Here is a 567,377-nt window from a genome sequence, read left to right as displayed (position 1 = left end):
CGTAGCGGTATACCGCTGGAGGCGACCAGCAATAGTCGCCCATAGCGGTATATATACCGCTGGGGGCGACCAACACAGTCGCCCCTAGAGGTACGTACCGCTGGGGGCGCTCAACAACCGTCGCCGTAGCGGTATACCGCTGGAGGCGACAACAATATAGTCGCCCGTAGCGGATATACCGCTGGAGGCGACCAACAACTGTCGCCCGTAGCGGTATACCGCTGGAGGCGACCATAGTCGTCCACAGCGGTAAATATACCGATGGGGGCGACCAACACAGTCGCCCCTAGAGGTACGTACCGCTGGGGGCGCTCAACAACCGTCGCCCGTAGCGGTATACCGCTGGAGGCGACCAGCAATAGTCGCCCGTAGAGGTATGTTCCGCTGGGGGTGATCAACAATAGTCGCCCGTAGCGGTATACCGCTGGAGGCGACCAGCAATAGTCGCCCGTAGCGGTATACCGCTGGAGGCGACCAACAATAGTCGCCCACAGCGGTAAATATACCGCTGGGGGCGACCAACACAGTCGCCCCTAGAGGTACGTACCGCTGGGGGCGCTCAACAACCGTCGCCCGTAGCGGTATACCGCTGGAGGCGACCAGCAATAGTCGCCCGTAGAGGTATGTTCCGCTGGAGGCGACCAACAATAGTCGCCCACAGCGGTAAATATACCGCTGGGGGCGACCAACACAGTCGCCCCTAGAGGTACGTACCGCTGGGGGCACTCAACAACCGTCGCCCGTAGCGGTATACCGCTGGAGGCGACCAACAATATAGTCGCCCCTAGCGATATACCGCTGGGGGCGACCAACAATATAGTCGCCCGTAGCGGATATACCGCTGGAGGCGACCAACAACTGTCGCCCGTAGCGGTATACCGCTGGAGGCGACCAGCAATAGTCGCCCACAGCGGTAAATATACCGCTGGGGGCGACCAACACAGTCGCCCCTAGAGGTACGTACCGCTGGGGGCACTCAACAACCGTCGCCCGTAGCGGTATATACCGCTGGAGGCGACCAACAATATAGTCGCCCCTAGCGATATACCGCTGGGGGCGACCAACAATATAGTCGCCCGTAGCGGATATACCGCTGGAGGCGACCAACAACTGTCGCCCGTAGCGGTATACCGCTGGAGGCGACCAGCAATAGTCGCCCACAGCGGTAAATATACCGCTGGGGGCGACCAACACAGTCGCCCCTAGAGGTACGTACCGCTGGGGGCGCTCAACAACCGTCGCCCGTAGCGGTATACCGCTGGAGGCGACCAGCAATAGTCGCCCGTAGAGGTATGTTCCGCTGGGGGTGATCAACAATAGTCGCCCGTAGCGGTATACCGCTGGAGGCGACCAGCAATAGTCGCCCGTAGCGGTATACCGCTGGAGGCGACCAACAATAGTCGCCCACAGCGGTAAATATACCGCTGGGGGCGACCAACACAGTCGCCCCTAGAGGTACGTACCGCTGGGGGCACTCAACAACCGTCGCCCGTAGCGGAATACCGCTGGAGGCGACCAACAATATAGTCGCCCCTAGCGATATACCGCTGGGGGCGACCAACAATATAGTCGCCCGTAGCGGATACCGCTGGAGGCGACCAACAACTGTCGCCCGTAGCGGTATACCGCTGGAGGCGACCAGCAATAGTCGCCCATAGCGGTATATATACCGCTAGGGGCGACCAACACAGTCGCCCCTAGAGGTACGTACCGCTGGGGGCGCTCAACAACCGTCGCCCGTAGCGGTATACCGCTGGAGGCGACAACAATATAGTCGCCCCTAGCGATATACCGCTGGGGGTGACCAACAATAGTCGCCCGTAGCAGTAAACCGCTTGAGGCGACCAACAACAGTCGCCCCTAGAGGTACGTACCGCTGGGGGCGCTCAACAACCGTCGCCCGTAGCGGTATACCGCTGGAGGCGACCAACAATATAGTCGCCCAAGCGATATACCGCTGGGGGCGACCAACAATAGTCGCCCGTATAGCGGTATACCGCTGGAGGCGACCAACAACTGTCGCCCCTAGAGGTACGTACCGCTGGGGGGCGATCAACAATAGTCGCCCGTAGCGGTATACCGCTGGAGGCGACCAACAATAGTCGCCCGTATCGGTATACCGCTGGGGGCGACCAACACAGTCGCCCCTAGAGGTGCGTATACCGCTGGGGGCGCTCTCAACAACCGTCGCCCGTAGTGGTATACCGCTGGAGGCGACCAACAACAGTCGCCCCTAGAGGTATGTACCGCTGGAGGCGACCAACAATAGTCGCCCACTCGCCCGTAGCGGTATACCGCTGGAGGCGACCAGCAATAGTCGCCCATAGCGGTATATATACCGCTGGGGGCGACCAACACAGTCGCCCCTAGAGGTACGTAACGCTGGGGGCGATCAACAATAGTCGCCCGTAACGGTATACCGATGGAGGCGACTAACAATAGTCGCCCGTAGCGGTATACCGCTCGGTGGGCGACCAACACAGTCGCCCCTAGAGGTACGTACCGCTGGGGGCGCTCAACAATCGTCGCCCGTAGCGGTATACCGCTGTAGGCGCAACAACAGTCGCCCCTAGAGGTACGTATTGCTGGAGGCGACCAACAATAGTTGCCCCTAGCGATATACCGCTGGGGGCGACCAACGATAGTCGCCCGTAGCGGTTTACCGCTGGGGGCGACCAACACAGTCGCCCCTAGAGGTACGTACCGCTGGGGGCGATCAATAAGGGTGGTTCTGTCATTTTTCTATTTTCACCAAATTTCTTACACGGTATCATTACCCGACGGAATACATGTACATTTTGTCCCTCATAGTAATAAGCACACTTCGGTCGGGACGAAATATGCTCGTCTTAATAAGGGTCGCCCCCAGAGGTACGTACCGCTAGGGGCGATCAAGGTCAGTATTTGGCCAAATTTGAATGTAAGACTAACCCCTTGCATATTTGCCAATTTTCAGGGATACAATTAGATAAAATCAGTCAAAAATGTTAACTGTTTTTCCCAAAATCAAAATATTGGGCGTTTGAATATTGATTGGTGCTCCCCTTACCTCCAAAAGTCAATTTTTTTGGCCCAATTTGATGAAAAATGTAACGCTAGCCCCTTGCATTTTTTTTTTAATTTTGGACAAAAAAAAAAAGTGAAATCGTTTCAAACTTGCAGGAAAGATGCCTTAAGGGGCCCTTGAACAGATTCCAATGTGACTTGTGGACGGCCACGTACGCTTAAAAAAAAAAGAATATTTTTTTTACAAACCCTCAAGTTCATGGCCCACAATATGCTCAAATAACGAGGGCATGCAAATCATGATTTAGCCGGCGTAGGCAATTTTGGACCGATTTACTGGCCTGCAAACAACCGTAGGGGCGATAGTGGTCGCCGCTAGAGGTACTAGGGGCGATAGTGGTTCTGTCATTTTTCTATTTTCACCAAATTTCTTACACGGTATCATTACCCGACGGAATACATGTACATTTTGTCCCTCATAGTAATAAGCACACTTCGGTCGGGACGAAATATGCTCGTCTTAACCGAAATCTCGTTAAAACCGTGCTCCTATAAACGAGTTGACTGTACTTGCACATGCATGTGTACCAGTTTCTTTTTTTTAACAAGGAACAATGCCTTTTACGTTGCCAGTCATTCAAAATAAAATAAGTAGAAAGGGGAGGGTGTACAACTTAACAACCAACAAATGTTGTGAAACAAACATCATCCTTTAAATTGCAACATAGCATTTTTTTAATCGACTTTTGACCTCTACATTCTGAATTCATTAATATTTTTCTATAGAGCTGGTGAGCCAAGAGTGCCCACCAAAAGAATGCAGTGTTTACACAAAGGTACCCAGGCATCCACTTAAGTGGTACCATACCATTCGTGAAACATGAGAATGGTTTTAAACACTATACATATACAACTGTAGAAATCAAACAAGATTCCTACATTAATTTTTTATACAAAAAGCCGGTAATGGCAACAAGAATGCCTCTTTCCTATATTCAGAAAGATGGCCAATGCGACTTATGCTTTGCTGCATAAACAAGAGTTATTTTCGCTTAGTTTATTCAACTCATACACTACTAATCAAAGACGACTTCATCATCAAACGGCACTTACTAAGTCGTGAAATGGTAAAATTCGTCAAACAAACTGCGACTAAAACTGAAGAGACATCTAAACAGGTAAACGCCGACAATGCAACAGTACACATGCAGCAGCGATGTTTGGTCCATGACCAAAAACCCAAATTTTCAAAACAAAAAAAATTCAAACAGTTTAATCAAAACTAATACTTTATATTTTCCTTACAGTTAAATTGTTACTCTATGTATACATTTAAATACTATAAATTAAGCCCTGTTAATGATATCACAAGAAAGGAAGAAATATAAGGTAATATTTGGTACAGTTGAAACTTTGTTACAAACATCCTTTTTAATATAAACACACTTCAAAAGTACAATACGTCACTTGGGTCAAGTGATGATATCTCAAAACTGATACATTGTACATTCTGAGCTTTTTACTTTCATTTGCTTATTAAAGCACACAATGCAATCGGCACAATGTCCCAAATTGCATAGGACATCGTAACAAAAGTTTCGCTGTACAAACATGAAATATAAAATACCAAATTACCATGCCTATCTTAATCTCAACTTTGAAAGTAATACTTTTCATGCAGACTCTATGGATTGTTTTGCCTATTGGAACAATTCCACCATCTTATTGTATCTGCCTTCGAAGACGGACTTACAAACATTTCTCAATGATAAATTGGAACACCAAGTCTTCAGAATCTGGAGACACTAAAACAAAAAAACCCACAAAGGATGAAATGTCAATCTTATTCAACAAGTACATAAGTTCAAGAAATAATCCTTAAAAATTACGATCGTCTTGAATATTCATTAACAGTTATTTACAATTTTTCTCTGCACAGGGAAAGATCACGCTTGACAAATGCACCAATTTTTCAAAGAATTATCACAAACACACGTTAAAGTTAACTAAATTATAAACTGATATGAATGTTCATCCCACAAAAGGGAGTATGTTTTAAGTAAACGAACAAAAACCAAAAGCATTATGATGTTAAAATACTTTCTAAATATAACTGTGGCAGCGCTAGTCTATCGTTCAATTCAGCTACATGTATAAGTCTATTGCTATCAAACATAAACATTCAGTGCATGAAAGAAGAATGCACACACATTTCATGGTAGAATACAAATAGATGCATCCAGTTTTTGCTTGGCAGATACTATGCATATTCTTCAAAAGTGCAATATTTCACAAGTTCTACCGTACATGTAAAACAACATGAGCGACCAAAACAACCACCACCTGACCTAAAGTGCAACTTAAAAACTCTCGTGCACTGCAATTTGTATTTGCGCTGGCCAACTGCAACTACTGATAACATGGTCGTGGCACTTTCCAAAATCAGCTTTTGAAGAAAACAAAAATGGTTTTAGTAATTAAATAAGTTATCTATCATGTACAATACACACACCGACAAAACTGTTCTTTGCTTCCTGGGTAATAAATGTCATGGCACTCGGATCATTCTCTGACCAAACAAATTGAAATTTTCACACAAACCATGGAATATGCTAATTGATTTATACATGTACAGATCAACTTCACTGACCTGATAATATAATGTGCACGACTTCGAGGAGAAAGGCCTCAATAAGGATACAAGGGATTCTACAGCAATACTACTCAATCCCGAAGTGACCTTTTTCTGAAAAGAAAGGCAAGGTCAACATGATCATGGTTTTTATACACGATCAACCTTTTCAGGACCTTGCTTTGGTTCATTTTGACTTTCATCAAGACCACTTTGAAGGAACCTTCTATACACCTATGTACAATGCATTTTATGGTCTGATTTTTCTTTACAACTTCTACTTGAAAGTGAGGTAAAATTGAACTTATAAGAAAAGACAAAAACTTTGATCTTATCAAGAGGTTTTACATCAGAAATACGTTTCTACAGATGAATCCTATTAATTTTCACAATCTGCATTGGACTGCAACCAAATTAAATCCTGATCACCTAAATACTACATAAATTTACATTCTTAACCTACATCAAAGAAACAGAAGCCCGCTGCCATCATTTCTGTGATGGAATTGATGAAATTTTCGTCAGAAACCGTCTGGTTTTAGTTCTTGTTGGCAGAGGCTCTGGTTTGGGACCCATCCGACTGGGAAGCACCACTGTTCTCTGTGGAAGCCTTGTCGCTGGGTTTTCCGCTACTCTTGCTGGACTCCTGATTTTTAAGATTGGTGAAGAAGGCTTTGGTTGAGGCCAGCAAGGCTTCTCTCTCTGTGGACTTGGAACCCTCAGAGCTGGGTTGTTTGTACTCTCCTGGAGGCCCGGGCTTAGAAGTGCTTGTGTTTCCTAAACTGGAAGCACTCTTGCTCGGACCTGCTGATGGTGTTGACTTACGCTGGAAGCCACCACTCTGGGAGACAGAACTCCCCGTCTGGCTATCAACTGATCTTGGAGCTGGACCTGCAGCAGCTGCAGAAGATGTCGGCATCCTCTGGGGCATGACATTAGCCTGTGGCATTGGCGGTCTGAATCTCATCTGAGCTCCTGCAGGAAAGCGCATCAGTTGGGGAGGCACAGGCTGAGATGGGAACCCTTGTGGTTGCATCTGTGAGGATGGCTGTGGTGGAGGCCCAGGCCTTACCGTCATTCCACGAGGTGCTGCTTGTGTGGATGCTGGTACACGTGGCATAAACGATGCCTGCTGCTGCTGTTGCTGCTGCTGTTGCTGTTGCTGCTGCTGTGGTTGCTGCTGCTGAAACTGCTGATTTTGAACCCCAAACTGCTGACGCACTGCTTGGGTTGGTACATTTGGGAATGTCGGCTTCAAGACCTGATGGCTACCACTTCCAAACTGCTGGCTACCACTTCCAAACTGCTGGCTACCACTTCCAAACTGCTGGTTGATGGAGACTACAGAGGGCACATCTGAGCGGGAGCTAGAGCGCTGGGGCTCTGGCGGCTGTGATGCCCCTGAAATTCGATTGGGGCTGAATGGCTTGGCATCGACATGTTGCTGCATGTCACTACTCTTGGGCGAGGACATCAGGGACGACTCATCTGATGATGGTACTGGCATGTCCAACATGGGCTTCCTATCCATCCCTATAGCCCCACTGTGACCAGTGATGCGAGCTGTTACTGGCTGGCTGCCATAGGGCCCAACAGCAGCAGATTGAGAAAACTGCAGGTTACCCTGACTCTGGTAGTGTAGTTGTGCTGGTTGGGGGTGATGTTGCTGATGTTGCTGATGTTGCTGCTGTTGCTGCTGCTGCTGCTGCATTGGTTGTGGTTGGGCAGGTCCTGCTGGCTGAATCTGAACCGTGCCAAGTGACTGCAAGTGCTGGGCTCCCTGTGGTGGCTGGACTGCTGCAGCTGCCGCTGCTGCTGCTGCTTGGCGGTTGCTCGTCAGGGAATTCAGGGAGTTGAAGAAGTTTGTGGAACCGGCAGACCCAACAGCAGCGGAATGCTGAGTTGGGCCAGGATTGGTGGTGAAGAATGACGCAGGCTGTTGGGCTTGGTGGATGTTAGATTGCAAAATGGGTGTCACCAGGGCATTCCCGAGAAGACGTGTCTGGCTGCCCACTGGCGTTGCAGCACGCTGTCATAGAAAAAATCAAACCAAATTAAGTGAAGCTATACACAAACTCTCGAGCAAACTAAAGATGTATAGTATGCCATTGTACTGAACATAAAAAAATAACGTACTATTTATGAGATGAAATTCAGAAATTTATAAATACATTTATACATTTTGACACATTTGTAGAAACATTTATGAATTTTAAAGAAACACGATGCTTACACTCTGTTTTTATATCATCATTTACCTACTGTTTCCATAAATCTCAATACTTTGTGTAACACTCTTATTAAACATTGGTGACCTACTATTCTGTGTGGTCTTTTATGTCCTATTTGATTGATTTCGCCATAAACAATGCACTCACCTGACCATAGACTGGAGGTTGCTGCATGTTGATGCTTGGCAGAGTCCCATAGGGCACACTGGCAACTGTCTTTGTAACTGTGGACAACCCATTGAAGGAACTCTGCGGTTTGATGGCACTGCTCTGCATATTCATCTCTGGTCGTGTGAAAGCTGCTGACCCATAGGACAGGTAAGACTGGTTGCTGGCCATTGACGGCTGGCTGAGGGACGATGCAATGACAGATCCTGTCAGATTGGGCTGCAAGAAGCTCAGGGGAGCAAAAGACTGCTGTGCGGCAGCCGCTGGTGGGGACGGGGCAATATTGGGAGTCTGGTTCAAGTTGAACGGGAGTGTCCCAGAGTTGGGCTGAATGACGGAGACATTGTACTGGGGTTGGGCATAGGCTTGTGGGGGTTGAATCAGCCGTGCTGTGGCATCACCTGTCGGGAAAGCTGAGAATAAGTGATTTGATGAGCCTTGGGCCCCAAACATTGACTGAGAGGCATTGGCCCCTTGTCCTTGCGGCTGTGCACTGCTGACCTGTACCGTCTGGGTGGGTGCAAGGAGGACTGCCGGCCGGGCAAAGGCAAATGGCTGCATCTTGTTCTGGTCCGGCGTGGTGACCTTGCCATCCAGGCCAATCATGGAAGGGTAAAGCAAGGTGGCCGGATTCACCGACTGCCCGGCAAGGGGCTGGTTAGGGATTGCGGTATACATGGAGAGATTCTTGTTTCCCATGTTGCTGCCAGGCAGCTGCAAGATTCTGGACTCGGATACAAGAGCCGGATTCGAGATGTTGCTGGAGACACCAGAAGACGTGAAGGACATGCTTGATGTGAATGAGGATGTTAAGGGTGCATAGGAGGTTGCGGAGCTACTGGAATGGGATAGAACCATTCTTTCTGGATTGAGCTCCCCATAATTACTGGCAACTGTCGTGGTGGCTACACTCTCCACTACAGACAAGCTGGAGCTGTGCGAAAACTCTGAGAAGTTGGCCTCGCTGCTGCTGGATATCGCTGGCATCATCATGCTGCTGTCAGAAACCAGTGGGTGGTGCGATGAAGATGGCTGAGAAGGGGCAACATCAGTCAGCAGTTCACTTTCCATCTGCAGAGTTTCTTCATCAACATCTGACGGGTCCAGATTGCTCTCTCCCATGGCCTGATGACTGGAGACAGGTGCTGGATTGACAGCCATGCCAGAGGGGGACAGGGCACTTTCACCCCGGCCAGGATTGGCTCCGAGGACAGGCAGGTCCCACAGGTGCTTGGCCGATGCTAGCCTCTGCGTCAGATCCTCCGGCATGGAGGTGACTGGGTGTGGCTGGGTGACACTCTTGGGCAGTTCAATGGTTTGGGGAATGTGAGACACTGATGCGCTTGATGATGGCACTGCACTGGATGATGGCTCGGTTCCCAAACTCTGTAGGAAAGCAAGATAAGTTCTGATAAGCATTTTGTCAAGAATGTAAGCTTGTCCGACCAGCTACTGCTTCGGAATCAGGGCTACCATCAATTAATGTGATTTCAGTGAGTCTACTTCTGACGGATATAATACTAGACTGTGCAGTCACTTACCATTCCTGAAAGTGCCAGGTTACTTTTGCCAATCCCGATGGTCTCTCCTGAACTGACAAACGATCCAATATCTGGTATCCCGAGATCTGGCCTGCCTAGGTCACTGCTGCGGCCTGCCTCCTGACTAACCGAGGGATGGGAGGAGACAGCTGGGGCATCTAGGTTCATCAGCTGGGATGATGACCACTCGCTGGAAGCAGGGAGGTCTCCCGAGGAGCTCATCTGCTGTGGCTGCTGTTGTGACTGCTGTCTAATATGACTGGCCATCAGCTCCTACACAATTTTGAGAGAAATTTAATGTTATAAGCCAATGCCTCTATAGCACTGTGGTGCATTCCAGTGGTGAGTGACCAGCACCCGATTTCATGAAACTCATCAAAACTTATGATGCATCGCAGCACTGCGACGCATCGTATCCCTACAATGCGACACGTCCTGCGATTCATTCACAAAACACGTGGCAAGTGCAACGCGTCGTAGGTATATCTATAGCACAACATGGTGATTGATATGTATTTATTCACCGTTCAATAAATAGTCCTCTGATATTCAGCACAGAGTCGTCGGGTCTCCTCTCAAAAACTTTTTTAAACCTGAAACAAAATGCAGTATGATGCAGTTTTAAAGGAAAACAAGCTTGCGGTGGACTGTATAGCTACTTTGAAATTTCAACTGCAATATTCCAGAATTCCTAGTTACTTTGATGCATTTTCCATTTACAACTTCACACATATTGTCTCCGAATTAAAGTCTCGTTTATGCAATATTTATGGAATAAAACTGGCTAACAAACAGACGCTTCTTGTTTTGTGATGACCACTAGACATGTCATAACTTGCGATGTGTTTCAAGCCATTGTCAAGGAACTTAAGAACAGGCATGCAAATGGGAAGTCACAAAAAAGAGGAAATTCAAATTTTTTGAAGACTTTGTACAGTGTTTTTCTATTTTGAATGGCACACATGGCAAGTCAAAAAAGAGGATATCAGCTGATCTGAGGAAAAGTTGCACGCCTGTAGACATGTAAGTGTTGTGAAATGGATCATATGACGCATTGCAAGTTGCGACATGTCATGCGTCGCAACATGAAATTGGGAGCAGATCCCACAAGGGTGTATATGATAGTAACTCATGCGAAGGCAAATTAACTACTAGCGAATTTGCAACTAGTCTCAGTGAAAACTGCGGCAACCCTCTGACCCATTTTCTGCACCAAATCTAATATGGATGTGCAAGGGTGCAGATTGTGCCCAAGTGAACTGAAGGGAGCACTAAAGAACATCAACAAAGATGTCACTTCTTACTTGAGAAAGTCCGAAAGACAAGGGCACCATTCTTGGTGTCAAGTTCAATCATGTCCATGATTCAACTACACAACTCCACTACTCCACTTGCATTCGTACGTGGGGAAAAATCAGGCATTATCGTCTTTCTCTTCTAACAAATGTCTGTGAAATGTTTCGCTAATGCTCCCATCGCTATCCTCGAGATAAGCATCATGATTTTTGAAGCATTTCATTTTGTACAACTAAATCTGACACCTCAGAAAATCTCACAACATAATGGATTTTATCCACTGGATCATTCACGAGGCTACCCGTTCCCGACCGGCCATGTGCTGGCAGACGGTGCGCGCAACGCGGTACGTACGCTGGTACCATCGCATATCATTGTGTGCAGCTGTACATGCACGCATCACACTGTATTACTGTGCGACGTTGCGACACAGTGATTTTTCCATGTCAATGTTAACCTTTCGTCTAGCTGGAAAAGGCTCCGAGCAGTGTTATGACCTGAGTTTTTACCGTTGAAACACTGCAGTAACGACGGGTGAAAGAGATTAAAACTACGTACCCGATGATTCTAACATGTCATTTCCATCGACTTTTTTTCGAAATTATGATTGAAATAAAATGACATTTTGTTGTTAAATCGTTACAAAATCAAATTTTGTGGAACACATTTGTAAGAAAATCAGAAATTTCATTGGAAAATTCAAAAAGTCGGATTTCCGATTAAAATCGGAAGAGTTTCATCTCTAAACATGAGTATCTCTCCACACCATCTTGCCGTTACTCAATGTACTACCCACCCTTCTTTTTTTTTATTCAACATACAATGCAATACTATCCTGTATTGGTGTGAATGGGTTAACAGTCCAGAATACATTGGAATAAACGTGTGAGCTTGGTTTTGTGACCATGAGTTATAAGGGAACCCACGTAAAACAAGGCAATAATGTCAGGGTTCGTAAACACCATTCATTATTAAAGTCCAAGCCCCAAGGAAAACAAATCCGCTGTGTTAGGTTTAATTACCTGAATCAGCCGATTGTCCACTTTGCTCTCAGCGCTAGGCGAGTTGCGCTGTGAGGATGGGTTGGAGCCATGGTGGTCGCTGTTCAGCTCTACTCCACTGTCGTGCTGGTCCGAGTCAGGTTTGCCAGGCCCAGCACCCTGAGCCTTGACGGCAGGCATGCCAGACATCATGGTCATGCTGACCAGGCTGCTCTGGTTGGAGTTAGAGAGGGGTGCCACTGGCACTTGTAGAGGCTTCTCCCAGGCATTGATCAATGGAGGGGTTTGGGCTGCAGCTGAAGACAGAGCACCTGGAAAAAGGGACACTGGAGATTTGAGATTGACGCTACATATTGACTTGCTATGCCTTGTCAGCCTTGTTATTACTTGGGTCAATATTGGTCAAGACCCCCATTGGTTTGTACACAGTAGGCCAGGAGATGAGGAAAAAATGTTTGACCATTGGTGACCTCTTAAATAGTAGGAGGGTTAGTGGCCACTGGAAAATAAAATCCTATGATTTCTAAATGCTAGTTTGTAAGTTTAAGTGACTATATGTATGGTAGGCTTAACTCTGGCATCCAGGTTGAGTCTTCAAAACTTGAGTATTTTCATTTTCTGTCTTCAACCAAAAAGGCTGAAATTTCACATGTTGGTTAAAAAACTAAAATGTGATATATGAGTTTAGTATGTCGAAGCAAGAAATATACACAAATTTCTTCAGATCAGTCCATTTCTACATCAGCTCTCCAAAAGTTCTGGATGTATAGTGTAGCTGCCGCTAGGCAGTGTTTTCTTGGTACAGTGTCTTAAAGCTTTAGGAATATAACTCACTGCTCCTAGTTGGCATGATGACATTAGACGGGCCCATCAGCAGCCCCATATTTGCTGGCTCTGTCGTCATTGGCTTGGTACCAGGAGCCTTGTTGAGTGGCCCCACCGCCCGGCTGGCAGAGGCAGTGCTTGGGGACTCCTTGGGGGACTCCTTCACCTGCTGCTTGAATCGTGGTGGGAGCTTGGAGTGGCTGCGGGAGGGCTTGCTGGAGGGGGCATTGATGCGGGTCTGCTTCATGGCCTGTAGAGGTCATATCCGAAATTCAAACATCAATTAAATAATAACCCTATTATTGTTATTTCAGGCCGTAGGCACGGGATTCGGACCACGCTAAGCCTGTCCACAATTAGCGGTTACCAGGTTGTGTAAAATGGTACGCAATCCGTATGTACGAAACCAGTGATCACTATCGCATATACGAGGCCCCACTGTGCTTGATGGATCCTTTGCAAATAGACTGGAATGTGCGCAGCATTTTGGGACTGTGGGCCCCATAAATACAACACATATCAAGTATCCATAAAAGGGACAATTATCAGTTAGCAAATCATAGGGGAATCTAGTCTTATTCCTAGACTCATGTACACGGGTAGTGCCTAATATGACGTCAAAGGTCTCAGATCATTCGTACACGTTTGTACACCGCGTTGTGAGAGCAGTTTCGTAACCTTTTCATAGACAACTTTGGCAATTGTGAGAGCAAATAACACATATCTGAACTGAAATTTCTGTACATTAAAAATATATGTTCGGTAAAACACTCTGATTTAATATATTTTTGTATCTATTTATTTTATTTTTTATGTGCGAGGCCGCAATACTCTCAGAAAAAGCTTGAGGCTGGCACTGAAATTTGGGCCGCCTCACACTGAATGGGCAGGGGAAACATTGCCGCATCTTACTGTAGTATCTTCCTTCCACCAATACCCTTGAAACAGGTATTCAGCAAACTATGCCAATAAACTGAAGTCACTTTTACATACTGTGCACACGTTACCTGCAAAGGTTAACTTGGGCGCGCACATTTGCCATCAGTGGAACTTTTGTGCCCTCAATTTGCTCTTGGGATTTAAGGTACGCAGTGCACTTTGCAGTTCAGATAGAGGGCCAGCTCTTTGCAATTCAGATAGAGGGCCAATGCTGTGCCACATTGCACCGACCTACCTCAGCAAGGGCCTGCGTCTCCTGTTTCTTCCTCTCGGCTTCCTGGGCCTTCTGGCGCTCTTTCTGGGTCTTCTTGGAGCGCACCTCTTGGAAGCCTTCGTCAGGAGTGAGTAGCTCATTGGGGTCCTCTACTATCACCTCGGGATTGTCATCCACAACCACGACACCTGATGTGGAGAGTCAGTTCTCAAGTTTATTTTCCCAATACTTGTATAATCGCAATTCGAAATTCAGGTCTTGGACTATTTTTTTCTGCTGACAATACAAGTCCTAGATGTGGGTTTTGTTCTCCCAATACAGTGGGTTTTGTTCTCCCAATACAGTGGGTTCCTGGTAAGCGCGGTCAAGCAGCTGCGGCCGTAGAAGGCACAATCAACAAGATGAGTCAAATCCGATCTTGGGAACCTTGGCTCGGCCCAAGGAAAATTTAGCATGCCTCGAGTGTGCTATTACATCCAAGCTAATGTGAGTGTGTGAAGTATGCTTGGAGTTTCTCAGGGTCCGAGAGCTGTAGTTCCAAAGATTTGGTTTGTCTTGTTGATAGCGCCCTCTGCCAATCCAGCTGCTTGACAGCCAGGGATTGGCTGCATTATGAATAATCTGACGCGAACTGGAACTGGTTAAACCAGTTCACGTCAGATGACGTGTTAACACAATCTGGCTGTTTTTATACACGAGCACGGCTGACGGGTTAAAATTTCAAACGTGCCCAGACTCGCCTCCGGGTGACGTCTTAACACTCTAATCTCTCATTTGTTTTGTACACACACACAAAGTCCAAGCAGTCCGTGGAGGCGGACCATGTGTTGACCTTGAACTGGGTCACTGTGCACGGCCTATTCTACAATTTACGCTCCGTGAGCACACCCGAGTGTTGAAAAATATTAGGTTGCGGTAAGAAATATCGTACAAATACAGTTGAAATGACTCTTGCGAATCAGTATTTTGTGGCGTTTGGCTGTATATTAGAAGCTGGCTGCTATATTTTGCCTTTTTTGAAAATCAAAATTTTCAGCAAAAATAATCCCGTCTCAAAGTGGTAAATTGGGGAGATGTAAACGAGACTATGTGTTGGACAGATTTACTATTACTACCTGTGCAAGGTGTTTCTCTGCTTTGCAAAATGTGCAGGTATCAAATAGAATTGCCAATGCATGGTCTGTCAGCAAGTCTCATATTATCACTCTTGTATCAATGTTTCAAATATGACAAAAGGTTGGAATTGCTCGCACATTAATACAAAACTTCTTTACTGAATTTGACAAGAGTGAATGCCTTCTCACCATTGAATGGTTATGCCTTGCACGAATGGACGCCAACTTAAATCCTAAAAAAAACTGAATGGAAACTTGCAAGAACTCACTGGCAAAGTTGTTGATATCGTACATGGCGATGGTTTCTCGTTTCTTCTCTGCTGTTGTCTTGACCTTGCTGGCACTGCTGCTGTTGCTGCTGTTGCTGCTGCTGTTGTTGCTGCTGCTGTTGTTGTTGCCTGCACCGCTGATCTTTCCAGAGATGACCGCAGACGCTGGCTTCTTGTTGGTGACCAGGCCATAGTTGGACATGTCAGTCAGGGCATTCTGAAAGTCAACAGGGACAGGGGAGACGAGTGACAGTTTTGCCATAGAGTCCATCACAAGTCCATCACAAGGTAATAATAATAACATGATTTATAGCGCGCATTTTCGCCAGTATCAATGCGCGACTAAGAACAACTCCAGAAGACAAGTTACAGATTATGTGGAGAGAACAGATCAGTTTTCAGTCTGCCCTTAAAGTTGTCAAGAGAACTGATGTTGCGGATGTTGTGTGACAAGGAATTCCAGCGTCGGGGACCAGACACTGCGAAGGCCCTGTCCCCTGCCTTTTTGAATGTGCATGGAACTCTTAGGTTGTTACTGGAACGGAGGCCACTACGGCTTGGTGCATTAATGACTTTTGACGCAGTTCATTTGAATAGCTTGAGACTCGACTCGGGACTGGCAAACTTCAAGTGACGGACTTGTAGAAAGGTCTTGGAAGGATTTGTGATGTACTCGACGACTAGAGGAGTAGATATTGAAATGAAGCAAAGTGATTAAAAACCACACACTGGAACACCACGTTGATGCTAACAGAGGGCATCTGTTTCTGGGGTACACAGATGGTAACACAATTTGGTTCTTTTTATAACAGCATTTACTTGTCAAAGGGCATGCCATCAGTCATGGGTAGTGGATAGAGTGTAATCATGTACTCATCAAATCACAACATCATCTGGCAGCTCACATTCCGTATTGCATCTGAGACCTTTCAGTTGCTATTCAGCCCGGCCTTTGAGTCTCGGATGTTTTGGGATGGTTGAGTAACAAGTAATTTGGTGCAAGACAGTCTTTGACAATGCATGAATTGTCTGAACTCCATAGGCAATGGAGCAGAAATCACTCAAAACTGCCGCTGGGCGAGTATGCAACTCACTCTACCCTCCCAGGCCTACCCAAACTCTACAAATTTGGTATCATAAAACTTTTAACCCTTTCCTTTAATACCACATTGTTTATTGACATGGCTCTTCCCAGGACCTAACTGTTTGCTTTTGTTTTTTGATAGGCAACACCATGTCACTGAAGTTAATTTAGAGGCAACTTGTGCTAAGTAATCTCTAAGAAGAAAATGACAGGCAAATTTTAAATGTGTGAAATGTTTTGAGGAATTTGCATACGTTATAAGGAAATTAAACTTTGTTAATCTCGAGGAGTTCCTTACAGTGCATTTCATTGCATCAGTGCAACAAGGTCGTAACTCGATTCTGCAACAAAGACGTATCCCGCACGAATACGGTCCGTGCAACAAGGTTGTATCTTGACGTCCTTTGACTTTGTGTGTACATCCGGGTTATTTTAAGTGAGACAGACCTTTTCACATTCTGAAACTCGCGTTTCATGTACTGCCCATTTTAGGAGATACGACCTTGTTGCACGGACGCAACAATTTGGCTGCCAACAAGTTGCTTGTGAAAGTTGCCAATGTGAATCGGCCCTTAGAATGCTAATGCCTAGTTTGAGTACCTTGACAGCAGTAGGATCCTTGAGCTGCACACTATCCACTCTGAAAACCTTCTCTTCCCTTACGGGTCGGCCGTCGGGCTTCCGCTGTGTGGACACAGGCCCGCTTTTACCTCCAGACCTCCTGTTATTAGCCCCACCTCCGCCGCCACCGCTGCTGCTGCTGCTACCGTTACCAGGCACTCGCCGGTCCCCTGCTCGACTTCCCGATGAGCCGCTTCCCCGCGACGATGAGCTGCGACTTCCATCGCGCTGGTTGCTCCCGCTCTTCCCTGTGGACTCGTGCCCATCTGTGGTGAAGAGAAAAATGTTCTTTTTACTGTACTGCTTTTAGACTCAAAGGGAAGATACAACATTTGCAAACATCAAAAAACGAAATGATCAAATTATCACGAAATACCTCACTAAATTGTCAGGGATTGACAGTCTAAAGCATCCTGTAAAATCGTGGCTCCTGGTGTGCTGACATTTTCAAGAAAAACTGTATTTTTCCATCGCTGGTCGGCCGACCAGCGTTGGAAAAAACTGGCTTTTTTTCAGAAACTGCTCCTATTTTTCATATTTAGTTATTCCGCATTTTCTTTGCAATAGATTACACACCTGTGAAGGGTTACAAACCTGCTAGAGTGATTCTTTGACTTTACAATTCCCCAAAGTCTTTACGTTTCTCAGTTTTATCCTAAGTCGGGTCGGGGAACCAGACTTCAAGAAAATGAATGGTTTTCTTGGTTTTTCCAGCATCTACAAGCCCAAAACGTGAAACAAGTCTGTTTAACAGTATTTGCTATAACATACTAATCCTCCAAATCTATTTATTTCTGAAAATTGCAGCAAAAGTTGTACATTCCCTTTAAGAAGCATTTGCAAAGTTTTGAACCCTTGGAAAGCTTAACAGCAATCAAGGCCTATTCAAACTGGAACTTATGTCCGTACTGATGTCAGTATTTTCTCAATGGGAATACTGCACACACCGAAGGTCGGTTCATACTTCACACAAATGTGCTTCACACTAAAACTATGTTAGTATGAACTGGCCCTGCACTTGTAAGCAGCCAGTTATGGGCAACATCATGGGAATGAGCCACATTCTCAAAAAGAACATTCTAAATTCAAAAGCACTGGAAACAGATGACCATTTTTAAGCCACTTGTTTGTTTCATGGACTTTTGAAAGCTTTTATAAAAGTAATTATTTAGTATGCTAATTTTACCTGGTTCAGTTCGTCCACTGCTCCTGTAGAATCTGTCTCCAGTTGGTCGTTGTCCAGTCGGACCTTTCTTGGCTCCCGATCCTCCGTTGATGCTGTTATTGCTGCTATGATTGACTTGGATGTTCTCCTTGGACTCCGTCCAGGCTTCCTGCGACGGCTTCTCCTTCTTCTCTTCCGTCTTCTCCCTCTTCTCGTTGAAGTCGCTGCTCTCTGAGGCGGTTTCCCACTCCTCATTGTTCAGATCTGAGGAGTTCTGTTTGGTCAGGGCTGGCTTAGTTGAGGCAGCAGACGTGATTGCTCCTTCACTACTGCTGCTTGTCCGTGGTGCTGGGTTCCTAACAGGTCCTCCACGACCTCTGGGTTCCCGTCCCCCACGTCCTCTGCCCCTCCCTCTTGTGTTCTGGAATCTTGGTGGACGCTCAGGGCGCAACCTTTGCTCCACGCGGCTTCCTTTACCAGGTTTCCCCCTCCTGATATCAGATCGTTCATATTGGTCTCTTGGTGGTTTCCTATCAGAGACTTCATCATCTCTTCTGCTGTTATCCCGTTTAGTGTCCCTGTTGTCCTTATCCCTGTCACCATCCCATTCCCGGTAATTGTCCTTGCCTCTGAAATCCCGTCCCTTGTAGCCATCCCGGTCCCGATATGAATCTCTTCCCATATGCATAGCACTTGCACTCCTATTTTGTGGACCTCCCCTTCCACGATTACTACTAGAGCCTCCCCTGCCACGGCCTCTTCTAGAAGGCTCTCCTCTCGGCACAAATCCTCGTTTTTCTCCACTTTTAAACACACTCCCGTCTGAATGGCTCTCCCTCATCACCCCATCCTCACTTGCAGCAACTTCTTTCTTTTCTATTGCTTCTTTGTCATCTCCTTTAGATCCTTGTTTTAATATGGCTTCTTTAGCTGGGGCAGCCTCATCCACAGTTTCTAAATTGAGGTTTGGAACGTCCTCTAAATCTTCACTTGGAGTTGGTCTTCGGCCTTCATATGGTTGATAGCGACGCTCCCCTCTTCCCTTTGAATAACCCGAGCCATAGGGTCTTGAGCCGCGACCCCGGCTGCGACCCGAATCTACTCTGGTCCCACGCCCCCTGGAATCTCTCCTATCAGCAACAGGCCCATCTCTCCTTCCTCGTGGAGGTCTATCTGGCCTCTCTCCTCTGTCTCTTCTATATGGCTGGTCCGGTCTGATCGGTCTGTCTGATTTCTCTCGTCTGTCTGATCTGTCTCGTCTGAGTCTGCTTGACTCCCTACCCTTGTCAACTGTGGGGTCTTTTGCATCTTTGCAACTTTTGCTCTCAACCGTATCAACTGAAGATTTGTCGGATACTGAACCAGCATCACTCTTTTTATCGTTCTTGTCTGAGCTACTTTTATCCTTGACAGCATCACCTGAAACTGCAGTTGATGCATCAGGCCTTGTAGATCCTTCCTTTCTCTGCTCAGTAGTGGAAGGGGTGAGCCTTGGCGGCTCTTGCCATTTCTTCCTCTCAGCAGGCTCTTTCTGATGCCCTGGCTTTTTACCCAGATCAGCCACTGCATCCCGTTTCTTGTTTGCCTCGCCATCATTTCTTGACCTGCCTTCAGGGGATTCCTGATGGCCAGCGGAACTGATTCTGTCTCTTCGGTCCCGCTGACCCGTCTCCTTACTATCGCTTCCTTTGCGCTGTTTGCCTTCTGATACCTGCCTGTCATCCTGACGCTTACCAGACTGAGACCAGGCTTTATGCTCCCCAGATCCTTGTTTTGGCTTCTCTGAGAATCCCCCACGGATGCTGTCTGCAGCTTTGCCATCGGTATTGGACTGTCGCTCTTTTGGTGACGGCTCCGCAGCTTGACGCTCAGCCTGCTGATTCACACCCTCTTTGTGATCAGAACTACTCCTCCGTTGCTCATGATAATGCTTCCCACTGTCCCCCTTGCCAGGGACTCTATCATCATATCTGTCCATGTCAGATTCCTGTCTGGATCTGTTGGGATGCTGGGGCTGGCGGCCATCCCGCCCGCTGCCACCAGACCGAGAATCATATCTCCTGCCTCCTCTGTCTGGATCGGGATATCTCCTCCTCTCTGACTCAAAGTGGGGTTGAGGCTGGGTTTCCATGAGAGGGACTGGCTGGGGCTTATCTGGGACTGAGGATGGGGTTGGTTTCATTTCTTGATTATCCGTTCTGCCATCACCTCGTCTGGCTTGTGGGTATGCACCTTCGAATAAATAAATGTACATATGTAAATACCTCTTGCTAAGACAGTTCTTTTCCGTAGCTTCCATCGTACAAAAAAATATGGGAAATTGTGAGTTTTTTTTATAAAAATCTAGACCAGCACTTTTGAATAGATTCCAGAGATAAGTGCGCGCGTCACTCGTTGGACAACTATTCCTGAGTGTTGAGTTGCAATACGCCATGCCTGTAAGGTACAAGGAGTACAAACCAACTATATTTGGGGAAATTTGAGTTTGTAGTTTGTGACATACTCTCATACTCTCTGCCTGCTGCATACAAAATAAACATAGATATCAGTAGGTTATGACTCGGGGTGAAACAATTGGTTCTTTACCTGGTGGTTGGGGTGCAGCTTTTGGTTCTTGTGGTGGACCTTCAGGTGCTGTCCAAGCTGTCCGCACCTCCCCGCCGAGTCTGCCGTCCTTTGTGGTGTCACCACCCTGTCCATCTCTCGGCTCACCACCACGCCCATCTCTCGGCTCCACACCACGCCCATCCCTCGGCTCCACACCACGCCCATCTCTCAGCTCCCCACCACGCCCATCTCTCGGCTCCACACCACGCCCATCTCTCTGCTCCCCACCACGCCCATCTCTCAACTCCCCACCACGCACATCTCTCGGCTCCACACCACGCCCATCTCTCGGCTCCCCACCCCGCCCTTCTCTGCTCTCCACCTGAGCGGACTCCCAGTCGTCTGGGCTTCTCCTGTTGTTGGATTCTTGTCTCTTGATCTCTCTGGGAGGGCCGCTGCGGCCGTCTTGCTGATCGGGACCATCCCTGGCCTCCCGTCGAATCTCCCGGGGGTCACCAGACTCCCTTTGGGAGGGATATGATGGATGAGGGGGAGGTGGCGCACCTGACCCCTGCTCCTGTTCATGTTGCTGAGACAGAAAAGAAAAAAAGGAATACTATATCAATACTCAAACTATTTTGGTTGTTCAGAACTTGCTTGCTCGAACATAAAGAAGTCCCATGGGATTGTTGCTATTCCCTAAGCGGACGTTCAAAATAATTGAGGGAAACCTGAACTTTGAGTAAAGGAAGAACAGTTACTTAGTAAAGTTACTAAGTAAATTTTGTCAATCGAGTTGTAAAAGAAAAAGTAACGGCTTGCAGTTCATGACCACTTGGATGAGTTTTCTGAGACATTTTGCTTTTCTAGTGCCAAATCCCTTCAAAGAAAAACAAATTGCCACTTCAAATTCAAAAACTTGGTACATTCTTTTGTATTTCAAAATGGAAACACAGCAGATGTTTTGCTTTGGCCATACCTGCTGTGGCGGATAAGGGGGATAACGTCTCAGGGATGGGTCGTGATGTGGAGGCATTTGCTGCGGATATGGCTTTTGTTGCTGCTGTGGCGGGTGTTGCTGCTGTGGCGGGTATTGCTGTTGCTGATGTTGGTGCTGCTGCTGTTGCTTGAGGAACCGCGGTGGTAGGTTCCTGAGCTGCTGACGCTGGTAAGTTCCTGTTGACAAATTGGTAGTGTCGGTGTTACAATTTGTATAAATGAACTGAGATTCTCGCAAGATTGTCTACTACCCTATTTTCTAATTGCAACCCCGTGGTCAAATGAGACTTGTAGGTTTGCCGGTGGGCATGACCAAAGTATGTAAGGTTTGTGGTAACACTATGTGAATTTGATCTCTTTTGAGTTTAGTGGTTCTGAGTAGAACCAACTGTTTTAACTCGACGTTTCAACAGCGTGCTCTGCAGCCGATTTCACAAAAAAATGCGTAGCTTGCGCCATGCGTAAGACTTACGCAACAAATTTGACCTGATGGATCTTGCTATACTGGGCAGGCTTGTGCTTTTGACAAGTGTTGCATGTTGCTGCGTTTAGTAGGGTTTCTAGCCAAAATACCTAGGGGTAAGGGTTAATGTTTATAGTGATTACAATGATTATTAGATTACAATGATTATGCAATAGGCTGATTCGTTAAGCTCAGTGATGAATGTCCAAAATATGTGTGCAAAAGTCCAACATGCCTGCACGTGTGTATCCGCTCCGTTCACAAGTATCCCCTCACCGGAAAAGAAAGTACAGTTGGGGGTGACCGACCGACGCCATCTTGCCTGACTCTAATTCATTTGCTGCGAAGCGCGGTCACTGCGTGTACACAGTACAAATCCCCTGGTGTACGTGTGTCACACACAAGGAACGGTGCGCATCAACCAGCGAAATGTCGCGCCCATGGGACGTCGTTGCTAGGTAAAAGGGCGCCCTGTTTCGTCGGCGCACGGAGCCCATACCATGTACGCATGCAGTGTGCCATTCGAGAGGCACATGTTGCCCACATGGGTTGGGCCTAATAGCTAAGTTTATTCACTTGATGCCTTTTGATCATTTCCACAATGATCCTAAAACTAAGCCAAGTATTTTTCAATATTTTGGCGTTACAAAACTTCCTGGACATCACAAACCCACCTCTCCCATCACGGCCTTGTCTGGGCCCGGACCCATCGCTGCTACCGCTCTCCGTCCGCTGTCTCTTGCCACCGTCTCTAGAGGGCAGCACCAACTCGCTCCCCCTGTCCTCCCCACTGCCGGCAGCAGCTGGCCCGCTCCCTTCCGTCTCCGAGTCCGGCCTGGGTCGTTCCCCCATGCGTTCCTCCAGCTTGCGCAGTTTCTCCTGGGCGGCCGCTTTGCGATCTTGGTCCAGCTGTTCCTCCTCTTGCTCCTTGAGCAGGCGGCGTTGGCGAGCCCTCTCAATGTTCTTGGTCATCTCGTCCGATTGCTTCTGGCGCTGTTGGCGCCAGCGGTCCTCCTCTTCGTCCATGGGCGGCTTGGAACCCTGCAGGACGACCGGGTTAGGCTGATCGTTTTGAAATGAGATAAAGCAATTGTTAAGGCAACTATTTACAGTGTTTCGATAAATGTACATCAAAATCAACACCTGTCCACTAAACCCAATAACCCAAGTCTTCTCCACGCACAAAAGGTTGGAACACAGTACAGGGTGAGTAAAAAAAAAAAACCAAAACCCAAATGGCAGGACCACTTTTTGAGTAAGTTTCTGTAGCACTTTCAAAATCTAAAAACCCAATCAATGAGCTTTCTTTTAGTACAAGAATCATTCAAATCATGCATGTACTTTTCAAGTTACGTAATTTTGAACACAATTGCCATTTTAAAGTTCTGTCCATGGATCAAAAAAAAAGGTAAAGTCTTCTTTCAGCAAAACGAATACAATTCACAGGCATCCCTACGAGACTTTTTTTCGTTTTGCTGAAAGAACACTTACTTTTTTTGTGATCCGTGGACAGAACTTTAAAATGGTGTTTGTGTTCAAAATTCCGCAACTTGAAAAGTACATGAGTGATTTGAATGATTCTTGTACTAAAAGAAAGCTTAATGACTGGGCTTTCATATCCTAGATTTTGAAAGTGCTACAGGCAAAACTTCATTCAAAACTTGGTCCTGCCATTTGGGTTTCGTTTTTCACAACCCCTGTATAGTTCCTGAATAATTTATCCCCACAAGTCAGTGAGCAGACCATTTTTATAGCTGTTGTTTTCTGTTTGATTCAGAACCACGTCATAAAAATTCTTTTATAATCAAATTCTCTACACCGATACTTAAAGATTTAAATTTGATTTCAGCTGCAACTGTACGGGGAGAAACCCCCACAGAAAGCAAACAAATATCAGGATGGGAAGAGGGCCGAGGGAAATAAGAGGTGGATGTGAAATTTTCATGACAATTTGAGCATCTAAGGTTTAATCCCTCAAATAAGCGAGTTTGCTATTCCAAAATAGTCTGGTGTACAGCAAGATTCAACAATTTTTTTTCGGAATAACCGCGGCGGATAAATGCACAAAAGGCTATGACGGACTTGATAATCGAATCTGCATCCTGTGCAATTTCTCTTTCAATCGAAAAGAGATGGAATTTTCGTTCGCACAAAAGTATGGACACACAAGACACCTACAAAAACGTCGCTGTCCAAATTTTTCTTTTGCAAAATGTTACACTTCAGAACATGATGATCTCTTCAATTTTGCTGGTAACCCGCTATGCTTTTGCATGCATGCGATAAATTTTTATCCCGAAAGAAAAATCAGCGTATCTTGATGTGCACATGCGCAGTTGGAGTACCCAACTGGCTTATTGAGGCCTACCTGTGGTGGACCACTGGCTAGTGGTGGACCACTGGCTAGAGGTGGGCCATGTGGCGGGGGCTGCTGAAAGTGAGGGCCCTGTGGGGGCATTCTGCTATATTGACCCTGGGGTGGGGGCTGGGGCGGACCTCTCTGGTCAAATGGTGGCTGTTCTCCACGATTCCAGCCCTGGAAATCAATCACACAAGAAAATCAACTCAACATTCTGGAAATAATAGAAGACCTCGTGTGTACCCAAACCACAAGTTGCAACCAATATTTACATTGGATCATATTGGATTTGAAAGGGCGAAAAAAGAAAATAATGCAAGATAAACTTGCGTGATCCCTCTGGCAGGGTCATCTTAAGTCCCCAACAGAAAGATTATTGTCACCAAGTTTGGTTGAGATTGAAGTCTGACTTTTCATATGACAGCACTAAACAGTTTACCTAACCGAAATGGAACACACCGACATAAGACACACAGAAGGAAAAGACTACTGCTTTTCCATTGGCCATCGGGGTTGCTCGGCTGATAAGCGAATTTTTTGAATTATGTACAGAGCATAAGTACAAGTGTGAACATGCATGAATAAAAGGATTGTACGGATTGTAGAGCAGCGCTCTACAATCCTTTAGTCTTTATTCAAGTCGCCTGGACATTGAGTACCCTCGCTATGGTGTAAAGAAAAATACGCATCCAAATTACACTCAACAGAGTATCCAAGTGTTTAAAGCAAGCCCCAATGTTGTGCTAAGGGTTCTAACAATGGGCTTTGTTTAAAAGAACTTCACATACCTGTGGTACCATACCAGGGTGCATCTGTCCACCTGGTCCCTGGCCCTGGGGACCCATCCTTCCCCCTGGGGGCTGTTGCTGCATCTGGTTGTGGGGCGGGGTACCAGACATGCCTGGTCTATCCCTTGGTCTCTCTCTATAATCATCCTGTAATAGGGCAACATGTGAGAAATGAGTAAAAAACTCAGATACAGAGCATGGGAAGGGTGCAGTCGAATAAAGCATTCAGTGAGACTACATGGGTGAGCAGCCACAAAATCCTAGGAAGTCCAAGCTGAACCTCCGATAAGCAAATGAACATCTTTCTAATCACAACATTGAAAGTCTTAGGCTTCATCCTGGGCCTTAACCCTAACCCTCCTCCAAAATCATGGAACGTTTTGAAAGATTTTGGAGGATTGATGCTGAATGGCAAAAAAGTGTTCGTTCATTTTGGAGGATGCATTGTGTCGAGTTCGTAGGCTGCGCCTAGCACTGCTTATGTTCAGTTATGCATAATTGAGCCCTGCATTATGCTCGATATCATCCGCACCACATCTGAATGTCATCGGCACTGCCTCAACACATTAACAGTGATTGTTAGAGGATTTTGCAGGATTGAGGCAATGGTCACCCTTCCACTGAACAAATTCAAGAAATAACGGATGATTTTTGGAGGATTGAGGCTGAAACCAAACTTAATTGAATATACAACTGGAAAGGTAAAAAAAAAAACCTTGAAATTCAAAGCTATGCAAGATGTTCTACAGTGCTCTTTACCTGAGTGAACCACTGCATCCTACCACTAAATACAAACCTTGACTGTTTCAAGTTATTACCCACAAATTATGTTGAAGGGGGACTGAAAATCACGATTGAACTTTGACTACTTCTAGTGACTGAAGCGCTGGAACTGCGGTGCCCTCCGTACTAGGGCTCCAACAAAGACAGTGTAGTAATAAGGCGGTTTTACGGCATGTATACATGGGTATAAGAAACCTGACATTCCCTGGAGGACACAAGGCCCCCAAAAAACTGGTAAGGAGAATACAAATGAGAAAGAAAGTCACCCCGGATAGATCTACACATTCATGACATTCCCCAAGGCCGCATTGTCACAATTAATAAAAATTGCAGAGCTCTGACTTACTCGGTTTGCGTCCAGCCGCCTCCTGTCTTCCGCAGAGTCATTTCTTGCATCACGGGGTCTCTGTTGCTGACTGCCATCATCTTTATTCCTATAAAATAAATCAGCAGGAAATATAATTATGCCTTTGTATATCAAATTTAACAGAGATCTTCAAAATAGGTACGGCGATGGTTTTCTGAGAACCAATTCTGAACTTGTTCTTTGGCTGAGCATTAACCCTACCTCCCTAGGGGGTGTGCAAAATCGTATTAAAATTGGAGGATTCAGGACTGTTAGGGCTATGAACACTTTCTTAAAATGCATCTGTATCAGCACTACGCAATCCAATTGCCTTTCTATCTTCCTTATCAAACCTGTAGCAACTGCACTAAATTGTATAACATTGTGTATATGCACTGAAGAATTCCAAAAACCAGAGTACTTCGGCAGTTTCAGGTGCCACAGGGAGTAATAGGCAGGATGGTTTTGGGCGCTACAGTGACCAATCCGTTAACCCTAACCCGCTAGCAAAATAATCCATCTGACTGCATGTTCAAATTGGATACTGCCCAAATCCTCCAAAATCATCTGCCAATTCTTAAATTTGTTTGGCGGAGGGGTTACCACTGCCTCAATCCTACAAAACCCTCTAAATCACTTGTAAGACGTTGTAGCAGTGTGGATATCTGGAAGCAGTGCGGATGATATCTAGTATAATTTAGGACTATTTATACATGGCTAATCATAAACAAATGGTACAGACACCTTCAAGATCAAAGGGAGCTAATAATTAACAGGCATACAGCTTCCATCCTCCAAAATCCTCCAAAATCCTCCAAAAGCACCTGGTTGATTTTTGAGGAATGCGGAGGGTTGAGGTTAACTGCTTCCCCCAATCATTCATATTCAAATTATGTTGAATTTTCAGTCGCCAATGTGGGCATGTCAATATTTGGATGCCAAACCTTTTTTTCTTTTCTCCTTTGTGGCCTTCTTCCTCGTCGCTGAACACCAGCTTGGCGGAGTAGTCCACCTCTCCATGGGCCGTTGCCCAGCCATCCATGGTCTTCGTGGGTTGGTCTAGGTGGTCCAGCTGCTGCAGGGTCTCTGCACTGACGATGGTCGTCTTCTGGAAGCGCCCTCCGGCCCTGGGGTCGGGATTGTTGGGGCCTCTGCCTGGTCCGCCTGGTTTCATTTGTCTGAAAATGGACGTAGATGTGTAAGTTAAACACAAGACTAAGCTTGCCAAGTCCAGCTGGAGCCGAAGGTCTGAGATATACTCAGTGACTCAGTCAGTCAGCCAGCCAGTGACACACTGAGTCAGAGAGCAGTAAGCTGGGCCTTCATGTCCCGCAAAAAGACCCAGAATTGTCCGTCCTCATCCACTTCAAAAGCTTTCCCAACCCGACACTCCACCATGAAATGACTGCTAATATTTCTGTTCTCCTGGATGGGATCCACAGTAGGGTCTGTAGTAGTCCGAGTATCACCCGTTCTCCACGCAGCCCATCTCCGGTAGAACGTCTGATATATCTAAGCATGCATGACATCATTTCATTCCAAAATCAGGACTAAGATTGTAATTGGTCAATTTCGATGCCGCGGTTTTGAAATACAACCACCTGTACACAAATACTACTCATCGTGGGCGTGACGTTTATCCACCCGGGGAGCTTGCATTTACACGCGTATCGAAGGCGCCTGCTGATTGGTCAGTTTCTCAAGGTCATACGTAGTCTAGTTGCGTAATTAATCGCAGAATCTGTTTACGCAGAATCGCAGAATCCATAGACCATGGTTGGCTTTGCCAGGGCCAGGATCTATTACAAAGACTAGGTCTTTAGCTGATGACGACACCATAATAAGTGTTTCTGGGTGAAATGGGCAAATTGGGGTAAAGTGGCTTCCCCCGGACCCTCCAATCACCAGTCAGCATGTTTAATCACCTGACTACTAGCCTACACTTTGCAAAATAACACTGCAAATGCTCGTTTATGGGTAAACTAACAATTCACTTAAGCCTCTGAAATTGTAAGAAAACTTCTGAGGGAAGAAATGATGCATATTTAGCTTTTAACAGGTAACAATCTATCGAGGCTCATGCACATATTTCGAGTGATTTTGTGACAAGTGCAACAAATATTATCAGCTGCTTAAGATATCAGTTATTACTTCATGAAAATTTAAAACTTTATTCATGAAATGATTCTGAAGTAAAATGCAAAACCAGTCATTGGTTACTGGTTAAATCAGAACACATCATCTGGATATTTTAATTTTTTTTTAAACTTGCTTGATGATTTTTTTCTGATGATCAAATTCCAAATTTTGAGACAGGGGTGTCAATCTTTTAGCAGTTCAATTGAACTTGGTTTTTTTTTTCCCAGTTCAGGTGGAAACCTGCAAATGTCCAGTGTTATAAAACAAATATCCAGTGTTATCTTTAGCCTGCAAACTCCTCAAATTGTCATCAAACCAGACAAACAGGGGCTTTCAAATAAATCCCCATCACTTCTAAAAAGGATCGTTACCGTCTTTCTCTTTAGCCAAAGACAATCCCAGAATGGAACCTCCTTGATCTTGACACAAGAAGTGTACCGGATGTCAATACATTTAAAAGTAGGATATTAATTCCATCAACATAAGAATTCTCACTGCAAAAGCCCATCCCATAACCTAATTCCTGACTTGCACACGACCTGACCAACGTATGCAACAACCAGAAGATGGTGTTTGTACCTGGACGAACAGATACAGAAACCATTTACTACCACCCACCTTTGATCCTGCTGAGGGTAGCCCTGCCTGGGTGGTCCTTGCATTCCTGGGGGGAAGCCCATTGGGTAATGTCCACGTGGACCACCAGGGCCACCTGGACCCCCGGGGTGGGGACCCCCAGGGCCTGGGGGACCGCCGGGTGGGAAGCCTCCTCTTCCATACATCTGTACAGTTGGGAGACACAGGTGTAACAAACGAAGGATATTTTACTCAAAGTGCTTCATTTAAACGTCTTACTTCTGGCGAACATTAAAGGATCAGGAAAGTAAGTGTTTATGTGGGTATTCCCCGAAACTTTACAAACAGGATTTTATAATTTTTTGAAAGAGGAATCAAAAGAACGATATTTTCTAGAGGTCAACATGCAATTGCAAACCAGCATATTTTGTAACATGCTAGTCACAATTTTGTACATGCTAGTTACAATTTTGTACATGCTAGTCACAATTTTGTACATGCTAGTCACAATTTTGTAAATGCTAGTCACAATTTTGTACATAGTCACAATTTTGAACATGCTAGTCACAATTTTGTACATGCTAGTCACAATTTTGTACATGCTAGTCACAATTTTGTAGGCTTTTGCCCTTCACAAATAGACCTTATGCGTAGCAGCCACCTTAGAGGGCAATGCCTTTGTTAGCTGGGGTATGCATGAGTGAACCTTTTGTGCATTCATTGTTACAGAATTAAAATAACAAAAATCGCCGTTAGATCGCCTCTACACATAAGGTCTATCTTATTTCATACGTTCTGTGTACTCACTGCTATACGAGCAATACTCAAGCGAGGCTCAAATCTATGACTTCCCGTTTACTAGTGCAAATTCTTACTTCTCCACCAAGCACTTGGACAGCATTGCGCCTACAGTGTTTATGAAATCATGTTGGTGAAGGGCCAAACCTAAATTGAGTTTAATAGCAAAGTACCATTTGTACCATGAGCTATTTATCCATCAATGATATATTTTTCTTTTTCTTTTTAGCCATAGGTACTTTTTGAATTCAAGGGACAGTGTTTGGCTGAGCATGCCATCAGTAATGGGTAGTGGATAAAGTGTAATCATCAACTCATCCAATCGCTACATCATCTGGCAGCTCATTCATACAGGGCGAGTCAAAAAAAGCGAAACCCAAATGTCGGGACTTCTGTTTTACTGAAGTTCTGCATGTAGCACTTCCAAAGTCTAGGATATGAAAGCCCAATTCATAAGCCTTCTTTTAGTACAAGAATCATTCAAATCACCAACCACCGTTTTAAAGTTCTGTCCACGTATCACAAAAAAAGTGTGCGTTCTTTCAGCAAAACGAAAGAATTCACAAACATCCCTATGTAATTTTGTTTTCGTTTTGCTGAAAGAACACAAGTTTACCTTCTGTTGATCCGTGGAAGAACTATAAACGGTGGTTGTGTTTAAAATTCCGTAACTTGAAAAGTACATGAGTGAATTGAATGATTCTTGTACTAAAAGAAAGCTTATGAATTGGGCTTTCATATCCTAGATTTTGGAAGCGCTACATGCAGAACTTCACAAAAACAATGGTCCCAACATTTGTTTTTTTTTTTTTTTTACTCACCCTGTATTTCTTCAACCAAAAATACAAAAACAAAACTAGCGACTTTTTTTTCTGTATTAAACAGAGCACAAGCAAACATTTTTCTTGATGTTTTTTGCGAAAGCTAATGGCTAATTCTTAATACTTCAGAATGGAACATCATGCTCTACATCAAGTAATAGTGGCTTGGTTAAGTGCACAATCCATTCAAGAAAAGTCTTTGGTTTTGTTCTAGACACAGTGCTGAAGTTGAGTCTATCATAAGTCCCCACAAGTCCATCACAAGATGATCACAAGTCCCCACAAGTCCATCACAAGATGATCACAAGTCCCCACAAGTCCATCACAAGATGATCACAAGTCCCCACAAGTCCATCACAAGATGATCACAAGTCCCCACAAGTCCATCACAAGATGATCACAAGTCCCCACAAGTCCATCACAAGATGATCACAAGTCCCCACAAGTCCATCACAAGATGATCACAAGTCCCCACAAGATGATCACAAGTCCTCACATGTCCATCACAAGATGATCACAAGTCCATCAAAAGATGATCACAAGTTTTCCCGTCTCAAGTCAAGTCACAAGCTATTCAAAAGAACTGTGCCAAAAACATTCCCGAGATGTTGTTTATCCCCTGTTGCATGTGACTAAACTAGTGCTTGGACTTGTGGTTTACTTTTGATCAGACTTGGGACAAACTTGCGATGGACCCTGAAAACCTTAAATTTGTTACACACTTCGTTTGCATAATCAACGCGTGCTGCAAGTCCAAGCCTACAGCAATTTGTAACATATTAGCTTATATTAGCGTTATGAATTAAGCATCGAAAACACAAGACAAATATTCCACTTACAAAGGGTGGCATCATTCCCCTGAACTGCGGGGGCATGGGGCCCGGGGGAGGGGGGCCACCCTGACCCCCGTTCATATTAGGGGGTAGGTGGCCAGCCGCCATGGGGTGCATCATGGGTGCTTTGTCCTTCATCTGGTTACCACCTTCCCCCTCCCCGCCGGGCCCAGCCCCTGAGCTGGGCCCCGCCCCCGCCCCCGTCCCACTGCCAGTGGCTTTGTTGAGGGAGCTGCCGCCTTCTCGCCAGCTTGCTACATCTGTACAAAAACAAAATGAACAATCTCACTTACCAATTTAGAGTTTAAAGTATAAGAATGTTATACTTATTGAATTCAAGGGACAATATCTTGCCGAAAATGCCATCAGTAATGGGTAGTGGATAAAGTGTAATCATCAACTCATCCAATCGCTACATCATCTGGCAGCTCAATCATATTTTGTTTAACCAAAAATACAAAAAAAAAAAATTCTCTTAAGCTTAACCCTAACCCCCTAGGCCCTTGTTGCTTACAACCATCCTCAATCCTCCAAAATCCTCCAAACATTTTCAACTCCGCCTAAATTTTTCAAAATTGTGAGACAGTCCTGCCTCAAAATGCATTCATCCTCAATCCTCCAAAATCCTCCTCATCCCAAAACTTTGCACTCGTGTTTAAATGAAGGATAACCAACGCCAAATCCTTCAAAATCATCAGACAGTCGTGCCTCAAAATGCATTCATCCTCAATCCTCCAAAATCCTCTTGTGCTTCATTCACCATTCATCCTCAATCCTCCAAAATCCTCATGTGCTTCAATCACCATTCATCCTCAATCCTCCAGAATCCTCATTTGATTCAATCACCATTCATCCTCAATCCTCTAGAATCCTCCAAAACCGCCAGGAGGATTTTGGAGGAGTGAGGTGGGTTAGGGTTAACGCACTCGAGTTCCATATACATTAACCATTGCTCCTTTAGCCCTAACCCTGCTAAATGCAACAGAAAGCAACAAAGATAAAAAGTTGTTGCATGCCGTTGCATTTAGCAGGCAACTCAACCATCTCATCGCATTTAGCAGGGTAACTGCTCATAGTGCCAAGGCTATACAAGAGTATCCACTGTTGCAGTTTGATGCATTTATCAGGGTAACTGGTCATAGTGCCAAGGTGATACAAGAGTATCCACTGTTGCAGTTTGTTGCATTTAGCAGGGTTAACTACTTGGTGCCAAGGCTGGTATGCACTGGGTTCACTGCACAATGCAACAGAATCCACTGTTGCAATACGTTGCATTTAGAATGGTTCTCATTTGAGCCGAGATGGATATTGTTGCATTTAGCAGGGTACCTAAAGAACACTCGATGGGGATTAGGGTTAGTGTAATTTAGCTCATGTCAGTTGGACATATCAATGCACTCCAGCTGAAGTGTACTAGACAATGCTTTGACTCATCAGCCAAGTGATTTCTGGAGTGCACCAGAATGACATCAGAGGGCTTATGTGACGGTTAGCAATGGTACTAATCTGGAGGGATTAGGAGGGCCAGGGAACTCACTACAGACTTGTCTACTTTGGGCTGTTTATTGCCAGTGAGCTATGAACATATCTTGTAGTACTGTAGGACAGCATTGCAGAAAAGTCACTTTTGGCAAATATTGCACGGAATTGGAGGGTGTGGTACAGCAAGGGTTAGAAGATTAATACAGGACTATCAGATTATGACCAGAAAAAACTATTGGAAGAACACAATTAAAGCCTTCTGAAAATAGCTAAGCTTATCAAATATGTGACATACGGCCGTCTTGTACAGTTGAAACATCCTCACACTACATTGGTTCATTAACGGCTTACAAGCGACTTTACTATAGACATTGTTTTGAAAATACAGTATGTTATGGGATGCATTGTTTTCAATTTATATATTACAGAGAGTGTACAATGTACATGTAAACTGATGCATGGCTCACAAAGCATTGCAACAATGCTTCTGACCAAGTAAATATACTCTATACCAACAGCCCGACAGCCTTTTTAAAAAATATGGTGGGACACAAAACGAGGGCGCTATTTGTTTGGGTACATTTGGGTAAATAGAAAAGAATTAATTGAAAACCGAAAAGCGTCCTCTACTTGTGTGTCTAAAGTGTCCACCATAGGCTAATGGATGATGTCATAAACTTACTCTGTGGACGAAGGCTTGGTCCGGGCCCATACTGTACTTCTTTTGGTGGTTCTTTGCGTTGCGGCTCCGTTGGGGCGCTCCAGCCTGGAGGGAGGGGAACTCCCTGTTGAAGCCCCTGGGAACGTTCTCCACTGGACCAGCGGGAACACTTGCGCCTACAATTACAATGGCAAGTGAGAAAAACAATCACAAATCTGTACTGATGCACATACTTTTAACAAAGGCTATTCCCCAGCAGGCAGATCATACGTCAAGCAAGCACTGTGACTAGTCAAACTGGGTCAACAGACAAAGCAGGCAAGTTGTGGTCACGGCTGTTTTATCACTCACCCGGAGTCAAAGCATTGCTGTATCAGGTTACTTAATCGGTCACAGCCAGTCAATCCTGCCTTATATTGGCTGGGAGCACTTACATGTAACTATTGAAAACAGTCACTTTTTTTTATTTTGACTGCAAGGACAACTTGGCACAGAATGTATGTTTGCATAAGAGGGTTAAGTTTTCAGTCCCTACCAGATTTCGTGGGTTTCCCCTAGAATATTCTTCTTAAGTTTTTTTCTCCAGCCTCTAAAACTGTAATTTCTTCCCATTATGTATTCTCTACAGGTTTCGTCTGGCTTGCAAGTGACAGTACCTATGGGCTCGGTGTGCCAACGAAAGAGGGTGCCATTTTACCCAGCAACGACGTCCCATGGGCGGGACATTTAGCTGGTTGACGCACACCGTTCCTTGTGTGTGCCGCACGTACACCAGGGGATTTGTACTATGTGAACGCAGTGGTACCGCTGCGCAGCGTGGCAAAATTGCAGTCAGGCAAGATGGCGTCCGTCAGTCACCCCTAACTGTACTTTCTTTGACGGTGAGGGGGTACTTGTGAACGGAGCGGATAGGGGCGCTTTTGAGGAATCCTTGGTTTCAATACCAGAATTAATTAATAATAATAATAATAATAAGTAAAATACTATGGAGTTTGAGATTTCAACAGAAACAAAGGAGAACAATAGTAGGGAAGTAAAGGTCTACAAGTGATACCCCAATACTACCCACACATTATGTACAATGTGTAACATTTCATGTGATCTGTGAAAAATTCTTATAAAGTGAAGGTAACAATTTTAAGGAAATGACCTGTTGGTGTTTCAGTACCAATTGCCAATTCAAAAAAAAGTTTTTTTCCAGCTTAGAAAATTGATTAAATGGTTTTTAAAAAGTTAGCATTGGTGTTGAATTTTATGGAAGTAGTGCCACACCAAATGTGTCTGTTTTGGAAATCAATCAACAAAGTTTACTTTGTGGATGAAAAAGGTTTTGAGCAAATGTTCTCCATTTGCCATGAAAACAAAGCCATTTTTAGTTGTGGTTATCACCATATTTATAAAAGGAAAATTTTCCTGGGTAAGGAGTTTTGGTATTTGCTTTTCATGATGATTTTTCCAACTTTTCATAAAGATCTTAAGTTAAAATTCCAGAATTATTGAGGTCTCGTGGCCCAAGTAAGCAACATTTTTCAAAGTGCCATAGCAAAAAGGATTGCAAATACTTGCGCATTTCATAAAGTTCTTAAGTTAAAATTTCAGAATTATTTAGGTCTTACGGCCAAGTAAGCAAAAATTTTCAAAGTGCCATAGCAAAAAGGATTGCAAATACTTGCGCAACAAACCCCCTGCTTTGTACATGTTACTTTCCCCTGACAAAGTTATTTGAACTCATGACCCAAACTTTGCAATAATTCATACTCATTGGATGTTTAATGTCACTGTTGAATAGTTTTGTAAACGTCACATGAATTAGGTTCTCCACATGTTACTAGCATGCAAAAGAAAGAAATAATGAAAATGTTATCATTGCCGAGGGCATTGAGTAGATGCGTGTATGTTTCAGTATTAAGTAACCTTCAGCTCAGCACAACACGTGATGATCTTATTAGCTCGGAGGAAATCCTAATTTTCATCCGGCATGACTCACCGCGCAGCGGTGGACATAGTCCTTTTGTCTTGGACAATCTTAGACTTCATTCAAGGCTCTAATTCTCCTAGTATACTAAGAACGGTTCTGAACTGTGCATTTACATTTGACTTTTAATTTTACCTTCATCGTGTTTACAGACAACAGCCACTTAAAAAACCCAAAAGAAGAACAGAAACATATCAACCCTCCTGCTGCTGGACCACTCACAGACAGTCGAAAATCAGTCCTCTTCCCCTGCCATGCCCTTTACACAGGCTAGTCACCAACAGTCAGATCATATTTTAAGAAAGCACTGTGACTAGTCAAATTCATTAACAGACAAAAGCAGGCAAGAAATAGGGTCAGCTGGCTTATCAGTCAGCTACAGTCAAAGCATAGACGTCTCAAGTTACATAGACCGTCACAGCCAGTCAATCCCGCTTTGTGAAGGCTAGGAGCTCTGAACTGTTGAAAACAGTCTCTTGATTGATTTTGACTGAAAGGGCAACTTTGCATAGATAGTATGTTTGCAAAGTGTTCAGGCCATGAAGGTGTTCAAGGCATGTTGGCGCAGTGGCAATTTCCTAGTTTTCCAATGTTATTACTAAGTTTAGTGAGATTTGGGTTTTCATTCTGTCCCCACGATATTTGTCACTGAGGTTTCCCCTACCTCTAAAACTGAGCATTTTTTCTGTGATATGTTTTCTAAATACGTCTTTTGGAGCTTGCAAGCTACAGTGCTATGGCGCTTTTGAAGAATCTTTGGTTTCATTACCAGAAATAAATAATATTAACCCTCACCCCCTAGTACTTCCTCAGGACTACCCTGCTAAATCCAACAGAGTCCAACCGGACTTTCCTGCTCAATCCACTGTGCCTCATTTTCAGTTGTCTACTGAATCCAACGGAGTCTAACATGGCGTTATAATGCGGTTCAGTTGCCAGATGAATCCAACATTTTGCATGAGGAATGTACACAAGGGGTTAACTGCTCAATCCAACAGGCTCCATCGGGTATGTGACATAGTTCGATCCTTTTGGATTCAGCAGGGTTAACCCTAACCCCCTAGGCCCTTGTTGCTTACAACCATCCTCAATCCTCCAAAATTGTTTCAACTCCGCCTAAATTTTTCAAAATTGTCAGACAGTCCTGCCTCAAAATGCATTCATCCTCAATCCTCCAAAATCCTCCTCATCCCAAAACTTTGCACTCGTGTTTAAATGAAGGATAACCAATGCCAAATCCTTCAAAATCATCAGACAGTCCTGCCTCAAAATGCATTCATCCTCAATCCTCCAAAATCCTCTTGTGCTTCATTCACCATTCATCCTCAATCCTCCAGAATCCTCATTTGATTCAATCACCATTCATCCTCAATCCTCTAGAATCCTCCAAAACCGCCAGGAGGATTTTGGAGGAGTGAGGTGGGTTAGGGTTAAGGTTAACCAATAAAGTGAGCACTGAGCACTTAACCAATCAAGTTAAAAAAACAAAACAAAAACCCGTAGAATTGTGCGTTTTACCTTCTGGTGCACTCGCAGCACCCGGTTTCCATGAGGCCGCTCCCCCTTGCTTGTCTGGGGCTGACTGGGGCGCTGGTGCTGGCGCTGGCGCTGGTGCTGCTGGGGTTGATGTTGGTCCTGGTTGGGTAGTGGTTGGTTTCTGATCTCCAGACGAACTGCACAAAATAAATGATAATTTATAAAAAAATAACCCCAACTCTCTAGGCCTTTTTGCTAGGATGAAGCCTCAATCCTGCAAAATCTTCCAATTGGCCTCATGAAAAAATAGCATATAGCCTCATTCCTGCAAAATCCTCCATTATTTCGTGAATATGGTCCGTGGAGGGGTGACCACTGCCTGAATCCTGCAAAATACTGCGGCAGTGACTGTCAATATGGCTTGGCCAGTGACAACCTGGAGCAGTACGCAGGATTTCAAGCATAATCCAGGCCTATATTTATGCATAGCTGAGCAAAAACTACAAAATGTCCAGCCCAAGACCTTGACAAAGTGCATCCAACAAAATCAGTAATGCACTTTTGCCATGTAACCTCAATCCTCCAAATTCCTCCACTTTGGCAAAGAGGATTTTGAAGGATTCAGGGCAGTTATGGATAATAATGGTTTAACCTTAACCACCCCAACTCCGTCAAAATCCATCCCCCCCCCCCCCCCCCCCCCCCCATTTTGGTGGATTTTGGGAGAACTTGGTCCTGCAGGCCTGGTGTGACTACAATTGATGGAGTATGATGGACTTGGGCCAGTACTTAGTAAAAGACAGTAGGGAGTTAAGGTTAATACAGTGTGCCTCAAAATGAAGTACACCCATTTTTAAATGCAAATTATCAGAAATTTACTGAATATTTCAGAAAGAGGCAACTACAAGGATAAAGGCCAGCATGTCCTCTATGAAATAAAAACATCATGAATTATTAATAATTTTATATTTTACCGAGCCGCATATGTATAGGCCTACAGTACACATTCCATTGCTAATGGTCCTTATTATCTCATTTTAAATGCAAAATCAAATGCAATTCAAACAGCACATAATATCAAGATGAAGAGGATACAATGGCTATCATGAAATAATTAAAGCACATGAATAAATTTCTTCAAGTGACAATAAAATGTCTTACTGCAATTCATTTATCGATTTTGTTTGTAACAATGCTGTTTTTGTAACTGTGCTGTGTCATTTGCACCATCAAAATCAGTTAAACAAATCCTTTATGTACGAATTTCTTCATTTGTTTACCCGGTAACTTAAACCAACAAGCATTTTTTATTTTGCAAGGACAGATGTCCCATGCTTTGTTTACGCTGTGTTCATTTCAAAACTACTACTACTAATACTGCTACTTCCTCAACCTTGGTCAAAAGGTCAAAGGTGACTGACCTTTCTGCTTTGTCTCCCTTGCCTCCTGTCCATCCTGTTCCGCCTTGGGGTACCAAGTTGATATTGGGGTCGTTGCCTTTGTTTTCACTTCTTAAACTGGGGAGGTTAGCTGGAGGGGGCATGCGACGTGCTGTTCCGACTTTACCGAGACTCTGCAATCCACGGCCATGGCTTGCTGTGATGAACAAAACAAATACAGTCGAAGCCTGATAAGAAGAGCTCTGTTCGTACAACATCCTGCTTGTAACAAGGAACATTTTAGGTCTAGGCTTGGATTGTATTGCCTTGTACTATACCGTGGTATACCGTGACAAAAAAACGGCGGTATTCACTAAAACCGCGGTATTATGTTAAGTGGGGTATTAGTTACGTCATTATCAGAAGAAAAAATAACTAACCACCAGGCACCACGTGCCGAGTTGATAAGCCGCCAGCGCAGCATAAAATGCTTCACGCCGCAAATCTCCTACATTAAAAGTGTCTTGGTTTCATTATCAGTCCATTTGTTTGTAAAAACAATATATCATTGTAAAAGATTATTAAACACGGGAAGCTTACTTTTTGTGGTATTGCATTTTTCGAATTTGTAAGTCATTGACTTGACAAGGTCCACTAAAAAATAATGCAGATCGTCGACCGATGCCAGAGGCCGACCACGCGACGATCCCCAGATCCTAGCGAACGTATGCTTTTCAGTTGGTATCCATTGTGAGTGACTCAAAAGGCTCATGCAATTTATGCCGGCCACCAGCGACTCCTTACGTGCTTCGCCGGTGTCATGTGAAAATCGGACCCCTATAAAAAATATCGTACTCCTTCTCACGTGATCGGTCCGTGATTGATAATAGTAAACATCACAATGTTACGCATGCGCAATTGTGGAAGCTGAAATATGAAGTTGTCGGAGCCGCGACCTTCATAACGAACGGACCAATCATTCCAAAACATGAATGGAAAATGTTTCGAGCGCCGTTTCGAGCGCCGTTTTAGATGGCCAATCAACTTGATCTACACAGTGCGTGGGGAAAAAGCACGTGCAATTGTGCTTGTGGGCCCAGCAGGACGGGCGTAGCTTTACGTGTGATCGTGCGGGCATTACGGGGGGTTTTCCCACGGTGAGAAATCATGGCTCTTGTATTACCCTTTCTTTTGGAGTATTTTCTTTTCTGGATTTTTATCTGGACGACTCGGCATATTCAGGCGAGTCCCTTCCCTTTGAACGTCGGTACCGATGAATAACTAACGGACCAATCGAACCAAAACATGAATGAAAAAATTGTTCCGGAGCGTGGATTTAGGTGGCCAATCAGATTCTTTTAAAAGGGTGTTTGACCATTTTTCATCTCACCATCGTCTCGGTAAAACCTTCTAAAAAAAAGGCGAGTGCGGACACGGCTTAAGATCAATAAATGCAGTGGGTGGGGAAAAGCACGTGTTCCGACTCTCTCTGTGCGGAACCAGTGTGGGACCACGTGTATGCGTATCATGCACTGGCATGTACTGGCCACGCACATGACGCACATGACGTAGGAGTATTTGGGGAATTTCTTTAACACTACAGTGTTCGCTTCCAGATCGTACAAGAGTTTTTACCCACGATGAGAAATCATTCGTTGGAATATTTTCTTTTCTTAATTTTCCCGGACGGTTCACACTCGCTGCATCGTATATTCATGGAGAAATTTCTCCATGGTATATTCAGGCTAGTCCAGATTTTTTTTTTCCTTTTGCGCGTTGGTGCCGACACTGCTTGATTGTACATTTATTCCCAAGGCCCATGATGAGACATCATGATGGCTTTGATATTGCGCTTTCCTTGAAATATTTTTTTTCTCATTTTCCCCGGATCGGACGGCTCAGCATCGCATGTGAATCCAGGCGTCCCTTCCCTTTGCACATGCATCTCGCACGCATATAGCACCAGACTGAAGTCTGCAAGTTTTGGCGGTCATATAACCAAGATTGACACGTTTTTTTTTCTTGTTGCTGATATTCTTGGGAATTATGTTGTGGCAAAAACTATGCATGATGATGTAAGATTTCTCTGAAACAACCACGGAGAAACAATTAAGACGACCAATTTTTGTCACGACCGTCAAAACATTCCCATGTGTAAAACATTGTTTGAACTTTCAGCAAAGACACTTTACACACAAAGAAAACCGCAAACACGGTGGCGTTAGCAGAACTTCAAAGGCCTTTGTGGTATTGCAGCTGCCGAAGTATCAGGTTTTCTAGTCGAGCTCGACAATTGTGTTCAATCTGTCAACGGTAATTGACAATGCAGACATGAAACTGGATGCCTGAAACCACAAAGAATGGAATCAAACATGTCAAAGAGGTTGCTTGTCTTTCTGTTTGAAAGGCTTTTGCGAAGATTCTGAACACTAAGGAAGAATACCGCGGTATTGAAATTCCATACTGAGTTCACCGGTGTTTCGGTATTCATGAATCATTAGTCGGTGTTAGTCGGTTATTAAAAAAAAACGTGACTATCCGGTAATACCGAAATACCGTCCAAGCCTATTTAGGTCCCAAGTCTTTGTTATGCTTTGTTTTCCATTACCGATAATAAACAAGGTACCTGTTACAATAAGGTAATTTGTAAAGTCCCAAGGACCTTGGTTTTAAATTTGTTCCACTGTACAGTGCCATTTAGACAATGCAACATTTTTTATCAACTTTTTTATTACATTTACTCAGAATGGCAATGATGTCATGATTTAACAACATCAAATTTAAAAAAATTATTACCAGAATTTATCAGAAATTTAACTTGCACCTACACATAACACACAATTTGCCTATTTGAAACACATGAAACATGTGGGCTGTCACACAGTACCATACACAAGCACGTGGCCACGGTCGGCCACTGCCCACACGCACGCTTGCAAAATGCCGAGTACAAAATATGTTGGTAACCCCGGAACGTCGGACAGCCAATTTTGCGAGCCCTGAGCCACTTCAGGTAAAGCAGCCATGTACATTATTAGGATTTGGCCTTCTGTTTGGGGCAATACAAAAAGTCCTTAATTGGGCAACTAAAATTGAAATTCGGGCAACCAGATTTTAAGCACCCCTGCCCAAAGGGCAACTACATTTTAAAAAATTTGCGAGGCCTGACACTGTGCCCTTGCACATCCGCCCTGAAAACAGACTTATTCCTGGGGCCCACATGATCGAACGTGATAGGGGGTGGGAAACCAGTCTACCCTGCAAGAACTGCATCATTGTCGGGCTGCAAACAATTCAAAACTCGTAGAGTAATTGTTCATTCATTACTGAACAATTAAATATTTAAAAACAAGATGTATTTTTTTCGGGGTGGAACTCAAAGAATTGAAAAGGGGCAGGGCAACTTTGAAGTTAAACACATGATGTTACAATTTGCATTGAATTTTGCGTGAAAAAAAGGACCAGCCTTTATAAAATATTCAACCGTTCGGAACTTTGGACTCACTTGTTGTCTTCTGGGGTTCTACACTCTTTCCTTTGTACGTATCATAGAGGTTGAGGGACGAGTACTTTTGCTTGCCATCCTTCCCTTTGCTTGTTACCGACCTGTCAGACATTCTGCTGCGTGTGTCATTGGGCTACAGCAGCTACCCAAGGAACAAGCAAGTTGCCCCTGCGGGAAAAAAACAAACTGCATATGAAAATCCACCTATAGTATTTAGTAAATGACACTAGGGAGTTGGGGTTAATGAAATCTGCTCTAACCCTCCTATGCAAACATACGTTCTGCGCCAAGTTGTCCTTTCGGTCAAAATCAAGTGACTGTTTTCTACAGTCAAGAGTGCCCAGCCAACAAAAATGCGGCCTGATTTATCAGAACTTAAAAAATAAAAATTTGTACTTCCAATGAAACTACATCTTTTGGAAAAAAGAAGATAATTTGGCATGAATTAATTTCAATGACAATTGTAAACACGCTAACGCGACGACAGGAACAACGGTCTTTCCGTCCAAAATGCATCCGGCACCACGCGAAAACTGTCCTGCCGCGCCGCAACTATCGCCTTAGCTGCAATTCTCTGAAATTTAGACAAATTTCTATTTCGTTCATTCCATTTTTGAGTTATTTCCTGAAATCGGTGAGCTTGCTTTATGTGAAAAATCAATCTCAAGTAAGTGCTTTCAGTTCCTGAAGTTACTGAAATGATGTTCTTATTTTCATGAAAATCATTCTGCCTCAAACTCGGCATGCGGGTTCATTTACCCATGGGATTCCATTTTTTGCCAAAATTAGGACTTCCCCGTGGTTCCTTCTGGTGTAATTTGTCTCTTAATTTGGGGCACGAAGCGTCGGTTCTGTCATCTGACGCGAGTATCGAAAGTCGTTTCAATATGGCGGATCATCAACAACACAGGTTTTCAGTACTTTGGCTACATGTACGTCATGTGCCCGCATGCTCTCAACTAGCCAAGACCCAGATGTACATGTTAGCTCTATACAGGAGTTTCGACATCCACGCCACGCAAACGCGTTTACGTCATGAAACGTCACGGCGACAAACAATCCCCAGCAGCTGTGTCATGGAACACATTAGAAGCACTTCACTTCATCACACGCGATACAATGCCACTGAAGGTTCCAAAATTCACGATACTGCACAAAACAGCTACATGTACCTGTGTCGCCCGCGATAATGAATTGTATTCATCTGCCCAGAAGCGATTTAACCGTCGTAGTCGCACCTCGTGTCTCCAGTAGAGAATACGTGGGCAGAAGAACTAGCCATAGTACTGAAAACTTGTACAGTTGATGTTCTGCCATATTGTAACAATTCGCAATGCTCGCGATACGTGGGCACAAGAACTAGCCATAGCACTGAAAACTTGTACAGTTGATGTTCTGCCATATTGTAACAATTCGCAATGCTCGCGATACGTGGGCACAAGAACTAGCCATAGCACTGAAAACTTGTACAGTTGATGTTCTGCCATATTGTAACAATTCGCAATGCTCGCGATCGATGAAAGAACCGCTTCGTGTCTCAAATTAAGAGACAAATTACACCAGAAGGCACCCCGGAAAGTCCTAATTTTGGCGAAAAATGGAATCGCATGGGTACATGTAAGTGCACCTACATGTACATTTCTTTTTTGTAAGAAAAGTGCATTTTCTTTCTACCGCCAGATCTCGCACTGGGGAAAATTAACCCTAACCCTCTAGGCCCTTGTTGCTAACAACCATCCTCAATCCTCCAAAATCCTTCAAAATTCTCCAAAATTTTGCAAAATTTTGCAACTCCGCCTCAATTTTTCAAAATTGTCAGACAGTCCTGCCTCAAAATGCATTCATCCTCAATCCTCCAAAATCCTCCTCATCCCAAAACTTTGCACTCGTGTTTAAATGAAGGATAACCAACGCCAAATCCTTCAAAATCATCAGACAGTCCTGCCTCAAAATGCATTCATCCTCAATCCTCCAAAATCCTCTTGTGCTTCAATCACCATTCATCCTCAATCCTCCAAAATCCTCATGTGCTTCAATCACCATTCATCCTCAATCCTCCAGAATCCTCATTTGATTCAATCACCATTCATCCTCAATCCTCTAGAATCCTCCAAAACCGCCAGGAGGATTTTGGAGGAGTGAGTGGGTTAGGGTTAAGCTTTTAAAAGAAGGCTGACGTGATATAAATCGGGCAAAAAGGGTCAGCCGTCGATTGGGTGTGCCCAATACAAGATCAGGCATATTGTAATGATAATGATATTGTTAAACGTATCATGCTTATTCAGAGCAATAAAACAACCACGAGATGTCACTTTTAAATTGGGAATTGATAATTCCAATGGCCTGTATCAATGTCAAATTTGTCATAGCCTATCTTTCGAGTTGAGATTACACAGTGTTTTTAGATCAAATTTGCTGAACAAAAATTAAAAAACCTGTGTGTTTCTAGGGTCTGCCTTTCACGGCAAAATACCCGGCAGAAGGGTCTACGGACTTTGAAACTTCAAAGAGCTGTAAGTTGTTACAGAAACAATGCATCAGCATACGGTTTGCACCATTGAATTTCTCTGGTTACAAGCTTTAATTTGATGTATAATTTGATGGATCTTTTGAAAATTATAATTTTTGGGTATTATACCAAAAGTTGGAAGTTTTACTAGGCCTAAGTTTTAGAATTTTTTGGGTTGTCGTGACACTTGATGCGAACCGTCACTGACCCCTGCTTGCAGTAATGTTATTTCATTATCGGTTCCAGCATTTTCTAAACATGGGGCAGGGTTTGCCCATAACTTTTTTTTTTGACTATCCAGTCGGACCAGTTGGCTAGAATTTTGAATGGTCCGCCAGGTTTTTGACTGGTCTGTCTTAGGCCATGTTCAGACACCGTGTTAGCTAAAACGGTAAAAGTTAAAACGATCGCTCACCACGGGAGGCCCGTCGTAAAAATAAAACTTCCGAGCATCCAGACATCGTTTTAACCCTTACCCTACTTGACCCTCCAATGCATGCCAATTGTGCCTCAAGAAAATCTCCTATGTTTTTTGCATGGCCCTCCAATATCTGCCATGTCATTTCAAGGGTAACTGGACAGGCACTCCAATACATGCCACAGAGAACAATGAGAGTCCTCTGATAACAAAGTGAGTGCCCCCAGCTGGTCAGTATCAGGCACCCTCCAGGGCCTCCAACTCCTGCCAATTGGAGCCTTCACTGCTAAGACTTGTTATCTGCCAAATAACTGCAGCTGGAGGGCATTGGCATAACCAACTGACATGCAGTAAACTACCCTCAGAGAGTAAGGGTTAAATATTGAAAGTTCAACTCGAAGCAGTTTATCTCAGTTTCTAAGGTCACGTAGAACATCCGCCTCGGCAAAAAACGCGCGCTAAAAGGAGCCTTCACTCTTCCATGTTTACAGTTAGCTACACATGGTCCGAGCCCCTCACCGTGTGATGTGTGTTGCTACGCCGTGTTTGACATCGCAGCCTCGGCCGGTCATGTAGCGTGGCACGCCGGTAAACATGACGACAGTCACTAGTCCACCGCGGCAATTTCCCCATTTTTTGCAAGTATCGTACATCGGCTTTACATATACACCATTTTGTGTTTACATTTTGGGGGCTATTTTCTGTACCTTTCGTGGTGCAAAAAGACATAAAAAATGTTCTGAAAAGTTGTTTGAAAACCAGTGTTCGAAACAAGACGTCATTGAACAGATTTTACTCAAGGTTTACCATGTTTACTGCATCAACTTGCCCGCACAACATGTCAGTCACGTGAAAATACACGTGATATTAACATTGCAATATTGACCAATCAACGCCAAGGTTTTCCTGGTAGTTGAATATATTAGTGTATTATGATAATTATGCTCCGGTTAGCGTTTGTTGCGTTGGCATCTAAACGTTTGTTATGCGAGTGAGCACGATGTGAAATTCGGACCATGTGGTCAATAACTTGCGAAAATTGGACTTGAAATTGGATTTTGTTTTTTTTAAACGATGTCTGGACGCTCGGTAGTTTTATTTTTACGACGGGCCTCCCGTGGTGAGCGACCGTTTTAACTTTTACCGTTTTAGCTAACACGGTGTCTAAACATGGCCTGCACAGACTCTTCAGTCTCTCGGTTTGTTTATTTTTCACTCCCGATTCCAGACTCTTCAGTCTTTTGCTTTTGTTTATTAATTTGCACATTTACTTTGTCTTAATTCTGTAATCACAATACGTGCATAGCATGCATAGAGCATTTTTGATCTGTGATGCCCTTGCCGATTTTTTCGGCTGGCCAGCCGGACCACTGGGCAAGGTGTTTCTTCTGGTCCGCCGGCAATTCAACTGGCATTTGGCCAGCGGACCACCGCTAAGGTCGAACCCTGTGGGGGATTACCTTTTTCAGGCCGCAACAGGTGACACTGAATCGTGACACTGATATTGCTGGCCCTAGGCATGCTAGGCTACTGTTCAAAAATGACAAAAAGACAATCAACGGAGTAATTGCAAAATACCCTGCCACGCGGAAATTACTCCCTAAAAATAAATGGCTACGCAGTTGGAAAATGTTGCAGAAATGTCCAAAGTACGTGTCGGGAAGTGGATACGCGGATACGACGGGGTGGATTTGAGCGGTGGAGGGTCTAAAGAGGGCGCTATTTCCCTGTAATAAGAAATGCGGCCAGCAGGGACAACGTGAATTGAATGGGGAGCAGGGGTTCAATAAATGTCTAAGTCCAAAGTAGGTGCCGGGAGTAGGGCCAATGATTTTCCGCGATCGCGGAAAACGGACGGAATCGCCGAATCTGCTTCTCGAAACGGAAAACGGAATTTGAATCTGAACAAAAAAACTTCTGCAATTTTATTCATAAAAAAACATTATTTCGTAAAATTTATCGAATACAAAACGAATTGTTCATGATTGATTGAACAGACGAGCCATATAGGCCCTAACAAATGAGCGGTGTTTATATCACGCTTTTGGTGGGACAAAAACGTTCAAGATCAGAGCAATAAATGTTACGAGATCATTTCCGTAGTACGCGTAAACTAGTCATGGGAGTGACAGTCCCGACATGCCCGACGCACGCCGTAGCTGTCGGCCAGCGCACGGGTGAAAATCATCACACTCACGACACGTTCTCGCGGGTCTCTTTTGCTCCATCGGCAGGTTTATTTTTCTCTGTGCAATCAATCAACCATTCGTATAACATCTAACTTTGGCTCTATTGAAATGCGTGTCGTGCTTAGGTCCAAAAATCTACCGTAAACTATCCTATTTTGCCGCTAAAGCTAACGTTAGCCCGAAAACAAAATGGCGGACAAGGATTTCGCTTTGGCCAGCTGATGTGTGTGACGTCATGGGATTGGCCTGTACGGCTATTGCATGTTTCTTGCGTGTGTGGCAGTGGTTGCATGCAGTATACGACTTGACTGTGGCAAAGTTAAACACTACGTCTGATCATCGATCGGCCGTTGATAAAATAGCAATCTTTTTGGGGGCAATTTTCCCGCGCTCCAACCAAACGACTATTTCATTATCGATTTGGAATTATTTTCTGTGTACATGGTATAATGTTTACACATGTAAAATGCCAATTTTTGTATTATATAAATGTGAAACGGAATTTTTCAGCCTGAAACGGAATTTCACTTTTCTGAAACGGAAAATCATTGACCCTACGGGAAGTGGATACGCAGTGGACTTTAGCGGAGGAAAATATTTTTGAGAACGAGGCATCCATGTTGGAAAATAACGAAGGCAGAGACAACGTGAGTTGAATGGGGAGCAGAGGGAAAATGTGTAAGTCCAAGTAGGTGCCGGTAAGTGGATACGCGGATACGGGGTGGTGCACGCATTTGGTTTTGGTTGAGCATTTAAGCGTGACTCCGTATCCGCGTATCTGGATACGAGGTGGGATAGGTGAGTGGCAAGGTATTCTGCAATTGTGCCCAATCAACTTTAGTTTAGGGTCATTAGAATTAAAAGACTGGTGGGAGAGAATGTTGGGCACAATTGCAGAATACCCCGCCACTCGATCTATTCACCTCGTAGCCAGCTACGAGGTCACGGTTGGTTGACCTCAATAAACATTCTCAGCGCTACTTGTATGTACTATGCGTCATGCTCCATTGCACTCGCACTTCGTAACCGCATAGCCGCCAACAGGGTAGTTGGTTTGGACTTACAATTTTTTTCAGCAACTCCCATTCCTTTTGTGTTGCTTCGTTCTCAAGCATATTCAAGGGGACTCCCACTCCGTATCCGCGTAGCCGCCAACAGGGTGGTTGGTTTGGACTTGAAATTTTTTTCAGCAACTCCCATTCCTTTTGTGTTGCTTCGTTCTCAAATAATAGACCCCCACTCAGTAGGCCTATCCGCGTAGCTGGCATGGACTTGAATTGTTTCTTTTCCAGTGATTCCAACCTCGTAGCCAGAAAATTTAGGGGTGTATTTCCGAGGGGCGGGGTATTCTGCAATTACTCCGAATGTCATGAATGTTGCATCCTGACGCCTCTTTTTACATCATAAAGGCCTATAGTATTATCTCAAAGAAGGTCAGCCATTGCAAAAATGTTCAAAAGAAATGAATCTGGGACTGACATGACTGAGAAACATTTTCAATTTTGTTAGAAAATGCACTCGACTCTGACTCTCCATCATGTCCATAGGCTTTGTACACAACCAAAGAAGTGGTGTCTAGATACTACATTCTTTCCGAAGACTGAACGCTAAAACACTTTTGGACCAAAAAGAAAGAGGGGCCCATATAACTACACATTCGCCTTTTTTCCGATGTCGATGGAGAAACGAAATTTGGAAATTACGTTCATGACGTTGGGCCTCCGACTCGGCCGGAGATTCACAAATGACGTTTGGATTAAAGAATTCTTTCAAATGCTGTTTTGTTGTAGCATTTGTGGAAATATTTTTCGGAAAATCCATCAAATGAAATAGAAAGAGTGTTTTCGTAACGCGTAACGACGAAAACTATGGCTTTCCTCTGTTGTTGTATTGATTCGTACCTCAGGAAAATGGAGGAACAAAAATTACATTGTCAATCCAAAACTCACTGAGTAACCATCCGAATTTGATGCAATATTTCACCTATGTAAGGTAACAAATATTAAAACTTACCCTTGCCTGCTCAGTTGGGAATAACTAAAGAGGTGGCAGCAACTGCTACTTTGTTGTTTTTCTCAGGGATGGCGAAGATTACAGCAGATAAATGCTAACTTCAAAGTCCCTAGCGAACGAAAATAGCAGCGTTCGCAATTTCAAGATGGCGTCGATATGCTAATATTGAATATGTAAATGAGCTTATACGCAGCGCGCGCCAGGCGCCGCCATATGAAAATCCGGCGCCGTTTTTATAGTAAAATCGAAACAAAACAAACTCCGGACTTTTTAATCAATTTTTCCTTTTTTATTTTCCATAAATTCCAAAAGCACAATCTCTGTTTTCTAATTGTCATGGCAGAAACAAACAATAGGCATCGAAAAAAAACCGAATAAGTTTGAAAACAAAAATAGGAATTTGGGCTTTTCCGGCCAACTCAAAGTAGTACTTCAAGTGATCGACAGGCGGAGCCTATTCTGTAAAATTATTTAAGGGAAACATTTCATTTTCACCTTAATTTCAGTGTTATCGTTTAAATGTGTAGAGGTCTGGCCCAATTATTACAAAAGCTTGTTGTTCAAAGCTGTGCTGTATGTTCAAAGGGACACTTTACACAAATTAACAATAAAACATGTAATGGACAGAATTTGGAATAAAAGGTTTGTTATAAAATTTAAACTCAAATCAAGCCCAGAGACTAAATGGAAACAATTATTCAACTGAATTTGATCGCCAGTAGTTTGCTCGTACTGGCAGTGCTCGTGAATTGTCGGACGCACCATTATCCATTTGCCCCCCCCCCCCACCGTTACTGGAAGGGTTCCCCTCTCTTAACTTTGTCTAAAGCCACCGTTTTGAATTTACCAACCTGGATAAAAATCTCGGTGAGACTCCGGTTCCCTACCCACCCAACTGCCTGTATTTGCAAACTTGGTCGAAATGCTGGTGACCCCGCTCCCTCCCCCCACCCCCGCCTCCATTGTTAGGCTTAAAAGAAAGAGAAGATCAAACTTGACTTTCAGGATTTGGGGGATATTGTCATTGTCTTTGTTGCCCGCTGACCTTTTTTGTTCGAGTAAAAACGGGCCAGCTGAGACTCAGATAATAATCATAATTATAAACCCCATCGCTACTCCCCCCCCCCCCCGATTATACGTGAAAGTCACTCACTCGACTCGCACGGCTCATGTTATTGAAAGAGCGCCACCATTCGAAACAAAAATTGCTGAGGGTTGACAACTTGACCAACATCACAATGCCATGTCGACGTGCTGTTGTTTTATTCAATCTCTTATCACTTTTAGTACAACATATTAAAACTGTCATTACAACCAAGCTTGATCAAATAATAAACTAAGCAATAAACTACGTAAGCATATATCATTACTGTGTTTAACACTATTTTATAACAAATAAAGCTATACTAGTGTATTTTAACAGATTGAGAATAGGTTTTTCTACAGAAAATCGTTCCATTTAACACGAGGCCCATTAAAATGCGTTTTTAAAGCGAATGTTCCCCGATATGAGCATTCGAACATCAAAAGGTATCGTTAGATTTCGTTATTTTGAGCAGTTTTTCGATATTTAAGTTCATTCAAAATTTACATTTACATTTACATTATTTTTTTTTTCAGGTTACATTTTGTTGCAACAATTACAAACAATAACATTAAATAGTCAGAAATACTCAAGAACATTTTAGACAAAACATACACAATATAATATTAACCAGCTCCCGCTAGATCACCCAAAAGAAACATGGTTTCTGTCGAGGGGCTCTCCAACTGATTAAATATAGTCGTTTCGTTCATACAATATCGTAATTGTTTATATTGGCCTAGACTGGTGAGGTTGATCAAGAATTCAATTTAATCATCGATTGGCAACAAAAATTCAAATTCTGTTCTGTGGTATGCGCTTTTTTATTCGTATTTGCCTAAATAAAGGAAACAAACCCACAACTATTTTGAACGTTGACCTATCGTTTTTACACACCTTTGTTAGCTTTTATTTTTGAAATGGCTATAAACAGAAATTTAGAAACATGAACAGTACCTGTTTACACAATATTCGTTAATCTCTAGCCAATAAAATAAACATTAAGAAATATCCTGCCTTGATTTCATATGACTCAAGAGACAGGCGTAGACACAAATGACAGAATAATGATACACTAATTATTCAAATCAAGACAATGATTATGGAGCAAGAATATCATTCAGAACAATAGTGAAAGAAATATATGTATACCAATACCTACTCCAATAATCCATATCACATCTAACTTGAACACAATCTAATTCACTCCCTACACGCAAGAATACTTCTTGTGCTTATAAACTAGTTCATTCCTAAAATATAATATACACATCCAACACTAATATAATTCAATGAGAGATACAGACAGCTAAAATTGCAGACATACGTCTGAGGTTTGACTAAAATGAACAAATCTATGAAGTATATATACATTATCCAAAGCCGTCATGTTTCAACAAAAATTACTTCATAAGTATACGTTTACCACACACGCATGCATCACACGATGTGGTTTAAGGTCCCGTGTAATATATTTATTTTAATGCAATCCTTGAAAGTGCCCCTTGTGTCTCATTTAACCCTAGTTTCATTTTTTACTTTTGCAATTTTCAAGGGTATTTTGGTGCCTTTTTGGCTTTTATGCTAAATGGAAATTTACATATTCAGGAGCAAAATGGTATGGTAATTTCAGGCAGAAACCTCAGTTGGGTGCGTTCGTTTAGCTCACCCGGATCGACTCGGGTAAAGGCAGACGCAACGTCGTCCCCAGTGCTTACTTTATTTCCAACCTAGTTTCCAATAGTAAACCCTGGATAGGAAACTTTCTTCCTGCATCCTGATTCGATACGGCAATTGGCTAGTATGGCCCCCCCCCCCCCCCAAAAAAAATAAGTCGGTCCCTGGTCAGCGCGCGCGTCGATTTTAATCATGCGCGTCGATCTTTTTTTCCGCAAAATGTTCCGCGGTAGCTCCAACAGCGCCCTCTATTTCCGCACCTCCTCAATTTTTTTTACCAAAGAGCACCAAGGAATGGGAAATTGCACCAAGGCAAATGATCGAAAGAACCAAGGCAAATTATGGAGGACACCAATGAACATGAGGACACCAAAAAAGCAAAATAGTACCTACCTTGTCTGTACAATCCCAGCTTAAAGAAAACATTTTTTTTGTCGTGTACTTGGTGTTGTTATTCACAACGTGCATTCACAAATTTGCTGACAGTCGAAAATGTAATTAATTTATCAACGAAATATTTGACTAGCAAAAAAAAAGTCCTCAGATTTCAAAATTTGTCGACAACAGTAAAATAATATAAAAGGCCCTCAATTTTACAAATTTGCCGACAACAATTTATGGATTTGCCGGCAGAAATTTTGAATGGGGGGGGGGGGGGCACACACACCCATGTTTGTTTTACATACGCTATGTGGACAATCCTTTGTTTTCGTGTAGTTAAGAAAACTCGGTACAAAAATAACTTTACTTAAACTGTAAAAACTCTTTCAACCCCAATTTTTTTTATTTCCATGAATGTTTCTCTTCATTCTGCGACAAATAACCCTAACCCGAAAATGCCTCTAAACCTGTTTTCCCGAAAGGGTGAAACGTTATGTGGACTAGGCTTAGTCCACATAACGTCAACACAACCTGCATAAATATGTGGACATCTTTTGTTCACAAGTCCACATAGTGACTGTAAGACAAACGTACGTTTGTTTGTGGTGTAAATCGAGGATTTTCTTTTGTTCCTCTTCCCTTTTCCTTTGTCCGTAACTTTTTTGCAACAGCTCTCATTGGTTTTGTACACGTTTTCTAATTTAGGTCGTCCTCGATTTGGTTCCTGTCCTCGATTCACCGACCACAAATTCGTATCCTTGTGGAGACCCACACACAATAGGGAACAAAACATTGTAAAGGTCTCCACAGGGCAATTTCTATAGATGAATAGGTCTCCACAAGGTTTTCACGAAATAGATATATGGGTTTTACTCAAAAACTAGGAATTTGTGGGTTGATCTGTCGCAAATGGAAGAGTTTTAGAAAAGGGATATTAATTCCAAATTTCAGCCAAGGAAACTAATTCTAGTTAAAATAAGAGCATTTTGAAATTTCACTTTCAAAATTGAACACTTTACTACACGAGAACAAAGAAATGTCTCCACAAGGATACACATTTGAGAATGTGTGATGATGTTGCACGTGTGTGTGCTCGATTTACACCATAAACAAACGCACACGCATACACCCCACCCCTCTAGCGACGGCCCTGCGCATGCGACCATCCCAGGGTCTGCTGTTGTGACAAAGTCAAACCGTTGAGAATGAGGTTGCACGGCCATGTTAAGAAAGCTAGGAAGTTAAGGAAGCGTTTAATAAGTTAAACGTTGCCGTAACGTTCGTAACGAGACCACAACTAGATTAACTGTGTTAGACGTATATAACATTGTCAAAACCGTATAAACGTTTTTTTCACTAAACACTTCAATCTTCGAATTTGACGTCGTTACATCCCGCGAACGTTCTTAAATGTCAGCACGCTTCCAAAACTATTGACGCGCTCAGAATGGTACCATCTCAATGTCAACTCTATTACGAGTGTGCTTATTAAAACAGCTGCAAAAAGCAATCTTCAGTGCTTTTCGAAATTTCTTGTACTTAAACTCATAGATTATGGGATTAATGACAGAGTTAAAATAATAGGCAAGACTGCATATTTCTATCGTGTTTCTATAGTTCTTTGAAGCACAGAACAGAAATGGACCAATGGTTGCTGGACGCAAACAGAGAAGATAAGCCACATGACATGGCGTCCATAGGATGATAAGAGCTCCTAAGACGATGGTAAGCATGCTGACTAGACGCTGTCTCGCAATCACAAGATCATAGGCTGCTCCTTTTACCTGCTGCAGGCTGAGAACTTGTGCTTGTCTTTTGAGAGTAGCTTGTATCTTGTAGTAGGCCAAACTCATCAATGCTATGGGCAGCAGGTAGCCCGAGAGAAATGAAAAAATGCTGAAAAGCACTGGAAGCATCTGATGAGGGTATGTTATATCTGAGCAAGCCTGATCGGGATCGTCGCTGGGTTGGATTGTAAACAAAAGAGGCAAGCAAAATACAAACGATATCATCCAGATCAGAGCAATCAGAGTTTTCATCCGTGTTGCCGTGAGTTTTCTTTCATACTGTAGTGGATGCACTATGGCGACATATCTCTCTAATGTTACCACACAGAGATTGTAAGCTGATGCATAGGACAACGCCCGCACTAAGAATTGGGATGCTAGAAATCGACAGAAAATTTGTCTTCCAACCAGGCTTACTGGAACGAAAGAATTCAGTGCACAGCTTTCTGTACTTAGCAGCTTAAAGAGAAATGCATGAAGACACACGAGCATATCAGCAACAGCCAAATTCACCAGCAGATAGTTGGACTTGTTGTGTAGGCATTTGGCACGTATGATGACGAAGCACACTAAGATGTTTCCTAAGACACCGATGACTCCTTCTGCTGCCATAATCTGGCAGACCCACTTGCCTTCAAATTGCTCCTCATTGTCATTTAACACAGTTGAATTCATGGCTGGTTTCTGTGGAGAGTTTGTGTCGGCCTATAGTTCAGCGTCTTTAATGTTTAATACTGTCCATGCAGCATAACTGCCGATTTACCATACTTGAATGGACGTATACATGATATGTATTCACACACACAATAGAAGAGAATAATGTGAATTGGTCCGGATGATGGAAGGATGAAGGACAATGGTGACAAATGTGTGTTTGAAAACGTTTGCAATTTGTGTTTGTCTGGTCCCCAATGGCCAGCCTAAAGCTAGTATCTTTTTTATCTTACCGACTCATTGGCTTACTGATTGACTCACTGCCTGTAACTGTAACTTGTGAGTTAGACTTCACGGTTAGCTATCTCGTCAGCGACTGTCACTTCTGATCACTGGTCTAGGGCCAGGTTCAGCTTGCCTATTTATAATAGGTATAATGCAACCTCGTCCTCAGCGTGTCGAGCTGTACGCGCCCACCACTACCTGCTATCTCACCCTAGTACTGGATCATTTGCATGTGCACAACTTTTGAACACGTATGCAAATGAGGAATAGTCTAGTGCCTGCCTGTACGTTACACTAGCATTTGTTTTTGTATATGTCTGGGGTAAAAACACATTCAATTCGTCGCGCTGTGAGTTACGAAAACATGATTGTTTTCGAAGTTAGAATGTTACAACCTTATCCCGCCAATATGCAGTATCACATTTCATATTAATATGAGCAAATTGGAAAGGAAAGGAATATTTTTGAGAAGGCGTGGACGTTATACAATGATCGTGAAAGCACGCAATGCACGTTGGAAATATAACAAACCAAGTGCACGATATACATCCATTACTAGCGGTATCGAATCAGGATACAGGAAGAAAGTTCCTATACAGGGCTTACTATTGGAAACGAGGTTGGAAATAAAGTAAGCACTGGGGACGAGGTTGGTTGGAAGACAGTTTACTTGGGCTCGGCCATTATTATAGTATTCATGCAACTCGAGTATTACTAGCTTTGCTTTCGAGAACCAGTTTTGAAAACACTGATGCGCGTGCTTGTAATTTGCATATATTTGCATATTAGATCACGCTTCAGATTGTTTTCGTTTTCTGTACTCTCGAGGTACTACGTGGTGCCAGTGGCGTCACCAGACTTTTCAGTCTGGGGCACAGGGGGGGGGGGGGGGGGGGCACCAGCATTTGATGGCGGGGCACTTAGGTGGATACCGATCGCCGTCCTGGGGGAGGGGTCTAAGGGGAGGGGGTGCCCCCCTCCCCTTTGGAAAATTTTTGCATACGGAGGATGGGCTAGATGCAAAATGGTGCCACATTTGATGCTAAATTCGATCTGAAGATATCTCCAGAAATTGCTATTTTCGAGGTAATGATTTTAACAACGCGCAGAATTTTTTTTTACCAACCCAAATCTCAGATGGGGGGCACTCGGGGGGGGGGGGGCACTAGGTTTTCCAGGGGGGGCACGTGCCCCCCCTGCCCCCCCCCCCCCCCCCTTGGCGACGCCACTGCGTGGTGCACGGGCGGTGCCGTAAGCCGTCTTCACACGTTACCCAGCCGCCGTGGGTTGTATAGCCTTTAGTCAAGTCCCACGCGCCTATACCCGGACCATCCGGACACGTAACGCACCCCGGATGCTGGCACGTAAAAAGACTAGCACGAGCGGCGAAGCCGCGAGGGCCTTTTATCTCATGGAACTAATCACTTATTCATTAAATTCACGTAATATAAATCAAGCAATATAAACCAATCATCTAACGGTGGTTTGCGGTTACCAGCAACAGCACGCGCGCCATATGCTGTCTGATCTGGCGCCAGACGACGGCTGATTTACGTTAGTAATTCTGCATTTTCATTGGGCGATTCACAACGGGTAATGCATTATGCATGTCTACCAAATCGGTAGACAAATGTAAAGAAAAACATAAGCGTTCTCCACTAGATGGTAAAGGCCCTCGCGGCTTCGCCGCTCGTGCTAGTCTTTTTACGTGTCAGCATCCGGGGTGCGTCACGTGTCCGGGTAAGCGCGTGGGACTTGACTAAAGGCTATGGGTTGTACCACTTGGTACTAGTTATGTACTTTCATGATGCATCTGCAGGCAATAATACTCTCGTTTAAGTAATGCAAACGGCGAAAGTTGATATTCCATCTCGTCAAATTCGTCTTCTATACGACCTTAAACTATTCTGAATACTTGGACCAGCTTGCCTTACTGCTCCCAAATATTGACGAGTAAGCATGCAGCCACAAGCCTGCAAACTCAATCACGGTGAAATATTGTCCAATCCATTTGTGGTTTTATCAAGTAGTTTTTCTTCAAAATGTAATTATACGCCTTAATATTGTAATGGCCGTTGACTGCTCAGTTTGTGGGCGACCTTAATCTGAAGTTAAAAAATAACGTCCAATTCATTTACGTAAGGAGCAAAACACACGTTTCAATAATCTACATTATACCGGTAAACTGGTTGTCGCTTAGTGAGCTACACTACGTGCTTTCTTTGACAGCTATATTTATGTGATTAAATGCAGGCTGTTTCTCATCACAATCACTGTAGTCATCATATAGTTGCAATCTGTTGATGAAAAAAAGGTTGTGTCCTTTGTATTTAATGGCCGGGCTGCCAGTCAAAGTATCCTGATTGGATGTTTTGATGCAGTCACAGGAAATCACGTGTACTATTTCCTTGTGTTAAAAGGGACCTAAGGAAGGAGAACAATTTTCTTGATTGAAGAAAAGAAGACTTTAAATTTAGTTTAAGAGACCTACGTGTAATGCAAACTTGAACATTGCAGTTTTCAAATCTATACTCAATGCCCTTTTTAAACAGTTGTCGCAGCTTTACTAGGGCAACCCCCGCCCGCCCCCCCCCCCCCCCCAGCGCCGCCACTGCCCAAGAAACATTCATGTTGGAATTTTATCTTGGCATTCTTCCAGAAAAATTATTGAAAAATCCCATGGAGATGGGTAAAGAAAAACACCCGAATTTCATTTTACGACCTTTCATCACATCCGGCATTTTCGTTCCTATGTCTTCTTGTCTGTTCATACGGTTTGTTTTCACATCGCGTACTTGTGTGAGAACGACAATGTATAACGTCGCGAGCATTTACCTGCCTACAGCCGATGGGTTCTAGTTTTAGTCGGGCTGGCTTGACAGTCCTTATCAGCGGTCACTTTATACATTTTTTTGTAAATGTTAATGAGTCTTTCAGTTTATATTAAAACAATAATTTATTGTAAGCCCCCAAAATACAGTTTTGTCTTCTATGTTACTTCCAGTTTCAATAACCGCCACAAAACTATTTCATTAAGTTTTCATCTATGTACGAGCACGCCGAGTTGCACAAGTCCACATGTGTTTTAGACTTTAAGAAAACGGAGAGATTATTTTTTGGCACGATATTTATCTTTCACGTCAGGGCGATTTATCAGTTCCCATAAATTGAAATGCTGGTAATAATTTACCATGGCCTTTCCAGATTAACCACGAACTGAGTTGTCAACAGCCATTACATTATTGAGGCATTATACTCAATTATAGTAGAAAATAATGCGTGGATGGATTGGATATCATTTCAGCGTGATTGAGTTTGCTGGCTTCAATGAAATAGAACACCGATGCCAATCCCTCACTACATTAGGTTTCCTGCTTAGTACTCGACAATATTTGGAACTACCCAATTAGCTGGTCCAGAGCGCAAAAAAAGCTTTGTAATTTTCGTATTCGTTGTAGAGGTGACGTGGTGAAATGAAATATCTACTTTTGCCGTTCTCTTTACTGATTTTACCGAGACTTTACCTATATTAATTGCCTATACACCCACATCCATCGTGAATCTCTGGTACATCAACCTCGTCCACAGGGTGTCGAACACTACGCGCCCATCACTACCTGCTCTCTCACTCACCCTGGTATTGGATCATTTGCATGTGCAAGATTTTTGAACACGTATGCAAATGAGGAACAGTCTGGTGCCTGGATATGCGTTACACGTTAGCGTTTGTTTTTGTATGCGGTGTCTGGGGTAAAAACAGAGTCAATTCGTAGCAGCGCGAGTTACGAAAACACGAATTTTGAAATCGAACTGTTACGATCTTATCGAGACAACATGCAGTATCATATTTCATATTAATATGAGCAAATTGGAAAGGAAATTAGTATTTTCGAGAAGGCTTGGACGAATGATCGCGAAAACACGTACTGCACGTTGTGAATAATAGCACCAAGAACACGATAAAAATCCATTACTAGCCAATTGCGGTATCCAATCAGGATACAGGAAGAAAGTTTCCTATCCAGGGTTTACTATTGGAAACGCGGTTGGAAATAAAGTAAGCACTGGGGACGAGGTTGCTGGTACATATATCAAGTGGCGCCAGACTATTGCACAAATTATGGTGCAGACGCTACATCACATTGTACTTATTATAAATTGGCACGCTTAACCTGGCCCTAGGCGAAGCAGATGTGAGCTATCACTGAGATCGGTATATTCAAAAGTTACTACACTGCAGTCAGTGTTGGTCAGTCAGTGAGTCGGTCCTAAGATAAAGCGATGCTACTTTTATGCTGGCTTTCCCATGTTTACAAACACACACTTTGTCATCACATTGGTATTAAGCATCCAGACCATTACATCATGCTCTTCTTTTTATGTGAATACAGTATACAAATATCCTCGTCCATCGACGAATGGTAAATCAACCTTACTGAAGAATAAAAGGCGCTGAACTATAGGCCTGCTTAAGTCCTCAACAGAAGCCAGCCATGAATTCAACTGTGCCAACAAGTGACAATGAGGAGCAATTTGAAGGCAAGTGGGTCTGCCAGATCATGACAGCAGAAGGAGTCATCGGTGTCTTAGGAAACCTCTTAGTGTGCTTCGTCATCCTACGTGCCAAATGCTTACACAACCTGACCAACTATCTGCTGGTGAATTTGGCTGTTGCTGACATGCTCCTGTGTCTACATGCATTTATCTACTACCTGGTTACAGCAGAAGGCTGTGCACTGATTTCTTTCGTTCCAGCAAGTCAGGGTGGAAGACAAATTTTCTGTCGACTGCTAGCATCCCGATTCTCGGTGCGGGCGTTGTCCTATGCATCAGCTTACAATCTCTGTGTGGTAACATTAGAGAGATATGTCGCCATAGTGCATCCACTACAGTATGAAAGAAAACTCACGGCAACACGGATGAAAACTCTGATTACTCTGATCTGGATGATATCATTTGTTCTTTCTTTGCCTATTCTGTTTACAATCTACCCCAGCGATGATCCCGAGCAGGCTTGCTCAGAAATCACGTACCCCCATCAGATGTTTCCATTGATTTTAAATATTGGTTCATTTATCTTGGGCTACCTAGTGCCCGTAACATCGATGAGTTTGGCCTACTACAAGATGCAAGTTACTCTCAAAAGACAAGCAAAAGCTCTGAGACTGCAGCAAGCAAGAGAAGCAGCCTATGATCTTGTGATTGCGAGACAGCGTCTAGTCAGCGTGCTTACAATCGTCTTAGGAGCTTTTGTTATCTTATTGACGCCAGGGTTTGTGACTTATCTTCTCTGTTTGCATCCTACAGCCAATGGTCCATTTTCGTTCTGTGCTTCAAAGTACTATAGATACACAAGAGAAATATGCAATCTTGCCTATTATCTTAACTCTGTCATTAATCCCATTATCTATGAGTTTAAGTACAAGAAATTTCGAAAAGCACTGAAGAGTGCTTTTTGCAGCTGTTTTAAAAAGCACAATCGTAATAGAGTTGACATTGCGATGGTACCGTTGTGAGGGCGTTCAACTATTGTGACAAAATGGAATTATTTTGTTTTGTTTTGGAATTTGAGAGGTCCTGACGCCCTATACGTGGGACAGATTGTAGAAATATTCTAAAATTGTACTGTCCTTGGTTTGTTTGGTTCCTCTTAAGTGCGTCTTGCATTTTCAGGAGGGGAAATTAGCCTGCCTCAATCTCCTTTTGACCACTTTGCCACTGTACGCATCTTTCAATAACGCGGCAGAAATCAGTATAGCAGCAGACAAACTCCAGCGCCGCATTTCAGAAAAAGCCAGCCTTGGCAAGCGCATTTCAAATTGAAGTGATTATTTCATGTAAATTTCCTTTTGTCTTAATATATTATTATTTTTTGATCACCAAAGTCCCCCAAAGCTGCCATTAAAGGGATGCAAACCACTAAAAAGCTGTAAGGCTTCCTCAGTGCGCGCGAGCTCATAAATATTTCGTGATCCCACAGGTAATTTTGAATAAGAGGTCATTGCAGCCTATACTTGGACTGATTGTAGAAATATTTCTGGAGATCAAGCATTAATTTTGTGACTCGTGGCTTCCGACTCCAGGGATTTCGTTAAACGTCCAACTTGTGGGCCTATTTTGCAAAGAGGCGGTTCCTCGCCGGCCTCTACATTTAGATCTGGGCCCTAGAGATTGACACAACCGTTTTAAGGGTGGTTTTGGGGAGGGAAATATCGAGAGAAAAAAATGATACGGCTATATCTGGTAAAATTTAAACTGAGAGAAAATTGTCCAGGTTATAATCTTTAAATTCCGACGGAAAACACATTGCCGCCATGCTCCTGAGCGCCACCAGGCGGCGCTTTTTTTCTGTCCGGTTTTGTTGTTTTCTGAACGCGTATTTGATGCATGGAGTCACAGACATATGTACACATAATTTTATATTCTTTAACTGTGTGTAAATCAATTCCCTATACCGAGAGGTGAATTTGCCCATAGTTTTGATTTTAGTCGGGCGCCGCGCAGATCACGAAATGCTCATGTGGTTTTGAATGGCGCCTCGGAAAGTATACGCCATTAATTTTTGTCTTTGAGCTCCCGGACCCCCGCGCGACCCGCCTATGGGCATGTTGCAGTGGGTTGCCATTTTTCTTGCCATAATTTTTGACAGAATTATTTCTAACCGTAAATCACCCCAAGAAACGTTCATGTTGGAATTTTATCTAGGTATTCCACAAGGGATGCAGAGAAATCAGTCAGTGGAGATGGGTAAAAAACGTATTTTACTTACGACCTTTCAAATCTGGCATTTTTGTACCTATAGGTCTCCTTGTTCGATCACGTTTGACTGTTTTCACATCGCGTACTTGTGTGAGAACGAAAATGATAACGACGCGAAAATGTGCTTATTCACAGCCGATGGGTTCTAGATTTAGTCGGGATTGCTTGAATACATGCAGTTCTTATCAACAGTCATTTTAGATGATAATGAGCCCTTCACATTTATTTAAAAAATTGTACGTCTTAAAAAAACCATGTTATTCTCCTATTTAAGTTTCAGTTTTCACCTAATGACCGCCACAAAATAAATGTTCATCTTTGTATATGAGTACAACGAGTTCCAGTGGGTCCACATTTTTGGCCCTGGGAAGTGAGAGATCAATTTTTGGCATGTTTATTTAACTTTCACGTCAGGCGATTTTTCAGTTTCCAAAGGCCTAAATTGAGATGCTAGTAACAATTTTACAAAGGCCTTTTTTTCGAGGATGACTTTCTTAAGAAATCAAGGCAAAAAGGCAAAAACAAGCAACCACTAGTTAACCACTTGCTCGAACTTGCCCTTACTTGATGCCAGTGAATAGGCTGTTTTCGCGCTAAAATTATCGTTTTGCATTCAGGGGACGGGAATCAGACCTGGGCCAGTCCTGCATACAATACGCTAGGCAGGGGCGGCGGAACGCTTTTCAAACTGGGGGCAACACCTGCAAAAAGGGGCACTTATCCAGAAAAAGGGGCACCTCCCGATGGTGTGAAAGTGAGAGCCCTTCGGCCTCTGCAATGGCGGATCCAGAACACATTTTTTTTTTGGGGGGGGGGGGGAATTTGGTCCCCCAAAAAGTGGGTCCACAAAAAAAAATGGATTCTATAGATGCTCTGTGGTGCGATCTGGGGCAATTTCTGACCACTTTAACCAATTTTCTTTTAGAAAAAGATGGTGGTATACGTGTTTCTTTTGGGCTGCCTTTTGTGGCTGCCTTTTTTGCGACGTCACTAAAGAAAATTTAAAACAATTTAGGTTAAGTTATTTTTTTCGGGGGGGGGGGAGTCATGGCCCCGTTGCCCCTCCCCTCCCTCACCCTTGGATCCGCCTTTGTGCCTTCGGTACACCGCACACCCTCCGCCCCCGGCAGTAAACTCTCTGGGTCCGCCCATGAATTTGGCTAGTTATGTGAGACCATTTTTTTATCGCGAGAGGGGCACTGTTGCCATCTCGAGAGGGACACAATTTTATAATATCGAGAGGGGTATTTGTGCTTTCGAGGGGTAGTTTTCCATCTCGAGAAGGTGCAAAATCTTGGTAATGCGAGATGGGCACTTGTGTTTTTGAGGGGCACTGTTTTCCATTACAAGAGAGGAGACAAATGTATTTGTATGTAGCGCGATCACATGCTTTCATGTGTGCGTTCGTCTCGAGGGCGGGGGCACATAACCGTGAGAGGGGCACTTTTCTTGTATGGCATGGGAAAATCTGGGGGCGCAAGTGCCCCCAGCCCCCCCCCCCCCGTTTCACTGCCCCTGCGTTAGGAGGAAAGGAGCTGTTCCTACCTTCGAAGTCTGAAGGGTGCACACCTTTAAATAGGCCTAAACCCATCCGCCGTGCTCCTGAATAAAAGTTATACCCTCAAAATATTCAATATTAGAGTTATGAGAGCCATACAATTGGGGAATTAAAGAGGTATGGCAATGAACCTCTGGCCCGGACTTGGGGCTTCCAATTCTGAGCATTTTGGATGCAATTGGGCTCGAAAGTGGCGCTATTTTGCCATGTTGTGGACTGTGGAGGGATCGTTTTTTCAAGATGGCTACTTTTCCGCTTTGGGAAAAATAGGGGTCGCCTTCTTTGGGTGAGAATTTCTCGAAAAGCCAATGGTCAACCCACCAAAAAATGAAAAGAAAATGAAAGATGACATGTTGATGATCATAATTCTGTGCAGCTTAAATACTCTGAGAGTTCTGAGTATTTTAAAAAGAATTTCGATATGGGCATTTAGCACTGGTGTCTATGGGAATTTTAATACAGGGGTGCATCCTGCAATGGAGGGACAGGAGACCAGTCTAGAGTGGAACTTCGCTCGTACCGTACCCCCCGCCCAAATTTGCAGGGCGGGGGGTACGAGCGAAAGAGTGGAACCGGTTTGGCGCCCTCTGTTGACCGTTACTAAGGGCTTCCCCGAGTGTGTATGCGCGTGGTCAACGCCGCGCCTCCAGCTGATTACGTACGCGTAACCAACACAACTTCATTCGCGCGACTAGACTAGACTACATGCATGACATGCACTAGCACTTTGCACACAACAAGAAGAGCTACACCTTCGATTTACTGCCAAAATAAAGTGTGTTGACGGTTGCATTTCTTCAGTGATATTTCTTCTTTTTCGGCATCCGTGTTGTTTATTCCCTGTCATCGAAATGAGTCAAGCAGCAGTCGGTGTGCCGTACGATGCATTTGATAACCCGCTTTTGATGAAGGTAGGCCTGACAAAATATTCATCACTTTCCACTCAGTCGACGACTTCTTTGCACAAGTTTCCAAACAATCATAACAACAGCTTCCATGGCTTCAGAAAATGGTCAGAAACAGCAACGCTTAAGTTATTTTTCTGAGGAATTAATGGAGTAAATATATTATACTATATATCGTGCAGCTATCTTAATTAAATTAGTGCCAACTCTCAGTGGCTAAATTTCGTTGCAACTTGTAAAGTTGTATACTTGCAATACTGACGTCCAAAATTGTTCTCTACAGGAAATTTAAAGTTCATGCAACCAGGAAACCTAGCTTGCCCAAGCCTAAGAATTTGTTAGATGCTTTCTCTTACAAGTTACAAGTTTCATGGGTGTTTTTGCTGGCAATCTCTTTGCAAACTGCATGTCTGCATTAAAGTTTGTTGGTGTAAAATAGATGAATGTAGGACTAAGAGAATATTTGCCATGAATATTCATGAAATGAAAATGAATCATGTCAAATTTGTCGGTAAGGCTTAATTATAGACAACTGACACTAGTTTTTACCATTAGCCGTAAGTTGGCGTATTCTGTCCAGTGTTGTGTGACTGACACAAAAATCCAAATTTAAACTCAAAATCATTGTCATACTTCAAAAAAAATTACAGACAGAACTCGGGAAGCCAGCCAAACGTGGCTTCACCCTCCCCGACTACAACTTCACCTACGGGCGACCAAACCTGGCCAAGGATGGTGGGGCTGCAGAGGCCATGTCTGGGTGGTCCCCTACAGCTTCCCTGCCGACACTACGCAAGGAGAAGAGACCAGACAGGGACTTTGTCGCGCTGAACAAGGCGTGCATCGGCTCTGGGTTGGTGACTGCCAAGGAGCAGTTTGAGTACCGGGCAACGCACGACGTGAGAAGACGCGTGGCGGAGGAAGAGAAAAACAAGACCAAGATCAAGAGGATACCGGCCTCCATGACCTTTGGCATATCAACCAGGTAATATTTTTTTACAAGTAATGAGTGTTTATGAGTGCAATGGTAAGAATAATTTCATGACTTACATGAGGTGACAGATGGAACGTTCCATTCCACGGGGCAAATGGAACATTCCATTCATCACCAAACGAAATAATACTTTCCATTGCACGAATGTAAAAAAAATGATTTGTTTTATACAAAACCTGACTTAATATTCGTCATCTGATTGTTTACTTGTAAACTAGTACATGTATTGTCAATGTACAGCATCAGAGCTTTTATTGCGCAACCAATCGTGTGACCGGGCAATGGACATGATGGAAGTTCTATTTACTGTGAAATGGAACTTCCATGTTTGCGACATATCGCGTCGTGCGTTGGGATGAATAATTCAACGACAAATGATCCACGACCCACCAAAGATGATAGGGATTTATTCAGCCGTTGTATAAAAAGAACTACTATTTCACTCTGAGATAATAAGTTAAATGCACCTAGACCCTAAATACTAAAGAAAAAAAAATACAAACAAGCAAATCAAAAATCAGTCTAATATGATTAAAGTCTTCAAAAAAAAAACCCCCCAAAAAGATGACTCTTCTTCAATCAATCAATCTTACTTTATTTGTTCCTCAAACAATCAAATGCGGAGGATAGGGCCTATGCATTGTCGCAAGTTAGTTTCCTAATTTCTTAATATAAGACAACAAGTCTTGTTTCAAGAAAAGTCGTTTTAATCCCATAGAAAATGTCAAGGCGGTGAGACAAAAACAAAATTCCTGAAATAAGTTTGTTTGTCTTATATGAAGATAATTCTTGTAAACAGTGTGATCATCCAGATCACAATTAACTTGCATTGATTGCTTTAGCATGATTATTTTTGTTACTCAAACATCATTGTGTTTAACATTTAGAATGGAAATGAATTGACTTACTTAAAAGTTTACTTTGATTTTTTTTGTAATAACAGGCCATCAACACCCGTGTTTGATCTTCTGGAGCATAGATATCAGGACCGTTGGTTGAATGAGAGAAGAAAAAATGAACTTGCCAAGAGGGACCGTCTTGTGCAAAAAGTAAGTTTTCAAACCTTGAAGTGTTTTATTTTATGATTTGGCTAGTTTTTTGGTTGGTTGGTTGTCTGTCTCAGTGCTTTCTAGTTAAAACATTGTTTTCTCCATTTCGCATATTTGCAAAACTCTGTAAAAAGATTTGATTTTGAGTTGCTTTTGCACATGACAGAGATCTACCCAGCAACAAGACTGGTTTCTTGTCTCAAGAAGACTGGTTCCTTGTCTCAAGAAGACTAGTTCCTTGTCTCAACATTATCGATCCTAAAAGGGAGACAGGAACCAGCGAGAACCGAGTGTTGAAATTTTCCTTTGTCAATATTGATTCAATCCCTTGGTGTTTTTTTTCTGATCATGCTATTTTAGATCTTTATGTTATATATATACATGTACATGTATATCAAAATGTATATCTGTTGGCAGTCATAAAGGGATGGAAAAGACTACAATCAATTTCTAAGAGTACAACAGAAATTGCATACATTGTAATTATTGTAACCATGGTGGCAACACTGCTAATGTGATCATAACTTATTGGCCCCGTTTTCCAATCTTGAGTCCGTTTACTATTTGTTTTTAAATCCAAATTCCTGTCTTTTCTTTTCCATAGCAAAACCTGAACAAGGGAATCTACGAGACTCGTGCCTCCCTCCTGCGTAAATACTGCCCACCGGTTGAGTCCCCGCCCCTCTGGCAGATGCCAAAATTTCAGAAGCAGCAGCCTCATTTGGAGACATTCCGCTCAACCCAGGCGCGACAGAAGGCGTTTGAGAGCCACGCTACAGACTGCACCGCCAGGACGGGAGTCTTCGGCCACGGAACGTACGAGAGTGCCAAGAGTTAAAAAAGTCCCCGAAAGCAATCAGCAAAAGGACTGTATTGACAATGTTGATTAAGGATCTTGTTCAGATTAGCAGTGTTCTAGCCATGATATAACCATAGAAAATTGTTTCGTTTGTTCAACAGCCCTAGGTTTGGCTACTGTAAGCAAGGAAGTTCATTGCAATTAGGGGGGCCTACTATGCTTACAGCAACAGAAAAAGAAAAGTTTTAGTCATGCTCTCATTTCAAAGTTGGATAAATATTTCACACAACTTCACTTGACCAGGGCTCAAATTCATAGTGCTGCCAATTACACTACTTGTTAAAAGACTCGTTTGGAAATAAAAAAAATGCACATAAATTACTAATTGATCATTAATTGATAAATGTAAGTAAATAACTGCACGATTTGCTTACACTTGCAGCAGCAGAAGAAAAATTGCGTTGGCCAGAAGCTAATTTCAAGATTTGATGAATATTTTGCACAATTTCACTTGACCTGATGGGCTCAGTTTCATTGCGTTGAGAAGCACACTACATGTACATTGTACTTGCTGATAGACAAACCGGATAAATCACTAATTTATCAGTAGTAGCTGTTGAACACTATGAAATGCAAGCAACAGAAGATTACAGCGGGATCAAGGCTTAAGTTTTTATTAAAGTTTGATGGCTTTGCAGCACTATGGACTTGGCCCTAGGGAGGGAAACTTATGTCTAGGGGCACAGTTTTGTGCTAAGCTTGACCATGGAATTGTTGCTTAACCCTCCTGCTATTTAATAAACAGTCAAAAGACGGTCAAACTTTCCATCCACTTCCCCTGCTACACCTTTAACACAGGCTAGTCACCAGCAGTCAGATTATATGTCAAGCAAGCACTGTGACTAGTCAAACTCAGTCAACAGACAAAGCAGACAAGTTGTGTTCACAGATGGCTTATCATTCACCCCGAGTCAAAGCATAGCTGTATCAAGTTGCATAAACAGTCCCAGCCAGTCAATCCTGCTTTATGCAGGCTGTGAATTCTTAACTGTTGAAAACAGTCACTTGACTGATTTTGACTGAAAGGACAACTTGGCGCAGAATGTATCATGATGATAATAGCAAGAAAACGTGATCACTTGAGAAAAAAAAACCTGTATATTGTTCCTTTTCCAAACTTGATAGGACTGACGCAACATTTGCACTTGTTCGACTTGCTCACGATTTAGATAAGCAGACAAAGCAAAGTGTGCAAGTATTACAAAAAAAATTTAAGGAGCGCATTTTTAGCCCTTTTTTACTGCTGACCTCCAGTCTGGTTCTATGTGTAATTTTAGTGGCGAGTGTGGCCAAGAGAGGCCTCCTTACCCTTGTGGCAAGACAGTGAACTACCATTTACATGTACTTCAAGCGTTTCAGTACCGAGGCCAGATCTGTCTGTACAAGAGAGTGCATAACGCTCAGCCTGGTTAGAACACTGTTAAAAAGTTAGAACTACAAGAATACCTCACTGTACAAAAAAACAATATGCTACTTTAACACTTTAGTCACTAGTGCCCAAAACTGTACTCCCTGTAGCACCCAAAACCGCCTGAGCACTCTATGGTTTTATTGATTCTTCAGTGAGTATACATTGTAATCGCAGTGTAATACAATGTAGTACAATGTAATACAATGTAATACAATGTAGTACAATGAAAAACAATGTAGTACGTGTACGGGTGCCAATTGGGGTGAATACGATTTATTGCAAAGACCATGTTAAAAAGCTTTGCGATTGTTCCACATTATATGAGTACTAACTGTACATTTTGTACATATAATGTTTTATGAGGACCAAAAGATTATGAGCAGTTCTTTTTAACTTTGCAGGGTTTAGCTTTCAGTGTTGCATAGCTTTAATCCCAACACAATCGAGGCGGGAATTCTTAATCATGCACATTTAACGGGATAACGTTGGTGCAAAAGTAGGCATGGTGCATTAGTTTGTGTTTTTGTAAATATGTAAATAAGCCTTTTCATTTTGTGCCGCAGAAAATTCCGTCCGTTTTTACTTACATGTATGGCTTTGATATTCAAATTATTTTAATAATGTAAAACAACGCCACAGTTTAATGGTGCCTTTGTGGCATTCAAATTTTATGCAATTTCAAGATGACCAATCATGAGTGAAAAATAAAATCAAATGACCGAAATGCTAGACAATGTGTTACAGTTCATTTGCTTCCAATGTATTGTTTACATATATAATCAGAAATTTATTACATATACAGACATTTACATAATTATGCCCATGATAATTAAAACACACATACATGAAAACATGTACATGTACATGTATTACCTGAGGATGTTCTTGGGCCTATCAGATCAAGGCCCAATTTCATGACTATGCTTACCCATTCCTATTGGCCGAGAGCCCATCACATTGAAACCATTGATAAAACACCGCTGCATTCTGCGCCACATCTTCAGCTAGGGTCATATTATCCGCGTCCAGGCCCTAAACCAGTTTTAATGGTACATGTACTTGTTTAAAGCGCCCAAGTATAAAGCAAGGAATTTGGCGTCTGCACATCTGGGGTAAAAAGATGTGCCAACGTTGGGCTCAGTGCAAAAGTAAAAGTACCCCCTCAATGGTAAGAAAGGAAGAGTGCTAGGAGACTGCTTGTCACAGGCCCGTCGCTAGCCCTGACCGGGGGGAGGGGGCATATAGTACCAACTAGGGGGGGGGGGGGCACTACCATAATAAAATACATATGCATGGCTTTTGCCATGGGGGGGGGGGGGGGGATTGCGCGCTAAGTTGGGGCAAGGCCCCCCTTTGGCAATGAAAATCAATTTACATGTATATCCGACGCCGCCTGTTGCTCACGCGATCCACTCCGACTTTGGGCACATTCAAAATAAAATGAGTCGTGCGTACTTTGCGCGATATGCGCGCAAACCAGTACGCTAACACGGTGTGCCCGTCCACGGGGCTTTCAAAAGTAGTCAAAAGGCGCCCTCTCTTTTTGCGCACAGAGCCCATAGAACAATCTGGGCACGCTGTCAATAGACCTATAAAGACATAATGATGACGCTTCGTTTGCATGTGCGCTCTCCAGTGAGAGCCAGGTGGGGACGATTGGCTGGTATCCCGGCTCCCCTAGGAAAGCGCACATGTAAACAAATTTGACGTCATTATGTCTTTCATATTCTACCATGAAGGCCTGATTTACAAGGCGAAAGCATTGTGCTTGCTATTGTTAGGATAATCCGTCACTGGGCATTTTGTTCAATAGCATGCACAATGGTTTCCCATTGATTGATAGACAATACAGTTTTCATACTTTTACATTTGTGAAACCTCATCAAAATCAAAAATGGAAAAAGATAATCATTCTGCTTTGGAACTTTTCAATGACCTTTCAATAGGGGTCCCCACATAAGTTCGACGCCTCATAAGTCCGACGCCTCGTAAGTCCGACAAAATCGCATCCCTAACCAAATGAAGGCCCATAAGTCCGACGCCTCATAGGTCCGACGCCTCATAAGTCCGACACCTCATAGATCCGACGCCTCATAGCTCCGACGCCTCGTAAGTCCGACAAATTAAACGCCTCGTTTTTCCGATGTCGGACTTATGAGGCGTCGGACCTATGAGGCGGAATAAATAAATTGTATGCCTCATTAGTCCGATGCCTCATAAGTCCAAAATTTGGAACTTATGAGGCGTCGGACATAACAATAACACAACAATGGAGTCTTATATAGCGCACGTATCTACCAACATTTAGGTACTCAAGGCGCTGGTTATTATGTCTATTATTAAAGAAAGGTAAATAAAGTATATGAGAAATATGAGACCCATTATGTAGCACCTTATAAGGGTTGACAAGGCAATATGCTGCGGCACATATTGCAGCCACTGCCAGAAACACCGGGGCAAAACCCTTCTCTTTAAGAGAAGGGAGATAAGTGTTACTGGGTTCTTTAATGTGCATTACACAACACACGGGACCTACAGCTTTACGTCCCATCCGAAGGACGAAGCAATAATGGTAAAGTGCCTTGCTTAAGAGCACAAGCACCGTGTTCCCACAGTCAGGATTCGAACTCATGTACCACGGCACACAAATCGAACACCGTAACCATTGGACCACAGCACCCCACACGGACCTATATGAGGCGTCAGACTTATGATACGGCCCCTTTCAATAAACCTGAAGTTCTAGAGGTAAGAATGGCAAATGTACATGTTGTGGAATAAACATTCAAATCCAGCAGTAGTGAACAAACAACATTTACTGATGGAGGTATTTCAAAACAACTTATGGTTTAAAGCATGATGTTGTTAATCACACAAGGTTTGGTCTCATGTTACACTAACTATCAATCTGAGGAGGCGAGCGCATATGAAATGTCATACAAAGGAAGAAAAGTTCATTTTTACAATTTGTAGAAGTACAAATTTAATTACACAATACATGCATTTTTTGAAAATATATAAATTGATTTTCAACCACATTATGTTAGTCATAGTATTACAAAAGATTGATTTTGGAATCTTCTGAAATCATTTAGGCTCCTCTAATATAGCAATAACATCAGAGGAATTTAAACCCTTAATTCTTAACCACCCCTCCTTTTCAATTTTAAGGCGGGGGCAACTGGGGGGAAATTCCTGGCAACCGTCTTTCAGCACAGTGGTCCGTCAGTGAGTGGTTCGTGGACAATTTTGTTTGTCATGCCCCCATAATCAAATTGGCATGGTGACTCCAATGCTACAAAGCCTCTTCAAAGTTGATAGCCCTTCGGCTCCCAGGAGAATAAAGTACTCATGAGTCTCTGTTACCAGGAGCATTTGGAAAAATTTCATTGTGTAGCGCCCTCGTACTTTATGCATGGAGGACATTCGCTCGTACCCCCGCCCTGCAAACAGGACGCTGGGATACTCTGATGAGCTTCACGGAATCTTGTGAAGGAATTGGCTATGACCTATGTATAAAGCATCTGGCTGCAGCTGTTCAAGACCGCAGTTAGACAATATGCTATCCGAAAACTTCCCACAGAATTGCGCACATTCCATACCGGATGTGATTTCTGTTTCATTGCGGACCATGTGGACAAAATGCTGAGCGTCGCATAATGCAATCCGACCGTTCGTGATTCGAAACGGAGCCTGAGCAAGTGACGGGAATTGTAAATTTACAACACAGATAAGTTTTACAGAATTTCCTACATTATTACGCTTTTCAACGAGAAAAAAAAACACATCTCTAAACTGGAATAAAAGAGTAAATGAATCAGTCTTAACGGCCGTTTCAAACCTTGCAGAGTCATGACCTTGATGACGCGCAGGTCACTGGTCATGCAAAATCCAACCAATCAGAGCGTGAATTCATCAGAGTATCCCAGCGTCCTGTTTGCAGGGCGGGGGTACGAGTGAATGGAGGACAGACCCCATTGCTTGCCCTGCAAATGTAAACAATATGTGAACTTCCAAACCGCCTGCATGTTTATTACCCTTGATGTGTTTACCAAGATTATGTAACCGGACCGGAAGCAGGAGGAATAATGTTTATATTCACATAATTGAGTAGTCGGTTTGATATGCTTTAACCATGGAGTTATAACTATACACAATGTATATTGCCAAAGAGACATTTTGTCGAGAGGGGGCGCTATTTACGTTTTCGCAAAATGCAGAATGGCTTGGTGCTGAAAGGAAGGAAGTGGCGTCGACTTTTGGTGCCAAAAGGAGCCCATGGGAGTGAAAGGGTTAATTTTATACAAAAAGGTTATTACTAGAAATTATTCCACGTATTCTAATGAGCTGGCCGGTGCGGTTTTGAGGTCTTCTTTCAACTGCGTCAAGGAGTCGCCGTGGTAACTGCGTTTCATCCCTCGCGGGAGGCCACGGCAGGAGGCGAGATGGAGCGAGACGAGGGAGGGACAACCCTCCAAGATTGATCTAAGAAAAGAGAAGGTTTCATTTGTAATTTTTTTTCCATTTGTGATGCATTCTTTCAAAACTAGACAGCTTGAGATGGAGATATAACTGAAAAAAAGCAATGTGGGACAGATTTCTGTTTGGATTTTCAGGTTCAGTTTTTAAAATTTGTAATCTTAAATGTGTCTAAAATATACTGTTAAAGTTTCAGATCGTGTTTTTTTTCCCTTCTAAAGGTTCTTTGTGGATGATTTGCAGAGGTTTAAGTTCAATTTTCCCCAACTAAACAAGGTCTCATATGCTTGAGACCCCACAAGAATCTCGAGACTTTTGCTCGGAGATCGAGGTCGATGCCAAGTTCTTCGAGTCGAGACCTTGAAATTGTCGAGACCTACGAAAATCGGTCTCGAGACCGGTCTCGATACCGAGACCTGCCTTGAGACCTACGTCGCTGGTGAGGGGTGGTTTCAGGTACTGACCTGACTCTTTCTGCTGTAATGGACGTGCCGGCAAGGTTGATATCTCTGAGTACAGACTGACCAGGCACACTGGAGAGCTTCTTCATAGCGATGTCCAGGGACATTGCTGGGAAGACATTCCAAGACAGGTCCAGCTCAATCAGGCTGTGTTGCCACTAAAAACAAGTGTTTAGCATAAAGACTTATTAAAGGCATATAGGATCATTTGCATTCATCCCAAAAGTAACCTACTAAATTATTCAAAAAGCCTATTGGATTAACCCTTACCCTCCACGGTATTTTGGCTAGAAATCCTGCCAAACGCAGCAAATGCAACATTTGTCTAAGTGACAAGCCTGCCCAGTGTAGCAAGATCCATCAGGTCAAAAGTCTCAAGGCCAAACTGCCTCAGAGTGTGTGGTCCCCGAATGCAGCAGGATACAACTGTGGCATTTGTCAATGGAACTAGCTCTTGTTGTCTCAGAAGTGGCCTTTTATGTATGCACTGGTGTTGGTAGCTGAATGCATCAAAGTGAACCAGGCTTTTCCACCTGATGCACTGTGTTGCGTCTGGCAGGGTTAGGGTTAAAGATCATACTGGATCATACTGCCTTAGCTTGGACTCCATACTTCATACACTTTACTGCATCCAGTTCTACTACATAAGAAACGTTCATCATTTGGAATCCCTCAGTCTCCTGACAACGGATAGCCTTGGTCAAGGCGTTCGTCATCATTCGTCCGTATGCAGTAAAGAATCGGCAGCATATCCTCGCCATGCAGTGCATTAAAAATACAGCGCGAACAGCGACCTCATGCGGCCACTATTTTATGCAAATCACTGCGAAAGCTTATGTTTTTCTTCATTTTGCTCTAGATTTCTAGCGCGCACGACCTCATATGCGAATACAGATTAGTGAAGGTGGGGCTAATATGTGGAGTGTCCCATATGTGGTGTGTCAATTCCATTTTTGTAGATATCTGTCAAAAAAAATCCATTCTGTCAAATTTTATGTCAAACTCGTTTTTTTTTACACAAATTCTGTCAAAGTTAGCCGAAAATCAGCTAAAACGGTCACCCTGCATCACACCTTGGTAAATCCCGGCGTCATCAAATTATTTGCAGCTACTCGCCTTTGCGGACGTGTCAGAAACCACGTTTTTTGCGCATTGGTGTTGGGTGCAATGTGAGACACACAACGTGTGTGTATGTATTTATGTACACTACATGTCACACGTTATCGCCATATGAACTTTCACTGCTATGCAAGTTTCCACGCAACGATCGACCAATAAGAAAATGACTTTTAAGGTCAGCTTTAGGCTATTAGAATAATGAGCATCACCCCCAAAACATGCATGGACAATTGGACCAAGGCATTCGTCTGGATCCAAATGATTTGCATAAAATAGTGGCCGCATGAGTTTGCAGTTCGCGCTGTAATTTTAATGCACTGCATAGCGAGGATATCCCGGCGATCGTTTACTGCGTACGGATGAATAACGACGAATCCCTCAGTGTCCTGACAACGGATAGAGTTTACTCAGTCCAAAATGTCGGATATCCCCGGTTCTTTTCAGAACCTCAAAGCTCACAAAGAGATTTGTCACATGGTACAACCATAAACTCAACCGTAAATTTGTAACCGTTACTAATTTTTTTCAAAATGGGTGTCGGTCATTCTTTTGTATGGATAATATTCCAGGGCTTTGTTTACCTTGTGTATAATGGCTTCAATGCCCTCATATCGAGACACTGAACACTGTGAGATGAACAAGTGCTGAAGGTCGTACACAGGAAGTCGCTAAAGGAAAAAAACAAAAACACCAAAATCTCATAAACCACAAAGAGAAACTGACTGGGTGCATTTATAATAATTATAAAGTTGTACAAAGAAATTGACTGGAGCAGGGTTCGAACCTGCGCTCTCCGGAATACCGTGCTGGTGCTCTACAAATTGGATACATGTAGCTCAGTGGGTAGAGCACTGGTACTGTGTTCAAAAGATTGCAGGTTCAAACCCAGTTCCAGGTTCAAGTCAAGTTCTTGGTTCAATTTCATAATTAAAAACAAAATCTGTGAGGTCAAATATCGTTAAGGCCGGTTCACACTCGGCGCGAAAGCGAACGCAAACGCGAATTTGTGACATCAGTGCAAGTTTTCGGGCGTTTTTTTTTTACTCACCCTGTACAATGGTAAGGCTGACTTTCCGGTACCTGGATGTAGGCCACATCACACGGGTCAGTGAACGAAGGGTAACACAATGACACAGTCGCAGTTTTGCAACCGTATAAAGACCGGACGAGCTATGGGCTCCGTGCACCAATGAAAGAGGGTGCCCTTTTACTTAGCAACGATGTCCCATGGGCGGGGCATTTTGCTGGTTGACGCGCACCGTTCCTTGTCTGTGACGCACGTACACCAGGGGATTCAGTTGTACTATGTACATGCAGTGCTAGTGGTGGCCGTGCGTCGCGGCAAAATTGCAGTTAGGCAAGATGGCGTCGGTCGGGCACCCCCAACTGTACTTTCTTTGCAGGTGAGGGGGTAATTGTGAACGGAGCGGATAGACCGGCCGAGGTACCGGGGGACCCTTTTCATACCAGGTCTATAGGGTCACTGGCCTTAAAGAACCTTATAGCTCCTTACGGTTGCAAAACTGGGATTGTGTTACCCTCCAGCAATCAACAAGATCGTTATAGAAGCCAACCCACCTGGATACCGACTGCACTGATGTGGGTGCATCCCCTGAGATCCAGCAGCTTGAGCTGGTGTGATTTCACCAGCAGTCTGAGCAGCATGTTGTCATCTATGGCTATGCCGCCGTTAACGACGTCAGTATTGACTGCTAGACTGAGCTCCTGAAGCTCAGGGAAACCCGTCGACTCTGCCTGCCGGGATCAAATACACAATTTAAGAAGAGTGTTAGGACCTGTCTATACTGTACGGTCAAGGACCCTAGCAGGCATCGCGTTGTTGAGCAGTTTTCTTTTATCTTAAGGAAATTATAGGGGCTTTCCTTAGGGGAGTGTGGCCCAATGGTCAGGGTTTGTGACTCATGATCAGAGGGTCAGAGGTCTGAATCCAGCTGCTAGTCGTATATTGTGTCCTTGGGCAAGCCGCTTCACCCCCACTTGCCTCTCTCCCCCCAGGAGTATAAATGGGTTCCGGTATTAGCTGGGGGGTAACCTGTGATGAACTGGCATCCCATCCAGGGGGAATAGAAGCAGGCTTCGCCCTTCACTTTTTTCTTCACTAGCCAGCCGGACTAGTGAACCAGAATCTTTTCACTAGTCCGCAATAAAAACGATTTTTTTTTTTTTTTCCTTTCTATATTAATTTATACGCTAGCGATTTCGGCGCAATATTCGGCATGAAAAAGGCTGAATGCGCGTCAGTATCAGATTTTTTTTCCTCAGACCTCTTTAAAAAAAAGAAGCAGAAATTATGCAGCAAAGTTTCATACCTTATTGCAATAATTTTGACTCACCAGACGGGCTACTAGAGAAAAGTTTTGACTAGCCTGCCCTGTTTTGACTCGCATTTGGCTAGTGGGCTACCACTAAGGTCGAACCTTGGATAGAAGTATTCTCAGTTGTTTCATGCCAAGGAAACTGGAGATAAATGCCGGCCTGATGGGCCATATTGGCTTGTGACAGACTTTATTGCTACTATTTACTATAGGGACTTTCTGCTGTCCCCACAGAGTCTTTGATCCACATAATAACTTTATTGTTCATCACATGTGTAGTCCCCACAATTATGGAACAAGTTAAGTATGTGTGATTTTGCATGGGTTAAATATAAACAAATGAGAATTTTCAGGTTTCATTTGGCCAGTTCACACTGCGCACATACAGTGATAAACGTGATAAGTTGCACATGGTGATACGTGTGCATACATTAATGAACTGCATGACTTGAGACTGGAGGATTGTAACGGACTTGTGATGGATTTGTGATGGACTTGTGATGGACTTATGATGGACCTGCGATGGACTTGTGATGGCCTTGTGATGGACCTGTGATGGGTGGTGGGCTTGTGATGGACCTGTGATGGACCTGTGATGGGCTTATGATGGGTTTATGATGGGTTTACGTTGGGGTTATGATGGACCTGTGATGGACTTGTGATGGACTTGTGATGGGCTTGTGATGGACTTGTAATGGACTTGTGATGGACATGTGATGGACATGTGATGGACATGTGATGGACATGTGATGGTTTTGTGAATGACAGTGAATGACTTTTGATTGAGTTTTGATGATCCTATAACGGATTTGTGATGGACTTGTGATAGACTTGGTTCGACAGTGGTAAGCGCGCATACAGTGATGAACTGCATGACTTGAGGTTGGAGGTCTTGTGATGGACTTGTGATGGACTTGTGATGGACTTGTGATGGACTTGTGATGGACTTGTGATGGACTTGTGATGGACTTGTGATGGACTTGTGAGGGACTTGTAATGAACTTGTGGTGGACTTGTGATGGTCTTGTGATGGATTTGTGATGGACATGTGCTGGACATGTGAATGACAGTGAAGGACTTGTGATTGAGTTTTGATGATCCTGTAATGGATTTGTGATGGACTTGTGATAGACTCGGCTTGACAATGATAAGCGCGCATACAGTGATGAACTGCATGACTTGAGGTTGGAGGTCTTGTGATTGGCTCGACTACAGCAATGAAGTAAAAAAAGTAATGAGCATAATTTACCTGGACTTTGTTGGAGACTTGGCTGGCCCTGACCATGCATCCAGCGAGCCGCAGGACCTCCAGCATCGGACAGCCTCTCTGTAACTCCTCAATGTGTAACATCACAAAATCGGAGGTGAACTTGCAGTTGGAGATGTCCAAGGCTCTCAGGTTACTGCAGTGCGTCTATTCAAAAGGAATATCATCAGGTACCCCAATTTTATGTAAAATGTAGACTCCAAAAGTAAGTATTCAACTACATTTTGGTTTCAGGACAAGTGGTGCCAAATTACTGCTGGTGGTGGCTGATTCGGCTGCCTACTGATGGGAAGCGAAGGAAGGTAGTCAAAATCAGCCAACATTGACAGATAAGTAATGCTGCACTTCTTCCTGATATAAACCATGTTCTATTTAATTATTACAGCTTACATATTATACATGTTTTTAGCTCCATAATTTGTATAATTCAAATTGGGGGAACCACCAACATAGGTCTGGATAGCTCAGTTGGCAGAGCAAACCGGACACTGCAGTTTCAAACCCCGCTCCAGTCAATTTCTTTGTTCAACTACACAAAAAAAAGCACTGTAATGCACCTAGTCAGTTTCCGTTTGTGGTCGTCTTTGAAAACTTGCAATAAAAGGCTGAATTCATCCTGAGTGATCCCTGCTTGCTATTCCCCAGGTTTGCAGCATTGCTAATGTTGCTAGCATCGTTATTATAGGCATAATCCCTGGCTACATGGCATATGGGGTTTATGGCTTCTGATGACTAGCGCCCTTGAACAAATTACCCCCCGGTTCAGACAGGCGTTCCAGAGTCGCGCCGAACCAAATAGATTAGGAGCGACTCCAGGTCGGCCTTATTAGAATTTTGGTTTCAGACAGGGGAACTTAATACATTGGAGTATTGTGTACAAACCAACAAACATAGGATCTTAGCAACAAGCCAGCGTTGTGCAGCGTCGATGTATGGGCTGCGTGCGCGTTCCTTCACTATGCAAATGCCTGGCCGTGTAGAGTACGTAATCGACGCATCGACGCTGACCAGCGTGTACTCTGAGTGACTCCAACGGTCGATCTTTCGCAAAAGACATTGCCGACATGGGGAAGTGGCAACATAGGTCCTTACCTGAACTTAATTGCTACATGTTGGCGAGTCCAATAGGGGTAGAATGCAAAATCAAACAGGGGGTAACTTGAGGTTTACCTCAAGGTTTGACAAGGTTTTGTGGGTTACCTCAGGGTAAAACCTCGAGTTACCCCTTGTTTAATTCTGCATTCTGTCCTAACTTAATAGTACATTTTTGGGGTTATGAACTTCAAAGTGTGCCAAAAAAAGGGCAACCTTCAGAAAACAAATAATTAAAACTGTTTAATGTTTTTTTTTTTTTTTCAATGAAATTATATATTACATTAAAGTCATAACCATAGGCATTGAAGTTGGTAACAACAGGTGAGAGTGGCCCAAGTAAAATCTACACCCTTTCACTTAATTGATTGTGTTTCTGGATCTAGGGACCCAAATGGAATGGGGTAAAGAGGAGTGGATTGAGAAACAGTCATGCTTTAATGTAATAATTTCATTGAAGAAAAAACATTAAATAGTTTTAATTATTTGTTTTCTGAATGTTGCATTTTTTGGGCACACTCTGTGAATTTTATCTAAATCATGTTCCTGTACCTTGAGGGTCTTTAGGATGCCTGGGGCTCCCTTCAGCTTGTTGCCTGCAAGGTTCAAAAGCCTCAAGCGACTATTTAGCGTCTGAAGAATGTGTGTCATGCTTGTAATGCTGACAACATCTGTCTGTGGAGGAAAAAAATACACAATACACAATACACTGTAACAAACCTGAACAATGTTCCTACGTGCCTTTAACCCTAACCGAACTCAACCCATCAAAGCTCAACAGCAGGTTTTGTTTAAATCTGTTGGGATAGGTACAGTACCCCTAAACAGATGGTCTTTTACACTAGGGTGGCATACCACCAGAAACTCCAACAGTGTGTGTGTACAATTTCCCATGTGGGTGTTGGAATTTGCCAGAATGGGTACGGTTCCTAGTAAATTAGGCTGGGGAGTTAGGGTTAAAGTTAGAGTCCATCATTTGTAATGTGTGCATTATGTTCGTTTGAAGCAACAAATGTGCTGAAAATCTAAAGAAGCGTGCTTAACAACTCACCCGATGAAGTTTCAGCTCAGTGAATGCTGTGTATTCCTAGAAAACAATATTCTAGGATCTTGATTTCAAATCAAAAGTTGCTGAGTCATGTTTTGAATTGTTCCCGAATTCAGCATCCGAGACACGTTCTCATCCAGCCGATTGCAGCTACCGGTACGCGATGTCAGGCACTGAACCGACGAATTAAAACAACCGCGCCCTCGTGTGCGTCGTGTCAACGGTTGCGCGCGCTTCGCCAAATTAAAAATGAACTACTGACGGAAATTTCCAACGATGTGTCTTTAGACGCATCATTGGATCTTTCATTGTTTTCTTCATAACGACAGTTTGCCAGAAAGAATAATTTCACAGAGACTTTAGTCCCATTATAATCTTTAAACCAAGTATGCTTTTCAGCAATAATTACGTCAGTTACATCTTGGATAGCTGCAAATGACGGACTATAGCTTTAACTGAAACGATGCGGTCAGTTTATACTTACATTAGTATGAGATAAGTCAATAGTGTGGAGCGTTGGGCAGCCATCAACCAATGAGCAGACGGATGCGGCAGTTAGCTTGATACAGCCATTCAGATAGATACACCTCAGATGCTTGGAGCAGTGAGTCACAAGGGCCTGTGGTAGGTTTCAAAACTAATTCAATAACTGATAATTGCAAATATTATAATCATATAATATTGGATGGCCTTGAGGTGGATACAAGAATATATTGAACGAGCATATTGCAGGAATATACCCCCCCCCAAAAAAAAGTCATCCAATATTATTATTTATATCAGGCCGACTTGATTCGCAAGAAATACAATTCAAGACAGTCTTCATTTCTCCTATTTTCTTAAACTATTTGAAGCTGCCATTGTTATCAGTGCGCATATACGTGGCCTGCGCTGCGCACTGCTCGCTGTGTAGGCGTCCGTGTTCGAAGGTACCGTGCGCTACGCTCTATTGACTGGTTGACAACTGGGAGTTTCTATGCTCTTGATCGTGCGGGAACCAGCCAAAATGCCTGGAAGAGGGAGCGCTGGGCATTATCAAAAGTAATATTGCCCGCAATCCGGGTACTTTTACTGACAATATTGCTGTCATCTGGGTACGGTTTACAAAAGCATACAATACGCTGATTGATTTTTACGGCTGGAAGCCTGATATAAATAATAATTCCTGTTACTGTGTCTTTACACATTCACAAAAATAGCCACTTCCCTTAGACATGTGCTAGTGCCGGCAGCAGCAAAGTAATTAGGACGTGGCCTATAAATTTATGTTTCAATTTTTTTTGGTAGTATCTCTTAATCTTTTACCTTGATTCCAGCATCGGTCAGCTTGGCCCAGCCTCCAAGGTTTACGGACGTCAGACGTGACAATCGGTTTTCTGCCAGCCACTCCAGGGTGGCGTCTGTGCATTTGATGCGGCCGTTGGCAAGGTCCACCTGTTGCCATAGCGACGAGTGAACGGCCCCCTCTCTCCACAGTCTGCACACTCGACACGCTCTGAAGTGCGAAGCAATTCATCAACACATCAGTAGCAATCAATGATTAATTATGTCATGGAAATGTCAACTGTTGCTTCAAGAAGCAGAAAATGACATTAGCACCACTGCCATACATGTCTATTAAATGTTCTCTCTAAGAAAGAAATGTAAAAAGTAGTGGTGGGATACTTGCATTAAAATCCAGATTTTTAAGCTCTGGCAGGAGCTTCTAAAAGTCACTTTGGTGTCCGTCGGTCGGTCCCCAAAAAATTTACCAAAAATGAACCCTGTAAGTTTCCCATAAATTAACAAATTTTAATAAAATAAAAAAACAAACAAAATAAATGAAATACTTCACAAATATTGTTTGTAACAATTCGTGAAGTTGTTTATGAAAATTTTGTCAATGGAGGCACGATATGTGCAGTAATGTTATAGTCACGTGGTATGTCACTTGGTATATAGCGCACTATATTTTTTTATGGGAAACTTAGGGAGCTTATTCAGGCCAAATTGACCCAAAAAATCCAAATTGACAACCTCTTGTCCCCCGAGACAACCTCTTGTCCCCCCCACCCCCACCACTGGCCTTACCTGCACAAAAATGGAATAGCTCCTTCCATCCGCACAACAAACTGAAAAACGTTCAGGAGTGCAACCATAGGTAACCTTTGACCCCAGAGCTGATGACCTTCAGAAACTGACCCCGAATGACCTTGTGACCTGGAGGTTTCAGCAGCATTTCCTCTGTGTGATGCTTCTGTTTCTGTACGACAGCTCGCGGCCTTTGCTTGTTGATCTCCCTTTTTTCTTCTCTTGTTTTTCCTTTCAGATTTTGGGGAAGATTTTGCAGCCATCACTTTTTGTCTCTTTGTCCTTTTTGTGTTTTGCTTTTTCCCTGAGCTTACTTTTTCTCTCCGCTTTGTTGAGGTCTTTTCCTTTCTTTTCGATGAACTGGTTTTCCTTTTGTTTTTTGGAGATCTATAGTGAGAAAATAAAAAAGTGTTAACAAAATATGAAAAAACCCCAGAAAATATGATTGATTAAATATATTACATATATTTAAAATCATGGCAACATTCGATACTGTACAGCCTTTATTTTACATCAATTGTATCGATTTGAAGGAGCAATTGCTGTACATATATTTGGCCATAGAGTCGGCCACATAGTCATGACTATAATGATGCATTCACGTATCACACACACTGTTGCAGTGCTTAAGTGGACTTTGGCACTTAACCTTATTAAAATTTCTTAGACAGAAACATGCTGAAACCTATTTCAAAAGGCATTGACAAACTGAGTTTAATAAGCCATTTGCAAGTTAAAATTTGAATAAAATCTGGAACGCTGACTTAATCCAATGCTTTGCACGTTTTACCTTTGCATTCTCCCGACCAAAGAGACTGTTACTATATCACATGTTTCGGGGCAAGCCTTATGCTAGCAACCCCCAGCTCCGGCATGGTCTGGTGTCTTTGTGCCATTCTCACCCATTGTGAACAATGTATTGGTGCTGAGCGTCTCTTACGTAACTATGCAAGAGCTTGCCCCGAATCATGTGATTAGCAACAGTGTCTTTGGTCTGGAGAATTCAAATTTATAATGTGCCGAGCATTCTGAGCAAGTCAGTGTATCAGATGTTTTTCTAATGTAAATCCCAAGGGCAGGGCATAGGTAACTTGCAAATGGCTTATTGGCCGTGGCTATTAAAGTGAGATGGTTTGTCATACATTGTAGCACTCCAAGAAAAGACATATTGGGCAACTGCCCACATAGGGTTGGATAGCTCAGTTGGAAGAGCAACAGAACGATATTCTGGACGTCACAGGTTCAATCAAACAAATTTCATGTTTTAGTTTACTTGACAAAGCTTCAAGCTTCAAGTTTCAACAATACAAACTTACCGTTTGGAGGACGATGGCAATGCCTGTCTATCATTATCATCATCGTCCGAGTCAATTAAACCATTAGGATCATAATCAGAGTCTTTGTCGTCATCATCCGAGGGCCACTCCTGGGCTCCGTTAGGCAGGAATGAGAACAGCATGGGCTCGGATGGCTTGAGGAGGCCGAAGATGCCTCGCTGACGTGGCCTTTGGTTGCGGGCCATGATCAGTGGCTAGGTACACGAGGAGCTCTCCGGACAGCTAAAATTCCTCTGTTTTATACAAGAAAGAGATTAATAGTGTTCAGTAAGACTGTGGCCTCGTGGTTAAGGGCACTGGATTCGTGGTCTGCGGGTAAAGCTGCGGGTTGTGGGTTCGAGTCCAGCCTGGGGACATGATGCATGTGCCCAAGGCACGCAAGGCACTTTGTCACTCATTGCTTCTCTCCACCCAGGGTACCTGTGAGGGCAAGGATGGTTATTGTGATTGAATTAGCTTCCTTGCGCCTAACAGGCAGCATCGAGCTGTATACTCCCCAGGGAGCTGAGATGGTAGTTGGAATGTTTAGTTGGCCCAGTGATCTGGGGTAATAATAACGTTAAGCGCTTTGATCTTTAGTTAAAAGCGCTAAATAAAAACCTGTTATTATTATTATTATTATTATTATGTACTTGTAAATTTTATAGTCCTTTATACCAAAGTTTAAAAGCGCTTCACAATTATTACCCCTGTTCATCAGGCCATGAAAACAGTTACATGTACCATGAAAACAGTTCCAGATCAGAACAATGTGTCCATTTACAAAAAGATTCCTGGATGGAGAGAGGTATTATTGTGGTGAATTGTCTTGCCCAAGGACACAAGCACTGTGTTCCCCATACGGGTTGAAAACCTCATACCATCGCACACGACTTTAAACCATTCGGACACCTTTAAACCATTTGACAGCTAAAATACTTGGTTTAAGCATTTATATTGTTATTGAATTAAAACCAAAAACCAATACAAAACAAACATTCAAACAAAAACACCTCTGTGATGTCTCCTACTAAAGCTTGCGCCAAAGTAAATGTAAAGCAGGTTTAGCCTCATGACTTTACAAAAAGTTGAACACAGTTCAGCAAATTTCACCACAAATACATGTATTTCATGACGTCGGATTGGCTTCACTTTCGCATTTGCATGAACAAAAAAATTCTCTGTCCTGTTTACTTGACACGTTGTCCATATTTGGTGGTCGCAATTAAAAATACAATGTAGATGTAGATCACATACATGCAAGGGCGTCAATCGCTTGTCAAAACTTTTTTGGGGGGGGGGCATACCTTGATCAGCACCATTGCGAGCTAGCACGAAGCCTAAACAGCATGTGGGCCCCGAACAATTTTGGATTCTAGACGCTCTTCTTACTTAGTGCGAGTAACTTGGACCCAACTTATCACCTTTTTAACATTCGGACATCGCCAGACGAGGTCCGAATGTTAAAAAGGCGATAAGTTGGGTCCAAGTTACTCGCACTAAGATGCTCTGTGGTGCGATCTGAGGCAATTTCTGACCACTAAAACCATTTTTAAAGCAAAATATCATCTTTTTAACATCATTTTCGAGTTTGGAGTTATTGAATCAGCTATTCTGAGATATTATTGAGACTACATTTTTTATTCGGGGACAAAAAAAGTGGGGGGGGGGACAAACGATATCCCCCCCCCCCCCACTTTAAAATGTGGGCCCCCGTGGAAAAATTCTGCCAACCGGACACCACTTTTTTCAATAAATTTTCTAGCGCCAAAAGTTACCTCTTTTATGGTTATTCCCTCCACTTTCCCTCCTCTACTATTACCCCCTCCTTTCCTTAATTTCTATTTATCAATCAGTTGCTCACTTCTTCGAGATTCGAACCTCGAACGCTTGCTTGATACACGAGTCTCTTAACCGCTAGGCCGCGCACGATCGCTGTTGCAATGATCAATCTTTGGACGTATTTGAAGTATTCATTGAAATAAACTAAATATTCATGAGAAAATAAATATTCATAATGACGTATTGCACTATCATTGGCCGGCTCATGCGATGTCTCATGCGACGTCATGGTTATCGATGTCATGCGTACAACGTACCGCTGTTTCAGACACTTCAATCAGTTTTGACCGGCTGCTTCAACTCAGATCTGCACTACATGTGCATGCAAAATGTGCTCCAAAAACACATTTTTACCAATTTTTTTTCGCATGTCCACTCTTTCCTGGATTCCTCTTGGTTGAAATCACAAGGTGAGGTGAAAATTTGGATGTTTGGCGGCAGGTAAGTGGAGTCCGGTTGGCAGAATTTTTCCGCCCCCGTCACCCACCGATCGAAACCCATGTTTACATGATGTAGTTACTTACTAATTAGCAGGCGAAGTAGGGCCTAGAGAAAAATTGTACTTAGGAACTATTCCATCATTCACTGAATCATCCGAAATTATTTTTATGATATAAATAAATAATCGAGCAACATGTGGGCCGCCTACCGAAGCATTCTGGTTGGACGGGTAGGCCTAGTCCGAGTAACTTGGACCCAACTTATCGCCTTTTTTAACATTTGGACATCGCCAGACCATGTCCAAATGTTAAAAAAGGCGATAAGTTGGGTCCAAGTTACTCGGACTAGGGTATGCCTACAAAGATTTAATGTTTTGTTTTGCAATGCTGTATTATGATGGTTGAAAATCGCGTTACGGCTGCCGTAACGATAGCCACTGCAGTAGGCCTACACATCGATGATAGGCGCGTTAATATCTGCGTGGAACCACCGCAATAACCCATTATCTGATCAACTGTAGGCCTACTGTATACATGCATCGATACATATCCTCACCTTACATGCACACAACCACTGCAGAATAATACTATAGGAGTGGTGGTCTTATTCTTAACTACACCGGAGCCAGGAACATGTCGCGAAAATAATTCACTGAATTAAGCCCAAAAAAGCGCAACAACAGCGCCACCAAGAGTTAGAGACAGCCTGAAAATACGCCGATTGTCGGCATGTATGTGCACGTCAGCTTATCAGCCCTGTGTGGGCACACTGGGCACACTGTAAACATTTATAGCGCTTTCTCTTGCTATAATTGTTGACAGAATGATTTCTAACATTAATCATCACAAGAAATATTCATGTTGGCATTTTATCTTGGCATTCAAACAACTAAAAAATATGATGAGAAATCAGTTTTGGGCGGGGCCATATGGTTGAAGTGATCGTATACGCGCAGCGCGCATGTCATAAGAATAGTGAGGCAAACAGCTCCGAACATGCCAATCTTTGTAGTATCCTTGCATGATAGCTACATGTATGTAGGTACCACGTGCTCTGAAACCACACACCCCAACCTCGTCCCCAGGGTGTCGAGCAGTACGCGCCCACCACTACCTGCTCTCTCACCCTGGTATTGGATCATTTGCATGTGCAAGATTTTTGCACACGTATGCAAATGAGGAACAGTCTGGTGCCTGGATATGCGTTACACATTAGCGTTTGTTTTTGTATGCGGTGTCTGGGGGTAAAAACAGAGTCAATTCGTAGCAGCGCGAGCACGGCGTGAGTTACGAAAACACGATTTTTGAAATCAAACTGTTACGATCTTATCAAGACAACATGCAGTATATTTCATATTAATATGAGCAAATTGGAAAGGAAATTAGTATTTTCGAGAAGGCGTGGACGAATGATCGCGAAAACACGTACTGCACGTTTTGAATATATATAGCACCAAGTACACGATAAAAATCCATTACTAGCCAATTGCGGTATCCAATCAGGATACAGGAAGAAAGTTTCCTATCCAGGGTTTACTATTGGAAACGCGGTTGGAAATAAAGTAAGCACTGGGGACGAGGTTGCACACACCCAGACCCAGACATCGGCTCATACATTGGAATGCATGACGGCCCCAAGTTACTAAATGAATAATGAATAAGGCCCAAACTTATAGGTATACACCCTAGAACAATGTAGCCCTTGATAAGCACAGAACCTCAGGTGATGTACAACAATAAACCAAGCAAGCATCGACGCAACAACTTTGTATTATCCATGTGCTATAGTGACAAGCTCACTACATTACAATCTTCAGTACAAGAACCTATATACATAATTGTTACTGTTTAAAAGCTGAGTTTCCAGAAGGCCCGCGACATCACCAAGCCAGACCAATAATCCTAATTCTCACATATCGAACTTGGAAGATACGCATGATAATAATTATAACAGCTAAATATATATATATATAGTTTGATGCTCTTCTAAATTTCCAGTGGCAGTGGCCGCGGGATCACTGAGCGAGGTCGCACGTACTCCAGCGCCCTACATGTGTTGTGTGTGCACGATCGAGCCCGGCTCTTTCCTGCATCGAGCTGAAAATTATGCGCTGTGTCACAAGATGGGACCATGCAGCCGGCATGCATGCAAGATGCCTGAGTTCGCGGATAGTCCACCAGGATAAAGCGTAACAAGCCGGCCAAAACTTGCATGACCTAGCTTGCAGAACACAGTTGCCAAGAAAGGTATCATGATGATTGAACCTTGAGCCAGAGGATGACACCAGTTAAACGTGACCCTATAACTGCATGCACTGACCGGGCTTCGGGCATGGTGCGCTTGAGGACTGCAAACAGCTTCCACAAATGTAACCACATACCAGGGGAGCTGCTCGTCTTTGAAACCCTCCAAGGTCCTCCATGGACCTGTTGTGATACTGGATTAGATGCGCGCGTAGGTCGAAAGCACTTGGGATAGGGTCAACTGCAGGACCTTCCTTGTTGACATCAATTTAAGGAGACAAAATTAGTCATGAGGAAAATATCGCCCTTCCCAGGAAAGTCGAGGAGAAGGTGATAGGGCCGCTGTTGAGAAGGGACACAAAATAATTGCTCCACTCTTCGAGTGACTTATCGGAGGAACCTGGGATGGACCCGTTGATTGAAGGTTTGCTATTCTTGACAGCCAGGTCGCGGATAATCTTCCAAGTGGTGTTCAGTTGACCAAACTTTGTAGCTTAGTCAGCAAGGTGGTTGTCGAAAGCTTTGCCTTGTCCTCAGAGAAGGAGCTGTCCACCTGGCTGCTAGCTCTCCCTCCAGTGGTATGCTTGTTCACTACCAAGCGATTGAGAGAAAATATGCTTGTCTCCGGCATCCGAGTAATCCAAATTGCACCGTTACGCGAGGTCTTATTTTATATATCCTGATGTCCTAATCCCCAGGACTGTTTTGGTAGCTGCGTCAACGGCATCCTGGATGGAACGCGGAGCTGAGTACCGCAGAAATTGAGTTGTCATGATTAGCAGATCCTGGTGCTTGGACTCTGTGTCTGCTGGAAGGTAGCCCATGTGTGACCATCTTGCTGCTTCCTAGTTCTAACGACTTGAATTGTGTAGACTGTTTCTTCCTGAGTGGTACGTTATCAATTTCCTGTTGGCAATAATTATGTGGTCGATCTGGGCCTTGGTTCCAGATGGCTGGTGCCCATTCCAGGCTCTATGACGGTTGAGGGAATTTTGGCTAGGACAGAGAGGTAGCTATTGGCACTATAACTCCTGTCCACCAAACTGGCAATTAACCTTGTCTTTGGTGTTATCCTAAGACTGCGGTGGTATAGGATGATGTATCAGCGCCTGGTATCAGTGAGTTGAAATCTCCCAGTATTACTAGCTCACATTGCGTCGTGGGATCGATGCAGACGGGTGTGCTGTTGTAGTGACCGACTTCGACTTTGCGGATGACATCGCCCTAGTCTCGGATTCGGTGCAAAAGGCACAAGCTCTGCTCTCAGCGTGGAAAGAGAGTGCAACAAGATTGGCCTGCAGATCAATGCCAAGAAGACGGAAGTCATGCGCTTTAACATCGACACTGGGGATGTGAAAATCAACACCAAGGACGGCACTACGCTTGTGAGGTGCTAGAGTTCATATACCTGGGCTCTCACATCAGCTCAACAGACAAGGACATCCGAGTAAGGAAAGAACAGGCTTGGAAGGCTTGCCAAACCTCATCAAGAAGATCTGGAGGTCTACGATGCGGGACAAACTTTTTAAACGAGCTCTATTCCGCGCATCCGTGGAGTTCATCCTACTCTACGGCTCTGAGGCATGGACCCTTACTACAAAGCAAGAGGCTCGACTCGATGGCTGCTACACTTGCATGCTATGAGGATGGCTCTAGACTTGAGTTGGAGAGACAAATTCAGGAATGAGGTGCTCTATGGCAACCTGCGTGCCAAGGATCTCTTCAACTATCAGACTTAGGCGTCTGCGATTGGCTGGTCACTGCGTTCGACATCCAGAGATAGCTGCCATAATGAAAACTTTTGGCCCCAAACGCGCAAAAGCTCTGTATGCACGTACATGTGTACATGTATATAGACTGTACGTTCATGTATGCAGTTGACCTGCAATGCATGTAAATGTACATGCACCACATTCAACACTGGTAAACCGGCTGGGGGGTTTGGATTGCTCCATTACAGTAATAGGGGAGAACAAAGACTCTCGATGTTTATCAGTGGTTAAATCAAACGAAAATGGTGTTTCGTCAGAAAAAAAGAACCTTGTATAATAATTTATATATTTAAGGACTCCATTTTTTTTATTTATACTTTCTACTATGTACTTCAGGACTTTTAAAGCTCCCATCGATCTCATGTCATTTATTGGTTACTGTTTATTGACAGATTCGTTCCCATTATCCAAGTGGAACGGTCCCAAGCTGAACACGTGTAGCTCGGCTATGCAAGGCTTTTCAAGGGTCATTTTTGTAAGAAAGGTGCTTATTGGAAGAAAACTTTGAGAGAAAAATGATCCCTGGATTTAGGACCAATCACATTGAATTTTACATGGAAGAAAAAGGGACTCTTCTACTTCACAAAACCGTTCACCCCAAAGTGTGACGACCTTGGGTTCTCGCGCTATGTCAAGATAAAGACGTCGGGTCATTAAATAACTGTCCGTTTGGGCTATTTTTCTATGTTTCTCCATAGACAAATCTGGCGGAGTGCAAAACTTTGAAGAAAAAATGTTTACGAAACATACATAATCATGAAGCCTAAAATGTATTCTTTCATATTCCGTTCACCCCGAATTAATACGATGCTCCGTTCAAAAGATGCAGTGTTCGTTAGAGCAAAAGTGCCTCAATTTTGAGAGGCTTGACCGTGTTAAAGCTTCGTGTAGAAAATTCGGGGAGCAGATGCGCGCTAGTTTTCATAATGAAGCCACCTCATCTTATGGGAACCCACTCATGGAGTAGCCTCTCGAGGTGGGCAGACGCTAACCTACGTGGACCAGCTGCGTCGTGATACTGGGCTAGCCTCCGCAGCCGAGATCAGGGCGGCAATTAGAGACCGCGATGTGTGGCGTGCTTTTGTTGCAGTCCGACGAGAGTCGACATGATGATGATTGTGGGATCTATTCTGGGATCTGTCCCCTATTGAATGCAGAAACAAAATAACTCGCACCCAGATTTGTAAACACCGGCAATTGTGGACCCCTACAATTAAATGTCCCTAATTCCTTTGTTTTCGTGTAGTTAAGAAAACTCAGTAAAAAAATAACTTTACTTAAACTGTGAAAACTCTCTCAACCCCAATTTTTTTCTATGATTCCCTTGAGTGTTTCTCTTTATTTTGCCACGGATAAACCTAACCCCAAAATGCCTCTAAACCTGTTTTCCAGAGAGGGCAAAACGTTATGTGGACACGGCTTAGTCCACATAACGTCAACACAACCTGTATTATGTGGACATCTTTTGTTCACAAGTCCACATAGTGAATGTAAGACAAACTCACACACACACACACAGGATTGTTTATGGTCTAAATCGAGGATGTTCTGTTGTTCCTCTTCTTTTTCCCTCTGTACTTGTTCACAACAGCTCTCATTGGTTTTGTACACGTTTTCTATAAGTCGAGGTCGTCTTCGATTTGGTATACATGTCATCAATTCGTCGATGAGGTTGCATGTGTGTCCTCGATTTACACAATAAATACCCACGAGAGCACAGTACACACACATTGTCATTCTGTCATGCAGTTTTCTGCCAATTTTACTCTATGATATATAATAGGCGAGATAAGAAGTGGTTATACAATAAGCAATCTAGAACTTTCGATTCTGCATGCACAGACGACAAATCGACTGGCTTTCCCGCAAAGTCGTTTATTGATAATTGAAAGAAGATAATGTTAAATGTCTATCAATTTATTTAATTCCCAAATGATTCACAACACTGTAAAGAAATCTAAATGAAACATGTGAGAATAAATGAAACGTGAAGGATTATTTACATTTTAAAAGTTAATGTCTGCCTACTAGATGGTAAATTTGCCACAAATGCGATAAAAAAATTATAACAAGGTCATGACTGATCGCCTATTTTTTATGCTACGTCAACCAGAAAGCGTTCAAATGCCTCGTTTTTAGCACCGCACTTATTAGGATCGATTACTTTGTCCTAGATGGTTGATTGAAACCAGCAAACAGGGATGTTACCATAGAAACTATAGTCTTCTCATTTCACTACAACGCCGACCAAGTGTTACCTTAGCAACAGCATCCACTGTCTGCCATTGTAATCGATATTATTTTGCGTCAGACAACTCAAGGAGTTTATGCTGAAATCACCAAAGTGACTAAGCTTTTCATTCCAAGACCAAGTGTTACCTTAGCAACAAGACTCACTCTCTGCTGCTGTAATCAATATTTGTTTGCGTCAGGCAACTCAAGGAGTTTATGCCGTGATTAGCAGTCTTCGTTTCGCATCATTCGATCTTACTATTACAAACACTCGACTTCTGATCATATCGCGCAACTCTGCTGTTGTAATCGTCCTAACGAATCGTCATGTACTTGTTTCAAGTTTTTGGTATTGTGGCTATCACTTCGGCGATCAGTGCTGAATTTAGGTCAGGTTCCTGCCACTCTCGGCTCACTGTGGAATGCTCTTGCCCGCCACAGTGGCATCTGTGGGGGAACGAGTGTTATCGCATCTCCCCTTCACCGCATTCTTGGGAGGAGGCCAAGTCGGCTTGCCAAGGCACAGGCGGCAAGATGGCCGCTCCTCGCTCGCTCGAGGAAATGAATTTCATGGCAGAATTGGCACGAAAAGTGGACAGTAACTACTACGCCTGGATTGCTTGTAATGACATGAAAATAGAAAAAACTTGGGAATGCGACGGTCAGGAAGGAGAAGAGCCATTCCTGGAATGGGGTGATGGGCAACCAGATGATGATACTGGCAACCAAGACTGTGCTGCAATCGCATCGTCATTAGGTGACAGAATGGATGATGGTGAATGTTGGAGATCTTGCTGGGCTATTTGCGTTCGTCGAGCTGCTTGCACTCACGGACTAATCCAGCTCCGTCACTAATGCATCTCTACCGACACCCACGGCCGCGTTCTCAACTCAACCTGCCTCCACAACCACCTAATCCAGGAGCCTTGTTACCGAGCGTGCTGTGCGCCTGCCACGTACTCGGCCTCCTGCGTGGAGGTACTTACGTCACTACTTGAACATCGAGAAAAGTATTAAACTGAAGAAAGTATGCGAGGTAAACAGCACTGTACAAGCTTGGGTAACAAGGATTATGTCAAAAAAACCATGGTTATTTCCGTATGCATCGGCTTAGTATAACTTAATGGGACAATAACGGAGATGTCTGCAAACCTGAACTTGAACTTAATACGGGAAAACATTGACTTTTTAAAACAAAATATTCAGTGCATCGAAAATGTACAGGTGACATTGTTTCCGCTCTAAACAAAAACAAGGATGTCTAATGAAACAATCAAGGCAAACTAACATCTTGTTCTCATTACGAACGAGATAGCAATTAGATTAAAACAGATTTCGATTAAATAGGTGCGTTTTGCAGTTCAATCTTGTAATGTGGAAAACAAACACTGAGTTTCTCTGTCATTTACATCAATGCATTACTAAAACTGTTGAAATGGTAACCTTGGAAATACGAATAAACGTATGTGTTATTCATTACGTCAGAAAAAAAAAGACTTTTACCCGGTTTAGAGCCAAGTCTGCTTGTAAATTCGCCTGACATTATTTGAGATTGGTGTATTTTTGATCGTTGTAGATCGTTGGAACAAAATGTACAAATTCAATACTTTGGTGTTTGATCGTTATTGTATATTATGCACAAATTGAGAGTTTGCATCATAAACGAATTGTTGATTTCAAAAAACATGATATGAGTAACAAACGTTAGCTAGAAAGTAATTTTTACAAGAATGGTTAAGTCATTTGATGACCAATGTTCATTGACAATACTCATCACACTTGAAAGTGTTCGAACATCTTTCGTTTTCATTTATTACGAATTCGTTGGAAATTGAAAAGTATTATAATGTTTCATTGTATGTAGCATTTCTGCAAGCTGAAAACTAAACTTGAGGCTTGTAAGTTATGTAGTCATTTGTTAGGCGCACCTGAGTTTGCAATTAGTCCAAAAATGCGCGAGTTTTAGGGCATGTATTCAGTGTTTTCATTATACTGTAGTGTTTGAACATCTTTCTTTCATTTATTGCGAATTCGTTGAAAATGTAATTATATTATGGTTAATTGAATGTATCTTTCATGTAAACTGACCATTCAAATTGAAAGTAGTCATTAACGTAGTCAACTGAATTGTAAATGTGCATTTAGGCCTAAATGCGCGAGCTTTAGGGCATGTACTCAGTGTTTTCATTATAGTGACTAGCATGTTTAAAGTTGCATATTCCTCGAGGCTATTTCGAGGTTTTATCCCGAAAATAGATTGCAGATTTTCGAGCAATACAAAAGTTATTCATTTTTGAATGAGACATCGGCCGAAAAAAAATCGGCATTGGGAACAAGTCTGCCCGGAAAGCAGATCTGTTTGTGCCCCTAGTTGTTGCAGGCGTTCACAATAACAAACAAACAAACAAACAAACAAACAACCCAACACCCCAACAAACAAACAAACAAACTCCCCAACACCCCAACAAACAAACAAACAAACAAATAGGAAACGAATCGGGCCTTTTTGGGGGTTGGAATGAAGCATACAAGTTGAAAATTTATTAATAGGAAAACATCTCTAATGTTTCGAATAGCATCGGGGAAAGCCACTTTAACATGAATGAATTGACGTGAGTACCAATTTTGAGAGTAATGTGTCTTTTAAAGATCACCTGATTATCAGGTGCTTCTTATTCTTATAGTAGAAAGTTCACAGACATCCTCGGGATTTAATTTTAACCTACATTTGAATCACGTTTGTTAAGAAAAAAATCACCCACTTTTAGTATCAGCAAAGGGTTTGTTAGCGGTGAAATATCTATTAAAAAAATGTATGGATAATTGTATATCAACAACTATACCATGCTACCAAAAATAGTCACTGGTTTAAACAAAAGATCGTAAATCAATCTTGAAATTCTCACAGTTTGACAACCCCAAAGAGAGAGTGCATGACCCTGCCCTCTCTGCTACGGGGCCGTATCTTAAGTCCGACGCCTCACAGGTCGGACGCCTCGTAAGTCCGCTCGTAAGTCCGAAATTTCGGACTTATGAGGCGTCGGATTTATGAGCGGATCCTTCTGCTACATGGGGCCTGCTCTTGTAGATTTTACAGTGAAACAAAATTCAACATTCTTCAAAGATTTGACAATCTCATAATCAATTTAAATAAAAATGATCTAGGACTTTATTTAAAAGAATGTAAGTTTTACATCCATCGCCTGAATTGTTTTCTAAGTGAAGGCTGTGCATGTATACATTGTGCTTAAGCTATTATTATTATATTATTATTATTATTATTATTATTGATATTGTTGAGACTAGCCCTGTGGTTTTAAAAACTGTTGTTAATTTGGAATCAAACTGACGCCTTGACAAGTGCATTTCAAATTGTTTGGATGTTAAACTTTACTACAAATGACCACTACTGAACATTAGGTTCAAAACTCTGGATCTGTATACTTTATAAGAATCTAGTTCACAATAAAATAACATTTGGTGTTGCAGTTACAGAACATGAAGACCTCACAGTCTCTTTTTAATTTTACGAAACCGAAGTGATGTAAGTGATCTATGCGAATGTAATTTGATGTTTAATCATAATTGTCACCATTTTCACGAACAGCTACACATGTCAAAATGACAATCTTTTCGATTTCGAGTTTTTTTCTCACTTTTTCGCTTTAAATCATCGTACTTAACCCTTTTGACATGCTTCTGTAAGCCAAACCCCCCTCCCATTAAATTCGTCATTACATTAATGATGCAATTAAGGGGCAGGCATCTCAATTAGGCATTTTGCGCTTTCAATGTGCCCCTTGAACGCGTACAAAACGTATTTGACGGAAAGGCGTAAAAGTAAGGTCAAGTCAGAGCCACACATCAGTTGCGCGCGCATAACCCGCGCGCACATTCCCTTTGGAAAAACACAAGGAACAGAAGGGGCCTAAATTATGTTCGAAACGTGGATTTTCGTTTTCACGAAGGGAAACACATCTGTACCAATTAACTATAGCGCTGATTCTCATTACTGGCTTCACATAAAAGTTTACCTGTCAAAGAATCATGTGAATGTTTCAGTTCTACATAAACGTGTTGCAAAGAAGTACTTTAGGCTATGCAGTTTTAAAATATGTGGACCTTCTCTTGCGATATCTCAAAAGCGTTTTTCCCTTCAAAATCCACATGTGTGGCTCTTCCTGAACCCGAGGCGTCCGATATGGATTAAATTTCAGGCGATAAATTTCACTGTGTTGTGTAACCGTGTCAGTTATCAGCGAATTCACATGCGGTTCGTACACGCTGTATTAAAATAAATGAAACATGACGGTTAACTTTAAAAAAAAAAAAAAAAAAAAAAGAAGGTATTATCTGGTGTACGAAGACTATACAGCAATAATTATGACGACTGGTGGCCTTCAGCCCGAGCCATTATCGAGGACCTTCCCCTAACCGGTTTCAAACCAGACATTATTTTTCCATTATTAACGCGTGTCTTTTTATTTTGTAAATAAATATACGCTGAACACGCCTTGTAATATTCACTGCACGATTTAATATCTGCCGTTTCGTGGTTAACTTCGCCAACAATGCGGCACAAGTAGGTTTACAAGGTTATGAGTGGCCGACTATTGTTGCCAAGTCGGTCAGCAAGCGCATACAGGCTAGCCGCGCACTAATTAAACTTGTGTTCTTCATTCTAGATGGTTGTTTGAAACCTGCAAACAGGAAGTGTTACCATGGAGACTATTATTATCGTCCCTTTCCCTCAATTTTAACGGACGCTGAAATAATGTGACCATGGCGACTAGGTCTTTGTTGATACCCAGATTTGACGTCAGAGAAAAACTCCCCACTTTTTGTCGCGACCATCACTTTTCATTCGTGCCATTCGACCTCAGTGGTGAAACTGAGTGGTGTCTTGACGGGTTTATATCAAACAGATCCTCTCCAAACCGTCTGAACGCTTCATCATGTACTTCTTCAAAGTTTTTGGTATGGTAGCAATAACTTCAGCTATCAATGCTCAATTTGGGTCAGGTGCCTGTCATTCTCGGCTCGCTCTCGAATGTTCTTGCCCGCCACAGTGGCAACTGTGGGGAAAAGAGTGTTATCGCCTCACTCCTCGGATGGCACAAACTTGGTATCAAGCCAAGTCGGCTTGCCAAGATATGGGTGGCAAGATGGCTGCTCCTCGCTCGCTGGAGGAAATGAATTTCATGACAGATAAGGCACGAGAAATGGACGACACTGGCGACTACTTCGTCTGGATTGCTTGTAATGACAGGGAAGTTGAAGGAACCTGGGAGTGCGACGGTCAGGAAGGACGTGAGCCTTTCCTGGAATGGGATCTAGCTAGTGGGCAACCTGATAGTAATGGCAATCAAGATTGCGGCGTTTTGGCGGAGAGATTTAATAACAAAATGGATGACCTCGGTTGTGACAGTACGTATCCCATTTGGCTTTTTGCATGCGTCGAGCTGCTTGCACCTACGGCCTCATCCAGCTCCGTCACTAATGCATCTCTACCGACACCCACGGCCGCGCTCACAACTCAACCTGCCTTCTCCACCACAGAAACCAGGAGCCTTGTCACCAAACATGTGGCGCCTGTGACTCGGCCTGCGTCCAGGTGCCCGGATGTCACTCCTTCATTATGAAAATAAAAGAACTAAAGCAAATATGCCGGCTTAACAATACTGTACAAGCTTGAGTAACAAGGACATGTTGCGGCCTTTTGGCGGAGAGATATAATAACAAAATGAATGACGCTGGCTGTGACAATACGCTTAACGAGAATGACATTAAATTGTGTAGCATATGTCTCCTCGCGTAGACCAAAAGAAAAATGGTGCCAAATTATGCATGACACGACATTTTAGGGACTAAAGACTTGTCGCCAAATATTTGTATTGCAATTTGTCTCTGATCATACTGTAATTCATTACGCTTATGATGGCCACAGAAGGCCCACTGCGTTCCCTAATGCTCTCAGTTGTGAACAAAAACTTGGTCACCAATAATACGAGACAAACAATTAAAAGGTCATGACTAGACGCCTCTCTTATCGGCCAGCACTGAAGCAATATGTAATGCCTCGCTTGCAGTGTAGTCCCCACACTTAATGAATTAGCTACACGTACTTCAATCTGATCGGTTGATTCGGGTAGCAAACAAAAGCGTTACCATAGAGACTTGCAACAATATCATTGTGCGTGCCGGCGGGATCTATATTATTTTGCGTGATACGCAATATCCTCTTTTGTTGTAGTCGGCCAGCAAGCAATATGCCTATTATACCACTCGCTTGCAATACAGTCCCCATATCACGCATTATTATTGACTACAAGTTGATCTGGGTTGTTGATTCAAACAGAAGTGTTACCATAGAGACTAGTTTTTGTCATTGCCCTCATAATGCCAATAATTAAGCCATGATGTATATGAAGTCAACAAGGTAAGCCAATCTTTGTTCTCATTATGAACCAGAAAGAAATTGGATTGTCATACCTCTGTCTTTATACTGTATTTTCATTGGCCCAGGACGATCACCTGACCGGGCGATAAATATGCATGGCACACTCCCGTTGTATATCACATTGTGATATCACATGCATGTAGACTAGTCCCCGCCCCACAGTCCAAACCATTATGCGCGGACCGCGTTTAAACCAGACTATACTTGTACTCACTGGTACCCCGCAGTACTTTCACGTTCCACAATATAATGTATAGCAGTGAGGGAGCAGTGCATTTGCAGACGATATTTACTTTAATTTGGCGGCCAGCGACGAGCGGTATTAAGATTATGTTTACGTTTACCACCCTTAATTTCCCTTAGAAAAACAAGTAAAACACATCATCAAGACAGAGGTATGACAAAACAGTTGTTGACTGATGTGATGTGGGATATGACGTTTTGAACACCCTCGGGGACGCATAGCACCCTCGGCTTCGCCTCGGGCGCTATGCGTCCCTCGGGTGTTCAAAACGTCATATCCCACATCACATCAGTCAACACCTGTTAAATGAAAGAGAATTTAATTGAATAATATGCATTTTGATTTCGCCCATGGTGTTTTCATTATACTGTAGAGTTTGAACATCTTTCTTTCATTTATTGTGAATTCGTTGAAAATGTAATTATATTATGGTTACAATCTTTCATGTAAACTGACCATTCAAATTGAAAGTTTCCATTTACATAGCCTCCCGGTAGTCATTTACGTAGTCAACTGAATTGTAAATCTGCATTTTAGGCCTAAATGCGCGAGCTTTAGGGCATGGACTCAGTGTTTTCATTATAGTGACTAGCATGTTTAAAATTGCATATTCCTCGAGGCTATTTCGAAGTTTTATCCCGAAAATAGATTGCAATTTTTCGAGCTATACAAAAGTTATTCATTTTTGAATGAGACATCGGCCAAAAAAAATCGGTATTGGGAACCAGTCTGCCCGGAAAGCAGATCTGTTTGTGCCCGTAGTTGTTGCAGGCGTTCACAATAAAAAACAAACAAACAAACAAACAACCCCAACAAACAAACAAACAAACAAACAAACAAACAAACAAACACCCCAACTCCCCAACACCCCAACAAACAAACAAACAAACACCCCAACACCCACACAAACAAACAAACAAACAAATAGGAAACGAATCGAGCCTTTTGGGGTTGGAATGAAGCATACAAGTTGAAAATGTATTAATAGGAAAAAATCTCTAATGTTTCGAATAGCATCGGGGAAAGCCACTTTAACATGAATGGTGGTTAGTTTGAATCTGCATTTGAATCACGTTTGTTAAGAAGAAATGCACCCACTTTTAGTATCAGCAAAGGGTTCTTTAGCGGTGAAATATCTATAAAAAAAAACACGCAAAAACACAAAAACCACTGTGGCCGAATCATGTTGGAAAAAAATGTATGGATAATTGTATATCAACAACTATACCATGCTACCAAAAATAGTCACTGGTTTAAACAAAAGATCGTAAATCAATCTTGAAATTCTCTTGTAGATTTTACGGATAAACAAAATAAATTATTCTTCGAAGATTTCAAAATCTCGTTATCAATTTAACAAAAAATGATCAAGGTACTTTATTTAAAAAAATGTAAGTTTTACATCCATCGCCTGAATTGTTTTCTAATTGAAGGCTGTGCATGTATACATTGTGCTTAAGCTATTATTATTATTACATTATTATTGTAATTTATTATTGTTGATATTGTTGAGACTAGCCCTGTGGTTTTAAAAACTGTTGTTAATTTGGAATCAAACTGACGCCTTGACAATTAGTGCACTTCAAATTGTTTGGATGTTAAACTTTACAACAAATTACCACTACATTAGATTCAAACCTCTGGATCTGTATACTTAATTATAAGAATCTAGTTCATAGTAAAATAGCATTTGGTGTTGTATTACAGAACATGAAGACCTCACAGTCTCTTTTTAATTTTACGAAAGCCAAGTGATGTAAGTGATCTATGCGAATGTAATTGAATGTTTAATCATTATTGTCACCATTTTCACGAACAGCTACACATGTCAAAATGACAATCTTTTCGATTTCGAGTTTTTTCTCACTTTTTCGCTTTAAATCATCGTACTTAACCCTTTTGACATGCTTCTGTAAGCAAAAAACCATTAAATTCGTAATTACATTATTGGTGCAATTAAGGGGCAGGCATCTCAATTAGGCATTTTGCGCTTTCAGATCAAGAGACACGATCATAGGTGCCCTTTGAACGCGTACAAAACGTATTGGACGGAAAGGCATAAAGGTAAGGTCAAGTCCAACCTCGTTCCCCATGGGTACGACCTTGCTGCGCCATGTTGTTTCCCATCATGCCATGCGCGATCTTATAAGAGCAGTACGCTGTGAATATCCAATCAGCGTCATTTACGTCATCATCACGGCCAGGGGTTAGTGTAAGGAACGTGCATTCACCCATGGAGTCAAGGCTGGGTCAAGTCAGAGCCACGTACACATCAGTTGCGCGCGCGTGACACGCGCGCACATTCCCTTTGGAAAAACACAAGGAACAGAAAGGGCCTAAATCATGTTGGAAACGTGGATTTTCGTTTTCACGAAATTCTGCACTAATTAACTATAGCGCTGATTCTCATTACTGGCTTCACATAAAAGTTTACCTGTCAAAGAATCATGTGAATGTTTCAGTTCTACATAAACGTGTTGCAAAGAAGTACTTTAGGCTATGCAGTTTTAAAATATGTGGACCTTCTCTTGCGATATTTCAAAAGCGTGTATCCCTTCAAAATCCACATGTGTGGCTCTTCCTGAACCCGTGGCGTCCGATATGGATTAAATTTCAGGCGATAAATTTCACTGTGTTGTGTATGGCACGCCAAAGCGGAATATATTCAACCCTGCACGGCAACTGCCAACATTATAAAATACATCACAACTTTTTTAAAAAGTATGTCAACATTGTAAAAAAATGTCAACATTTTAAAAAATATGTCAACATTGTAAACAATATGTCAACATTTCAAAAACGTATGTCAACATTTCAAAAATATATGTCAACATTTCAAAAACGTATGTCAACATTTTAAAATTATATGTCAACATTTCAAAAATATATGTGAACATTTTAAAAAATATGTCAACATTTCAAAAACTTATGTCAACATTTAAAAAATATATGTCAACATTTTAAAACAATATGTCAACATTTAAAAAAAATTGTCAACATTTTAAAAATATGCCAAAAAAAATGTAAACAACATGTCAACATTTCAAAAACGTATGTCAACATTTAAAAAATATATGTCAACATTTCAAAAACGTATGTCAACATTTAAAAAATATATGTCAACATTTTAAGAAATATATGTCAACCTTTCAAAAACTTATGTCAACATAAAAATATTTGTTCTGATTAATTAACTAGAAATTACATGTGAACATTGGCCAAAACTACCTACTACTTGTTGACAAATATATGTGTCAACCCATCCTGCGACAAAGTTCACTTAAAATACGTGTCAACATTTCGTCCAAAAATATGTGTCAACACTACCCGATGAAAAATATATGCCAACATTCACGTGACCGCCACGACGGAGTACATGCGCGAAGTATGCTGCGCTAGCACCCGGTGTCACGGTCTCACTTCTCCGGCGTGCTGGATTCTCCGGGTGAATGCGGCGGATAATTGAGCACTTTACAGTGCACGTTACATGAGCACGATACATGCTCATGTGTCCGCTGTGCTTACTTTTCCTCGGGCGGTGCTATGGAGTCTACCAAATGCACCCAAGAGGGTGCAGTGAACTAATTCAAGTGAGAATTTCTACGCGAGCTCATTAGCATAAAAAGTGACCCCACATTTTCTTTTGAAAACGGAGACCGTTTGGCTTAAAAAACGGTGGAAATGTGTAAATGTAGCCAAGGATCAACTCCCTGGTTTTTGGGCTTCCATCTGAGGGCAGGCTTGATAAAATTACGGTTGAAAAATGGGTCCTATTTGCCTGAGAAAGTGGAAGGATGCCACTTGTAAAACGGCTACATGCAGGCTTGGGAACTATCACTTTTCGGGAAGTGATTTTGTACGGCGTTCCACGAGTGCCATCCACTTCTTTATTTACTCAGATAATTCATCACGTCATGTTGACATATCGCCGAGAGTAAGGCGATTTAATCACATAATTGTATCGCCCAGTCGACTTACCGAAGTCGACTTGTCCAGATGCATTATCTCTCCAAGTCGACTTCCAGAAGTCGACATGACGACTTTTCCAGAGGCATTATCTCATTATCTCTCCAAGTCGTCTTCCATAAGTCGACATGACGACTTGTCCAGATGTATTACTTCGTCAAGTCGACTTTCCGAAGCCGAGATGACGACTTGTCCAGATGTATTATCTCGCCAAGTTGACTTCTCGAAGTCGAGATGACGACTTGTCCAGATGAAATATCTCGCTAAGTCGACTTCCTGAAGTCGAGATGACAACTTGTAGAGATAAATTTTCTTGCCAAGTCGACTTACGATGTGAAGATGATGACATGCAAAAATCTCGTTCTGTATGGATATCCCGTTGTTGAAGCATTGTCGTGGATTCTTTCTTGTTCGTCGGTGCACTTGAGGTTTTCCCCACCCGTTCTTATATGAACAATAAACTGGCAGAGGAACAAGAGATAAACTGTAGGGTATTGATTTGATCTGGGTCGAAGTTGATTTGTGTTTTTTTATTTTCATCTTGTTTTAAATTACTCCCCCAAGCTTCGTAGGAAATCACACCTCTGCCTTGTTTTCCCCTATTTATCCCGTTGAAAAGTAATTCGCTTCACGTTAAACATTAACAATCATGCATACATTCACAAAAATGTTTTTATTGACAGGTTGCATAAAACTTGTTGCTTTCTTAAATGACACTAACAAATTCAAGATTTGCTTTTAATCATATCGAGGTCATATTTAAGATAAAACGACTCTCATGGCTCAAATTGGTATATTGGAAATTTAGCAAAACTCTTGTCTGATATATTACGAGAAATGATTTGATAAAGATATCACTATAAAAACTATTATTGTCAACACTAAATCAATGTTTTATAAAGGATATTAGCTTATGATTAGCCTTAGCACACTAAAATCACACTGTGATCATCACATTATGATAAAGTTCTGTTCCTAACAATATAGAAGTTATTAACTTTTAAAATGATACATCGGCCTTAATATTACTGTGACGTTATTCTGATGTCATGAAGTATGGAATTACAAGCGATTTTAAATCACAAATTGACCTAAACCGTTAAGGCTGAGAAAATCCCTCGGGAAGAATGACATTTTGTCAAACATGTAATTCAAATTCCCTAGAACCTAAACAATTTCCCTATTTAAGTTAATGATACTTTCCTCCTTGACGAAAGACACCAGGTGGAAGACGTTAAAACAGAGTACTTGTTTGTTCATAGGTATTAACAGTCAGCGGCGTGAGGTTTAACCTAATTCCGGTGGGTGGGTCGGGGGGGGGGGGGCACATGGGTGCACACAATTTTTAATGGGGCACTGAAGGCAAATGACAATTTTTTGTTCATTTCAAGATTGTAAACGGGGAGCGCCGGGCGGGGGGGGGGGGGGGGGGGTATGGCAAGGACATTTGTTGTGGGGGGGGGGGCACAACCCAGTTACACCACTGATAGTACCGGTATGTTTTACTTTTTTTTCAAGAAATGAAAAAGAATTATAACTGTAAATATATGTCAGCATGTTTTTTAATATCCTTCCTTTATCACCATGCAAACGCCGGTCATATTTTACAGCATAACCGGATAATGCGACAATATTATACTTTTATCACACCTGCCTGTGAGTTGCGCAAAAGGAACGTTTTCCCTTTGGAATGTTGTTGTCAGTCCCTCTTTTGGACATGATGCAAACCGCCATGCGAGTGGTCGGTCGGTTTCAGAGTACAGGTTATATTACTGATGAGGCTACCGTGTATACAACCATGCATGCGGTGCTCAACCGGAACCGATTCGCAAGGCTTTCTACCGGCTTCTCCTTACGGGGGAGTCAAAAAAGAAAATGACTGAATCTGAAAATATTAAAAAAAATATTCGGCTTGCTCAATTTCATTATGAAAAAAATGATCAAGTACATCTTATTGACTTTTAACTGTAACATTTCACCTCATTTGCATACTTTATTCCCGTGTTATGTCTAAAACAAGATAAGTTTGCGGTAGCACCATGTGAATAAATCTCTTTTGTGAGTATGTGTGGTTCTGAAAAGAACCGAGGGACTCAACGTTTCGAGCAGTATGCTCTGCCCGTCGTCAAGAGACTGTTATTCACATGGTGCTACCGCAAACCTTTCTTGTCTTTATCTTTCCACCATGCAGACCTTCAAATCTCGCGTTATGTCTATTTGAATAAAAAGATCACAAAAACTCGGCTGTCCACCTCTGATAATTCTACGAACTGTTTAATACACATTGAGTATTATGAAACATGGACGTTTTCCCACCTCGATGAATGAACGAGAACTTACAAAGGATTTTTATATCGCTAACAACATTTCAGAAGAAAAAGAGTTGACTTGTTGACGTAACTGGAGCGCTGGGCCCTAGAAGTCTGGTCTATGTCGGTTGTCAGGCGGTCAAGAGTTCATTGGTCAAGTCCCGAGAGCGTAAGCAATGCCAGAGTAAGGCACAAAGACCGCTCAGTTTCGGTTTGGTTTTCGCTTGATACAGTCAATGACCCTCCTCCCACCCCGATCTCCTATTCACGGTTACTTAACCTTAAACAATGGAGTTTCTGTGATCTTACAGTTATGAATGGTAAAGAGGTTTAAACGAGTTATTATATACATGTAGATATGTGTATGTGCATTATGTGGGACCTTAAATCTCGGATGCGGGGGCTGGGAAGGGTTGGGTTTGAACTCATTGAAGCTCTTTGATTATGATTTAGTAGACTGGATGGTTTAAGCCCAGGGAGGGAAAGGTGAGATTGGCCATTTGTCAAATTATGAGTGGTAGGCCAAGGGTCAGCACAAACGGACGAATTGTAATGATTGATCTGAGCCACTTTCCCGCCATGGGCTCTTGTGCTGCGGATAAGGAAATTATCCACAGCGTTTATATCAGCTTTGAAAAGCGAGGGCGCTTCTAATTGCTGTGAGAAGCGATTGCGCTTCCAATTGTAAGGATATCCGTATATAGTCCCTTGGGACTTGTGAGAAGCGTTTGCGCTTCTAATGGCAGGGATATGATATTAGTCCATGGGGACTTGTGAGAAGCGACTGGCGCTTCTAATTGTTGTAAGAAGCGATTGCGCTTCCAATTGTAAGGATATCCGTATATAGTCCCTTGGGACTAATATAGTCCCTTGGGACTTGTGAGAAGCGTTTGCGCTTTTAATGGTAAGGGATATGATATTAGTCCATGGGGACTTGTGAGAAGCGACTGGCGCTTCTAATTGTTGCGAGAAGCGATTGGCGCTTCTATGACTGTTGCGTGAAGCGACTGGCGCTTCTAATTGTTGGGATATCCGTAGTCCTTTGGGAATTGAAAGTAGCGATTGCGCTGCTCACTGTAGGGATATAGCCGTAGCCTTGTAATGATTGTAACTGTTAGCATGTAAGTTGTAAATATGATTATTCAACCATGCTGGTATGTATACCTGGACCTGGTAAGGATCATAACTTGTATGTAAATTGTACATGTGATTGTTAAACCATGCTTGTTGGACGGTATCAAGCGAATAAATGCTTGCCGAGTGACACAGTGCTTTTCTCCGGTGTGCCTCTTTCACAATGCTGACATATTTTTAAAAATGTTGACAATTTTTTTTTCAATGTTGACATATTTTTTTAAAATGTTGAAATTTTTAAATGTTGACATAACTTTTTAAAATGTTGACATATATTTTTGAAATGTTGACATATATTTTTTAAATGTTGACATACGTTTTTGAAATGTTGACATATGTTTTACAATGTTGACATACTTTTCAAAAAAGTTGTGATGTATTTCATAATGTTGGCAGTTGCCGTGCAGGGTTGAATAAATTCCGTTTTGGCGTGCCATAGTTGTGTAACCGTGTCAGTTATCAGCGAATTCACATGCGGTTCGTACACGCTGTATTAAAATAAATGAAACATGAAGGTTAACTTAAAAAAGGTATTATCTGGTGTATGAAGACTATACAGCAATATGACGACTGGTGGCCTTCAGCCGGAGCCATTATCGAGGACCTTCCCCTAACCGGTTTCAAACCAGACATTATTTTTCCACTATTAAAGCGTGTCTTTTTATTTTGTAAATAAATATACGCTGAACACGCCTTGTAATATTCACTGCACGATTTCATATCTGCCGTTTCTTGGTTAATTTCGCCAACAATGTGGTACAATTAAGTTTCAAGGTTATGAGTGGCCTAGTGTTGCCAAGCCAAACAGGGATGTTACCATAGAATCTTTAGTCTTCTCATTTCAACGCCGACCAAGTGTTACCTTAGCAACAGCATCCACTGTCTGCCACTGTAATCGATATTATTTTGCGTCAGACAACTCATTAGGAGTTATGCTGAAATCACCATAGTGACTAAGCTTTTCAATCCAAGACCAAGTGTTACCTTAGGCCAAAAAAAAAAAGTCTCCGGTTTCTGGTATGGAGCTTGCCCAAAAAGTGGTGCGGCGACGCGGCTTTTTTTTTTTACCTGATTTTTTTGCTTCAAATGTCGGCTGAAGACTGCAAATGGTGCCCGACTAAACTTAGTGCAAATATATGGGAGTCCAGAGAGGCCACATAAAACTTATTCTCGACCATAACCCAATCTAAAAACACGTTAAAATTGTACAGCAGCAGGATTCCAGTCAAACCAGTGAGTTTGGCGGTTTTGAGACATAATCTTTCATTGAAAAAAACTTTTTCATTTTGCCGACGCGCATGGCTACGGCAACGCGCGCGCATATCAGAAACCGGAGACTTTTTTTTTATTGGCCTTAGCAACAAGATCCACTCTCTGCCAACCTCGTGCCCCGTGGGTACGATCTTGCAGCGCCAAGTTGTTTCCCATCATGCCTTGCGCGATCGTAACCCCTGGTATTGTGTAATTTAAATATACAAAAATACGGTACATTATAATTAGGGCTGCAGTTTATCCGTTTTACGTGCCGACGCCATCTTTAATATGTTAAAAGTTGTGATTTTGAAGAATCAATCCTTTCAAACACAACGTTTGGACATTGTGTTAATTAGCAAAGATTTGTATGAAATGTACGTACCCCTTTCATGCCTTTACAACCACAGATACAGGGGTTTTTTTTTTAGCGAAAAACGCGGCTGACATAATCCATATCGTACAGGCTTCACGACTTTTGAATCATAATTTTTTTTTCGTACGTGACGTTACGTGCAAAGCTAAGCACGCGAGCGCCAGCGCATTATGGGCGCGCCTGTCGTGCAATCTTCGAAATGCCCGCGCAGTACGCTGTGAATAGCCATTCAGTGTCATTTACGTCATCATCACAGCCAGGGGTTAGTGTAAGGAACGAGCACGCGCCCCTGGAGTCGAGGTTGACTCTCTGCTGCTGTGATCAATATGTGATTAGCGGTCTTCGTTTCGCATCATTCGATCTTACAATTACAAACACTCGACCTCTGATCATATCGCGCAACTCTGCTGTTGTAATCGTCCTAACGAATCGTCATGTACTTGTTTCAAGTTTTTGGCATTGTGGCTATCACTTCGGCGATCAGTGCTGAATTTAGGTCAGGTTCCTGCCACTCTCGGCTCACCGTCGAATGCTCTTGTCCGCCACAGTGGCATCTGTGGGGGAACGAGTGTTATCGCATCTCTCCTTCACTGCATACTTGGGAGGATGCCAAATCGGCTTGTCAAGGCATAGGCGGTAAGATGGCCACTCCTCGCTCGCTCGAGGAAATGAATTTCATGGCAGAATTGGCACGAAAGGTGGGCAGTAACTACTACGCCTGGATAGCTTGCACTGACATGGAAAAAGAGGGAACCTGGGAGTGCGACGGTCAGGAAGGAGAAGAACCCTTCCTGGAATGGGCTGATGAGCAACCAGATGATGATAGTGGCAACCAAGATTGTGCTGCGATAGCATCGTCATTAGGTGAAAAATTGGATGATGGTGAATGTCGGATATCTACCTGGGCTATTTGCGTTCGTCGAGCTGCTTGCACTCACGGCCTAATCCAGCTCCGTCACTAGTGCATCTCTACCGACACCCACGGCCGCGCTCACAACTCAACCTGCCTCCTCGACCACAGAAACCAGGAGCCTTGTCACCAAACATGTGGCGCCTGTGACTCGGCCTGCGTCGAGGTGCCCAAATGTCACTCCAGGCCTTCAACATCGAGAAAAAAAATGAAAAAAAACTGCAAAAAATATGTCAGCTAAATAGTACTATACAAGCTCGGGTAACAAGGGCATGCAACAGAAATCCTGGTTACTTTCGTATGCATCGGCTTGTTATAAAATGGGACAGTAACGGAGATATCTGCAAACCTGAACTTGAACTTACTAGGGAAATTCCCTGCATCGGGAATGTATAGGGTAACATTGTTTAAGCTCTAAAGAAACTTAACGGCCGGGATGTATAAGAAGTAATCAAGGTAAGCAAATATTTTGTTCTCATTACAAAGGAATTGGAAGAAAATACAATTTAATTGAATAGCTTGCGTTTTCATGTTGCTCTTGTTATTGGTAAACAGACACTGAATTTCTGTGTTATTTATATCAGAACATTACTAAAAGTGTTGAAACTGCGAAATAGCAAGCTTGAAATTATGGGAAAAGTTAAAAAAAAAATTTTTGTTGGTTTAGAGCAAAGTCTGATTGTAAATTGGAATGAAATTATTCGAGATTGATGTGTTTTTGATCGTTGTAGTTTTAAGAACAACATATACATATTAAAGACTTTAGTTGATCGTCATTGTATATCATGCACAAAATTAATTGATATTTTACATTAGGAACGGACTGTCGATTTCAAAATGTAGGTTTTGAGTAACAAACGTCAGCTAAAGAATAATTTTAGTAGAATAGTAGAGTTGACGGCAAATTCGTTGAAAATTTAATAACTTTATGATTAATTGGTTGTAGCTTTCCTGTAAACTGAAATTGAAAATTGAAGTTTGTCAGATCTTTTTAGGCACAGATGCATTGTACATTTACAATTAGGCATAAATGCGGGAGTTTTAGTGCATTTATTCAGTGTTTTCAATGCATACTGTAGTGACTAAGTGTGATTAAAGTTGCATTCGGCGAGGATATTTTAAAGTTTTATCTCGAAAAATAGATTCATTTTCTAAATTGCTATTTTTCTAGCAACAGAAAAGTGTTTCACTTTTGAATAAGACATTGACAGAAAAACAATTCGACTGACGTTAAGTTATTGAATTATTACTTTACGATATCAAATAATTGGCTGCCAGAAATGCCTTTCTCGCGGAGTATGCTAGCCTTGTTCAATGCGGTCTCTCGGCTTTTTGTCGAAGGGAGATAATCGGGCCCTGCACCCACAATCAACGCGGCTACGTGCGTGTACCACCGACCCTTGTCCGTACGACGAACGGTTCGGTACTAACACAACCAGCAAGCACACACACGTGAGTACGGACTGTACGCATGGTGTAAGGCAGTAAATATGTAGGCCTACTGTGTTCTGCGTGTGGGTGTTCGTACGTACGTGTGGGGTACGCGTCGCGTGGCCTGTCGAACGACCGCCTTGTTGGGTCTGCAACTTCCGGGTTTAATGTCTTTCTTTACCTTTTCGTCCAGTTTTGGAAAAAAATGGGCGGGCTTCAGGATATGCGGATATGCCGTGATTATTATGTAGGTCCGTCTTGGACCAATCACATGAAACAACCTTCCCAATAGTATGATTAATTCATTTTTAAGCTGACCAATCGTAAGCTTCACAAAAATCATGTGACGTCGCGCGGCATGCATAATGCATTAGCCATCATGGCGTCTTCCAAGTCTTTTTAGCGAGAGCGAAATGTTCGTCATTTTTTCAACAATTTGACATTGATTCGAGTTTTTCGGCTCGTGTAATGAATCCATTTGAGTGGGCAACGATCGTCTAATGACAGCATTACCTGCAGAATTCGTTGGTGCCTTCAATACTGCTTCGGACAGACTGGGACTGAACGACTTTCACCCACAGCAACGGGCCGCCATTGCAGCGTTTCTTCGCGGATGCGACGTGTTTGTTAGCCTATCGCGGGCTGACCAATGAGAATTCAGAATATACGCGGGGGTGGTACCTCATTACCGTATTAGTTTTGCTGGGTCAACTCAAAACCATCAAGGCGTTGGGTTACGCGGACTAGCTCATGCATGTACTGTGTGTGCATGGCTGTTGTACGAGTACGTGTGTGTACGTGCGTACGTACAAGCATAGCCTCTCGCTGTACAAGTTACTTTCTCACTAGCAGCCTTGCCAAGTTGATTAGGGATTTTCTTTCAGGAGATTTTTTTTATCGGCGAATCGATAAGCCCAACGCCTTGGTCAAGGCTAGAAGTATGCTGGTTCCTGCCTCACAATCAGTATCGATAGTGTGCGGACCGGGAGCCAGCCTGCTCGCAAAGCGGCACCGTTTGTGCCCAACACAAAAAGGAAGGCGTCCAAAAAGGAAGGTTTTTGGTTGGAATGAAGCATTCAAGTTAAACATTTATCAATAGAATAAATAAAATGTCACTTGTTGATGCACGGGGAATGCAACTTTAACATGTATGATCGATGTGAGTACTAATTTTGAACGTCTTGTGTCTGTTAAAGATCCATTATATATTCAGGTGTTTTTGAGTTTAATAGCAGGAAGCTAATAGATGTTGTGAATCAGTTTGACTCAGTTTGAATCAAGTTAAAAAAATAATGCACATAATTTGCGTATCAGCAAAGGTCTCGGGATCGTAAGGCCAAAAAAAAATATGTCTCCGGTTTCTGGTATGGAGCTTGCCCAAAAAGTGGTGCGGCGACGCGGCTTTTTTTTTTTTTTTTTTACCTGATTTTGTTGCCTCAAATGTCGGCTGATGACTGCAAATGGTGCCCGACTAGACTTAGTGCAAATATATGGGAGTCCAGAGAGGCCACATAAAGCTTATTGTCGATCATAACCCCATCTAACAACACGTAAAAATTGTGCAGTAGCAGGATTCCAGTCAAACCAGTGAGTTTGGCGGTTTTGAGACATCATCTTTCATTGAAAATAAAACTTTTTCATTTTGCCGACGCGCATGGCTACGGCGACGCGCGCGCATACCAGAAACCGGAGACTATTTTTTTGGCCTAAGCGCTGAAATATCCTGAAATCAAACCACATTGGCGGAGTCATGTTGGAACAATATTTATGGATAATGTAATATCAACAACTCTACCATCCTACCGAAAAAGTCAGTGATGAACATTATAATGTAAACGAATCTTGATAACCTCATAGTTTGACACCCCAATAGAGAGGGTGTATGACCCCGCCCCCTCTGCTAATTGGGACCTATTTTTGTGATTTTATTTCAGGGTAAAGCATTCAATATTCTTCAAAGATTTCAAAATATTTTGGGACGTACATTTTTGATTTAAAAATCTAGTAATCAATAGAAAACAATTATACAGGCATAACATCTAAAAGATTGACAGTAACGTCCATCGCCCGAATTTTCTTATTTAAGGAAACTTGTACAGATTTTACTTATGCCACTATTATTATTATTGTGACTGCCCCTGTGGTTTTGAAAACTGATTTTAATTTGGAAGCAAACTCCCGTCTTGACAAGTGCAAAACCACATTTGGAACATTTCAAATTGTGTACGTGTTAAAATGTGATCCCTACATAAACGTCAAGCTCACAACTCTGTATCTGTATACCTTGTAAGAATTGAGGTCCTAATAAAATAGAATTTGGTGTTGTAGTTACAGAACACGAAGACGTCACAGTTTCTTTTTATTTAAAGTCAACTCAAGGTGATCTATGGGAAACGGGAAGGGCGTGGTCAGGTGACTTGTCTTAGACTGTGATGGGATGTACTGTCATGCATGAACAAAAAAAACATTGACGAAGATTGGCGGCCCTTTAATTTGAAATAAATAACTTCTTTAGAAATTTCCCTCCCCGACAATAATTTGAACAGAATATTTTTCTATCCCATCGGCATCAAATTTGCGAGAAGGCACTTTCATGGCATGGTAACTATTCAAAAAGGGCACTTCAAAGATACCAGCAGTAAGCGCATTCCGCACGCCATCGTTTACCCCGTATCAGCGGAGGGCGATCCCTTGTAAACACGGACCATCAACTTTGAAAACCGAAATGCGAGGGAGGGTGGGGATAGCCTGACTATAGGGGGCGCTGTTCCAACATGCATGTACGCATTTGGCGGGCACGAGATGTCTAAAATCATATAAATTTATGTAGAATGGCTTTTGGGATATCAATAATTTGGTGGTGTAACACCACTTAATGATATATCCCAAAAACCATTTTACGTACAGTGGAACTAACATATTAAAGTTGTAGGTAACTTCGCCGAAATTAATTTGCACTACCGAATATCATTGGCTTACCCGCCCAAATACAAGAGGGGACATATTCCCTCTAAAGTCAGATTACATCACAGGGGATAAGTCCCTGGTCAGATTGACCCGGATGATCCGGGTTCTGTTTGGCCTGACACCTTTCCGGGTCAAACGTCTTTCTGGGTCAAAGTGAGGCTTCTGTTGTTCATTTACCTGGTTATTTTCAGCCAGCAATAGAGGGCGGTCGACGACTGGATCAAAACCCCATTGACTACCAAATATTTCCAATTTGAAATGGCTCCCATCAAGCTGTTGTTAATATATCTTTGTTTAGACTTAAGGATAAGTTTGGCAAAATGTGGTTGAATGTATTATACAATCTTAGGGTTAAAGACTTGCCACCAAAATATCTTTATTGAAATTTGTCTCTATTAGACCCCACGTTGATTAAATTCTAGCTTTTGAGCACCACCGTCAGTCTGCTGTCTTCCAAACTGATCACAGTTGTGTACAAAAACTTGGTCACCAAACTATAAGGTACACAAAATTACAAGGTCATGACTAGCCTCTTTTGTTGTAGTCGGCCAGCAAGTAATATGCCAAGTATTAAACCACTCGCTTGCAATACAGTCCCCACACCACGCTTAGCATTAAAATTGACTACTGTTGATTCGAACAAAACAAACCAGAAGTGTTACCATAGAGACTAGTATTTGTCACTGCCCTCATAACGCAAACAATTTAATGTAACCATAGCAACAAGATACATTGTGCGCCGCCTTGATCAATATTATTTTGTGTCAGACATCGCAGGGAGTTTCTGCCGCGATCACCAGTCTTCATTCGCATCATTCGATCTCACTGTGGAGACACTCGACATAAGCACTTTGGAACACAGCTGATTCTCGTTAAACTCTGCTGACATCGTCCTATACAAACGCATTACAATGTACCTGTTTCAAGTTTTTGGCATTGTGGCTATCACTTCAGCGATCCACACTCAATTTGGGCCAGGTCGAATGCTCTAGCCCGCCACAGTGGCAACTGTGGGGAAAAGAGTGTTATCGCCTCACTCCTCGGATGGCACAAACTTGGTATCAAGCCAAGTCGGCTTGCCAAGATATGGGTGGCAAGATGGCTGCTCCTCGCTCGCTGGAGGAAATGAATTTCATGACAGATAAGGCACGAGAAATAGACGACACTGGCGACTACTTCACCTGGATTGCTTGCAATGACAAGGAAGTTGAAGAAACCTGGGAGTGCGACGGTCAAGAAGGACGTGAGCCTTTCCTGGAATGGGATCTAGCTAGTGGGCAACCTGATTGTAATGGCAATCAATATTGCGGCGTTTTGGCGGAGAGATTTAATAACAAAATGGATGACCTCGGTTGTGAAAATACGTATCCCCATTTGACTTTTTGCATGCGTCGAGCTGCTTGCACCTACGGCCTCATCCAGCTTCGTCACTAATGCATCTTTACCGACACCAACGGCCGCGCTCACAACTCAACCTGCCTTCTCCACCACAGAAACCAGGAGCCTTGTCACCAAACATGTGGCGCCTGTGACTCTGCCTGCGTCGAGGTGCCCGGATGTCACTCCTTCATTGAGAAAATAAAAGAACTGAAGAAAATATGCCGGCTTTACAATACTGTACAAGCTTGAGTAACAAAATGAATGACGCTGGCTGTGACAATACGCTTAACGAGAATGACATTAAATTGTGTAGCATATGTCTCCTCGCGTAGACCAAAAGAAAAATGGTGCCAAATTATGCATGACACGACATTTTAGGGACTAAAGACTTGTCGCCAAATATTCGTATTGCAATTTGTCTCTGATCATACTGTAATTCATTACGCTTATGATGGCCACAGAAAGCCCAATGCGTTCCCTAATGCTCTCAGTTGTGAACAAAAACTTGGTCACCAATAATACGAGACAAACAATTAAAAGGTCATGACTAGACGCCTCTCTTATCGGCCAGCACTGAAGCAATATGTAATGCCTCGCTTGCAGTGTAGTCCCCACACTTAATGAATAGTTACACGTACTTCAATCTGATCGGTTGATTCGGGTGGCAAACAAAAGCGTTACCATAGAGACTTGCAGCAATATCATTGTGCGTGCCGGCGGAATCTATATTTTTTGCGTGATACGCAATATCCTCTTTTGTTGTAGTCGGCCAGCAAGCAATATGCCTATTAAATCACTCGCTTGCAACACAGTCCCCATATCACACATGAATTTTCACCTCAGGTTGATCTGGATTGTTGATTAAAACAGAAATGTGACCATAGAGACTATTTTTTGTCATTGCCCTCATAATGCCAATAATTAAGTGTGACCATAGTAACAAGATGCACTGTGTGCCACCTTGATCAGCACGTGCCTCTGACAACTCAAGAGTTTCTGCCGCAACCACCAGTGTTCATTCCCATCATTAAATCTCATTCTTGAAGCACCCGACGCTTGATGAGTGGGGAACATCTGATTCTTGTTAAACTCGCTTTATTAAAACGACTCGCCATGTACTTGCTTCAAGTTGTTGGCATTGTGGCTGTCTCTGCAGCGATCAGTGCTCAATCTGAGTCAGGTTCCTGCCATTCGCGGCTCACTCTTGAATGCTCTTGCCCGTCAAAGTGGCAATTGAGGGAAAAAGAGTGTTATATCCTCACTCCTTCACCGCATACTTGGAATCAGGCCAAGTCGGCTTGCCACGGTATGGGTGGCAAGATGGCCGCTCCTCGCTCGCTCGAGGAAATGAACTTTATGGCAGATATGGCACGCAAGGTGGACAGTGACTACTACGCCTGGATTTCTTGTAATGACAAGGAAGTTGAAGGAACTTGGGTGTGTGACGGTCAGGACGGAAGTGAGCCCTTCCTGAAATGGGCTGATGGGCAACCAGATGATAAGGGCAATCATCAAGATTGCGGTCAAATTGCGGCTCGTTATCGTGACAAGATGGACGACGTTGGCTGTGACAATATGCATCCCCGTTGGACTGTTTGTGTTCGTCAAGCTGCTTGCACTTACGGCCTAATCCAGCCCCGTCACTAATGCATCTCTACCGACACCCACGGCCGCATTCTTAATCCAACCTGCCTCCTCGAACCCAGGAGCCTTGTCACCGAACGTGCAGTGCGCCTGTGACTCGGCCTGCGTCGAGGTGCCCGGACGTCACTCTTTGTTTATCATGGCGAGCAAATTGAAGAACGGAAGCAAACGAGCCAGCTAACTTAACAATACTGAACAAGCTCGGATAACAAGGACGTTATGTCAAAACAAAACCTGGTTATTTCCATATGAGTCGGCTTGTTATAAATAAATGGGATATTAACGGAGAAGTCTGCAAACCTGAACTTGAACTCACTGGGGGGGGGGGGGGGATCGGCTTTTTACAACAAAATTTACATTCAGTGCATCGAAAATGTATTGGTAACATTGTTTCCGCTCTAAAGAAAAAAAACCAGCCATGGTGTATATGAAGTCAACAAGGTAAGCCAATCTTTTGTTCTGATTACAAACGAGAAAGGAATTGGAATAAAATAGAATTTAATTGAATAAATTGCGTTTTGCATTTCGCCCTTGGAATATAATGCGGTTAAAAAACGCTGAGTTTTTGTGTCATTTATATCAATACGGTACATAGAGCGTTTAAATTGCGTTATAGCAACCTATGAAATATTATGATAAAACGAAACATTTTTCTTAAAGATAAGTTGCTTTCGTGGATTAAAAAGCTATGCAATTTACTTGGCTTAGAGCAGAGTTGGCATGTAAATTCGCCTGAAATTATATATGATTGATAGTTTAAAGATAGGTCTGAGAACAAATGTACAAATTCAATATTTTGGTGTTTGATCGTTGTTGTATATCATGCACACATTGAGATTTTACGTCAGCAACCGACTGTTGATTTGTTTATGAGAAACAAACGTTCTCTAAAATGTATTTATTGGTAAACAGACACTGAATGACTGTGTCATTAATCAATACATTACCAAAAATGTTGAAACCTCGTAACGGCAATCTTACAATTATGGGCAGGGTTATGGGCAAAGAAAGGAGGAATGAATTTTACTTGGTTTAGAGCCAAGTCCGCTTGCAAATTTGCCTGAAATTATTTGACTTTGATGTGTTTTGATCGTTGAAGTTCTTTGAACAAAATGTACATATTAAATAGTTCGGTGTTTAATCGTTATTGTATATCATGCTCAAATTGAGATTTCACATTAGGAACGGACTGTTGATTTCAAAATGTATTGCCAGCTCGTTGAAAATTTCATAATATTATGATTAATTGAATGCGGCTTTCCTGTGAATTGACATTGAAAATTGACGCCAGATATGTAGTCAATTGTTAGGCGCAGATGCATTGTACATTTGCAATTTGGCCTAAATGGTGAGTGATAGTGCATGTATTTAGCATTCAAGTTGCATTCGGCGAAGCTATTTTAAAGTGGAATCCCGAAAAATAGATTCCTTTTCTAAATTGCTTGTTTTCTAGCAAAAGAAAAGTTATTCACTAGTGAGACATTGCAGAAAAAAATCTATGAGTTGTTGCTGTATGATTTCGAATACTTGGCTGCCAGACAAAAATTCCGTTCTCACGGAGTACGCTGGTTCCTGCCTCACAATCAGTATTGATACTGTACGGACCGGGAGCCAGCCTGCTCTTAAAGCGGCTTCGTTTGTGCCCAAATTAAAAACCTTTTGTCAAATGGTTATAGACGTCCAAAAAAAAGAAGGAATGTTCTTGGTTGTAATGAAACATTCACGTTTTAACATTTATCAAAAGAAAAACACTAATTTGTGTAAACACGAGAAATGCAAATTTAACATGAGATCGATGTAAGTACCAATTTTGAAAATATTATGTCTGTTAAGACCAACTTGATTTTCAGGTGTTTTTGAGTTTAATAGTAGGAAGTTAATAGATATTTTGAATCAGTTTTTACTCGATTTGAATCACGTTTGTAAAAAAAAGATTGCACCCACTTTTAGTATCAGTAAAGTCTCATAAGTGCTGAAATAGTTTGAAATACACAATCATTATGGCCAAATCATGTTGGAAAAATTATTTATGCCACTATTGTGATTGTGATTGCCCCTGTGGTTTTGAAAACTGATTTTTAAAGTGGAAGCAAACTAACGACTGGACAAGTGCAAACCACTTTTAGAACCTTTCAAACTGAGTGGGTGTTAGAATGTGATCGCTACATAAACGCCAGGCTCACAGCACTATATCGGCATACTTCTTCAAAATTTGGTTCATAATAAAATAACATTTTGGTGTTGTAGTTACAGAACATGAAAACCTCACTGTTTCTTGTTATTTATAGTCAATCAAAGGTGGTAGGAAACGGGAAGGGCGTGGTCAGGTAAATTGTCTTAGACTGTGATGGGTTTTCGTCATACATAAAAAAAAACATTTGACAAAGAGTTGCGGCCCTTTAAACCACATTGGAAATAGATAACTTCCTTAGAAATTTCCCTCCCCGATAATATTTTGAACAGACCATCTTTCTATTCCATCGGCATCAAATTCGCGAGAAGGCACTTCATGGCATATCAACTATTCAAAAAGGGCACTTCAATGATACCAGCAGTGTGTACATTCCCCACCCCATCGTTTACACCGTATAATAATCATACTATACACAGCGGAAGGCGATATCTTGTAAACGCGGACCATCAACTTTGAAAACCGATAAGCGTGGGGGATAACGTGACTATAGGGGGCGCTGTTTAAATTCGCATGTACGTATTTGACGGGCGCGTTTTGTCTCAGAGCATACGAATTTACACAAAATGAGTTTCTGGATATCCTTCACCAAATATTTGTTTCTTAGTTGCCATACTGTTACTCTAGCTTATGCATGCCACAGAAAGCCCATTGCGTTCCCCAATGATTTCAGTTGTGAACAAAAACCTTTACAAGGTCATGACTAGACGTCTCTCTTATTGGCCAGTAGGCAATATTAAACGTCTTGCAAGCAGCTTAGTCCACGCACTTAATAAATTAGCTACACGTACTTCACTCTGGACGGTTGATTCGAGTTAGCAAACCAAAGCGTTACCATATAGAAACTCGCAACAATATTGTGTGCCGGTTGGATCACAATTATTTTACGTGATAGGCATTATTAGCCTCTTTTGTTGTTATGTCTATTAAACCACTCAGCAATAGAGAGAGTGTATGATCCCACCTCCTCTGCTATTTTGGGATCTCTACTTCTAGATTTCTTTTCAAATTAAAAGTTAAATATTTCTTTAAACATTTCAAAACATTTTGGTTCTCACGTCATTGATTTGAAAATCTCGTTATCTATAAAACAAAATTGTTAACGATCTCGGCATTGTATGAAAAACAGTGTAAGTTACATTGATCGCACGTATTGTTTTCTAGGTTTTAAGGCTGTACTGCTCCTGTGGTTTTGAGGATTCAAATTAGAATGTTCGGACCACATTTTGAACATTTGTGGATGTTAAAATTTACTTCACATGATCACTACATATACGTAAGGCCCAAAGCTCTGTAGCTTTATACACATCTAGTTCATAATAAAATAAAACTTGGTGTTGCAGTTAATGGCGCGATTAGTTGGCTTATCTGGACTGCATGTGGTGGGAAGTACCGTCGCACACAGATAAAAAAATGACGAAGGATGGCGGCCCCTTAAACCACTATTGAAAATTGTGTTTATAAATGCCTCTTCTTGATAATACCATAAACAGAAAAGTTAATTTCTATCCCTGATCGGCGTCAAATTTGCGAGAAGGTACTTCATTAAAAAAAAAAAAAAAACCACTTCAATGATACAAGCAGTGGGCTCTTTCTTAATGGGCTAACATCCAGTGGGTAAGGGGGTATTTCCCTTCCTATTCCAATATTTTTTTACGAGACAGTGAACTATATTTCTGTAACGTCTCGCGCACATCGGCAATTGTACCGCCATGAAGCGCCACCTATATATCCAATAGTGCCCATTATCATCTGTTTTGAACAACGCCCTCACAGGAAGATGATGTCCACCCTGCCTCTTACATAGGGAGATGGTGTCCACCCCCCCCCCCCCATGAAAAAGCCTTGTCAACCTTTTAGCACGCACGATCTACCGACGCACAATATTTATGTGCCCTTTTTACGTCTACCCCCGGTACCCCACTCCAAACGACCTTGCTACGCGCCTGCTTTCTCCCCGCTTTAATTTAACTGGTAATTTTTCAAGATCACTCTTTCTCATCCTATGTACGTGTATTTATTTATCTATTAACTACGTGTATTTGTTTTTAATCGTGTCGGTTTGTCTTGAACAAATATAATTGCGTATTATGTTAATATTATTAAATGTATAGTGACTCTTGGCAATAATTTATTCTTTATATTTATATATAAACGATTGACCTTTTTATGTGATGTTTATAGTCAGACCGAGGAATCAAGTTTCATATCAACCCAAGATGAAAATAAAAAAAGATATTTATTTATCATTTTCCTTTCCGAGAAGGGGGGTTCAAAGCCATTTCAGAACAAGTGGGAAAGGAACAATTGTCGATGAATGTCACCGTGTCGTTTAACTGTGTCAGTGTATTACCGAATTAGCATACTTTTAATACGCTCTGTAATTAAATAAAACATGAAGGAGCAATTCAAACGTTACTATCTGCCACGTCATGCTAAATTTGGCAAACGATGCGGCACAATTCAGTGTACAAGGTCGTGACAGGCCGATTAATTTGGTCCCCGAGTCCGCCTGCAAGCGTATCAAATGCCTCGCCTAAAGGCTAGCCCTGCACCTAATAAATTGTTAAACTCATTTAAGTGTTACCGTGGATACTAATAGTTTTCCCATCGTCTTTTAAATTTTTAAACAGACGCATTACCACGGCAACAATATATCTTGTTGATACTCATATTTTGCGTCGCAGAAAAGGTCACCTCTGCCGCGACTATCACTTTTCATTCGCATCGTTCGACCTCGATAGTTAAACTGCCTTGACGGGTTTATAGCAAACAGATCCTCTCCAAACCATCATCTGAACGAGGCATCATGTACTTCTTCAAAGTTTTTGGCATTTTAGCAATAACTTCGGCGATCAATGCTCAATTTGAGTCAGGTACATGTCATTCCTGGCTCAATATTGAGTGCTCTTGCCCGCCAAAGTGGCAATGGTGGGGAAAAGACTGTTATCGCCTCACTCCTCAGGTAGCGCAAACTTGGGATCAGGCCAAGTCGGCTTGCCAAGACATGGGTGGCAAGATGGCCGCTCCTCGCTCGCTTGAGGAAAGGAACTTCATGGCTGACATGGCACGAAAAGTGGACAGTAACTTCTTCGCCTGGATTTCTTGTAATGACAAGAAAGTTGAAGGAATTTGGGAGTGTGACGGTCAGGACGGTGGTGAGCCCTTCCTGGAATGGGCTGATGGGCAACCAGATAATAAGGGCAATCAAGATTGAGGTCAAATTGCGGCTCGTTATGACAAGATGGACGACGTTGGCTGTGACAGTATGGATCCCCGTTGGACTGTTTGTGTTCGTCGAGCTGCTTGCACTTACGGCCTAATCCAGCTCCGTCACTAATGCATCTCTACCGACACCCACGGCCGTGTTCTCAACTCGACCTGCCTCCTCAAACTCTTCCAGGAGCCTTGTCACCGAACGTGTTATGAAGGTGCCGGGATGTCACTCCTTCTACATCGAGAAAATTTAAGAACTGAAGCAAAGTTGCCAGCTAAACAATAATGTACAAGCTCGGTAACATGGACATGTCAAAACAAAACCTGTTTTTTCCGTTTGCATCAGGCCTTGTTAGAAATACATGGGTCATTAACGGAGAAGTTTGCAAACCTGAACATGAACTTACTCGGGAAAAGAAATCGGCTTTTTACAACAAAACATTCAGTGCATCGAAAATGTATCTATAGGTAACATTGTTTCCGCTCTAAAGAAAAACAGCCAGGATGTATATAAAGCAACCAAGGTAAGCAAATATTTTGAGGAATTGAAATGAAATAAAATTTAATTGAATAAAGTGCGTTTTGCATTTCGCCCTTGGAAGCGTTAAAATTGCAATCTAAGAAATATTATGATAAAACGAAAACAAAATTCTTGATCGTTCAGATAAGTTACTTTCGTGGATAAGAAAAAAAAAGTATTTTATCTTTGCTTAGAGCCGAGTTGTCATGTAAATTTGCCAGAAATTATAGGAGATTGATGTTTTTGTTATAGTTTTGAAAACGAAATGTACAAATTAAATATTTTGGTGTTTGATCTTTAATGTAAATCATGCACAAATTGAGATTTTACGTCAGCAACGGATTGTTGATTTGAAAGGTAGGTTATTAGTAACAAACGTTCTTTAAAAAAAGAGAGGAATTTTTACAAGAATGGCAGAGTCATTTGGTTGCCGATGGTGATTGACAATGCTCATCACACTGGAAAGATTTTAAACATCTTTTTATCATTTATTGTAAAATACTATTTGTAACTGTATGTACCTTTCCTGTAAACTGAACACGAATATTGAAGCTTGTCAGTTATGTAGTCGTTTGCTAGTCGCAAACGAATTGTACGTTTGCAATTAGACCTAAATGCGCAAGTTTTAGGACAGGTATTCACTGTTCATTCATTTGTATGCTGTAGTGACAAGGCGTGCGTAAAGGTGCGTTCCGCCAGGCTATTTGCGAGTGTTATTCCGAAAATATATCCGTCTCTTAAATGCTATTTTTCTAGCAATACATAGTAAATCACTTTTGAATGAGACATCGACCGAAAAAAAAAATCGCCCCATGTTTAGTGATTGAATTATTACTTTTCGAATAATTGGATTCCGTTCTCTCGGAGTAGACTGGTTCCCGCCCCACAATCAGTATCAATAGTATACTGACCTGGAACCAGTCTGTTGGCAAAGCGGATCTGTTTGTGCAAAAAAATCAAAAACCCTTTGCCAGAGGGTTGAAGAGGCCCAAAAAAGGAAGAAGGGAATTGTGTGGACGGAACCTGAAACATACAAGTTAAAAAAAATTATCAGTAGAAAAAAAGGTAATTTGTTGATGCACGGCGAATGCAACTTGAATGTATGATCGAATACCAATTTTGAAAATGTTATTTCTGGTAATGATCCACTGGATTTTCAGGTGTTTCTGACGATGACTAGAGCAGGCTAGTCGAAACGTTGAGACCAAAGACAAATTCGTTTAGAACTTAAAGCAGGACTGTTCTTATCAGAACAAAAAACTACTTAGCAAAGTTGATAATAAGCAGGACAAGTTCTTTTCAGAACTAATATCTTCTTAGCAGTAGTTATTACCACATGGTGTTACCGCAAACCGAAACGATACCGATACCCCACCATGCAAAGCCTCAAATCTTATATCAGGTGTTTCTGAGTTTAAAAGTTGGACGATAATAGACATTGTGAATCAGTGTTGACTACATTTGAATCACGTTTGTTAAGACAAAAAGTCACACACTTTAAGTATCAGTAAAGGGTTCGTAGGCGCCTGTGGTTTTGAAAACTGATTTGAAATTAAATTTGGAAGTAATATAGCACGTCTGGACAAGTGCAAACCACATTTGGAACATTTCAAATCGTATGGGTGTTAAAATCGACATCTAATTATTACTACATATAACGTCAGGCTCAAAAACCCTTGATCTGTAAACTTTGTACCTTCGTGAAAATGTAGTGCATAATAAAATAATATTTTGGTGTTGTACTTAAAAAACGTGAAGATTTCACAAAATCTTGTTATTTTTAGGCAACTCAAGTGACCTAAGGTGATCTATGGGGAACGGGAAGGGCGTGGTCAGATGACCTGTCTATGTGATGCGATGTACCGTCATGCAGAGATCAAAATGAAATACGGACTTTTAAACCACTTTGGAAAAAAAAATAACTGCCTCAGAGAAATGTCCTTCCCCGATAATATTATGAACAGAACATTTTCTCTATCCAATCGGCGTCAAGTTTGTGAGAAGGCACTTCATGGCATATCAACTATTGAAAATGGCACTTCAAATATGCTAGCAGTTGTCACATCTGCCGCACCATCGTTTACACATATACAATATTATTAACACCGGAGGGCGATTTCTTCTAAGGGTTGGGGGGGGGGGGCACGGACTATTAACTTGGAAAACCTAAAAGCGCGGGGACAGCCTGACTATAGGGGGCGCGGTTGAAACACACATATATGCGCATATAAATGATGTGCACATGTGTCCTCGAAGTATGTGAATTTACTTAAAATGGGTGTTGGAATATCAGTAATTTACTGGTATTACACAGCATAAATAATATTTTTTTATCAATTTTAAGTTCCTTTGGCAAACAATAAAATATGGACTACAAAAAATTAAGGGGTCCCCCCCAAGTATTATTGCAGGGACATCTTCCCTTTACACTCTAAAAAGTGCCTGGTCAGATTGACCCGGAATCCGGGCTATATTGGGTCAAATACCTTTCGGTGCCAAAGTGACACTTTTTCGGGTCAAAATGACACAATGACCGAGTAAAGTGTTATGTTTGATACCGAAAATCATGATCATCAGACCACGTAGAACTCGGATTCTGGATCAAATCCAACCAGCGACTTTTTGCACTACGATTATCCCATCCCATTTGGACCCTCCAGGATCGCCGTCCATTATTACAGCGCCCCCTAGGGACTCATTAGTGTGCTGCCAACAATAGAGGGCGTTCGACGACTGGACCAAAATCGCATCTTTAACCCGAAGTATAAGCAACAAGCATTTCTTCAACCGACAGAGGGCGGAAGACTGCGTGCCTGCCGTCTGCATTTAGGCAACCCTGTCATATTTGCGCCTCAATTTTATCCGATAAGTCTGCTTACAGTCTGAGAAATAATTTTGAATCAAACAAAAACCAGAATGAATTTATTAACCTGTGGGAGAGGGCCAAAAGGCGGTGTCTATTGCAACTACCTTTTATAAATAATTCTAATCTCAAATGTTCGTGTCGCTTTCGTCTTAACAAGAATGCCTTTTTTTCTAATGTCCTTTTCGTAACCAAAAAGATAAATTGCGCAAAAGTGTGGATATATACATCACACAAATTTTGAACAATTAAAGACTTGCCACCATATGTGTCCTGCAATTTGCCACCTAGTCCTCATACTTATTAAATTCCAGCTAATGAATGATACATGTCTTCCCCAATGCCCTCAGTTGTGGTAAATTCAACAACAATGCGGTACAATTAATATTACAAGGTCATGACTGAACGCTTTTTGTTACCAGCAAGTAATATCAAGTTCCAGTGCTTGCAACCTATACTTTACGCTTATAAAAATTGGATACTTAAATGTGGATTGTTGATTAAAACTAGCCAACAAAAGTGTTGTCAAGAAGTGCTAGACTGCTTCCAAATTCAATTTCAAATCAGTTTGGAAGAATTCAAGACTTGCCACCAAAAAATTAATATGAGTCTAGCAATTTGCCATCTAGTCCTCATACTTATTAAATTCTAGCTTATGAATGCCTCCAACAGCCCGTGTCTTCCCCAGTGCTCTCAGCTGTGGTAAATTCAAAAGCAATGCGGTACAATTAAAACTACAAGGTCATGACTGAACGCTTTTTGTTGCCAGCAAGTAATATCAAATATCTCGCGTGCAACCTAGTTCCCACTCCACACTTATTAATATGGCTACTTATATCTGGATGGTTGATTCAAACTAGTAAACAGAAGTGTTACCATGGAGACTAATGTTCTACTTCCCTGAAAACGCCGAAAACGTGTGACTATAGCAACAAGATCCATTGTGTGCCGCCTTTGATCAATATATGTTGCGTCAAACAACTCAGGGACTTTCTGCCTTGGCCACCAGTAATAATTTCGCATCATTCAACCTCACGTACTGTTCAAACACTGTACTGGGGACAAATCTGATTCTCGTTAAACTCTGTCGTCGTTAAACTCTGCTGTCTCGCTAAAAACCCTGCTGTCATCGTCCTATTCAAACGCATCACCATGTACTTGATTCAAGTTTTTGGTATTGTGGCTATCACTTCAGCGATCAGTGCTAAATTTAGGTCAGGTTCCTGCTACTCTCGGCTCACTGTCGAGTGCTCTTGCCCACCACAGTGGCATCTGTGGGGGAACGAGTGTTATCGCCTCACTCCTTGGGTAGCGCAAACTTGGGATCAGGCCAAGTCGGCTTGCCAAGACATGGGCGGCAAGATGGCCGCTCCTCGCTCGCTCGAGGAAATGAACTTCATGGCTGATATGGCACGAAAGGTTGACAGTAACTACTTCGCCTGGATTGCTTGCACTGACAAGGAGGCTGAAGGAACCTGGGAGTGTGACGGTCAGGAAGATATTGAGCCCTTCCTAGAATGGGATGATGGGCAACCAGATAATACTAATAATCAAGATTGCGGTCAAATGGCGGCTGGACATCATGACAAAATGGATGACGATAACTGTGACAGTACATATCCCCGTTTGGCTTTCTGCATTCGTCGAGCTGCTTGCACTCACGGCCTAATCCAGCTCCTTCACTAATACATCTCTACCGACACCCACGGAAGCGTTCTCAACTCAACCTGCCTCCTCGACCACAGAATCCAGGAGCCTTGTCACCGAACAAGTTTTGCGCCTGTCACTCCTTCAACATCAAGAACATAGAAGAGCTAAAGAAAATAACCCATGTTAACAATAACCCAAGCTAGGGTAACAAGGACATTTTAAAAAGAAATCTGTTTATTTCAGGATGCATCGGCTTGTCGTGAAAAAGGGACGATAACGACGGTGTCTGCAAAGCTGAATTTGAACATGCTGAAATAAAAAGACGTTGTACAACAAAACATTCACTTCATCGAAAATGCATTGTAGCATTGTTTCCGCTCTAGAGCAAAAAAAAGCAACTGAAATGTTTTAGGAAGTTAGCAAGGTAAGCAAATATTTCGTTCTCATTACAATGGAGGTAGGAATTGGATTATAAAAGAATTTAAATGAATAACATGCGTTTTTAATTTCGCTCTTGTAATGTAAACAAAGTAATAAACACTGTGTATTTATGTCCTTTAATTCTCATCAATACTAAACCAAAAGTGTAGAAACTGCGTGATCGCAAACTTAGAAATATGAAAAGAAGGAATGAATAGAACAGGCTCTCAAGCCAGGTCTGCTTGTAAATTCGCTTGAGATTATTTGAGATTAGGTGTACATATATGATGTTCTAAAAACAAAATGTAAACATTATAATATAGGTTTTCCCGGCTATTTTAAAAGATTTTTCATTCTAACTTACCAACTCTACTATTAAATTTCGTCCACAAAAAAATTCCACACGCTTTAAACAAAATCAAATTAGTCATTTACCATTCAATTTTAAAGTTTGGTCACCCTCTTTAGTCACCGGGTCGAGAATATTCGTCATTACAGATCAAATTCGTCTAAGCTGTTGCCGAATGGCAGCATTCACGGATCGAATTCGTCTTACATACATCAATTAAACGAGTTTGATTTCTGAATAACAAGGTTTGGTGTAGACGAGACGAAATCGAATACTCCATCCAGGACGAAAACGTGTGCTCACTGTTTGAATTTGCTTGAACTGAATTTGAAATTGTCCTACAAAAGACGAAATTAAACATTGGAAGTGCACTATATCGATGTTGCTGGACGAATTTGAATATAGTAATCGTTGAATTCGAACGAAAAATGTTTTAAAATAGCCCGGAAAACCTATACTTTATTTGCATACTTTGGTATTGAATTGTTGTTGCTTAATTAACAGAAAGTTTGATGTTACACCGGGAACATACTTTTGATTTGAAAATGTATGTTATGAGTGACTTAACGTTAGCTATCAAATATTTGTCTTTACTAGTATAGTCGATTGATGGCCGTTGTCGATTTATCCCTTTCGATACACCTAAAAGTGTCGTACACCTTTTTCAATTCATTGTGAATTATCTAAATTTACCTAACCTATATGGGTTTATGTAGATGTCCTGTGAATTTAAATAAATATTGAAGCTGAGTAAATGAGTCATTTTGAGGCATCAATGCATTGTACATTGGCGAGTTGAGTTCATCAGGGGCCAGTCTTTAGCGTTGTGGAAACAATCGCGGCGTACACACAACATTGGTGGCTGAACAAAATCGTAGCAAGTTTCAACCAAGTTTCTGACTCTGTAAACGTCTGTAAGTATATTCCTTCTGTATTTTGATACTGGTATTGCAATATCTTCATGTTGGGTTTTGTCTGAATGCATGTTTTGCAGAGACTCGTGTGTATGATAGCACAAAATCCTATACGCTAATTATAGTCTATTAGCGTGTAGACGGTAGTGGGTAATCATAATCAGTCAGAATAACACATGAGTGGGGTTCGATTCCGAACTAATGCTTTTTTAATGACATCTCGATTGATATTTACGTTAATTCACTGACTGTCCTTTCGGGAAAATATTTATTAAATAAAATGCCCAAACTCAGGTTGCTTTTTTAATATTATGATTCGTGATTGGTTTGGTTTGTTAGTGTTACAGAATGTGGATGTCTCAGTGGTTAATTGCAGCCAGAAGTTTATACAGAGCACCATTCCTCTACATAATTGAATGAAGTTTTGGAAGCGCTTCATTGAAAGGAAAGTGATCGATTCCTGGAGCATGAATGTTAGCATTTTTTTAAACATAAAGGTTATTATATTCAGTTTTGACGTTTTGAGCATTGTTAATTAAAATGCAGCCGAAGTTGTTTTTTTTTAAATGTATGTCATTGAGATATATCATTTTTTTTAAGGGGGAGGCTTACAAAGTACCCGCAAAAATTGCTGTTTTTAGGGAAAAATAAGTTTAAATAATGAGAAAGTACACTTTGAAGAAAAAAAAATAGAAAACAAAGATTTGAAAATTATGAGAGTCTACATGTACGTTTATCGTTCTGTTTCAGTGTAACTTGAACTTGTGAGGCTTGTTTGAACAAAAAACCTGTTTTGTCCACGGATTTTGTTTCTCGATTTTTTACAGATAAGAATAAAAAAATAATGGAATAAAAGTACACCTTTACAATGAATTCGTTCAAGAATTATTACTAGGAGGTATACACAATGTATTCAACGAGTTTCTATGCAGCCCGTATATATTGGAATTCATTTTCGAATTTCCTTCACTATAACATCGTTTTAATTTGTAAGAGCTTATTAATCTCTAATAACAATAATAATAATATTATACAAATAACGAATGTTTGTGAGTGCGATGGTAAGAATAATTTCATGAGGTGACAGATTGAATGTTCTATTCCACGAGGCGAAGCCGAGTGGAATAGAACATTCAATCTGTCACCGAATGAAATTATTCTTTCCATCGCACGAACTTAAAACATTCGTTATTTGTTTTATACAACACCTGAATAAATTCTCGTCATTTGATTGGTAAATTATAAACTACAATTTATTTTGATTTTAAAGATGTTGAACTACCCCTTCACGAAAATGTTTGAACCCAACGCTGTAGCGCTGGCTCTTTGGAACAATACGCGCTACGCTGAACGCGCACACCAGCATGCATTTTGCACGCAAATACCGCGTCATGGAACAAGCGCAAAGTGAAACGGTATAACGCATGGGTATAACGCATGGTTGCACCGTGCATTATACCGAATAATAATATGTCACGTGATCTACAATTCACCAATCAGATGACGGGGATTTATTCAGGTGCTGTATAAAAAAAAATAACAGATTGCAACGAACCTCCATAAGGACTTAACGTGAAGAGGTGCGCGCGCGCATGCGCATATGACATAAGTCACTATCAGCCACAGAGAAATTGAAATTGTTCGTTTTACGAAGTGACCTATCTGGATAGGTCGCCGTTTGCGCGCATGAAAAATGAAATTAAATTTTCACGAAGTGACCTATCTAGATAGGTCGCCGTTCGTGCGCATTAAATATGAACATGAAATTTTCACGAAGCGACTTATGGATTTGGCGCCTATTTTTTACCTGGTTATGATGAGTTTTTGCCTTAGAAACAATTTAAAATCATTATTCAACTATCCATCTTTACTATACATAAAAACCGAGTCAATCAAAATTAGTGTTCTGGGTGAAAGGGTGGATGCAAAATAGGCCCAACTTCAAACGCATTTTTCTTGACATGGCAAAAACTGAGACAGGTCGGATCGTGGCACAATCACCGTGGAGACTAATGGTTTTCTCGTCGTCGTTCTAAATTTTTAACGGACGCTGAAATGTTACCATGGCAACAATATCTCTTGTTAATACCTATATTTTGCGTCGGAGAAAAGCTTATCACTTTCTGCCGCGACCATCACTTTTCATTCGCATCATTCAGATCCTTGCCAAACCATCGTCTGAACGAGTCATCATGTACTTCTTCAAAGTCTTTGGCTTTGTAGCGATAACTTCGGCGATCAATGCTCAATTTGGGTCTGGTACCTGTCATTCACGGCTCACTCTCGAATGCTCTTGCCCACCACAGTGGCAATGGTGGGGAAAGGACTGTTATCGCCTCACTCCAGTGATAGCTCAATCTTGGGATCAGGCTAAGTCGGCTTGCCAAGACATGGGCGGCAAGATGGCCGCTCCTCGCTCGCACGAGGAAATGAACTTTATGACTGATATGGCACGAAAGGTAGACAGCAACTTCTTCGCCTGGATTGCTTGCACTGACAAGGAGGTTGAAGGAACCTGGGAGTGCGACGGTCAGGAAGATATTGAACCCTTCTTAGAATGGGATGATGGGCAACCAGATGATAAAAATAATAATCAAGATTGCTGTCAAATAGCGGCTACATTTAATGACAAAATGGATGACGATGACTGTGACAATATGAGTCCGCGTTTGGCTTTTTGCATTCGCCGAGCTGCTTGCACTTACGGCCTAATCCAGCTCCGTCAATAATGCATCTCTACCAACACCGACGGCCGCGTTCTCCACTCAACCTGCCTCTAGAGTCTTCAAGCACAGCACAGAATAGGAGCCTAGTCACCGAACGTGTTTTGCGCCTGTGACTCGGCCTGCGTCGAGGTACCCGAATGTCACTCCTTCATCGAGAAAATTGAAAATCTGAAGAAAATGTGCCAGGTAAACAATACTGTGCAAGCTCGGGTAACAAGGACATATGTCAAAACAAAACCTGGTTATTTCTGCATGCATCGGAATGTTATACATAAATGGGACAGCAACGGAGATGTCTGCAAACCTGAACTTGAACTTACGGGAAAACATTCACTTTTTAAAACAAAACATCCAGTGCATCCAAAATGTATAGGTAACATTGTTTCCGCTCTAAAGAGAATAAAACAGCCGGGATGTATATGAAGTCATCAATCTAAGCAAGTGTTTTGTTCTCATTAAAAACGAGCAAGGATTTGGTTTAGAATTGAATTTAATTGAAACGTTCGTTTTGCATTTCACTCTTGTAATGTTGTAAACAAACAAATATTTTTCTGTGCCAATATCATTACATTACCAAAAGCGTTGCAACTGCGTTATCGCAACCTTACAATTATTATGACACAATGTACATTTTTCTTGATTGTTTAAATAATTTACTCTCCTTGATAAGATGAATGATACTTTGTTTAGAGCAAAGTCTGTTTGTAAGTTTGTCCGAAGTTATATGTTATTGGTGTGTTTTGGATCGTTGTAGTTTGAAGAACAAAATGTACCAAATAAATATTTTGCATTTTTATTAGTCGTTATAACATATCAAACACAAATTGAGATTTTGCATCAGGAACGGACTGTGGATTTGAAAATTTAGGTTATGTGTGACAAACGTTAGCGAACAAGTGTTTTTTTTTAATAAATGAAAGATTCATTTGATGGCCGATCCTGATTGATAATACTCACAACACTTGCGAAAAAGTTGAACATCTTTTTCCCCTTTTTATTGTGAATACTAATAATAATTATTGTGAAAATGTTAAAACATTATGGTTTATTGCATGTAGCTTTCCTGAAAAGTGAAAATGAAAATTGAAGCTTGTCAGTTATATAGTCAATTTGTTGGGCGCAGATGTATTGTGTATTTGCAGTTAGGCCAAAATGCGCAAGTTTTAGGGCATGTAGTTAGTGTTCTCATTATATACCGAAGTGACAAAACGTGTCTAAAGTTGCGTTCCGCGAGGCTATTTCCGACTTCATCCCGAAAAAATGATTCCTTTTCTGAATAGCTAGGTTTGTAGCTATACAAAAGTTATTCACTTTTGAATGAGACATTGACCGACCAACACAAAAAACCAACATTTTTTGAAGGGTTGCAGACGTGCAAAAAGGAAGTAGGAGACTTTTAGTTGGAATGAAACATACAAATTGAAAATTTATCAATTAAACAAAGGTTACATGTTAATGCACGAGGAACGCAAATTTAACATGTATAATTGATATGGATGCCAATTTTGAAAGTATTATGTCCGTAAAAGACCCACTTGATTTTCAGGTGTGTCTGAGTTTATAATAGCAGGATGTTAATAGATATTATGAATCAACTTTTACTCGTTTTGAATTGCGTTTGTTAAAAAAGTCACGTTTAGAATTAGCAAAGGGTTCGACAGCGTTGAGATATCCCGATATGGATCCACAATGGCCGAATCATGCCATACAAATATGATTGGATCATCGGCAACAACTAATTTTGGATATAGTCACTACCACACGTCACTGGTGAACAATATGCTTTAAAGCAATCTTGATAACGTAATTTCTCACTTTGACATCCCTAGATAGAGGGTGTAACCCCGCCCCTCTGCTACTTTGGATCTTCTCTTGTAGATTTCATTTCAGAGTACAATTCAAATAGTTGGGCAGATAGGGGGATCGTGCCTTTGATGAGACAAGTCAGAGTATGTCTTAGGGCCATCGCAGATTTGTCCTCTGAATAAAATTAGGTAGAATAACAAGCAATTTTCAAAAATTTCGAAACGGCTGCCATTGCTTGTTATTGTACTTACATTGTTTTCAAAGCACAAATCTGCGATGGCCCTATCTATATCTAATTATCTTTCTCATGACATGAATGTGAGTCAAATGCCAAGATTGTATAATCAAAGGCACAATCCCATCACCTAACCGCCGTACTAAAATATTTTCCAATATTTCAAGCTATTTTGGGACCCACATAAATTTGAAATTCTCACTTTGTAATCAATAAAAATAATAATAATGATTTAGGCGTTATAGCCTTAAGTGACATTGTCATCGCCCTAATCGTTGTACGAGTTTTACGTTGTACTTGTTAATTCAAGGCATTTAAGGCAATACAAGAATAATTGATTACTTTTGCCATAATTATTATTTTGTGACTGCCTATATGAAAGCCGATTTTGGAAGCAAACAAGAATGCCTTGACAATTGCAAACCACTTTTTAACATTTGGAATCTTTTAGATGTTAGTGATCGTCACACGATCACTACATAAAAGTTAGGCCTAACAATCTGGATCCGTATACTTCAAACTTTATGAGAATTTAGTTCATAATAAAATAACATTCGGTGATGAAGTTTATATGTCTATGGTCCAATCCAAAGCCTCAAAAGGGCGCCCTCTTCCGTTGGCGCATGGCGCGCTTCGAGCCCATACCCCCTTCCCCCAAACAAAATGACCTTTCTGTACGCGCCTACTTCTCCCCGTCTTTCCATTGTTCCCTTCCCGTCTCTATCCCTCTAGCATTTTGTCACGATCACTCTGTCAACCTAAGTAGCCTACTTCATATGTAATAACCACATGTAGTTTTCTTGTTTTTATGCATTGACGGTGTGTTATATTTGTATTGTATGTAAAGTCACTCTTGGCAGTTATTTTTTACATTAACGTGAATATTTTATCTTTTTCTGTGATTTTTTGGTCAGAACACGGAATCGAGTTTCAGTTTTATAAAATGAGAATACGAAATTATTTTTATTTATTTCTTTGTTTTATTTTTGGCTCTAAGAGAAGGAGTTCGAATATGTTGTATCAAGTGGGAAAGGAACGATATGCGATGTATTTTATTGTGTTGGGTAAACATGTCAATTTCATGTTAAAAGAAGTGAAACATGAAGGTTGAATTTTTAACTTTGTGTGCGAAGACTCTATATACCAAATGAAAACTGGTGGCCTTTCGAGAGGACCTGTTTCTAACCGATTTTGAACCAGACGTTTAAAACTGCTTCACCAAAATTATTATTCCCTTGTTTATGCGTGTCTGTTTACTTTGTCAATAAATATACGGTGAACAAGCCTTGAAAAATGAAAAGGAAACCTAAAGGTTCATATTAAAATTTATATATCTTCCACTTCGTGGTTAATTTGGCCAACAATGAGGTACAATTAGAGTAAGTTGGTTATGACTGACTGACTATTATTGTTGCCAAGTCAGCCAGCAAGCGCATACAGGCTTGGCCCGCATTGATTAAAATTGTTTGCTTCATGGTTGTTTGAAACCAGCAAACAAAAGGTGTTACCATGGGGACCATTTTCTCTGCTCTTTTCTCAATTTTAACGGACGCTGATGTAACCACGGCAACAGGATCTCTTGTTGATTCTCATTATTTGACTACAGAGAAAAACCTCACCACTTTCTGATGCATCAATTTGCATTCGCATCGTTCGACCTCAATGGGGAAACTGTCTCGCCAGGTTTAGCAAATAGATCCTCTCCAAACCATCGTCTGAACGAGTCATCATGTACTTCTTCAAAGTTTTTGGCATTGTAGCAATAACTTCAGCGATCAATGCTCAATTTAGGTCAGGTACATTTTTCTGTGCCAATATCATTACATTACCAAAAGCGTTGCAACTGCGTAATCGCAACCTTACAATTATTATGACACATTGTACATTTTCTTGATTGTTTAAATAATTTAGTCTCGTTGATAAGTTTGTCCGAAGTTATTTGTTATTGGTGTGTTTTGGATCGTTGTAGTTTGAAGAACAAAATGTACCAAATAAATATTTTGCATTTTTATTAGTCGTTATAATATATCAAGCACAAATTGAGATTTTGCATCAGGAACGGACTGTGGATTTAAAAATTTAGGTTATGTGTGACAAAAGTTAGCAAACAAGTGGTTTTTTTTAATAAATGAAAGATTCATTTGATGGCCGATCTTGATTGACAATACTCACAACACTTGAAAAAAGGTTAAACATCTTTTTTTCCCCCATTTATTGTGAATTCGTTGAAAAGTTTAAAACATTATGGTTTATTACATGTAGCTTTCCTGAAAATTGAAAATGAAAATTGAAGCTTGTCAGTTTAATATATAGTCATTTTTTTAGGCGCAGATGTATTGTGTATTTGCAGTTAGGCCAAAATGTGCAAGTTTTAGGGCATGTAGTTAGTGTTTTATTATGTACCGAAGTGACAAAACGTGTTTAAAGTTGCGTTCCGCGAGGCTATTTCTAACTTCATCCCAAAAAACTGATTCCTTTTCTGAATAGCTAGGTTTGTAGCTATACAATAGTAATTCACTTTTAAATGAGACATTGACCGACCAACACCAAAAAAAAAAAATTGAAAGGGTTGCAGACGTGCAAAAAGGAAGTAGGAGGCTTTTAGTTGGAATGAAACATACAAATTGAAAATGTATCAATTACACAAAGGTTAATTGTTAATGCACGAGGAACTCAAATTTAACATGCATAATTGATGTTAATACCAATTTTGAAAGTACTATGTCTACTAAAGATCTACTTAATTTCCAGGTGTTTCTGACTTTATGATGGCAGGATGTTAATAAATATTGTGTATCAACTTTTGCTTGTTTTGAATCGCATTTGTTAAAAAATCACGTTTAGTATTAGCAAAGGGTTCGACAGCGTTGAAATATCCCGATATGGAACCCCAATGGCTGAATCATATCATACAAATATTCATGGATAATTTTATATCAACAACTATTTTTGGATATAGTCACTACCAAACGTCACTGGTGAACAATATGCTTTAAAGCAATCTTGATAACGTAACGTCTCACTTTGACACCCCTAGATAGATGGTGTAACCCTGCCCCTCTGCTCCTTTGGATCTTCTCTTGTAGATTTCATTTCAGAGTACAATTCAAATAGTTGGGCAGATAGGGGGATCGTGCCTTTGATGAGACAAGTCAGAGTATGTCTTAGGGCCATCGCAGATTTGTCCTCTGAATAAAATTAGGTAGAATAACAAGCAATTTTCAAAAATTTCGAAACGGCTGCCATTGCTTGTTTTTGTACTTACATTGTTTTCAAAGCACAAATCTGCGAGGGCCCTACCTATATCTAATTATCTTTCTCATGACATGAATGTGAGTCAAATGCCAAGATTGTATAATCAAAGGCACAATCCCATCACCTAACCGCCGTACTAAAATATTTTCCAATATTTCAAGCTATTTTGGGACACACATAAATTTGAAATTCTCACTTTGTAATCAATAAAAATAATAATAATGATTTAGGCGTTATAGCCTTAAGTGACATTGTCATCGCCCTAATCGTTGTACGAGTTTTACGTTGTACTTGTTAATTCAAGGCATTTAAGGCAATACAAGAATAATTGATTACTTTTGCCATAATTATTATTTTGTGACTGCCTATATGAAAGCCGATTTTGGAAGCAAACAAGAATGCCTTGACAATTGCAAACCACTTTTTAACATTTGGAATCTTTTAGATGTTAGTGATCGTCACACGATCACTACATAAAAGTTAGGCCTAACAATCTGGATCCGTATACTTCAAACTTTATGAGAATTTAGTTCATAATAAAATAACATTCGGTGATGAAGTTTATATGTCTATGGTCCAATCCAAAGCCTCAAAAGGGCGCCCTCTTCCGTTGGCGCATGGCGCGCTTCGAGCCCATACCCCCTTCCCCCAAACAAAATGACCTTTCTGTACGCGCCTACTTCTCCCCGTCTTTCCATTGTTCCCTTCCCGTCTCTATCCCTCTAGCATTTTGTCACGATCACTCTGTCAACCTACGTAGCCTACTTCATATGTAATAACCACATGTAGTTTTCTTGTTTTTATGCATTGACGGTGTGTTATATTTGTATTGTATGTAAAGTCACTCTTGGCAGTTATTTTTTACATTAACATGTGAATATTTTATCTTTTTCTGTGATTTTTTGGTCAGAACACGGAATCGAGTTTCAGTTTTATAAGATGAGAATACGGAATTATTTTTATTTATTTCTTTGTTTTATTTTTGGCTCTAAGAGAAGGAGTTCGAATATGTTGTATCAAGTGGGAAAGGAACGATATGCGATGTATTTTATTGTGTTGGGTAAACATGTCAATTTCATGTTAAAAGAAGTGAAACATGAAGGTTGAATTTTTAACTTTGTGTGCGAAGACTCTATATACCAAATGAAAACTGGTGGCCTTTCGAGAGGACCTGTTTCTAACCGATTTTGAACCAGACGTTTAAAACTGCTTCACCAAAATTATTATTCCCTTGTTTATGCGTGTCTGTTTACTTTGTCAATAAATATACGGTGAACAAGCCTTGAAAAATGAAAAGGAAACCTAAAGGTTCATATTAAAATTTATATATCTTCCACTTCGTGGTTAATTTGGCCAACAATGAGGTACAATTAGAGTAAGTTGGTTATGACTGACTGACTATTATTGTTGCCAAGTCAGCCAGCAAGCGCATACAGGCTTGGCCCGCATTGATTAAAATTGTTTGCTTCATGGTTGTTTGAAACCAGCAAACAGGAAGTGTTACCATGGAGACTATTTTCTCTGCTCTTTTCTCTATTTTAACGGACGCTGATATAATGTAACCACGGCAACAAAATCTCTTGTTGATTCTCATTAGTTGACTACAGAGAAAAACCTCACCACTTTCTGATGCATCAATTTGCATTGGCATCGTCTGACCTCAATGGGGAAACTGTCTAGACAGATTTAGCAAATAGATCCTCTCCAAACCATCGTCTGAACGAGTCATCATGTACTTCTTCAAAGTTTTTGGCATTGTAGCAATAACTTCAGCGATCAATGCTCAATTTGGGTCAGGTACCTGTCGTTCTCGGCTCGCTCGCGAATGCTCTTGCCCCCCTCAGTGGCAACTGTCGGGAGAGGACTGTTACCGCCTCACTCCTTCACCGCATACTTGGGATGACGCCAAGTCGGCTTGCCAAGACATAGGTGGCAAGATGGCCGCTCCTCGCTCGCACGAGGAAATGAACTTCATGGCAGATATGGCACGAGAGTTGGACAGCAAGTACAAGGCCTGGATTGCTTGTAATGACAAAGAAGTTGAAGGATTTTGGGAATGCGACGGCCAGGAAGGAAGTGCGCCCTTCCTGGGGTGGGGTAGCGGGCAACCAGATAATGGTGGCAATATAGATTGTGCTACGATAAGGAAGTATGATGGCAAAATGGATGATAGTCACTGCTGGAAAGCATTCAGGGCTGTTTGCGTTCGTCGAGCTGCTTGCACTCACGGTCTTATCCAAATCCGCCACTAATGCATCTCTACCGACACCCACAGTCATGAACTACACCTGACTTCTCGACCGAAAAGAATTTGTACTTTGTCACTTGGTGTGTTGGTGCTACACTTGGCTTGTATCGAGGAGTCCGGATATCACTCCTTCAATTGACACACTTGAAGAAGCGAAACAAAGATGCTGTACAAGCTCGATCGGGTAACATGGACATGTTTACAAAACGAAACTGGTTATTTATGTATGTATCTGCTTATCATATGAACACAATGGGACAACAATGGAGATGTGTGCACTCGTGAACTTGAACGTGCTTTAAAAACATCTTTTCAGCAAAACATTCTCTGCATAGGAAATGTACATGTGTAACATTGTTTCCGCTGTAGAGAAAAAAAATAACAGCGACCGAGATGTTTTATGAAGTAAGAAAGGTAAGCAAATAGTTCGTTTCATTCACAAATGAGAAAGGAAAATGGACTAAAATAGAATGCAACTGAAAAACATGCATGCGCTTTGCACTTTATGTGGTAAATAAAAACTGAGTTTCTGTGTCGGTCAGTTCTGATCAATATTTTATCAAATGTGTTGAAACTGCGTAGTAGCAACCTTAGAAATTCGACTAAATGTATTAGGGTTTTTTAAATTGCCTTGATTTTATTTACCTTCGTTTATATGAAAAAAACAGGGAAATGGATTGCACTTGTCTAAAGCCCAGGCTGCTTGCATATTCACCTGAATTTATTTCAGCTATTGAAATATGAGTAGGATCGGTGTAAAAAAAATAACGAAACACAATAATAAAACGTTGCTTTTCGATCAGTGTTTTATAATAGAAAGTGAGATTTCACATCAGACGATGACTGTGGAATTGAAATTTATTGATTATAACAAACGTAAGCTTGAAATAATTATTTTAAATGAGAGATAGGGTCATTTTCTTGGCCGATTTTGATTGGTAACTTATACTTGAAAGTGTTTGACTGATTTGTGTAATATATTATATTTTACATTCGTCGAAATTTTCAATTATTGTGGCCGTATGTATAATGTTTTGTTCAAATAAATTGCGTGAAGTTTAGTGCGCACATTCAGATTAAATAGATATTAATAAATAATTATTTTAAATGAGAGATAGGGTCATTTCAAGGCCGACATTGCTTAGCAACTTGCACTTGAAAGTGTTTGACTGATTTGAGTAATATATTATACATTCGTCGAAATTTTCAATTATTGTGGTTGTATGTAGAATGTTTTGTTCAAATAAATTGCGCGAATTTTAGTGTGCACATCCAGGTTAAATAGATAATGAAAAATATTGTGTTTTAGGTGTTAATTCAATTAATTGGTTTTAATCCAAGTTTGAATCACATTTTTTAACCCTAAAGGGGCCGGAGGGGCGGGATCGCCCCCCCCCCTCAACATTTTCTGTGCTAGCCTCGAAAAAGAAAATGATTTTCGCGACCCAAGCTGTTATGTCTTTTTAGCCTAGAGCCTTGCGCATCTTTTGATACCAAAAACATAAAAACATTCTAGCGCAACGCGCCGTGAAAACTGAATTTCCCCATACACGTAGTGTACGCAGGGCACAATTACCATTCGTGCACATGAAAAATTAATTACCCATAATTCCAAAACACTTTGACCTATAGTCATGCATGAAATTTCTTGGGGATGTTCACGATATGTTGTTCTATGCATGAACCGAGTTTCATAACTTTACGTCACTTGATGGCCGAGATTGGGGGGGGGGGGCGGAAACCAAATTGAGCATCGGACAGGATATCAGGCTTGTTAATAAAAGATATTGATCTTGTGTAAATTAACTTTTCAAATAATTTGGAGAATGTTGTCAAAACCAAAATGGGTCTATTATTACCAATGTCATGCTTACAACCTTGTTTTGTAGATTGGTGTTACCTGTTTTTTTTTAGACATTCAGGAAATACTCTATAACTGTCGAGCACTTAATGAAGATATCAACCAAAGGCTATAATGCATGCCTGATTCATGATAAAAGAACTTAAACCATCAATTCCAGTGGCCTTGCTAGAAGGAATTTCGTTAAGATTATCCACAATCTCTTCTGGGGTAAAAAGGAGACAAAAAGTATGACTCCGCACTTGGGGTCATTCAAAATGAACGAAAAGAAATGTTACATAATGCTAGCTCACAAGGAAGGCTATTGTAAATATTAGCAAAATATTTATTGAACGCTTCAGCAATTTCTATGTTATCATTAAGTTAAGTATCATCTTGGCCAAAGAGGAACTAGAATTTTGCTGACGCTTAGTGAGAAGAGAGTTAATAACATTCCAAGTAACTTTAATAAATGTGTTTTGCTATTAATTATTTAATAAGAGAGTTAGGTTTATTTTTGTAGCGGGTATAAACAGATTTATTGTGCGAAGTAGGTTTCTCCTGAAATTTTCTGTTCAAATAATTCTTACGCCTAATTGCATGGTAAATACCGTCAGTTAGCCATGTGGATTTAAGTTTATCATAACGGCATTTTACCACACGTGAAGATTTCACAGACTCTTGTTATTTTTAGGCAACTCAAGTGACCTAAGGTGATCTATGGGGAACGGGAAGGGCGTGGTCAGATGACCTGTCTATGTGATGCGATGTACCGTCATGCAGAGATCAAAATGAAATACGGACTTTTAAACCACTTTGGAAAAAAAAAACTGCCTCAGAGAAATGTCCTTCCCCGATAATATTATGAACAGAACATTTTCTCTATCCAATCGGCGTCAAGTTTGCGAGAAGGCACTTCATGGCACATCAACTATTCAAGAGGGCACTTCAAATATGTTAGCAGTTGGCACGTCTGCCGCACCATCGTTTACACATATAAAATATTATTAACACCGGAGGGCGATTTTTTTCTAATGGTGGGGGGGGGGGGGGAGGGGGGCACGAACTTTTAACTTGGAAAACCTAAAAGCTCAGGATAACCTGACTATATGAGCCGCTGTTGAAACACACATACATGTATATGCGCATATAAAGGATGTGCACGTTTCCTCGAAGTAGCCTATATGAATTTACTTAAAATGGGTGTTCGAATATCAATAATTTACTGGTATCACACAGCATAAATAATATTTTTTTATCAATTTTAAGTTCCTTTGGTAAACAATAAAATATGGACTACGAAAAATTAAGGGGTCCCCGCCCCCTCCCCCCCCCCCCCAAAGTATAATTGGGGACATTTTCCCTTTACACTCTAAAAAGTGCCTGGTCAGATTGACACGGAATCCGGACTTTATTGGGTCAAATACCTTTCGGGGTCAAAATGACACTTTTCCGGGTCAAAATGACACAATGACTGAGTAAAGTGTTATGTTTGATACTGAAAATCATGATCATCAGACCACGTAGAACTCGGATTCTGGATCAAATCCGACCAGCGACGTTTTGCACTACGATTATCCCATCCCATTTGGCTCCTCCAGGATTGCCGTCCATTATTACAGCGCCCCCTAGGGATTCATTAGTGTGCTGCCAACAAAAGAGGGCGTTCGACGACTGGACCAAAATCGCATCTTTAACCCGAAGTATCAGCAACAAGCATTTCTTCAACCGACAGAGGGCGGAAGACTGCGTGCCTGCCGTCTGCATTTAGGCAACCCTGGCATATTTGCGCCTCAATTTTATCCGATAAGTCGGCTTACAGTCTGAGATATAATTTTGAATCAAACAAAAACCAGTAAGAATTTATTAACCTGTGGGAGAGGGCCAAAGGCGGTGTCTATTGCAACTACCTTTTATAAATAATTCTAATCTCAAATGTTCGTGTCGCTTTCGTCTTAACAAGAATGCCTTTTTTCTAATGTCCTTTTCGTAAACAAAAAGATAAATTGCGCAAAAGTGTGGATATATACATCACACAAATTTTGAACAATTAAAGACTTGCCACCATATGTGTCCTGCAATTTGCCACCTAGTCCTCATACTTATTAAATTCCAGCTAATGTTGTCTTCCCCAATGCTCTCAGTTGTGGTAAATTCAACAACAATGCGGTACACTTAATATAACATGGTCATGACTGAACGCTTTTTGTTACCAGCAAGTAATATCAAGTTCCAGTGCTTGCAACCTATATTTTACGCTTATTAAAATTGGATACTTAAATGTGGATTGTTGATTAAAACTAGCCAACAAAAGTGTTGTCAAGAAGTGCTAGACTGCTTCCAAATTCAATTTCAAATCAGTTTGGAAGAATTCAAGACTTGCCACCAAAAAAATAATATGTGTCTAGCAATTTGCCATCTAGTCCTCATACTTATTAAATTATAGCTTCTGAATGCCTCCAACAGCCCGTGTCTTCCCCAGTGCTCTCAGCTGTGGTAAATTCAACAGCAATGCGGTACAATTAAAACTACAAGGTCAAGACTGAACGCTTTTTGTTGCCAGCAAGTAATATCAATACCTCGCGTACAACCAAGTCCCCACTCCACACTTATTAATATGGCTACTTATATCTGGATGGTTGATTCAAACTAGTAAACAGAAGTGTTACCATGGAGACTAATGTTCTACGTCCCTGAAAACGCCGAAAACGTGTGACTATAGCAACAAGATCCATTGTGTGCCGCCTTTGATCAATATATGTTGCGTCAAACAACTCAGGGACTTTCTGCCTTGGCCACCAGTAATAATTTCGCATCATTCAACCTCACGTACTGTTCAAACACTGTACTGGGGACAAATCTGATTCTCGTTAAACTCTGTCGTCGTTAAACTCTGCTGTCTCGCTAAAAACCCTGCTGTCATCGTCCTATTCAAACGCATCACCATGTACTTGATTCAAGTTTTTGGTATTGTGGCTATCACTTCAGCGATCAGTGCTAAATTTAGGTCAGGTTCCTGCTACTCTCGGCTCACTGTCGAGTGCTCTTGCCCACTACAGTGGCATCTGTGGGGGAACGAGTGTTATCGCCTCACTCCTCGGGTAGCGCAAACTTGGGATCAGGCCAAGTCGGCTTGCCAAGACATGGGCGGCAAGATGGCCGCTCCTCGCTCGCTGGAGGAAATGAACTTCATGGCTGATATGGCACGAAAGGTTGACAGTAACTACTTCGCCTGGATTGCTTGCACTGACAAGGAGGTTGAAGGAACCTGGGAGTGTGACGGTCAGGAAGATATTGAGCCCTTCCTAGAATGGGATGATGGGCAACCAGATAATACTAATAATCAAGATTGCGGTCAAATGGCGGCTGGACATCATGACAAAATGGATGACGATAACTGTGACAGTACATATCCCCGTTTGGCTTTCTGCATTCGTCGAGCTGCTTGCACTCACGGCCTAATCCAGCTCCTTCACTAATACATCTCTACCGACACCCACGGAAGCGTTCTCAACTCAACCTGCCTCCTCGACCACAGAATCCAGGAGCCTTGTCACCGAACAAGTTTTGCGCCTGTCACTACTTCAACATCAAGAACATAGAAGAGCTAAAGAAAATAACCCATGTTAACAATAACCCAAGCTAGGGTAACATGGACATTTCAAAAAGAAATCTGTTTATTTCAGGATGCATTGGCTTGTCGTGAAAAAAGGGACGATAACGACGATGTCTACAAAGCTGAACTTGAAATAAAAGACGTTGTACAACGAATAACATGCGTTCACTTCATCGAAAATGCATTGTAACATTGTTTCCGCTCTAGAGCACAAAAAAGCGACCGAAATGTTTATGAAGTAAGCAAGGTAAGCAAATATTTCATTCTCATTACAATGGAGGAAGGAATTGCATTATATAAGAATTTAAATGAATAACATGCGTTTTTAATTTCGCTCTTGTATTGTGGTAAACAAAGTAATAAACACTGTGTATTTGTGTCCGTTAATTCTTATCAATACTATACCAAAAGTGTAGAAACTGCGTGATCCCAACCTTAAAAATATATAAAAAAGAAGGAATGAATTGAACAGGCTCTCAAGCCAGGTCTGCTTGTAAATTTGCTTAAACTATTTGAGATAAGGTGTACATAAATGAAGTTTTAAAAACAAAATGTAAACATTTTAATATAGGTTTCCCCGGCTATTTTAAAAGATTTTTCATTCAAATTCAACAACTCTATTAACCCGAACCCCCAAAGGGCTGGTTGGGGGTCAAGTACCAAATACCACAGAATACTACATGTGCTGTGCACACTTGTATGGAAAGTAATTAATACTACAGGTTACTACTCAGTGGTATTTTGTAGCATTGGGGGCGGTTAGGGTTAATCAATTTCGTCCAAAAAAAAATTTCATACGCTTTAAACAAAATCAAATGAGTCATTTACCATTCAATTTTAAAGTTTGGTCACCCTCTTTAGTCACCGGGTCGAGAATATTGGTCATTTCAGATCAAATTCGTCTAAGCTGTTGCCGAATGGCAGCATTCAGAGATCAAATTCGTATAAAAATCAATATGACGAGTTTGATTTCTGAATAACAATGTTTGGTGTAGACGAGACGAAATCGAATACTCCATCAATGACGGAAACGTGTGCTCATTGTCTGAATTTGCTTGAACTGAATTTGAAATTGTCCTACAAAAGGCGAAATTAAACTTTGGAAGTGAACTATATCGATGTTGCTGGACGAATTTGAATATAGTAATCGGTGAATTCGAACGAAAAAAAATGTTTTAAAATAGCCCGGAAAACCTATACTTTATTTGCATACTTTGGTATTGAATTGTTGTTGCTTAATTAACACAAAGTTAGATTTTACACCGGGAACATACTTTTGATTTGAAAATGTATGTTATGAGTGACTTAACGTTAACTATCAAATATTTGTCTTTACTAGTATAGTCGATTGATGGCCGATGTCGATTCATCCCTTTCGATACACTTAAAAGTGTCGTTCACCTTTTTCAATAAGCCTTTTCGGAGTTCCAACTGCGCATTCGTAACCCGTGACAACGCGCATTATTTTTCTCAAATGGCCTGTGACATCATCGCGCCACTGACTTTACAAAAAGGCTGTTTGTGCATTGTGGGTACTGTCAAAGGACATTTGAGACAAACAATGTGCGTTGTCACAGGTTACGAATGCGCGCAGTTGGAACTCCGAAAAGGCTTATTCATTGTGAATTATCTAAATTTACCTAACCTATACGGTTTTATGTAGATGTCTTGTGAATTTTAATAAATATTGAAGCTGAGTAAATGAGTCATTTTGAGGCATCAATGCATTGTACATTGGCGAGTTGAGTAACTAGGGGCCAGTCTTTAGCGTTGTCAGAAACAATGGCGGCGTACACATGTCATTGATGGCTGAACAAAACCGTAGCAAGTTTCAACCGAGTTTCTGATTCTGTAAACGTCTGTAAGTATATTCCTTCTATATTTTGATACTGATATTGCAACATGTTCGTGTTGGGCTTTGTCTGAATGCATGTTTTGCAGAGACTCGTGTGTATGATAGCACAAAAACCTACGCTAATTAGTCTATTAGCGTACTTTAGTGTAGACGGTAGTGGGTAGTAATAATCAGTCAGAATAACACATGAGTGGGGTTCGATTCCGAACTAATGCTTTTTTAATGACATCTCGATTGATATTTACGTTAATTCACTGACTGTCCTTTTGGGAAAATATTTATTAAATAAAATGCCCAAACTCAGGTTGCTTTTTTAATATTATGATTCGTAATTGGTATGGTTTGTTTGTGTTACAGAATGTGGATGTCTCAGTGGTTAATTGCAGCCAGAAGTTTATACAGAGCACCATTCCTCTACATAATTGAATGAAGTTTTGGAAGCGCTTCATTGAAATGAAAGTGATCGATTCCTGGAGCATGAATGTAAGCATTTTTTTTAACATAAAGGTTATTATATTAAGTTTTGACGTTTTGAGCATTGTTAATTAAAATGCAGCCGAAGTTTTTTTTTTTTTATGTATGTCATTGCGATATATCATTTTTTTTAAGGGGGAGGCTTAAGAAGTACCTGCAAAAATTGCTGTTTTTAGGGAATAATAGGTTTAAATAATGAGAAAGTACACTTTGAAGAAAAAAAAATAGAAAACAAAGATTTGAAGATTATGAGAGTGTACATGTACGTTTATCGTTCTGTTTCAGTGTAACTTGAACTTGTGAGGCTTGTTTGAACACAAGACCTGTTTTGTCCACGGATTTTGTTTCTCGATTTTTTACAGATAAGAATAAAAAAATAATGGAATAAAAGTACACCTTTACAATGAATTCTTTCAAGAATTATTACTAGGAAGTATACACAATGTATTCGACAAGTTTCTATGCAGCCCGTATATATTGGAATTCATTTTCTAATTTCCTTCACTATAACAGCGTTTTAATTTGTAAGAGCTTATTAATCTCTAATAACAATAATAATAATATAAAAAACAACAGATTGCAACGAACCTCCATAAAGACTTAACGTGAAGAGGTCCGCGCGCGCATGCGCATATGACATAAGTCACTATCAGCCACAGAGAAATTGAAATTGTTCGTTTCACGAAGTGACCTATCTGGATAGGTCGCCGTTTGCGCGCATGAAAAATGAAATTAAATTTTCATGAAGTGACCTATCTAGATAGGTCGCCGTTCGTGTGCATTAAATATGAACATGAAATTTTCACGAAGCGACTCATGGATTTGGCGCCTATTTTTCACCTGGTAATGATGAGTTTTTGCCTTAGAAACAATTTAAAGTCATAATTCAGCTATCCATCTTTATTATACATAAAAACTGAGTCAATCAAAATTAGTGTTCTGGGTGAAAGGGTGGATGCAAAATAGGCCCAACTTCAAACGCGTTTTTCTCGAAATGGCAAAAACTGAGACAGGTCGGATCTTGGCACGATCACCGTGGAGACTAATGGTTTTCTCGTCGTCTTTCTAAATTTTTAACGGACGCTGAAATGTTACCATGGCAACAATATCTGTTGTTAATACCTATATTTTGCGTCGGAGAAAAGCTTATAACTTTCTGCCGCGACCATCACTTTTCATTCGCATCATTCAGATCCTTGCCAAACCATCGTCTGAACGAGTCATCATGTACTTCTTCAAAGTCTTTGGCTTTGTAACGATAACTTCGGCGATCAATGCTCAATTTGGGTCTGGTACCTGTCATTCACGGCTCACTCTCGAATGCTCTTGCCCACCACAGTGGCAATGGTGGGGAAAGGACTGTTATCGCCTCACTCCTGTGATAGCTCAAGCTTGGGATCAGGCTAAGTCGGCTTGCCAAAACATGGGCGGCAAGATGGCCGCTCCTCGCTCGCACGAGGAAATGAACTTTATGACTGATATGGCACGAAAGGTGGACAGCAACTTCTTCGCCTGGATTGCTTGCACTGACAAGGAGGTTGAAGGAACCTGGGAGTGTGACGGTCAGGAAGATATTGAACCCTTCCTAGAATGGGATGATGGGCAACCAGATGATAAAAATAATAATCAAGATTGCTGTCAAATAGCGGCTACATTTAATGACAAAATGGATGACGATGACTGTGACAATATGAGTCCGCGTTTGGCTTTTTGCATTCGTCGAGCTGCTTGCACTTACGGCCTAATCCAGCTCCGTCAATAATGCATCTCTACCAACACCCACGGCCGCGTTCTCAACTCAACCTGCCTCTAGAGTCTTCAAGCACAGCACAGAATAGGAGCCTAGTCACCGAACGTGTTTTGCGCCTGTGACTCGGCCTGCGTCGAGGTGCCCGGATGTCACTCCTTCATCGAGAAAATTGAAGAACTGAAGAAAGAATGTGCCAGGTAAACAATACTGTGCAAGCTCGGGTTACAAGGACATATGTCAAAACAAAACCTGGTTATTTCCGCATGCATCGGCATGTTATAAATAAATGGGACAGCAACGGAGATGTCTGCAAACCTGAACTTGAACTTACGGGAAAACATTCACTTTTTAAAACAAAACATCCAGTGCACCAACATGTATAGGTAACATTGTTTCCGCTCTAAAGAGAATAAAACAGCCGGGATGTATATGAAGTCATCAATCTAAGGCAATATGTATTGTTCTCATTAAAAACGAGCAAGGATTTGGTTTAGAATTGAATTTAATTGAATAACGTTCGTTTTGCATTTCGCTCTTGTAATGTTGTAAACAAACAAACATTTTTCTGTGCCAATATCATTACATTACCAAAAGCGTTGCAACTGCGTAATCGCAACCTTACAATTATTATGACACAATGTACATTTTTCTTGATTGTTTAAATAATTTAGTCTCGTTGATAAGTTTGTCCGAAGTTATTTGTTATTGGTGTGTTTTGGATCGTTGTAGTTTGAAGAACAAAATGTACCAAATAAATATTTTGCATTTTTATTAGTCGTTATAATATATCAAGCACAAATTGAGATTTTGCATCAGGAACGGACTGTGGATTTAAAAATTTAGGTTATGTGTGACAAAAGTTAGCAAACAAGTGGTTTTTTTAATAAATGAAAGATTCATTTGATGGCCGATCTTGATTGACAATACTCACAACACTTGAAAAAAGGTTAAACATCTTTTTTTTCCCCCCATTTATTGTGAATTCGTTGAAAAGTTTAAAACATTATGGTTTATTGCATGTAGCTTTCCTGAAAATTGAAAATGAAAATTGAAGCTTGTCAGTTTAATATATAGTCATTTTTTTAGGCGCAGATGTATTGTGTATTTGCAGTTAGGCCAAAATGTGCAAGTTTTAGGGCATGTAGTTAGTGTTTTATTATGTACCGAAGTGACAAAACGTGTTTAAAGTTGCGTTCCGCGAGGCTATTTCTAACTTCATCCCAAAAAACTGATTCCTTTTCTGAATAGCTAATTTTTGGGGCTATACAAAAGTAATTCACTTTTAAATGAGACATTGACCGACCAACACCAAAAAAAAAAAAAATTAAAAGGGTTGCAGACGTGCAAAAAGGAAGTAGGAGGCTTTTAGTTGGAATGAAACATACAAATTGAAAATGTATCAATTAAACAAAGGTTAATTGTTAATGCACGAGGAACTCAAATTTAACATGCATAATTGATGTTAATACCAATTTTGAAAGTACTATGTCTACTAAAGATCTACTTAATTTCCAGGTGTTTCTGACTTTATGATGGCAGGATGTTAATAAATATTGTGTATCAACTTTTGCTTGTTTTGAATCGCATTTGTTAAAAAATCACGTTTAGTATTAGCAAAGGGTTCGACAGCGTTGAAATATCCCGATATGGAACCCCAATGGCTGAATCATATCATTCAAATATTCATGGATAATTTTATATCAACAACTATTTTTGGATATAGTCACTACCAAACGTCACTGGTGAACAATATGCTTTAAAGCAATCTTGATAACGTAACGTCTCACTTTGACACCCCTAGATAGATGGTGTAACCCTGCCCCTCTGCTCCTTTGGATCTTCTCTTGTAGATTTCATTTCAGAGTACAATTCAAATAGTTGGGCAGATAGGGGGATCGTGCCTTTGATGAGACAAGTCAGAGTATGTCTTAGGGCCATCGCAGATTTGTCCTCTGAATAAAATTAGGTAGAATAACAAGCAATTTTCAAAAATTTCGAAACGGCTGCCATTGCTTGTTATTGTACTTACATTGTTTTCAAAGCACAAATCTGCGAGGGCCCTATCTATATCTAATTATCTTTCTCGTGACATGAATGTGAGTCAAATGCCAAGATTGTATAATCAAAGGCACAATCCCATCACCTAACCGCCGTACTAAAATATTTTCCAACATTTCAAGCTATTTTGGGACCCACATAAATTTGAAATTCTCACTTTGTAATCAATAAAAATAATAATAATAATGATTTAGGCATTATAGCCTTAGGTTACATTGTCATTGCCCTAATCGTTGTACAGGTTGCACGTTTTACTTTTTAATTTAAGTCATTTAAGGTTATAAATATAATTGATTACTTTTGCCATTATTAGTATTTTGTGACTGACCTTGAAAGCCGATTTTGGAAGAAACAAGAATGCCTTGACAAGTGCAAACCACATTTTGAGCATTTCGAGCCGTTTGGATGTTAAATTTATGTCACACGTTCACTACATAAAAGTTAGGCCTAACAATCTGGATCCGTATACTTCAAACCTTATGAGAATTTAGTTTATAATAAAATGACATTTGGTGTTGAAGTTATATGTCTGTGGTCCCGTCCAAAGCCTCAAAAGGGCGCCCTCTTCCGTTGGCGCATGGAGCGCTTTGAGCCCATACCCCCTTCCCCCAAACAAAATGACCTTTCTGTACGAGCGTACTTTCTCCCCATCTTTCCATTGTTCCCTTCCCATCTCTATCCCTCTAGCATTTTGTCACGATCACTCTGTCAACCTACGTAGCCTACTTCATATGTAATAACCACATGTAGTTTTCTTGTTTTTATGCATTGACGGTGTGTTATATTAGTATTGTATGTAAAGTCACTCTTGGCAGTTATTTTTCACATTAACATGTGAATATTTTATCTTTTTCTGTGATTTTCTGGTCAGAACACGGAATCGAGTTTCAGTTTTATAAGATGAGAATACGGAATTATTTTTATTTATTTCTTTGTTTTATTTTTGGCTCTAAGAGAAGGAGTTAGAATATGTTGTATCAAGTGGGAAAGGAACGATATGCGATGTATTTTATTGTGTTGGGTAAACATGTCAATGTTAAAAGAAGTGAAACATGAAGGTTGAATTTTTAACTTTAGTATCTGGTGTGCGAAGACTCTATATACCAAAAGAAGACTGGTGGCCTTTCGAGAGGACCTGTTTCTAACCGATTTTGAACCAGACGTTTAAAACTGCTGCACCAAAATTCTTATTCCCTTATTTATGCGTGTCTGTTTACTTTGTCAATAAATATACGGTGAACAAGCCTTGAAAAATGAAAAGGAAACCTAAAGGTTCATATTAAAATTTATATATCTCCCACTTCGTGGTTAATTTCGCCAATAATGAGGTACAATTAGGTTTAATTGGTTATGTCTGACCGACTATTGTTGTTGCCAAGTCAGCCAGCAAGCGCATTCAGTCTAGGCCCGCACTGATTAAAATTGTTTACTTCGTGGTTGTTTGATACCAGCAAACAAAAGGTGTTACCATGGGGACCATTTTCTCTGCTCTTTTCTCAATTTTAACGGACGCTGATGTAACCACGGCAACAGGATCTCTTGTTGATTCTCATTATTTGACTACAGAGAAAAACCTCACCACTTTCTGATGCATCAATTTGCATTCGCATCGTTCGACCTCAATGGGGAAACTGTCTCGCCAGGTTTAGCAAATAGATCCTCTCCAAACCATCGTCTGAACGAGTCATCATGTACTTCTTCAAAGTTTTTGGCATTGTAGCAATAACTTCAGCGATCAATGCTCAATTTAGGTCAGGTACATTTTTCTGTGCCAATATCATTACATTACCAAAAGCGTTGCAACTGCGTAATCGCAACCTTACAATTATTATGACACATTGTACATTTTCTTGATTGTTTAAATAATTTAGTCTCGTTGATAAGTTTGTCCGAAGTTATTTGTTATTGGTGTGTTTTGGATCGTTGTAGTTTGAAGAACAAAATGTACCAAATAAATATTTTGCATTTTTATTAGTCGTTATAATATATCAAGCACAAATTGAGATTTTGCATCAGGAACGGACTGTGGATTTAAAAATTTAGGTTATGTGTGACAAAAGTTAGCAAACAAGTGGTTTTTTTTAATAAATGAAAGATTCATTTGATGGCCGATCTTGATTGACAATACTCACAACACTTGAAAAAAGGTTAAACATCTTTTTTTTCCCCCATTTATTGTGAATTCGTTGAAAAGTTTAAAACATTATGGTTTATTACATGTAGCTTTCCTGAAAATTGAAAATGAAAATTGAAGCTTGTCAGTTTAATATATAGTCATTTTTTTAGGCGCAGATGTATTGTGTATTTGCAGTTAGGCCAAAATGTGCAAGTTTTAGGGCATGTAGTTAGTGTTTTATTATGTACCGAAGTGACAAAACGTGTTTAAAGTTGCGTTCCGCGAGGCTATTTCTAACTTCATCCCAAAAAACTGATTCCTTTTCTGAATAGCTAGGTTTGTAGCTATACAATAGTAATTCACTTTTAAATGAGACATTGACCGACCAACACCAAAAAAAAAAAAATTGAAAGGGTTGCAGACGTGCAAAAAGGAAGTAGGAGGCTTTTAGTTGGAATGAAACATACAAATTGAAAATGTATCAATTACACAAAGGTTAATTGTTAATGCACGAGGAACTCAAATTTAACATGCATAATTGATGTTAATACCAATTTTGAAAGTACTATGTCTACTAAAGATCTACTTAATTTCCAGGTGTTTCTGACTTTATGATGGCAGGATGTTAATAAATATTGTGTATCAACTTTTGCTTGTTTTGAATCGCATTCGTTAAAAAATCACGTTTAGTATTAGCAAAGGGTTCGACAGCGTTGAAATATCCCGATATGGAACCCCAATGGCTGAATCATATCATACAAATATTCATGGATAATTTTATATCAACAACTATTTTTGGATATAGTCACTACCAAACGTCACTGGTGAACAATATGCTTTAAAGCAATCTTGATAACGTAACGTCTCACTTTGACACCCCTAGATAGATGGTGTAACCCTGCCCCTCTGCTCCTTTGGATCTTCTCTTGTAGATTTCATTTCAGAGTACAATTCAAATAGTTGGGCAGATAGGGGGATCGTGCCTTTGATGAGACAAGTCAGAGTATGTCTTAGGGCCATCGCAGATTTGTCCTCTGAATAAAATTAGGTAGAATAACAAGCAATTTTCAAAAATTTCGAAACGGCTGCCATTGCTTGTTTTTGTACTTACATTGTTTTCAAAGCACAAATCTGCGAGGGCCCTACCTATATCTAATTATCTTTCTCATGACATGAATGTGAGTCAAATGCCAAGATTGTATAATCAAAGGCACAATCCCATCACCTAACCGCCGTACTAAAATATTTTCCAATATTTCAAGCTATTTTGGGACACACATAAATTTGAAATTCTCACTTTGTAATCAATAAAAATAATAATAATGATTTAGGCGTTATAGCCTTAAGTGACATTGTCATCGCCCTAATCGTTGTACGAGTTTTACGTTGTACTTGTTAATTCAAGGCATTTAAGGCAATACAAGAATAATTGATTACTTTTGCCATAATTATTATTTTGTGACTGCCTATATGAAAGCCGATTTTGGAAGCAAACAAGAATGCCTTGACAATTGCAAACCACTTTTTAACATTTGGAATCTTTTAGATGTTAGTGATCGTCACACGATCACTACATAAAAGTTAGGCCTAACAATCTGGATCCGTATACTTCAAACTTTATGAGAATTTAGTTCATAATAAAATAACATTCGGTGATGAAGTTTATATGTCTATGGTCCAATCCAAAGCCTCAAAAGGGCGCCCTCTTCCGTTGGCGCATGGCGCGCTTCGAGCCCATACCCCCTTCCCCCAAACAAACTTTCTGTACGCGCCTACTTCTCCCCGTCTTTCCATTGTTCCCTTCCCGTCTCTATCCCTCTAGCATTTTGTCACGATCACTCTGTCAACCTACGTAGCCTACTTCATATGTAATAACCACATGTAGTTTTCTTGTTTTTATGCATTGACGGTGTGTTATATTTGTATTGTATGTAAAGTCACTCTTGGCAGTTATTTTTTACATTAACATGTGAATATTTTATCTTTTTCTGTGATTTTTTGGTCAGAACACGGAATCGAGTTTCAGTTTTATAAAATGAGAATACGAAATTATTTTTATTTATTTCTTTGTTTTATTTTTGGCTCTAAGAGAAGGAGTTCGAATATGTTGTATCAAGTGGGAAAGGAACGATATGCGATGTATTTTATTGTGTTGGGTAAACATGTCAATTTCATGTTAAAAGAAGTGAAACATGAAGGTTGAATTTTTAACTTTGTGTGCGAAGACTCTATATACCAAATGAAAACTGGTGGCCTTTCGAGAGGACCTGTTTCTAACCGATTTTGAACCAGACGTTTAAAACTGCTTCACCAAAATTATTATTCCCTTGTTTATGCGTGTCTGTTTACTTTGTCAATAAATATACGGCGAACAAGCCTTGAAAAATGAAAAGGAAACCTAAAGGTTCATATTAAAATTTATATATCTTCCACTTCGTGGTTAATTTGGCCAACAATGAGGTACAATTAGAGTAAGTTGGTTATGACTGACTGACTATTATTGTTGCCAAGTCAGCCAGCAAGCGCATACAGGCTTGGCCCGCATTGATTAAAATTGTTTGCTTCATGGTTGTTTGAAACCAGCAAACAGGAAGTGTTACCATGGAGACTATTTTCTCTGCTCTTTTCTCTATTTTAACGGACGCTGATATAATGTAACCACGGCAACAAGATCTCTTGTTGATTCTCATTAGTTGACTACAGAGAAAAACCTCACCACTTTCTGATGCATCAATTTGCATTGGCATCGTCTGACCTCAATGGGGAAACTGTCTAGACAGATTTAGCAAATAGATCCTCTCCAAACCATCGTCTGAACGAGTCATCATGTACTTCTTCAAAGTTTTTGGCATTGTAGCAATAACTTCAGCGATCAATGCTCAATTTGGGTCAGGTACCTGTCGTTCTCGGCTCGCTCGCGAATGCTCTTGCCCCCCTCAGTGGCAACTGTCGGGAGAGGACTGTTACCGCCTCACTCCTTCACCGCATACTTGGGATGACGCCAAGTCGGCTTGCCAAGACATAGGTGGCAAGATGGCCGCTCCTCGCTCGCACGAGGAAATGAACTTCATGGCAGATATGGCACGAGAGTTGGACAGCAAGTACAAGGCCTGGATTGCTTGTAATGACAAAGAAGTTGAAGGATTTTGGGAATGCGACGGCCAGGAAGGAAGTGCGCCCTTCCTGGGGTGGGGTAGCGGGCAACCAGATAATGGTGGCAATATAGATTGTGCTACGATAAGGAAGTATGATGGCAAAATGGATGATAGTCACTGCTGGAAAGCATTCAGGGCTGTTTGCGTTCGTCGAGCTGCTTGCACTCACGGTCTTATCCAAATCCGCCACTAATGCATCTCTACCGACACCCACAGTCATGAACTACACCTGACTTCTCGACCGAAAAGAATTTGTACTTTGTCACTTGGTGTGTTGGTGCTACACTTGGCTTGTATCGAGGAGTCCGGATATCACTCCTTCAATTGACACACTTGAAGAAGCGAAACAAAGATGCTGTACAAGCTCGATCGGGTAACATGGACATGTTTACAAAACGAAACTGGTTATTTATGTATGTATCTGCTTATCATATGAACACAATGGGACAACAATGGAGATGTGTGCACTCGTGAACTTGAACGTGCTTTAAAAACATCTTTTCAGCAAAACATTCTCTGCATAGGAAATGTACATGTGTAACATTGTTTCCGCTGTAGAGAAAAAAAATAACAGCGACCGAGATGTTTTATGAAGTAAGAAAGGTAAGCAAATAGTTCGTTTCATTCACAAATGAGAAAGGAAAATGGACTAAAATAGAATGCAACTGAAAAACATGCATGCGCTTTGCACTTTATGTGGTAAATAAAAACTGAGTTTCTGTGTCGGTCAGTTCTGATCAATATTTTATCAAATGTGTTGAAACTGCGTAGTAGCAACCTTAGAAATTCGACTAAATGTATTAGGGTTTTTTTAATTGCCTTGATTTTATTTACCTTCGTTTATATGAAAAAAAACAGGGAAATGGATTGCACTTGTCTAAAGCCCAGGCTGCTTGCATATTCACCTGAATTTATTTCAGATATTGAAATATGAGTAGGATCGGTGTAAAAAAGCAAAACGAAACACAATAATAAAACGTTGCTGTTCGATCAGTGTTTTATAATAGAAAGTGAGATTTCACATCAGACGATGACTGTGGAATTGAAATAATGAGTAACAAACGTAAGCAATTTTAAATGAGACATAGGGTCATTGGATTGGTAACAAACTTGAAAGTGTTTGACTGATTTGTGTATTTTTATGTATTATACATTCGTTGAAATTTCCAATTATTGTGGTCGTATGTAGAATGTTTTGTTCAAATAAATTGCGCAAATTTTAGTGCGCACATTCAGGTTAAATAGATATTGAAAAAAAAATAGTTTTAGGTGTTAATTCAATGAATTGGTTTTAATTCAAGTTTGAATCACGTTTTTTAATCCTAAAGGGGCCGGAGGGGCGGAATCCGCCCCCCACCTCAATTTTTTCCGCGATAGCCTCGAAAAAAATATTTTCGCGACCCGAGCTGTTATGACTTTTTAGCCTCGAGCCTTGCACATCTTTTGATACAAAAAAAAACATTAAAAAAATTCTGGCGCAATGCGCCGTGAAAACTGAATTTCCCCATACACGTAGTGTACGCAGGGCACAATTACCATTCGTGGACATGAAAAATTAATTATCCATAATTCCAAAACACTTTGACCTATAGTCATGCATGAAATTTCTTGGGGATGTTCATGATAAGTTGTTCGATGCATGAACCGAGTTTCATAAGTTTTCGTCACTCATGGCCGAGATCTTGGGGGGGGGGGCGGAAACCAAATTAAGCATCGGACAGGATATCATGCTTGTTAATAAAAGATATTGATCTTGTGTCTTTTCAAATAATTTGGAGAATGTGGACAAAACCAAAATGGGTCTATAATTACCAATGTCATGCTTACAACCTTTTTTGTAGATTGGTGATACCTGGGTTATTTTTTTAGACCATCAGGAAATACTCCAGCTCTCAAGCACTTATTGAAGATGTCAGCCAAAGGCTTAGCAAATGACTACCTTGCCTGTTTCATGATAAAAGAACTTAAACCATCAATTCCAGTGGCCTTGCTAGAAGGAATTTCGTTAAGATTATCCACAATCTCTTCTGGGGTAAAAAGGAGACAAAAAGTATGACTCCGCACTTGGGGTCATTCAAAATGAACGGAAAGAAATGTTACATAATGGTAGCTCACTAGGAAGGCTATTGCCAATATTAGCAAAATATTTATTGAACGCTTCAGCAATTTCTATGTTTATCATTAAGTTTAGTATCATCTTGGCTAAAGAGGAACTAGAATTTTGCTGACGCATAATGAGAAGATAATTAATAAAATTCCAAGTTATTGTAATATTTGTGTTTTGCTTCATTGAATTTTTGTGGAGAAAACTTCTCATTGATAATTTAATACGAGAGTTAAGTTTATTTTTGTAGCGGGTATAAAAAAAATTATTGTGCGAAGTATAGGTTTCTCCTGAAATTTTCTGTACAAATAATTCTTACGCCTAAAGGAATGGTAAATACTGTCAGTTAGCCATGGGGATTTAAGTTAATCATAACGGCATTTCACCACATGCAAAGGATTTTTTTGTTATAAATGTGTTTAACACGTAACAAAAAGAGTTTTACATACTGTGGATATCATTTGATGACATTATCATCCCACTCAATATCATTCAAATCACGAATAAAACAAACTGTCAATATTATTGTAGTTAAATCACGCTTTTGTTATCAGGTTGATTTCTTTCTTTAAGGTTTTCAATAGCTAAAAATAGGGGAAGATGTTCACTAAAATATCGTCACCAAAACACCGGCAGGATGGTTTTGATAAGCATTGGTACAAATATTGTCAAGGACAAGGAGAGTTGCGCTATTAGTAGTTGTCCTTGTAGTTTATCTATGGTAGGATAGAATGAATGAGATAAAAGGGTATTCGTAACGTTTTGTATGCTATTATCAGTATCACATTACAATAAGTTTGATTATGGGCGATTGTAATCATCCATAATGTAACACGGTTTGTTCTCGTCGTTACGTGTACAAGATCAAATTGTATCAATACATGCAATGAAGTTATTACATGGCACATCAAGAAGGTTTATAGACAATTTCAATGATAGTGCATGTTTTCCCTTTACCGGTTTTAACAAGTTGAATAAAACAGATTGTATATCAGAGTTATTAAGACATAAGTCAATGCGATTTGTACCAGCTAAGTTATGTTTTATATAAAGTGCAACACCACCACCTCTTGTGTTTTGTATACAGTTACCTTCAACAGTGTAGTTAGGTATTTCAACAGGTGTAACTGCAAAACAGCAGCTTATATCATTCCTTTCTGTTAAAAGTATCTAAGAATTCATTCTCGTCATAATAATTACAGTTATTGTCAGTAATATGAAAATTTAGATCTGGATTAAATGTTTAAGTTCATTAGGTTGTTACTTCATTAGTCTATTAATATTACATATAAACTCACTTATATTTAAGAGACTCATATTTAGGAGTTGAATATATCTTTAAAGGCATAGACCTGTAGGATTATTTGCTTTTCATGCAATTTGTTCGTTTCCAATAATCACTCAAATTCCAAAGAAGCACGTTCACTCATTTAGCCTGTTGCAGTTTCAGCTGATCTGCTCAGTGGATATTACAATTAAAAAAAAAAAAAAAAAAACATTTGCATACTTAAGATCACGAATGACGATATCGTCTGTTATACAAGAGCATTCTTTATTTCAAAAAATCAGTAAATTGACTCATCGTTGGAAATCACATACATTTCTTGATTCTTCCAAATGACAGTATGCCGGACGTACAGTAATTAATTTCAATGTAGTTCGATCTTTAATCCACGAACAGATGTAAGCTTCTTTTGTTTTTTACTCGGAAGGTTACTTTTGGGATAAATGCAAATGATCCCAGCATACCAGCGCACGCTTAAAAATAAAGGTCAAAATGCGGTACCGATACCGATATGTATAGGACACAATAACTATTCGCATTCATGTATGGCCCATTCATTATGATTGCATACACTATACTGTTAAGCGCTTGCTGTACATTTTCTGGTAGTATGGCATGGAGGCGTCTACAAAACGAAACAGGTCTGGAGAAATTGACGAGCGATCGGGAAGTGGCTTTGGTTTCAGAAAGCACGTACTGTCCAGCGCGTTCTGGTAGAAACCAACAAGCTTGTTTCCTTGTAAGAACGCTCGTGGGATGGTCCATTGCTCACTGACTGCATCCCCTGCCTCCCAGTGTAAAACAGTCTCATCAAAGGGCAGGCCGATATCCTTAAAGAGTGCTGACAGGATGCCTTTAGGATCTTGAAGAAGGTCATCAGCGTCGACGATGATTGCTTCTTGATCGTGCTCCTCCTTCATCACGTGCTCAAACAACTCGTTCATCTCCCGGTAGCCAAAACCTTTCGGGAACAAATTCGGAGGCAGGTCATCCAGGTGAAAGTCCTCTGGAGACATGTCTGTCATCTGCAGGTAAATCTTCTTCCACGACGGGAAGACTCGAAGAGGATGCCGAATGAGGAAAAGATGCCGGAAACCCTTCGGGAGGAACTCCAGATGGTCAGATATAGCATAGGCCATGTCCTTGCAGAAGATAAACTTCTTCCCGGTATGGGCTTCCTCAAGTTGCTTCTTGAACATTGGGAGGGTGCACTGAGATGCATCAAGCCCCGCTGATACGTTGGTCAGCTCATAGGCTTTTTTCATAAAATTACAAACTTTCTGTTCTGCTACAGAGATGTTAAGTTGTCCACCTTCTGTCGCAGCCTCTGGTATCATGAGGCCATTTTCACATATTTCGAAGAAAACCTTTGTGTTTTCTACGAAGCTAAGACATTTGGACAAAACTGTTGAAGTAGAGCGAGCTATGGTCCATATTAAGAGTCGGACTTGCTGTTCAGAAGAGGGAGTCGTCTCAGAGGTTTCAAAAGAGGGAGTTGTCTCAGAGGTTGCCATTGTGCCTAAACGCAAAAATTTTACCATAAGATAGCAACTGAAGAAAAAGACCTCCAAACAAATAATAGTACAGTACTGCATGAAAAATCTTCGGGCTTATAATATTGGGAAAACAATGTTGGAGGACATAATGATCGTTGACAATTATCAAGAACAATTTGGAGAAATTATTTTGGAAATTGGTTTGGTAAATGTAGCTGTATTTGAAGGAATAAAAATGTTAGCATATCAACATTTCTGTTGGCAGTTGATCGGAGGCTTTTCGGGGAGGCGTGGCTTCGAGACTCCAGCCTAATAACCCCCGAACAGTTTTAGGGGGAGGACATGACCATGTATACTACATTGCTGTCAGGCATGAAAACTGTTCTTGCGACGAAGGGACTAACTCACTTGAAGTGTATTTTGAAAGAGAAACTTTAACAAATTTAATCATGGGAATACATGCCATATAATTACCTTGTTCTCCGAGTTGTTAAATCGAAATTACTTGAGAATAACTGGATTTGATACGATAGCGCAGCTAACGAGGTGCGGGTACAGCTGTTTTAGTCACAATAATGTTGACAGTCATGAATGTCCGTATGTACATGTCTATTGGTAATTACGTGAACTTCAACTATAAATTCGTACGCATAACCGTTAATATTGGAATCGTGGACTTTAAGCCTAAACCTTTGACCTTTTTCGACATTGGATTATGACAAACTGACAACAAAACACGTTGAATGCAATTATTATACGACCGACTGTTTATCTGACCTTTAACTCTTAATGGCTAATTGATGCATTTTATGACTCTCGTGCACATTATTTAAAATAACAGCTGCGGCTTTGTCTTATCTATAAACTATAGTGCCGCTGATACAGTTCACATCGGGACACAAATTGCAAGGAGGTATATGTCTCAATTTTCAAAGGCACGTGTGTTCGTACGAGATTGTATACAAGCATTGCAGTCCTGATCTCTAAAAGAGGTCCACATTATAACCAGGTAACAATTCGTTGTGTGGACTTGCCATCGTCCACACATGGTTTCCCCCTCTCTGAAAAACAGGTATAGAGGCATGTTGTGTTAGCCGCAAAATGAAGAGGGACACTCAAGGAATTTGTTTTGAAGATAGCATGTCCAGGGAAAAAACTCATTTGCATATATTTACATACGTAGGTCAACATGAATATACAGCTTGTGCGCGTTGACCTCTACATACTTGCCCTTTACAGCCCCAGTGTGTTGTGTCAATTGTTTATATTCAGCATCTTGCTCGCTATATAGTGGTGCAACTATGAGGGGGGGGGGGAGGGGGCGGGGGCGGGGGGACACTGATGGGGGCACGTGTCACCCAGTGGATATCCGTACCCCCGGGTGCCCCCACAACAGTATGAATACTTTGAGCTGGGTGTCACCATGAAGTACACCTGTGGTTCTTCACTGATGAATGTGATTGGAACTTGCCCATCTTATTTTGAAAGTAAAGTGTGCAATAATACTAGAGCCAGAAGGGTTAAACTTCTAGTTGGGGCAGCTGGGTTGCATACGTTTTTTCAAGGGAGGCACTTGGAGATAATGTAAGACCGAAATTTAGACTGTCCCTGAGCACACATACTACCATTCTCATAACAGGTGTTCCACATTACACCCCAAGGTCTTCACGTCACTCTTTTCCAAGCAATACACCCACAGCATACCAAGACTGTGATTTAACCCTTGTACAGGGGAAAGTGACCTCATAAGGGTACTCCCCCAGACTGACCATTACGTCAGTCCATGGTCAGTCTACCTTTACTCAGAAATGATGTCATATAAGTTATGTTTTCCTTATATGACATCATCTCCTATTTTCACCCCAAGTGGTCCCTCTGAAACTGTATAAAATGTCCACATTTTCCCACTTTCATTGAGTTCTTCTTCTTCTCCCTGGGAAACCAGAGGCATAGCCATAAGCTGATTCAGCCCTATGCTCTGGCCAGTCTTCATCTACAAAACTCTTCAGAACCTCTGTCTTCTGTCTCCAACTTCCGTATTCTAGTACCCAGCCATACCCATAAGCTGATGCAGCCGTATGGTCTGAGGTTAGCCCTGGTGGACTCCCTTTCCTCCCTACGTTACGGAGGGAGTCCTGAGTACACATGTGCTCACAACCGAACGAAAACATTTCTGACCAATAATTTCAATATTTTTACCTTGTTGGAGAAGCTAATTTTTACGTCGTAGTATTCTATGTGTCCTTATCTGTTAGTACGCTGGGTTCAGGAATTCCATATGCGATGCTGACTGACGTCAATCAGCAGTTTCTCACCGCCGAGTCTATTCTAGTCGTACATCATGTACGTCTGTACGGTGCAGCGTGTAGTCTGGTTCCCTAGACCGGACAATTATTCTCGACGCTCATTATCACATCTGGTCCGGGGGACAGACTATGCTGCATGAATATGCAGTGCGCACGCGCGATTTGCTTAGTAACCACCCTCATACGCACGCGCACTTACTTGAAGGTGCGGTCGCTAATCCAATGACCGAGCGTGTTTTCGCGCCAGTTACCAGAAACACGTTTCGGCTTTGGTCATTGGTTGAGCGTTTTCCTGACATCGGTTGGCTGGAGTGACGTCACGGTTCCAACCAAAACTAAACAAATGAGGGCGCTTAGCGTGCGTGCGCGCTTTCGGATTGTACGCACGCACATTTGTACATATCATGTACATTGTACATGACGTACGACTCTGGGAATAAACTGATGAAAAGCGACTACAAACACGTACAAGTTTAACGTTGCTTTGGAGTTTATTTTCCTGATTAACGTCAGTCAGCATCGCATATGGAATTCCTGAACCCAGCGTGCTAACAGATAAGGACACATAGAGTATGTAGGCGTGAAATATTAGCTTCTATAACGAGGTAAAACATAACAAAACTCTGGTAAAAATGTTGTATGGTTTCATGTAGAAAAGTCTCGTCCTGGACGTTAGTCGTATTGCAATGAAGACTTCGTCCAACCTGGGCTAGGTCTGAGGTTATAGTTCTGTACATACACAATACCGGTAGAATATTGAGTTCTTGAAAATAAACCAGTTTTCCATATAGCTGAGCTCATAGTCGTTACCAGTGTGTCTTTGTATAGTCTTCGTAGTCATCTGTTCATCCTGCTCTTAGCCACAGCTACCCTATCCTAACCTATAGAGTATAGTCAAACAAACCAAAGACTATAGCCAAATCTATATGTTACAATAATAAGGGCAAATAATATATTGGGTAAAGTATAAATCTTTATTTTAAATTCAAGATTTCAAAGGGGTGGGGCTGGGTGTTAGACACCTGGGGGCCAGGACATCTACAAGGGGACACGTCCCCCCTCCCATACCCCGCCCCTCCCTGCTACCCCAATAGTCTCGCCATAGACCTACATGTAGCTATTAAAATGCTGCACAAACAATTCACATAAAACATTAAGGCTGTATAAAGGGAAAGTACATGTATGTACAAGTAAACGTGCACATGCATCCTCCAAAAAGTAAGTGTTCTTTCAGCAAAACAAAAACAATTCTCAAAGGGAGGTATGTAAATTGTTTTCATTTTGCTGAACGAACACGTTGATCCGTGGACAGAACTTTAAAACGGGTTTTGTGTTCAAAATGCCTTAACTTGGAAAGTACACAAGTGAATTGAATGATTCTTGTACTAAGAGAAAGCTTATTCATTGGACATTCTATACTTCGATTTTGCAGTGCTGCAGGTAAAACCTCGGTCAAAAATTGGTCCTGCCATTTTGAGTGCGTTTTTACTCACTCTGTACAGAGTGTGATACAGATATCGGTGAGATGCTTACCTTTTTTCTCTGTCTTTAACCTCAAGTCATCTTGATCAATTCATGCAGGAAGAAATAGCTCCATGACCAGAATCAGCCGAGTCCACGCAGGACAGGTCTTGGTTGTCAGTGTTGCCATCTGCAGAATGCAATGGAAATGTAAACGAAATGAAACATGCTAATCCACATGATACAAAATGCTGCTAGTAATTTGTGTAGTGACAACATTGATCGCATCACAATGGATTTCTAATGCAGGTCAAATTGTGGCAATTGTGTAGTGTAGGGCTCTACGCATTCCCATTATACATGTAATTAACTATTGAGGTACTGAAAAAAGCGTGCATTCACTGTGTGGACTTCAGAGCAAAAGAGGTCCACAAACTAGGTAGCAGCGACGTTGTGTGGACTTGCCCACGTCCACACAGTGTTTCCCCCTCTCTGGAAAACAGGTTTAGAGGCATTTTGGGATTACGTTGATCGGTGGCAAAATGAATTGAAACACTAAAGGGAAAAAGTCCGGGCCTGAGATTCCATATTTCTTCAATTCCCCAATTAAATGGCTCTCAGAATTACTCTCCAAGGCCAAAAAAAAAATAAGTCGGTCTCTGGTCAGCGCGCGCGTCGATTTTAAGCATGCGCGTCGATCTTTTTTTTTCCAAAATGTTCCGCGGTAGCTCCAACAGCGCCCTCTATTTCTGCACCTCCTCAATTTTTTTTACCAAAGAGCACCAAGGAATGGGAAATTGCACCAAGGCAAATGATCGAAAGCACCAAGGCAAATTATGGAGGACACCAATGTACATGAGGACACCAACAAAACCAAAATAGTACCCACCTTGTCTGTACAATCCAAGCTTGAAGAAAAAAAGAAAAAAAAGGGGAAAAAAAAAAAAGCCGCGTGGCCGCGTCAATTCCGGAACTATGGTCTGACCAGAGACCGAATATATATTTTTTTTTGGCCTAATATAGAATATGTTGAGGGTATAACTTTTATTAATGAGCTGTGCACCCCTGGGTGGGTTATAGTCGCTGGGCGTTTACAAAACAGGGCTTGAGGCTTCGGCCCCTGGATAGGCTAGCTCGGGCAACTTGGATAGCCAGGTTGTGGGCTTCAAAATGGCGGCCAATCATTTCGTACGGTCTGGCTTCGTACATTTCCAACTCGAATTGTGAAACTCCGGCTGTTAATTTCAGCGGGCCACATGTACATTCTCAGGGAAAGTAGGAGGGAAAATGGCCTGGTCCTTAGTGCATGTCCCATAGTTTAACTAATGGTGAATGACTGAAGACCCGATATAGAAAGCGCCCGCTGATTTGGCAAAATCTAGGAGGTCAAGAGGCGGGGTCTTAACCAATTAACAATGCACGCCGATACAGCACTCCATGGTTGAACATGTACAGCACGCGTCCCTTCACAGTCTAGTTCACATGCCCAACCACAGGGCTATATTATTGTGCCGAACACACAATACACACCACAATGAGTGAGATGCGACATTGCATGTGCAGTTATAACCACGGTGGTAGCCATGGCGTATTACACATTATCCATACGACTCCATTACACGGACTGAGAGCTCGGCAAACTTTGGTGCGATTAATGCATCCCTATAAAGTCACACACATCCTCAGAACCCGTGTCGATCAACCCAAACATAGTTATCTAAATATATTATGAGCTAGTTCAACGTATCGAGACAAAACAACAGTATCGAGAAGCAACTGTTAAATCATTAGAGACACACTCTCGGAAAAACTGGTTCGGATAACATTGTTAACTTATTTCTTATGATGGGACTGCGGTTTGGCCGAAGTCAATTGAGCGTGATCGGCTGACTGATAAGGTTTACGTACAAAACCCCAAGACAACGAGGTTTTTGTATAGAAAGCTGCTGGACCACATTTTGCGAGAGTGTGTCCGTAATGCTTGAAGCCTGCCGGTAATGCTGAGCCTGCATACTGCCAAAGTTACCAGTGGCATCCCTACATGATTTTCTCGTGCAAATAGGACCCATTTTGGACCCTAATTTTATCAAATCTGCTCTTAGATAATAGCCCAAAAGCTAGGGAGATGATCCTCGGCTATATTCGCACGATTCCACCGATTTTTAAACTAGACGGTCTCGTTTTTTGCAAAAAATTGTGGGGGCACTTTTTATGCAAATTAACGACGCGGACGCGTAGAAATTTTGAAATCCTAATCAAATTTATTGCGCCCGCTGTTGGTCTTATTGCGCCATTCTGATATATCTTCTGTTTAGTCCACCCCCCCCCCACAGCCATCCCCCCCCCCCCACCACCACACCGAAAAATAATGGTAATTAAATACTGTTAAAAATGTGCTCGTTTATTCAGAAATTCATGAAGCATATTCAAACTGATTGGATGTTTCCAAAGTGTCTTTCCCATTTGCAAAAGTTCTTTTTAAAAGCCCATCAACCATTAGAGACACACTCTCGGAAAAACTGGTTCGGATAACATTGTTAACTTATTTCTTATGATGGGACTGCGGTTTGGCCGAAGTCAATTGAGCGTGATCGGCTGACTGATAAGGTTTACGTACAAAACCCCAAGACAACGAGGTTTTTGTATAGAAAGCTGCTGGACCACATTTTGTGAGAGTGTGTCCGTAATGTGGACATATTCTGCGAGCAAAAGTCTCACCTGCAACAGCTGAAATGGGCACACACGGCAAGAGGCCACAAATTACGTGCCTGGGTATTATATACCACTTTGCAAGCGAAGCGAAAGTTGTGACGTCAACAGTACGATAAAGGCGCGTCCACTCTTGTTGACGACATGAATTTCGCTTTGCACTTGCTTTCGCCTGAAGTATTAACCGGGCTAAGACGTATAACTATTCCGCCCGTTTTACAAATATTCGTCCCGTCCCCACCCCCACTCCCCAAAAAACCCAACTGTCTCTTATTGTTCTTCTAAACAACACAAATGTGCACTAGAGATCATACTTACAAGTTTCCCGGCAATTTTTGTTTTGCCCATTGGAAGAATCCAATCGTGTACATTCCTAAGGGAGAAAAGTGTTTGGTTTTTATAACACTCTGTTTAAGACCGGTTGGAGTCTTGATGGGTGATAATTACCCGATGCGAAGTGGAGGGTAGTTATCAGCACTCAAGACTCCAACCGGTCTTAAACAGAGTGTTTAATACCTACCAAACACATATTTATTCCCATTCATAAATACCTTTTCGTTCCCAAATCGAAACAAAGCAAAAACTACTACGTTGCCAACCATTTTTTTTCAACAATTTTACTTCATGTTTTATGAAACACCCCTCTGACTATAATATAGAATGCCCCTCTACAACTCCTCACCTTATAAGGAGATTGGCGACCTTAAGGAGATTGGCGTGCGCGTCGCGCGTACTGCACGATGTCGCGCAAAACGCAGCTGGTCTGCAGGTGTAGTGTGAATAGACCGCTTGCAGATGCGTTCGATAATCGACGCCCGAAGGCGCGCGACGCCATGTTGTGGGACAAGCGTATATCTATCTATGCACATTTTGTCCCATAACATGGCGTCGCGCACCTTCGCGCACCTTCGCGCGTCAATTATCGATCGCGTCTGCAAGCGGTCTATTTCGGACCATGAAATACTGATTCACTAGTACATTGTATATTGTGCATGCCTAGTGAGGAATGTGAACGTTCAATCAATGAAACGTTAAAAGGCACTGGATTTCATGGGAGTCCAAATTTCATGCGACACTGGAAACGTGCTTAATACCAGCCAGCCATGTCTTTATCATCCGGTTAAGACCGGCCAGGTGACGGGCTCTCGATAAATAGCAATTGCAAAACTGTCTTAGGTAATTATGAATAATAACTAACTATGGGAACTAACTGATGAGGCGCAGATACGTGGCATAAAAGGGTCCAAGGGATGAATTTTCTTAGGTACATAGTTTGTCCAACTTTCTACTCATCGTAAATGTGTGAAAACTATTTCACATCCCTTTTTGGTTAATTTGATTAAAAAGCTGAACCTCTTTAAACATTTAACATTTTACATGTTTTTTTTCCGGACAATTACTTGCCGTGTTGTCTATTGTCATTTCAGGGAGACACTTTCAGTTTAAGGGTTTTCTGTTCAAATTGAACCAAAAATGTGCTCATCGCAAAAATTTGTGAGAAACATTTGCTCAGTGGCTTTTACTGCCATGTACTGGCACAACAAAAGAATCGTCAAAACAAGACTATAAACGACAATTACTATCAAAAACTGTTGCATTTTTTTATGCTGAAGAAATAGATGTGACATATTGAGGTTTCTGCCTGAAATGACATCGCACTTTTGCTCATGACTAAGGAAACTCGCATTGGAATCAAAACCAAAAGTGCACCTAAAAACTCTTGAAAGTAAGGTTTAAATGGAGACAATGTGGTCCATCTTAAATGATTGTATTTAATATGAAAACAAATACACTGCATAGGCCTTAACGAAAAGTATTTACAAAATGACATTCGCTTTAACATCAAAACCAAAAGGGCACCAAAAATACCCTTGAAAATTGCAAAACAATACTTCAAAATGAGGTTAAAATTAACACAAAGGTGCATTTGCAACGGTTGCATTTAACAATAAGAAAATGATGTTAAAATTAACAAGGTGCATTTGCAATGATTATATTTAATCAGAAAAATACATTGCATTTGATACATTTATTTAAAAAAAAATTGCATTTGTTGTTTAAAGAACAACAAATTTACACCATGAAAAACAGCAATGCAATAAGATGCAGCAAGTTGGAAAACAAGCCAACACACAATTTGGGCGATTCACAGAGAGTTTCACGGAGAGTTCATTTTCCCAGTGCATTGTGGGAGATGGTCGACAACTTCGCAGCGCGGGACGTTTGAAATTGTTAGTTTTTTTCCGGCCAGTATAGTTTCGTAAGCGTATGCTTCGAGTATATGTTTGCCCTTTTCTTTTCTTGTTATCAAATATGGTGTTTTTGTAAGGCGGCAGAATGTACGCTTTGCTCCAATAGGTTGTTTACTGACACTCGTTCAATTGGGACATGTTTTGTACTGTCGACCGAGGCTTGAAAAATTGACTCTCCATGGTAAACTCTTGGTGGCTCACTGCATTTTGAATCGCTCGAATTACATAAAACAAATTGTCGCTAGTGTTAACCTTTTGTTTAATCAGAAAAAAAATTCTAGTTCAGAAAGGGTTTTCCATAGGTCCGATGAATGAAAGGTGTTTCAGCAGTACGATGTGCACCCTTCATGTTTGTATAGACCACGTACTACCCATACAGTAACGGCAAACAGCCAGATGAGTTTATATCCTGATCCCTGCATGTGTTTGGAATAATATTGAAGAGGAAAAATATCTGAGAGCACTTTTACTATACTTTCAGCCATGTCCACTTTGGCGTGGATCGTTTCAATAGACCCGAGACCTAATGACGCAATGGCTTTGTTCACATATGCGCTTTCCTATGGGAGCGAAGTTGGGACGCCAGACGAAGTAGGGACCGTTTACCACATGGGAAAGCGCACATTTAAACAAAGGGTGACGTCATTAGGTCTCAGACCTATTTCATGAGTTAGGAATGTGATCGTGAACAGACGAGTTAGAAATAAATCCATGGGTAATAGGAATAACAAAAACAAAACATTTATTATATCCTGCCATAACCAAACCGAACATTTTGGCCAAAGCAGGTTGGACAGAAAATTACAACATGAGACACTGCATTACAATAAGTATAACAACTAGAAAACATAATTCATTGTAAATACAATTATTATATACAATTACAAACAGGCATAATGTAGTTTTCACCTTTCTGTTGGCATAGGGAATTTCGTTTGCATCTCACAAAAGCATGTTTTCGCACAGATGTGTATCCTTTAATGCCTGTTTCGCCTGCCTCGGCCAGAAAAGGGGTTCACCCAACGTCTCCGGTTTCTCACCGGTGTTCATTCTTTCATGTCTATTTAGATCGCCTTTGCGAATTAAGACTTAAACACACGTGTCGCAGATTGTGCATCATTTCATCTCTGCTTAGATGATATTGATTTGAAAAGACTTTACCACCACAAAAGGACAAGCCAATGGTTTCTCAATCGTGTGCATTTTTCTTTCATGTTTTTTCAGATTGCCTCCGACATTAAAGCCTTTACCACAGGTCTCACAAATAAATGGTTTATCCCCGGTGTGTATCCGTTCATGTACTTTTAGAGCACATTTACCAGAAAAGGCTTTACTACAGGTCTGACAAACGAATGGTTTCTCATTGGTGTGGGTTCTTTCATGTCTCTGTAAATGACCTTTTACAAAAAAGGCTTTACCACAGGTCTCACAAACAAATGGTTTCTCACCGGTGTGCCTTCTTTCATGTACTTTTAGATTACATTTCTCGGAAAAGGCTTTACCACATGTCTCGCAAACAAATGGTTTCTCATTGCTGTGTATTCTTTTATGTGCATGTAGATTACCTTGATTAGAAAAGGCTTTACCACAGGACCCACAAATAAATGGCTTCTCACCGGTGTGCAACCTGATATGTGTAATTAGACTATGTCGCGCAGAAAAGTTCGCGCCACAGGTCTCACATACAAAGGGTTTCTCACCGGTGTGCGTCCTTCCATGCACTTTCAAATAACCGCTCTCTGAAAATGCCTTACCGCAGGTCTCACAAACAAATGGTTTATCGCCCGTGTGCGTTCTTTCATGTACTTTCAGATGCCATGATTGAGAAAATGCCTTATCGCAGGTCACACAGACAAATGGTTTATCACCGGTATGCATTCTTTCATGTACGTTCAGAACGCATAGTTGAGAAAAGGCTTTACCACAGGTCTTACAAATAAATGGTCTATTACCAGAGTGTATCCTTTCATGCCTACGTAGATTACTTGCGTTAGAAAATGCTTTACTACATGTCTCGCAAACAAATGGCTTCTCACCGGTGTGCATCCGTTCATGTACGTTTTGATTAGATTGCTCAGAAAAGGCTTTACCACAGGTCTGACAAACAAATGGTTTCTCATTTTTGTGAATTTTTTCATGTCTGTTTAGATTGCTTGCGATAGAAAAGGCTTTACCACAGGTCTCACAAATAAATGGCTTCTCGCCGTTGTGCGTCATTTCATGTTTGTTTCGACTCCATCGTTCATAAAAGGCTTTACCACAGCTTGCACAAACAAATGGTTTTTCTCCAGTATGCACTTTTGCATGTACCCGAAGTTTACTTTTGCTAGGATAGGCTTTTCCACAGGTTTCACAAATAAACGTCTTGTCGTGAATCTTTTCATGTCTGTTTCGAAGGCATCGATTAAAAAAGGCTTTACCGCAGCTTGAACAAACAAATGGTTTGTCTCCAGTATGCACCCTTGCATGTGCCCGAAGTTTACATTTTTTAGGAAAGGCTTTACCACATGTCTTACAAATGAATCGCTTCTCACTGGTTTGCGTCCGTTCATGCCTGGTTCGACTACCTCCACCTGAAAATGCTTTACCACAGATTTCACCCAAGAATGGTTTTTCTCCACTATGTACCTTTTCATGTGCCTGTAGTTTACCTTCACAAGATAAGGCCTTACCGCAGGTCTTACAAACAAATGGTTTTACTTCACCACTGTCAACCCTCTTGTTCATGGTTGGACTCCGTTGTTCAGAAGGGCTGAGGTACAGTACATGTATTTATAACAGTCTTAGTAACATGTACATGCAGTGTGTTGTGAAAGTGTAGATTTCGTCGCTCAGTGGGCTTACGATTAAGTCTCATAAGAAAACAGTTTCTCACTTATAATGGACCCTCTGGTGACAGTTTAGCTTCAAGCTTGATAAGGAGAATTTGTTACAAAGACCACTTGCGTCTCCACGTTTCTACAGCTCTTATTTTGATGACTGAAAATTACATCTACTTTTTGTTGCAGAGAAAAACAAATGTTTTTTATTGCGTCTTCAAGTTCTGATGGCTGACCATTACATCAAGCATTACAACCATCAATCTAATGTTTGCAGCATGCCGAGGATCCTGAAAACATCATCACATCGGCCGGATATGTTGAGCTTCCTCACGTCTCTCAGTGATTCGATCTGATTCACGGGATGCCACAGCGGGAGTCAATATTGTCGCTGATGCCAAAGAGCAGATGAACTCTCTAAGTTCAGGAAAAATGTTAAAACACAATTAAAAAAAAACTACAGAATGTTGACGAAACTGAACAATCACAAGGCTGTTCCCAATTTGTTGCGTTGATTGTCTTTTAGACGGTACAAAATGATTGAATGATATATCAAAAATTGTCTCTCTTTCAAATTGATATCATAATCATAAATAATTGAATTCCGGTAACACCGGAAGTAAGGGTCATATGATCTTGATATTTAAGCAAGCACACCTTTACTAAGGGAATGAACGTGTGTTTGGGAGGTATTAAATACTCTGTATAAGACCGGTAGGAGTCTGGATATGTTATAATTACCAAAGACGAAGCTGAGGGTAATTATCAGCACTCGAGACTCCAACCGGTCTTAAACAGAATGTTTAATACCGACCAAGCACATTTTTATTCCCATTCATAAATACCTTTTCGGTTAAAAAATCAATTCTTTTCCGTCCAAAAATCAAAACAGTCAAAAAATGATCTAGACGTAACCAACCATTTTGTTCAACAATTTTACTCTTATGTTTTATGAAACCCCCCTCGGACTATAATATGGAATGTCCCTCTATAACTCCTTACCTTATGATATGCAGATTTGTGTGCGCGTCGCGTGTATTGCGCAAAACGCAGCTGGGCTTGTGTCGTGTAAATTTCGGACTATGAAATACTTATACGCTGGTTGTATTGCGCATGCGCACAGAGACGGTAAAAGGCACCGGGTTTCATGGTAGTCAAAATTTCATGCGACACTGGTAAAGTGTTTAAGAGCAGCCAGCTCATGTCAAGTAGCCTGTCAGGTCTATGAAATGTAAGATAAAATTAGACAAAACGCGTAATAGCAATGTCCAATACACATGTTCACACTCCACAGTGCAGTATGCAAATACATGTATTAAGTATAAACAGGTTCATAGTGTACTTAACAACGCACATTAATGGTCTTAAGATCTTATAGCGCCGAAGGCGCAAGATGGGGGAACTCCATAGAAATTGCGAAATCGTCATGGACGCCATTCAGGTAAGCACACCATTGTGCAAACCATTGTTTGCACAATGGTTTGCTTCGAGTAAGCAAACCATGGTGCAAACAAATGGTTTGCACAATGGTTTGCTTGCTCGAATGGCGTCCATGACGATTTCCCAATTTCTATGGAGTTCCCCATCTTGCGCCTTCGGCGCTATAAGATCTTTGGAATTGACCAATATACGAACAGCATTGCCCAGAATGCATTATGTACATAAAAATTTACATGTACCTACATGTATATTAAGTATGTAATGTGCCTTGCCAACATAGGACACGGCGCATATGCACGCCGATACAACGCAACATTGAACACAGCATCCATACACGGTCTAGTGCACACGCCATAATGCACATTACAATGAACGAGAAGCGACATTGTACAGTAACCACATGTGGTCGCCATTGCGTAATATTATGCGTGACCCCGTAGGCCTACATGTATATACGTGGCCATAGTTGCAAACTTAGGTGCGAAAAATTAGTGCATCCCTTAACCACACAAGTCCACAAATCCTGTGCCGATTGACCCAATCAAGGTTATCTACATATATTGATGAACCAGTTCAACATATTGAGACAATAAAACAGTATCGAGAAGCAACTGTAAAAAAGACTCATTCTGAGAGCAAAAGTCTCACCTGCGACAGCCGAAGGGTATGCACGGCGCGAGAGGGCGCAAAGATGCCTGGGTAATAATGACTATGAGTGCGTTCGATTACTTCCCCCAGCTTAGGCTGCATCCGAATCAACCGTCTAGAGCTAGCTAGGTCTAGGTCCAAGCCCATCGAAAATACGCGGAACGCGCTGACAATAGACGTAGCCGTAGCTCTGGAAACCCGTTTCGGACACGGCCTTACTCGCGCCCGCTCCTCGTGTGATGACAGACATGCGCAGTGGAGTAAATAAACGAACAGTTTCGGGTAAAGTTTCGTGCAAGAGCTGGAAAGTTGAACTTTGACCAGTGACTGCATCCATTCTTTTCTGTTGGTCATTGTCATCTCAGGAGATATCAAAGGCGGGGCGTAATTTTTTTTCCTAGGAGGGTTAGGGGCAATTTCATGAATAATTCAGTTTTTCCTTTGAATCATTGCAAGACTTAGGTTCTCGTTCTATTTTCCCCTTAATTTAAAATTATCTCAGTAATAAATTTGGAGAAGAAAAATAGCTGATGAAAATGAGCAGCGACGACGTGAATTCGAACCAGGGATCGATCTTTGTATCCATAGCTCATCTCGCTATCCACTAGGCTACTGTGTGGTAGCTCGACGACAACCGTTCTTTAAAATGCTTTAATGTATTGTAACTAGTTGAGTAACTAACAACAATGCTGTTGATGTCATTGTCCGTTCTCATGGATAAACATGAATTATTCATGACATTGCCCCTAACCCTCCTAGGAATAAAAATTACGCAGGCGGGGGTGTGCTAGCTATCAAAAGTCTAGCGTGTTTATAGGGTATATAGGGACTAGGGAGTACCCCTTTGTCGTGCTGGGTATAAATGTGTGAACCCTCCAGCGTTTCCTCAGATAATTTCAATCGGAATGGGTTTTCCCCACTTGTCTATGGTGAATGTAAGGTTTCTCCCCAGTCATGTTTATGTCTATAATTCTACCCAGTTTTACCACAACTCTACAAAAAAAATAGACTGTTACCAGTCTGTGACCTTTACAAATGTACATGCTTTGGACGTCCCTGAGAAGAAGCTTCTAGATCTCGCCAAAGGGTCTTTAAGCTCAGCGCACACCTTCCGGATTTTACCGGTTTCAGGAATCACCCATCACCGGGACGGTACGTCTTTAATTTAACCGCACGCCCGATTCCGTCCTTTAATCGGTCACATGCTAATCAGTCACATGATTATATCAGTCACATAACAACATGTAACTTTCTTCGTGAATCTGATTGGTCTACATAAATATTGCGTCCGGTGAAAATCGGATACCAAAATATTAAACATGTTTGATTTCATCTGCTCGCCCAGTCAGATCGGTCCGAATTTTCAACGCAAACCTCTGTACGATGTACCGATGATCTAGTGAACCAGCAAAATCGAAAAGGTGTAGAAAAGGGTAGAAAAGGGTAGAAAAGGCTTTCCCGCAGATTTCACATACAAATGTTGTTGTTGTTTTTTTTTTACAGTATGCATCCTTTATCATGTGTTTTAACTTGACACCGCCGGGGAAAAGGGTTTACCACGGGTCTCACAAATGTTTTTTTCTCCAGTATGTACCCTTTTGTGTACTATAGTTCACTTTTTCTAGGAACAGCTTTACCACAGGTCTCACAAACAAATAGCTTCTCATCACCGCCATTGTCGCTGTCTAACTGTCGATTGAGGGCGCTACGGATCGACCGTACGGGCGCAACCCTGCAAATAAATTCCTATAGACACTATATAGTGTTAAATGCCCATACTTCAAAAGTCTTTTAAAATACTCAAAATTCTCATAGGTATTCAAGCTGAACAGAAAAATGATGATCAACATGTCATCTTTCGTTTTCTTTCCATTTTTGGAGGGTTGACCATTGACTTTACGAGATATTCTCACCCATAGAGACGACCCCTATTTCCCCAAGGCGCAAAAACGATCCCTCCACAACATGGCAAAATAGCGCCACTTTCTAACCCATATTTCTTCCATTCCCCAATTTTGTGGCTCCCAAAACTCTTTTGAGGGTATAACTTTTATTAATGAGCTTGGCGGACGGATTTTTGGCCTACTTACAGGCGTGCACCCTTTAATAGCAGGCAACGTTCAAATCTTGACACAAAAACACATTCAAAAGCAGGATATCTCCAAAGTCATTATTTTGACCAAAAAATTAAAAAAATATTATCCGAGGTCAAACTTTGGCCCGCATATAGTTACTTTGTTTGCACCTGCTAGCTGTAGAGCGCCCCAACGACAATTTAATGAGTTTTAGTTACTTTGAAGTTCAAAATGCCCCCCCCCCCCTTTCAACTCGCAATTGCTGTAATCGGCTGATTGCCTACGACTCCCTTACGATTTGGGAGCATCTGTTACGGAACAGCCCTTGTTGATACCTTTAAAATACAAGCATTTAATTGCAACCCTGCAATAAAATTCCCCCTAGACACTAGTGCTAAATGTGCGCGCATACTTCAGAATTCTTTTCAGAACTTTCACAGATATTCAAGCTGCATGCACAAAAAAATGATGATCGATGTGTCATCTTTCATCTTCTTTCCATTTTTTGGTGGGTTGACCATGGACTTTTCGTGATATTCTCACCTAAAGAAGACGACCCGTATTTCCCTAGAACGGAAAAGTAGCCATCTTGAAAAACGATATCCCCACATAACATGGCAAAATAGCGCCACTTTCGAACCAATAACATCCAAAATGCTCGGAATTGGAAGCCCCTAGTCCGGGTCAGAGTTTCATTACCATATCTCTTCAATTCCCCAATTTTATGGCTCTCAAAAATCTGTAATATAATAAAAGAATGTGTGGTAATATAGTATTTTTTGAGGGTATAACTTTTATTCATGAGCTCGGTGGTCGGATTTTTGGCCAGCTTACAGGCGTGCACCCTTAGGGAACACCATCTCGGCCCAATTTATGCCCAATTACCGGACGCTACGTACGTATCGTTCAACATTGCACTAACTGAATGAGGAAAGTCGGGGAAACATCGAAGTGCGCCACGTTAGGGAACCGAGGGGGTATATAGTTACGGCCGGCCGGGCGGCCAAGTTCACTCGTATCCCCGCCCTGAAAACAGCAGGGCGCTTGGATGGGATCGATCGGAAGGGATGATGAGCTGCACAGAATCTTGTGAAGAATTGGGGATGGCATTCTGGGTAACTCATCATGACCTATATACATAAAGAATGCGCGGCATTTCTAAGGAATGTTTTATATGTACAAAATTAATGTAATAAAGTTGCTACATAACAATTCGTGGCATTGTTTATGAATTTGTTTGAATTGAGGAAAAATTAATGTGTGGTAATGTGATAGCCGCGTGGTATTTGCTACGAACTTTAGGCAGATAGGACAAGGGGTTTCCATACACCCGTCACTAGACATCACCCCTGCCTCTGGCCCTGTTTCATTTTATGAGTATCGGGGCCAAAGACTGGTCGAGGGTACAATTGCATTATGAAATTCACTATTATTTTGCATTGTGTCTTTCAACAAAATGGGAAATTCTTATTTCCATTGACAATCACGACCAAGTGGGTTATTGTACAATTTCACGCAAGACGGCCAAAGCAAAAAAGCATTTTGTCCGTGAACTTCGGTCGAACTCTGCAGTAACCGTTCTCCAGTAGCCAGTAACCTTACGTGAAACAATTACCGACTTGGCACCCCAAAAAAGCACCACTAGCAATAGCAGCGGCAAAAGAATTCAGCGGAAAAAATACGCTCGTTTTTCACTTGTAACTTTCCTGCAGTGCTCTATGACATCAATGACAAGTATGCACAATTTGGTTATGTTTCTGTCAGGTGTCTGTATTTTGGGATCCACCTAACCTTGAACTTCTGCTAAGACAATTGTTACTGTACACCTTCCCGTCTGATGACGTCATGCATGAGAAATTCGGTCACAAATAAAATGTCCATATCCTTCAAGTGTTGGCTTTACTAGTCATAATTACGCTTTCACAAGACTATGTTAAAAAGTAAATTACGGAGTAAACATCACACAAATTTAATATGTACTACCAGAATTGATTTACAATACTGCATTACCCTGCCACTTTCCAAAAGTTCAATAATAACTAATTTCTTAATACAACTCATTTTTAATAAATCTAATAAAGCCAACCAAATGTTTTTCTACATCAGAAACCATGTGTTTTCAATAAAAGATGTTTCTAAATCTTGCTTTGGCGCATGTTGTAGGCCTGTAGCATAATTTTGGTAAAACAATACATCCAATAGTTGCTTCAGTTGCATTAATAGCAGTACGAAAAGTTCGTAACGGCTAATTTGCGACAAACTGAACAAACATTAAACATTGTTATACCACGGTAATAGATCGTGATGTTTATTTGGTCGACAACCAAGCACGTGATGTGCCACAAACACGCAGGGAACACCCTGTGGTACATGAGTGATGTACCCCAAGGGGTATATTACCTTGACCGTCCCAACTCTTGAAAGTGTTGTTTCCATCGCCTTTTATAATAGAAATTGCCCGGGTATTGAGCTTCAGACAGCGCGCACAGGCGCGTACACACACGTTTGTTTTACATACGCTATGTGGACATTCCTTTGTTTTCGTCTAGTTAAAAAAAAAAACTCGGTACCAAATATAACTTTACTTAAACTGTGAAAACTCTTTCAACCCCCAATTCTTTTTTGTATTTTTTTTTGATTTCCTGGAATGTTTCTCTTCATTCTGCAACTGATAACCCTAACCCCAAAATGCCTCCAAATCCGTTTTCCAGAGAGGGCGAAACGTTATGTGGACACGCTTATTAGTCCACATAACATAGAGGGGCCTCGTAGCCGAGCGGTTAGAGCGTGGCGCTACGGAGTGGAAGGTTGGCGGTTCGAATCCCATTCGAACCAAAAACTGGAAAACTCTTTCTGACGACCCAACAGTAAAATGGGTACCCGATTCGTTCAGGGAAGGTAAGACGGCGAGAGGAGAGGACTGGGCCCCGCCACTCATATGCCGCGCCCAAGACACGATGGACCTCTAACATCCCACTGCCCCTACGGCCAGTAATGGCTATGTGATCTTTACCTTTACCTATCAGAAAAGGCTTTACCACAGGTCTCACAAACAAATGGTTACCGCAGGTCTCACAAACAAGCAGTTTTTCACTGCTGTGCATCCTTTAATGTCTATTTAGAACACATTGGTTGCAGAAGGCTTTACCACAGGTCACACAAACAAGCAGTTTTTCACTGGTGTGCCTCCTTTCATGTCTATTTAGATGACCTTGGTTGGAGAAGGCTTCACCACAGGTCTCACAAACAAGCAGTTTTTCTACAGGTGTGCGTCCTTTACCTTGGTTGGAGAAGCCTTTTCCACAGCTCTTACACAAAAATGTTTTTTTTCACCGGTGTGCATTCCTCGGTGTCTATTTAGATGTGCTTTGTCAGAAAAGGCTCTATCACAGGTCTCACAATCAAATGGCTTCTCACCGGTGTGTATTCTATTATGTCTCTTTAGAACACCTTTATCAGAAAAGGCTTTACCACAGGTCTGGCAAACAAATGGTTTCTCACCGGTGTGCATTCTTTCATGTCTATTTAGATGAGCTTTCTTAGAAAAGGCTTTACCACAGGTCCCACAAACAAATGGTTTCTCACCGGTGTGTATTCTTTTATGTCTTTTTAGATCATATTTATCAGGAAAGGCTTTACCACAGGTCTCGCAAACAAATGGTTTGTCATTAGTGTGAATTCGTTCATGTCTATTCAGGTGACCTTGGTTGGGGAAGGATTTACCACAGGTCTCGCAAACAAATGGTTTCTCATTAGTGTGAATTCGTTCATGTCTATTTAGATGACCTAGGTGGATGAAGGCTTTACCACAGGTCTCACAAAAAAATAGTTTTTCAACGGTGTGCATCCTTTTATGTCTGCTTGGATGATTTTGGGTAGGAAAGGTTTCACCAAAATTCTCGCAAACAAATGGTTTATCGCAAGTACGCATTTGCTCGTGTTTGTTTCGACTTCCGCAGTCAGAAAAGGCTTTACCACCGGTCTCGTAAACAAATGATTTCTCACCGGTGTGCATTCTTTCATGTCTATTTAGATGAACTTTGTTAGAAAAGGCTTTACCACAGGTCTCACAAACAAATAGCTTCTCACCAGTGTGTATTCTTTTATGTCTTTTTAGATAACTTTTCTCAGAAAAGGCTTTACCACAGGTCACGCAAACAAATGGTTTCTCATTAGTGTGAATTCGCTCATGTCTTTTCAGATGATCTTGGTAGGAGAAGGCTTTACCACTGGTCTCACAAACAAATAAATTTCACCGGTGTGTATCCTTTCATGTCTATTTAGAAGACCTTGCTTGAAAAAAGCTTTACCACAGGTCTCACAAACAAACAGTTTTTCCACCGGTGTGCATCCTTTTATGTCTGCTTAAACGATTTTGGATAGGAGAGGCTTAACCACAATCCTCGCAAACAAATGGTTAATCACAAGTATGCATTTTTTTCCATCATTGTTTCGACTACCAGTCAGAATAAGCTTTACCACAGGTCTCGTAAACAAATGGTTTCTCACCATTGTAGACCACATGTAGTACACATGTACAAGTAGGCAGTCTGTTGCGGTAGGTGTAGATTTCGACACTCAGAAAAAGTGTTTACCACAGTTATCACAAGAACAGTTGCTCACCAGTGTGGACCCTCTGGAGACAATTTAGCTTCAAGCTTGATGAGAAGAATTTGTTGCACAGAATGTTTTTACTTGCGTCTCCACGTTCCTGAAACTGTTATGACTGACATTTACATCAAGTATGATAACCATCTATCTTGTTTGCGGCACACTCAAAATTATGAAAGCATCATCACACTGGATATGTTGATCTTCCTCAGGTTCCTCAGTGATTGGATCTGATTCACGAGATGCCACAATGGATGTCAATTTGTGGTCGTCGTTGTCAAAAAGCAGATGGACACCCTAAGTTCAGAAAATAAAATAAAAATGAACTGGTGCTAATGCTTTGTTGGGTAATACCCAACATGACGTGTTTGGGCCACAATTTGATTAACACGAGAGAGATGAAGAAATTCAGAACTTTTTGGTTTTCTTTACTTAAAACCCTAACCCCTAGTACTTCCTCAGGACTACCCTGCTAAATCCAACAGAGTCCAACCGGAGTGTCCTGCTCAACCCACTGTGCCTCATTTTCAGTTGTCTGCTGAATCCAACGGAGTCCAACATGGCGTTATAATGCAGTTCAGTTGCCTGCTGAATCCAACATTTGGCATGAGGAATGTTCACAAGAGGTTTACTGCTCAATCCAACAGGCTCCATCGGGTATGTGACAGAGTTGGATCCTGTTGGATTCAGCAGGGTTAGGGTATCAAGTGTAGTCTTTTTGGGCTCGCACAAAGATTTTACTGTATCTTATCAAGGTTGGCGAATTATTTTTAAATAAAAAAATTCAGATTTGTTTATTTATTTAAATTAGAATTTTCCTCTTGAAATAATTTTTTATTTAAATCAGATTTGTTTGATTATTTAACTTTCCAAAAATTGATATGTGTAAACTCTCCCCATGCACCCTTACAGTTTTTCACTAATCACTATTAAGAAGTTACAGGTTCCTATAATACCCATCATCCACAAAACTTGATAAATTGATAAATAATTTTTGAAAAGGATTGTGTTGAATAAGTGATTTACAAAATCATTTGATTTCATCAACAAGTAGTCTACCTCATCGAGTCAATGGTACATTACAACTGAATATACTTTAAAGGCGGATCGCTTGCTTGATTGATACAGCTGAGATACATTGTATGGATATGAATGAAAAATGCGATTTATGGTATGTGTACATGGTATTCAAACAAATATGAGTACAGTTCACCATGGATATGTTCATGTCATAAAGACGCTCAGACTAATTTCATAACCAGCAGCACTGATCCTTGTGTAACCTATAATGTTTGATTGATGGTCCTTCATACAAGGGGGAGAACAGAAATCAGGCCTTGCACCTTTAAAAGTACAGTTGAACACCTTTATAACAAGGTCCTTTGGACTTGACGAATTACCTTGTTATTACAGGTACATGAACCTTGCATTAATAGTAATGGAAAACAAAGAAAAACAAAGACTTGGACCTAAAATTGTGTAAAACCTGTTCTGTTGTAAAAACAGATTGTGGTTTGGGATCGGAATCATTTGCCTGATGGCTGTCAGTCACCATGTCAAGACCTCAGATTAATGCTCAAGAGCAAATGATTCCAATCCCAAACCACATCAGCCCTTTTTTTCACAACATGAAGGATTTTACACAGCATCCAAAAATGTTGTTGTGGGCAATTGACCATTGTTCAGTGAGGCATGAGGAAACATGTTATGAAATAACACTCATGGGGGTTAAGGCTATGGATTAGGAGTACTGGTATCTGCATGAATACACATTTTCAAAATTTACTTTGTGGTTTTGTTGTTACATGTATTTCAAAAGCCTTTGGTTATTTATGTGGAAATGTTTTTGGGGAGCATACTCTATAGTGAAGCACTTGTGGCCAAAAATATAAAGGTGTACCAAGTTAGGGGCTGCGCCACATGGTGGCCCACTCCCATAGACATTTAATAAAACCTAGACACAAAATAAGCTCTCCTGTCGGTTAGCAAAATGCAGCGCGTATAGAATAACCATCTTTACTTAAGAAATTATGGAAGCCAGAACACCAAGAGATGTGATGAAGTGGTGTGATTAAGTGGCCCTATTTTGGCCTGTATCTCCAAATGAAAGTTCCTGACAAACGACTTATTCAGCTTGATCGCATCACAAACATGGGCGTCACCAGGATTTTTTCTAGGGGGGGGGCAAAACATATTTTTGCCCCAATAAATGCCTGTATTTCTCAACACATTCTAAATTTATCGGTTTTAGAGGTGGGCAGGGACATTTAGCCCCCCCCCCCCATTAAATTTACACAGTTATGACTTCGCCCCTTTTTCTTTTCTTTTTTTTCTTTTTTTTTCTTCCTTTTGGTTTGCTTTTCCGGGCCTTTTGCTTTTTTGGTTGCTTTTTTTTGCTTTTTTGGTTGCTTTTGCCTGCCTTTATTGCGACGTCACATAAAAAACAACAACAATTGGTTTCGGGGTTTTTTTTTGGGGGGGGCCATGGCCCCCTTTGCCCCCCCCCCCCCCCCCCCCCCCCCCCCCCCCCCCCCCCGGATCCGCCCTTGGGGATGTGCGACGTAGGGGATGGTTCGCAACACGTGAGGGATGGCCCACGCCACGTTAGGGGTGGTCTGTGCCACGATAGGGGTGGCCCCCACCATATTATCAGGCATGGTTTGCGCCACGTTAGAGGTGGCCTGTGCAGGGTGGTCCGCGCCTGGGGTTGCCCGCTCCATGAAGCCAAATATAGAATTATGTCTTAATCACGTTAATTGAGGAATCATCATTTGGATGGATTGAATAATTTATGTTACCTTATTTCAGTCAACTTGATCAATTCAGAATCAGCTGATTCCACACAGGATCAGGACAGGACTCCGTTGTCCGCAGTTCACCACCTGGAGAATGCATTGAGAACATTTAAATGAAACTATCTGATTCAATCCACATGCTACAAAATGCTTTACCCATTTATTAAATACAAACTTGCAATGACAACATTGATCACAACTCAATTATAGAATCCTCCATATGTACCGTACAATGTCACCGTGACGGTGACATTACCAGAAAGCTCCAGAGCAATAACTGTGCCAATGTGAGCAAAGATGATCCCTCAATTATTATGAGTAGGACATTCAACAGCAGTCGGGTCAGTGGACTTTACTCGTGGTAGAGTGTATGCAGAATGTACCGCTGACCCGATGGCTGTTCGATGTCCTACACTGACACAGCATTAAAGGGAATATACAACATTTGCAAACATCGAAAAATAAAACTACCAAGTTTTTACGAAATACCTTACTAGGATGTTGGTAAATGACAGTCTAAAGCATCCTGTAAAATTATAGCACCTGGTGTGAAGTCATTTTCAAGAAAATGGTATTTTTGTATACATTTCCAACGGTGGTCGGCCGACCACCGTTGGAAAAACCTAACTATTTTTCAACTACTGCTCCAACTTAACACTTTTTTCAGTCCAAATTTTGTTTGCTATTGGTTACATGTTCATGAACGGGTGCAGGCCAGCTAGACTGGTTCGCTTACCATACAATTTTACGGCATCTATAAATTGATCCATTTTATCTTTAGTGGAGTCAAGGAACCAGACTACTTGAACATTTTTGGTTTTTTTTGTTTTTTCCAGCATTTTCGAACACAAAACTTCAAACATGTCAGTGTAACAATATTTGATCTATTATACTAACCCCTCAAATAGTTCATTTCTGAAAATTACAGCAAGAGCCAATGATGTACATTCCCTTTAATGATCAAGGCGTTCTTTGATTGGCTGACCACAAAACAGCCATGACTGTATAGCACAGCTCAGAAAGGTTTTTCTGAAGAATCAGTTTTTCGACATCGCGTACGTTGAGCACACACTTGACGCAAACTGAGCTGCATGGAGTAATTAAATCTGGTTTCCTGACCCAAACTAGAATCCCATTCCTTTAACATACCGGTACACACACGAAGGATATCACACCAACATTTTGATTTTTTTTCCCGCACATGATGCGATCATAACTACAGCCGCATCATATGCGTACAGCTCGTTTGCATCGAGAGTGCTAAACGTTCGCGATGTTGAAAACTGATGGTGGTGAGTGAAAACTCAGATTTTCCACCAAAATATTGTCCCATGACCCAAATGTCAACTGTTTCAAAACATTTGAAGAGTTATGGATCAACCAGGGCAACTTTTTGGGAGGATTTGTGTTTCGGAAAATGGAATGGACAGAATGTTGCAACCTGACGGCTGACACTGCCGGTTTTTTTTCATATATCATCTCAATGAAGGTTAGTCATTGCAAAAATGACGATAAGAGTTAAGACATGAATCTGGGACTTGACTGAAAAAATTCCAATTTTGTTAAAGGGAAAATACAACATTTGCAAACATCAAAAAATAAAACTACCAAATCATTTTGAAATACCCTGCTAGACTGTTAGTGAATGACAGTGTAAAGCATCCTGTAAAATCATGGCACCTGATATACTGTCATTTTCAAGAAAAGTGCTATTTTTGTATCAATTTCCAACGCTGATCGGCCGATCAGCGTTGGAAAAAGCTGTTTTTTTTCTCCAAATACTGGCCCCAATTGATCATCGCACTTGTTTGCAATCGATTACACACCTATGAACGGGTACAAGCCAGCTAGACTGGTTCCCTGACCTTACAATTCCCCAATGTATGTAAACTGCTCTGTTTCTTCTTATATGGAGTCAGGGAACCAGACTACAGGAAAATGATTGTTTTTCTTGGTTTTTATAGCATTTTCGAACCCAAAACCTCTAAAAAGTCAGTGTAACTATATTTGCTATATATTTCCAACCCCCCAATTCCATCCATTTCTGAAAATTACAGCAAAAGCAAATGATGTATATTCCCTTTAAGAAATACTTTTCTTATTCTTGAATCTCCATAGACCATAGACTTTGTACGCAATCGCCTAAATAGCATCACGTTGCAACATTCTTTCCAATAGAATTCCAAAGGTATTTCGTCTAGGCCTATGAGTGCATTTCCAAAAGCCGTAGCGTACTGCATGACCCCCGAAAAATCACAATGCTTCAACACGAGAGACGTGCCTATGTTTAACTATTACGATTCACCTAGTATTAGTATTACTATTAGTATTACTAGTATTACTAAGGTTAGCCCCATAAATGTGGCCTATTTACTGGACTGCCTCCGTAAACATAGGCCACACATCCACATGTACAAAAAACGTGTCGACTTAGCCAAATTTTGATTTTCACATTTAGGCTTACTTTGTAGATTTTTTTTGCTTTAGAAGCATTTTCACCCTCTATATAGGCTAATCAGAAAGTGCTGCCTTTTTCAGATGTTCATTTTTCGTGAAATTTCCAGATACATTTGCACACGTTTGCGTATCAAAATTTCAACATGAAATTTCACAAAAATTAAACATCTGAAAAAGGCAGCACTTTCTGATTAGCCTATATAGAGGGTGAGAATGCTTCTAAAGCAAAAAAAATCTACAAAGTAAGCCTAAATGTGAAAATCAAAATTTGGCAAAGTCGACACGTTTTTTGTACATGTGGATGTGTGGCCTATGTTTACGGAGGCAGTCCAGTAAATAGGCCACATTTATGGGGCTATACTATTACTAAGGCTAGCCGAGGCAGGAAATTGACAATTTTGTTTCGACTTCCAAACTCTCTCGTCACGAAATGTTCAGCCCCAGTCTATCTGTGCATATTTTTGATATGGTTAGGCACCTATAGGGCGGGTTCAAATCTTTGACATGTCAAACAAAAAGGTGAAATTACCAGAATTTCGCTCACCAAATCACAGGACTAAAGCCAGCCAGCGGACCGTCGGCATGGTCTGTCATCGTCGTCTAGCTGTCGATTGAGGGCGCTAGCGTTAAATGTAAGGTTGCAGAGTAAGTCGGTCCGAAATTGCCTAGCTAGTTGCGCCGGCCAAATCACGAATCTTCAGTATTTGAGCATGGTGTGGGCCATGAACGTGAGGATTTGTAAAAAAAAAAAACAATAATAATAATAATAATATGTGTCGAAGCCGTGCACAGGACTGGGAGCTTGTTGTTCCGTTCAATTTGGATGAAATTGGGACCCTTTAAGCGCTCTAGCTATTTTGCAATGGAGTCATGGTTTTTCAAAGAGGCGATGGGCTTCAGGACTATTTTCATCTATATTATATTGTCATCTTTGGATGGAAATTTCTCCTAAAAGTCATCAGTTACCCCCCCCCCCCCCAAAAAAAAATGAAAAGAAAATGAAAGATGACGAAATAAGCTTTAATTTGATGTGCGTCTCGAACACCTTGGAGATTTGTGAGTATTTTCCCCGAATTTCTGAACTCACTCTCACCACACATTCGGCATGTTCCAGCTACTAATAGTTATTATTATTCAGTATATGATCAAGTAAATAACGGAGTAAACATTATACAATTTTGATATGTCCTAACAAAAGTGATTAACAAAACTGTATTACCTTGCAAATTTCCAAAAGTTCTATAATAACTGAAGTATAAATACAACTAATTTCATTTAACTGAGCTGTCTCTAAATCTTACTTTTGGCACGTGTTGTAGCAACACACAGTCCATAATTTTGGATAAAACAATATATCCAACAGTTGTTTCAGTTGCTTTCTTAGTAGTTAAACCACACGGCTCCTTCGCGACAAAACTATCATAACAAAGTCAACAAACATCATGTCCTGCAACAAAACTATCTTAACAATTTACATTATGTACATGTATATGTAAATGTATGTCTGGGAACGAACACTGCAACAACCTACAAATGTATTTGGTTCACTTTTTGAACGACTCACAAAGCAAACGTATCTTTTCGGTTTTACATCTCCAACCAGCATCGTGTGTGCTAGTTGTTTCATGTGATTCTGAACCATGGACGAAGGAATAGATTTATGTGTATGCATGTGTAATGGAAACCCCATAACTATGTATTATATCCTGCAATTTCCAAAGCAAACCTGTTTGATCAGTGCGAGTAGAACACAAAGCTACAACATGAAACACTACAACAATGTTGTATAATCCTCGCAGCGGATTGTAAAGTTTAGCGTTCTTCAACGCAGGGTTCGAGTCGAGATACAACAACTCCTTAAAGCTATAGTCCATCATTTGTAATTAGTGCATAGTGCTTCGTTTGAAGCAACAAAAGTGTTCAAGATCTAATGAAGGATACTGAACAACTTACTTTCAGCTCAGCTTCAGCTTCATATTCCGAGAAAAACAGCATTCTAGGATCTCAATTTCAAATCAATAGTTGCTAAATCATGTTTCGAATTGTTTTGAATTGCAGCTTTACGCGATGTCGTGCACTGATCCGACGAATTATAGCAACCGCGCGCGCCTGTGCGTCGTTCCAATGCTTGTGCGCGCTGCGCCGAATAACAAAACGAACAACTAATTTAAATTTTCCTACGGTGCTTCTTAAGAAGCACAGTTGGAAATGCCTTCTTTCGTTGATTTCTTCAAAATGAGAGCTTGCCAGAAAGAATAATTTCACAGGGAGTTTAGTCCCCTTACTATCTTTCAACCAGTATGTTTTTCAACTATAATTACGCCAGTTACTTTTTTGGATAGCTGCAAATGATGGACTCGGGCTTTAATACGACACAGTTCTGCGATTCAATATTTCTGAAGTTTTATTGCTGACAAACCTCCCTGACTGACACTTCGGCGCTGATGATAAAACTCGATGGACCTAGTTTAACGGTCAAGTGACGGAATTTACGGATTTACATTAAGAAATAATTATGAAAAACATGGGTTTAAAATACTACAATGTACTACTACTACAGTCATTATAGAGGGTGGATCAAAAAAGCGAAACCGAGATATTATTGCTAAATTGGAACAGAAGTAGGGCACATGTGAATCAAAGGGAGATATCCTATGTTAGGGTTGAATCTCCTCTTAAATATGACGTGTCCTTACATTTCATTCACAGTTGACTGAGCAGTGACCTATTTTATGAAAGGGTCTATTGAGAGACTTGCGCCACTTTTTACGGTGAAATCCCCCCCCCCCCCAACACCTGCAATGATGGGCAACCTTAGCCTTTCACACTGTGACGAAAGACACAACACAACCACAATTGGAAAGTGGCGCAAGTCTCTAAATAGACCCTTTTATAAAATGGGCTCTGCTCAGTCAACCGTGTTGACAGTACATCAGCTGGTATCCAATAGATGGAATATGACAGATCACATAACACTTTATTGGGTAGCCAGACTGATTGTCCTTGTCCTCAACTTAAGGTGTTTAAAAGTACAACACGTCATTGATTGTACAATACGATAAAAACAACACAGTGCATGCAATAACTACAAAATAACTTGAAAACAGAATCAGTAATTCATTGTCTTGACTTGTCAATTGGAAAAAAAGCAAGCATTGTCTCCAAAAACATAATTTACAATATCTGAAACTAGTTAACTGTGAATCAAGAATTAGAACACTTTCAGTCAACATCTAACCTAGATATATCTAGCAGACCTGCTACATCAGCTAAGTCACCATATTTGTAGGTGGAAGCTATACAAAAGAATACAATGATTCTTAAATGAACGGTTCTATAAAATATCAATTACCTGTAGATACTGATATACATGTACATGTAATAGCAACTTCAATTCACATCACCAACGATGTTTATGGTTCCCCATGATTCAATTCAAGTTGACTGTCAAACCTATCTTGCAGATCTCTTCTGTTTGAATCATTAAAAGTTCAAGAGATGTAGACAACTTCATTCACAGAAATGAAGACAAATGATCGATATAAAGAACAACCAAATAAAAGAATGAATTTCCACTAACATAACTACAGAGCAAAAGTAGCTCTAGGAACTAAGTTTCAATTTTACAACTTAACATAACAAAATGATAACTCGCCCGATATGGCTACTACATCTTTTTGTGTTAGAAAAGGCTTTACCGCAGGTCTCGCAAACAAATGGTTTCTCACTACTGTGAATCATTTCATGCCTGTCTCGAGTACTTTGACCAGAAAAGGCTTTACCACAAATTTCACAGACAAATGGTTTTTCGACTATCCGTGTCGACTACCTTTGACAGAAAAGGTTTTACCACAGGTCTGGCAAACAAATGGTTTCTCATTAGTGTGATTTCGTTCATGTCTAATTAGATGACCTTGGTTGGAGAAGGCTTTACAACAGGTCACACAAACAAATGGTTTACTGATGTGCATTGTTTTGCATGCCTGTTTCGACTACCTGTGTTAGAAAAGGCTTTACCACAGGTCTCACAAACAAATGGTTTTTCACCGGTGTGCACCCTTTCATGTCCCTGTAGATGACATTTGGTAGAAAAGGCTTTACCGCAGGTCTCACAAACATATGGTTTAACACCGCTGTGTATTTTTTCATGTCCACTTAGACTACTTTTAACAGAAAAGGCTTTACCACAGGTCTCACAAACAAATGGTTTCTCACCGCTGTGTATTCTTTCATGCATTTTTAGATGATATTTCTTACGAAAGGCTTTACCACAGGTCTCGCAAACAAATGGTTTTTCACCGGTGTGCACTCTTTCATGTCTAGTGAGATCACCCTTGCCAGAACAGGCTTTACCACAGATTTCACAGACAAATGGTCTTTCTCCAGTATGCACCCTTTTATGTATCTGTAGATTTCCTTTGACAGAAAAGGCTTTACCACAGGTCTCACAAACAAATGGTTTTTCCCCAGTGTGCACCCTTTCATGTCCCTGTAGATGACATTTGGCAGCAAAGGCTTTACCGCAGGTCTCACAAACATATGGTTTAACACCGGTGTGTAACTTTGTATGTCTACGTAGATTACCTATGTCAGAGAAGGCTTTACCACAGGTCTTACAAACAAATGGTTTTTCACCGGTGTGTATTCTTTCATGTTTTTCTAGATCACCTTTGACAAAAAAGGCTTTACTACAGATTTCACAAACAAATGTTTTTTCTCCAGAATGCACCCTTTTATGTCGCTGTAGATAACCTTTGACAGAAAAGGCTTTACCACAGGTCTCACAAACAAATGGTTTTTCACTGATGTGTCTTCTTTCATGTATTTTTAGATTAAATTTCTCAAGAAAGGCTTTACCACAGGTCTCACAAACAAATGGTTTTTCTCCAGTGTGCACCCTTTCATGTCCCTGTAGATGACATTTCCTACGAAAGGCTTTACCACAGGTCTCACAAACAAATGGTTTTTCTCCAGTGTGCACATTTTCATGTCCCTGTAGATGACATTTGGCAGAAAAGGCTTTAACACCGATGTGTATTTTTTCATGTCTACTAAGACTACCTTTGACAGAAAAGGCTTTACCACAGGTCTCACAAACAAATGGTTTCTCACCGCTGTGTATTCTTTCATGTATTTTTAGATGACATTGCTTACGGAAGGCTTTACCACAGGTCTCACAAACAAATAGTTTTTCTCCAGTATGCACCCTTTCATGTACCTGTAGACTACCTTTGACAGAAAAGGCTTTACCACAGGTCTTACAAACAAATGGTTTCTTATTGATGTACATTCTTATGTCTATTTAGATCACCTTTGCGAGACAGGATTTACCACAGGTCTCACAAACATATGGCCTCTCACCTAAGTACCTCCTTTCGTGTCTGCTTAGATGTCCTTTTAGAGAAAAGGCTTTTCCACAAGCCTCATAATCATATAGTTTTTCATCACCACTGTGGATCCACCCTCTTAATGGTTGGACCTCTCTAATAACACAGGCCTTATTACAACAATTCTTGCAAAATATTGTTTTACACAAGTAGGCCTACATGTACACGTATGCTGTCTCTTGCAGAAGTGTAGATTCTGTCGCTCAGGTTTTTTTTACCACAAGTCTCGCAAGAAAACACTTTCCCACCAATCTCCACTTCCTCTGATGACAATTTTGCTTCAAGCTTCATGTGAAGAATGGACCCTCTTGTGCATGGTTGGACTCCGTTGATAAGAAAGGCTTTACAACGGGTATCGCAACAACAAAGTTTCTCCCAAGACCCAAGTACATGCATGCAGTCTGTTGAGCCTATGGAGATTTCGTCCGTCAGTGGGTTGACCACAAGCTTCACAAGAAAACAGTGTCTCACTTAAAGTGGACCCTCTGGTGACAATTTATCATCAAGCTTGATGAGAAGAGTTTGGTGTAGCGAAAAACAAATGTAACAGTTTTACTTGCATCTCCTCGTTTTGGAACCTCTTGAGGGCTGATAGAAACATCAAATATTACAACCAACCAATGTTTTTTGGCAGCATGTTTCAAGCTTATGAAAGCATCATTACATTGGCCGGATGTGTTGATTTTCCTCAGGTTTCTCAGGGATTGGATCTGATTCACGAGATGCCACAACGGAAGTCAATTTGTAGTCGGTGTTGTCAAAAAGCAGATTGACACCCTAAGTTCAGGAAAAAAATTACAAACAAAATGAACCGGTTCTAATGCTTTGTTGAATAATACCCAACGTGACGTGTTTGGGCCACAATTTGATTAAGACGAGAGAGAGACGAAGAAATTCAGAACTTTTTGGTTTTCTTTAATCAACTGTAGCCTTTTTGGGCTCGTACATAGATTTTTTTTATGAATGAAAAACGTGATTTATGGTGCGTGTACATGGTATACAAAAAATATGAGTACAGTTCCTATGGGCATGTTTATTTCTTAAAAATGCTTCCAATTTCAAATCTAGCAGCACTGATCCCTGTGTAACTTTATTGTGTTTGATTGATGGTCCTGGGTGCATACCTATGTTCCTCAATACTAATGTTCCCCCAAATCCTCACCCTAACCCTAACCCTAAGGATTTCGGGGAACATCAGAGTTAGGGAACATTGATAGCGGGAGTATCAGGCAGACCTCGTTGGTCCTTCATACAAGGTGGAGAACAGAATTCAGGCCTTGCACCATACATGTATATCAATCTCAATTTTTTGTTTGTTTTTGGAGAAATGTTAGGAATAGGACTATCAATTGGGATTCCGATTACCAACCACATCAGCCCTTTTTTTTCAAATGACAAAGGATTCTACACAGCTTACATTTAACAGTAACGAAAAATGTTGTTGAGGACACAAGGGAATACATTATACAATAAAAATCATGGGGGTTTAGGCTATAGATTAGGAGTATTTACTTTGTAGTTTTGTTTTTATATTTCCAAAATATTTACTTACTGTATGTGGACATTTTTTTTAGTTATGTGTGGATTTGTGTGTGTCTGTGTGGTTGGGTTTTTTTTTTGGGGGGGGGATGCTGCTAGCAAAGCACTTGAGGCAAAAAAAAATTAAAAGGTGCATGCCAAGTTAGGGGTCGCGCCACATTAGGGGTGGCACACGCCACGTTAGGGTTGGCCCGTGCCACATTAGGGCAGGTCCACACCACGTTATGGGTGGACTGCACAACATTAGGGGTGGACCGCACAATATTAAGGGGTGGCCTGCGCAACATTAGGGGTGGCCTGCGCAACATTAGGGGTAGACCGCGCAATATTAGGGGTAGCCTGCGCCTGCGCAGCATTAGGGGTGGCCTGCGCAACATTAGGGGTGGTCTGCATCTCTTTAGGTGTGGCCTGCTCCGTGGTGCCAACAACAATATAATAATGTCTTTATTGAGGATTCACCATTAGGAAGGATTATATGTTACCTTATTTCAGTCATTTTGATCAATTCAGAATCAGCCGATTCCACACAGGAGCAGGACAGGACTCGGTTGTCCGCAGTTTACCACCTGGAGAATGCATTGATGCATCCAATTGAATCCACCTGCTACAAAATGTAGTTTTACTCAATTATTTAATGTATGTATATGACAGAATTGATCGTATCACAATTTATATGAATCATACACATGTACCACATGTACAACGTTATCGGGATGTCGACCGGAAAGCTCGAGAGCTATATTAACTTTGTTATTTGCAGCAGAAATGATGCCTCACTCACTTATAAATACTGAGGACATCCAACAGCCGTTGGTGTCCTACTCAGCATAAATAATCAAGGCATTTTTTGATTGGCTGATCGGCACAAGCACACGACAATAATCACAACACAGCCATGACAGTATTGGTCAAAAATGCGCCCGCATTAATGCACTTTTGACCAATACTGAGTGACAGGCAACAGCCGTACGAATGAACATTGTCAACATTTGATGCACGCAAGTGAGGGCGGGATTTGCAGCACGTTGCTTTCGTGAACAATGGCAGCCAAAAATCGTCCCAATTCAACCCAAAATTACAAGATAACTAGACCTCTGTAGGTAATGAATTCATCGTTTTGTTGCTATGTATTAAGCAGCACTTCGTAGACGGCATGGTCAGATTGTGTGAGTATAAAGTGACAAAATACATGAAGTTGCAATTTCAAATTGATTTTCGGCTCCCCTAGCATAAGTAGCAATGCGACCAACATTCCATGCACAGGGCATACAATGTGTAGCTGTCTAACTCCATGGTCTAAAATGAGGTAGTCCAGTATGACAGCCACATTTATGGGGCTGTTACAGGCAGGGTGGCCGTAAGGTCATGGCCAAATTCTGCTAAATGCACTTCAACAATCTGTCAGATCTATCAAATATCTGCCAAATCCATGATAATTACTTGAAATACATGATAAACACTTAAAATAACAATACATGCAGATGGTGTTGTGGTTGTTGCCTTTGTAAACAATCTAGGCCTATACACATGTAGTTGCATATGGATGTTTTGAAATTGCATAAAGTTCAGGCAAAACAACGGGTTGCGTCATGACAAAGTCCAGTTCCAAGTGAACCTCAGGCGACCTAGGCCAGCCAACCTGTCCCATTATGCAAGGGTTTGTTTGAAAAGATTGAAGCATTTTAAAACAAATTAGGGGCCCGGCACCACTTTTTTCGACTCGCCCGTTTTTCTGCCAGGCCAAATAACAGGCATGCAACTTGGAATTAACAAAAAAACGAGGAAATACCAAATTTTACAAGACTTTGTACAGTGTTTTTTTTATTTTAAATGGCAAAAGTCTTAAGTGAAAAACGAGGAAATCAGCTCATCGGAGGAAGAGTTGCATGCCTGAAATAACTATTTTTGCAGAATTCTGCAAGAAATCTGCAAAAAAAAAATCCATTCTGTCAAATTTTCTGTCCAATTCGTTTTTTAACAAAAGATCAAAGTTAACTGAAAATCGGAACGGTCACGTCACTCTTCATGCCCTTAATTGTCACAAGTCCCGTGTGTGATTTGTAAACAAAAATTGTCAATTTTTTCGACCTCCAATGACTCCCATCACGAAATGTTCGGCCCCCGTATTTCACACGTATTATTTTGATATAGTTGGGTACCTAAAGCTGGGATCAAACCTCTGAAATATAAAAAAATGTGAAATTACAAGCATTTCGCTCACCAAATCTAGTATCCGGAAGTTAGCGACGACCGTGTGTGCTTTGTAGCTGTCGATTGAGGGCGCTTGCCACCAAACCCGTTACGGAATAATAATTGAGACGCAACATGCATACGCGCAGACAACGGTCGGTTACTGTGTAGTAACATACATAGAATGGCTAAACCATATAATCATCACTAAAAAGAGACAAAATTACCAATAATTGAACACGTTTTCATTCTACAGACAATGATAATGTGCGCATATATCGTTGTCGGCTAAATTTTGTCCCAGCTCCATACACGATGTTTTGCAATATATATCATAAAAGTGGTGCCCTTGTTTTGTGACGTTCTGTTTTGGGTTCTTTTTACTGAATTTCGCAAATGTACTGCCCTGAAAAGCACTATTATTGGCGTTTGTGTGCATAATCGTCGTTTCTGAACAGCGCCCCATCGACAGTTGAAATAAGCCTCCCCCCCCCGCGCTTTTTGATTTTACGAAGCCAAATGTCCAGAGAAAAAAACCTGTCTACCTTTCACCACGGATGTGCAAGTGCCCTTTTCACAATTTTTTACATCCCCCCCCCCTCCCCAATAAAAATGACCGCCTGCTACGCCACTGAGATGCTTTAGGTCATAAATTGTACGACTCTCTGACATCCGGTGTGGCAGGTAATTCTGTCCCCCCTGGTAAATGTGTCCCCCCCCCCCGGACAGATTTACCGGGTCGCGACCCGGTAAATCTGTCCGGGGGGACACATTTACCTAGATAGATCTGTCCCCCTCCCTGGTAAATATGTCCCCCTGCCCAACGTTGAAAGTGTCCCCCTGGTAAATGTGTCCCCGTGCAAGTATCACCCATGCGATGATACGAGTCGTGCTCGTGAGCGCGCATCGCCGCAAGTACATGCTGCAAGATTTGTGGCAGTGTTTATCGCATGTGTACATAATGCTATCCCGCTACACTAAGGAAATTCATCCAATAGGAAATCTCGTTACGCGCTACGATGGGAACGCAGACCAATCCAAGTAGGCGTAATATCAATGAGGCGATCACCGTAGAATAGGGCCACTGTCAACCTCGTCCCCAGTGCTTACTTTATTTCCAACCGCGTTTCCAATAGTAAACCCTGGATAGGAAACTTTCTTCCTGTATCCTGATTGGATACCGCAATTGGCTAGTAATGGATTTTTTTCGTGTACTTGGTGCTATATATTCACAACGTGCAGTACGTGTTTTCGCGATCATTCGTCCACGCCTTCTCGAAAACACTAATTTCCTTTCCAATTTGCTCATATTAATATGAAATATGATACTGCATGTTGTCTCGATAAGATCGTAACAGTTTGATTTCAAAAATCGTGTTTTCGTAACTCACGCCGTGCTCGCGCTGCTACGAATTGACTCTGTTTTTACCCCAGACACCCCATACAAAAACAAACGCAAATGTGTAACGCATATCCAGGCACCAGACTGTTCCTCATTTGCATACGTGTGCAAAAATCTTACACATGCAAATGATCCAATACCAGGGTGAGAGAGCAGGAGGTGGTGGGCGCGTACTGCTCGACACCCTGGGGACGAGGTTGGGCCACTGTAGTGCATGACTGGTCATGCACTAAAGTGGCCCTATTCTACGGTGGCCCTTGCTGTATTTTCACCGTACTCAGTACCGAATCGATCGAAACATATTGTGTTCACATTTCACATCTAAGAAAGAGACCAAAAAGTTAATTGTTTTCATCTTCATGAAGGTCAGACTAAAAAGTAAAAAATGTATACCTTGTTTGTAGACTGAATTCATCAAAACAATATAGAGAAATGGCCTTCTGCGTTGCAAAACTAGGGGGACAAAAAAACCTGGAGGGGACAGAATTACCTGAAGGGGGACAGAATTAACGGGCCGGAGAGGACACTTTTACCTAGGTAATTCTGTCCCCCGGACACTTTTAACGGGGGACAGAATTACCGTCCACACCGGTTAATTTGTTAATTTTATTAAACTGTCCATGATTTCCGGACAACTGAGGGGGCTGTTGCTGTGATTTGGGGAGATACTTTCAGTTTAGAGGTTAATTTTCTTTTCAAACTCTGAATCTCAAACTTGCTTATTGAAAACATTCTGTGCAAAATGTTTGCTCACAGGATGACTGGCACGCACAATCACAAAAGACAAGATAGAGCATAAACTATACGACAGTCAATTATCAAAAATGCTGGCCGCTTTTTAATGCTGAAAAAGCTGTGACATTAGTGAGTTTCTGCCTGAAATGACACATAGTTGCTTACGAATATGGACATTATTATTTGCATGGTCAAAACGAAAAGAGCACCTCAATTGCCATTGAAATTTGCAAAACAGCGATGATTGCCAAAAGGTTAAAATGGACACAAAGGTACCTTTTCAATGATTGTATTTAAAATATAAAAAACTGTATCCGATACAACATTGGCCCAGGAAAACTTCACACTGACATAGATATCGATATTCGAATACTACTAATCATGATTCAGTACACTGTCTGATCAGTGCAGTGTGAGATTAGTGGATCCTATCACACGTTAGCCCATGAATATTCTAAATTCGCATTAGAATAAAACCCAAAAGGCATTCCAAAATACCCTTAAAAATTTCCAAATTCAGTACCTTCCCTGAAAACAATTTGGTGCTGATGGTAAAACTCGATGGACCTAGAGTTTAACGGTCCATTGGCGGAATTTACGGGTGGTCCGTGACGGTAACAATAAGAAATAATAATGCAAAACATGGGTTTAAAATACTACATTGTACTACTACAGTCATTATAGAGGGTGGATCAAAAAAGCGAAACCGAGATATTATTGCTAATTGGAACAGAAGTAGGGCAAATGTAAATCAAGGGGAGATATCATCTGTTAGGGTTGAATCTCGTCTTTAACATGACGTGTCCTTATACATTCACGGTTGACTGAGCAGTGACTATTTTATGAAAGGGTCCATTGAGAGACTTGCGCCACTTTTCACGTTGAGATCTCTGTTTTCCCCCACACCTGCCCTAATGGGCAACCATAGCCTTTCACACTGAGACAAAACACACAACACAAACCACAATTGAAAAGTGGCACAAGTCTCTAAATAGACCCTTTTATAAAATGGGCTCTGCTCAGTCAACCGTGAATGTAATGACAAGACCGGGGTGTCATTTTAAAGAGGAGACTCCACCCTACGAGAGGATATCTCCCTGTGATTCACATGTGCCATACTTCTGTTCCAATAAGCAATATTATCTCGGTTTCGTTTTTTTATCCACCCTGTACAACAGATCACGACACTCAGTTCAAAGGTCATAGTACTCGTAACTAAAACACCATAAAACAGTACATCAGCTGGTATCCAATAGATGGAATATGACAGATCACATAACACTTTATTGGGTAGCCAGACTGATTGTCCTTGTCCTCAAGTTAAGGTGTTTAAAAGTACAACAACACATTATTAATTGTACAATAAGATAAAAACAACACAGTGCATGCAATAACTACAAAATAAGTTGAAAACAGAATCAGTAATTCATTGTCTGGACTTGTCAATTGGAAAAAAGCAAGCATTGTCTCCAAAAACATAATTTACAATATCTGAAACTAGTTAAGTGTGAATCAAGAATTAGAACACTTTAAGTCAACATCTAACCTAGATATATCCAGCAGACCTGCTACATCAGCTAAGTCACCATATTTGTAGGTGGAAGCTATACAAAAGAATACAATGATTCTTAAATGAACGGTTCTATAAAATATCCATTACCTGTAGATACTGATATACATGTACATGTAATAGCAACTTCACTTCACATCACCAACGATGTTTATGGTTCCCCCATGATTCAATTCAAGTTGACTACCAAACCTATCTTGCGAGATCTCTTCTGTTTGAATCATTAAAACTTTAAGAGATGTAGACAACTTCATTCACAGAAATGAAGTCAAATGATCGAAATAAAGAACAACCAAATAAAAGAATGAATTTCCACTAACATAACTACAGAGCAAAAGTAGCTCTAGGAACGAAGTTTCAATTTTACAACTTAACATAACAAAATGATAACTCGCCCGATATGGCTACTACATCTTTTTGCCAATTGGCTAAATATCAATATGACCGCTCGACCTTCCCCATGATGTCATTGTGTAATTTGAATATAAACTTTGCGGTGAATCTGCTGACCAGCAGATCTCTTCCAGATCCCAACAACCTCCAAAACCTAATATATTTTATACGTCTGGTTCTTTTCAGAACCATTCTCCTCATTGAGAAATTATTTGCACATGGTGTTTCCGCAAACCTTTCATTATTCATTATCTGATAGATTTGTTTCCACAGTGAGTGGAGGTGACATAATAGTGTTACTTAAAGTGGCCAGGCAAGGCCATGGGAAAGTCCCTCTAAAACAAAGGGTTTGGTTAGATCAAAGACCCAAACAGTGGCCTTGCAGAAGTCATACCAATTAATACCAGCCAATTTCGATCGTGTACCCTTGTGGATAGGAAACTTTTAGGAAATTTCCATTTCCCAAATATACAATAAAGTACTGCAACTGGAAATATAATGTCACACAATACAAGTACGAACAGATGCATGCACATGACCATTCTCACCAATGTTAAGCTTTCTGTCTACGTCCGTTTAGATCTTACAAAGGTGTGTTTTTCTCATCGATATGCATTCTTTCGTGTCTTTTTAGATTACGTTTGGCAGAATGGGCATAACCACAGGTCTCGCAAACAAACGGTTCTCAACGCTGTGAATCATTTCGTTCCTGTTTCGAGTACTTTGACCAGAAAATGCTTTACCACAGATTTTACAGACATGGTTTTTCTCCAGTATGCACCCTTTCACGTCCCTGTGGATGACATTTTGCAGAAAAGGCTTTACCACATGTCACACAAACAAATGGTTTATCGATGTGCTTTTTTGCATGCCTGTTTCGACTGTGTTAGAAACGGCTTTTCCGTAGGTCTTACAAAAATTGTTTTATCACCGATGTGTATATTTTTTCATGTCCACTTAGATTACCTTTGTCAGAAAAGGCTTTACCACAGGTCTCACAAACAAATGGTTTTCACCGGTGTGTCTTCCTTCATGTATTTTTAGATGACATTTCTCAAGAAAGGCTTTACAGTCATAGAAACATAATGGTTTACCAATGTGCATTTTTACATGCCTGTTTCGACTACCTGTGTTAGAAAAGGCTTTACAGAAGGTCTCGCAAACAAATGGTTTCTCACTACTGTGAATCATTTCATGCCTGTCTCGAGTACTTTGACCAGAAAAGGCTTTACCACAAATTTCACATCTGTGTCGACTACCTTTGACACAGGTCTCGTAAACAAATGGTTTTTCACCGGCGTGCATTCTTTCATGTCTAGTGAGATCACCCTTGCCAGAAAAGGCTTTACCACAGGTCTCACAAACAAATGGTTTTTCACCGGTTTGTCTTCTTTCATGTATTTTTAGAGTACATTTCTGAAGAAAGGCTTTACCACATGCAGGTCACACAAACAATGGTTTACCGATGTGCATTTTTACATGCCTGTTTCGACTACCTGTGTTAGAAAAGGCTTTACCACAGGTCTCGCAAACAAATGGTTTCTCATTAGTGTGAATTCGTTCATGTCTAATTAGATGACCTTGGTTGGAGAAGGCTTGACCACAGGTCACACAAACAAATGGTTTTTCACCGGTGTGCATTCTTTCATGTATAGTGAGTTCACTCTGGCTAGAAAAGGCTTTACCACAGATTTCACAGACAAATGGTTTTTCTCCAGTATGTAGCCTTTCATGTACATGTAGATTACCTTTGACAGAAAGGCTACACCACAGGTCTCACAAACAAATGGTTTTTCTCCAGTGTGCACCCTTTCATGTTCCTGTAGATAACACTTGGCAGAAAAGGCTTTGCCGCAGGTCTCACAAACATATGGTTTAACACCGATTTTTTTTTTTAATGTCTACTTATAGACAACCTTTGTCGGAAAAGGCTTTACCACAGGTCTCGTAAACAAATGGTTTTTCACCGGTGTGCATTCTTTCATGTCTAGTGAGATCACCCTTGCCAGAAAAGGCTTTACCACAGGTCTCACAAACAAATGGTTTTTCACCGGTGTGTCTTCTTTCATGTATTTTTAGAGTACATTTCTGAAGAAAGGCTTTACCACATGCAGGTCACACAAACAATGGTTTACAGATGTGCATTTTTACATGCCTGTTTCGACTACCTGTGTTAGAAAAGGCTTTACCGCAAGTCTCACAAACAAATGGTTTCTCATTAGTGTGAATTCGTTCATGTCTACTTAGACTACAACTGAACGAAAAGGCTTTACCGCAGGTCTCACAAATAAATGGTTTTTCACCGGTGTGCATTCTTTCATGTCTAGTGAGTTCATTCCGGTTAGAAAAGGCTTTACCACAGATTTCACAAACAAATGGTTTTTCTCCAGTATGCACCCTTTCATGTACATGTAGACTGCCTTTGACAGGAAAGGCTTTACCACAGGTCTCACAAACAAATGGTTTTTCTCCAGTGTGCACCCTTTCATGTCCCTGTAGATGACATTTGGCAGAAAAGGCTTTACCGCAGGTCTCACAAACATATGGTTTAACACCGGTGTGTATTCTTTCATGTATTTTTAGATTAAATTTCTCAAGAAAGGCTTTACCACAGGTCTCACAAACAAATGGTTTTTCTCCAGTGTGCACCCTTTCATGTATCTGTAGATTACCTTTGACAGAAAAGGCTTTACCACAGGTCTCACAAACAAATGGTTTTTCTCCAGTGTGCACCCTTTCATGTCCCTGTAGATGACATTTGGCAGAAAAGGCTTTACCGCAGGTCTCACAAACATATGGTTTAACACCGGTGTGCATTTTTGTATGTCTACGTAGATAACCTTTGTCAGAAAAGGCTTTACCACAGGTCTCACAAACAAATGGTTTCTCACCGCTGTGTATTCTTTCATGTATTTTTAGATGACATTGCTTACGAAAGGCTTTACCACAGGTCTCACAAACAAATGGTTTTTCTCCAGTATGCACCCTTTCATGTACCTGTAGACTACCTTTGACAGAAAAGGCTTGATCACAGGTCTTACAAGCAAATGGTTTCTTATTGATGTACATTCTTATGTCTATTTAGATCACCTTTGCGAGACAGGATTTACCACAGGTCTCACAAACATATGGCCTCTCACCTATGTACCTCCTTTCGTGTCTGCTTAGGTGTCCTTTATGAGAAAAGGCTTTCCACAAGCCTCATAATCATATAATTTTTCATCACCACTGTGGATCCACCCTCTTAATAGTTGGACCCCTCTAATAACACAGGCCTTATTACAACAATTCTTGCAAAATATTGTTTTACACAAGTAGGCCTACATGTACACGTATGCAGTTGATTCTGTCGCTCAGTGGGTTTTTACCACAAGTCTCACAAGAAAACGGTTTCCCACCAGTCTCCACTTCCTCTGATGACAATTTTGCTTCAAGCTTCGTGTGAAGAATGGACCCTCTTGTGCATGGTTGGACTCCGTTGATAAGAAAGGCTTTACAACAGGTATCGCAACAACAAAGTTTCTCCCAAGACCCCAGTACATGCATGCAGTCTGTTGAGCCTATGGAGATTTCGTCCGTCAGTGGGTTGACCACAAGCTTCACAAGAAAACAGTTTCTCACTTAAAGTGGACCCTCTGGTGACAATTAATCATCAAGCTTGATGAGAAGAGTTTGGTGTAGCGAAAAACAAATGTAACAGTTTTACTTGCATCTCCTCGTTTTGGAACCTCTTGAGGGCTGATAGAAACATCAAATATTACAACCAACCAATGTTTTTTGGCAGCATGTTTCAAGCTTATGAAGCATCATCACATTGGCCGGATGTGTTGATTTTCCTCAGGTTTCTCAGGGATTGGATCTGATTCACGAGATGCCACAACGGAAGTCAATTTGTAGTCGGTGTCGTCAAAAAGCAGATTGACACCCTAAGTTCAGGAAAAAAATTAAAACCAAAATGAACCGGTTCTAATGCTTTGTTGAATAATACCCACCGTGACGTGTTTGGGCCACAATTTGATTAAGACGAGAGAAATTCAGAACTTTTGGTTTTCTTTAATCAACTGTAGCCTTTTTGGGCTCGTACATAGATTTTTTTATGAATGACAAACATGGTTTATGGTGCGTGTACATGGTATACAAAAAATATGAGTACAGTTCCTATGGGCATGTTTATTTCTTAAAAATGCTTCCAATTTCAAATCTAGCAGCACTGATCCTCGTGTAACTTTATTGTGTTTGATTGATGGTCCTGGGTGCATACCTATGTTCCTCAATACTAATGTTCCCCCAAATCCTCACCCTAACCCTAACCCTAAGGATTTCGGGGAACATCAGAGTTAGGGAACATTTATAGCGGAGGTATCAAGCAGACCTCGTTGGTCCTTCATACAAGGTGGAGAACAGAATTCAGGCCTTGCACCATACATGTATATCAATCTCAATTTTTTGTTTGTTTTTGGAGAAATGTTAGGAATAGGACTATCAATTGGGATTCCGATTCCCAACCACATCAGCCTTTTTTTTTCTCAAATGACAAAGGATTTTACACAGCTTACATTTAACAGTAACGAAAAATGTTGTTGAGGACACAAGGGAATACATTATACAATAAAAATCATGGGGTTTAGGCTATAGATTAGGAGTATTTACTTTGTAGTTTTGTTTTTATATTTCCAAAATATTTACTTACTGTATGTGGAATTTTTTTTTTAGTTATGTGTGGATTTGTTTGTGTGTGGTTGTTTTTTTGTGTATTTTTTTTTTGGGGGGGGGGGATGCTGCTAGCAAAGCACTTGATGCAAAAAAAAATTTAAAAGGTGCATGCCAAGTTAGGGGTCGCGCCACATTAGGGGTGGCACACGCCACGTTAGGGTTGGCCCGTGCCACATATAAGGGCAGGTCCACACCACGTTATGGGTGGACTGCACAACATTAGGGGTGGACTGCGCAATATTAGGGGTGGCCTGCGCAACATTAGGGGTGGCACTGTCAGATTGTGTGAGGTTTAAGTGACAAAATACATGAAGTTGCAATTTCAAATTGATTTTCGGCTCCCCTAGCATAAGTAGCAATGTGACCAACATTCCATGCACAGGGCATACAATGTGTAGCTGTCTAACTCCATGGTCTAAAATGAGGTAGTCCAGTATGACAGCCACATTTATGGGGCTGTTACAGGCAGGGTGACCGTAAGGTCATGGCCAAATTCTGCTAAATGCACTTCAACAATCTGTCAGATTGATCAAATATCTGCCAAATCCCCCATAATTACTTGAAATACATGATAAACACTTAAAATAACAATGCATGCAGATGGTGTTGTGGATGCCTTTATAAACAATCTAGGCCTATACACATGTAGTTGCATATGGATGTTTTGAAATTGCATAAAGTTCAGGCAAAACAACAGGTTGCGTCATGACAAAGTCCAGTTCCAAGTGAACCTCAGGCGACCTACGCCAGCCAACCTGTCCCATTATGCAAGGGTTTCCTTACAGAAATCTCCCATGTAATTCCCATGGGAAATTTTCCCAAGGGACCCCATGGGAATTGCATGGTGAATTGGGCACCATGTAGCATGGGATTTTTCCCATGGGAGTTTTCCCATGGGCTTTTTCCCATGGGAAATTTTGTATGGGTTTTTTCCCATGTATGGTTACCTTTCATTTCTCAAAAAATGTATTGCTCCATGGTATTTTTCAATAACAACCTCCTTAATACATTTTAACTCTGTGTGTTAAGTCCTATTCACCGAATAGGTAAAGCACATTACGGAACAATCCCGATAGGGATTGTTCCACGTAACAGGAATGGCTTATGCACTCTGTGACCAATCTCCACATTATTGCTCCCATACCACTTGTCAAGTTGTACCATATTATCACAGTGTTCCCAATTTATTTTCTCATCAATGTTTCCAACCGTAATAACGTGTGAATCAATAGTATCCAAAGTTTGAATGACACATTTTCCACATAGAAAAATACTGTATGCATCATTTAACTTCACTTATCAACAGAAAAATTAAAAATGGTGCAATTACAACACTCGTTATTGTAAGCGATTCTCACAAAAATGTCCCATGGTGGTCCCATGGTGGTCCCATGGTGTCCCATGGTGTTCCCATGGTGTTCCCATGGTGTCCCATGGTGTTTATCCCATTGAGTTCAGTTGGTGAACATCCAATTAGAATTCTTGATAACATCTATGACCACAAGGGAAATATTTATTGAATTCAAATTTACAGCTAGGCGAATAAGTAATTAAATCAAAGACAGGTTTTCCTATAGCTTGGGAGTGCAATTGGGTCTATGATGGTTTTCCATGGCACATGCATGTTCTCCAGTATAACCCGGCAGTGTCCCCGTGCTGCCTTTTAAATCTCCATGGTGTTCCCATTGTGTCCATAATTTATATCACCCATATTATGGTGTTCCCATGGCGTCCGAATCCTCATGGTGTACCCATGTGTCTAAAATCCCCATGATGTTCCCATGGTGTCCAGTAAATCCCCATGGTGTTCCCATGGTGACATACAATCCCAATGGTGTTCCCATGGTGTCCATAAAATCGCCATGGGGTTCCCATGGTGTTCATAAATTCCCATGGTGTTCCCATGGTGTTCATTAATTCCACATGGTGTTCCCATGATGTCCTTAAAATCCCCATGGTGTTCCCATGGTGTCCGTAAAATCCCCATGGTGTTCCCATGGAGCTCATAAAATCCTCATGGTGTTCCCATGGTGTTCCAATGGAGCTCGTAAAATCCCCATGGTGTTCCCATGTTGTCCATGCAATCTCCATGGTGTTCCCATGGGTTTCCCATGATGAGCATAAAATCTCCCATGGTGATCATTTAACTTACATGGTGTTCTTGATGACCCCATGGGTTTCCCATGGGGTCCCATGGGAATCCCATGGGACCCCATGGGAATCCCATGGGATGCTCATGGGATATATATATGCATGATCGATCGCGAAAAGATTGAAGCATTTTAAAACAAATTTAAAAAAAATCCATTCTGTTAAATTTTCTGTCCAATTCGTTTTTTTAACAAAAGATCAAAGTTAACTGAAAATCGGAACGGTCACGTCACCCTTCATGCACTTGTCACAAGTCCCGTGTGTAATTTGTAAACAAAAATTGTCAATTTTTTCGACCTCCAATGACTCCCATCACGAAATGTTCGGCCCCCGTATTTCACACGTGTTATTTTGATATAGTTGGGTACCTAAAGGTGGGATCAAACCTCTGAAATATACAAAAAAATGTGAAATTACAAGAATTTCGCTCACCAAATCTAGTATCCGGAAGCGCTAGCGACGACCGTGTGTGCTTTGTAGCTGTCGATTGAGGGCGCTTGCCACAAAACCCGTTACGGAATAATAATTGAGACGCAACATGCATATGCGCAGACAACGGTCGGTTACTGTGTAGTAACATACATAACATACTTAGAATGGCTAAACCACATAATCATCACTAAAAAGAGACCAAATTACCAATAATTGAACACATTTTCATTCTGCAGATAATGATAATGTGCGCATATATCGTTGTCAGCTAAATTTTGTCCCATCCCTACACGATGTTTTGCAATATATATCATAAAAGTGGTGCCCTTGTTTTGTGACGTACTGTTTTGGGTTCTTTTTACTGAATTGCGCACATGTACCGCCCTTAAAAGCACTATTTATTGGCGTTTCTGTGCATAATCGTCGTTTCTGAACAGCGCCCCCATCGACAGTTGGAATAAGCCCCCCCCCCCCGCGCTTTTTGATTTTACGAAGCCAAATGTCTAGAGAAAAAATCTGTCTGCCTTTCACCACGGATGAGCAAGTGCCCTTTTCACAATTTTTTACATCCCCCCCTCCCCAATAAAAATGACCGCCTGCTACGCCACGGAGATGCTTTAGGTCATAAATTGTACGACTCTCTGACACTCCGGTGTGGCAGGTAATTCTGTCCCCCCTGGTAAATGTGTCCCCCCGGACAGATTTACCGGGTCGCGACCCGGTAAATCTGTCCGGGGGACACATTTACCTAGATAGATCTGTCCCCCTCCCTGGTAAATATGTCCCCCTGCCCAACGTTGAAAGTGTCCCCCTGGTAAATGTGTCCCCGTGCAAGTATCACCCATGCGATGATACGAGTCGTGCTCGTGAGCGCGCATCGCCGCAAGTACATGCTGCAAGATTTGTGGCAGTGTTTATCGCATGTGTACATAATGCTATCCCGCTACACTAAGGAAATTCATCCAATAGGAAATCTCGTTACGCGCTACGATGGGAACGCAGACCAATCCAAGTAGGCGTTATATCAATGAGGCGATCACCGTAGAATAGGGCCACTGTAGTGCATGACCGGTCATGCACTACAGTGGCCCTATTCTACGGTGGCCCTTGCTGTATTTTCACCGTACTCAGTCCGAATCGATCGAAACATATTGTGTTCACATTTCACATCTAAGAAAGAGACCAAAAAGTTAATTGTTTTCATCTTCATGAAGGTCAGACTAAAAAGTAAAAAATGTATACCTTGTTTGTAGACTGAATTCATCAAAACAATATAGAGAATGGCCTTCTGCGTTGCAAAACTAGGGGGACAAAAAAACCTGGAGGGGACAGAATTACCTGAAGGGGGACAGAATTAACGGGCCGGGGAGGACACTTTTACCTAGGTAATTCTGTCCCCCGGACACTTTTAACGGGGGACAGAATTACTGCCACACCGGTTAATTTGTTAAGTTTATTAAACTGTCCATGATTTCCGGACAACTGAGGGGGCTGTTGCTGTGATTTGGGGAGATACTTTCAGTTTAGAGGTTAATTTTCTTTTCAAACTCTGAATCTCAAACTTGCTTATTGAAAACATTCTGTGCAAAATGTTTGCTCACAGGATGACTGGCACGCACAATCACAAAAGACAAGATAGAGCATAAACTATACGACAGTCAATTATCAACAATGCTGGCCGCTTTTTAATGCTGAAATAGATGTGACATTAGTGAGTTTCTGCCTGAAATGACACATTGTTGCTTAAGAATATGGACATTATTATTTGCCTGGTCAAAACGAAAAGGGCACTTCAATTGCCATTGAAATTTGCAAAACAGCGATGATTGCAAAAAGGTTAAAATGGACACAAAGGTACCTTTTCAATGATTGTATTTAAAATATAAAAAAAACTGTATCCGATACATTGGCCCAGGAAAACTTCACACTGACATAAATATCGAGATTCGAATACCACTAATCATGATTTAGTACACTATCTGATCAGTGCAGTGTGAGATTAGTGGATCCTATCACACGTTAGCCCATGAATATACTAAATTCGCATTAGAATAACACCCAAAAGGCATTCCAAAATACCCTTAAAAATTTCCAAATTCAGTACCTTCCCCGATGACAATTTGGTGCTGATGGTAAAACTCGATGGACCTAGAGTTTAATGGTCCATTGGCGGAATTTACGGGTGGTCCGTGACGGTAACATTAAGAAATAATAATGCAAAACATGGGTTTAAAATACTACATTGTACTACTACAGTCATTATAGAGGGTGAATCAAAAAAGCGAAACCGAGATATTATTGCTAATTGGAACAGAAGTAGGGCACATGTGAATCAAAGGGAGATATCCTCTGTTAGGGTTGAATCTCGTCTTTATCATGACGTGTCCTTATACATTCACGGTTGACTGAGCAGTGACTAATTTTATGAAAGGGTCCATTGAGAGACTTGCGCCACTTTTCACGTTGAGATCTCTGTTTTCCCCCACACCTGCCCTAATGGGCAACCATAGCCTTTCACACTGAGACAAAAGACACAACACAAACCACAATTGGAAAGTGGCACAAGTCTCTAAATAGACCCTGTTATAAAATGGGCTCTGCTCAGTCAACCGTGTATGTAATGACATGACCATGGTGTCATTTTAAAGAGGAGACTCCACCCTAAGAGAGGATATCTCCATTTGATTCACATGTGCCATACTTCTGTTCCAATAAGCAATATTATCTCGGTTTCGTTTTTTTATCCACCCTGTACAACAGATCACGACACTCAGTTCAAAGGTCATAGTACTCGTAACTAAAACACCATAAAACAGTACATCAGCTAGTATCCAATAGATGGAGTATGACAGATCACATAACACTTTCTTGGGTAGCCAGACTGATTGTCCTTGTCCTCAACTTAAGGTGTTTAAAAGTACAACACATTATTGTTTGTACAATAAGATAAAAACAACACAGTGCATGCAATAACTACAAAATAACTTGAAAAAAGAATCAGTAATTCATTGTCTTGACTTGTCAATTGGAAAAAAGCAAGCATTGCTCCAAAAACATAATTTACAATATCTGAAACTAGTTAAGTGTGAATCAAGAATTAGAACACTTTAAGTCAACATCTAACCTAGATATATCCAGCAGACCTGCTACATCAGCTAAGTCACCATATTTGTAGGTGGAAGCTATACAAAAGAATACAATGATTCTTAAATGAACGGTTCTATAAAATATCAATTACCTGTAGATACTGATATACATGTACATGTAATAGCAACTTCAATTCACATCACCAACGATGTTTATGGTTCCCCATGATTCAATTCAAGTTGACTGTCAAACCTATCTTGCAGATCTCTTCTGTTTGAATCATTAAAAGTTCAAGAGATGTAGACAACTTCATTCACAGAAATGAAGACAAATGATCGAAATAAAGAACAACCAAATAAAAGAATGAATTTCCACTAACATAACTAAAGAGCAAAAGTAGCTCTAGGAACTAAGTTTCAATTTTACAACTTAACATAACAAAATAATAACTCGCCCGATATGGCTACTACATCTTTTTGCCAATTGGCTAAATATCAATTTGACCGCTCGACCTTCCCCATGATGTCATTGTGTAATTTGAATATAAACTTTGCGGTGAATCTGCTGACCAGCAAGATCTCTTCCAGATCCCAACAACCTCCAAAACCTAATAGATTTTATACCTCTGGTTCTTTTCAGAACCATTCTCCTAATTGAGAAATTATTTGCACATGGTGTTTCCGCAAACCTTTCATTATTCATTATCTGATAGATTTGTTTCCACAGTGAGTGGAGGTGACATAATGGTGTTACTTAAAGTAGCCAGGCAAGGCCATGGGAAAGTCCCTCTAAAACAAAGGGTTAGACCAAAGACCCAAACAGTGGCCTTGCAGAGGTCATACCAATTAATACCAGCCAATTTCGATCGTGTAAGGCTTCATGTATCCTTGTGGATAGGAAACGTTTAGGAAATTTTCATTTCCCAAATATACAAGTACTGCAACTGGAAATATAATGTCACACAATACAAGTACGAACAGATGCATGCACATGAACATTCTCACCAATGTTAAGCTTTCTGTCTACGTCCGTTTAGATCTTACAAAGGTGTGTTTTTCTCATCGATATGCATTCTTTCGTGTCTTTTTAGATTACGTTTGGCAGAATGGGCATAACCACAGGTCTCGCAAACAAACGGTTCTCAACGCTGTGAATCATTTCGTGCCTGTTTCGAGTACTTTGACCAGAAAATGCTTTACCACAGATTTTACAGACAAATGGTTTTTCTCCAGTACGCACCCTTTCACGTCCCTGTGGATGACATTTGGCAGAAAAGGCTTTACCACATGTCACACAAACAAATGGTTTACCGATGTGCTTTTTTGCATGCCTGTTTCGACTGTGTTAGAAACGGCTTTACCGTAGGTCTTACAAAAATTGTTTTATCACCGATGTGTATATTTTTTTCATGTCCACTTAGATTACCTTTGTCGAAAAGACTTTACCACAGGTCTCACAAACAAATGGTTTTTCACCGGTGTGTCTTCTTTCATGTATTATTAGATGACATTTCTCAAGAAAGGCTTGACAGTCATAGAAACATAATGGTTTACCAATGTGCATTTTTACATGCCTGTATCGACTACCTGTGTTAGAAAAGGCTTTACCGCAGGTCTCACAAACAATTGGTTTCTCACTACTGTGAATCATTTCATGCCTGTCTCGAGTACTTTGACCAGAAAAGGTTTTACCACAAATTTAACAGACAAATGTTGTTTTTTTCGACTATCTGTGTCGACTACCTTTGACACAGGTCTCGTAAACAAATGGTTTTTCACCGGTGTGCATTCTTTCACGTCTAGTGAGATCACCCTTGCCAGAAAAGGCTTTACCACAGGTCTCACAAACAAATGGCTTTCACCGGTTTGTCTTCTTTCATGTATTTTTAGAGTACATTTCTGAAGAAAGGCTTTACCACATGCAGGTCACACAAACAATGGTTTACCGATGTGCATTTTTACATGCCTGTTTCGACTACCTGTGTTAGAAAAGGCTTTACCACAGGTCTCGCAAACAAATGGTTTCTCATTAGTGTGAATTCGTTCATGTCTAATTAGATGACCTTGGTTGGAGAAGGCTTTACCACAGGTCACACAAACAAATGGTTTACCGATGTGCATTGTTTTACATGCTTGTTTCGACTACCTGTGTTAGAAAAGGCTTTACCACAGGTCTCGCAAACAAATGGTTTCTCATTAGTGTGAATTCGTTCATGTCTAATTAGATGACCTTGGTTGGAGAAGGCTTTACCACAGGTCTCACAAACAAATGGTTTTTCACCGGTGTGCATTCTTTCATGTCTAGTGAGTTCACTCTGGCTAGAAAAGGCTTTACCACAGATTTCACAGACAAATGGTTTTTCTCCAGTATGTAGCCTTTCATGTACATGTAGATTACCTTTGACAGAAAGGCTATACCACAGGTCTCACAAACAAATGGTTTTTCACCGGTGTGTCTTCTTTCATGTATTTTTAGAGTACATTTCTGAAGAAAGGCTTTACCACATGCAGGTCACACAAACAATGGTTTACCGATGTGTATTTTTACATGCCTGTTTCGACTACCTGTGTCAGAAAAGGCTTTACCGCAAGTCTCACAAACAAATGGTTTCTCATTGGTGTGAATTCGTTCATGTCTACTTAGACTATAACTGAACGAAAAGGCTTTGCCGCAGGTCTCACAAATAAATGGTTTTTCACCGGTGTGCATTCTTTCATGTCTAGTGAGTTCATTCTGGTAAGAAAAAGGCTTTCCCACAGATTTCACAAACAAATGGTTTTTCTCCAGTATGCACCCTTTCATGTACATGTAGACTGCCTTGGACAGAAAAGGCTTTACCACAGGTCTCACAAACAAATGGTTTTTCTCCAGTGTGCACGCTTTCATGTCCCTGTAGATGACATTTCCTACGAAAGGCTTTACCACAGGTCTCACAAACAAATGGTTTTTCTCCAGTGTGCACCCTTTCATGTCTAGTGAGATCACCCTTGCCTGAACAGGCTTTACCACATATTTTACAGACAAATGGTTTTTCTCCAGTATGCACCCTTTCATGTACATGTAGACTGCCTTTGACAGAAAAGGCTTTACCACGGGTCTCACAAACAAATGGTTTAACACCGATGTGTATTTTTTCATGTCCACTTAGAGTACTTTTAACAGAAAAGGCTTTACCACAGGTCTCACAAACAAATGGTTTTTCTCCAGTGTGCACTCTTTCATGTACCTGTAGATGACATTTGGCAGAAAAGGCTTTACTGCAAGTCTCACAAACATATGGTTTAACACCGATGTGTATTTTTTCATGTCCACTTAGAGTACTTTTAACAGAAAAGGCTTTACCACAGGTCTCACAAACAAATGGTTTCTCACAGCTGTGTATTCTTTCATGTATTTTTAGATGATATTTCTTACGAAAGGCTTTACCAAAGGTCTCGCAAACAAATGGTTTTTCACCGGTGTGCATTCTTTCATGTCTATTGAGATCACCCTTGCCAGAACAGGCTTTACCACAGATTTCACAGACAAATGGTCGTTCTCCAGTATGCACCCTTTTATGTATCTGTAGATTTCCTTTGACAGAAAAGGCTTTACCACAGGTCTCACAAACATATGGTTTAACACTGGTGTGTATTTTTGTATGTCTACGTAGTTTACCTTTGTCAGAAAAGGCTTTACCACAGGTCTCACAAACAAATGGTTTTTCACCGGTGTGTTTTCTTTCATGTATTTCTAGATCACCTTTGACAGAAAAGGCTTTACCACAGATTTCACAAACAAATGGTTTTTCTCCAGAATGCACCCTTTTATGTCGCTGTAGATCACCTTTGACAGAAAAGGCTTTGCCACAGGTCTCACAAACAAATGGTTTTTCACCTGTGTGTCTTCTTTCATGTATTTTTAGATTAAATTTCTCAAAAAAGGCTTTACCACAGGTCTCACAAACAAATGGTTTTTCTCCAGTGTGCACCCTTTCATGTCCCTGTAGATAACATTTCCTACGAAAGGCTTTACCACAGGTCTCACAAACAAATGGTTTTTCTCCAGTGTGCACGCTTTCATGTCCATGTAGATTACATTTCCTACGAAAGGCTTTACCACAGGTCTCACAAACAAATGGTTTTTCTCCAGTGTGCACCCTTTCATGTCTATTGAGATCACCCTTGCCAGACCAGGCTTTACCACAGATTTCACAGACAAATGGTCTTTCTCCAGTATGCACCCTTTCATGTCTATTTAGATTACCTTTGACAGAAAAGGCTTTACCACAGGTCTCACAAACAAATGGTTTTTCTCCAGTGTGCACCCTTTCATGTCCCTGTAGATGACATATGGCAGAAAAGGCTTTACCGCAGGTCTCACAAACATATGGTTTAACACCGGTGTGTATTTTTGTATGTCTACGTAGATAACCTTTGTCAGAAAAGGCTTTACCACAGGTCTCACAAACAAATGGTTTCTCGCCGCTGTGTATTCTTTCATGTATTTTAGATGACATTGCTTACGAAAGGCTTTACCACAGGTCTCACAAACAAATGGTTTTTCTCCAGTATGCACCCTTTCATGTACCTGTAGACTACCTTTGACAGAAAAGGCTTGATCACAGGTCTTACAAACAAATGGTTTCTTATTGATGTACATTCTTATGTCTATTTAGATCACCTTTGCGAGACAGGATTTACCACAGGTCTCACAAACATATGGCCTCTCACCTAAGTACCTCCTTTCGTGTCTGCTTAGATGTCCTTTTAGAGAAAAGGCTTTTCCACAAGCCTCATAATCATATAGTTTTTCATCACCACTGTGGATCCACCCTCTTAATGGTTGGACCTCTCTAATAACACAGGCCTTATTACAACAATTCTTGCAAAATATTGTTTTACACAAGTAGGCCTACATGTACACGTATGCAGTCTCTTGCATAAGTGTAGATTCTGTCGCTCAGTGGGTTTTTACCACAAGTCTCGTAAGAAAACACTTTCCCACCAGTCTCCACTTCCTCTGATGACAATTTTGCTTCAAGCTTCATGTGAAGAATGGACCCTCTTGTGCATGGTTGGACTCCGTTGATAAGAAAGGCTTTACAACAGGTATCGCAACAACAAAGTTTCTCCCAAGACCCAGTACATGCATGCAGTCAGTTGAGCCTATGGAGATTTCGTCCATCAGTGGGTTTGACCACAAGCTTCACAAGAAAACAGTTTCTCGCTTAAAGTGGACCCTCTGGTGACAATTTATCATCAAGCTTGATGAGAAGAGTTTGGTGAAGCGAAAAACAAATGTAACAGTTTTACTTGCATCTCCTCGTTTTGGAACCTCTTGAGGGCTGATAGAAACATCAAATATTACAACCAACCAATGTTTTTTGGCAGCATGTTTCAAGCTTATGAAAGCATCATTACATTGGCCGGATGTGTTGATTTTCCTCAGGTTTCTCAGGGATTGGATCTGATTCACGAGATGCCACAACGGAAGTCAATTTGTAGTCGGTGTTGTCAAAAAGCAGATTGACACCCTAAGTTCAGGAAAAAAATTACAAACAAAATGAACCGGTTCTAATGCTTTGTTGAATAATACCCAACGTGACGTGTTTGGGCCACAATTTGATTAAGACGAGAGAGAGACGAAGAAATTCAGAACTTTTTGGTTTTCTTTAATCAACTGTAGCCTTTTTGGGCTCGTACATAAAAATTTTTATGAATGAAAAACGTGATTTATTGTGCGTGTACATGGTATACAAAAAATATGAGTACAGTTCCTATGGGCATGTTTATTTCTTAAAAATGCTTCCAATTTCAAATCTAGCAGCACTGATCCCTGTGTAACTTTATTGTGTTTGATTGATGGTCCTGGGTGCATACCTATGTTCCCCAATACTAATGTTCCCCCAAATCCTCACCCTAACCCTAACCCTAAGGATTTCGGGGAACATCAGAGTTAGGGAACATTGATAGCGGGAGAATCAGGCAGACCTCGTTTGGTCCTTCATACAAGGTGGAGAACAGAATTCAGGCCTTGCACCATACATGTATATCAATCTCAATTTTTTGTTTGTTTTTGGAGAAATGTTAGGAATAGGACTATCAATTGGGATTCCGATTACCAACCACATCAGCCCTTTTTTTTTCAAATGACAAAGGATTTTACACAGCTTACATTTAACAGTAACGAGAAATGTTGTTGAGGGCACAAGGGAATACATTATACAATAAAAATCATGGGGGTTTAGGCTATAGATTAGGAGTATTTACTTTGTAGTTTTGTTTTTATATTTCCAAAATATTTACTTACTGTATGTGAAATTTTTTTTTAGTTATGTGTGGATTTGTGTGTTTGTGTGGTACTTTTTTTTCGGGGGAGGGGGATGCATTCCATTAGGATGGAATATATGTTACCTTATTTCAGTCAACTTGATCAATTCAATTTTCGGCTCCCCTAGCATAAGTAGCAATGCGACCAACATTCCATGCACAGGGCATACAATGTGTAGCTGTTTAACTTCATGGTCTAAAATGAGGTAGTCCAGTATGACAGCCACATTTATGGGGCTGTTACAGGCAGGGTGACCGTAAGGTCATGGCCAAATTCTGCTAAATGCACTTGAACAATCTGTCAGATTGATCAAATATCTGCCAAATCCCAAGATTCGAAATACATGATAAACACTTAAAATAACAATACATGCAGATGGTGTTGTGGTTGTTGCCTTTGTAAACAATCTAGGCCTATACACATGTAGTTGCATATGGATGTTTTGAAATTGCATAAAGTTCAGGCAAAACAACCGGTTGCGTCATGACAAAGTCCAGTTCCAAGTGAACCTCAGGCGACCTACGCCAGCCAACCTGTCCCATTATGCAAGGGTTTGTTTGAAAAGATTGAAGCTTTTTAAACCAAATTAGGGGCCCGGCACCACTTTTTTCGACTCGCCTGTTTTACTGCCAGGCCAAATAACAGGCATGCAACTTGGAATTAACAAAAAAACGAGGAAATACCAAATTTTACAAGACTTTGTACTGTGTTTTTTAATTTTAAATGGCAAAAGTCTGAAGTGAAAAACGAGGAAATCAGCTGATCCGAGGAAGAGTTGCATGCCTGAAATAACCATTTGTGCAGAATTCTGCAAGAAATTTGCAAAAAAAAAATCCATTCTGTCAAATTTTCTGTCCAATTTGTTTTTTAACAAAAGAAATCCGTCAAAGTTAACTGAAAATCGGAACGGTCACGTCACCCTTCATGCCCTCATTACAGACACACTCTCGGAAAAAATGGTCCGGATAACATTGTTAACTTATTTCTTATGATGGGACTGCGGTTTGGCCGAAGTCAATTGAGCGTGATCGGCTGACTGATAAGGTTTACGTACAAAACCCCGAACCAACGAGGTTTTTGTATAGAAAGCACCCGGACCACATTTTTGCGAAAGTGTGTCCGTAATGCTTGTCACAAGTCCCGTGTGTGATTTGTAAACAAAAGTTGTCAATTTTTCGACGTCCAATGACTCCCATCCCGAAATGTTTGGCCCCCGTATTTCACACGTGTTATTTTGATATAGTTGGGTACCTAAAGATAGGATCAAACCTCTGAAATATAAAAAAAAAAGTGAAATTACAAGCATTTCGCTCACCAAATCTAGTATCCGGAAGCGCTAGCGACGACCGTGTGTGCTTTGTAGCTGTCGATTGAGGGCGCTTGCCACAAAACCCGTTACGGAATAATAATTGAGACGCAACATGCATATGCGCAGACAACGGTCGGTTACTGTGTAATAACATACATAACATACTTAGAATGGCTAAACCACATAATCATCACTAAAAAGAGACCAAATTACCAATAATTGAACACATTTTCATTCTGCAGATAATGATAATGTGCGCATATATCGTTGTCAGCTAAATTTTGTCCCATCCATACACGATGTTTTGCAATATATATCATAAAAGTGGTGCCCTTGTTTTGTGACGTACTGTTTTGGGTTCTTTTTACTGAATTGCGCACATGTACCGCCCTTAAAAGCACTATTTATTGGCGTTTCTGTGCATAATCGTCGTTTCTGAACAGCGCCCCCATCGACAGTTGGAATAAGCCCCCCCCCGCGCTTTTTGATTTTACGAAGCCAAATGTCTAGAGAAAAAACCTGTCTGCCTTTCACCACGGATGAGCAAGTGCCCTTTTCACAATTTTTTACATCCCCCCCCCCCCCCCCCCAATAAAAATGACCGCCTGCTACGCCACTGAGATGCTTTAGGTCATAAATTGTACGACTCTCTGACACTCCGGTGTGGCAGGTAATTCTGTCCCCCCTGGTAAATGTGTCCCCCCGGACAGATTTACCGGGTCGCGACCCGGTAAATCTGTCCGGGGGACACATTTACCTAGATAGATCTGTCCCCCTCCCTGGTAAATATGTCCCCCTGCCCAACGTTGAAAGTGTCCCCCTGGTAAATGTGTCCCCGTGCAAGTATCACCCATGCGATGATACGAGTCGTGCTCGTGAGCGCGCATCGCCGCAAGTACATGCTGCAAGATTTGTGGCAGTGTTTATCGCATGTGTACATAATGCTATCCCGCTACACTAAGGAAATTCATCCAATAGGAAATCTCGTTACGCGCTACGATGGGAACGCAGACCAATCCAAGTAGGCGTTATATCAATGAGGCGATCACCGTAGAATAGGGCCACTGTAGTGCATGACCGGTCATGCACTACAGTGGCCCTATTCTACGGTGGCCCTTGCTGTATTTTCACCGTACTCGGTCCGAATCGATCGAAACATATTGTGTTCACATTTCACATCTAAGAAAGAGACCAAAAAGTTAATTGTTTTCATCTTCATGAAGGTCAGACTAAAAAGTAAAAAATGTATACCTTGTTTGTAGACTGAATTCATCAAAACAATATAGAGAATGGCCTTCTGCGTTGCAAAACTAGGGGGACAAAAAAACCTGGAGGGAACAGAATTACCTGAAGGGGGACAGAATTAACGGGCCGGGGAGGACACTTTTACCTAGGTAATTCTGTCCCCCCGGACACTTTTAACGGGGGACAGAATTACTGCCACACCGGTTAATTTGTTAAGTTTATTAAACTGTCCATGATTTCCGGACAACTGAGGGGGCTGTTGCTGTGATTTGGGGAGATACTTTCAGTTTAGAGGTTAATTTTCTTTTCAAACTCTGAATCTCAAACTTGCTTATTGAAAACATTCTGTGCAAAATGTTTGCTCACAGGATGACTGGCACGCACAATCACAAAAGACAAGATAGAGCATAAACTATACGGCAGTCAATTATCAAAAATGCTGGCCGCTTTTAAATGCTGAAATAGATGTGACATTAGTGAGTTTCTGCCTGAAATGACACATTGTTCCTTAAGAATATGGACATTATTATTTGCCTGGTCAAAACGAAAAGAGCACTTCAATTGCCATTGAAATTTGCAAAACAGCGATGATTGCAAAAAGGTTAAAATGGACACAAAGGTACCTTTTCAATGATTGTATTTAAAATATAAAAAAACTGTATCCGATACATTGGCCCAGGAAAACTTCACACTGACATACATATCGAGATATTCGAATACCACTAATCATGATTTAGTACACTATCTGATCAGTGCAGTGTGAGATTAGTGGATCCTATCACACGTTAGCCCATGAATATACTAAATTCGCATTAGAATAACACCCAAAAGGCATTCCAAAATACCCTTAAAAATTTCCAAATTCAGTACCTTCCCCGATGACAATTTGGTGCTGATGGTAAAACTCGATGGACCTAGAGTTTAATGGTCCATTGGCGGAATTTACGGGTGGTCCGTGACGGTAACATTAAGAAATAATAATGCAAAACATGGGTTTAAAATACTACATTGTACTACTACAGTCATTATAGAGGGTGAATCAAAAAAGCGAAACCGAGATATTATTGCTAATTGGAACAGAAGTAGGGCACATGTGAATCAAAGGGAGATATCCTCTGTTAGGGTTGAATCTCGTCTTTATCATGACGTGTCCTTATACATTCACGGTTGACTGAGCAGTGACTAATTTTATGAAATGGTCCATTGAGAGACTTGCGCCACTTTTCACGTTGAGATCTCTGTTTTCCCCCACACCTGCCCTAATGGGCAACCATAGCCTTTCACACTGAGACAAAAGACACAACACAAACCACAATTGGAAAGTGGCACAAGTCTCTAAATAGACCCTTTTATAAAATGGGCTCTGCTCAGTCAACCGTGTATGTAATGACATGACCATGGTGTCATTTTAAAGAGGAGACTCCACCCTAAGAGAGGATATCTCCATTTGATTCACATGTGCCATACTTCTGTTCCAATAAGCAATATTATCTCGGTTTCGTTTTTTTATCCACCCTGTACAACAGATCACGACACTCAGTTCAAAGGTCATAGTACTCCTAATTTAAACACCATAAAACAGTACATCAGCTGGTATCCAATAGATGGAATATGACAGATCACATAACACTTTATTGGGTAGCCAGACTGATTGTCCTTGTCCTCAACTTAAGGTGTTTAAAAGTACAACACATTATTGATTGTACAATAAGATAAAAACAACACAGTGCATGCAATAACTACAAAATAACTTGAAAACAGAATCAGTAATTCATTGTCTTGACTTGTCAATTGGAAAAAAGCAAGCATTGCTCCAAAAACATAATTTACAATATCCGAACCTAGTTAAGTGTGAATCAAGAATTAGAACACTTTAAGTCAACATATAACCTAGATATATCTAGCAGACCTGCTACATCAGCTAAGTCACCATATTTGTAGGTGGAAGCTATACAAAAGAATACAATGATTCTTAAATGAACGGTTCTATAAAATATCAATTACCTGTAGATACTGATATACATGTACATGTAATAGCAACTTCAATTCACATCACCAACGATGTTTATGGTTCCCCCATGATTCAATTCAAGTTGACTGTCAAACCTATCTTGCAGATCTCTTCTGTTTGAATCATTAAAAGTTCAAGAGATGTAGACAACTTCATTCACAGAAATGAAGACAAATGATCGAAATAAAGAACAACCAAATAAAAGAATGAATTTCCACTAACATAACTACAGAGCAAAAGTAGCTCTAGGAACTAAGTTTCAATATTACAACTTAACATAACAAAATGATAACTCACCCGATATGGCTACCACATCTTTTTGCCAATTGGCTAAATATCAATATGACCGCTCCTTCCCCATGTCATTGTGAAATATGAATATAAACTTTGCGGTGAATCTGCTGACCAGCAAGATCTCTTCCAGATCCCAACAACCTCCAAAACCTAATGGATTTTATACCTCTGGTTCTTTTCAGAACCATTCTCCTAATTGAGAAATTATTGGCACATGGTGTTTCCGCAAACCTTTCATTATTCATTATCTGATAGATTTGTTTCCACAGTGAGTGGAGGTGACATAATAGTGTTACTTAAAGTAGCCAGGCAAGGCCATGGGAAAGTCCCTCTAAAACAAAGGGTTTGGTTAGATCAAAGACCCAAACAGTGGCCTTGCAGAAGTCATACCAATTAATACCAGCCAATTTCGATCGTGTACCCTCATGTGGATAGGAAACTTTTAGGAAATTTCCATTTCCCAAATATACAATAAAGTACTGCAACTGGAAATATAATGTCACACAATACAAGTACGAACAGATGCATGCACATGAACATTCTCACCAATGTTAAGCTTTCTGTCTACGTCCGTTTAGATCTTACAAAGGTGTGTTTTTCTCATCGATATGCATTCTTTCGTGTCTTTTTAGATTACGTTTGGCAGAATGGGCTTTACCACAGGTCTCGCAAACAAACGGTTTCTCAACGCTGTGAATCATTTCGTGCCTGTTTCGAGTACTTTGACCAGAAAATGCTTTACCACAGATTTTACAGACATGGTTTTTCTCCAGTATGCACCCTTTCACGTCCCTGTGGATGACATTTGGCAGAAAAGGCTTTACCACATGTCACACAAACAAATGGTTTACCGATGTGCTTTTTTGCATGCCTGTTTCGACTGTGTTAGAAACGGCTTTACAGTAGGTCTTACAAAAATTGTTTTATCACCGATGTGTATTTGTTCATGTCCACTTAGATTACCTTTGTCAGAAAAGGCTTTACCACAGGTCTCACAAACAAATGGTTTTTCACCGGTGTGTCTTCTTTCATGTATTATTAGATGACATTTCTCAAGAAAGGCTTTACAGTCATAGAAACATAATGGTTTACCAATGTGCATTTTTACGTGCCTGTATAGACTACCTGTGTTAGAAAAGGCTTTACAGAAGGTCTCGCAAACAAATGGTTTCTCACTACTGTGAATCATTTCATGCCTGTCTCGAGTACTTTGACCAGAAAAGGCTTTACCACAAATTTCACAGACAAATGGTTTTTCGACTATCTGTGTCGACTACCTTTGACAGAAAAGGTTTATTACCACAGGTCTCGCAAACAAATGGTTTCTCATTAGTGTGATTTCGTTCATGTCTAATTAGATGACCTTGGTTGGAGAAGGCTTTACCACAGGTCACATAAACAAATGGTTTACCGATGTGCATTGTTTTGCATGCCTGTTTCGACTACCTGTGTTAGAAAAGGCTTTACCACAGGTCTCACAAACAAATGGTTTTTCACCGGTGTGCACCCTTTCATGTCCCTGTAGATGACATTTGGCAGAAAATGCTTTACCACAGGTCTCACAAACATATGGTTTAACACCGCTGTGTATTTTTTCATGTCCACTTAGACTACTTTTAACAGAAAAGGCTTTACCACAGGTCTCACAAACAAATGGTTTCTCACCGCTGTGTATTCTTTCATGTATTTTTAGATGATAGTTCTTACGAAAGGCTTTACCGCAGGTCTCACAAACAAATGGTTTTTCACCGGTGTGCACCCTTTCATGTCCCTGTAGATGACATTTGGTAGAAAAGGCTTTACCGCAGGTCTCACAAACATATGGTTTAACACCGCTGTGTATTTTTTCATGTCCACTTAGACTATTTTTAACAGAAAAGGCTTTACCACAGGTCTCACAAACAAATGGTTTCTCACCGCTGTGTATTCTTTCATGTATTTTTAGATGGTATTTCTTACGAAAGGCTTTACCACAGGTCTCGCAAACAAATGGTTTTTCACCGGTGTGCACTCTTTCATGTCTAGTGAGATCACCCTTGCCAGAACAGGCTTTACCACAGATTTCACAGACAAATGGTCTTTCTCCAGTATGCACCCTTTTATGTATCTGTAGATTTCCTTTGACAGAAAAGGCTTTACCACAGGTCTCACAAACAAATGGTTTTTCTCCAGTGTGCACCCTTTCATGTCCCTGTAGATGACATTTGGCAGAAAAGGCTTTACCGCAGGTCTCACAAACATATGGTTTAACACCGGTGTGTAACTTTGTATGTCTACGTAGATTACCTATGTCAGAGAAGGCTTTACCACAGGTCTTACAAACAAATGGTTTTTCACCGGTGTGTATTCTTTCATGTTTTTCTAGATCACCTTTGACAAAAAAGGCTTTACTACAGATTTCACAAACAAATGTTTTTTCTCCAGAATGCACCCTTTTATGTCGCTGTAGATAACCTTTGACAGAAAAGGCTTTACCACAGGTCCCACAAACAAATGGTTTTTCACTGGTGTGTCTTCTTTCATGTATTTTTAGATTAAATTTCTCAAGAAAGGCTTTACCACAGGTCTCACAAACAAATGGTTTTTCTCCAGTGTGCACCCTTTCATGTCCCTGTAGATGACATTTCCTACGAAAGGCTTTACCACAGGTCTCACAAACAAATGGTTTTTCTCCAGTGTGCACCTTTTCATGTCCCTGTAGATGACATTTGGCAGAAAAGGCTTTAGCACCGATGTGTATTTTTTCATGTCTACTAAGACTACCTTTGACAGAAAAGGCTTTACCACAGGTCTCACAAACAAATGGTTTCTCACCGCTGTGTATTCTTTCATGTATTTTTAGATGACATTGCTTACGGAAGGCTTTACCACAGGTCTCACAAACAAATAGTTTTTCTCCAGTATGCACCCTTTCATGTACCTGTAGACTACCTTTGACAGAAAAGGCTTTACCACAGGTCTTACAAACAAATGGTTTCTTATTGATGTACATTCTTATGTCTATTTAGATCACCTTTGCGAGACAGGATTTACCACAGGTCCCACAAACATATGGCCTCTCACCTATTTACCTCCTTTCGTGCTGCTTAGATGTCTTTTGTGAGAAAAGGCTTTTCCACAAGCCTCATAATCATATAGTTTTTCATCACCACTGTGGATCCACCCTCTTAATGGCTGGACCCCTCTAATAACACAGGCCTTATTACAACAATTCTTGCAAAATATTGTTTTACACAAGTAGGCCTACATGTACACGTATGCAGTTGATTCTGTCGCTCAGTGGGTTTTTACCACAAGTCTCACAAGAAAACGGTTTCCCACCAGTCTCCACTTCCTCTGATGACAATTTTGCTTCAAGCTTCGTGTGAACCTCTTGTGCATGGTTGGACTCCGTTGATAAGAAAGGCTTTACAACGGGTATCGCAACAACAAAGTTTCTCCCAAGACCCAAGTACATGCATGCAGTCTGTTGAGCCTATGGAGATTTCGTCCGTCAGTGGGTTGACCACAAGCTTCACAAGAAAACAGTTTCTCACTTAAAGTGGACCCTCTGGTGAGAATTTATCATCAAGCTTGATGAGAAGAGTTTGGTGTAGCGAAAAACAAATGTAACAGTTTTACTTGCATCTCCTCGTTTTGGAACCTCTTGAGGGCTGATAGAAACATCAAATATTACAACCAACCAATTTTTTTTGGCAGCATGTTTCAAGCTTACGAAGCATCATCACATTGGCCGGATGTGTTGATTTTCCTCAGGTTTCTCAGGGATTGGATCTGATTCACAAGATGCCACAACGGAAGTCAATTTGTAGTCGGTGTTGTCAAAAAGCAGATTGACACCCTAAGTTCAGGGAAAAAATTAAAAACAAAATGAACCGGTTCTAATGCTTTAGTGAATAATATCCACCGTGACGTGTTTGGGCCACAATTTGATTAAGACGAGAGAGAGACAAAGAAATTCAGAACTTTTTGGTTTTCTTTAATCAAATGTAGCCTTTTTGGGCTCGTACATAGATTTTTTTATGAATGAAAAACATGATGGTGCGTGTACATGGTATACAAAAAAATATGAGTACAGTTCCTATGGGCATGTTTATTTCTTAAAAATGCTTCCAATTTCAAATCTAGCAGCACTGATCCTTGTGTAACTTTATTGTGTTTGATTGATGGTCCTGTGTGCATACCTATGTTCCTCAATACTAATGTTCCTCAAAATCCTCACCCTAACCCTAACCCTAAGGATTTCGGGGAACATCAAGCAGACCTCGTTGGTCCTTCATACAAGGTGGAGAACAGAATTCAGGCCTTGCACCATACATGTATATCAAGCTCAATTTTGTGTTTGTTTTTGGAGAAATGTTAGGAATAGGACTATCAATTGGGATTCCGATTTCCAACCACATCAGCCCTTTTTTTTCAAATGACAAAGGATTTTACGCAGCTTACATTTAACAGTAACGAAAAATGTTGTTGAGGACACAAGGGAATACATTATACAATAAAAATCATGGGGGTTTAGGCTATAGATTAGGAGTACTTACTTTGTAGTTTTGTTTTTATATTTCCAAAATATTTACTTACTGTATGTGGACATTTTTTTAGTTATGTGTGGATTTGTGTGTGTCTGTGTGGTTGGGTTTTTTTTTTTTTGGGGGGGGGGGATGCTGCTAGCAAAGCACTTGAGGCAAAAAAAAATTAAAAGGTGCATGCCAAGTTAGGGGTCGCGCCACATTAGGGGTGGCACACGCCACGTTAGGGTTGGCCCGTGCCACATTAGGGCAGGTCCACACCACGTTATGGGTGGACTGCACAACATTAGGGGTGGACCGCACAATATTAAGGGGTGGCCTGCGCAACATTAGGGGTGGCCTGCGCAACATTAGGGGTAGACCGCGCAATATTAGGGGTAGCCTGCGCCTGCGCAACATTAGGGGTGGCCTGCGCAACATTAGGGGTGGTCTGCCTCTCTTTAGGTGTGGCCTGCTCCGTGGTGCCAACAACAATATAATAATGTCTTTATTGAGGATTCACCATTAGGAAGGATTATATGTTACCTTATTTCAGTCATTTTGATCAATTCAGAATCAGCCGATTCCACACAGGATCAGGACAGGACTCGGTTGTCCGCAGTTTACCACCTGGAGAATGCATTGATGCATCCAATTGAATCCACCTGCTACAAAATGTAGTTTTACTCAATTATTTAATGTATGTAAATGACAGAATTGATCGTATCACAATTATGAATCATACACATATGTACCACTGTACAACGTTATCGGGATGTCGACCGGAAAGCTCGAGAGCTATATTAACTTTGTTATTTGCAGCAGAAATGATGCCTCACTCACTTATAAATACTGAGGACATCCAACAGCCGTTGGTGTCCTACTCAGCATAAATAATCAAGGCAATTTTTGATTGGCTGATCGGCACAAGCACACGACAATAATCACAACACAGCCATGACAGTATTGGTCAAAACTGCGCCCGCATTAATGCACTTTTGACCAATACTGAGTGACAGGCAACAGCCGTACGAATGAGCATTGTCAACATTATTTTGATGCACGCAAGTGAGGGCGTGATTTGCAGCACGTTGCTTTCGTGAACAATGGCAGCCAAAAATCGTCCCAATTCAACCTAAAATTACAAGATAACTAGACCTCTGTAGGTAATGAATTCGTCGTTTTGTTGCTATGTATTAAGCAGCACTTCGTAGACGGCACTGTCAGATTATGTAAGTATAAAGTGACAAAATACATGAAGTTGCAATTTCAAATTGATTTTCGGCTCCCCTAGCATAAGTAGCAATGTGACCAACAATCCATGCACAGGGCATACAATGTGTAGCTGTCTAACTCCATGGTCTAAAATGAGGTAGTCCAGTATGACAGCCACATTGATGGGGCTGTTACAGGCAGGGTGACCGTAAGGTCATGGCCAAATTCTGCTGAATGAACTTGAACAATGTGTCAGATTGATCAAATATCTGCCAAATCCCCCATAATTACTCGAAATACATGATAAACACTTAAAATAACAATACATGCAGATGGTGTTGTGGTTGTTGCCTTTGTAAACAATCTAGGCCTATACACATGTAGTTGCATATGGATGTTTTGAAATTGCATAAAGTTCAGGCAAAACAACAGGTTGCGTCATGACAAAGTCCAGTTCCAAGTGAACCTCAGGCGACCTACGCCAGCCAACCTGTCCCATTATGCAAGGGTTTGTTTGAAAAGATTGAAGCTTTTTAAACCAAATTAGGGGCCCGGCACCACTTTTTTCGACTCGCCTGTTTTACTGCCAGGCCAAATAACAGGCATGCAACTTGGAATTAACAAAAAAAAACGAGGAAATACCAAATTTTACAAGACTTTGTACAGTGTTTTTTAATTTAAATGGCAAAAGTCTGAAGTGAAAAACGAGGAAATCAGCTGATCCGAGGAAGAGTTGCATGCCTGAAATAACCATTTGTGCAGAATTCGACTGCAAGAAATCTGCAAAAAAAAAAATCCATTCTGTCAAATTTTCTGTCCAATTTGTTTTTTAACAAAAGAAATCCGTCAAAGTTAACTGAAAATCGGAACGGTCACGTCACCCTTCATGCCCTCATTACAGACACACTCTCGGAAAAAATGGTCCGGATAACATTGTTAACTTATTTCTTATGATGGGACTGCGGTTTGGCCGAAGTCAATTGAGCGTGATCGGCTGACTGATAAGGTTTACATACAAAACCCCGAACCAACGAGGTTTTTGTATAGAAAGCATCCGGACCACATTTTGCGAAAGTGTGTCCGTAATGCTTGTCACAAGTCCCGTGTGTGATTTGTAAACAAAAATTGTCAATTTTTCGACGTCCAATGACTCCCATCCCGAAATGTTTGGCCCCCGTATTTCACACGTGTTATTTTGATATAGTTGGGCACCTAAAGATAGGATCAAACCTCTGAAATATAAAAAAAATGTGAAATTACAAGCATTTCGCTCACCAAATCTAGTATCCGGAAGCGCTAGCGACGACCGTGTGTGCTTTGTAGCTGTCGATTGAGGGCGCTTGCCACAAAACCCGTTACGGAATAATAATTGAGACGCAACATGCATATGCGCAGACAACGGTCGGTACTGTGTAGTAACATACATAACATACTTAGAATGGCTAAACCACATAATCATCACTAAAAAGAGACCAAATTACCAATAATTGAACACATTTTCATTCTGCAGATAATGATAATGTGCGCATATATCGTTGTCAGCTAAATTTTGTCCCATCCATACACGATGTTTTGAAATATATATCATAAAAGTGGTGCCCTTGTTTTGTGACGTACTGTTTTGGGTTCTTTTTACTGAATTGCGCACATGTACCGCCCTTAAAAGCACTATTTATTGGCGTTTCTGTGCATAATCGTCGTTTCTGAACAGCGCCCCCATCGACAGTTGGAATAAGCCCCCCCCCCCCCCGCGCTTTTTGATTTTACGAAGCCAAATGTCTAGAGAAAAAAACTTGTCTGCCTTTCACCACGGATGAGCAAGTGCCCTTTTCACAATTTTTTACATCCCCCCCCCCCCTCCCCAATAAAAATGACCGCCTGCTACGCCACTGAGATGCTTAAGGTCATAAATTGTACGACTCTCTGACACTCCGGTGTGGCAGGTAATTCTGTCCCCCCTGGTAAATGTGTCCCCCCGGACAGATTTACCGGGTCGCGACCCGGTAAATCTGTCCGGGGGACACATTTACCTAGATAGATCTGTCCCCCTCCCTGGTAAATATGTCCCCCTGCCCAACGTTGAAAGTGTCCCCCTGGTAAATGTGTCCCCGTGCAAGTATCACCCATGCGATGATACGAGTCGTGCTCGTGAGCGCGCATCGCCGCAAGTACATGCTGCAAGATTTGTGGCAGTGTTTATCGCATGTGTACATAATGCTATCCCGCTACACTAAGGAAATTCATCCAATAGGAAATCTCGTTACGCGCTACGATGGGAACGCAGACCAATCAAGTAGGCGTTATATCAATGAGGCGATCACCGTAGAATAGGGCCACTGTAGTGCATGACCGGTCATGCACTACAGTGGCCCTATTCTACGGTGGCCCTTGCTGTATTTTCACCGTACTCAGTCCGAATCGATCGAAACATATTGTGTTCACATTTCACATCTAAGAAAGAGACCAAAAAGTTAATTGTTTTCATCTTCATGAAGGTCAGACTAAAAAGTAAAAAATGTATACCTTGTTTGTAGACTGAATTCATCAAAACAATATAGAGAATGGCCTTCTGCGTTGCAAAACTAGGGGGACAAAAAACCTGGAGGGGACAGAATTACCTGAAGGGGGACAGAATTAACGGGCCGGGGAGGACACTTTTACCTAGGTAATTCTGTCCCCCCGGACACTTTTAACGGGGGACAGAATTACTGCCACACCGGTTAATTTGTTAAGTTTATTAAACTGTCCATGATTTCCGGACAACTGAGGGGGCTGTTGCTGTGATTTGGGGAGATACTTTCAGTTTAGAGGTTAATTTTCTTTTCAAACTCTGAATCTCAAACTTGCTTATTGAAAACATTCTGTGCAAAATGTTTGCTCACAGGATGACTGGCACGCACAATCACAAAAGACAAGATAGAGCATAAACTATACGACAGTCAATTATCAAAAATGCTGGCCGCTTTTTAATGCTGAAATAGATGTGACATTAGTGAGTTTCTGCCTGAAATGACACATTGTTGCTTAAGAATATGGACATTATTATTTGCCTGGTCAAAACGAAAAGAGCACTTCAATTGCCATTGAAATTTGCAAAACAGCGATGATTGCAAAAAGGTTAAAATGGACACAAAGGTACCTTTTCAATGATTGTATTTAAAATATAAAAAAACTGTATCCGATACATTGGCCCAGGAAAACTTCACACTGACATAAATATCGAGATTCGAATACCACTAATCATGATTTAGTACACTATCTGATCAGTGCAGTGTGAGATTAGTGGATCCTATCACACGTTAGCCCATGAATATACTAAATTCGCATTAGAATAACACCCAAAAGGCATTCCAAAATACCCTTAAAAATTTCCAAATTCAGTACCTTCCCCGATGACAATTTGGTGCTGATGGTAAAACTCGATGGACCTAGAGTTTAATGGTCCATTGGCGGAATTTATGGGTGGTCCGTGACGGTAACATTAAGAAATAATAATGCAAAACATGGGTTTAAAATACTACATTGTACTACTACAGTCATTATAGAGGGTGAATCAAAAAAGCGAAACCGAGATATTATTGCTAATTGGAACAGAAGTAGGGCACATGTGAATCAAAGGGAGATATCCTGTGTTAGGGTTGAATCTCGTCTTTATCATGACGTGTCCTTATACATTCACGGTTGACTGAGCAGTGACTAATTTTATGAAAGGGTCCATTGAGAGACTTGCGCCACTTTTCACGTTGAGATCTCTGTTTTCACACTGAGACAAAAGACACAACACAAACCACAATTGGATTACAATGATTCTTAAATGAACGGTTCTATAAAATATCAATTACCTGTAGATACTGATATACATGTACATGTAATAGCAACTTCAATTCACATCACCATCGATGTTTATGGTTCCCCCATGATTCAATTCAAGTTGACTGTCAAACCTATCTTGCAGATCTCTTCTGTTTGAATCATTAAAAGTTCAAGAGATGTAGACAACTTCATTCACAGAAATGAAGACAAATGATCGAAATAAAGAACAACCAAATAAAAGAATGAATTTCCACTAACATAACTAAAGAGCAAAAGTAGCTCTAGGAACTAAGTTTCAATTTTACAACTTAACATAACAAAATGATAACTCACCCGATATGGCTACTACATCTTTTTGCCAATTGGCTAAATATCAATATGACCGCTCGACCTTCCCCATGATGTCATTGTGTAATTTGAATATAAACTTTGCGGTGAATCTGCTGACCAGCAAGATCTCTTCCAGATCCCAACAACCTCCAAAACCTAATAGATTTTATACCTCTGGTTCTTTTCAGAACCATTCTCCTAATTGAGAAATTATTTGCACATGGTGTTTCCGCAAACCTTTCATTATTCATTATCTGATAGATTTGTTTCCACAGTGAGTGGAGGTGACATAATAGTGTTACTTAAAGTAGCCAGGCAAGGCCATGGGAAAGTCCCTCTAAAACAAAGGGTTAGACCAAAGACCCAAACAGTGGCCTTGCAGAGGTCATACCAATTAATACCAGCCAATTTCGATCGTGTAAGGCTTCATGTATCCTTGTGGATAGGAAACGTTTAGGAAATTTTCATTTCCCAAATATACAAGTACTGCAACTGGAAATATAATGTCACACAATACAAGTACGAACAGATGCATGCACATGACCATTCTCACCAATGTTAAGCTTTCTGTCTACGTCCGTTTAGATCTTACAAAGGTGTGTTTTTCTCATCGATATGCATTCTTTCGTGTCTTTTTAGATTACGTTTGGCAGAATGGGCATAACCACAGGTCTCGCAAACAAACGGTTCTCAACGCTGTGAATCATTTCGTTCCTGTTTTTGACCAGAGTACTTGACCAGAAAATGCTTTACCACAGATTTTACAGACAAATGGTTTTTCTCCAGTATGCACCCTTTCACGTCCCTGTGGATGACATTTGGCAGAAAAGGCTTTACCACATGTCACACAAACAAATGGTTTACCGATGTGCTTTTTTGCATGCCTGTTTCGACTGTGTTAGAAACGGCTTTTCCGTAGGTCTTACAAAAATTGTTTTATCACCGATGTGTATATTTTTTCATGTCCACTTAGATTACCTTTGTCAGAAAAGGCTTTACCACAGGTCTCACAAACAAATGGTTTTTCACCGGTGTGTCTTCTTTCATGTATTATTAGATGACATTTCTCAAGAAAGGCTTTACAGTCATAGAAACATAATGGTTTACCAATGTGCATTTTTACATGCCTGTATCGACTACCTGTGTTAGAAAAGGCTTTACAGAAGGTCTCGCAAACAAATGGTTTCTCACTACTGTGAATCATTTCATGCCTGTCTCGAGTACTTTGACCAGAAAAGGCTTTACCACAAATTTCACATCTGTGTCGACTACCTTTGACACAGGTCTCGTAAACAAATGGTTTTTCACCGGCGTGCATTCTTTCATGTCTAGTGAGATCACCCTTGCCAGAAAAGGCTTTACCACAGGTCTCACAAACAAATGGTTTTTCACCGGTTTGTCTTCTTTCATGTATTTTTAGAGTACATTTCTGAAGAAAGGCTTTACCACATGCAGGTCACACAAACAATGGTTTACCGATGTGCATTTTTACATGCCTGTTTCGACTACCTGTGTTAGAAAAGGCTTTACCACAGGTCTCGCAAACAAATGGTTTCTCATTAGTGTGAATTCGTTCATGTCTAATTAGATGACCTTGGTTGGAGAAGTCTTTACCACAGGTCACACAAACAAATGGTTTACCGATGTGCATTGTTTTGCATGACTGTTTCGACTACCTGTGTTAGAAAAGGCTTGACCACAGGTCTCACAAACAAATGGTTTTTCACCGGTGTGCATTCTTTCATGTATAGTGAGTTCACTCTGGCTAGAAAAGGCTTTACCACAGATTTCACAGACAAATGGTTTTTCTCCAGTATGTAGCCTTTCATGTACACGTAGATTACCTTTGACAGAAATGCTACACCACAGGTCTCACAAACAAATGGTTTTTCTCCAGTGTGCACCCTTTCATGTTCCTGTAGATAACACTTGGCAGAAAAGGCTTTGCCGCAGGTCTCACAAACATATGGTTTAACACCGATTTTTTTTTTTAATGTCTACTTATAGACAACCTTTGTCGGAAAAGGCTTTACCACAGGTCTCGTAAACAAATGGTTTTTCACCGGTGTGCATTCTTTCATGTCTAGTGAGATCACCCTTGCCAGAAAAGGCTTTACCACAGGTCTCACAAACAAATGGTTTTTCTCCAGTATGTAGCCTTTCATGTACATGTAGATTACCTTTGACAGAAAGGCTACACCACAGGTCTCACAAACAAATGGTTTTTCTCCAGTGTGCACCCTTTCATGTTCCTGTAGATAACACTTGGCAGAAAAGGCTTTGCCGCAGGTCTCACAAACATATGGTTTAACACCGATTTTTTTTTTTAATGTCTACTTATAGACAACCTTTGTCGGAAAAGGCTTTACCACAGGTCTCGTAAACAAATGGTTTTTCACCGGTGTGCATTCTTTCATGTCTAGTGAGATCACCCTTGCCAGAAAAGGCTTTACCACAGGTCTCACAAACAAATGGTTTTTCACCGGTGTGTCTTCTTTCATGTATTTTTAGAGTACATTTCTGAAGAAAGGCTTTACCACATGCAGGTCACACAAACAATGGTTTACAGATGTGCATTTTTACATGCCTGTTTCGACTACCTGTGTTAGAAAAGGCTTTACCGCAAGTCTCACAAACAAATGGTTTCTCATTAGTGTGAATTCGTTCATGTCTACTTAGACTACAACTGAACGAAAAGGCTTTACCGCAGGTCCCACAAATAAATGGTTTTTCACCGGTGTGCATTCTTTCATGTCTAGTGAGTGCATTCTGGTTAGAAAAGGCTTTACCACAGATTTCACAAACAAAAGGTTTTTCTCCAGTATGCACCCTTTCATGTACATGTAGACTGCCTTTGACAGGAAAGGCTTTACCACAGGTCTCACAAACAAATGGTTTTTCTCCAGTGTGCACCCTTTCATGTCCCTGTAGATGACATTTGGCAGAAAAGCTTTACCGCAGGTCTCACAAACATATGGTTTAACACCGGTGTGTATTCTTTCATGTATTTCTAGATCACCTTTGACAGAAAAGGCTTCACCACAGGTCTCATTAACAAATGGTTTTTCACCGGTGTGTCTTCTTTCATGTATTTTTAGATTAAATTTCTCAAGAAAGGCTTTACCACAGGTCTCACAAACAAATGGTTTTTCTCCAGTGTGCACCCTTTCATGTCTATTGAGATCACCCTTGCCAGAACAGGCTTTACCACAGATTTCACAGACAAATGGTCTTTCTCCAGTATGCACCCTTTTATGTATCTGTAGATTACCTTTGACAGAAAAGGCTTTACCACAGGTCTCACAAACAAATGGTTTTTCTCCAGTGTGCACCCTTTCATGTCCCTGTAGATGACATTTGGCAGAAAAGGCTTTACCGCAGGTCTCACAAACATATGGTTTAACACCGGTGTGTATTTTTGTATGTCTACGTAGATAACCTTTGTCAGAAAAGGCTTTACCACAGGTCTCACAAACAAATGGTTTCTCACCGCTGTGTATTCTTTCATGTATTTTTAGATGACATTGCTTACGAAAGGCTTTACCACAGGTCTCACAAACAAATGGTTTTTCTCCAGTTTGCACCCTTTCATGTACCTGTAGACTACCTTTGACAGAAAAGGCTTGATCACAGGTCTTACAAACAAATGGTTTCTTATTGATGTACATTCTTATGTTTATTTAGATCACCTTTGCGAGACAGGATTTACCACAGGTCTCACAAACATATGGCCTCTCACCTATGTACCTCCTTTCGTGTCTGCTTAGGTGTCCTTTATGAGAAAAGGCTTTCCACAAGCCTCATAATCATATAATTTTTCATCACCACTGTGGATCCACCCTCTTAATAGTTGGACCCCTCTAATAACACAGGCCTTATTACAACAATTCTTGCAAAATATTGTTTTACACAAGTAGGCCTACATGTACACGTATGCAGTTGATTCTGTCGCTCAGTGGGTTTTTACCACAAGTCTCACAAGAAAACGGTTTCCCACCAGTCTCCACTTCCTCTGATGACAATTTTGCTTCAAGCTTCGTGTGAAGAATGGACCCTATTGTGCATGGTTGGACTCCGTTGATAAGAAAGGCTTTACAACAGGTATCGCAACAACAAAGTTTCTCCCAAGACCCCAGTACATGCATGCAGTCTGTTGAGCCTATGGAGATTTCGTCCGTCAGTGGGTTGACCACAAGCTTCACAAGAAAACAGTTTCTCACTTAAAGTGGACCCTCTGGTGACAATTAATCATCAAGCTTGATGAGAAGAGTTTGGTGTAGCGAAAAACAAATGTAACAGTTTTACTTGCATCTCCTCGTTTTGGAACCTCTTGAGGGCTGATAGAAACATCAAATATTACAACCAACCAATGTTTTTTGGCAGCATGTTTCAAGCTTATGAAAGCATCATTACATTGGCCGGATGTGTTGATTTTCCTCAGGTTTCTCCGTAATTGGATCTGATTCACGAGATGCCACAACGGAAGTCAATTTGTAGTCGGTGTTGTCAAAAAGCAGATTGACACCCTAAGTTCAGGAAAAAAATTACAAACAAAATGAACCGGTTCTAATGCTTTGTTGAATAATACCCAACGTGACGTGTTTGGGCCACAATTTGATTAAGACGAGAGAGAGACGAAGAAATTCAGAACTTTTTGGTTTTCTTTAATCAACTGTAGCCTTTTTGGGCTCGTACATAGATTTTTTTTATGAATGAAAAACGTGATTTATGGGGCGTGTACATGGTATACAAAAAATATGAGTACAGTTCCTATGGGCATGTTTATTTCTTAAAAATGCTTCCAATTTCAAATCTAGCAGCACTGATCCCTGTGTAACTTTATTGTGTTTGATTGATGGTCCTGGGTGCATACCTATGTTCCTCAATACTAATGTTCCCCCAAATCCTCACCCTAACCCTAACCCTAAGGATTTCGGGGAACATCAGAGTTAGGGAAAATTTATAGCGGAGGTATCAAGCAGACCTCGTTGGTCCTTCAGTACAAGGTGGAGAACAGAATTCAGGCCTTGCACCATACATGTATATCAATCTCAATTTTTTGTTTGTTTTTGGAGAAATGTTAGGAATAGGACTATCAATTGGGATTCCGATTTCCAACCACATCAGCCCTTTTTTTTCAAATGACAAAGGATTTTACACAGCTTACATTTAACAGTAACGAAAAATGTTGTTGAGGACACAAGGGAATACATTATACAATAACAATCATGGGGGTTTAGGCTATAGATTAGGAGTATTTACTTTGTAGTTTTGTTTTTATATTTCCAAAATATTTACTTACTGTATGTGGAATTTTGTTTTAGTTATGTGTGGATTTGTGTGTTTGTGTGGTACTTTTTTTTGGGGGGGGGGAGATGCATTCCATTAGGATGGAATATATGTTATTTTATTTCAGTCAACTTGATCAATTCAATTTTCGGCTCCCCTAGCATAAGTAGCAATGCGACCAACATTCCATGCACAGGGCATACAATGTGTAGCTGTCTAACTCCATGGTCTAAAATGAGGTAGTCCAGTATGACAGCCACATTGATGGGGCTGTTACAGGCAGGGTGACCGTAAGGTCATGGCCAAATTCTGCTGAATAAACTTGAACAATCTGTCAGATTGATCAAATATCTGCCAAATCCCCCATAATTACTCGAAATACATGATAAACACTTAAAATAACAATACATGCAGATGGTGTTGTGGTTGTTGCCTTTGTAAACAATCTAGACCTATACACATGTAGTTGCATATGGATGTTTTGAAATTGCATAAAGTTCAGGCAAAACAACCGGTTGCGTCATGACAAAGTCCAGTTCCAAGTGAACCTCAGGCGACCTACGCCAACCAACCTGTCCCATTATGCAAGGGTTTGTTTGAAAAGATTGAAGCTTTTTAAACCAAATTAGGGGCCCGGCACCACTTTTTTCGACTCGCCTGTTTTACTGCCAGGCCAAATAACAGGCATGCAACTTGGAATTAACAAAAAAACGAGGAAATACCAAATTTTACAAGACTTTGTACAGTGTTTTTTAATTTTAAATGGCAAAAGTCTGAAGTGAAAAACGAGGAAATCAGCTGATCCGAGGAAGAGTTGCATGCCTGAAATAACCATTTGTGCAGAATTCTGCAAGAAATCTGCAAAAAAAAAATCCATTCTGTCAAATTTTCTGTCCAATTTGTTTTTTAACAAAAGAAATCCGTCAAAGTTAACTGAAAATCGGAACGGTCACGTCACCCTTCATGCCCTCATTACAGACACACTCTCGGAAAAAAATGGTCCGGATAACATTGTTAACTTATTTCTTATGATGGGACTGCGGTTTGGCCGAAGTCAATTGAGCGCGATCGGCTGACTGATAAGGTTTACGTACAAAACCCCGAACCAACTAGGTTTTTGTATAGAAAGCATCCGGACCACATTTTGCGAAAGTGTGTCCGTAATGCTTGTCACAAGTCCCGTGTGTGATTTGTACATGTAAACAAAAATTGTCAATTTTTCGACGTCCAATGACTCCCATCCCGAAATGTTTGGCCCCCGTATTTCACACGTGTTATTTTGATATAGTTGGGCACCTAAAGATAGGATCAAACCTCTGAAATATAAAAAAAATGTGAAATTACAAGCATTTCGCTCACCAAATCTAGTATCCGGAAGCGCTAGCGACGACCGTGTGTGCTTTGTAGCTGTCGATTGAGGGCGCTTGCCACAAAACCCGTTACGGAATAATAATTGAGACGCAACATGCATATGCGCAGACAACGGTCGGTTACTGTGTAGTAACATACATAACATACTTAGAATGGCTAAACCACATAATCATCACTAAAAAGAGACCAAATTACCAATAATTGAACACATTTTCATTCTGCAGATAATGATAATGTGCGCATATATCGTTGTCAGCTAAATTTTGTCCATCCCTACACGATGTTTTGCAATATATATCATAAAAGTGGTGCCCTTGTTTTGTGACGTACTGTTTTGGGTTCTTTTTACTGAATTGCGCACATGTACCGCCCTTAAAAGCACTATTTATTGGCGTTTCTGTGCATAATCGTCGTTTCTGAACAGCGCCCCCATCGACAGTTGGAATAAGCCCCCCCCCGCGCTTTTTGATTTTACGAAGCCAAATGTCTAGAGAAAAAAACCTGTCTGCCTTTCACCACGGATGAGCAAGTGCCCTTTTCACAATTTTTTACATCCCCCCCCCCCCCTCCCCAATAAAAATGACCGACTGCTACGAAACTGAGATGCTTTAGGTCATAAATTGTACGACTCTCTGACACTCCGGTGTGGCAGGTAATTCTGTCCCCCCTGGTAAATGTGTCCCCCCGGACAGATTTACCGGGTCGCGACCCGGTAAATCTGTCCGGGGGACACATTTACCTAGATAGATCTGTCCCCCTCCCTGGTAAATATGTCCCCCTGCCCAACGTTGAAAGTGTCCCCCTGGTAAATGTGTCCCCGTGCAAGTATCACCCATGCGATGATACGAGTCGTGCTCGTGAGCGCGCATCGCCGCAAGTACATGCTGCAAGATTTGTGGCAGTGTTTATCGCATGTGTACATAATGCTATCCCGCTACACTAAGGAAATTCATCCAATAGGAAATCTCGTTACGCGCTACGATGGGAACGCAGACCAATCCAAGTAGGCGTTATATCAATGAGGCGATCACCGTAGAATAGGGCCACTGTAGTGCATGACCGGTCATGCACTACAGTGGCCCTATTCTACGGTGGCCCTTGCTGTATTTTCACCGTACTCAGTCCGAATCGATCGAAACATATTGTGTTCACATTTCACATCTAAGAAAGAAACCAAAAAATTAATTGTTTTCATCTTCATGAAGGTCAGACTAAAAAGTAAAAAATGTATACCTTGTTTGTAGACTGAATTCATCAAAACAATATAGAGAATGGCCTTCTGCGTTGCAAAACTAGGGGGACAAAAAAACCTGGAGGGGACAGAATTACCTGAAGGGGGACAGAATTAACGGGCCGGGGAGGACACTTTTACCTAGGTAATTCTGTCCCCCCGGACACTTTTAACGGGGGACAGAATTACTGCCACACCGGTTAATTTGTTAAGTTTATTAAACTGTCCATGATTTCCGGACAACTGAGGGGGCTGTTGCTGTGATTTGGGGAGATACTTTCAGTTTAGAGGTTAATTTTCTTTTCAAACTCTGAATCTCAAACTTGCTTATTGAAAACATTCTGTGCAAAATGTTTGCTCACAGGATGACTGGCACGCACAATCACAAAAGACAAGATAGAGCATAAACTATACGACAGTCAATTATCAAAAATGCTGGCCGCTTTTTAATGCTGAAATAGATGTGACATTAGTGAGTTTCTGCCTGAAATGACACATTGTTGCTTAAGAATATGGACATTATTATTTGCCTGGTCAAAACGAAAAGAGCACTTCAATTGCCATTGAAATTTGCAAAACAGCGATGATTGCAAAAAGGTTAAAATGGACACAAAGGTACCTTTTCAATGATTGTATTTAAAATATAAAAAAACTGTATCCGATACATTGGCCCAGGAAAACTTCACACTGACATAAATATCGAGATTCGAATACCACTAATCATGATTTAGTACACTATCTGATCAGTGCAGTGTGAGATTAGTGGATCCTATCACACGTTAGCCCATGAATATACTAAATTCGCATTAGAATAACACCCAAAAGGCATTCCAAAATACCCTTAAAAATTTCCAAATTCAGTACCTTCCCCGATGACAATTTGGTGCTGATGGTAAAACTCGATGGACCTAGAGTTTAATGGTCCATTGGCGGAATTTACGGGTGGTCCGTGACGGTAACATTAAGAAATAATAATGCAAAACATGGGTTTAAAATACTACATTGTACTACTACAGTCATTATAGAGGGTGAATCAAAAAAGCGAAACCGAGATATTATTGCTAATTGGAACAGAAGTAGATCACATGTGAATCAAAGGGAGATATCCTCTGTTAGGGTTGAATCTCGTCTTTATCATGACGTGTCCTTATACATTCACGGTTGACTGAGCAGTGACTAATTTTATGAAAGGGTCCATTGAGAGACTTGCGCCACTTTTCACGTTGAGATCTCTGTTTTCCCCCACACCTGCCCTAATGGGCAACCATAGCCTTTCACACTGAGACAAAAGACACAACACAAACCACAATTGGAAAGTGGCACAAGTCTCTAAATAGACCCTGTTATAAAATGGGCTCTGCTCAGTCAACCGTGTATGTAATGACATGACCATGGTGTCATTTTAAAGAGGAGACTCCACCCTAAGAGAGGATATCTCCATTTGATTCACATGTGCCATACTTCTGTTCCAATAAGCAATATTATCTCGGTTTCGTTTTTTTATCCACCCTGTACAACAGATCACGACACTCGGTTCAAAGGTCATAGTACTCGTAATTTAAACACCATAAAACAGTACATCAGCTGGTATCCAATAGATGGAATATGACAGATCACATAACACTTTATTGGGTAGCCAGACTGATTGTCCTTGTCCTCAACTTAAGGTGTTTAAAAGTACAACACATTATTGATTGTACAATAAGATAAAAACAACACAGTGCATGCAATAACTACAAAATAACTTGAAAACAGAATCAGTAATTCATTGTCTTGACTTGTCAATTGGAAAAAAGCAAGCATTGTCTCCAAAAACATAATTTACAATATCCGAAACTAGTTAAGTGTGAATCAAGAATTACAACACTTTAAGTCAACATCTAACCTAGATATATCTAGCAGACCTGCTACATCAGCTAAGTCACCATATTTGTAGGTGGAAGCTATACAAAAGAATACAATGATTCTTAAATGAACGGTTCTATAAAATATCAATTACCTGTAGATACTGATATACATGTACATGTAATAGCAACTTCAATTCACATCACCAACGATGTTTATGGTTCCCCCATGATTCAATTCAAGTTGACTGTCAAACCTATCTTGCAGATCTCTTCTGTTTGAATCATTAAAAGTTCAAGAGATGTAGACAACTTCATTCACAGAAATGAAGACAAATGATCGAAATAAAGAACAACCAAATAAAAGAATGAATTTCCACTAACATAACTACAGAGCAAAAGTAGCTCTAGGAACGAAGTTTCAATTTTACAACTTAACATAACAAAATGATAACTCGCCCGATATGGCTACTACATCTTTTTGCCAATTGGCTAAATATCAATATGACCGCTCGACCTTCCCCATGATGTCATTGTGTAATTTGAATATAAACTTTGCGGTGAATCTGCTGACCAGCAGATCTCTTCCAGATCCCAACAACCTCCAAAACCTAATAGATTTTATACCTCTGGTTCTTTTCAGAACCATTCTCCTCATTGAGAAATTATTTGCACATGGTGTTTCCGCAAACCTTTCATTATTCATTATCTGATAGATTTGTTTCCACAGTGAGTGGAGGTGACATAATAGTGTTACTTAAAGTAGCCAGGCAAGGCCATGGGAAAGTCCCTCTAAAACAAAGGGTTTGGTTAGATCAAAGACCCAAACAGTGGCCTTGCAGAGGTCATACCAATTAATACCAGCCAATTTCGATCGTGTACCCTTGTGGATAGGAAACTTTTAGGAAATTTCTATTTCCCAAATATACAATAAAGTACTGCAACTGGAAATATAATGTCACACAATACAAGTACGAACAGATGCATGCACATGAACATTCTCACCAATGTTAAGCTTTCTGTCTACGTTCGTTTAGATCTTACAAAGGTGTGTTTTTCTCATCGATATGCATTCTTTCGTGTCTTTTTGGATTACGTTTGGCAGAATGGGCATAACCACAGGTCTCGCAAACAAACGGTTTCTCAACGCAATGAATCATTTCGTGCCTGTTTCGAGTACTTTGACCAGAAAATGCTTTACCACAGATTTTACAGACAAATGGTTTTTCTCCAGTATGCACCCTTTCACGTCCCTGTGGATGACATTTGGCAGAAAAGGCTTTACCACATGTCACACAAACAAATGGTTTACCGATGTGCTTTTTTGCATGCCTGTTTCGACTGTGTTAGAAACGGCTTTACCGTAGGTCTTACAAAAATTGTTTTATCACCGATGTGTATATTTTTTCATGTCCACTTAGATTACCTTTGTCCGAAAAGACTTTACCACAGGTCTCACAAACAAATGGTTTTTCACCGGTGTGTCTTCTTTCATGTATTATTAGATGACATTTCTCAAGAAAGGCTTGACAGTCATAGAAACATAATGGTTTACCAATGTGCATTTTTACATGCCTGTATCGACTACCTGTGTTAGAAAAGGCTTTACCGCAGGTCTCACAAACAATTGGTTTCTCACTACTGTGAATCATTTCATGCCTGTCTCGAGTACTTTGACCAGAAAAGGCTTTACCACAAATTTAACAGACAAATGTTGTTTTTTTCGACTATCTGTGTCGACTACCTTTGACACAGGTCTCGTAAACAAATGGTTTTTCACCGGTGTGCATTCTTTCACGTCTAGTGAGATCACCCTTGCCAGAAAAGGCTTTACCACAGGTCTCACAAACAAATGGCTTTCACCGCTTTGTCTTCTTTCATGTATTTTTAGAGTACATTTCTGAAGAAAGGCTTTACCACATGCAGGTCACACAAACAATGGTTTACCGATGTGCATTTTTACATGCCTGTTTCGACTACCTGTGTTAGAAAAGGCTTTACCACAGGTCTCGCAAACAAATGGTTTCTCATTAGTGTGAATTCGTTCATGTCTAATTAGATGACCTTGGTTGGAGAAGGCTTTACCACAGGTCTCACAAACAAATGGTTTTTCACCGGTGTGCATTCTTTCATGTCTAGTGAGTTCACTCTGGCTAGAAAAGGCTTTACCACAGATTTCACAGACAAATGGTTTTTCTCCAGTATGTAGCCTTTCATGTACATGTAGATTACCTTTGACAGAAAGGCTATACCACAGGTCTCACAAACAAATGGTTTTTCACCGGTGTGTCTTCTTTCATGTATTTTTAGAGTACATTTCTGAAGAAAGGCTTTACCACATGCAGGTCACATAAACAATGGTTTACCGATGTGTATTTTTACATGCCTGTTTCGACTACCTGTGTCAGAAAAGGCTTTACCGCAAGTCTCACAAACAAATGGTTTCTCATTGGTGTGAATTCGTTCATGTCTACTTAGAATATAACTGAACGAAAAGGCTTTACCGCAGGTCTCACAAATAAATGGTTTTTCACCGGTGTGCATTCTTTCATGTCTAGTGAGTTCATTCTGGTAAGAAAAGGCTTTCCCACAGATTTCACAAACAAATGGTTTTTCTCCAGTATGCACCCTTTCATGTACATGTAGACTGCCTTGGACAGAAAAGGCTTTACCACAGGTCTCACAAACAAATGGTTTTTCACCGGTGTGCATTCTTTCATGTCTAGTAAGTTCATTCTGGTTAGAAAAGGCTTTCCCACAGATTTCACAAACAAATGTTTTTTCTCCAGTATGCACCCTTTCATGTACATGTAGACTGCCTTGGACAGAAAAGGCTTTACCACAGGTCTCACAAACAAATGTTTTTTCTCCAGTGTGCACGCTTTCATGTCCCTGTAGATGACATTTCCTACGAAAGGCTTTACCACAGGTCTCACAAACAAATGGTTTTTCTCCAGTGTGCACCCTTTCATGTCTAGTGAGATCACCCTTGCCTGAACAGGCTTTACCACATATTTTACAGACAAATGGTTTTTCTCCAGTATGCACCCTTTCATGTACATGTAGACTGCCTTTGACAGAAAAGGCTTTACCACGGGTCTCACAAACAAATGGTTTAACACCGATGTGTATTTTTTCATGTCCACTTAGAGTACTTTTAACAGAAAAGGCTTTACCACAGGTCTCACAAACAAATGGTTTAACACCGATGTGTATTTTTTCATGTCCACTTAGAGTACTTTTAACAGAAAAGGCTTTACCACAGGTCTCACAAACAAATGGTTTTTCTCCAGTGTGCACTCTTTCATGTACCTGTAGATGACATTTGGCAGAAAAGGCTTTACCGCAAGTCTCACAAACATATGGTTTAACACCGATATGTATTTTTTCATGTCCACTTAGAGTACTTTTAACAGAAAAGGCTTTACCACAGGTCTCACAAACAAATGGTTTCTCACAGCTGTGTATTCTTTCATGTATTTTTAGATGATATTTCTTACGAAAGGCTTTACCAAAGGTCTCGCAAACAAATGGTTTTTCACCGGTGTGCATTCTTTCATGTCTATTGAGATCACCCTTGCCAGAACAGGCTTTACCACAGATTTCACAGACAAATGGTCGTTCTCCAGTATGCACCCTTTTATGTATCTGTAGATTTCCTTTGACAGAAAAGGCTTTACCACAGGTCTCACAAACATATGGTTTAACACTGGTGTGTATTTTTGTATGTCTACGTAGTTTACCTTTGTCAGAAAAGGCTTTACCACAGGTCTCACAAACAAATGGTTTTTCACCGGTGTGTTTTCTTTCATGTATTTCTAGATCACCTTTGACAGAAAAGGCTTTACCACAGATTTCACAAACAAATGGTTTTTCTCCAGAATGCACCCTTTTATGTCGCTGTAGATCACCTTTGACAGAAAAGGCTTTGCCACAGGTCTCACAAACAAATGGTTTTTCACCTGTGTGTCTTCTTTCATGTATTTTTAGATTAAATTTCTCAAAAAAGGCTTTACCACAGGTCTCACAAACAAATGGTTTTTCTCCAGTGTGCACCCTTTCATGTCCCTGTAGATAACATTTCCTACGAAAGGCTTTACCACAGGTCTCACAAACAAATGGTTTTTCTCCAGTGTGCACGCTTTCATGTCCATGTAGATTACATTTCCTACGAAAGGCTTTACCACAGGTCTCACAAACAAATGGTTTTTCTCCAGTGTGCACCCTTTCATGTCTATTGAGATCACCCTTGCCAGACCAGGCTTTACCACAGATTTCACAGACAAATGGTCTTTCTCCAGTATGCACCCTTTCATGTCTATTTAGATTACCTTTGACAGAAAAGGCTTTACCACAGGTCTCACAAACAAATGGTTTTTCTCCAGTGTGCACCCTTTCATGTCCCTGTAGATGACATATGGCAGAAAAGGCTTTACCGCAGGTCTCACAAACATATGGTTTAACACCGGTGTGTATTTTTGTATGTCTACGTAGATAACCTTTGTCAGAAAAGGCTTTACCACAGGTCTCACAAACAAATGGTTTCTCGCCGCTGTGTATTCTTTCATGTATTTTAGATGACATTGCTTACGAAAGGCTTTACCACAGGTCTCACAAACAAATGGTTTTTCTCCAGTATGCACCCTTTCATGTACCTGTAGACTACCTTTGACAGAAAAGGCTTGATCACAGGTCTTACAAACAAATGGTTTCTTATTGATGTACATTCTTATGTCTATTTAGATCACCTTAGCGAGACAGGATTTACCACAGGTCTCACAAACATATATGGCCTCTCACCTATGTACCTCCTTTCGTGTCTGCTTAGATGTCCTTTTAGAGAAAAGGCTTTTCCACATGCCTCATAATCATATAGTTTTTCATCACCACTGTGGATCCACCCTCTTAATGGTTGGACCCCTCTAATAACACAGGCCTTATTACAACAATTCTTGCAAAATATTGTTTTACACAAGTAGGCCTACATGTACACGTATGCAGTCTCTTGCATAAGTGTAGATTCTGTCGCTCAGTGGGTTTTTACCACAAGTCTCGTAAGAAAACACTTTCCCACCAGTCTCCACTTCCTCTGATGACAATTTTGCTTCAAGCTTCATGTGAAGAATGGACCCTCTTGTGCATGGTTGGACTCCGTTGATAAGAAAGGCTTTTCAACGGGTATCGCAACAACAAAGTTTCTCCCAAGACCCAAGTACATGCATGCAGTCTGTTGAGCCTATGGAGATTTCGTCCGTCAGTGGGTTGACCACAAGCTTCACAAGAAAACAGTGTCTCACTTAAAGTGGACCCTCTGGTGACAATTTATCATCAAGCTGGATGAGAAGAGTTTGGTGTAGCAAAAAACAAATGTAACAGTTTTACTTGCATCTCCTCGTTTTGGAACCTCTTGAGGGCTGATAGAAACATCAAATATTACAACCAACCAATGTTTTTTGGCAGCATGTTTCAAGCTTATGAAAGCATCATCACATTGGCCGGATGTGTTGATTTTCCTGAGGTTTCTCAGGGATTGGATCTGATTCACGAGATGCCACAACGGAAGTCAATTTGTAGTCGGTGTTGTCAAAAAGCAGATTGACACCCTAAGTTCAGGAAAAAAAATTAAACCAAAATGAACCGGTTCTAATGCTTTGTTGAATAATACCCAACGTGATCGTGTTTGGGCCACAATTTGATTAAGACGAGAGAGAGACGAAGAAATTCAGAACTTTTTGGTTTTCTTTAATCAACTGAAGCCTTTTGGGGCTCATACATAGATTTTTTTTATGAATGACAAACATGGTTTATGGTGCGTGTACATGGTATACAAAAAAAATATGAGTACAGTTCATATGGGCATGTTTATTTCTTAAAAATGCTTCCAATTTCAAATCTAGCAGTACTGATCCTTGTGTAACTTTATTGTGTTTGATTGATCGTCCTGGGTGCATACCTATGTTCCCCAATACTAATGTTCCCCCAAATCCTCACCCTAACCCTAACCCTAAGGATTTCGGGGAACATCAGAGTTAGGGAACATTGATAGCGGGAGAATCAGGCAGACCTCGTTTGGTCCTTCATACAAGGTGGAGAACAGAATTCAGGCCTTGCACCATACATGTGGGTCATTCCATGTCAGACCAACGCACTTTTTTACCTCATGTTTTCCGATTTTGATAAAAATTGCTGTGCTTGTAGGTCCTGATGAGCAATGAATGCACACCAATTTTTAGCCCGATCCGACCAACCATGTGGTCAGGGCAGAAACCACAAAAAACAGACATTTTTAGAGCAAAATACCACCTTTTTGGTAGAAATATGTCAAAACCGTGTTAATTTTCATCGAATATATGCAAATTTGGTATTAAAATAATAAGAATCGCATGCTCAAATCAACTCTTTTGTAAAAAATAAATTTTGTGAAAAGGAGGTCACGTGACCTTTAATATGTTATTGTGACCTTTGACCCAATTTATGTAATAATGTATCATTCCGAAAATCAACGAAATGAAGATGACTTGATAGAACATGTCTTCCTCTATCAGAATCTACTAAAAATCAATTGGGGTCTTTAAAATTAACAACTTTATGACTATTTTTGTACAGTTGGTGGGTTACAAACGAGTTAATTTATGACTTTACATTAGAAATCCACCCACACAACTTACTATTCTGTTTCTAAAGGTACTTAAATTAATCTTGGTTTGGGAATTTCTCATGTTTAGGGCTGATGAGGTGTAACCAGACTCATAATATAAATTATCAGCAGTGGCGCACCCAGGATTTTGCTTTTTTTTTGGGGGGGGGGGGCTCATAGCATTTTGTTGTCAAATTTATGTAGAAGATTGAAAAAAAATCAAACAAACAAATTGACAACCTTGGAGGGGGGTGGGTTCAAGTCCCTTGATTCCCCCCCCCCCCCCCGTGCCACTGATAATTAGTTATCCAACGAGCGCGCTTGGAATATTGGAATATGAAACAATGCAATGCTGCTGTGACCAATATGCCACCCGACACACTACATTATTCCGTGTTCCACGAGCCATAACGAATTTATCTTCAAGCAAACTTGATGTCGAATGCGTACATTGCACGTGGCGAGAGATGTAGGTGCATAGTGTATCGGACCGTTCAGCAGCAAATAAAAAGAACACAATACATACATGTACATGTACATTCGATATTTGGGGCGCAATATAGCTGTGCAGTATTATATCAAATCACACTGTTGTTGCTATAGATGGACTAATCAGGATCTAGGATTCAAGGTTGCTTGAAGATAATACTCAATATCGCAATCAAAGTTACCTTACTCATTCATCACTACGCTTCTTGAAATTTAATGAGTCTCACAGACTTGGCATTTTTTTCCTTCGAGATAAATTTCACCTGGATGTGTGTCTACTGTACTGGGTCCGGGTAGAAAGCATAGAGCTGTTGCGTACCCTAAACAGTAACTGGGGGGGCTCGAGGGGCTGGAGCCCCCCCCCCCCCTCCCTCCAAGGTTGTCAATTTGTTTGTTTGATTTTGGGGTATTTTTTTTTGTTCAATCTTCTACAGAAATTTGAAAACAAACAAATTATGAGCCCCCCCCCCCCCCCACACACACACACACACAAAAGCAAAATCCTGGGTGCGCCACTGCTGATAATTTATATTATGAGTCTGGTTATACCTCATCAGCCCTAAACATGAGAAATTCCCAAACCAAGATTAATTTAAGTAGCTTTAGAAACAGAATAGTAAGTTGTGCGGGTGGATTTCTAATGTAAAGTCTATAAATTGACTAATTTGTAACCTACCAACTATACAAAAATAGTCATAAAGTTGTAAATTTTAAAGACCCCAATTGATTTTTAGTAGATTCTGATAGAGGAAGACATGCTCTATCAAGTCATTTTCATTTCGTTGATTTTTGGAATGATACATTAGTACATAAATTGGGTCAAAGGTCACGATAACATATTAAAGGTCACGTGACCTACTTTTCACAAAATTTAATTTTTACAAAAGAGTTGATTTGAGCATGCAATTCTTATTATTTTGATACCAAATTCGCATATATTCGATGAAAATTTACATGGTTTTGACATATTTCTACCAAAAGGGTGGTATTTTACCCTAAAAATGTCCGTTTTTTGTGGTTTCTGCCCTGACCATATGGTAGGTCGGATCGGGCTAAAAATTGGTGTGCATTCATTGCTCATCAGGACCTACAAGCACAGCAATTTTTATCAAAATCGGAAGACATGAGGTAAAAAAGTGCGTTGGTCTGACATGGAATGACCCATGTATATCAATCTCAATTTTTTGTTTGTTTTTTGAGAAATGTTAGGAATAGGACTATCAATTGGGATTCCGATTACCAACCACATCAGCCCTTTTTTTAAAATGACAAAGGATTTTACACAGCTTACATTTAACAGTAACGAGAAATGTTGTTGAGGACACAAGGGAATACATTATACAATAAAAATCATGGGGGTTTAGGCTATAGATTAGGAGTATTTACTTTGTAGTTTTGTTTTTATATTTCCAAAATATTTACTTACTGTATGTGGAATTTTTTTTTAGTTATGTGTGGATTTGTGTGTTTGTGTGGTACTTTTTTTTCGGGGGGGGGATGCATTCCATTAGGATGGAATATATGTTACCTTATTTCAGTCAACTTGATCAATTCAATTTTCGGCTCCCCTAGCATAAGTAGCAATGCGACCAACATTCCATGCACAGGGCATACAATGTGTAGCTGTTTAACTTCATGGTCTAAAATGAGGTAGTCCAGTATGACAGCCACATTTATGGGGCTGTTACAGGCAGGGTGACCGTAAGGTCATGGCCAAATTCTGCTGAATGAACTTGAACAATGTGTCAGATTGATCAAATATCTGCCAAATCCCCCATAATTACTCGAAATACATGATAAACACTTAAAATAACAATACATGCAGATGGTGTTGTGGTTGTTGCCTTTGTAAACAATCTAGGCCTATACACATGTAGTTGCATATGGATGTTTTGAAATTGCATAAAGTTCAGGCAAAACAACAGGTTGCGTCATGACAAAGTCCAGTTCCAAGTGAACCTCAGGCGACCTACGCCAGCCAACCTGTCCCCTTATGCAAGGGTTTGTTTGAAAAGATTGAAGCTTTTTAAACCAAATTAGGGGCCCGGCACCACTTTTTTCGACTCGCCTGTTTTACTGCCAGGCCAAATAACAGGCATGCAACTTGGAATTAACAAAAAAACGAGGAAATACCAAATTTTACAAGACTTTGTACAGTGTTTTTTAATTTTAAATGGCAAAAGTCTGAAGTGAAAAACGAGGAAATCAGCTGATCCGAGGAAGAGTTGCATGCCTGAAATAACCATTTGTGCAGAATTCTGCAAGAAATCTGCAAAAAAAAAATCCATTCTGTCAAATTTTCTGTCCAATTTGTTTTTTAACAAAAGAAATCCGTCAAAGTTAACTGAAAATCGGAACGGTCACGTCACCCTTCATGCCCTCATTACAGACACACTCTCGGATAAAATGGTCCGGATAACATTGTTAACTTATTTCTTATGATGGGACTGCGGTTTGGCCGAAGTCAATTGAGCGTGATCGGCTGACTGATAAGGTTTACGTACAAAACCCCGAACCAACGAGGTCTTTGTATAGAAAGCACCCGGACCACATTTTGCGAAAGTGTGTCCGTAATGCTTGTCACAAGTCCCGTGTGTGATTTGTAAACAAAAATTGTCAATTTTTCGACGTCCAATGACTCCCATCCCGAAATGTTTGGCCCCCGTATTTCACACGTGTTATTTTGATATAGTTGGGTACCTAAAGATAGGATCAAACCTCTGAAATATAAAAAAAAATGTGAAATTACAAGCATTTCGCTCACCAAATCTAGTATCCGGAAGCGCTAGCGACGACCGTGTGTGCTTTGTAGCTGTCGATTGAGGGCGCTTGCCACAAAACCCGTTACGGAATAATAATTGAGACGCAACATGCATATGCGCAGACAACGGTCGGTTACTGTGTAGTAACATACATAACATACTTAGAATGGCTAAACCACATAATCATCACTAAAAAGAGACCAAATTACCAATAATTGAACACATTTTCATTCTGCAGATAATGATAATGTGCGCATATATCGTTGTCAGCTAAATTTTGTCCCATCCATACACGATGTTTTGCAATATATATCATAAAAGTGGTGCCCTTGTTTTGTGACGTACTGTTTTGGGTTCTTTTTACTGAATTGCGCACATGTACCGCCCTTAAAAGCACTATTTATTGGCGTTTCTGTGCATAATCGTCGTTTCTGAACAGCGCCCCCATCGACAGTTGGAATAAGCCCCCCCCCCCGCGCTTTTTGATTTTACGAAACCAAATGTCTAGAGAAAAAACCTGTCTGCCTTTCACCACGGATGAGCAAGTGCCCTTTTCACAATTTTTTACACCCCCCCCCCAATAAAAATGACCGCCTGCTACGCCACTGAGATGCTTTAGGTCATAAATTGTACGACTCTCTGACACTCCGGTGTGGCAGGTAATTCTGTCCCCCTTGGTAAATGTGTCCCCCCGGACAGATTTACCGGGTCGCGACCCGGTAAATCTGTCCGGGGGACACATTTACCTAGATAGATCTGTCCCCCTCCCTGGTAAATATGTCCCCCTGCCCAAGGTTGAAAGTGTCCCCCTGGTAAATGTGTCCCCGTGCAAGTATCACCCATGCGATGATACGAGTCGTGCTCGTGAGCGCGCATCGCCGCAAGTACATGCTGCAAGATTTGTGGCAGTGTTTATCGCATGTGTACATAATGCTATCCCGCTACACTAAGGAAATTCATCCAATAGGAAATCTCGTTACGCGCTACGATGGGAACGCAGACCAATCCAAGTAGGCGTTATATCAATGAGGCGATCACCGTAGAATAGGGCCACTGTAGTGCATGACCGGTCATGCTTCTACAGTGGCCCTATTCTACGGTGGCCCTTGCTGTATTTTCACCGTACTCAGTCCGAATCGATCGAAACATATTGTGTTCACATTTCACATCTAAGAAAGAGACCAAAAAGTTAATTGTTTTCATCTTCATGAAGGTCAGACTAAAAAGTAAAAAATGTATACCTTGTTTGTAGACTGAATTCATCAAAACAATATAGAGAATGGCCTTCTGCGTTGCAAAACTAGGGGGACAAAAAAACCTGGAGGGGACAGAATTACCTGAAGGGGGACAGAATTAACGGGCCGGGGAGGACACTTTTACCTAGGTAATTCTGTCCCCCCGGACACTTTTAACGGGGGACAGAATTACTGCCACACCGGTTAATTTGTTAAGTTTATTAAACTGTCCATGATTTCCGGACAACTGAGGGGGCTGTTGCTGTGATTTGGGGAGAACCTCAAACTTGCTTATTGAAAACATTCTGTGCAAAATGTTTGCTCACAGGATGACTGGCACGCACAATCACAAAAGACAAGATAGAGCATAAACTATACGACAGTCAATTATCAAAAATGCTGGCCGCTTTTTAATGCTGAAATAGATGTGACATTAGTGAGTTTCTGCCTGAAATGACACATTGTTGCTTAAGAATATGGACATTATTATTTGCCTGGTCAAAACGAAAAGAGCACTTCAATTGCCATTGAAATTTGCAAAACAGCGATGATTGCAAAAAGGTTAAAATGGACACAAAGGTACCTTTTCAATGATTGTTTTTAAAATATAAAAAAAACTGTATCCGATACATTGGCCCAGGAAAACTTCACACTGACATAAATATCGAGATTCGAATACCACTAATCATGATTTAGTACACTATCTGATCAGTGCAGTGTGAGATTAGTGGATCCTATCACACGTTAGTCCATGAATATACTAAATTCGCATAAGAATAACACCCAAAAGGCATTCCAAAATACCCTTAAAAATTTCCAAATTCAGTACCTTCCCGGATGACAATTTGGTGCTGATGGTAAAACTCGATGGACCTAGAGTTTAATGGTCCATTGGCGGAATTTACGGGTGGTCCGTGACGGTAACATTAAGAAATAATAATGCAAAACATGGGTTTAAAATACTACATTGTACTACTACAGTCATTATAGAGGGTGAATCAAAAAAGCGAAACCGAGATATTATTGCTAATTGGAACAGAAGTAGGGCACATGTGAATCAAAGGGAGATATCCTCTGTTAGGGTTGAATCTCGTCTTTATCATGACGTGTCCTTATACATTCACGGTTGACTGAGCAGTGACTAATTTTATGAAAGGGTCCATTGAGAGACTTGCGCCACTTTTCACGTTGAGATCTCTGTTTTCCCCCACACCTGCCCTAATGGGCAACCATAGCTTTTCACACTGAGACAAAAGACACAACACAAACCACAATTGGAAAGTGGCACAAGTCTCTAAATAGACCCTTTTATAAAATGGGCTCTGCTCAGTCAACCGTGTATGTAATGACATGACCATGGTGTCATTTTAAAGAGGAGACTCCACCCTAAGAGAGGATATCTCCATTTGATTCACATGTGCCATACTTCTGTTCCAATAAGCAATATTATCTCGGTTTCGTTTTTTTATCCACCCTGTACAACAGATCACGACACTCAGTTCAAAGGTCATAGTACTCGTAATTTAAACACCATAAAACAGTACATCAGCTGGTATCCAATAGATGGAAAATGACAGATCACATAACACTTTATTGGGTAGCCAGACTGATTGTCCTTGTCCTCAAGTTAAGGTGTTTAAAAGTACAACAACACATTATTAATTGTACAATAAGATAAAAACAACACAGTGCATGCAATAACTACAAAATAACTTAAAAACAGAATCAGTAATTCATTGTCTGGACTTGTCAATTGGAAAAAAGCAAGCATTGTCTCCAAAAACATAATTTACAATATCTGAAACTAGTTAAGTTGGAATCAAGAATTAGAACACTTTAAGTCAACATCTAACCTAGATATATCCAGCAGACCTGCTACATCAGCTAAGTCACCATATTTGTAGGTGGAAGCTATACAAAAGAATACAGTGATTCTTAAATGAACGGTTCTATAAAATATCCATTACCTGTAGATACTGATATACATGTACATGTAATAGCAACTTCACTTCACATCACCAACGATGTTTATGGTTCCCCCATGATTCAATTCAAGTTGACTACCAAACCTATCTTGCGAGATCTCTTCTGTTTGAATCATTAAAACTTTAAGAGATGTAGACAACTTCATTCACAGAAATGAAGTCAAATGATCGAAATAAAGAACAACCAAATAAAAGAATGAATTTCCACTAACATAACTACAGAGCAAAAGTAGCTCTAGGAACGAAGTTTCAATTTTACAACTTAACATAACAAAATGATAACTCGCCCGATATGGCTACTACATCTTTTTGCCAATTGGCTAAATATCAATATGACCGCTCGACCTTCCCCATGATGTCATTGTGTAATTTGAATATAAACTTTGCGGTGAATCTGCTGACCAGCAGATCTCTTCCAGATCCCAACAACCTCCAAAACCTAATATATTTTATACGTCTGGTTCATTTCAGAACCATTCTCCTCATTGAGAAATTATTTGCACATGGTGTTTCCGCAAACCTTTCATTATTCATTATCTGATAGATTTGTTTCCACAGTGAGTGGAGGTGACTGTAGCGATTCCCATCTAATCGATGCATTGTAGCAAGTCTAATCCATGTATCCCAGCATGCATCTCTCCTAACATGGCCGCTTACATGTTCGTATGTGAACTCGTGTTGTCGTCTAATAAACCTGGAATAGTTCCCAACATATCGGAGTCTATAACTTTCTTCATGGTGTCAGTAAGTACAGGATTCGTTTCTTAATACATCATGGCTACTTTCGGCAATATTGGAGAGTTTTGTGAAAAGAAAGAGACATGGGAAATGTACACTGATCGTCTCGGCGAATATTTCGCGGCGAACAATATCTCCGACGCAGCACGCAAAAGGGCCATACTCAACTCTGTCGTTGGTTCACAAACATATAAGCTGATTAGCGATCTTCTTGCCCCTAAGAAACCAAACGAAGCTACATATCAAGAACTAGTGGACAGACTTGAGAAGCATTTCAAACCCACAAAGTCTAGCATCATTGCTCGCTTTCAATTCAACAGCCGCTGTCGGCGATCTGGTGAATCAATCGCCGAATATTTAGCAGCACTACGGGCACTGGCCAGTGACTGCAAGTTTGGCCAAAACCTTGATGAAATGCTGAGAGACAGACTTGTGTGTGGCGTGCAGAATGAACGCATCCAGAAATCCCTGCTTGCCCAACCAGAGGACAAACTTGACCTCAAGCGCACAGTGGAACTTGCACAATCAATGCAGCTCGCAGGTGATCAGGCAAAGATGTTGTCAGCCTCTACCAGCACAATGGCTGAATCAAATACCACTGTCAACGCTTTCAAAAAGAAACAAGCTCAACGCCCAAACAGACCAACATGGTCAAATCAACGGCAGACATCTGCACGCAGTAGTTCTACACAGCAGCAAAAGCCCAGAAAACCTTGTGGAAATTGTGGAACTTTTCACAAGAGGCGCGAATGCCCAGCCTATGGCAAGACTTGCCACAAATGTAACAAAAAGAATCACTATGCTGATTACTGCAGAAGCAGCCGCCACGTCTACACAGTAAACCCCGATTCATACTCGGAGGAAGACGAACCTGCCGTGGATGAGCAAGAATTATTTTACGTTCGAGCCGTGGACAACACCAACTTGAACTTGAAACATGACATCCACGCTACGCTTGTGGTGAATAACACACACGTTCCTGTCCAACTTGACACTGGTGCACGTTGTAACGTCCTGCCCATGAATGTTTACAATGTCATCGCACCACCTAAGTCCATCGATAATTCAAAGTCAACCAAGCTCATCGCTTATGGAGGAACCGAGCTCCACACAGTTGGACTAGCTACACTGCCATGTCGCGTTGACTCATCGCTGACTGACCACAATATTGACTTTCACATTGTTGACACACAAGTGAAAGCTATCCTTGGCTTAACCGATTGCCTCCGTCTAGGCCTGCTGTCTGTCAATAACTTGGTTTACCATGTCTCCAATGACACCACATCGCCTCAAGTCTTCAAAGACTACGAAGACCTGTTTGACAGCTCGCTCGGGTCACTACCAGTCATCTACACCATGACCATAGACCCCAATGCTACGCCGGTTGTCCGACCCCCACGTCGCATCCCTGCTGCAATGCAAGACAAGGTCAAGTCCGAACTGCAGCGGATGACTACCCTAGGCGTGATCACTCCAGTCTCCGAACCGACAGACTGGGTTTCCTCCATGGTCGCGACTCATAAGAAAAACAGCGAAGAAATCCGCTTATGCATCGACCCTCGCGACCTTAACGAAGCACTGAAACGCCCACACCACCCTACCCGAACAGTAGAGGAAGTCGCTGCCAAGATGGATGGTGCGACAGTTTTCTCAGTGCTTGATGCTAAATGCTCGTTCTGGCAGATCCCCTTGGATTACGAATCATCACTGCTGACTACATTCAGCACGCCATATGGCAGATACCGCTATCTTCGCATGCCCTACGGCCTCTGTTCTGCCTCCGATGTGTACCAGAGAACCATGGAGCAGATATTCGCCGATCTGCCATGCTCCATCATCGTAGATGACATACTAGTTGGTGGACGCACTAAAGAGGAACATGATCGAAACCTCAAAACTGTCCTTGATCGGATACGCAAAATCAACATGCGCCTCAACCCTACAAAGTGCCGCTTCGGTCTTGAACAAGTCTCATATGTCGGTCACGTCTTCACCGCCAGTGGTCTTAAGCCTGACCCAGCCAAAGTCAGTGCTATCACCGACATGCCTCCACCCAACGACGTTACTGCCCTACAACGCTTTCTTGGCATGGTGACATACCTGGCCAAGTTTGTACCCAACTTGAGCGACTTAACAGCCCCACTACGCGAGCTCACACATAGTGACATCCATTGGTGCTGGCTAGAGCAACACAATGCCGCATTCCTAGCAATCAAGGACAAGATTGCTAATGCGCCGACACTCACGTACTTTGATGTCCGCAAGCCAGTCACGTTGACCTGCGATGCCTCCAAGTTTGGCCTTGGCGCAGCCTGCCTACAAGAGGGTGCCCCTGTCGCGTATGCTTCACGTACCATGACTGACACTGAACAACGCTACGCACAGATTGAAAAAGAACTGCTTGCAGTTGTGTTTGCTTGCACCAAGTTCCACGACTACATATACGGTAAAGACATCGTAGTCGAAACTGACCACCAACCATTGGTCACCATCGTCAAAAAGCCTCTGCTGAGTGCCCCTGCGCGGCTTCAACGCATGCTTCTCCGGTTACAGAGGTATAACATCACCCTCGTGTACAAGAAAGGAAAAGAATTGTTCCTTGCCGACACTTTGTCACGTGCACCCTTGACAACGACCGGTACTGAAACTGATGACCTGCAAGTCATGACCCTCCTGTCAATCTCTGACATGCGACTTGAACAGCTCAAGAAAGCAACTGCCTGTGACTCTGCCATGCAACAGCTCACTGATGTCATCAGTCGCGGATGGCCTTCGCATATCAACAATGCCCCACCAAAGGCCCACCCCTACTTCGCGTTCAGAGATGAACTGGTTCTCGACCGCGGTATCATCTTAAAGGGACATAAGGCCATCATTCCCAAGTCACTACGTGCAGAATACATCCAAATACTGCATGAAGGTCACCCAGGCATCGAGGCTACCAAACGCAGAGCCAGAGATGTAGTTTACTGGCCATCAATGTGCCTTGATATCGAGCAGTCCGTCTCTGGATGCACAGTTTGCAACGCTACCAAAGCCCATCAACAGAAAGAACCACTGAAAAGCTACCCCCCACCCAGCCTACCATGGGAACACATTGGAGTTGACCTATTCCATTGGAACGGTATGGATTACCTAGCCCTTGGTGACTCATACTCCGGCTGGTTTGACTTCGCTTCACTCGACAACACCTGTGCCTCTACAGTCATTGAGGTACTCAAGAGACAATTTTCCATCCATGGAATCCCCCGCATCGTTATCAGTGACAACGCACGACAATTTGATTGCTTCGCCTTCAAACAATTCGCACAGTCATGGGGCTTCCAGCATACAACCAGCAGTCCCCATTTTCCCCAGTCCAATGGCCTTGCAGAAAGCTCTGTCAAGCGCGCCAAACAACTCCTCGAGAAGACAAAACGCGACGGTTCAGACCTCTACCGAAACCTGCTGAACATTCGCAATGTCCCAACCAACCCCCAGCTTGGCTCACCTTCCCAACGTCTCATGTCACGGCGTCTTCGCACAACCATCCCTACCCCGACGCCACTCCTTAAACCTGCCATTTACACACGCGTCACAGCACAGTTACGCAAGAGGCAACAGCAACAGAAGTCTTCATATGACAAATCTGCCAAGCCCCTCCGACCACTGAAACCAGGGCAAGTTGTCCGTCTACAATCACCCAAAGGGCACGATCAGCTTGGAATTGTCCAAAAGCATTCCAGAAACCCCAGATCGTACATCGTCAATGCCCAAGGCACACTCTACCGCCGCAATCGGAGACACTTATTGCCAGTCCCTGAACCACCTCCACAGCAACAACACTCACCTGACTTCTACTTACCGCCACAGGATCCACTGCCTCAGCCTGCCATCCCCCACGCACCTCCACCACAGCCAGTTCTCACTCGATCCGGTCGCATCTCGAAGCCAAATCCTAAATACACTTAACAGTTTTGTGTGACTGTTATTGCTTTGACCACACTGGATTTGTGTTGTTGATCCAAATTTCATGCTGATAACTTTGGACTGTCCTCGACTACTGGACTGTTAGTAACTACATTTGCCTACTCAACATGTGTTATGTGTTGTACACTCCAAAGATGAGGGCAGAATAATCCCTTGTACACACATCGAGTACTGAGACAGTCTATCTCAGTACTCAAGGCATTTGAGTTTTGTTTGTTGTTTTTTTACTATATTATTGGTTTAACCCTCTGTTTGTTTTTCAGAGGAAAGGATAGTAATTGTTTATCTTGGTACATTTACATAACCAGTGTGTCTTTTAAATATTCATTAAGTGTTTTCAAATCAGTGAAATACTCAGACTTTAAATTACCAGACTCCAGTTTACAAATTCACTGATCAAACAAATGTTTATTTCATAAAGCTGTTTTATTCAAAATGTTAAAACTAAACTTAGAAGAGAGGATGTAGCGATTCCCATCTAATCGATGCATTGTAGCAAGTCTAATCCATGTATCCCAGCATGCATCTCTCCTAACATGGCCGCTTACATGTTCGTATGTGAACTCGTGTTGTCGTCTAATAAACCTGGAATAGTTCCCAACATATCGGAGTCTATAACTTTCTTCAGTGACATAATAGTGTTACTTAAAGTAGCCAGGCAAGGCCATGGGAAAGTCCCTCTAAAACAAAGGGTTTGGTTAAATCAAAGACCCAAACAGTGGCCTTGCAGAGGTCATACCAATTAATACCAGCCAATTTCGATCGTGTATCCTTGTGGATAGGAAACTTTTAGAAAAATTTCATTTCCCAAATATACAATAAAGTACTGCAACTGGAAATATAATGTCACACAATACAAGTACGAACAGATGCATGCACATGACCATTCTCACCAATGTTAAGCTTTCTGTCTACGTCCGTTTAGATCTTACCAAGGTGTGTTTTTCTCATCGATATGCATTCTTTCGTGTCTTTTTAGATTACGTTTGGCAAAATGGGCTTTACCACAGGTCTCGCAAACAAACGGTTTCTCAACGCTGTGAATCATTTCGTGCCTGTTTCGAGTACTTTGACCAGAAAATGCTTTACCACAGATTTTACAGACAAATGGTTTTTCTCCAGTATGCACCCTTTCACGTCCCTGTGGATGACATTTGGCAGAAAAGGCTTTACCACATGTCACACAAACAAATGGTTTATCGATGTGCTTTTTTGCATGCCTGTTTCGACTGTGTTAGAAACGGCTTTACCGTAGGTCTTACAAAAATTGTTTTATCACCGATGTGTATATTTTTTCATGTCCACTTAGATTACCTTTGTCAGAAAAGGCTTTACCACAGGTCTCACAAACAAATGGTTTTCACCGGTGTGTCTTCCTTCATGTATTTTTAGATGACATTTCTCAAGAAAGGCTTTACAGTCATAGAAACATAATGGTTTACCAATGTGCATTTTTACATGCCTGTTTCGACTACCTGTGTTAGAAAAGGCTTTACAGAAGGTCTCGCAAACAAATGGTTTCTCACTACTGTGAATCATTTCATGCCTGTCTCGAGTACTTTGACCAGAAAAGGCTTTACCACAAATTTCACAGACAAATGGTTTTTTCGACTATCTGTGTCGACTACCTTTGACACAGGTCTCGTAAACAAATGGTTTTTCACCGGTGTGCATTCTTTCATGTCTAGTGAGATCACCCTTGCCAGAAAAGGCTTTACCACAGGTCTCACAAACAAATGGTTTTTCACCGGTTTGTCTTCTTTCATGTATTTTTAGAGTACATTTCTGAAGAAAGGCTTTACCACATGCAGGTCACACAAACAATGGTTTACCGATGTGCATTTTTACATGCCTGTTTCGACTACCTGTGTTAGAAAAGGCTTTACCACAGGTCTCGCAAACAAATGGTTTCTCATTAGTGTGAATTCGTTCCTGTCTAATTAGATGACCTTGGTTGGAGAAGGCTTTACCACAGGTCACACAAACAAATGGTTTACCGATGTGCATTGTTTTGCATGCCTGTTTCGACTACCTGTGTTAGAAAAGGCTTTACCACAGGTCTCACAAACAAATGGTTTTTCACCGGTGTGCATTCTTTCATGTCTAGTGAGTTCACTCTGGCTAGAAAAGGCTTTACCACAGATTTCACAGACAAATGGTTTTTCTCCAGTATGTAGCCTTTCATGTACACGTAGATTACCTTTGACAGAAAGGCTACACCACAGGTCTCACAAACAAATGGTTTTTCTCCAGTGTGCACCCTTTCATGTTCCTGTAGATAACACTTGGCAGAAAAGGCTTTGCCGCAGGTCTCACAAACATATGGTTTAACACCGATTTTTTTTTTTTTAATGTCTACTTATAGACAACCTTTGTCGGAAAAGGCTTTACCACAGGTCTCGTAAACAAATGGTTTTTCACCGGTGTGCATTCTTTCATGTCTAGTGAGATCACCCTTGCCAGAAAAGGCTTTACCACAGGTCTCACAAACAAATGGTTTTTCTCCAGTATGTAGCCTTTCATGTACATGTAGATTACCTTTGACAGAAAGGCTTTACCACAGGTCTCACAAACAAATGGTTTTTCACCGGTGTGTCTTCTTTCATGTATTTTTAGAGTACATTTCTGAAGAAAGGCTTTACCACATGCAGGTCACACAAACAATGGTTTACAGATGTGCATTTTTACATGCCTGTTTCGACTACCTGTGTTAGAAAAGGCTTTACCGCAAGTCTCACAAACAAATGGTTTCTCATTAGTGTGAATTCGTTCATGTCTACTTAGACTACAACTGAACGAAAAGGCTTTACCGCAGGTCTCACAAATAAATGGTTTTTCACCGGTGTGCATTCTTTCATGTCTAGTGAGTGCATTCTGGTTAGAAAAGGCTTTACCACAGATTTCACAAACAAAAGGTTTTTCTCCAGTATGCACCCTTTCATGTACATGTAGACTGCCTTTGACAGGAAAGGCTTTACCACAGGTCTCACAAACAAATGGTTTTTCTCCAGTGTGCACCCTTTCATGTCCCTGTAGATGACATTTGGCAGAAAAGGCTTTACCGCAGGTCTCACAAACATATGGTTTAACACCGGTGTGTATTCTTTCATGTATTTCTAGATCACCTTTGACAGAAAAGGCTTCACCACAGGTCTCATTAACAAATGGTTTTTCACCGGTGTGTCTTCTTTCATGTATTTTTAGATTAAATTTCTCAAGAAAGGCTTTACCACAGGTCTCACAAACAAATGGTTTTTCTCCAGTGTGCACCCTTTCATGTCTATTGAGATCACCCTTGCCAGAACAGGCTTTACCACAGATTTCACAGACAAATGGTCTTTCTCCAGTATGCACCCTTTCATGTATCTGTAGATTACCTTTGACAGAAAAGGCTTTACCACAGGTCTCACAAACAAATGGTTTTTCTCCAGTGTGCACCCTTTCATGTCCCTGTAGATGACATTTGGCAGAAAAGGCTTTACCGCAGGTCTCACAAACATATGGTTTAACACCGGTGTGTATTTTTGTATGTCTACGTAGATAACCTTTGTCAGAAAAGGCTTTACCACAGGTCTCACAAACAAATGGTTTCTCACCGCTGTGTATTCTTTCATGTATTTTTAGATGACATTGCTTACGAAAGGCTTTACCACAGGTCTCACAAACAAATGGTTTTTCTCCAGTATGCACCCTTTCATGTACCTGTAGACTACCTTTGACAGAAAAGGCTTGATCACAGGTCTTACAAACAAATGGTTTCTTATTGATGTACATTCTTATGTCTATTTAGATCACCTTTGCGAGACAGGATTTACCACAGGTCTCACAAACATATGGCCTCTCACCTATGTACCTCCTTTCGTGTCTGCTTAGATGTCCTTTTAGAGAAAAGGCTTTTCCACAAGCCTCATAATTATATAGTTTTTCATCACCACTGTGGATCCACCCTCTTAATGGTTGGACCTCTCTAATAACACAGGCCTTATTACAACAATTCTTGCAAAATATTGTTTTACACAAGTAGGCCTACATGTACACGTATGCTGTCTCTTGCAGAAGTGTAGATTCTGTCGCTCAGGTTTTTTTTAACACAAGTCTCGCAAGAAAACACTTTCCCACCAGTCTCCACTTCCTCTGATGACAATTTTGCTTCAAGCTTCATGTGAAGAATGGACCCTCTTGTGCATTATTGGACTCCGTTGATAAGAAAGGCTTTACAACGGGTATCGCAACAACAAAGTTTCTCCCAAGACCCAAGTACATGCATGCAGTCTGTTGAGCCTATGGAGATTTCGTCCGTCAGTGGGTTGACCACAAGCTTCACAAGAAAACAGTGTCTCACTTAAAGTGGACCCTCTGGTGACAATTTATCATCAAGCTGGATGAGAAGAGTTTGGTGTAGCGAAAAACAAATGTAACAGTTTTACTTGCATCTCCTCGTTTTGGAACCTCTTGAGGGCTGATAGAAACATCAAATATTACAACCAACCAATTTTTTTTGGCAGCATGTTTCAAGCTTATGAAGCATCATCACATTGGCCGGACGTGTTGATTTTCCTCAGGTTTCTCCGTAATTGGATCTGATTCACGAGATGCCACAACGGAAGTCAATTTGTAGTCGGTGTTGTCAAAAAGCAGATTGACACCCTAAGTTCAGGAAAAAAAAATAAAACCAAAATGAACCGGTTCTAATGCTTTGTTGAATAATACCCAACGTGACGTGTTTGGGCCACAATTTGATTAAGACGAGAGAGAGACGAAGAAATTCAGAACTTTTTGGTTTTCTTTAATCAACTGTAGCCTTTTTGTGCTCGTACATATATTTTTTTTATGAATGACAAACATGGTTTATGGTGCGTGTACATGGTATACAAAAAAATATGAGTACAGTTCCTATGGGCATGTTTATTTCTTTAAAATGCTTCCAATTTCAAATCTAGCAGCACTGATCCTTGTGTAACTTTATTGTGTTTGATTGATGGTCCTGGGTGCATACCTATGTTCCTCAATACTAATGTTCCTCAAAATCCTCACCCTAACCCTAACCCTAAGGATTTCGGGGAACATCAGAGTTAGGGAACATTTATAGCGGGAGTATCAAGCAGACCTCGTTGGTCCTTCATACAAGGTGGAGAACAGAATTCAGGCCTTGCACCATACATGTATATCAATCTCAATTTTTTGTTTGTTTTTGGAGAAATGTTAGGAATAGGACTATCAATTGGGATTCCGATTTCCAACCACATCAGCCATTTTTTTTCAAATGACAAAGGATTTTACACAGCTTACATTTAACAGTAACGAAAAATGTTGTTGAGGACACAAGGGAATACATTATACAATAAAAATCATGGGGGTTTAGGCTATAGATTAGGAGTATTTACTTTGTAGTTTTGTTTTCATATTTCCAAAATATTTACTTACTGTATGTGGACATTTTTTTTTAGTTATGTGTGGATTTGTGTGTGTGTGTGGTTGTTTTTTTTTTTGGGGGGGGGGATGCTGCTAGCAAAGCACTTGAGGCAAACAAAATTTAAAAGGTGCATGCCAAGTTAGGGGTCGCGCCACATTAGCGGTGGCACACGCCACGTTAGGGTTGGCCCGTGCCACATTAGGGCAGGTCCACACCACGTTATGGGTGGACTGCACAACATTAGGGGTGGACCGCACAATATTAAGGGGTGGCCTGCGCAACATTAGGGGTGGCCTGCGCAACATTAGGGGTGGCCAGCGCCTGCGCAACATTAGGGGTGGCCTGCGCCTGCGCAACATTAGGGGTGGCCTGCGCAACATTGGGGGTGGTCTGCCTCTCTTTAGGTGTGGCCTGCTCCGTGGTGCCAACAAATAATGTCTTTATTGAGGATTCACCATTAGGATGGATGATATGTTACCTTATTTCAGTCAACTTGATCAATTCAGAATCAGCTGATTCCACACAGGATCAGGACAGGACTCCGTTGTCCGCAGTTCACCACCTGGAGAATGCATTGAGAACATTCAAATGAAACACTCAATCCAATTGAATCCACCTGCTACAAAATGTATTTTTACTCAATTATTTAATGTATGTAAATGACAGAATTGATCGTATCACAATTATGAATCATACACATGTACCACATGTACAACGTTATCGGGATGTCGACCGGAAAGCTCGAGAGCTATATTAACTGTGTTATTTGCAGCAGAAATGATGCCTCACTTATAAATACTGAGGACATCCAACAGCCGTTGGTGTCCTACTCAGCATAAATAATCAAGGCATTTTTTGATCGGCACAAGCACACGACAATAACCACAACACAGCCATGACAGTATTGGTCAAAAATGCGCCCGCATTAATGCACTTTTGACCAATACTGAGTGACAGGCAACAGCCGTACGAATGAACATTGTAAACATTTGATGCACGCAAGTGAGGGCGGGATTTGCAGCACGTTGCTTTCGTGAACAATGGCAGCCAAAAATCGTCCCAATTCAACCCAAAATTACAAGATAACTAGACCTCTGTAGGTAATGAATTCATCGTTTTGTTGCTATGTATTAAGCAGCACTTCGTAGACGGCATGGTCAGATTGTGTGAGTATAAAGTGACAAAATACATGAAGTTGCAATTTCAAATTGATTTTCGGCTCCCCTAGCATAAGTAGCAATGCGACCAACATTCCATGCACAGGGCATACAATGTGTAGCTGTCTAACTCCATGGTCTAAAATGAGGTAGTCCAGTATGACAGCCACATTTATGGGGCTGTTACAGGCAGGGTGACCGTAAGGTCATGGCCAAATTCTGCTAAATGCACTTCAACAATCTGTCAGATTGATCAGATATCTGCCAAATCCCCCATAATTACTCGAAGTACATGATAAACACTTAAAATAACAATACATGCAGATGGTGTTGTGGTTGTTGCCTTTGTAAACAGTCTAGGCCTATACACATGTAGTTGCATATGGATGTTTTGAAATTGCATAAAGTTCAGGCAAAACAACCGGTTGCGTCATGACAAAGTCCAGTTCCAAGTGAACCTCAGGCGACCTACGCCAGCCAACCTGTCCCATTATGCAAGGGTTTGTTTGAAAAGATTGAAGCTTTTTAAACCAAATTAGGGGCCCGGCACCACTTTTTTCGACTCGCCTGTTTTACTGCCAGGCCAAATAACAGGCATGCAACTTGGAATTAACAAAAAAACGAGGAAATACCAAATTTTACAAGACTTTGTACAGTGTTTTTTAATTTTAAATGGCAAAAGTCTGAAGTGAAAAACGAGGAAATCAGCTGATCCGAGGAAGAGTTGCATGCCTGAAATAACCATTTGTGCAGAATTCTGCAAGAAATCTGCAAAAAAAAAATCCATTCTGTCAAATTTTCTGTCCAATTTGTTTTTTAACAAAAGAAATCCGTCAAAGTTAACTGAAAATCGGAACGGTCACGTCACCCTTCATGCCCTCATTACAGACACACTCTCGGAAAAAATGGTCCGGATAACATTGTTAACTTATTTCTTTTGATGGGACTGCGGTTTGGCCGAAGTCAATTGAGCGTGATCGGCTGACTGATAAGGTTTACGTACAAATCCCCGAACCAACGAGGTTTTTGTATAGAAAGCATCCGGACCACATTTTGCGAAAGTGTGTCCGTAATGCTTGTCACAAGTCCCGTGTGTGATTTGTAAACAAAAATTGTCAATTTTTCGACGTCCAATGACTCCCATCCCGAAATGTTTGGCCCCCGTATTTCACACGTGTTATTTTGATATAGTTGGGTACCTAAAGATAGGATCAAACCTCTGAAATATCAAAAAAAATGTGAAATTACAAGCATTTCGCTCACCAAATCTAGTATCCGGAAGCGCTAGCGACGACCGTGTGTGCTTTGTAGCTGTCGATTGAGGGCGCTTGCCACAAAACCCGTTACGGAATAATAATTGAGACGCAACATGCATATGCGCAGACAATTAACGGTCGGTTACTGTGTAGTAACATACATAACATACTTAGAATGGCTAAACCACATAATCATCACTAAAAAGAGACCAAATTACCAATAATTGAACACATTTTCATTCTGCAGATAATGATAATGTGCGCATATATCGTTGTCAGCTAAATTTTGTCCCATCCATACACGATGTTTTGCAATATATATCATAAAAGTGGTGCCCTTGTTTTGTGACGTACTGTTTTGGGTTCTTTTTACTGAATTGCGCACATGTACCGCCCTTAAAAGCACTATTTATTGGCGTTTGTGTGCATAATCGTCGTTTCTGAACAGCGCCCCCATCGACAGTTGGAATAAGCCCCCCCCCCGCGCTTTTTGATTTTACGAAGCCAAATGTCTAGAGAAAAAACCTGTCTGCCTTTCACCACGGATGAGCAAGTGCCCTTTTCACAATTTTTTACATCCCCCCCCCCCCTCCCCAATAAAAATGACCGCCTGCTACGCCACTGAGATGCTTTAGGTCATAAATTGTACGACTCTCTGACACTCCGGTGTGGCAGGTATTCTGTCCCCCCTGGTAAATGTGTCCCCCCGGACAGATTTACCGGGTCGCGACCCGGTAAATCTGTCCGGGGGACACATTTACCTAGATAGATCTGTCCCCCTCCCTGGTAAATATGTCCCCCTGCCCAACGTTGAAAGTGTCCCCCTGGTAAATGTGTCCCCGTGCAAGTATCACCCATGCGATGATACGAGTCGTGCTCGTGAGCGCGCATCGCCGCAAGTACATGCTGCAAGATTTGTGGCAGTGTTTATCGCATGTGTACATAATGCTATCCCGCTACACTAAGGAAATTCATCCAATAGGAAATCTCGTTACGCGCTACGATGGGAACGCAGACCAATCCAAGTAGGCGTTATATCAATGAGGCGTTCACCGTAGAATAGGGCCACTGTAGTGCATGACCGGTCATGCTTCTACAGTGGCCCTATTCTACGGTGGCCCTTGCTGTATTTTCACCGTACTCAGTCCGAATCGATCGAAACATATTGTGTTCACATTTCACATCTAAGAAAGAGACCAAAAAGTTAATTGTTTTCATCTTCATGAAGGTCAGACTAAAAAGTAAAAAATGTATACCTTGTTTGTAGACTGAATTCATCAAAACAATATAGAGAATGGCCTTCTGCGTTGCAAAACTAGGGGGACAAAAAAACCTGGAGGGGACAGAATTACCTGAAGGGGGACAGAATTAACGGGCCGGGGAGGACACTTTTACCTAGGTAATTCTGTCCCCCCGGACACTTTTAACGGGGGACAGAATTACTGCCACACCGGTTAATTTGTTAAGTTTATTAAACTGTCCATGATTTCCGGACAACTGAGGGGGCTGTTGCTGTGATTTGGGGAGATACTTTCAGTTTAGAGATTAATTTTCTTTTCAAACTCTGAATCTCAAACTTGCTTATTGAAAACATTCTGTGCAAAATGTTTGCTCACAGGATGACTGGCACGCACAATCACAAAAGACAAGATAGAGCATAAACTATACGACAGTCAATTATCAAAAATGCTGGCCGCTTTTTAATGCAGAAATAGATGTGACATTAGTGAGTTTCTGCCTGAAATGACACATTGTTGCTTAAGAATATGGACATTATTATTTGCCTGGTCAAAACGAAAAGAGCACTTCAATTGCCATTGAAATTTGCAAAACAGCGATGATTGCAAAAAGGTTAAAATGGACACAAAGGTACCTTTTCAATGATTGTATTTAAAATATAAAAAAACTGTATCCGATACATTGGCCCAGGAAAACTTCACACTGACATAAATATCGAGATTCGAATACCACTAATCATGATTTAGTACACTATCTGATCAGTGCAGTGTGAGATTAGTGGATCCTATCACACGTTAGCCCATGAATATACTAAATTCGCATTAGAATAACACCCAAAAGGCATTCCAAAATACCCTTAAAAATTTCCAAATTCAGTACCTTCCCCGATGACAATTTGGTGCTGATGGTAAAACTCGATGGACCTAGAGTTTAATGGTCCATTGGCGGAATTTACGGGTGGTCCGTGACGGTAACATTAAGAAATAATAATGCAAAACATGGGTTTAAAATACTACATTGTACTACTACAGTCATTATAGAGGGTGAATCAAAAAAGCGAAACCGAGATATTATTGCTAATTGGAACAGAAGTAGGGCACATGTGAATCAAAGGGAGATATCCTCTGTTAGGGTTGAATCTCGTCTTTATCATGACGTGTCCTTATACATTCACGGTTGACTGAGCAATGACTAATTTTATGAAAGGGTCCATTGAGAGACTTGCGCCACTTTTCACGTTGAGATCTGTTTTCCCCCACACCTGCCCTAATGGGCAACCATAGCCTTTCACACTGAGACAAAAGACACAACACAAACCACAATTGGAAAGTGGCACAAGTCTCTAAATAGACCCTGTTATAAAATGGGCTCTGCTCAGTCAACCGTGTATGTAATGACATGACCATGGTGTCATTTTAAAGAGGAGACTCCACCCTAAGAGAGGATATCTCCATTTGATTCACATGTGCCATACTTCTGTTCCAATAAGCAATATTATCTCGGTTTCGTTTTTTTATCCACCCTGTACAACAGATCACGACACTCAGTTCAAAGGTCATAGCACTCGTAATTTAAACACCATAAAACAGTACATCAGCTGGTATCCAATAGATGGAATATGACAGATCACATAACACTTTATTGGGTAGCCAGACTGATTGTCCTTGTCCTCAACTTAAGGTGTTTAAAAGTACAACACATTATTGATTGTACAATAAGATAAAAACAACAAAGTGCCTGCAATAACTACAAAATAACTTGAAAACAGAATCGGTAATACATTGTCTTGACTTGTCAATTGGACAAAAGTAAGCATTGTCTCCAAAAACATAATTTACAATATCTGAAACTAGTTAAGTGTGAATCAAGAATTAGAACACTTTAAGTCAACATATAACCTAGATATATCTAGCAGACCTGCTACATCAGCTAAGTCACCATATTTGTAGGTGGAAGCTATACAAAAGAATACAATGATTCTTAAATGAACGGTTCTATAAAATATCAATTACCTGTAGATACTGATATACATGTACATGTAATAGCAACTTCACTTCACATCACCAACGATGTTTATGGTTCCCCCATGATTCAATTCAAGTTGACTACCAAACCTATCTTGCGAGATCTCTTCTGTTTGAATCATTAAAAGTTTAAGAGATGTAGACAACTTCATTCACAGAAATGAAGTCAAATGATCGAAATAAAGAACAACCAAATAAAAGAATGAATTTCCACTAACATAACTACAGAGCAAAAGTAGCTCTAGGAACGAAGTTTCAATTTTACAACTTAACATAACAAAATGATAACTCGCCCGATATGGCTACTACATCTTTTTGCCAATTGGCTAAATATCAATATGACCGCTCGACCTTCCCCATGATGTCATTGTGTAATTTGAATATAAACTTTGCGGTGAATCTGCTGACCAGCAGATCTCTTCCAGATCCCAACAACCTCCAAAACCTAATATATTTTATACGTCTGGTTCTTTTCAGAACCATTCTCCTCATTGAGAAATTATTTGCACATGGTGTTTCCGCAAACCTTTCATTATTCATTATCTGATAGATTTGTTTCCACAGTGAGTGGAGGTGACATAATAGTGTTACTTAAAGTAGCCAGGCAAGGCCATGGGAAAGTCCCTCTAAAACAAAGGGTTTGGTTAGATCAAAGACCCAAACAGTGGCCTTGCAGAGGTCATACCAATTAATACCAGCCAATTTCGATCGTGTACCCTTGTGGATAGGAAACTTTTAGGAAATTTCTATTTCCCAAATATACAATAAAGTACTGCAACTGGAAATATAATGTCACACAATGCAAGTACGAACAGATGCATGCACATGAACATTCTCACCAATGTTAAGCTTTCTGTCTACGTTCGTTTAGATCTTACAAAGGTGTGTTTTTCTCATCGATATGCATTCTTTCGTGTCTTTTTGGATTACGTTTGGCAGAATGGGCATAACCACAGGTCTCGCAAACAAACCGTTTCTCAACGCAATGAATCATTTCGTGCCTGTTTCGAGTACTTTGACCAGAAAATGCTTTACCACAGATTTTACAGACAAATGGTTTTTCTCCAGTATGCACCCTTTCACGTCCCTGTGGATGACATTTGGCAGAAAAGGCTTTACCACATGTCACACAAACAAATGGTTTACCGATGTGCTTTTTTGCATGCCTGTTTCGACTGTGTTAGAAACGGCTTTACCGTAGGTCTTACAAAAATTGTTTTATCACCGATGTGTATATTTGTTCATGTCCACTTAGATTACCTTTGTCCGAAAAGACTTTACCACAGGTCTCACAAACAAATGGTTTTTCACCGGTGTGTCTTCTTTCATGTATTATTAGATGACATTTCTCAAGAAAGGCTTGACAGTCATAGAAACATAATGGTTTACCAATGTGCATTTTTACATGCCTGTATCGACTACCTGTGTTAGAAAAGGCTTTACCGCAGGTCTCACAAACAATTGGTTTCTCACTACTGTGAATCATTTCATGCCTGTCTCGAGTACTTTGACCAGAAAAGGCTTTACCACAAATCTGTGTCGACTACCTTTGACACAGGTCTCGTAAACAAATGGTTTTTCACCGGTGTGCATTCTTTCACGTCTAGTGAGATCACCCTTGCCAGAAAAGGCTTTACCACAGGTCTCACAAACAAATGGCTTTCACCGGTTTGTCTTCTTTCATGTATTTTTAGAGTACATTTCTGAAGAAAGGCTTTACCACATGCAGGTCACACAAACAATGGTTTACCGATGTTCATTTTTACATGCCTGTTTCGACTACCTGTGTTAGAAAAGGCTTTACCACAGGTCTCGCAAACAAATGGTTTCTCATTAGTGTGAATTCGTTCATGTCTAATTAGATGACCTTGGTTGGAGAAGGCTTTACCACAGGTCACACAAACAAATGGTTTACCGATGTGCATTGTTTTACATGCTTGTTTCGACTACCTGTGTTAGAAAAGGCTTTACCACAGGTCTCGCAAACAAATGGTTTCTCGTTAGTGTGAATTCGTTCATGTCTAATTAGGTGACCTTGGTTGGAGAAGGCTTTACCACAGGTCTCACAAACAAATGGTTTTTCACCGGTGTGCATTCTTTCATGTCTAGTGAGTTCACTCTGGCTAGAAAAGGCTTTACCACAGATTTCACAGACAAATGGTTTTTCTCCAGTATGTAGCCTTTCATGTACATGTAGATTACCTTTGACAGAAAGGCTATACCACAGGTCTCACAAACAAATGGTTTTTCACCGGTGTGTCTTCTTTCATGTATTTTTAGAGTACATTTCTGAAGAAAGGCTTTACCACATGCAGGTCACACAAACAATGGTTTACCGATGTGTATTTTTACATGCCTGTTTCGACTACCTGTGTCAGAAAAGGCTTTACCGCAAGTCTCACAAACAAATGGTTTCTCATTGGTGTGAATTCGTTCATGTCTACTTAGACTATAACTGAACGAAAAGGCTTTACCGCAGGTCTCACAAATAAATGGTTTTTCACCGGTGTGCATTCTTTCATGTCTATTGAGTTCATTCTGGTAAGAAAAGGCTTTCCCACAGATTTCACAAACAAATGGTTTTTCTCCAGTATGCACCCTTTCATGTACATGTAGACTGCCTTGGACAGAAAAGGCTTTACCACAGGTCTCACAAACAAATGGTTTTTCACCGGTGTGCATTCTTTCATGTCTAGTAAGTTCATTCTGGTTAGAAAAGGCTTTCCCACAGATTTCACAAACAAATGTTTTTTCTCCAGTATGCACCCTTTCATGTACATGTAGACTGCCTTGGACAGAAAAGGCTTTACCACAGGTCTCACAAACAAATGGTTTTTCTCCAGTGTGCACGCTTTCATGTCCCTGTAGATGACATTTCCTACGAAAGGCTTTACCACAGGTCTCACAAACAAATGGTTTTTCTCCAGTGTGCACCCTTCCATGTCTAGTGAGATCACCCTTGCCTGAACAGGCTTTACCACATATTTTACAGACAAATGGTTTTTCTCCAGTATGCACCCTTTCATGTACATGTAGACTGCCTTTGACAGAAAAGGCTTTACCACGGGTCTCACAAACAAATGGTTTAACACCGATGTGTATTTTTTCATGTCCACTTAGAGTACTTTTAACAGAAAAGGCTTTACCACAGGTCTCACAAACAAATGGTTTAACACCGATGTGTATTTTTTCATGTCCACTTAGAGTACTTTTAACAGAAAAGGCTTTACCACAGGTCTCACAAACAAATGGTTTCTCACAGCTGTGTATTCTTTCATGTATTTTTAGATGATATTTCTTACGAAAGGCTTTACCAAAGGTCTCGCAAACAAATGGTTTTTCACCGGTGTGCATTCTTTCATGTCTATTGAGATCACCCTTGCCAGAACAGGCTTTACCACAGATTTCACAGACAAATGGTCGTTCTCCAGTATGCACCCTTTTATGTATCTGTAGATTTCCTTTGACAGAAAAGGCTTTACCACAGGTCTCACAAACATATGGTTTAACACTGGTGTGTATTTTTGTATGTCTACGTAGTTTACCTTTGTCAGAAAAGGCTTTACCACAGGTGTCACAAACAAATGGTTTTTCACCGGTGTGTTTTCTTTCATGTATTTCTAGATCACCTTTGACAGAAAAGGCTTTACCACAGATTTCACAAACAAATGGTTTTTCTCCAGAATGCACCCTTTTATGTCGCTGTAGATCACCTTTGACAGAAAAGGCTTTGCCACAGGTCTCACAAACAAATGGTTTTTCACCTGTGTGTCTTCTTTCATGTATTTTTAGATTAAATTTCTCAAAAAAGGCTTTACCACAGGTCTCACAAACAAATGGTTTTTCTCCAGTGTGCACCCTTTCATGTCCCTGTAGATAACATTTCCTACGAAAGGCTTTACCACAGGTCTCACAAACAAATGGTTTTTCTCCAGTGTGCACGCTTTCATGTCCATGTAGATTACATTTCCTACGAAAGGCTTTACCACAGGTCTCACAAACAAATGGTTTTTCTCCAGTGTGCACCCTTTCATGTCTATTGAGATCACCCTTGCCAGACCAGGCTTTACCACAGATTTCACAGACAAATGGTCTTTCTCCAGTATGCACCCTTTCATGTCTATTTAGATTACCTTTGACAGAAAAGGCTTTACCACAGGTCTCACAAACAAATGGTTTTTCTCCAGTGTGCACCCTTTCATGTCCCTGTAGATGACATATGGCAGAAAAGGCTTTACCGCAGGTCTCACAAACATATGGTTTAACACCGGTGTGTATTTTTGTATGTCTACGTAGATAACCTTTGTCAGAAAAGGCTTTACCACAGGTCTCACAAACAAATGGTTTCTCGCCGCTGTGTATTCTTTCATGTATTTTAGATGACATTGCTTACGAAAGGCTTTACCACAGGTCTCACAAACAAATGGTTTTTCTCCAGTATGCACCCTTTCATGTACCTGTAGACTACCTTTGACAGAAAAGGCTTGATCACAGGTCTTACAAACAAATGGTTTCTTATTGATGTACATTCTTATGTCTATTTAGATCACCTTAGCGAGACAGGATTTACCACAGGTCTCACAAACATATATGGCCTCTCACCTATGTACCTCCTTTCGTGTCTGCTTAGATGTCCTTTTAGAGAAAAGGCTTTTCCACATGCCTCATAATCATATAGTTTTTCATCACCACTGTGGATCCACCCTCTTAATGGTTGGACCCCACTAATAACACAGGCCTTATTACAACAATTCTTGCAAAATATTGTTTTACACAAGTAGGCCTACATGTACACGTAGGCCTATGCAGTCTCTTGCATAAGTGTAGATTCTGTCGCTCAGTGGGTTTTTACCACAAGTCTCGCAAGAAAACACTTTCCCACCAGTCTCCACTTCCTCTGATGACAATTTTGCTTCAAGCTTCATGTGAAGAATGGACCCTCTTGTGCATGGTTGGACTCCGTTGATAAGAAAGGCTTTACAACAGGTATCGCAACAACAAAGTTTCTCCCAAGACCCCAGTACATGCATGCAGTCTGTTGAGCCTATGGAGATTTCGTCCATCAGTGGGTTGACCACAAGCTTCACAAGAAAACAGTTTCTCACTTAAAGTGGACCCTCTGGTGACAATTTATCATCAAGCTGGATGAGAAGAGTTTGGTGTAGCGAAAAACAAATGTAACAGTTTTACTTGCATCTCCTCGTTTTGAAACCTCTTGAGGGCTGACAGAAACATCAAATATTACAACCAACCAATTTTTTTTGGCAGCATGTTTCAAGCTTATGAAGCATCATCACATTGGCCGGACGTGTTTTCCTCAGGTTTCTCCGTAATTGGATCTGATTCACGAGATGCCACAACGGAAGTCAATTTGTAGTCGGTGTTGTCAAAAAGCAGATTGACACCCTAAGTTCAGGAAAAAAAAATAAAACCAAAATGAATCGGTTCTAATGCTTTGTTGAATAATACCCAACGTGACGTGTTTGGGCCACAATTTGATTAAGACGAGAGAGAGACGAAGAAATTCAGAACTTTTTGGTTTTCTGTAATCAACTGTAGCCTTTTTGTGCTCGTACATAGATTTTTTTTCATGAATGACAAACATGGTTTATGGTGCGTGTACATAGTATACAAAAAATATGAGTACAGTTCCTATGGGCACGTTTATTTCTTAAAAATGCTTCCAATTTCAAATCTAGCAGCACTGATCCTCGTGTAACTTTATTGTGTTTGATTGATGGTCCTGGCTGTGTACCTATGTTCCCCAATACCAATGTTCCCCAAAATCCTCACCCTTACCCTATCCTAACCCTAACCTTAAGGATTTCGGGGAACATCAGTGTTGGGGAACATAGGTATTGGGTAATATCGGGTAGACCCCGATGGTCCTTCATACAAGGTGGAGAACAGAATTCCGGTCTTGCACCATATATCAATCTCAATCTTTTGTTTGATTTTGGAGAAATATCACGGAATAATACTATCAATTGGGACTTTAATATACCTTTAGATGGGTCAGGTATGCACAGTTGATTCACAATATTACTGTTAACAGATCAAGGAATGATCAAGGAAAAATTGAGTGTGCTGTCTTAACTTTGAAGACAAACTCTTCAATTCTCTTGACTTGAATCAAAACAACGACTTTGTGTAATTATGCAAAACATTCAATGTAAGTTGGGTCGATGCTGACATCTTACACCTTTTATTCATTTGACATCATTTCAATCTTCCTAATCACTCAATTTCTGACATGATTTTACAGGGCATTGAGGCACTAGGAAACCACAGAGAGATTGTTCGTCTGAGTAGAGAGAAATTATGGATAAGACGTCTCCAGACCATTCAACGCCATGGTCTGAACATCCAAGAAGGAAATGACTAATAACTTTTTGTCTTTGCCTTCTCCTTTTCACCACAGATAAGCCCCCCCCCTTCCAGTCTCCCTCATTCACCAATTAACTACCTTTCTCTCCCTCTCCCCATCATTGACTTTGTCCTTTGTGTTCCCCACCTCTTGTGGTCAACCATCCCCTTCCCCCAATCCCCCTCCCTTTTGTTACCCTCCTTTCTGTTCAGCCGCCTGCTTTCTCTGTGTATTTTCCTCTGCATCATCTATTTCCACTTGACTGCTTTTGTTACATCAGTAATGTATACATGTACCTGTTTATGTTTATAGTCTTGTCATTTAGCCTTCGAGAAAGACTCTGCTAGGGTCGAAACGTCAGGCCACTAACTATTTTTTTACCTTTTCTTTAAGTGGAATCAGTTCATTTAAATGATTAAGAGTCATTTTGTGTAAATACTTAATATAAGTGTCCATGCTAAAAAAAAAATCAAATTTCTTTATACTTTGTGGGATGAAAGGACTTGGGGAGCAAGTAACCAGAATAGACTTTTTCAACTGATGTTTTGCCATTATGTGTTTTCGCCATTTGGGGGCAATTTTGAGGCTATAAAAATTCATTTTTTGGCGCGTTATTTTCAAAGGTCATCAAGCCAAAATGCGAAGTAATTTCACAAAAGTAACTCACGACAAAGAATCATCCTTACCCTTACAAACAAAAATAGAAACACTTCCGAAAAATCACCTTTATATTATTTTTAGGCCCTACAATACAGCATGTTTTTACAACTGGCAAAATTACATTTTTTACCCCATTTTTAAACCTCCAAAATGGCACTTTCCAGGGCACTCAGAATAATTTCCCTTCGGCTATGGTTAGTTCAGACATTGGTCTTTTCATATCTGGTGAGAAAACCTTGGGTTATTGTATATCCTTGTGCAGTAGCGCTCCAAAAATAGTGAATTTCACAAAAACCTTAAAAAGTGTAATTTTAGGGGGTTTTTTTCTTTGTTTCGAGTAATAACTTGTATAATTATAGATACTGAGGACATTCAACAGCCGTCGGTGTCCTACTCAGCATTTTTTTGATTGGCTGATCGGCATAAGCACACAACAATAACCACAACACAGCCATGACAGTATTGGTCAAACTGCGCCTGCATTAATGCACTTTTGACCAATACTGAATGACAGGCAACAGCCGTACCAATGCACATTATAAACATATGATACATAAGCTGGTGAGGGCGTGATTTGCAGCATGACGCTTTCGTGAACGATGGCAGCCGAGAGTCGTCCCTATTCAACCCGAATTACAAGATAACTATACCTCTGAAGGTAATGAATTTAACGTTTTGTTGCTATGTATTAAGCAGCACTTTGTAGACGGCGTTGTCGATTGTGTGAGTATAAAGTGACAAAATAGTTGCAATTTCAATTGATTTTCGGCTCCCCTAGCATAAGTAGCAATTTGACGCGACATTCCATGCACAGGGCATACAATGTGTGGCTGTCTAACGGAGGTAGTCCAGTATGACAGCCACATTTATTGGGCTGTCACACGCTGGGTGACCGTAAGGTTGTGGCCAAATGCACTTCAACAATCTGTCAGATTTATCAAAATCTTCCAACTCCCAAATAATTACTCGAAATACATAATAAACACTTACAGGAATGCAACTGGGAAGTCACACAAAGAGGAAACTCAAATCTTTACCAGAGTTTGTACAGTGTTTTTCTATTTTTAATTGGGAAGTAAAAAAAGAGGAAATCAGCTGATCAAATACGAGGAAAAGTTGCATTCCTGCACTTAAAATAACATGCAGATGTTGTAGTAGGCCTATTGCCTTTGTAAACAATCTATATACACATGTAGTCGCATAATAAGGATGTTTTGAAACATTTTGCGTAAATTTCTGGTAAAACAACATGTTGCATCATGACGAAGTCTGGTTCCCAGTGAACCTCAGCACCTAGGCCGGAAAGATTTCAATATTATAAGAAATTCACTCAACACCCTGTGTACAAACCCTATGAGAGTGGACTGAAAAATTTTAAGTGTTTTCTAAGAAAATGCTTGTATTTTCTCACTGCTCAAATTGACTTTGATGACATGAAATTGCTATCTGGGGGCTTGTTAGTCAATACAGAGGAAAATTAGTGAACTTCTTACATAGAAATCCTTCCCCTAGGCCAGCCAACCTGTCCCATGATTTAAATGCAAGGATTTGTTTGAAAAGATTGAAGCTTTTGTAACAAATTAGGGGTCCACCATTTTGCAGAATTCTGCCAGAAATCTGCCAAAAAAATCCATTCTGTCAAATTTTCTGTCCAACTCGGTTTTTTTTAACAAAAGAAATCCGTCCAAATTAACCGAAAATCGGCTAAAACGGTCACCCTGGTCACAAGTTGTGTACACATGTTGCATGTGATTTAATTTGTCAAGTCAAAAATTGTCAATTTTTTCGACCTCCAAAGACTCCCATCACGAAATGTTCGGCCCCCGTATTTCACACGTATTATTTTGATATAGTTGGGTACCTAAAGGGTGGGATCAAACCTCTGAAATGTCAAACAAAAATGTGAAATTACCAGAATTTCGCTCACCAAATCTGTACCCGGAAGCGACAGCCGTCTGTTCTTTGCAGCTGTCGATTGAGGGCGCTTGCCACCAAACCCGTACGCGCGCGTCTAGGCGCGGCATTACGGACGGTGTAGCATGAATTGGGTCCTACTAAAGCGCGTCAACAAGCGTCAACAAGCGTCAACAAGCCTCAACGGTTGTCAACGAGCATCAACAAATTTTGTATAGGCTTTTGAATATTAAAAACAGCTTTATATGGTAGAAAAAGCAATAAAGAACATCTTCTGCTTATCAATTAAAGTTAGAATTATTCTATAACTTGTTTTTTTGAACGCGAAATGTACGGCGAATTTGTCTATAAAAGTTGGCCGCCATCTTGTTCATGTGTAGCTAGCTAGCCGTACTACGCATGCGTGAAGTGTACAGAGCCATACTACGCATGCGCGAAGTCTACAGCGCCATCCAAACAAGATGGCGGCCAACTTTTATCGACAAATTCGTCGTACATTTCGCGTTCAAAAAACCAAGTTTTAAAATAATTTTAACTTTAATTGATATGCAGCAGATGTTCTTTATTGCTTTTTCTACCATATAAAGCTGTTTTTAATGTTCAAAAGCTTATACAAAATTTGTTGACGCTCGTTTGACGACCGTTGAGGCTTGTTGACGCTTGTTGACGCGCTTTAGTAGGACCGCATGAATTTAGGTTTTATGAAATGCGGACTCTTTGGTGGTATTGCGCATGCTCATGCATAGATAATTAGGAGAGGGACCGGTCACGTGAGAGGGTTTAACCAATAAAAGGGTAAAAGAGTTCGATTTTCATAGAGTCCGATTTTCATATGACAACGGAATTTGAGGCGCAGCAGACGAATAGACCGCTTGCAGACGCGTTCGATAATTGACGCGCGAAGGTGCGCGACGCCATGTTGTGGGACAAAATGTGCATGGATAGATATGCGCTTGACCCACAACATGGCGTCGCGCGCCTTCGCGCGTCGATTATCGAACGCGTCTGCAAGCGGTCTATTACTAGTTACATCATTACATCAGATCCAACAAGGAGGTTTTACCGGCGTTAGTTTGTTGGTTGGTTGGTTCTACTAAGAATGGCTAAACCACATAAATATCACCAATAATTGAACACAATTCAGCAGACAACGACAATTTGCACATATCGTTGTCAGCTGAATTTTGTTCACGCTATGGTTCAATTGTCATTGCTCTTTGATGCGAACACATGCATGATATACTGCAAAACATCGTGTACGGAATGTTAACATACTCGCATGAATATAATTACATTAGCCATGGAGCTAGAAATAAAATGCATGAATTCTACCTCCATGATTAACCATTCTGCTTTGTCCAACGCCAGCCTGATGACTGCATGATCGAGAGTTCAATTAACAGTCGGTATTTTTTATGTGTCAGACTGGGTCCATGAGATGAGATGAATGTTGCTTAATTAGGACTTAAATGTACGACTATCTGACATCCGGTTAATTTGTTAATTTTGTTAACCGAACTGTCCATGACTTCCGGACAACTGAGGGCGATGTTGCTGTGATTGTTGGGAGATACTTTCAGTTCAGGGGTTTTCTTTTCAAATTGTGAACCTCAATCTTGCTAACTGAAAATATATTGTGCGAAAGGTTTGCTCACAGGATTATACTGTCATGCACTGGCACGCACAATCACCAAAGACAAGATAGAGCATATAAAATAAACGACAGTCAATTATCAAAAATACTGGCATTTTGTTAATGCTGAAATAGCTGAGACATTACTGAGTTTTTGCCTGAAATGACATCACATTATTGTTGCTCATGAATATGGACATTCACATTTGCATGATCAAAACGAAAAGAGCACCTCAACTGCCATTGAACATTACACAAACAGTGATGATTGCAAAAAGGTTAATGAACACAAAGGTACATTTTCAATTACTGTAATTATAAAAAACAACATGCATCCGATACCATATGGGCCCAGGAAAACTTTACAAAATAAAACACAGCAATGCCATCAAATACAGCAATTGGGAAAATAAGATAGCATACGATATGAACAATTAGTGCATTCCAATTCATGGATTGAAAATATAAATGAATGGAGGTATTCCAAATGTGGTTGGTATTTCTCAACCCTCTAACCCTCAACAAGGGGAATTTGGCTAGAAACCCTGCCAAACGCAGCAACATGGCATCGTCTAAGTGACAAGCCTGCCTAGTGCAGAAAGATCCATCAGGCAAGAAGTCTCATGGCGAGATCCCGAACGCAGCAGGGAACTGATGCATGCTGGACTATAGCTCTCATTTTCTTGGAAGTGGCAGTTTATGCACTGGTGTACATACATGTACATGGTTGATACATGCAGATAGATAGATACAATATTCATCCAGTTTCAAGGAAAAGTAGTTCACAAAAATAATTACATTTGGCAAAATCCTTCTCGAACAGGACTTTTTCCATTCAAGGTATACACTCTCAGAGAAAAAGTTACTTCGTTTTAAAGAACGTGCTTGGCAAACAGCCAGCAAAGCTTATATCTGCATGATGCTTTGCATGTTTTTGGAATAGTATTACTTTTTTAGTAAGTCGAAACCTATCTGAGCCTAAATGTATTTTTGAGTCATGCCCACTTCGGTGTAAATTCGCAAACATGACTTCAACCAGTATCGTGTGTGCAATTTCATCAGTACGGAATGTGATCGTGAACAGTTGAGTTAGAAATAAGTCCACGGGTAATAACCTAAAACCCATTTATTATATCCTGCCATAACCAAATTCACACCGAACCTGTTTGATCGGACAATGCAGATTGAACACAAATGTACAACATATGAAACACTACAATACAATTAAGTATAACGCCTTAACAAATAATACATTGTACAGTGAATATATAATACAATATACATGCAATACAATCATAGGTACAAATAGATACAACGTACACGCATATATAAATTATCACCAGTGTCAACCTTTCTGTTTACATTGAGAATTTCGTTTACAAGTACATATCACCACAAAAGCCATACCTATTTCATCTACCTCGGCCAGAAAAGGCTTTGCCATGTGTCTCACAAACAAGACGCATGTACATGTACGTTCAGATACCTGAGCGAGAATTATCTAATTGCAAATAAACATTTAAAGGGAATATACAAAATTACATTGCAAACATAAAAAACTACTTCATTATTATGAAATACCTCACTGCACTTTTAGTGAATAACAGTCTAAAGCATCCTGTAAAATCATGGCACCTAGTGTGCTGTCATTTTCAAGAAAAGTGGTATTTTTGTATCAATTTCCAATGCTGATGGGCTGATCAGCGTTGAAAAAAATCTGGCTTTTTGTTTATAATACTACCCACATTTCATATGGATTTAGTCTGAATTTTGTTTTGAATCGATTACCCATCCATGAACGATAATAAGCCTTCAAGACTGGTTCCCTGACCTTACAATTCCCTGACGTCTATAAATTGCTCCATTTCAAGTTAGGTGAGGTCGGGAACCAGACTGCAATAATATGATTATTTTTTCTTGGTTTCTCCAGCATCTGCCAACACAAAACTTCAAACATGTCAGTGTAACAGGATTTGTTATAAAATATTTCTCCCCCAAGTCCATGCATTTTTGAAAATTACAGCAAAAGCAAATGTATATTCCCTTTGAATACATGGTCTCATTACAGACTGTGCATTCTTTCATGTCTGCTTAGAATAGATGAACTTGGTTAAGAAAAGTATTTGCCACAGTCTCGCAAATAAATGAGTTCTCATCGTGTGAATCCTTTCATTCTTAGATTGCCTCTGCGATAGAAAAGGCTTTGCCCAAAGTCTCACGAACAAATGAAACAATTTGTTTATCAACGGTGTGTAACCTTTCATGTCTATTTGTTGACATTAAGAAAAAGTTTTAGCACAGTACAGGTCTCGCAAACAGATGATTCTTAGAGGGTCAACTTTCATGCCTGATTTGCTTGCCTTTTTACGAAAAGTCTTTACCCCGGGTCTCGCAAACAAATGGGTTCTCATTGGTGTCAATCCTTTCATTCTTTCATGTCTTTTTAGATTGCCTCTGCTAGAAAAAGCTTTACCACAGGTCTCACAAACAAATAGTTTATCACTGGTGTGTATCCGTTCATGTCTGTTTAGCTGACTTTTTTGGGGAAAAGCTTCACCACAGGTCGGACAAACAAATGGTTTGGTGTGTATTCTTTCATGTTTATGTAAACTACCTTGGTAAGAAAAGGCTTTACCACAGGTCTCACAAATATATTTCTCACCGCTGTGCGTCCTTTCGTGTTTGTTTCGGTCGTTTCGATCAGAAAAGGCTTTACCACAGATTTCGCAACCAAATGGTTTTTCCCCGGTATGCACCCGGTCATGTGCCTTTAGTTTACTTTTACAAGACAAGCCTTTACCACAGGTCCCACAAACAAACAGTGTTCTGCCAGTGTGGATCTTCTCGTGCCGACTTAGATTAACCGGGCCAGGAAAGGCTTTACCGCATGTCTTGCAAACAAATGGTTTCTCACCGGTGTGCAACCTTTCATGCATCTTTAGATGATATTTGTCAGAAAAATCTTTACTGCAGAACTGGCAAGCAAAGGGTTTCTCATTGGTGTGAATCCATTCATGTACGGTCAGATGCTCGGCCCGGAAAAAGCCTTTACCACAGGTCTGACAAACAAATGGTTTCTCATCGGTGTGCGTTTTTTCGTGTCTGGTTCGACTACCACGATAAGAAAAGGCTTTACCGCATTTTTCACAAACAAATGGTTTCCCCACAGTGTGCACCTTTTTATGAGTGCGTAAATTACCTTTGCTTGATAAGGCTTTACCACAGGTCTCACAAACAAATGCTTTTTCATCACTAGCATTGACCCTCTTGCGCATCGTTGGACTATGTTGATCAGAGAGGCTATTGCAACAGATATCGCAAAAAAGTTCTCACACTGTAGTCTATGCAGTCTGTTGTGTAAGTGTAGATTTTATCGATCAGAATTAGGTTTACGAGATGTCTCACAAGAACATTTTCTCACTTACAGTGGACCCTCTGTTGACCATTTAGCTTCAAGCTTGATGAGAAGAATTTGTCACAAGAAAAAACAGACATTTGATACTTGTGATTCCACGTTTCTGAAGCTACATGTATTTATCTTGTTGGCCGAACATTCCATCAAGTATTACATTAATCTTTATCTTCTTGCAGTATGCTGAAGATTGTGAAAGCATCATCTCATTGGCTGGATATGTTGATCTTCATCAGGTTTCTCAGTGATTGGCCGATTCACGAGATGCCACAACGGACGTCAATTTGTAGTCGTTGTTGTAAAAAAGCAGATGGACTCTCTAAGTTCAAAAAAGAAAGTTGAAACCGAGATGAGATGACCATCTCCTGAAGACAGTCAGAGCATACTGACCGGAACGTCGAGTTTATACCTCTAGTTCTTTTCAGAACCATTCTCGTTGTTGAGAAATTATTTCCACATGGGTGTTTCCGCAAACTTGATATTCATTAACAACAATATAATTATGTCTTTAATGAGGATTCACCATTAGCATGGATCATGTATTTATGTTACCTTATTTCAGTCAACTTGATCAATTCAGAATCAGCTGATTCCACACAGGATCAGGACAGGACTCCGTTGTCCGCAGTTCACCACCTGGAGAATGCATTGAGAACATTTAAATGAAACTATCTGATTCTATTCACATGCTACAAAATACTTGTATGATTAGTACGAGGCGAATGGAACAATCGTCTGTCACCGAATGAAATTATTCTTTCCATTGCACGGATGTGAAACATTCATTATTTGTTTTATATAGTACCTGAATAAATCCTCGACATCTGATTGGTTGACTTATAAACTGGTACTTACATGAATGTCCTACTTTTTTCAGAACAACTGGTGATCCCTTCCAATATCCGATTTATTCAAAATTGTTCAACAAGTTCAGAACTAGCCAGCATATTCAATTTATCTCGGTCTAAAACTATTCCAAAACTAAGTTCAGAACTTTCGTATCCAATTTATGTATTTTAAAAACTGTTCTCAACAAGTTCAGAACTACCTATATTCAAATTCGTCTCATCGTTTTTCAGGAAATCTTATTTACTTCTTTGTGTTAGCAGCGTCAGCATTTATCAATATTTCTTCGGAGAACAAACGGAGATTCTAGCGAATGGTCCGCCAAATTTGACATTCTGCGAATCAGATTCGTGATACAGCGCCACCACCGGCAGTAATGAAACCGTGCAATAGAAGTTCTATTCGCCGTACAATAGAACTTCTATGTTTATGGTGCTTCCGCGCCGTGCGTTGGGACGAATAATTCAATGACATGATCAACGATCCAGCAATCAGATGACGGGGATTTATTCAGGCGTTGTATACTACATGAGTACATGTAAATCGCTATCTCCCCAGTCTCCCCTTTACATGTCATTGATGGATTGAAAATATCGTTGTAATGACATTACTACAGATTTCATTTCTTTTTCTTTTCTTTTACTACTGCAGGAGACCGCTTACGACAACTTGGACGACGGTCAACCGCATCTCCTCCGCCCGCTGATGATGTTCAACAACCGCCTACTCCTCCTGCCGTTAAAGCTCAACAATTCCCTGCCCCAGCAGCAGTTGACGTTCCTGCTGAACCACTCTGACCCGGGTCTTCTCCCGCCGACCTCGATTTTGGCCGATTCAAAGATCCAGAGGTATGTCCAATTGTCAATGATGTGTTTAACTTTAATTCTGAGTCCCGGCTCATTTGTGAAAACTTGTTTTCAATAAGAACACCCCGACGGCTCGAACCTTCTCCTTTGACATTGTCCGATCTCGTTTAGGAACAAAAAATCCGCCCCCGGGGCGGGGGTGAACATTGATCATTTATTTAGAGTCGTCTACAAACAAATCCGCTATCACGCAACTGTAAACGTTTCCTTAAAAACTTTCCTTTAGGGTTATTTTTAAGGCATGCTATAACGCAAGACCTTGTGTATTTCCCTCAGCCCCAACTCCAGACTTCTCCAACAAAACATCACCACTGACTCCGAGCACGACATGGAGCGTTTGATCGGACATCTCCAAAACCCTGACCTTAATGAGGAAGTGAGGGGACGACTTCCAGGCAACGACTGGACCTTTCACGATCTGACCGATGTGAAAGTCTACGTCACCAATGACCCCCTACACGAAGATCCTCAGCAGTTGCCCTCTGACCCGAATGATACCGATGACAACAACCAGGAACCCAACATCCAAGAGTACCTGAAGTTGCTCTCTGACAACTGACCAGTAGGTTCTACTTTCTGTGGCCGTGCAATGGAGATGACAGACGGTCTGCTCGCCATTTTTCACCGCCTGCAAACTCGGTCAAGGCAAACGCGGTTAAGTATCATCGGTGTCCAACGATTGTATTTCACCAGCGGCTTGAAACTCTCATTTGTGGGGCCGGGGTTGAAAACCTATCAAAAAGTCGTTGGCTTTGATGCCAACGCTCTCTCTACCCGTGGGCACTGATGCAAGATATGCCCACAGGAAATTTCGTGCGACGCAAGGCGAATGAGAATTCCAAGCCGCTACAGAGTCAAAAATATGGGAACATGGCTGATGAATGGGTCGACTGGATAGCGCGGAGCGAAGGTGTTAACATCACTCACAAGTTCGGGGGTGAAATATTGGTAGGGTAGCGGGGCATTCCAGATCCGGTAGACGGTTACTGTGCACCAACAAACACGGTACATGTATACCAACTCCACGGCTGCTTTTGGCATGGCCACTGCTGTCGCATGATTGAATAAAATGCCATGAGACAAGCTACGCGCGCGGAATTGCGACAGGATACAGAGAGGGTGGCATCGTATATCGGCGACCAGGGGCACAACCTCATAGAAATGTGGGAGTGCCAATGGTTCGCAGACCAATCTAGAAATGCGCGCGTCAGAGATTTTCTTAATTCGATTAGACCTCCCCACTTGCAGCATGACATTTTAAACTTCATAAGAGACGGGTCCGTGTTCGGAGTCGTTGAGTGCAACCTGCGCGTCCCATGCCACCGGCGCTGGTGGACACATTCAGTCACACGGTTGCGAAGGGCGATTTCTAAAGGTTACGTAACACTTCATTTTGAATGAAACTACATGGGCACACACATGTTTACGTTGGCGGGCGAAATCTTTGAAACTTAATTTCTCCCGTTTGGAAGACCGTATCTTCATGCAACTTTCAGGGTTTACTTTCCTCATAATGATCCAAGTATGTGCTAAAAATCATTGTGATGTGTTCATTACTTTCGCTGAAATTGGAAAAATAGGCCTGGCTACGTGCATTGAAAATTGTAACACTGACGTTTGCAATAGCTGTCAATCTTTTCAAGCCTCACGAATATTAATAAGGTTCATATCCATTATGGTGTGCAGTAAAAATTTTGAGAAAAGCCTCCACGAGTTATTAATTGATAAATATCAACCTTTTGCCGGCTTCCATTGGTCGATACCGAGACCCACGCCAAAACACGCCGAGTGAGGCTAATGAATATGCTAATCTACAACACGATAACGTATGGCTTAGCCGAAATCGGTCAACCGTAGCGCCTAAGGCACTTTGCTGAACAATGCATGTGAAGAAATTTGGCAGAAATCATCGTCGAAATTTTCCATGGAGATCGTTCAAATTGTAACACTAGCATTTGCAACAACATATCAAGCTGAAATTCGGAATATACTTAGATGATGTAAGTGTTCAACTGCTCGTGAAATGACAAATTTGAGAAACTCCTAGAAATAGATACAAATACAGAGATTTGGGGAAGTTTTCGAACGATTTCTTCCAGACTTGAAGGTCAGCTATACCAGTAACCAGCATTGACGTTTCGGCATCGATGACGGCGATTTTTTTCACTGACATGAAGTTGAGAATTTCTTCTTCCGTTATAATTTAACTTTTCAATCATACAATGCATATTTTCTGAGAAACACAACGTTCAAAAGGCCATGTTTTTTGTGGTGCATGAATTTCACTGCTCTGCTATAGCGTCTAAGTACGTAATCGGATTACGCTGAGCAGGAAGGGATGTTGAAATCTGCCCAGCGAAGTTTATTTGGGTCCCATATTTTGCTTGCAACGCCGTTACTTAGGACATGGAGCTTCATGCTTAGGATTTATCTCTCCCACAGGATTGAATGTATGAAGTTGTGCAACACGGACCCGACAGTTGTTTCAGGGCTTTTGGTGAACTGAGGCCAAAAGAGCTGGGGATAAGGACCCTTCCAATGCCATTTTGGCCGACACGATGAAGTTACTCGTCAATTCCGCGCTTGGGAAAACGGTAACGAATCTATTCAACATAACATGACCGTCAACATATCCGATGACACCAACGCTCCGGGCTATGCCAATGACAAACTCTGTCAAGCCTTTCATCAGATCAGGGACGGTGTTTATGAGATTGACATGACGAAGAAATCAATTTGGTTAAACTTGTACCCATCCAAATCTGTTTCTTCGTCTACCAGTATGCCAAGCTACGGATGCTGGACTTCTGTTTCGATTTTCTTAAGAAGGTCATTCACATCTGACTTTCAGATGGTGAAATGGACACGATTCTGCATATTAAGCCATGTCTGATCTTGAACGGGAGGGTGATGGGATTGTCGCCTTTTGCAGCAAAACTCGTTTCTGTTTCGGTGCATCAAATAAAAGTAGTTGCAATGGGTTGAACAAAAAGATAAACGAAATCACAAAAGAGAAATACATGTACTTTGATGTGCTCAGGACTACAACGGCGGGGTGCCGGGGTTGGGTGTAAACCAGAGGATTCACAGTGAGAAATAACAACATGTACACTTACAGACAGAACAAAACAGCCGTGACTTATCTATACATGTAATCAAACGAATAGTCGCTGAGGACGGGGTTTCAACTACATTTAGTGAGCTGTGAATTATGTAAAGGAAAATAATAATGATTTTATAATGATAATGTATTTAATGAACAATTTTTACTTTAATATTGTGTGTAGACCAACGTACTAACATGCACGTTTCATTTAAAATAGAATTGTGCACTGTGAACGTTGATATTTCATTTGAAATTTAATTTGGTTCTTGATTTCGTTTAATTTGGTTATAACACTTGGGAATAATAATTACACTGTAATAAAATACACTTTAGTTTATTGTGACATACATATACTGCATTATCAAATTATAATAGCTCGGATAAATCTTCTTACTGGGTTACTACTCCGTATTTTTTGATCAGGAAAATTATTGATTTTAAATGTTTATCCCTGTCTTATGTACAACTTACATGTAACATTGTTTCCATTTTTGTCATTAAATATTTATGTATTACTTTTATGTCAAAGGGGATTCCTACTCGACAAGCTCTGCTTTTTGGGGATCCCCTTCCATCACCTCATATACATGTATGTCATAACTGCAAATGTGCTCAAAGTATATAAATATATGTCTTGTAAAATCAGTCCTTAATATCTAAAACTATGTATTTTATGCCTTGTCACGTATGTGTTCAAATAAGAAAGAATGAATGAATGAGTGAAAAGGAATTGAACTGAAACAAGAGTTGAGCAGACATTAAAATGAATGAAAAAGTGACACTTTGTTGGGATTGTCCATTTGTTTGTTTCTCATTCTGGTAGTTTATATTGGTATATCTATTATTTTTTTTTTATATTTTAAAAATAAAAACCAACAATTCAAACTGATAACTTCTCCCGTATTATTTTGATGTACACTCACCTGATTGGCCCAACTTGTTTTGATCTAAACGTCATTCCAGCTTTTCCAATCATTTTCGTTGACCCATTGGTCCATCTTGTTTTGATTTTCAAACTGACAATTCAAACCGATAATGAATCCACCCCCCCCCCCCCCTCACCTCACACAACACTCTCTTCCATGCTCCACAACTCCAACTCACTCTTACTCCTCTCCACACCCTCACCTACTCCACAAATACACCTCATTTGCACCATAACAGGGTGTTAAATGCACCTGCTAAACTAATGACATGGCCGTCCGTTCACAGTGACATCGTTTTTGCCAGGCCCAAAGATCCTACAGTGTGGCGTAAGGCGAAGTAAAAAAAAAACATGTTTAGCGTCCCCGCCCACTTCCTTTTTAGAGGCTGCCTCCTTTTTTTTTTTTTTTTTTTTTTTTTTTTAAAAGACAAAAATTGATAAATTTTAACGATCTCTGACGAAAGAAATCGTATTTTTAGACTTTTATACCGTGTATAAAGCTGTGGAAATAGTCAATGAGTCCAAGTGGCGGCCATTTTGAAAAAAGCTGGTAACCATCTTGAAAAATAGCCCGGCCGCGCTGTCTTGAAAAATGCGTCGGGTGGCCATTTTGAAAAAAAAAAAAAAAAAAAAAGGGCCTCCTCCTTCCTTTTTGTCAAAGAGGCAGGACGCTAAACATGTTTTTTTTTTTATTTTGCCTAAATGCCTACGGCGCTATAAGATCTTTGGGCAACGCAGGTCAGCCGACCAGCGTTGGGGAAAAAAACTGGCTGTATTTCAAATACAGCCCCAAATTTACCATAATTCTAGTTAGTCCGCTTTTTGTTTGCTACATAATTACATAATTACAGAGGTACAAAGCCAGCTAAACTGGTTCCCTAACCTTACTATTCCCTGACGTCTATAAAGTGCTCCATTTCTCCTCAAGTGGGGTCAAGAAACCAGACAACAGGAACATGATTGTTTTTCTTGTTTTTTTTGCAGCAACTATAAAGATCTACGAACACAAAACTTCAAAAAAGTCAGGGTAACAATATTTGCTATAAAATACCAACCCCAAATCCATCAATTTTTTAAAATATTAACAAAAGCAAATGTTGCATAGGGACCTATACCCTTTAACCCATGCGTACAGGAAGCGGTCATGGCCGCGGCCGGCCGCTAATCCTCATTGGAATGCAGTTGCCAGCTGTGGTATGCCGTGACACACAGCTAGTGGGTAGTTCCACAGCTGCTGCTTTTGTGCAGTCCCGCTACCACACAAAGGCTGTGCAGTCATGCGGGCCACTTGCTCTATGTGTGGAGGAATGTCCCCATTACACCCAGTCCTTAAAGGGAAAATACAACATTTGCAAACATCAAAAAATAAAACTACCAAATCATTTTGAAATACCTTGCTGGACTGTTGGTGAATGACAGTGTAAAGCATCCTGTAAAATCATGGCACCTGGTATGCTGTCATTTTCAAGAAAAGTGGTATTTTTGTATCAATTTCCAACGCTGATCGGCCGATCAGCGTTGGAAAAAACTGGCTTTTTTTCAAATACTGGCCCCAATTGACCATCGCACTTGTTTGCAATTGATTACAAACCTATGAACGGGTACGAGCCAGCTAGACTAGTTCCCTGACCTTACAAATCCCCAATGTATGTAAACTGCTCTGTTTCTTCTTATATGGAGTCAGGGAACCAGACTACAGGAAAATGATTGTTTTTCTTGGTTTTTATAGCATTTTCGAACCCAATACCTCAAAAAAGTCAGTGTAACTATATTTGCTATATATTTCCAACCCCCCAATTCCATCCATTTCTGAAAATTACAGCAAAAGCAAATGATGTATATTCCCTTTAAAGGGAAAATACAACATTTGCAAACATCAAAAAATAAAACTACCAAATCATTTTGAAATACCTTGCTGGGCTGTTAGTGAATGACAGTGTAAAGCATCCTGTAAAATCATGGCACCTGGTATACTGTCATTTTCAAGAAAAGTGGTATTTTTTTAACAATTTCCAACGCTGATCGGCCGATCAGCGTTGGAAAAAACTGGCTTTTTCTCAAATACTGGCCCCAATTGACCATCGCACTTGTTTGCAATCGATTTCAAACCTGTGAACGGGTACGAGCCAGCTAGACTGGTTCCCTGACCTTACAAATACAATTCCCCAATGTATGTAAACTGCTCTGTTTCTTCTTATATGGAGTCAGGCTACAGGAAAATGATTGTTTTTCTTGGTTTTTATAGCATTTTCGAACCCAAAACATCAAAAAAGTCAGTGTAACTATATTTGCTATATATTTCCAACCCCCCAATTCCATCCATTTCTGAAAATTACAGCAAAAGCAAATGATGTATATTCCCTTTTAAGGGGTTGGTTTGGGACACATTGTACAGGCACAGTACCGGTATAAAAACGGACAGGCCTAAAGTGCAGTGCATCTGCTCTTTCAGCATGACTGTTGGCGTTGCGGCAGAAAATTGTGAATTGTTTTCGACCTCCAAACTCTCCTGTCACGAATTCCTTGGCCCCAGTATTTCACATGTATTATTTCGACATAGTTAGGTACCTATATGGTGGGATTAAATCTCTGAAATCTCAAACGAAACAGTGAAATTTACCAGAATTTCGCTCACCAAAACCGCAGTCACAGAAATCTCGGCCCTCTGTCAATCTGTCATCGCCTGCTGTCTAGCTGTCGATTGAGGGCGTTTTTAATTAGCTCCGCTAGCTAGCTAGCGCGCGTAGCTCTGCTAGAAACATGCGAACCATCTCCCATGTATTCTTCCTAAAATTGAGTATTGAGCAAATTAAAGATACAGTGCGTACATGAAGGAGATTCCTGTGATCATCTTAAATTTATTTTGTAAGCGAACTTGTTGTCAATTTCACCCTTTCGTTTGACATTTCAGGAGATTTGGGAAAGAATATCAGGATATCCAGACGCGCCCCAGACGCCACTTCAGACAGCGGTTTAGCCCCATTAAATGTGGCCTATTTACTGGACTGCCTCCGTAAACATAGGCCACACATCCACATGTACAAAAACGTGTCGCACTTTGCCAAATTTTGATTTTCACATTTAGGCTTACTTTGTAGGTTTTTTTTGCTTTAGAAGCATTCTCACCCTCTTTATAGGCTAATCAGAAAGTGCTGCCGTTTTCAGATGTCTAATTTTTGTGAAATTTCATGTTGAAATTTTGATACGCAAACGTGTGCAAATGTATCTGGAAATTTCACGAAAAATGGACATCTGAAAAAAGGCAGCACTTTCTGATTAGCCTATATAGAGGGTGAGAATGCTTCTAAAGCAAAAAAAAACCTACAAAAGTAAGTCTAAATGTGAAAATCAAAATTTGGCAAAGTCGACACGTTTTTGTACATGTGGATGTGTGGCCTATGTTTACGGAGGCAGTCCAGTAAATAGGCCACATTTATGGGGCTAACAGCGGTTGTGTACAAAACTGCAAAGTCTGTGTAGTCCCCACTTGTTGTGTGGCCTCTGTATTGCTGCGCTGTACGTTCATGACGTTAGGCCATGAAGGAATAAGAACATTCTTCCATGGTTAGGCAACACGTCTGGTTTCCCAAGTGCTAAGCATCGCCAAGTTACGATTCTTACATCATTTGAAAGCGCTACCTTTCCGAAACATTCAAGTTGCTGTTATTTTTTTGGGGGGGGGGGCGGTTAGGGTTGTGTTTGTGTAGGTGATCAAAATGGCTTGTGTTAAACGTTTGACCTGTTTATTATCTTTTCAAATCATCTTCTTCTTTTTTTTTATTGCCTGTCATACCTGTATGAACTTTTAGCTTTTTTTGTAAATATTGTACATGTCAGCATTTTATGCTGTTTTATGTGCATTATATATTTTGTTTCTAATAAACCAGAAACATTTAACAGTGTCTCCGTTCCATTTTGTAGAAGATGGACAGCCGCCAGATAGGGTTGGCCGACAGCTGCGTTGTCCGTGTGCACTCTCACAAGTCTTTCCGTCCAGGCAACACTACGAGCCAATCGGAGTACAGCTGTAGTGGTGTTGTCATTGACCCTCAGAACGGACTGGTTTTGACTAGCGGTCAAGTGTTTTCAGAGGTTGTGAACCAGGGATCTAGGGGGCCAATTTTGTCTTCAAGACGCAGAGGTAAATATTACTAACATGTATGGAGCGTGCACAAATATGACACGGTTTGAGGGTGGATAGTTGTATGGTTTAAGTGAGTGCAGTGGTAAGAATTATATCATGGAGCATTCCATCTGTCACCTCATGAAATTATTCTTTCCATTGCACGAATGTGAAAACATTGTTTATTGTTTTATACAATGCCTGAATAAATCTTCGTCTTGTGATTGGTCAGAGCAGCCAAAAGTGTGACCGTGTAAGGCCAAAACAAAGTCTCCGGTTTCTGGTATGGAGCTTGCCCCAAAAGTGGTGCGGAGAAGGTTGTTTTTTTTCCCCCTACTTTTTTTATTATAAGATGGAATTTTTGCATCGGGGTGATATAAATCAAATTAGGTTTTGCCCTTCACCGACGTTTAGACACTGCATACTCATCAGATTTGAACCGGCCAATTGATCCTGTTAGCTCGGTGGTCGAGTGGTAAGACATCTGCACTAGAAAGCAGGAGGTCGTGGGTTCGAGTCCCACCCGAGTGATTTTTTCCAACTTTCACTCGGGAGGTAACACACTGAGTGTACAGTGTTTAAACGTCGGTGAAGGGCAAAACCTAATATGATTTATATTACCCCGACGCAAAAATTCCATCTTAAAATAGTTTAAGCGGTACCCGCTGCTATGTACATCAGATTTGAACCGGCGAACTGATCCCGTTAGCTTGGTGGTCGAGTGGTAAGACATCTGCACTAGAAAGCAGGAGGTCGTGGGTTCGAGTCCCACCCGAGTGATTTTTTCCAACTTTCACTCGGGAGGTAACACACTGAGTATACAGTGTTTAAACGTCGGTGAAGGGCAAAACCTAATTTAATCTACTTTTTTTTCTTCAAATATCAGCTGATGTTGCAGATGACGCTTCAATCCCCTTAGAAGTCGTACGAATATCCTTCTGGGTGGAGCTTGAGGTTACCTCATTAAGGCCATAAGTCTTGAGAATTCTGTACCCACTTACAATCTCGACTCACACGAACATTCTTCGGGAAATTTGTATCTAGTCAAGACAAAAATCAGAGAAAACATGAATTGTTTTTGTTTTGCTTAAAGAAACGTGTACCTTTTTTTGGTTCCATGAAATGAACTTGAAAACGATGTTTGTGTTCAGAATGCCGCAACTTGAAAGGTACATCCATGAGTGATTTGAATGATTCTTGTAAAAAAAATTCACATGCATCCCTATGCGACTGATTTTCCGTTTAGTTGAAAGAACACTTACTTTTTTGTGATCCATGGACTTTGTGTTCAAAATGCCGTAACTTGAAAAGTACATGAGTGATCTGATTGACTCTTGTACTAAAACAAAGCCCATTGATTGGGCTTTCATATCCTAGATTTTGAAAGTGCTACAGGCAAAACTTCATTCAAAAATTGGTCTTGCCATTCGGGATGCTGTTGGTTTTTTTTCTCTGCCTGTTGATCATTTTGCTTGATGTTACCATAAACACTCTGTTATGTTGTCAGCCAAAACCAGCCAGTCTTTGCTTCCTCTGTTACCTTCAGGAAGTTATGTATACTTCACAGCGAAAGAATTGAAGAAGAATGTCTGCATTGATGTCATCCTATCTCAACCAGTCCAACCTCATCTTGCGCTTTTGCCTGCTTCCTCGTCGACTAAACGCATCCCTTCATCTAGTCACAATCATTCCAACTTGGGCACAAGAACCAAACGGGCCGAGCTGGTCTTAATGTGGAAGTGCCAGGAGTTTGACAACGTCCTTCAAACCATCGTTCCGGAGAAAGACGGCTGGAAGTTTACGGACAGCGGAGAAAGCGACGGCGCGAGAACCAACCAATCGGGTGACTCGAATTTGCGGTCGGATCCGGAGACGGATTCGGCAGTTGGTCAGTGCGTGGAGCCCTGTGGGTTGAGCTCGGTCTCCAAGAATTTGCCCGGGGAGAATTTCATCAGTTGGTTTGCTCTGCTGAAGGTGGGCAACGACTGTAATGATTCCGGTCGGCTTGGTCACGCTTTGAATGCCATCAGGTAAACTGGACAGATGAACTTTCACTGTTATTTGGGTTGGGGGGGGGGGTTTCAGAAGACAATACATGTATGTGGTATACATTAATACCAGGTGTATTCATGTGCAGGGTTTCTTCAGTCATGGAAAATCCCGGAAAAGGACTGGAATTCAAAGCTGTTGTGGAAATGTCAGGGAATTTTCAGTGTTACTGTTGCAGTAGCAGTACTCTGTACTCGTTACTCGTACTCGAGTATTACTCGAGTACTTTTTTCAAGTACTCGTACTCGAATGTCAATGTACTCCTACTCGAAATGACGGTACTCGTACCTGAGGAGCAAAGTACTCGTACTCACACTTGTTGAAATTGTACTCGACCATCAAAATACTTGTACTTGAATAGCAGTACTCCAAAAACAATAGTATTGCTTGACTTACCACTGCCTTATTTTATCGATACTTGCCCTTTGAAATGGTTGATTGGCTATTCTTGCGGGGAAATCGAAGTTTCCTGGTTTTCCTCTGTGCACGTCCGGACACCCACATTTAACAGCTAGCGGTGAGTGGGTCTGTATATTGGTCTGATTGGGCCTGGGCCAATTACGCATAATGAACCATTTGCGGTATGGCCGTATTCGGAAATGGGTACTCGTACTTGTAGTCGGAATACAAGCATGGAGGCCCTTCCTTTGATAACGCACCAGAATAGAAATACAAAAGCCGTACAAAAGCCGTATAAAATTTTAAATATCCTACAGGTTTGTGCACAAAAATGGATGCGCCCAGCAGGCATCACTTGTTCGAGTCAACGCTCTAGTTATTATATGTTGGAACCTGATTATTTGACTACATTTGGAAACATCAATATCACTCGCTTTGCAGGCCCTCCACACTTCAAGATAGTTTTCTTCAGCAAGGAGACCCCATCTGTCTGCAGACGACCCCATTTGGTGCCACGTGTCCCGCCGTGTTTCTCAACAGTATCAGTAAGGGGATTGTCAGTAATCTGGCAGGCCCGCGGCACCAGCTCGTCATGACAGATGCACGGTGCATCCCGGGCTCTGAGGGAGGAGGCATGTATGCGACAAGACGCGGAAAAAACAATCGCCAAGAAAGGTGAACCCCCACAAAACTCTGAAATTAAATTTCTCCAAACTCTGCCATAAATTGGTGAATAGTGTGGATTGATCAGAATCAGGATTTAAAGTGCATGCTTTCAACAAGTGAATAGAACTGACCCCAGTGTGCTTATTGATGGGCACCTGAAAAGACGTTTCAATTTCAAGATAATTTCTTTTGATTTTCTAAAGCTTAAAACCTATTTTTAATCTTAAAATAATAGTTCTTCAACCCTAACCCTCCCAAATCCTCCCAAATCCTCTTTGCAAAGTGGAGGATTTTGCAGGATTGAGACTATATAGCAAAAGCGTGTGGCTGATTTTGGAGGATGCACTGTGTGAAGGTCTTAGGGCGGACCTTGTGTTGTTTATGCTCAGCCGTGCATAAATTTTGGCCTAGGTTTTACTTGAAATCCTCCGCACTGCTCCAGGATGTCACTGGCTCTGCCTCAACATATTGACAGTGATTGCTGGAGGATTTTGCAGGATTGAGGCAGTGGTCACCCCTCCACGGACCATTTTCAAGAAATAACAGAGGATTTTGCAGGATTGAGGCTGTATGCTATTTTTACATGGAGGCAGTTGGAGGATTTTGCAGGATTAAGGTTATATACATCCCAGCAAAAATGCCTAGGGAGTTAGGGTTAATTCTGTGGGTTAATTTGTGAATTTAGAATTTAGAATTTAGAAATCGCCCAATAAAACAATTCCAAATTTGACTGGTTCGTGGCTCCTATATAGGTTAATTTGGGAATAAACTGCATTGCTTCCATTTGCTTGTTTGTCATCCATATTCAGAATGCAATGCGAACAGGTATGTAAAGTATATTTCGGGTGAGATCTGTGGATCTGCGTTTTCGCCCGATTTCCTACAGGATCTACTGATCACGCAAACGCAAATTTCTGCGCGATCAAGTGATAGCACAAATCCGGTTAAACCATGCCCGGCAAATGTACATGTTCTGAAAAGGAGAATTTACCTCATAAGGGTATCATTACTATTTTTCAGTGTGCTTGCTGGTGTCATAGTTGCCCCACTGTGCTGGAAGAACAACGAGTGGATTGGACTGACTCTAGTGTGCTCCATTCAAGCAATCCTAGAATCCCTCAGAAGCATCACTGATTCCCCGCCGACCAAGAAAATCTCTCCAGCTCCTGCCCTGCCAGAGGGCAGCAAATCAAGCCGAGGTATGCAAGATAATATCCGACCTGCTATAGCACAATGGTTGATAACCCCAACCTTTGACTCTTTGAGTGATGTCCTCTAACGTGGCACGGCCCCGAACGTGGCACAGTATGATTTTTCGCCTCTAGCGCCTTGCTAGAGCAAAAGTTTTGCCTGTAAGTAATATTTCAACAGGCCCTTAACATTCCTGTCCATACATGTAAATCATGAGTTTATCTGTCCGTTACACATTTATTTTGGCATGAGTTTCCAATTTATTTCTAAATGCACAGTGATGAACCCGTCAAAAAAGCGCCCAAGAAAACAAAAACAATTCACATGCATCCCTTTGTGAATTGTTTTTGTTTTGCTGAAAGAACACTTACTTTTTTTGTGATCCGTGGACAGAACTTTAAAACAATGTTTGTGTTCAAAATCCCATAACTTGAAAAGTACGAGTGAGTTGAATGATTCTTGTACTAAAAGAAAGCTCATTGATTGGGCTTTCTCATCCTAGATTCTGAAAGTGCTACAGGCAAAACTTCATTCATAAATTGGTCCTGCCATTTGGCATGCGTTTTTTTTACTCACCCTGTAGTGGCTCAAGAGGTATTGATTGCATAGCCTGTCATTTGTGTCTTTCGCAGCAAGCCCGCCCTCTACTGTCCAGCAGTGCATGAGGTCGGTGGTCCTGATCAAGGTCGCCGGGGTGTGGGGATCGGGCGTGGTGATCGACGCAGAAAGGGGCATCATTCTCACCTGCCGTCATGTGGTACAGAAAGCAACTAATCACCATGGTAATCACTGCTTCATTTCCGACAAATGTACTTTTGGAAACTTCGGATCAGGGGGCAAACTTTTCCATAGAAATTAGAAATAAGTTTTAATATCAGGGTTTGCCCTTTTAAACCTTTTCGATATACTCAAAGCATCTTGGGATTGGATGACAAACCAACCAGGCAATTTGTGCACAAACATATGGGACCGAGTACCAATTACAATTTTCAGTTGACTCCTCCTCATTTAACATCAAGAAGTTAGTGATCATTTGTTCTCACATTGTTGCGCTAGGAATTTGACATAATCGTTTTAATAATCTTCTTTTTTTAAAGCCTATTAGAATAAAGATGATTATGCGGAATTCCCATTTAGAGACCAGTTTTGTTAATCATGAATATCAATATCATATGATTGACCAATCAGAATCTAGATGTCAAGCTCATATCTCCAACACTGACCAATCACAACTGTTCCGCTGGGCCTGATATGACAAGTATCCTGAAATAAATTTAAATATTATTTCTTATTTGTACCATTATTTCTACCCATACATGTGTTATTGTTCTACATAACCCCCAAGGACAGACACGCAAAGAGAGAACAACAGATCCTTTTAGTCCTCGGGAGTTGGATCTTTTGTTCAAAATGGTCCTCTGTAGTAGGTTTGTGTGCTTAGTCCATGGGAGAGTGTTATATTACAGAGACAAAGGAAATCACAAAGCATTGTCCTCGGGAGTATAGTAAAACAAGAGTGGTGTGTTGTCAGGGTTTGACCTTAGCGGTAGTCCGCTCGCCAAATGCGAGGAAAAACAGCGGCAGACTAGTCAAAACCATTCCCTAAGTAGTCCACCTGGCGAGTCAAAATTATTGCAATGCTGCTGTTGTTTATGACTTTCTGGTGCACAAAAATAAAAATTTGATTGCGGACTAGTGAAAAGGCCCATGGACTAGATAAGAGTCTGTTTCACTTGTCTGCTGCCTAGTGAAAATAAAAGTTCACGTATGTTTGTGCCTTCCACTTAGTTTGTCTATTGTGCCCAGGTATTCCACTCGACGCCATCAGCCTTTGTCCCTTTATAAGGCTTCAATGCGGCACGACATAATCAGTCTTTTCTTACTTTAATTTTTGTTTCAATATGTCTATTGATGCTCCATATTCAAATGATGTAGTAGTCTTTTCGCATTGATTTTCGTTGATTAAGATGTTTATTTTGTTTTTCTTAAAAATCTGAGTTTTTAGGAATAAGGGAGACCTATGGCAGTGAAGCCAGCAATGTTAGTGTTCCCTTCCAGGTGATAAAATAGGGAGCTACATTGTTTGTTTATTCACAATTATTGATTTGTTCTTGATCAGTAGGATTCACGGTCAATTTGAATGGCAAAAAGAAAGCAACGAAAAATCCTTATAGAGAAATGTAGCCTAGTGGATTATATGAAGAGTTTTATTGGAAACTTATTTTGAGTATATCTTTTTGGGGTATACCTTTGGGAAAACTCACATAATGGAAATTTTGGACATTTTATGCCACCATAGCACCAGAATATATTGGTAAAATGTCGCCAACATGCGAAGACTAGTGGATGTCTCACACTGCGCATGTGCAGCAAGTAACCCCCAAGTGACTACACCGGCAATGGGCTATGAACATACGTGAGTTTAGGGCAAACCCTGGTATACCCCTAGCCTGCACACTTATCATGGTCGGCCGTACTGTAATGTAAACTAACTTACATCTTATTTCACAAACTTTCATCAATTGCAGTGCGTGTACGGATAGATTGGCCCTATATATGCTGGGAAGATGCCACTGTCGTGCATACTACCAGTCCCACCTCACCCTTTGACCTTGCTGTTCTCAAACTGGAGGGGGATTTGGGAGCATTGAAAGAGGCCCATGGAAGAGCTGGAATCGGAACAGCCAGATCATACTCTCCAGGTATTGTAAACAAACAGCTGTCTTATATTTACACTTGCCCCCCCCCCCCCCATTTTCCCAGGCCAACAAAACTGCCCCTCAAACGCACACGTATAAAAGCATAAAATGATCGCGCTACCAATAAAATTGCCTCCTCTCTAGTAATGCAAAACTGCCTCTCGAAAAAAAAACAAGTACCCCTCTCGCATTTAGATTGTGCACCTTCTTGAGATGGAAAACTACCCCTCGAAAGCACAAATACCCTTCTTTCAATAATACAATTGTGCCCCTCTCGAGATGGGAAATTGGCCATCAAAAACAACAATGCTCTTCTCGTGATAACTTCTCGAGATGGAAAACTGCCCCTCGAAAGCACAGTTAGTCCCCGCTCGCAACACTATCATTGTGCCCCCTCTCAAGATGAAAAAGTGGCCCCTAAAAATAATAGCGCTCTCCACGTGAATAAAATGGTCACTGAACTGGCCATCAAAAGCAACAGTGCCCCTATCGTGATAAAAAAGGTGTCTCTACATAACTAGGGAAAGAAACACAAAGAGCAAGATGGACAATGTAAATTATGTTCCTCGTCATATAGGTTTATAGCGAAACGAACAGGACCATATTCTTTTCCTCAACTTTCACACCGACAGAAGGTGCCCCTTTTTGGTGAATCCCCCCCCCCCCCCCAGCTTGAAAAGTGTTCCGACACCCCTGGGTAAATTAAACCTATTAAAGTAATGATTTGAGGGAACTCTTTCAAGCTTGTACTTTATAATATTTCATTTAAATTTACCTCCAGGTCAGTCGGTCATTATCGTAGGCCATGCCCTACTGTCACCAGAGCTTGACCTCCTTCCCTCTGTGAGTTCAGGGGTCATGTCAAAGGTCATCACTGCCAACGGTGCCCCAGTAATGCTCCAAGTAAGTAGTTTTCAGACGGTAAAATTATGAGTTTTGGCTCTGCATCATTACATAACAGAAAATTTAGAGAGATGCTTAATCTTTTAGAGCAACATACAGTGGAACGCCGCTATACCGAACACCACTATACCGAACATTCGGCTATACCGAACATCATCCTTGGCTCCCGGGTTTAATGTACAAAACGTACCGAACATCGTTGTGAAAAAAAGTCAACAGATTAGCAAAAAACCTACCGGTTGTACACGTATTAAACACTAGCTGTTGGGCCACTTTTATTTCCCGAACATCAAACCTCCCATGGTTACATCGTGTTTGAATGTTGAAGAACGATAGATGGCTATTATTTCCCCAAGGAATAAAAGGGAAAACCACCAGTTGCTTAACGTTTGTGACAACTCCTCGTGCAACTGCGGGATGTGAGAAATGTCAGTTCAGTGACTTCAATATTGGTCAAAAGAGGGTACCGGCGGTTCAAAATCACTATACCGAACGATTGTTATTACGAACACTTTCTTTGGATCCCACGATGTTCGTTAGAGGGGCATTCCACTGTGCTGTATACAGGAGGACGTATTGACCTATGTACTGTTTGCACAAGTACCCCCTCAATAACTAAAATTTCATAGCAGTTATATTGAAGGAACTGGAATTGAAATTAATTCCTAAATGCGTATTTTACAGAAGAGAAACAACCTAACAAATATGCTCTAGGCATTTCAATTACGTACCTACACTGGCATCCCTACCAGTGAAGTCTTAAATCAACAGATTATCCTCTATGCATGCTGGTTGCAAGACAAATTAGAAATGTAAACAAGGCAAGTACTGGTATAACAGACCATACAACAACAAAAGGTACAAAATGAAATTATAACCTACCTACTTTAATTATTCATAAGATGGAATTTTGCGTCGGGGTAATGTAAATCAAATTAGGTTTTGTGCCCTTCACCGACGTATAAACACTGTATACTCGGTGTGTTACCTCCCGAGCGAAAGTTGGAAAAAATCACTCGATTGGGACTCGAACCCACGACCTCCTGCTTTCTAGTGCAGATGTCTTACCACTCGACCACCGAGCTAACGGGATCTGTTGGCTGGTTCGAATCAGATGTACATAGCAGCGGGTACCTCATTAACTATTCATAAGATGGAATTTTGTGTCGGGGTGATGTAAATCAAATTAGATTTTTTGCCCTTCACCGACGTATACACACTGTATACTCAGTGTGTTACCTCCCGAGCAAAAGTTGAAAAAAAATCACTCGGGTGGGACTCGAACCCACGACCTCCTGCTTTCTAGTGCAGATGTACCTACTTTAAAAAATATTAGGGTGTTACTGTATAAACGCCATTTTAGTCACCATAAGGATGTTCATTACCATTATAATTGTCCGTGTAAATTGTGTTGCAGTCGACTTGTGCAGTGCATGCTGGGGCAAGCGGGGGCGCCATTTTTTGTAATGGGACTGGACAACTTCTGGGTATTGTGACCAGTAATGCCAGGTGAGTTTTAGCCTTTGAATATGTCATGATTGGGTCACAGACTGGGCCAGAAATAATGAGTGAAACATCTCTGCTGAGGGGGGGGGGAGGTCTAGTCACCTGCCCCTAACTCAAATTTTATATTGTTTTGTTGTTATTAATACTGAAGTAATTATATCATTACAGTAAACAAAAGGTTCTGGTTAAGTTATTTTGAGTAATTTTGCTATCTTCCTAGTAAGAATTTGCCTGACAGAAAAACACTACAGACCAACTTTTTTGCATTTTTCTGATTGTTGGTTTCCGCTTAAATGCAGAACAGCTTTTATTTTAGTTTGGATTTTTTTTTTTTTTTTTGGCTTCAGCTTTGGCTTTTCCGCGTATTGTTGGAAAGCCTTTCTTTTTGTTTGGATTTTTTTCCCAGTTTCTTTTTCTGTCATGAGCAATAGCAAGTTAGAATGCATGACTGCTCTTGCAATGCACATAAAAATGTCACTCTTTGAAAATGCCGAAAAGCCTTTTGCCCTGTTCTAAAACAGGCATACACCTCTAGTTTTTTTTCTTTCTTTGTGCTTCATTCAGTGGGATGTAGCAAACTAGTACAAAACTCTTCATTCTTTGTCATGCAGAGATATGGACACGGGGGCCTCCTTCCCGCATATAAACTTCAGTGTTCCGTGGACTTTCATCGGTCCTATCCTGAATGAGTATCAACAAACTGAAGGTATGACAAAGGAAAAATCTTACATTTTGTAGACTGTAAACTTGAAAAATGGACTCTCCGCGGCAAACTCTTGGTGGCGCACTGCATTGTGAATAGCCCGAATTCATTCCCGTTAGATTTCTAGGTACCCTCGTGTGTTGCTGACCTGTTGATAGAATTGGCTAGGCTTTTAATTTCATAACTTTCATTTATCAAACAAATAAAGGCTTACAGGATCATTTGCTTTTCATGCTTTTTGTTTGTTGCCAATAGTATCACCAATCAAAATCCAAAGAAGAATGTTCAAAACCTCACCCGTTGAAGTTTCAGCTCAGTGAATATTACACCATTTGAGAAAGCAGTGAATAACAATGCACAATCTCTTGATCAGGAAACACAATTTCTTCATTGGCACTCTTTATTCAAAATATCAATCAATTGAGTGATCGTTTTTGGAAGTTGCCTTCATGTCGTGATTACTTCTAAATGACAGCAAGCCAGACGGAATATTTTCTCAGGGTGTTTAGTACCAGTATGATCTTTAAAGGGAATGTACATCATTGGCTTTCGCTGTAATTTTCAGAAATGAACTAGTTGAGGGGTTAGTATAATAGAACAAAATATTGTTACACTGACATGTTTGAAGTTTTGTGTCCGAAAATGCTGGAAAAACCAAGAAAAACAAAAATGTTCAAGTAGTCTGATTCCCTAACTCCACTAAAAATGAAATGGATCAATTTATAGATGCCGGAAAATTGTAAGGTAAGGGAACCAGTCTAGCTGACCTGCACCCGTTCATGAACATGTAACCAATAGCAAACACAATTTGGACTGAAACTAATGGTAAAAATGGAGTAGTTGTTGAAAAATAGTTAGGTTTTTCCAACGGTGGTCGGCCGACCACCGTTGGAAATGTATACAAAAATACCATTTTCTTGAAAATGACTTCACACCAGGTGCCATAATTTTACAGAATGCTTTAGACTGTCATTTACCAACATCCTAGTAAGGTATTTCGTAAAAACTTGGTAGTTTTATTTTTCGATGTTTGCAAATGTTGTATTTTCCCTTTAACCCAAGTAAACATTTTGATAATTCGGTAGGTTATTTAGGGGACATTGCAAGTGATCCTATATGCCTTTAAGTGATTTTTTCTTATGTTTTCTTGACGTCTTAAATGTAAAGGTACATGTGTATCATACCTTAATCTTGAGCCAAATTATTACTAATTCAGTATTTTGTAGTTCTAACCGCATTCAAATTTTTGTCCAGAATATTATGTCACATTCTTTATGTGTTTTTAGTTTTTTGTTTTTATTTTATTTTATTTTTTTTGCTAGTAATGCAGGAGAAATTCTGTGAATGTTTGAATTTTGTTTGCACTGTTTTTTTTCTGACTGCATGTTGCAGGTCTGAGACAATTTTCACATCTGCCGTTGTACATATCCGCCATTTTGAACTGAGAGAAAGATTTCAATTCAATTCAAGAAACATTTATTTCATACTCCTTTAGGCCAAAAAAAAAAAGTCTCCGGTTTCTGGTATGCGCGCACGTCACCGTAGCCATGCGCGTCGGCAAAATGAAAAAGGTTTTTTTTCAATGAAAGATGATGTCTCCAAACCGCCAAACTCACTGGTTTGACTGGAATCCTGCTGCTGCACAATTTTAACGTGTTTTTAGATTGGGTTATGGTCGAGAATAAGCTTTATGTGGCCTCTCTGGACTCCCATATATTTGCACTAAGTTTAGTCGGGCACCATTTGCAGTCATCAGCACACATTTGAAGCAAAAAAATCAGGTAAAAAAAAAAAAAGCTGCGTCGCCGCACCACTTTTTGGGCAAGCTCCATACCAGAAACCGGAGACTTTTTTTGGGGGGCCTTAGAGAAATGCATCAATAAACAAAAGGTATCTGGTACATAGCAAAATAACGAATTCGATAAATGTGTCACACACAAAAAATGTAATAAAAGTAAACTGCGCTATTAACAAGTGTAAAATTAAGTTTGGTTTATGATATTAAGATATTATTAGTATAGAAAGAAATGCATCTTTCAATCCTTTCATCCAATTTTCAGACCTTTTTTTTAAATGGCAATATATCTCACTACAGGAAGTGAGGCCCCTTAGTGCCCCACCCCCTCTTGCAAATTAAACCCAAATTACGCCACTAATTTGCTTAGAGAATGGCTGATTCACACAGTTTTGTGTCTGCATTTATATGTAGATGTGAGTGGGCTATACAGGCTGGATGCTGACGATGACCAACTTACGGCGTTATGGAACCTGGACAGCCAAGGGATTGCTCAGGGAAAAACAGCGCCTCAGACATTAAGCAAGCTATGACGAAGGCCACAGAGAAATTGGTGCAACCAAATTTATTATCAAATTGCATGTGACCCAACACAAATGAATCACATGTTGCTATACAGGGTGAGTAAAAAAAAACGAAACCCAAATGTCGGGACTATTGTTTTAGTGAAGTTCTTCATGTAGCACTTTGAAAATGTGGGACATGAAAGCCCAATCCATATTAAAGCTTTCTTTTAGTACAAGAATCATGCAGATCACTCATGTACTTTTCAAGTTAGGCAGTTTTAAACACATCCACCGTTTTAAAGTTCTGTCCACGGATCACGAAAAAGGTACGCGTTCTTTCAGCAAAATGAAAACAATTCACACACATCCCTATGTGATTCGTTTTCGTTTTGCTGTAAGAACACGGAACATTTTTGTGATCTGTGGACAGAACCTTAAAACGATGGTTGTGTTTAAAATTCCGTAACTTAAAAAGTACATAAGTGATTTGAATGATTCTTGTACTGCAACAGAGTTTATGAATTGGGCTTTCATATCCTAGATTTTGAAAGTGCTACATGAAGAACTTCACTAAAACAATAGTCCTGACATATGGGTTGCGGGGTGTTTTTTTACTCACCCTGTAGAGTCACCTAAAGTGAACTTTTTACAAAATCCCGCAATGAAAATTGGCCTAAAGTGTGCTCTTTCCACTGCACATGGAAAAACCTATAATATATAAAGTATTCTTATCACATGGTCCAACGTTAAATGACAATCCTAACAAAACACATCACTTGTTTGTTTTTTTAAATTCTGAAGCATTTTATGAAAAGTTGAAAGGTTATGTAAAAATACTATACATATTTGGTAAGTGGAGCTCTAGGCAAAAAGGGATATAATAATATAAAATGGTTGAACTGTTGATTTTATTGAGCATTCCTAAGACAAGCTATATGCTTGCCTTGTTACTGTCATTTTAGCACAAGTTTACCCTAACCATTCCAATACCAGTTGTAGCTATGATCACCCCAGGATTTGGAGAAACAGTGATCGATAAAGTGTCTTTCCGAGCGACACATGCACCCCAAACCTGCCAGTTGATTGGCTGGAGCCATAAATTGTATAACTGACATACAGATCCTTGTCATTTGATTGGTGGAACTCGCATCATGTGACATTCGTTATTGCTCCCATTCACGCCGGGGCACACAAAAAGTCCCATTCGCCCATGGGGAATGGGAAATACTATTGAACAGTTAGGATCGATGCTTGTTCCATGACGCAGTATTTGTGCAAATGCATGCTGGTGTACGCGTTCAGCGTTGCGCGTAGCGCGTATTGTTCCAGAGGGCCAGTTCTTCAGAGTTGGGTTCAAACGTTTTCGTGAAGGGGTGGTTTGGAAGAGAGAAATACATTTTCCACCAATTTTGTAGTGAAATATAAGTTCAAATATATCAAATGGCAAGGATCTATATATGTCAGTTATATAAAACAAATATTGAGTGGCTTTAAGTTGTGAATTGGGAGGAATATTAAAATCTGGTAAAATCTGGACTTTTCCAGTTCACTCGGCGAAGTCCAGATTTTACCTTGCGATAACATTCCTCCCAATTCACTCTGAGCCACTCAATATTTGTGTACCATTATGAACATGATCTGGATCTGATCAAGGACAGTTTTGTAGCTGAACTGTACTTATGTATAATAGACTTGTTCATCATAGCAGTGAGGTCGAGGAACTGTGGTCGAAGCTTGTGATTTTGGTTATAAGAACTGAGAACTTGAGCAGGGATGTAGTCAAGTCCATCCCAAGTTCCCTGCAAGTCCATCACAAGTCCGTCACAAGTCTTCCAGTCCCAATTCAACTCACAAGCTATTCAAATAAGTTTTGACAAAGGCTTTCCTTTGTTTATTGTCCATCCACTGTTACTTTTGATTGGACTTGTGATGGACGTGGCTTATGGCTACACCCCTGCAGGGTTTGTCGAACTGTCTTGGCAAAAGTCATCGCTCATTATTTTGCAACCGAGTCAATTCCGATGGGCATAGTGAAATATGATTTTTTTTTTCTATTTTCTTCAAAGATTCAATCAACAAATAAATAACAAAATTATGTACAGTTAATCATCTGCTCTACACGCACTACTAATTTTACACAACAATAAATATAAATCTGTTTAATTCATATGACGAAGCTTGGAGTTAAAAAAAAATGATAAGGTTAGAGTACTGACCATATTTAAAACGGCTCACTGTCTGTTTACCTATATTGATTGGAGTATTTAAGAACCGGCAGCTACTATGTGTTGTTATATGAAATATGAAATTGGCAGAAATCAAATCTAAGAAAAAAGCTGAAGGTTATGTTGTGAGAACTGAATGAGTAATAAAATGATTGAGAGTAATGTTCAAATATTTGCAATCATTTGATAAACTCATTTAACACAGCAACAGTCCTTCAGCTTGTTTCTAAAGATTTTATCTATTTCAACACAGTTGTGCTCTTGGAAAATAACAAAACCCCGTGATGAGCGTTAATAATGATGAGTTACTATTTTCCCTCATATTTGTATTTTTGTAAATGTCAAAAATAATTCATAAATGAATGTGCCAAATATAGAATAATGGAGATATGTTTTATTTATTTTAATACAACAAATTTAATTGAAGATGTTTTTATTCACTTTCTAATGAAGTCAGTCGTTGTATACAAAATAAAATGTTACGAAAGCCTCTAATTAGCCCTCGTGTATTCTGCAACTTCCTTCTTCAGTCACATTTATCAAGCATTTACTCTCTTCATTGATCTAAATGTCACACTCAAAAACATACAAATCGACAAGCAGGGGACAAAGAAAATTATAATCACGTTGTTTTGTTGGTTTGTACATGAAAGTGATTTACCATTAGTAAAACAAAAAGTACCATCAATTTTGCATTCGAACGCCCTTCTTAAAAAAAGAAAAAGAAAACGGATATCATTTCAATGTTTTTTTTTGTCTTCTTTCAATCTCGTATCAGTGCCAATTAATTAGCAAGCTGATATAGCGTGAGCACATTCTCGGTTCAAATTACATGCGACATACATGTGGTAGTATTGAAATATGGACACAATTACCCTAAGTGCCTTTGTTCGCATTCGCATTGGAATAGGGGACATTAATATGGGCGGGCACAGTGACGCGTTCTCTGTAACAATACATGTAACGCCCCATGTAACTGTGGCGATCGTGTGGTGTAGGGCCCCTGTTTTGTTTTGAACAAATTAGAGTCAAAAATGCTTTTTATTGCTCAAAAATCACCTTAACAATCAAAAGCAGACTTTTTTTAATTCCAATGACACCCGTCTTGCAATTTTGAACAGTTTCTTGGGGTAGAAATCACGAATTTCCTGCGCGGTTTGTGCCTTGCGATTCAGCGCGCCGTGCGTGCTCATGGTACATCGCGCGCTGATTGCCATCTTTATTTTCGGGTTGCGTGTTGTCGCCGCGCTGTCATCGTCATTTTACCCCAAAATTTCCCTCAAAAAATCAAAGCCCTGCCCTCTATCTATGACATACCTGTTTATTGAGAATGTCCCCAACTAGTTTGGTCGGTCTAATAATTGTAAAGTGGATTTTGTTCCCTTATAGGAACCGGGCCCTACACTACACGATCGCCGTAACAGTTTCACAACCGACCGCTTCTTATCAGAACCACACACCTTCCACAAACCCTCACTAGTTTACGCTATACCGCGGCTCGAAAAAAAAAGGTAGCTGATTTATTAATGCACAATTTTTGTGTGTTATTTCATCTTACACACATATAAACATCTTAACGTTTTGATGTGAAATGTATATATTGTCCATGGTGAGCCAGATGAAAAAGCCAGGCAAATTGGGGATTTTGCGTTGTTATTTAATCAGGTACACAATCAGCGATGTACATCTCACACCAAACTATCGAAATAAGTGTGATGATTATCACCCAAAATTGTGATTTTAATTATCGTGAGTGATTGTTAACGCTGCATCGTGGTTAATTCTACATTCTGCCGTGCGTCCCGCACCCAATATGTCCGGCCCACGGAAACTCCGAGTCATTCGTTGCGTAACATTTACCGTGCCTTTCTCTCTCATAATATTATTCATCGCCATACGTTATCAACAAAATGTGAATTTAGAAAACAAGAGAACTTTAAAGGGAGCATTTCTAAAACCTTTATTAAAATTTAGATCTCCGACGCAAAGGTTTTGTCAAATTGTAATGAATATTTACACTACTAGTACTACATGTAATTGTATGCACAGTGTCGTGTCTCATTGATTCCATGCATGATGATGATGATACATGGATGATAATGAAATTGCTGCTCATGTCCGAACAAAGGTAATATGAGAATACGTAATGCCTCTTAATGATGAAACACATTATGCCTCTTACTGATTTTTTTACAGATGATGACATGAGTTTTGATGGCTATATCACGGATGAGTGCAACCGCATTCAAATGCCCTCATGATAAACTCTACAATGTTTTAATCAAAAATTGGTGTTTATAAATTAATTATAAATTTACATGCAGCTATACCTAAATTGAACATGCTCTAGCCAGGGTAGTCTCGCGTACGATCGTGAGACAGTACTTGGTTGGTTCTTCTCCTATAAGGACTTCAACAAGGGAGTTTAACTAGGAGGCCAGAAACACCGGGGCAAACCCCTTCTCTTAGCGATAAGTGTTACTGGGTTCTTTTACGTGCGTTAGGCCCTATACAACACACGGGACCTCCGGGCCCCGGCTTAACGTCCCATCCGAAGGACGAAGCAATAATGGTTAAGTGCCTTGCTCAAGGGCACAAGTGTCCGGGCCCGGGCTCGAACCCACGCCACTGTTGCCTCTGAAACACCAGAGCATGGGTCCGGTGCTCTTAACCGCTTGGCCATGACAGTACCCCCACTGTCAGTCTGTCACATCCCCTGGTCAAGTTCCCCTTCCTGATCCTCTTGGAAATATATATTTATACGATATGGAGCATCAAAAGTGGACAATCCAATTTCCCCATTTTCTGCCAGCAAAATCTTAGATTTTTAGAAGTCCTGACACCCGTTTTTGAAAAACTCAATTATCTGCCAGCAGGAATTTGGATTTTACTCTATCGGCACCCCAAAAGTAGACAACAAAAACATTGAAATTTGCATAAGCAGAATGGGTTGAACGTATTGCAGAAACCTGAAATGAACATGGACAAATTATACAGGGTGACCCCTAAAAACTGCAACCCTAAAACATTTGCCTTTAAAAACCAAGGGATCGGTGGATTTTTATGTTTTGGGTATCAGATTAAGGCTGATAGCTTTTTCTATCAAATACTGACAAAATCATGCAAATAGCACTTTTGGTTGCTGCGAAAGAGCCAATTGTGTAAAAGTAGTCAACTAAAAAGGATGAGATACCTGTTCAGGTAGAAAATAAAAGGCATTTCCATAAAATTCATTTGTCACGGTACTCTTGTGATATTATGTGCCATGTTGTTTGTAAGGATTAAAATAGGACATGCACAAAAAGGTACAGTGAAAATCCCTTACTGTTTTACATAATTGGCATTTTCTCGGCAACCCAAAGTGCGTGCTGTTTTTCATGATTTTTGTCAGTATTTGAAAGAAAAAACTCTCAGCTTTAGTCTGATACCCAAAACATAAAAATCCACCGATCCCTTTTTTTTTTAAAAGGCAAATGTTTTAGGGTTGCATTTTTGGGGTCACCATGTATAAACCAGAACTTCTCCAATTTTCTACAAGCAGAAGCTGGTCGCACATTTACGCAAAAGTGGTTTCTTTTTTAGACAAGACATAGGCTAGTCCTTCCGATGACGGTTCTATTTGTTTTACGCAATTTCACTAAAAAATCAGTGGCTATAAAAAATTATTTCATATATCTGTTCAACGTGTTCAATCTGTTCAACGGTCCCCCTGTGTTCATCGACACAGGAGGACCGCGCATGCATGGTTCCGGTCTGTTCAGCCACTATAAGCAACCGATGCGTCAATGGACAAGTTATTTGGTCTGAAAAAAGTGCGTTCAACTAATTTTTGTGTGTGGAGAATTGTGGCTTTTTCCTAAGTCCAATTTTGGTCAACGACCAACTATCCACCACCCCACTACCCTATAGCAGGGCGTGCCCTATCGAGATTGGTAGCCAATTATTGATACATGATTACTTTATCACAAAATAATGTTGGTTGTGGGTCGTTGCTGGGGATGTAGCTTCGCTAACCTGGTCCATTATCAGCGCTGATTGTGATGTGGGTTAGCCTGGTTGCAATTTTTTCTTGTGCTCTTGTGTAGTAAAGTCATTTTCCGAGTACCTAGTACTGCCGAGTACTTAGGCTGCCGAGTACGAGTACTTGTACCTCCGAGTACAAGTATACAGGTCTCCGAGTACGAGTACTTGCACTTCCGAGTAAGTACTTGTATTTCCTATTACGGCCATACGGCAAAATTGTGCGTAATTGGTACAGGCCCTGTCAGACCGATGTACTATGTACAGAACCACTCACGGCTAGCTGTTAAATGTGTTTGTCCGGACGTGCATGCACAGAAGAATATCAGGAAACTTCGATTTCTCCACAAGCCAATCAACCATTTCAAACTGAAAGTATCGATTAAATAAGGCCGTGGAAAATCAAGCCATACCACCCCCCTCGAGTACTGCTATTCGAGTACGGGTACTCAGTGCTGCCCGAGTATGAGTACTGTCATTTCGAGTACGAGTACTTTGACCTTCGAGTACGAGTACGAATACTCAACAAAAACAAGTACTCGAGTAGTACAAGTACCAGTACCGAGTTAGTACTTCAACACTGAGTAGCTCTCCACAAACAAAAAATTCAGCTCTCCTATGAACCTTTTCAAGAAATGATATTTGGTCCACTCTGTATGGATTCCAAGCAGCAATGATGCATTCCAGGTGGTCGCTCAAGAAAGTGTGACGGGCTTTCGACCAATGGGCAAACTGTAACGAAGTATGGCCACATATAATAAACTTGAAAATTATGATTCGCAAACTTGATCATACTGAAGAGTTATTTCTTCTTTGAAATTAATTTCACTTCAGTTTTTGACAGTGGCATTGTGGTCTGTACGGTTTCCCAGCGCCGACATAATTGTCTAGAGGTTTAAAGTAGACCAATAGGAACGACGTTGATGATGATGATGAAGTTTGTCGAATACATGCACTTCGATTTGACTGAAGCTTTCCAAATCGATAGATGAGTTCAATTTCAAAACTGAACGTGTACGAGCATCCGAGGCAAACGTACAGCCCAAACGTCCCGTCTGTTAGGTAAAATGTTCGCCTTTTCAACCAAATCTGTATGCGTATGAGCAGTATTCAATTAAAGGCAATAAACGACGTAGTGATGGCGGCCTGCTGCGTTCATATTTCTTTGTATCTTTGTATAAAGCTGTCACAGAGCAAGTCGTTGTTCCCAGTGTGATGCACATATACCCCAAGAGTACATAAGTTATTGTGTTTTCATGGTCACTGAATTGAAATCACAAAACAGTCCTCAGTGAGCTGAGCCCAATGGCTGAAGTTCACCGGTTGTATAGGCCTTTTCCTTCCACGGCAACTGGACGATGGACACCATTCTCTTTAGTGTTTCATAGCATTCCTTATTTCGGAGACAGAAGATGATGCTGTCCAACCAATTGGCAGAGAAAAATAGAACATAGGTTACAGCCAGAGCAATCGCCAGACCTAAGCCGTGATCTGCAATGAAAAGCGAGAGAAGGACCACTACCAGATAAGGCGCCCAGCTGGCCATGATGACAGTAAAACTGTCCGGAGACAAAATGTAAAAAAACCTTCTTTTCGGTCCCCTGGAGATATGTGGAGACAAGGTAAATGCGCGCAACGTTATAGCCATTTTGGATCGTTATATCCTCATGATTATTCAGTCATTGGTATGCTTTAGAAAATTTTTATTGAAGTAAGGATGTAGAATCACTGAAATTAAAATTTAAAAACAGCTTACTTTAATTATAAATTTACATGCAGCTATACCTAAATTGAACATGCTCTAGCCAGGGTAGTCTCGCGTACGATCGTGAGACAGTACTTGGTTGGTTCTTCTCCTATAAGGACTTCAACAAGGGAGTTTAACTAGGAGGCCAGAAACACCGGGGAAAACCCCTTCTCTTAGCGATAAGTGTTACTGGGTTCTTTTACGTGCGTTAGGCCCTATACAACACACGGGACCTCCGGGCCCCGGCTTAACGTCCCATCCGAAGGACGAAGCAATAATGGTTAAGTGCCTTGCTCAAGGGCACAAGTGTCCGGGCCCGGGCTCGAACCCACGCCACTGTTGCCTCTGAAACACCAGAGCATGGGTCCGGTGCTCTTAACCGCTTGGCCATGACAGTACCCCCACTGTCAGTCTGTCACATCCCCTGGTCAAGTTCCCCTTCCTGATCCTCTTGGAAATATATATTTATACGATATGGAGCATCAAAAGTGGACAATCCAATTTCCCCATTTTCTGCCAGCAAAATCTTAGATTTTTAGAAGTCCTGACACCCGTTTTTGAAAAACTCAATTATCTGCCAGCAGGAATTTGGATTTTACTCTATCGGCACCCCAAAAGTAGACAACAAAAACATTGAAATTTGCATAAGCAGAATGGGTTGAACGTATTGCAGAAACCTGAAATGAACATGGACAAATTATACAGGGTGACCCCTAAAAACTGCAACCCTAAAACATTTGCCTTTAAAAACCAAGGGATCGGTGGATTTTTATGTTTTGGGTATCAGATTAAGGCTGATAGCTTTTTCTATCAAATACTGACAAAATCATGCAAATGGCACTTTTGGTTGCTGAGAAAGAGCCAATTGTGTAAAAGTAGTCATTTTCATCCTGTACACAAGTACTTCAAACAGTGAAACATTTTACTGTAAGCCTACTGTGCAATTATCCTTCATTTGTGCCATTTCTTTAATATTTTGACATATTTATGATGCTGAAAAGGTTTGACCGTAGGACTAAAAAGGATGAGATAAAAGTTCAGGTAGAAAATAAAAGGCATTTCCATAAAATTCATATGTCACGGTACGCTTGTGATATTATGTGCCATGTTGTTTGTAAGGATTAAAATAGGACATGCACAAATAGGTACAGTGAAAATCCCTTACTGTTTTACATAATTGGCATTTTCTCGGCAACCCAAAGTGCGTGCTGTTTTCATGATTTTTGTCAGTATTTGAAAGAAAAATCTCTCAGCTTTAATCTGATACCCAAAACATAAAAATCCACCGATCCTTTTTTTTTAAAGGCAAATGTTTTAGGGTTGCATTTTTGGGGTCACCATGTATAAACCAGAACTTCTCCAATTTTCTACAAGCAGAAGCTGGTCGCACATTTACGCGAAAGTGGTTTCTTTTTTAGACAAGACATAGGCTAGTCCTTCCGATGACAGTTCTATTTGTTTTACGCAATTTCGCTAAAAAGTCAGTGGCTATAAAAAAAATATTTCATATATCTGTTCAACGTGTTCAATCTGTTCAACGGTCCCCCTGTGTTCATCGACACAGGAGGACCGCGCATGCATGGTTCCGGTCTGTTCAGCCACTATACGCAACCGATGCGTCAATGGACAAGTTATTTGGTCTGAAAAAAGTGCGTTCAACTAATTTATTTTGTCAAGTGGAGAATTTGGCTTTTTCCTTTTTTCCAATTTTGGTCAACGACCAACTATCCACCCACCCCACTACACTATAGCAGGGCGTGCCCTATCGAGATTGGTAGCCAATTATTGATACATGATTACTTTATCACAAAATAATGTTGGTTGTGGGTCGTTGCTGGAGATGTAGCTTCGCTAACCTGGTCCATTATCAGCGCTGATCGTGATGTGGGTTAGCCTGGTTGCATTTTTTTCTTCTGCTCTTGTGTTGTAAAGTCATTTTCCGAGTACCTAGTACTGCCGAGTACTTAGGCTGCCGAGTACGAGTACTTGTACCTCCGAGTACAAGTACAGGTCTCCGAGTACGACTACTTGTATACTTTCGAGTACGAGTACTTGTATTTCCTAAATACGGCCATACGGCAAAATTGTGCGTACTTGGCACATGCCCTGTCAGACCGATGTACTATGTACAGAACCACTCACGGCTAGCTGTTAAATGTGTTTGTCCGGACGTGCATGCACAGAAGAGAATCAGGAAACTTCGATTTCTCCACAAGCCAATCAACCATTTCAAACTGAAAGTATCGATTAAATAAGGCCGTGGAAAATCAAGCCATACCCCCCCCCCCCCGAGTACTGCTATTCGAGTACGAGTACTCAGTGCTGCCCGAGTATGAGTAGGCCTACTGTCATTTCGAGTACGAGTACATGTACTTTGACCTTCGAGTACGAATACGAATACTCAACAAAAACAGTACTCGAGTAGTACAAGTACTAGTACCGAGTTAGTACTTCAACACTGATCGCTCTCCACACACAAAAATGTCAGCTCTCCTTTGAACCTTCTCAAGAAATGATATTTGGTCCACTCTGTATGGATTCCAAGCAGCAATGATGCATTCCAGGTGTGGTCGCTCAAGAAAGTGTGACGGGCTTTCGACCAATGGGCAAACTGTAACGAAGTATGGCCACATATAATAAACTTGAAAATTATGGTTCGCAAACTTGATTTACACTGAAGAGTTATTTCTTCTTTGAAATTAATTTCACTTCAGTTTTTGACAGTGGCATTGTGGTCTGTACGGTTTCTGAGCGTCGACATAATTGTCTAGATGTTTAAAGTAGACCAATAGGAACGACGTTGATGATGATGATGAAGTTTGTCGAATACATGCACTTCGATTTGACTGAAGCTTTCCAAATCGAAAGCGGAGTTCAATTTCAAAACTGAACGTGTACGAGCATCCGAGACAAACGTACAGCCCAAACGTCCCGTCTGTTAGGTAAATGTTCGCCTTTTCAACCAAATCTGTATGCATTATTTACTGTACAAGTTTTGTGAATGACGTTATGAGCAGTGTTCAATTAAAGGCACTAAACGACGTAGTGATGGCGGCCTGCTGCGTTCATACTTCTTTCTCTTGTGTCTAATGCTTGTATCTTGTATATATGTAAAGCTGTCACAGAGCAAGTCTTTGTTCCTAATGTGATGCACATAATTATATACCCCAAGAGTACATAAGTTATTGTGCATTCATGGTCACTGAATTGAAATCACAAAACAGTCCTCAGGGAGCTGAGCCCAATGGCTGAAGTTCACCGGTTGTATAGGCCTTTTCCTTTCACGGCAACTGGACGATGGACACCATCCTCTTCAGTGTTTCATAGCATTCCTTATTTCGGAGACAGAAGATGATGCCGTCCAACCAATTGGCAGAGAAAAATAGAACCTAGGTTACAGCCAGAGCAATCGCCAGACCTAAGCCGTGATCTACGATGAAAAGCGAGAGAAGGACCACTACCAGATAAGGCGCCCAGCTGGCCATGATGACAGCCACTATGATCATAACGGTGGTGAAGGATCTGATGTTAATTCGTTGTGGTGCGTCGTTGCATCCTGCAGGTTGCTTGTATTGGGCGACTCGACGTGTGTGGCGGTTAGCAATGACCAGGATGTGCACGTACATGATCACGATCAGAACAAGCCCAGCCAGGTTGAAGCTTGTTACAAATGCCATCGGCTCCATGACTTTCCCTCCTATGAAAACCAACACGGCCGTGACAGCGGAAACAAGCGTAGATGACACCCAACTGCACGCGACAAGGATCTTGGATCTGTGGGTTGTCATCAAGCTTGGATACTGCAGGCACCAAGCTGCGGAAATGTAGCGATCGACGGTCAGTAGCAACAACGACAGAAGACTTTGGAGGATGAATATTAGGGTCAGGAATACAAAAGGTGCAGCTCGCGAAGTAGGACCGATGGTTGTGTTGACCAAGACCATGTTTGTGACAAACCCCATAATACCCAAACCAATGTCTGAGATGGTTAGAGACGCCATAAAAATCTTGCTGGGTTTGGGGATGTTTGCCGTACGGTAAATGACAGTCAGGCAAAGCGGATTGATGGTCACTGTCAGAGTCGTGCTCACAATTCCTACCACCAAAACAACATTTCCACTTGGCAAGACCAAATTGAAATATTGCAGATCGCTGCCGATGTCCGTGGAATTACCCATTTCTTCGATCTGAGATAGTGTCGTTTTCAACTCACCCATTTTACTGATTTTATGAAGTCTCATCAGCAGAGCGCAAGCATAGCCGTCAAGTCTGTGACGACTGCGTGTACGTGTTGGCCTACTGCAACGAATATATTGTCACCCCGCGCTAGATCAAGCCACTAGTTAGAGCAAGGATCCTGGTCAAAACTCCATACTATTGGATGGATTTTCTTCAACGTGTTAACCGGTTTCATCACTCTCGCATGCGCACCGTGCGCGCGGATGCCATACGAGCAATGAATCATGGCAGAAATCTCACCCACAATGCTTTCAGTTGCGAAATTTGCCACGAACAGTGTTCTTCACAAACGTTTTGAAGGGCTCTGCTACTGACAAAAAAATTTCGAAAATCGGGGATTGTAGGGTAAAATAATGCAATTTTCTTCCCCCCCCCCGAGTTTTATTGATGTCACATAATTAAGCGCCCCCCCCCCCCCCCCAACTGAAAAATCGGCATCCGGTGAAAAACAGCCATACGATTTACCATGATTAGCTGAAGAACCAAAAGTCCCTTCTCTCCGCTTTTTTGTGCGTTTTTTGTACCAAAACTTGTTCGGGAGTCGCTGTTTATTGTAACGTCATGATTGAAAAGCGAATAGCGGTAGTTATTGTCTAATGTTACAGTAGCTATGATATACGTTTCGAACAGCGCCCTTATTGGAATGGAAGATGGTCAGGTGAACAAAAAAACATATGTCTACCTTCAGCACGGATGGCATTTTTAGGCGCCCCTCCATTGCAATTACCTCAAGCCCCCCCCCCCCCACACGCCCCCCTTTGATGAGAACTGGCTACGCCGCTGGTGACGTGACTCAGTGGTGGTGCCGTTGTGGAAGGTAATTCTGTCCCCCCCCCCCCCCGTACCCCCCCCCCCCCCCCCGGGACAAATTTACTGGGTCGATGGTGTCCCGGTAAAATTGTCTGGTGCGCGCCGGGGAACACATACCTAGGTACAGCCGGTAAAGCTAGACCCGGGGGATACATGTACACTGCAAAAACTGCAGTGTTTAATTTACACTGTTGGTATCTATATAGGACCATCTGGTGTTAAATTTTACCGGTGTTGTCCTATATAGATACCAATGGTGTTAAATTAACACCACGGTTTTTGCAGTGTACCTAGTATAAGTATATAGGCCAGCCCAATATGAAAATAATTTCACGGCATTTTTTTGGTAATACTAGATCAATTCTTTGAACCATAACAAACAATAAAGATGTGGGTGGATGCCATTTTGACCCTAAAGAAACCTAAAACCTAATTTGAATAAATCGTTAATACCTGCCGTTTGATATATTTGTTCCCCCTTTGGGTATACATGTATTTTGTATTTTTTTTTTTTTTTTAAATTTTTAAATTTTAATTTCAGTGATTCTACATCCTTACTACAATAACATTTTCTAAAGCATACCAATGACTGAATAATCATGAGGATATAACGATCCAAAATGGCTATAACGTTGCGCGCATTTACCTTGTCTCCACATATCTCCAGGGGACCGAAAAGAAGGTTTTTTTACATTTTGTCTCCGGACAGTTTTACCGGGGGACAGAATTACCGTCCGTGCCCGGTGGCGTATTTTTTCTGCAGCATACATCGTATTTTAACCACACCCGCGCACACTAACATGAATATTTATCCTTCTGGGTGGATGGAAGACACTCAGATTCTCAGAGTGTTTTCGCTTCATTTAAACGTATCCCAACAATGGAGGAAGAAACAATATTTGTTGAAAATGGGCATGGGTCGAACCACAGATCTTGCCCCACAAAAAGAATATCCACTAGGCCACTGTGGCAGCTGGACGAAAGCCGTTTTTTGAAGTGCTTTATATGTACATGCTTGACTGATTTAGGATAGCAATCACCAGTGGTGTGATGTCATTGTTATTTTCTCATGAATAAACATCGACTAGCTGAATAATCATAATCCACTGACGAGGTGCGCTGCAAATAAAAACACCGCTGCCCCATAGACATAAAGAACCTTTAGTTTGTTGAACTTTCAAAACATGGACCTTGTTCTCCATTCATGGAAAATGCACGTACATTGTATGTATTTCGTTCCTCAAATTTGGTGGCGTTTTGAAGGGTGGTATTTTTTATATTCTCAAAAAGAAAAACCTTGAAGAGTCTACTATAGCAGAAAAGCAATCCCAGCACAAGCACAGCTAAGGCTGAAAAAAAAAATAATTTCTGCTTCCGATTACATGGCATTTGAAAATAGGGTAGGTACAATGTGGGTGGGGAAATTTTTTTTTTGGGGGGGGGGGATTTTTTTGTGTACGATCATATGGAAGTGTTTGCATGTAGTCAAGGGTAAAAGGTAGTCATTGATGATTTTCTGGGTTTTTCCTCATTTTCCGCCCAAACTATTAGGGTAGGGGCTGTCAAAATAGGATACGTAGGGTAACCGGAAGCAGAACTATTTTTTTTTAGCCTAAAGACCAACATATCGACGGTGGATGATTGATGGTCCCCACTCCTCATACTCCCTTCTAGGAACCCAAGGCGTGGTGGATAGTAAGGCAAGAAGAGACCCACCAATCCATACTCCATCCATCTTATAATTTCGTAGAGAATCTGTCTTGACAGTCACATTAAGTTCCTCACCAATGCGGTCAGGTAAACCTGGCAGCAAAGCAGTACCCCCAGACAAGTACACATTGGTCTGCAAGTCTGTACGTATATCCACATCACATTTCATGATGCTGTCATGGATGGCCTGAAGGATTCCTTCCGTCTGCAATCCAGCGAGGGAGGGATTGAACAGGACCTCAGGGCCTCGGAACATCTCGCTGCCGATGCTGATCACTTGACCATCAGGGAGAGTGTAGTTCTTCTCCTGTGTCCAGCTGTTCTGGGCATTGTGTAATTCTTGCTCGTAGTCTTGGGCCACGTAACAGAATTTCTCTTTGATGTCACGGACAATCTCTCGCTCAGCTGTGAATGGAGGGAAAAAATGGCAAAACTGGAATATGTCATTCACACATGTTCCGCAATTTGGTGCACCTCCATTTATGAAATCTTTAATTTCTGGATTGAGTGGAAAGTGGAAGAAGAGCCAAATGTAAGAGGGAAATTTCAAATTACGTTATGTGCCGCACGTATCTCAGGCGGTACTCCTTATTTTTCATTAACTCGGTCACAATGAATGCACAAAAGGCTTACAAATCCAAGTGATACTGCCCTCTAACTCCGCCTTGACAAAAACCCACCTGTGGTGGAAAAAGAATATCCACGCTCTCTGAGTAACTCCATGAGGTATTCCGTGAGGTCCCTCCCAGCAACACCAAGTCTTTGGACTGCATGAGGCAGTGTTTGGCCTTCATAGCATGGCATGATGTCGGTCACGCCATCACCACACTGTAGCACTAAACCGGTATTCGCACCGTGGGTACAGAGCGCCAGTACTGCCTGAGTTACGACATTCATTGCTCTCACGTTGAAGGATTCAAACATTACCTGTGCAAAACAAGCAGAACATACTCCACCAGCAAAATAATATTAATAATTTACATAAATTAACGCACATATCAACCAGTAAGTTATCAGGGCTCGGTACAATATTTTTACCCTGCTCATTTGGCGCCTAAAAAAAACATTCCAAAGACCATCTCAGCTCCCTGGAGAGTATACAGCTCATTGCTGCCATATCTGCGCAATCTGCTAAATCAAAAACAGAACATGACCATATCTACCCTCACAGGTACTACTTTACTCCTTGGTGGGAGAAGCAATGAGTAATAACGTGTCGTGTCCAAGGACACACGCACCACAACACCAGGCTGGACTCGAAACCAACAACCTCTAGATTTACCCACAAGATCAATACAACGCCCCACCTTAATGATAAGGTAACACCACAGTTGTGTGTGGATGTGCATAGGTTTTTGTTTTCAAATATTCAAAGCGGCAAAAAACTATTCGAATATTCTCTTGATGATCGAATATTTAAATATTCGGTATATTCGAGACAGCCCTACTCCCCTAATTCTCCCTTTGCAACTGGTGAGAGGGTATGCGTAGTAGTCTTTCAATAATATTCACAGCCAGAAAAGAAGTTAGACCTTTTTACCTGAGTCATCTTTTCCTTGTTGGCTTTGGGGCCGAGGCAAGGCTCAGACAGTAACACGTCGTAATCTTCTGGAGCCACACAGAGTTCATTAGCGTAGGTGTGGTGCCAGATCTTCTCCATGTCATCCCAGTCGGTGATGATGCCCCGTTCGATGGGATACCTCAGGCTAAGGATTTCTCGTTTCTTCTGAGCCTGATCGCCGATGAAGCAATCGGTATCCTGCTGCTTGGCATCTTCTGTCTGAGACTTCACAAACAGTGGGGGGAAAAATAAAGGGAATCAAACCAAAAGTTACAACATGCAGTTTGAGCTCTTGTTGCTTTGAACAGACTTTGTGTCCATATATGTTACCTCTACTTTGGGAATGAGATGTCGTAATGTCAATTTTTTTTTGATAGCCACCGTGTAACTATCAACAGTTAGTCACACCTCCAGCACTTAAAACTAATAAAATAGTCTTAAGATTGGTTTGTAACGGGACATTCCATCATGGCTACATTTCTTGTTGAGTTCACCATAGATTGAAGAGTGCCTATTCTCTCTCTTGTGCACGACTTCGGCCATGTTGGCCATGCTTCCGTCTTGCCGTTGTAAATATACTAATCAAGATGTAATTGAGAGTCGGAGATGAAGAATTAATCCCTTTCCCCTTCCATCCGAACCTGGTAATGGTCTTCGGACTGTTACAGGTTTTCCCATGGAAGTGACAAAATGAAAGAAAAGACGGTTAATTAAAGAGAAATACAAAGCAGCAGAACTAGAAATATAAAAAATGCTTCTTGCGTTTAATAGCATATTATATCTCACTAAAATGACAGGCGGCTCTTTACGATAAGATGGACACCAGAGGGCGCTGTTGGGTTGGGGTAAATACACAAGAGTTTTAATACCCAAACCAAATAGCACTCTCCTATCATGACTACTGAATGTGTCCACCATGGCCCAATTTCATGGCTCTGCTAAAATTCTGCACTAACGATCAACTTTATTCTGTGCTATGACAGTACCAGCATAAAAATATCACGGGCTTATCTGTCATTGTCAACAAAGAAACCTTAAGTAGTTATGCCCTTACTGGATGTACACATGGTGTATGCATACATCCAAAATTCCTTGCTATTGCTATTGCTATTAACTATGAATTTTCTGCTACGGTAAGCAGGGATTTTTCCCAATAATAACAGGGGTGTGAGTGACCACTCATAAAATAGCTGAAAACAGCTGAAAAAGGTGTAAAAAGAAAGCTGAACTTTGGAAATCTCCTATACTTTTGTACACAGCAAGTGAGGGGAAAAAGCTGATGAAATCCAAAACAAAAAAAGCTGAAATCAGCTTTAAAGCTGAGATTTCACACCCCTGTAATAAGCAGAGCCATGAAATTAGGCCGATTAATCAAAATGGCTCATTCACGTGCATCTGCATTTTGTAAATAAAAGGGTTGATTGAAGTCTTGTTTACATACGCTGTCACTGCACAGTGGTCTACCCACTGCTGTAGGGAAAACAGCCTTCGGTGCATCCTGTCCCCCAAAGCCAGCCTTGAAAATCCCAGATCCATTGTCGATAACGACTGAAGTAATTTCTTCGTCATCCATGATTGAAGAATCGCTGAAATCTGGAAAGAATCCTTCTTATGATGACAAAGACAACCCACGCATGTAAACATATACACCTTCAAGAGCATTTGCTACGCTTATGTCATCAGTTTGAAGGAGCTAGGACTCGGAGTGGGTTGATAGGCGCATAATGTAATCTATCATTTCATTGAAGAAAAAACATTAAACAGTTTTTAGTTAATTTCTATTAGGCGAAGTAAAAAAAAAACCATGTTTAGCGTCCCCGCCCGCTTCCTTTTTAGAAGCCGCCTCCTTTTTTTTTTTTTTTTTTTTTTTTTTTTAAAGACAAAAATTGATAAATTTTAACGATCTCTGACGAAAGAAATCATATTTTTAGACTTTTATACCGTGTATAAAGCTGTGGAAATAGTCAATGAGTCCAAGTGGCGGCTATTTTGAAAAAAGCTGGTAACCATCTTGAAAAATAGCCCGGCCGCGTTGTCTTAAAAAATGTGTCTGGCGGCCATTTTGAAAAGAAAAAAAAAAAAAACTAGAGGTGTTTGTGTACAAACACAGCTGTTTCGGCTGTTTGGAGAGACGTCGACTTGTGACGACATCGTCATGATGTCACTATTAAATTCACGTATGACACTATAACAAGAAGTAACAACTCAATCAGTTATTTAGCTGAAACGAAACAACCGATATGATGAGACGATGACAGAAAGTGTTAGGTATGACACGTGACGATTTAAGGTACTTTGTTTTAAAACGTGTACAAACCCTATGGGGAAAAATGCATCTTTAATGTGATGTAACCAAACACCTGATGACGTCACGATCACGAATTTCTTCTAGGACCATCTGTGGGTGGTTGTCTAAGTGTGTACCAAGTATAAAGTCGATCAAATTTACGAAAGTGCCAAAAAGTGAAGCGTTTTAAAACGTGTACAAAACCTATGGGGAAAATGTGCATCTTTAATGTGAAGTAACGTGACACCTGATGACGTCATGATCACGAATTTCTTCAAGGACCATTTGTGGGTGATGGTCTAAGTGTGTACCAAGTGTAACGTCGATCAGATTTACGAAAGTGCCGAAATGGAGCGTTTTAAAACATGTACAAACCCTATGGGGAAATAAGCATCTTTAATGTGACGTAACCTGACTCTTGATGACGTCACGATCACGAATTTCTTCTAGGACCATTTGTGGGTGGTAGTCTAATTATAAATTAAGTTTAAAGTCGATTGGATTTACGAAGATACCAAACTGGAGTGTTTTAAAACGTGTACAAAACATATGGGGAAAAATGCATCTTTAATGTAACGTAACCTGACACCTGATGACGTCACGATCACAAATTTCTTCTAGGACCATCTGTGGGTGGTGGTCTCAGTATGTACCAAGTCTGAAATCAATCGGTTTTATAAAAGTGGCAAAGTGGACTGCCAGAAGAAACGTGTGTTAAACCTATGGGAAAAAGTCTGAAAAAGGAGAAAAAAAAAAAAAAAAAAAAAAAGAAACTAGAAATGTGTTTGTGGACAAACACAAGCTGTTTCGGATATTCAAAATACTCTGTGCACGTCATGAACAATCAGTGACGTCACTAAAAATGTCATCTATAACAGCACATTATACGTACATGTCAAGTTATAACCAAATCGAACATATAGGTCCGTAAATATAGGCCTATAAAGAACAAAATGCCCCTTTAAGGGACGTCACATGACATTTGATGATGACATCACATGAATTTTCATCTATAACCCATCTCGGCATTGGTACGATCACGAATTTCTTCTAGGACCATCTGTGGGTGGTAGTCTAAGTGTGTACCAGGTCTAACGTCGATCGCATAATTTACAAAAGTGCCAAAGTAGAGTGTTTTAAAACGTGTACAAACCCTATGGGGAAAAATGCATCTTTAATGTGATGTAACCCAACGCCTGATGACGTCACGATCGCGCATTTCTTCTAGGACCATCTTTGGGTGGTGGTCTAAAAATGTATCAAGACTGAGGTCGATCGGATTTACGAAGGTGCCAAAGTGCAGTGTTTTAAAACGTGTACAAAACATATGGGGAAAAACGCATCTTTAATGTGACGTAACCGAACACCTGATGACGCCACGATCACAAATTTTCTTCTTGGACCATCTGTGGGTGGTGGTCTAAGTGTGTAACAAGTGTAACGTCGATCGGATTTACGAAAGTGCCGAAATGGAGCGTTTTAATACATGTACAAACCCTATGGGGAAAAATGCATCTTTAATGTGACGTAACCTGACACTTGATGACGTCACGATCACGAATTTCGTCTAGAACCATCTGTGGGTGGTGGTCTAAGTATGAATTAAGTTTAAAGTCGATCGGATTTACGAAGATGCCAAACTTGTGTGTTTTAAAACGTGTACAAAACATATGGGGAAAAATGCATCTTTAATTTGATGTAACCTGACACCTGATGACGTCATGATCACAAATTTCTTCTAGGACCATCTGTGGGTGGTGGCCTAAGTATGTACCAAGTCTGAAAACAATCGGATTTAAAAAAGTGGCAAAGTGGACTTGTAGAAGAAACGTGTGTTAAACCTATGGAGAAAAAGTCTGAAAAAGGAGAAAAAAAAAAAAACTAGAGATCTATGTCTGTTTGCAACAGAACATAGGGCTTTTCCGCATTATGATTTTTTTTAATCAATAATATGCCCTGAATATTCATGAACATAAAATCTGTCAAAAGAATTTTGCATTTTGCATGTTGCGTTCGGGAGATATGGCTAAAAGGTCCAAACAAATAAATATTCATATAAAATCTCAGGATGACGTCATCATGACGTCACCTCATTTTTAATCTATAACACATCCTGGTATAGCCACATAGCAAGTTTCAACCCAATCGGACTTACATTTCTGTAGATATAAGACTTCACAATATGTACGTAAATTTTCAAAAATCATTAAAAAAATTAGGTGATGACGTCATCGTGACGTCATAGTCTAGGCAGAATTTTTGTATGAGGGTCTTCCTTGGCTGTAACTTTGATGACGATTCCAGATCGCCAAGTTATAAAAATGGTGGCTTGAAAACGTGTACACATAAAAGTCAATGGGTTAAAAATCCAACAGCAGAAAAACTGCACCTTTAAATACGTGATTTGCCTTTAAACTGAAACATTTTTATAAAATATTACTTGATATTCTGACTCTTGGGAATATTTTCAATCAAATGGCAAACGTAAAAAAATACGATTTCTTTTTCCTTTTCATAGTAATTCTCAGCCGAAGTTCAGAACTACTCAGTAAGATATATCAGTGTTGTATAGGAAAAGACTTGTGGAGAAAGCTGTGTACAAACTACAAAGTCTATGAGAAAAATTAATTATTCATGAATCCATAATAAATCATTTGATGATGACGTCATCATGATGTCTTGGTCTTGGTATAATTTTTGTATGAGGGTCTTTCTTGGCTGTAACTTTGATGACGATTCCAGATCGCCAAGTTATGAAAATGGTGGCTTGAAAACGTGTACAAAGTCAATAGGTTAAAAATCCCACAGCAGAAAAACTGCACCTTTAAATTAGTGATTTTCCTTTAAACTGAAACATTTTTATAAAATATTACTTGCTATTCTAACTCTTGGGAATATTTTCAATCAAATGACAGGCGTAAAAAAATACGATTTCTTTTTCCTTCTCATAGTAATTCTCAGCCGAAGTTCAGAACTACTCAGTATTTATATCAGTGTTGTATAGGGAAAGACTTGTGGAGAAAGCTGGGTACAAAGTCTATGAGAAAAAATAATTATTCATAAATCCATAATAAATCACTTGATGACGTCATCATGACGTCACTCTTCGGGACACATCTTGGCTATAGGGACTATGCTTATGCCAACTTTCAATGATGTCTGACAAAGATTAATGCCAAAAGTGATATAATACGTCCCTGTCTATGCGCATGCATGAGCATAAAATCTGTCAAAGTTAGCCGAAAATCGGCTAAAACGGTCACTGTGGACAGGATTTGACCTCAGCAACACGTGCGCTGCAGGCTGACTGACATACGATGTATGTGCCTATGTACAACGTACGTGTATTGTGGACGTCCTGTCCTGTGCATGTTTTGAAGCAGAGGTATTGTCAACGTGAAGTTTTAAGCGTGCGCAGGGTATGTTCGAGTTCGCTTATCGCCTCGAAACTTTGAAATGTTTTAGACCTACCCTTCAATCGACAATTAAAGTAAAAACAAATATAAAAACTGCCATGGTTAATTTTTCAGGAATTTTCAAATGAAAAAGGGTCTTTTTATTATAACTTCCGGTCTGATGACGTCATTCGCCTAAAACTTCGCACACGTCTTAAGTGGGTCAAGGTCATCATATACACCAATATTTAGGCGATTCGGACAAACTTCGCCACAGACATCTATTCAAAATACATTTTTGCTAATTTTCAACCTGTCGCTAGAGGGCGCTCGAAGATTGCATGACGTCATCGGTAGATGATTTGAAGAATTCTATCGGCCAAGAGACTAACACTGTTAAAAGCAAGTTCATTTCTATTACCATTTTCAAATAATAAGCCACTTCCTGTTTGGGCCTTTTTCGACCGGAAGCAAGGGTCACGTGATTGCACGCACACTGAATGAAATGAAGACCTTAACCTGTTCTACCACTTGCCGGCAACAGAATGCTGCGGACGCGTACAGTTGATTTCTTATGCATTTTTTAATATTAAAAGTGTCACAATTTAATTGCCTATAAATAAACACAGGATGACGTCATCATGACGTCATCATTCCACAATGTTGTTTGAATTAGGGTCTTTGCTTGGACAAAGATTGGTGTAAATGAATTACTGGCAAAGAGTCAAAAATGCCCTTTGAAAATCGACAATTATTTTTTAATTTCTGTGTACAAAGTCTATGGGAAAAATTAAATATTCAAAAATCTATAATAAATTAGTCGATGACGTCACCATGACGTCAATCTTCGGGACACATCTTTGCTATAGGGACTATGCTTATGCTAACTTTGAATGATGTATGACAAAGATTAATGCCAAAAGTGGCGTTGAGAAAAAACGTGCACAAAGTCTATGGGATTTAGGCGACAAAAAGAAGAAGCCAAAAAAAAAAAAAAAAAAATGAGAACAAAAACAAAGGCTTTTCCGCAACTTTGCGGAAAAGCCAAAGAAGAAAGAAAACTAGAGGTCTATGTCTGTTTGCAACAGAACATAGGGCTTTTCCGCATTATGATTTTGTTTAATCAATAATATGCCCTGAATATGCATGAACATAAAATCTGTCAACGTTAGCCGAAAAATCGGCTAAAACAGTCAATGTGGACAGGATTTGACATCGGCAATACGATGTATGTGCGTGTGTACAAGGTCTTTGCTTGGACAAAGAGTGATCTAAATAAATTACTGGCAAAGAGTCAAAACGCACTTTGAAAATCGACAATTATTTTTTAAAATTTTTGATGACGTCATCATGACGTCACTTCGAACTTTGCATACTAGTATGATTAACTACCTACCCACCAAGTTTTATGACAATTGGACCTTTCCTTATATGAGTTTTGAAAAATCGCATTTTGATGACGTCATGATGACGTCACATATTTTTCAAGTTTTGTGCGAATAGCTATTACATAACAGACCAAATGCAAAAAAGAATTTTGCATGTTGCATGTTGCATTCGGGAGATATGGCTAAAAGATACAAAAAAATAAATGTTCATATAAAATCTCAGGATGATGTCATCATGACGTTACCTCATTTTTAATCTATAACACATCCTGGTATAGCCACATACCAAGTTTCAACCCAATCGGACTTACATTTCTGTAGATATAAGACTTCACAATATGTACGTAAATTTTCAAAAATCAATAAACAAATTAGGTAATGACGTCATCGTGACGTCATAGTCTTGGCATAATTTTTGTATGAGGGTCTTCCTTGGCTGTAACTTTGATGACGATTCCAGATCACCAAGTTATAAAAATGGTGGCTTGAAAACGTATACAAAGTCAATGGGTTAAAAATCCCACAGCAGAAAAACTGTACCTTTAAATACGTGATTTGCCTTTAAACTGAAACATTTTTATAAATATTACTTGATATTCTGACTCTTGGGAATATTTTCAATCCAATGGCAAACGTAAAAAAATACGATTTCTTTTTCCTTCTCATAGTAATTTTTGGCCGAAGTTCAGAACTACTCAGTAAGATATATCAGTGTTGTATAGGAAAAGACTTGTGGAAAAAGCTGTGTACAAAGTCTATGAGAAAAATTAATTATTCATGAATCCATAATAAATCACTTGATGATGACGTCATCATGATGTCATAGTCTTGGCATAATTTTTGTGTGAGGGTCTTCCTTGGCTGTAACTTTGATGACGATTCCAGATCGCCAAAATACGAAAATGGTGGCTTGAAAACGTGTACAAAGTCAATAGGTTAAAAATCCCACAGCAGAAAAACTGCACCTTTAAATGCGTGATTTTCCTTAAACCTGAAACATTTTTATAAAATATTACTTGCTATTCTAACTCTTGGGAATATTTTCAATCAAATGAAAGGCGTAAAAAAATACGATTTCTTTTTCCTTCTCATAATAATTCTCGGCCGAAGTTCAGAACTACTCAGTAAGATATATCAGTGTTGTATAGGGAAAGACATGTGGAGAAAGCTGTGTACAAAGTCTATGAGAAAACATAATTATTCATAAATCCATAATAAATCACTTGATGACGTCACCATGATGTCACTCTTCGGGACACGTCTTGGCTATGGGGACTATGCTTATGACAACTTTCAATGATATCTGAAAAAGATTAATGCCAAGAGTGCTATAATACGTCCCTGTCTATGCGCATGCATGAACATAAAATCTGTCAAAGTTAGCCGAAAATCGGCTAAAACGGTCACTGTGGACAGGATTTGACCTCAGCAACACGTGCGCTGCAGGCTGACTGACATACGATGTACGTGCCTATGTACAACGTATGTGCATGTACATGTACATGTACATTGTGGACGTCCTGTCCTGTGCATGTTTTGAAGCAGAGGTATTGTCAACGTGAAGTTTTAAGCGTGCGCAGGGTATGTTCGAGTTTGCTTATCGCCTGGAAACTTTAGAAATGTTTTAGACCTACCCTTCAATTGACAATTAAAGTAAAAACAAATATAAAAACTGCCATGGTTGATTTTTCAGGAATTTTCGAATGAAAAAGGGTCTTTTTATTGTAACTTCCAGTCTGATGACGTCATTTGCCTAAAACTTCGCACACGTCTTAAGTGGGTCAAGGTCATCATATACACCAATATTTAGGCGATTACGACAAACTTCGCCACAGACATCTATTCAAAATACATTTTTGCTAATTTTCAACCTCTCGCTAGAGGGCGCTCGAAGATTGCATGACGTCATCGGTAGATGATTTGAAGAATACTATTGGCCAAGAGACTAACACCGTTAAAAGCAAGTTTATATCTATTACCACTTTCAAATGATAAGCCACTTCCGGTTTGGGCCTTTTTCGACCGGAAGCAAGGGTCACGTGATTTCACGCACACTGAATGAAATAAAGACCTCAACCTATTCTACCACTTGCCGGCAACAAAATGCTGCGGACGCCTACGGTTGATTTCTTATGCATTTTTGAATATTAAAAGTGTCACAATTTAATTGCCTATAAATACACACCTGATGACGTCATCATGACGTCATCATTACACAATGTTGTTTAAATTAGGGTCTTTGCTTAGACAAAGATTGGTGTAAATGAATTACTGGCAAAGAGTCAAAAATGCCCTTTGCAAATCGACAATTTTTTTAAAATTTCTGTGTACAAAGTCTATGGGAAAAATTAAATATTCAAAAATCTATAATAAATTAGTCGATGACGTCACCATGACGTCAATCTTCGGGACACATCTTTGCTATAGGGACTATGCTTATGCTAACTTTGAATGATGTATGACAAAGATTAATGCCAAAAGTGGCGTTGAGAAAAAACGTGCACAAAGTCTATGGGATTTAGGCGACAAAAAGAAGAAGCCAAAAAAAAAAAAAAAAAAATGAGAACAAAAACAAAGGCTTTTCCGCAAGTTTGCGGAAAAGCCAAAAAAAAAAAAAAGAAAAAGAAAAAAAAAAATCTTAACGAAAACAAGAGCTGTTTCGGTGTGTCACCGAAACAGCTAAAAAAAAAATCTTAACGAAAACAAGAGCTGTTTCGGTGTGTACACCGAAACAGCTAAAAAGGGCCTCCTCCTTCCTTTTTGTCAAAGAGGCAGGACGCTAAACATGTTTTTTTTTTTATTTTGCCTTACATATATATTACCGTAAAAGGCAAAGTTTAGCTTGAGTATAAACTCCAGCTCCAATGCTCATCAGGAATTTGACTTATCCCTGATTAGCTCTACTGAGTGGAGCGTACACGTACGAACTTGGCCTATGCATCGTGCGGGAATTTGCACGCCTGCGCACTTGCAGTCATTTTTAGAAAAATATGTCGGTGACTTGCCTACGTCACAGACAACCCGAACGTTTGCGGGTCAATCCAGGTCAATTCCCGCGCGGACCATCTATTTTTGAACCGATCGATATTGCGGTCGGCCGATATGTAATCTGATACGTTCCCACGCCACGGCCAGGCACTATGCATACATGCTGCATACAAATACGTATGTCGTGTATGTACATGTATTGGATGATCCAGGGGATCGGCGAGCTTCAAGTCAATTTTTTCAAATCGGAGCTTGCTTCATTTTATTTTTGACCAAAATGCAATTTGGCATTACATGTATATTCAAAGTTACATAATAATACAGCAAATATGAAAGACCGTTTAGATCTCTACATCATTTGTTGTGAATTAGCCACTGGAAAACACAGTACAAAATAACTTTATTTAAGTTTAATAACTTTTCAAAATCTGCACCTGTGGTTTTTAGTATTTTACGACGATGGAAAAAAAAACATTTTTAAAGTTCTTTATCCTTTTTTCCCCGGCATATTTTTAAAGTTATATTTCATTGTCATAGTGCTAGCCCAGGGCGGATAGGCATCGTGTCTTTTTGCTATCAGTCTTTAAGTTATCATTTTAAAAATTATTGTGTTTTACAGGCATGTTTTATTCATAGGTTAATTTAAATGTAAGTTTTACTATTGTCAGTTCTTGCATGCTGTTTGTACTGTTTTTACTCTTTGATTTACACCAGGACAAGAATGTGTTTGTTTTTAACTTAGATGACTAATACAAGTACGAATATGAATGTTCACCACTTGTCAATAATGTCGAGAAGTTATAACAACAAAGGCATGAAAATAAAAGGAAATACACTTGATGCCAACTTCACGAAAGGATAGATCACGGGGGCAATTCCGAAGAGTCGTCAAAGAACAGACGCAAAACAAACAATCCAGATTATAATCTCCCCCAGGCTAATACATAGTCAAAAACCCGTTCTTTAAAAATCGAATCAGAGTAAGTAAGCAGTAAGCAGTAAGCATGACAAGTCTTTTAAAAAATAGTTTTGAAATTTTTGAATCAAATTGCAAAAGGTTTTCAGCGTTTTTACGGAGGGACTAAATTATCAATCCAAAAATCATACCTTTTTTCAAAATTCTTGTTCCGGCTGAAATTGCACGCAACGAACATTTTTTGGAAAGAAGTCTGGGTCAAAATCAGATAAAATCAACGAAATCATAACAATCAATGTTGAGAAAACTTCACCTGAATGTCTTTTGATTTTTTACGAAGAGACAAATTCGTGCAAAGGGTGGGGAATGGGTATCGGCAATTTGCCAAAACAACAAGTGTGTGGGATTTAGTTTTCACGACCAGACAAACATCTATGGGGATTAGTTACGATACCGGTACCTCGCAATTGTTGTTCCATTATTCTGTAATTGGTACATCTTTGAAGTTTCATCTGTGTTTGAAAAGTTAGTCAGTAGTATGCGAAATGTTTATTCCAAATCGTGACCAACTTAAAACCTCTTTTCTGACAACCACTGCAAGTTCAACGGGTGCATTATGTTATACCTGTTCCCCAAACCTAACCCTAACCGTTAAACCCCGACACCTATTGCGGCAAATTCACCCCTTCGTGAAAACGCTGACAAATTGGAATAAGCGAAATCTGGATAAAGTCAACACTGATAACTCAAAACCTGAAAGTCAAACCACCCCTCCATGGTCAAAGAAAACTGCATAGTACTACGAAATAAAACAATATATATACCCTGATTAACCAAATTTCGAGTTGTTCCGTAGCTGCATGGGAGGCTATACTATCAAGGTTGGGGCCTTAGGCCTATATATCGCAAGTCCGACTCCTCCGATGATAAACCTGGACCCCCGCCACGCCTCGGAAGTCCGAAATTTCCAAATTATTAGGCGTCGGACTGATGAGGTGTCGGACCTAGGCGTCGGAATTTTATAACAGTTATTGGCCTTATATTAGATTTTGCCGGACTTGGGGCCTATATGCGTCTGACATAATTATATGAGGCTTAGCGGAGCCCTTAAGATTTCCCTTTAAGTCCAATGTTATTGAAAGGTCAGAAACGATGGAAAATGATGAATACTCCGAATACAAAATACTCTAAATAATTATGGAGAACTAGTGATCAAAGGCATCTTGTGAGCGAATAGTTCGTCAGTACTGATTGTTATTCTCCTCTGATGTCATTGTGTATCGTCTAAACATGAGAATGCAGTTTCTATTTTGTTGGTTTCTGACAAAGGAAGGCATTTCAAATACATGTATTTTGCACCAATTTTTAGAGAAAATATTCTGAACTTGCGGAAAAAGGACCCACCAAGTCAGAACGTCGGCCAAAGAGGCGAAAAAAGATATGGTTTTTTTTTGCATGCGGGAGGTGTTTGGTACGCCCACGGGGGTACGGACGTGCGGATCCAGATAATCCACCCTAAGAATTTCTGTGTAATAAGCCATGCTAGAGTAAACTTTTAAATAATAAAACATGAATCAATGAAGTTGGAGGCTCACTCGGATGGCAGGTAAGGGAGCCGCTGGTACGTTCAAGTTTGACACCACCGAGGAGAAAGAGAAGGCTGCCGGCCAAGGCTAATGCAGCTAAGGAGAAGGAGAGAATCAAGGCCAAGAAGGAACGGGAAATGAAAGCCAAGATTGCAGAAAAGCCAAGAAAGCCAAAATGGTGAATAAAGTCAAGAAACCCGCGCCGAAGAAGTCACCCAAGAAAGCTGCCAAGAAAACGCCATCCAAGTCAAATATACATCTGTCAAGAAATCCTCCACCAAGCCATGCCAGCCAAGCCAGCCAAGAAGCCAGCCAAGAAGCCAGCCAGCAAGAACACATCGAGCAAGCAGAAGAAAGTGTTGGCCAAGCCTTCGAAGAAATCATCGAATCAACAAACTAAAACCAAAACGGCTCTTTTCAGAGCCACAACATTTTCACAAAATAGATATGAGATATTTGTTTCTGCAATTTGCATTTTTATTAAATTTTATATTTTTCATGATTACTGTTTTTAAGTTTTCGTATAAAGCCCCCCCCCCCAAAAAAACCCAAAAACATCATTGCATGAAAATAAGATATTTTCACCCCATATTCCATTCCGCGCCAGGGGACAGCGCAAAGGGTGAATAAAAAAAACCATGATACAACCTCCTGATTCGGAGTACTCTAAACTCCCCCCCCCCACACACACACACGCACACCCACGCTTAATTGCACAGGCGTAGAAGTGGGGACGCGGCCCCATCCCCCATTTGCCCCCATCCCCCATTCGCCCCTTCCCCCGTCCCTAACGCCCCCTTCCCCGGGGTCTGGATAATGGTGCACGGAAAAAAGGAAAAATTAGGAACAAAGGAAATTTTATCCCCTCCCCGCCCCAAGGGGTCGGGATAATTGGCAAGGCCAAAAGGGTCAATAAAAAATGTGCATGGAGTGTTCCCGGTGCACCGCCCCCTATCTCCCCACCCTTCCAACCTGCACTCCAACCCGCGGGCCTCCCTCACCCCACCCACTCAACCCCGTCCCGTCGCTTTGGGATAAGGGACGAAAAAAAGGCCATCAACAAACGGAATCCTTGCTTTGTAACGCTTCTTCCATAGCTCCTGCACGGGTGCATGTCTATGTTCCCCAATTCCGATGTTCCCTAATACCGATGTTCCTCGAAATCCTTACCAATATAACCCTAACCCTAACCCTAATCCTATGGATTTGGGGGAACATCGGTATTGGGGAACATCGGGTAGATCCCCTGCTCTGCTGCACGTACGTACGTGTTTACTGTATACAGACTAACTGATCATTCGCAATTTTTGGCATTTCCTTCGAAAAATGTCCATGCATATTACTCGCGACCATCGCACAATCAAACCGACCACCCACATGTGGCACACCATTCGACAGCTAAAATCCTCAACTATTCGAAATAAATTCATTTGAATTTGAACCAAATACTGGAAAGAAGACAAACGGGATTGAAGAGATGGACTCCTACTCCTAGCGAGAGTGGCCGAAATTGATCGACGACGATGTCATGCGCGTATTTTAAAGCAAGAATTTGACGATTGCGTCATAAAATTCGGCGCTGTTCACCTAATTTGCATACGAAGGTTTCTGTGAATAGTTTGTCGTGGCCCCCACCCTCTGCCCCTAGGATCGGGATTATAATGCAAGGACCAAATCAAAAGAAGATTGAGAAATTCCAGGCCCTCCCAATCTGCGGCTCTCCCGGGGATATTCAACCCTCCTGGTTCGGAGTACTATAACCCCTCCACCTCTCTCTCCCCCTCTCTCTCCCAGGAATGATATGCCATCCTCTTTGTTTTGGGAAATCCAACCCGTCCCCCCCCCCCTCCACCCACGGGCAAGCAAGTCTGAATAAAATCACTTGAAGAATATGCAATCCTTTGTTTGGTAAATCCACCAGCCCTGCCCACACCCACCCACTGGGCATGCAGATTTGGAACTTAGAATCACTGGAAGAAAATCCCCCGACCCCCAACAACCCCTACCCGGCTCAACCCCCCCCCCCCCCCACCCCAACCCAGTCACTTCTCGCAGTAAAAAAGAAAGTCTGGTCGGGAACGTAATTGCACCACCACCGTAAAAAGACAAAAATCACTGTTGGAAAAGAAAATAATTTCAGCTTTCTTGGCATGGCTTGAACCGCACACCCCGCCCCCGCCACACCCCGGGGGTCTGAATATGATATCCAGGACAGGGGAAATGAAATGAAAGGGGTAGGCCTACTCCCAATAATGTAATAAAGGTGCATCATTCATCAGAAAACAAAACATCTTGCTTTTTAGATTAATTTTGTTTTTTTTATTAGAACGCAAGCGGTGATGGCGTGATCAATTATTGAAAATCATTTGCAATTTTTGGCTGTTCCATCAAAAAATGCCAATGCATATTGCTCGCGACCATCGCACTATCAAACCGACCACCCACATGTGGCACACCATTCGACAGCTGAAAACCTCAACTATTCGGAATAAATTCATTTGAATTCGAACCAAATGTTGGAAAGAAGAAAAATAGGATTGAAGAGATGGACTCCCAGTGAGATTGGCCGAAGACGATGTCATGCGCGTAATGAAGCAAGAACTTGACAATGACGTCATCATGAGCGGAGCTGTTCGCCTAGTTGCATACGAAGGTTTCTGTGAATAGTTTGTCGGGGCCCCCACCCTCTGTCTCCAAGGGTCGGGATATAATGCAATGACCAAACTCCGCTGGATCGACGGCCTCACCAGATGGAGCGGTCTCAGCGTGGATAAACTAACTGCGGCGACCCTTCAGCGAAGGAAATCACCCCTTCACCAGTCACACAACCCAGAAGAAGTGGACGGTTGTTGCGTCAACGGGCAGTAGCCTACGACGTCTGATGATGATGATGATGATGATGATGATGATGATGATGGGGATGATGGGGATGATGATGATGATGATGATGAAAACAAAAGAAGATTGGGAAATTCCAGGCCCTCCCCTTCTGATGCTCCCCGGGATATTCAACCCTCATGGTTTGGAGTACCTTAACCCCCCCCCCCCCCCCCCGACTCATGCGGCCCCACCACCTCTCTCCCCCCCAAGAGCAGCACGTCTTAAGATTAATAACTAAAAGAACATAAAGGACATTCCACCCTCTTTGTTTTGGGAAATCCCCCCCCCCCCCCCACAACCCCTACCCGGCCTCAACGGGGTCCGCTCATAAGTCCGACGCCTCATAAGTCCGACAAAATCACATCCCCTAACCAAATAAAGGCCCATAAGTCCGACGCCTCATAGGTCCGACGCCTAATAAATCCGACGCCTCATAGGTCGACGCCTCATAGCTCCGACGCCTCGTAAGTCCGACACTCGTTTTTCCGTTGTCGGACTTTTGAGGCGTTGGACTTATGAGGCGTCGGATCTATGAGGCGGAATAAATAAAGTCCGACGCCTCATAAGTCCGAAATTTCGGACTTATGAGGCGTCGGACCTATGAGGCGTCGGACTTATGATACGGTCCCGCCTCAACCCCGGCCCGGTCCATGATATCGCAGTAAAAGAAAGTCTGGTCGGGAACGTCATTGCACCAAATTAAAAGACAAACTTCACTTGTTGGAAAAAACAATTTCAGCCCTCTTGGCGTGGTTTGAACACCACGCTCCGCCCCCCACCCCCCACCGCCCTGTCCCCAGGGTCGGAATATGGTATCCAGGGCAGGGGAAAGGAAAAAAAGAAAGTGGTATTCCCAATAATAAAGTCACATCATTTATCAGAAAACAAAACATCTTGATTATTTGGTGACTGCTCTATGTTCCGACACCACTATGTTCCGACAACCTAGATTGTGTTACTCCCGGTTAGGGTTAGGGTTAGGAATAGGAATATGTGCAGTCGGAACATAGGGGTGTCGGAACATAGAGGTGTAACCGATCATTTTATTAATCTTGGGTTTTTATTAGAACGCGCGCGGTGCCGGCGGGCCGGATAAAGCCGGCGTGATCAATAATTGACAATCATTCGCAATTTTTGGCAGTTCCAGTGATAAACTTCCATGCATTTTGCTCGCGACCATCGCACTATTAAACCGACCACCCACTTAGGCCACACCATTCGCCAGCTAAAAAACTTAACTACTCGGAATTAATTCATTTGATTTCAAACAAAATGTTGGAAGGAAGAAAAACAGGATTGAAAAGATGGACTCCCTTGGACAATACGAAGTTTGAGTTCCAAAAAGGAAAACGCGAAAACAATATTTTAATCGTCAAAACTCACCCTTTCATTTTGACGCTGTCTCGGCAAAAGGAGGCGGACATCATTCTGTTGCTTTCAGCATGTAAATTTCTGGCAGGTGCATCCTCCGATGTAGGCCTACAGTGATATTATTCATAAAACTGAAGGAGTCTGGCCGAAAATTGGCCGAAGTAGATGGCATGCGCGTCAGCAAGAATTTCATGATGATGCTATAATGAGCGGCGCTGTTTACCTAATTTGCATATCAAGATTTCTGTGTTGGTGGGGGCCCCCACCACCCACCGGCCACTAGGGTCGGGATATGTTGCAAGGACCGAAAAAAAGAAAAGGAAATGTGAAATTCCACCCTCCTCCTTTTGAGCCCCCCCCCCCCCGGATTTTAAGCTTCCTGGTTTTGAGTACTCTACCCCCGACCCCCCTCTACACTCACGAGGCATCCTCCCCCACGCGCCCTCCCCCCCCCCCTCCACCGGCAACCCCTTATGTGCACTCCCCTTCCATGGGGTCCTGATATGGTGCAGGTGTTAGAAATGAAAGACAGGAAATATTCCATTATCCTGGTTCTCAGTACCCCCCTCCCGTTCCTTTCCCCCACCCAGGGGACCCCACCCCGCCCCTCAAGGTGTTTGGATATATGCAATGGCCCTTCACCCTTCACCCAAAGAATGTGCATATTCCACCCACTGTGTCTTTGTTCCCCCGCCCCCACCCCATCCCCTCCCCCTCCCCCTCCCCCACCCCACCTGCAGGCCTCCCCCGCCCCACCCGCGGGCCATCCCCACCCCAACCCACCGCCCAACCCCGTCGCATCGGGATACAGGGGAAAAGGGACAGAAAAAAAGAGACACACACACATTTCATCAAACGGGATCCCTTTAATCAAACGGGATCCCTTTAATCTTCGTAACCGTCTTCCACTGAGCTATATATATCTCATGCACGTTGCACGTGTTTATATCACGTGATTACTTCACTATCATTCGCAATTTTGGGCAGTTCCAGCGAGCAATTTTTATGCATATTGCTCGCGACCATCGCCGTATCAGACCGACCACCCACATGTGCCACACCACTAAAAAGCTGAAAACCTGTTCTATATGGAACTAATTCAGGTTTTCCCCAACCAAATTCGAGAAGAAAGAAATTTAGGATTAAAAAGATGGACTCCGTCGAAAAATAAGAAGTTTTGGTTCCTAAAAAAAAACACGCTAAAAAATGTTTGAACTGTCAAAACTCAGGCAATAGTTCATCGATTTTGACGCTTTCTTCGGCAAAAGAAAGCAGATATCATGAGCTTTTCTACTGTAAATTTCTGGCATGTTCACTCTCCGATGCATAATGATTTCATTCATAAAACTGAAGTGAGTCGGGCTGAAATTGATGGCATGAGCGCAAGCACGAACTCAACGTTGACGTCATAATGAGGGGCGTGTTGACCCCAATTTGCATAGGTGAATTTTCGCGATAAGTTTGTATGTGGCGTAGTCCGAGTAACTTCATGAACTTGGACCCAACTTATCGCCTTTTTTTACATTTGGACATGGTCTGGCGATAGTAAGCCAGACCATGTCCAAATGTTAAAAAAGGCGATAAGTTGGGTCCAAGTTACTCGGACTAAGTGGAGCGTTGAATTACGGGTACCCCTCCATACAAACGCTCCACCGATTTGCCATACTTTGGTAGCACTTACACGGTCGTCATGACGGTATGCATTTTGTGCATGCCCTCGCGAGAACAAGGCCCAAAAAAACCGATAAAGAAAATACAAATGAGGAAGACAGTAACCCTGGATAGATCCACACATTCATGACATTCCATAAGACCCCTCAAATTGTTTCAAACAACCGGTAATTTTGAAAAAAGAACAAAATAGTCTGAACTTACCGCTCACAATTAAATGTGTCTGCCGAGTTGCACAGTCTATTTCACTGACATGACTGATGCATAATTCATTGCGCGCGTGTGTGACGTCACTATTGAAGAAAAACAAGTCGCGCTTAATCAATGACTGTTTCATGTACTGATATGTGCCCCGCACCAAAAACCCAAAGTAAGACGGCGCGGGGCACATATGACTACATGAAACAGCTGCCCGCGTGTGCTGTACGGCGCCACCAAGCGACCGCTTAATTAAAACGGTATTAAAACGTGGTCGTCTACGGTCAGGTCCGCACTTCCGCTGGCTCGCGTATCTTTGGAAATTTAAAGGTAAACATTCTCACTTGTTTGAAATGAACATCATCTCATTGAACATGATGAAGATCAGTCATTGCAAATATGTTGAAAAGGCATGAATCTGGGACTGAGAAACATTAAATTTTGTGAGGAAGATACTTTGAAAATGTTCTTGAATCTCCATTAAATTTTGATAGTGGATATTTTGCCGGAGGTAATGACGGCAAACTAACGATTACTAAAGGTTTGCCGGCGGCAATCCATATCAACAGAGGGCGCTGTACTCTTTAAAATAGGGCTGAATTATAAGATGTATTAAATTCGGGTGTCGGACGCTTCGCCCCATTTCCACGTCGCCCCATGTCACTTCGCCCCTAACCACTTCGCCCCATCCCCGCCCCACTTCGCCCCATCCCCACATCGCCCCATCTCCGCTTCGCCCCATCCCCACTTCGCCCCATCCCCGCTTCGCCCCATCCCCACTTCGCCCCATCCCCACTTCGCCCCATGTAGTATGAAAAAGGTGAAGGCTAGGGGTGCAGACCAAATAAACTGCCAAAGACCCCAGATAATAAATGCTCCCAATTCTAGAAACTTAGGAAAAATACAAACTCTCTGATGAGGTGCTCGAGACACAGATGAGAGAAATGATGGCTCTATCCCATTCAGAGACGCCTCTCCTATTGGCTTGTGAATCATCAGCCGCTGGAAGCGGCTGGATTCAAAAGAATCCGTAGGTATGGGTCAGTGAGTTAAAAGGAACTCACTGCCTTGAGGAAAATGTTCCGTCAAAATTTGTCTGATATGTGACACTTACAACTTCATTTAGATGAGATTGGTTCCTCCAAGAGTGAAATTAGGATGTCAAAGGTATTGTCGTTCTCAGATAAGTGGGAGACGGGTTGGTATAGCCGGGTTGGGAACAAAGTTGGATCTTTTACTTCAAGCTTTTTTCTTGGTAGGGGAGAGCCTGAAAGGTTGGTTATGAATTGTTCATTTGGTGATGGGCTAATTCTTTCCGTTGGTTAGCAATTAGTGAATCTGTTGAAATTGTTTTTTAAGCCAAAAAAATAGATGAGATTTTTTTTTACGTGTAACGGCTGGGGCGAAGTGGGGATGGGGCGAAGTGGGAATGGGGCGAAGTGGAAATGGGGCGAAGTGGGGATGGGGCGATGTGGGAATGGGGCGAAGTGGGGATGGGGCGAAGTGGTTAGGGGCGAAGTGACATGGGGCGACGTGGAAATGGGGCGAAGTGTCCGACATTCATTAAATTCCCACCAAAAGTTGTGTTGCACGTTTGGTGTAATGGTTAAGCAAAGGCTTTAGTAAGCGGGATGACTCGCGTTCGATTCCGACCGCACCACATTTTTAAGGTTTTTTTCTCATCCCCAAATAAATAAGAATATTCTTCTTTTATTATTTTAACATGTCTCAAACATTTTTTGCAGAGTATTACATTTTCTTTTTCAGATTTGTGGCTCTGGAGGATTTTTTTTAAAAGGGAAATAAAGTCCGAAATTATAAAATGGTCTGAATCCCATCTTGTGAATACGAGGTAACAACGATAATTTTGGCATGGAGCCAGACTAAAACTTGTCACCGGAAAATGTTTAAGTACAAAAAACCAGTAACTGCGCATGTTCAGTGCATATCCGGCAAACTAACGTTTACTAAAGGTTTGCCGTCTCCGGCAAAATATACACTGCCTTAAATTGTTGTCCATCATATGATCATGTCCATGGACTTTCATGACTTTGTACACAACTAGTCCGAGTAACTTGGACCCAACTTATCGCCTTTTTTAACATTTGGACCATGAAGACATAACGTTGGAGTCCTCACCTTTTTAGAATCTGTTTTGTTTCAGTCCGTCATCACATGTCTAGAAGCAGACAGCAATGGGTGACGTCAAGAATTTCCTGTACAGCTTTTGCGGCAGAAAGAAAGTGACGCCAAACTATGAGATCAAGAACTCCGGCCCCAAGCACCGTCAGCGGTTTCTTTGTGAGGTACATAAGGTGCTGATTTCGTCGCGTCAGTGCAACAAGGTCGTATCTCCTAAAATGGCATGAACGACGCAAAACACGAAAAGGTCAAAAGGTCGTATCTCGCTTAAAATAACCCGGATGTACATGCAAAGTCAATGGACGTCGAGATACGACTTTGTTGCACGGAGCGTATTCGCACGAGATACGACTTTGTTGCAGAATGGAGTTACGACCTTGTTGCACTGACGCGACGATTTTATCCCCCTGGCTTTTAAGCCGAAAAGGGGGATTGTGATAGTGTATTCCCAGACTGGGACCGTGAGTGCATAAAAACGTGCAAAATTACTACTGACATTTTTTACTCACCATTTGGCTAATTAATGCCCACACAACACATACATCAAAATGATATAGTTGCAAGCATGTCACCTGCGAAATTTGAGACCTTGAATCCAATTTGAACCCTAACCCACCTCACTCCTCCAAAATCCTCCTGGCGGTTTTGGAGGATTCTAGAGGATTGAGGATGAATGGTGATTGAATCAAATGAGGATTCTGGAGGATTGAGGATGAATGGTGATTGAAGCACATGAGGATTTTGGAGGATTGAGGATGAATGGTGAATGAAGCACAAGAGGATTTTGGAGGATTGAGGATGAATGCATTTTGAGGCAGGACTGTCTGATGATTTTGAAGGATTTGGCGTTGGTTATCCTTCATTTAAACATGAGTGCAAAGTTTTGGAATGAGGAGGATTTTGGAGGATTGAGGATAATGCATTTGAGGCAGGACTGTCTGACAATTTTGAAAAATGTAGGATGGTTGTAAGCAACAAGGGCCTAGGGGGTTAGGGTTAAATTAAATTAATTAAGGCAAGTTTTTGGCAGTTCAAAAACCATCCATGTCAATCTCCATGCTCTGGAAATGTGTGTGTGATTCCCAATGTATTCTGGGTAGGTGTAGGTAGAGCCTTGCAGCTAACTTGTTTTTTAATCGATGGCCAAATGAACATAGCGCCCTCTGTTAAATGAAACATTTTGCATTCACTCAGATCAACAAGAGGGCGCTGTTTTATCTACACGATGAAAATGTTATAGCTGAGGAGTCTTTTTGCACAATGCATTGCAGTACACATCAACGTGATGTCTCACGTATGGATTTCGATAAGTCTCTGTAAAATTATAATTAAAAGCTGAATTTTTGGTGATGCAATGCTCACAACAGCAACTTTGCGAGGCAAAAGTTTCGGGGATTATTGAAGAAACTGTAGTGAGTAAGAAGCTTGCAAATTTGATTCACACTGGTTTTATTATGCAGCACAAACATTTGCACGATATGGATACCTTAAGTTTTGGGACTCTCATCATACACAGTATTGAGAGTCCCAAATTTTCGGACTAGTGTATTCCTTAATGTGTGTCGGTTTGTGTGCGTTTGTTTATGGTGTAAATCGAGGAATTCGAGGATACTTATGTGCAACATCAGGCCAAAAAAATAATAGTTCTGCTTCCGGTTTCCCTACCTACCCTATTCTGACAGCCCCTACCCTAATTGTTTTATTGGAAAAATAAGGGGGGGGAAAAAAAAAAAACCATCCATTTCTACCTTTTACCCTTTTACTACACGCAGATGCCTCCATATGATCGTACACAAAAAAAATGGCAAAAAAAATTTGTCCCTACCTACGTACCCTATTTTCAAATGCCATGTAATCGGAAGCAGAACTATTTTTTTTTGTGGCCTCATCGATGAATTGAGCACAGGAACCTAATCGAAGACTCCTCGGTTAGGAAACGTGTACAAAACCAAACGTTAACTAAACCAATGAGAGCTGTTGCAAAAAAGTTAGAGTATAAACAAAGGAAAAGGGAAGAGGAACAAAAGAAAATCCTTGATTTACAACATAAACAAACATGTTAGTCTGTGTGTATGGGTAGGCCTACACCACGTTATGGGGAAGTTTTTTCATTGTTTAGGGCTGTCATATGAAAAGTCAGACTTCATTCTCAACCAATCTTGGTGAAAATAATCTTTGGGTAGGGGACTTCAGATAACTTGAGACATTTGGGGTCAAAGGTCATGTAGGGGTCAAATGAGGTCATTGTTGATTTTGGTTTCAAATGAAAAGTGCTGTCATGAAAAGTCAGACTTTGCTCTCAACCAATCTTGGTAACAATACTCTTTGGATAAGGCAGACTTAAGATGACATCAGACATTTGAGGTCAAAGGTCATCTAGGGGTCAGATGAGGTCATTGTTGATTGCAATTAGGTAAACTAAAAATGGTGCTAACTAATTGATGGTATAAATACTGCCAGCAGGCCAGGGGGATCGCACAAGTTTGCAACTTGCTGTATTTTTTTTCACCGGTTATCATTGCTTGCAGCTGTTTAAAAAAAAAGGTTTTTAAAATATCGTTCAAATAATAGATCTGCCCTTTTTTGAAAAACAGACTTTTTATGGTAAAATTGTGCTCTCAGTTTACAGTTCGTGGTGACACAATGGTGAGCAAGATGAAAGCAGAGAAATTGCTAGAGGAAGTTTTTGGTTAAGCCAAATAAAAAAAGAAAACTAGTTTCTCATTGGAACTTTTTTGGAAAAAGGAGGATGCAGTCTTTTTTCCAAACATGTACCGCTTTCGTGAGATTTTTCCCAAGATTGCCAGTGCTGTTTTTCTCACAGTTGCCATCAATTTTCTTAGATTGTATTTCGTTATCTTTAACGCTACCCTTCCCAAATCCTCCAATGTCCTCTTTGCAAAAAAAAGGTGTTGGTGCGTGCTTAGCACCCCATGCGGAGTTCCACGATTGCTTCAACCAATGAAAGAAGCAATAAATAGCTCATAAATATGTACAGTGTATGGGTGCAACAACCACTTTTACAGCATTTTCCAACCAATTTCCTTTAATGACCTTTTTTAATCCACCCCACAGGTTCGAGTGCCCGGCTACAACTATGTCGGGGCTGGGAACTCGACCGGGAAGAAGGAGGCCCAGGCTAATGCTGCCAAGGACTTCCTGATGTACCTCGTACGGGTGGGAGAAGTCAGGGAATCAGACCTGCCGGTGCAATCAATGGTGGGCTTTTGTTTCTGTTTTAAGTCGAGCAATAGTCTAAGGGCTCGACTTTGTTATGGTTTGCGATAACCCGCCGTCGCGATAATCCACTGCCGCGAGAGGCCGTTATCACAACCAACCAATATCACCCACGAACGGTCACCAAAAACGTCTACGGAATCTCGCATCGGTTGTGTAATGCGCAGGCACCTGTTTGGCCTAATATATGCAGCGCGCATTCAAAACATTTTATAGTACATACACATGGTAATTCCGAACCAAACTCTTCAATTTGCAGCAAGTCTTTGTGTGCAAATGGACCGTCATTGCCTGCAGAAGTAGCGAATACATGTGCAATAATTTCCCCCATTTTATTTTTTCCTTAGACGTTGTTAGACGTTTGTTGTTAGACGTTGTTAGACGTTTTTCCTTAGACGTTGTTAGTGACCACTTGTGGGTCATATTGGTTGATCGTGATAACGTCCTCTCGCGGCGACGGGTTATCGCGGCGGCAGGTTATCGCGTATCAAACCATAACAACGTCTAGCCCCTAGACTAGTCAAGCAAATAAAAAATTTGAATTCAATGCTCAAAAGGTTTAAACCCAGAAAATCTTTTTTTCAAAGACAAGCCGTTCAATGGTCCAATCAGGGCATACCATCAATGCTATCACGAAGGCCCCCTTCAATGGCGAACGCATTGTGCTAGCTATTGTTCAGATAATCTGTCACGAGGCAGTTGCTTTGTACAATCGCGTGCACAATGGTTTCTCAATGGCAGGCTTTCAACATGTTCAAACACTCCTACTTTTTCCTACTTTTTTACGTTGCTCCTACTTTATCTACTTTTTTTCTTGAATTTCCTACTTGTTTGTCCGACAACTCCTAAAAATGAAATGCCATTAAGTGTTTTTCACACCAGCGTTACACACTTTCATATGAAGGGCTTGGGCACAGGACTAATGCAGCTGTGCAGTTTGCAAGAGCTTACCAATAGGCTGACACTCTTGGACCGGTGTAGTCAAATTTTAGGGCCAAGGGGAGATTTTGGCAAGTCTAATTCACAGATGACAGTCGGGGAGTCAGTCAGTCGGTCAGTCAGTTAGGCACAAAGATGACACTAGGCTAGCTGTCTTGGCCCAGCAAACACAATTCTGCGGCACTCACAATTCCTTTCCTTGCATTTCAGCCCAAACCAGAAGAGTCTGACGGTCAGCCGCCGTCGGAGTTGCCGTCGGGAGTGGCCCTTGCCCCTCATCTTGCTGTTGGAGACTCGGCAGCCCCACCACAAGGTAATGGAATATTCCAAACCCTTCATTTATGAGTTGATAACACATTCAGGTGTTTCAACATTCTCGCAGGGCAGGGGTGTACATTTAGGAAAGGGAAACAAGGGAAATTTGCTGAGTTAATTGTAGTGGTGTGCATTTATGGGTAGTACTGGAATTGTCAGGTCAGGGAACCAGACTATAGCTGGCTTGCACCCGTTCAGACATGTGTAACCAATTGCAAACAAAATGTTGACTAATTAAATTTGTTAAAATTGGGGCGGTATTTGAGAAAATGCAGCTTTTTGGTAGGCCGACCGTCGTCGAAATTGATACAAAAATTCAACTCTTCTTGAACACGTCAGCACACCAGGTGCCATGATATCAGAGGATGCTTGAGACTATTATTTACTTGGTCCTTGGAGGGGGGACCACTGCCTCAATCCTGCAAAATCTTCCAGAAATCACTGTCAATATGTTGAGGCAGAGCCAGTGACATCCTGGAGCAGTGCAGAGGATTTTATAATCGAGGCCTAAATGTATGCAGGGCTGAGCATACACAACAAAAGGTCCAGCCCAAGACCTTGACACAGAGCATCCTCCAAAATCAGCCACACATGTTTGCCATATAGCCTCAATCCTGCAAAATCCTCCAGTTTGCAAAGAGGATTTTGCAGGATTGGGGAAGGTTAGGGTTAAAAGGGAAGGTTGAAGTAAATATTTCTAAAATTCTATTTTAAAAAGTTATGAAAAAACATTTAAAATTGAACCGTAAAAATGTTTGATTCTTCAACAAAGCTTCTTCTAGTTTTGAGCAGCAAGGTCAGCGGGAAGGCGGGATGCCATCCTACCAGCGCAACTTCTTTGACACTAGAGGGGAGAAGAGAAAACTAGAAGAGGTGAGATACATGTACCGGTTTGAGATGATTGAGAAACGGAGCTTTGACTGTTTTTAACCCCTCGGGGGGCATAGCACCCTCTTCTTCGCCTCAAGTGTTATGCACCCCTCGGGTGTTAAAGCTATAGTCCATCATTTGCAGCCATCCGAAAAAGTAACTGGTGTATTATTGTTGAAAAACATACTTGGTTGAAAGATAGTAAGTGGACTAAACTCCCTGTGAAATTAATCTTTCTGGCAAGCTATCATTTTGAAGTAATCAACGAAAGAAGGCCTTTCCAACGGTGCGTATCAAGATGCACTGTAGGAAAACTTAAATTAGTAGTTCGTTTTGTTGTTCGGCGCAGCGCGCGCAAGCATTGGCATGACGCACAGGCGCGCGCGGTTGCTATAATTCGTCGGATCAGTGCGCGACATCGCGTATAGCTGCAATTCAAAACAATTCAAAACATGATTCAGCAACTTTTGAATTGAAATTGAGATCCTAGAATGTTATTTTTCTCGGAATACACAGCTGAAGCTGAGCTGAAACTTCATCAGGTTAGTTGTTCAGTATCCTTAATTAGATTTTGAACACTTTTGTTGCTTCAAACGAACAAAATGCACAAATTACAAATGATGGACTATATCTTTAAAAACATCATGTCCCACATCACAGCAGTCAACAGTTGTTAAATGTGCAGCACATAGAGCTATATTAAATTACTAGAGCGCTAACTCATGTACAAAGTGAAACCTGCTGGGCGCATCCATGTTTATACACAAACCTATGGAGAACTAGAAATTTTGTATGTATTGTGGAGAAAGTTTGTACGTATTTTTTACGTCTATTTGCATATCTGCGTTTGTATTCCATACCAGTGCGCCATCGAAGCCGATACCCCCTAAACGGAAATGCACAATCAGCAAATGAGCGTGTTATTTTGCTTTATAACGCCTCATCCACAGATTCTGTGTCTTGATTCACCGAGAGCGAGTCACATGATGCTTTCTATTTTTGCTATCTTTCTGTGCACGGCCAAAAGTACTATACCCGTAGCAACCAAAGTACTATACCATTAGCAACCAAAGTACTGTTTCCACGGCGCCGTATTTGTGTGCTAATGCATGCTGGTTTGCCCGTTGTGCGTAGTTCGTTTTGTTCCAAAGAGATCGCGCCACAGAGTTGGGTTCAAACATTTCGCGAAGGGGTAGTTTGGAAGAGAGAAATACATTTTTTACCAATTTTGTATTGAAATTGAAGTTTATTTTAACTGTGTTCAGATTTAAATAATTTAAAATATCAAAACCAAGCAGAATCTGTGGGTGAAGTGTTATAAAACAAATATTTTATAACACTTCACCTTCGGTGATCCATGGAGCATTCCATTTTCCCTCGGCTTCCCCTCGGGGAAAATAGAATGTCCATGGATCACCTCGGGAGGCTAGTTTTACTGCACCACTCGAAGCATTCAATATTTGTATACTACGCAAACAGAATTTTTGACAAATTGTTAAGTTTCGCTAAAAGTACATGTAATTGTGATTTCCCATCTTTACTCTCTCTAAAAAAAAGTTGTTTACCTTTCAAGTAAAAGATCACTATGCGTAGCGCAGGATTGTGGTAGTTGTGATATAAATTATAAAAGCCTATCCTTATGTTTTTCACCTTTTTTTTTTTTTCAACCATGGAACAGTCTGAAAATGTAGATCTGAATGCTGGTATCCATGGCAACTGGACATTATCCAATGCCAAGTCACGTCTCCATCAGTACCTTCAAGTGAACCGTCTGCCCGGCGAATACAAGTACTCGTCAGTCGGTCAAGACCACAATAGGTAAAACTGGCGACATTATTTGATAACAAAAGTTATGCAGCATTTTACAATAGAAATTAAAAGATGGTGCTGTGAATGTGATAAGTAATTTTTTTGAATTTTTTAAAAAATTTGAAGAAATTGTTCTTGTGGTTTTTCTATTTTGACAAAAATAAACTTGTCTGAATTTCAACATGTTCAACACCATAAGTACTGAAATGTTTTTGCTTAAATTTTGTTTTTATCCAGCTAATTTTTGTTTGAGAACTCAGTGCTTGCTTCTTTTGTCCACCGAACAAGTGAACAGTATTCAAGAAATGATTGACGTGGCACTTTCAAAGTGATCCATTTTTGAATCTGCTGTCTTAACCCTAACCCTCCAGCGTATGTTTGCTAGAACCGTGCCAAACGTAGCAACATGCACCACTTGTCTAAGTGACAAGCCTGCCAAATGTAGCAAGATCCATCAGGGCAAAAGTCTTTAAGGCCAAACTGCCTCAGAGTCTGTGGTCACCGGATGCAGCAGGATACAACTGTGGCATTGTTCTATGGGATTAGCTCTCATTGTTTCAGAGCTGGCCATTCATGCACTGGTGTTGGTAGCTGAATGTATCAAAGTGCGCCAGTTATTTTCCACCTGATGCACTGTGTTGCGTCTGGCAGGGTTAGGGTTAAGCAAAAACTTATGTTCCAGTAAGGAACATTAAATATTGTGAGGCATTCTGGCAAAATGAGAAACAGGGCAGAGGTGGAAATGAGGTTTCGTGAGTATTAGGAAAGAGAAGAAAATTTTCCATACAATAGTGTTTGTTACACTTCAATTAGACATTCGAAAAAAAGTAAAAACAAAAAGTAAAAATACTGAGAAAAAAGTCTTTCAAGTTTCAAGTCCTGTAGTCGTGAAAATGAAAAATGGCAATTGTTTTCCCTTAAGCAGGAATGCAACTTTTGCTCGTATCAGCTGATTTCTTCGTTTTTCACATCAGACTTTAGCCATTTAAATTTAAGAAACATTGTACAAAGTTCTGTAAAAACTATTTTTTCCTCGTTTTTTTGTTAGTTCTAAGTTGCATGCCTGATTAAAACATGCTTATTCCGCGATTTTTTTGACACTTCTTTAAATGTGTAATAAATATATCAAAGATTACAGATAAAAAAAACACCCCCCCCCCATTTTGGTTTGTTGCCCTGTGCCAAGTTCCATCACATTTTGCCAGAACGCCTCGCATTTGTTTTAGAACTTCACTTCATTGAAACTTTTAACCTCAGGTTTTTCAATTGAATACTGTGTTTTGTGGTACGTCAGTTCTTTTGCAGGGGTTTATTTTAGCAGGTTGGACCTTAGTGCACCAGATCCGGGCTAAAATCATAAATATTTGCGCTGTTGCAGTGCTCATGAAAATGGACACAAATTCAGTGAGCAGTTACTAGCAGTACCTTTTGTTCCAAATGGGCAACCAGTGAGCACTTTCCCCTGCCATTCGCAAGGGAAACTGGACATTGGTTATCCTCGACTCCCAGCGAAAATTAAAATAAACTGGTCAATTTGGCACTTAAGGAACTGATAAATTATGATCCTACGGTATTTTAGAACCATAGGTCAATTGTTTGCCTTATTCCAAGACCCAAATTTATGGAGTAGCAACTGTAAGCAGAACATTTAGCTGATGAAATTTACATACTAAGCAGAAATGGGATGGGAACCAGTCGCCACCAATGTCAACCATGTATTTTGGCTGGTAACCACTTTTTGCTAAAAAATAATCGGCAAATCTTTTCTATGCTTAGTAGCTTTTTTAAAGTCGATTTAATATTACAAAAAGATGTTGAAGGTAATGTACAACATTTGCAAACATTGAAAAACAAAACTACCAAGTTATTATAAAAAAATTACATGACTGTAAGTGAGTAATAGTCTCAAGCATCCTGTGAAATCATGGCACCTGGTGTGCTGTCATTTTACAAGAAAAGTGGATTTTTTGTATCATTTTCCCATGATGATAGGCCAACCACCATTGGAAAACAAACAGATTTTTTTCAAATACTGCCCCCAATTCACCAAATTTTAGTTAGAACCACATTCTGCTTGCAATCGGTTATACACATCTGTGAATGGGTTCAAGCCAGCTAGTCTGCTTCCCTGACCTGACAATTGCCCAACGTCAATCGAATTGTTCCGTTTCATCTGAAGTGTGGGGTCAGGGAACCAGACTACAAGAGCATCATTTTTTGTCTTGGTTTTTCCAGCATCTATGAACACAAAACTTAAAACATGTCAGTGTAACTTGCTATAAAATACTAACCCCCCAAATCCGTCCTAGGCTGAAAATTACAGTAAAAGCAAATGTTATACATTCCCTTTAAAGAGTTCAAGTTTCTGAAATCATGGTCAATCTCATGTTGCGTATGGAGGTCTTCCAGTAAATTGTGAGTGATTTGCTGGGAAATTTCCTAAAGAAAAAAAGTTCTGAAAAGTGGGCAAACGGCGGAATTTGGCCCCGTCAGTGCAGGGCAAAGATGTGTCACAAATAGTCACTATGATCTGTCCATAATGGAAATAGAGTGTTTGTGACTGTCTGTGACACTTCTTCATTGAAGGGCTCAAATTCCCCGCGACCCTTGCCCTCTGACCCTTGCGACGACGGCAATGATCAGCCCAGATCTGGTGCACTGATGGTGGAAGGGGATAAAGTATCCGGCAGTGAAGGTTGGTAACTTTAGAAGATGGGCCTCTTTCACAAGTTGGCCATTTTTGTCGAGTTCCCTGAATGTATTTCATTAATTCTTAACTTTTGAATGGGTGGCGCCAGACTATTTATGCAGGCACCATGCAGCCTTATTTTACTGTCATTTTTTTGTTTAAATATGGCTTTAAACATTAGGGAATGTTTAATTACAAATTTTAAATTATTCATTGAAGCAGACTGGAATTTATTATAAATTAACTTGCTTTCATTTCTCTCCGCAAGTTCCAAAATTTAAGATTTTACCTAACTTTCAATTCAATATGGCCGACTCAAGAATAAGGCCCAGTGTGGTCTGCTCCGTAAAAATGAGTCGTTTATATCAGCCTTGTTCCCATTGGGCGTTTAAATCAGTCCCTTCACGTTAACTTACACTGTACCGTGACTTACTACTGTTAAGCGTAATTATTCTAGCTGGTCCCTTTTAGACTTGTTTTGCACTGATGAGCATTACACATAGATCCACAGTTCATGTATTAGGGAACCATGTAAACATTGTACGAACATTGGGCGAACATTGGGAAAATGTTATAGCCAAATGTAAACTTAAGAAAACTGCTTATAAGATTGCGGTTTGTGACATAAAGTCTTCAAATCACACTACGGAGTGAGTAGAAAAAAACGAACCCAAATGTCGGGACCATATTTTTTTAGTGAAGTTCTGCATGTAACACTTTCACAATCTAGGATATGCAAGCCCAATTCATAAGCTTTCTTTTTTCATTCAAATCACTCGTGTATATTTCAAGTTACGGAATTTTAAACAATACCATTTTGAAGTTCTGTCCACGGATCACAAAAAGGTAAGTGTTCTTTTAGCAAAACAAAAACAATTCACATACATCCCTATGAGAATTGTTTTCGTTTTGCTGAAAAACATTGTGAAAACAGTAGTAAGTGGCTTGAAAAAAATTATAAACTGCAAAAAAACCACTGGGATTTAATACAATGGGCGAACCAAACTATTTTCAATCACATTTAGTTGCAGAAGAAATAAATGCAAAATATTCAAAGGGAGGTTTTGTTTGAACTAAAAGGGCTACAAAGCGTTTAACATTTACAGTGCAATAGTATACAAATAATCAATGTTTGTGAGTGCAATGGTAAGAATAATTTCATGAGGTGATGATGTTCCATTCCATGAGGCGAAGCCGAGTGGCGAAGCCGAGTGGAATGGAACATTGGTCTGTCACCGAATGAAATCATTCTTTCCATTGCACGAATGTGAAACATTCATTACTTGTTTTATATAACACCTGAATAAATCCTTGTAGTCTGATTGGTTGACTTGTGAACTGGTACTTACATGTATATCAATGTTGTACCTTTTCAGATGGCAATAACTAGTGGTCACTTCCAATACTGGATTTATTCAAAACTGTTCGACAAGTTCAGAACTAGCCAGCATATTCAATTTATCTCGGTCTAAAATTGTTCCTCAACTAAGTTCAGAACTTTCATATCCAATTGATGTATTTTAAAACTGTTCTCGACAATTTCAGAACTACCATATTCAAATTGGTCCAATCGTTTGGCAGCAAATTTTATTTGCTTCTTTGTGTTAGCAGCGTCAGCATTTACCTAGAGTTCCGATATTTCTTTGGAGAACAAATGGATATTCTTGCGTATCCTCCGCCAATATGCAATTTGACATTCTGTGAATCAGTTCGGTGTTACAGCGCCACCACCGGCAGTAAAGAAACCATGCAATGGAAGTTCTATTCACCGTGCAGTAGAACTTCTATTTTTGTGGTGCGGCCCCGCCGTGCATTGGGATGAATAATTCAATGACATGTGATCAACGATCCACCAATCAGATGACGGGGATTTATTCATTCACCTTTGAAGGATTATTCTTACTCTGCCCATTATACATATACATTGTGTACTTGTGTACATGTAGTTGATGCTTTTTAGTATAACAAGTAATGTTATGTGTATTGAACCTGACAGGAGCTACGTGGCAGAGCTGTCCCTGTTTATCAAGTCATCAAGACGCAGTGAGTATTCCCATTGTAGTCTTTTTGTTTGGGAATAATCTGATATACATGTATGGTTGTGGAAAATGGAATAAAAGTAAAAGCCGTATACTTTTTGGGTAAAAACATGTTGTGAAAGTGAAGAATTATTTCTTTATGTCTGTTAGTTCCCTTTGAACAGGGTGAGTAAAAAATCGAAACCCAAATGTCAGGACTATTGTTGTACTGAAGTTCTGCATGGAGCACTTTCAAAATCTAGGACATAAAAGCCCAATTCATCAGCTTTCTTTTAGTACAAGAATCTTTCAAATCACTCATGTACTTTTCAAGTTACGGAATTTAAACACAACCACCGTTTTAAAGTTCTGTCCACGGATCACAAAAATGGTGTGCGTTCTTTCAGCAAAACGAAAACAATTCACACATATACCTATATGATTTGTTTTTGTTTTGCTGAAAGAATATTGAACTTTTTTGTGATCCGTGGATAGAACCTTAAAATGGTGGTTGTGTTTAACATTCTGTAGCTTGAAAAGTACGTAAGTGATTTGAATGATTCTTGTACTAAAAGAAAGCTTATGAATTGGCCTTTCATATCCTAGATTTGGAAAGTGCTACATGCAGAACTTCACTAAAACAATGGTCTTGACATTTGGGTTGCGTTTTTTTTTACTCACCCTGTATTGTATGCCTTCGCCCATATTTTTTTTTCTGGTTTTTTTTTTTTTATTTCTGACTTTTTCTTCCCGTCTTGTGTTTATTTTCTCCCCTCAGCTATCCATGCCAGGGAGCAGGGATCCAATAAGAAGACAGCATCATTGTCATGTGCTCTGTCTCTGGTCAGGCAGCTGTACCACGTGGGAGAGATCGAAGCCTTCACGGGGGTGACCAAGAAGAGAAAGATAGAGAGTGTAGGTTCTCCTTCCAGCATTACAGAGCCTTTAAGAGTTCAGTAAATAAACCTGAAAATCTTTTTTTTTTTTTTTTTCTAAACCTGTGCATCCAGCATCTAGTATTGGTCTTGGAGATTACAGACTAGGAGTTTCAAATCAATTCTCTGAATCATTAATAAGGGAATAAATTTGTGATGCGAACAAGCTAAATGAGTCATTTGTCGACCCCGGTCAAATTTTTTTTATTACAGATTTGAAAAGAGCACAATCTCAGCATTTTTGCTGTGAAAACCGCATGCTGATACCATCTTTAGTTCAAAAATTATGGAAGTCGGAACACCAAGAGATGTGATGAAGTGATGTGATGAAGTGGCCCTATTTTGGCCTGTATCTCCAAATGAAAATTCCCCACAAACAACTCATGTAGCTTGATCGCATCACAAATGTTTGCTTTGCCAGTTTAAACAAGTCTGCTTCCTTGAGACTTTGAACGGTTAAATATTACAAACATTATCTCTATGAAAACACTCTAAAACAAAATACGTCAATTGAGAGCGCACTGACTTTCTTAAACCATACTAGGTCACAGGGTCACAAGTCATTGTGTGGTACAATCTCATTGGCTGAATTGGGCATTCTTGGTCAGTTCCACAACACTCCTCGTATCGTTTCAAATGTTGTCGTAAAATGAGACAAGTGTCGTGAAATTGGTCCGGAATGCCCAATTCATCCAATGAGATTGTACCACACAGTGACTTGCGGCCCTGTGACCTTGTGACCTTGCGACCCTTTGACCTTTAAGCCATTTTGCGTCATTTGAGTCTGTTTCCTTTTCAGTTGGAGCCTTACAATGTGACCCTAGTCGGGGAGGTGGAGGCCAAGCTTACTGATGCACTCGAGCAGCTCAATCTTCCCTTTGTCCCAGAACCCACCATTCAGGTAAGTTAAGCACTGTTTAAAAGAATGGAAAAAACAAATTTAAAACTTTGATTGTTCCTGCAAATTCTCCAGCCGGAAGGGGCATTTGGTGAATTACATGTAGCTTTTTTTATGGACAGCCAGCAACATTCCAGTAAGGAACACCCATTCTAGAATCTACAGATTCGCGCTAAATTTTAGCCAACTTTGACCTTATTTACACTTTGAAATTTACAAATTTGAAATATCACAAATTGACTTTGGAAATCGTAACTGTAAATTATTTTGGTCTGTCATTGGATCGGGTAAAGAGATGTTTCTGTTGGCCAAGAATTCATTGATTATGAGCAAAAGTCTGGAGCTTTTTCTTTTTCTTCAAATATCAAATGATGACATTCATCATCATCATCATCTAGCGGTCGCAACCGAGATCTCGTTCACAACGTTATGCCAGGTGTCTTTATCCCTCGTTATGTACGGAAGGTCTTCAATTTCACATTGGGTGTCTCTGCCAATCACATCAATGTAGTTGAAAGGTCTTCGTCCTCTATTAGTGCATGGAAGTCTCAAACATAATACATCAGATATGACCTGGTTTACAGCACGGTAGCAGTGGCCAGCAAAGCGAACTTGTCGTTTAGCAACAATAGCAGAGATAGGTGGAAGGCCTCCGTAAATCTGTTCTTTAGTCTTGTGCTCACGCCATGAGATGTTCTGCACCCTCATAAGAAGCCTGGTGTATGTGCCATCAAGGCGATCTTGAATCTCTTTCATCAAGCTCCAGGTTTCTGCTCGATAGATGACATTAGGGCTGTTTGTGTTCGCATAATTTAGTATTTGATCATTCGAATTTGAATTCAGTCGTAATTATAAATACCCCACCCATTAAATTTCTCAGAATGAACCAGTCAAGCTTACCTCGGAAAAGGACGACCAGACATTTGAGAATCCAGAGGGCCCGAGGGGGGCATATGGGGTGTCCTGGTCACCCCCGCAACCCAACTGGAACCCCTGGCTCAACTGTAACATCGACGAGGGGCCATTAGCTCAGGTGAGTCTTAAAACTATGCCCAAAGAGTCCTGACTCTTCCAAAGATTGTGGCCTAGTGATAAGTGTTCCTAACTCATGACCAGAGGGTCAGTGGTTCGATTCCAGCTGCTGGTTGTGTTCTGTGTCCTTGGGCAAGCCACTTCACCCCGATTTGCCCCTCTCCACCCAGGAGTATAAATGGGTACCTGCATAAGCTGGGGAGTAATCTGTGATGTGCTGGCATTCCATCCAGGGGGAATAGAAGTATTCTCAGTTGTTGATGCCAAGCAAACCGGAGATGAACGCTGGCCTGATGGGCCACATTGGCTCTTGGCACTTAATTTATTGGTTTGAAATTGTTACTGTGCTTTAAGTCATATTAAACTAGCAGAATGAATACTGGCAGAGAGTATGTATGTAAGCTTTTGCAGCAAAGAAATGTCAGAGACATTTTCCTTTTCTTTGAAATAAATTTCTTTTATTTTCAGTGGCACCTTTCAATGCAGAAGTAAACTTGCTACTTGTTTGGTCTCTTACAATCACAAGTCAATCACAAGTCAATCACAAGTCAATCACAAGTCAGTCACAAGTCAGTCATAAGTCAATCACAAGTCAATCACAAGTCAATCACAAGTCAATCACAAGTCAATCACAAGTCAATCACAAGTCATCACAAGTCAACTTGGACATGTGAATCGACTTGTGACCAGACTTTGTGATTCACTTGCGATCCATCGCAAGTACAAGTACCTTATCTACAACAATGTTCTTTTGATCTGTTTTCATTTTGTGTGTGTGTGAAATGATCTTTGATCTGATTTGATTGATTTAGATGACTCTGGAAGACGTCAGCAACGAGATCTATCAGGACTCACAGCACAAACTCCAAGATTCTAGATTCCAAAAGGTACAAGCAGCACTATTTTTGAAATCCTTAGTTGTGAAAATTTGTTGTATTTTCTTCTGAAATAGTCTCAATATGGCCGTATTGTTCTCAAATAAGGTAATTTTTCACTTGATGAGAGAGCCCTTCGGCCTCCGGTACACCTCCGACAGTAACCTCTCTGGGTCCGCCCTTGAATTTGACTTGTTAGGCCTATGCAAAGGGACCATTTTTGTTATCGTGAGAGCGCCAGAAGGACACTGTTGCTTTTGATGGCCAGTTCAGTGACCATTTTATTCGCATGAGGAGCACTCCTTTTTTTTTACAGGCCAGTTTTCCATCTTGAGAGGAGCACAGTTTTATTATTGCGAAAGGGGTATTTGTGCTTTCGAGGGGGTTTTCCATCTCGAGAAGGTTCACAATCTCGTTAATGCGCGAGGGGAATTTGTGTTTTTGACGGACACTTTTGCATTACAAGAGAGGAGACAATTTTCAAGCGCGATCATAATGCTTTCATGTGTGCATTTGAGGGGCAGTTTTGTTTTCATCTCGAGGGGGCACATCAATGACTGCGAGACGGGCACTGTTGCCCTGTGAAAACCTTGGGGGGGGGGGAAGTGCCCCCTTCCTGGCCCCCCCCCCCCCCTCCAGTGTTGCACGTTGTTACATCTAGCAGGTTTTTTTGGCCAAAATCCCCAGAGGCATAAGGTAAATGTAGAAACAAAAACACCCCAACTTTTGTTTCAGATGTTGGGAGAACGCCACTCACTGCCCATCTTCGAGTCCCAGCAGAATATCATAGACACCATCACACGCAGTCCCGTGGTCATCATCCGTGGGGCTACCGGCTGTGGTAAGACCACCCAGGTACCGCAATTCATCCTAGACGCCTTTATCCAGCATGGCAAAGGAGCATTCTGCAACATCATCGTCACGCAGGTAAGGCAGGAGCCGTGTTCACATTGGACTTTTTGTGTGTAAAACTCACTGAGATGTTGGTTACTTTTCCCATTCTTAGTCCAGTGTGAACAGCCAGGGAATTTTCTTCATGGTTACTTTTCCTTGAGTCCAGTGGTTGCTTTGAATTACAAAATTCTACGCAGTAAAGCTGACCAGGTCATTTTTTTCTGAAGAGAAAAGACCAGTCTGGAAAGTGCAAGTTGGTGAAGTGGCATTAGAAAAGAATCGAAGTCAACTATAGAAGTGATGTCATTTCGATAAGAAATGTGAACTCTTGGCCAATTTGGCTGCCATGTTTTTGTAATACACTGGGTTAAAGACCCAATAGAAGGCGACCGCTGAATGGTCAGAATCTCGAGGTCAAGATGCAGTCTTGTTTTGCATAATTAATCGCCTTGCTGTGCAAGGGGGTAGTCCATTGACTTTCTCATAAGAAGAATACAACTTCAAAGAATATAAACATCAGTGTATCATGGATTTTTGTGGACCCTGATTTAAAGGGAAAATACAACATTTGCAAACATCAAAAAATAAAACTACCAAGTTGTTACGAAATATCTTACTAGGATTTTGGTAAATGACAGTCTAAAGCATCATGTAAAATTATGGCACCTGGTGTGAAGTACTTTTCAATAGAAATGGTACTTTTGTATACATTTCCAACATCGGCCGACCACCGTTGGAAAACCTAACTATTTTTCAACTACTGCTCCAAATTTACAATTTTTTTTTTCAGTCCAAATTTTGTTTGCTATTGGTTCCATGTTCATGAACGGCTGCAGGCCAGCTAGACTGGTTCCCTTACCTTACAATTTTCCGGCATTTTGGATCCATTTCATCTTTAGTGGAGTCAGGGAACCAGACCACTTGAACATTTTTGCTTTTGCTTGGTTTTTCCAGCATTTTCAAACACAAAACTTCAAACATGTCAGTGTAACAATATTTGATCTATTATACTACCCCCCCCCCCAAATAGCTCATTTCTGAAAATTACAGCAAAAGCCAATGATGTACATTCCCTTTAAAAGACGGTTCCCAGAGTTTTAGGGTGCTTCACGACAGTGTGCCAAATTTGCCACATATTCCTTTGCGCTTGTACGCTTTGCATGCAAATTGACAGATATCAAATAAAGCTGAAAATTTGCATCTTGGAAATTACTTTTTTGTTTTGCTGACAGCCCCGTAGGATCAGTGCCGTGTCCATCGCCGAGCGCGTTGCCGTTGAGAGAGGGGAGGATCTAGGCATTAGCTCCGGCTACTCGGTGCGCTTTGATACAGTCAGGCCACGCCCACAAGGCGCCATGCTCTTCTGCACCGTCGGTAAGTCGGTACTACATTCACTGTTTGTATTAATACAGTGTGCATATGAATAGTGGGACAAACAGTGGTAAGACGTCTGCCCTAGTAAGCATGAGGTCGTTACTACATTCACTGTTTGTATTAATACAGTGTGCATATGAATAGTGGGACAAACAGTGGTAAGACGACTGCACTAGTAATCATGAGGTCGTGGGTTCGAGTCCCACACGAGTAATTTTTTTCACACAATCACTCAGGACAACATAGCCTTTCGCCAAGGCCATCGTGGCTTAGAGTGGCGGAGCTGCGAAAGCACGAGGCCTTTTCCAACTCGAGTTTGCTGAAATATTCATATTTCTTTATGCAAATAAGAAGAGTGCTGTAGGGTTAACCAATCACAACGCTGATTTTGCCTAGTTGCTTCCATTTGTGAAAGGAGGGTGAGTAAGGAAAACGTAAGAGCAAATAACTGTAAGTTCAGATGAAAAATAAGTTCATACACTCAAAGAATTTCTTGAAATACTTTTATAAGTAAAATTAAAATAAGATAATGTAAGAACAATTGCGCGGTCACGATCTCGTGGAAAACTAGACTCGCATTTTTTGTTTTTTAATTTTGTGCAAGCATCCGGGCGCGTCGACGCTTCCGGGTAGTAGCCACGCGTACGCGCGCACTAAAAGGCTGATGATTGGTTGGAATATTGCTACCCTTTTGGGGTAGCAAAAAATCGAGATTATAAAGAAAAACATAAGAAACTCTAGACAAGTTGGAAAAGGCCTCGTGGCTTCGCCACTCCCGTGTGTGGTCTCCTGCTCCAGTCGCTTCGCGGTTTCGCCGCTTTGCCTAATGCCGGCAAGTTAAAGCCACGATGGCCTTGGCGAAAGGCTAGGGACAACACTGAGTATACAGTGTTTATAAAAAATCAGTCAATTAAGGGTCAAAACCGAATATTGAATTTATATCACCCCTACGAAACTTCCATCTTATGAATAGTTTGGTTGCGGTACCCACTGCTATATCAGATTCGGACCAGCCAGCCGACCCCAGCTAGCTCGTTGGTCAAGTGGTAAGAGGTCTGCACTAGTAAGCAGGTCGTGGGTGTGAGTCCCTCGTGAATGTTGTTCTCAAAAGCCCTCAGACAACATTTTGTTTACAGTTTTGTAAAATGTTGGTGGTTAAAGGCCAAACCCAATATTGAAGTTACATCTCCACACCGCTAATTTCCATCTTATAAAAGTAACTTCGAATCTTTGTATGGGTGTGTGCGTTACTCAACAGGAACTCTTCTGCGTAAGTTGGAGGCTGGTCTGAGGGGCATTTCTCACGTGATTGTGGATGAGATTCACGAGCGAGATCTCAATGTAAGTAGGATAAACCCTTCTTTCAGTCAGTTTTATGACATGAAATTGAAAACGTGCTTGTGCAACAATTCAGAATTCGGCTGGCGTGCCGAAACAGCCAAAAGTTTCAAAGTGCATATAATGGCCAGATTTTGGCAATAATGCCATTTTTTTAGATTGTTTACTTAGATGTCAAAAATCGTTAATCACACGAAAATCACGCAAACCCTGAACATAGCCTGTCTGTCAACCTCGTCCCCAGGGTATCGAGCAGTACGCGCCCACCACTATACTTGCTCTCTCACCCTGGTATGGGATCCTTTGTATGTGCAAAATATTTGAACACGTATGCAAATGAGGAATAGTCTGGTGCCTGCCTGTGCGCTACAGTAGCATTTGTTTTTGCATGCGATGTCTGGGGTAAAAACAGAATCAAGTCGTTGCACCGTGAGTTACAAAAACACGATTGTTTTCGAAGTTGAAATGTTACAATGTTATCCTGCCAATATGCAGTATCACATTTTATACTAATATGAGCAAATTGGAAAGGAAAGGAGTGTTTTGGAGAAGGCGTGGACGTTATAACTACAATGATCGTGAAAACAAGTATGCACGTTGGAAATAACAACACGAACTACACAATAGAAATCCATTACTAACCAATTGCGGTATCGAATCAGGATACGGGAAGAAAGTTTCCTATCCAGGGTTTACTATTGGAAACGAGGTTGGAAATAAAGTTAGCACTGGGGACGAGGTTGCCTGTCTGTTGTCTTTTCTGATTGTTTCTGGTCTATCCTGCAGACTGATTTCCTGCTCGTAGTCCTGCGTGACATGCAGAGATCCTTCCCAGACATGCGCATCATCCTCATGTCAGCAACCATCGACACTACGATGTTCAGCCAGTACTTTGGCGATTGCCCCGTGGTGGAAGTCTACGGCCGATCCCATCCAGTGCAAGGTACATGTGCTGCTCACTTCGTGTGCTCAAATGCTGGGCACAAATGTAAGGCGTTCTAGCAAAATGAGCGGAGGTCGAAATGAGGGTTTGTGGGTATTGGGACATTACATTATCTACTCAGCATGTTATTGAAGAACAACGGTTAGATCGTAATTACTACTTTCCCCACGAATGACGGGGAGCGTGGCCTAGTGGTTAGGGTTCCTGACTCATGATCAGAGGGTCAGGGGTTCAAATCCAGCTGCTGGTCATATTGTTGTGTCCTCGGGCAAGCCACTTCACCCCCACTTGCCTCTCTCCACCCAGGAGTATAAATGAGTACCGGCATTAGCTGGGGAGTACCCTGCGATGGACTAGCATCCCATCCAGGGGGAATAGAAATTTTCTCTGTCGTTTCATGTCAAGGAAACTGGAAATAAATGCGCCTGATGGGCTATACAGGTCTCTCTCAAAGATGGCCATCTCTGTAGGAGAACTGCAGCTGCATATTACGCAATCAAGCACGCATTGCGCAGTGTTGAAAATGTTCCAAACCCCTTCCCCTACAGCTCGAAATGTGTTGATGCTCAAATTGATGATCCACGTGGCTGGTCTGTAGGAAATGACGTCATTTTAGAGAGACCTATTGGCTCATGACTTTACTTACTTTCCGCACGAATACATAGTCTTGACATGTTAGCGCCGTAACACAATTTTAATGATTGGTCTTTTTTCTTCCTTTTAAGAGTACTACCTGGAGGATATTGTTCAGATGCTGAACTTTGTTCCCTCGGCGAACACCAGAAAGAGTAAGAACAAGAGCAGGGATGATGATGACGAAGAAGAGGCTGATGATGAATTCAGTGTAAGTCAGTGTCTACAGCTATGGCTTACAAATACACATGCTGTATGGAAGCAGTTTAAGCCACTTCCCATAGACGCATGTGTTATGGTGAGCCATAGCCAAGTCATTCAGACACAGCCAAAGGCGGTGTACAAAATAGGTGACTATGGCTTACGAATACATGTGTGTATGGAAGCGGCTGAAGTTACTTCCCATAAACATGTGTGTTACATCTAGCCATAGCCGAGCCGTTCAGACACAGCCTTAGGCGCGCGGTTTACAAAATACCGTACAAGGCGTTTGTCCAGGTCTAGTTGATTTGCATATACATAGGGCCTGCATGAGTTAACTGTTCGCGCTGTATTGGCCAAGTTCGGGCAGGGACCATTAGTCGACTAGTGGTTGATTTGTGACGTACCTTACGCCTGCGCACTGATGGCAACGTGCGAACATCTCTAGTCAAACGCTGGTCAAAATGTCATCGCAAAACTTCTGGATCCTTGCTCTCTGCTAGCGTTATGAATGCGCACGGCTACTGGTTACCAGCGATGCAACCAGCCCCAGTAGGTTGGTTCCAAATAGTCGACTAGCGTAGTCAACCACCTTCGACTAGACAGAGTTCGGGCAAACGTTAGTTAACCATTGGTCAACTATAGTCCTTGCGCGAACTTGGCCATTTTTGCACTGTACACGCACTCTTGTTTTTACTATACTCTCGAGGACAATGCTTTGTGTTTCCCTTTGTCCCTGTAATATAACACTCTCCCATAGTCTAAGCACACAAACTTACTACAGAGGACCGTTTCCAACAAAAGACCCAACTCCCGAGGACTGAAAGGATCTGTTGTTCTCCCTTTGTGTTGTCTGTCCTCGGGTTATGTAGAACACGTACACACGTATGTACACACACAGTACAGCTAGTGAGTTAGCGGGCAGTGAGAATAAATTTTGGACGCCGGTTACCGTGCAGATGGCAAGTGACGAACGCCTTGACCAAGGCTAATTTACACGGAATGCCAAAATCACTTGTTTGGCATTGCTTACGGCAAACCAGCAAATGTACATTAGGTGCCAACACATACTTTGGTCAAGTTTGGTGATGTTCACTGGCTTATCTATGACGCAAGCTGGTCCTGGGCAGGTCTTGCGAAAACTTGAAACTGAGCCTCTACTTATAGTTGAGGATCTACTCAGAGCTTTCCCTTTCATGTGATCTTTAAGCTTGTCAACCTGTTATTACTATTTTCCCAGGAGAACAGTACAGCTAGCGAATTAGCAGGCGAGCTTTCCCTTTCATGCGATCTTTAAGCTTATCAACCTGTTATTACTATTTACCCAGGAGAACATGAACAAGCAGGTTTCTAATCAGTACTCGGAGCGCACCCGCAACGCCATGGCACAGATGAGTGAGAAGGAGATGAGCTTTGAACTCATCGAGGTAAGAAACGAGCGGACTCGATATCTTTTTGACATTCAAGATGTAAACATACAATACTTACATGTATACTAACGTGTGTTGCTTCTACAGCGCTTTGTACCAAAGTCTCAAAGTGCTTTACAGTTCAAGTCATGAGACCGTTCTTCTGCAGCAGCTCGAGATCATTGCAATCTGGTCTCTACCCTCACAGGTACCCATTTATACTCCAGGGTGGAGAGAAGCTATTGTAGTAAAGTGACTTGCCCAAGAACACAAGCATCATGTTTTTCCTTCAGAAATGGAACATTCTAGACTTTTTTTGCAATCTACTCGTCAGTTTTCGAAATATGTCACATGATTGATGTTCAGCCAGTGACATTTCAACATCTATAACTGTGTTGTGTTTTTATAAAGAGACAGACATTCAGGTCATCTATTTCTGTTTTTTTTTTATTTCTTAGGCATTATTGACCTACATCAACAACCTCAACGTGCACGGTGCCGTTCTGGTATTCCTGCCTGGTTGGAACTGGATCTTTGCCCTCATGAGGCACCTACAAGAACACCCCAAATTTGGTAGGTCCAGCCACTTAGATAGGTCCGCACTGTATCCATGCGAATGTGAGGGCGTGAGGTACATGCATGCTTGGAATTTCTTGGGTAGCACTGCCGAAATTCCCAAGACTGGATTTGATTCATTAACAATTGACTTTGACACAATGGGAGCTAGTCCCATTGAACAGTGCCACAGTTGCATCCTGCTGCTCTGAGGCAGTTTGGTCTTGAGATTTTTGATCTGCTGCATCTTGTTGCACGGGGCAGGCTTTGCAGTTTCCATTTTTACCAGGGAAAACTCAGCAAATTCAGGGAAAACACCAACAAAATCACGGAAAACTCAAGGAATTTGGTGAGGAAAGGATGGCTAAAGGGGGAGAAGGGAGACCATCGCTTGACAACAATTTGCCTGTGTGTTATCAGTATCAGATACTATTGTTGTGTCCGTGCAACAAGGTCGTATGTATCTCTTAAAATGGGCCGTACATAAAACACGAGTTTCAGAATGTCAAAAGGTCATATCCCACTTAAAATAACCCGGATGTACACACACAGTCAATGGACGTCGAGATAAGACCTTGTTGCATGAACCGTATTCGCGCGAGATACGACTTTGTTGTAGAATGGAGTTACGACCTTGTTGCACTGACGCGACGCTGTGTGTTATCAGATATATTTCTCATGGAACTTTAGAAATTTCTCAGGGAGATTTCTGGGAAAAGTCAGGGAATTTTGTTTTTAATAAAGTGCATGGAATTCTGACAAGTGTTGCATGTTGTTGCATTGGGCAAAATACACATGATGATTTTGGTATGATTTTTTTTTAATTTGCAGGCAACCGTGGCTACCTGATCCTGCCGTTGCATTCACAGATTCCCCGGGAAGACCAGCACCGAGTCTTTGAATCAGTTCCAGAGGGAGTAACAAAGGTACCCATACTCAGTGTCATCTTAAAGATGTAATGTCCATGCTATTCAACAAAGACATTTTTCCCCAACAACTTTTCCACTTTCTTTTCTTTTTTTAATTAAAAAACTATATGGATTTTGGAATTTCAAGTTTTTCCAAAAACTTATAAAACAATCTTTTTACTTTATCTAGCCAAAAAAACTTTTCCACTTTCTTTTCTTTTTTTAATTAAAAAACTATATGGATTTTGGAATTTCAAGTTTTTCCAAAAACTTATAAAACAATCTTTTTACTTTATCTAGCCAAAAAAAACCCACTTCATTCAAAAGTCTTTTTGTATTATGTTTGGTAGGTCATGTTCATGTGCATAATGTTGCATAAAAATGCATTTTCATAAAAAAAATTATAAGGTTCTGCTTTGTCTTGGAACTATGTTGGTACATAAAATTTATTGTTCACATGATTCCACACAAACGAAATGCAGCAAAGCCCTATGTTCTGTGTTGATTTTGTGCATTAACAAATCCACTGTGCAAGTAAACTGATTCCTGGTGCCTAAGTTATCGATTCAGATAGGGGGATTGGAACCATTCTACCCTGGAAGGAAGGAATTATTGTCTGACTGCTAATAATTAAAAATGTGCATAGTAATTACTCCATGACTAGATGTACACCAAGTTTTTCATTTGATGTCTCATTCAAAAAGTGAGGTGGTTTATTCATAAAAAGATCATATAACACAAAAAGTCATAAAAAGTGGTCAATTGTCAACTGTTTTGTTTGACAATTTTTGTATGTGTGGTTCTTTCAGATCATTCTGTCAACCAACATTGCTGAGACTAGCATCACCATCAACGACGTGGTGTATGTGATTGACATCTGCAAGTAAGTCTCTCTTTGTTCGTAAAATTCATATTTCACAAGTTCCTCATTCAAACAAAGCTTAATGACATTGTGAGTGCCCCTTTAAAGTAACCATAGAACCATTGACCCTGAAAATTGTAGCCAAACACCATTCCTCTGACAAGAACCGCATCTTTGTGTAATGAAATCCTTAAAGTGAGTCTAGCTGGCCTTTGCCGCAGGACATGTCAGCAAGCTCAACCAAAATTTGATAGACAGAAAATAGCTCAAATGTATGACATTTAGAGTACGACCGTTGGACCATGGATGTTAAAAAAAAAAGGTGGAACTGGATGTTTATTGTGTTGAGTTGCACTGCTCAGGGATGTACATCCTGTGAATTCAGGCTTTTTCAAATTGTTGATAACATGTTGGCACTATTCTTGTGTGTATACTTTTCTTGTGTGTCTCAAATTATTTTTAGGTAAAAATGTCAGAGTCAACTTACATTCCTGCTTATGGAAAGCGAGTTTAAGGGGCTAATCGCTGATAATAACTGCTCAATCGCACTATTATTCCCATTTATGAATACATTTTCAGTTAAAAAAAAAAACCAGACCGATACAATGTAGTTAAAAAGTTCCTACAGCGTTTATTTGATCACTATACGTTTTATCTTCAAGTAACTTTGAATCCTCAATCCTGATAGGCGTTCCATGGCAACAAGCCGTGCTACATATAACCATGTAGCACGGCCTTGGTCCGTACTGCACTCAGCGTATTGCGCATTTCAAAGATGCGCGCGCCATTCCATACAAACGCACATGTAATAAGATAACCGCTGAAAAGTTTGTGTACAGTGTGCGTGTTCAATCTTTACTGTACGTCAAGTTTGCTTGAAGATAACTTCATTATCACACTCGCGCTCGTGGAACACGGAAAATGTAGTGCGTCTGTGTCCCACATACCACTCGGCCTTTGGCCTCGTGGTATGTGGGACCAGACGCCCTACATTATTCTGTGTTCCACTCGCGCTCGCGGGATAACTTATAATATTGCTATCCATGTTCGGGGCCATTTCTATGAATTGGCATGCCATCGTTGTTTGCGTTCCATAAGAAATATAATTATTGTCTCAAAAAAACCCAAATTTTAAGATTCGTAAGATCATGTTATTGTGAACTGATTTCACTGAAATAAGTTGCAGTTTGAGAAAATCAGTGTTTCTTGCTGTTGAATTGAGTTGACTTTATTTAATTTTATTAAATTTGTGTTTGTTATCAGAGCCAAGACCAAACTCTTCACGTCCCACAACAACATGACCAACTATGCCACCATTTGGGCCTCCAAGACCAACCTGGAGCAACGACGTGGGCGGGCTGGCCGTGTGCGGCCGGGGTTTGCCTTCCACCTCTGCAGCAGGGCACGCTTTGAAAAGTGAATAAACCTAAGTTTTAGCTGGTCCGAGAAGGCCAGACTTGTGACCTCTGTGTACCACATTGACTGATTGGTCGGTGTTGTAGTTAGAGTCACTTGAGACGAGTACGAGTCTCAAGTCACTTTGTACTCTCATAACACACATGTAGGGAAAAATTGGTCTAGTCTCCACTTCAGCTTATTCTACAAACTTTTCAGCCACTCTGAATCAACTTAACCCTTCGTGGATCAAGCCCAAAAACTTTACGCGGAATGGCCACGTGGAGAATTTTATCACCACATGTGTTTATAGGTCACTAACCCTGGCATGCCTGCACATGCACAAGATATAGGTCATTCACATGGCCAGGGATTGTTTACAACCTGTCTGAGCTCTGGGCGGCACGAGGGGTTGACACAAAGAGATCGGCGGCACTTAGGGGTTGGCCACTAAGATCTCCCATTACTGCAAAAAGGCATTAGGCGCCATCTTGGCTTCTGTCTTTCAACACTCCTTACTCCAGAGTGGCTAGGGTCTGGCCAATGGGAGTCTACAGGCTTGTGGTGTATAGTAGGGGTGAGGATTACATGGAAGCTTGGCCTAATTGGCCCATTGAAAACAAAATTATGCCCATATTTGGAAAATGTGGAGAATTTTATCGTCCGCTCGCTGCGCGAAGGGTTGTTAATAGAATTTTGTATGCTCTAGTATCTGGAACCATACATATACTTCAGTAAAGAAAATGGACTGAAGTGCAATTCTAACCTGCAATCTGCAAAAAAAAACAAAAAAAAAATTAGCCATTCATGCTGTCATCCCTAAAGTTGTTATTAAGTTTTCTTTATAAAAAGTGAGAAAGCTAATGCACTTTAACAATTTCTTTTTATAAAGACCATGTATGCAACAATGCTCAAGGATCTTACATCAGTATTACCCCATTCCGTTTGGCTCATATAATATTTCAAAGACCATCTCAGCTCCCTGGGGAGTATACAGCTCGCGATGCTCCCATTTTGGTGCAAAGCAGCTCAAATCAACCACAATAACCAGCTCTGCCCTCACAGGCACCCATTTACTCCTAGGTGGGGCGAAGCAATGAGTGACAAAGTGCCTTGACCAAGGGCACAGCACCACAACTCTAGGCTGGACTCGAACCCACAACCTACAGACCTTGAGTTCAGTACTTGAAACCATGAAGCCTTGGCACACGCTTATTTTGTGAATCTTTTTTTTCCCACCAGACTTGAGGATTATACGACACCAGAGATCTTTCGTACCCCTCTGCACGAGCTGGCCTTGACCATCAAACTGCTGCGTCTGGGTAAAATCGCAGACTTTCTGGGCAAGGCTATCGAGCCGCCACCACTGGACTCGGTCGTGGAAGCTGTAGCTGCCTTGAAAGGTATGACAAACTCCCTAGCCCCCTCTTCTTCCAAGCCCCTCCCCCTCCCACGCCCCGCCCCTTCTTAAGACTCAAAGTGACGGTAGGACTGGTATCAAATACCCTGTTAAATTATTTTGCCTGAAACGGTATCATTTGGAAGAAAACAATACTGGAAGGTGGTTTTTAAAAAAATGAACTGAACCCTAAAAATGGTGTAAATGTTTTCTCTGTTTTCTCATAATGTAGAGTAGCCAAATAGCTAAAACTTCAATGGTTAACCCATTACCACCTGGACTTCATTGTATTACATTGTATTTACTCACTGAGAAATCGATAAAACCATAGAGTGCTTGGTTGGTTTCGGGCACTACAGGTAGTAATAGGCAGGGTGGTGTCAGGTGCTACAGTGACTGAAAGGTTCAGTTGTTAAGCACCCTACTTAAGATTTTGAGCAATTTCGTTGCTTCGAACAAAAGAGCAAATGATGCTTCTGCGGAACGCCGCTATACCGAACACCGCTATACCGAACATTCGGCTATACCGAACATCATCCTTGGCTCTCGGTTTTAATGTTCAAAACTTACCGAACGTTGTTGTTGAAAAAAGTCAACAGATTAACAAAAAAACTACCGGTTGTACGTGCATTAACACTATTTGGGCCACTTTTAATTCCCAAACATCAACGACCCATAGTTACATTGTGTTTAAATGTTGAAGAGCGATAGATGGCTATTATTTCCCCAAGGAATAGAAGGGAAAACCACCCATTGCTAAAGTCTCCTGACGACTCCTCATGCGGTCGCGGAATGTGAGAAATGCCCGTTCACTATTGGTCAAAAGAGGGTACCAGCGGTACAAAATCACTATACCGAACGATCGTTATTACGAACACTTTCTGAGGATCCCATGAAGTTCGTTATAGCGGTGTTCCACTGTATTACATTTAAATCACTGGACTCTGTCCAGCATTCTGGTGGACATTTTGAGCCTTGTTGCATGTACATCCCATACTTAGTTTTGACGAGGCAATTGATGTGTCGCCATTCACTTGCAGATATGCATGCGTTGGACCAGCAGGAGGAGCTAACACCCCTAGGGAAGATCCTGGCCAAGATGCCCATAGAACCCAAGCTGGGCAAGATGATCATCCTGGGATGCTCACTCTTGTAAGTAGTTTACTGAGCGAACGAGTCATATGGGCTCCATGCGCTAACAAAAGAGGGCGCCCTTTTACCTAGCAACTACATCCCATGGGCGGGACATTTCCCTGGTTGACGCGCACCGTTCCTTGTGTGTGACGCACGTACACCAGGGGAAGTCTGTACTACTACAAAATAATTGCAGTCAGGCAAGATGGCGTCGGTCGGTCTCCCCCAACTGTACTTACTTTGCCGGTGAGGGGGTACTTCGGAACGGATCGGATAGCCAGAACGCCTCACGTTTTCCTTTTGAAATGGACAATTCGCTGTTGAAAGGCAAATTTCTGAAGCTTTGTGCAGCACCTTGTTCTAAGTGTTTTGTAGGCTCAAACATTTGTGCCAAATTTTTTTTTTTTATGATTTGTGATTGCTTAAAAGTTGCAGATTGCAGATTCGGTTACCACTTCCCTGTCCCCCCCCCCCCCCCCCCCGCCCCACCCTCCACCCCCTCCCCCCCCCCCAATCCCCACCACCCTCCCCACCCACCACCCCCCACATACTTGTGTGCTTCTATGTTCTAAGCGAAAAACAGTCACATCATCCTGTCCAGAGGTGCAAATGGAATACCAGGTACTTGAACCCAGAACATACATGTATGTGTATTAAGTAGGTCTGCATCATTGTCAGGGACTGGGGTACTCCAGGAACTTGCATTTTAAACCCAAGAAAAGTAATTAAAAAAAAATATAAAGATAAATAAATAAAAAGTTATTTCAATTTTTTTTTTTTTTCAAATCTATTTTAGTGTGGGAGATGCCATGTGTATCATAGCAGCCAGCACCGTGTTCTCGGAGCCCTTCGTCACCCACATGGGCAAAGTCACCAACTTGCACAAGTCTTACTGCGGCATCCGTCACAGCGACCATATCGCTGTACTGGGCTGCTTCCAGGAATGGGAACAGGCATTGTGAGTATCAACCAGTGTTGTAATCAAGTCCAACACAGGTCCATCACATGTCCATCACAAGTTCATCACATGTCCATCACATGTCCATCACATGCCCATCACATGCCCATCAGATGTCCATCACATGTCGATCAGAAGTCCATCACATGTCCATCATATGCCCATCACATGTTCATCACAATCCCTCACAAGTCCATCACATGTCCATCACGTGTCCATCACAAGTCCATCAAAAGTCCATCACAAATCCATCACAAGTCCATCACATGCCCATCACATGCCCATCACATGCCCATCAGATGTCCATCACATGTCGATCACAAGTCCATCACATGTCCATCATATGCCCATCACATGTCCATCACAATCCCTCACAAGTCCATCGCATGTCCATCAGATGTCCATCACATGTCCATCACATATCCATCAGAAGTCCATCACAAGTCCATCACATGTCCAACACATGTCCAACACAAGTCCATCACATGTCCATCACATGTCCAATACAAGTCAATCACATGTCCATAACTTTATTATTATCATTATTATTAATCCTTTTTGGTAATGAAACCAAGGATTCCTCAAAAGCGTCCTAGGCACTGTAGCTCGCAAGCCTGAAGAAACCTGTAGAGAGAAGACAATGAGAAGAAATTGCAGGTTAAGAGGTTGAAGGAAAAGCCCAGAAGAATATTCTGGGGAAAACCCACGGAATCAGGCAGGGACTGAAAACCCAATCCACATATTGGCCCAGGCGGGATTCGAACCCGGGTCACAGCAGTGGAAGGCGAGGAAATTCCCTCTGCGCCAACCTGACTTCCCTCAAATGATGTCCATCACATGTCCATCACAAGTCCATCACGTCCATCACATGCCCATCACATGCCATCACATGTCCATCACATGTCCACAAGTTCATCACATGAAGTATGAACCGGCCTTAACGCCAGTCCAAAACCAGCGTAACACAGTAATTTTTTCGAACGTATTTGTAATATTCTTGATGTTTTCATTTCAGGTCCAATGGTGGTGAGGACGGTGCTATGAATTACTGTGACCGCAAGCAGCTACAGATGACATCCCTGCGCATGATCTATGAAGCTAGGGTGAGACTTCTAATTTCTTGTTTCAAATCTGAATATAAACCTAAATATTTGTTGTGAAGGGCTATTTCAAAGACAGTGTGGCTTCCTACAGACTCTTCGCAAAAGCACCCCTCACTCGGTTGCAAGGCCAGGAGGGACTAAAATCCACTGCCGCCGTAACACCTTGCACTCACATAAAAATGTGGACATTTAGAATGAACTTAATGGTAGGGAAAGTGCACATACATTTGTGTATTTTCTGCATTTGAGCAAGGTTTTGGGGAAGAAAAGTGGTTTGAAAACTAATAATAATAGTAATAATAATAATAATATGGTGCTTATGTAGCGCTTTATATCACAATTATTACCCCTGTTCATCAGGCCATGAGACCAGTTTTTGCAGCAGCTCGAGATTAGCGCATTCTGGTCTCTACCCTCACAGGTACCCATTTATACTCCTGGGTGGAGAGAGGCAATTGTAGTAAAGTGCCTTGCCCAAGAACACAAGCACCACGTTCCCCCTCAGGGTTCCAACCCACACACCACGGCACGTGAGCCAAACACCGTAACCATTGGACCACAGCGCTCCAGTTTTCTCCAGTCCGCAACTAACTGGTAGTTTCCCCAGTCCGCAACTAAAAATCAACATATCTTGATACTTTTTTCTGTTTCTTATTCCTTCAGAATCAACTGAAGGATATCCTGGTTATGGAAGGTTTTCCAGAACGTGAGTAATTTCTGCAGATTTTAGTATTCAATGTTTGGTTGCAGCTGCAGTGGGTATACATATGCATACATGTAAATTTAATGAAGTTGTTCTTACTGTCATGTGCTTCACCCAAGTAATTCACGTGTACCACACGTAATTTAGGTGTGACATATTATGGTAGTAGTGGGATGATGAAAAGGATAGCATCCTTCATGTGTACTAGCAATATTAACCTTAACCACCCCAACTCCATCAAAATCCATCCCCCATTTTGGTGGATTTTGGGGACTTGGTCCAGAAGGCCTGGCATGACTAAACATTGATGGAGTATATGATCGACTTGGGCCTAATGGCCTGAAGCAGTGCTAGGGGTATCCGATTGATTTTACCTAGCTTTCTGTACTGCTATTCTGATAAAAGCCACATGAAGCAAGTCCATGAATGTCAACCAGTGCGTCAGTGGTGGATTCCATTATGTCATGTACAGTTTTGTATTCGACGCACAGTGATTGATGGATTTTGATGGACTTGGTCCAGTTCCTAGTAAAAGACACTAGGGAGTTAGGGTTAAAGGGTCCATGCAATGAATTTTTCTCAGGAACACATTTCATGCAACTTTCTACTCCTCTTAAATGTACAAAAACTATTTGACATCCCTTTTCGGTAAATTTTATTGAAAAGTGCACTTCTTTAAACGTTTAAAAATGTCCATGCTTTTCAGGACAACTGAGGTAATTACAGCTGTGATGTCATTTCAGGAAGACACTGTTCAGTTTAGGGGTTTGCTTTTCACATTGTGAACCCAAAATTTGCTCATTGCAAACATTGGTGAGAAAGGGTTGCTCATTGGCTTACTGTCATGTATTGACATAACAAATCACCAAAGAAAAGAATACATTACTTACTTCAGCAAAATATCCAAATTCCTACCACCTTAATAGCGCACGTGCATCGGCATTTTGAGCGTCAACTTGCATAACGCACGTCGGCTGCGTTGTATTTCGAACACATTTCGAGCAACAAGCGCGCGTGTTTGGCACATTTTCAACACGTGCTTGATTGCGCGAAATTCGCAGTTGCAGTTCTCCTACAGAGATGGCCATCTTTGAGAGAGACCTATTGGCAAACATGTTTCTAAAGGCAAAATCTAAAGGGTTTTTAAGTGCCCAAAAGACTAGGAAGATTAAAAAAAACTCCCACTTGAAACTTGCAGAGTGCATGGAGCTGGAGTTCTTCAACTTTGGCGGGCAGGACGTCAAGCTGGAGGTGATAGTCAGCCTCCTGGCTATGGGCCTGTCTCCCAACACCTGCTACCACAAGGAGAAGCGCAAGTTGCTGACCACGGAGAACAAGTCGGCGCTGATCCACAAGTCCTCGGTCAACTTCAGCAAGTTTGAGCAGACGTTCCCTTCGCCGTTTTTCGTCTTCACTGAAAAGGTTCATGGCACTAAACCTAGTCAAAAAGTCTCAAACTATGCCAAGAAAAAAAGTTAAAAATAAATTTGACGTTCTCTAACCACAAACCACCATCTCAGTTCGAAACTGGACATTTGCAATACTTATATTTTGTCATTAGATTTACTTGGCAGACATTTTTCGGTTTTGGTTTTTAAAACGTTGGTCATTGTCACTGTCTACGCTGCTCAATTATAAATTCAAATTAACCTTCATTGTTAACAATAAAGGAAATTATGTTACATAAACTATAAGTAACTTTCATGCAGTTTTAATCTTAAACCTTATAGGTTGGTACTTAGAATTTGTTTTGATCAAATGTACAGCATAGATACCAGTAGGTAAAACAAAAGCTCATAATCAGGTTCATGCGTTAAGTTTTCCACAAAAAACCCAAATGCTTATGTAAAGTCTAATCAAAAATGTTGCTTTTTGACAGATCCGGACCCGTGCGGTATCAGCCAAGGGAATGACCATGGTGTCTCCACTACAGCTTCTGCTATTTGGTGCACGGTCCATTGAATCATGCAACGGCTTAATCATGCTGGACGACTGGTATGTATAAAGGCAAACTAAGTCTCACAAAAATGTCTTCCAATACAAGCCTTTTTTTGCCGAGCCCAGAGGGCCAACCTAGGGCCCTCTTTGTGATGGACTGACTGACCGACTCACCAGCTGACTGTCATTACTGACTTAGCCTTGTTTTTTTAAAGAGAGCTGGGCAGTGCTGTCATATAGGATTACTGTGTATTGTGCTAAATCTGGCCTATTGTGTACGCCAGATGTATGGAAAGACTTCCAGTGAATAGCCATTTTGAATCAGTTGAGTAGAATTTCATGCACTCTGGGACCAACTTTACAAGGCTTGCCTTGTCCTTATGAATTATGAATTATGAATTGTTGAGAACTATTAAAATCTGTTAATCAGAGAAAAAACGTAGATTTTGGCAATTCACTCAAAGCAATAAGTATGTAGATTATCATTGTTTGTATCATGCAAACAGTTATCTTAATTTAATTAAAGTTCGGCCTCAATCAACAGTTTCATTTTGGTTCAAATGCTTCTAGAAGCTGTTATAAACAGCAACAGCTGATACAAATTCTTGAATATTTGTGATTATCCAAAGTCAAAAATTACAAGAACAAATGTATTGTGGTGACGTGTATCACAAGTACACAAACTACTTTGTTTGACATCCGTTCACAGAATGCATTGCCAATAACAGACGGGTTTATTGCACCATATACACAACTATTTCACGACCAAAAAAGGCACATGCATAAAAGTGGAGAAACAAATGGACATTTTTCCCTGTCCGATATCAGGATTCAGCTCCGAATGCCCCATGCCTCAGCGGCCAAGATCACAGCCCTGCGGCCGGCTGTCGAAGCCCTGATCTTCAACATGACGGCTAATCCAGACAGCATCATGTCCCCTTCACCCCCGGACGAAACTCTGCTCAACGTCATTCGGGAGTTGTCCTCCCCAAGGGCTGGCTTCTTCGGAAACTCCCAAGAGGATTCCGGAGACCAGGGGTAAGTTTTGTTTTCAAGTCATTTATTTTGTATAGTTCCTCCCTGCGTTCTCGTCAACAAATTCAATTTTCTTCTCCCAAACTGCTTTCACAAGCCTAAGTTTTCCATGATCTTTATGAAAGCATTTTCTTTTAACCACTTCGCGCCGGAATTCTTTTTGCCGAAAATGTGGATTTTTTGCAAAAGGCAAAATTTCCGAGCCAACTTCTGGTATACAGCAAACCACCACAAATACTGACTCGCAAGGGCCATTTCAACAGTATTTGTATGATCTTTCTTGGCAAAACTTCATATGTTTCAATACTCTGGGGTGTGCGCTTGGATTTAAATTGTACAACAATAGGCCGTTCACAACAGCCAATTCAAGATCAACACACGGCCTGCCTCAACAGACTTCACGGACATTGTGGGTGTGTACAAAAGACATGAGGGGTTAGCGTGTTTAGACGTCACCCGGAGGCGAGTTGAGGCAATCTTGACGTCTTAAAACCCGCCAGCCGTGCCTGTGTATAAAAACAGCCAGTGCGTGTTATCTCGTCCTCCTACGCGCACTGGTTAAACATTTCAATGGCAACCCCCATGAATAATAATGTGCCTCTTTCTAAGAAAGATTCTAAAAAGAAGGCTTCAGATTATTCAAAGAAAGTTTTAGGTAATAACTGTTACGTAAATCACACAATGAAGGACTTGGGCACAGGAGCACTGCAACTGTACTTTCAAAACAAAATCGTTAGAAATTTATAACATTTGACTTGTTTTGACTTTGGACCAAAAAGTTTTGACTTTTTTTACCGAATAGGTATTTATGAATGGGAATAAATATGTACTTGGCCGGTATTAAACTCTATATGTTAAGACGGGTTGGAGTCTGGATGCTGATAATGATCCTCGCCTTCAGCTAAGGTCATTATCAGCATCCAGACTCCAACCAGTCTTAAACATAGTGTTTAAAACTGGCCAAGCACACATTTATTCCCTTATAATAAAGGTCAGGTTACTATCAGCATCCAGACTCCAACCGGTCTTAAACATAGTGTTTAAAACTGGCCAAGCACACATGTATTCCCTTATAATAAAGGTCAGGTCACTATCAGCATCCAGACTCCAACCAGTCTTAAACATAGTGTTTAAAACCGGCCAAGCATGCATTTAATCCCTTAATAAAGGTCAGTTGATAATAATGATCAGCCTTTAATTTGTTTTTCATTTCTCCTGCAGACAAGGCAGAGGTCCAGCAGGTCCATCACGGTTCCGGTTCTCCAACCCCCCTGGCTACGCTGGCGGCCGAGGAGGCGACAGGGGATTCAGAGGCGACAGGGGGTTCAGAGGCGGTGGCTTCAGAGGGGCTAGAGGGGGTGGGGGATACGGGGGAGGAGGGAACTCTCGGGGTGGTGGGGGAAACTTTGGCGGTGGTAGAGGGGGAAACTTTGGGAGTGGTGAGGGCAACTTTGGCGGTGGTGGTGGTGGCAACTTTGGCGGAGGTGGAGGTCGTGGATTCCGGGGAGGCAACAGTGGGTTCCGTGGGTTCGGAGGCTTCCAGGGTGGAAGGGGAAGAGGTGGGGGTGGGTTCCGAGGCAGCAGAGGTGGGTGGTAAAGACAATCCAAACTACTGGAAGAGATCAAATGGAGTACCGAATTGAATACGTCACGCGCACAAAATGTGTGTGAAAGACATTTAGCGCGTGATTCAGCCCGTGAACCAACATGCGCGCGTACTCCATTCGTTTGCACTACACTTTTTGGTTTTAAATGACGTCTCACTTCGGTACTCCATAAAGTCAAGAGTTGAAAAATTATGAAAAAAAAACATAGTTGTGAGACTCGCTAGGAAAGTTTTGTCCATCTTTCGTTTGAATGCAGATAGATACATGTAATTTTCGTATGATCAGAAAAAAGTAAAAAGTAAACGGGGTAAAATAGCACAAGGGCCGTTTATGAAAACGAAAGAGAGTATACGGCAAAAAGGCTTGTTGTCAATGAGCAGCGGTGGAATTTGTCAGAATTTTTTGTGATTTTTCGTGATTTATGGATTTTTACAGAATCCCTTTTGAAATATGGATTTCCTGAGGTTTTTGGCGTTAGTACCTATAAATGCTATAGAACAAATGAAATGCGTATTTTAAGGGATGCCTTTAAGCAAATACAAACATATACCATAGACCCTACCTTGCTATGGGGCACTTGGCAACCCCAAAACCCTCTGTCGATTATTTCATGGATTTTATTATTTTTTCCAATCTCACCCCTGAATAAGTCACACGTGTTTGATTTTTAATATAATAGAAAGAAAGTATGTAGAACCAAGGAACAAGTTGCTGGAAAACAGCGCACAGAACCGTACTACATGTAGTTTAATACTTTTTATTTTAAATCTTCACAATTTTAAAGTATTGCAAGTTCACCAAGCATAAGCGCAAGTGCACAGAAAAAGAAGTGATAAATTAAAAGAATATTTGTGCCCATTTCAGCAATGAGCCTTGACTGAAAAAAAAAAATTATTCACGAGTCGGCCATATTAAATTGAAAACGAGGTAAACTCTTCATTTTTGGAACTTGCGAGTAGAAATGAAAGCAAAGAAATAAACTTATTACAAAATAATGCTAGTCGGCTCTGATTTATAATTTCAAACTTGTGTTTAAACATACCCTAATGTTTTGAGCCACATTTAAAAAAGAATTGAAAGTTAGGCTTGCAACGCACTCCAATCATACAGGGTGAGTCAAAAAAAGCGGAACCCAAATCCCATAAAATATATTTCATATTGAAAAAAATATGTAGCACCCAAAATAATAACGACTGGAAAGCCAATTTCATAAGCTACTTTTAGATGAAAAAATTACTGAAATTGCTTAATCCGTTCAAAGAATATCACCATTTAAACACCATGACCCTAAAACCTGTCTCGTCCAAAAAAGCAATTCATTGTGTGTTTTGACTGTTTGGAACAAACAGAAAATTACACAGAATGCTTGTTCCAACAACTGTCACCAACTGTAGTACACAGTATCTGTTTTAACAACCCTGGTTAGGCAAACAATATGATTTATAAAATCTACTTTTTCTAAAGGACAGGCTTTCAAAGGGATTCTGTTGAACATTTTTAACGTTTAAACAGAGATTGTATCGCTGGTGATGTTTGAAGACGATTGCGACGACGATTCTTGAAATCGCATTTTTTGGACGAGACAGGTTTTAGGGTCATTCTGTTTAAATGGTGATATTTTCTGAACGGATTGACCAATTTCAGTCATATTTTCATCTAAAAGTACCTTATGAAATTGGCTTTTCAGTCATTACTATTTTTGGTGCTACATATTTCTTTAAATATGAAATATAATTTTTGGGGTTTGGGTTCCGCTTTTTTTGACTCGCCCTGTATATCCCGTTCAAAAGTTTTTAATTTATGAAAAAGATTCAGGGAACATGATGGAAAAATGGATTAATAGGGTAGAGGAGGTAGCTCCATGTATTATATATTACATTGTACGCTTTCTTTTTTCAAAGCTGATTGTTGGTAGAAAGTGTCATAGCTGAAAACTATAATAGTACGTGCAAAAAGCTTGCACTAATTGGAGTTTATGCTCCAATTGACTGTGGTACAATATTACAGCACAAATCTGACTGGATCATTTCAACTTCTTTGTCATAGGCAACATACAACATTTGCAAACATCAAAAAAGAAAAGTAACAAATTATTAAGATGAAATACCTTAGTTACTGGACTCCGTGGACTGTTACTGAATAGTCTCAAGCATCATGTGAAATCATGGCACCTGGCGTGCTGCCATTTGTAAGAAAAAATTGTATCAATTTCCAACGATGGTCGGCTGACCATCCTTTGGGAAAAAACGGACTTTTTGTTAATACTGCCCCCAATTCTCCAAATTTAGTTAGTCCGCATTTTATTTACAATCGGTTTCCAGCAAAAATAAAAGATTCTTTTGCCATCACTTTTACATGAACTGCACGCATTTGTAATTGAGTATTTGTTTCTTGTAGCAGTTTTAATTTTGTGGAAAGTGAAAGATTTGTTCATAATTGTGTTCCTGACAGTTTTGCGTTGAAAAAAAAACGGTTGTGAAATTTACAAAGAATGTATGATTCCTTTATTGTGTGCAGTTTTTAAACAGTATTTTAAAGTTCATATTATTGTTGTACTTGTTCTCCATTTCCTTGTAGCTTCCAAAGCGTATTAAATAAACTAGAAAGCACTCACAGACATGGGCGTCGCGAGGGGGGGGGCAAGGGGGGGCACTTGCCCCCCCCCCCCTGGAAAAGCAAAAAAAAAAAAAAAAAAAAAAAGGAAGAAAAAAAAGAAAAAAAAAGAAAAAAAAAAGAGGCGCGAAGACAAAGTGGTGTAAATTTAATGAGTTGGGGGGGGGGGCAAAATGTCCCTGCCCCCCTCTAAAACTGATAAATCGAGAATGTGTTGAGAAATACAAGCATTTTTTGGCAAAAAAAATTTTTGCCCCCCTCTAGAAAAAATCCTGGCGACGCCCATGCTCACAGAGCGCAAACCTCCGCCAAGGCTAAACAATTCCCCGCCATATTGTCAGTACAACGAAAAGAAATACTCGCATAAATGGTGAAGAATCCTTTAAAAAATCCTGGATCCAGACCCAGATCCGGATCACTTCCAAAATCTAATCGATTTGTACTTGAACCAAGGACCACCCTTTAAAAAATTTCATGCAAATCCGTCCATAACTTTTTGAGTTATCTTGTTAACAGACAAACCAACCAACCAATAAACTAACCATATATTGGATGAAAGCATAACCTCCTTGGACTTTTTGGAGGAGGTATTAATGGGGGGGGGGGAAAGGAAAAGGAAAATACCTTGGATAAACATTGTTTTTCATTACCTTTGAAAATGAGAAAATGTGATGTTAACAAATTATTAACCAAACATAAAGTCTCGAAATTATGAGCACAGCGGAATAACTTGAATAACTCCAAAATATTTATGAGAATCTGACACCGTTACTACTCCGGTAGTAATTAAGACCACACTGGAAATACTGTGTAAAAATGCACTTAATAATAAACAGATGAAAAGGAAACCACATGGGTTTTGTATGACCTTCGTGTAGATTTCTTGTTATTGGGAGCAATAGAAACTGCCATCGAAACCAAAACTTGGTTTTCAGAAGGCCGGACGTGGCAAGAAAAGTCGAAATGTTGGTGTTGCCATTAAAGGTTCAAATTGATTTTTATAAAACATTCAGCAAAAATTGTAAACATCCTACCTTTTAAAGGCATATGATAATTATTTTGATAGTTCATGCGTTTTGTTATTTTCCAATAATAACGCCACTCAAAATCAGTCACCGGTTGAAGTTTCCGCAACCGATCAGTGGATCTTACAACTCCGTGGACACTTTTTGAGAAAACTGATAAGTGCATCTGCATTTTTCTCGACGCAAAGCATAGGTTTCTGTTGATAAATGATATAAAATAATGATTTATAATCGTCTTTTCTTGACTGGCGAAACAATTTCACAAAATGTTTGATGCTATTTCAATTTCGTTGTTTTCGTCCTTAGGAAATTTGTCTCGTTTACATACAATACATAGATCAATAAATACTTAATTAAATCCAAGCATTAAATAAAAAAGTTGAAATGTTATCAGGATTACCATTACAATTACAGTTTAGCATATCTACCAAATAAAACAACAAAAGAAGCAAAAACTATGAAAAACATGACGGTTCTGGATTAGCAAATGTTGATGATGTTGGCACCGATAATGATGTGTGAGAAGGCGTATGGAAAAGGGCACAAATGAATTGAGATACCTGTTCGCATCACAGAGCATCTAGAATCCACACAAAAGTTTTTTGGGCCCTTAAATTGAGCGGGTCCCGAACCCCACACCGTAATTGTTTGGACCCTGCACTCTTTGGCGGGCTAAAATTATTTTTGGCCCCACAAAAAAAAATTGTGGGAATGATTCCCATATGTGGCCATCACTAATCGGTCACCTTCAGTGACCTATCAGCCCACAGAAAGTGATAATAAGTCCTAAAAAAGTCAAATTTAGCAGGGAAAATATTGAAGTATTTACTAAGAAAACACTTAGAAATGTTCAGTCATAGGGTTTGTGCACAGGGTGTCAAGTGATGGCCAGATATGGGAATCTTTCCAAATTGTGTTCTGGCTCCACCCTTGTAGATAGATAATAGTACCCTCTCCCTGCAGACTTCAATCCAAATTTACTTACAATCAAATAGGATATTTCGTAATATTTTGGCATCTTCGTTTTGAGGGTTTTTTCCCCTTCAAATGATCCTATTTGTATGCCTGTAAAGTTGCTCACGCAGAGTATAATTTTCGAGTTTCACCTCAAGGTATACATGTGTAATCGTCCTTTTTTCTATTGAATGAGACATCGAGCAAAACAATCCGCCCACGTTTAGTACTTCACAAACTATTTCGACTTATTTGCGACCCGGCCCGACAATAATTCCTAGGTATTTTGTGCGTTTAAGTGGAGGCGCAAAGCAATCCCCAAAAAAAATAATTCAGAGGGTTGCAAACGCCCAAAAAAGAGAAAAAAAAAATTTCCATTAATAAAATACACATATTTAAACTTGAATTAACTATCGTTTTCTTTTCTGTATAGGTTCTTTTTTATAAAAATTCAAGAAAATTATTCTACTCGAAAGAGTTTTTTTTCGTGGAAACAACTCCAGAATGCACAACGGTCCGACATTTCTCTTTGGGATTGAGAATGGAATTGTAACGTAAAAGGGGGACTTAGTTGGGTGTTTGTATTTTTAAATCAAATTTGAAGAGAATACACAAAAAGGTTTTCGAAATTTCCTGTATACTGCCTGATGACAACTCATCGGACTTGCGCCCGCGCCCCCTCCCATAAGGATATTTTAAAAACCCCGGCCCCGTCCCGGTGTGGCTCATAATTTTTATATCCGGTGCCGAGATAATTCAAAACATTTTATGTCATAACAAAATGGAAATCCTCAAAAATGTTGGCTTTGTTTTATCTGATTAACTTTACTGAAACGGAAATTGGATCCAAATTGAGTGTGAAATCAATGGTCTAAAAATTGTTTTGAAGCCGATATCGGAACGAAGCCGAGGCTTCGGAACAACGAGGCATTGAATAAAGTTCGGTGCGGTGACCGACCCCTTTTAAGGTAGAGGGTTAATTATGACAACAAGGGGCCAGACTATTGAGCATGCAAAACCAAAGTGTGCAAAACTATTTTGGGAGTTTTTTCTGCACAAGTGCATACGGTACGCGCAAGTGTGGTCGTCCAAAATGGCTGAACTTAGGTGGAGATTTGGATCATTTCACCGGCGAAATTTCACAACCCTTCGCCCGGTGTTCCTCTTGCTAGCTTCCCTGTGTTCTGCCGTCCTCGCCCAGGAATCTGCCGTGCCCTGCTACGACGAGAATGGCCGTGCCCAGCGCTGTCAGCCCGAGTTTGTCAACGCCGCTTTCGAGTTGGACGCCGAGGCGACCAACACCTGCGGCCTGTACCGGTCCACGCGGTACTGCCGGCAGACCGGGGTGACGGGAGCCACACGGGCCTGCTCGTACTGCGACTCGGCGTCGCAGCGGTTCGGCCACCCACCCAATTACCTGACGGACTACCACAAGGAAAAGAAGATGACGTGGTGGCAGAGTGACACGATGTATGAAGGAATACAGTTCCCAAACTCTGTCAATCTCACCATTTCACTTGGTAAGATTTTATTTAATCATAAAACTGTAGTAAAAAAAAAAAAAAAAAACATTGATTTTTTTTATAAAGCCATTGAACAAAACTTCTCAGCTGCACCCTAACTTGCTCATCAAGCAAATCATTTCAATTCTTGGTGCAAAAACTAGGCCTACATGTACCTTCATAATTTTTTTTTTTCCAGATAATTAATAATCATTTTAATTATGAAGCGTAACCATTCATTTATAACACCGTTAGACGAATCTTAACAATTACTTCCAGTTCCAGAAAAAAAATTTGGGGGAAAAAATATCAATTGACATGATATTGCAGTTTGCTATGTTTCTATCGATCTGAAAGTGACTGCGTATAATTCCACTTTACTTAGCCCATCAAATGCTTCCCAGGATCATTTCATGTTGCATTTTAAATTCAATATGTTTTGCCCTTCACCGATGTGTAATATACTCAGTGTGTAACCTGGACAATTCACTCGGCCCATCTGGGTAATTTTTTCTTACTTTCACTCGGGAGGTAACACATTGAGTATCAGATAGTTTCTGATTTAAAACTAAGTGAATACATCTTGCACGTAATTATATGTGTGTAAAAGTGTAACACGTATGTGTACAGCGCGTGATTCAGCCTGTGAAACAACATGTGCGCAATATACTCCATTCATTTGCACCACACTTCCCGTTTCAAAATGACGTCACACTTCGGTACTCCATACAAGCGTAATTTGTTCATTATGGTTGTAATAACTTACAGTACTATGAAATTCCAAATTGGGCCAGTCAATGAATAGGAGGCCAATTATTTTTACAGGAGTTCAGCTTTTTTAGGTCTTGTAGACTCAAGTACTGCTAGTAGTACATGCACTAGAACTATGTGTATAAAGACTGTAGCAATTTGTTGTAATACAATGTGAAACTCATCAACCATGCATCCTGTCGCAACTTGTACATTGTATTAAATCCATCTGTAACACTAGAAAATTATTTTACACTGATCAAGCTGCACAGTACCTGTATGTGACTTCTTCAGTGTGGGAACTGAAGTAGTTTGGGATTTCATGTGAATACAAATATGTACTCTAGAAGATAAAGTTAGTGTACAAAATGTGGTTATTCCAAATGTGTCAAAACAATGATAAAATGTTCATGTTTTCTAATTAGGTACAGAAAAAAAATCACTCTTGCAACAAATGTGATTGTTAAATGAGAATTTCTTTCAAAGCTCAAGTTTTGTTCAGTATTTTCCGCCCCCAATGCTACAAAATACTATGAGGAGTAACCTGTAGTATGAAATTCTTTCCATGATGCAAGTGTGCACAGCACATGTAGAATTCTGTAGTATTTAGTACTTGATCCCCAAACAGCCCTTTGGGGGTTAGGGTTATTTGAGCAGATTTTTTTTATAATTTCTTTTTTGATTACCAACTACATGTACATATATGCTGGAGTGTACTTTCTTTTACATTAAGTACTTACATGTACGTGTAACACACACATACATTTAGTTGGAAAATTAAATCTACTTCAAAACACTCTGCAGAACTGTTTACAACTTCTTGATCTTCGTGCATGAATGCTGACATTGACAAGTAAACACTGGTCTACCTGACCAAACTAACCCCCAAAACTAACATAGCACATGCATGAACTGGTGATTCAGAGCTCTGCGGTTTCCCTTGACTGTAAAGGGCTTCCCAGCACAGAGCACAGGAGGCCGAGTTTTTACCCAGGTATTGCATTCAAATGGCTGTTCATGATCAATAGACACCCGGCCTTGTAATGCCTGAGCTAACCTTTTGGTGCTTGCTGTATGGGGCAGGAAGTTGACACAATTGCTATGTAAATTGCAAGCCCTGTTTGTACCAAAACAAAAATCATTCAGAGCAGAAATACCTCCAGCTTGTTTCATCGCTTGGGTGGGCAGCTTTGTTGTAGAGTGGGGGGGGGGGGGGGGGGGATCTGTGGGCTGGGATTGATTCCGTCATGTAACTCTAGCTCTGTTGGGGTCTGTGAGAGGTTTAATAAAGGGTCACTGGAAAGGATCGAACCTTGGTTTATGATTGCTCCCTCGCAGCTTGTCCAATTCTTGATATTTTATGAGGAGATTTTATACGTTGATGTAGGCCTAGTTATTAATATTATTGATAAATTTTGTTGGGAATTTGAGAAAAATCTCAGGGCTTAGACTTAGTGGCCTAGATTCCATCCTTCAAACTCAAAGAAGTGTTTTAAAAATGCAAAATCGTTCAGCACTTCCGACCTGTTAATTTACTTGCTTGATTTCTAATAGAATTAACATGTAAAAAGTGAAAGGTGTTTATGATTGAAGTTTCAAAAATTGACTTCATCAATCATGTGAACTGTTTTGTCATGCATGTACATGTATCTTCCGGTATGTACAATGTACATGTCCACTTGAGATACATTTAATTAAGGAATTGTTGTGGATATATAGTTACAAGAGCATTGGACTTTTGTGTTTGTTGTCTTTAAGGGGTGTTAAAGGGAAGATACATCATTTGCAAACATTACAAAACGAAATGATCAAGTTATCACTAAATACCTTGCTGGATTGTTAGGGAATGACAGTCTAAAGCATCCTGTAAATCGTGACTCCTGGTGTGCTGGCATTTTCAAGAAAAATGGTATTTTTCCATCGCTGGTCGGCCGACCAGCGTTGGAGAAAACTGACTGTTTTTTCAAAACTGCTCCTAATTTTTCATAATTTGTTATTCCGTGTTTTCTTTGCAAATGATTACACAACTGTGAAGGGGTACAAGCCTACAAGACTGACTCTCTTATCTTAGGCCCTACAATTCCCCAAAGCCTATAAATTCTCTGTTTCATCTTAAGTGGGGTCAGGGGAACAAGACTACAAGAACATGAATGGTTTTCTTGGTTTTTCCAACATCTACAAGCCCAAAACATGAAACAAGTCATTTTAACAATATTTGCTAATATACTCATCCTCCAAATCCATTTATTTCTGAAAATTGCAGCAAAAGCAAATGTTGTACATTCCCTTTAACTTTTGTTACATAAATTTGTTTTTGTACTGTACGTACAAGTACCGGTAGGTCTTGGATGCGTAACAACTTTGATTTAATATAAATATTCCTCACTGTTGGTTGATCGTTCTGTTTCTTGTTGATGGGATTTTAGACATGTACCATAGCGTACACTTTTGTAGGTTTTTCTTTTAAATGCCCAGATTGTTAGCCGAGCTCTCTTGGGTCTGATGTGTAATTTCTGTATTTGATGAGAGGGGTTTTGAATTTTATTGGGTCAGAACAAACACTGTGTTTGCTTTCTTGTTTGCCAAGGGACCTTTGTACATTTACATACAGATGTCCATGGTTTGACCATTGGACAAAGACCAAAAGGTTAAATATGTATGTAGGCCAACGCGTACAAGTGTGACCACTGCTTGGCCTAAATGGTATTCAATAGAGCAAGGAAAATGATAGAAGAAAGCTTGTTATGTTTTGGCAGTGCATTGAAATAACGTGTACAAGGTCTGCGTGTACAAAACCAATGATCATTTACACCCTGAAACTGAAAAAAATTATTTTAACAAAATCATCAACACAACTACCGATACATATGATTTCAAAATTAGGCAATTTCAAGGGGTTTTTTTTGTGTGGCAATTTTACGGTTTTATCATCCAGCTTAAGAAAAACACATCTTCCCAGAAGGAATTTTCTAGCATTATTGAGCAGCAATAAATGTGATTTCACCACAATACCTCAATACACTTTTATCACAAACTAACTACGTGTATTTGATCATGATTGACTTGGTACATACTGGTATACGTGTACATGCTGGCCTGTGTATTCACGTGTAGCAGATCATTCTCGTTTTATTTGAACCCACATTTGCACCACTGGAATGTCAGGGCAGTACCGGTAGATCAACGCCCATACCAAATGTACACGTGATGTATGTACATGTATGTACACATAGTCGTATTGTACACGTATGCTAAAATTAGTGCATTACAAGTTTAGTTTACTCAGTCAGTGAATTGTGTTGTTTCAAAAAGTTTCGAAAATTGCATTACATATATATCCTGATTTATAAGTGTACAGTGCAATATCGTTTAAAACGATATTGCACTTTACACTTATCAGGATAATTATAAGTAAATGCAATTTTCGGAACTTTTTTTGACTCAAATTTACATGAAATCCTGGAGAGTTGTTTTATTTGGTAGCCTGAAGGTGGCTTACATCATGGAGCTATACATGAAGAAGGTGACCACTTTTGACGCTTTGCCGAACTTCAGCTGGAGGAGTTACCGGTACATGTAAAAAGTACATGTAGAGCTAATGTTGAATTTGGAGGAAATTTATTTTAATTAATATTAGATCAAAAGTTACCTCTTACAAAATGTGCAATAGTGCAAGGTACAATTTGTATGGGAAAAAACCCAGAAAATATTATTATCAATAGTACGTACATGTATTCTAACAGGAAACGTCTGCCAGAGCTGGCCTACTGATTGACCTGTTGCAGAGTTCATGGGGACAATGCAGTGGTACAACTACAAAGGAACCAGGTTGAGACTCATAAGCCAAATAAAGGAGTCATTTGTTTAGTCTGTCTGTTCCATGTCCTCCAAACATTTTTTTACCTAATTGAATGGTTGCTGGGACAAAGCAAAATTATATTGTACGTACATGTACCGGTAGTATTGACAATTAAAACATATTTGTGTGGGCATACCGGTACGTATACTACCGGTATGTTTGTGGCTGATTTAAGTTTCCTGAAAGTTTCTGAAAGTTTCCTCGGATCAGCTGATGTCCTCGTTTTCACTTCACACTTAATGCCATTTATACATGTCATTGAGAAACATGCAGTCTTTTACTTGTAAAGTTTGGAATTTCCTTTTTATAGTAGGCCCTTTACATTGTCTATAAATATTTATGCATGTCAACCTTCAACTTCAAGTTTTGGTTCGGCTTTGGTTGGGTACAGCCCGGTTCATACTTCACGCGAATGCGAAGCGAATTTGACGCCATGAAGCATTCGCTGAGAAATTTGCCCGAGTTGAAATATGTTCAACTTTAACGAATTCACAGCGCAAATACTTGCCATGACGTCACAAATTCGTGTTCGCTTTCGCTTTCGCGCCGAGTATGAACCAGGCTTAAGGATTTAAATTTTTTTTTTCAAACGGTGGTTGCCTTCAGAATCAGAATGCACATTTTATACGTGTATCATGTAGTGGGCTCTAGACCAAAAACAGGATGTCATTTTGGCAAAGGATTGAAATTTGAAGTATGCCTTGCTGCACAATTCATACAACTACCCGGTAACACTTTGTTTGGCCAACATTCGCCAAATTAAAGGGAAAATACAACATATGCAAACATCAAAAAATAAAACTACCAAATTATTTTGAAATACCTTGCTGGACGGTTAGTGAATGACAGTCTAAAGTATCCTGTAAAATCATGGCACCTGGAAGTTGGAACACACTCATTTTCAAGAAAAGTGGTATTTTCGTATCAATTTCCAACAATGATCGGCCGACCAGCATTGGAAAAAATCGCTTATTTCAAATGCTGGCCCCAATTAACCATTTTAGTTTGTTGTTTGCGATGGATTACACACCTCTGAACGGGTACAAGCCAGCTAGACTGGTTCCCTGACCTTACAATTCCCCAACTCCTATAAATTGCTCTGTTTCATTTTAAATGGAGTCAGGGAACCAGACACTGAAAAATGATTGTTTTTCTTGGTTTTTATAGCATCTACGAACCCAAAACGTCAAAAAAGTCAGTGTAACAGTATTTGCTATATATTTCCAACCCCCAAATTCATCCTTTTCTGAAAATTACAGCAAAAGCAAATGATGTATATTCCCTTTAATGTACACATGCACCCGGTACAGGTATAGTGTGAAATCAGTGGATTTTCATGTTTGTGTAAACTTACACGTTTGCGTTGTTCAACAAATGAACCATAACTGCACTGTATGCAGTGCATCAGGTCCTACGTTTTGACCATACAGCAATGCAACATGGTAAATGATATCGCATCATGGTGATATAATATTCCTGTAACCCATATGTAATGCACAGTGAATGCAAGACGACAGCCAGAGCACCCCCACAGTGACAAGAATGCACTACGCAATGACGGTGGGAGGAATTATATCTGGAGGGCAACAAGCCTCTAACAGCTGATCTGCAGCTTGGCCTATGGACTACCAGCTTGGCAGTCAAATACATGTTTGAAAGGGGGGGGGGGGGAGAACACGTTTTAGAAATTTTGCAAATTGAGATCTGTCTAGGAAAACAAAATTTGGCAACTGGGTGGGATAAGGTATTAGGCCAGTTGAAGTTCAGTTCTTGAAGTATTGTTAGAACTACGATGATCTGTTGATTTTCATGAATTCCGAACAAATTGATTCCAATAACCTACAAAATAGCCACAGTGTGTATAGACTATAGACTGACATTTGTCTTGCCACCAAGTTTTTTCTTTCTCATGTTCATCCTAACCTGATTCGCTCACATGGTGATTTTTTTGGAGTTTGGGTGATTAAGACGGAGTTTAGAATGAAAATCTATAGGCCTAATTTGGAACAGGTTCCAATAATAACACCACTCACATTCCAAAAAAGAATGTTTTAAACATATAACTGATTGGATTTTCAGCACAGTGGGAATTACACTTTTTGAGAAAACAGTGAAAAGCCATGCACAGCCTTTTAATTGCGAAACATGATTTCGTCCATAGCACTCTTTATAACTTTCTAAAAATCAGTCAATTGACTGATACCACTGGTAGTGGTAGGTGCATTTCAGCAATAGTTAAGCCAACACTTTTAAATTGATACCATCTGTTGCAGTACATGTGTATACATTTGTGTGGTCACACACAAAACTATGTACATGTACATTGTATACAACCTTGACCTTGGGCCCACAGTTTATGAAAAGTTAACATTGAACACAAAAATTGAATACAATGTATACATTTTGTATTTGACATAATAAAAAAGTTTCCAAATGTATTAACTTGCTAAATGTAGTACAATGGATGTTATTAATTTTAAGTACAAACATATTTCTAGTGCTGATGATTCTAATGTTTGGAAAAAAACCATACCCAACCTAACAATAGCCCCAATACTGTTGAATCAAAAGTTTCATTCATTAGTGAGTCTGAGTATAATACATCTGTATGTTTTGTAGATTTTGTTGATGTTGGCAACTTGGCAGTTAACAAAAGTCCTCTCATTTGATCAGAATTTGGATCTTGTCGAACTGAGCAGGATTTGTTTGGGTTTTGTTGAGTTTGGCTGAGCAAAAATGCGTAATCTACATGAAGAAACATACCTGTAGGTACTTTGGAGCCGAAAGATACTGGTTTTCAATGAAAAAAATAAATCCTTCATGAACACGCAGAGTGTTGACACTACTAATATTTTCTGCTTCACCAGAAAACAGAACAACATTAGCGGACAGCATCTGCACTTCTTTTGTAGTTTTATTTACATAAATTCAAGTTCTTATTTGCAACGAGCAAAACTGTTTGACAGAAATCTTAAGTGAACATCGACTACAAAACCTAGATGATGAAGCAGGAAATGAATTTTCCTGCACAATGTTTTGTCATGAATGTTTTGTAGTTGAAATGGATTTTTCAATTTCCTAGTGAAAGGGAAAATGGGCATTTTTGAAACGAAAAATCAGTGGCCCTACATGTACACCCTACACTTCTCAAGTCAGACTAAGGTCATTGGAAGTGTAGTCTTGGGTTTTTTGCATTTCACCAGTCCACCAAGCTGGTCTTGCCCCAAGGATTTGACATCAGTTCCCTACTGTGGCCCAGCAGGGACACAGCAGGGGGAAAATGACTGACCCCTTCAACTTGTTGTACAATTTACATGTACATGTACATGTACCTCAATCATATAAGTTGAGTGTTTTTCTAGTTTAAAATATTGAGATTTGGAAAATGAATGATGAATACATGTAGTGAAATATCATTTTTTTTTAAATATTTACAAAGAGAAAAACAAACATTTCAAGTTGAAATATATACCATGATGCAGGTTTGAAATTCAAGCCTTTTGAACCTTTTTTGGTGTTTTGTTGTGTTGTTTTGTTTTTTGAAAGTCATTTTTAGAACCAAACAACTGTAAATTTATTTTTAAAGATTTTGTGTTGTTTTGTAGATTAGATGCGTTAATGCTGACAGCGTTTTTAAATGCATCAAATACTATCCCTTTTTAATTTTTATTTTTAGGGCTATGAGGCAGCCCCAATCCCTTTACATACTTTGGCTTCAAATGTTATTGGGGGGAAAAAAGTTCTTTTTGAAAAACAAAAAGCTGGATATACCGTACTATGTAAACCCTTGTGGGGATAACTCTCAGTGTTGAAGGAACAAATGTCTGAATCATGAATTTTGCATATTGGTCTTTTTGTTTGGTTTTGGGAGTACAATTGGCACGGTGGCGGTCATTTGAAAAGTGAAATTAATGCAAGCTTATAAATCTGCTGTCTTCTTCAGCAGTGCTAATGGACCAAGTACTGTACGCCAAAATCCATCAATCACTCTGCTTCCAATGCATGCTTTGCTTTAGGCCTCCAGGCCCAAGTCCATCATACTTCATCAATATTTAGTCAAACCAGGCCTGCAGGACCAAGTCTCCCCAAATCCACCAAAATAGGGGGATGGATTTTGATGGAGTTCAAGGGGAGAGTATTTCAAGCTTATAAATCTGCTGGATTTGTTGGATTTTTTTTTTAACTGTGTTACCATGCACAGGTGTACATGTTCATTGTTGTATTAACTAGAGAAGACTGCACAAAAAAACTATCTATCCTTGTGGACCACGAGAACTGGACAGGAAATACAGGAGACAGCGAGCAGTTCCGATGACCCTCTGCTGGTGCAAATTAACCACAGATACTGTAATGGTTTCCTCTGTCTGGACGAGTTGACATTATTGCTCCTAAACAAAAAAGTTAGATAAACATACATTGTGCATGTGTACGAAGTGTGGGTTTAATTAAACATATGTATAAAAAACAAACAATTCAGTTTTTTTATAGCTCTGTGTACAGTAGTGCACAATTATGAGACATGTACTGGAGTAGTTGTCTGCATACCTTAAAGGGAATGTACAACATTTGCTTTTGCTGCAATTTTCAGAAATAAATGGATTTGGAGGATTAGTATGTTATAGCAGATATTGTTAAACTGACTTGTTTCACGTTTTGGGCTTGTTTATTCTGGAAAAACCAACAAAACCAAGCATTTTTTTGTAGTCTGGTTCCCCGACCCCACTTAAGATGAAACGGATAAACGTAAAGACTTTGGGGAATTGTAAGGTCAAAGAATCACTCTAGCAGGTTTGTACCCCTTCACAGGTGTGTAATCTATTGCAAAGAAAATGCGGAACAACTAAATATGAAAAAAATAGGAGCAGTTTTTGAAAAAAAAAGTTTTTTTCCAACTCTGGCCGACCAGCGTTGGAAAAATACAGTTTTTCTTGAAAATGTCAGCACACCAGGAGCCACGATTTTACAGGATGCTTTAAGACTGTCAATCCCTAACAATTCAGTAAGGTATTTTGTGATTATTTGATCATTTCGTTTTTTGATGTTTGCAAATGTTGTATCTTCCCTTTAATTCTCAGCACAAATTATCCAAATTTTGGTAGAACTTGTTCTTATACTAGGCTACTGTATACCAGGAGGCAGGCTTGCTGCCTCATTCGCTGTGGGGGGATGGGGAACTGCCTCCAATGCGTGGACACAAACAGAAACCATTTCCAAAAAAAAAACTGGGGAGAAGCAATCAGTATAAAGGAAATGGTTTCACAACCACAAAATGTCCACCTCGTCGGCAACATTGTACATGTACATGTACCATCTACAGTACATAGATATCTACGTGTATCTCTTCACCACAGGCCCACCGTCAGGCAGAACTGGGTCCCTTTGAAAATGGGAAGGCAAGGCAAATATGTACTGCACGTGTCCAAAAAACATACCTTTGATACTAAATAACTCTGTTGTTTATCAATGGAATTAAACCAAAGTTTCAGATCATGTAAACAAGGCATGGCCATTTTATGGAGCAACTTTCATCAGCTTTGTGCAAAAGGGTGAGATCTAAACACCATATGAAACAAAGAAATCACTTTCAGAATCTGCCACTTTCAGAATCTGTCATTACAGCGCTGAAAATGGTGGCGGAAGGCGCCTGCTGCAGCCGAAAGCTTCTGAAGGAATGCAGGATTATGTCATTACACACCTCCGCGATCGTTTGATGCAACACATGATCGAGGAGGTGTGCAATGACATCAGGGGTGATCCTGCATTCCTTCAGAAGCTTTTGGCCGCAGCACACGCGTGCCACCGTCTCCAGCACTGTATCGACATTCTGAAAGTGAGTATTTTTTTTGTAGCTTTACGAAAAAATGACCAAGACATTAGTGAGAGAACGTAAAATAAACAATTATGCAAGGGGGCTACAGAACATTGCAAACATTCTGAAAGTGAATATTTTTTTGTAGGTTTACGAAAAGATTGTAAAAGGGGTTCCCAAACTCTTCGTATATATTGGACCCAGGTCCAACATGGAGATTTTGGATAGTGAAAAGGCCATAAAACTAGTAGTCTTGACCCAAGACGCTAGTGATCCATAGTGGATGGTGCATATTGCACCACGGCACAACAATTAGACCAGCAGGCCTACTCGCACTAACGTCTCGGCCATTTCGTATCAGCGGTTTAACTTTTCCGTTATAATTTTGTCCATAGGCTTTCCTACGGAACCAATCAGCGATCGAGAAATAGTTCAAAGGCTCGCCCGGTTGTACGGGCTATATACACAGTGAAAGTGACCCAGCATTATATTGCTTTCCTAGGGAACCAATCAGCGATCGAGAAATAGTAGCTCGCCCGCCGGTTGTAAACATTCGCGAAGCAGTGATACAGGGCGCGAAGGCGCGACTACCGGTACAGTGGGAAATGGCAACTGCCATTTGCTTTTCAAATTTACAATGTACATAAAATTGTACATTTTCAAATTTACAATGTACATGTACATAAAATGGCCATGCCCACATTGCCACGAAATGACTAAGACGTTAGTGAGAGAACGTAAAAAATCAATTATGCAAAGGTGCTACAGAACATTGCGAATATCGCTCTCGATCACTGACATCTTGGGTCGAGACTGTAAAACTAGCTGCTAAAAGTATTTATAACCGTGAGGTGTATGTTAAAAATGCCACTAAAGCGCTGCCAGAAATCCTGACCATTTTAGTTTGTAACTTGAGTGCTGCAATGTACATTTGTAACTCAGGTGATGGATCGTTGGTGCCGTTCCAGACCAGAGAATCAGTTTCAGTTTCCTTCCTGTGCTGGGTGATCAATGGGAAATCAATCTGACTGATTATAGACCATCAGTAGGGTTATGATCCATTACCACAGGTTTCAATCATCACTCCAAACATGTGTTGTTATTTAAAGATGTACTGTCCTTGATATGCAACAAATTTGATTTTTGTTTCTCCCAGCACATATAAAACTTTTACATTTTATGTTAGTCGAAAAACCTTTCCCCTTATTTTCGGCATCATCAGTAACCCTCTGGAGAAAGGCTTTTATTTTAAAAGATACACGCTGCGAGTAGACGGGTTCCCAGTTCTTATATTATCAAATCTGATAGGAGATGGGAACCAGACGTCCCTGGGAGAACAGAAACATGGTTGGTCCGTAAACCATTCGAAATTCATTAAGTGATTACTCAATAACTAAAACATGAGCCATTTTCTTTTTCTGTAGGCCTAAAGTGTTTAATTTAAAAGTGAAATAACGTTTGTGTTGCTAGAAAATAGCAACTTCAAAACAAATTCGGGCCAAAACTCGAAAAGAGCATGGACATTATCTTTAAGATAAATTTTACATAAGGTACCGTATGGTAAGTTGTTTCGGTAGCACCATGTGGCAAAATCTCTTTTGTGAGTATGTGTGGTTCTGAAAAGAACCGGAGGATACTCATCTTAATTTTACATGTTCATCAGTGAGGATCTTTCAATATACTCCAAAACCACATTCATATAAGATTTTAGACAAGTTTGGGTACAAGTGCTCATGGACATCATATCGTTGCAGAGCTGACATACCGGCGAATCGACCATTTTGGCGATTTCGAGATTTTGTTATTTTTAGGGTTTATGAAGGTTGCTGTTTCAAGTATTTATGCCAAAATTCTGAATTTTTGTCTGGATTTTGAGATTCAGAGCCCCACTTGTGGCGAATCACTCACAAAAACAAATCCATAATTTGACATAGTGACGAATACGGAATTTCGCTGGTAACCAGCTTATGTAAGGTGTGCGCTCAAAGTACCATCGAATGTTATTCGCCAGTTTGTCGGATTGGCGCGCGCGTGCTCGCACGATCCGACAAACTGACGAATAGCTACAAGCAATTCGCTGGTAACCAGCTAATGTAAGGTGTGCGTTCAAAGTACCAAAAAAGGTTATTCGTCAGTCTGTGGGATTGCACGCGCGTGCACGCGCGATCCGAGAAACCGACGCGAATAGCATACAAACAGTGCGAAGAACAACCGGCTATTGGAGATAAGTGTAATTTGACAAACTGACGAATACGTTTACGATCAAATAAAATCATATCGTACAACTTCTCTGATTAAAAAGTGACCTGATAGATACTTATTTTCCTATTTTACTCCGAATACACACTAACAGGGTTTTTATCGAAACATTAAGGGTAAAATACGACGCCCAGAAAAACGTCCAACTTCAAACGCGAATTACTCGAAACAAGGTTTTCGCTTATTCGTCGGTTTGTCAGCTCTGCGACATCTGAATCTCATGGCTAGGACTATTGTCTACATGTACAGTAGTCTTTACCAAAATACCATTATGTGGGAACAAGCTGACAATAGACATAGAGGTAGCTCTGGAGGCCAGTTTCCGACACTACAATTACCGATGTTACAATACAAGTTAACTTCCAACATCAAGGATGTGGCTTTTATTTTAGTGTTTTTAAATGTATGAGAATAGATTAAAGAAAGGGCATGTGAACGGATGACAGCTGCATGGGCTGTGTACTGAGCTACCACCTTTTATCAGACCAGTTGGGTCCACACAGGACAAATAGGGCGCTGTACTTGGTTGTGTCTGGTTCCTGTGGTTCACTGCCTGTGGTGACATGTGGGGTCAGGGGTTCAAGTGTGCGGTGCCCCGTGTCTGTCAGTCTATTCAGCCTGGGCATTCTTCACTGTCAAAAGAAAAGGCTGGGAATCCATATCACAGATTTGTATTTTACTACATAAAAGGAGTTCGGCATTATAAAAAATAAAGTACATTTTGTAGATGTACATACTTTTTGTGTATCTATTTACAAATGTTGGGATGTCATTTCTGTTTGCAGTATTTTGTGGCGTACCTTATCTGAGTTTAGTTTACTTTTTGAGTCCAGGGCATTTCACTCTCTTCATAAGATTAGTTAAAGGGAATATCATCATTTGCTTTTGCTGTAATTTTCAGAAATGGATGGATTTGGGGGTTAGTATTTTATAGCAAATATTGTTACACTGACCTGTTTAAAGTTTTGTGCTCATGCCCGGTAGATACTTGGAAAAACAAAGAAAACAATTGCTTTTCTCAAGTTGTGGTCTGGTTCCCTAACCCCACTTCAGATGAAACGGAGCAATTTATAGACATTGGGAATTGTAAGGTTGGGGAACCAGTCTAGCTGGCTTGCACCCATTCAGGGATGTGTAACTACCGGGTACCGGTAATTGCAAACAACATTTAGACTAATGAAATTTGATAAATTGGGGGCACTATTTGAAGAAAAAAAAACATTTTTTTTTCAAATGATGGTCAGTAGACCATCGTTGGAAATTGATACAAAATTTCCACTTTTCTTGAAAATGACAGCACAAGTCAGGTGCCATGATTTCACAGGATGCTTGAGACTATTATTCACTAACAGTCAAGTAAGGTATTTCATTTTCATAATAATTTGGTAGTTTTGTTTTTTGAAGTTTGCAAATGTCTTGTTGTGCCTTTTAACCTTTCGGTGAAAAAATGGTGAAGCTGATTATCGAACTGAAACTGTATGGTAAAAGGACTTGCTGTACATTTTTCTTCGTTCTTATTCTTCAAAATGATTGACCACAATATTTTAAAGCAAAAAAACCCCTTAAAACAAGTTGATATCGATAAAAATGTCTGTTGTGAAAATGTGATGAATTTGAAATGTGCATTCAAATAATGTTACCTTTAAAGGCTTCAAGATTGAACCCTTGCCTGCAAACTGTAAGACAAGCCATCTAATTTCATCAGGTTTCCTGATAACAGTTTTGACATGCTCAATTCTGACGGCTAAACCATAACTTCTGTGAAAGGTGATCCAAAACCCCTGAAGGTTCAGATACAATTTTGCACATTGTAAACCAGACAGATTTGGCAATTTGTACCTAACCCGAAACTTTACTCGGGTTGTTTATCTCTTCCGTGGACTGGTATTACTTTCTTCAAAACATGTTTGTTAGATGAGAACACATAATTGTGTACAATTTCTGTCATATTTAATATTAGGTTTTTGCCCTTCACCGGCTTATAAACACTGTATACTCAGTGTGTTACCGGTACCTCCCGAGTGAAAGTTGGAAAAACTCACTCGGGTGGGACTCGAACCCACAACCTCCTGCTTTCTAGTGCAGACATCTTACCACTCGACCATCGAGCTTGCGTGATCGGTTGGCTGGTTCGAATCGGATGTAGCAGCGGGTACCGCAATGAAACTATTCATTTGAATAGTTTCTGGCGTTTTGCTAAGTAATTTCAAATTTAAGAAATTGGTGCCAGAAAGTGTAATGCTTGCCAAGTATTGTTGTAAAGATACCCCAAAAAAACCAACAACAACAACAACAACAAAACAAAAACACATCAAAACCAAAATGATATTTAAAAAAAGAGGATTCCAAACACTGGTAAAAGAAAAACAAGCTAAAACAAAAATTCTTAAAATTTAATTGTTTTTTTTATTCATTGTCTTTTCCCTCGTAGGCAAAGCGTTTTCCATCACCTACATCCGGCTCAAGTTTTACTCAGCGCGGCCGGAAAGTTTCGCCATCTACAAGCGCACGACCCACGACGGTCCGTGGATCCCCTACCAGTACTACAGCGGTTCCTGTGAGGCAACCTACAAGGTTTCCCGGTCTAACTTTGCCCCGACCAATGACGAGACCAGAGCGCTGTGCACGGACGACTTCAGTGACATCTCCCCACTGACTGGGGGCAACATAGCCTTTGGTACCCTCGAAGGCAGGCCTAGTGCTTTCAGCTTTGATGACAGTGAACTGTTACAGGTTAGCACATGCATATGAGTGAAAGTATGGACTCATTGTCGTGTAATTTTAAATATCAGAATCTGACAGAGTTGTTACGAGTCACTGATTTTTGTGACTCGAGTCGAGTCATTTTAAAGAAGTGACTCGAGTCAAGTCGAGTCATTAGGTAAAAAACGTCGAGTTGAGTCGAGTCAAGTATTTAGCTCGAGTCAATTCGAGTCACAAATATTTGAACACTATACAATAAATATACGCAAGTGAGAAATTAATTGTTTGGCTTTTTTAAGTTAACATTCCGGCAACTACCCCCAGTACATGTGGTGACACCTTTGACTCTTAATGAAAGTAAAAAGGGGGTTCCAGCTGATCGCCATTCAACTAATGGGGACACTGATCAAACCACGTACGTGTACCGGTATGTTTACATTATTCGCGAACATAGTATACTTGAAGTGAACAAAAACCGGCAACAGCATAAGTCATTGCAAATATGTTTCGCAAAGTTTTGCTTTTATTTTTGGGACTCGAGTCTTATTAGCCTTTCTCGAGTTGAGTCCAGTCATTCTGATGAGGGACTTGAGTTGAGTTGAGTCATTTGCTCGCAGTGACTCAAGTCGCGTCGAGTCATTTACCCGTCGGGACTCGAGTCGAGTCGAGTCGAGTCGCCAGAAATTGTGACTCGAGTCATACTCGAGTCAAGTCATTGACTCGAGTCATTACATCTCTGGAATCTGACAGTGAGGGCACTCTTTGCAAGAGGTCTCTAACAGTCGTTATGGATTTGCGAGTTGAGAATACCGGTACATGTATTACAGATATTAAACATGGCTTTAGTAAGTTCCCGGAGGCATTGGAAGTTGACAAACTTGTTTCCGAGTGTTCACCTGTGCCCACCACTAGGATAGTTGCACAATTATTCATTAAACCCTCCTATGCAAACATGCATTCTGAGCCATGCTGTCACTTGGGTCAAAATTGGTCAAGTGACCATTGGTGTGTTAAAAGTATAGCAGGGGAAGTGGAAGGAAACTTTGACTGTTGGTGACCTTTTAAACAGCAGGGGGGTTAAAAAAAAACCTAACTCCCTAGCATAATTTACTAGGAACCATACCCATCCTGGCAAATTCCAACACCATTATGGGAAACTGCATGCACATATTTCTGACTGAGATTCTGGAGGTGTGCCAACTCAATGTAAAAGACTGTCAGTTTAAAGGTACTGTACCCATCCTGACAGATTCCAACAAAACAGTCTGTTGGAGTTTGATGGGTTGGGGGAGGGTAGGGTTAATTAATGTGCAATGAAAAGAAATTTTGCTGCCGGTCAACCTGTGCAAAAGTCACTTGCGAACCAGTTTTGCCTCGCTGCATGATATCTTCAATTGTGCGCTGATATGTACCGGTAGGATGAACAATTGTTGTGGTGGTCACTTGACTTTTAGATTTTAGCTCTTGCTCATGAATATGTATGAGGCATGGAAATTTAGAGAGAATTTCCTAAAATAATGCTATGAAAATACTAATGTGAACTCATGAGTATGGTGAGGTTATTTTCATCTTAAATGACTTGGGTTAAAAAGACCTACTTAACTGGCCAAAAAAAAAATCGGATTTTGGAAAAATATTAAAATTGCCACATTATAATTTCAGTTTTTATTAAGAACAAATGAAATTCCTTCTCAATTTAATAATTGTTAGCTTTGACCACCCTTAAACACACCATTCGAGGCACAAGACTGTTGGATTACATTGGATTAGATTGGATTCAGACTTAACTGCTTTCTTTGTCTATCAGGAATGGGTAACTGCAACCGACATCCTGGTCATGCTGACCAGACTGAACACGTTTGGTGATGAGGTCTTCCAGGTACCAGACGTGCTCCGGTCCTACTACTATGCCGTCTCAGACTTCTCAATTGGGGGCAGGTGAGTCAACACATACAACGAAGGGTATAGTAGTCTAAAAAACAGATATGTACCGGTACACATGTAAATAAGAAGTTGAAAGTGTAATTGACCAGATTTTAAAACTGGATACTAGCCTTGCAGCTGCAGTGGCCCGAGCCGAAGAATGCCCTTTCAGTCAAAACCATTGAAAATTCGAAGAGTTGACAAGCTTCAGGTGATTTCGTTCTACCATTTTATTACTGTGTGTTTGGGCCATTTCTATAGTGTGTGGAACATGCGTGGTGTATCCAATCTCATGCGCTGTTGTAGCCCGCGCAGTGGGTAATGCATGCATGTGGAACTGAGCAGGTAGTTCTGTCTATCATGATAATTAATTCGTTCTTTGATAATATGCGAATCTGCATTGATGCGCCCGTGGATTCCACGCAGGGCCCGGGGTACATTACTTACATAGTGCCAAGGCTCTATTCAAAATGTGTTGTACAAAGCAGCAGGTACGCACATGTTCAAAACTTTAGGAGGATGATCAAGATGATGTATCCAGGTGGGCCCAACATAATACCAGAGTCTTATATTGCGCATGTAAGTGTATCTATCAACAATTAGGTACTCAAGGCACTAATGAATTTATTTTAAAGACAGGTAAGTAAAGTATATGAAATATGACACCCATTTTATGAAGCATCTTATAATTAAGAGTTTACAAGGTGCCGCGGGGCATTAAGCAACCACTGCCAGAAACACCAGGGCAAACCCCTTCTCTTAGCGATAAGTGTTACTGGGTTCTTTTCCGTGCATTATGCAACACACGGGACCTACAGCTTCATGTCCCATCCGAAGGACGAAGCAATAATGGTTCAGTGGCTTGCTTAAGGACACAAGTGTCGAGACCGGGACTCGAACCCACACTCTGCTGATTAGAAACACCAGAGAGCTTGAGTCCGGTGCTCTTAACCGCTCGGCCATGACACTCCACATGAGGTGATGTACTCTGCATTGGCAATCAGGCTGATATGCATTTGAACCAATGCATTACGTCACAAGAACTCTCAACCAATGAAATTTGACAATCTCATAAGGCCAAAAAAAATTGTTCTCCTTCCGATTACATGGCATTTGAAAATAGGGTGAGTAGGTAGGGAATTTTTCGTTTTGGGCATTTTTTGTGTGTGTACGATCATATGGAGGTGTCTGCGTGTAGTCAAGGATAAAAGGCAGCAATTGATGGTTTTGGGTGGTTTTTTCCCCTCATTTTTCCCACAAAAAATTAGGGTAGGGGCTGTCAGAATAGGGTAGGTAGGGAAACCGGAAGCAGAACTACATGTATATATTTTTGTTTTGCCTAATCTAAAACCATGTTACTGTTATAACAAGAAGTGGTAAGTACCAGTACTGGGTACTCCGCAGAGTCCATCCAGTCATCATGTGTCACAAACTTTTGCAGTTCATCTTGTGAACAGTTCCAAACCAATGAAATTTTACTCTTAATACCATTGTATTTATAAATAAGTATGATTGTTGAAAAAAGAAAAACTTAAATGCTGATGTATCTCAGTTAATAATTGCTTAGGAGTATGTTTTTTTTGTGGTCAATCTGCAATAGATGCAAATGCAACGGTCATGCCAGTGAATGCATCAACAGCACAGGAATCGACAACTCGGTGCGATTGGTCTGCCGCTGCGAGCACTTCACTGCAGGCTTGGACTGCAACGAGTGCTTGCCGTTCTACAACGACCAGCCATGGAGGCCGGCCACGTCAGATAATGTCAACGAGTGTCAAGGTAAGCAGACAAAGTGAACCAGTTTAATATAACCCTAGTCCTTCTGAGAGGGGGAGTGTGGCCTAGTGGTTAGGGTTTGTGGCTCAAGATCAGAGGGTCAGGGGTTTGAATCCAGCTGCTGGTCATATTGTTGTGTCCTCGGGCAAGCCACTTTACCCCACTTGCCTTCATCCACCCAGGAGTATAAATGAGTACTGGCATTAGCTGGGGAGTAACCTGCAATGGACTAGCATCCCATCCAGCATTCCAGGGAGAATAGAAATATTATCAGGGCCTGATTTCACGAAAAGCTACGACTTGTCGCAACCCGAGTTACGACGTGTAAAACGTAGCAACTCGCTACGCGTTGTACGATCCATTTCACCAAACTTGCGATGTGTTGAACACGTCGTACGTTCCATGACAACGGCTTAAAACACATCGCAAGTTACGGCTTGACTGATGGTCATCGCGAAATAAGAAGCGTCCTTTTCTTAGCCAGTTTTATGCCATAAAAATTACATAAATGAGACTATAATACCGAGACAATGTGTGTTAAGTTGCAAAAGGAAAATGCATTGAATAACTATGAACTAGCCTGGAATATTGCAGTTTAAAATACCAAAGTAGCTATCAGTCCTCTGTTGGCTTGTTTTCCGTGAAAATTGCATCACACGTTTGCCATTTTGTTTCACGTTTTGAAAACTTTTGGAGTGGAGATCTGACGACTGTTTGTTGACTGTCAGACGACTATTTACTGTATACTGAATAAAAACATGCAACAGTCACCGTATTGTGCTAGACATACAATGCCTTACACTTACGACGTGTTTTGTGAAATGGATCGCAGGACGTGTCACATCTGCGACGCATCGTAGGGATACGACACATCGCAGTGCTGCAGTGCGATGCATCATAAGTTACGATGAGTTTCGTGAAATTGGGTGCAGTCGTTTCATATCAAGGAAACTGATGTGGTTTGGGATGGGAATCATTTGCCCTTGAGCATCAAACCGAGGTCTTGCCACGATGACTGACAGCCAGGCAAATGATCCCAATCCCAACCGCAGCCTTTTTCAAAACAGGAAGGATTTTACACAGCTTACATAACACAGCACTGAACTTCATTAAAGCAACGGACTTGGTCCCAGTGTCCAAAACTGTGATCAATTGACAATTGCGCAGTGATGAGTGACTGAAATGAAATGAAACTCATAGGGGTTGAGGCCAAAGATAAGGATTATCACTACTTTCAATCATTTTCAAAATTGACTTCATGGTTTTGTAGTTATTTCAAAAATAGTCAGGCGGAAATTTTTGGGGGACATCCTTGTACATATGTCTTGCTACGATATTCCTAATAAGCCATTTGCGAGTGACAAACATGTACATGTATACCCTTTGGGATTTAAATTTGAAAAACATCTGGTACACTGACTTGCTCAGAATGCTTGGCACTTTTTAACTTTGAATTCTCCAGGCCAAAGACACTGTTGCTAATCACCTGATTCGGGGCAAGCTCTTGCATTGTCACATAAGGGACGTGCAAAGCATTGGGTTAAGTCGGCGTTCCAGATTTTATTCAAATTTAAAGATATAGTCCATCATTTGTAATTTGTGCATTTTGTTCATTTGAAGCAACAAAAGTGCTCAAAATCTAAAGAAGGGTACTGAACAACTAACCTGATGAAGTTTCAGCGCAGCTTCAGCTGTACGTGTAATATTCCGAGAAAAACAACATTCTAGGATCTCGATTTCAAATCAAAAGTTGCTGAATCATGTTTTTGAATTGGGCCTGAATTCAGCGTCCAAGACACGTTCTCACTGAGCCGATTGCAGCTACGCGATGTCCCGCACAGATCCAACGAATCAAAGCAACCGCGCGCGTGTGCTTCATGTCAACACTTGCGCCCACTTCGCCGAATAAAAAAAAAAAAAAACTACGAACTAACGCGTCTAAAGACGCACTGTTGGAAAGGCCTTCTTTCCTTGATTTCTTCAAAATGACGGTTTGCCAGAAAGACAAATTCACAGGGAGTTTAGTCCCCTCACTACCTTTCAACCAAGTACCGGCTATGTTTTTCAACACTATTACATGTCAGTTACTTTTTGGATAGCTGCAAATGATGGACTATAGCTTTAATTAAGGTCAGTGTAAAATATTTTATTCAATTTTACTCACAAATACCGGTAGCTTATTGCAGCGTTTGATATTTTAATACATGCACATGTACATGTATAACACATGATCATAGTACACTCATGTACAAAACCATGTGCCAGGGGGCACTTGAACACATCAAACAACCACATGCCTCAGGCCTCGTAAATTGCAATCCGTGGGCATTAATACCACCACAAATGTGGCTGGAGCCATCTGGAGGTCATGGGTGTTTATTCCCACCCACAGTTTTATGCCCGCAAAGCCAAAGGGCCACACTATTAATGTCTTGTACGTGTACTTCCATGTGTGGGTGTGTAAATCTGTGACCGGTTTCCTGGGGATAACTCCAGAACAACTTATGTGAACTTCAAGTTTCGTGTGTCGCAGGGTCTTTGGATGCATTGTAATCCCGTTGATTTTAGGCCCTGTGGGTCAAAGGTCAAGGTCATCAATGGTTATAACAAGTAGAAATGGTTTCAGCATGATATTTCAAAAATAACTTGTTACATCAAGTTTAAACTTGGTATCATGTACAGTGGTCCTCACAAAATTACACAGAGGCGTTGTTGAGTTTTTCATTAACAGATACGGTAGTCAGTGATGTTTGGGTGGGGTGTTTTTTTTTGGGGGGGGGGGGGAGCCCTACCGGTACATTGTCTTTATTTGGCCGGAAAATAGAACCATATAATGAAAGAGCGATGACCTTCGAAAGAATGTCATTATACAAAATGTAATGCCATTGAGCTGATGTACCGCTATTGGCCCATTGGTTCAGCAGGCAAGTAAATCTGGGAGGTACAATGTACCAGTACACTTTTCAGCATGTTTCAGTCAAAATTTTGCTTTATCCTACCCCTTATCACAACCAGTCAAGATAAAACTGCGTAATCACCGTCAAACACGTACAGGATAGACATCATGTATAAAAACAGCACAACTAAATTAAACATTATCCAAAATGGGGCATTTACATGTACACATATCGGTACACGCAGTCTTATTCACACCGTCAATTGTGGACGTCCTATTGGCCCTCTTTTGTTAACTTTTTAGGAACACTCCCATATAGTATGTTTTGTACACGACCCCAATCGCAGACGTACCAGTATGCTGGGAATCGCGGATGGTATTGTTCTCTTTCGTTCTCTGGCATTTCCGTCCATGGCTTGAATGCCTGAACACGCCCACGTACCGTATGCATGCTCCATGTTCCTTTTTAGTGTGTCCCCCCCCCCAATATATTTGGGCATATGGACTGGTTCCCGCCTCCTACATTCAGAGGGAGGGCTATGGAGGAGACCTGGAACCAGTCTAATTTACATCATACATTTTTGTAAACCTCAGTCAGATTTTAATGTACATGTACATGTACGGTACCGGTACATGAACATTTTGTCCCTGCTAATGTTCAAAATTTCCATGAGCATTACAGCTGGGGTTTCCCAATATAGAGGAGTGGTACCAGTCCCCTTCTTGATCCTGTACGTGATAACATCTTTCAGTGTCCAAAAAAATAGATCTCATTGCATTCTTTGGAGCTTGGGGGAGTGGAGGTGGAGAAATGGTGTCAAGTAGCCACACTGGGTCGTGACTCGCTCGGCATGTGACACAGATACTGTGATAACATATCATGGTAAAATCTTCTGGGCCTTTTCACATTGTGTATTCCTCGCATGAACAGTACGTGTAGATGGTGCTATGTGACAACTTTTGAATTCCCAGTGGGAAGGACACACTGCGTGCGCGTACTGGTCCAGTTGCGTAAAGCGTGAAGTACATGTGTTGTAACTTTTTTTCTGGATGTGCACATATTTGTTACATCTTCTTGTGAATTTCGGGCACTGTCAGTTATGTTTCGTCACATGTGTCCCTTCCAGTGGTCTTCCCCAACTCTCCCTTTTGTAACCATTGAGGGGGTACTACTCCTGCACGGTATCAGATGTACCGCTAGTCCTGTCTGCCGGTGTTGAATTCATCATGGGGCCACCATGAGCAGAACCATTGGTTTTTTTTCAGTTGGTTTGTGGTGCCCAAAATAGAAGGGGGAAAAAATAGATTTCGTTATGTGAATAAAAAGATATACTTTTAAAAGTAACACTTTTACACATTGAAAATTTATGAGCAAAGAAAAAAAAAAGGAACTTGTCAGAGAGCTCTGAGAGTGCATCTTTAATTGAGTACTATAAAATGTGTTTTTGTTTGAAAAGGGTCCCTTCTAATATGCCCTGTGCTGGCCTAAATTCCTTTCCACTCTGTGAACATTTCATGTAAATACATGTATGCTGCCCTCTATTGACTGGAAGCTACAAGGATCTGAGAAGTTGAGACCTCCGTTGATAAAGCTGTCTGCTGCCCTCCTACTAAAAGGTGTTGAGGTCAATCCCCTGCCCTTCTCAAACTGAGCACATTGTATGCTGCCCTCTGTTGGTTTTGAGTAGCAAAAGTTAGGAGGAAGGTTTTGAGGCCGTAATAAAGATGTCTGCTGCCCTCTGTTGTGCATTGATTAGTGTGATAGTGTGAATTGATTTTTAGAAGCCCCAAACAACTTTTTACGATACTATGAAAATAAGGGCCAAGTCAGTAAAGGTAATTTTCAATGGCAACTTGGAAGCCACCACATGTAACAAGTCAAAGGAAGCCACCACATGTAACAAGTTAAAGGAATCTTCACAATGAACAAATTACATTTTTCCAACAGTTTATGGAAATTCCTTAAACCATTGCTAGTCTGAGTAACTTGGACCGTACCGGTACTTAGGCCTATTGCCTTATTTTAACATTGGGACATGGGACATGGTCTGGCGATAGTAGGGTTCAAGCTGCATGGCCGCCATCGCGTGACACAATAGAAACGACCCAACAAAAACATCAGATTTCACCCTCAAAATGGCCTCAACATTACTAGATACGCCACCTGAGAAACAAGTACAAATTGATGATTAAGATTAAAGGTTACTAATGGTGCGGATGAAAAGTGAAATTTACCACTTATCAGCGAGGGCTCGGTCACAAATAATGTGCGGACCATAGTACCGTGCCGCCCGTTAGCACATGGCCGACCGGGCATGGGTAGCCACAATGGATAAAATCCAACATGTTGTGCGATTTTCGGAGGTTTTAGATTAAGTTGTACAAAATGCAATGCTTTAAAAATCACGATGGTTTATATCTTGAGGATGGCGAAGAGAGCTTAATGTAAGTGATACATTTCACTGGGAGTTGTTGGAAGAAAAAGACAATAATGCCCGATTTTTCCAATGTACGTTAGTGGAGTTTGGTTGAATAATCATGGAGGAATAAAAATCGTGGACATGATTAAATGGTGTCATGAATGGTGCCCTTGTCTTTTGGACTTTTTTCTCAACTTTCTCGAGTAAGAAGTAAACTTCTTTGTACTGGTAGATGACTTCGTTGCTCTGACTTTCATTTAAGCTTGTTAATTTGATGAAAACACTGAAGATTTTTCTCATTGTAAAATTTACAGGAGGCGGTGTCCGTAAATTGGGCATGGAGTGTATACTATACATGTGTAACTGCAGAGCGACCCAGATTTCGGACACGTATTTTTGTTCGGCCTATTTTCCGATTTTTTTCCCCATATGCCAGTTTCATCTCTGTTTATTAAAATATTCAAAAATTGCATAACTTCATAACAAACTCTATCAAAAATTGTTTTGTTTTTAGTACATGTACCGGTATGCATAAAAAAAATGTTTTATAGAACCATTCATTCTTAAAAGATATCTGTATCACTATTTAAACTTCAGAAGTACACCCATGTATTAGTGCTGTCCCTGAATTTTTTTCTGTTCCAATTTGTGTGCACATACATGTACATACAATATGCTGCTCTGCTACTGGTTATTCACATTGTTGATTTGGTTGAGCCAAGCTAAAATGCCTAGAAAATTTGTGTGCTAAGAAATCCCATGCATAAATATGGTAACACATCCCAAGCAGTGATGGCACAAATTCCTTACCAGCAATATTTTTCCAATGATCATTTATCATGCTAGGGAACCCGGCCTCAGCGTGCTGACAGTAACTACCCATACAGAATGTTATTTATTGTAACTTGTCATCTCATCTGGTGGGTTAAGACAGCAGATGTGGGGAAAAAGGGAACTCAGTGGCCTAAAAATAAAGTCATAATTTTGTGGTTATTGTTTTTCTTTGTGGAATGGTCTCTGGAATGATTAATTTAGATTCATTAACACACTGATTAATTATATTAAGTTTCTCCTTCCCTGTGTGCTTCAACAAAACTGATTTTTTTTTAGTGATTTTTTCAATTTGTATATACAAAAACACGGGTATCCGGGTCAGGTACCCGTTAAAGAAACGCAACCCCTTAAGTGAAGTCCTGGAAGTTGTCTAAAACTAGGCTTTATATTATAGCTTTATGATGTTAACTGCAACTTTGCACAGGAATGTGAAATCTGTTTTGGTTTCCCATTTAGCCTGGTTTGTCCCACAAAAATGGCATTCAAAACCTTTCTGTGTCATTGTATGAGAACCTACACTAAGTAATTTGTAAAGTTGGTTATGGGTACCTGATTCTACAATCTGGAACCGGTTCCTGACATCAGCGGTCGGGTATCGGGTACCCGGTTCCGATGCACAGCCTTAGGCAGGTTTTTAGTTTGATGTCTCAGTGAAAAGTGAGTACTTTTTGTGTTGTAAGAAAAGTAGCAATTTATATTCAAATTTGCAAATTTAGAATGGGGAGAGCAACTTTATGACAGGTTGTACCGATTTCTACAAGAATTGTACATTTATTTTCGCACATAAATGTATGTACATGTATGCACGTACATACTGTACATGTACCAGTACAAAAATTGCGTGTACATGTACGTGTACATGTTGTACCTCCACCCCATCCACAAAGTTCTACATACTGGTACCGGTAGCAACATTCAAAAATGCAAAATACATATTTCTGATACTGGCGGTATGCACTGATATGGTATTTCGGAGGTTGGAAGTTCAAATCAAGCTCCAGTGAATTTCTTGGCTATCGGCACCTACCAGTAGTCAGTTTCCTTTTGGGCTTTATTTGAATATTTAAATTTCCTAAGAATACATCGACCTGTGCCACATCCCTCCCACCCTGGCCCCGCCCACAACCCAGAGGAAAAAAAAGGACTGAAAAGCATGAATAGTGGTAGCTATATTTAGGAAAACAGTTGGCTGATGTCTCTCACCATGGTCGCCTGTTTCCCTTCACACATCACATGGCGATTGGGTGTACTGACCTTTGACCCAAAAAGGGAGTCCAATGCTAAGATCTCAAACCCTGAGGGACCATACAGGACTCTAATTGGGCCCACTGTAGGCTGTTGCCGTCTTACGAACCTCATTAGGAGACGTTTTAACATTCAAATATAACACATTCACAGATTTAATAGATGGAACGTTTTGCACCCTGTGAACCCTACATTTTTATGGGATTGAGTTTGGCATTCCCTCACTGGATGAATACCACTTGGTGTTTATTTGCCAAAAACATTTCTTGGATGTGTGTCTCAATAAATTATCGAAAAACAAATAAATTACAAAATCATTATTTATATGTGGACATGCATGTGTTCATCATTGCTTCAAATCTTGTAGATTTTTCCCTACATGTACACGTATAGGCCCTAATTTCTTTTTCTGTAAACTTCAACCTCATACCCGGTAAATACCCAGTATAGATCTATCAATATTTCTGTATTTTTATTTTGACTTCAAAGTTGCAAATAAAATTGAATCCCATCCGTTCATGATCACATTAAATCGACAAACAGCGATCTCCTACATTTAAGCTATCAGACTACACATGTATTCTACTCATTTATCACCAACTTCAATTTCACTTCTTACCCAGATGACAACAGAGCTATGATTTAGTCATGTTTTACTATGAACCTGTACAGAACTTCTGGATTCCTAAAGTTCTAGGTAATTGTTTGGTAAGCCCCAGTCTCTACTTGGTCGGTATTCTCAATTGGTACTTGGTCGGCATTCCCCATCGGTACTTGGTCGGTATTCTCAGTTTGTACTTGGTCATATTCCTAATTGGTTCTTGTTTACTATTCATAATATTTGTACTTGGTTGATATTTTGGCCTTTGGTTTGTACATCATTTGAGCCTGACAATATTGCCAATGAATGTCAAAACTGAAGATGTAACCTAACAAGCTAATCCAAAACTTGGTACCGGTAGTATCAAAAACTTTTTAATGCCACTGAACAAAGAGAGCCCTGTCTAACTCGGACTTTATGGGTTACCAGCAGTAATATGACTGCCATTGAGACTCGAAGGCACCATGATGGCACTAAAATGGAACTTATAAAAAAAGAAGTCTACAAAAACCACAATTATAAGTAGCTGATTATTAACTTGGACCAAGTCTGTAAAGACAAAAAATTCTAAGTAGTGGTTTCAACTTTCATGCCTGTTTCACAGTTTATGGCATTCCAAATCGGCCCACGAACGTCTCGTTCGGTTTGTTTGATAGCGCTAATAAAAATGAACTTGTCAGGATGGGAACGGACCACTGTAACAGAACTTTTATCTACATGTATTTACAAAATGTATATCTAACATACTCTTAAAACAAAATAATCCATTTCCGTTTTCAATTCTATTTATCATGTACATGTATGTACCCCATAGAGACAAAAACAAACAAAAAACCTAGAGGCACACGCTTCATACCAGTATATCTACCGGGTACTTCAATTCTTTGTGCTTCATTATGGCATGTACAATGTACATGTAGTTCATTCCCATAGAGATCATAAATATCTCCCAACCCCAACCAATCAAAGTGTCCACCCTGGCATGTCATATTACTCCATAAACATGACACAGTCCTTCGTGACAAGAACCACTCACAAAACAACAAACTTCTCATACATGTAGATGCATAATTATCTGCACCCTTTGCACAATAAGTGCATAGTGAGCAACAACCCTGTCCGCAACATGCCCAGACCCTTGTTTCACATCCCAAAGCTATGAAACGAAACCTGACACAGTTAATGACTTCAAAGTTTGGTGCCATGCAGAGAACATAACAAACTGAACCATGGTGGAAGTTCATCGATATCTGAATAAGCCAATTTGGTATTCCAACTGCACATGTGCACATTAAGATTTGACAATTTTCTTTTCAGGATAAAAACAGTTTGATGAAAGCATACAAAATCATAGCGGGTACCAGCAAAATTAAAGAAGTTGTCTTGTGCTGACATACGGTTTAAGCACAAAATTTCAAAAAGTTTGAACCGCGATGTGTTTTTAGGTGTTTTGTGTGCACCAACTTTTGTGCGAACAAAGGTTTTCCATTGTCTATTTTAATTGCATGAAAAGATGCAGATTTGGTTGCCACTTCCCGATAGACGTCGAGTATGCATTTACATGTACATGCATCTGCCAAAAGTAAAAACTCGTCAAATCATATGCACACGTGCAGTTGAAACACCAGATGGCTTCTTACCACTTTGATGTGATGTTTTGTTGGAATAAAATGGCAAGTCTTTTGTTAAAGTGATACATAAATCTTCAAATTAAACAACCCATTTAAGGTTTTCTTCACAAGAAGTACAGTGATAGCTGAATTAAACCACTGATGCTGTGTGTTTGCCTGAATAAAATCACCGGTCTTTTGTTAAAACTACTCATCTGCAAATAAAACATCTCATAAACTTTGAGGTTTTCCTACAAAAGAAAGGAAGTGACCCAAATGCCACCTACCGATTTCACAGCGGAGCAAAGACCATCGACCGCGGACCGACAGGCTGAGTCAACCGTCCACCAAACCCAGGTGTTTTCCAAACCCAGTCAACTCACTGCCTCTGAAGTTGTCCCCAGATTTTCCTCCAGTGTTTTGAGAGCGTGGTCTCGGACTCTCTCACCACCAGCCATCAATTAGGCGCTTGGCAGCTGGTTTATTCTCTGCGTGAAACAGCCGCAGGCTTCATTAGGAGGTACTCCAGCGCTCCCTGTAAGACTGTCGTAGCAACCGGGTCAGTTACACACAGCTACTGCATGTACAACTTCTTCTTTGCTTTGAAAAGCAAGTCTTCAAAAGCGCCGGTCTTTCCTGGTGATGCACTGTTCATGATCATTTCTCTGTGCAACTAACTACTGTTTTGGAAGTTTTTAGCTGCAAGCTTCATGAGATGTACTCCAGTGCTCGCTGTGAGACTGTTGGAGCACCTGGGTCGACTTAGCTACATGTACTGTACAGTCTTCTTACTTTGTCTTCAAAAGCAGCACTCTTTCCTGATGATGTATTTTGGATGTTAATTTCTCTCTGCAATGATCTACTATTTTGGGCATTCTCAGCTGCAGGCTTCATAAGATCTTCGCCTGTGCTCCCTGTAAGACTGTCAGTGCTCCTGGGTCAGTCATACAGCTACTGCGTGTAAAACTTCTTCGCTTTGAGAGTCGAGCTTTCATCTGCTTAACCACCAGTCTTTCCGGATGATGTAGTTTTGATGTTAATTTCTCTCTGCAACTAACTACTATTTCGGTCATTTTACTGCAGGCTTAATTCGTAAGATCTTCTCTGGTACTCCCTGTAAGATTGTCAGCGCACCGTGGTCAGTTATACAGCTACTGCGTGTAAAACTTCTTCTTCGCTTTGAGAATCAAGCTTTCATCTTCATAACCACCAGTCTTTCCGGATAATGTGTTTTTGCTTTCTCTCTGCAATTAACTACTGTATCAGAGGTTTCAGCCACAGGCTTCATGAGATGCACTCCAGAAAGACTGTTGGAGCATCCTGGTCATAGCTTCTCAGTTTCTTCAGTTCTTTGAAAACCACGCTTCTGTCTTCAAAAAGCACTGGTCTTTCATGATAATGTCTTTTTAATTGCTTTCTGCAACTAACTATTGTTTCAGACGTTTTCATTGCTGTATTCATTGGTTGCTTGAACTTTCTTCTAATTGTCGGAGCGGAATTTTTCTTTCAGAGTGAGATTGTTAAAGTCGCTTTGTAAAACTCGTCGCTGGATTCATCGATTACGTAAATTTCTTCAAAGTGTTGGAATGAGATATTTCTATTCGTGTGGGATTATTTTGCCAGAGTGGGATTTTTCTGTAGGAGCGAGATTTTTCTGAGTGAGAGGTTTAAAGCCGTTTTCTGAAACTCATTGCAGGATTCGTTGATTGCTTGAACTTTCTTCTAACTGTTGGAGTGACATTTTTCTGTCGGAGTGAGATTTTTCTGAGTGCGATTTTTAGAGTCATTTTCTGTAACAGTCATCGTTGAATTCTTTTATTGCTGGAACTTTCTTCTAACTATTGGAGTGACATTTTTCTGTCGGAGTGAGATTTTTCTAAGTGAGATTTTGAAGTCGTTTTGTGTGTGCGTCATGGAGGTTCATCTGAGCAGCATCGCCACCCTTGTGTTTCTTCAGTGTTTATCGCTAGCATGTGGATATTGGTACTGGGATGGCACACAGTGGCAAGGTAAAAAAAGAAGTACAGTTTTGAGGGTTTTTTTATGAAGATTTGTTTATTATTTTTTTTTTTAATCAGCACTGCGATTATCTTCTGTTGAGCCACGGGGCAAAAATGGAGTGGTTTTCTCGTGCCTTTGTCAATTTTTTTTCAGAAAACAAAATTTTCAATACTGGTACACAACAAGATGGATAATATCAGTGTTGTTGTGCATTTATTTATTTATTTATTTATTATTTATCCTGGGTGATCCATTCAGTGAGAAAAACTCACTGATCTCCCATGGATCCCAGCTCACACAAAACTACTATTAAAATACAATTAAAATATTAAGAGTACTTGTAAGAATGTTAAAAAATTCATTTAAATAAATTTAAAGCCTGAGTCCATCATTTGCAGCTATCCAAAAAAGTAACTGGCGTAATTATTGTTGAAATACATACTGGTTGAAAGATAGTAAGGGGACTAAACTCCCTGTGAAATTATCCTTTCTGGCAAGCTCTCATTTTGAAGAAATCAACGAAAGAAGGCATTTCCAACGGTGCGTCTTAAGAAGCACCGTAGGAAAATTTAAATTAGTAGTTCGTTTTGTTATTCGGCGCAGCGCGCACAAGCATTGGAACGACGCACAGGCGCGTGCGGTTGCTATAATTCGTCAGATCAATGCGCGACATCGCGTAAAGCTGCAATTCAAAACAATTCGAAACATGATTTAGCAACTTTTGATTTGAAATTGAGATCCTAGAATGCTGTTTTTCTCGGAATACATGTATAAAGCCCAAGCTGAGCTGAAACTTCATCAAGTAAGTTGTTCAGTATCCTTCATTAGATTTTGAACACTTTTGTTGCTTCAAACAAACAAAATGCACTGATTACAAATGATGGACTATAGCTTTAAACAAAATAGGAATTACACAGAAGATTATATTTTTTACAAAATTAGAAACCTTTTTTTTAAAGGTAGAACCAAATCCGTGTGCATGCTGCATGGCATTTTTAAAGACGAGACATGCGCGTATTTTGGTAATTCTATTGGTCGAAGGGTCCCGGAGACATGCGTATGAGTGCGAGCCAGTTTCCACATGTCAAAACTGACTTCTTAATTTGTTCGCCAAATAATTAGTCTGTATGCAAAGAAATTCTCCAGATGTTTTCTTTTCCTCACTGTGTGTACATGTACAGTACACACAGATGTTTTGCAGACTTTGCAAATTGGAAACTTAAATAGTCTTACCAGTTTCCTTGCTCTATGGTCCTACACTCATCACCTCCCTTCCTATATAAACATGGCGTGGTCTAATGTTTGTTGACAAGTCCTTGGGGGAAGGTCAAAGATACACATGTAGGCAAGATTGAATTTTTTATCTGAGAAAATTTAGTGAAAATGGGGATTTCTTTTAAGCAACATTGTGGAACAAAAATTCACGGTGAGATTTTTGCTGATCCATAAACACTGCCTTGAATGTGCTTGTGTTTTATGTTGCTTTGTGTACTAAACAATGTGCATAGTGTTTTCGTCTTTATTATGAGTACTTTTCGAAGTACTTTTTAGAGCTGTACATGCACATGTTACTCAATGTTATAGTGTTATGGCAATCAGTTTTTCGAAAACTGAGTTCTGCTTCACATATGTGCATGTGTGCATGTACAGGATGAGTCAAAAAGAAAGGGACCTGGATTAATAATATTTTTCTGAAAAAGCATTTAAATTTGATGTAGGCAAATGAATTACCGGTATTTCTTAAAAGAGCATATTCATCCACTCATCTAAAAAAAAGAGTTGCTGAAATTGATAGATGCTATCAGGAGTAATGCATGTTTTACTAAAAAAAAATAGAAAACATTTTTATAGCTTTCCATGGAATGCCATTGGAAGCTACTGGTATGAAGCAAAGTGAGAATTACAGATTACACACAAAAACAAGCATACTCATGATAATACAAGTGAAATTTGAATCATGGAAATCAAAACATTTAACATGATTTTTACGGTCAAATTTTGTGTGTTTTGGATAAGAGGAACAAGGCAACTTTGAGCATCCCTTTACAGTTTTGGGGTTTGAGATTAATTTGATGTAATTTGTTTGTGGCAGGCTTGATTGTGCTGCACAGGAAATGCTGTTGGTCATATCGGAAACAGCCATTTGAACAAAAGGAACAGAGCTGTTTTTGTAACTGGCTGAATTACCCCACTGAATACACGTACCGGTAGCTTCACATTTGTACCTGATGGCCACAGGTCTTTGTAAATGCCAGTTATATAGGCTGGGCAGATCCAGAGTCGACTTTTCAGCAGTGTGGGGTGGGGGCAAAGAGGGCTCAATTAAATGTTCACTTGGGAATTTGGGAGACTTGTTCAAATGCAGCCCATTGGGGAACATTTGACCGATTTGTTTGGCCTAATTTCTGGATGTGCCACTGTTTTCATTTCAGGCTAAATTTCATGCACTATTATTGCTCACAAGGGTTCAACAACAAGCATTAACCCTCCCTCTCTGGCTGTCAAATTCAACACAGCTATCCCAGCAGTCAAAATCAATCAAGTGACTGTTTTTAACAGTACCGATGTATGAGGTCCAAGCCTACATACATGTACATTTTAAGCAGGATTGACTGGCTGTGTGGTTTACAGTATATCACTTGATATAGATTTGCTTTGTCTTGTAGGCATGGGCGTCGCGAGGGGGGGGCAAGGGGGGGCACTTGCCCCCCCCTGGAAAAGCAAAAAAAAAAAAAGGAAGAAAAAAAAAAGAAAAAAGAAAAAGAGGCGCGAAGACAAAGTGGTGTAAATTTAATGAGTTGGGGGGGGGGGGGGGGCAAAATGTCCCTGCCCCCCTCTAAAACTGATAAATCGAGAATGTGTTGAAAAATACAAGCATTTTTTGGCAAAAAAATTTTTTGCCCCCCTCTAGAAAAAATCCTGGCGACGCCCATGCTTGTAGGTGATTGATTTATAAGCTGTGCCTACCCGGTACCTGTTAGTTGCTGTTGTCTGTTGTTGGAATTTGACTAGTCGCAGTGCTTGCTGGAAAAATGTATGATCTGACTGTTGGTGACTAGCCCGTGTATAAAGGCATGGCAGGGGAAGAGGATTGATGTAAATTGTAATTGAATGGATTTGCAGCTTGTCAACAAAGAGGTTTGGCAGCACTACATGAGGAAAGTCAGGGGGCCATTGAAGTGCACCACGTTTAGGGGACTCCACTACATTGTACAGCGTGTGTCAATAAAAACGCAGGATTCAAAGCGATTTTTTTTCTGACAAAATTATGCTACTGGTGTGCCTAATTTGATAAGGATTTGATTGTCCATAATTTCATCTTTGACAAGATTTTTGTTTGGTGGAATTTGGACTTTTGGTTCAAGAGTTATGACAAGTTTTGTGAAGCCCTTCTGAAGCGGGTTGGTCTGATTCAATGACCTTAACACAACGACCAGTTATGTACAATGCAGGTATGCATTGAAGACAATTAAACCAGAACAAAACTTTCTTTGAAACAACTGATGATAAGTATCACTTAAATTTAATAACTGGACTATCATTGTTTCAAAGCATCATGAATGTCGTCTCTGACATATCAAATAACATTGATTGTGGACTAAAGGATTATGTAAGCCTAATCCTGCCACACATGTCCTTCTTTGTGATCCACAAATACTTTCACCTGTACTGAATTCAAACCTTTCATTAGGTATGTGTGATTTCACAAATCAGACCAGCTTGGAATTTATAACCCTTCTTCAATGTACTCTATCTCTGGACAGGATTGTCCAAATGAGATGGAATAAAAAGCATAGTGAAGAGAAGGAAAGGTACTTTGAAAAGAGGGTTAACATTATGATGAATAGGGGTGGTTTATATTCTTAATATTTTTGTTTCTAATCCTGCGTTTTTATTGACACACGCTGTACTTGTACATTGTATTACATTGTATATAGTTGATTGAAGAAGTGAATGTTTTCTTTGTCAACAGCCTGTGAGTGCAATGGCCGTTCCAACCGCTGCTACTTTGACCAGGACCTCTACGACCGGACCGGCCATGGCGGCCATTGCCAGGACTGTCAAGGCAGCACCGACGGACCAAACTGTGAGCGTTGCCGTGACAACTACTACCAGTCTTCCCAGGATGCCGTTTGCCAGCCTTGCAACTGCGACCCAGTCGGTAAGTTCAATTGTTTAGTGCTGTGCATTTTCAAATACTTTTAAGTATTTGATTATTCAAACTTCAATTCGAACGAATATTCAAATATTTGAAACACGTCAATCAAATTTAACGTGCGCCAGCCAAGATACAATGTAACATACGGTACACCAGTCAATAACTAAATTGGACGCTGATCAGAATTTGAGATTTTAAAATCTCTCCAAATATCAGTTTCATATATTCAGCTACAGTACCGGTATTCTTTACAAGTATATTCATCTTTTTCAAAAATTCTTTATCATAATTCCCACGCGTACGCAACTTTGCCTCGCGCATGTAAAACTGAATTGGTTTGTTTGAAATATTCAAAAAGTTGATAGAATCCATTAGTTTGAATAATCAAATACTAAATTATTCGAAAATGCAAAGCAGGTATTTCAAAGTTCAAGCAAATCATCCCCTCTAACATGAATTCTAATAAATAGTACATTTTCATTACCCTTAATGTTCATTCTTTTTTTATTTTTCTTGTAGGTTCACTGCATCTACAGTGCGACAGTCGAGGCCAGTGCACCTGCAAGATCGGAGTAGGCGGTGAGAAGTGCAACCAGTGCCTGCCCAACTACTTTGATTTTGGTGTGGCCGGCTGCACGTAAGTCATTTATAATTACAACAATAAATAGTTTTTACCCCTCAGCCGAGAGGCTCGAGGGGTATTGTCATCGCCTAGGGCGTCCGTCCGTCCGGATGTATGTATGTCTGTCCGTCCGTCCGTCCGTCCGTCCGTCCGGGCAGCTTAGTTTCCGGATGATAACTTGAGTTAGAAATGTTGTTTGGGGTTGTAACTTCGGTAGGGGGTTGCCCTTGGGAGTAGGCAAGTTGGGATTGGTTTTGAGGTCAAAAGGTCAAAGGTCAAGGTCACCGTGGTGAGTTAAATGTAAATGGTTTCCGGATGATAACTTGAGTTAGAAATGAGATTTTGGTGTCTAACTTTGGTAGGGGGTTGCCCTTGGGAGTAGGCAAGTTGGGATTGGTTTTGGGGTCAAAAGGTCAAAGGTCAAGGTCACCGTGGTGAGTTAAATGTAAATGGTTTCCGGATGATAACTTGAGTTAGAAATGAGATTTTGGTGTCTAACTTTGGTAGGGGGTTGCCCTTGGGAGTAGGCAAGTTGGGATTGGTTTTGGGGTCAAAAAGTCAAAGGTCAAGGTCACCGTGGTGAGTTAAATGTAAATGGTTTCCGGATGATAACTTGAGTTAGAAATGAGATTTTGGTGTCTAACTTTGGTAGGGGGTTGCCCTTGGGAGTAGGCAAGTTGGGATTGGTTTTGAGGTCAAACGGTCAAAGGTCAAGGTCACCGTGGTGAGTTAAATGTAAATGGTTTCCGGATGATAACTTGAGTTAGAAATGAGATTTTGGTGTCTAACTTTGGTAGGGGGTTGCCCTTGGGAGTAGGCAAGTTGGGATTGGTTTTGAGGTCAAAAGGTCAAAGGTCAAGGTCACCGTGATGAGTTAAATGTAAATGGTTTCCGGATGATAACTTGAGTTAGAAATGAGATTTTGGTGTCTAACTTTGGTAGGGGGTTGCCCTTGGGAGTAGGCAAGTTGGGATTGGGTTTGGGGTCAAAAGGGCAAAGGTCAAGGTCACCGTGGTGAGTTAAATGTAAATGGTTTCCGGATGATAACTTGAGTTAGAAATGAGATTTTGGTGTCTAACTTTGGTAGAGGGTTGCCCTTGGGAGTAGGCAAGTTGGGATTGGTTTTTGGGTCAAAAGGTCAAAGGTCAAGGTCACCATTGTGAGTTAAAGGTAAATGGTTTCCGGATGATAACTTGAGTTAGAAATGCAATTTTGGTGTCTAACTTTGGAAGAGGGTTCCCCTTGGGAGAAGGCAAGTTGGGATTGGTTTGGGGGTCAAAAGGTCAAAGGTCAAGGTCAGCATGGTGAGTTAAAGGTAAATGGTTTCCGGATGATAACTTGAGTTAGAAATGAGATTTTGGTGTCTGACTGAGGTAGGGGTTTGCCCTTGGGTACAGGCAAGTTGGGATTGGTTTTGGGGTCAAAAGGTCAAAGGTCAAGGTCACCGTGGTGAGTTCAATGTAAATGGTTCCGAATGATAACTTGAGTTAGAAATGAAATGTTGGTGTCTAACTTCGGTAGGGGGTTTCCCATTGGTACAGGCATGTTGGGACTGGTTCTGGGGTCAAAGGCCAAAGGTCAAGGTCACCACGTGAGTTAAAGGTTAATGGTTTCCGGATGATAACTTGACTCTGGCTGAGGGGTTTCAACAGCAACGCTGTTATTTTTGGGAACTGATCGTCCTTACTCGCAGCAGAAGCTGAATTGTGCAGGACACATATACAGCGTGCTAGAGCCGTGCTAGACGCCTTAGGCAGCCGCCGTACGACCCATGTCTTACCGCTGTGGTACAACCAGGTAAAGAGATCTGGGAATCGAACCCAGGCAACAGTGGTGAGAAGAGAGCACTTAAAGCATTGCGCCACACATTCCCCCCCAGACATTCCACCAGAGTCTTTTACTATCCTTAAACTGCAAAACTTGAACGAGCATTCATTCTTCTTTATTCTTTATTTTTCATCCTTTGTTTTCTTTCTACTTTTAACAAATTATTCAATTAAGAATCACACAGTCCCCAGATCACCACTCTGTTGCACTATTGAAAATAACTGACATTTTCCAACCCTGAAACGCCCCTGTGTTTGTCAAGGGGCCAATTCCTATTTATTTATCTTTCCTGTGACCATGCCATGCTGAGCTGAAACCTTCTAGGGTCACTCCCTACCCCAGCCGAGTGTAAGCAGACATCCTGACAGAAATATTGCTGGCAAGATTCAATTTCAAGAAGATTCTAGCTTCACTTGCATACTTGTCTCATGTTTGATAAGTTATTTCAAAACAATTTTGTTCCAATAATTAGAGCACTATTGTTTTTCACAAAATACAGGGAATTTTAAACACAACCACCCCAATTCATTTTAAGCACCAACCAGCCCAATTTATAAGCTTTCTTTGAGTACACAAATCATTCAAATCACTCATGTACTTTTTAAGTTGCAGAATTCTAAACACAACCACCATTTTAAAGTTCTGTCCACGGATCACAACATAAGGTGTGCGTTCTTTCAGTAAAACAAAAACAATTAAAGGGTTAATCAAGATTATCACTGCATGTAAAAAAAAAAAAAAAAAAGCTCACGTAATGAAATGAGTAAGTGATTAATTTGTCCCTAACTCCCTACTTAGTTTTACTAAGTAGAAGACAATGTCTTTCAAAATCCATCACTCACTCTGCTTCACATAATGCTTCAGGACCAAATCTGTTGAAATCCACCACTGGTGCTGGTGGATTTTGATTGGACTTGGTACACATGGCTTATCTGCCAAAATAATGGCATTTAGATTTTGATGGAGTTGGTAATGTTAGGATTATGCAAGGTGAAAGTGATGTACGGACAGGAACCGATATTTACTTCTTCTTTTGTTCAAAATTCCCCCCGGAAATCTTCCTGCCTGTGACCCCACTGCAGGAGCTGTGACTGTGTGATAGCAGGCAGTGTCAACAGTCAACCAACATGCGACAGCACCACAGGACTGTGCGAGTGTAAGACCAACGTAGAAGGCCGCCAATGTGACAGGTAGGCATTTTTTATTTGTTGGCTGTTGACATTTGTTTTTGTTGAAATTTTTTTTCCCTTTTTATCCCCCTGGCTGTAAGCCGGATGGGGATATTGCGAAAGTGTGTTCCTTCTGTGTCTGTCTGTCTGTGTGTTATGTTTTGGTTTTTTTTTTATTAGGTTAACTCTTGTCAGCACAATAACTTGAGAAATACTTTATTTAGGAACTTGAAGTCTGGTTTGTGGGTTGGTCTTGATGGTCTTAAGAAGCCTATTGCTTTTTGTGCCGACAGGTCAAAGGTCAAGGTCACTATTGCTAAAACAATAGAAACATTGTCAGCTCGAAAGCTTGAAAAACATTTTTTTTTTAGGAACTTCAAATTTGGTTTGTTGGCTGCTCTTGGCAGTCTTATCAAGCCTACTGCTTTTGGGGCCGACAGGTCAAAGGTCAAGGTTACTGTTGCTAAAACAATGGAAATCTTGCACGGTTAGGGAAAGTGACAAGTATCTGTTCTGACTTTATAAAAACTGCCAGCATGCATGTCAATCCTGCTTTATGTAGGCTGGGAATTCTTAACTGTTGAAAACAGTCACTTGATTGATATTGACTGAAAGGACTACTTGGCACAGAATGTAAGTTTGCATAGGAGGGATAATATAAATGGAGTCTGCGGTATTTTGACTGATGACGTTGTTCTCTCTGTCTGTTGTAGATGCAAGTCTGGGTACTTCAACCTTCAGGAAGATGACCCCTTTGGCTGCATGTCTTGCTTCTGTCATGGTCACTCCTCTGAATGCTCCTCAGCTCCGGGATATGAGTTCTCCTACTTGCAGAGCAGGTTCAACTCAGGTACACACTTCACCGCTAAAGTTTGATAGATTTAAAGTCTCCATGCAATGAATTTGTCTTAGAAACATATTCTGTGCAACTTTCTCCTCCTCTTGGTTCTTGGTTCTTGGTTGGTGCTTCTCCTAAATATTCCGCGTGGGAGTTTATACAGGAGGCCAGAAACACTGGGGCAAACCCCTTCTCTTAGCGATAAGTGTCACTGGGTTCTTTTACGTACATTACATTACACAACACACGGGACCTACGGCTTTACGTCCCATCCGAAGGACGAAGCAGTAATGGTTAAGTGCCTTGCTTAAGGACACAAGTGCCCAGACCGGGACTCGAACCTATGCCACCGTTGCCTCTGAAACACCAGAGCATGAGTCCGGTGCTCTTGACCGCTAGGCCATGGTACTCCTCTTAAATGTATGAAAACCAGTTGACGTCCCGTTTTGGTTAATTTTATTGGAAAGTGCATTTCTGTGAACATTAAAATATTGTCAATGCTATTCTTGACAACTGAGGGCGCTGGTGCTGTGATGTCATTTCAGGAAGACACTGTTCAGTTTAGGGGTTTTTTGTTCAGTCTGTGAACCCAAAAAACTCGCTCATTGAAAACGCTTGTGAGAAAAGCTTGCTCATTGGCTTAATTTTTTAATGCCGTGTACTGACACAACAACGAATGACCAATGAAAAGAAAATGTACAACAGCGAAATATCCAAAATTCTGGCAACTTGTTCTGAAATAACTGTAAGTTTGTAATTTCTGCCTTAAATGCAGAAAAACCTAACAGGCACCAAAATACCCTTTAAAATGGCAAAACAAAAATTTAGTGGGACACGCAAGTGCATTTTCAAGGATTGCATTTTAAACATTACATTGCGTGGGCCCTTTAAATGGGTGGGATGTGTGAAACCCGCTTTCCAGTCTCGCCAACATTTCCCTTTATTTGGAAAACTGGAAAATGGCCATAGCGTTGCATGTATTGCATTTGTATTACGCATCAAGTTTGCTTGACGATATATTATAAGTTATCCCGCGAGCGCGAGTGGAACATAGAATAATGTAGTGCGTCTGTGTCCCACATACCACAAGACCGAAGTCCGAGTGGTATGCGGGACACAGGCGCACTACATTTTCCGTGTTCCACGAGCGCGAGCGTGATAACAAATTTATCTTCAAGCAAACTTGACGCACAGTAAAGTTGGACCATCCCTTTACACGAACCTTTTAGCGGTTTAGCGCATGCAGCTGGAATGTTGCTCGCATCTTGGAATAGCGCGCACGCAGGGTGCGATATGGACCGTGCAATACAGCCTCATATCACACTGTTGTTGCCATGGATCGACCAATCAGGATTGAGGATACAAGTTTGCTTGAACATAAGATTTGTTATTGCACTTGCTTTTGCGGAAGATGGAAAATCTAAGTAATGCGTGTGTGTCCTACATGCCTTTAGGCCTTGTTACAAATGGAACATACCGGGTACGGTAGATTCGCTATATTGGTCCGTGTTCTGCCTTCGTTGGATGACAAAAAGTGATTTACGTGTTTGTTGTGTTTGATTGTGCGCAGGTAACGAAGGTTGGGAAGCCAGGGGTCGATATGGTCAGGAAGGCACCCTGGTGTTTAGCAGCATCCGTCAAAACATTGGCATTGCTTCCGACAACACGCGGCCTTACTACTTCGTTGCACCAGGTAAGCTTTCTCTTTTTGTGCATAAGACTTGAAGATTAAAGGGAAGATACAACATTTGCAAACATCAAAAAAACAAAACGATCAAGTTTTAACAACATACTTTACTGGACTGTTAGGGAATGACAAACTCTGTAAACTCATGGCTTCTGGTGTGCTGACATTTGCAAGTAAAGTGGTATTTTTGTATCAATTTCCAACGCTGGTCGGCCGACAAGCGCTGGAGGAAACTGGCTTCTTCTTTTTTTAACTCCCATTTTTCTTCATATTTAGTTATTCCGCATTTTCTTTGCAATTGATTACACACCTGTGAAGGGGTAAATGCCAGCTAGACTGATTCTCCGACCTCACCATTCCCGAATGTGTAAAATTGCTCTGTTTCATATTAAGTGGGGTCAGGGAACCAGACAGCAAGAACAGGATTGGTTTTCTTTGTTTTTCCAGCATCTACAAACCAAAAACATGAAACAAGTCAGTGTAACAATATCTGCTATAACATACTAATCCTGCAAATCCATTTATTTCTGAAAATTACAGCAAAAGCAAATGTTGTACATTCCCTTTAACCCCAACTGCCCCAATCCTTCAAAATCCAACTGCAAATTTTGCTTGATTCTGTTGGAGTGAGGACTGCACTAGTAAACTGATTATGCCTTACATGGGGTCAGGTATACCACCGTAATCAGAGTCCAACAGCTTGGGTGTAGAGTTTACCATATGGTGTTGGATTTTGCAAGACTGGGGAAGGTTCTTAGTAAATCATTAAGGTGGTTAGGGTTAATAATAATGTTTCTTTTTATAAAGTGCTTTTTTTTTATCCACACATATGAGTGCTCAAACCACGCTACATCATAACCCCTGTGCATTCAACCTGTAAACACACATCAGCAGTATGCATGTATAGCAGCAAAAATTAATCACAGTAACCATATCTGGACTCACAGATGGGTCATTCCACCGGGTTGGGGAACAAAGTGTGACATATGACCATATTAAGAAAAGCATGAATGCCTTGCTAGCAGTTACTCTACATACATGTAATATTTGTTGTTGGGTGTTTCACTACTGCAGAAAATTTGAAATAATTTCAATGTATTTTGCCAAAAATATGAGCAAAAAATGTCATTTTGGACGTAACATTGACAACGTGTCAGTGTTACGTCCAAATATGACATTTGTACCTGTTTTTTAATTTCTGCGAAATGATACTCAAATTCACTTTGCGTACTTCTTACTATACATGCAACACAATAAGAAAAGCTTTTGTTACGGTAGTCAGGTATCAAATGGAGCAGAAATGATAGCTTGGTTGTGTGGACGTAACATTGACACGGTGTAAAACCCAAATGTCACACTTCCATTGAGTGATTTTTACACCCTTACATCCACACTTGAGGTATTGTTTCTGCTATATTTGAACCCTGACTATACCAAAACAAAAGCTTTTCTTGGTGCTTAGGTGTCCAGTTGTAAATATGCAATGTCAGTTTGAGTAATATTTTACATAATGGCCAAAAAAGAATATTTTGATGTAACATTGACACGGTGTCAATGTTACGTCCAAATTAATACATTTTTGCTCATATTTTTGTCAAAGTACTTTCAAATGATTTCAAACTTTCTCAAATATTGAAACACCCTTAGACAAATATTATGTTGAGCAATTGTTTGGAATGCATTGATACTTTTAATAATATAATCAAATATATGGATGTAACATGCCCTGCTTCCCAACCCGGTGGAATGACCCAGATACAAACGCGTTACTCCTGGGTGGGGATAAGCAATTCATGATAATGTGTCTTGCCCAAGGACGTTAGCACTACAACCCGGAGCTAGTGGAGTGCTGTGGCTTCGTGGTTAAGGGCATTGGATTCGTGGTCTGCGGGTAAAGCTGCAGGTTGTGGGTTCGTGTCCAGCCTAGGGTCATGGTGCGTGGGCCCTTGGGCAAGGCACTTTGTCACTCATTGCTTCTCTCCACTCAGGAGTAATGGGAACCTGTGAGGGCAGAGATGGTTATTGTGATTGAATTAGCTTCCTTGAGCCTAACGGGCAGCATCGAGCTGTGTACTCCCCAGAGAGCTGAGATGGTGTTTAGAATGTTTCATGGGCCCAATTGAATTATAGGGGTAATAATGATGTAACGCCTTGAGCGCCAGTCCTGGTGGATATTATTATTATTAATCATTTCTGGTAATGAAACCAAGGGGTCCTCAAAAAGCGCCCTAGGCACTGTAGCTCGTAAGCCTGAAGAAACCTGTGGAGAGAAGACAATGAGAAGAAGTTACAGTTTTAGAGGTGGGAGGAAAAGCCCAGAAGAATATTCTGGGGGAAACCCACGGAATCAGGCAGGGACTGAAAACCCAATCCACATATTGGCCCAGGCGGGATTTGAACCCGGGTCACAGCAGTGGAAGGCGAGGAAATTACCGCTACGCCAACCTGACTCCCCCTACATGCGCTTTATAAATACCCACTATTATTGTTAGACTCGAATCCTGTAGAAATGCTCATAAAACTTCAGTTCGGTGCTCCAAAGCACGATGATATGGCACTTCACCTACATGTAGATTTTCAGAATTGTTTATCCCTTTAGGGTACTTACCGGTACATGTACCATAGTGTCACATGTACATGTACAATATTCGTTGTTTGAATTTTCAGACAAGTACCTCGGTGACAAACGGTTGGGCTACGGCCAGGAGATGACCTTCACATTCCGCCACGTAGGGGCGGAGCCTAGCCTGACTGTGGAGGATGTCATACTGATGGGAGACGGCCTGACCATATCTGCGCCCATTGTCGCCCAGGGGAACCCCACCCCGGGCATCCTGCCCCAGACGTACACCTTCAGGTTGGTAGTCAGAAGGGTTGATACTAAAAAGGCTTCTCTTAGGCCAAAAAAAAAAGTCTCCGGTTTCTGGTATGCGCGCGCGTCGCCGTAGCCATGCGCGTCGGCAAAATGAAAAAGTTTTTTTTTCAATACAAGATGATGTCTCAAAACCGCCAAACGCACTGGTTTGACTGGAATCCTGCTGCTGCACAATTTTAACGTGTTTTTAGATGGGGTTATGATCGAGAATAAGCTTTATGTGGCCTCTCTGGACTCCCATATATTTGCACTAAGTTTAGTCGGGCACCATTTGCAGTCATCAGCCGACATTTGAAGCCAAAAAAAAAAAAAAAACAGGTAAAAAAAAAAAAAAAGCCGCGTCGCCGCACCACTTTTGGGGCAAGCTCCATACCAGAAACCGGAGACTTTTTTTTTTTGGCCTTAATGTCTTTTGAATTTCGGACAGTTTAGGACAACCTGTGTGAGTTTTTAGTTACCGGTACACGTGCGAGACTATAGAATAGGCCATTTTTTGGGTTGAAATACTGCACTGTAGTGATGGCATTTGAGGGTACAAGTACCATACAAGGTCAGGGACCAGCCCTAAATCTAGTGACATCGCTAGATAGCACAACAGACGCTTGATCAAGCGACGATGACGTCATTCTTCAGTACGACTAGCCGTCACTTGAGCTTCCTGACTAGTCTTGTTGACAGGATGATTGATTATCCATCCCATACGCTTGCTGGCTAGACTTACATGTACATGAACTGTAAGAATAAACACAAACATGCGGTTCTTGTCAGAGGGGCTGGTGTTTGGCTAGGATTTTCAAACCAGGTTAAAGGGGCACTCACCACGTTATTTGGCTATGTTTGAATGAGGAACTGACCGAAAAATGCCCGAGTAATTAAAAAATTACATGTAAGTAAACTGATCTTTATTTTAGAGCACAATTGCAAAAGAGTCACAAAACGTGCCCTCCTCCTGCTACGACCTCCTGCTTTCTAGTGCAGACGTCTTAGCTCGACCACCGTTTGCTCGGTGGTCGAGTGGTAAGACGTCTGCACTAGAAAGCAAGAGGTTGTGGGTTAGAGTCCCACCCGAGTGATTTTTTCCAACTTTCACTCGGGAGGTAACACACTGAGTATACAGTGTTTATACGTCAGTGAAGGGCTAAACCTAATTTGATTTACATCACCCCGACGCAATATTCCATCTTATGAGTAGTGGGTTAACGAAGAAAGGAACTGGTCCTAAGATTGTAGTTTTCCCCCTGCAGGCTGCGTGAGGAGGAGGAGTTGGGCTGGGTACAGAGACCTTCATCGTTTGATTTCCAGCGTCTGCTGACCAACCTGACGGCTATCATGATCAGAGCAACGTATGCTGATGGAGGTCAGGACAAATCACAAGACAGTTGCAATACAGTTTAAGTTATACATCTGATGAAAACTTTCCCAGTTGAAGTTTACGTATTGTCTGCCTTTGTATTTTTAGCGATTCCAAGGGTACAACCGCTCATCTGAAAGCAAGTAAATACTTGCAACAGTCACCATATTGTGCAAAAAATAAAGTCATCATGTTGTCACCAAAGATGAATCGCACTACATACATTACTTACATCACACTTACATGACTACAATACACGTGTTGCTGCATTATAAGTCCAACCATGGATCAGTTTAAATGATGAGTTTGGTGAAATTGGCCCCAGGTGCAGTAAGGAGCATGCAAGGGGGTTTTATCCAGTTTATAGAGCCAATATTTAAAGGGAAAATACAACATTTGCAAACATCAAAAAACAAAACTACCAAATCATTTTGAAATACCTTGCTGGACTGTTAGTGAATGACAGTGTAAAGCATCCTGTAAAATCATGGCACCTGGTATACTGTCATTTTCAAGAAAAGTGGTATTTTTGTATCAATTTCTAACGCTGATCGGCCGATCAGCGTTGGAAACAACTGGCTTTTTTTTTCAAATACTGGCCCCAATTGACCATCGCACTTGTTTGCAATCGATTACAAACCTTTGAACGGGTACGAGCCAGCTAGACTGGTTCCCTGACCTTACAATTCCCCAATGTATGTAAACTGCTCTGTTTCTTCTTATATGGAGTCAGGGAACCAGACTACAGGAAAATGATCGTTTTCTTGGTTTTTATAGCATTTTCGAACCCAAAACCTCAAAAAAGTCAGTGTAACTATATTTGCTATATATTTCCAACCCCCCAATTCCATCCATTTCTGAAAATTACAGCAAAAGCAAATGATGTATATTCCCTTTAACTGAATGATATTGAAGATTTTCAACATGGAGGTTTGGTAACACTGCATGAGCAAAGTCTGGGAAAAAATGTAAAAAACAAACTTTGAAATACATTAACCCTAACGTACCTGAATCCATCAAAATCCACACCCCTGTTTTGGAGGATTTTGGTGGATTCAAGAATTCAGGGTACCTCTATATTGAAAAAGTTGGGGGATTTTGATGGATTCACACCCCTGTTTTAGAGGATTTCGGCATATTCAGGATACCTCCATATTCAAAATGTTAGGGGACTTTGATGGATTCGGGACAGTAAGCCTAGCGATACTACAGGATTTTGATGGATTCAGGATACCTCCATATTGAGCAGTTGGGGGACTTTGATGGATTCAGGATCTCAACAGTTAAACTCCTTGTCTACATGTTTGGTGTGTACAAGGTATATGTACTACACTGGTGGATTCTGATGGACTCACTGGTGGATTCTGATGGACTCAGGATATACCAACCTTTTTTTGCACGACATAATTGGTGGATTTTGGCAGATTCAGGTAAAAGTAAAAGTGCTCAAGGGGTTAGGGTTAAGTTAGCGTATTCCACTGTTTGTACATACATGAACAAGCATCATCAAACACAAAACCCTCATTGTTTGATTCCATCTACAGCACAAGGCATCATTGACAACTTTGATTTCCCGACGGTGCGGCGCGCCGTGGGCCCCGGGGCCGAGAGGGTAGACTTCGTGGAGCTCTGCCAGTGCCCCGTCGGCTACGTGGGTCAGTTCTGCGAGTCCTGTGATGGCAAGTTCCGCCGGGATCCCCCCGAGGGCGGGCCGTTTGCCCAGTGTATCCCCTGCGAGTGCAACGGCCACGCCGACTACTGTGAGGCGACCTCAGGTGACTCGAAAGTTTCTTTAAAGAACACGAAACCTTTCAACTTCTACGGTTTTATGCTTTTCAGACAATGCCAAATAGGCATACTTGACACTTGTTACAGACTGTTCTTTCAGACTCCTGCTGAACGAAATAAATCCCATGATTGGAACTTACGTAGAGTAGATCATTTGCAGCTGTCCAAAATAGTAACTGGCGATATTATTGTTAAAATGCTTGTTTTCTTTAAAAAGTAATGGCACTAAACTACCCTGTGAAATTACTCATTCTAGCATGCTATCATTTTGGAAAAAAAACACCAAAAAAACACAATAAAACAAAGCTATTTTCAAGAGATGTGTCAAATGACGCATATTTGGAAAATTTCCGTTAGTAGTTGGTTTGTAATTTGGCGAATCTGTGATTGGATGTGCGCAAGCGTTGACAGGATGCATGCGCGCGTGGTTGCTATTATCAGCCTGTTCAGTAGGAGACATGGCGTAGCCGCAATCGGCTGAATAAGAACATGTCCCGGACGCTGATTTCATGAATTGAGCACAGAGCTCAAAGTTCGTCAGGCTAGGTGTTAAGCACCTGTCTTTAGATGTTGAGCACTTTTGTCAGCTTAAAAAAAAGACATGAATGGCAAATGATGTAGCCTACCTTGAAGTACACAGAAAGTTTGACGTAACGCCAGAGTCTCGCCAATGGATAATTAATACATATTAGTTTGCCTGTCTGTAGCCATAAACCTTTTGGGTCGATCCGAGTTGCTTTTTAAACTCGTCAAACTGTGCTTTGAAAACGAGACCTGACTTTAAATGCCTTCTCACTTCCTTTCAGGTATCTGCATCTGTCAGGACAACACCGTCGGTGATCAGTGCGAGCAGTGTGCGCCAGGGTTCTATGGCGATGCTCGGCAGGGTGCTAGCGACGACTGCAGACCGTGCCCCTGCCCTGGCGGCAGTGAATGCATGCAGATGCCCAGCACTGGGGAGGTCATGTGTACTAATTGCCCCATGGGTTATGTGGGTAAGTGGCGTACACGGTGGTGCAAAATTAAGGAAATACACATTTGACAGCAACTTTCACCTGCTGAGTCAGGCCGTGTCCGAAATGGGCTTCCAGAGCTACGGCTACGTCTATTGTCAGCGCGTCCCCGCGTATTTTCAATGGGCGCGGACCTAGACCTAGCTCTAGACAGTTGATTCGGATGCAGCCTTAACTTATTTCAATTCAGGCGTTTCACAATGCAGTGCGCCACCAAGAGTTTGCCACAGAGGGGTCATTATTTCCCAGTGCATTGTGGGAGATGGTCGACAAATTTGCAACGCGGAACATTTGAAATTGTTAGTTTTTCCTGTCAGCAGTTTCGTAAGCGTATGATTCGAGTATCTGCCTACCCTGTTATTTTCTTTTTATCAGTATGGTGTTTTTTGTAAGGCGGCAGAACACGATGCCCCAATCTACCGGTACATGTATAATAAATTAGCTCAAGTTGTCTACTGACACTCATTCAAATGGGCCGTGTTTTGTCAACCGTAAACTTGAAAAATGGACTATCAACGGCAACTCTTTGGTGGTGCATTGCATTGTGAATCGCTGGAATTTTTTCTGTGCATAGTAGTAAAGTATAGCCCTTTAACCATGTATGCTGGAAAAAAAGCTTGGTAAAAGTCACAAGAATAGTGCTAATTATGCTAATTTAAATAAAAGTCAACAAAATCAGCCTTGTTCATGTGTTATTTTATGTAAACTGGACATTTTTGTAGTTCACACAAATTAGAAACCTTGCCAACAAAACGTTTTGACCTGGTAACTTTTATTGAGGCAGTCCAATTATTCTTCCCAAAGAGCTGTAGGCTTAAGTTCATTGTAGTATAACATTACATAATCAGATGTCACGGTTGTTACCCTTTCAAATGTTTAAATGGGCTTCATTGTTAGCGCCGTCTTTTCAAATGTTCAAGCATGCTTCATTGGTGCATTTTGTGTTGAGCTCAGTCAAGCAGATGGAATGTATACATGTACCTCCGTGGACAAACAGGTTTCGCACATGAAATGTTCAAACTACCGTAGCTCAGAGACACAATAGGCAATTGCAACAATTTTTTTGTCACTTACATTGTATACTTAAAGGCGAGTACTAGGAAGCATATTTTTTTCAAATTAAAACAACTTGTTCCATTGGAAAAGGCTGCATTTCACTATTCTTTTTTTCTGTTGTGACATAAAAATATTCAAAAGTTAACTGGGCAATGTCCAATGAAATAGTTGTCTCCCCGATCACCCTGCATTTATTACTCAACAAATGTGAATCTCTAATTTAGTTTCTTCCTTTTGTAATTAATTCGAAGAACTTCAAGCTGAAGTTCAGGTTTTGTCTGAAAGATTTTCAGACTTCAAGTTTATGACAGTGATTATTTTTTGGTGGCCTTATTGTACAGGTAACCGTTGTGAGTTCTGTGCCGATGGTTTCTTTGGGGACCCCCTGGGCCGCAACGGACCCCCCTCAGCATGCATTCCGTGCCAGTGCAGCGGCAACATTGACCAGAACGCGGTCGGAAACTGTGACAGGTAAAACCCCAAAATTCCACAACTGAACCTTTCATTTTCCGATGACTATTGGTCTCTCTCAGTGACCCACTTGACCAGCACCCGATTTCATCAAACTCTTCGTAACTTACGATGCATCGCAGCGATTTGACGCGTTGTATCTCAACGATGCGTTACAGCTGCATGATGGACATGTGATGCACTTGTAATGGACATGTAATGTACTTGTGATGGACATATGATGGACATGTGATGGACATAGTATGTGATGGACATGTGATGGACATGTGATGAACATGTGATGCACTTGTGATGGACATGTGATGGACATGTGATCGACCACAAATACCGTGACTGCAATATTGAAAAGTTGTAATTTTCATTCAATCTAGCCATTTGTCCTTTGCCTATGCAGGGATACCGGTGAATGCCTGAAGTGCATCTACAATACAGGCGGCTTCAACTGTGAGAATTGCCTGGCTGGTTTCTATGGCGATGCCCTCGCACTTCCCAAGGGCCAATGCAGACGTAAGTTTGCCGTTGTTGTACATGTTTGCCAAACTTAAAATGAGTTTTTGTGTTGCCTAAACAAAGTTTTGTTAGACACAATGCAAACCAGAGATAGCGTTGAGTTTGTAAGGCTACATATTAATTTCGTCCTGCACAATTAGAATCCTGTAGTTAAGCATTTTAACAAAGAACATCAAAATGGTCTATACAACGTTGACACTCTAGTCACTTGCAATTAGAACAGTTACTACGTGCTTTTAGATTTGATTATATAATGTTATGTACCCAAAATGTTATCTGTGAACACCCTTATCCAATGCAACATTAAGGCTCTGTAATATTTCAAGCACTGCATAACACATGCCAATATCCCAATAATTGGTATATACATGTACGAGCAATACTAAGCATGGAAAATACATTGTGCAGGTGGAAACATAGCCTTGAATCAGAGATCTGGTTTGCATCGTTTGCATGGATTTTCTTGAGTTTTTCACCAATTATCAACAAGACCATTAGCTTAAAAATGCTATAAAATTTTATTAGCTAGTCCGACCAACTTTTGAGAAAATCAGCGATTTCTTCATGCACAATGTTTATTGGGACACGCTGTAATAGTGGTAGCTTATGTACATTGTTTCCCTCCCAAACTAAAGCGTGTGACTGTTACAACACGGGCTCGTTCAGCATCGAGTGCGACCAGACCGACGGCCAGTGCCGGTGCCTCCCCTTCGTGGTGGGCCGTCAGTGCGACCAGTGCGAGGAGGGCTACTGGGACCTGGAGAGCGGCCGGGGCTGCCAGCCATGTAACTGCGACTTCACGGGGTCCACCAACGCCCAGTGTGACGTGGGCGGCGGCCAGTGCCCGTGTCTGGAGGGGGTCGGGGGACCGCTGTGCGATGAGTGTCTGTTTGATCACCACGGGTTCTCCAGCAACGGATGCCAGTGTGAGTTATTGAGTTTTAGCTGCCAACCACAGATTTCATTGTAACTAATGCTTTGAATGGTGTGAATCCCTAATGTAGTGGTCACCCAGTAGTGTTATCAGGGGTGGTGGGGGAGTTGGGGTGGGGGGGGGGGGTGGTGGGGGGTCAAGGTGGGGGGAAGAGTTGTCCATCTAGAAGGGAGGATGCTGTTGGGCTGTCCCGACTGTACCATGGGGTGCTGTGGTCCAATGGTTACGGTGTTCAACTCGTGTGTCGTGGTACATGGGTTCGAATCCTGACCCTTAACATGGTGTTTGTGCTCTTGAGCAAGGCACTGTACCATTATTGCTTTGTATGGGACGTAAAGCCGTAGGTTCTGTGTGTTGTGTAATGCATGTTAAAGAACCCAGTAACACTTATCGCTAAGAGAAGGGGTTTGCCCCGATATTTCTGGCAGTGGCTGCAATATGCGCCGCAGCACCTTTATAAAAGGGTACTCACTGGTAGGCAACTCTGCAACTTTTGAATCGAAATTGAGGTATCAGAATATTGTTTTCTCGCAATATACAGCGTTCACAGAGCTATTAAGCTCAGGCAATGGAACAAGCTACCTCAAGACACCATAGACGCCCCAAACCATAACGCCTTCGAAGATTAAGTTAAGTTCCACTTCCCCAAGGCCTCCTTGTTAGACTTCCACGTGGAGTATTCCGGAGGAAAGTCACCAAGTATTAAGTAAATTGAAATGTGTTTGTATTTGATGCTTTTTTAAAATAGCTTGCAACTGCGATCGTCAGGGCTCAGCCCAGCTCAACTGCAGCAGTGATGGCGTGTGCATCTGCAAAGATGGCGTGATCGGGGAGAAATGCGACAACTGCCGAGAAAACCACTACAACATTGCCCTGGGATGCATACGTAAGCCAGATATTCGTTTAGTCTTGAGCGGGAGTCGGACTTGTGAATTTTGTGTTCATGGTTGTGAACTTCGGGCACAAATATCTCCACAACTTTTAAAAAGGGAGAGGTGGATGAGACGACTGGTTTGGGGGGAGGGGGGGGGTGTGGGGAAGTGGTTAGGGTTTGTGAAGCATGCTAAGTGGGCGAGGGGTTTGAAACCAGCTGCTGGTCATGGGTTGTGTCCTTGGGCAAGCCACTTCACCCGCACTTTGCCTCTCTTTTCAAGCATTGGAAAAACCATTGGTCACAACGTATCGAGCTCGAGTAGCATCAACTGTATTAGCATAAGCTGGGAGTGACCTGCGATGGACTGGCATCCCATCCAGGTGGAAATTGAAATATTCTAAGTCGGTTCGTGCCAAGGAAACTTGAGATAAACGATAAACTTATTGTTTTTTTGACTGATACATTTGTCATCTATTTGAACTACATCAATGACTACAGCCGTATCCGCTCCGTTCATAAGTACCCCCTCACCAGCAAAGAAAGTACAGTTGGGGGTGACAGAACGACGCCATCTTGCCTGACTGCAATTTTGCCGTGACCGGCGGCCGTACCACTGCGTGTACACAGTACAAATCCCCTGGTGTACGTGCGTCACACACAAGGAACGGTGTGCGTCAACCAGCTAAATGTCCGGCCAATGGGATGTCGTTGTTAGGTAAAAGGGCGCCCTCTTTCGTTGGCGCACGTAGCCCATAGTCCATCTGTTTAAATAATCCTTGCCTCGTTTCTGTTTCACTCGACCCTTGCAACCCCTCCTGTAGCGTGCCCTGCCTGCTACACCCTAGTCCAGGATCGCGTCAACGACCACCGGGACAAGCTAGAGCAGCTGGAAGAACTGATCAACAACGTGGGCAACAACCCAGACATTGTCAATGATGCCGAGTTTGAGAAGCGACTGGCTGAGCTGGAGGAGGACCTGGACAACACCATGACTGACGCTGAGGAGGCTGTCGGTAGGGGAACAGTGCACTATTATTGACTGCTTTGAGTGGTATATTAAAGCTAGCCTCCTGAGGTGATCCATTGACACTGTGTTTTTCCCGAGGCACAGTCAAGTGAAATGGAACTCTCAGTGGATCACTGAGTGAGGATAGTTTTACTACACCACAAGTTTAAGCAGTCAATATTTATTATATAATTCCTCAACCATAGATTTACTTGGACTTTTCTAAACTTCCTCATGAAATGTTTGAACCCATCTCTGTGGCGTGTGGGAACACACATTCTTGTTCTGTAGTTGTGGGGACTACACACGAGTGGTCCCATGGTACTATGGGGACTGAAGACGCTATGGGGACAGCATATAGTCCCCACAACTCGGTCCTAATTATCCTAACAAAGAAAAAAATCCCCATAACGCGGTGACGGCCCGCCCAATATGCGCAACGCGCACACACATTCTCGAATTTGTTTCCTTGTGGAGACATCTCTTTGTTCTCGGGTGAGCGCAAATTTGTATCCTTGTGGAGACATTTCCACAATAGGGAACAAAAGATTGTATAGGTCTCCACAGGGCAATTTCTACAGATGAATAGGTCTCCACAAGGTTTTCACGAAATAGATATATGGATTTTACTCAAAAACTAGGAATTTCCAAGGTGGGTTGATCTGTCGCAAATGGAAGAGTTTTAGAAAAGGGATATCAAGTCCGAATTTCAGCCAAAGAAATTAACTCTGGTTAAAATAAGAGCATTTCAAAACTTCAATTTGAAACGCGAAAACTTTACTACACGGGCTACATGCGTGTTCACACAGACCTCTGGTTGCCATGTTGGTTTCTACACGTACAGCACTTTTTAGACCGAGGCAGCCGTTGTATAGCCATGTTGACTGTGCACAGCAAGATTGTAAAAGTAGCATATGCCAAGTGAGTCACTCGGCCAATCGAGATACAAAATATGTGAGTGATGTGTTATAACATAAAGTGACGTATCGTCTATGGACTTTGTGCACATGATTTGTCACTTCGTGGTGCGACCGACGAATTATTGACTGCTTCGTCAGGTGTAGACTAGTAAAACAAGCTTCTTTAGGCGATCTATGGAGCATTCTATTCGCCTCAGAAAATAGAGGGAGGCTAGTTATACAGTGTGCTAAGAGTTAAAGCTGTCAGTATCTGTTTAACATCGCCTCACACACGGATTCTGCTTGTTTTTAAGAGGAATCAGATTAAGACCAAATTCCAATAAGCCAATTCGGTATCTCGAAGAAGTAGTCCATGCCAAAGGTCATTCGGGATCAAGTCGCTAACTTGATGTTACGCGATGTTACGCGGACGCCCATTCTGAGCCTCGTGCATCCATCTCACTGTGCGTTCGTGCGCCTTCGATGAGCGTTCAATTTTCACAAATGACCCATGACCCATATCAATGTACGCATGCGCAGTTGAAATACCGAGTTGACCATTTACTGCAGCCTCCACTCCAGGGGCGTGTGCTCGTTCCTTACACTAACCCCTGGTTGTGATGATGACGTAAATGACACTGAATGGCTATTCACAGCGTACTGCGCGGGCATTTCGAAGATTGCACGCCGGGCGCGCCCATAATGCGCTCGCGCTCGCGTGCTTAGCTTTGCACGTAACGTCACGTACGAAAAAAAAAATTATGATTCAAAAGTCGCGAAGCCTGTACGATATGGATTATGTCAGCCGCGTTTTTCGCTTTAAAAAACCCCTTTATCTGTGGTTGTAAAGGCACGAAAGGGGTACGTACATTTAATACAAATCTTTGCTAATTAACACAACGTCCAAACGTTGTGTTTGAAAGGATTGATTCTTCAAAATCACAACTTTTAACATTTTAAAGATGGCGTCGGCACGTAAAACGGATAAACTGCAGCCCTAATTATAATATATCGTATTTTGGTATATTTAAATTACACAATTCCAGGGGTTACGATCGCGCATGATGATGGGAGTAATATTTTTTCGTTTCCAATTTGCTTTCAGCCATTGATTCTCAGCTTGCCAATCAGCTGAGAGACCTTCAGGATAGCATCAATGCACTGAAGGAACAGCTCAGTCAGATCATGAAGAACATCAACACCGCTGAGGGAGACTCTGCTGACAGCTCGGAAGGTGAGTGCACCCTTCAAAAATCCCCTTCGCGCGAAAAACCCATTATTAGAGAGGTTAACCCTTGCCCACTAAGGGCTCTTTGGGGGTCAAGTACCAAACGCCACAGAATGCTACATGTGTTGTGCACACTTGTATGGAACGAAATGCATACTACAGGTTACTCCTCAGTATTATTTTGTAGCTTTAGGTAAGGTTAGTGTTAAGTTAACGTATTTTGCTCAGCGTACTGGAAGCTTCGTGTGCCCGTTCGCCTATGTGGAAAAGAACTTCAGCGAGCATTTCATCATTAACGTATTTTGCTCAGCGCATACGGCAATGCGTACTGGAAACTTCGTGTGCCCGTTCGCCTATGTGGAAAAGAACTTCAGCGAGCATTTCATCATTAACGTACTTTGCTCAGCGTATACGGCAGTGCGTACTGGAAACTTCGCGTGCCTGTTCGCCTATGTGGAAAAGAACTTCAGCGAGCATATCATCATTAACGTATTTTGCTCAGCGCATACGGCAATGCATACTGGAAGCTTTGCGTGCCCGTTCGCCTATGTGGAAAAGAACTCCAGCGAGCATTTCATCATTGGCACCGCAAACTGACACTCGTGTGCGCGTATTTACAGAACTGGGTTATAATAGGGTTTCACGAACTCACATCCTAAACAGTGCTGTACTTTGAGAGCCCACACCGTACATTTTCGGTTTCACGAACTGACACTGACCTTAATTTCACCAATTGAAACGTGTTTTTCTCCCTTCTATATTGCTGCATCATGCTTGGGTGTCAGTTCATGAATCTTCATTTTTTTTGCGTCAGTGTCAATGTGCGCGCACTACCAGATGTCAGTTCGTGAAACCAAATTTCTTGATTCTGCTGTTTTCAGGAACTGACACCCACTTGTGTGTGAGTGTCAGTTCGTGGATGATGTTTTGGTACGGCAGATGTGATGGGAATGTGCCTTTGATACAAGCATGGAATTTGGCACACAGCCAGAGTATGTCATGAGAAAGGTATTGGGCTATAGGGCCATCGCACATTTGTCGTTTGAAAAAAAATATAGGTAGAATAACCCAAAGCCATTTTGAAAATTTTGGAAATTGCTTGTTATACTACCTATATTTTTTCAAAGGAAGACACATAGACGCATGTCTAATTGCAAGCAAAAGCCGAAGACAAGAAATTCTGACTAGTCCTTACTCTTGACTTGATTCCACAGAGCTTGCCCAAGCATTTGTCATCATTGACAGAGCCAAGAAAGCCCTGGCAGAGGCCCAGGCTTACTTGGACCTCGGAGGCTGGAAGGTACTGAAGGAGCTGAATGACACGGCAAGGAACATGTCTGAGCAGGCACTGGAGATGCAACAACTGGCTAAGCAGGCCAGGGAACTAGCTGCTGGGTAAGGGACTTTGGTGTTTAAAGTGGCTTGAAATGGTTGGCTGGCTCCCTGGCTAGTTCCCCTCCTGGCTCCCCTGCTGGCTGGCTGGTCTGCTGGTTGGTTGGTTGGTTGGCCGGCTGACTGTTGGATGGTTGGCTGCCTGCCTGCCTGCCTGCCTGCCTGCCTGCCTGCCTGCCTGGCTGCCTAGCTGCCTAGCTGTCTGGCTGGTTGGTTGCTTGGCCGACTGGTTGACCAGTTGACTGGCTCATGTTTTTAAAAGGACACTGCGTCCTGGAAAAACACGTTTTGAAAAAAAAACAGTTTAAAAAACATTTAAAAGTAGGATATAAACATCCACACAACTATCCTTTAAAACTGGGTGCTTTTGTAGTATTCTTGTGTTATTCGTGCGAGAACGACTTTCGGGGTCCACTTTTGCGACCCCAAAAAGTCGAGTTGTTCATACTGGTTGTGATTCCAGCCGTAAGGGTTCGCCTTTTGCGGCCGTGTAAGAAATCACATTTTGTGCATTGGTGATTGGTCACCGCTGTTCGTGAGCACAGTGCTGTGTACGTGTGTAATACTAGACACACACAACGTGTACATCATACATTGTATGAAAACGACAGGAAACACGTGTCATACTCCGTTGTATCCAGTGTAAGCATCAGGTTTTTGGGTTTTTTTTCCCGGGAACAGTGAGACATTAGGTTGGTTTCATTTCAACCAGGGCCCAATTTCACGGCGCTGCTTAACAGTTGGCAGAAAAGTTGTGTTTAGCATAGCAGAAAAATTTGCTAACCTTAAGCACTATTTCACGGCGTGTGTGTGTGCTAACGGTCGCGCGTGCATGGAGATTCCTATTGTTGCGTCACTAAGTTAAGCAAATTTTTCCTTTGAGGTAAGCATGCCTTTTGCTGTGCTTATGCTTACGGTCTCCGTGAAATAGACGGAGGCTCTGTTAGCAGAAAATCGTGTGCTTACCAGCGCCGTTAAATTGGGCCCAGATGTTTGAAATACGATAAGTAAACAAACCAAAACATGAAATTTTCGGGGATTTCAGGACGCAGTGCCCCTTTAATGGCTATGGTGTTATTTATAAACAACCAAAGCCACAGCCCTAAAACAGTTGAGATTCAGACAATTACAACAGACTTCTGCTCTACCCAAGGGCAACTTCTTAGATCATTAACAGTGACCAATCAAAATACTTATTATTGTCGGTAACATTCGTCCATTTGAAATATTGATTTGGTTATTGGTTATCTCCGATCTTATCGCAGTCAGGAACAGTTATCCGGTGAGATAGAAGGCACTGCCAACGAAGCCAAGGCCACATCAGAGGAGGCCCTGAGGCTGATCCAAGAGACTGGGGCAGACTCCAGCATCGAGGACCAGATCAGCAAAGTGGAGACAGAGTAAGTGTGGTCATTGCTGTAGTCAACTGCAGTGTCATGTGGAGTGTCATTGCCTAGCGGCTAAGAACACCGGACTCATGCTCTGGTGTTTCAGAGGCAACAGTGGCGTGGGTTCGAGCCCGCTGGGTGGACACTTGTGCCCTCAAGCAAGGCACTTAACCATTATTGCTTCGTCCTTCGGATGTTACGTAAAGCCGTAGGTCCCGTGTGTTAAATGCAATGCGCGTAAAAGAACCCAGTAACACTTATTGCTAAGAGAAGGGTTTGCCCCGGTGTTTCTGGCCTCCTGGTCATACTCCCCTGCGAAGTCCTTAGGAGAAGAACCAAGAACTCAGAACACGTCCTCATAAAGTCCATCACAAGTCAGTCATCACAAGTCCTGCCGTCCCAAGTCAACTCACAAGCTATTCACATAAACTGTGATAAAAGCATTCCTCTGTTATTGTTCACCTCCTGTTGCTTGCGACTGGACTTGTGAAACGACTTTTGATTAACGTCTGATCGGATTTGTGAATAAAATACTGATTTTGAGTTTCTTGGAGACGCCAGAGAATGGGGTTGTAATAACAATGTACCCAGAGTGACTGAAGTCAAGCCAAGTAGAGATTTGGTGTAAGAAAGACAAACTTTATTAATTGATTTTTTTTATTAATGCAAAATCGCCCCAAGCAAGCTTAAGGCCACTCTTGGCAAAGGGCTAGAAAGAAAGAAAATTATGATGGAAAACATCAGGAAGGCTGGAGTAGGAATTGATATTCCTCTTAAAACAGGCTAGATCATAGATTTTCCATCAATTTTACATTGATGGGACTCATTTTGAATGAGTTGTTTTGAATGACTGCAACAGTTTATCTTTCACTTGCAGCTAGTTGCTCCTAGTTCACTTTTCGAAGAGTTATGTTATAGTGAGTTAGACGTGTTTCATAATCCTAGTGATAAATCATGCCACACACTTAGCAAATGATCCAGCCATTGGTACCGCTCGTGCATTTGAAAGGAAGTAAAATCATTTGGTCAATAAATGCTATCTCACGGTGGTCAACTGTTTCGCTGCGGATTGTAACCGCACAAATAAAAGTCAAACCTGCAGGTGTTTTTTTCTCCAATTTCCTAATGAACAACTCCAACATCCCCGGAAAATACAAAAGTCTGTAGTAGGTGGTGGCCATGTTTGCATCGGCGTGATCCCGTTGCGGTGCCAACGACCGAGTTTGGCAGATCTTACGTAATCTCTTTGATAATTAATTCTTTCAAGTGTTGAACTTCTTCCTGATTTTCAGACTAATTTAGTTTGGCGTGACTGTTGAATGCCAGTTTGAAATGGATTTACTTGCCAAAGTAGTCAGAAATGCCTTGTGTCAACATTCTGATTTTCTCTCTCAAAGAGATTCCACAGTGTAATTTCTTAAGTTTTTTTTTTCCTCAAAGTTGGCACTACATCAGTTCATAGTATACAATGTTTTTTATGGTTTGTCTGATCTACAGCTACGGCGATGCCCAGGATCTGTTCGAGGAGGCTGCCCAGCTAGCCGAGGATTCCAAGACCAAGGCCGACGCCGTCCACACCGAATCCACCGCGATGCTGGCCAAGTCCAAGCAGCCATTGGCATCGTATGACGGGGAGGCGCTGAATAAAAGCGCCGGGGACATCAAGGAACAGGTATTGCTTTGCCTCGTACATATTCATGAGCCAAACACACTTCAAATATTGGTTGATGTTCCAACACGTCAGGGAAGTTTTAAAGGATTAGGATTAGCTCCTAGACTCCCAATTGTGCAATACCGGTAGTTGCGATTGCTGGTGTAAAACTTCTGCCACCGATTATATGCACTCCACTTGTGGGATTCATGAGATTTGTGAGACTAACATGTTAGGGACCGTGACCATTCAGCCCTGGTATGAAAAGCGCCCCCCGGTACCCCGTCCGGTCCAAAGCCAGTCCGGTCTTCAGCCCAGTCTCGTCCGGTACATGGTCCTGTCTGACCAGAAGTTTTGAAGTCAGTCAGGCGCATCAATTTATTGCCCTTCAGAGAACGTCCAGAGCAGAACAATAACAGACTTACCGGATTAAAGATAAAATCCTTCCATAACGCCTTGGTAATTTACGGTCCCATTGTGCGCGAAACCCCATGGCAGGGGTTTTGATCTGTGCCGACAAAAGTGTTCTATTGTTTCGCGCTGAGAGATGAAAACCACAAGCGTGTTTTTATTCTGGGATATATTACATGTGTCAATACTTGCAAACAATAGACCCCAGGATAGAGGAGTTCCTGATTAACAACCGGACCAGCTCCTGGGCCGGTAGCTGGGACGGTATGATAGGACTTCTTGGGAGGGGACGAGCTTACCGGGGGGCCCTTTTCATACCGGGGCTGAATGGTCACGGGCCCTTAGGGTTGGGTTTCTTGAACGGGTACTCGGGTACCCGTGATCTGTTTCAATCGGGTACTCAATTCCCTTACTACCCGCAAATGCACAACCCTATTGCACGATTATTAAAACTGTTATTAAAATAATTAACGGCTCATTTTAAAATAACTGTTTCAGGCTGAAATGATCAAGCAGAAAGCGGCCGAGGTGAAGGCTACCAACCAGGACCTGTTGGCTCAGGTTGAACAGCAAGCCCAAGAAGCCAGCAAACTGCTAGACGATGGCACCAAAGCACAACAGGTAAAGCGACCTAGCTCATTCTGTCGGATTTTTCTGCTAGTTTCATCACACATTTAACATTGAAACGTGATACAATCATGTGTCTAAAATTGAAAACACCAAGCGCGTGATACAAACCCATTTTAACAAAGCAGAACATTCTCTTTACTTCTGACTGCGTCAGTTTTTTTGGCTAGCACATGATACTTATAAACTGAGTGTACGTATGGCGGTTAGCTACAGGGTTCGACTTTAGTGGAAGCCCGCTAGACACATGCTAGTCAAAACAGCGGCGGGCTAGTCAAACTATTCCTTAAGTAGCCCAGCTGGCGAGGCAAAAACTTATTGGGCTACAGCAAAGATGAAAGGACAGTAAGAAGTTAATCATGAAATTCAGAAAGCAAACAAAATAAAACTAGCGGGACTAGGTACTCATTTGTGTCTAATATAATGTTATTAACCCTTTCGTTACCACATTGTTTATTGACTTGAGCATGAACAAAAATGACCACAAGTCGAAAACTCACTTTTTTCAACCCAGATTTTCACTGCCAAGGAGTGATTGAAATCTTAAGTGTTGTGTGTAAAGTTTGTTCCTTGAACCTTACTCTTTTATCTGATGTAAAAATAAAGTCCAAATGTGCAAATGTAAGAAAGTTATGCCTTTTTGTTCATCTGGTCCCATTTATCAAAATGCTAGCCATTTCACCACATGACCAAATGGCACTCCATACCTCAATTTCTGTGTGGATACTTCTAAAGCACTTTTCTCATTTTTTTGTAATGGTAACACTATGAATAAACTACATGTACACCATTAGAACGATCCAAAAATGCTCTTTCGACTGGTATATGGTTGATGTATGGGCGGCCAAACATATTAACATGCCGACTTTCTGAAAAGTAGTGAATATATCTGTGTTGAGGGTGTTCTGTGTGTGATTTCCTGGTCGACTAAAGTCGCCCATGGGAATCAGCAGGGGGGTACTTCTTGTCGACAAAAGTCGCCTATGGTAAGGAAAGGGTTAACTGTTTTAATAGTGTTAAATCATTAGATCTGGTTATTAAACTTGCTGTCAAGTTTGCCTCAGGATATGCGTTTTACATGTATGCACATTGTTGTTTATGAGACACTCATTAAAAACAACATGCAGGCTAGTGAAAAATGCCCGCGGGCTAGTTAAGAGTCTGGTTCAGTAGCCCGGCTGGCTAGTGAACAAAAGTTTAAGGTTTAAAGTAGCAACCCACATTACAAAGCGACATATGCGTTTTCTAAAACAACATTTTTTGAAAAAGAATTTGTGGTCATCGGTATTCTTGTATAGGGTTGTGGATAAGATCAATATGTATCTATCATTATTCCTTTCTGTTAATGAATGATGATTAACCTTAAGTTTCATGAGAAATCGTATTAAAGAGACTAACTCCATAAGAGTCTTGTATTCCTAAAAAAAACAAATTGCAATTTTAAAGAAAGAAAAAAACAAATTTCGGGGTGAAACTAGAAAATGGCATGGACAGAACACCATTAACCCTAACTCCCTAGGCTTTTTTGCTAGGATGTAGCCTCAATCCTGCAAAATCCTCCAACTGGCCTCATGGAAAAATAGCATATAGCCTCAATCCTGCAAAGTCCTTCATTATTTCTTGAATATGGTCTGTGGAGAGGTGACCACTGCCTGAATCCTGCAAAATCCTCCGGCTATGTCTGTCAATAGGCTGAGGCAAAGGCAGTGACATCCTGGAGCAGTGCAGAGGATTCCATGTATAATGTAGGCCTAGATTTATGCACGGCAGAGCATAAACAACACATGGTCCGCCCAAGACCTTGACACAATGCGTCCTCCGAAATCAGCAACGCACATTTGCCATGTAACCTCAATCCTGCAAATTCCTCCAGTTTGCAAAAAAAGGATTTTGGAGGATTTGGGATGGGTAGGGTTAATAAGAACTTGATTATACAAGCACAACACAGTTCCGCAAGACATCGTGTTTCACCTCGACGACATCTGGCTCCCACTTCTCCAGACTGATGGGTCTCCTATACCCTAGGTCCTCAGCTACCACCTTAGACTGATGGGTCTCCTATACCCTAGGTCCTCCCTCTACTGACACTACAACCCTACTGTTCCACTTCAGTGGGCACTAAGCTTGTTCTAGGATCCTGTCTACTTGGCATCCTCACAGGATGCAACTTCTCACTTCATTGACTTCACCTTTTGCTACTTAAGTATTCACTTTCTTAGAGTTTGGGCACTCTCCTGAAGACGGTCAGAGCATACTGACCGGAACGTCGAGTTTATACCTCTGGTTCTTTTCAGAACCATTCTCTTAGTTGAGAAATTATTCGCACATGGTGTTTCCGCAAACCTTTCATTATTTAGTATCTCCACCATGCAAAGCCTCAAATCTTAATTATACAATCAGTTATTTATTGAGATTTTTCTTGTTTTTGGATAGAAACTGGATCTCTTGATGGCCAAGGCCCACGGTGCCGAGGCGGACGCACAAGATGCCAAGGCGGAGGGAGAAAGAACCCTAGAACAGGCCGAACAAATACTGGAAGACCTCCGAGGTGAGCGGTCATCAGCTTTGTCAGTCCTCAATTCTTTCGGTGTCAATAGGAATAACACACCTACAGCAGTCTTCCGAGAGATATATAAGGGTGGTGCTCCTCCATGCCAACCAGAAAAATGTAGAATTTTCTCCACATTAAAGGGAAGATACAACATTTGCAAACATCAAAAAACAAAATGATCAAATTACCACGAAATTATTTACTGGACTGTTAATGACGATGAATGACAATGACAATGAATTTTATTTCCCTGAACGGCTCTACTGAGGCAAAAGAGAACTTAAAAATTACAATTTAAAAGGATATTTAGCAAAATTACAATACACAGTTACAAAAATAAAAATAATTTAATATAAACTAGGAATTGAAATAATGAATGACAGTTTAAAGCATCCCGTACAATCGTGTTTCCTGGTGTGTTGACATTTTTAAGTAAAGTAGTATTTTTGTATACCAGTGTTGGAGAAAACTGGCTTTTTTCAAAACTGCTCCTAATTTTTCATATTTAGTTATTGTGCATTTTCTTTGCAATTGATTACACACATGTGAAGAGGTACAAGCCAGTTAGACTGATTCTCTGACCTTACAATTCCCCAACATCAATAAATTGCTTCGTTTCATCTTAAATGGGGTCGGGTAACCAGACTACAAGAACATGATTGGTTTTCTTTGTTTTTCCTGCATCTACGAACCCAAAACGTCAAACAAGTCAGTCTAACAATATTTGCTTGAACACTATTCCTCCAAATCCATTTATTTCTGAAAACTACAGCAAAAGCAAATGCTGTACATTCCCTTTAAAACAAATTAAAACAAATGGTGCAGCACTCTGGAAAACAATGTGCTGCCAGGGAAAAAAGTGTTGTTTCTTGCCTCAAACAGACTGTGGTTCAGGCAAGGGATCCATTATCAAATTCACTTTAAAAAAAAAAAGGAAAAAAGCTATTATTTCCTTCGTCCTTTTTCCGTTGCCAGGCTTCAACGAGAAAGTGGAAAAGAGCAAGATGGAAGCTGCCGATGCCATGCTGAGGATCCCAGAGATCGAAAGGAAGATTGACCAGGCTAACGAGACCTCGGTAGGAGCTCAGGGCACCATCGATGCGGCCAAGGAGGATGCCATCAAGGCCAGGGACCAAGCTGCCTTGGCTGAGATCAATGCCACCAGGGCATCACAGGTAAGATTGTTCAGAGAGCACGTTTGGAGGGCACCATGTTTTAGTGCATTTGTTAGTACTTGAGCTTTTGTGCAAGCGTTATGGAGTACCGAAGTGAATACGTCGCGTGCACAAAATGTGTGTGAAAGACATTAGCGCGCGATTCAGCCCGCGAACCAACACGCGCGCGTACTCCATTCGTTTGCACTACACTTTCTGGTTCGAGATGACGTCACACTGAATATGTGCCTGTCATCTGATTGGTGGGTCGTTGATCATGTGCCGTTGCAGTATTCGTCCCAACCCGCGGTCGGGCCCCACCGCAGAAATAGAAGTTCTATTCCATGGTAAATAGAAGTTTCATTGCACGGTCACAAAATTGATGGATCTGACCAATCAGAGACGAGGATTTAGTCAGGTGTTGTATAAAACAAATAATGAATGTTCCTGATGATTGTGCCACGTTCGTGCAATGGAAAGACTAATTTCATTCGGTTACAGATGGAATGTTCCATTTTGCGAGGCTTCCTGGAATGGAACATCCCATCTTTAACCTCATGAAATTATTCTTACCATTGCACTCATAAACATTCATTATTTGTATACTACTACATGCCAGTGTGTTTTACTGCCATCTACAGCCGGCACGAACACACGCACAGTCGTGTTTTACTATACGCCTGAGGACAACCTATTGTGTTTCCCTTTGTCCCTGTACTTTAACACTTTCCCATTAACTAAGCACGTAAATGTACGACCGAGGACAGTTTCGAACAAAAGCACTGTCGTTCGAGGACTGAAAGGATCTTTTGTTATCCTTTTGTGGGTCTGTCCTCAATTCCAATGCCATACAAGAGCGTATCTGTTAAGAAAGTGGCTTCTTTCCACATTCATGCAATGGAAAGAATAATTTCATTTGGTTACAGATGGAACGTTCCATTTTGTTCCATTTAGTTTCAGATGAAATGTCCCATTCCACGGGGCTTCGCCTCCTGGAATGGAACATCCCATCTGTCACCTCATGAAATTATTCTTACCATTGCACTCATAAACATTCACTATTTGTATACTACTACCTGTCAGTTTGTTTTACTGCCCACTACAGCCGGTACAAACACACTTATCTATTAAAGATAGAGTCCATCATTTGTAATTTGTGCATTTTGTTCGTTTGAAGCAACAAAAGTGTTCAAAATCTAATGAAGGATACTGAACAACTAACCTGATGAAGTTTCAGCTCAGCTTCAGCTGTATATTCCGAGAAAAACAGCATTCTAGGATCTCAATTTCAAATCAAAAGTTGCTGAATCATGTTTTGAATCGTTTTGAATTGCAGCTATACGCGATGTCGCACACTGATCCGACGAATTATAGCAACTGCGTGCGCCTATGCGTCGTGCCAATGCTTGCGCGCGCTGCGCCGAATAACAAAACGAACTTCTAATTTAAAGTTTCCTACGGTGCATCTTAAGACGCACCGTTGGAAAGGCCTTCTTTCGTTGATTACTTCAAAATGATAGCTTGCCAGAAAGATTAATTTCACAGGGAGTTTAGTCCACTTACTATCTTTCAACCAACTATGTTTTTCAACAATAATACGCCAGTTACTTTTTCGGATGGCTGCAAATGATGGACTCTGGCTTTAAGAAAATAGCTTCAGCCGCTTACATGTGTAATCGTGAAGAAATATTCCGACACAGCTTAATTTCCAGTGTTTTTTTTCCTAGGGAGCTGAAAACATCAAGGCCTCAGCGGATGAGATAAACAAGGTTGCCCAGGCACAGAATGACCGTGCAGATGACCTGCAGGGCAACGCCACCCAGACCATGATGGAGCTTGGAGCACTGGAGACACAGGCTGATGACGACTCCCAGCTTATCCAGCAGGTGGGTACATTTCGCATTATAATCATCAGTGTGGAAGTCAAAACTTGCCCGAGACCTCTAGAGATTACTCATTTTTATCATTTATGTCAGAGACAGAATACATCAAATAGCTATGCTACTGGGTGTCATTATTTGATTAACCCGCCTATGCAAACATACATTATGTGTCAAGTTGTCATTTCAGTCAAAATCAATCAAGTGACTGTTTTCAACAGTTAAAGAGTTCCCAGCCTACATAAAGCAGGATTGACTGGCTGTGACTGTTGGTGTAACTTGATACAGCTATGCTTTGACTGTAGGTGATTGATAAGCCGGCTGCGCCAACAATTTGCCTGCTTTGTCGGTTGACTGAATTTGACTAGTCACAGTGCTTGCTTGACCTAACTGATCTGACTGCTGCTGATTAGCCTGTATAAAAGGCATGGCAGGGGAAGAGGATTGATATTTTATTGATATTAGCAGGAGGGTTAAGCAATTCTGAGACATGTGTTTTTAGATCAGTATTCAAGTTCAGGTAAAAGTGCCTTATTGACAATCAAAAACTGCCCGAGACCTATTCAAGATCTTTTCAAAATCTATTTCCCCAAATATTGCTTATTTGAGACACGACAGTACCATTGAAAACAATCCCATTATTACGTATGTCCAAAGTCGAGGCACTGAGAGTCTGTCCTCATTCACAATAGATTCGACCCAAATCTGACGTGATTTCAATTATAGAAGTATTTGTGCGTGGTTTCAGAAAAGGTCTCGACTACAATACTTTTACTTTTAGTTATCCCGCGAGCGCGAGTGGAACACGGAATAATGTAGTGCTTCTGTGTCCCACATACCACGAGGCCACAGGCGGAGTGGTATGTGGGACACAGACGCACTACATTATTCCGTGTTACATGAGCGCGAGCGTGATAACGAATTTATCTTCAAGCAAACTTGACGCGCAGTAAAGTTGGACCATCGCTTTACACAAACCTTTCAGCGGCTTAGCGCATGCAGCTGGAATGTCGCTCGCATCTTGGAATAGCGCGCACGCAGGGTGCGATATGGACCGTGCAATACAGCCTCATATCACGCTGTTGTTGCCATGGATCGACCAATCAGGATCAAGGATACAAGTTTGCTTGAAGATAATAGTATTAGTTATCCCTCGAGCACGAGAGGAACACAGAATACTGTGGTGGATATGTGGGACACAGACGCACTTCATTTTTCCGTGCTCATGAGCGCGGTAACAAATTTATCTATTAATTAACAGATTAATCTGTGAGATGTGTAACAAAGCAAATGCAGCCTCTTTTAATTCGGGTAAGTTGTGTGAGAGTTTGGGTCCCTCGGTGTTTGCGGATTTCACCTACCTCCCATCATGAAGAAGTCAAATTGGACCAGTAGATTTTCACTAATCTCCCTCAACTGTTGCTTGTGCATATTTCTTGCCTTCCAACAGAGTCATCCTTAGCTGTATCCTGTAAATTCAACGTTAAGAGGTTTTTCTTTGCATTTGCAGGCTGAAATGAAGGCTAATGAGGCAAGGCGTAAGGCAGATGAGGCCACTAAAGCCGTTCAGAGAGCGCTGGACGGTGTCCAAGATTTAATGGATGACCTCAGTAAGCACATTATATTTTTTCTTTTAAAGAACCATTTCCTCTGTTTCATATTAAAAGAATATTTGGTTAGGTTGAAACTTGGTGTGTGTATAGCAGGGGTGTGAAATCTCCGCTATTTAGCGGATTTCCGCTTTTTTGTTCAGCGTGCCACATTTTGTTTTCCACTTTTTTTCTTCCGATGGTCCAGATTTCCCACCGCTTTTTCCCCCGCGCGTAAGCTTTGATTTTATTTCCGTTTATTTTATTTTCCGCCGCCGCCGAACGCATCCGGGGAACCAACAGTCATGGCGCTGTGATTGGCTGCAGATAAATATGAATATTCACACATGCGCCATGAAGCGCGTTGGGACTCTTTGCGGCCGTTCCTGTGTCTATGCATGTAGTGACACGCGATGATCTCCACAATAACTGGCTGTAAACATCGTCTTGTTGCAAATATAAAGCCTTGAAATAAGACTAGTAAATTGTCGCCGACGTGCCTCGCCGGTAGAGGGCATCATGCGGGGCAAAGTTCATATGTGCATTTCATTGCATGCATGCATCCTGCTGCGTATTCCGCTGCATGCTGATACGTACGTTAGTGTGTCGTTTCAAATGTTTCGAACGTATTTTGACATTAATTCCGCAAGATGTCAGTGCAACACAAATGTGTTATTATCCCAAGAGGTTCGGAGTTTGATTCGGACATTGACAAGACCGATCCTCAGGTTACGAATCTGTGGAAATGGATTTGGATGGAACACATGGTTAACTTAATGGGCAGAAATTAGGCGACTCGATCAGAAGCCGGGACACGCGATGACGATGTGTATCAATCATCTGCAGTAAGGAGTTAAAATATGGAAAACGGCGGTTGAATTTCCCAGTTTTCATATACAAGTTGGCCATTTAGGCAGTTTCAAGCCAATATGAAGGAAAAGTTAAATTAAAAACATGCATAAATTGCAAAACATTTTCGACCAATAGTTGGCCCAGGCATGCCAGGGGGCTTTAAAATGCACCACAGAGCATCTACATTTCAAACCCCACGCCGTAAGGGCTTCGCGCTTCGCGCTCGCAGGTTCGGTTATTTACAGGTTCAGCTATTTTCAGCTATTTTTTTTGGACTCCATTCACACCCCTGGTATATAGACAGGGACTTTTGTCCATCAGCACTTGTATCCAACTCTGTTAGAATGAACAATTGTCACCTAAAATTTGTTAATGTGACAGTTTTTCAAGACGCTTTTACTCTTCCTGCTTTTATTGCAGATGCCCTGAACCCCCTGGATCCCAACCGCCTCCAAGACATCGAGGACGACTTTGGCAACGTGAAGCGCACCTTTGAGAAGGACCTCAACATCGACCAGGTCATGCAGGGTCTGCGCGACGCCGAGCAGCAGCAACAAGGGTGGATCAACACCTACCAGCTCTCCCTGGACGACCTCAAAGCCCAGGTGGAGAACATACAAGACATCAGCGACTCCCTACCGGAATTCTGTCCCAACTTCGACCGGTTGGAGAACAGCGGAAGGCGTTAAGTATCGCCCCGATAAGTCTTCCATTTTGTGTGTTTATATGAGCTGCCTCACCTTATCATAAACTCCCTATTTAATGTTTGGTATATTTTAGTGTTTTTATTTAGTCTTATTAACATATTTTTCCATTTTGACAGTACCCTTTATAGCATTCAGATTTTGTATAAATAAGTACTTCTTAAGTCGTAAAACAACAAAAGGGGTTTTTTTTCTTGGGGGGGGGGGGACATACCAGTTCTGAAAAGGAGTGTGGAATTAAAACGCTCACATTTTTGTGCAAACAACAGTTGTAATTGTTGCTCCTCAGTAAAACATTAAAATCATGGTTTTAAATTCTGTAAGGACCTCCTTTGCCATAATGAAGGAGCTCAAAGTATGCTTCATTTTTGTGAGTGTTGCATTTACTTTAAGTCAAATTGCCTTGAAATAATTAAATGTTGGAGATTTCTTTGTGACATTTTGACCATCGTGTTTGCAAATTTATGCATCAAAGAACTAGATAAATGCTGCCGTTGAAACCCTGTATATCTGGTGCTAATCAAGAAAATAATAATATAGATGGAGAAGTCATTTCTAAAGGTGCTATCTGTTAACGGTTAGTCAAAGATTTGACACATTTGTAGTCAGTATTAGCGTTCAGCTTGTTCAGCGAGTTTTTAGCAAGTTTCACAGACTGGGTTTCATTGAGCATTAGCAAGGTGGAACACCAGTAAACTTTAGGATATGACATCCTTCTGGTTTCTTGCTCAACTAGAATTCGCTGGAATTATTGAATTGAATGGATCATTATTTAGAACTAATACATAGCTGGATCGACTTAATTGCATTCTTCAGTAGACTTACTTGAAGCGTGATATACATGTAATGATTATTAATTAAGTTTTGGGATTTTTTCGGTGGAGGACCATAGGGCCATTTCACACTATCCGAAATCTTTGTCAACGCTGAGACTTCGGGAACCCTTTTCACACCATCAAGAATCCAACACGGCCTGTATATGGATCCGGTACTCTTCACGGGTATAATATTAATCCCACCCTGGTCAGGACCTGAGTTGAGGGGTTCTTCATGGGTAGAAAATGTAAAATCTACAGCAGAACCATTTTCACACAGTTGTAAGGGTGTACATGTTTGGCTTCAGGATAGAGGACAGACACACAAAGGGAGAACAAAAGATCCTTTCAGCCCTCGAACGTTGGGTCTTTTGTTGAAAAGGGTCCTCGATTGTACGGTTATGTGCTTAGTCTATGAGAGAGTGTTATATTACAGGGACAAAGGGAAACACAAAGCATTGTCCTCGGGCGTATGGAAATTCACGACTGTGTGAACGGTACTCTTTACCTACCTGTGTTTGATGTGAACCTCTTCTGATTACAGTGGACCTGTGATGGTTTCAACACGGGTAGGCGAGGCGATAGTGTGTAAAAAGCCTTTAGGTAGCTTTTCTGTCACCCCAGTTAATTTGCTAAATACCACAGAATGCATGTAATTATGTGTACTTACAAAGAACGGGTCTTACATGCAAACAATATTTGGAAAGAATGCAGTACCCAGATGCAGTATCCAGATCCAGTTTATGGAGACTCAAGAAAATTTTCTAAGTATTTCCTAACAAAATTGGAAATGTTTCTGGGTCCCAGATTCATGTCTTTTGAACATTTCTGCAATGACTGACCTGTACTGAATTGATAAATGAAGAAAAACGTGAAATCCAGGTTGCAACATTCTTTCCCAATATTGAGGTCACACATACTTTTAGCTAAACATTTACAAAACTTGGTGTGAATCTAAACAAATCGAGAATCTGATCAACAGATAATAAAAACTATGCAATTTTTTTGTTGTGAGAAAAGTCAATAGAACAGTTTATTTTTTGAACATCATTTTAAATAAGTGAACATTTAAGAAAATCGTTTTACATGTAATATTAATGTAGACACCGTGTACTTAGTGTTTTCTAGTGTTTTGTGTAGACCATGGAAACGTGTTATTAAGGGTATACCTCTTGTATGAAAATAGGAAATACTTTTTTAGTTGTATGCTATTTATTTAATCCGTGGTTGAAGAAGTCTTTAAACAAATATTTCTGTGTGTTCAGTCTGCTTTTGGAAACTTGTGACGATTGTTTGAAATTAACATTTGATTTTTTTTGGTGATATTAACAATATTATTAGTGATTAATATTTGACTGTTATATATCCAGTACTTATATTTTCATCAGATGTTTAAAAAGTTGGTTTTAATTTTATTGTTGGGAACTGCAAACCAGACTGATTTTCAATCGTGTCAGACATAATACATAAGTAATTTTTGGGTGCATGGAAAGGAATAATTCAACAATTTCCGTTTGTTGTGTAGAGAAACACCGATCAATTAATGATTGGTTTTATAATCCATGGTGCTAATGTTTCACAAGTTTCATTATATTGTATTGATTACATTTGTATATAGACTACTGCCTGTACTATTAACATAGATTAGAACTAGTTTTTGTAAAGAAATTACATAAAATATCCCAGTCTTCCAAACCCTGGATCTATGCAAAACCTGCCTTGTATTTTTGCTACATTTTGTGAGAGAAAAATGGTACTCATCTTATACTTGCTGCACACTGTCTGCAGACATCATCAACATTTTGAAATTGTTTATTTATGATTTTTTTTCAGCATTACTACATTATCTTTGCCTTAGTTTGCTAACAACCATTGAGTTACCCTAAAGAAATCCTACATTGCGGTCACAAAGATTTTCCCAAAAGTACTAGTATTTTGTTAAGCTTCTGTCTCTCCTTTTTATAGAATAAAATATTTTAAACTGGGATTTTTTTTTTAAACGTGTACGATTATTTAAATCATATAACACTGTTCGTCCTCTTGGTTTTACACCAACTTCTAATGGAAAACTATTCTCATTGTTACCAACTTAACTACATTTTATAGCTTTCTATTTCCCAAAAATTGACTAACTGCTACAAATGCTCAGGCCTCAAATCATATGAGTCAAAATGTCTCAGGTCCAATAGCTTTATGCCCCAACTATGGTAGTGATCCCAAACTGTAATTGGGATGGTTCCAACAATAGTTGGGGAATTCCTTATTAAGGATGCAGGCCAGTAAATAGGCCTAAAATTGGCTACAGAATCACGATTTGTATGCCCTTAATTTGTTTGCTATTAGGGCATTTTGTTGGATCATTAACTTGAGGGTTTTTGTGTAAAAAAGAAGGATCGTGACTGCGACATTGCATTTCTGCGAAAGTTTGATGAAATAAGGCCCTAAAGTTGCTCTATTTTGCAATGGAGAGTTGACATTAGTCTTCAAAATGGCAATAGGCTTCCTGACTTCTTTTAGGAGAGATCATTTTTGGATACAATTTTCTCCCAGAAGTCATCGGATTGCTCCCAAAAATTGAACAGAAAATGAACGCTGATGAAATAAGCTTTGATTGGATGGGTGTCTGAAACACCTTGGTGAGTATTTTTAAGATCTTGAGAAGTGAGGGTTTCCATCACTAAGGTCTGTGGCGGTTTATTTGATGGTCTGCAATCCTAACTATAGTTGAGATGCTTCTGTCATTGGGATCATTCTAGCTACATACTTAGGGATGTAATAGCTTCAAACTTAATGACCCAGATCATGACCACATCATGCTCTGGTCGTGTGTCTGACCTGTTGACATTTGACGCCTTTACTGAGCTTTACCCCTGATGTCCGCTGCTATTTTTTCCAGGCTGTCCATGAGTGTTTGCATCTCATTCTCTGTGCATTGTGGAGCTTTGTTGGGCAGATATCGGGGCGTCGCCTTCCGATCTGAAAAGAAAAATGAATAAGTTCTAAGTCAAAATTGGTTCTATATCACTTTATTAGGAGAAAAAAGGTAGTACATGTTAAGATTTTAGGCTTTGCATGGTGGAGATACTAATGAATGAAAGGTTTTGGCACTTTAAAGTCATCAACAACTTAACCCTCAAGCGATGCTGCGACTCTTAAGATAACTCTTGCCAGTCTGCATCATCACGATCCCATACGCGACAACTGGTCGGATGACATCCTCTGGAGAGCTAGCTCAGCCCTCATCCGAGAACGCATCTCCTTCACCAGACTACTCTTCCCTGGTTGTCATCATCTCTAGAAACCTCACCATCCAACCCACTAACTTGCTCTTCAGTTTTGACGTCGTCTCACTCTTCACTAATGTCCCCACAGGCGAGGCCTGCAAACTAGCTAAGGACAGACTTGAACATGATACTACACTTGGAGAACGCACAGACCTGTACTCCGACCAAATCCATGATCTGTTACTAACATGTATTTCTTCCAGCTGTTCCCAGTGGCAAGGCCAGTTCTACGAGCAAATGGCTGGGACCTCCATGGGATCTCCTTTATCCCCTGTCCTAGTCGACATCTTCATTGAGAAGTTCGAGTCTTCCTCCCTCACAGTGGATCTTTGGCCAAGTCTGTGGTTACGCTGCGTTGATGACATTTTCGTAGTGTCGCCCCATGGCCCGGACACACTCCAAGACTTCCTCCAGTACCTCAACCAGCAACACACCAGCATCATCAGCTTCACCATGGAACAGGAACAAGGTGGCACCATACCATTCCTTGACGTCAAGATCTCCAGGAACCCGGATGGCATCCTGGGACATAGCGTCTACAGGAAACCAATCCACAACTCCATCAACGGTCCTTCCCTCACCCCAGCATCAAGTCATCAGTCAGCCGAACCCTAGTACAGAGAGCCTTCGGCATCTGCAACCAAGACAAGCTCAAGCAAGAACTCAAGCACATCCAGGCTTTACTACAATGGCTACAAACCCAACCGCATCAAGATCAGCAAACCTTGTCCACGGGTCTCCTCTACTCAAGGTCCTTCCACTGTATCTCCCTCAGTCACTTCCGTACATAGGTCCAGCCTCTCATTATCTCCAATGCATCCTGCGACAAGCTCCAAGGCACCCTCCACACCCACTAAGACAAGCAGGACTCCTCCAAGCTGGGTGTCTACAGCATTCCGTGTGAATGCGGCAAAGCCTACATCGGGGAAACTGGTCGGAACTTTCCCACAAGGCTCAAGGAACACAGCACATGGACGACTGACAAATCTGCCATCAACGACCACAAAGTTGATTGGGATGCCGCTGAACTCATCGCCCTGATCAAGTTCTGGCAGCTTAGACGCAAAGAGAAGTCATCAAGATTCACAAGCGCAACACAGTACCACAAGACATCGGATTTCACCTCAACGACATCTGGCTCCCATTCCTCTAGAATGATGGGTCTTCTATACCCTAGGACCTCTGCTATCACCTAAGACTGATGGGTCTCTTATACCCTAGGTCCTCTGGTTTCACCTCAGACTGATGGATCTCCTGTACCCCAGGTCCTCCCTCAACTGAGACTGCAGCCCTACTGTTCCACTTCAGCGGCCACACCAAGGTTGCTCTAGGCTCCCAGCTACTTGGCATCCCGACAAATTAAACTTTTTTATAGATTTTGCATTTGGTACTTATGTGTTTAGGCACTCTTCTGAAGAAGGTCAGAGCATACTGACCGGAACATCCATTTTAAACCTCTGGTTCTTTTCTGAACCATTCTCTTAGTTTGAGAAATTATTCCCACGTGGTGTTTCCGCAAACCTCTCATTCAGTGGTACATGTTCCTTTTATGGTTGAACTTATTTGTACCGCGTCAAAAAGGGTAAAATTCTTGCTAATTAAGTGACTAATCTTCCAAGCGAGAATGAGGCTCATATAAAACTTATAAGTCATCATCTGACTTGTCAGAATCCATCTCCCTGCAACTGGGAGGATTCCTAAGTCCAAAGAATAAGCAATAACGTCATCGGTGGTCCGGATTGTACCAGGACCCGGCATCGAAGCTGAAATTAAAAGCGAATACTTTACACGTCGAGTAACTTGTCACGGTAGGCCCTTTGCCTTTGATCAGAATTTATTTTGTATTATTTGGTTTTTTTTTAGTAATTGTTCTGTTCTTTTGGGTAGAGCTTATAGCCTATCTTAGCATACATTAACGATGTAAATAAGCTTTAGCCAAATCCAATTTCTACAGGCCTCGTGAGTTCGTCACCAGGCTGTACAATATGCCTCTGCACCTTTGCCGTGCGGTTGAAAACAATACCAAATTCAAGAAAGTCTTGTCAGAAGGCTACCCAACTCGGGTCTTTATTCAGAAGTGTGGGCTTGTTTTGTAGAGGGCAGGAAAGCTGTGCCGCAAATCTCTAGTTTATATTCATAGCTCAGGAAATGTGTAATTCAGTTCTACTCACCCAGATAGTACTGTCCGTTGGCTTGGTGTTTTACAGCCTCGGCGATAGCCAGCCATACCATCGTGTCTGCCCCTTGCTCCGGTGTCCGAGCGATGCCATTCTTTGTCTGCTCATACATCGTGGGCATGGTGGACTGCATTAACGCTGTCACGGTGACCCCGGGATGCATGGCCGAGAAGTGAACCGAGGGGTACGCCCGGGCCCACATCTCCGTCATGATGAGGACTTGGCGCTATTTCAAACAAAACAGTGAATGTGAAAAATGAGCACTACTGTAGCCTGTCCTAGCTCTATGGTACAAGTGGGACAATCAACAATCACACATTATTAGATGGAGCTGATGCACCTCGAACGTTATGACGTCATGCTTTGTTAATGCATGTGTTTTCTTGTGAGAATTGAACGAGGGAACTTCGTAGCTTCTGTGCTGTGAATCATACCAGAAACGCTAGAACGTAGATCTACATTTGTAGTTTATGATTATAGGCCTATTCCGGTGTTTTTCGGAACCTGTACCAGGATTTCAACACTCTTATCTCAATTTGTAATCCCGTTGAGGAAGTTAATAACAAGATAAATGCCATGTTGGGCATGCCTACATTTTTCTAAACAAATGCGGAATTTTGTTTAATAGCCAAGGTAATGTATTAAAACCTGACAGTTTTGGGGGAATCGTTGAAAATGGTGCATGAACAAGGAAATAATGAATTGTGGGACCGTACCTAGATCTATGTCCATTTACTTCCTGTGTGTATACATCTACATCATGTACTGTGGGTTGGCCAATTGCCAAAAGGGATTAACCAGATAATGTTCACAGTGGGTTGGGCAAAAACAACGATAAACAACTTCCATAAGAAAACACACATGTAAACAAAGCATGACGTCGTTACCTCACATGCCTATTATATAAAAATTGAGTTTAAGTCACATGTCTATGAAGTAATATTTTGAAAACCTTGGTTTGTCCATAGCAGGCTAACTTCGTGTACGGTTCCATCCGTGCGCATTGGAGGTCTGAGAAATCGCCCGTGCCGTAAAAATAAGCAGCTGCGGATGAAACAGAAACCTGGAAGGAAAAAGAGTAGAGTATCTACAATTTCTGTCAACCAAAACATACCTGCAAACTAAACGGGATATTCTTTTCCTGGGATAACTCAGATGTTGCGTCATGTTGCACAGCAGCTATTCCGTTCGGTACAGATTGATCAGAGTATGATAAATTACACAGGTTATTTTCGTTTCTTGAAAATTATGAATTTGTCGAAGATGACAAAACTACGTCCAACCTTTGCCAATTATGAATTTGAGAGTTGACAGCCACCCGATTATAGTTTGGTAGGTCAAGTTAAATCAGATTTTTAACCAAAATTCACACGATAGGTCATTATAACCAGTGGATTTAATATTTAAAATAAAACATATATATTGGCCTATGGATACAGTGCACAAAGCTACCAAACAGTTGCTGTACTTGATTGTTCGGGTTTACACTTTTATTGTTTGACCATTTCTCTCATCAAGCAACAGACTTGTGTTATATATTGACAAAGAAAAAACCAGACCAAATTTCAACTCAATACATCAACATTTTCTCAACCTATCGTTCGGAAAATGAGTGTATTGTTTTTTCCCCCTAAAAGTTGACTTTCATTTTGATTGTATTTTCGCGGTATAACCAGTGGCGTCGCCAAGGGGGGGCCAGGGGGGGGCACGTGCCCCCCCTGGAAAACCTAGTGCCCCCCCGAGTGCCCCCCCCCCCATCTGAGATTTGGGTTGGTAAAAAAATATATATATATTGTTATATTCAACTCCCATCATCTGAGTTGGTTTTTCATAAGGACAAAGAAGCACAGTAATTCGTATTTTCTTTAAATGAGCATCAAATGTGGCACCATTTTGCATCTAGCCCATCCTCCGTATGCGAAAATTTTCCAAAGGGGAGGGGGGCACCCCCTCCCCTTAGACCCCTCCCCCAGGACGGCGATCCGTATCCACCTAAGTGCCCCCCTTCAAATGCTGGTGCCCCCCCCCCCCCTGTGCCCCCCCAGACTGAAAAGTCTGGTGACTCCACTGGGTATAACACACTGGATTGTTCGGGCTATAATAATTTCATTGTTGGACAGTTTCTCTCAACAATCAACTTACTTGTTTTATATATTACAAACAACCAACCAGGCCGAATTTCAACTCAATACATCAAAGTTTTCTCAAGTTATCGTTCGTAAAATGAGTTTATTGTTTTTTCCTCCATAAAAGTTGACTTTCATTTTGATTGTATTTTCGCGGTGAAACACGCAGGATTCTTCGGGCTATAATATTTGTATTGTTTCACAATTGTGTTATATGTCACAAACAAATAACCATACCGAATTTCATTGAACACATCAAAGGTTTCTCAAATTACCGTTCGGGAAACAGATTAGTGTATTGTCCCCCCCCCCCCCCCCCCTAAAAGTTCATTGGGGGGGGGGGGTAAAAGTTCATTTTTTATTGTATTTTTCCCGTAGAATATGTTCGGGTTATACTAATTTTATTGGTTGACAATTTCTCTCAACAATCAACAGACTTCTGTTGTATATCACAAACAAATAGCCAGACCAAATTCACATCAATACATTACATTGTCTCAAGTTATACCGCTAGGGGCGACTATTGTTGGTCGCCTCCAGCGGTATACCGCTACGGGCGACCGTTGTTGAGCGCCCCCAGCGGTACGTACCTCTAGGGGCGACTGTGTTGGTCGCCCCCAGCGGTATACCGCTAGGGGCGACTATCGTTGGTCGCCTCCAGCGGTATACCGCTACGGGCGACTGTTATTGGTCGCCCCCAGCGGTACGTACCTCTGGGGGCGACGTTGTTTGTCGCCCCTAGAGGTACATATGACCACAGATACCTCTGCAGGCGACCCTTATTGACCCTTATTGATCGCCCCCAGCGGTATACCGTTCTCATGGATAACATGAATTATTCATGACATTGCCCCTACCCCCCTACCGACCGCTGTTTGTCGCCCCCAGCGATACGTACCTCTGGGGGCGATCAATAAGGGTCGCCTCCAGAGGTATCTGTGGTCATTTGTACCTCTAGGGGCGACAAACAACGTCGCCCCCACAGGTACGTACCGCTGGGGGCGACCATTTTTGGTCGCCTCCAGCGGTATACCGCTACGGTATACCGCTACGGGCGAGTTGACCCCAGCGGTACGTACCTCTAGGGGCGACTGTGTTGGTCGCCTCCAGCGGTATACCGCTACGGGCGACTATTGTTGGTCGCCTCCAGCGGTATATCGCTAGGGTATACCGCTACGGGCGAGTCGCCCCCAGCGGTACGTACCTCAAGGGGCGACTGTGTTGGTCGCCCCCAGCGGTATACCGCTAGAGGCGACTATTGTTGATCGCCCCCAGCGGTATACCTCTAGGGGCGACTGTGTTGGTCGCCTCCAGCGGTATACCGCTACGGGCGACTATTGTTGGTCGCCCCTAGCGGTATATCGCTAGGGTATACCGCTACGGGCGAGTCGCCCCCAGCGGTACGTACCTCTAGGGGCGACTGTGTTGGTCGCCCCCAGCGGTATACCACTAGGGGCGACTATCGCCCCCAGCGGTACGTACCTCTAGGGGCGACTGTGTTGGTCGCCCCCAGCGGTATACTGCTACAGGCGACTTTTGTTGATTGCCCCCAGCGGAATACCGCTACAGGCGACAGTTGTTGGTCGCCCCCAGCGGTATACCGCTACGGGCGACCATTTGCTCATCGCCCCCAGAGGTATATACCTCTGGGGCGACCGTTATTGGTCGCCCCCAGCGGTACGTACCTCTGGGGGCGACGTTGTTTGTCGCCCCTAGAGGTACATATGACAACAGATACCTCTGCAGGCGACCCTCATCGATCGCCCCCAGAGGTACGTACCGCTGGGGGAGACAAACAACGGTCGCCCCCAGAGGTACATGCCTCTTTTTAAAAAATAAATTACGACGAAGATTAGGGATAAAATCAGGCAAAAATGTTAATTGTTTTCTCCCAAAATCAACATTTTTCTACCCCAAATCTTTAACATATTAGAATTGTGAATATTAATTGATGCTCCACCAACCTCCAAAGAACTTTTTGCATTGTTTTGAGAAAAGTCCATTTTTGGCCAAATTTGATAAAAAATGTAAGGCTAACCTCTTGGGTTTTTTTGGTCAATTTTGACAAAAAAATGAAATTGCTTCAAACTTGTAGGAAATATGCCCAAGGAACCCCGAAACACCTTCCAATGTTATTTGTGGACAGGTGTGTTTTCTTTAAACATAAATCACGACGAAAATTTTATATAAAATCTAGGGGCGACGGTTATCGATCGCCCCTAGAGGTACATAATTATGACCACGTATACCTCTACGGGCTACCGAGGGGCGATCGTTATTAATCGCCCCCAGAGGTACATACGACAAAGATGCGCGTGATTGATGCTCCTCTTACCTCCAAAAAACTTTCTGCATTGTTTTGAGAAAAGTCAATTTTTGGCCAAATGTGACTAAAAATGTAAGGCTAACCTCTTGTGGGTTTTTTTTTGTCAATTTTAGCCAAAAAATGAAATTGCTTCTAACTTGCAGGAAATATGCCTAAGGGACCCCAGAACACCTGATTTGTGGACAGCTGTGCTATTTTACACAAATTACGACGACAATTTGGGATAGAATCAGTCAAAAATGTTAATTGTTTTCTCCCAAAATCAACATATTTACACCAAATCTTCAAACTATTAGGCGTTCGAATGTTGATTGATGCTCCTCTTACCTCCAAAGGATTTTCTGCAATGTTTTGAGAAAAGTCAAATTTAGGCCAAATTTGACTAAAAATGAAAGGCTAACCCTTTTTTGTGTTAATTTTTGACAAAAAAATGAAATTGCTTCAAACTTGCAGGAGAAATGCCTTAGGGACCCAAGAACATATTGCAATGCGTAATGTGGACAGCTATGCTTTTAAACATGAATTACGATGAAAATTTGGGGTAAAATCAATCAAAAATGTTATTTTTTTTCCTCCCAAAATCAAGGTTTTTTATCCCAAATTTTCAAAATATTAGGCGTTAAAATATTGATTGATGCTCCTCTTACCTCCAAAGGACTTTCTGCAATATTTTGAGAAAAGTCAATTTTGGGCCAAATTTGACTAAAAATGTAAGGCTTACCCCTTGGTTTTTTTTTCATTTTTGGCCAAAAAATGAAATTGATTCAAACTTGCAGGAAAGATGCCCAAGGGACCCTTGAACACCTGCCAATGAGATTTGTGGACAGGTGTGCTTTTTACACAAATTACGACGAAAATTAGGGATATAATTAGTCCAAAATGTCGATTATTTTTCCCCAAATCAACATTTTTTACCTAAAATCTTCAAAATATTAGGCGTTTGAATATCGATTGATGCTCCTCTTACCTCCAAAGGACTTTTTGCATTGTTTGAAGAAAAGTAAATTTTTGGCCAAATTTGACTATAATAAATGTGAGGCTAACCCCTTGGGTTTTTTTTTTTTGTAAATTTTTGCCAAAAAATGAAAATGCTTCAAACTTGCAGGATAATAAAGCACACCTGTCCACAAATCGCATTGGAATGTGTTCTGGGGTCCCTTGGGCATCTTTCCTGCAAGTTTGAAGCATTTTTTTGTGTGCCAAAATTGAGAAATATGCAAGGGGTTAGCCTTACAGTTTTAATCAAATTCGGCGAAAAATTGACTTTAGCGGAAACATTGAAAAAATTCCTTTGAAGGAGCAGTATCAATCAATATTGAAATGCCAAATATTTTGAAGATTTTTGTGTAAAAATTGTTGATTTAGGGAGAAAACAGTTAACACTTTAGACTGATTTCAACCTAATTTTCGTTGTAATTTATGTAAAAAAATCTTTGTTGACATCGCGCGCTAATGGACAGAAGTCGGCGCGCTGTGAGCAGCGCTTGTGTAGAGCGCTCTCTTTTGGAAGACATTTTATACGGAGTGTCCTCACACTACAATTTCCTTAAACTACAATGTATATTTATGTCATTCTTTCAATTTTCGAGATTCTTGTGATTAAAAATCATGGCTAAATATTGGACGTAATTTCACTTCAATGTAAAGCGTTTATATTGAGTTTTCGCCCTTACAATAACTTTGTCTACATCGCGCGCGAATGGAAATAAGTCGGCTTGCGGTGAGCAGCGTTTGTGCAGCGTTTGTGTAGCGGGCCCCAGGCCTCTTTTGGAAGAAATTGACAGTGTATATACGGAGTGTCCTTACAATGCAATTTTTCCTTAAATTATATTTATGTTATTCTTTCACAGTTCCCGTCAATTTTTTTTAGAGTCTTGTGTCCAATTAATACCATGGCTAAATATTGGGCGTAATTTCATTCTAATGTCATGCGTTTATCTTGAGTTTTCGCCGCTACAAAAACTTTGGGTTAGCGGTCAGGTGAGGGCGGTACACCTTCGGAAGGGACTGGAAGGAATTCGGTGCACAGGGCACTGTTCTGTAGTAGGCGCCTGCATACAAAAACCGGAATCAAATGGGGGAAACCCCAGAAAAGCAGGTTTAACAACAAACCGAACAAATTGCCGAGCGACTATAGGCCCACTTCAGCCTGAGACCGAGAATAGAGAAGGCCGTACGCCACGACACTACGGAACTGTACTTGTAGGGAAAAAAAATGGAAACTTACAACTCTTGCACCTTCGGTCTTAGTAAGGAGAGGGAGAAGCGTGGTTGTGAGGATGTAGGGTCCCATCGTGTTGACGGCAAAACAGAGTTCCAGCCCGTCGTCTGTCACTTGACGTGTCTCCAGTATACAGCCAGCACAGTTAATCTGGACTCGGTAAAACAACACGAGGCAATCATTACAGGGGCATAACGGTATACTATTGAAAAGGCTTGGTTGCAAGGGAACTAACCTAATGTCTTAATAGCCTATCATTCCCAAGAAAAGACCCCCAAACCACGGTTGTTTACATCGGTCATGACGGAGTACGTATACGTTTTATTCCTGTCGTTTTCAGTCAATGTACGATACACGTTGTGTGTGTCACATATAGTACACACAGCACCAATACACAAAAGTTGTTTCTTACAAGTCCACAGAACTTATAAAAGAAGGATATAAAAGCCCAAATCATAAGCTTTCTTTAAGTACAAGAACCATTCAAATCACTCATGTGCTTTTCCAGTTACCGAATTTTAAACACAAATCACCATATTAAAGTTCTGTCCACGGATCACAAAATCAGTGTGTGTTCTTTCACTTTCAGCCAAACGAAAAAAATCCAAACTAAGTGATGTGTTAGTTTTGCTGAAAGGACACTAACCTTCTTGTGTTCCGTGGACAGAACTTTAAAACGGTGGTTGTGTTTAAAATCCCGTAACTCAAAGAGAACATGAGTGATTTGAATGATTCTTGTACCAAAGCTTGTGAATTGGGCTTTCATATCCTAGATTTTGAAAGTGCTACATGCAGAACTTCACTTTAACAATGGCCCGACTTTTGGATTTCATTTTGTTTTTACTGTCAGCCTGTACACCGTAATCTATTAATTTCCGTTGCTCCCACTAATATTATTCATAACATAGTTGGACTCTCAATTCTTTGCGTTTAGATTCACAGAGAACGAATAAACATCAATCAAAACTTGGATTCTCTACTTACCAAACAATCCAGCGAGTCGTGGCTCTCTGCAAACTGTTTAGCAAATTGATACACGCGTTGGGACTGAGACAAGTCTAGCACGTGAATATACACATTCTGAAAAAAAAACACACACATACTATTGTAACAAGGGGCGGGGCACATTTTGAAGGAAGGAGTTGGTTAGTCTGCATTTTCGGAACATTTTTTTGCTGGTCCCACAGAGCATAGCCGTGTGAGTTACCGTGATTAGCATGAAGAACATAATGTCCTTTTTTCCGCGATTTTGTGCATGCGTATTTTTCACCAAAACCCTTTCTTTTCGCGAGTGGCTGTTTATTTTTAATGTCCGTGGAAGGCAAGTAGCAGTAGTCAGTGGCGTCGCCAAGGGGGGCCAGGGGGGGCACGTGCCCCCCCTGGAAAACCTAGTGCCCCCCCGAGTGCCCCCCCCCCCCCCATCTGAGATTTGGGTTGGTAAAAAAATATATATATATTTTGTTATATTCAACTCCCATCATCTGAGTTGGTTTTTCATAAGGACAAAGAAGCACAGTGATTCGTATTTTCTTCAAATGAGCATCAAATGTGGCACCATTTTGCATCTAGCCCATCCTCCGTATGCGAAAATGTTCCAAAGGGGAGGGGGGCACCCCCTCCCCTTAGACCCCTCCCCCAGGACGGCGATCCGTATCCACCTAAGTGCCCCCCCCCCCCCCCCCCATCAAATGCTGGTGCCCCCCTGTGCCCCCCAGACTGAAAAGTCTGGTGACGCCACTGGCGGTAGTTATTGTCTAGGATAGGTTTTGAACAGCACCCCCATGGGAAGATGGTGTCCGCCCCATAATACCATATCTTCCAACTTGCTTAGCAAATATCAACCTTGTTCCCACTGGCTTCCATGATCTCCTTGCGTGTATCGTCATCTGGAAACTGACACAGCATGTGGACAGTGCCGCCTGTAATAAGAAAGTCATAATAAGTACAACCATGTATGAATTTACGTTTTCGCGAGTTACATTTTCAAAGGAAAGTTGGACCATTGTTTCAGGGACCCTGAGACATCTTCATGGGCATTATTCACGAGACGGCCATTTTGAATTGAACTTGTAAAATCTTAATTTTTGGAACTGATGAAGAGAAATGAAAGCAAGTAAATTTATAATAAATTCCAGTCTGCTTCAATGAATAATGTAAAATTTGTAATTAAACATTCCCTGATGCACATGTATAGCCAAAGTAAAATAAGGCTGCATTGTGCCTGCATAAATAGTCTGGCGCCATCCCTTTCAACAGTTAATGAAATGCATTCAGGGAACTCGACAAAAATGGCCAACTCGTGAATAAGGCCCATTGCATTTTCCATCAATTGCATTTTCAAAAAAAAAAGCTCTCCGACATTTTGAGATAAGTTGCGAGGGGTAGCCTAAATCTGGCATAAATTGGATCAAAATGGAATTTTTTTTAACAGTATTTCTTAGTCAGGGTCTAGGGTTTTCCGTGTATTGAGTATATAGTTCTGCAGATGGATCGTCTATCCAACCAAAGCTCATAATGATGTACACAAGTTTAATGCATAAAAATCAGCCCTCGTGCAAACATATATTTGAATTTTATTCCATGCGAAACGTCGTACCGTAACCGCGACATATTTCATGTACAGTAACGTGTTGTCTCAAATTTGTTCCAGCAGAAACGCCATACAAATACAGGGCGAGTCCAAAAAGCAGAACCGAAACCCCCCAAAATATATTTTACATTTAAAACATAAATGTAGCAAACAAAACCACAAAAATAAATTGAAAGCGAATTTCATAAGCTACTTTAAGACGAAAAATAATTGAAAGTGCTCAAGTCATTCAAAGAATATCACCATTTTAAACCCAATGACCTTAAAAATTACTGTTTCGTCAAAAAAAGTAGTTTATTGTGGATTCTGACTGTTTGGAACAACAAAGAAAATGACGAAGAATACTTGTTTCAACAGCTCTAAACGACTGTAGTACAAAATGTCTTTATTAACAATCCTGTTTAGGCAAACAACATGATTGATAAAATCCCCCCTTTTTTTTTTTTAAAGATGGGCCTTCAAAAGGACTTTGTTGAGATTTTTAACTTTTAAACTGAGGTTTTATCACTGGTGATGTTTGAAGAAAATAAATTGTGAAGACGATTCTTAAAATCGCATTTTTGGACGGAAGAGTTTTTAGGGTCATTGTGATATTCTTTGAACATATTGAGCAATTTCATCTAAATCGTTCATCTAAAAGTAGCCGAAATCGGCTTTCCCGTCATTGTTACCTTTGGTGCTACATATTTTTAAAATATGAAATATGATTTTGGGGTTTGGGTCCGCTTTTTTTATTCACCCTGTAACTGCTCTCTGTGATGTAGGCCCTACTGAAAATGGAGACTTTGAAATGAAGTACGGAACGGGATTTGACTTCTACCAACATTCACCCGCATGTGTTTTCCACTGGTTCAAGTATTTGATGTTTGTGAACTTGATGCACTATTTATACAGCTTTTATTTTATACAGGTACCCCTGTCTTTAAAAAAAATATGTAAATATAGGACATATTTTTTTATGGCCGAGTTTAAGATGTTTAATGAAGTGGAGAGTCTAGTATATATTATGCAGTGGCCAAGGTAAAAACCAGTGGTACATTGTAACGGGATAGGAATGTAAAAGGAACATTGAGACGCTGGTAGAAGCAAAATCGGAACGCTGATAAGAAGCAAATTGGAACAGTGAAAATGGGTTAACGGGACGAAACCTATTATTTTGCAACGGGCAAACAAAAACCTGGCTACGCGCCTGGTAATATTACTGGTGAGTTTGTGATTGGGTTGATGTGAACATGGCATAAAACCCTTCCGCCAATCACAGACCCTTAATCCCAAACTGGAGAAACTATGAATGATGTTGAGGATGACCCCAAACTCCGGCTCTTTTATTAAGGTAAAATGAAAGGTGTGAACCGGTCACTTTGGAGGCAAAAGTGGAACATTAATTGGCACCATTACTTTACCTCGTTTTGCAATTGCCATGGTAGCGACTTTTCCGATTCCAGTGTTCGCTCCCGTAATCATGTAAGACTTGCCCGATACGTCCACGCTCAAGGCATTGGGGTCAAAAGTCTTCGAAGCTGCTTCGTACCCAGCTCTGAGGAGAAAATGCGGAAATAGCAAGCACGAGAAATACTGTGACCGAATATTCAGGCCTGTATTATCAAACAGGCACAGTAGACACTGTACCTACAATCCCGGCCAAAATGGTTGGGACACTTCCTGAGCTTGCCACGGTCACACACTCCCCCGCTCCCCCGGTCATTGTTGTTCTCTCTAGCTGATGGAGCACACACCGCGCAATGAGAGACAACATTGAACGGGGGCCGGGGGGTTGGGGGCCCGGCGAGATTTGGCCAGGATTGTAGGGCCTACGAAAAATTCGGGGGCCATGGAAATCCGTTCACGCAAACTTCTGAGATCTAATAGATTATTAAAGGCTCTGGGGGTTTCACCCATTCCATGCAATGGGATGGGATTTACACAGTTAACTTAATTTACATCAAGAGTGAAAAGTCCCATATGACAATCTGATGCACTGACGGTGTAAATCCCATTGGAATGGGTGAAAAATACTTAGCCTCTTACAATCTGTTAGATCTCTGGTTTATATGAACGGATTTCCATGTCATTTTCACTGATTATACACAAGAGTATAGTAAATATGCTCCTTCAAGATGACATATTCATATGTTGTGTAGTTTTTGAGAAATGAAAGAATACTTACACAACTTTTTGGGGCATATAAAAACAGTTTAAAAGATAAAATTCCCTTCCACTCACCTCACATATTCTACTGGAAAAGACATCCTTACGTATTTGAAAGCACAAGCTTCGGACAGCACAGAGATCAACGAATGGAATCTATGTCTTCAGCAAGAAGTATACCGTTTAAGCAAAATCTCAGCTTGATGTTCACTGCGGCGACGCCAAAGATGCAAATGATAGGGCAGCTCAGATTGTTGTATCATACCGACGTGCCCGCATAACACCGCCACTGACAAGGCAGACATTTCTAGACGGAACTATATGCGGGCTGTATTAAACTTTCATGTATTTAATGTACAAGCTACCAGCAGTTTTTATGTATTTTGTCCTGGATTCAACTCAAACTCATTTCCGGTTGAGTCACTCATGCTAAAATAAAAGAATCATCTAGTACAAAGCTGTAAAATGCGTGTTTTCATCATTAAATCGTACCCGCTTTATTCACATATTTGAATCTACAGATATATATGTGGCATGTTAATAGGCGAAGTACGAAAATGCATATTTCAAAAGTTAATAAAAACGACTTATTGAGGTCATCAAGTCGAAAGACTTTAGTGAATATATACCCACTTTCCTCTCCGTTGATTTTTATAGCAAAGTCTTCCAAAGAAAAAGAAAAGAAATACGAAATGTTTCACTCCTTTACAATGTAATTCTGATGCATCAAACGGATTTGTCTATAAAAAACCAAACGTGAAAAAGTGGGTACAAAAAGCGTTGAAATTCTAAGCTTTATTGTTATTTTTTGCAGTGTTGAGCTTCTAACAAACGTCCATGAAGCAACATAATCAAGGCTGTTTGTGCATCCAGCCTAAATATCACACTTCGTGTTCACAGCAACCGATTCTATATTTTTTGCCAATTTTTCTTTCGTTATAGTCAAATAGTGTCAAAATAAAACGAGGCCGGTTTCCTTTCCTACTGGAAATCGTGTGTATCGTTTGATAGTAACAGCTTCCAGACTTTCGTCGCAATCATCTGAAAAGCCAAGCATGAAAAAAAATATCATTTTTTCCCCCGTTTCAACACACCCCACCCCTAACACAGCGTGAACTTCGGGGTACAACATTTTGGTCGTCAAAACTGGAGCCGTTGGAGTCACAAGTTTTGATTCAATTCATTCATGTTTCTGCATCGAGAAAACGTTTCTTTCTTTTCCAAACGCGTGTGCTCTAATAATTGTTCCGGGACCTGATTTCCAACAACGAAAATTGTCACTCAAAATATGCATTATTTGCGCCAGTATTCGTGAGTTTCCCTTGACCGAGACCTTTCAGATAGGGTAAGTAAACAATCTCTTAAACGTAATTTTGGTTTAGGTAGGTAAAAAGTACCGGTACGCAGAGGCTCTAGGCACGCCGTTAAAGACGGGGCACTTAATGGGTAACAACAGCGCTCAAGTGCTTCGACCATGCCGTCGGTTTTATCTTCTGTTTAAACAAAGGCAAAGAAAGAGACTGCCATATCTATACAGACGGTCATGGTGCATTCTGATATAACCCACTGGCCTTTGAACTTCGCACCTTCCGATAGTAAAAGACTTTGAGTATTGTGCGTTCATTCGAAAGGCACTATCGTCGTCCTCACTCTTTGGCTTAGTACATATTCCAAGTTTGCTACAATAACTATTTTACAAGATGGCTGCGTCCTCCCTTTTATCTTTCGAGAATGAGGTGTTCGGTCTGTATGCCTGGTACGCCACTGCAGTCACACTGAAGATGATGTTCATGTCTTTGTATGTTTCGCAATACAGACTCCGACGAAGGGTTAGTTGGGTCTACCGAAATGGTTTCGTGTACTAGCGAATTGTAACTTTGTGTGTTTACTTTTGAAAGGCATTATCTGCCATAGCATAATGCTAGTGCACTGGTCTTGGTTTTCAGTGAGGCCGATTTGAGGTCAAGAGTTGGTCGGTGCATATCCGAGTATCTTGAATGGCATCTTGGAAAAGGTCTGATATTTTCAGGGTAATCAAGTAAAACTAGTGGTAGAAAAATGAAAGCAAAGGGTATCGCTTACAAAGAAGGCTTGACGAACGAACTTTTCATCATAGCGCAACGGGCCTGTGTGGCTATAGGCTGCACTATTTTAGCCTATCACTGCAATGATCTTTCCCTGAATCTCAAGTTTATAATTATTCTCATGGTTAAAGCTTTTGAATAATAGTGAGGCCAGATAGGGTAAATATTTTGGGGAATTGTGCCTTTGATAATACAAGCATGACGGGCACACAGTCAGAGTGTTGATGTCTTAGGAAAGATATTTGGCTACAGGGCCATGGAAGATTTGTCCTTTGAAAAAAAATATATAGGGATAACAAGCACTTTTCAAATTTTGAAAATGGCTGCCATTGCTTGTTATTCCAACTCATATTTTTCAAAGCGGGACAAATCTGAGATGGCCCTTAGTCAAAAATCTTTCTCCGTACTCTGACTGCATGTGTGCCAGTGCCGTGCTTGTATCATCAAAGGCACAATCCCATCACCTATCTGCCGTACTATAATAGGAAAAATTCATTTAGTAAGAACGCCAACATCACAAAAGCCGCATAGGCCAACGGCCCGAAACATGCACGGGAACACGTTTGTAAACCTCTTCTATTATTAATGGCATAAGGAATTTCTAATGTATTACTGCGATGAGTTCAAGTAAAAAGAGGACATCAACAACATGACTAGGAAGTTCCAACTCTACACCTTAATTTTTAAAGTCTCATTCCCACTGAAATCCAAGGTACTTGGTACTTGATTGGTTCTTCTCAAGGGCTTCCACAAGGGAGTATACCTAGGAGGTCAGAAACACCGGGGCAAACCCCTTCTCTTTATAGCGATAAGTGTTACTGAGTTCTTTTACGTGCGTTAGGCCTTATACAACACACGGGACCTCCGGCTTAACGTCCCATCCGAAGGACAAAGCAATAATGGTTAAGTGCCTTGCTTAAGGGCACAAGTGTCCACCCGGCGGGCTCTAACCCACGCCACTGTTGCCTCTGAAACACCAGAGCATGAGTCCGGTGCTCTTAACCGCTAGGCCATGACACTCCAAATTCGCTTGATGCTGCCTGTTAGGCGCAAGGTAGCTAATTCAAACACAAGGTTGAGGGAGAGAAAAAAATCTACTCATTATGGCCAATTTCATAGCAAGAATTTAAAATGTTATTGTGACCCCTGCTCTCCTGTCTTTCTGCCGACAGATTGTTGTGAACCCTGAAGATGTCCGTGGGGATAAGGAGAAGGCTTTCCGTATAGACCCCGATATAGAACGCGGGAGAAGGTAAACCTTTTTCGATATTTGCAACGCATCTTGGGATTGGATGACAAACAAACCAGGCAATTTGTGCACAAACCTATGGGGCCGAGTACCAGTTACAACTCTCATTTTGATACCTCATTTTATTTCAAGATTTTAATGATTATTTTTATACACATTTTTGCACTGGTAATTTGACATATAATAGTTTTAAAATATCAATTTTTCTTAAAGCATTAATAAGAATGAAGAATAATCGGGAATCTTGTTTTTTTAATTTTAGAGACCAGTTTCATTACTTATGAATATAAATAACATGCTCGTATCAAAACGACACTACACTCTAGAAACCTGAAGTGTTACCAACATTTACATTAGTACGGTCAATGATTACTTTTTGAAGGTATTAAACCCAGCATTTAAAATGCTAAATTCGCTTGATGCTGCCTGTTGGGCGCAAGGTAGCTAATTCAATCACAATAACCAACGCTGCCCTCACAGATATACCCATTTACTCCTGGGTGGGGAGAAGCAATGAGTGACAACGTGCCTTGCCCAAGGGCACGCGCACCAGACCCCAGGCTGGACTCGATCCCACAACCTGTAGCTTTACCCGCATCACCGTCTACCCGCATCAATTCAAAAAGTATTTGCATAAATCCTTCTACTCACAGATGCCACCGTAACGACATGGAGAACATCCCTCCGTTCCTTGTGGTGGGCCTGCTCTACGTTCTGACGGCACCCACTGTCTCCTCAGCCACTTGGCATTTCCGTATATTCGTCATTTCTCGTTTCTTCCACACCGTGGCCTACCTGACGCCTCTGCCGCAGCCATCCCGAGCTCTCGGGTACTTCGTAGGAATGTGTGCCACCGTGTCAATGGCTATAAACGTCCTGAAAATTGGCCACATGTAATTATCAGACTGCGAACTGCCGTCTGGAAATTCTGAAAGAATAGTCTTTTCAACAAACGCTAACTTCATCATTTAATACATGATAAAGTGGGTATTTGTTACACTTATTTCATTCAGAAAGCAGAAAATCATTGCTGATAAAACAATAATTTTACCCTGGAAACCCAAATGTCAGGACCATTATCTTAATAAAGTTCCGCATGGAGCACTTTCTATAAATCTAGGATATGAAATCCCAATTAATAAGCTTTTTTCAGTACAAGAATCGTTCAAATCACTCATGTACTTTTCATGTTACGGAAGTTAACACAAACACCGTTTTAGAGTTCTGTCCACGGATATGGATCACAAAAAGGTGTGTGTTCTTTCAGCAAAACATAAACAATTTCAACACCTCCTTATGTGCATTGTTTTCGTTTTGCTGAGAGAACACTTACCATTTTTTGGTGATCCGTGGACAGGCCTATAACCAGGCAATAAAGAAGGGGGGAAAATACATGTTCTGTGCAAGGAAAATCTTGTTATAATGGGTGTGCCTGTAATCGTTCTTTGTGTGTGAGGAAATACCTGTAGCATTGAAGATGGTCATGTTTTACATTACTAAATGAACCAAGTTCAAAGGGCGACACTTTGGAAGCAATCGTTGTATTTTGTACAAGGGAATAAAAGTTGGCCGGTTTTAAATGTTTAAGACCGGTTGGAGTCTGGATGTAATTTTCAGCATCCAGACTCCAACCGGTCTTAAACATAGTGTTTAATACCGGCCAAGCACATAATTATTCCCATTTACATGATACCTTTTTCAATAAAAAATATAAAACAAGAGGTTGCTTGTGGACATTTGCGAGATGTGGCGCAGAATCCAGCTGTGCCGGCGTAGTGTGATTAGGACTATGACAAACGGACTCGCTGGTAGACTGCGCATGCCTACTTCCGCATTGTGAACATTCAATAAAACGGTAACTAAAAGGGAACTTCCGGTTTTCATAGGAGTCAAATTTTCATGTGACACTTGCAATGTGTTTTAAGACCAGCCAGCCGGTCTTTATCAATCGTGTAAACCCGGCCAAGTGACTCTTGACCAATAGGAATGGGATAACTGTCTTTTAAGACCTATTAAATTTTATTTATAAATACTTAAAAGTATTTATAAATAAAATTTAATAGGTCAAAATGTGTTTGTCTCGGATAAAAAGGACTTGAAGAATACAGTTCAATGGTTGTTATACTGCATAGTCTGATTTTTCGTCATTGATTAGGTCTATACTCCATTGTACTGTAGCAACCCCTCCCCCCCCCAACACACATTTAGACCACACCGCAACTATCCGAGGGAAAACCTGTTGCTTGTATGCCGACTATAGTTGATGACTGGGCAAATAGTCATTCAATAATGAGATAAACTTTAAAAATGAATAGGACTTTCTGGTAAAAAGTGTGACTTTTAATTAAAAATCATGTCCCTTGTCAAAACAACAATACAAACAATTATTACAAGTCATGCTGAAAAGCAGATTAACATTTTCAAAATAATCACTCAAACGAATTAAGCCACACAAAAAGGAATTTAGAATGTTACATCATACTTAATACATTTGGAATGTACAAAAGAAAATGAAGTTTGTAAGTTGACGAAACAAGGCATAAACTGCCAATGAATGGCAGGACTTGTTAAATCGAAACAAATTTGGATGAACAATTCTACGAGTTTTATTTCAAGAAACAGAATTATCTGTATACAAACATAAGCCTGAATATTATGAAGTGATGGATTTATTTTCAAGGTATTTCGATTTGATCTATCTGCTCGTCTATCAGCCTGTCAATATGGCCGAACAAAAAAATCCAAGTTTCTGGTACCGCGGCTTAACATAATTTGTTTTTACCACTCTCGCAATCTCGAAAATCTAAACAAATTCTGGACTTTTAGACAAAGACATCTTTGCAATAAAATGCAACAAAACTAAAAAGACTTCATTAATTGATGCTTAAATTGTAACATTTTGTTTTTCCATCAATACTCTGGTATATACAACGGCAGGAGTTAAAACATTTTTTTCCAAGTACACTTATATACTGTAATGCATTTTGTCTGAGACAATAGATTATTTTTGCAAGGCAACGGTGTAAATTAATGTCAGAAACTTACCTTGTTCTCAACCAATGAAATGAGGGTATCAAAGTCACAATATAACAAACTTGTACATGTTTACAAATTATTACACGTAAGAAGTTCCTTTTTATGTACAAGTATAATAAGGCACAGCTTGAGCTTGAGCAATTTACAATTTTTAAAAATAGATGAATGTTAAGAAAGTAGTCTAAGATGACATAAGGCTAGCACGTGAAAGTTGGTAGAAAATATACTTTACATTTTGTTCATGTGGCTAAAATATAATACATGTAATACGTTTATACCCTTATTTTACCATTTGAACCGAGAGTATGCGAGTCAGGATGCATCCGAATTACTTGGCTATGAATTAGTCAGCTATAGGCGAACATGTCGTAGCCCAATCCATTATAACCCCGCCCCATTACCTTCCGACCAATCACACTCGTGCTTTCATGTCCGACGTGCGTGCACGCGCGTATGACGCGCACGGCTGGAACATACACAGTGACATTGAAGAGGTGCACGTGTAATTGCCCACGTGTTCAGTGGGCGGGGCTGATGAATGGATCGGTCGTTGCAGGGGTAGTGTACCTAGCCTGATTGACATAAAGTTTGTCAGGGTGACGTCACTTCAGTTTAAACCACGCCCACTGCACATTAAGTAGCATTGGAACCATTTGGAACCGGAAGATAACGCAACCTGAGTGTTTATCCAAGCAATGGCCGTGGTGCGCGCGCGTGTATGACGAAGTCACTAACGAACCAGATGATGGTGACAAAGACGGGTCACTTGTCGAGGGTTACAGTCCATAAAAGGTAAAAGAGAACAGATTTCATACGAGTAAATCTTACAGTGTAGTTCGACGTGAAACTTCATCGACTTCGCGTCACTTTGATCTTTACTGTTCACTTTTTAACTTCGTTACTTTTTACTGTTACTCAATATATGGCATATGCCTACCAGTACAACTTTGTTATTCATAAATAATGCATCAGTTATTAGACACATGAATATTGCTGTTAAAGAAACCTGATGGTAAATATCGTTGATGTCTCCATAACATAGAGCACGTTGATTATCACCTCTAGTCCCTTGCTAAAGCAAGCTTTTAACCTTAAATTTCACATTGAGCGAAATTTCAGCCATTTTTTTTTTTTGCTAACCATTGCCATTGATAAACCTCGCGTTTACCTACCCCTTTCAAAGAGAGAAATTTTCAATCTTATTTTGAAATGCACAGTAAACCCTTTTAAAATGTGCCCAAAAATTAAAATGTGGTAATTTTCTGAATACATGTACATGTTGGATACGGTATGTGAGTGGAGATAATTAACAGAATTTGAAACTTTGAAGAAATTCTTGAGCGTTCACTTGGAATTTCTGACATTTGTTCAAGTGCGGCAATGTATTAGGAACACTAGGCCAATTGTGTGCCCAATTTACGGACGCCAACATTAAAAAAAAATACTTTTGACTAAATTTCATGTCTGATACAATATACACCAGTGATCAATATCATAAAAAAAATAAAAGATTGCAATCCAAACAAATTGTGAAGGAATGAGAACTATTGTGTTTCTCTCATTATCAATACCAAATATCTGCAAATAATTTTTGATTTTGAATAGTGTGCTTTGTTCCATTCTGATGTTTATTTTCTTGCACAATGAATGCAAGTGCTACAAATATGATTTGCACTTGATCACGTTCTGTGTTTGCAAACAGACTATTAGCAGGAGTGTGTCACATTGTTGCTCAATCTGACCTATTCAATTCATCTTACAAAAAATACTATGATGAAATTTAACAATGATGAATATTTTCTTGGGGGGTGGTGGTGTTTTTACAAAACACTTATAAAACGTATATACAAATATATTTTGGGTATCTCCTGTGGAAGCATGTGGACACGTATACTGCCCCCCCCCCTTCCCTCCCCAAAAACTCAAAATATGAAATGAAAACATTGAAAAATATCTGTAAAAATGTCGGTACAAAATGGAAATTGCACAGTGTTTCAACAGTGTGAACCTACTGCTGACTTAATGCAAAACACCAGATACAAGAATTTTTTAAAAGCAGCATGTGAATAAACATGTCCAATACACTATATCTCACTCGTGTCATGAATACAAGAAGATGCACCAATAATTGACCTTCCGCCGATTGCGAGTTAGCCTTGCCCCTTATGGAACCCTATGGAATTTTGCACGTTAAGTTTTGTTTGTCTCAGATTTTGCGCATTCAGCGTCCATTGCTAACTCATGTGATTATACAATATTTCACAAGCTGCGCTGACGCGATTCTACCGCGATATATGTTGATACCTTCACCTATCCCAATTATTACATTTTCACCACTAGGGGGCACTGCCCATGGTGCGACTAGAGGGCACTGTTCAAAAGGCTTCGCAAGTTTTGGGCCCAGATACCTATTATTCTGTCACTATTCTTGACAATACGCTTAAAATAGCCCAAGAATCCCATGACAGAATGTTTTCCCATTCTTCATTCAAAGAATGGCATTCCAAACTGGTACCCCTCATGTTGCAACTCTCTATAGACCCCTCTCATAGACAGCCATCTTCGTAGGCAAATTACAACTGCGTATTCAACGCCATCAGCCACGTTTGCGCAGTGTGTGCAAAATATTTTAAACATGCGCATGTTGCTCGAAATTTCTTCAAAATACGGCACAGCCGATGTGCATCACACTTATTTGACTCCCCAAAATGCTGATGTACGCGACAATCTGTAGATAATGACATCATTTGAGAGATATCTATAAACACGGCCCTGAACCCATGGCTCTTACAAAAATTAAGCACCGACTTTTCTACCTCACACAGTTGATAGACTCATTCATTGAAGAAAAGTCAAACGGTAAGGAATCAAAATAGCTTGGTAAGGAATCTGGATTCCTTACGGCAACCCTGGGGAGCTGTTAGAGGAACTGCGAGTGGGAGAGGTCACTGCGTACAGTTTCCAGCATTCTGTGTGAGGATCGGTTCAACTTGTCCGCCATCTTGATGGCTTCGTCCAGATCGAGGCTGGAGCTGTGAGCATACTGTTACAAAAAGTGCAAACAAGAAGGGTTAAGATTCAGTGTTGAAAACCTCAGAGAGCTCAAGATGGGATCCCATTACCCCTAACCCTCCAGGATATTTTGGCGAGAAACCCTGCCAAACGCAGCAACATGCAACATCTGTCTAAATGACAAGCCTGCCCTGTGCAGCTAGATCCATCAGGTCAAAAGTCTCAAGGCCAAACTGCCTCCAAGTCTGTGGTCACCGAATGCAGCAGGATACAACTGTGGCATTGGTCAATGGGATTAGCTCTCATTGTCTCAGAAGCTGGCCGTGTATGCACTGGTGTTGGTAGCTGAATGCTTCAAAGTGCACCAGACTTTTCCACCTGGTGCACCATGTTGGGTCTGGCAGGGTTATAGGGTTAAGGTGCATGGATGTGTACATGACAGGAAGATGACAATGTGGGATCCAATTAAAAATGCCACATACCTTGGTATCTTTGGTTCTTCTAAGAAATGATGAACCCTTGCTACTGCTTCCCCTTGGGGTCCTACAACAAGGAAAAATAATGAGTAATAAATACCCGACACTAGGGTCGTGCCAAATTACTTGGCTACCGCTAGTAATCACACATGCACCTATACAGCCACGGTTTGCACTAAATGTACTCCAATTTCTGATCTGGATCTTAATAACAATAATGGCATTTATATTAAGCAAAATGTATAAACATATGCTCTAATGCGCATTACAATAAACATTACATGAAGGATAAAACCATACTATTTTAATCAAAACTACAATACTATAGGGCAATTCCACCGTGACTGACATTACATTTTTTTAATACTAATTTTGAATATCAAATCAGCTCTAATGTCTGAACAATTACAGCCAACTGAACCATGTTTGGCATGGGGGTTACTAGGACCTGCATACACAATACAGTATTGAGACCTTGAAATTTCATGTTCAGCTGTTTTGGCTATGGGGGTTATTTAGTGGCGTGACTGACATTACAAAAAGCGATGCACATGACTCTGATGCCAGTAGATGCCTACATGACATTTTCACACATTTGAAATAAATATTTTGAATAAAATGACCAATGGTATGTATTATACGTTTCCCACATTTTTTTTCCTGATGAATGGTCCTACATGTACATTTTGAGCATTTCTGGTGTAAAGCTGCTAAAATGGCTGTCAATTTGTTGCGCAACTTGTAAAATAATAAGTCAATAAAAAGAGGCATGATACGTGCAGTTTGATACTGTGTGAAGTTGAAGAAACACGAATGGTTTGTTATACATGTAATTGGATTGTGAATTTGTACTGGTTGAGGACATTTCACATGGTGTATTTCAGAAGTTCATGTACATGAATGACGACCTAATCACCTCATGCACCCCGGGTACATCACCTCAATTGTCCTCAAAGACATTTAAATTGTTTTGTCCTCTCTGCTTTGTACGATGCAGCAGACTCAAAACAGTCATCATAAATATCATGGTATAACAAAGCAACTATTTTTGTGATTTAGTCTAGATGGGTTTTGTACCCCCCTTGGTTTCACCTCCATTTGTGGCCTTCTGGAATACAACATTACATGGACTACATCACAGAAGACAAAGTTGGTAGGATATGTACCTCCTGAAATACATCTCCTCCTCCATGCCAGAAGGGTCGATTTCCTCATCATCCAATACATAGTACCTGCCTCTTCTCTTGGTGGGAGTTATATAGATGGTGGTTGATTGGTCAACAGCTTGGGGCTTACTGAAAGGTAATTGAATTTAAAGGTAATGTACAACATTTGCTTTTGCTGCAATTTTCAGAAATAAATGGATTTGGAGGATTAGTATGTTATAGCAAATATTGTTAAAATGACTTGTTTCACGTTTTGGGCTTGTAGATGCTGGAAAAATCAAGAAAACCAATCATGTTCTTGTAGTCTGGTTCCCTGACCCCACTTAAGATGAAACAGAGCAATTTATAGACTTTGGGGAATTGTAAGGCCAGAGAATCAGTCTGGCAGGCTTGTACCCCTTTACAGGTGTGAAATCAATTGCAAAGAAAATGCGGAATAACTAAATAAGAAAAACTAGGAGCAGTTTTTTTTAAAAGCCAGTTTTTTTCCAACGCTGGTCCGCCGACCAGCATTGGAAAAATACAGTTTTTCTTGAAAATGTCAGCACACCAGGAGCCATGATTTTTAACAGGTTTGCTTTAGACGGTCATTCCCTAACAATTCAGTAAGGTATATCGTGATAATTTGATCATTTCATTTTTTGATGTTTGCAAATGTTGTATCTTCCCTTTAAGGGAGAGTTCTGGGAAATGTACATGTTATTCCTTTTACTCTATGGAGTCCATGCAGAAGTACAGTCCCTCCAAGGTTACAAAGAAAGAGTTGGGAGGGACGACTGACATCACAACGGGAGAAACGTATTATACAAATACAGCACAGTTTGAGGAGAAGTAGTGGGAATTACTGGTCCCGAGGTGTAGGTCAGCTTGACTACCTCCCGACGCAAAGCCGAGGGAGGTAGTCAAGGTACACCGAGGGACCAGTAATTCCAACTACAGTCAAACACCTTTATAACAAGGTCCTTGGGACTTTATGAATTACCTTGTTATAACGTGTATCTTGTATTAATAATAATGGAAAACAAAGGAAAACAAAGACTTGGGACCTAAAATTTGGCTTGTTATAAGCAGTACCTTGTATTAACAGTGCTTTTCTTATCAGGTTTCGACTGTACCAGTATTTTCCAGAAATAACCCATGCATGCTGAATTTGTTTTACTACACCTCATAAATATTTAGTACCCTCACTGCCTTTTTAGTAGCCTCACTGCCTTGTCGATAATGGCCTTCGTAGATTTTGCATCTTTATTCGGCACAAGATATTCAAGTTCTTCGTCAGTCAATGAAATAGTCTGGTGCAAACACTCTTTAATGTGTCTTTACTGAAGTAGGACTACAACAACAGACTGGTTCCGTAAATATTACATGCCACAAGACTACATGTCTACAAGGCAAGTTCCAGAGGGAATATTTGGTGCTACCAGAAAAAATACCGCATGGCAGCGAGCTGGATACTCACGTCACTGGGATGACGTCACCTGGGCGCTTATCATTTTTACTTCCTGAACGCGCAGCTGAATCAGCCAATGACAGCTCCAATTTGATCATGAATATTTATGAGGTGTAGTAAATATGCATTGACAACATATTCCTAAACATTTGTGCACATTTAAAGGTAGAGAATATCATTTGCAGCTATCCAAAAAGTAACTGACAAAATTATTGTTGAAAATCATATTTGGTTTAAAGATATTAATGGCACTAAACTCCCTGTGAAATTATTCATCCTGGCATGCTGTCATTTTGAAGAAAACAACAAATAGTCATTTCCAAAGATGCACCTAAAGACGAATTTTTTTGAAATTTCCGGAAGCAGTTCGTTTTTAATTCGGCGAAGCTGTGAATGGGTGCGCGCAAGCGGTGACACCGTTGCTATAATTCGTCGGTTCAGGGCATAACATCGCGTAGCTGCAATCGGCTGAATGAGAACGTGTCCCGGATGCTGATTTCCGGTGCAATTAAAAACCTGACTCGGTAGTCGCCCGCTCGTATCACTGCGTTGCATATCTAATTAGCGATACTTGATCACTGCACGTAGCGCGTGCAGAGATGCCAACTTTACAGACTACAAAATAGTAATGATTCTTCCTGCAAAGAGTAATGCTAATGTAAATACATAGGACAACAGTCAAGTTTAAGAGTAACCACAGTACTTGTCAGAGTAACCACAATGTTGGCGTATAGGACAGCTGGAATTTTCAAGAGTAGTAACATGCCTCAAAATCCTAATAATTACTCCAAAAGAGTAATGGTTGGCATCTCTGCGCCTGCATGTGACCTACTATAAAGCATTTTGCGATCGCTGATTAGTTCCCTAGGAAGAAAATCAAGAAAAAGTTAAATGGCTACTACAGAATTCCCAAGACGTTAGTTCGAGCAGGCACGCTAGTCTAATCATGCCATTAGATATGCATGATTCACTATCGAGCATTTTGGGCCAAGACTAGTTCAGAAACAGTTTTGTTTAGCATAATCAGTTATGTCTTTGCATGGAAAAGTGCTGGTAGTGGGTACCTGGTTGATTTCTGTGAATCTGACTTTGTTTTCCTCCTACTCTTGCTCCTGCTCTGCTTTTCACTGGTACCCTGTTGGGTGGCATTAACTGGAACACCAGCATAAACGGGAAGGGTGACCAAGGGTACGTAAGTAGCTGGTTGTGTGAGAACAACTTGTGGGACACCTGTTTGCATAGAGGTAGTCTGGTTGGGGCCTTGATTCACAGGGGTCTGCGTAGCTGGGATTAATATTGGCTGTGACTGGGTTAAGACTGGTTGTGACTGGCTAAGTGATGGTTGGGGCTGGTTCAAAACCGGTTGGGGCTGGTTCAAAACCGGTTGGGGCTGGAATGTGACAGGCTGTGACTGGGTTAACACCGGATTTGCCACAGGTTGAGGGTTGAATACTGGTTTGGGATGCTGGACGGTTTGCTGATTTGATACTAGCTGTTGAGGGTACAATGTGGATTGCTGTCCTGGGTTAGAATGCAGGGACTGATTTTGGGGCATGCTGACACCAGTTGGTGCATAACTCGGTGACGGATTAGGATATTGGGTAGGCCTGCTGGCTGCACTGGCTTGATGAGGTGCTGAATCTGCAATGACAGCATGATGATGTGAATGGGGGTGGTAATATTCTCCGTGGGTTTGTACCCCACTTCCACTACACAGCGGGCATGGTTCCTGTCTGATGGTGTACAAAGGGGAAGAAGTGACCCCTTGGCTTGGGGATGTCCTTGCTCTGGAAGGTTGAAATTGGGTATGGGTCCTTGGAGGGGAAGCTGGGATGGGCGCAGCTTCGGGAATATAGGATGGACTACCCTGGGGCATGGGATTATGTGTATGAGATCGGTATGGGGTACTGGAATGTAAAAACGGCCGCATGGGGGTCCTAGTAAAGAGAGATTCGGGAAGATCAGTTTTGGGAATGTATGTCTGCCTAAGGGTCTCTCTCAATCCGTCCCTGGAAGGTGGTGAGCCTGGGTAACTTGTATCTCTGTACTCATCCCTCGGTCGGTACTCATCCCTCGGTGGGTCTCGCAAGGATGTCCTTGACATGGGAGAATCATTTGTTGGAGACGATGCAGTTTGTTGGTTGACTGCGTTCCTCAAATCGTCAATTTCGTTCTGCAGGGCTCTCAAGATCTCTGATCGGCTGCTGCCGGCCTCTGACCCCGCGCCGTCATAGTGGCTTCTTTTAGGATTTGGTGTCCGGTGGCGTGGTTCTTCCTCAGCTGGCGAGCGTCTTGGGTTCTTCTCGCGGCTGCTCAATTTGGCCATCTGGTACTTCAATCGCTCTACCTCGCCCTGCAGATCCCGGATGGCTTCGCTCTTCCCGCTGCTTCTTGTCACGTTCGATTCAGAGTCATATCCTCTCCGAGGAGGCATTCGCAACCTCCCCATCGGAACCCCGAACGGGCCTCTATCTCTGCTCCTGATAGGATCAATCCCTTCTCTGGGATTGCCATTCTGTAAGCTTTGGGGCTCGCGGCTCTGCTTTGGAGAGGGTCTGTAGTTTGAGGTAGGCTCGGGGTAGGAGGCTGGACCGTCCCTGTAGTCATCCCATGTCTTGTTGGGATTTGTCAGGTATTTGGCGCCTGTTCTCCCATCAGGCTGAAGGCCATGTCTCTCCTTGTCCTGTCGCTGTTCTCTTTGTTTCTCAGGAGCACGTGTCACAGCTGCTGGCTTTTTCCTTCCTCTTGTCTGTGATGTACCTGCATTAAAAAAATGAAAATAACAAAGTTAGCATGTACATGAACATAAAACTTTCTCTTGATGATCAGACACTTGACCTTTTATTATCCTTGATTGACTTTTTCTTATAGGATTGCGGACCAAAAACTAATGGGCACTCAAGGTGGTGGCTATATAAAATATCATGGTGAACAAAACAATTGTTCTGTTGTAATGACGTCCATGGTGTTTCGTACACTCGAGGAATGCCAATGGATGCCAGTTCCCCGAGGGTATACATAATCCTGCCTTCGTTTTCGTCACAACCATGACAACAGACATGGGCGTCAATCGATGGGGGACAAGTCCCCCTCCCCCACACTTTTTTGTCCCTGAATAAATATTGTAGCCTACATCTGACTCCATAGCTCCGAATAGCTGATTCCATGACTCCAATTTCGAAAATGAAGTTTAAATGATGATCTTTTGCTAAAAAAAATTGGTTAAAGTGGTCAGAAATTGCCTCAGATCGCACCACAGAGCTTCTGCAATCCAAAAATTAAAGCGGGCCCCGAACCCATGCTGCTACTGGTAACAGCTTGGTTCACGCATGATTTCTGATCAAGGTATGATCCCCCCCCCCCAACTTTTAAGAGGCCATTGACGCCCTTGACAACAGACAGAAATTGCATAATGCAGTGTGCAGAGCTCCCGACAGGCGCCTCGCCGCTGCATCCCTGCAAGCCCAGCCGCGACATGTATCTGCATGGCGACCATCATGCATGCCGCACCGTCCGTGCAAGTCGAATTGTCTCACGAAAAGCATGCCTGCGCAGATTGTCACTGCGCACTTAGTGTCATAGACTTGCTACCGGTCCTTCGGACGATATAAGCGAACTCCTTACGCGAATATAAGGCGGGAATGGCGCTTTTTTTCAATGAATATTTTTTTGAAAACAGCATCGTCAAAAATCGTAAATTGGAAGAATGAAATCGTAAAAGCGTAAAACGGGTGGAAAATCGTAAAAAGTATGCCAAAATCGTACATGTTGGGAGCTCTGAGTGTGTTTCATAGATCACTTAACCATTTTTTAATCCAACTCACTTTTTGCAGGTACAGTCCTCTCAACTGCAGCCGGCCTTCTCTTGCCAGCTCCTGCAGACCGAGTGCTTGCTTCGTCCATCTCTTCGTCCCGCTCACTGATGTCATAATCCGAGAATCCTGGGCTCTCCCAGTTTCCCATTAGCTTCCTACTGACCTGTGGCGGCGACCTTTGACCTGTTGGTAACTTGCTGGACCGTAAGGTAAGCCTGTTTGACAATAAGAACAGAAATAGTGACTTAGTGACTAAGTTTAGATGACGTCACAATAACAAACTGGATATACATTGTAAAGGGCTCTCCACACAAGAAAAGAAAAAAAAGGAAAAAAAAGGAACTAAATAAAAAGACAATACAGACGTTCACGTAGGACAATATTCAAAACAGCACAATATTAAGATCCAGTTATTAAAGACATAAAATATATATTAGAAATATAAAAAAAATTAATACAAATTAAAATATAAAGTACATTTTGGAAACTTTATCTCACCAAAGTACATGTACATGTATTTTAAAGCCACAATTATTTCATCACCTGTCTCTTGGTCTTCTCAGCTGGTTGTGACCGTCATAGCCAGGCAAGCCACCATTCTGATTGGACTGTCGGCTGCTTTCAGACCCCATGAACCCACTGTCGGCCTCGGGGGACAAAACGCTTCTGTCCGGCAGTTTCTGTTGTGGGACACCGTTTCTCTTGGTGTTGCCACCGTTCTGCCTGGGGTTCGAAGATTCACGAGGGTCGTGGTTTTGGGTCTTGTTCGTGAGAGACGTCGGTCTTGGATGTTGGCTCTGGTGAAATCAAAGACAAAAGTATGGATAAGCAACATACAGTCCTTCTGATCTGAAAATCACAGGTGCTTGGAAATGGTTTTTTTCCTAGGCGTGTGATATTTGTAGGTGTGTGATTCCGTGGTCCAAGCTGGAACTTAACAATCTGGTATTTTGTTCATAATAGTTATCTTGGCTTTTGTTTCTTCACTGACTTACTTTTTTCCTCAAGTTACAAAGTATAATTATGCCATAAATGTATTCCGAGGCGTGCGGTACAGAGGGATTCAGGCGTGCGATTATTGGTACTTCTTAGTAAGCTTTTAGGCATGCGATGGCTCAAATCAGAAGGACTGAACATAGGGCAAGTTGGAGGAAAACTGGCCGACATCGGTTGATTTGTGGTGTAACTCATGCATGTGGATATAGCAGTGTGTGAATATCTCTAGTTTGTAACCAGCGAATGCACAAGGGCGGATCCGGGGGGGGGCAAAGGGGGCCATGCCCCCCCCCCCCAAAAAAAAACGAAACCAATTTTTTTTTTTTTTTTTGTGACATCGCAATAAAGGCAGGCAATGAGTACACCACCATCTTTTCCTCAAAAAAACATTGGTTAAAGTGGTCAGAAATTGCCTCAGATTGCACCACAGAGCATCTAGAATCCAATTTTTTTTCAGGGCCCTTAAGCGGGCCCCGAACCCCACGCCGTAATTTTTTTGACCCACTTTTTTGGGGGACGACTCACCAATCTCAGATTGTTACCAATATTCTGACTAGATCTATTAAAAGAAAAGATACACTGTACATTACCTGTTTTGGCCGTCTCTGTCCGTTTGCCAAATCAGTTGAAACTTTGCTTTTGGGGTTCCTTTCTGTTCCTGAACACCAAAACAAAACCAAGTTTATTTGACACAAGTAATTATCACTTAAACATCAATTAATATGACAATATTGATAACACTAACTTGTTACCTTTTTGTCACATCTACGAAAATGTAACGCGAGTAACCGATTTTGTGCGTCTTGTTTATCATACATAACACATTTTTCTGGATGTCATCTTTGGTGCTTAGGTAGGTCTAGGTCTACTCTATCTACCATGGGGATAACAGTTATTAAACCTTTTCAGTAAGGTCATTACAGCCCAAGGAAACTCAAGGGTACATCAAAAATGTAATGTGAGTAACTGTGGAATTGCCCATAATTTCTCTCAAGGATGATAAGAGTCCTTTTTTTAAATAGAACAAAAAACATACCCTTTGTAGTATTAGTTGGTCTAGAATGTTTTGGTGGTGAGAATAGTGACGGGGCATCCCCAGGGGAGGGGAACTCTTCCTCTGACTGATTTGGTGATAGAGAATTCCCACTATCACCCTCACCAGGCTGGAGTCCTGCAGCTGCATGTACGTTAGAAAGATATATATATATATATATACAATGAAATCATCTTCTATCACAATTCACAGTGCTCGATACATCTCCGTAGAGCTATAATCATGCAATAAATTCAGAATATGAGCTAATCAAACTTTGGCATATTTCTCTTCTGGACAGACTGTTTCGTACCCTAAGGCACTCATCAGCAGAATGACAAAATATAGAATACAAGTAGCATCTTACCTTATTTCGAATCAAGCACGCGCTCGCGTTATGCGCGTTACGTCATTGAAGTTAGTACGCGTTTACGTCACTGAAGTAAGAACACACCTGTCTTGATGCCCGCACTTGGAGACGATTTCGCTTCTCTTATTTAGTGTACATATGATTATGTACTTCTCCGCTACACACAAATTGCATCTCGTTTACAAATTGCATCTCTTGAGTATGGCAGTGCTTTTTGAACAATGTCCCATTTGATTTCATAGTCTTTCCCTTCGTCCTTTAAGTCCCATATATGTTTACTTAGCTCTGTTTGCGCCCTCTTGCTCTTGGATCTGAATGACTGCTTGTGGTTCGCCAGTCTCGCTTGATTAGCTCATATTCTGAATTGATTGCATGATATATATATATACATGTATGCAACTCCTTAAAAAAATGGTCATGCTTTAAAAACAGCATTTTCCATTGTGTCAACAATCTGAAAGCACTTTACACCTAATATTTGTCTGTTCATCAGGCATTGAGACCACGCGGCAGCCGATGTAAGTTCAGTGTGTGACATCACGTAGCAACAATTAGCTGAATGAGAATCATGACCCGAATGCTGATTTCGGGATCGTGTCATGACTCTGCAACTATTGAATTAAAATGGAGATCCAGAATATTGTGTTTTTCTCAAAATATGCAACATTCACAGAGCTAGTGCTCTATCAGGTTAGTTGTTAAACACCAGTCTTTAGATTATGAGCACTTTTGTTGCTTCAAATGAAACAACTGCACCAATGACAAATGTTCTACTCTACCTTTAAATCTGCTTCAGATACATGCATGTTTCTTGCTAGTTATTGACAAATTTAAGACCAATAAATCAAGAATTAGCAAAAGAAAACAATGCCATTACTTGATCTAATTTAAGAAAAAAAATTGGCTCAAAGACACCTCGATGACAACATTTCAAAATATCATAATGGTTTATTACTTAAAGATTATGAATATTTATTAATACTCAGAGATTCCAATGCAGGCAAACAGTAATTGTATACATACCATCTTGTTCATTGTCTCCTGTTGAAAATCTTTCCTCATCTTGCCTAGGAAATCAGGAAAAAAAGGCAAACAGCAATTTAAAGTTCAGTACATGTATATAAAGGCCAGAAGAAAACGGACTGAGTTGGTCGGCTTTAATGCTTTGCTGTAACAAAGTATTTAATTACATGTTTTCATAAAATAAATGTGTGTAAGACGCTTGAGCTACCAGACAATTCATTGATCACCGTTTAACAGGATAGATCTAAATTTGAACACAGATGTTCTGAACTCATTTCCTTTCATTTCATTTATTGGGATACATTTGTAACAACAAACAATAACATTTAATACACAGAAATACACATGAACATTTGAGACAAAACATACACAATACAATATTTAAAGCTACAGTTCTTCATTTGCAGCCATTCGAAAAGTAACTGGCGTAATTATTGTTGAAAAACATACTTGGTTGAAAAATAGTAAGGGGACTAAGCTCCCTGTGAAATTATTCTTTCTGGCAAGCTGTCATTTTGAAGTAATCAACGAAAGAAGGCCTTTCCAACAGTGCGTCTTAAGACGCACCGTAGGAAATATAAATAAGTAGTTCGTTTTGTTATTCGGTGAAGTGCGCGCAAGCATTGGCACGACACACACGCGGTTGCTATAATTCGTCGGATCAGTACACGACATCGCATATAGCTGCAATTCAAAACAATTCAAAACATGATTCAGCAACTTTTGATTTGAAATTGAGATCCTAGAATGCTGTTTTTCTCGGAATATACAGCTGAAGCCGAGCTGAAAGTTCATCAGGTTAGTTGTTCAGTATCCTTCATTAGATTTTGAACACTTTTGTTACTTCAAACGAACAAAATGCACAAATTACAACTGATGGACTATATCTTTTACCAGCTCCCGCTGGATCACCTAAAGAAACACGGTTTCTGTTGAGGGGCTCTCCAACTGATTAAATGGGACACACTAAAAACTCAACTATAGCATACAAATAATAATTTTTTATGAGTGCAATGGCAAGAATAATTTCATGAGGTGACAGATGGAATGTTCCATTCTACGAGGCGAAGCCGAGTGGAATGGAACATTCCATCTGTCGCCAAATGAACTTATTCTTTCCATTGCAAAAATGTGAAACATTCCTCATTTGTTTTATACAACACATGGAAAAATCCTCGTCATCTGATTGGTCAGAACCACCAATCTATGACCTTGCAATGCAACTTCTATTTACCGTGGAATAGAACTTCTATTTTTGCGGTACGGCCAGGCCGTGGGTTGGAACGAATAATTCAATGACATGTGATCAACGACCGACCAATCAGATACAGGGATTTATTCAGGTGTTTTATACACCCTGTTAAGAATCATAAATCAAACTTTTAGAAAAATGATATTGGTGATTGGCCCCGAAGTATATAAAGCATGTAATTTGTTTGAAAATAGTTATTTCTTTATTTCAGCTGATTGGAAACCATTTTGGTGATATCTACCTTGATTTCTGGAGCCCTCTTTCCAACTTCTGACGAAGCCTCTGTAATTCCTCATCCTGGTAGGCATGCGGCAGGGGAAGTGTAGCTGGAGGGTCACTGTTTAGATTGTTCTGTTGTAAATGCATCAACATTTGAAACACCACACATGAATAAACGTTTCAACATACATACATACATGTACATGTTTGTTCTCATGTACACGCTATTAAAGGTATATACAATATTTGCAGACATCAAAAACAAACTACCAAATGATCATGTAATACTAACCTTACTTGACTGTACAAGGTTCGACCTTAACTTTTTTTCACTAGCCAGCCGGGCTACTGAAACAGACTCTTAACTAGCCCGCATGTTTTGTTCTTTTGTTATGTGCATTATGTAAAACGTGTATAGAGCCCGAAAGTTGACCCCTCGAAAAGGAAAGTTAAAGTGTACAAGTCAGAGTTTTTGAAATTAGTTTTGGTACCGGTACATTGATTTCTTTAAAAAATGGAATCTGAAAATCGCATGACATGAAAGAGAAATATCGGGCCAAGAACTGACCTCGCACTTCCGAAAACTTCCGTATGGGCTTGTTGAACTCGATCACTCGTTCAAGCATGAACATTTATGATCTAACAGATGTAATAATTCTTGACTCGCCAGCCGGGCTACTTAACCCTTACTCTCTGAGGGTAGTTTACTGCATGTCAGTTGGTTATGCCAATGCCCTCCAGCTGCAGTTATTTGGCAGATAACAAGTCTTAACAGTGAAGGCTCCAATTGGCAGGAGTTGGAGGCCCTGGAGGGTGCCTGATACTGACCAGCTGGGGGCACTCACTTTGTTATCAGAGGACTCTCATTGTTCTCTGTGGCATGTATTGGAGTGCCTGTCCAGTTACCCTTGAAATGACATGGCAGATATTGGAGGGCCATGCAAAAAACATAGGAGATTTTCTTGAGGCACAATTGGCATGCATTGGAGGGTCAAGTAGGGTAAGGGTTAAGGAATAGTTTGACTAGCCCGCCACTGTTTTGACTAGCATTTGGCTAGTGGGCTACCGCAAATTTCGAACCCTGCTGTAAGTGAATAATAGTCTCGAGCACCCTGTGAAATCATGGCAGCTGGTGTGCTGTCATTTTCGAGAAAAGTGGAATTTTGTGTATCAATTTCCAACGATGGTCGGCCGACATGAAATTGGTGCTGGTACCTAGGGCACATTAAGGCCTATTGGTCACCGATGCCCAGGGCCTACGGAACACTTAATCTGGCCCCAAATATGCTCTTGTGACGGGCAGAGCATAATGTACGAAAAATGTAGCTACCCCAGTTCTTTTCAGAACTACACAGACTCACAAAAGACATTTCATTTTACATGGTACAACTGCAAGATTACTCTTATTTCTGACTTCACCCCAACAAACTTCAAACCTTAACCCTAGCTCCCTAGGGTGATTTACTAGGACCCTTCCTCATCCCTGCAAATCCCAACACCATATGGTAAACTGTGCACATCAACAGTTGGATTCTGTTTATTGCTTCGTCCTTCGGATGGGACGTAAAGCCGCAGGTCCTGTGTGTTTTTTATTCCAATGCACGTTAGAAAACCCAGTGACACTTGTTAAAGAGAAGGGGTTTGCCCTGGTGTTTCTGATCTCCTGTATAAACTCCCAAGCAAAGTATTTTAGGAGATGAACCAACCAAGAACCAAGGTATGCCTAGTCCCACCCACAGCACAGCCAGTTTAATACTAGTGCAGTACTCATCCTAACAGATCCCAACAATTCCTGGTGTTGGAGTTTGGCTGTTTGAGGATCGTTAAAGAACCCAGTGACACTTATCGTTAAGAGAAGGGGTTTACCCCGGTGTTTCTGTCTCCTGTATAAACTCCCACGCGAAGTATTTAGGAGATAAACCAACCTAGAACCAAGGTATGCCTAGTCCCACCCACAGCACAACCAGTTTACTAGTGCAGTACTCATCCCAACAGATCCCAACAATTCCTGGTGTTGGAGTTTGGCTGTTTGGGGATCGTTGGGGTAAAAGTTCTCTTTACCTGCACTATCTCAGCCAGGTCCTCAAGTTTCATCCCCAGCTGGAAGATTTCCCCCTCCAGTGACCTGTCTGGGTCAAAGGTCAACTCTGCCCCTCCGTTGAGTAGGCTGTTCCTTCGCCGGAGGGCGTTGTGCTCCTCCTTGGCCTGCATGTAGTCTGCCTCTAATTTGCCCTGGGCCGTTCTCAGTTGGGCCAGAACCGCCTTTTGCTCAGAGGGAGCAAGCTGGTTCTCCTGAAGCAGTATTCCAAAGGAATCAATCTACATATAAAAAAGAATGACATTGAATCATTATCTGCACTATCAAAAATATATTTCAGTTAACCCTTTTGTGAATAGATGACTGGACTAGATGCACAGTTTATAACATTTCTTGGGTGGTCGCTAGTGACCCCTCTGTGCACAAAGAGTTAAAGCCAGAGTCCATCATTGGCAGCTATTCAAAAAGTAACTGGCATAATTATTGTTGAAAAACATACTTGGTTGAAAGATAGTAAGGGGACTAAACTCCCTGTGAAATTATTCTTTCTGCCAAGCTGTCATTTTGAAGAAATCAACAAAGGAAGGCCTTTCCAACGGTGCTTCTCAAGAAGCACCGTAGGAAATTCAATTTAGTAGTTCATTTTGCTATTCGGCGAACACACGGGCACGTGGTTGCTATAATTCGTCTGATTAGTGCGCGTCATCAAGTAGCTGCAATCGGCTCAGTGAGAACGTGTCTCGGACGCTGAATTCAGGCCGAATTCAACACATGATTCAGCAACTTTTGATTTGAATCAAGATCCTAGAATGTTGTTTTTCTCGAAATATACAGCTAAAGCTGAGCTGTTACTTCATCAGGTTAGTTGTTCAGCACCCTTCTTTAGATCTTGAGCACTTTTGTTGCTTCAAACGAACAGAATGCACAAATTACAAATGATGGCCTTTACCTTTGAGGAATTATACGGCAATTCCAAGTCAGGCATATATTTCTCTCACACAATGTTAACCTGTTACTCATGTTCAACATGACAGATATTAGCAATGTTGTACATGACATGTGTATCACAACTCCAGTCGCAAGTATTAAATCACAAGTCACAAGTAACAGGGGATGAATATTAATAAAAATAACACCTTTGTCACATATCATTTGAATAGCTTGTGAATTAAAGGTACAGGTATAGTCCATCATTTATTTGTGCATTTTGTTCGTTTGAAGCAACAAAAGTGCTCAAGATATAAAGAAGGGTGCTGAACAACTAACCTGAAGTTTCAGCTCAGCTTCAGCTGTATATTTCGAGAAAAACAACATTCTAGGATCTCGATTTCAAATCAAAAGTTGCTGAATCATGTTTTGAATTGGGCCTGAATTCAGCATCCGAAGCACGTTCTCACTGAGCCGATTGCAGCTACGCGATGTCGCGCACTGATCCGACGAATTAGAACAACCGCGCCCGCGTTTGCGTCGTGCCAATGCTTGCGCGCGCTTCACCGAATAACAAAACGAACTGCTAATTTGAATTTCTTAGGAAGCACCGTTGGAAAGGCCTTCTTTTGTTGATTTCTTCAAAATGACAGCTTGCCAGAAAGAATAATTTCACAGGGAGTTTAGTCCCCTTACTATCTTTCAACCAAGTATGTTTTTCAACAATGATTACGCTGGCCAGTTACTTTTTGGATAGCCGCAAATAATGGACTCTGGCTTTAACCTGGGACTGGATGATGGACTTGTGTTAACCAAAGTCCAGTGCACACAGCCGGCAAACTTCCCAACTGTCAATTGTTGATTGCAAGATTTGTGCTCTGCAGTTGTAAGTTTTACAGGGTCAGCTGGGTTCAAAAAGAATTAGGCTACACTGTTAGTTTTGCATCACTGAATTTTAAAAACCATGCAGACGACCACATGAAACTTACATTGTGATCACATGACATCCATGTGGGTCACCAAGTTGGGGCCACTGCTATACAGGTGATATCACTCAAAGCGCCCCCTTAAGTATTTTTAAGTCTTCACTGATGCATTTTCTTTTAATTTAGACCCAGGTTTCAAAACTGTTTTATCGTTTTTTTGTTTTTTTAAATTGTGAACCCGTTCTCGTTGTTCACTATTTTATAGTTTATATTTTAACTAATTATATTTCCTAGCTTTTGATTTACACATTTTTATTACATTTGCTGTTTGATTTTTAAGTTTAATTTTTAATTCTTTTTTTGTATTCTTTTGCAGTTTTTATTTTTGGAAGCATGTTTTAATTCATTTTTACTATATTCTACCCCAAGATTTTTATTGCATCACCCGATTTTAGTTAGTTTTTCACTCGATTTTAGTTATTTTTATATAAATTTCCTGTTTTAATAATTTAACGCGATTGTGGATTTTATATGGGTTATGTAACCTTTTCCACAACCCGCGACAGAAATGTCGAAGTAAATAAATATAATATAATATACACGTACTTGGGGCGAAACATTATCCTAACCATTCGTGCATACCTGTTCCTGTTGACTCCTCACTTGGAATGCAAGCGCCATCAGAATACCCTCCCCTGCTGGAAACCCATCCGAATCACTCGTCCTTGCCATCTCCGATGGTCTGGTGCCTGCAGGCCCCACTTTGTTGTTGTTATTGGTCTGCACACCCATGCTGGTGGGACCCGCCTGGTTGGGCGGCTGGTTTCCCATCTGGCCTCCTGACATTCGATTACTGGTAAGAGAAAAGAGGCAAGATTTCAACAGTCGGAATATGAGCTCCGCCCAAAAGTACCAGTACTACCTCATTGGTAGAAAAGGGAGAGTTGGTGAGGGGAGACAGCATACATTCTTGTGCCTTAACTGTGGGGACTACACATGTGTTGTCCCACATATGGGGACCGAAGACGCTATGGGGACAGCAGAAACTCCCCACAACTCGGTCCTAATTTTCTTAACAATATAAACTTCCCCATGACACGGTGACGGCCTGCCCATATGCGTACATGTATTTAGCGCTATGCATGAACCAGTATACACATGCATGCGGTGTTTCCTATCCCATGTGCTCTCCAAAAGTGGTCAAGAAAAGTGCATGAAAAACGTTGATCCTATTACGATACATCGTACATATGTACATTCAGAAGAATATTTTCCAAAGCTTCAGTGAACTTTTCTGCCTAAAATGCACATTTTGTGCACAGAGTGTTGTCTGCATATCTGCATACATGCACGGTACAGTGTATGCTACCTTATGTCCTTAACCTCCTAGGAGAAATCGGAGATTTAAAAAAACAGTTTCTCCTAATGTTATTTCAAACCGAACAATGGTTATCTGATTTCACCAGAAGTTCCCATTCAGTCACAGTCATGCAAACAAAATGTTACAAGTGAGGTGTCGCACGGAATGCAGTTAACGATGATTAGGTATACGTATACATGTAGTTTGTAGGATCGAATGACCACTGGGCCTTAAATAAAGCACTTGAGAGCTGCTATGTTGGAAAAAAAAGGGGGGGAACTCTCTGATCAGACGAATGGGCAGGCTACTCATGAACCCAGAAGACCGCTAGTGATTGAATGCAGTTACAATCAGGGACCATAGAGCCAATTGGGGATATTCCAGTTGTTTTCTTTAGCTTGTGCCACAAAAAATGGAAGACCTTGTTTTTTTTAAGTTGGTTTCGAATATGTGGTTTCCCAAATTCAAACTGAATTGTGGAATTCAAACCGAATTTCAGAGAAATCTGAATTTTAATCCCACCGCTGTTATCAACAAAAAAAACAAAGGAATGAAAAACTCACCCTGATGACGAAATATGATGAACAGTTGCCTTTTGCGGATGATTAATGACGAAAGCGCCTGGCTTCTGCGCAGGGGAGAGAGTCCCCTGAATGCTCTGGCCCGGCGCTGGACTATCCCCGTACAGATTCACTCGAGCCCCAAGTTTCAACTGGTCTATCGTGTTCTCCGCTCGTGCGAATTTCCCAAGCAACTCGTCGTAGTTTTTCTGAAGTTGCTCGTTGAGCTCATCAGCTTGCTGTCGAGTTTTGGACTCTTCCTGGAGTCTGAGCGAGAGGTCAAGCTTGGACGGTTCAGAGTAGAGACTCAGGTTTGCACTGCTGGCTGTTGAGGTCCTCCTCAGCTCCAGTCTGGGGACTATGGGGCTTCTGGCATGGCTTCTAAAACCATTAGGGTTTGTGGAAGACTGTTTATTCCTTGAGCGGTCCGAGTGGTCGTCAGACCTCTGAGAATACCTCGGAGAGTTGCGGCCTCTATGTAAAGGGCCCGTAGCTGGTAGCCTCGGTGAGTTCCTAGCTGATGATCGAGCAGATCTGTTACCCACAGATCCTTGCCGGGAGTCATTTGGTTTGGAGGACCTGATGAGGTCCCTCTCATCCTTTGGGGTGGACCGTTTCGACGGTTTCCCCATGGGTCTTGGCAGTCGATTTCTGTTCACAGCGTTTGGCACGAACTGACCGAGGCTCATGCTGGCGGAATCGCTGTCTTTGCTGTCCGGTGGGTCGTCTTCGTACTTTACCTCGTGAGCAGATGGCTTTCCAGGGAAATGGCCATTGGCTACAACAGTGTTGTTCAGCTCCGTGGAAGGTGCAGTTGATATTTCATCTGAATCTTCTCCAGCACTTCTTTCCTGCTCAACGAACCCGTTGCTCCTGTTCCTACGGTGATTTCTAATTTGATCAGATGCTCTGGGAGGTAAGTCGTCTGAGTATTGCTCATTGTGACCGTTATGAAAAGACTCGTTGGGGTGAAAAAGGTCATCGGAGTATTCAATGGATCTGTCATTGTCTCCATAGTCTGATGCATAGTTTGGTTCTTGATGATGGGAGGTGCTATTGGCCCTTGGAGTGGCTTCCATGTACCTCTGTAAGAGGTCCATTGAAGACCCTTTCCCGAGATGCTCTCCTTCTTTGTAGAAAACGTCTTCGCTGGGACAGCTGCTTCCCGAGTCATAATGCTGATCTCTGTTGTTCAGTAGCTCGCTTTCATTTAGAAGGCCACTTGTTTCACGCTCGTCGTCAAAATGGAGGATGTCACCTCCGAGAGATTCGTTAGTCAGGTGTTCCTCCTGGATACTTCCAGGGTTCTCCAGATCATCATTGGAGAATCCATCCCGGTCAAAGTGGAACCCCGGTGGGGGTACATCAAAGGGAAGGTCTGGTTCAAAGTCCTCCTCTGATTGGCTGTTGACGATACCTTCCAGATGCTCAAAGGAATCGAGGGAGTCGATTGGTCGACTGGAGTCATTGTCCCGGCCTGTTCCACTCATGATATAGGTGGTTTCATTCTACAGTTTTCATTACATATCAAAAAGGTTGTATCAAAAAAGGCTGTCATTTGGCAATCATTTGTTCATTAGTTTTCAAAATTTGTTCTTTGTTCTGGCTCTTCCTCTAGAGTTTGGTGGCATTTTTTATTGATGTTGTTCATATGTTTTGTTCATATTGCTGTGATGTTCTTAATCTCGTTACCTCATGCTTGCGGTGGGATTAAACAGATCAACTGTCTGCTGATCACCTGCAACAGATCAGAGTAACATTTTTAAATTAATAATATAATAATAATCGGCATTTAAGAATGCTCTTTATTAGTAAACTAAATCACAGCGCTTACAGTATTATTATTACCCCTGATCATTGGGCCAACTAAACATTCCAAATACCATCTCAGCTCCCTGGGGAGTATACAGCTTGATACTGCCTGTTAGGCGCAATCAAGCAAATTCAATATTCCATCACTGCCCTCATAGGTACCCATTTACTCCTGGGTCGAGAGAAGCAATGAGTGACAAGTGCCTTGCCCAAGGGCACACGCACCATGACCCCAGGCTGGACTCGAACCCACAACCCGCAGAATTACCCGCAGACCACGAATTCAATGCCCTTATTACCACGAGGCCACGGCACTCCATGGCACTCAAATTGTTAAAATCAGTTTTTACCTTTTAACAAAAACATTGGGAATCCAAAACCTGATCAATCAGGTCAACAACTTTTCACTCCATTACATTTTTGCCTTTGCATAGGCCTACATGTATAAAACAGGTATATTGTCACTGTTTCATATCATATTAAGTACTTTCCGCCCATGGGGAATGGGAAATACTATTCAACAGTTAGGATCAGTCTTGTTCCATGACGCGGTATTTGTGTGCGCGTTCAGCGTTGCGCGTATTGTTCCAAAGAGCCAGTGCTACAGAGTTGGGTTCAAACATTTTCGTGTACTACAAATCATATTCTCGAAACAATCTACAATCTGAGATGTTAATCTTCACATACCGGTATAACTGCTGCTTCTACCAAAAAATGCGTACGCTGTACATGTACAAATTGTAATGCTGTACACAGTAGGGCTACATCTTCCCACTGGCACATTTAAGCCCTTTTCACATTAGACAAATCTCGGGGTTGACCCGGGGTTGGCGCAGGGTTGAAAACATGCGTCGTTTCACACTTGAAGAATATCAACCCTGCGTCAACCCCAAAATTGATTTTGCCCCGGGTTGAACTCAACCCTGCTCCAGACCAGGGTTGAGATTTTCAACCCGGGGTGAAAGTCTTGCCAGGGTTCAAAACAGTAGTAACTGAGCATAATAAGCTTGATTTGCATGAAACAAGTGTGAAATGATGCGGGGTTGAAAAATCAAAAACTCAACCTGGGGCGGCACTGGGTTCGCCCAGGGTGAGTTCAACCCGGGTTAAGAGGCTCTACCGGTAGTGTGAAAAGGGCTTACGTAGTACCGGTACATGTAATACAGTGTACATGTACATGGATTTACTGAAGAATCTATAAAATCGTTAATGCTTGGGTGGTTTTGGGTGCTACAGGGTCATAATTACAATGCACATTATACATTTGTAGTCTGTGAATGCTTGGCACTGCATTTTGATATCGCTTGTGTGTTTATCAATACAGCGGAATCATCTGAGGTCTCCAAGAGTTAAGCTGTCAACACTACGGCACACAGTGACTTAACACCAGACATTCTATACATGTACATGTACATGTACACATACCGATACAAAACGTAACTTCACTGCTTGTTGCAATACATCAGGTGAAATTGGAGTGATTCATGGGCAATGCATGCTGCATGAATGACATAAAAAGTCAACATCCTCCATAATACACAAATGTGTGCCTGGGTTGTACGTTACTGTCATTAGTACCGTAGTATTAGTGATGACAAAATAGTGTTGACAACTAATAACCAATAATGCTACAGTTCGTGCCTTACAGCTATAGTCCATCATTTGCAGCCACTCGAAAAGTAACTGGCGTAATTATTGTTGAAAAACAAACTTGGTTGAAAGATAGTAAGGGAACTAAACTCCCTGTGAAATTATTCTTTCTGGGAAGCTGTCATTTTGAAGTAATCAACGAAAGAAGGCCTTTCCAACGGTGCGTCTTAAGACGCACCGTAGGAAAATTTAAATTAGTAGTTCGTTTTGTTATTCGGCGAAGCGCGCGCAAGCATTGGCACGACGCACGCGCGCGTGCGGTTGCTATAATTCGTCGGATCAGTGCGCGCCGTCGCGTCTAGCTGCAATTCAAAACAATTCAAAACATGATTCAGTAACTTTTGATTTGAAATTGAGATCCTAGAATGCTGTTTTTCGCGGAATATACAGCTGAAGCTTAGCTGAAACTTCATCAGGTTCGTTGTTCAGTATCCTTCATTAGATTTTGAACACTTTTGTTGCTTCAAACGAACAAAATGCACAAATTACAAATGATGGACTATATCTTTAATTGTTAACACTTAGTTCGATAACCCTTTACACTAGCTGGCCTTATGCCAAATGAAATAACCACTATGCACATCATGATTGTATACATGTATGTATATTGGTACTTGAAACCCTCTTTAAAAAGGAAGTACTTTATCAAAATGTAGGTGGAAAATGAAATCAAATGTTTCAATGTGTGCATGCACTTCTGCCACTGCGTGCTATTTACCGGTGACGTCAGCATACATGTAGCACTGTAGAGAAACAAGATGTGGGACAAATTTGTAGAGGGCTTGAACTTTTGACTCGACTCAAGTCAACAGCTGAATGTGACTCTATATATGTAGGCCTACTCAACCACACTTTGACCTGCTTTCCCCCAACTTTTGTTTTGTTGACCCTATGTAGTATCACTCAATGTATACATGTATGTACAAATAACTCCTTTTTAAAATTTGGCAATGCAACAATTGTTTAGATCTTACAAATAGCATATTTAGGTCCATGGAAGCGAAAACTTTACTCAGGACAGAAAGCAATACCTTACTGTTTGCACTTTTTTATAAAAAAAAAATCACATTTCGAAATCAAAACAGGACTTACACAAACTTTACTGCTTTCTGCAAGGCCATCTTCTGCACAAACAGCCACGACCAAGGTCTTGTGCTTCATGTGATCTGGCTGGCCCATCATGACAGTAACCTTTGACCTCAAAAGGAGTTTGCCACACAAACATAGCGATGGACACAATTATTCACTTCCTTCCTTTTCCACTATGTGGGAGTTTATTTTAACCATCAAACAGACATCTCAACTTTAGGCATGGTGCTTATGCTGCTCGGTTCTGACCTCTTTAGCAATGTACATGACGTACATGAAGTAGATGTATGACGTACATCGTAGGGACAGTCTGAATTTTTCTTCGATGACTAAAATTCATCTGGGAAAACAATGCAGACAGCTTGTTCTGGCATTTTGTGGGTATCAACTGATGTTCAGGCTGTCTACTGTTGTAACTGTATGCAGATCACTCCTGAAATAAAAAAAAAAAAACAGTTGATATGTTGTTTACATATACCTGGTACATGTAAGGCCGAATAAAAAAACAACAAACATGTTTCTCATCTGGATTTTTTTTTAAAAAAGGAGGAAGAGGGGCTTTTATTTTTTATTATTTTTAAGATGGCCGCCATTTTAAAATTTCCTGCAACCGTTGGTGTTTCCACTGTTCAAAGACACTTTTAAAATGAAAGACAAGTTGGACAAGAGAACTGAACATATTTACAGTGTCATTCAGAGTTGTGTTGGTCTACAATGAACAGTTTTAGATGCATTTGCTTTAACCGCCAAAAGTTGTGATTCATTTCGGTGTTTTTTTACTGCATTTTTCAAAAATAAAAAATAATAAAAAAAATCCAGGCGGCCTTCATAAAGGAAGCGGGCGGGGACGACAAACATGTCTTTTTTTTACTTCGCCTAAAACAAATTTATCAAGTAAATATTGCAGGTAACAGTTCTTTTTACCCAGACTTCAACTTTTGTTCGTTTGTTTGTTGTTGTGGTTAGTTTTGGTTTTTTTGGAGAGGTCGGTGAGATCAAAGAATATTTCTGGGGGCAATAAAATATCTCACTTCAAATGTTGACTAGAATTACCTGTTATTGAAACTTAGAATGTTCAACAGTTCAGCCATTACTTTTATCTGAAAAATGTATTAATAAGTACCGGTACCTGTACCACAAAAATAAATTTGTCTGAGTACGTTCAAATTTATGGTGTTTCGAGCCAATTTCTACTATCAGAAAAGTTGCATGAATAAATTCTTTTTAAATCAAAATTGTGTTGTTGTACAGTTGTAGTACAGTTGTAGTACGACGATGTGTACATTTAACTGCACTTTATGAATATAACTTTGATTATAATAAACACACTGTCCAAAATGAACGTCCCGCACTGAACCACCAATAATGTACAATGTACACAATATTTACCCTGTACTACTGTACATGTTTACTGCAAAAGTGTAAGCATACCGGTACATTGATTGTACACTACAGTACAAGCTATGAAATCTTAACATGTACAATGTACACTGACTTTTTAAGCACGTCTCAAAGAGAGATGTTTTCAACTGAATCAAGTGGTACCAGTATGCCACTCAGTCACAATGAACCATACCGGTATGCATATTGACAGTAGGCCTACATTTCAATGTCTAAGGGGAAGGAAGGTACAGCCATCTGTACAGTACCAGTTCTCTGATCACACAATATAATAAAGTTGGTTTTCCATATATATTGCACAGGATGATGATTGATTGGTGTTGGGTGAAGGGACAGACCATGACTGATTCCTATGAGAACAGAATGGGAAAAAGACTGTCTGGGAATTCATGTGTAACTTTCACTTTCACATCTGTTCTGAGGATGTTAATCTGCATAATTTATAACACATTGTTATGGTTACAAAAATTCCCTTTTCTTATTTATCTCGACTCTAGATATTTTAATGTGACAATTAATAAATACCGGTACATGTACAAATTTACATGTACATTTTGTACCTTCAAAGACATTGTCTGTAAACCATCTGTACCATACAAACATAAATTTACGTGTACATGTACATGTGTGTACATGTATATATATGTTGATGTATACCGGTAAATATTTAAAGGCAAACACTGGCAAAACATGGATTGTAAAAATTTGGGACAAATAAAAAAATTACATTTACTGCAACTGCACACAACATATCGTAACATTGCAAATAAAACTTTTTCTGAACGTTCATTATCATGATTTTTTTTTTTTTTACTTTACCAAAAAAACACAGGAGACCTTTTTTTACACAAATCCATGGAGTGACGTACGTACCCGTATGTAGTTTTGTAAATTATACATACAAATGGAAATGGATACACAATGTACATGTACATTGTACGTATCGGTGCTTGAACATGTACATTTGTACCCAGGGTTCGAAATTAACGGTGGCCCGCTAGCCAAATGCTAGTCAACAGTCAAAACAGCGACGGGCTAGTGAACAAAATATTGGGCTACGGTGAAGACGAAAGGACAGGAAGAAATAAATCATGAAATTCATAAAGCAAACCTGTATCAATTTGTGTATCATTCTATCAACTGTTTTATTAGGTTAAAATATTAGCTTTGTTTATTAAAAACACTGCAAAAATTGCCTCAGAATAGATGAGAAATCAGTTGGAAATGGGTAAAAACAAATTTAACTCACGACCTATTTTTGTTCTAAGGTCACGTCTGTTTTCACAACACCTACTGCGTGAGAACGAAAATGATTTTTGACCCTCGGTTTACCAGTACCTACATACATGTACATCTACCATTGAACTCTAGATTTATTCAGCTCGTTTGGATCACGTTTACTTTCTTACCAACTGTTATTTTAGATTTGTTTGTGAAAATAAATCCTTCAAGTTTCTGCGAAAAATTTTCCGTCCCAAAAGGCATATTTGAGTCTCCTGTTTAAGTTTAAGTTCTTACCCAATGACATAAATTTTCAAGCTTGAACGAGTGATCAAGTTCCAGGAGTCCACACGGAAGTTTTCGTAAGTGAGAGCGATGTCAAATTTTGGCACGATTATTCTCTTTGACGTCATGCGATTGTTCAGTTTCTATAAAAATCTGAGAGTGCTTTCCTTAAGAAATTAATGTACCAAAACTAAGTTCAAAAACCCTGCCTTTTACACGTTTATTTTCCTTTTCGAGGGCCCTGAAGCGCGCATGGGTCAAATTTAAGGCTCTAAATAAAGTGTTCTACATATGTACATGTTCACGTGCACATTGTTGTTCAAGACACACTCTACAAAAGAAAAAAATCATGCGGGCTTGTGAAAATGCCCGCCAGCTAGTTATCAGTATGTTTCAGTGCAGTAGCCAGGGTGAAAAAAGTTAAGACCAAACCCTTTGTACTGGTAATATTCTCACAAAATTTACATGAGTACATATACATTAGTACAATGTATACAATGTATACAATGAATAAAGAAATTATAAACATGACATGTGCAGTCTAAACTTTTATTTAAAACTTTGTACTTACGTGTACATGTACACGTATGAAAATGCAGAACAATATGTAACTTTTTTTCCAAATTTTGCTGACCAGTACAGTAAGTACCCTCTATAATTCTGCATGCAAACAGCTAATGTTCCAAAGAAAAACAAATCTTGACACTTTCACTTGCGCCAGAGCAGTTGGAATACCAGACTGATTAGATGTACTGTGGACCATATGGTTTTCACACAGGTTAAAGTTTATCCTACAGACTAGTATGCATGCATGATCAAGGTTTGGGAATGAACTCACCGAAGCACAGATGTTAATTCCGTTTCAAGCAATTATTAAAAATCAAGTAGAAATATTTTTGTGGTGGACAGGATGAAAATAACACAGCTCGACTTGGAGTTGGGACCATCTGCTCGCCATTCGTACTACGCCAAACACTTGAACCATTATATAGGTCAGGTCTTGTGAATTGCACACGTAATAGCCCAGTCCGTATTTGAACAATTTTGTTATCGATCGTTCTTATCTGCTGGGCATTCGTCAAGCAGACAGTTGCTGGGACTGTTTTTGTGTCTCAACATTTTGGACATTAGACTTGTCCATTTAGTGGTTATCGGTATGATACTGGTTTGTTGCTGAACAACTTCATGCACGTGTATGTATGTTCATGGATGTGTGTACATTATGTACAATTTATTTTCATTTCAAATGTTCACTAAACATGTGAAAAATAATTACATAAACAACTAGAGGGAAGCATTTGTGTGGTTTGTTCTAAATACTAACCGATCAGGCAAGGCAATCTCTGGAATTTTGCTTTTAATTTGAGGTAACGATAACAAAATATCACAAACACATCATTTGTAAAAATTATGTCAATTTCGAGAACAACTTGCAACTAAAGGTCAAACAAAAACAAATCTACCAAATTATTATGAAATACTTTGCTTGACTGTATTAAAGTCTCAAGCATCATGTGAAATCTTGGCACCTAATGTTATGTAATTTTCAAGAAAAGTGGAATTTTTGTATAATTTCCAACGATAGTTGGCCGACCATCGTTGGATTTGAAAAAAACAAAAACTTTTTTTTCAAATACTGCCCCCAATTTACCAAATTTAGTTACAGCAGTCCAAATTTTGATTGCAATCAGTTACACATTTGTGAACGGGTGTAAGCCTGCTAGAAAAATTGGTCCGTTTCATCTTAAGTACCGGTAGGGTCAGGGAACCAGACTACAAGAACAAAATATTTTTCTTGGTTTTTTCAGCATCTATAAACACAAAACTTTAAACAAGTCAGTGTAACAATTTCGCTATAAAATACTAACACCCAAATCCATCCATTACTGAAAATTACAGCAAAAGCAAAATGTTGTAGATATTAACTACCGTACATGTACCGGTATTTTTACTTTCATAACTCTTCAAAGTGTAGTTGGTTATTAATTAAACGATGACTTAAAAAAATGATTTTAAGGAAAGAATGTTGCATCCTGACTGCAACTTTTGTCATCATACACACATTATCTTAATGAAGGTCAGTCATTGCAAAAATGCTGAAAAGACATGAATCTGGGACTGAGAAACATTTCCAATTTTGTTAGAAAATACATCAAAAATGCACTCGGCCCTCTATTGACGTTGTACACAGCCAGAGAAGTGGCATCTGTGGATACTTCTTGTACATGTATTCTTTCCAATTCGAACTGTGTTATTGTGGTCCTTTCTCTATGGTATACATGTATACATCTCAAACATGGTCAACACTCAACCAGCAATACCAAGCATGAACCCCCCCCCCCCCACCACATGTCCTTGGGGAAAACCACATTACCCTTCCACCAGTAAACAGTGCCAGTGCCATGGCAACAAGATTCCACCTAGCCGGATTTACCCCACACGAATATGGAACCTTGGTGACTTTTGTGTGAGACCAACGGTCATGGTGGAGTAGCTATTAACAATAAATACATGTAGTTGCCATACAGTGTGAACCTTTTGGTTTCACAAATTCACCCCTTCACTTTTATAGTGCAGTGAAACGCCCTGATTCATAATAAAGGAGATATCATTGTTCAGCGCTCTGTGCTGGTACTTGTACAAAACACACATTTGTTTTGCAATTGGTCCAGATGTTTCTGGCATGTCTGGAGTGATTTCTATAAAATTGTGCCCATGAAATCGTCAAGATTGAAGATTTTGATTTTACTGTACATTGTTGTGCTTCAGCTTAAAATAGAATTACAAATGTAATTTCTTCTGTGTTTGAAAAACTTCTGGAAATTGTTCGCTAAGTTTGAGCAAGGAACTACAAAACAATTTTAACTAGAAATTCATGAAATATTGGTAAAATCATTAAAAAATAACATACACGTGTAAATTGGGTTTTCTTTGAAAATTCATGAACTTTGCTTGCTAAAAAATGTCATGTCACATTATTAAGAAAAACTGTTTGCTTGCCAAATAACATGGCAGTGTTATTGGGTTGATGCTAATGACAATACTGATTTTGGGTAGTGGGTTTAAACATTTCTCCATGGTTTAACCCTATCTCCCTAGGCCTTTCTGCTGGAATGTAGCCTCAATCCTGCAAAATCCTACAATTGGCCTCATGGAAAAAAAGCATAGCCTCAATCCTGCAAATTCCTCCATTATGTCTTGAATATGGTCCGTGGAGGGGTGACTACTGCCTGAATCCTGCGGCATTGACTCAAGGCTCGGCCAGTGACATCCTGGAGCAGTACGGAGGATTTCAACTTTTTTTTTCAAGCATAATCTAGGCCCATATTTATGCATGGCTGAGCAAAAAAAGGAGAAGGTCTGGCCAAAGACCTTGACCACGTGCATCCTACGAAATCAGTAACGCACTTTTGCCGTACATGTACGTGTACATGTAACCTCAATCTTCTAAATTCCTCTACTTTGGCAAAGAGGATTTTAAAGGATTCAAGGCGGTTAGATTAAAGTGTCCAGACAGTGCGTCATGATTACAATGTAATTTACATCAAACTTCGCTGTTTGAACAGAGGGGCCGTATCATAAGTCCGACGCCTCATAGGTCCGACGCCTCATAAGTCCGACATTTCGGACTTATGAGGCGTCGGACGTATGAGGCATAACGTTTATATATTCCGCCTCATAGGTCCGACGCCTCATAAGTCCGACGTCTCATAAGTCCGACAAATTAAACGCTTTGTTTTTCCGTTGTCGGACTTATGAGGCGTCGGACGTATGAGGCGTCGGTCCTATGAGGCGTCGGACTTATGAGGCGTCGGACCTTTGAGGCGTCGGACTTATGGGCCTTTATTTGATTAGGGGATGCGGTTTTGTCGGACTTATGAGGCGTCGGACCTATGAGGCGTCGAACTTATGAGCGGACCCCTGAACAGAAATAACATGACAAACATGTCTTCCATAGTGGGTGGGTCCTTCACTTAGTTACAGGGTATGTTCAGTGTTCCATAATTTCATAAATCCCTCGAATATAGTGAAGCTGTCACGCCCCCAACTATCGCATCGGTCCCAACTATAGTTGGGCCTGTCCCAACTATAGTTGGGCCTGTCCCAACTGTAAGTTCCACTGTTGGGCTGGCCCATCTATAGTTGGGCCACTCCGATCTTTTTATTTTGCGGTGTCCCAACTATAGTTTACATTGATGTACAACTGTAAAACGTTCCCTACAGCTCTGATACACGTCTGACTTTACTGGGGACCACTGAAATTAGTTATTGATGGGGCGAATCTATAGTTGGGCCACTCCAATCTTTTTATTTTGCGGTCCCAACTATAGTGTACATTGTTGTACGATTATAAAACATTCCCTACAACTCTAATACACATCTGACTTTACTTGGGACCAATGAAATTATCTATGGGTGGGGACCATCTGTAGTTGGGCCACCGCAATATTTTTATTTGGCGGTCCCAACTATAGTTTACATTGATGTACGACGACTATAAAACATTCCCTACAGCTCTGTTACATACTGTCCGACTTTACTTGGGACCTTTGACATTAGCTATGGGTGGGGCCCATCTATAGTTGGCCGGCCATGGCAATCTTTGAATTTTGCAAAATGTTGCTGGACAATCAACCCAGCAGCTGGACAACTCATCCAACTAGGCAGTACCACGTGACCGGCCAGCCTTGCGGCATGCATGCACGACGAATACACGGTGCCAGCGCCGCGGAACATTTAATCCAACAAGATCTATCAAGCATGAAGCATCCGGCGCAACTCCAGTCCTAACTATAGTTGGGCTGACCCAACTGCCGCACTATAGTTGGGACAGTCCCAACTATAGTTGGGACCGATGCGATAGTTGGGGCGTGACAAAGCTACCGGGTAGCAGTGACACGGTTACATTGTATTTTCTCTCATTTATAGGAACCGATCATTTCTAAGTAATAAAAAGTCTTAAAATAGGAGTTTTAAAAAGAAAAACAAATGTTTTTAAAAAGAAAAAGAAAAAAAGAACAAAAGATCTACCCGTTTTCGAGGGTGTAAGGATTTATCTCAAGCAAGCGAAAAACACCAACATAGCCTTCGGTTTCCACATTTTTTGGCTGGCGGTGGAACACGTACAAGTACAAGTACATGTATGTGGTCTGTATCGAACACAACAAATCAACTGGTTGTGTGGTACGAACCTCGAAAACTTGATGCATCGAAAATAGGTACACGGATGATACTGAGTTGGGTGGTGGACAAGAAAGTACGCGTACGAGTGGCAGAGGCGCGGAGTCGTGGAGTCGCAGAGTCTAGTCGCGGAGACGCGGGGCACTGGAGTGGTGGAGGCGCAGAGTCACGGAGTCGCAGAGACGCTTACCGATAGAGGGCGCAATTCTCGGAGATATCGACTGCGGCTCCACGACGCCACGATCGATTTTCGGAGGTAGGTCGACTGCGGCTCCACGCCTCCACGCAGCCGTACGGAGGCGTGGATGTAGAGTAAAGTGGCCCTGCATTCTATAGTTGTACCGCAGTCTACAGTAACGATAGAAAATGGGAAATGCATTACGGCTGCCGTAACGATAGCCACTGCGATCACTAAAAGTAAAAGTATCAGCCATCAGAAAGTGATAATATATCCTAAAATCAAATTTAGCAGGGAATATATTGAAGTATTTACTGAGAAAAAACTTTTGAAAATTTCAGACCAGTCTCATCATGCTCATACTCATTTTTTTTTCATAGTCATGTTATAGCCTGGTTCCTCCATGCAACAAGTGACTGATGGCCAGATATACATGTGTACTGTGATGAAGTTTACGTTGTTTGTTGGTAAGTTGTAGCCTACACCAAACTCCCTGGTTTCGATTCTTTCAAACAGGATTAATTCAAACGAAGCCAACTTTCCTTCCCATACCCGTATAAACCAAAGATGTTAATAATACCATTTCGCTTTATTGAAATAAATCGGACTTACCGATCCCGCAACCGCCACTGGTTTTTGAAGCTTTTGAGGTGTACGTTTAACGATGCATGCATGATGCGCGACGCCGCTGATGAGCTACGTATGTTTGTAGTCTTGATTCGAGACTCGACACTCATGTTATGTTGTACAAAATCAATTTTATTTAAAACGCAATCGTCCATCGAAAGAGGGCGCTGTTACTATACGAGTACTGCGGATCAAAACACAATTTCTGGAGACAATAACTGCAGAACAACGAATTGCATTCATTGAAATTGCGTCCGAATATTGGCCATGATATTTGACACAACAATTGTATAAATTGGCGGGAACTGAGCAAGAATAAATTTAATATTATTTTAAGAAAATATAGTGTTTTATTGCGATAAATTCATTCCGAATTTAAGTCACTTTTAATTAAACAAAAAAAACAACACTCTTTTTGGAAACGATAACTACAGAATAACAGATTGCATTTAATTAAAATCTCTTCCAATAATCTGCCATGATATTTGACGCAACAAATTTAGAAATTGACGGAAACCGTGGAAGAGTACATTCATTATGATTTAAAGAAAATATAGTGTTTTATCACGAGAAATTCATTCCGAATCTTATTCACTTTTAATAAGGGAATAAATGTGTGCTCCAGAGGTTTTTATCACTCTGTTTAATACCACTTAGAGTCTGGGTGCTGATAATTACCCGAGCGGGAGGCGAAGGTAATTATCAGCACCCAGACTCTAAGCAGTCTTAAACAAAGTGATTAATACCGACCGAGCATATATTTTTTCCCATTCATAAATACCTTTTCGGTAAAAAAAAATCAAATAATTCGTTCAAAAAATCCCGATTTTGATCAACAAGTTCACTCCAGCTTTTTGAAACATCCCTCTAGCAAAATAATGGAGTGTTCAGCTGGCGAGTAAGATGTAAACAACCCTTTTATGGAGATTGACGCGCGCGTAGCACGTTCTGCGCGATGTCGCGCAGAACGCACCAGGGGCGTTGCGTTTTGAATTTAGAACTATAAAATTCTGACTCACTGGTAGTGTTGCGCATGCCTACGTGAGGATTGTGAACGATCAACCAATGAAACGGTAAGAGGCACTGGATTTTTAGGAGTCCACATTTTATGTGACACTGGAAAAGTGTTTAAGACCAGCTAGCCATGTCTTTATCATCCGTTTAAGACCGGCCACGTGACGGGCTCTCGACCAATAGGAATGGCTAAACTGTCTGAGGTATTTATGAATTGAACATAACTATAACATACTTTGTGGAGACAATAACTGTAGAACAACACATTGCATTGGATTGAAATTGCGTCTCATTAATGGCCATGATATTTGACACAACCAGTTTGAAAATTGACGGGAACCGTAGAAATATAAAATTTATATGATTTACAGAAAATATAGTGCTTTATCACAAGAAACCTATTCCGAATCTTAGTCACTTTTCATTGATAAAAATATAACACTCTTTGTGGAGACAATAACTGCAGACCAACAAATTGCATTGAATTGAAATCTCGTCCTATAATTGGCCTTGATATTTGACACTACCAGTTTGTAAATTGACGGAAACCGTGGAAGAATAAATGTAATAAGGGAATAAATGTGTGCTCCGGAGGTTTTTATCACTCGTTTAATACCGCTTAGAGTCTGGGTGCTGATAATTACCCGAGCCGGAGGCGAGGGTAATTATCAGCACCCAGACTCTAAGCGGTATTAAACAGAGTGATAAATACCGACCGAGCACATATTTATTCCCATTCATAAATACCTTATCCGTAAAAAAATATCAAATAATTCGTTCAAAAAATCCCGATTTTGTTCAACAAGTTCACTTCATGCTTTTTGAAACATCCCTCTAGCAAAATAATGGAGTGTTCAGCTGGCGAGTAAGATGTAAACAACCCTTTTATGGAGATTGACGCGCGCGTAGCATGTTCTGCGCGATGTCACGCAGAACGCACCTGGGGCGTTGCGTTTTGAATTTAGAACTATACAATTCTGACTCGCTTGTAGTGTTGCGCATGCCCACGTGAGGATTGTGAACGTTCAACCAATGAAACGGTAAGAGGCACTGGATTTTTAGGAGTCCACATTTTATTGTGACACTGGAAAAGTGTTTAAGACCAGCTAGCCATGTCTTTATCATCCGTTTAAGACCGGTCACGTGACGGGCTCTCGACCAATAGGAATAGCTAAACTGTCTGAGGTATTTATGAATATGGTTTAAAGGAAATATAGTGCTTTAACACGAAAACTTCATTCCGAATCTTAGTCTCTTTTAATTGAACATAAATATAACACTCTTTGTGGAGACAATAACTGCAGAATGACATACTGCGTTGCATGGAAATCTCGTCCAATAATTAACCATGATATTTGCCACAACATGTTTGAAAATTGAGGGGAACCGTGGAAGAATAAATTTAATATGATTTAAAGAATATAGTGCTTTATCACGAAAAAAAATCATTCCGAATCTTAGTCACCTTTAATTAAAAAAAAGAAAACACTTTTTTGGAGACGATAGCTCCAGAATAAAATGTTGCATTGGACTGAAATCTCGTTCGATAATTAGTCGTGATGTAATGACATAAAAAGTTTTAAAAATCGACGGCAACCGTGAAGAAAATACACACACAACGACAATAAAACAACAGTGTGTATGACGCTCCGTACTTTTTGCACCATCAATTTCTTCCAAAGGAGGGCGCCCTACACCAACACTGGTGGTCAGCACCGTAAAGACTTCTGTCAGTACAGTGTGGATCACGATCTGCCCATTACACAAAAATAAAACGCACTTTGTGGAGACAATAACTGCAGAACAACACATTGCATTGAATTGAAATTGCGTCCGATTATTGGCAATGATATTTGACACAACGGATTTGAAAATTAACGGGAACCGTGGAAGAATACATTTCATATGATTTTAAGAAAATATAGCGTTTTATCAGGAAAAAATCATTCCAAATCTTAATCACTTTTAATGGAACATAACTATAACACACATTGTGGAGACAGTATACTGCAGAACAACACCTTGCATTGGATTGAAACTGCGTCCGATAATTGTTCATGATATTTGGCACAACCAGTTTGAAAATTGACGGGAACCGTTAGAGAATAAATTTAATAAGGGAATAAATGTGTGCTCCGGAGGTTTTTATCACTCGTTTAATACCGCTTAGAGTCTGGGTGCTGATAATTACCCGAGCCGGAGGCGAGGGTAATTATCAGCACCCAGACTCTAAGCGGTATTAAACAGAGTGATAAATACCGACCGAGCACATATTTATTCCCATTCATAAATACCTTATCCGTAAAAAAATATCAAATAATTCGTTCAAAAAATCCCGATTTTGTTCAACAAGTTCACTTCATGCTTTTTGAAACATCCCTCTAGCAAAATAATGGAGTGTTCAGCTGGCGAGTAAGATGTAAACAACCCTTTTATGGAGATTGACGCGCGCGTAGCATGTTCTGCGCGATGTCACGCAGAACGCACCTGGGGCGTTGCGTTTTGAATTTAGAACTATACAATTCTGTCTCGCTTGTAGTGTTGCGCATGCCTACGTGAGGATTGTGAACGTTCAACCAATGAAACGTTAAGAGGCACTGGATTTTTAGGAGTCCACATTTTGTTGTGACACTGGAAAAGTGTTTAAGACCAGCTGGCCATGTCTTTATCATCCGTTTAATACCGGCCACGTGACGGGCTCTCGACCAATAGGAATGGCTAAACTGTCTGAGGTATTTATGAATATGATTTAAAGAAAATAATAGTGCTATTCAAAATATTCATTCCGAATCTTAGTCACTTTTATAACACTCTTTGTGGAGACAATAACTGCAGAATAACATAATGCATTGGATTGAAATCTCGTCCAATAATTGGTCATGATATTTGACACAACACATTTGAAAATTGACGAGAACCTTTAGAAGAATCAATTTAAAATGATTTAAAGAAAATACAGTCTTTAAATCCGAAACATTCTTTCCGAATTGTGACTTTTAATTGAAAGTGACTTTTAATTGAAAAAATGCATTGATTATTATTATGATATGCATTGATGCCCATTATTCGAATTTCTTAAGGTTTGAAAATCAACACCCTCGATATATATTTTTTTTTAAATTTCATATTAAGTGGAAAAAATGTTTTTTGTTTTATTTTTCCCTTTCTCAACGCGACTTGTGACGACGTTCACGTCGTCATGCGTCATTAATTTTACTATTAAAAGCTGTCCAATCACCTTTCACCAATACTTTAATGCAATGCATATTCATCTATTAGTATGCATATGCATATAAATTCTTCGCAAAGAAAACCGCAATGGCTACCTGGCTGCGGTAGCCAACGACGCGACGCCACAGGTTTCTGTGACCATGGAGGAACTTTTTCGGTAAATATTTCACTTCTTCTCAGATGGAATATGGTGTAGAGAAGAACTCGTAGACTAGACCACACTAGGATAGAAGATGAAGCTGGAGAATAGGTGATATTGGTGGTATTTTGGAATCAAGAAAACGAAACAAAATGTCCCTACAGAGATCGGTTGTTGGCGAGCCTTTGCACCAGCAGCGGCCGCGGTCACGTTCGGCCTACAGCAGTGCGGGGAGGCCGATGTCGAGTGCCGGAGTATCGCGAACAATGTCGGCCAATGTTCGCCGTCTTCACGAGGCCCTGAACAGCACCTTACCGGACCACGACAGGGCCTACTTCGTCCATGCCCTCAACGAGTACAATTCCCGGAGGAATGTCTACACACTGGTTGCGAACCTGAAGTCGATTTTGGATTCGCCCGAGAAGAGGCAACTCTACCTTCTTCTGGGTAAAGTGGTGCCCGCCTCCGACCAGGCCCTTTTCTGGCAGCACGCTGAACCATTTTACAACGAGCGGAGGAGGCAGCAAGAAGTTAATGGGAGGACTAATAAAAATGGTGGAGAGCTTCAGCAGAAACATTATTACGACACCATGCCGTCCAGGACACGGCCACCGGATCTGTATAAAAACGACGAACCTCACGGAAAAACTCACAGGAAAACCTCCGGGAGTAGTTGGGAGGCGGATGCGAATAAGGACATCAGGAGGGTCGTCTTGAAGAAGTCTGACTCGCCGGATGGGGAGTTGGGATTTAGCATCCGAGGGGGTTCCGAACACTCTGTTGGGATTTTTGTCTCATTGGTGGAGCCCAACACAATGGCCGAGCGAAAGGGACTTCAGCCGGGAGATCAACTCATCCAAGTGAACGAGATCCCCTTGGATAGAATTACGCACGGAGATGCTGTGAAGGTGAGATGAGAGTTGGAGTAGGAAATAGACCCGTTGACCATGACTCGATCCTGGATTGTTTTTTGTTCTTGTACCAGTACTCCCGCTGATACGCAGTGAATGTTCTGGGACTTTAAAGAGGTTGTGGAATGCTCGAAGACATTTCCGTCATTCTTCGGGTATATGTAGCCTAAGGTGGGGTGAAATAAAAACGACTATTGTTTCTGTTATAAAATGAGTACAAAAGGTACTTTTTAGAGCTGTTTTTCAAGTCCTGTCATGCCTGTTTCGACCCGAACGTGCAATTTGTGTACTAGTCGTCGTTGCGGGCAGCAAACAAAACACAGTAAATCGTGATGTAATAAACAGGACTCCCGATGCACAGTGGCATACACGAGTCCTGTTTATTACGTCACGATTTACTGTGTTTTGTTTGCTGCCCGCAACGACGAATTTTACACAAATTGCACATTCGGGTCAAAACAGGACCTGAAAAATAGCTCTCAAAAGTACCATTTGTACTCATTTCATGACAGAAACAATAGTCGTTTTTATTTCATCACACCTAGGCTACATATACCCCAAAAATGACGGAAATGTTTTCGAGCATTCCACAACCTCTTTAAAAAAAATTTAGCGTGAGGAACCTTCGTCTGACATTGTCATTGCAAAGTTCTTCCTTTTCAATTCAGGAGACAGGAATCAGACCTAATGATACAATTTCGGACTTTTAAAGAAAATCCAGAATCCTTTCAGGAAAATAAAAACAAAAGCTTAAAATGTTGGGAATGGGTCTGGAAATCGTAAAAAGCGTACATGTTGTATGCGATAAGTCGATCTGTCGGCAATCTGTCAGCAATCTGTTGCACGCACTGGGCTATCGGTCGATCACACGCTACTGGCTTTCTAATTTACAGCTCTGGAGGATTATTTTAAAGATAAGTAACGTCTGAGTTATTCGTCATGATTGACTGCGCAGCACAATCGACCAATCTATCGAATGTTCGATATATAATAAAATAAAATCCAATATTGAGAATATTTGATAAATGATTATCCCATGGATATAAACGTTACAGACCATAACGATGACACTTTGATTAAAAAAAAGAAGTTAAGTCCCAATTTTTCACGGCTTGTTTTGGAGCATATTGCTCAACTTTTTAAAACAAATCTTGTACTGACAGTTTGTCCAGAACAAGCGGTTCCTTTTGAGGTTCCAGTGAACGCAGAGCACAAAGCGACGATGCTTTGCATTTCACGATGTTTTATTTTGAGTCACAAGCATAAGTCGCCGCCGAGTTTTATTTCAGCAAATGTTTAAAACACAAAGTATAAGCACAAACAGGAGACCTATACATTTTGACCGAATTTGACGATAATCTGACACATTTTAAAACTATTTTCGATATCATTCCTCAATATCGAAAATTTTGATATATGATAATTATGATTAAAAATTGCTATCGGTGGTATTGATATCAAAATACTATTGAATAATTGAACAATTATCAACTGTGCTTAACATGTGTTTTTGTGCACAATTATAAATTCAAATACAAACCTCTCCCTTATTACAAATTAAAAAACTATTATTTAACAATTAAATATAAATTATTTAACAAATTAACCGCTACTACTTTTTAAAACCATCACTGATTACTGTTAGATGGCTTCTCCAAAACATCAAATTAAAAACATTACATGCCTCGTCTTAATCACGCACACGTGCGTGCAGCCGTGCACAGTGCGCTGCGATAATGCTGGTAATTAATTAAATGTTCAATTAAGCGGCCTAAGAACCCTCAATAGCATTTAACAATTATGGTGCTCCCATGTGCAGTCAGCTCATACAGCATGGGTAGAGAGTACAGTTTTTAAAAACACGTCATGTCCACCTGTTTTTTGTTTGTTTTTGTTGAGTGATTGAAAAAAAAAGTGGATGTTCATGCGATGTTGTGTTCTATGTGCATTAAAGGGAAGATACAACATTTGCAAATGCCAAAAAAACGAAATAATTAAATTATCACAAAATATCTTACTGGATTGTTATGGAATGACATTCTAAAGCATCCTGTAAAATTGTAGCTTCTGGTGTGCTGACATTTTTAAGAAAACTGGTATTTTTCAAAAATTGGTCAGCCGACCAGCGTTGGAGAAAACTGGCCTTTATTCAACAACTGCTCTTAATTGTTCATATTTGGTTATTCCGCATTTTTTTGCAATTGATTACACACCTGTGAAGGGGTACAAGCCTGCTTGACTGATTCTCTGACTTTACAATTCCCCGAAGTCGACAAACTGCTCCGTTTCATCTTAAGGGTCGGGAAACCAGACTACAAGAACAGATGTTTTTCTTAGTTGTTTTCCAGTATCTTCAAGCCCAAAACGTGAAACAAGTCAGTTAAACAATATTTGCTATTACATTCTAATCCCCAAAAACCATTTACCTCTGAAAATTGCAGCAAGAGCAAATGTTGTACATTCCCTTTAGTTAGAAAAATAGTACCAGGATAGGCAACTGATTTATTGATAACTTTGGGTCTACATGAACAAATAATATATGAGAACACATTTTTTTTTTTCAAGAATCCACGTAAAAGTCTTCTTTTCTTTCTTAAATCTGACATTCATGAATTTTACCCCATGAATTTTAGGAAACTCTGTTGAAATAGCTTTACTACGATTTTAAATCATTTCAGTATTAGTGGAAAATGTCTTCATGTTTGCAAGGTACATGTTTATAAATTTATGTACAGTATACGATGTACCGGTACGTACTTCATTCAACCAGCATTATGTACATGTTTTGTACAATGTACATGTACGTAACTGTGGGAAAATACATCTTTCGTACCCGAAAATAAAAATAAAATCTTTTTTTCCTCATTCCCAATGACGTCAATTAGAAGTTCAGTTTCGTGATCAACAACAAACATTTTGTTATGTAAATTAGATTATACCCATGCTGTGTAGTTTTTACTCAGTACTGTGTGCAATTCAAGGCTGGTTGCGTACAGACATGACAGACAAAATATAAAAATGTCCTTTCAATATTGATTAGTAATACCGCAAGCATGGTACCTACGCATTACATTAAGATATTGATTGTTTGGGGGGGGGGGAGCTGACTGCACACAGTTGTTGCACAACTGGTCTTTGTTGTGCTAACTGCATACAATGAAAGTGTGCCCTGCGGATTTGTCACGTAAATTGTACTCATTGTGTGCTGGAGGTTCGCTTGCAAGACAGGGGAAAAAATCAAAACAAAACACATGCTGCACGTGTTTGTGACCTACATAAATCTTGTAGGCCTCTTGTTTTGGGCTGAAAAGTTATTAGAATAATGCTTGCTTTAAATGGCACAATTGTGATGGACATTTTTTTCAAAAATCCTGAAACTTGTTTGTTAATTGTATTTATCAAATTTACATGAAACTGTAAAATTTTTGTGAGTACTCAGTATATTACTTGGCTTCAGGATGTTAATTCTAGCAAGATGAGACGGAATTGGACACAGGCCGTAGTGGAGAAAAAATAATGGGAAAAAAAAAAAAACCAAGACAAATGGGATGATTTTTTATTGATTGTCAGATTTATTAATATTTTTGATACCGTCTATGCATATTTTAAAGAAATAATACAAAAATTGGGGAATAAGTGGGTTTTTTTCCAGGAAAATCAATTAGCATTAATCATTATCAAGAATACATAACTGACAAATTGAAAAGACCTTTTTTTAATATTTTACTTTTTTTGCCTGTTGATTAAGCCAAATTCCGCTTCTGGTTACCTTACCTACGGTACATTTGTACATGTATGGTACATGTACCCTATTTTGACAGCCCAGGCTACCCTTATTGTTTTGGTGGAAAATGAGGGAAAAAACCGAAAACCATCAATTAGGCCTACTACCTTTCACCCTTTACTACACGCAGACACCTCCATGATCGTACACAACAAAAATTGCCCCCCCCCCCCCCAAAAAGTACAGTACAGGTCTCTAGTCAGTAGTTCAAGGTGAACAGCTGTGCATAAAAATTAAAAGTGTCCACAAAATTTCAACATGTACCCGGTACATGTACACGTGTGTAACTACGTACATGTACATGTAGATATTCTGATAGGATACATATTACGTAGGGCCTATACTTTTACTTTTCACATTTTCCATGCTCTACAGCGCCACGCAGCATCTCCACATTTGTAATACATTACATGTTTACAAGTCCCCACTCATGTATTACTGCACACAAAATCAGAATTCCTTGAATTTATGACAAACATACATGTATGTAGATATTACACACAATCATAAAAAATGTATCAGGAAAACTCCAACCATTGATCTTTTGATCTGGAAACACTGAAACATGATTCCAACAACTAAGGGAATTAAGGAATTCTCCGCACATGCACTGCTTACTGCATGCCAGCCACTTTGCAATTATCCTTGTTATTGACACTGACAAGCGCTGAATTAAAGATGCACTTCTATAATTAATGTGCATCCTGTGCTAGCTAATGGTACGTACTACATGTACATGTACATGTATTTGCTGAGCTACGGTTGTACCGTTACTAGTAGCGGCTACTAGTTGCTATTAGCAGTGCACCCTTTGGGGCCGAGAAGCGTGCAGCGTGGCTGTTACCATGGTAACCATACACACACAGAGATGCTCAATTCGTCGCTGACAAATCCGTAGGCCTACACAATTTACATGTAGCCCTAGTACATACCGGGTATGTACATGTACAGTGTATCGGTCCATGGAGGTTTGCATGTGAGTGATTGACTGCAGTGCCACAAAGAGGTGTCAAGGTCAACAAAGGACAGTTACACATGTAGCAAGGATAAAATGATATTTCCAAACAACCCAAATTTGCAAGACATATCTTGTTGGATAAAATTATGTTGTTGGCAAAACCTGGGTGGGAGGAATATATTTTTTTTTAGAGTCTCAACCAAAATACATGTCATTTAGAAGAGAAACCATTTTTGAAGGCTTTCTTTTTATCACAAAGTGTGCCCAAAAATATTACAGTACATGTATTTCAAAACAGACGTGTACAAAAAATGTAGTATCAGAATTTGCAGAAAAAAAAACCAGTGAAAATTGTGTCCCTTTATGAGAAATCTTTTCAATTTTTTTTTAACCAGTAGCCTATAAATTCTCATTCAAAACTTTTATAGGCATTTGAAAATCATACCGATCGAACTAAAACTGATAATTTTAGCATGTTATCCCTGAATGTTGTCTACATTATATACAATTTATTTTCCCATTCACGAAAATTTCAGGTCTCTACCAAAAATATTTCATGTAGATCTACAGCAAGTTAATGAGCCAAAAATGGACAAACTTTTTTTAATCTTTCAAAAATAAATTGTAAAGTCATTGGTAAGTGTGGTTTTCATAGAATCATCTGAATGTACCGGTATGTGTGAATGTGTATTTGGAATTAAGTACAGGTGTACATGTACATGTGTACAAGTATTCTGATGTGATTCTTGGTAAGGCAAAAAAAAAAAAACAGTTCTGTTTCCGATTACATGGCATTTGAAAATAGGGTCGATAGGTAGGGAATTTTTTTTGCCAATTTTATTTGTGTACGCGATCATATGGTGGCGTCTGCGTAGTCAAAGGTAAAAGGTCAAAATTGATGGTTTTGGGTGTTTTTGTCTCATTTTCCCAATACAAAAATAGGATAGGGGCTGTCAGAATAGGGTAGGGAAACTGAAAGCAGAACTATTTTTTTTGGGCCTAATATGATGATTTTTTCTTTATTGAACAAGAAAAATAATTTTCACTTGTTTTTAATACTAAGTGACAATATTATTGTTATATTTTTAATCTTCAGTCTGGCGGCTGAGGTGCTAAGCCCAAAGTTTAAACAAAGCTTCCTAATATTGCTTACATTTGAATCCAATTTTAACAGGTGCTCAAGAATGCCAAGAAGCTCGTCCTGTATGTCAAGTCCGTCGGCAGGTTGCCCGGCTCTTTTGTCTCCCACCAGACCTACACCTGGGTAGACCCTCAGGGGCGCAGTGTGTCGCCCCCCTGATGTCGACCTGATGGGGGCTAGGATGTCGGAGTCGCTGGGCAGGAAGAGCGGGCTGAATCTCTTGAAGGATGGTGATGAGAAGAAGGTGATTTTTTTTTAATGGGTTTTGCCAAAATGGAAGATATGTGACGTCACAAAATGAGCTAAAAAGTTGGACTCTTGAAGAAGTGAGATTTATCTGGATTCTGTGGAACAAGAGCTTTCAGTGGTAAATTTAGTGTATGCATTAAGTTCAGTAATGGAAATTTATATAGACCACCAACTTACTTGAAGAGGTCAGACTGATTTTTGAGAAAAATTGCATTTATGAATCCTGCAGTTGTGTCTGTATCAACATATAAAACAGGATGAAATCGGTTTTCAAGATGTTAGACAGAACAAACAGAAAATTGAGAAATGTACCGGTATTATTGTACAGATTGAGGTTCATCTGAAAACAAAAAAATTGACCATCCCTTCAAATTTTGGCTTGCACCACCGTGTACTGCAAAATAATAATAATAATAAAAATAATAATAAACCTGACTTATATAGCGCATAAAGCAACGGCATCAAAGCGCTTCTAATACAAACCTACATTTGTAAACTAAAAATACCAATACTACAAATACCTTAAAAACTACAGAATAGCGAATTAAAACAACATAGTCATAACAAACCCACTGATAAGATACTGGGTACAAAGTACAAAATGTAGTTAAAACAACGAGTTAAAAACCAATTTAAAATCCGCAGAATGTATACGGAATCCGGGAGAATATACAAGTATGGATTGCACATGAGAATCAGTTTTTACAAGTCATGCGCCATTTTGAAGAAATGGTAATTTCTGACTTCAAGCTCATTTTGTGGTGACAGGTCACATACCAGTATACTCACTCAAGGTACATAGGCTACTTAAACTAGATAGTCTTAGTCAAAGACTGGATTTGGATTTTGTTTTAATAATGCAGCCATTTCCAATCTCAGACAAGCTAGTGTATCAAGCTTTCGGGGTGGTAGAGGGCACTATCTACAAGATGAATCAAATCCAGTCTTGGAAGTTTATGTGTACAATACAATGTACAAAATTTGTGTTGCACATTGTTTAGAACTGTAAATGTTCAATTACATACATTCATGTACAGTACAGTGAAATCTTGATAAGTCAAAACTCAGGGGAATTGGCTCAAATTTTGAGTAAAGCAGAGTTTTGAGTTATCCAATGGATTTTCTTTTCAACAACAATTGATGGGAATAAGTTCTTACTTTGAGTTAAAACGATTTTGACTTAACAGGTTTTGACTTACGCAGATTTCACTGTAGATTATTTATTTGATATCCTTGAATATACGACAGATGTATGAAATACACTTTTTGGTTTCTGTCTTTCAGGTGAACCTTGTTGTTGATGATGGCCAGAGCCTGGGCCTGATGATAAGGGGTGGTCATGAGTTCAGTCTGGGCATTTACATCACTGGTGTGGATGCATACTCTGTGGCTGAATACGCTGGTCTCAAGGTAAGCTTTACTCAATTGGTTTTTGCTAGACTCAAAGGGCCAGCTTTATAGAATTACCCACTGGGATTTCCGTCCCAGCTCTTTTAATTTCTCAGGCAAATATTTTTAGTTATATTTAGTTTTAATATTCAATTACATAAAAATTTAATCAAACAAAAACATTAAAAAGCATTACACATTAAATTGTACCATATATGCAGGCCTGAGGGATATTGCCTAAAAAGCTAAATTAAAAGCTTGTCGAGAGGCTCTCCAACTACAACAGTGCAATTTGATTAGACACAGAAATGAAGGATGACAAACAGACAGACAGGCAAAATAACCAAGAAGCAAAACAAACAAATTTAAAACTAAATAAAAGACAAACAAGACTAATAGGAGACAAACACACAAAGCAAGAAATGCATTGGGGAAAAATAGACAAATCTAAGCACATAGAACATTACATAACTAACAAACAAACAACCAAACTAAAAATAACAAACAAACAAACAACCCAACACCCCAATAAACATACAAGAAAACGTTAAGCAAAAGGCAAATAGGAGAAGCAAAGACAAACAATAAACATGATTCAAGGCAGGATATTTGCACAAAAAAAGGACATAGAAAATAAAACTCACACAAAAAGCCAAAAACAAACATACACACATACTGAAATTCGTATTCTTGTGGAGACATTTCTTTGTTCTCATGTAGTAAAGTTTTCGAGTTTGAAAGTGAAGTTTGAAAATGCTCTTATTTTAACCAGAATTAATTTCCTAGGCTGAAATTTGGATATCCCTTTTCTAAAACTCTTCCATTTGCGACAGATCAACCCACCTTGGAAATTCCTAGTTTTTGAGTAAAATCCATATATCTATTTCGTGAAAATCTTGTGGAGACGTATTCATCTGTAGAAATTGCTCTGTGGAGACGTATACAATCTTTTGTTCCCTATTGTGTGCACATCTCCAGAGGGCACAGTGTATCAGATCACACAAACACCCAACAAACACAAACAACCCTAACCCCCCCCCCCCCCCCCCCCCCCTTTAAGTAAATAAAGGAGCAAAGACAAGCAAAAACAAACATACAAGGCTGGATAAATGCATAATTCACCAGTTGACATTCGACTCTAACCATGTCACCAGAATTTACAAATTCACTGTATTCTCATTCATAGGTTGGCGATCAGATCCTCGACGTCAACGGGGAGAACTTCTTAGACATCCACCACCAAGAGGCGGTCAACATCCTCAAGTCTTCCAAGCTGATGATGATGACCATCAAGGATGTCGGCAAGCTCCCGTACGCCCGCACCACCATCGACCGCACGCAGTGGATTACGGGGGACGGGGTGTCAGACCTGTCCGGTCAGGTGTCCAGACCCACGAGTGTGGTCAACGGTGGGGAAAGCGGTCCGGTGCACAACGGCACCAATGGAAATGCGTTCAATGGTGGTCAACTTAGTAGGAATGTATCCGTAAGTCATTGCTGATTAGTAAGGGAATAAATGTGTGTTTGGGAGGTATTAAACACTCAGTTTTAGACCAGTTGGAGTCTGGATGGGTGATAACTACCCTTGGCGAAGTTGACGGTAATTATTAGCATCCAGATTCCAACCGGTCTAAAACAGAGTGTTTAATGCCGACCAAGCACATATTCCCATTCATACCTTTTTCGGTAAAAAAACAAAACAAATCTTTTCGGTCAAAAAATCAAAACTTGTAAGTCAAAAACTTGACGTTGCCAACCATTTTACTTCATGTTTTATGAAACACCCCTGTGACTATTAAATGGAATGTCCCTCTACAGCTCCTTACCTTATAAGGACATTGGTGTACGCGTCGTGCGTACTGCACGATGTCGCACAAAATGCGGCTGGGCTGATGTAGTGTGAATTTCGGACTATGAAATACTGGTTTACTGGTATAGTATTGCGCATGCCTATGTAAGGAATGTGAACGTTCAACCAATGAAACGTTAAAAGGCACCAGATTTAAAGGAGTCCAAATTTCATGTGACACTGGAAAAGCGTTTAAGACCAGCCAGCCATGTCTTTATCATTCATTTAAGACTGGCCATGTGATGAGCTCTCGACCTATACGAAGGGGTAAACTGTCTGGTATTTATGAATGTTGATTAATAATATCATCATGACCCACATCAATCTTATCGTCATCATCATCATTCTCCTAATCCATCATGGGGGACGTTGAGCCGCCCAAACCAAGCGATCAGATGCAGACTGCTACAGCTGTTGTGCTCGTGTCTTGTGGTCAACTTCTAGATGGCGCACCCCGGTGTTGCAATTTTATAATGACCTACAATTCATGCCAAACTTTGTAATTTGTAATTTTTATTGACATGTTTATAAAACACAATTTTATATGTCAAATTCTTTGACTGCCAAATTTCTTGAAAAGGGCCAGTGCTTAAAATTACAAGTACCTTTAGTAATCTATTAGGAGTGACAAACGATATACGCCAAATTTTGTAATTTATGAGGTTCACTCTGTTTATTTGACAGGCGTCCAACTTCAGCAGGGGTATTGCCGGCACGCAAGTCATGTACAACTCCACGTTGGGCACAGGCACCCAGGCCTGGGGCATGATTGAGGACCAGGCCAGACACCTGCTGAACGAGAACGAGCGGGGGACGATGATGTATTACCTCGGGGAGTACCAGAACGGGACCATCAACGTGGACGCCCTGGTGATGGCTCTATTTGAGCTACTGAATACACATGCAAAGGTGGGCTTAAAGAGACAGGACACTAGTCTGGATTATGGTTAAGACTTTTAAACTACATTGTAGATCCAAGTTTTTTGCTGCGCCCCCCCCCCCTTCAAGATTTTCAAGCACCGTGTTTCTGAGACATTACAGCCTGCCTAAAAAAAATGGTACAATCGAAAATTATTTTTTTTCAATATTAAATCTCAACATAAGTAAGTCGTTTTGAAAGAAAAAAGACCAGGCTTTCCAATACTGTTTGTTTCATCTCATTTGCTTTTGTCAATCCAGAGATAACTCCAGTTTACTGCGGAACACAAAAATCGAGTTTGTTTCTTTTGCCAAGTTGCAATCTTTTGTGAGCTTCAAGACAGCATGGCACAGTACTCGAAACAACTCTGCCCATGCATAAAAGTGGCACAAAATCGATGTTGGTGTATCGCACTAAATTGATTATATCTCTGAATTGACAAAAGCAAATAAGATCAAACAAACACTATTGGAAAGCCCAGTCTTTGTTCTTTAATATTATGCCAAGTAAGAATGACTTATTTTGAAATTTCATATTTAACCAAATTTTTTTTCTGATTGTACCATTTTTTTTTGAGACAGGCTGTATATCCACTTTATTATTTGATAGTGTACACAAATTGAGCGGCTCAGAGTGGAATGTGAGGAATATACTCGCAAGGAAATATCTGGACTTCGCCGAGCGAAATGGAAAAGTCCAGATTTTACCGAGCAATAATATTCCTCCCATTTCACAATGTAAAGCCACTCAATTTGTTTTATATAACTGACATATAGATCCTTGATTTGTTGATTTACAGTTGAAATGAACTTCTGTTTCTATACAAAATTGGTGGGAAATGTATTTCTCTCTTCCAAACCACACCTAAATGTTTGAACCCAACTCTGTACTCCCACTGGCTCTTGGGGACAATACGCGCTGCGCTCAACGTGCACACACCACAGTGCATTTGCACTGCGCCATGAAACAAGGATGATCCTAACTGTTGAATAGTAAATCGCATTCACCATGGGCGAGTGGGACTTTTTGTGCCCCGGCGTGAATGGGAGCAATAATGAATGTCACGTGATGTGAGTTCCACCAATCAAATGGGAAGGATCTGTACGTCAGTTATACATGTATAATGAATCTCATTGTAGAAACTGCTAGGAAGGGGCCTACATTGTAAAAGGGGCTGTTCACTGTACATTGTACATGTGTCTGTAAGAAAAAGTGTGCAAGGGTCGAATGACACCTCACCCCCACCCAACCACCACCACCACCCCACCCCCTGCCACCACCCCACCCCCTGCCACCACCCCACCCCACCCCCCCCCCCCCCCCCAAAAAAAATCTGCAGCCAGCTGAAAATGTTTAGGACAGTTTTTGCCCCCTGCATACAAACACTGGCAGGTTTTTCAAAATAAATTTGGAATTGCCCTTCAGCATCTTTCTTTTCCACATCTGGAGAACGGATCAAATGGACGTACACCTTTGCCAATCCTGTGAAGTATTTTTAAAATGATTACCCAGATCACTAATACTGGATACAATTCAGACAATACTTCAACACTGAAAACCTGTGTATAGAATCTGGAGATGAACACATCTATGTTTTGGATATTATTTCTCATTGTTTTGTCTTTTTTATCTATTTATTGTTTTTTTTTTTTTTTTTTGCAGTTTTCATTGTTTTCTGAGATCCGTAGCTTTGTGTTTCCCCGGGATATCGACCAGTTTGATTCATTGGTGCTCAAGAGAGAGGTCGAGTCTATGAAGGTGAGTTTTTAGTTGTACAAATCCCTTGTTTTGAGTAATATGCTCAATCTTGGCTCAAAGTGAAGTGTGAAACACTAAATGATCCACTCACAGGCCTTGAATTTGGTCAGTTTTAGGGCAATGCCACATTGGCCTTGAATGAAGTAAAATTATAGAGGGCACAAAGGCCAGTAGGTAGGGCACCAAGGTCACATAATAACTGCAGATGGGCCACGGAGGCTGCCTAAATGCGACTGTATCGGCGATCGTGTAGTGTAGGGCCCCTCTTTAGTGTCGATCAAATTAGAGTCGAGGGTGTTTTTAACCATTAAACAATTACCTTTTCAGCCTAAAGCAGCTTTCTCTCAATTCAAATGACATATTTTTAAAAAAAATTTGAACAGTTTCTTTAGGTAGAAATTACTAATTTTGTACGCTGTTTTATGGTTGTGTGGTGCCGTGGGAGCGCCATATTTACGTTGTGTTTTGTCGTCCCGGTCATTTTACCCCCAAATTTCCCTCAAGAATTAAAACCCTGCCCATGACCTACCTGCATGTTCTTAATGTCGCCAACTAGTGGAATTTGTTTTCTTATTAATGGAAGCCGGGCCGGTAAACACGATCAGCATTATATCTTTTGACAAAACAAACTTTCAAATTGACTTCTATTTTCTAGCGTTATCTTAAGTTATGAGCTACAATGAAACATGATCATATTATTAAATTGAAGTACCGGTACCGTACATGGACGTACACATGTACGGGGCGCTGTGGTCCAATGGTTACGGTGTTCGACTCGTGTGCCATGGTGCATGGGTTCGAATTCTGACCGTGGGAACATGGTGCTTGTGCTCTTGAGCAAGGCACTTTACCATTATTGCTTCGTCCTTCGGATGGGACGTAAAGCCGTAGGTCCCGTGTCTTGTGTAATGCACGTTAAAGAACCCAGTAACACTATTCGCTAAGAGAAGGGGTTTGCCCCGGTGTTTCTGGCAGTGGCTGCAATGTGCGCCGCAGCACCTTGTAAACCATTATAAGGTGCTACATAATGGGTCTCATATTTCTCATAAACTTTATTTACCTTTCTTTAATAATTGACATATTTCCAGCGCCTTGAGTACCTAATTGTTGGTAGATACGTGCGCTATATAAGACTCCGTTATTATTATTATTATTATTATTATGTAGCATAACCCACAAATTATTTTTGAAACTATTCAGGAGGTTAAGCATTCAGCTACTAGCAAAACATATTTCAGTTTTCACTTGGTACACAATTGATGAAATATGAACACATGGTTGTACTAGACCGACCTTACAGATGATATTCAGAATATTTAATAATCATACATGAGACTGTATGAGAATAGCCGTCAGTGCCTGAGGGCTATTGTTCTTGACCAGCTGTTGCCAATCCGATTACCTTGCGCCAGTATTTGTTTGCCACTGTGACCTTTCAATGCTTTTGTACTGTTCTTTTTATTTATTTTATAAGTCCCTACTCCCTAGTCAGTGTAGTGATGTCAGTGCAGGTGGTTTTGCGTAATTGGGTTGCGATGATGAAGCCCCTAATTTTGGCCATAAATACTTGGCCATTAGGCTATTTATGTATTATGGATTGAACTAACACATGCACCTATTGAAACAGCTGTGAATCCACTTTCCACAGCCAAGTGATTTGTATGCCCCCAACCACCCCAACCCACCTTGCAGCAACCCGGGTCCCTCGTCCTACCAGCCATATGCACCCCACTGCCCCACCTCCACCCCCCATGTACCATGTAGGTGTATCATGTGATATTGCATGTGACAGTTTCATAGGCCATCAGCCTGGGGTTTGGCCAATATCAAATCAGTGCATAAATGATTATAGTGCGCATGCGCAAGGTATACCGCCCCTAGAGTGGTAACAAGCATTTTGATGGACAGTTTGAAAAAAAGGGTGATAACACCCAAAAAGCTGCCACCGCTGCAATGCTATCACATATTTTCCAACTCTGGAGGTGTAGGCCCCTATACCTTGCCAAAAATCGCTATGACGATTATTCCCCTCATTTGATACCCCGGTGGCCAAAATTTTGGACCGAGGCTGATGGCCTATCAGAGGTGACCATGCAGTCATGCTTATTCAAACTAGCCTGTCTGATGGGAAAATGCAGTGAACATGAAATTGAGTTAAATTCAATGGAATATAAAAATTACATTTGTATAGTGCATGTGATTTTTCTGAATTATTTTGCATTTGTTATGATGTTTGGGTGAAATGTCCATTGTTAGAAGTTGAGAAATATGTTTATGTGACCTTCAACATATGTACCACATGTTTGGGAATGTTATGACTAGAACAATTATTGTTGCTACAAATACCGGTACCTAGGTATATGTACCGTATGTTCCTTCATATCCAAAAAGTAGATGATTATTATTATTATTATTATTTATTCAGCCAAGATTTCATACAACAAAAAACAATACAGAGAATATGACAATGAACCTTTACAGAACAAAACTAGTGGACAGGTATAAAAAGATAAAAACAGGAACAAGACAAACCCAAATTAAGATGGCCAGGATTAATAAAGTGTACTTAAACAATGTGACTCGGAAGCCTACTAATCCAATCTTAAAAGGGGACACTGATATGATAAATATACATGTACAAATCATATAAAAACTCTCTAAATAGAACACAAATTAAATATGGACAAGTGTGAATAAGTATAGTATAGCTTGTCTAAAATGTATAATTTTTTTGTAAAATTACAACCAAAGTTTTGCTACCTGTAGCTTTAAAGAAAAGACACCCATCTCTCACCAAAAAAGGGTAATTACAGGTATTTTGTGACAGTTAATTTGCTCAGACTTTTAACTTTGCCAACTTTTGACAGAAATACGTCAGACATGTACACACTACCTGTGCATACACATTCTTAGGAAAACCACAAACATGACAAACTGCAAATACCGGTCGTGTACATGTACATGCAGGATTTATTTACACAACCTGAACCCAATGTCAAATTGCCTTGGCAAAAACATGTGTCATATTTCCAGACTTTATCAGCGTGAACAGTGGTTACCTTTCTTGACCTGATGACCCTTCCACTTGTAAGATCTAAGTACGGTACATGTACATGAAGTACTGTACATTTGTTAATGCTTGTGGGCACATATCGTCGGAGTTTTCGGGAAGAGACAATTTTGGCAAAAATCAATATATCTTCGAAATTCTTTTTTTTGGGCCAAAATCGATTAAGTGTATTGCAACGGACATCTTGGCGAATTTATTTTGTCAAAATCAGATGAAATTATTGAGATCATGAGAATCAATAAAGGGAAAATTTCACCCAAGTCGTATTTTCAGTTTTCACGAAGAGACAATTGTAGCAAAAATGCACGTTGTTCTATGGGGACAAAATAACGCACGTGTGCGATTTTGAGTTTTCACAAAGAGACAATTTTCGAGCGCGCGCAAGCAAAACGACGCGTGCGGGCAAACGAAGTGCGTGTGGGATTTTGAGTTTTCACGAAGAGACAATTTGTGCGTGTTTGGATAGCGGAGAGTTGAGTTTTCACGAAGAGACAATTGGATCATTGCCAATTTTCCCGGCAAAACCAATCGCCTGTGGAATTTTGAGTTTTCATGAAGAGACAAATGACTATGAACGTTCATTGCTCCGCAATTAATTGGTCTAATTGACTCGCAATTGATACAATGTGTAAGTGAGAGATTTCAGCTTACTATCGGTATAAAAAAATAATCAACATGTCCTCTAAAAGTAGGCGAAATCTTCAGTTTAAAAGGATTCAACTTTAAAGTCGATTTTCTCAAAATTATGTTTCAACGCCCCTTGGCCACAATTCTTTCTTCGTGAAAACTCTGACGATATGTTCAAAATAACTGTATTATTTCATTTGCATGTTCGTGTATTGTGAGGGCCTATTTCTGGATCTGAAATGTGGACTGCAAATAAAAGGACATTTAAAAAATCATGCATTTTTTTCTCTTTTTTTCTTTAACTTGATACTTTACAGATACATTTATGTTTTTTTAGTGATTGCTGTAATGTTAAACAACTCTATTTGTATTACAAAGGTTTTTCTTTCATACTCAACAAACAGTAAAATTTGTTAAAATGTATTTATAAATTTTAATGCCAATGAAGATTGTGTTTTACTTTTGTTCACATTAAATGTACATATATACTGTATGTCAAACGTTTTACAATGTATGTAGGCTTTCCACTGTGCATGTTTGGCCAGACAGTATATTTTGAACTTTATCAAAATGATCTACATGTTCCACGCATGTTCTTCTTTGAGAAGTTAATACCGGTATAGGCCTACAGTTCAAAGTTTTGCTTTTTAAAATACACTTTCTTGAATGATATTAGTCTTGATTGCAGAGACTTTCAAGCTTTTGCTGTTCTTGTAATGGGCTCTCCTGATCAGGGCCCAATTCATAGTGCTGCTTAACAGCGGACTTTGTGCTTAACTAGCCTCCATCTATTTCATAGGGACTGTTAAGCAGTAAGCACAGCAAAAGCATGCTTAACCCCAGAAGAAAACTTTGCTTAAATCAGTGACGTGACAATAGAAATCTCCATGCGCGCGCAACCGTTAGCACGTTCACGGCATGAAATAGTGCTTAAGCAGCAGCATGACTTTCTGCTATAGTAAGCACAACTTTTCTGCTTACTGTTAAGCAGTGCTATGAAATTGGGCCCAGGCCACATGGATCCTATTACTAATTTTAATGTAATTTTTTAATCATATTTTCTTTTAACGATAATTACTTATATATTTTCTCTAACCATATTAGGCCAGACAACGAGGTCACTTTATGAATGAGAGGGAGAGTTTATTTGGGGACACGTTCTCAAGCAGTAGTCATTACTCATCCAGCTCCATCGACTCTCGGCCGATCACACCACCACACGTGCCTGCCCAGTTGCCGCCCTTTGTCAAGGTAAGTTTGTGTGCAGTTTGTAGGTGTGCAGAGAGCATAAGCAATACATTTCACTGGCAGTTGTTGGAGGAAAAAACCTGATAATGTGGATTTTTCCCATGTATGTAAATATTGGAGTTTAGTAGAATCATGGACATGATTAAATGGTGTCATGAATGGTGCACTTGTCTTTTGGACTTTTTCCTGGACTTTCTCAAGTAAAAAGTGGATTTGTTAGTTGACGAATCCATTACTGTAACCGTGATTCAGCCTGTTTAATTTTGTGAAAACACTGAAAGTTTTTCTCATCGTCAAATTTTGTTTGGATCTAAAATAAAACAGGAGGCAGTGTCTGGAAATCGAGCATGAAGTGTATTGTAGTTTGTACATATACCTACGTGTACATGTACAAGTTTGATCATTGGCTTATCACTGCCATGTACTGATACAACAACAAATCACCAAAGAAAAGAATATTTACGACAGCGAAATATCCAAAATTCTGGCAATTTTTGGTACTGAAATAGCTGTAACATTGAGGTTTCTGCCTGAAATGACATCACACTTTTGCTCAGGAATATGGACATTTCCATTAGCTAAAAAAAAAAGCACCAAAATATTCTTGAAAATGGCAAAACGAAAATTGAAAATAAGGTTAATTGGGGCACAAAGGTACATTTTCAAGGATTGCATTAAAACAATTACATTGCATGGGCCCTTTAAATTGATTCAGAGAAATGATCCAAAAGTCCTAGTCTCTATTCTATGACTCATATGTTACTAGATGATGATTTGAAAAAAGTTTCAGGTTTTCTCGTTGAGCTCTTAACAAAATAGTCTGATTTGTACGTGATTCTCGAATTGTCCAAGCCTAATCTTTAGGTCGGTTCATACTTCACATGAAGTCTTCATGAAATTTGCTTCGCTTTTGTTTTTGCATTATGAACCGACCTTAATACATGTATGCATTCATGTGATGTTAGTAGTCTAGTCAGATTTCAGCCCTCAATACAATTCCCTGCGAGTCAAAAAGTTGAATTCAAACATTGCTGGCATGTTGTTGTTGACCTCTACAGACGACCTCTGACCCTGATGATTGGCCTCATGGCTTTGACCTCAGACAGATCAATGAAGACGCCAGTGGGCTTCCAGACTTCTCACTACCAGTAAGCAGCGTAGGAAAATAGGGGAAATTCCCCTGGGAAAAAAATTGGGAAATGTAACGGAAAAGGAGGATGATATTGAAATTAGAAAACAAGCTATGAAAAAAACAAACAGGAAAACTGCTATGGAAAAAGTAGGAGAACCACTGTGGAGAAATAACACTGGGCTGACCCTTCCCTGCAGATACAGCACGATTAGTTTCTTACATCAGGGTTTGCAAAATGTGTTGTTTTTTGCCATTTCTTTTAAAGTTCTCATGCAAACCAAATTGAAAATTGTAGAAATTCAAGACTTCTGGAACAAACTTGGCATTCCTTTCATTTGCAAGGCTTGTTTTTGAGGATTGTGCTGCTCAAAATATAACAGTTGTGTGGTGTTAATCATATTTTTATTCCACAACTAGAATTATATTAAGCAGTGTTGAGGACCGGTATGCACTTGTGATGAAATGAAACCAAGGATTCCTCAAAAGCGCCCTAGGCACTGTAGCTCGCAAGCCTGAAGAAACCTGAAGAGAAAACACAATGAGAAGAAATTACAGTTTTGGAGCTGGGTGGAAAACCCCAGAAGAATATTCTGGAGAAACCCACGGAATCAGGCAGGGACTGAAAACCCAATCCACATATTGGCCCAGGCGGGATTCGAACCCGGGTCACAGCGGTCAAAGGCAAGGAAAGTACCGCTACATGAACCTGACTCCCTGACCTGATTCACAATTTAGTCATTGCATGACCATCACAAAGCAATCACAAGTTATTCAATCCTCCACTGACATGTAAAAGCTATTCCAATGAACTGTGACATCCCTTTGTTATCATGTTTATCGTTCTTCGCCTGTTGCTTGTTCTTAGTCTTGTTGACTTGTGATTACTTGTGATCGCACTTGTGATGTACCTGTGATCCATCATAAGTATCTTGACCATTTAAGGATGTTAAAAGAATAATAGCATCGAATAAATGTGCATACATTTACACTGTTGTTTGTACGCAGGACTTTGCAATAGAATCCACCCCACCCACTTTGATCCGACCCTCGTCAAGTCATCAAAAGTCGTCAAGAATCACCCCTTCAAAATCGATACTGCAGTCCAGTCAGAAAACCATCACTGTGGACGTGCATCACCACGAGGATCCTCCCAAAAGCCAGGCAGGTAAAAATGGCTCGGAGGGGATATATGGCGGGTCTGTGAAGAGTCCGAGCGAGGACAGCGGCGTCGATGTGCAGCTGAATGGGAGCAGAGCCAGTCGGAGAAATGGCGACCGGTGAGTTTTGTCATGAATGTCACCAGTCTTAGTCCAAGCCTGGATTGGGAATTTGTTGCACTAATGTGGCCAGAATTAATCCCTGGCAGGTGTGGTAGAGTGGTCATGTCGGTGGAGGGCGCTCTCAACAAGATGAATCACAGAGATGCCAACATTTACGATTTAAGGCGTAATTTCAACGATTTAGTCACCCCGATTAAGGTTGTACGATCCTCATATGATTTTCTATGATTTTCCAAGATTTTACTTGAATAAAATACTGTGTGCGCGTAGTGTCTTGACTCCTGTTTTCGCATAGCGCGTATAAATAAAATGAGAATTTGGTATCAGACTATTGGGTGTGATTTTTATAGCGCATAAAAGAGCGCCGACATGTAGTGTGTACACAAAAAGGACATCACCCAAAGTAAATGAGCCCAATTGGGCGTAAAAAATAATAGTCCGGTTTTCCAAGTTTATTCGTAGGCAATATGTGGAAGTACATGAAGGTTGGCAACCAATATGGAAATTTAAATTGTCCCAAAGTTATGGGCACGTTATGCGGTAGATTGAACCGCGTGCTCTATGGTACAATTCATGGAAATTACAACGGACGCATTTCTCTGTGGCAATGAAACCTATAGTTTTTAATTTGGCGATGGCTTCATTTCACCAGAAGTTTAAAAATGAGTACAGCAAAAACTGGGTCTTTGTTGTAAAATCTGTTCGTGGGGAAAAATATTCCCTCTGCAACATATGTCGCTGTGACATCAACATCGCTCACGGTGGATCATACAACATAGAAAAACATAGTAATATGCAAAAACATGTTGACACTTCAAAGGCTGTCTCATCAAACTAGCGGATGATTTTTCAGCAGGTTTAATGTTATGTAGGGAATCGAATTTCTTGTTTTCAGCAGGTGTCTGATCTGCTGATGGAAAATTACTCTTTTTCAATTTTGAATGTTGGCATCTCTGGAATCATATCAAGTCTTGGGAACTTGCACTGGACCCAAGCATACCTTTTATGTGCATTGGTATTTCAAGTTTTCTTCGCATTGTGGAAGTTTTTGCCTTTTTTTCACATCCCATCCCACCCCATGTATGGTAGATTCCTGCTTTCTAATCCTGCATATACCCCCTTGTAATTTAGTGTATTTAGAATCATTGCAAAAATGTACTTGTAGCTTTTCATTGCCATTACTTCTAGGATATCGCCAGAGATAAATTTCAAGGCCCCTGCGATTAAAGATGTTACAGTTACTTCGGCTTTATAAGGCCATTTGGGGAAGAAAAATTTCCTTTTTTAGAATATTTTAAATGCCTTGAGTGCAATTTCGACGTGTACATGCATTTTATTAATTTTTGTACATGTACATTCATCTTATTAATTTTGAATTGTAAAACTCTAAAGCCACGTCTGAATTTAATACTTGGCCACAGCGTGCTATAGCACACGATTTAGAAGCGGCTGAAGTGACTTCTCATAGACATGCGTATTACTGCTGACCATACCCCGGTACCCAAGACATTTGTACACCACCGTCAAGGCATACTGTACTTGAATATAATTGTGCCCCAAAATAAGATGGTTTGAAAATAATTCCCTCTATGCATTGTACAAACTTTGTACAAAGTTTAGATGACTCTGCTTTGGTTGTGGTAATGCTAACCCATATTTTTTATTTTCCTTTGCCTGTTCATATCCTTCCCTGGCTTGTCTGTCTGCATGGTCCCCCATCCTGCTATACCAACCACCCTGCATCAACCTGCTTCATTAATGGCATATACATGTAGCTACAAGAAAAGGTACTTCATTCGTAAAGGGTTCAGAGCCCGATTTTATTCATCGTACATGTACTTGTAGTTTAGTCTTGACCCAAGACTGGACATCATTTATGTGTGTCTAATAAATGCCGGTTCACATTTCTTTATTAGGCAAACCGCAAGCTTACATTTTTTTTCTATATTTGGCATCTGCAACCCCCTCAAGAAAAAAAAAAGAAGGCTTTATTTTGGGTAGATTATATGCACACAAACAGATCCACCCGTACGTACATTATGCATTTGGAATGGGGTGGGAACCAGTCTACATGGACATGTACCCTCAGAGATGTGAATCATTGTTGGACCACAGTTAACTCAAATTGAAAGATGATTATTCCATCAGAAAATGTGTGCTGATATTTGGCCTTGATGTCTCATTCAAAAGTGGATAGATTTTGTATTGTTGAAATTTTTTATCAAAAGAAATATATTTTTCATGGTCAAACTTGAAAATCTCACAGTGAGTACATCTAAACGCATGTCAGTGTTTATTTAGCCGGCACCGGCCAAATTTAAAGTAAACGATATTTTGCTGACTAAGCACTGAACATGTGCGGTGACTTTTTTGGGGACTTAGAAATGTTTACCTTGAACAAATTTAGTCTGGTTCTGTGCCAACTTCTTGTTGTGACTTTGTATTCACGAGGTGGGAATCAGACCATTTTACAATTTCAAACTTTATTTCCCTTTTAAAACATCCTCCAGAGCCACAAATCACAAAAGAAAATGTAATACTCTGTAATTAAATGTTGGAGTCAATTTAAAAAGAGAAAAGAACAATATTCTAAATTTTTTGGGATGGGGAAAAAAAAATTGAAAATGTCGCCAGCAGGGCTGGGATTTGAACCAGGGATTTCTCACTCACGAACTACATGTACATGTATATGCCCTTATCCACTAGGCCATCGGGTGCTGCACAACGGTGGAGGTAATTTAATACCTTTTATAACGCGCTGAACAATCTTGCAGGCAAAATATCGTTTACTGAAAGAAAGCCAGCTAAACTAACCGGCTAAATACACACTTCCAAAATGTATGGCTAATATCTTCTCATGCCTTCCCTTGCAGTGTGACGATATCTCCCATCCCGCCCGTCACCATCCACAGTCCCGCTAGCCTGAGTGACATGGAGAGTCCCATGTCCTCCCTGGGTAGCCCCCGGTCAGCAAGCAGTCCGGAGCCCCCAGTCGTCAGGCAGGGTAGGCCCCGCAGATCGCTCTCTAGGAGGCTGAGTCTGGATAGTCTGTCAACGGAAGGCTCGTCTATAGCTGCCGTGAGTTTTTATTCATTATTAAACCCTTGTAGTCCTGCACTTCACAACTGTTCCAAGTTTTGCAAAACTACTTTTGCCCGTAGAATTAGCACTTGCACTTCTGAGGTAATCTTCTGTGGAGTATGGATAACACTTCATGGCATGCACAATTCGTTTGTGTGGTTAAGCTCAGGGCGTTGCCAGCAGGTAGATTCAGTCATACTTCACTACTCTCCACAAGTGCTGTTTTTTGTTCAGTGACTATCTGTGTGACACAGTATACTATAATGCTTCATATCCCGTCACCTGAAACTGACCTGCAGGTCTTTAAAAGGTTTTAAATAATTACTGCTCTGAATATATTGACTTCCCACCAGGAAGGTTTCCCGGAGGCTTGGAAATGTTTGACCATGTTTGCAAACTTCTCTGGGCAGTTGGTTGAAAATAGGTTTTAAAACACTTTTTGACAAAAGATATGCTCGTCTCTAAAGTTTGAGACTTCACAGAGGTGAAAGCAGATAATTAACCTGTTAAAGGTGTGGGTTATGCATTTCTTGAACTGATAAACACGTCTACAAATCATCAAGAAAGGGTTCCTGGCATTGACAAAAGACGTCACATTTCGACTTTTTGAAGCTGTTGTAATAAGGCAATTTTAGAGAGACTAAAAGGACAGCTGGTAACAAATTTAAATATTTGTTAAAAAAAAATTACAGCATGAAAATCTGTCACAAATATTATTCTGTATTAAAGAAACATGTATAAACACGTTGTCAAAGCAACTGTTGTGCAAGTATAGCAACTGTAATACAGGATTGTGTATTTCGTGTTATTTTTTGGTTGTATTACATATGATTTGCAGTTGGGAGAGTCTCCAAGGAAGCTGAGTGGTAGCAGCAGCGAGTACAGCATCCCAAGAAGAATCAGTGATCCTACACACGTAAGCAACTTTCTTATCTAATGGTGTTCACCCTTCACCTTCATATTTTCATAAGCACTGTACAGGGTGGTTTTAAAAAAAAGGATACCCACTTTTGACAGCAATTTTCACCTACTTACCGTAATTTTCGGAATATAAGCCGCGGCTTATACGTTGAATTTGCCCATGAAAATGTTTACTGCGGCTTATACACAGGGCGGCTTATACGCCGAGACTTGAAGAATAAAAATGACATTTACATGTGTATTTAATGTACTGGTACAAGAAGAGATGTGTTGCTAAAATAATTATCAATTAAGAAAGTCATTAACAAACCGAAAGCACGGAATCAAAGCACGTCCCACAAAAAGATACCGAGCGGTAAAAAGTACGGCTAGTGAAAGCTGTCCCTTGGACATCGACAACCGGCCGTACGTGATGCTGCCTATGCTGCATGCATGCTGCATGGATTCCCCATGGACCACACCATTTGTGGTAATAAAGGGGTGCACTTTCTTGGGAACAATAATTACCAATATTTCCCCAGTTTAAAAAAAGGAAAAAGACAACTAATACTTTTTATGGAGTTTGAAACATATCTTTATTTGATAATCAGTTGTTCATCGTCACAATATATTTTTTTTTCTTGAAATGTATTCAAGAAACGATGTAAAACTCAAAACAGGGGTGAAACCACCCCTACGAAATTAATGGATTCGTCCATAAAAATCTCGGCATCGTGTTGACTGTTTTCGCAGAAAGTTACGATCCAAACTTGAAGTTTTGACGTTACTACTCGTTAGTAATCACAACAATTTGATAAGTTTTGCTGTAAAAATGGACTTGTTTATCCTTTAGGACAAAACAACTCAGCATCTGTTGCCACAAAGCAGGATTTGTAGTGCTCCAGTCAGACAACACATGGTGGGTTGCATACTCTCTCAAGTGCTGGGGGAAAAATAATGTCATTCGACGGCACAGGCTCACTGACGAGCCAGCCGGCAGCAATTCCCGTTTTTTATTTCTCATCATCAATTTCCATATTTGTTTGTAAGAGTAATCGACTGTAAATGATTTGACATAACATTTGTGGCCCTTTTATAGTTTTCGTAGTGCAAATGGAACTGGTTCAGAGCATTGTGACTAGAATTTGGAGGCCTTACAAAATTGAACCGCTGCGGTTGGTGCGGCTTATACGCCGATGCGGCTTATACGCCGACTTCAAATCTTAATTTGCAGATTTTTGCGTGCTGCGGCTTATACGCCGCGCGGCTTATATTCCGAAAATTACGGTAATAACTTATTTTAAATATTTTTCACATAGTAGTAAAGTATAGGCTTATAACCATGCATGGTGAAAAAAGCTTAGTAAAAGTCACAAAAATAGTGATAATATGCTAATTTGAATACAAGTCACCAAAATCAGTCTTGTCTACAGGTTATTCTATGTAAATTGGACGTTTTCGTAGTTCATACACATTAAAAAACCTTCCCACCAAAATATATTTTGCTCTGGTAACTTTTATTGAAGCTGTCCAATTATTCATGTCAGTGTTAAGATCATCTTCTCAGTGAGCAGTGGGTTAAGTTCATTGTTGCATAACATTACATAACAATCAAATGTCATGCCCTTTCAAATGTTAAGATGGGCTTCATTGTAAGCGCGTTTTTTTTGAAATGATAATGTTCAAGCATGCATTGGTGCATTTTGTGTTGCGAGTACATGGATACCTCCGTGGACAAACAGGTTTCGCACATGAAATGTTCAAATTAGCATAGCTCAACGACAAAATGTGCAAATGCAACGATTTTTTGTCACATTTGCTTAAAGGTCAGTACTTTAATAGCTACTAATTGATAATTAAAATAATTTTAAAAATAGGTGAAAATTGCTGTCAAATGTGGGTGTCCTTTGTTTTTTAACCACCCTGTACACTCAGTGCTGTTTGATGACTTGCATTAGTTGCAAAATAAAAACATTTCAAGCTTCTCTGGTTGGGACTCAAACCCACAACCTCCTGCTTACTAGTACAGATGTCACATGGATCATGTGACTCATCTTTAAAGGTGCATGATTTAGAGCCCTATATCTGGAAAACTAAAGGTGTGGTTTGGTTTAAATTTGGTATGGTAGACATGTTATAGGTAAACATTAAGGAGACGTCATGATGACGTAATTATGGGTCGTGTGAGGTCACCTTACATGTGCATATTATAAAGTCCTATATCTAAAGAACTACATACATGTACAAATTCCATTGGGTTTAAACTTGGTATGTACGTAGACAAGGACGTGTCATAGGTAAAAATTGAGATGAAGTCCTGACGATGACATTACAGATATTGTTACATGATCGTAAAGGTGCATATTTTAAAGTCCAAGTCTAGAGAACTACAAGACTTGCCGAAACAGCTTATAAGTAACAGAACTTTGTTCGTATATGAAATCAAACATTTATATGACAGCCCATGGATGAAAAAAAAGCATAAACATTTTTACCAAATCATATTGCGGAAAAGCCCTTTGATGTTCTATTCATTGGACAGACATTGACCTCTAGTTGCAATTTGTGTTCTTTGCAGCATGTACCCAGAGAGCAGAAGAGAAACGTCGAGCAGAATAAAAGGGCCAGCGAAGCCCTTCTGGCACTGAAGAAGCAACCCAGGACTAAAACCACTCTGACCAAGCCTGCCAACCCGCCCCCTCCCCCACCCTCCCAATTCCTCCCACCCACAGCATCCAGATCCAGTACTCCCCCACCCCCTCCACCTATCCCAGCCCCTCCCCCTCCTAAGGGTGAGCTGAGGGGCAGTGTACGTCCCCCGCCACCGCCCCCACCCCGCCAGGGGTCGGTGATCACAGCGCGGCCGGCCCAGACGCATCCGCTGCAGGATCAACCTGGCACATCGCACACACTAGGGGGCAGCAAACGGACGTCGCGTACTAATGGTCATTCTAACGTTAATGGAATGCCTGAACATGTGAGTGTCATTCATATCTGCTGAGAAAAAAATCTCTTCTGAAAAAACAATTGGCATATTTACAAAGCTATAATGAACTGTGATAGACATCCTTTTTTGTTGTTTAACCTCAGTTACTTGTATTTTTTTGGGGGGGGGGGACTGGGTATGGGAATAGACTTATCACCCAATCCTCGATTTTATCCTTTTGCCCACTTGGCCAGCACTTACCCACTCCCTGATTTTAACTGACCCATTTTCAAATGTAACTTAGCAGACTGTTTGCTCATTGGTTGTACATTTTCTTCAAGCTGACCAATTTTTTTCAGTATCACCGTAGTTTGGCATTAATTTGTCCATTTTAGGAATTATTGGTTTGAAGTACTGTACAGTTGAACGCCGCTATACCGAACACTGTTATACCGAACATTTGGCTATACCTGAACATCAGCCTTGGCTCCCAGTTTTAATGTACAAAATGTACCGAACATCGCTGTTGAAAAAAGTCCACAGATTAACAAAAAATCTACTGGTTGTGCATGCATTAAACACTATTTTGGCCACTTTTAATTCTCGAACATAATGAATGACCCATCGTTACATTGTGTTTGAATGTTGAAGAGGGATAGATGGCTATTATTTCCCCAAGGAATAAAAGGGAAAACCACTGCTAAAGTTTTGTGATGACTCCTCGTGTGGCTGCAGGATGTGAGAAATGCCAGTTCACTATTTGTCATAAGAGAGTGCCGACGGTTCAAAATTGCTATGCCGAACGATCGTTATTACGAACACTTTCTGTGGATCCAACGATGTTCGTTATAGCAGCGTTCCACTGTACTGGAAACTGGTGTGTTTTTTATTAATGAATAAAAAATACAGAACAAAGTTATGGGCCCTTAAAATGTGAAAGATTTTTATTTCTTCAATTTTATTTATACTTTTACAATGTAGTATAAAATAGCCAGTTGTACTTGACCAGACTTACAATCTACTCGTTTTTGAAAAGAATGTAGTAATCTAGATGCCACTTCAGTGGATTTGTACAAAGTCTGCGGAGAAAAGAGTGCATTTTCAAAATATTTTCCAACAAAATTGGAAATGTTTCTCAGTCCCAGATTCAAGTTTTGTCAACATTTTTGCAATGACTGACGTTCATTCAGATAATATATGATGAAAAAAGTGGGGTCAGAATGCAACATTCTTTACTTGTTTTCATTTACAAGTACCTTGACTCCAACACCACAGGCTATGGAGTACCGAAGTGAATACGTCACGCGCACAAAATGTGTGTGAAAGACATTAGCGCGTGATTCAGCCCGTGAACCAACACGCGCCCGTACTCCATTCGTTTGCACTACACTTTCTGGTTCTAAATGATGTCACACTTTGGTACTCCATTAGGAAGACAAAAGTAAAATGCATAAGGAAGCAGCAATTTATTTTATCCTTATATAAAGATGGAAAAAAATAACCAAAAACCTTATATGGTTTCAGGTTATGGAGGAGAAATTCCCATTGGTCAATCTGAACGATGAATTCCCAGAAGGCATCGAGCTCATCAGTGTTCGGAAGACGAAGCCTAACCTAGGCATCGCTGTAGAGGGTGGGGCAGGAACCAGACAACCTATCCCGAAGATCATCAAAGTTCAGGTAAGGCCATGTCTGCATTACTTGGCTGTGGCTGCCAGTATTAAACACATGTGTCTATGAGAAGTGGTGTCAGCCACTTCCTCAGAAGCATGTGTCATTGCAAGCCATAACCAAGCTACTTGACGTAACCTCATCCTTCACGTTTACTTTTCAGGTTGAGTAAAAAATCCCAAAACCCAAATGGCAGGACCAATTTTTGAATGAAGTTTTGCCTATAGCATTTTTAAAATCTAGTATATATGAAAGCCCAATAAATGAGCTTTCATTTAGTACAAGAATCATTCAAATCAAATCACTCATACTTTTCAAGTTACAAATTTTTGAACACAAACACAGTTTTAATTTCCTTCCACAGATCACAAAAACGGTACGGGTTCTTTTGCAAATTGAAAACAATTCACATGCACCCCTATGAGAATTGTTCTGTGGACAGAACTTTAAAACGGTATTTGTGTTCAAAATTCCGTAACTTGAAAAGTACATGAGTGATTGGAATGATTCTTGTACTGAAAGAAAGCTTAATGACTGGGCTTTCATTTTCTAGATTTAAAAAGTGCTACAGGCAAAACTTCATTCACAAAAAGTGCTACAGGCAAAACTTCATTCACAATTTGGTGCTGCCATTTGCGTTTCGTTTTTTTTTACTCGCCCTGTACTGTAACAGTGAACCTCACAAGTTACTTTGCCCACATTATTTTAAACAAATTTAATCACTACAAAAAGTCACATTTAAAGATACATATATGCATGTACATAGAACCTCTGAAGATTTTAATTTTTTGTTTCGTTTCCGACAGTATGGTGGATCTGCATACCACAACAGCAACCTCAAAGTAGGTCATATAATTCTAAAGGTCAACGGGAGGTCACTGCAGGGTCTGACGCATCAGCAAGCCACACGCTGCATCGCAGAGGCCTTCAAGAACAAAGCCAACGACGGCATCAACTTTCTAGTCATCGACTCCAACAGGTACACCATTCAGTACTAGGTGAGGCGGGGCAATGTCCCGACAACGCAGATGTATAGTATTATATTAATTAAAGGGAAAATACAACATTTGCAAACATCCAAAAATAAAACTACCAAAAGCATTTTGAAATACCTTGCTGGACTGTTAGTGAATGACAGTGTAAAGCATCCTGTAAAATCATGGCACCTGGTATACTGTCATTTTCAAGAAAAGTGGTATTTTTGTATCAATTTCCAACGCTGATCGGCCGATCAGCGTTGGAAAAAACTGGCTTTTTTTCAAATACTGGCCCCAGTTGACCATCACACTTGTTTGCAATCGATTACACACCTATGGACGGGTACAAGCCAGCTAGACTGGTTGCCTGACGTTACAATTCCCCAATGTATGTAAACTGCTCTGTTTCTTCTTATATGGAGTCAGGGAACCAGACTACAGGAAAATGATTGTTTTTCTTGATTTTTATAGCATTTTCGAACCCAAAACCTCAAAAAAGTCAGTGTAACTATATTTGCTATATATTTCCAACCCCCCAATTCCATCCATTTCTGAAAATTACAGCAAAAGCAAATGATGTATATTCCCTTTAATGACCATGCAGCATGCTTAACCATAAATCTAATATATTGTGGCACAATCAGTTCAAGCCATGTAGGATCATACATTTTGCAATATCCCTGGAAAAGTAACTACCTTTTTTATGACAGAGCCTTGCTGAAAAAATGAAGATGGGACTGGTATCAAGTATCCAATGAAATTATTCTGCTTCAAACGGTATCGTTTGGAAAAAAACTTATATTGGGTGTGGTTTCAAAGCACACTTTTTTATGTGCATTTGCAACTGAGTTCTGATATGAAACCCAATATTGGACGTAGTATCCACTGCTCAAGCTGGAACTTCAACAAGTAAAGATTTTCAAAGGACAACAAATGAAAAAAAAATACGCAAAATGCAAATTATGATTCTACATGTACATGTACCTTAAATATATTTCACTTTACTTGGCTAAAATGATGCGCATGTGCCCTATATGAACCCCTTTTAGGAAACAGCATCTATGCAGCTGCATTTTTTGTTCCGAAACATAGCATTTAGAGATCACCGGCGAAGTTACATTCCATCTAATTTACTCTATGATCAACATGCACATCGATTCATGTTTGTTCCCAGGACACATTCCAAAGTATTTTACCTGCGGTAACGAAGAGAAAGTGCTCTAGTAATTTGTTATAGACTGATTCGGCCAACAAAAGTAGAGCTATTTTTGAGGTGGAACCATATTGGCTCTTAACAGACTTCACTTACTCTGGTTAATACAAGGCAAAAGAATGCTCAGAACTCGTGGAGCTTGTCGCGACGCCGGGTGTCTGAAAAGCAGGGTTTATGAGAACTTGTTGAGAACAGCATTACGATTTTAAGCAGCATTATATATTCTTTGGCATATCGGGGTAAGCATCGATGCAGTGTAGTGTGTAAAGTATATTTTCAATTTTAGTGAGGCTGTCTTTTGCATATGTGCGGACGAATGATTTGTGCTCATATTGCATATAATGCACTCTGGTCGCTGATGCCATTTTGCAACGCCACTTTTGTTTGGATTGATGTAAAATTTCTTTAAAGGCATTTCTAAAACCAATATCATGATGTCAAACTATTGTGAATGAAAGAGGTGTCAAGCAATACATACTTGCATTATTCAATTTTTTTTGGGGGGGGGGGTAGAAATTGATTTCAGAGTTAAAACTGTTTCCAAATGATTTGCAAATTGTGAAATGCTTTAATTACGTGTAAATTGTGCCGTTATTGAAATGGAGGTTTTCCAACTGTCTTAGTCTTCTCGGTATGTATGTAAGAAATGTTGAATTGGATTGTAGTCTGGAATCATTCATTCTTTTTCATTGAGTGAATGTTGTACTACATGTATTTAAACTTCATCAGGAACTTTGATGTAGAGATTGAAACATTTCACGTTTTCAGCATTTCAGTTTTGAAAACTGGATTTGAAGGCATATAGGATCATTTGCACCTATCCCAAAAGTAAGCTACTGAATTAATATACATGTATGAAAAAAAAATCTTACTTGGATAAAAGATTGTACTGGAACTAAACACCCTGGCTTGCTGTAATTGAGACGAAATCAAGATATGTAGGTGACTTCCAACAATCAGTCAATTGACTGATTTTTGAAATATAGAATAGACAGAATCATGTTTCGTGATCAAAAGATTGTGCATGTTTTTCATTGTTTTCCTGAAAAGTGTAACACCACGCTGAAATTTCAACAAATGCATGAAAAACAAATGATCCAAAATGAATATGCCTTTAAAAAGGTGTGTACAAGTCTTTTAATTTTAATCAAGCCAAAATAATCCTTTAAATCATGCTTTCATTAATTCAATTTTTACTTCGTATCTTTGTAAATATTTTAATGCGTCTTTTCTACCCCAAACAAATACATTTTTCTACTTAACTTAATATATCAGAATGTGCCTGTTGAAAAAAAAACTGTTAAAAATAATTAACATTGCAGCAATAGTTACTTGTATAGCAATAACATTCCTTGAGACTTTTGTACTTGCATGTGGTTTGTGCTCATGAATTCCTTATTTCCTTATCGAATCCCCAAAGGAATTCTTCACATTGTGGACATGTGGTTGGGGTTCTTGATTTGGCACTTGTATTTTGGGCATTTTGTACTTAAAGCTCATTAAAACGCAACGAAAGTGAACATAAACATTCCATCGGTCTGAACTTTTACTGACAAGAAAGTAATAGTAAGGCAGAAAAGCAAATTCTATTTTGTGCTGTTGCATTAGTTTTCACCATTGTTTTAACTGGACAAAAATCTTGTTACTGTGGTGCGTACATAACCAGCCTGTGATGTTATGTTTTACCATATGTGCATTACGATACTTGATATAAAATTCATCAATACCTAGGACAGTTGACCCATTCTTATTGGTGAAGAGCCCGTCAAGTGGGTGGTTTTAAACGGTTGATGAAACACTGGCTGGTTTCAAACGATTTTCAGTTTCAGTGGTCCCTGTTACCCTTCTATTGACGTTCAAAATCTTCACTTAGGCATGCCCAGTACTACCAATGAGTCCGTATTGCATAGAGTCCTAAATTCAAACTACACCGGCACCGCAGATTCTGTCTGTGCCACATCGCATGCCAATCACCATATAAGGAGATTTTTTGTACTCGCGAGAGGCACATGCCATAACATAGCCAGATTTTAATTTTTTTTTAAATAATAATCAACTTGTCTTGATGTACACCATGTACACTGCAATGTGGGCTAAATCTTACTACCTCCTTTTCAGTACAATTACATTGTATTCCTTTTTTTTCAATCAGAATTTGTATCTTCTCACAGTTTGTACCTTAAACTCATATTTGTGAAAAGAATGTACTGCATTCTGCCTCACTTTTGTACTGTACATACTAAACATTCCAGTATTAAAGAAATTAGCTTGAAATTTAGACTGCCTTTGGAAAGCTTTGTAGATTAAGATGTACTTTGTCGCCTTATGCTTTTCCACTTTTCTATCTTGCTGCATGGCCTTGTTTTCTACTTAAAATAACCTATTGTGTACTTATTTAAAACTACAAGAATTGTATATGAACCCACAGCACTGTATTTTTATATAAATGTATTTCCAGCAATACTGATTGAATAAGGTTTCCCTCATTGGTTATGAGCGGAATCTTTTCAGTGTGTAAATTTGTATGGTTTATGAACATCTGTTGGAAATTGCAGGACACTGTTAAATGTCAAGACAGTGTTGTGAAAATCAAGCCCTTGAAAGATTCAGGCAACTTAAAACCTAGCTTGAGTAACTCAAACTTATAATGTTGTATACTGGATTTAATAAAGAGTTCTAAAAAAACCGGGACTCTCTGTATCACCAAAATGGCCCTTTCCCCTCTATTATCCCAACCCAGATTCCATTATACATCATTGGGTATGTTTAATGGCTGGGTTGGGCTCATATACAGGGGGAAAACCAGCTCTATAAGTCGAATTCCTGATGAGCATTGGAGCCGGAGTTACTCAAGCTACTTATGTAAACCTATAGTCTCTGAATCATATTTCTTAGAGAAAACTAAAGCGGTCGGATGTTTCATCCTTAGCGAGGACGTCCTCAGAGGCAAAATCGTATTTCTTGTTTGTGTGGTGGAGTGAGCATTAAAGTTTGCAGTTGCACCATGTTATGAGAACTCTTTTTAAAGTTTGTGTGGTTCTGGACAGAACCGTGGGAACTCTTCGTTTCGGGCAGTATGCTCTGCTGGTCATCACTCATCAGGACTGTCTCACACCATGGAGCATGCTCACACCGAGGTGCAGCTGCATGCATTTCTTGCCAAATGGTTGCAACTTGCAAACTTACAATTTTATTTTCACTATATTTTGTGTACTGAGCTATTTGTATTGTATCTGCTTAATACAGGGTGTATACAAATAATGTTATTTAAAAATACTGGATGAGTATTTTCAATTATGGCCTTGAGCAGTACATGGGCGCTGCCAGTGTGGTTGCATCTGAATTGGCGTTTATCAGCTTTCTATTGATACCTTATAATTACTTGCAACCCTGCAGTCATGGATGACTGAGCACCACTTTCAAAACAGGAGTTTATCACCATCTTCTGTACAATAGGGCTGATTCTGAGCAGTGCGATGAACTGTCCAAATAATGTGACTTAATAGTTTGTGTGTTGGAAAGGGAAAGGCCTACACAGTTCACGCCAGCTCATCATGCCAACACTAAAATCAGACCAACTTGACAAAAGGTTTCGAAATTACAATTGCTTGTACGTATGGGTCCTATGTACTTGCTTTTGTATTGGTATTTGTACATGTATGCCACTTTTTAGGTTTTTTTTTAATGTGACTTAACCTTGCCTGTTACATTTGAAGGGCTACGTTTGATTTCTATACAGTGTCATTGTTTTTCTGTGTTTTAACTTTTGCTTTATTTAATGTTGCTACTTTTTTTAGCTGCTTTTTTAGAAAGTTACTTGAAATGTAAAGTTAAACAATGCAGGGTGTTACATGGCAAAGAAAGTATTTTTTCCCAGGCATTTTTATCTTAAGAGGCTGAACTTTGTTTGTTTTTGCAACATTTTAAATGTCATTTAAATGTTTCTCTACTTGATGTTTGTTTTTTTCATTTGATGAAAAATCCATACATGCGAAACTTGGCTATATTGATATTGTATAAAAGTACATGTAATTGATTTAAGTGCATTTGCTACTTATGTTTTAGAAATAGTATGTTTGTTTGTTTGAACATCATGTGTGCGTGGAAAAAGCGATATGAAATAGTCGCATATCATGCTGTTTGGAGGAAATCACCATTCAGTTTATATTGGCCAGATTTATTGTGTGATACATTGCCTTTTAGTTCATGTACTTGTACATGTACTTTGCCCCGTGTTGGCAGAAGTAGAAATGTACTGTAACTAGTTGTAATTAAATCTGCTCATTAAAGTTTTAATAAGAGAAATACTGATAACTACGTTTTCTAATCAAACTGAATTTTAAACCTTTAATTGGTTACATAATTGAGCACAGAGTCAATTAACTTGTTTGTTTTTTTCTTCATTTGTTTGCTCCGTCCTTGGAATATGTTTATCGATTTCAGTTATTCACAACTTTGTTTTGTTCCATCCACAACTAATACACAGATTGGGAAGTATATATCCTTTATTTATATCATTATTGTGTCTGCAAATGCGGGTGAGAAAATATACGAAATTCTTTTAACTGCATTCAGTTACATTACGTTAATCAGGCAAAGTGCGTTTGCCATTTTAGGGGTAACTTGTAAATAGTTTGTAACATAATAAGAGTGTTTGTGATGTTATTCAGCATCGTTTTATCTTTGAAATTCAGTGTGGACTTTCAAACTAGTTTGCTGGTATTAAAGAACAGAGAGGACTGATACATGTTTGTTGTTTTTGTATAAAATAATGATGCTGGTTTTTCCTGTTAATGGTTTGGGCTGGCCTGTTACTATAGTCTGTGGAATATAGGGTTTATAATTATGCGAGCAGATTCGGCGATTAATTATGCAAAACAAGACTGCCTCTTGACCGCGAGATTCTGACCATTCAGCGGGCGCCTTCTATCGGGTCTACTCTTCGTTTTTAAATACGAAAACATGTACAGCTTGTGGGCTGAGCTAACAAACATCTTCACCAAGATCTGACATTTCTAAGAAATATTGATGACGACACGAACATGCATCTCATGCGGACGACCTGTCGGGCGACCATTATATACGTGAACATGAACTCTGGGGCCATAAATAATGGTTCCCTCAGAGGTGACGAAACAAACACCACGAGGGCGACCATGATTGCAATATAGGTCTGGTTCCCTGACCCCATTGTGCTTAGGACTTCAAAAACGGGGTCCGGTAATTAAATCTAGCATACATTGCCGGAATTCCGGGTAATGTAATATTAAAGCATGACGTGGGGTAGGTCTGAAACCCGCCACGCCTCGTGAATTCTAAATCACAACGGTAATGTTTGCGCGCACTTAACCAGCCTATTGCAAAATGGCAGTAGGCCTGGACACGGATGTGCATTTTTGGAGGTACTGGCATGATGAGCTTCAAGTTTTGTTGAAGTTGAACGTATCTCTGGCAACTATCAATAAAGAGAGAAAGAGAGTGGGTTCATCACACAACGAGTCAAGAATACCAGGGAAGAGCCGAGAGAAGAACAGGCGCAAATAAAAAAAAACGCAACAGAGCATTAAAGCTCAAAGAAGTAAGACTTTGCTCAGTTTCATGTACAGTATCAAAATGATCTTCATTCATGCAAGAAAAACAATGAAATACATGTACATGATAGCAAGAATTGTTTCCAAGGATATTCCACATTTTGAGTCAATTGTTTTGACCCAAGTTGTTTCTTCTTTAAATATTCTTGTATTGCTGTTATACAACTTGTGCAGTTGAAATGCTTCAAAGTTGCGCGCATTCATGGAGACTCTCGTGATTTTATGTACTTTTTATCGTAAACTTGACAAGCGTGAGTTTCTTGATAATTCTGAGTTCAATCACCGGCGCCCATGCACAAGAACAGCGATCCAAAAATGCGCGCGCACAAAATGATAACACCGGTACGGTCCCCATATTTAAGGACGAGGAAATGGAATCGCGCTTTCGCCTCGTCCATTCTTTGCACGAATCTATACAGTTTCGAGTTGATTCTCTGACTTAACCTATTTCTTAAAACGGCAATATGTTAATGCAAATAAATCCCTGGTTTATCAGGTTTAGCACATTCACCACATTTGTGACTAAAATGCACGCATTGCACCAAGACAAGATCCTATTGTAAACCCTTCGCAAATGGGTGCACACCTTTTGTTCCATTTATCATATGCACTGTACATATGTCTTATGCGAAATCACACACACACTCACAATCGCTGGTGTTTAGTGCTGTAGTGCGACGAACACGCCTGTATATACTTCCAAAGCTAAATGGAGTATATACTTGTACCTAACAGATGGGATCACACTGGATTCTAAAAACTATTCAATGCTTTTGATGCTATCTTTTACGGGATGGATTTGAGGAGTTTCAACACCAAAAGTTGGCAAGCCCTTCATACTTTGACCACATGTCTTTGCCAATGGAGTACACATCAGAATATGACCATCTCACTCGCCACAAGAAATTTGGAAAATACATTTGGAATATCTGAGAAGTATCGATTGGGTAAGTTTCATTGTATTTCTTTAGTTATTCTTCCATTTTCTGATTGTCCTTTTGTTAAGTCTTTTTTGCACAGGCTAGTTCTATTATCTTAACAAAGGAAATAATTATACAACTAAAATTAAATGGGTTAAGACTAGATGATACGAACTTAAACGGGGATATCAATGGAGTTTTATATAATGCATCTGCAATGATAAATGATAGTCTTAATTTAAAATCAAGTTAAACATTAATATATAGACAATATAAAAATAAGAATTCAAAGAAAAATCCTCACCGTACATTAAATTAAAAATGTCAGTGCGGCAAATTAAAAAAATATTGCAAGTGAAACTTGCGCGACCCCAGGCACGTTGGAAGGTTTTATAGTCAGTTTTAATAGTACGGACACAGTCAGTCAATCTAACCCAAATGGAGGATTTCTAACTCTATTGTTTTGACAGTAGTTACCTCGACCTGTGCACATGTACGGCAAGAGCAACCTGGCCACAAACCAGAAGTTCCTGATTAAAGTATTTCTCAAGTTACCTATTGTTTTAGCAGTGACCTTTATCTTTTACCTGTCGGCCCACCATGGGCGTCAATCCTGGGGGGACATGTCCCCCCCCCCACTTTTTGAAGGGTGGGGGACACAATATCAAATGTCCCCCCCCCCCCCCCCCCCCCAGATTTTGAACTCGTGCCTCATTTACAGGGCCCTATTATGTACTACAATGTATCTTTTGCTAAGAAAATATTGGTTATCATGGTCAGAAATTGCCTCAGATCGCACCACAGAGCATTTAGAATCCAAAATTGTTCGGGCCCTCAGGCCCCAAACCCATCGCCTTTAGCTTAGAATATAATAGCTTATTCAATGACTTCAACCTCGAAATGATTTTTAAATTATTATCTTTTGCTGGGAAAATATTGGTTCAAGTGGTCAGAAATTGCAGATCGCACCACAGAGCATCTAGAATCAATTTTTTACCGGGGCCTTAAGCGGGCCCCGAACCCCACGCCTTTAGCTGAGAATATAATAGCTTATTCAATGACTTCAACCTCGAAACTGATGTTTAAATCATTATCTTTTGCTCAGAAAATATTGGTTAAAGTGGTCAGAAATTGCCTCAGATCACACCACATGAGCATCTAGAATCCGATTTTTAATTACCTCCAAACCATGATGAGCTCAATGCACCATAGGACGAGACTACAGCACATGACTCGCATCATAAAAAGCCTACCTCCAAGTTTCTGTAATTGTATCATGTGCGATCATTTCACCGTTATGTACTGTGCTGAGGAACTAATAATCCGTAGTAATAACACCCCCAGCGTGAGCTTGTTTGAGAGCACATTAGGCCTACCAGTACCAGGCGCGGTTCTACGGGGGGCTAGGGGGGGGGGGGGGGGGGGGGGGGCCCAAAAAAAAATTGTGTCTAGCCCCCCCCCCCCAAATAAATTCCATAAAAAAGATTGGATTAGCAAAAAGAAGGATTGTGATGTACATGCGAACAGTCCCCCCTAAAGAAGAAATAGCCGTGACAAGGGTGCATTAGTTAATATAGAATGATTTTAGGATTTTATTGGCGCTCCCCATTGAAAATATGGCATGAGCCCCCCCCCCCCCCCAAATATTGGTTCTAGAACCGCGCCTGAGGCCTACATCAGTAATACCGCGTTAAAAGAAAATACATGCGATTCAGATAGGGATCGAGGCGGGAATTACAGGGTTTACCCGAGGCTGCGAGAACTGAATTATTCTTGGTAGCTTTTAAACAAGTTCAGTTTTAACTACAGCGTAACTTCCTAAAACGGGGTCAATTGTACTTTGTACATCTGAAATCATGCACCTTTCTACTTAAATGTAGATATTTCAATTACGGGAAATGGGTCATTTGGTAGGCATTCCGTTAGACTTGTGCAAACAGTTTTCCATCTTTATTGTCACTAAACCCTCAATTTTACCTTATCCTAAACCCACGAATTTCGATATACATGTATGTTTTGGACCACGAGCAATCGATCCAGCCTCTTTGCGATGATAGATATTTTCCTCTAAATAGGAGCCGACATTAGGATTATGTATAATTAATGACAATAATTATGTCTCGCAAAGGTATTAACGGGTATTTCAAATTCTTAATTTCTGACACACGTTGACAAATGAAGCAACAAAATCCATTATTTTTGACAACAGAATACATCACACTTTATTGAATGTGTGTACATCATGAATTCTTAGTGCCTAAAACAGATGAATAATTATCTCCATAGCTAATATTCTAAAAAATCTTTAACACAATTCTACTTAATACAGTACATTCGACTCTCTGACACTCTCAATCATACATCCTAAACTGGACTAAGCAAAACACGTTTATATCAGACTTGTTTTATTCAGTGGAGTGCCAATCCCTTTCGTTGTGAACATTAATATACACGGACATGACCAAGGCTTTTTGTATGCTATAACCATAATTTATAACCATAGACAGTTTATAACCATAATTTGACAGCTGTTACATAGAAATTACCGACAAGTGCATGTATGTTATTAAAGGTAATACACAGCATTTGCTGTTGCTGTCATTTTCAGGCATGAATGGAGTGGGGGTTAGTATAGCAAATATTGTTACATTTATTGCAAACAAAATGTGTACGAACTAATTTTGGTAAATTTGGGGCAGTACCGCTATTTAAAAAAAAGTTTCCCAACCATCGTAGGAAATTGATACAAAAACTCCACTTTTCTTGAAAATGACAGCACATATGCCATGATTTCACAGGATGCTTGAGAATGTTATTCACTTACACTTGAGTTACAATTAAGTGAAACGTATATTCCATAATAATTTCGTAGTTTTTTGTTAACGTTTGCCAATGTTGTTTATTACCTTTTAGTACAAAAGAATTACAAATAAACACAAACACTTTAAGGGGACACTAGCTCCTGGAAATTGCGCCCACTTGGGTTACATAAACCCAAGTGCATGGGCGCTTTCTAGGACTTTAAATTTGGCAATTTCTGTACTTGCGAGAACGAATTTCGGGGGTCAACAAATTTGCCTCTCAAAAATCAAGCTATTTTGGGTACTAGTCTTGATTCCAATCTCACATGTTCCACCAGTGCATCGCATGCTGCGAACTTGCAAGAAATTACATGTACATGTGAGTTGGTGCTCTTCAGGCCGAAGTGCCCCTTTAAATGTAAACAATCCATCAATTTAAATACATTGTACAAATAATATGCTAATGTACTTGTCCAGGTCAACGCAGGTTTCTTTATGGTGTAGATTATGGATTTTGTATTGGTTTTTCAACATCGATCATTTGATAGCACTAACTTTCTGGAACAGCTTTCATGTTTTTTTTTACACGTTTTCTAATCAAGGTCGTCCTCGATTTGACCCCTGTCCTCAATTGACCTATCGCGGTAGGAGAGTGTCAACGCAGATTGTGAAATATGGTCCAATTACACGGAACATATAAGCGGCGTGGAACGCACATAGACAAACAAACCTTAACATACAACCTTCCATAGGGTTGTCTAAGGGGCGTGGCTAACTCACAAACAGCGATAGGCCAATTACTCGATGACACTTCATATATGAGATCAATTGTTTTGATCTGTGGTAAAGCCATGTATTTAAATTGGTGGATTGCTTACATTTAAAGGGGCACTTAAATGAGTCCTCGATTTACACCATGACCATGCACACAAAAATGATCCCTTTATTAACCCTAACTCCCTAGCGTATTTTACTAGGGACTGGACCAAGTCCATCAAAATCCATCAGTTACTGTGCTTCCAATACAAAGCTGTACATGACACAATGGAATCCACCACTGATGCATAGGTTGACAATGACATTCATGGACTTGCTACACATGGCTTTTATCACAATAGCAGAACAGGAAGCTAGGCAAAATCAATCGCATACCCCAAGCACTATTTCAGGCCATTAAATCCCAAGTCCAACGTACTCCATCAATTTTTAGTCACGCCAGGTCTTCTGGACCAAGTCCCCCAAAATCCACCAAAAATGGGGGGATGAATTTTGATGGAATTGGGGTGGTTAGGGTTAAATAGGGAATTTTGTTTGTAGAGGATTTTACATGTCTGACATCCAAATGCTTTCTCACCAGTGTTGACAACCCCCCCCCCCTACTTTGCACACTTAGATGAAATAGGCTTTACCACAAATTAAAACAATTTCTCTAGTGGTTTGCCACTAGTGGACCCTTTCATGTGTACTCAGATGACCCTGTTCAGAAAAGGCTTTACACCAAAAATCTCATAAAGTAGTGTTTTTGTTTTTTTGCCAGAGCGGATTACTTGCCAGCACCGGCCCTCCAATGTGTACTTAGACTACTGGTCCTTTGATCAAGAAAACCCTTATCATAAGCAAACGTTTTCCTTCGTGTATCTTTTTGTGTGATTTTAGATTTCCTCGTAGAGCAAAGGTTTTACCACAGATCTTACAATCAAATAGTTTCTCTCCTGTATGCACCTTCTCATGTGCACCTAGATTACATTTCTGAGAAAAGGCTTTACCACAGGTCTCACAAATATATGGTTTCTCTCCAGTATGCACCTTCTCATGTTTGCGGAGATAACTTTGACAAGGAAAGGCTTTACCACAGGTCTCGCAAGCAAATGTTCTCTCGACAGTGTGTATCTTTTCATGCACATTTAGACGATTTTGGGCAGCAAAGGCTTTACCACAGAACTCACAAACATATGGTTTCTCTCCAGTGTGCATCCTCTCATGTATGCGTAGTCTACATCTCTGAGAAAAGGCTTTACCACAGGTCTCACAATCAAATAGTTTCTCTCCTGTATGCACCTTCTCATGTGCACGTAGATTACATTTAACAACAAAGTCTTTACCGCAGGTCTCACAAACAAATGGTTTCTCTCCAGTGTGCATCCTCTCATGTATGCGTAGTTTACTTTTCCGAAAAAAGGCTTTACCACAGGTCTCACAAATATATGGTTTCTCAGCAGTGTGTATCTTTTCATGTCTGTTTCTACGACTTTGGTCAGCAAAGGCTTTACCACAGAACTCGCAAAGATAAGGTTTCTCTCCAGTGTGCATCCTCTCATGTATGCGTAGTTTACTTCTCTGAGAAAAGGCTTTACCACATTTCTTACAATCGAATGGTTTCTCTCCAGTGTGCACCCTCTTATGTACAAGTAGACTACTTGGACAAGGAAAGGATTTACCACAGGTCTCACAAGCAACTGTTCTCTCACCAGTGTGCATCTTTTCATGTCTGTTTCGATGACTTTGGACAGAAAAGGCTTTACCACAGATCTTACAATCGAATGGTTTCTCTCTAGTGTGCACCCTCTTATGTACAAGTAGACTACTTAGACAAGAAAAGGATTTACCACAGGTCTCACAAACAACTGTTCTCTCACCAGTGTGCATCTTTTCATGTCTGCTTCGATGACTTTGGTCAGAAAAGGTTTTACCACAGATCTTACAATCGAATGGTTTCTCTCCAGTATGCACCCTCTCATGTGCGATTAGCTTACTTTGACAAGGAAATGCTTTACTACAGGTTTCACAAGCAAATGTTCTGGCACCAGTGTGCATCTTTTCATGTCCGTTTCGACGACTTTTGTCACAGAACTCACCAACATGTGGTTTCTCTCCAGTGTGCATCTTCTCATGAATGTGTAGTTTACTCGTCTGAGAAAAGGCTTTACCACAGATCTTACAAGCAGCTGTTCTCTCGCCAGTGTGCATCTTTTCATGTCTGTTTCGATGACTTTGGTCAGAAAAGGCTTTACCACAGAACTCACAAACATATGGCTTCTCTCCAGTGTGCATCCTCTCATGTATGCGTAGTTTACTTCTTTGAGAAAAGGTTTTACCACAGGTCTCACAAACAAATGGTTTCTCTCTCATATGCATCTTCTCATGAATGTGTAGTTTACTTCTCTGAGGAAAGGCTTTACCACAAGCAACTGTTCCCTCGCCAGTGTGCTTCTTTTCATGTCTGCTTCGATGACTTTGGTCAGAAAAGGCTTTACCACAGATCTTACAATCGAATGGTTTCTCTCCAGTATGCACCCTCTCATGTGCAAGTAGCTTACTTTGACAAGGAAATGCTTTACCGCAGGTCTCACAAGCAAATGTTCTCTCACCAGTGTGCATCTTTTCATGTCCGTTTCGACGACTCTGGTCAGAAAAGGCTTTACCACAGAACTCGCAAACATATGGTTTCTCTCCCGTGTGCATCCTCTCGTGTATGCGTAGTTTACTTCTCTGAGAAAAGGCTTTACCACATGTCTCACAATCAAATGGTTTCTGTACCGTATGCACCTTCGCATGTTTGCGTAGGTTACTTTGACTAGAAAAGGCTTTACCACAGGTCTCACAAAGAAATAGTTTCTCCTCCGTATGCTCCTTTTCATGTGCACGTAGATAACTCTTACCAATAAAGGCTTTACCACAGGTCTCACAAACAAATGGTTTCTCTCTATTATGCTCCTTTTCATGTGTGCATAGATTACTTTGTATAGAAAAGGCTTTACCACAGGTCTCACAAACAAATGGTTTCTCTCTCATATGCACCTTCTCATGTGTGCATAGATAACTTTGACTAGAAAAGCCTTCACCACAGGTCTCACAAACGAATAATTTCTCTTCCATATGCACCTTTTCATGTGCGCGTAGATTACATTTACTAGCAAAGGCTTCACCACAGGTCTCACAAACAAATGGTTTCTCACCAGTGTGCATCTGTTCATGTCCGATTAGACTACTTGGCTGAGAAAAGGCTGTACCACAGGTTTCACAATGAAATGGTCTCTCTTCAGTGTGACACCTGATATGTTCTTGAAGATAACCTCGCTGAGTGAAGGCTTTGCTACAAAGACCACAAACAAACGGTTTTTCTCCAGTGTGCACCCTGTCATGTATGCCAAGATCACCCCGAGTAGCACAAGCTTTACCACATGTCTCAAAAACAAAAGGTTTCTCTCTCGTATGCACCATCTCATGTGCGGGTAGATTACTTTGAATAGAAAAGGCTTTACCACTGTTCTCACCAACAAGCTCTTTCTCACCAGTGTGCATCTTTTCATGTCTGTTTAGACTACTCCGCTGAGAAAAGGCTTTTCCACATGTCACACAAACAAATGGTTTCTCACCAGTGTGCACCCTGATATGTTCTTGAAGATGTCTTGGGTAAGAAAAGGTATTACCGCAGAATTCACAAGCAAACGGTTTCTCTCTTGTATGCACCCTCTGATGTGCGCTTAGATAACTTTGAAAAGGAAAGGTTTTACCACAGATCTCACAAACATATGGTTTTTCATCAGTGTGCATCTTTTCATGTCTGCTTAGACTACTTTGATGAGAAAAGGCTTTACCACAGGTCACACAAACAAATGGTTTCTCACCAGTGTGCATCTTTTCATGTTTGTTTTGAATCTTTTGTTGAGAAAAGGTTTTACCACAGGTCTCACCAACAAATGGTTTCTCACCAGTGTGCATCGTTTTATGTCTGTTTAGACTACCATGCTGAGAAAAGGCTTTACCACAGGTCACACACACAAATGGTTTCTCACCAGTGTGCACCCGGATATGTTCTTGAAGATATCTTTGGCTAGTAAAGGCCTTACTGCAGGTCTCACAGGCAAATGGTTTCTCACCAGTCTGCATACTGTTCACATCTGTTTAGACTACGTGTACCTTGCTGCGGATGGACTTTACTGGAGGTCTTACAAACCTATCCTTTCTCTTCAGAATGTTCTTGTACCATGTATGTGCCCTGTTCTGTATGCGTACCTTCAGAAGTAAAAAAGCTTTACCAAAGGCCTCACTCAAAAATGGTTTCTCACAAGCATGGACGCACAGATTACCTCGCTCAGAACAGTTGTACCACAGGTCTCATGAGGAAACAGTGTCTCAGATGTGTCCACTCCCTTGTAGCACTTCCTAAAGCTTGAAAACAAAAAATGGTTTTCACTTTTGTGTCCAATGTTATGAGTCTCTTATCTTGATGGCCGACAGTACATGTAGTTCAAACAAGTGCCTTGCACTGCAACCTTTTGTCTTTTACAGCATGCCCCAGATTTTGAGAGCATCATCGGACTGGCTGGATGTTGATCTTCCAAAACATATCCTTTCTCTTCAGAATGTTCCCGTAGCATGAATGTGCCCTGTGCTGTATGCGTACCTTCAGAAGTAAATAGCTTTACTACAGGCTTGACTCACAAGCATGGGCGCACAGACTCCCTCGCTCAGAACAGTTGTACCACAGGTCTCGTGAGGAAACAGTGTCTCAGATGTGTCCACACCTTGTACTTGTAGCACTTCAGGTTAAAGCTTGATGACGAAGTTTTTTTTAGAGAAAACGCAAAATTGTTTTCAATTTTTGTGTCCAATGTTATGGATCTCTTATCTTGATAGCCGGCAATACATGTAGTTCAAACAAGTGCCTTGCATTGCAACCTTTTGCCTTTTACAGCATGCCACAGATTATGAGAGCATCATAACACTGCCTGAATGTTGATCTACCACAGGTCAGTCGGCGATTGCTTCTGATCACAAGATTTCACAGTGGAGAACAGTTTGTCGTCAGTGTTGTCACACAGCAGGAATGCTGTAAAATTCAGGAGCAAAAATGAAATACATTCATTAATTTCATCCATAGGCTACAAAATACTGCATTTCTACACTGTAGCCCAGAAGCCCTTACAGAAGAATCTCATCTACACACAGACGTTTCATTTGTTCAGTGGTTACTTGGTCATTGGTACTGTATACAGGTATTCCAAAAAACTTTGACCATAGAACTTGTGCAAGAAACGAGAGTTCTGAGGGTGATTTGGCTTTTTTCTTTTCAGTTAAGATGACAAATTGAAAAACAAAAATTAAGTACCTCTAGTTCACTTTGGAATGCAGAAGGCTGTGATGAGATTTAAGGTTTTTTTAGGCTAAGATCCTGCTCTTAACTAATTCTTCAAGCTTGCAGCAAACATGGCAAATTTGACAATTATAAGACCTGAATTGAAATTGTACAGGACACAGGTACAGATTCAAGCATCACTACTGTCATTCAAACTGCACTTGTCTTTACTAACAAAATCCTGTCGACTCGTTATCATGCATAAGCGATGCATCGGGCACTGTAAGGGAATCGCACTCGGAACCGTTTACAAATGCTGGGCATGCACAACCACAACACTTCATTCAAACAGAATCGGACATTTAAAGTGTCCATGAATGCGTGGTGAGCTCTCGGATTACTCGGAATTTAACAGGAAATTTCACTTTTCATCGGATCTGAGTAAACCTTAGAACTTTGATCTTAAGGCCAAATAAAAAAACATGTTGAGCAATGAGCGTCCTGCCTTTTTGAGAAAAAAAAAAGGAAGGAGGCCTTTTTTTCCTTCAAGATGGCCACCAGATAAAAGTATAGATCACTGAGGTACTAAAGGTTACTTTCTATCTTGATTAAAAGTGAAATTTACCGTTTATCGGCGAGGGCTGAACTCACTATTTTGTATGCTGTATCAAATTTTTTTTTGTTGATTCGCAATGCATCTTGGGATTGGATGACAAACAAATCAGGCAATTTGTGCACAAACCAATATAGCCGAGTACCACTTACAACTTTCATTTGATTCCTTCTAATTTTTCAAGAATTTAATGAAAATTGTTTAATATATTTTTGCACTGGTAATTTGACATACAATTATTTTTTTAAAAATCACTTTTAAAGCCTAAGAACATTTTTGGGGAAATCCCTTTTTTTAGAGGCCAGTTTCATTACTCATACTTCTGAAATTAAATGTTAATATCTTGAGCCATCTCATACTGACCAACCAGAATCAAGATGTCAAGCTCACGCCCCTAACACTGACCAATCACACAGGGCTTGCAAGCTCTCTCATTGTCTCTCCGCCATCACTGACCTAGCTTGAGTAACTCCAGCTTACACTGACCATTAACACAAGGCCTGGCGACTGGTGGTATCCTGAAATTATTTAAAAATACAATGATTTCATATTTTTTTTTGTAAGCTGAAAAAACTGAATTTTTCATATCCTGGAGTCACCATAATTGACGCTGGTAACACTTGCAACACGCACGCGTTTCCCAACGCAAATTGAATGCCATTGCGAGTGTGTCAAAACATATCCTCGTCATTTTAGGGGGTCTGACGATACAAAATATATTGCTAAAATCTGATGCATTTACAGGTTTATCGATGATCACATATTAAATCCTGGAAAAATAATGAAGAAAAAGTATTTTTAAGCTAGACTGGTCCCATACGTACCCATAGGTTTGTGCATAAACTGCATTGCCATGATGAAGTGCAAATGTCACCGAGTCAGGTTTATCAGGATATCAAATTTTCATATAGCCCATTGTGTGGCCAATTTACTGGACTACCTCCGTAAATAAAGGCCACACTTGGAACATGTACAAAAACGTGTCAAACTTTGTCAAATTTTGATTTTCACATTTAGGCTTAGTTTGTAGTTCATTTTTGCTTTAGAAGCATACTCACCCTCTTTATAGGCTAATCAGAAAGTGCTGCCTTTTTCGGATGTCTAATTTTCGTGAAATTTCATGTTGAAATTTTGATAACCAAACATGTGCAAACGAATCTGGAAATTTCATGAAAAATAGACATCTGAAAAAGGCAGCACTTTCTAGCATAAAGTCTAAAGAGGATGAGTATGCTTCTAAAGGAAAAATAAAGATAGTGGATATTTTGCCGGAGGTAATGACGGTAAACTAACGATTACTAAAGGTTTGCCGGCGGCAATCCATATCAACAGAGGGCGCTGTACTCTTTAAAATAGGGCTGATTTATAAGATGTATTAAATTCCCACCAAAAGTTGTGTAGCACGTTTGGTGTAATGGTTAAACAAAGGCTCTAGTAAGCGGGATGACTCGCGTTCGATTCCGACCGCACCACATTTTAAAGTTTTTTTTTCTCATCCCCAAATAAATAAGAATATTCTTCTTTTATTATTTTAACATGTCTCAAACATTTTTTGCAGAGTATTACATTTTCTTTTTCAGATTTGTGGCTCTGGAGGATTTTTTTAAAAGGGAAATAAAGTCCGAAATTATAAAATGGTCTGAATCCCATCTTGTGAATACGAGGTTACAACGATAATTTTGGCATGGAGCCAGACTAAAACTTGTCACCGGAAAATGTTTAAGTACAAAAAAACAGTAACTGCGCATGTTTGTTCAGTGCATATCCGGCAAACTAACGTTTACTAAAGGTTTGCCGTCTCCGGCAAAATATACACTGCCAAAAATAAACTAAAAACTAAGCCTAAATGTGAAAATCAAAATTTGACAAAGTTCTACTATGAAAGATTTCCATATCTGGCCTTCACTTGTCACCCTGTGCACAAACCCTATGGCCATGGGACTGGTCTGAAAATCTTTTAAGTATTTCCTCAGTAAAACTTTGTGTTCTCAGTAAAAATTTGTCAGTGCTAATTTTGACTTTTTTTATATTTTTAGGACATATTATTAGGCCTACCACTTTTCGATGGCTGATGGGTCATTTATAAATTACTGATGGCCAGATATGGGAATCTTTCCAAGTTCTACACGTTTTTGTACATGGTCCAAGTGTGGCCTTTATACGGAGGTAGGCCAAGTCCAGTAAATTGGCCACATGACATGGGGCTAACTTGAATCATAGGCCTACTAGTACTACATCGACAGTGTCATACTCATTCATAGGGAGAATGTTGCAAATTGTAGTATTCTGCCCTCCCAAACCACCTACTTAGGGATCTGTTGGAGATTAATAATTAAGATTGTGGTACTTAGGTTAACTTACTCATCGTTAGAAACGAGAAAATGTCCGGTTCAAATCCGAAATCTTCTCTCCGTGCTTGCAGTCGCCATCTTGTCATTTGTAAAATTTTGTAAGCGTCGAACATAACATCACCACATGTATCGAGTTGACACGTACATGTACGTACATGTACATGTACTTACATGTACACGCACGTACACGCCGTGCACGTACTCTAGACTTGTTTCAAGTCGGAAAACCACAACACAAAAACCACTCAATTTACCACGTTCCACTACTGTGTTTATAATGTACAGCACGCGTACAATTTGGAGTGAACTGTGAAGTGCATACATGAACATGTGATTTCAAAAAGTTATAGAAATTGCTTGGGTTGCTGCACTTGCACTCTAATGTAATGCATAAAACATTGGAGAAAATTTACCACAATTGCACTGCATTTTAAAAAAAAATCTGCTGGATCTGGATCTGGATCAATACTGCAAGCAATCTCCCGTTATGGGATGTGTAGTGTATGCTGTTTGACCTGTGTTTACCCACGGACCATGGTCCGTGGTATCACCAGTGACACAGCTATCATTACATTTACATTAAAAATGGGTTATCAAACAATTGATTTATACGTATGATCCATTTGTTCTCGTATTTATTTTTCGTTTCAAAATACGTTGCTACAAAATAAAAACTCTTGCATGCAGCCATTTTCCTTAGAATTTTTAGGCCCTCTTAACTAGACCTCATGAAACTACAAATTAATGATCATTTCAACATTTTTTAAAATGTATTTTATGCTGTCCTTCAAATTTATGTTTATCCCACGTTCTTCTGGTCGCACTGGTGTTCCCATGAAGCTTCCATATACATTTATATTTAGCATCAAGAAAAAAATCTTGCACCTCCAGTACCGTATAGGAAACATATTTGATTAAAATCCAACTCAAAGGCCAATAATTAAAGTGCAGATTTGCCTGAATTAACTATATTGGTTAATTCGATCCCATGGCATTGCATGTATTATGTTCCCACGTGTTCCCGTGCTGTCTTTTAAATCGCCATGGACTTCCATGGGTACTGTAACATCCAATGGTGGTTCTATGGCGTCCACATGGGCTGGGGTTGTATGGTCCACAATTACCCGTGTGCCGTGGCACATGGTTCGAATTCTCACGGGGCAAGGCACTTTACCAATATTGCTTCGTCCAGCCGTCCTCCTTCGGATGGGACGTAAAGCTAGCCGTAGGTCCCGTACGAGTTTTGTGAAATGAACCTACTTCGCTAAGAGAAGGATTTTGCCCCGATGTTACATCGGGGCTAAATCCTTCGCTAAAGGAAAGGGACTGAAGGGAAGGCGTCGCTTCTACCCTAATGGAAAGGGTGTACCAAGTTGAGATGGATCAAC

General features: G+C 40.8%; 36 protein-coding genes, 1 long non-coding RNA gene and 1 other non-coding gene across 51 annotated transcripts; 18 read left to right on the top strand and 20 right to left on the bottom strand.

The window, feature by feature from the left end:
• Positions 1-3,714: 3,714 nt before the first annotated feature.
• Positions 3,715-49,324, bottom strand: LOC119720669 (protein PRRC2C-like). The gene is given in 24 exon segments (XM_038190459.1): positions 3,715-7,667; positions 8,017-9,423; positions 9,579-9,851; positions 11,897-12,186; positions 12,710-12,950; positions 13,875-14,041; positions 15,238-15,454; positions 16,922-17,208; positions 18,129-20,339; positions 20,694-21,243; positions 21,634-21,830; positions 22,791-23,178; positions 24,485-24,652; positions 25,264-25,410; positions 26,393-26,480; positions 27,337-27,570; positions 29,150-29,313; positions 31,566-31,819; positions 33,724-33,798; positions 33,801-33,878; positions 37,196-37,350; positions 38,575-38,749; positions 42,038-42,205; positions 49,167-49,324. Coding segments are annotated over 23 exon segments (9,369 nt in total). The 5' UTR covers positions 42,150-42,205; positions 49,167-49,324; the 3' UTR covers positions 3,715-6,176.
• LOC119721126 lies at positions 16,070-16,135 on the bottom strand. The gene has a single exon (XR_005270158.1). It is a non-coding gene; the product is annotated as a small nucleolar RNA SNORD83 (small nucleolar RNA).
• A 4,426-nt stretch (positions 49,325-53,750) lies between the features above and the next one.
• LOC119720366 (neuromedin-U receptor 2-like) lies at positions 53,751-54,770 on the bottom strand. Its single transcript, XM_038190021.1, has one exon. It carries the CDS (start codon positions 54,768-54,770, stop codon positions 53,751-53,753), a length of 1,020 nt encoding a protein of 339 aa, XP_038045949.1.
• Positions 54,771-59,527: 4,757 nt separating this feature from the next.
• LOC119720365 (neuromedin-U receptor 2-like) lies at positions 59,528-60,550 on the top strand. Its single transcript, XM_038190020.1, has one exon. It carries the CDS (start codon positions 59,528-59,530, stop codon positions 60,548-60,550), a length of 1,023 nt encoding a protein of 340 aa, XP_038045948.1.
• Positions 60,551-64,006: 3,456 nt separating this feature from the next.
• LOC119720596 (cilia- and flagella-associated protein 77-like) lies at positions 64,007-67,721 on the top strand. The gene is made up of 4 exons (XM_038190329.1): positions 64,007-64,262; positions 64,907-65,241; positions 66,194-66,299; positions 66,904-67,721. Exons 1-4 carry the CDS (start codon positions 64,203-64,205, stop codon positions 67,135-67,137), a joined length of 735 nt encoding a protein of 244 aa, XP_038046257.1. The 5' UTR covers positions 64,007-64,202; the 3' UTR covers positions 67,138-67,721.
• Positions 67,722-72,457: 4,736 nt separating this feature from the next.
• On the bottom strand, positions 72,458-86,784 carry LOC119720775 (F-box/LRR-repeat protein 6-like). The gene is made up of 11 exons (XM_038190614.1): positions 86,596-86,784; positions 83,758-84,011; positions 82,442-82,828; positions 81,677-81,866; positions 80,856-80,990; positions 79,876-79,998; positions 78,214-78,378; positions 76,207-76,383; positions 75,210-75,296; positions 73,513-73,667; positions 72,458-73,054 (listed from the first exon to the last, which is right to left on the bottom strand). Exons 2-11 carry the CDS (start codon positions 83,961-83,963, stop codon positions 72,895-72,897), a joined length of 1,785 nt encoding a protein of 594 aa, XP_038046542.1. The 5' UTR covers positions 83,964-84,011; positions 86,596-86,784; the 3' UTR covers positions 72,458-72,894.
• Positions 86,785-92,614: 5,830 nt separating this feature from the next.
• Positions 92,615-93,142, top strand: LOC119720364 (C-type lectin domain family 4 member M-like). Its single transcript, XM_038190019.1, has one exon. The coding sequence runs from the start codon at positions 92,615-92,617 to the stop codon at positions 93,140-93,142; it is 528 nt and encodes a 175-aa protein (XP_038045947.1).
• A 4,310-nt stretch (positions 93,143-97,452) lies between these two features.
• On the top strand, positions 97,453-97,929 carry LOC119720362. The gene has a single exon (XM_038190018.1). The coding sequence runs from the start codon at positions 97,453-97,455 to the stop codon at positions 97,927-97,929; it is 477 nt and encodes a 158-aa protein (XP_038045946.1).
• A 10,532-nt stretch (positions 97,930-108,461) lies between these two features.
• LOC119720361 (C-type lectin domain family 4 member M-like) lies at positions 108,462-108,989 on the top strand. The gene has a single exon (XM_038190017.1). The coding sequence runs from the start codon at positions 108,462-108,464 to the stop codon at positions 108,987-108,989; it is 528 nt and encodes a 175-aa protein (XP_038045945.1).
• A 5,444-nt stretch (positions 108,990-114,433) lies between these two features.
• LOC119720360 (perlucin-like protein) lies at positions 114,434-116,362 on the top strand. The gene is made up of 2 exons (XM_038190016.1): positions 114,434-114,623; positions 115,872-116,362. The coding sequence occupies exons 1-2, from the start codon at positions 114,434-114,436 to the stop codon at positions 116,360-116,362; spliced, it is 681 nt and encodes a 226-aa protein (XP_038045944.1).
• Positions 116,363-121,557: 5,195 nt separating this feature from the next.
• Positions 121,558-126,835, top strand: LOC119720359 (perlucin-like protein). The gene is made up of 2 exons (XM_038190015.1): positions 121,558-121,708; positions 126,345-126,835. Exons 1-2 carry the CDS (start codon positions 121,558-121,560, stop codon positions 126,833-126,835), a joined length of 642 nt encoding a protein of 213 aa, XP_038045943.1.
• Positions 126,836-138,234: 11,399 nt separating this feature from the next.
• On the top strand, positions 138,235-138,756 carry LOC119720358 (perlucin-like protein). The gene has a single exon (XM_038190014.1). The coding sequence runs from the start codon at positions 138,235-138,237 to the stop codon at positions 138,754-138,756; it is 522 nt and encodes a 173-aa protein (XP_038045942.1).
• Positions 138,757-143,537: 4,781 nt separating this feature from the next.
• Positions 143,538-144,071, top strand: LOC119720357 (perlucin-like protein). The gene has a single exon (XM_038190013.1). The coding sequence runs from the start codon at positions 143,538-143,540 to the stop codon at positions 144,069-144,071; it is 534 nt and encodes a 177-aa protein (XP_038045941.1).
• A 3,562-nt stretch (positions 144,072-147,633) lies between these two features.
• LOC119720356 (perlucin-like protein) lies at positions 147,634-148,604 on the top strand. The gene has a single exon (XM_038190012.1). The coding sequence runs from the start codon at positions 147,634-147,636 to the stop codon at positions 148,297-148,299; it is 666 nt and encodes a 221-aa protein (XP_038045940.1). The 3' UTR covers positions 148,300-148,604.
• Positions 148,605-155,287: 6,683 nt separating this feature from the next.
• LOC119720355 (perlucin-like protein) lies at positions 155,288-155,809 on the top strand. The gene has a single exon (XM_038190010.1). The coding sequence runs from the start codon at positions 155,288-155,290 to the stop codon at positions 155,807-155,809; it is 522 nt and encodes a 173-aa protein (XP_038045938.1).
• A 1,914-nt stretch (positions 155,810-157,723) lies between these two features.
• On the bottom strand, positions 157,724-174,384 carry LOC119720735 (branched-chain-amino-acid aminotransferase-like protein 1). Its single transcript, XM_038190563.1, has 3 exons — positions 174,137-174,384; positions 164,341-164,458; positions 157,724-160,524 (listed from the first exon to the last, which is right to left on the bottom strand). The coding sequence occupies exon 3, from the start codon at positions 160,517-160,519 to the stop codon at positions 159,578-159,580; it is 942 nt and encodes a 313-aa protein (XP_038046491.1). The 5' UTR covers positions 160,520-160,524; positions 164,341-164,458; positions 174,137-174,384; the 3' UTR covers positions 157,724-159,577.
• On the top strand, positions 162,091-163,602 carry LOC119720737. The gene is made up of 2 exons (XR_005270112.1): positions 162,091-162,582; positions 163,521-163,602. It is a non-coding gene; the product is annotated as an uncharacterized LOC119720737 (long non-coding RNA).
• LOC119720734 (zinc finger protein OZF-like) lies at positions 168,705-186,713 on the bottom strand. 4 transcript variants are annotated; one of them, XM_038190559.1, is made up of 4 exons: positions 186,604-186,713; positions 183,621-183,704; positions 180,835-181,119; positions 168,705-172,465 (listed from the first exon to the last, which is right to left on the bottom strand). In XM_038190559.1, exon 4 carries the CDS (start codon positions 171,954-171,956, stop codon positions 170,361-170,363), a length of 1,596 nt encoding a protein of 531 aa, XP_038046487.1. In that variant the 5' UTR covers positions 171,957-172,465; positions 180,835-181,119; positions 183,621-183,704; positions 186,604-186,713; the 3' UTR covers positions 168,705-170,360. The 4 variants fall into 4 exon arrangements, with proteins under 4 accessions (XP_038046487.1, XP_038046488.1, XP_038046489.1 ...); XM_038190560.1 differs by having other exon boundaries at positions 186,619-186,706; XM_038190561.1 differs by lacking the exon at positions 180,835-181,119.
• Positions 186,714-189,296: 2,583 nt separating this feature from the next.
• LOC119720354 (gastrula zinc finger protein XlCGF7.1-like) lies at positions 189,297-191,364 on the bottom strand. The gene is made up of 3 exons (XM_038190009.1): positions 191,293-191,364; positions 190,107-190,854; positions 189,297-189,370 (listed from the first exon to the last, which is right to left on the bottom strand). Exons 1-3 carry the CDS (start codon positions 191,362-191,364, stop codon positions 189,297-189,299), a joined length of 894 nt encoding a protein of 297 aa, XP_038045937.1.
• A 9,958-nt stretch (positions 191,365-201,322) lies between these two features.
• On the bottom strand, positions 201,323-211,461 carry LOC119720353 (gastrula zinc finger protein XlCGF49.1-like). Its single transcript, XM_038190008.1, has 5 exons — positions 211,416-211,461; positions 210,715-210,813; positions 209,711-209,768; positions 201,948-202,192; positions 201,323-201,779 (listed from the first exon to the last, which is right to left on the bottom strand). Exons 1-5 carry the CDS (start codon positions 211,459-211,461, stop codon positions 201,406-201,408), a joined length of 822 nt encoding a protein of 273 aa, XP_038045936.1. The 3' UTR covers positions 201,323-201,405.
• A 169-nt stretch (positions 211,462-211,630) lies between these two features.
• On the bottom strand, positions 211,631-224,683 carry LOC119720351 (zinc finger protein OZF-like). Its single transcript, XM_038190006.1, has 3 exons — positions 224,215-224,683; positions 212,468-214,716; positions 211,631-211,651 (listed from the first exon to the last, which is right to left on the bottom strand). Exons 2-3 carry the CDS (start codon positions 214,169-214,171, stop codon positions 211,631-211,633), a joined length of 1,725 nt encoding a protein of 574 aa, XP_038045934.1. The 5' UTR covers positions 214,172-214,716; positions 224,215-224,683.
• Positions 219,820-223,879, bottom strand: LOC119720350 (zinc finger protein 709-like). Its single transcript, XM_038190005.1, has 2 exons — positions 222,291-223,879; positions 219,820-219,824 (listed from the first exon to the last, which is right to left on the bottom strand). Exons 1-2 carry the CDS (start codon positions 223,834-223,836, stop codon positions 219,820-219,822), a joined length of 1,551 nt encoding a protein of 516 aa, XP_038045933.1. The 5' UTR covers positions 223,837-223,879.
• A 7,621-nt stretch (positions 224,684-232,304) lies between the features above and the next one.
• LOC119720347 (endothelial zinc finger protein induced by tumor necrosis factor alpha-like) lies at positions 232,305-234,378 on the bottom strand. The gene is made up of 3 exons (XM_038190000.1): positions 234,318-234,378; positions 233,416-233,493; positions 232,305-232,581 (listed from the first exon to the last, which is right to left on the bottom strand). The coding sequence occupies exons 1-3, from the start codon at positions 234,376-234,378 to the stop codon at positions 232,331-232,333; spliced, it is 390 nt and encodes a 129-aa protein (XP_038045928.1). The 3' UTR covers positions 232,305-232,330.
• An 8,413-nt stretch (positions 234,379-242,791) lies between these two features.
• On the bottom strand, positions 242,792-245,607 carry LOC119720346 (zinc finger protein 91-like). Its single transcript, XM_038189998.1, has one exon. It carries the CDS (start codon positions 245,027-245,029, stop codon positions 242,792-242,794), a length of 2,238 nt encoding a protein of 745 aa, XP_038045926.1. The 5' UTR covers positions 245,030-245,607.
• An 11,417-nt stretch (positions 245,608-257,024) lies between these two features.
• LOC119720345 (uncharacterized protein K02A2.6-like) lies at positions 257,025-258,242 on the top strand. The gene has a single exon (XM_038189997.1). It carries the CDS (start codon positions 257,025-257,027, stop codon positions 258,240-258,242), a length of 1,218 nt encoding a protein of 405 aa, XP_038045925.1.
• A 1,151-nt stretch (positions 258,243-259,393) lies between these two features.
• LOC119720344 (zinc finger protein 235-like) lies at positions 259,394-262,034 on the bottom strand. Its single transcript, XM_038189996.1, has 3 exons — positions 260,966-262,034; positions 260,748-260,798; positions 259,394-259,401 (listed from the first exon to the last, which is right to left on the bottom strand). Exons 1-3 carry the CDS (start codon positions 262,032-262,034, stop codon positions 259,394-259,396), a joined length of 1,128 nt encoding a protein of 375 aa, XP_038045924.1.
• A 9,550-nt stretch (positions 262,035-271,584) lies between these two features.
• On the bottom strand, positions 271,585-273,826 carry LOC119720488 (zinc finger protein 208-like). The gene has a single exon (XM_038190171.1). The coding sequence runs from the start codon at positions 273,733-273,735 to the stop codon at positions 271,666-271,668; it is 2,070 nt and encodes a 689-aa protein (XP_038046099.1). The 5' UTR covers positions 273,736-273,826; the 3' UTR covers positions 271,585-271,665.
• Positions 273,827-280,020: 6,194 nt separating this feature from the next.
• Positions 280,021-291,804, bottom strand: LOC119720214 (zinc finger protein OZF-like). Of its 2 annotated transcripts, none has more exons than XM_038189808.1 (3): positions 291,714-291,804; positions 283,888-283,971; positions 280,021-283,654 (listed from the first exon to the last, which is right to left on the bottom strand). In XM_038189808.1, the coding sequence occupies exon 3, from the start codon at positions 283,196-283,198 to the stop codon at positions 282,203-282,205; it is 996 nt and encodes a 331-aa protein (XP_038045736.1). In that variant the 5' UTR covers positions 283,199-283,654; positions 283,888-283,971; positions 291,714-291,804; the 3' UTR covers positions 280,021-282,202. The 2 variants fall into 2 exon arrangements, with proteins under 2 accessions (XP_038045736.1, XP_038045735.1); XM_038189807.1 differs by having other exon boundaries at positions 291,699-291,797.
• Positions 291,493-305,747, top strand: LOC119720213 (peroxisomal leader peptide-processing protease-like). Of its 2 annotated transcripts, none has more exons than XM_038189806.1 (11): positions 291,493-291,642; positions 293,000-293,219; positions 294,748-295,231; positions 296,091-296,324; positions 297,336-297,514; positions 298,139-298,288; positions 300,035-300,208; positions 300,987-301,108; positions 302,526-302,617; positions 303,226-303,320; positions 305,527-305,747. In XM_038189806.1, exons 2-11 carry the CDS (start codon positions 293,003-293,005, stop codon positions 305,643-305,645), a joined length of 1,866 nt encoding a protein of 621 aa, XP_038045734.1. In that variant the 5' UTR covers positions 291,493-291,642; positions 293,000-293,002; the 3' UTR covers positions 305,646-305,747. The 2 variants fall into 2 exon arrangements, with proteins under 2 accessions (XP_038045734.1, XP_038045733.1); XM_038189805.1 differs by lacking the exon at positions 291,493-291,642 and adding an exon at positions 291,832-291,943.
• Positions 305,748-316,999: 11,252 nt separating this feature from the next.
• LOC119720341 (melanocortin receptor 4-like) lies at positions 317,000-317,827 on the bottom strand. The gene has a single exon (XM_038189982.1). It carries the CDS (start codon positions 317,825-317,827, stop codon positions 317,000-317,002), a length of 828 nt encoding a protein of 275 aa, XP_038045910.1.
• A 2,432-nt stretch (positions 317,828-320,259) lies between these two features.
• Positions 320,260-340,675, bottom strand: LOC119721103 (actin-85C-like). 4 transcript variants are annotated; one of them, XM_038190997.1, is made up of 5 exons: positions 340,617-340,675; positions 323,372-323,523; positions 321,910-322,155; positions 321,050-321,296; positions 320,260-320,774 (listed from the first exon to the last, which is right to left on the bottom strand). In XM_038190997.1, the coding sequence occupies exons 2-5, from the start codon at positions 323,501-323,503 to the stop codon at positions 320,272-320,274; spliced, it is 1,128 nt and encodes a 375-aa protein (XP_038046925.1). In that variant the 5' UTR covers positions 323,504-323,523; positions 340,617-340,675; the 3' UTR covers positions 320,260-320,271. The 4 variants fall into 4 exon arrangements, with proteins under 4 accessions (XP_038046925.1, XP_038046926.1, XP_038046928.1 ...); XM_038190998.1 differs by having other exon boundaries at positions 321,910-322,149; XM_038191000.1 differs by having other exon boundaries at positions 340,624-340,644.
• A 200-nt stretch (positions 340,676-340,875) lies between these two features.
• On the top strand, positions 340,876-378,863 carry LOC119721104 (ATP-dependent RNA helicase A-like). The gene is made up of 30 exons (XM_038191001.1): positions 340,876-340,940; positions 342,775-342,916; positions 345,828-345,971; positions 347,139-347,241; positions 348,016-348,116; positions 349,792-349,931; positions 354,608-354,654; positions 355,408-355,544; positions 356,364-356,465; positions 357,343-357,495; positions 358,307-358,381; positions 359,105-359,296; positions 360,496-360,637; positions 361,896-361,978; positions 362,762-362,918; positions 363,644-363,762; positions 365,081-365,179; positions 365,620-365,734; positions 366,548-366,642; positions 367,434-367,507; positions 368,750-368,902; positions 370,124-370,284; positions 371,321-371,432; positions 372,211-372,372; positions 373,388-373,475; positions 374,139-374,181; positions 375,377-375,600; positions 376,058-376,173; positions 376,945-377,154; positions 378,373-378,863. Exons 2-30 carry the CDS (start codon positions 342,806-342,808, stop codon positions 378,746-378,748), a joined length of 3,834 nt encoding a protein of 1,277 aa, XP_038046929.1. The 5' UTR covers positions 340,876-340,940; positions 342,775-342,805; the 3' UTR covers positions 378,749-378,863.
• Positions 378,864-384,385: 5,522 nt separating this feature from the next.
• On the top strand, positions 384,386-456,846 carry LOC119720710 (laminin subunit gamma-1-like). Its single transcript, XM_038190516.1, has 28 exons — positions 384,386-384,870; positions 399,961-400,262; positions 402,040-402,170; positions 403,756-403,934; positions 419,512-419,700; positions 420,217-420,334; positions 423,229-423,336; positions 424,029-424,165; positions 425,724-425,846; positions 428,508-428,697; positions 429,960-430,072; positions 431,611-431,841; positions 432,661-432,849; positions 434,265-434,394; positions 434,789-434,901; positions 435,540-435,830; positions 436,587-436,724; positions 437,534-437,725; positions 439,723-439,851; positions 441,060-441,240; positions 442,503-442,637; positions 444,123-444,297; positions 445,186-445,308; positions 447,748-447,862; positions 448,841-449,040; positions 450,747-450,905; positions 452,410-452,509; positions 453,761-456,846. Exons 1-28 carry the CDS (start codon positions 384,444-384,446, stop codon positions 454,027-454,029), a joined length of 4,887 nt encoding a protein of 1,628 aa, XP_038046444.1. The 5' UTR covers positions 384,386-384,443; the 3' UTR covers positions 454,030-456,846.
• Positions 456,179-472,001, bottom strand: LOC119720711 (dehydrogenase/reductase SDR family member 12-like). Its single transcript, XM_038190517.1, has 8 exons — positions 471,807-472,001; positions 470,987-471,120; positions 468,836-468,912; positions 467,978-468,073; positions 467,000-467,143; positions 461,273-461,383; positions 460,315-460,546; positions 456,179-457,835 (listed from the first exon to the last, which is right to left on the bottom strand). Exons 1-8 carry the CDS (start codon positions 471,830-471,832, stop codon positions 457,714-457,716), a joined length of 942 nt encoding a protein of 313 aa, XP_038046445.1. The 5' UTR covers positions 471,833-472,001; the 3' UTR covers positions 456,179-457,713.
• A 1,335-nt stretch (positions 472,002-473,336) lies between these two features.
• Positions 473,337-476,049, top strand: LOC119720031 (microsomal glutathione S-transferase 1-like). Its single transcript, XM_038189536.1, has 3 exons — positions 473,337-473,560; positions 474,988-475,067; positions 475,718-476,049. The coding sequence occupies exons 1-3, from the start codon at positions 473,432-473,434 to the stop codon at positions 475,959-475,961; spliced, it is 453 nt and encodes a 150-aa protein (XP_038045464.1). The 5' UTR covers positions 473,337-473,431; the 3' UTR covers positions 475,962-476,049.
• Positions 476,050-477,376: 1,327 nt separating this feature from the next.
• Positions 477,377-512,269, bottom strand: LOC119719955 (microtubule organization protein AKNA-like). The gene is made up of 15 exons (XM_038189440.1): positions 512,153-512,269; positions 503,278-503,707; positions 498,727-500,461; positions 497,446-497,656; positions 494,974-495,231; positions 492,935-493,044; positions 491,442-491,485; positions 490,052-490,192; positions 489,606-489,673; positions 488,563-488,816; positions 488,029-488,234; positions 485,269-486,964; positions 482,755-482,883; positions 481,595-481,655; positions 477,377-481,143 (listed from the first exon to the last, which is right to left on the bottom strand). The coding sequence occupies exons 3-15, from the start codon at positions 500,211-500,213 to the stop codon at positions 481,021-481,023; spliced, it is 4,788 nt and encodes a 1,595-aa protein (XP_038045368.1). The 5' UTR covers positions 500,214-500,461; positions 503,278-503,707; positions 512,153-512,269; the 3' UTR covers positions 477,377-481,020.
• A 4,214-nt stretch (positions 512,270-516,483) lies between these two features.
• Positions 516,484-546,546, top strand: LOC119720073 (whirlin-like). Its single transcript, XM_038189596.1, is given in 16 exon segments — positions 516,484-517,459; positions 523,379-523,494; positions 523,496-523,589; positions 524,879-525,004; positions 526,170-526,469; positions 527,517-527,741; positions 529,414-529,509; positions 534,311-534,457; positions 535,513-535,602; positions 536,592-536,863; positions 538,642-538,653; positions 539,740-539,944; positions 540,786-540,863; positions 543,426-543,824; positions 545,298-545,453; positions 546,251-546,546. Coding segments are annotated over 16 exon segments (3,264 nt in total). The 5' UTR covers positions 516,484-516,703; the 3' UTR covers positions 546,443-546,546.
• Positions 546,547-557,995: 11,449 nt separating this feature from the next.
• LOC119720719 (zinc finger protein 208-like) lies at positions 557,996-566,111 on the bottom strand. Of its 6 annotated transcripts, XM_038190535.1 has the most exons (4): positions 566,000-566,111; positions 564,006-564,156; positions 559,019-562,779; positions 557,996-558,682 (listed from the first exon to the last, which is right to left on the bottom strand). In XM_038190535.1, the coding sequence occupies exons 3-4, from the start codon at positions 561,834-561,836 to the stop codon at positions 558,522-558,524; spliced, it is 2,979 nt and encodes a 992-aa protein (XP_038046463.1). In that variant the 5' UTR covers positions 561,837-562,779; positions 564,006-564,156; positions 566,000-566,111; the 3' UTR covers positions 557,996-558,521. The 6 variants fall into 6 exon arrangements, with proteins under 6 accessions (XP_038046463.1, XP_038046459.1, XP_038046457.1 ...); XM_038190531.1 differs by having other exon boundaries at positions 557,996-562,779; positions 564,002-564,156; positions 566,000-566,110; XM_038190529.1 differs by having other exon boundaries at positions 557,996-562,779; positions 566,000-566,110.
• Between the last annotated feature and the right edge of the window lie 1,266 nt (positions 566,112-567,377).

This window comes from Patiria miniata, unplaced genomic scaffold, assembly GCF_015706575.1.
Source record: "Patiria miniata isolate m_02_andy unplaced genomic scaffold, ASM1570657v1 HiC_scaffold_9, whole genome shotgun sequence".
NCBI classification, from domain to species: Eukaryota; Metazoa; Echinodermata; class Asteroidea; order Valvatida; family Asterinidae; genus Patiria; species Patiria miniata.
The sequence above is the reverse complement of the archived record's forward strand: the minus strand, read 5'-3'. Positions and strand labels throughout refer to the sequence as shown.

Coding starts and splice junctions, on each gene's coding strand:
- LOC119720366 (XM_038190021.1), bottom strand. CDS start 54,770: ATGAATTCAACTGTGTTAAATGACAATGAGGAGCAATTTGAAGGCAAG.
- LOC119720365 (XM_038190020.1), top strand. CDS start 59,528: ATGAATTCAACTGTGCCAACAAGTGACAATGAGGAGCAATTTGAAGGC.
- LOC119720596 (XM_038190329.1), top strand. CDS start 64,203: ATGAGTCAAGCAGCAGTCGGTGTGCCGTACGATGCATTTGATAACCCG. Junction 64,263..64,906: donor ATAACCCGCTTTTGATGAAG/GTAGGCCTGACA, acceptor AAAAAATTACAG/ACAGAACTCGGGAAGCCAGC. Junction 65,242..66,193: donor ACCTTTGGCATATCAACCAG/GTAATATTTTTT, acceptor TTGTAATAACAG/GCCATCAACACCCGTGTTTG.
- LOC119720775 (XM_038190614.1), bottom strand. CDS start 83,963: ATGGCCCGCAACCAAAGGCCACGTCAGCGAGGCATCTTCGGCCTCCTC. Junction 82,829..83,757: donor TTGCCATCGTCCTCCAAACG/GTAAGTTTGTAT, acceptor TTCTCACTATAG/ATCTCCAAAAAACAAAAGGA. Junction 80,991..81,676: donor TGACCGATGCTGGAATCAAG/GTAAAAGATTAA, acceptor AACCTACCACAG/GCCCTTGTGACTCACTGCTC.
- LOC119720364 (XM_038190019.1), top strand. CDS start 92,615: ATGTACTTGTTTCAAGTTTTTGGTATTGTGGCTATCACTTCGGCGATC.
- LOC119720362 (XM_038190018.1), top strand. CDS start 97,453: ATGGCTGCTCCTCGCTCGCTGGAGGAAATGAATTTCATGACAGATAAG.
- LOC119720361 (XM_038190017.1), top strand. CDS start 108,462: ATGTACTTGTTTCAAGTTTTTGGCATTGTGGCTATCACTTCGGCGATC.
- LOC119720360 (XM_038190016.1), top strand. CDS start 114,434: ATGGCTGCTCCTCGCTCGCTGGAGGAAATGAATTTCATGACAGATAAG. Junction 114,624..115,871: donor AGCTAGTGGGCAACCTGATT/GTAATGGCAATC, acceptor CTGTCTCTGCAG/CGATCAGTGCTCAATCTGAG.
- LOC119720359 (XM_038190015.1), top strand. CDS start 121,558: ATGGGTGGCAAGATGGCCGCTCCTCGCTCGCTTGAGGAAAGGAACTTC. Junction 121,709..126,344: donor GTGTGACGGTCAGGACGGTG/GTGAGCCCTTCC, acceptor CTATCACTTCAG/CGATCAGTGCTAAATTTAGG.
- LOC119720358 (XM_038190014.1), top strand. CDS start 138,235: ATGTACTTCTTCAAAGTTTTTGGCATTGTAGCAATAACTTCAGCGATC.
- LOC119720357 (XM_038190013.1), top strand. CDS start 143,538: ATGTACTTGATTCAAGTTTTTGGTATTGTGGCTATCACTTCAGCGATC.
- LOC119720356 (XM_038190012.1), top strand. CDS start 147,634: ATGGCAACAATATCTGTTGTTAATACCTATATTTTGCGTCGGAGAAAA.
- LOC119720355 (XM_038190010.1), top strand. CDS start 155,288: ATGTACTTCTTCAAAGTTTTTGGCATTGTAGCAATAACTTCAGCGATC.
- LOC119720735 (XM_038190563.1), bottom strand. CDS start 160,519: ATGGCAACCTCTGAGACAACTCCCTCTTTTGAAACCTCTGAGACGACT.
- LOC119720734 (XM_038190559.1), bottom strand. CDS start 171,956: ATGAACAAGAGGGTTGACAGTGGTGAAGTAAAACCATTTGTTTGTAAG.
- LOC119720354 (XM_038190009.1), bottom strand. CDS start 191,364: ATGTACATCAATAAGAAACCATTTGTTTGTAAGACCTGTGGTAAAGCC. Junction 190,855..191,292: donor CTGTCAAAGGTAGTCTACAG/GTACATGAAAGG, acceptor TTTGTTTGTGAG/ACCTGTGGTAAAGCCTTTTC. Junction 189,371..190,106: donor CACCGGTGAAAAACCATTTG/TTTGTGAGACCT, acceptor TCTTTTGTATAG/CTTCCACCTACAAATATGGT.
- LOC119720353 (XM_038190008.1), bottom strand. CDS start 211,461: ATGCACACCGGTGAAAAACCATTTGTTTACGAGACCTGTGTCAAAG. Junction 209,769..210,714: donor TGAGAAAAACACACCTTTGT/AAGATCTAAACG, acceptor TCTTTTGTATAG/CTTCCACCTACAAATATGGT. Junction 202,193..209,710: donor GGTCTGCTGGATATATCTAG/GTTAGATGTTGA, acceptor AATACATGAAAG/AATACACAGCGGTGAGAAAC.
- LOC119720351 (XM_038190006.1), bottom strand. CDS start 214,171: ATGTCATCTAAAATACATGAAAGAATACACAGCGGCGAGAAACCATTT. Junction 211,652..212,467: donor GTCTACATGTACATGAAAGG/GTGCATACTGGA, acceptor TTTCTAACACAG/GTAGTCGAAACAGGCATGTA.
- LOC119720350 (XM_038190005.1), bottom strand. CDS start 223,836: ATGTACATCAATAAGAAACCATTTGTTTGTAAGACCTGTGGTAAAGCC.
- LOC119720347 (XM_038190000.1), bottom strand. CDS start 234,378: ATGTACATCAATAAGAAACCATTTGTTTGTAAGACCTGTGATCAAGCC. Junction 233,494..234,317: donor TCAAGCCTTTTCTGTCAAAG/GTAGTCTACAGG, acceptor TCTGTGGTAAAG/CCTTTTCTAACCAGAATGCA. Junction 232,582..233,415: donor ATTTATTTGTGGGACCTGCG/GTAAAGCCTTTT, acceptor TTTGTTTGTGAG/ACCTGTGGTGTAGCATTTCT.
- LOC119720346 (XM_038189998.1), bottom strand. CDS start 245,029: ATGTCATCTAAAATACATGAAAGAATACACAGCGGCGAGAAACCATTT.
- LOC119720345 (XM_038189997.1), top strand. CDS start 257,025: ATGCAACAGCTCACTGATGTCATCAGTCGCGGATGGCCTTCGCATATC.
- LOC119720344 (XM_038189996.1), bottom strand. CDS start 262,034: ATGTACATCAATAAGAAACCATTTGTTTGTAAGACCTGTGATCAAGCC. Junction 260,799..260,965: donor TAAAGCCTTTTCTAACACAG/GTAGTCGAAACA, acceptor TTTCTGTCAAAG/GTAATCTACATGTACATGAA.
- LOC119720488 (XM_038190171.1), bottom strand. CDS start 273,735: ATGTCATCTAAAATACATGAAAGAATACACAGCGGCGAGAAACCATTT.
- LOC119720214 (XM_038189808.1), bottom strand. CDS start 283,198: ATGCGCAAGAGGGTCAATGCTAGTGATGAAAAAGCATTTGTTTGTGAG.
- LOC119720213 (XM_038189806.1), top strand. CDS start 293,003: ATGGACAGCCGCCAGATAGGGTTGGCCGACAGCTGCGTTGTCCGTGTG. Junction 301,109..302,525: donor GTGCCCCAGTAATGCTCCAA/GTAAGTAGTTTT, acceptor ATTGTGTTGCAG/TCGACTTGTGCAGTGCATGC. Junction 302,618..303,225: donor ATTGTGACCAGTAATGCCAG/GTGAGTTTTAGC, acceptor TTTGTCATGCAG/AGATATGGACACGGGGGCCT.
- LOC119720341 (XM_038189982.1), bottom strand. CDS start 317,827: ATGGGTGAGTTGAAAACGACACTATCTCAGATCGAAGAAATGGGTAAT.
- LOC119721103 (XM_038190997.1), bottom strand. CDS start 323,503: ATGGATGACGAAGAAATTACTTCAGTCGTTATCGACAATGGATCTGGG. Junction 321,297..321,909: donor ACAAGGAAAAGATGACTCAG/GTAAAAAGGTCT, acceptor TGTTTTGCACAG/GTAATGTTTGAATCCTTCAA. Junction 320,775..321,049: donor ATATTCTTTTTCCACCACAG/GTGGGTTTTTGT, acceptor CTCCATTCACAG/CTGAGCGAGAGATTGTCCGT.
- LOC119721104 (XM_038191001.1), top strand. CDS start 342,806: ATGGGTGACGTCAAGAATTTCCTGTACAGCTTTTGCGGCAGAAAGAAA. Junction 365,180..365,619: donor TGAGCTTTGAACTCATCGAG/GTAAGAAACGAG, acceptor TTTATTTCTTAG/GCATTATTGACCTACATCAA. Junction 366,643..367,433: donor TTCCAGAGGGAGTAACAAAG/GTACCCATACTC, acceptor TGGTTCTTTCAG/ATCATTCTGTCAACCAACAT.
- LOC119720710 (XM_038190516.1), top strand. CDS start 384,444: ATGGCTGAACTTAGGTGGAGATTTGGATCATTTCACCGGCGAAATTTC. Junction 437,726..439,722: donor TGACGCTGAGGAGGCTGTCG/GTAGGGGAACAG, acceptor ATTTGCTTTCAG/CCATTGATTCTCAGCTTGCC. Junction 447,863..448,840: donor AATACTGGAAGACCTCCGAG/GTGAGCGGTCAT, acceptor TTCCGTTGCCAG/GCTTCAACGAGAAAGTGGAA.
- LOC119720711 (XM_038190517.1), bottom strand. CDS start 471,832: ATGTCTTTTCCAGTAGAATATGTGAG. Junction 468,074..468,835: donor TGGAAGCCAGTGGGAACAAG/GTTGATATTTGC, acceptor TTTTTTTTTCAG/AATGTGTATATTCACGTGCT. Junction 460,547..461,272: donor CCTGCTATGGACAAACCAAG/GTTTTCAAAATA, acceptor TGTTTGAAATAG/CGCCAAGTCCTCATCATGAC.
- LOC119720031 (XM_038189536.1), top strand. CDS start 473,432: ATGGCTGCGTCCTCCCTTTTATCTTTCGAGAATGAGGTGTTCGGTCTG. Junction 473,561..474,987: donor AATACAGACTCCGACGAAGG/GTTAGTTGGGTC, acceptor TTCTGCCGACAG/ATTGTTGTGAACCCTGAAGA. Junction 475,068..475,717: donor GATATAGAACGCGGGAGAAG/GTAAACCTTTTT, acceptor TTCTACTCACAG/ATGCCACCGTAACGACATGG.
- LOC119719955 (XM_038189440.1), bottom strand. CDS start 500,213: ATGAGTGGAACAGGCCGGGACAATGACTCCAGTCGACCAATCGACTCC. Junction 489,674..490,051: donor ACCAACTAATACTACAAAGG/GTATGTTTTTTG, acceptor TTTGGTGTTCAG/GAACAGAAAGGAACCCCAAA. Junction 481,656..482,754: donor GAGGAGATGTATTTCAGGAG/GTACATATCCTA, acceptor TCCTTGTTGTAG/GACCCCAAGGGGAAGCAGTA.
- LOC119720719 (XM_038190531.1), bottom strand. CDS start 561,836: ATGCAGACTGGTGAGAAACCATTTGCCTGTGAGACCTGCAGTAAGGCC.